The sequence below is a fragment of the Schistocerca americana genome, chromosome 1 (genome assembly GCF_021461395.2).
Source record: "Schistocerca americana isolate TAMUIC-IGC-003095 chromosome 1, iqSchAmer2.1, whole genome shotgun sequence".
Classification (NCBI taxonomy): Eukaryota; Metazoa; Arthropoda; class Insecta; order Orthoptera; family Acrididae; genus Schistocerca; species Schistocerca americana.
The window spans coordinates 517,419,188-517,987,465 of NC_060119.1; the positions used below are offsets into that span (position 1 = coordinate 517,419,188).

General features: G+C 40.5%; 3 protein-coding genes across 8 annotated transcripts; 2 read left to right on the forward strand and 1 right to left on the reverse strand.

Annotated features, from left to right (window-relative positions):
• The first annotated feature begins 108,543 nt into the window (after positions 1–108,543).
• LOC124605258 (peroxisomal membrane protein 2) lies at positions 108,544–166,626 on the forward strand. 3 transcript variants are annotated; one of them, XM_047136830.1, is made up of 6 exons: positions 108,544–108,693; positions 109,151–109,245; positions 121,800–121,895; positions 143,031–143,193; positions 158,046–158,165; positions 166,275–166,626. In XM_047136830.1, exons 2-6 carry the CDS (start codon positions 109,157–109,159, stop codon positions 166,368–166,370), a joined length of 564 nt encoding a protein of 187 aa, XP_046992786.1. In that variant the 5' UTR covers positions 108,544–108,693; positions 109,151–109,156; the 3' UTR covers positions 166,371–166,626. The 3 variants fall into 3 exon arrangements, with proteins under 3 accessions (XP_046992786.1, XP_046992794.1, XP_046992778.1); XM_047136838.1 differs by having other exon boundaries at positions 108,617–108,750; XM_047136822.1 differs by lacking the exon at positions 108,544–108,693 and adding an exon at positions 108,757–108,918.
• A 52,625-nt stretch (positions 166,627–219,251) lies between these two features.
• On the reverse strand, positions 219,252–487,347 carry LOC124605277 (serine/arginine repetitive matrix protein 2). Its single transcript, XM_047136851.1, has 11 exons — positions 487,122–487,347; positions 484,045–484,298; positions 436,437–436,544; positions 312,074–312,325; positions 311,362–311,424; positions 290,832–290,966; positions 290,054–290,183; positions 250,271–250,332; positions 247,910–250,141; positions 221,036–221,281; positions 219,252–219,545 (listed from the first exon to the last, which is right to left on the reverse strand). Exons 2-11 carry the CDS (start codon positions 484,281–484,283, stop codon positions 219,488–219,490), a joined length of 3,525 nt encoding a protein of 1,174 aa, XP_046992807.1. The 5' UTR covers positions 484,284–484,298; positions 487,122–487,347; the 3' UTR covers positions 219,252–219,487.
• Positions 487,348–508,593: 21,246 nt separating this feature from the next.
• Positions 508,594–563,409, forward strand: LOC124605282 (THO complex subunit 6). 4 transcript variants are annotated; one of them, XR_006978632.1, is made up of 7 exons: positions 508,594–508,770; positions 509,417–509,644; positions 534,258–534,428; positions 552,556–552,718; positions 560,118–560,354; positions 562,595–562,787; positions 562,933–563,409. XR_006978632.1 is itself a non-coding variant. In XM_047136863.1 (6 exons), exons 1-6 carry the CDS (start codon positions 508,667–508,669, stop codon positions 562,679–562,681), a joined length of 990 nt encoding a protein of 329 aa, XP_046992819.1. In that variant the 5' UTR covers positions 508,595–508,666; the 3' UTR covers positions 562,682–563,409. The 4 variants fall into 4 exon arrangements, 1 of the variants encoding a protein (XP_046992819.1); XR_006978631.1 differs by having other exon boundaries at positions 508,595–508,770; positions 562,927–563,409; XR_006978633.1 differs by having other exon boundaries at positions 508,595–508,770; positions 562,993–563,409.
• Positions 563,410–568,278: the final 4,869 nt, after the last annotated feature.

A 568,278-nucleotide genomic window follows, 5' to 3' on the forward strand; every position in this document is an offset into this window, starting at 1 on the left:
ATTCACGACTTCGTTCTCAATAATTAAAAGGGGTCACCTCACGATGCGCGTCTTCAGTCAACTGGGCGAAACAGCGACACGAGATACACACCACCAGGCGTAATCAGACGCCGCCACTCACGCAGCAGAAGGCTTCGCAAACGACACAGCTGCCACTCTTCCAGCCAGAATAATCCAGTGAGGAAACCATTGTACAAATCTTTCAATAAAAGTTATCGTATGTAAAAATGCTTTTTCATTCTACCTCATATCCGAGCCAAGGAAGAACCCACCCTGCCCACATGTTTTAAGAGAGAAAAAGTAATTTATTTAGTGTTTTTCACCCTGACATAATGCTTTAGAATCAAATGCCCTTTGCAGTAATGCTCATCCTGACAACTGACTAGCATCAAAAGAGGTCACCCAGTTACAGTACTCAAGAGTGGTTAGCCATCTCAACAGTTATGGGATACTTAGTAAATCACATTTCGGATATCAGAAATGGTGCTCCACTGAGACAGCAGTATACAATTTCACTGTCCACATAATAGAGTCTTAAAATAAAAAAATGTCACCAGTAGGAATATTCTGTGACTTAATCAAAGCATTTCATTCTGTGAACCATGACAGTATCTTAGAGAAATTACAATTCTATGGCATAAATGGAATAGCATATGAGTGGTTTAAGTCATATCTACAGAACAGGAAGCAAAAGGTCTCTTTATATGCTTCAAGTGATTCGAAGGAGGTTGCCACTTCATCTAACTGGGGTGAAATTACAATAGGTGTTCCACAAGGTTCGATCATGGGTCCCCTCCTGTTCTTGATATATGTGAATGACCTCCCTTCTTACGTGAAAAAAGATGCTGAACTGACACAGTTTGCTGATGATACAAGCATAATTATTAATCTAGTAATAGAAAGTCTGATAGAAAATGATACAAATAAGGTCTTTGGAAAAGCTATTAACTAGTTTTTTTTGCGAATGTGCTTCCTCTGAACTTTGAAAAAAACACAGTACATCCAATTTTCTGCTGCAAAAAGTATAATTCCTTCAATAAACATAACACATCAAAAGATGTGTAGGGGGAGTGTTCACGTCGGCCGCATCGACCGCACACATGTGCGGCCCTGCTTGGTGCGTCTGCACTCTGTAAATAAGTCTTCAGTCCGATCACGTCATCAATGGCGTCTAGGTGATCACGTACTTAGAGAGAAGTTTCTGGGGTACCAAGTATGAAAGGGATGTCGCTGCCTCATTCTTGAGGGCAGCTGCGCATGGTTTGACAGGTGACTGGGTGCATCACTTCGATGGGGGGACCAGGGATGGCGGAGGGTGCTTGCGTGTGTCGGTTGCATTATTTTGCGAGCAGGTCTGTAGGCTGTGCTATGCGTAATTTGGACAGTTTATGAATACTGAGCATGTCTACACATCACTGTGCTGCATTATTTAGGAGTAATCTGCAAGTGTGTAGTGAAATTATGTAGTTAATTTAGGAGTTCTTTGGGTGTCTGGAGAGCGTCATTTAGGAGCAGTTTACAGGTCTGTGGGCTGTGTGACATGTCCCCAAGTAGGTATTTTGTATGAGTGTGATAAATGTACTCTTTTCCTTAAAAATGCTCGAAAATAAGTAGAGTACACTCTATCCTTACTCTATCCACTAGCCCAGCGCAGTCTGAGTCATTTTCGCGCCATTTTCCCCCTACAGACCACCATCTTGGATTACGCCACAGGAGGGATGACAGTACCCTCTGGTGGTAGTAATATATACTAGGTCAGTTGGAGTCAATATCTCATGGCGGAGACACTGCTTATGCCCATAACAGACAGAGTCGTTTTCCCGCCATTTGCTTCCACCATCTTGGTTTACATCATGCACTATGCACGTTAGTACACATTAGTACACGTTAGTGCACGTTAGCCCAACAGCATGGGCTGGTAGGGCGATGTGGCGGTCGGTTGAGGATCGTTATGGAGACTTTAACTATTTCATTCCAATTCCAGGTGGGTGTGGCCATCGCGAAAATTGATTCCACGTCCACAGTAGCGGTTTCTGGTGGCGTCAATATGTACTAAGCCTTGTGGTGAACACATTGTATGGCGCCATCTTGGATAAGTGGACTTGCGTCATCATCTGACTTCACAACAGCAGCCTCAGGTGCCAGCACTGTGTACTAAGTCAGGTGGAGTCTGGAGCTCTTGGTGAACGCAATGTTTGCCGCCATCTAGGATTACTTCACAGATGAGAGCGCCCTCTGGTGGTGGCGATGTGTGCTAAGTCAGTTGGAGTCCGGAACTCATGGTGAACACCCCGGATGGCTGTACTGCTTGAAATTGTTTAAATAGAGAATATGTCCAAGTCCTTTTCCCAAGAATCCTTAGGAGGAGGTGGAGGTCGGGTGACTGAGATTAGTCCAAGTGTCGTTTCTTTCGCCCAATTTTCTTAGATTAGTAGAGAAACTCCTAGTGAGCTTTGTTTACTATCAAAATTCAAATCTGGCGCCAGTTCACAGGACGAAGTGACAGTTGGGTGACTTAGGTTAGTGGAGGTAGCCCAAGTGAGTTATCTTCCCGCCATTTTCTTTCCTTAGTAGAGATAACAGTGGTCTGATGCATTATCCTGTTGGAATTCAATCTTGGTGCCGGTTTGTAGGAGGAGGTGGCAGTCAGATGACTTAGGTTAGTGGAGGTAATCCAAGTGAGCTATTTTCCCACGATTTTCTTTGGTTACTTGAGATAACTGTGGCATGATGCATTATCCTGTTGGAATATGAACTTCCCATCATTTTCTGGTGGAGGGGCTTATGGCATTTTCCGATCAGAATTCAAACTTCCCGCCAAAATCCACCATCTGGAATGACGTCACAGCCGCCAGCTTGCATGATGTCATCGCCGACATCTTGGATACATCTGGCAACAATGCAGAGTGGCTCAAAATTGGCCTTGCCCGAATACTTGTGATATCTACAGTGATGAATAGGGATCCAGGAGGTAAAGGGAGGGGCATGGTGGACGGTTGATGAATGAACTGGTTGGTATCTTTGGTGTGGGAGGCTAGGTTTTGGGCAATTGGTTGGAGGTGATGGTCAACAATGGTGGTATCTACAGTGATGAATAGGGATCCAGGAGGTAAAGGGATGGGGATGGTGGACGGTTGATGAATGAACTGGTTGGTATTTTTGGTGTGGGAGGTTGGTTTTGGGCAATTGGTTGGAGGTGATGGTCAACAATGGTTGAAATTCTTTTAGTGGGGGTACAATAACCAGCTACAATAGAGCATCCAGGATTGTTGGGTTTGTGGGATGTTGGGTAGTGTGCAGAAGTTGGGTATGTGGGGTATCATGGGAGCAAGGAGAGAAATGGGTTCACTGGAAAGATTCTGGGAATGTCCATTGGCTTTAAGAAGGGATCTGAGGTTTCGTTGGACTTTTGTAATGGTATTGCTCTGGCAGAGTTTGTTGGTGGAGAAGACAGACAATTATCAGAGTCCTTCTGCCAGGTAGTCATTGAGATTCATAACGATTGTCGTAGAAACTTTGTCTGCTGGTAGGATAATTAGCACAGGATACGTTTTGAGGCTGTGCATGGCTGTCCTTACTTCTGCTGAAACGTTGGTCTTCTTCGGAAGGGACGTGGGGAAGGATGTTGAGGCCAAACTGAAGGTAAAGAATTGCTGGAATGTGACCTTGGGATGTTTATGATAACTTACAGAAAACATTTGTACAACATGGTACTGCATATAACATAATGGTAGATATCATGTACTCACATTGGTAGGGAGGATATGGAAAGGCCATAGAAAACACAGCACCTTTCTTTATTAAGTATGTTTCTATTTTAAAATAGGTGTACTGAAGACTATTTGTGTATTGAGTGCACATATGGGAAACAGTTAAAGTTCAGACCTGCTTTTATATGAATACACACAAAGCACATGTTGCGCCTATTAACAGCCAAATATCCTATACAATATAAATACATAACTATCAGATATGAGCATTGAGCTTCAGACTGAATACATAATACACTACTGGCCATTAAAATTGCTACACCAAGAAAAAATGGTAGTGGATCACGGTTGGATGGTGGTATGGACTGGGAGAGGTAGGTTCAATGTTGGGATTAGGTTGGTTTTGGTTGGAGAGACTGGCACAAAAGAAATGTTTCCACTGCAGGGATTGGGAGAAGGATAACAGGTCTTTAACAAGTTCAACCTTGTTAAATTCCTTCCCAGAACTTCTCCCCTGAATACATTTCTCTCCTCACATCTAAGACACCCCACATACACACTTTCTACAGGCTCCCCAAACTCTAGAACTGACATGTGATTAAATTTTCACGCAATTTGGGTGCATAGATCCTGAGAAATCAGTACCCAGAACAACCACCTCTGGCCGTAATAACGGCCTTGATACGCCTGGGCACTGAGTCAAACAGAACTTCGATAGAGTGTACAGGTACAGCTGCCCATGCAGCTTCAACACCATAGCACAGTTCATCAAGAGTAGTGACTGGTGTGTTGTGACGAGCCAGTTGCTCGGCCACCATTGACCAGACGTTTTCAATTGGTGAGAGATATGGAGAATGTGCTGGCCAGAGCAGCAGTCGAACATTTTCTGTATCCAGAAAGGCCCATTCAGGACCTGCAACATGCGGTCGTGCATTATCCTGCTGAAATGTAGGGTTTCGAAAGGGTAGAGCCGTGGGTCGTAAAACAGCTGAAATGTAACGTCTACTGTTCAAAGCGTCGTCAATGCGAACAAGAGGTGACCGAGACGTGTAACCAATGGCACCCCATACCATCACGCCAGGTGATACGCCAGTATGGCGATGATGAATACACGCTTCCAATGTGGTACAAAGGGGTACAATGGGGTACAAAGTAGACTAGCCTCCAAGTGGTGTTCCCCGGGCAACGTAACTAAGTTATGGCTAAATAGTCTACAGATATAGGCTGCTGGACCTCTGGTGGTTGCAAATTACCGTAGGATATCCCAGCTGTTAGAGGATACATAGTAATGAAGCAAAACAGTTTTGCCAAGAACTACCTGACAAACGACTGAGGGAATACCCTCCGGCTCTTACAGCTGAACATAGAGGGAACAAGCAGAGCAAAAAGTGAGTATCTCACTCAAACATTGATTGAAAACAAGGTGGACGTTGTTCTACTACAGGAAACCCACTGCTCAGACGAAACCCAACTTCATTCCAGGTGTAGGCTCCCTGGCTTCACGTTAGCTGCTGCGACATACCATGCAAGTTACGGATCTGCAACATATATCAAGAATGATGTTGAAAAGGTAACAGATGTCCAAACAAAAACGGAAAATAACATCCATACCATCAGGCTGAAAGTCGCCAACACAGAGATTGTGAACATCTATAAGCCCCCAGCACAACCATGGGTAAATGAAGCTGCTCAAAATATTCCACATCCAGGAATAGTAATAGGAGACTTCAACAGCCATAACACACAATGGGGCTACAGAACCACGAATGAAGATGGTGAGAAAGTATCAGAATGGGCTGAAATGGAACGCCTTTTCTTACTATTTGACGGGAAGGACAAAGGGACATTCCACTCAGCTAGATGGGCTCAGGACTACACTCCCGATCTCTGTTTCGTTACCACTAACAACAAAGGATTACCCTTGCAGAGCAGCAGGAAGGTGCTCAGTGATTTCCCTGGAAGCCAACACCGACCTGTACTGGTGAAAATTGGACTCGAATTCCCAGTTGTGAAGTCTATACCGAAGCCACGATGGAACTTCCAAAAAGCCAAATGGGAAAAATTCTCTGAAGAGGTTGATCATATTATTCAGTCTATTCCACCTAAAGTTAGGCACTACGACCGCTTTGTTAGGCTAATTCATTCCATTGCCAGAAAACATATTCCAAGAGGCTACAGAGAGAACTACATTCCTGGATGGAGCCCTAGATGTCAAGAATTGTATGACGAATTTAAAACGACTCGAGACACCGAGGTAGCAGATGAATTGATTTCGGCCCTAGATTCAGCTAGGTAAAAGAAATGGATGGAACCAACTGAAAACATATCTTTCCAACACACGAGTAAGAAAGCTTGGAATTTATTAAGAAAGCTTGGCAGTGCCACAAAAGTTAATATCTTATCAGACAAAATAAATCCTAACAAAATAGCAGCCAGGATTGTTAATATAACAAGAACACCAAGCAACAACCACAAACAGAAAGCCAAGGAAATAAAACATGAGCTAAAGTCTAAAATGTCTCAAGCACAGCCTTCCGAATTTGCACAGAAAATCTCTGCAGCCGAAGTTGTTTTAGCCCTAGATACTCTGAAATCTGGTAAAGCGGCTGGTTGTGATGGTATATACCTGGAGTTCCTTAACCGTGCTGGCGAAGGTGCAGTGCGGTGGCTAACTGCACTGTTTAATGAAATTCTCGCAACAGGAAGACTGCCAAATCTTGCACTCAATACACAAATAGTCTTCAGTACACCTATTTTAAAATAGAAACATACTTAATAAAAAAAGGTGATGTGTTTTCTATGGCCTTTCCATATCCTCCCTACCAATGTGAGTACATGATATTTTCCATTATGTTATATGCAGTACCATGTTGTACAAATGTTTTCTGTAAGTTGTCATACACACTGTACCTGAATCAAGGAAAATTAGTTTACTAAACGGTTTGTAATACGTAGTTTTGCCAATATTGTGCACTTTGTATGGGTTATAAAGTTTCACATAGGCCACTGTTAGAATTTATTGTTGACAGAAAGTATCCCAAACTTCTGAGCTACCAATAATATCTGTATTTTATCCCTCTACAAACTGTGTTGAGGCTAAATTCTGATTTGCTTTCTAGCACATATGCCATGAAGTGATAAGCAAAGGACAAGTGCATGATGTAATCAGCATTTAAATCTGCTATTAGTACTGTCATAATTGATTGTACTAGTGTCCAACCAAGGATACAGACGAGAATGTACACGAGAAACTCATTACGCTTAATCCATAACATTTCTGTGCAACACATGATTGCTACTAAGCTACAATAGCATTAAATTTATGTTTTATAATAATAACACAAAGGCGCTGATTAGTCCTATTGTTCTGGTAATGACTGGAATTCAGACTTGAGTTCTAAGACATATCAGTTACATTTATTGTCAGTCATGTAGGAGCTACTTATATCAGTAAAGACCCTAATGCAGCAACAAAGATACCTTGACTGGATTAACACTAGGTGCTTCAGTCCAGAACCGCGCTGCTGCTACGGTCGCAGATTCGAATCCTACCTCAGGCATGGATATGTGTGTGTTGTCCTTAGTTTAGCTAGTGTGCAAATATATATAAAAATATAATTAACCGAATTAATTTCATTATTGTCATGTTTGATGTTCATGAATTTTGCAACGAATGAATTGTCTTTCACTTTTAATTTACCGATCTTGTAAATTGTAAGTCAGTGGGGGCGTGAACTTACATCTATTTTGCTTGCTTTAGCTGTTGAGATTTACGGAATATGGTTATATGCTTCTTCTTCCGCCATAACTACTTCTCATTTTTGATTGTGAACACAATACTGACTTTTATCGGACTTCCTCTTCAGATGCAGGCAGCTACAGTGACATGACATTAGCATAATGCACGGAAGAAAAGAAAACTTTCGTGGTTTTGCACTACAAGAACTCACACACTTCATACTTTCATAAAAATTATTATTCAGGTAACACAATGTCTTCTACACACTTCTCACAAGAATACATCTTCTCCCCACGAGAACTAAAGACAGAGTCCATCTGAAAAAATTGAATGGAGTTTCCATCATCTGTCATTCATCCGTCATCTGTCATACGTCTTTGCCGACTCTTACAGTGGCCGCACTAATGTTTATTGTCATTGGTAATAACTTTTATCGTACTGTGTCGGAGCTTTTCCTTATGAATCTATACGTTAGGTTTAAGTAGTTCTAAGTCTAGGGGAGTGATGAGCTCAGATGTTAAGTCCCATAGTGCTCAGAGCCTTTCGAACCTTTGATTACCACTACTATTTTTCTAACAGAGCTGTATTGGCCCCAATGACAGCATTGCCTCCATGCCCCTGTCTTTTGTATGTTGCACTAACACAATCCTCCAGGTACTAAATACCAAACAAATGGGAAACTAACCATATAGTCAAGTAGTGGTAACCCTTTTGTCAACCTTTTGGCTAATTAGAATATTACAAAATCAGTAATCCTATGAATAAAATATGCTATGTGTATAAAACGTCCTACTGATATTACATTTCACATCATCTGAGATCTTTTGAGCCACCATCCTCCCTCACTTCCCCTCATACATCCTCGTTCTTACGAAATTAGACTTAACAACAAAATATTAATTCACAGTAGTCATTCCTATTACCCCACAAACCATGGACTGCAAGGTGGTCATGTCATTCTGATTCTTTTTATGTGATCGCTGTGCATGCCAGAGAGAGAAAGACACAGAGAGAGAGAGCAAGTTGCATTACTTTTAAACAATATTTGATCTTGTCGTGGCAAAGACTTTGCGTCTGCGGAGTCTGATACATTCTTAGCAGCGGTAGGTGAGGGCCGTATTTAGTAGTGCTGAGTGGATTTATTATTGTATCTGTTAGATGAAGAAACGACAACAAGGAATGGTGAACGGAATATAAATTTTGAGTAATGTTATTATCATTTTTGAAGAGAAGAAGTTTGAGGTAAAACTGCGGCATTCTGCGGCTAGGAATGATTACTGTCGGGTGGTTAACTTGGCAGAACTGAGAGAAAGACCATAGATTAGCTTATTAATTGATTAAGCTGTTGGATTTTTATAGAAATACTCTGTAAATTTTGTACCCTTTTTAAATCAATGTTCACTTTGTTAAGTTTCGCACTGTTCGGACCAATGTTATGTGTGAAGATCATGCTAAGTTTTACTCTGTCTTTTTGAATATATATTTCATTCTGCAATCGCTCCATAGGAATAGTCGCTCTCCCCACCCTACTGTTTGTTATTACGCATTGCCACATACGACAGTTGGAATACGTATTTGGAAATAGAAATCTAGCTTAGGCGCTGCTTGCTTGCTATTGTGTATTCTGGAAATCTGAATTAATATTGTAAATTCACGAGGTAAGTGGAAATTTTTACTAGGTCCAGATAATTGTTTTACTTAAGTTACGCATTTCAGACAGAAACAAGTATAGAGAGCTACTTACATATGTGGATCTTTCTGCCGGGATAGTTCGTTCATTCTTTTGGTATCATGCAGTCAGATAATGTTGGATTTCTCTAAAGCAAAAATACCGCTGCGCTAATCTTACTAATGTTGTACCTCTTGTTCAGCTAATACATTTAAAATTCTTCGCTCAGTCTGAAATTTTGTGTCGTATGACGATTGTCGATTACTTCGTAACTAAACAGTTGGCATAATAGTACAGGTTCCGTGTGGATTGCTTTCATTATTGAGTATTTGCGTGTAGGATAGTACAATTTTGTTTGTGTCGTCATTACAGCAATTTTGTTTTTCCAAGAAATAGTGTTTCATCATGTTTGGTTCAACAGAAAACAAGTTGAAAGTTTGTCGTAGCACAAGACAACAGAGGGTGTTGCAGAATAACAAGTCGGTACATCATCTGATAAACCACCTTGAGCAATTAGCAAATACCAATAGTTTACATGAGATTGCAGGAAATCGTGCAGATCCACACTTATTAGCTAATTTAGCGAACAATAATGAAACAGAACAAACGATGGGTAATGGGGACGTGAATTCTGAACTTGAGTCGGTCGACGATAAGTCGCCACAGTCTAGCGAAAGCTTACGAAAGTCTTCCTAAAGTTTACGACAACTGGTACCAGACACGTCACCTTCGATGAACAATTGTATAGAACTACACTGTGAGAATCCTGCAAGTTTTCTAGAATCAATTCGCCAGATGCTTAAAGAAATAAGAAAATCATAGGAAGAGGATCTATAGCTACATCTACATGAATATTCTGCGAATCACATTTAAGTGCTTGGCAGAGGGTTCATCGAACCACCTTCACAATTCTCTATTATTCCAATCTCGTATAGCGCGGGGAAAGAATGAACACCTATAACTTTCCGTACGAGCTCTGATTTCCCTTATTTTATCGTGGTTGTGTAGACTGGCAATGGCAAGGAAAGCGTTACTGAAGAAGAGAAATTTGTTAACATCAAGTATAGATTTAAGTGTCAGGAAGTCATTTCTGAAAGTATTTGTATGGAGTGTAGCCATCTATGGAAGTGAAACATGGACGATAAATAGTTTGGACGAGAAGAGAATAGAATCTTTCGAAATGTGGTGTGCTACAGAAGAATGCTGAAGATTAGATGGGTGGATCACAAAACTAATGAGGAAGTATTGAATAGGATTGGGGAGAAGAGAAGTTTGTGGCACAGCTTAACCAGAAGAAGGGATCGGTTGGTAGGACATGTTCTGAGGCATCAAGGGATCACCAATTTAGTATTGGAGGGCAGCGTGGAGGGTAAAAATCGTAGAGGGAGACCAAGAGATGAATACACTAAGCAGATTCAGAAGGATGTAGGTTGCAGTAGGTACTGGGAGATGAAGAAGCTTGCACAGGATAGAGTAGCATGGAGAGCTGCATCAAACCAGTCTCAGGACTGAAGACCACAACAACAACATCAATCGTGGTGATCGTTCCTCCCTATGTAGGTCGGTGTCAACAAAATATTTCCGCATTCGGAGGAGAAAGTTGGTTATTGGATTTTCGTGAGAAGATTCCGTCGCACCGAAAAACGCCTTTCTTCTAATGATTACCAGCCCAAATCCTGTATCATTTCTGTGACACTCTCTCCCATATTTCGCGATAATACAAAACGTGCTGCCTTTCTTTGAACTTTTTCAACGTACTCCGTTAGCCGTATCTGGTAAGGCTCCCACACCGCCCAGCAGTATTCTAAAAGAGGACAGACAAGCATAGTGTAGGCAGTCTCCTTAGTAGGTCTCTTAACATTTTCTAAGCGTCCTGCCAATAAAACGCAGTCTTTGATTAGTTTTCCCCACAAGATTTTCTATGTGTTCCTTCCAATTTAAGTTGTTCGCAATTGTAATACCTAGGTATTTAGTTGAATTTACGGCTTTTAGATTAGACTGATTTATCATGTAACCGAAGTTTAACAAGTTCCCTTTAGCACTTATGTGGATGACCTCATACTTTTCGTTATTTAGCGTCAACTGCAACTTTTGCCACCATTCAGATATCTTTTCTAAATCGTTTTGCAATTTGTTTTGATCTTCTGATGACAGCGTCATCTGCAAACAACCGAAGACGGCTGCTCAGATTGTCTCCCAAATCGTTTGTATAGATAAGGAACAGCAAAGAGCCTATAACACTACCTTGGGGAACGCCAGAAATCACTTCTGAAAGGAAGAAAACAGTAAACCACTGAGGGAAGAAATTAAAAAATGACCTTCAATCAATAATTAACAGTTTTGGAATTAGGATGCGTGACCTTGAAACATAACATCAAAACAAACAATACAAGGACGAATTGTTAATTAAAATCAACACTGTAGTTCCGATTGCGATATATATGCAGATAAAAGAACAGAATGAAGCTCTTATTACAACGGTAAAAGAAATCAGAGAACTAGTGGAACGCTTGACACTAAATTCTGAAGTACAAGAAGTACAGTTAAGCACAGTTAAAGAAAAAGGATGACCTGACAACACAAATGCAAAATTTGTCAACCAATGCAAACAGGGATTCAAATGACACATTGCCAGTACAATTTTCAGACACAGCAGAATATCAGTCATTAATAAATGTTAAAGAAAAAACCAAGAAAAAGTTAATTGGCAAATGAATGAATGAATGAAAAGGTTGAGTGGAAGAAAGAAAGCGTAATGGCGACAATGAAAAAGCCGAATTTGGCAGTGTACATTCATATTCAGAAAACTTTGGTGGCCATACAAATTTATGGCGTATAGGCGACTTCCCACGAGAACAGTGCCACACATCTAGATACGACGATGAATCGCCGTTGTGATGCAATGGAGAACAATCTGGTTCACACAGAAATGGTGACTTCGATTATAAACACTTTATGACAGTAAGCAAATTCAAAGTTTTCAGGAATTTCAGTAACGAAATTCACCCTCAAGTTAGGATTGATCAGTTCCTATATTCTTTACTACCAATTTGGACTCTTAAACATAAATTAGAATTTCTCTATGGTTATTTGGAAAATGAAGTTTAGAGACTGCCAAAGTTAAATGATTCTACCGAGCACTTTTGTCAGTCTACTGAAGATCACGTAAAACATAGCATTATAATGTTTTAGAATTTTGAACAGTCTGACTTCTCGATCCCAGCAAAATACCTTGAAAACATAGTATGCAGAAATCAGTAGTTATCAAACCGTCAGAGCGAATTCGCATTTGTTTAACAAACTTATCTACACATTTGAGACATGTAATTTTGGCCAGTAGACGTAAAGATGACTTAGAAGCTTTTGAAACATTACTTCAGGAATTGGAATTAGACAGTGGCAACGGTTTAATGAAAAGACACAATTACAGTAGGAAGTATGACACGCATGATGATGATGATGATGATGTTTGGTTTGTGGGGCGCTCAACTGCGCGGGTGCACATTCCCAATCTATACACAGTCCAATCTAGCCACATTCGTGAATGATGATGGAATGATGAGGACAACACAAATACCCAGTCCTCGGGCAGCGATAATCCCCAACCAGGTCGGGAATCGAACCCAGGAACCCATGATCAAGAGGTAGCAACGCTAGCCACTAGACCATGAGCTGCGAACTTATGACACGAATGACAGTTTAGTACCGCATGAAAACAAAAACTACCGGAACTCGCATGACAAACAGAAACACAGAAACAATTACAGACGGGATGACCGTCATCGTTCGTACGACGCACAGTTCTCGAAGTTGAATAATGATTGTTGTGATAAAAATAATTTCCGGAGCTCTATAATAACTCAGTAGTAGACATCACACTAAATTCGGTAACGAGCACAGGCGTAATCACAATTACAATAACAGTCAATATTATCAATGATGATAATCTTACTCAAATGGTAATCACACAAATTCTCATGGGTATACTTCAGGTAGATCGAGACCGTAAAATACACGGCGCAACAACAGTTAAGCAAATAGCAACCAACACAGTCAACGTAAACACAGTCACAGTAATCAACATCATAATTCACAGTTGCAAAATTCTGGAAGGGCAAGCCTAGCGCAACAGAAATAATTGGAATTAAATCACCGAATCCATTTGATCATCAACTATGAGGAAGCAGTACAAGACGTGACTGATGACTCCTGCAGCAGGCAGTTCTGTGGATAACACAGAACACGCCGCTGCAGAAACTTTGAACGTTGTACGTTTTGAAGACATTAGACATATTACTGGAAGAGAGTGATGACAAACAAAACTCTGTAGTACGTCCAAAAGTCCTTGACTCTGGTAGCCCTATTTCTGGTCAGTGACACCGCATTTCACAGAGTGTGATAACAACAGATTGTCCGACTTTGCCTTTATGTAAGATTAAAATAGAAAGAGCGATTTCTGGAAAAAATATTGATGTGAAGCTTTAAACCTGTTTAGATTTTTGTGTCTATGGTGCGCAAATTTTATCTTCTGTACATCTCCACGCAAGTTTTTGGCAAATAGTTGCACCCAGATTGTAGAAAATATACTGCTTTCTTATGTTTTGATGTACACTACTAGTTTCGTAAATTACCTTTTGGCCTCAACACCTCGTCAGTTGCCTTTATGTGGTTTGAAAATATTTTACCTGACTACTTGGAAAGATACATGCACTATGTGTCAAAAGTATCCAGACACTTGGCTGAAAATGACTTACAAGTTAATGGCGGTGGAAGTGACTTCACCCAATCCCAAGGTGGTTTCTGGCCCAAAGTACCGTTATCCAAGATGCCAAAAAAGTGCCACAACCCCTGCCATTCCTCTCTGCCACGCCCCTCTGCCACGCCCACCCAGGTGGGAACTTCAAATTCCATCATGACAATGTAACCTCTACTAACCTAAGAAAATGGTGGGAAAGAAAGGTCACTTGGATTACCTCCACTAACCTAAGTTATCAGACCGCCACCTCATCCTAGGAACTGGCGCCAAGTTTGCATTTTGGTGGGAAGATGGGTCAATTCTCGTATCTCTACAAAGCTAAGAAAATGGCGCAAAAGAAAGGACACTTGGGCTACCTCCACTAACCTAAGTCACCCAACCACCACCTCATCCTATGAACTGGTGCCAATTTTGAATTTTGGTGGTAAAGAGAGGTCACTTGGGCTATCTCTACCAACCTAAGAAAATTCCAGGAAACAAAGCTCACATCCACTAACCTCAGCACCCGACCGCCACCTCCTCCTAGAGATTCGTGGGAAAAGGACTCAGCATGCACTGGGCTGCTGGAGAGAGCAAGGAAGAAGTGTACTTTATTTATTTTGGAACAATTTATTTAGGGATGGTTTATATTTATCATAATGATACAGAACACACACTCTGACATGCTACACAGCATACAGACCTGCAAAATACTCCTAAATAACTCATGTATAATGCTCTACACATGCACTTGATAATTGTAAACTGTCAAAATAATGCATTGCACAGCCTACAGACATGCAAACCACTCGTAAATAATGCAGTACACAGACGTCCAGAGAGCCAAACAACTCGTAAATGGTCAAAATAATAATCCATCTAAAAGACTCTGTAAACATGCTTGCTAATCGTCAACTGTCGAAATCATGCACCAGTCTTTATTTAAACAATAAGAGACAGCACCAACATCCAGTGTGTTCGCCAGGAGGTCTGCACTCCAACTGACCTAGTATACAGTACCACCACCAGGGGGCACTGTCATCCATTCCGTGATGTAATCCAAGATGGCAGCCATGATATCAGCTGATGACGCATCTACCACTATCCTAGATGGCGTCAAGCAATGTGTTCACCACGAGGTCTGGACCTAGTACACAGTACCACCACAAGAGAGCACTGTCGCCTATTTCACGATGTAATCCAAGATGGTGGGGGGAAATGGCGAGAAAACGACTCTGCCTATGCTGGACATAAGTTTTTATTTTGCAGACAATGTCTCCACCATGAGCTCTTGACTCCAATTGACCTAGTACACAATACTGCTACCAGAGGGTGTGGTGATCCCTCCTGTGATGTAATCCAAGAAGGTGGTCTAGAGGGGGGAAATGGCGCGAAAATGACTCAGCCTACCCTGGGCTGCTGGAAAGGAGTGTACTTCATTTATTTTGGAACAATGTATTTAGGGATGGAGTATATTTATCTCAATGATACAAAACACATGCTTGGGGTCACACCACACAGCCAACAGACTTGTAAACTACTCCTAAACAACGCTCTGCACACACGCAAACAACTCCTAATTCACTGAAATAATTTCCTAATTTACTGAAATAATTTCAGCACAGACATGCAGACTCCTCCTAAATAATACAGTATAAAGTTGTCCAGACACGAAATCAACTCGTAAACTGCCCAAATCATGCATAGGGCAGCCTACAGAGTAGTTTGCAGATCTATATGCTGTGTACTACATTATTATAATGCAACAGACATGCAAGCAAAGTATGCAGACACCATCTGTCACCCACTGTAGACCACACAGGAGGCTACCTGCAGCCCTACGAAGTAACATGGCCGTCAGCTGTCAAACCACGCATAGATACCCACACGCATGAGATGGCAACATCTCTTTCATACTTGATATCTGAAAAATTCCTCTTGAAAGACGTGTTCATCTAGGCACCGTTGCTGACGCGACTGGGCGAGAGCGCAGGCGCTCAAGGGACGCGTGCTGTCACAGCCATGACCCGACGCCAGACACAGGTTAAAGTTGCCTCTATTTTCGGGTATACAGCGAGTGATATACTGACGTTACAGAACTCCAAGGCACGATCACGATGGTCTCATACGCGAGACGCTTTTGCACAGCACATGTCTTAACACTAATAACAGAGTAGCACAGAGCGCATTGTTACTAGCACGACATGAGAGTTGCGTCTAACCATGCTTAACTGCAAATAGCACAGAATAACATCGAATACACTCTTCCCAGTGGTCCTAACGTGATACCCCAGTCCATCATGTGTTACCCATCTCTCTTTCAACACACACAAACATTCTCACTGCCATTTAGAGGCCCCTATATCCCAGCGCAAAGGATGTGAATGAATCGAACATTATGATTGGCTCTTATCGAATTTACCTGCCGAATTACTGATACTGTCGGTATCGAAGCACCATTCACCTTTTCTTTCTTTCTGGAGACAGGACTTCCAGCGGTAAAATTATTTTGCACAAATCGCTAAATTGCATTGACAGTTAAATCCGCAAAGTTGTCTACAGATCATCAAATACATATGAGACTCACAAGAATATTGGAAGCCAGGAACATATTTACCAATGTAACTACAATTAAATATTACGATTGCTGCTACAGTCTGACACCAATCGATGTACAGGTAATGTCTCCTCTTGACGGCTGTGCTTCTGGAATGAATCTCAGTATCTATAGTGCCCATAATTTTCCACATAAAAATCTGTCTCATACCCTTGTGGTTATCAATGTGCTGAATCTATACATCCCTCACAATAGGACACACAGTAGTCCTCTCTAGTCATGCCACAACATAAACCATAGTAACTTTACAATAAAATATATACACATTTTACACAACATAAGCCACTGTAACTTTAAAATACAATATATACACATTTTATGTAAACAGTGCAGTTATCTTTTATATCTGTACAGCACCTGAAAAAATTATGGTATGCTTACGCTCACACTGGCTATATGTCACGATGCTCCTCAGTCCTAGGGAAGCACTGTCCACCTTTTCTTTCTTTCTACAGACATTCCATTCAGTGGCAATAATCTATTTTTCACTGATGGCAATATTGCACCAACACTAAACCTCACAAAGTGTCACTAATATCATAAAATATGAAAATACTCTTACACAATTACACTGCTCTTCCACTGAGGACAGGAGCTTGAATATTAGAGCGTGAAACTGATCTCCAACCCAACAATATATCACTGCATACTGTGTCGCTGTATTAAACATACAATTCATATCCTCCACCATACAAAATCATCTCTTTTACATGAGAGAGCCGTCAGTGGATGGAAGTCACTCTCAGAACTGTTGTGCAAAGACTGGCTCATTCCCCCCTTGGTACAAATGCGTTACTGCTTCTGGTCCAGACCTGCCTGCTTGCTCGCGTTTCTACACCCATCTCCAGACTCTGGAATTACAAGAACATATCTAATTTCACATTGTTTGCACGCAGCAGTATCATACCAATCACTCACGCACCATAATTACCAAGGTATAGACTGGGCATTATTTCTATACAAACCCGAAACTTTGGTCAGGTGGAGCGTACTCTAGACCACTGAGTAACTAGAAACATACAGATGAAAAGTGATATTTCCACTCACAAATACCAATCTCAGTGATGTAACAGATTCGAAAAAACATGTCTTCCACCTGCTAGATGCGCTCCCCACAATCGATCTTCTCTCAACTAAATAAAGGCGTGAAATGTGCAGAAGCAATCAACCATAAATTTACAAATCATTCATCCTAAGAAATCGGTCACACACATATTTTATCCCCATACTTACAACTAAATGCTACAATCGCAGTCTCAGTTGAACGACATTCAACAATGAGCGAAGTATCGGAAATAAACCCATTGGCGGCTATGGCTCTGGAAATATAAATATCAATACCATTCTTATGACTTGACATACTCTTCCCTTTACTATCACAGTACTAGATGTCAAATCCACAAAAATGGTTCAAATGGCTCTGAGCACTATGGGACTTAACATCTGTGGTCATCAGTCCCCTAGAACTTAGAACTACTTAAACCTAACTAACCTAAGGACATCACACACATCCATGCCCGAGGCAGGACTCGAACCTGCGACCGTAGCCGTCACGCAGTTCCAGACTGAAGTGCCTAGAACCGCATGGCCACACCGGCCGGTTTCAAATCCACACCTTCCTAATGAATGGACATAGTCATTTCCTTTGCATATGTCGGAAAACGAACACATACTTTATAAACCTGATGCTCAAGGTGAACCTATCACGCACCCCCTACTACTAAGTATAATACTTCATCAACAACTGATTACCTACGATACAAAATAATACTGAGAGAAAATCAGCCTTGGATGGACATAGCTCACAAGTTTTTCTTGTGAGTGATACCACTGTGTCTTAGAAAGAGAGCCAGAATCGTCTCATATGTGAAAAAATCTGATCACAACAACTACTGTATGCTACTGTCACAAGTGGTCTTGGTTCTCTAGATCCATACAAGTATCAACGTTAAAAGCTATACCCGCTTTACAAATAGAGGTATGACATTACCTCTGAATGAGGTGCTTTTTAGCCTGGACAAATACCGTGACGGCGATCGCAGGAGTATATAGTATCAGACCAACATGTGGCCGATGGTGCAACCTCGTAATAAAATTACTCAGTTTATAAAGTGATTCAGCTGAGGAGTGTGGTAAGAAACCGGTATTTGCAAATCCCTCACGCCACCGCAGCTAGATATTTCTACAGTATTTGTAGTGCGTTCTGTCTCGATCCCTTGCGTACAGTGGGTGGCGGACGGTGTCTGCGTACCTTGTTTACGTGTCTGTTGCATTATTTTGCAAGCAGGTGTGTAGGCTTCGCTATGCTTTATTTGGTCAGTTTATGAGTTGATTTCGTGTCTGCACATATGTGTACTGCATTATTTAGGAGGAGTCTGCATGTTTGTACTGAAATCATTTTGGTAAATTAGGAGTTGTTTGCGTGTCTGCAGAGCGTTATTTAGGAGAAGTTAACAGGTCTGTAGGCTGTGTGAGCGACCCCAAGCATGTGTTTGTATCAGTGAGATGAATATACTCCATCCCTAAATAAATTGTTCCAAAATAAATAAAGTACACTCCTTCCTTACTCTCTCCAGCAGCCCAGTGCAACCTGAGTCCTTTTCCCACAAATCCCTAGGAGGCGGTGGTGGTCGGGTGACTGATGTTAGTCGATGTGAGCTTTGTTTCCCGCTATTCTCTTAGGTTGGTAGAGATAGCCCAAATGACCTTTCTTTACCACCAAAATTCAAAATTGGCGCCAGTTCATAGGATGAGGTGGCGGTCGGGTGACTTAGGTTAGTGGAGGTACCCTAAGTGAACTTCCTTTCCCACCAGTTTCTTAGGTTAGTAGAGGTGCATTGTTCTGATGGAATTTGAGCATCCTGCCTGGGGGGGTGGCATTTTCCCGCCATCTTGGATAACAGTACTTTGGGCCAGAAACTGCCTTGGGGTTAGGTGACATCACGGACATCATCTTGGATGATGTCATCAACTGATGTCAGTTGATGACTTCATCGCCGCCATCTTGGATAATGGTACTTTGCGCCAGAATCCCCCTTATGGTTGGGTGCCGTCATTGCCTCCGTCTGGGATAACAGTACTTTGGCACAGAACCAACCTTGCCCCAATACTGATGACTTACAGGCATATGTTCAATCATGTGCTGGAAGGTTTCTTGGGGAATGGCAGCCCATTCTTCATGGAGTGCTGCACTGAGGAGAGGTATCAATGTCAATTGGTGAGGCCTTTCACGAAGTCGGTGTTGCAAAACATCCCAAAGGTTTTCTATATGATTCAGGTCAGAACTCTGTGCAGGCCAGTCCATTACAGGGATGTTATCTTCTTGTAACCATTCCGCCACACGCCGTGCATTATGAACAGGTGCTCGATCATGTTGGAAGATGCAATCGCCATCTCCAAATTGCTCTTCAACAGTGGGAAGCAAAAAGGTACTATGATAGTGCCACACAAAACAACAATGGGTGCAAGCTCCTCCATAAAAAACATGACCACGCCATAGCACCACCACTTCCGAATTTTACTGCTGGCACCAAACACGCTGGCAGATGATGTCCACCAGGCATTTGCCATACCTACACTCTGCCATCGGATCGTCACGTTGTGTACCGTGATTCGACACTCCACTGTTCAATCGTCCAATGTTTACGTTCCTTACACCAAGCAAGGCGTCGTTTGGCATTTGCCGGCATGATGTTTGGCTTATGAGCAACCACATGACCATGGAATCCAAGTTTTCTCACTTCCCACGTAACTACCATAGTACTTTCAGTGGATCCTGATGCAGTTTGGAATTCCTGTGTGATGGTCTGGGTAGATGTCTGTCTATTAAACATTATGACTCTCTTCAACTGACGGCAGTCTCTGCATGTCAACAGATGAGGTCGGCCTGTATGCTTTTGAGGTGTGTCTCTTCATGTTTCCACTTGACTATCACATCGGAAACAGTGGACCTAGGGATGCCTAGGAGTGTGGTAATCTCGCGAACAGACTATGACACAAGTGATACCCAATTGCCGCGTTAGGTAGCCGAGCGGTCTTGGGCGTCTTGTCACGGTCCGCGCAGAAGCCCCGCCCCCCCCCCCCCCCCCCCCCCAGTCGAAGGTTCGAGTTCTCCCTCGGGCATGGTTGTGTGTTTTGTCCTTAGCGTAAGTTACTTTAAGTTAGATTAAGTAGTGTGTAAGCTTCGGGACCAATGACATCCGCAGTTTGGTCCCATAAGACCTTACCACATGAACTAACACTGATACCCAATCACCTGACCAAGTTCGGAGTCTGTGAGTTCCACGGAGTGCCCCGTTCTGCTCTCTCACGATGTCTAATAACTACTGAGATCACTGTGATGGAGTACCTGGCAGTAGATGGCAGCACAATGCACCTAATATGCAAAACGTATGTTTTTGGGGGTGTCCGGATACTTTTGATCGCATAGTGTAAACCCTAAGTTGACGATATACTTAAGCAGAAAAATCTTGGTCACAACAGAACAGTGTTTTGAGAAGCTTATTACGCATTTTTAGAGATTCGAGAATCACTCTCAACGTAGAAAAATCAATGTTTGTAAAAACAAGAGTAAAATTTCTTGGTCACATAATTTCATGAGGTTGGGACCAGACCCAGAGAAACTTGAAGCAAATTCCTCCTCGTACCAAAAACCGTCAAATTCGAAATTTCCTTGCTTTAGCTAATTTTTATCGCCGTTTTTTACATATGAAAACTATTGCCACTCCTAAATTATCTTCACTTACTGGAAAAAACACCATGTGGCACTGAGATGAACAAGCACAGTTAGAGTTTCAGAGTTGGAAAGATGCACTTCTTACTGGTCCAGTTCTTGCTCATCCTGATTTATCACGAGACTTTTGCTTATCAAAGGACTCGTCAAAAATTGTGCTTGAAGGTCATCTATTCCGATAAGAGCATTTTCCAGTCATGTCTTGTCTAAATCTAAAATAAATTATTCTGTAACCGAGTTGGATGCAGTGGCTATTGTCTGGGCATTTTCTAAATTTCGGTTCTTATTTGGAAATACACTAAGATGTATACTCATTAGCAAGCACGCCAGTTTTTAATGTCATCTAAACTAAACCATGGTGGTTTAAACGATGGGCCTCGTATTTACCAGAGTTTAACTTCACTGTTGTTCACATTCCTGGTAATCAAAATGTTGTAGCGGATACTTTATCACGTGTTTCTGTTTGTTTTGCAAGAACACTTCTTAAAATGATTTGGAGAAAAATTTCAGTTTGTTGTATATACGAAAGGCAGCCTATGAAAACTTTATCTCCTCTTCTTTAAGAGAGACAGCACACGAACAATATAAGGATCCTATCTGGAAAGACGTAAAATGTAAATGGCAAGACAAATCTAACACTGCAATAAGACAATTTTATTTGATGTATAACAACATCCTTTCGAAAGCTGTAGAGTCAGTGGCTCTCTTTGGGTTGTGTGCATACCCGATGATTCTGTAAGTAGTTTATTTGGCATACACATCTCAGCTATGCTTGATACGAGAAACTGGTTTTGCAAACAGAAAGTTTTAGCAAAATGTAAATTGTGCTAGAAAGCCAAACCATCAACAATTACACATCGAGCACCATTATTTCCTATAATTCCTTCTAAACTAAAAGAGTTGGCTGCAGTGGACCTGTTAGGATCTCTTGTCAGATTTCTCAGTGGATTCTCATACATTCTTGTTGCTACTGAATTGACTTCAAAATTCGTTTCATTCACTCCCTTACGAAACGCTACTGCCAAAACAGTACCCAAAGCCTTAGTCAATAATTTTCTACCCAAAGTTGGTCACATTAATAAAGTCATTTCCGACAAAGTCATTTCCGCTCAAATATTTGGTTACGCACTTACGACGTCACAAAATTAGACCGTGTTTTATTTCACTCTATTGGCCCCAGTCCGGTCCTTCAGAATGCATTATGCGAGAAGTTAACAAGCTGTGCAGAATATATTGCCATCGCCAACGCCAGACTTGGGACAGACTTTCTCACATTCCAAGAGATTCTCAGTGAGTTACCCTTTGATTCTACATCATTGTGTCCGTTACTTGTACTGAAAAATCAATAACCACCAGATCGTAAGATCGTGTCAGGGAATTAATATCATTTCCATCTACAAAAAAATTACAACATAAAGAAGTAGTAGATATAGTGCTAAACGACGTCAAAAAGGCTGCAGGAAGAAGAAAGAAATCTCAGTAAGAACAAGTAAACACGAAAAAGTTACATACAGGTTGGACAGAAAATTCTTGATAAATCTCACCCTTTATTTTGTAAAAGTAAGCAATTTAGTCACAAATTCTTTCATGTTTATATGGGACCTTATAGGATTCGTGGAATTGTACACGACAATGTTGTGGAAATTGAAACGATTCGGACACACAAGAGCAAGGGACTTCATCATGTTTCACATATCAAACCATACATAGAATAACCTTGTATACTAAAGTTGTATGCAGATGAAAGAACTACATGTCACCTGTTTCGAAAATATTTGCTGCGTTACAGCGCACAGCAACAGCTAGCGATAAACAATGTCATTGCACCGCATGCCAGAGCGACTCCCGTCGCGCGGCAGGCAACTTTTGACAAAAATCGGGCGACTGACGTCGAGCAACAAACTTCGATTATCCCACAACAACTCGAGCTATTTGCTGCCACAATGCGTACACTAAACAAACTGGCGCGAGCTTCGAAATGTCATCTGGAAACCGAATAAGAAAAGTAATTTCTAATAAAATTAACAGTTGAGAATATTTTTTTAAACCAGTTCTGAGAGGAGACACAGGTTATCAGCAATATGTTGTTCACTTGAGACATATTGTTGGCTGTACACAGTGAAGATGAAACAGAGAGATATAACATTTTTTTACCACTTTTTATAAGACATACAGGCTGTTAAGATGGTAATTGTGTTGTCTGGAAAGAGGAGTGATATGTATTTCTACACACTGCAATAATTCGAGAAGTGTATATTTTTTGTCACTATTTGTGCATGAAGAATGTTTTGCAAAGATTTGGCTCAGCATTGATTCCTACTCTGTACTGTGATACACTCTTTAATATGTGGTACCTCACTGAACTTTTTGCGATTTGTCTTTGTGGCAGTGTCTATTTCATTGTTTATAATGATGAATGACATTGTTTTTTTTTCTGATTTGTATATAGCTACATGCTCTCAAAAATTTAACTTCTACTGAGTTCTGTAGAACTAATCTGTCTTTTCTTTGTCTTGTGGATCATTTTTCATACATATGAAATGTTGTCATAACAGTCTAGGTGTTTAGGAAATTTTAAATTCTGGGGAAGTGAAGATGCAACTCATCACTCATGAGGTGTGACATGGATAAACAATACACTTCATAAGAGAAAGGAGATACAGTAAGTATGTGGGACACTAATGATGAGGCTTTTCTTACTTTTCTGTTTTACATGGTAACTTTTTGTACTTTTCAGCTTTAATTTTTTTGCTGTGGCATACGTTTACATTTTTTTATATCTGTTTTTCTAGTAACATTTGTGATACTGCAGATTAACTGTCTTCTTGTACTTACATATGATGTAATACAATAACATGCATTGCTTTAACTTAAGGAATTTTCAGATTGTATTTGCCTTTTATACTTATTGAGTTCTTCATAATGCATATTTTCTGTGTAAGTTGTTACTATAGGATGCAGTGCCATTAGTATAATAATTGTGTTAAGTATAGTACTGTAAAGAGCTCTCATTAGTCATTTAAGATGAATAAGAAATTATGAAATATGTGTAAAGAGTAAACAAACAGAAAAAGGTAAGAAAGAGTAAAGAAATGTTTCCAGTGCTGAAATATGAGAAATAATTAGGTAGGCCAAAGATGAGAAATGGCTAAGCAGGGCATAGATGAGAAAAGGTTAGGCAGGGCAAAGATGAGAAAAGACTAGGTAGGGCAATGGAGCTAAATAATATGAACTCATGATAATGTATGAAACATATGACAGAAAGAAGCAAAGAGTACATTAAACAGTGGTATGTGTTGAGAGTTTGATGAAATTATAGGCAAAAGGATTAAAAGGTGCACAAACTAAAGTATAAAATATAACTAAATACCATGCTAATTACCGACCATATTAGATATAATCATAAACTGACATTTGAGTGATTGCATAAAGTATTCTTTGATGTGAACCTTGGTTACTCCCTAATCCATGTTCTTCCAAATTATATTTGTGTTCTCTTTATCTATGTGTGTGACCAATTCCCTTGTGTGTTTATTTCTTGTAAGTGATTACTAACTTTATGTGTCTCTTTCTACCTTACTCTTTACGTGTTTGTGTATTTCACTGATGTCCATGCAAACATATTAATTTGAATAGATATAGAATTTTCTGTAGGTCATTCTGTACTCGGATAATAATTATTTTTATCATGCCTATTACTGTACATTGTTTCACATGATTTGCTTGTCTGATTTTTCTGTAATTCATTACTGTAAAACCATGATGCTGTTTTGTTGGTTAGTGTTTTGTAGACATAGAAATCTGTTGTTACCATTACACTACATGTGCAATCCATGTATAGAACTATGTAACATCTTATTCCTCCTGTCTTAATATAGGTAACTGTGTATTGTAAATAAAGTAGATTGTAAATTCACCACAAATGACTGAGACTTGCCAGGGCAGAATAAATATGTCTATTGATTATATACTGAAATATTCTGTGTCACTTGTTTGCATGTTTCACTGATGCAAAGGTGACATAATGAAACAGACCTGTTTATCTCCTATAATGTGTGTGTGGAAACTGCATTTTCCGGAAGAATTACCATGTTATGGCTTGAATGCAAAGAATGCTTTATTACAGGGGTACAATAGACTTCTGTTTCCCTTTTCATCGCACCAGCTGTATGTAACTGAATAATCACTATGAATTCATTGTCATTCAGTTATTCAGTTTCAAGCATGTGCAGGATATCTGTGAATAAGGTAATGCCGTAATTCGGATAGTGAATTTGAGGAGTTGTGCTGAGTGTATTGTGCAAAGTATGGTCATGCTTTAATTATAACTATTAAATGGGTATAGTGACTGCACAACTCTGCTTATTGAAGAACAGAGCTGTAGCCATACATTAGAAAAAATATTTTAGAGCTGTTACTTCCTCAATATCATACAAGTAGCCAGAGGACTACAGATTCGCTGGGAAAAGAAAATGTTACTGCTTACTACGTGTTTGCGCAGGCGAATCAAGAAATGTGTGTAATGTGCTCTCAGGTATTTACATGCAACTGATTAACAGTCATCGCCACATGAACGCTTTTGATTCCCTACGCAACTTGTACCATTACTATGTGATATATTTTTATTTGCTAACTGCCGTATTTAAAATGGACGAACTCATCTCAAAGTACGAGCCCCACTTTGAGCACTGTGTCTCAAATGCGAGATGCCAGATTTTTGGACCATCATCAATTAAAATGTGTTGTATTGGGTGTTTAGCTGAAAAGATCAATAATAATAATGCCTTTTCCGTAACCAAGTAAGATGCTATTACTTTTCTAATGACTTTTTTCTTTACTTCGTGGTTTCTATGAAGATGAACTTAGATTATTCAACCTGCGGCCTTCCTCCTTCCCACTGCCAGCACAAGGATACCCTTTGCTGCTGAGCACGAGGTACTTCAGGAGTTACTAAATCCATTTGAATATGTCTCTGTTTGGTAGCGGATTCGGTCTCGTGCCTCCTGCTTCCATAAGCCAATTCGTGCAGCACGATAGGCGTAATTCCATGCAATCGTTCTATATATTTTGTTATTCTCTGTCTTAAACCTCACCTCCATAATAGCACTCTTCTTCAAAAAAACTAATATCATTTGCGACCTTATATATAATGCAATAGGGGACAGGATTTTTGTGAACAACAACAAAGACATGGCAACGAATTTTTCTTTTATTCATTTCACACTGCTACAGTTCGGTTCTCGAGGAACAATATAGTTCTTGCGGTACAGTATAATTCTTGAGGTACAATATAGTTCTTGAGGTACAATTTGACTGTGGTGTTCCAATGCAGAGATATTTTTAACTTACACACTACAGCAGTAACACTGGTTGAGAATACTTTTTACAATTTTTTCCAGTAGCACTGGATGAGAATGACACCAGATATTTGTGGGACTTAATCAAACCACTATTCATGTAAAAAAAGTTACGTATGTCTAATCATAAGGGAAGGATAGATTTGACGTGGTGAAATGTGATTTCAACACATTCAGGTCCACCCCCGGTAGCTGAGTGGTCAGCGCGACGGAATGTCAATCCTGAGGCCCGGGTTCGATTCCCGGCTGGGTCGGAGATTTTCTCCACACAGGGATTGGGTGTTGTGTTGTCCTAATCATCATCATTTCATCCACATCGACGCGCAAATCTCCAAAGTGGCGTCAAATCGAAAGACTTGAACCCGGCGAACTGTCTACCCGACAGGAGGCCCTAGTCACACGATATTTACATTTACATTTAACAAAGGGTTCAAATGGCTCTGAGCGCTATGGGACTTAACATCTGAGGTCATCAGTCCCCTAGAACTTAGAACTACTTAAACCTAACTAATCTAAGGATATCACACACATCCACGTCCGAGGCAGGATTCGAACCTGCGACCACAGCAGTCACGCGGTTATAGACTCAAGCACCTAGAACCGCTCGGCCACACCGGCTGGCTACATTTAACACGTTGAGGAGTATATCCGAATGTAAGAGATGTTTGATTCATTTCGTAAACAGCTGCACAATACAGCAATGCAAGGGTTCAGCTGGACCTGCTACAGTGTACAGACAGGATGGTAAATATGGCTGCAAAAATGGATACACGGAATGTCTCCTCATCAGCACTCCTAAGTGTATGTATCCTTGGGTTTTCCCTGTTGCAGTATCAACAGTGATGTTGATTACAGTACATCAACCCGTATTGGTGATGTCTTCCCAATCCTTTCTTCCGTGGGAGCATTGTTGATTATCACTTAGTGCCAGACGCCTGTGCTTTGTAACACTTGTTTGAGAGAGACCGGGCAGGACGCAAAACTTTCCAGAAGTGCTGACTTCTGGGACCTGTGCGTGGTTTGGCAGCTGACGGGCATGTGACTTCACGGAGTACAGGCTGTGGTGGAGGGTGCTTGCGCGCGTCTGTAGCATTAGTTTGCGAGCGATCCTGTAGGTTGTGCTGGCTCTTATTTTTTAAATAAAGAGTCATGTATCATTTAGAAAGTTGACGATTAGCAAGCATGTTTGCATGGTCTTTTACACGGATTATTATTTAGACAATTTACGAATTGTTTGGTTCTGTCGACGTAAATGTATTGTATTATTTAGGAGTGATTCGGGTGTCTGTAGGTTGTGCAATACGTTATTTTTGACGGTTTACAATTAGCAAACGTGTGTGTAGGAGTAGTTTGCAGGTCTGTATGCTGTGTGACATGTCAGAGCGTGTGTTCTATGATAAACATACTGCATGGCTAAATAAATTGCTCCAAAATAAATAAAGTACAATGCTTCCTCTCTCCATCAACCTAGTGCAAGCTGAGTCCTTTTACCACCCATTCTAGGAAGAGGTGGCGGCCTGGTGACTTAGGTTAGGGGTGGTGGTGAGCTTCATTTGGAAAAATTTTCTTACGTTGGTAGCGAAAGCACAAGTGACCTTCCTTTACTGCAAGAATTCAAACTTGGTGCTGGTTCCTAGGAGGAGGTGGTGGTCGGGTGGCTGAGGTTAGTAGAAGTGTCCTTTCTTTCCAACAATTTTCTTAAGTTGAGTCACGTGACTATTGGTGCAGCATCATAGGGGTGGGTTGAGGGGTGGGGGTGCTAGGTCATGATTGAACACCGCGGTGATAATGGGAAAATGTGGAACTTCTTATTTGATCACTGAATATTGGAATTGTAAATGGAATTATTTCATATGATTAAAATTGAAATGCAATTAAGTACTTAGGTAATTGATAGGTTAGATGCACGATGTGGGTGTTACTTTAGTTAGCATATTTAGAGAAGACTATGTCCGGCGCGTGTATGGAGGTGGCGGCCGAGGATGTGTGACGTAAGCGCCCAAGGGCCGGTTGTGCGGCGCTTCTTCGGTTATAATGCGTGCGCGTGAGAGAGAGAGCAGACAATCTTGTGTCATCACGCGATGTCATGGTAGCATCCTCTGGTGGCCACGATATGAACTACGCCACTTGAGCTCTGGAGCTCGTGGTGGATAATCGGGTGCAGCCATCTTGGATGACAGTACTTGCATCATCACCTGATGTCAGGAGAGCGCCCTCTGCTGGCACTGATATAAACTAAGCCAGTTGCAGTCCAGCTCCAGTGGAGAACACACCAGCCTGAAATTCGATAAATAATAAAGACAAGTCCATTTTTACCGCCATTTTCCTAGGTGTGACACATTATCATGCTGGAATTTGAAAGTGGCGCCATTTTTCGGGGGGGGGGGGGGGAAGGGGGCGTGGCACCATCCTGCCAAAATTCAAACTTCCCCCCAAATTCCGCCATCTTGGATGACGTCATCGCCGCCATATTGTATGACGTCATCGCCGCCATATTGGATGACGTCATCACCACCATATTGTTTAACGGTACTTTGGGGTTGTACGCAGGTTGTTCCAATACTAGCATGTTGAGTGTGGGTGTCCAGAGGTGGGTATGTGGAATCTGAGAGTGTTTTCAAAGATCTCAGTCATCTACCCATGAAGGGATCATGTTTCTCAATACATCGCAGCAACATTTGTTGTTGTTGTTCTTGTTGTGGTTGCTATCCTATCACACAGTGGACCATTTCCTCCCTCCTTCTTCGTCCTGGTGTAGTGGAGAGAACCAGCCAACTTAGGAATTCTATAGTACTTTTGAAAAAGAAAATACACTTAGCAGACCCATAGTGGTAGGTAATTCTATAACTGTGATGGTATAAATTCAAGTCGAAATTTGAAATTCCAACTATCATTTCATACATCACTGGTTCCAGTAGTGACTCAAATAAAATTAGGTTTGGATTATTTAATGAAGTTTTACATCAAAAACGTAACACTATTGTTTACGCATGCAAGCTACTGAGTCGGTCTTTTTTTTCTTTGTTTCAAGTAGTTTTCAACTGTGTTTAGCAAATTGTTTAAACACTATAAAAAACGACTTAATTAATATTTCTTGTGGCACATCTTCTGAAGCACCATTTCTGACATCTTCAAGATGTGATATTCCTCACCACATTTAATACCTCCTGAAGCAGTTCGTGAAGTGTACCTCAAGAAAAGTGCACAGGAAGGCTGGGGTAGTTTAGAGTCCAGGACAGAATGAATTATCTCATGACAGTTCCTACGTCATCTGCAAAACAAACTCGAGCTCTCTCTCTCCCTCTCTCTCTTATTCTCTCCCTCTCTGTATGTGTGTAAGGATATTTTTTTAAAAGTGTATTTCCTGTCAGCGAGCTATTAGTTTTGTGACATCGTCAATTTGTATGTTTAAGATACTACCATGTTGGCTTTATATCCCCTACAGCATGACCAAGTGACCGGCAATTAATTATTTACTAACTTCAGCAGTGTTTCTGGATCGATTCTTGGTCAGGCATTTGCCTTGGAAGTAGTTCTCGCGTGAATCGGTATTCTGCAGGGGTTTGCCGGGTAAATGCTGCTGCCGCGCGGGATTAGCCGAGCGGTCTCGGGCGCTGCAGTCATGGAGTGTGCGGCTGGTCCCGGCAGAGGTTCAAGTCCTCCCTTGGGCATGGGTGTACGTGTTTGTCCTTAGGATAATTTAGGTTAAGTAGTGTGTAAGCTTAGGGACTGATGACCTTAGAAGTTAAGTCCCATAAGATTTCACACACATTTGAACATTTTTTGGTAAATGCTGCTTTGCTTGCGGTTCGGTCCGACCTCTACCGACAGCGTGTGCATGGCTGGTAGTGGCACGTTACACGAGGAGAAATAGAGAGAGAGAGAGCACGTGTTTCGACAGGAATTTCTCGGGTGGTTTTGTTCGGGGATTAGCGTGACATCCGGTCTGTTAGTCGAGGGACACAAGTGCGCCACCGCTTCTCAGACTCCCGCCGGTGTGGCGTGGCCTGGCAGTCGACACGGCCCCAGGGGTGCACGGCTGGGACAGCTTGCATGGGTGGCGAGACGTGAGAATGTTTTCAGATATGTTTAAGCGATCTGTGACGGTGTAATTACGTGTGATAGGTGTTTCATGATGGAATTCCTTGTTCTATCGGGTTAAAATTAAAAGCGATCGATTTAATTACTTCTTTTCGATATGTTTTACAAAACCTGCATTTTACAAACAGCAGAGAATAATGAGCAAGAGAGATCGAACCCCTGAAAACTTAAATTTTTATAAATATACAACATACCCTCTGCTATGTAACTGGATTTCCTGTTGTAAGATCCTTCCTTTCTAGCACAGAGCCATCAACTTCCAAGTAGTGGAGGGTGCGGGGGAGATGGAAGGGTAGCGTTGGGGGCGTTACCAGAGGGGAGCATTTAATTAACTGATCAATTTAATTAAGTAGTCAATCAAATTAATAGAGAGAGAGAGAGGGGGGGCTATTCGAATAACTCATGCCTGAAAGTATACCTGTATCAGCGAGGGGGAGGGAGGAGGGTTGTAGGCTTCCTGAGGGGTTGGGGGAGGAGGAGGAAGGGTGGGGAAACAATAGGTTAAGAAACTGTCAATAGAGGGAAGGATTATCCCCAGGGGGTCATAACCCACTTAGCAGAACAACAGGTTAAGGAATTGTCAATCAAAAGAGAACAATAGGTTTACCCCTGAATGTATGCTTGTCCATGACGCAGGCAACCCACAATACAGGGCAGATTGTTCTTTATCCCTCTACTCTTCTTGTTTCAAAAGCCACCCCAAAAAATTCTGTTTCTTGTAGCCATTTGTCATTGAACTAACACCCACAGCACTGTTTTTTAGCCTGCTGCGTTTGAGAAGCTCACTATAATAGGATGTTATATGTACACGTATCACTCAGTCACTACAATGCTATTCTTAAATGTTCCCATTTTAAACTAAAGGCGTACCATATCCGGTTCACCTAATACAGCCACAACAAAATACTTCACAACATCAATCAGCCGCATGCAAAACTGCGTATTGTCGTGTTCATTCGTTCATCAGCGGTATTCCTTTTACAATTAGTAGGCCTTTATTGCAAGCACTGGTAATGAAATGAAAACGCGACATTGTCACGGCTTCTTTTTGTTTGTTTGTTTCTTCCGGTATTTAATATAACTGTGCAGAGGAACAGATGGACGTAAACTGATGTTGTAACTCTGGTTTATTGTCCACGTGGAAGTGACATGCAGTTGTTATATTAAAATACAAGCAATTATTGGCCTCTTTCCTAATTTCTCCCTATCTGAATGGTATTCAAATGGCTTGATAATAATGGACAACACAGTTTCATAGAAATTCAATGGCTCTTTAACCTGCTTGACATGACTTGTCGAACAAATGAATGCACCACCTTGTATTAAAATACATTGGAATACAATGGGACAAATCAGCAGTGCTCCCAACTTGTGACAAAATCTGATACAAAAATTGAACCCAAAGAATAACCAAATTGAAAAGTTTTAACTGACTCCATTTTCATTATTTGGCTTCTGTAAAAAAATTTTAAAAAATGAAATTAGCAAATATGAACTTTGCCTAATCTAATGTGGTCTGAAAAACGGGCTTTTGACGTCCAGTCAGAACGTTCCGTCAAACAACACAGTTTTTATTTAAAAACTGGACTGTCCGGTCTAAAACTGCACAGTTCACAATCCTAACATCATAGTTTCCAAAGAGACTAATACAAAAAAGAAAATGTTAACAGAAGAAAGTGTAATATGTAAGTAACCGCTATTCACCTACAGTGGTTCCTAATTTGTAAGGAATGAAACCGCTCTTAATAGCTTGTTGTATATCTGCTGAGTGTGTGCCTACCATGTAAATTTGAAATCTAAAAGTGTAATTAAACAATGGAAACTCTAGGTAGGAATATCAACAATGTAGAAAAAGACAGATTGCTACTTACCTTTGCCGGCCATTGTAGCCGAGCGGTTCTAGGCACTTCAGTCCGGAACCGCGCTGCTGCTACGATCGCAGGTTCGAATCCTACCTTGGGCATGGATATGTGTGATGTCCTTAGGTTAGTTAGGTTTAAGTAGTTTCTAAGTCCCATAGTGCTTAGAGCCATTTTTTTTAGCTACTTACTGTAAAGAAGACGTTTCAAGTTAAAGACAGGCACAGTTGAAAGACACTTACATAAAACTTTCAGCCACAGCCTTCATCAGCAAAAGAGGAGACACGCACCATTCATACACACAAGCAAGCACACCCCATCTGGGCCCAGATGCTGGAGTTGGCGGTCATGTGTGCTTGGGGCGTGCTTGCTTGTGTGTATGAATGGCCTGCCTGTCTGCAACTTATCGTGTCTTTTTTACGGTAACTAGCAATCTGTCTTTTCCTACATTGTTGAATTTATGATGGAAAATATAAATAGTATCAGCTTCAATGTTATTTAAAATATCGCTGTCATATGAAGAAATGATTGAGAGTATCTATTATGCCTACTTCTTTCCCACCTTAAATATGGGGGTCATTTGCTGAGGCAATTTCGAAGCAGCTGCCCCACTTTCCGGATACAAAAAAAGGCCCATAGAATCATAAAAGACGTAAACCTAGAATTTCCAGTAAGCCTCTGTCTACGATTTTAGGTATTCTATCTTTACCATGTATGTGCATTAAGATGACTATCGTTTTTTTTTTTAAACTAGCGTAATGGGCAAGGAATTGCAAACTAGTGACAGTCACCACCACAACAATGTTGTTGTTGTTGTTGCGATCTTCAATCCGAAAACTGGTTTGATGCAGTTCTCCAAGCCGCTTCATCTCCGAATAGTTACTAGAACCTACGTCATTTTGAACTTGTTTCCAATATTCATCTTTTTAATAGCATAAACTACATGAAAAATAGTTAAGTTCCACTAGCAAATATAAAACGACAAGACTTGCTTTCTAGCAAGTGAAATGAGAATAAGTAAGCGGTATGGGAGTAGGCAAACGCAGCACATGTCTTAGCAGCTACTTTCAGAATAGTAGAACATGCACAGCGAGATGCTGTCTCAAACTGTGAAGCCGGGTGGGCATGGTTATGTAGCATCAGTTTCTGGTCCGAAACATCAGATTTTTGCTGGCACGAGACACTCCCCACAAAGTGGCAGTTTGCATCGCTTGTACCTTAAACTGGCCCTGCCGGCGTCTCTTCATGCTTCATGTCTTCTCCGGTGATGATGGCAACTGCCATCAGGATAACTGTCTGTGTCACAATGCAATATTAGCTACAGCAGTTTGAGAGCACGATAGTGAACTCATGTTCATGTCTTGCCCACCAAATTGGCTTGATTTTTATCTGATCGAAAGCACCTCAGTCGCCACTTGTCGCCACCTCCTCGTCCTCAAATCACCAGCCTATAACTACGGAAGCTGCATGACCTGTACATAGACATCTTAGGCCACAGACCTCTGGAAACGTACTAACAACTTTTCGAATATGTAAACAGCAATATTACTTGTGTTTTGAAAATGAAAATATATTATGGTTCAAATGGCTCTGAGCACTATGGGACTTAAATTCTGCGGTCATCAGTTCCCTAGAACTTAGAACTACTTAAACCTAACTAACCTAAGGACATCACACACATCCATGCCTGAAGCAGTATTCGAACCTGCGACCGTAGCGGTCGCGCGGTTCCAGACTGTAGTGCCTAGAACTGCTCGGCCACTCCGGCCGGCAAAATATATATAGTGCACAAAACTTCCAATGTAAGCAGCAGCAGAGGGTCCTTCAGGTATCATTCAAATAATAAACTATAACCTCCTGTTCAGGCTGAACCACATGTACGAGGTGCTATCCAAAATTTTCGGGACTGGTGCTGCCATCTGTTGAAATCCTTACCTTTGAGCTAATAGTCACCATCACCCTCTAAGTAGTTCCCATCCGCACGTACACATCGGTCCCAGCTTCTGACACTGGTCAAACGTTTTCTGGCAGTCCTGTTCTATGAGGGTGTTTATCACCGCCAGCGATGCTTCTTGAATCCTCTCTAGAGTGTCGAACAGACGGCCTTTCAACTTGAGTTTCAGTTTTGGGAATATCGCGAAGTCGCAAGGTGCCAAATCTCTCGAGTACGGTGGGTGGGGTATAACAGCCATGTTGTTTTTTGCCAAAAAGGTCTTGTGAGCAAGGACGAGTGACACGGCGCGTTGTCGTGATGCAGCAGCCAGTTCCCTTGACGGCAATGTTCGGGCCGTCGTCGCCGCACGTTTTCACGAAGCCGTCGCAAAACGTCACAGTAGTGCGCGGAATTCAGTGTTTGGTTGGGTGGGATGAATTCTTTGTGCACAATTCTCTTGGTACCAAAGAAAACCATGATCATGCTCTTCACTTTGCTCTTCATCTGTCTCTCCTTTTTGGGTCTTGGGGCGCCCAGGCTCTTCCACTGGGCGATTGTTGCTTTGTCTCTGGGTCATAACCGTAAATCCAGCTCTCGTCGCCGGTGATAACACACGACAAGAAGGTTGGATCATCAGATGCGGTCTGGCAAAGGCCTGTGCACAATTCCACACGCACTGTTCGCGGATCCACTGTAAAATTGCCACACACCAAACACAGAGTATTACAGAAATCACTGTGGACACGCAACACGTCCTCCCAACTGAATACCACTCTGGAAACTGACTCATCAGATATGCAGCTCTCGCCACCAAGCGGTGCAAAGATCTAATACTCCTATTTTCCAGATAGCAGCACCAGTCCCTAAAATTTTGGATTCCACCTCGTATATGTGCATCAGTGTGTTGTTGTTAGATAAACTAGAGAACAGGGTTTCGAGACTGACTCATGATGCATAAGTAGAAGCAGCCTCATCTTCTTGCTGTTCCATTAAAAAATGGTTCAAATGGCTCTGAGCACTATAGTACTTAACATCTGTGGTCATCAGTCCCCTAGAACTTAGAACTACTTAAACCTAAGTAACCTAAGGACATCACACACATCCATGCCCGAGGCGGGATTCGAACCTGCGACTGTAGCGATCGCGCAGTTCCAGACCGAAGCGCCTAGAACCGCACGGCCACAACAGCCGGCGCTGTTCCATTAGATCACCCAGTAGTTTAGCACGCACTGCTAATGTCCTATATTTTTGTACTTTTCGTAGAAACCATATTAGGCTCGTCAGAAATTGCACTTCAGAAACTTTTAATGCTCTTCTATTTCAAGTAGCTGTTCATTCAGACTTTCGTCTTTTATTTTCTCACTTCTTCTTTTATGAGATTTGAATTTGTGTTTGATACCTGATGCCATTCTTGTGTAAGACGTCATGGTCTCCTGACCTTCATTGCTTACATATTCTGCCCTCACAATCATATTCCGCACATCAAGACGCTTCATTCAAACCCAAACTCGATAAGATAAAGTCAATGTTGTATGAATTCATGTAAACGATATGCAAATAACTAGCAAATCGCAAGTGCACACTGAGATTGAAATACTCGAGGTTGGGATACACACACACATTCAAGACACGACACTCACAGGGAGACAGCAAACGCCAAACGCCGTTGCAACCGCACGTGAGGAGGCCAGTCCCTTCAGAGGACCAGTCAACCTATCTACGTAGAGCAGACAGCGTTTGCCCGAGTGAAATGAAGAACGACCCTGTGTTCGGTTTAAAAGCAAATTCCGGTACATTGTGTGGGAGCGCCCAGTCTACGCATTCTTGACAAACATAGCATGCAGTTTCAGAGGTTTTCACAGGGAGACAGCAATCGCCAAACGGCGATGCTACAGATTTCCGGATTGGTTGCCTTAAACGAAACGCCATTCTCCCATTTTAGAAGAGCAATGCTGATTGGCTGACGATATTCCTGACGCCTTGAGCTGAAGGAGTAATGGAAGATACCGAAAGATATACCCCTTCACGTCTGGTGTAGAGAGGGGCCGTTCCATTGTCGCTCTTGGTGCGAGAACACGTAACGAGAGCGTGTGCGCTCGTACGTGTACTCAAAGAGCGAGGAACAAGTCACTCCTCAGTACTTCACTGGGAGAGCACCTGTGTCAAGAGCGAATCAGAGTGCGACTCTATATTGAGTCCTTGTGATTAAATGTTGTTCACTGTGTTGGCTGCCACACTTATTGTGCGGTGTGAATGGACAGAGTTATAGTTAGATGCCTGCGAGCGAAATTTTGAGTGGCATCGTGGTGGACTGGTTATCTGACTGGTGTACCACGCCAATAGTTAGACTAGGGGTGAATAGGAGTCCTTGACTTCATCAAGTCGTAGGGAGAGTTTGATTGGCGAAGGTCAGTCCAGATAGAACGAGAGTTATCTTATTTGTCAGCAGCGAGCGGCGCAGACAGCAGTCATCACAGCTTACGGTATTGTGCGCTACAGCTCTTGCGAGCCCCATATTTCCTCCACAACAGTACACTTCACTGCATTTCACATGCGACAGCCTCGACCGTACCTAGCAACATTCTAACAGAAAATTATTCAAGTTGAGTTGGTGCGGCTCTCAGCCATTCTGCCAAGTCAGTAACAATCTTAAACTTTGTACAGAAATTTCATTAGCGAATCCTATCCTTAAGAGGTAACTTCACATTCCGAGAAGAACCCGGAAATAGCTTGTTCAGTTCATAACTAAAAGTGCCATTGTGATATCTCAGAATTTTTGCAAAATAAATAAAAATTTCGTTAGTTTCATGTTTTTCTTACACTAACTAGCACTACTCCGGTACCCAAGTATCCCACTGGTTAGTAAGAAATTTTGTGAATTTTTGTGTCATTTCCTTACAGCAGACGACTCCAGAAGATATTTATTGCTGAAAGTTTTTCAGACATTTCTCTTTAGAACGTTGGGAGCGTCTGTCTGACTTCTGTAGTAGTGTGGGGGTGGAAATTGCATCTTGCAGGAGCCACAGGGTAAATGGTACGTCCCAGATTAATCCGTTGCGCAGAATGGCACCCACACGCTCACACTTGTAATTAAGAAGGTAGTAAGTTCGTATCATCACACTCCACAGATAGAGTGGGTGGTGAGACACAGTGGCTCTGCCACCATGGGGCCAGACGAGCCCTAAGACCTATCACGCCAGCCGCAGCGCTTCTGCACTGGGTCGCAGTCAATGCGTCAGCTGGCCGAAGCAGTGGCGTTGCCCTACCGCTTGGCCACTCTCCGCTCTGTCAGCATGCATACACGCACGTGGAAAGCAGATTTGTGCCTCAGTCAAACTGCTGCTGATTATAATGAATCACAGCAGAGAGCTGTAATAGAGGAATTCGAAAAGCACAAAACTCTCTGTCTCCGGACTCCTTCACTGATTTCAGAACACTGACATCGCCTTTTAGACCAACATCTGAACCTATAGTCTACAGTACGGTGACTCAAGAAAATTTAATTTTTGTTGAGTTTTTTAGCCATGGAAGAGAAGCTTGACTGCTGTGCTTTTTGTAAGATGAACTTTGTTACAAGTAAAGAATAAATAGATCTGTTGCACTTCAGAGGTAATGTGAGTCATGGTTAGCTAGTATCTGTTAAATGTATGCAGCGCAATTTAGAAAGTCATTCAGCACAGTGCACAGAATCAGTATCTGTGTTATGTTTCACATGTAAACACTATGGGCCATGGCTAGGCAGTCCCAAAAATAAAAATGGTTGATGATGAGACATAAGAACAAGGTGAAACTTCCTGGCAGATTAAAACTGTGTGCTGGACCGAGACTCGAACTCGAGACCTTTGCCTTTCGCGGGCAAGTGCTCTACCAACTGAGCTACCCAAGCACGACTCACGCCCCCTCCTCGTCTCCTACCTTCCAAACTTTACAGAAGCTCTCCTGCGAACCCTGCAGAACTAGCACTCCCGAGTTCGAGTCTCGGTCCGGCGCACAGTTTTAATCTGCCAGGAAGTTTCATATCAGCGCACACTCCGCTGCAGAGTGAAAATCTCATTCTATAAGAACTAGGTAATTATATTATATTTTGTGTGTCTTGTGATTATTGGTGTTTCAGTGTGAGTATTGGGAAGGACAAGGCTTCTGCAGAGTGAGAGTCACAAGATGTGTCAGAACCGGAGGCAGTTTGCAAATTTTGTGCAGGTTAGTGCTGATGGCAGCAGTTAACAAGGGATTACATGGTCTATTGGAGTTGCAAACACCACAGCGAGGTATAGATTTGTCAGCCACAAATTTAGTTGCTCCTCTGGTAAATCAATTGAGGACGTACAAGCATTTGTGGAAGATCTTAAGGATTTGGCAGGAATGGGAGGCAGATCTGACAAGGAACTTTGAAGCTTAGCAAAGCTGAGATTAACAGGAGAAGGAAAAACTTATGTCGGGTATGTGGAGGCTCCCAAGGGAACTAGAACGTTTGAGAAATTTAAGAAAGGGTTAGTCCAGAGATATACAAAGTAGAATATTGCCAGGAATTTTAAGGATCATTTGGGCATGGTAATAAGGATGTGGAGTCGGTGGAAGACTTAACAGATATAATAAGAAATATCGATAGATGTAATTATGAGCTGGGACAGAATGCTATGGTGAATGAGATGTTTTTATGAGAGGCTGAGCAGAAGGCTCTTCACACATTTTTTAGTGGATTACCTTCAAAGATGTCAAGAAGAGTATGGACAGGGGATCCAAATGATCTGTGCACTGCTATTATATTAGCAAAAGAATGTGACGAAATAGACGTGTCAGCTGGAGTGCAGGTTACGCAGATAGTGTTTTCAACCAATGTAAGGTGTTAGAGGGGTGGACAAAGGGAGCATGTGAGAAGGCAATGTCGCCAGCCTCGGGAAAATGGGTGTAGGGGCAGAGGTCACAGTAGTTTCGGAGGTAGAAGACCGCGAAAGAACAAGACTTGAAACGCCAAAGGTATTCTGAAGTCCCCCTATGGCGATTCCCAACAAACTACATTCTGCAAAGACTTATGAGGAGGTGGCTTGTGCTTTCAGGGGAATAGTAGGAAAGTTGAACTGAAGGATATATTTGGACACAGGGGCACATGTGTCGGTTGCCAGTGGGTATCTGGTGGAATATAAGCACTGGAACCCACCACAGTATAGATTACGTGGAGTGAGGGTTAAATATGTCATGCTGTTGGAATTGGTGGACATTGATTTTTGTCTGGGTACGGTTCAGTCCAAACAATATGTAGGGGAAGGTCGGCCACAGTGCAATGGAAAAGTTATATTTTTAATTTAAAAAAAAATTGTTCTCAAGACGCCGTTCATTTCATATATCTTTATTAAAGGATCATTTAATAATCATTTAAAGCTCACAGACTCAATGTAGCTTTGGAATTGGCGTATTTATGGAAATATTATATTTGAAAGTAAACTGTTACCATGTGCCCCAGTGCAGTGTGGGGCAGACACCTTCAGAATACAGGCTACATGTGAATGTCAGACAAAATTGATATTTAGCATGCTTGAAAATGGTTTCAACTTTTTACAGTAGTCATCAAAGATTATCTTTTTTCGATTGATATCAAATTTAAGGCATTTGTGCTGTCATTTGGTTTTTCCCAGTAAAATCGTTACTACACTTTTTTCTGGCGTATTTGATATATTAGCTATATGGGGACATACAAATTCGTTTGGAGTTTTGGCCCTTCTATGGACAAAAGTTACTTCAGAGTCATTATCAGCATAATCTTCATCATCCTTATTGTTACTCACTTTATCAATGAAGTGAACTGGGTTCTTGCCATGGAATTCTGCTAAAACATAATCACCTTGAACTGCTGGCCAGTTTTCTTATTCTTTGTCCTCAGTTTCACCTTTGGTATCTCCATTGTCACAGTAATCTAAAGGTTCTTCAGCTGCTCCAGGTAAGTCGAATTCTTTTAAAAACAGACTGCTCTTGTGTGATTTACATTTATTTTCCTGTTTTTTTTTCCCGCGGTCTTGAACTTTCTTCAGACATTCCTTTAGCTTGGGTATCTGTTCCAGTGCAACTCATTCCCCTTTTCCTAGTTTTTCTATTGGTCATTCTTTCATCAGCTTTATGGAAACCTCTGAAAATATCAGGAAGAAGTAAACTCTGACGTGATGGATCCTCCTTGGAAGGAACATTAGAAGAGTGTTTCTGTGACTCACATTGACCCCCAGTGGCTCCTACAGCACACAGTCTGTCACAGGAACAGCAACTAAAGTTCGATTTGAAGAGAATTCAGGAGCATTGTCATGTAGTGCATTATCTATTCCTTCAGCAGCAAATACTTTTCTTGGCATCTGTACTGCTTAGGTACCAGTCTCACCCAAATTGAAAATCCTTGTTCTGTCACCAAATCCTGAACTAAAATTAAAAATATTCTTAAGAATATTCTGAAGAATATTCCAACATTAGCTATGGCCCTCGATAAATTGCAAGCTTCCGGACATTGGTGGCTAAGCCTTGGATGACTTTCTCTACAAGTAAAGAGGCAATCTATTCCAGCTAGGTTCTTATTTTGCAAGTTTCTTGGGACTTCTTGCTTATTACCTTGAGAGATTGGAATGCCAAATGCCTTACTTCTACACTGTCAGGGGCATAGCACATTTGAGCACATTTCCCCAACTAGCGTACCAAAGAGCGTTATTGTGAATCAGAGAAAATTCGCCGGCCATCTTATCTCGGACACGTGTGAATATCTGGTTTTCCTATTTCTAACTCTTCTTAACACAACTGGTATCTAATTCAAAATTATTTGCTATTTTTCATAAGGTGCTCGTTTTGTTAAAGCAAATGCTGAAAGGAAGTTTCACCTGGAAAGCGTTACATAACTGACATTTTAACAGCAGCTGCCTTGTGATGTCTAGTTCCAGAAAGCACCAATTCAACAGAAACCTTCATGCCATTCTCAGTAAAGTGAGAATCATGGTTTCTCGTGTTCTTTTACGAACCAAGTTGACAATCTGTAACTGAATATCCACTTTATGATAGCTAGTTTATACTCTGTTCTCATTTGTTTTCATATAGATCATTTTAGAGGCAAATACCTTTTTTTATCAGCATACAACATAATGAGGCACACTGAAACGGTGTTACACTGTGCCCCACATTAGAGTCTTACTCTGTGCCACATAGGAAAACTTTATATTGTTATGTATGTTTTGGAAAAGGGCAAGACATTACGAATTTTTCGAAATGCAGTATGGTATACAGCTATATGACTATGTGAAACGTACTCAGAATTACAGCAATTCATTAACACCAAAGCTGGATTCTATCTGCTTCAAAAGTACCTCGGCAGAAGTGGTCACAGATGACGACTGTAAACAGGTAAAAACAGAAGTCTGCCAATATTAAATTCAACACAAATTCAAATGTTACACTGTCTCTTGTGTTACAATGCACCACACCTTCCCCTGTAGATTATGCCAGACGCGGCTGAGGGCTATTGCATGATTATGGAATTGGATTTCCTGCGCCAGCGTTGTGCCACAATCGAACTTCGGCAGCATATGGTGAAGCTTGTCGGGAAAACGTTTCAGGTGGGTGAAACCGCTGCCACTGTAGCGATGTCGCAAGGTGAGTCTACCGCGAATGACAAACCATTTAAACCGCGAAAATTCAAATTAAGTCTCGATACACACAACTGTTTACCTAAGGGCACCAGGATATGCTTTAGGTCAATGTTAAGTCTGGCTTACCGGCAGGAATTTTTTGTGTTTTGGAACCATTGGAAGTAAATGAAATATTGGATCTGGTAGGCAGCTTACTGAAGAGAGATAAAGGGTTAGGAAATTGTACCTGTATCTGTGGATAATTTCAGCGCCGAGGATTTACGGTTAACAAAGAGGTTATTGATCGCTAATATGGATATCCTGGAGGAGGAAGAGCGGGGCACGAGGGGTGTCAGCTATGGACAATCGCCAAACGCCACTGAAACTACGTTATGAGGGAAGGTAAAGCACCCAAAGGGAGCCGCGCGGAGTGACCGCGCGGTTAGAGGCGCCATGTCACGGACTGCTCAACCACTCACGCCGGAGGTTCGAGTCCTCCCTCGGGCATGGGTGTGTGTGTTGTTCTTCGAATAAGTTAGTTTAATTAGTGTGTAAGTGTAGGAACCAATGACTTCATCAGTTTGAGATTTCCTAGATTTTTTTCAGCCAATTCTGGAAGAGTTTATCGATCAACAGCCAAAGAATGGGGTTATTGAGAGTAATAATAGCCCACGGGGGGCATGAACTGTCGTCCAAAAGAAGTCAGCAGACGGATCACAGAAGTATAGGTTTTGTTGCGATTTTCGACATCTGAATGCTAAGACTTCAACGGATACCTACCCTTTGCCGAACATTACGGAAACCATACGAAGCGTGGCGCCTTATATCACTCCTGTCTAGAGCCTGTGTATCGGGAGAATGAGAATGACTCGTGCGAGTACAGTGACAGATGGTCTGAATCGGATTCAGTCGAGTACATATACCAGAGTCCAGTAGCGCAGAGAGACATTCGAGAAACAGGTCAAGAGAATGTTTTTCTGAATTGTTTTGTTTATTGCTTGAAGGCTTTTTTGTTTATTTATGTTTATGCAGTTTTGTATATCCTTTTGGTAGTGTGAATGATGTGCGAATGTGGTCTAAAGTAAATATGTAGATCATTGTTCCACCGAAAAACGCTGTAAGGACTAGCGTGAGAAATTTTTAAGACAGTGTAAATGCAGACGACGGGGAATTTTGTATCACAATACACTACTGGCCATTAAAATTGCTACACCAAGAAGAATTGCAGATGATAAACAGTATTCATCGGACAAATATATTATACTAGAACTGACATGTGATTACATTTTCACGCAATTTGGGTGCATAGATCCTGAGAAATCAGTACCCAGAACAACCACCTCTGGCCGTAATAACGGCCTTGATACGCCTGGGCATTGAGTCAGAGCTTGAATGGCGTGTACAGGTACAGCTGCCCATGCAGCTTCAACACGATACCACATTTCATCAAGAGCAGTGACTGGCGTATTGTGAGGAGCCAGTCGCTGGGCCTCCATTGACCAGATTTTTTTCAATTGGTAAAGGATCTGCAGAATGTGCTGGCTAGGGCAGCAGTCGAACATTTTCTGTATCCAGAAACGCCCGTACAGGACCTTGTAACCTCCCCACCGAAAATTATGTATGACAAAGTTAAATAATAATGGAGCCACGAAGCAATATCGTCCCCACAGAAATATTTAAATAAAAAAAATAATAAATGGGAGCCAAGTGTAACCTCCTGCAATGAAATCTACTGACAATGACAATTAAACAAAAATTAGCAATCTGACCCAAGTATAAGTTCCTCACAAAAAAAAATGAAAGTCAATTCAGTGATAATAAAATCTCAGTGACAATGAAAACACAAACAGATCGAAATGTCGATCTTAGGCCCTGTTCATTAATTAAACTCAAATTCTTACCTTAGTAAAGATGCATCTGTTCTTATTATTTTTGCCATAGCTTGGAGGAAATTGATTGCAAAAATTTTGAATTTAAGGGAAGCTTTTCTTTAAGGAATATCAAGAGAATATTTCTTTCATTAAAGAATTATTTGTTAAAAAAATTGCTTTTACATTATTAGCTGAGCGCATTTAAAAATAATATACCTCATCCTGAATCTTGACCAGAGTGCCATGTCGACGCCCGCCGACTCCTCACACACAACTGTACTGGGCTGCTACTACCGACATACTGCACTGGTCACAGACTGCCCACTGACTACTGCTCGCAACTGTACTGCACGACTACTACTGACAGACTACAGCTCGCAACTCTCGCGCGGTCAAGCGCAGACTAGCCACGATAAATGGCTCTCTGGTCAGAGACTCTGCAATGCCTCGCCATCGCCGCCACACAACATACGTTTTTCATAACCCTCCACTGGGGGGGGGGGGGGGGGGGCAAAAATTTGGCAGCGATGGTGAGTCATTTGGACTTGCCAAGCGCGGCAAAATTTTTCTTTAATTAATCAACTTCTAAAATTTACAGAATATTTAGATGTAGTACATGAATTAAATGTTGTGCACATGCACCGAGTACAAAACATTTCAAACAAAGACAAAATGTGAGTACAAAACGTAGTAGCAAATCAGAAAACTGTATATACAAATTATTTGACAGATAACAAAGTGCACACGCACTGTAAAAATTCTTTAGCATTTTCAGAACAAATAAACAGAATGGCAGAAAATCATGTTGACAAGTGACATGAGTGCACATGCACTGCAGTTCAGAACATATCAGCAAATGACGAAATGTATATACACTCCTGGAAATGGAAAAAAGAACACATTGACACCGGTGTGTCAGACCCACCATACTTGCTCCGGACACTGCGAGAGGGCTGTACAAGCAATGATCACACGCACGGCACAGCGGACACACCAGGAACCGCGGTGTTGGCCGTCGAATGGCGCTAGCTGCGCAGCATTTGTGCACCGCCGCCGTCAGTGTCAGCCAGTTTGCCGTGGCATACGGAGCTCCATCGCAGTCTTTAACACTGGTAGCATGCCGCGACAGCGTGGACGTGAACCGTATGTGCAGTTGACGGACTTTGAGCGAGGGCGTATAGTGGGCATGCGGGAGGCCGGGTGGACGTACCGCCGAATTGCTCAACACGTGGGGCGTGAGGTCTCCACAGTACTTCGATGTTGTCGCCAGTGGTCGGCGGAAGGTGCACGTGCCCGTCGACCTGGGACCGGACCGCAGCGACGCACGGATGCACGCCAAGACTGTAGGATCCTACGCAGTCCCGTAGGGGACCGCACCGCCACTTCCCAGCAAATTAGGGACACTGTTGCTCCTGGGGTATCGGCGAGGACCATTCGCAACCGTCTCCATGAAGCTGGGCTACGGTCCCACACACCGTTAGGCCGTCTTCCGCTCACGCCCCAACATCGTGCAGCCCGCCTCCAGTGGTGTCGCGACAGGCGTGAATGGAGGGACGAATGGAGACGTGTCGTCTTCAGCGATGAGAGTCGCTTCTGCCTTGGTGCCAATGATGATCGTATGCGTGTTTGGCGCCGTGCAGGTGAGCGCCACAATCAGGACTGCATACGACCGAGGCACACAGGGCCAACACCCGGCATCATGGTGTGGTGAGCGATCTCTTACACTGGCCGTACACCACTAGTGATCGTCGAGGGGACACTGAATAGTGCACGGTACATCCAAACCGTCATCGAACCCATCGTTCTACCATTCCTAGACCGGCAAGGGAACTTGCTGTTCCAACAGGACAATGCACGTCCGCATGTATCCCGTGCCACCCAACGTGCTCTAGAAGGTGTAAGTCAACTACCCTGGCCAGCAAGATCTCCGGATCTGTCCCCCATTGAGCATGTTTGGGACTGGATGAAGCGTCGTCTCACGCGGTCTGCTCGTCCAGCACGAACGATGGTCCAACTGAGGCGCCAGATGGAAATGGCATGGCAAGCCGTTCCACAGGACTACATCCAGCATCTCTACGATCGTCTCCATGGGAGAATAGCAGCCTGCATTGCTGCAAAAGGTGGATATACACTGTACTAGTGCCGACATTGTGCATGCTCTGTTGCCTGTGTCTATGTGCCTGTGGTTCTATCAGTGTGATCATGTGATGTATCTGACCCCAGGAATGTGTCAATAAAGTTTCCCCTTCGTGGGACAATGAATTCACGGTGTTCTTATTTCAATTTCCAGGAGTGTACAATGAGTAACAAATGACACAAGCGCAAACGCACTGAAGTATTGAACATACAGAATGAGTACAAATCATATTGAAAAATGAGAAAAGTGCACAGGCACTGAAGTTCAGTAGAAAACATATTAACACATAACATAAGTGCACATGCACTGTAGTTCAGAACATATCATCAAAATAAAAAATGTATATACAATATAAAAGACAAGAGTGCACATATACTGTACTACAGAACAAATCGAAAAAATGTCTTTAGCATTTTCACAACAAATAAACATAATGGCAAAAAAAAAATCATGTCGACAAGTGACATAAGTGTACTCGCACTGGAGTTCAGCAAATCGAAAAAAAATGTATAGCCCATGAACATAAATGATGTTAGCAAAAAATGATTTTCACTATTAGGATAGGAAAGGGAAGGATTGCATCATGGTTGTAGCACTTTAGATTGCACACAGCTGTTCTGAAAGTCCATATCTTTCCACAGAAGTACAACACCAAGTGAGACAATTTGAAGTTATTTTCCCATCAGAATTTATCAGCGTAGCCAAGATACTGAACTGTCGTAGTAATATTCCATGTTTTCATTTTGGCAGTACATAAGGTACACCAAACAGTGGGACCATAATAATGTCTTCATCGCTCACGGTGGTGGACAGCATGTCGTGTCAACACCACGCTCTTACAAGACACACCAACGTAGAATTAGTGCAAAAACCAAATATAGTGCTCCATGATCATGAGGATGGACAGGACAAATTGCAGTAATTCAGGGTAGTTAGCTCATAAGCTGAAGGACATTAAATCACATAATAGGCTTCATTGAGAATTACAGTAGTAGTTTGCGGCATTCATAGCCAAGTTATTGAACATTTCTGCACCAAATATGTAGTATTACAGAATAATGTTCATAAAATTAAATTATTGGCATCATGGGTAATCGTATTACAATAAACAGTGGCAGTCCTTGGCCAGTTACAAAGCATATTTAGTATGACAGAATAATGTTCATCAGAAGTCTTAATTGAAAAGGAGAGTCAATTATGGGCCTAGCATTAACATAATACATTGAGTGATACAAATTATTGGCACTCATTGGCCATTTACCAAAACATGAAAAGTCAACATTGAAAACAAGAGCTAATTAATAGCATAATTAATAACATAATTCATTTAGTGACATTAATTATTGGCACTCAGTGGCCAGTTATAGAACATGAAAAGTCATAATTGAAAACAGGAGCTAATTAATGGCATAATTAATAACATAATTCTTTTAGTGACATTAATTATTGGCACTCAGTGGCCAGTTATAGAACATGAAAAGTCATAATTGAAAACAGGAGCTAATTAATGGCATAATTATTAACGTAATTCATTTAGTGACATTAATTATTGGCACTCATTGGCCAGTTACCAAAACATGAAAGGTCATAATTCATTTAATTAGATTAATTATTGGCACTCAGTAGCCAGTAAGTATTGAATAATATAAAAAATTGTTCATCATTCAGTATTATTCAGGACTTTCTTAAATGAGTAGCGTTATTCGAAACTGGTGATACACACCATTAAGAAGTCATGATTAAAAATCAGTTAATTACAGTCATAGCATTAATAATCATGGGCATTATAAGTAGTCTCATTACAATAAACAGTGGCATTATTTGCCCGTTACAAAGCATTATTTTATATATATTTTTTTTGTATCATTAAGAAGTCATTACTGAAGTGACATACTATTCAGAGCTGATCAATATTATTCAGAATTCTCTTGAACTAGTAACATTATTTGGAACTGGTAATACATTTTGTTTTTGTGCTAGCAATGCATTGTGTCGGGTAATTATAAGGGAAAGCAAGAAGAAAAAAAAAATTGTTTTTGGTTTGTTGGTATAAATGAAAATGTGTAACGTCATCCGTCATAAGTCAGCTGTGGCAAGATTATGAAACAAGTAGAGTATATGTAACCACATTCATTGAGTTAATGAACAACTGCTTATAGCACATTAATCTCATAAATAATTTCTCCAGCAAAAAAAAAAATATAAAAATGGATTATTAAGCTGAAAAGAGAAATGCATTTTATGCTGAAAAGTAGTGAACTTCGAATTAACAGGTAGTGAAATGTGTATAAAAAATGTGTTCCATAGCTGTCCTTTCCAAAACCTTCAGTCATTATACTGTGCAATATAACACCTGCTGCCAAAACGAACTGCAACAAATACTTAAATAACTACATAGCCTAAATATAACTTCAACATTATCCTCATCTGCAAAGAAAACTTCATTATCCATATCATCAAAAACTCCATTATCATCATCACCTGTAAAGAAAAACTTCATTATTCATAGCAGCATATTCTTCATCATTATTCATCAGCATTCATTATCATCTGCAAAAAATCACTTCATTACTCATTACACAACTATTCCTTATCTCTAGCACATTTCATCACTAAAACTAAGATGTGTAGATCTGTCTGACAGCCTGCATCAATCACCTTGTATTCTGAAAGAAAAAATTAGTTAAGACTGCTATTCTACGATGAGTATAGTATATTCTTGTTAATGCTTGTTAATCCTGATCCATTTACTCTTCCTCATAAAGTTATTGCATCTTCTTTCGTTTATTCCGTAGGTGAAATTCCCATTTCTGTTGAATTTATTTCTTACACGCATCATTTCTTTCTGAAATTGATGAACAAAGATTAATGTCTTGCATTTAAATCATATACCCACTAAATAATGACTGGTTTATGGTGACATAATTAACCATACAGCATAACATGACAGAAAACGTAATATGTCAAAGACATTGACAGTGTTCAGATGCAAAAATGTACACAGAATAATACAATGCAGCAGCAAAAAACGTAAAACAGTCACGATCTTGAGATGTCATAGGGCAAAAAGAATGTCAAAATCAACTGGTGTGTTATACCTTAACTATTTCACAGTGCATACAAACAAAACTGGAATACAATCGTACATAAAAAGACAAAATGTGACGTTCGTTGTGTTCAGCTTGTATGTAGTGTAGTTAATAGAGGCGAGAATTAAAGACTTTAATGGAGAGAGAATTTGATAAAATTAATACGTCATTACATAGAATTGCATAATTATTCATAAAATACGTAAGTTCATCTGGAAAAATATGCGCGGTCTGATGTGTAACGACAAGAAAAGCGACCTGCTAACCTTACCTTGCCGGGCACTTGCCAAGAAAAATACGATAATCATCAATAATTAGTCATGTGAATATAATTGCATTAGTAAATGGCATCACAGTGTGTTGAATCATACAGTGTCTTCATTCAATAAAGGGTTTAATATTTAACCAATGGTGGTTGCCTTTCGATTTTCTGGTTCTGAAAGTTTCGACGTGTACCACATTGGGATGAGGAATGCTGCGAATCCGATATGGTCCTGCGTATAAAAGTTCAAATTTACTGCACTTACCTTTTATTCTGCTGGATAAATAGTGTGTACGCACTAATATCTTCTGTCCAACTTGAAAGTCGCGGCGTGTACAAACCTGTTTTTGCTGTCTTCTCCGGCGCTCTGCGGCACGTTTGATGTTGTTCAGCGCAATGTCAATTATTTCGTGGTGTCTTAGGCGACGACACTTAGGGAAGTTTACTAATTCTTTAATTTTGTTTGGTGGTTCAACGTTTTTCAGTATAACAGACGGAGATAGCATAGTGGATTCATTTGGAATGGAATTAATTACATCTTGGAATGAGAATATGTGTGTGTCCCAATCAATATGTCTTTTGTGGCAGTATATCCTACACAGTTTACCAATTTCTTTCATTAATCTTTCACAGGGGTTCGAAGAAGCATGGTACTTGGATATATAAATCGGAGAAATGTTTCTAGCTCGTAACATACGTGTCCATGTAGCAGAACGAAATTGTGATCCATTGTCAGAAATTACTTTCATCAAATGCCCTACATGAAACAGAAAATGTTTTACAAATGCTTTCGAAACAGTTTTAGCAGTAGCTTTGCGTAACGGAGTGAAAGTAACAAATTTTGAAGTGAGCTCAACAGCGACAAATATGTAGCAAAAACCTCTGTTAGTTCTCGGAATTGGACCAAAAATGTCTACAGCGGCCATGTGTCTTAATTTAACAGGTACAATGGGATATAAAGGAGGAATATGTGAAGTGGTGTCTGACTTAGTTTCCTGGCAAATTTTACAAGACGCTAAAACTCGTCGTATACGTTTCTCCATGTTGGTAAAATAACAGTTCTGTCTCAGTATAAGAAAACATTTTCGTGCTCCGTAATGTGCGTAACTTAAATGAGTGTACCAGATTAATTTGTTACCAGTTCGTCAGGAATGCATAACAACCAGTTGTTGCTGTCAGGATGAGAGCTGCGAAACAGAATGTCATTGCGTACAGTGTAATGGTTTCTAATCGTAACATTATTCCTATCTTGCCAAAGGTGTTTAATTTCTTTCCACACGTTGTCTTTATTTTGTTCTTGTGCTATGTCCTGTAATGACGACGAAATAAATTTTTCAAATGCAACTTGTTGAATGTACATGACACTGAAATTTGCTTTGCAGAAGTTGGTTGCTACGTCTTGCTGATTGTTGCCCAGAGAACGCGATAGTGCGTCTGCTATAACATTTTGTGTGCCGGGAATGTGAACTATTGTAAAATTAAATTCCTGTAAATAGAGTTTCCATCTGCTTAATCTGTCGTGAGTTAATTTAGCCGAAAGTAAAAATTGTATCGCTCTGTGGTCTGTGTAGACCGTGGTATGTCTGCCATAAAGAAAGTGCCGAAATCTCGTAAAAGCCCATACAACACATAATGTTTCCAGTTCTGTAACGGAATAGTTTCGTTCAGCAGGTGACAGAATGCGACTTGCAAATGCGATGTTTTTAATTACTGTAGAGCCATCTTCTTCTATTTCCTGGAAAATGTGTACGCCTAAAGCGGTATTGGAACTGTCGGTGGCAATGGAAAAATTTCTAGTAAGATCTGGGTGCGATAAAAGGGAGCATTCAACAAAGCATGTTTCAGGTTCACAAATTCAGAATGTGCTTGCTTATCCCAAGACCAAATACTGTTTTTACCTGTTAAATGGCATAATCTAGGTGTGTCTAAAGCAGAGTGATGAATAAATTTACGAAAAAAGTTAATTAAGCCCAAAAAACTGCGTAATTGCTTCTTCGTCGTAGGAACAGTAATGTCACGTAGAGCTTGAAGTTTTTCCGGATCTGGCGCAATGCCTTCTGCTGAAATTACGTGTCCAAGAAATTTTATAGAAGTTTTGCCAAAGTGCGATTTACTAAGATTAACTGTAAGTCCTTGTGCATGAAAAGTTTGCAACAGTTGTTCAAGAATCATATTGTGTTCAGACCAGTTAGTTTTTGCAATGAGAATGTCGTCTACGTACGTCGTGATTCTGTCTTTAATGCAAACGTGTGTCGGATGGCGTCAAAACTAATAACATTTTCGTGAACAAGATTCTGCGTGTCTAAATTATTGCTTACGTTACTGGAATATGCAATCTGTACTGTGTCTGGTCAAACTCTGTCGTACGTGCTATTATTTACGGGAGGATGCTGTGGCATTTCGACTATTTGAACTGCTCTGTTATTTCTTAGTGACGTGTTACGCTATAGATGACACCTATTGTCTGGATCATTCATGACAATGTGTTGTTGCTGATGTTCTTGCTGCTGAAAAGATCGACTGTTATTAAATGTACGCTGAAAATTGTGCTCATTATTTTTACGTTGGTCATGATAGTCACTTCTATACGGTGCATTGCGATAGGAATTGAAATACTGTGTTTTCTATACGTAGTTATTTCCTTGGTGCTGTGCGTTACTATTTGTTGTAGCCGAGACTATACGTGCACGCGGCGAAACATTAAAGCCTGGTTGACCTTGTAGACTGCATTGTTGGTTAGGTATGCTTAGCGGCTGACTTTCATGCTGTTGTAGTTAAAAACGTCTATTGTTACCAAAAAATGCGTTTGCTGTTAATTTTACACATACTGATGATTACGATTTTTACCTGTTATTAGTATTCTCGTGGTAGTTCTGGAGTGCCTAATGAAAATTGTCACTTTCGGTAAAAAATTTGTCATATCGGGTTTTCATTACATATTCTTAATCCTAGATAGAGCAATAGTTAAAGAGCTGTTTTGATAGATATAAAGGATAGTAGAAGAGAAGGCAGCAGTGCAGAAAACTAAAGATGAAACAGCACTACTACAGCTCGGGGCCCTATGCACGCTACGGCACATATTCATTAAAGCGTAATGAATCCCCTGAGGTCCATTACGTACTGCAAATAAATTTTAGCTTTTGCGTTACATGCAATAGCGGTAAAAATCCAAAGGCAAATTCTTGTATCCATGTTAATTCTACTTTCTGCATTATAGGCAATGCTGTTGAAAGTACAATACCAAATTGTCGTATCAGGTTTATAGCTAGTTTCTTCATTACAGGTAATAGTGGTGAAAGTACAAAAACAAATTGTCGTATACAGCTCAAAGCGTGTATCTGTGTCCTGTCATTATTAAATTCCTTAGATTTTCTTACAAATTCAAATTGCTTATAATCCACGTTCTCGTCACTGAATTTGACAACACGTTCGGGTTTGTGTGTGAATCTGTTTGTGTCATTTCGGATTTCAAGTTGCGTAGCTTTTCAGATTTTAAGTCGCGTAGTTTTTCGGATTTTAAGTCGCGTAGTCTTTGTGAATTGCTCAAATTATACGCGCTGCGTGACTCTGATAAATGCTCGCAACATGGCGGATTCTGTGACGTATTGGTGACTGAAATAGTTTTTAATTCTTTTACTTTAATACTTTCGACATTTTGGTTGTTCTGTCGTCCACTTTTATTATCTATTTCCGTATTCAGAGTGTGTGAAACTTCCAGTGACTCTAAATTAGACTCGTCGCGTATCTCTGTACTGCGTTTTTAGGGCATTGTTCAGTGACTGCATTGATTTTGTATATCTGTGTTGTGTTTGCTGAACATTGTTCAGTGACTGCATTAACTTCGTCTTTATGTGATTCTGTTGTGCCTACACGTGTGCTACTTAATTCTTGTGCAACAGTGCCAACTTCTTCATTACTGTTATTAGCACAAGTCTTAGTATCCACACGTAATTGTCCTCTATTATCATAATATTGCGCGGCAATGGCTTTAATCTGTTCATCAAGCTGTTCATTCCGTTCACTAAGTTGTTTGATTTTTTTATTAATGTTGTCTTGTTCTTCATTCGATTGTTTATACCTTTCATTAATTAGTTTACTTTGTTTGAGATCGTTTTCCAGTTTTTCATTCATTAGTCGTAAAAAAGCCATTACTTGATCCCAGCCATTATTACCTACTCTATTATCTGTGCTGTCTGATTGCGTACCTGCAACTGTCGCGCTTTCTGTAACCATTTGGTTATTCTGAGATTTACAAAAAGGTCTGCTTATCGAATGTGTACTGTGCGTCGCTATTTCGGAATTAAACGTATCCGTCGTACTTTCAGTACACTTTCCATTTTCATTAGACAAATTTGTGTGTTCGTCACGTGAATTTAGTAAACCGGTTGTGTTAGGCTGGGCAGCGCTCACTACAATAGAGCGTCCCGCGTCATCGATTGTCGTTAAATTAACAGAGGAGACAATTGAGTTCGTATGTTCATCATTAAGATAAATATCATCATTAGCGGTTGGAATGCACTGATTCTCAGTGAACGCAGGATTGTCATCATTACACTGCGTGTCACAAGTCCTATCGGTAAAGTTGTTTGAGTCGGTGATTTCATTCATAATACCTCGCGATACACTATTCACAGTCTTTCGCGGCATTTTTACAATAGTCACAAATATTCACAAAACAAATAAGCACAAATGCAAAAAGGCAACAAACAAATACAACAGAGCAACGAATTGCCGTTGACCTGTAGAAAGAAAGTCACAATATTAGTAAAAGCGTTGCGCCAAATCCTAATTATATCTAAGCAAATAAGAGCAGATATCCTGGACTGGGTGTCGCCAAGTGTAACCTCCCCACCGAAAATTATGTACGACGAAGTTAAATAATAATGGAGCCACGAAGCAATATCGTCCCCACAGAAATATTTAAATAAAAAAAAAATAATAAATGGGAGCCAAGTGTAACCTCCCGCAATGAAATCTACTGACAATGACAATTAAACAAAAATTAGCAATCTGACCCAAGTATAAGTTCCTCACAAAAAAAATGAAAGTCAATTCAGTGATAATAAAATCTCAGTGACAATGAAAACACAAACAGATCGAAATGTCGATCTTAGGCCCTGTTCATTAATTAAACTCAAATTCTTACCTTAGTAAAGCTGCATCTGCTCTTATTATTTTTGCCATAGCTTGGAGGAAATTGATTGCAAAAATTTTGAATTTAAGGGAAGCTTTTCTTTAAGGAACATCAAGGGAATATTTCTTTCATTAAAGAATTCTTTGTTAAAAAAAATTGCTTTTACATTATTAGCTGAGCGCATTTAAAAATAATATACCTCATCCTGAATCTTGACCAGAGTGCCATGTCGACGCCCGCCGACTCCTCACACACAACTGTACTGGGCTGCTACTACCGACATACTGCACTGGTCACAGACTGCCCACTGACTACTGCTCGCAACTGTACTGCACGACTACTACTGACAGACTACCGCTCGCAACTCTCGCGCGGTCAAGCGCAGACTAGCCACGATAAATGGCTCTCTGTTCAGAGACTCTGCAATGCCTCGCCATCGCCGCCACACAACATACGTGTTTCAACCTGCAACGTGCGGTCGTGCGTTATCCTGCCGAAATGTAGGGTTTCGCAGGGATCGAATGAGGGGTAGAGCCACGGGTCTTTTTTTTTGGTCATCAGTCTACTGACTGGTTTGATGCGGCCCGCCACGAATTCCTTTCCTGTGCTAACCTCTTCATCTCAGAGGAGCACTTGCAACCTACGTCCTCAATTATTTGCTTGACGTATTCCAATCTCTGTCTTCCTCTACAGTTTTTGCCCTCTACAGCTCCCTCTAGTATCATGGAAGTCATTCCCTCATGTCTTAGCAGATGTCCTATCATCCTGTCCCTTCTCCTTATCAGTGTTTTCCACATATTCCTTTCCTCTCCGATTCTGCGTAGAACCTCCTCATTCCTTACCTTATCAGTCCACCTAATTTTCAACATTCGTCTATAGCACCACATCTCGAATGCTTCGATTCTCTTCTGTTCCGGTTTTCCCACAGTCCATGTTTCACTACCATACATTGCTGTACTCCAGACGTACATCCTCAGAAATTTCTTCCCCAAATTAAGGCCAGTATTTGATATTAGTAGACTTCTCTTGGCCAGAAATGCCTTTTTTGCCATAGCGAGTCTGCTTTTGATGTCCTTCCTGCTCCGTCTGTCACTGGTTATTTTACTGCCTAGGTAGCAGAATTCCTTAACTTCATTGACTTCGTGACTATCAATCCTGATGTTAAGTTTCTCGCTGTTCTCATTTCTACTACTTCTCATTACCTTCGTCTTTCTCAGATTTACTCGCAAACCATACTCTGTACTCATTAGATTGTTCATTCCGTTCAGCAGATCATTTAATTCTTCTTCACTTTCACTCAGGATAGCAATGTCATCAGCGAATCGTATCATTGATATCCTTTCGCCTTGTATTTTAATTCCACTCCTGAATCTTTCTTTTATTTCCATCATTGCTTCCTAGATGTACAGATTGAAGAGTAGGGGCGAAAGGCTACAGCCTTGTCTTACACCCCTCTTAATACGAGCACTTCGTTCTTTATCGTCCACTCTTATTATTCCCTCTTGGTTGTTGTACATATTGTATATGACCCGTCTCTCCCTATAGCTTACCCCTACTTTTTTCAGAATCTCGAACAGCTTGCACCATTTTATATTGTCGAACGCTTTTTCCAGGTCGACAAATCCTATGAAAGTGTCTTGATTTTTCTTTAGCCTTTCTTCCATTATTAGCCGTAACGTCAGAATTGCCTCTCTCGTCCCTTTACTTTTCCTAAAGCCAAACTGATCGTCACTTAGCGCATTCTCAATTTCCTTTTCCATTCTTCTGTATATATTCTTGCAAGCAGCTTCGATACATGAGCTGTTAAGCTGATTGTGCGATAATTCTCGCACTTGTCAGCTCTTGCCGTCTTCGGAATTGTGTGGATGATGCTTTTCCGAAAGTCAGATGGTATATCGCCAGACTCATATATTCTACACACCAACGTGAATAGTCGTTTTGTTGCCACTTCCCCCAATGATTTTAGAAATTCTGATGGAATGTTATCTATCCCTTCTGCCTTATTTGACCGTAAGTCCTCCAAAGCTCTTTTAAATTCCGATTCTAATACTGGATCCCCTATCTCTTCTAAATCGACTCCTGTTTCTTCTTCTATCACATCAGACAAATCTTCACCCTCATAGAGGCTTTGAATGTATTCTTTCCGCCTATCTGCTCTCTCCTCTGTATTTAACAGTGGAATTTCCGTTGCACTCTTAATGTTACCACCGTTGCTTTTAATGTCACCAAAGGTTGTTTTGACTTTCCTGTATGCTGAGTCTGTCCTTCCGACAATCATATCTTTTTCGATGTCTTCACATTTTTCCTGCAGTCATTTCGTCTTAGCTTCCCTGCACTTCCTATTTATTTCATTCCTCAGCGACTTATATTTCTGTATTCCTGATTTTCCCTGAACATGTTTGTACTTCCTCCTTTCATCAATCAACTGAAGTATTTCTTCTGTTACCCATGGTTTCTTCGCAGCTACCTTCTTTGTACCTATGTTTTCCTTCCCAACTTCTGTGATGGCCCTTTTTAGAGATGTCCATTCCTCTTCAACTGTACTGCCTACTGCGCTATTCCTTATTGCTGTATCTATAGCGTTAGAGAACTTCAAACGTATCTCGTCATTCCTTAGTACTTCCATATCCCACTTCTTTGCGTATTGATTCTTCCTGACTAATGTCTTGAACTTCAGCCAACTCTTCATCACTACTACATTGTGATCTGAGTCTATATCTGCTCCTGGGTGCGCCTTACAATCCAGTATCTGATTTCGGAATCTCTGTCTGACCATGATGTAATCTAATTGAAATCTTCCCGTATCTCCCGGCCTTTTCCAAGTATACCTCCTCCTCTTGTGATTCTTGAACAGGCCGTAACACAGCTGAAATGTAACGTCCACTGTTCAAAGTGCCGTCAATGCGAAGGAGAGGTGACGGAAACGTGTAACCAGTGGCACCCCATACCATCACGCCGGGTGATACGTCAGTATGGCGATGACAAATACACGCTTCCAATGTGTGTTCACCGCGATGTCGCCAAACACGGACGCGACCATCATGATGCCGTAAACAGAACTTGGATTCATCCGAAAAAATGATTTTTTGCCATTCGTGCACCCGGGTTAGTCCTAGAGTACACCATCGCAGGCGCTCCTGTCTGTGATGCAGCGTCAAGGGTAACCGGAGCCATGGTCTCCGAGCTGATAGTCCATGCTGCTGCAAACGTCGTCCAACTGTTCGTGGAGATGGTTGTTGTCTTGCAAACGTCCCCATCTGTTGATTCAGGGATCGAGACGTGGCTGCACGATCCGTTACAGCCATGCGGATAAGATGCCTGTCATCTCGACTGCTAGTGATACGAGGCTGTTGGGATCCAGCACTGCGCTCCGTATTATCCTCCTGAACCCACCGATTCCATACTCTGCTAACAGTCATTGGATCTCGACCAACGCGAGCAGCAATGTCGCGATACAATAAACCGCTATCGCGATAGGCTACAATCCGACCTTTATCAAAGTCGGAAGCGTGATGGTACGCATTTCTCCTCCTTACACGAGGCATCACAACAATGTTTCACCAGGCAACGCCGGTCAACTGCTATTTGCGTATGAGAAATCGGTTGGAAACTTTCCTCATGTCAGCACGGTGTATGTGTCGCCACCGGCGCCAACCTTGTGTGAATGCTCTGAAAAGCTAATCATTTGCGTATCACAGCATCTTCTTCCTGTCGGTTAAATTTCACATCTGTAGCACGTCATCTTCGTGGTGTAGCAATTTTAATGGCCAGTAGTGTATGTTAAGTAAGTTTGCGGTAAAAGGAAAGCTAATTCGAGTGCAAATGAAAATAGTTAATAATGTAAAGTATAAACAAAAAATCAGAATGTTAAATATTTATTTCAGAAAAAAAGTACAGTTTGAGTGTGTGGTATGTGTTGATTGGTCAGTCACAAAAAGCGCGGACTAACACGGGAGGAAAATGTTTCTCTATTGGCCTTAAAGAAAACTGACCAATTAGAACGGAATATTCTTCGCGGGTCTTTTCTCTTGGAGACATAGAATGCTAACTGCAGTCTAGGTAGTCGGAGCCCAACCTTTCAATGGTACGGTCGTGTGTAGTATGAGCCCCGAAGGAAATTATAATTTGCCCGTTTTAGTTGTGCTACATGTTTCAAAAGTGTTTTATAAAGTGAAGGCATATTCATTCCTGTGTTTTTTTTTAGAAAGTAGGAGTTTTTTAAGTAATTTTGTGTATGACAAAAGGCAGTAATACCGCGTAGCGTATTGAGCTGTTCGGTAGCTAAAAACTTGAGTGCATTAGACACCGATAAACTGAATAGCATGTCAAGCATTTTCATTTAAGAACAGTCCGTGATTAGTAGCTGTTCAGATTTCGGGAAATACGTTACCCTAAAGTTGCTGTCGTGAACGAAAGGGTTTGTGCATGACTGCATTAAGATTAGCACGGGCTTGGCAGTTACCGTGTACTCCTCAAGGTTCAGAATATACCGAAGCTCTGCCAGTATTTCCACCTTTCATTAAAAATTAAGACCTTTTTCCGATTCTTGGAATAGTTACGTTGTATACAGCCTCGTGCGAATTGTAACACGGTAGGTTTCTGCTCGTCTTTCCTACCGGCGATCTGCTGCAACGTGCTCACAGTTACGTTCAGGTTAAGTACCGAAGGAAACGCGCCGCCGCAAATAGACTGTTTGGGCCAGTGGAACTAGTGTTCAACGATGGACTTAAGGAATGGTTACCATCAGCTAAAAGATCTACAAAAAACAGCATTTGCTTCACCGTGGGGTCATTATCATTTTATGAGCATACCTTTCGGGTTAAAGAATGCACTTGCGACGTTTTTTAGATGAAGTTCTCTAAGGACTGAAACCATGTCAATACTTTGTGTATTCTGATGATAAAATCTTCTATGCGAATGATACAGAACAACAAATACAGCACTTCATCGAAGTTGTTCTGAGATGAGAGTAGCGAATTTAACGTTGAGTACAAAAAAGTGTAATTTTTGTGTTGGGAAAGATGGCATACGTTGGTCACATAATTAGTAGGGATGGGGTTAAGACACATCAGAGATAGATTAAACCTACACGTGAATTTTCTGTGCCTGAGTCAGCGAAGGAACTACAATCATTTCTTGGAGTCACAAATTATCACCGACTATTCATAAAGGGATTTGCGGATGTTGCCAGACCATGACTCAGTTACTGAAGAAAGAGTCAAAATTTGTCTGGTCAGTGGACTGTCAATGTCTTTTTGAAAAACTGAAAGAAGCTTTCTATCTACATTGATACTCCGCAAGCCACCCAACGGTGTGTGGCGGAGGGCACTTTACGTGCCACTGTCATTACCTCCCTTTCCTGTTCCAGTCGCGTATGGTTCGCGGGAAGAACGACTGTCTGAAAGCCTCCGTGCGCGCTCTAATCTCTCTAATTTTACATTCGTGATCTCCTCGGGAAGTATAAGTAGGGGGAAGCAATATATTCGATACCTCATCCAGAAACGCACCCTCTCGAAACCTGGCGAGCAAGCTACACCGCGATGCAGAGCGCCTCTCTTGCAGAGTCTGCCACTTGAGTTTATTAAACATCTCCGTAACGCTATCACGGTTACCAAATAACCCAGTGACGAAACGCGCCGCTCTTCTTTGGATCTTCTCTATCTCCTCCGTCAACCCTACCTGGTACGGATCCCACACTGATGAGCAATACTCAAGTATAGGTCGAACGAGTGTTTTGTAAGCCACCTCCTTTGTTGATGGACTACATTTTCTAAGCACTCTCCCAATGAATCTCAACCTGGTACCCGCCTTACCAACAATTAAGGCGGGTACCAGGTTGAGATTCATTGGGAGAGTGCTTAGAAAATGTAGTCCATCAACAAAGGAGGTGGCTTACAAAACACTCGTTCGACCTATACTTGAGTATTGCTCATCAGTGTGGGATCCGTACCAGGTAGGGTTGACGGAGGAGATAGAGAAGCTTTGACGTCAAGTCCGATCTCATTGTTTCCAGATTTCAGTAAGGAATTCATTTTGTCATGTGATGCGTCCAGTCATGCACTTAGTTGTGTGTTGTCTCAAGAAATAGAGGGTGTAGAGCACCCAGTAGCCTATGCATCAAGGCAATTGAACTTGGCAACTCAGCAGAAAGCAATTACTTCACGACGGTAAAAGATATATTGAGCCTTATCAATGGAATCACCTACTTCAAGTATTATCTCTACACGAAGAAGTTTGGAGTGATAACGGATCATGCAGCGCTGAAATGGTTGCTGGGGTTGAAGGATCCGTCTAGTAGGTTGACATAATGGGCGACACATATGAGATATTTTTGGAAAATGATTGCCAACAGCCGTTAAGTAATGTATAAAATGTATATTTGAATCATCGGCTGTTTTTTTTATTTTGAACCCAAGTTCTACTGGTTTCGGTACTGGAACATCTTCACGGATGAAGGGTTAAAATGGTTTAAGCCGCCATATTGCCTTAAAATGTGTAGCGCGTTTCATGTAAATAAATATATGACACAGGACTATAAAAGCAAACATCCAAATACAAATTGTATACAGAGCAGTACAAAATTTGGGTGAATAATACTGGAAGTCATGATCTCATCTTCAGTTGTTCAAATGCGCATTTTATACAATTGAGAGAGTTTGATTTTAAGGTCAAGTATAAACATGGTAAGAGAAATGGGAACGAAGACTGCTTAAGCAGGAAAGTAGCAGTGTTGCAAATAGGTGGTAATGAGCTTATGGAGTGTCAGACAGCGCACAACCTAGATGACGAGTTTAAGCAGTGTAGTAAAAACCAAAGTTTTGTATGCAAGATGGTTAGCTGTGCAGAGAAACCAAGTTGGGACAGTCAATATTAGTGCCAGCGAAACTGAGGAATAGAAAGCTGCAGGAGACACAGGAATACGTTTTAGCAGATCATGAGAATGTAGAGCTACCAAGAGGAGAATAGCGGAGAAGTATTAGTGAGAGAATAGGGAGACAGACATGTACCAGTATGTGTGGAATTGCATATGGTGCCCACAGAGAGCGGATTTGTGTCAAACGAGAGTACAATTGCAGATATTACCTGAAGCAAGAGCACCGAGTGAATTTTTCAGGATCTGCAGGAAATAAATAGGTACTCACGATTGTAGACCATTTTTCGAGATATGTGCAAGTGGTCGCAATGCCAAACCAATAGACAGCAACAGTGGCGCGAACGCTAGTAAACAATTAGATACTGGATTTTGTGGTACCTGAAACGATAATAACGGATTAGGGAACCGGCTTTATGTCGGATTTGTTCAAGGAAAGGTGTAAGCTGCTGTGTGTGAAGAAACTGAGGACGAGTCCTCTGCATCCTCAAACTAATGGGAGAACCGAAAATGTGCATAGAACTACAGGATAGATGCTAGGACAACATGTGAACGCACACCATACCAGTTAGAATACCTGTTTAAGATATGTGGCCCCAGTGTACAACTCGAAGCAGCACAAGAGTACAGGATTGTCGCCATATGATACAGTGTTTGGTCGTCAATTGCTGTCGCTGTTCGACATGTTGGAATCCATGAAGGAAAAAACAAGACAATCGGTTAAGGATGGTTGGTTCAAATGGCTCTGAGCACTATGGGACTCAACTGCTGTGGTCATAAGTCCCCTAGAACTTAGAACTACTTAAACCTAACTAACCTAAGGACATCACACACATCCATGCCCGAGGCAGATTCGAACCTGCGACCGTAGCGGTCGTGCGGTTCCAGACTGTAGCGCCTTTAACCGCTCGGCCATCGGTTAAGGAGTTTGGAAATTTGTGATAAGTTCCTGTAGGTCCAAACTGCTAAGGTCATCGGTCCCTAGGCTTACACACTGCTTAATCTAACTTAAACTGTCTTAAGGACAACACATGCAACCATGCCCAAGGGAGGACTCGAACCTCCAACGGGGGGAGCCGCGTGAACCGTGGCAAGGCGCCTTAAACCGCGCGACTACCCCGCACGGCTAAGGAGTTTGCAAGGTTGATAAGAGAAATATGGAACAGTGTGCGAAAGCGAATACACGGACACTGGAAAAGCAAGAGGAAGCAGTGAGCGACCCACAAGAATACCATAATACATTATTGGCCAATGGGAAATGCTATCAACTTCTTACACTCCCAAGGGAGGACGAAGGTATCGGGGACCATATCGAATTGTGGAAGCTACATCACCTATGTATGTCGAAATCTAGTTGCCAACGAGAACGACAATTGTACACGTAGGACATACGACACCTATTCGGGAGTCCAGAGGTAATCCCAGAAACTGGAGGGCCAGACCGAAAAGGGAAACTGGAAAAGAAGGTGTGGAGGAGCAAGAGAGATGTGTGCAAAGCAGTTATTGGAAGGCCGTTTGGGTTAACACTTGGGAGCTAAGAATTGATTTTACGGTTTCTATATGTTAGATGTCTCTTTCGGAGCTGAATTTTTTTGGAGGAAGGAAAATTTTTCTTTATGCTTAACGCTCTTAGATTTTTTTTAATGACGTTATGTGCAAGATTTATACAAAAATATGTATCCGTTTTCAAAATATACATTGTACAAATGGCTTATTTCTATAGATTAAAACAAATATTCACTGTTGCAATAAACAAACTGATCATTCGATAATTACCATGCAAAATAACAATAATAATAGTATTCATTTATGCAGTGGAATATACACTACTGGCCATTAAAATTGCTACACCACGAAGATGACGTGCTACAGACGCGAAATTTAACCGCCAGGAAGAAGAAGCTGTGATATGCAAATGATTAGGTTTTCAGAGCATTCACACAAGGTTGACGTCGGTGGCGACACCCAGAACGTGCTGACATGAGGAACGATTCCAACCGATTTCTCATACACAAATAGCAGTTGACCGGCGTTGCCTGGCGAAAAGTTGTTGTGATGCCTCGTGTAAGGAGCAGAAATGCGTACCATCACGTTTCCGACTTTGATAAAGGTCGGATTGTAGAGTATCGCAATTACGGTTTATTGTATCGCGACATTGCTGCTCGCGTTGGTCGAAATCCAGTGACTGTTAGCAGGATATGGAATCGGTAGGTTCAGGAGGATAATACGGAACGCAGTGCTGGATCCCAACGGCCTCGTAACACTAGCAGTCGAGATGACAGGCATCTTATACGCATGGCTGTAACGGATCGTGGAGCCACGTCTCGATCCCTGAATCAACAGATGGGGACGTTTGCAAGACAACAACCATCTGCACGAACAGTTGGACGACGTTTGCAACAGCATGGACTATCAGCTCGGAGACCATGGCTCCGGTTAACCTTGACGCTGCATCACAGACAGGAGCGCCTGCAATGGTGTTCTCAAGAACAAACCTGGGTGCACGAATGGCAAAAAGTCATTTTTTCGGATGAATCCAAGTTCTGTTTACGGCATCATGATGGTCGCGTCCGTGTTTGGCGACATCGCGGTGAACACACATTGGAAGCGTGTATTCGTCATCGCCATACTGGCGTATCACCCGGCGTGATGGTATGGGGTGCCATTGGTTACACGTCTCGGTCACCTCTAGTTCACATTGACAGCACTTTCAACAGTGGACGTTACATTTCAGATGTATTACGACCCGTGGCGCTACCCTTCATTCGATCACTGCGAAACCCTACATTTCAGCAGGGTAATGCACGACCGCATATTGCAGGTCCTGGACGGGCGTTTCTGGATACAGAAAATGTTCGACTGCTGCCCTGGCCAGTACATTCTCCAGATCTCTCACCAATTGAAAACGTCTGGCAATGGTGGTCGAGCAACTGGCTCGTCACAATACGCCAGTCACTACTCTTGATGAACTGTGGTATCTTGTTGAAGCTGCATGGGCAGCTGTACTTGTACACTCCATCCAAGCTCTGTTTGACTCAATGCCCAGACGTATCAACGCCGTTATTACGGCCAGAGGTGGTTGTTCTGGTTACTGATTTCTCCGGATCTATGCACCCAAATTGGGTGAAAATATAATCACACGTCAGTTCTAGTATAATATATTTGTCCAATGAATACCTATTTATCATCTGCATTTCTTCTTGATGTAGCAATTTTAATGGCCGGTAGTGTAACTAACCAGCCATTTTCGTATAGCCTGGTGGTCACAGGCTGGGATAAACTGCTACATTGAGTCGTTGATATTTTATAGTGAAGCCCAAAAGCTGGCAGCACTTGTACACGATAAGTAAATTGAACATTCACAAATATGTACATGAGGTTTCCACTGGGGAAAAATATTTATGTTGCAACTAAGAGACAGTAAAATTTAATGTAGACAATTGTAGCCAGTGGTTCTGAAAGGATTAAAGGCGTACCATAATGTTTATAGCCCACGTCATATAGGATGGTGCTTCCACGCATATAAGTGGAGCGCTAGGGAAGCATGGAGAGGACGATGTCTGCGGATGTGTGGCAGCAGAAAGTGGGTAAACAAAGTCCACACCGCCGAATTGTGTTGTTGCGAACAACATTTAGTTTCATTCGGCTACGATACATCGTATTATATGTTCAAATCTATCGAGGAAATGCCGGCCGAAGTGGCCGTGCGGTTAAAGGCGCTGCAGTCTGGAACCGCAAGACCGCTACGGTCGCAGGTTCGAATCCTGCCTCGGGCTTGGATGTTTGTGATGTCCTTAGGTTAGTTAGGTTTAAGTAGTTCTAAGTTCTAGGGGACTAATGACCTCAGAAGTTAAGTCCCATAATGCTCAGAGCCATTTGAACCATTTCTATCGAGGAAATAATTATAAAACCGACTTTGATCAATTGTCATGAGAGGAATCTTACGTCACGTCTTGACGACTTGGGTCCGTTGCTCCACTGTTTCGGTCTGCGTAACGTCAGAAGACGAGAAAAGCTGATACAGCTTTGTGAGGACGTCAAGTAAATTTTTTCTCAAAATAACAACTGTCTTACAAAAAGGTCATTCAAACTGCTTGCAAGAATTGTCACTTACTGTAATTTGGAATGCATTATATATAAAAATGTAATACAAAACAGTATTAACTTCTAACACAAACCTTAATCATTATATTTGCTTGGGAACTGCTTCTGTTCAGTAGCATTTTTTAAAAATGTGTATAGCGCATGTATGTCAGTGGGTTTGACTGTAGTTAAACCCACGTAGTTAAGTGTCATCACTGCGCGTAAAAAAAATTCTGGTACCAAATAATGCAAAAGACTATCGTAAAAATGAGCTCCATGTTCTCATATTTTTCGCTGCAACGCGTATCATGAGTGTAAACTGACTCGTTCGTCATTACAGTGAGAGACCGCATTTATTATCCATTGAAAAAGCAAACAGTTAACCATCTTCTGCGAATAATGCGAAAGAATGCTCACTGATAACGTGGAAAACATGACCGATAACGTGGAAAATCACCGATATCTCGACAGGAAACCCTCCTTGTCGTTTTAAGGCATTTTCCAATTCGTGTCTTGAAAATTAGAGGCGTTTACCCGTGGAAATATCGGAGAATCTGACGAATTTATCCGGCAGCATCCTCGCGAGTTATTAGAGCATAGAAAATGCTGGGAAAAAGCTTCTAACCTCTCCTTGGGCAATACAGTAGATATTATAGTCTTCATACTTCATAGGATACAAATTCCTAATCAACGAAGGCTAAGAAGTTCTCTTACTATGTACGCAACAGATACGTTCAGAAACACATTTTTTAAACCATTAGTCTTTAAAACCAAGACATATTATTGCTTTACTTTGTTCCAAAGTCTGCATCATAATACCATCGTCACTACTGTCTGAGTCTGTGTCCGAACCATCTGACTGTAAATTTACGATGCTAGAGGTTCAAAGCTCATATCCATCTTCACCTCCCTATCAAAGTCTTCTTCCTGAAGCTTTTCAGCATACCGCACAGACTGTGCCCACGCTGAAGAGGGGGGGGGGGGGGAGACCTCAGAGACAGGCTGGACAGTGAAGGGGGAGGCGTGTTTATAGCGATAAAAAGTGCAATAGCATCGAAAGAAATTGACGGAGATCAGAAATGTGGAATAATTTGAGTGAAGGTCACGGTTAAAGCAGGATCAAACATGGTAATTGGATGTCTCTATAGGCCCTCTGGCTCAGCAGCTATTGTGGCAGAACACCTGAAGGAAAATTTGGAAAATATTTCGAGTAGATTTCCCGACCATGTTATAGTTTTGGGTGGAGATTTTAATTTACCAGATATAGACCAGGAGACGCAAACGTTTATAACGGGTGACAGGGACAAAGAATCCAGTTAAATTTTTTAAGTGCATTGCCTGAAAACTACCTTGAGCAGTTAAACAGATAACTGACTCGTGGCGTAACATATTAGACCTTCTGGTGACAAACATACCCGAACTATTTGAAACAGTTAACGCAGAACAGAGAATCAGCGATCATAAAGCGGTTACAGCATCGGTGATTTCAGCCGTAAATAGAAATATTAAAAAAGGTAGGAAGATTTTTCTGTTTAGAAAAGTGACAAAAAGCAGATTTCAGAGTACTTGACGGCTCAACACAAAAGTTTCATCTCAAGTACAGATAGTGTTGAGGATCAGTGGACAAAGTTCAAAACCATCGTACAGTATGCATTAGATGAGTATGTGCCAAGCAAGATCGTAAGAGATGGAAAACAGCCACCGTGGTACAACAACCGAGTTAGAAAACTGCTGCAGAAGCAAAGGGAACTTCACAGCAAACATAAACATAGCCAAAGCCTTGCAGACAAACAAAAATTACGCGAAGCGAAATGTAGTGTGATGAGGGCCATGCGAGAGGCGTTCAACGAATTCGAAAGTAAAGTTCTATGCACTGACATGGCAGAAAATCCTAACAAACTTTGGTCTTATGCCAAAGCGGTAGGTGGATCAAAACAAAATGTCCAGACACTCGGTGGCCAAAATGGTACTGAAACAGAGGATGACAGACTGAAGGCCGAAATACTAACTGTCTTTTACCAAAGCTGTTTCACAGAGGAAGACTGCACTGTAGTTCCTTCTCTAGATTATCGCACAGATGACTAAATGGTAGATATCGAAATGACAGAGGGATAGAAAAACAATTAAAATCGCTCAAAAGAGGAAAGGTCGCTGGACCTGATGGGATACCAGTTAGATTTTACACAGAGTACGTGAAGGAACTTGCCCCCCCCCCCCCCCCCCCCCCTGCAGCGGTGTACCGTAGGTCTCTAGAAGAGCGTAGCGTTCCAAAAGATTGAAAAAGGGCACGGGTCATCCCCGTTTTCAAGAAGGGACGTCGAAAAGATGTGCATAACTATAGACCTATATCTCTAAATTCGATCAGTTGTAGAATTTTGGAACACGTATTATGTTCGAGTATAATGACTTTTCTGGAGACTAGAATTCTACTCTGTAGGAATCAGCATGGGATTCGAAAAAGACGATCGAGTGAAACCCAGCTCGTGATATTCGTCCACGAGACTCAAGAGGGTCATAGACACGGGTTCCCAGGTAGATGCCGTGTTTCTTGACTTCCGCAAGGCGTTTGATACAGTTCCCCACAGTCGTTTAATGAACAAAGTAAGAGCATATAGACTATCAGACCAATTGTGTGACTGGATTGAAGAGTTCCTAGATAAAAGAACGCAGCATGTCATTCTCAAAGGAGAGAAGTCTTCCGAAGTAAGAGTGATTTCAGGTGTGCCGCAGGGGAGTGTCGTAGGACCGTTGCTATTGACAATATATATAAATGACCTTGTGGATAACATTGGAAGTTCACTGAGGCTTTTTGCAGATGATGCTGTAGTATATCGAGAGGTTCACAGCAAACATAAACATAGCCAAAGCCTTGCAGACAAAAAAAAAAAAAAAAAAAAAAAAATTACACGAAGCGAAATGTAGTATGAGGAGGGCTATGCGAGAGGCGTTCAAGGAATTCGAAAGTAAAGTTCTATGCACTGACCTGGCAGAAAATCCTAAGAAATTTGGAAAAGGAAAATTGTATTGAAATGCAGGAGGATCTGCAACGAATTGACGAATGGTGCAGGGAATGGCAATTGAATCTCAATGTAGACAAGTTTAATGTGCTGCGAATACATAGAAAGAAAGATCCTTTATCATTTAGCTACAATATATCAGGTCAGCAACTGGAAGCAGTTAATTCCATAAACTGTCTGTGAGTAGGCATTAGAAGTGATTCAAAATGGAATGACCATATAAAATTAATCGTCGGTAAAGCAGATGCCAGACTGAGATTCATTGGAAGAATCCTAAGGAAATGCACTCCGAAAACAAAGGAAGTAGGCTAAAGTACACTTGTTCGCCCACTGCTTGAATACTGCTCACCGGTGTGGGATCCGTACCAGATAGGGTTGATAGAAGAGATAGAGAAGATCCAACGGAGAGCAGCGCGCTTCGTTACAGGATCATTTAGTAATCGCGAAAGCGTTACGGAGATGATAGGTAAACTCCAGTGGAAGACTCTGCAAGAGAGACGCTCAGTAGCTCGGCACGGGCTTTTGTTGAAGTTTCGAGAACATACCTTCACTAGCCGGCCGGAGTGGCCGTGCGGTTCTAGGCGCTACAGTCTGGAGCCGAGCGACCGCTACGGTCGCAGGTTCGAATCCTGCCTCGGGCATGGATGTTTGTGATGTCCTTAGGTTAGTTAGGTTTAATTAGTTCTAAGTTCTAGGCGACTGATGACCTCAGAAGTTAAGTCGCATAGTGCTCAGAGTCATTTGAACCATACCTTCACTGAGGAGTCAAGCAGTATATTGCCCCCTCCTACGTATATCTCGCGAAGAGACCATAAGGATAAAATCAGAGAGATTAGAACCCACACAGAGGCATACCGATAATCTTTCTTTCCACGATCGATACGAGACTGGAATAGAAGGGAGAACCGATAGAGTTACTCAAGGTACCCTCCGCCACACACCGTCAGGTGGCTTGCGGAGTATGGATGTAGATGTAGATATTGCTTCATGTATGAGTGTTTCAATATCTGTTATCTTGAATTTTTTTCTCCCCCTTTGCCCAAATTAATTCTATGGGACTATACTGACAGTTTTATATGGGTAAACCCAAAACGGTGTGACCACATTCAAGTGCAAGAAAGTCAAGTTTTTGTACGTTCTGTCGCGTGACTTGTATAAATTTTAAGAAAATGGCAGAATATCCGCTTTTTTGGTGTTTGTACTTGGTTGTTTTCTCTGTAGCAGCTTAATGATATCTGGCATGGTACATCACAATAACCAACATCGAAGCATGTTATGGCAAGAATTGTTCAGTGAACTACTTCATGAAACTGGCAGCGTTCATTTCTGAATGGTAGTCACTGCAGTTTTCTTACATCTAAATACAAGTTTACTCTCAGGAACAAAACCGGAAGAAGAGCCAGCGTGCAGAATAATTATCCGAGAACCTATTCCTATGGGAAGTTTAAAACAGCCGGTACGCTGTCTTATTTTCCAGTAGGTATTCCTGACATGATCCTCATTCCCCCCAGTTCCACCAAGGTTTCTCAAGCATAAATGTGACAAGTTTTTCTGAAGTCGGGTATTCACCATTCACACGGAGCGCTTTAAAATGTCGTTGTCAAAAACATCGATTTGTGTTATAGTTTTCTTGCGATTTCGATGCTTTCCAGGCGACACAAAATCAACGTTTCCTAAGGTTTCTGCAGCTTTGACATTTTCGGTTACTATTTTGTCTATACTTTTCTTGCCGCCACCACATCCTTCTGCAGTCTGTTCTTGTGTCTTCAGATGCCAAAAGTAGGAGTTCTGCTTGAAATTCACGTTTGAAAAATGTATAAATGCGGCAATTAATCCTCCTAGCCTGCTTGTGAAGCACTTTACGTTTATTGCCGTTATCTGACATTTTTTCTCTAATCACGCCAAAACATTTACAGATATACGCTTACAGCTATATTGCTACAAGGAAATAAAAAAAAAAATTACCACCGACAGTTGAGGGAATAATTTGGTTGTCGCGAAATATGGCAACAGTACAGCGTGCAGGAAAGAGATTCTCGCCATCTAGCTGTAACTTGCGGCTAGCCGCTCGGAAAGAGAATAAATCTTCTAGTCTGCCACGAACGGCTCAAAACTGGGCCGCCTTCCTACACGATGCGGACTTCAGACGAAATGAACTGTTGCGGGGTAGCAGGGGACTTTAAGTGCAGGAAAAGATAAAAGGTATCCCTGTCCTCAGGTTAGACATGCCAGAGACGAGATGATAAGGGTCACAACACGGCTACTGGCCGTCATCGGACACGGTGGAAATGAGGAATTAGCTGAGACGGGGGTAGAGAATCAGGGAGTACTCAAAGGAGCTACTGAGTTATGTAGGAAATACATGGGACTGATGAGAAGATGAGGGATGAGATGACGCAGGTTCTGGGGATTATATCGTAAACAAACGAGAAGGAGGAGGGGTCGGATCGATGCCGGAGGCCGACATCTGGAAACTGTGTCGGGACAGCGGACAAGGAGGACATGAGAAGGGTGAATGACGCAGTGGAAGTAATGAAACAATGGATGAAAGAAGCAAGCGAGTGGCACACCACGCAAATCCTGACTTTGGATAAAGATGTGTTGAACAACACACGGTTACTACACCAGCTGACAGCGGAAGTGATGAGCTACGCAAAGACTGCATAAGAACCAGTGAACTGAAACATTAAGAGGTTGCAAACTGTAGTAGAAATATTGGACGAGGAACAGTGGTAACGAAGTGGTTACATTCCTTGGAGAACAGTGTTGGAAGCACGAAGAGAGGTAGAATAGTTATGGGAAGCTATGAAGCACGCTGTGCAAGGCCAGGTAGGAGTGAACCTGTTGATATCGAAATAATACCTGGAGTGCTATGGAAAGTGCAAAAAGGGCTACCACCAGGGTTAGCGTTGGTCATGGAACCTAATCATAAAAATTTACCATTTTATCTTAACCTAGCCACAGTAGAAGGAATGACCTGTAGAGCAAAAGAGTACATTTCAGTTTCCTTTCCAGTAGCAGGGAAGCAGACACGGTACCAATGTTATGTAGCCTACGCATGTGTTGTTAAGTGGGAGACGCTGAAGAAGTGTCTCAGAGGCAACGCTACAACAGCTGTTATTGGTGCGGAAGTAAAGGGCAGAAATGGAAGAAGCGGAGTTAAAGAAGTGTTGCAGGGATGAGATTACAGTTTGTACAAACAGGGTACTGAGAGAATTCCTCCACAGTGGAGTTACTACTGCGTCAGAAAACGAAGAAGGATTACAAGAAGGAGTTGATTAGGCCTGAGTTGTACTTCCAGTAAGTTGAGGCACGCTGGATGTATTCTACATTCGATAAAGTAATAGTAGTAGCCAGTTGTTCCGAGCAGGGGACAGCAGAATGTTTACAGTTAGATGGGAGTGGATTATTAATAAAGAGGACTTCATGTGAACTAATGGAAACTACCTTCCATCTGTCTGCCACAACTTCAGGAAAAACCCATCTAAGCACTTCGCAGTGTGGATTGTACTGGCCAGAGGAGCCCATGGAGTGTGATTATGTTAAAGTAAACTTTGGGGACCAAGTTAATACAGTTCATATGCAAACTCATCAGCAAGTAGAAGAATCGGATCGGTGGAGACACTGGTGTAGTTTGTAAGACAGTATAGGGAGAACCAGCACTGGAGGGAAACAACTTTGACCATTGTCATACCAACTACTTCAGTGATGCTTACTCTGTTGAGTGTAGTTCTTGTTTACACATACAAATAGTGGAATACAAAACAAAGTTCAGATCCAGTCATTGTTCAAATTCCGGTGGACTAGAGTCCCAGAGCGTAGGAGGCGGTAGTGGGGAGAAGTGTAACAACAAGTCAAGTTGAGCAAAAACATAAGGGATTTAGGAAGTGTTGTTTAAAGGAACTTTATGGCAAAAGTAATGTTGAAAGAGCGCAACAAAAACAGTTGGAACACCGCCAGTACCTGTAATTCTAGTACTTAAGGATAGACTAGTTAAGACGATCCAAGAGACTGGGACTTGTTTAGAGGGACAGCAGTGTAACACGCAGATTATACGAGGGCAATCCACAAAGTACATTACGTTTCCGTTTGTGTCCGTTAGGGGCGGGGCTAGCGCGGCCATCTTGGTGTCATGGCATTCCGCCGCTCAGTCGGCATCCTGCCGTGCTAATGAGAGGTTCGTGCTGTACTCCGTTGAGTTACTGTGACAGTTTGAAATGTCAGCGTTAATTGAAAATGCCGCGAAGTGTGAAGTGCGTGCTGTAATAAGGTTTCTGACTGCAAAAAACTGTACACCGATAGAAATCTATCGGCAGCTTTGTGAAGTGTATGGGGACAACATAGTCACTGAAGGTGGACTGCATCAATAGGTCACAAAATTTAAAAAGGGCCGAACTAACGTTCACGACGAAGAGCGAAGTGGAAGACCCAGCATAGTGACTGCCGAACTTGTCGAAAAAGTCGATGCCGCGGTCCGTGAAAACCGTAAATTCACAATAACGGAACTCTCTATGAGTTTTCCACAAATTTCACGAAGTTTGTTGCACGAAATCATTACCGAAAAGCTTGGTTACCACAAGTTTTGTGCAAGATGGATACCAAAAATCTTGACAGAGATTCACAAAAATCAGCGAATGGCTGCAGCGTTTTTTGGACGCCTACAAGAAAGATGGCGACTCATTACTCGATCGCATCGTTACTGGTGACGAAACATGGGTTAAGCATGTGAAATGCGAGACAAAATTGCAGTCAATGCAGTGAGGACACACAAATTCCCCCCAAAAACCCAAGAAATGCATGCAGACAATGTCGGCAAGGAAGGTGATGGCGACTGTCTTTTGGGACATAAAAGGTGTGATTTTTGTGGATTTCCTGGAAAGAGGCACTACAATAAACTCTCAAAGGTATTGCCAAACTCTGCACAACCTCAGAAGAGCAATACAAAAAAGCGCAGGGGAAAGTTGGGCTCAAAGATCTTGCTGATTCACGACAACACCCGGGCCCACAGGGCAAATGCCTCTCGTGAAGTTCTCGAATCTTTTAAGTGGGAGTTGTTTCCTCATTCACCGTACAGTCCCGACCTGGCACCAAGTGACTTCCACTTATTCCCAGCAATGAAGAAGTGGTTGGCTATGCAGTGTTTTGATGACGATGCACAGCTTCAAGAAGAGGTAACCATGTGGTTGAAGGCGCAGGCGGCCGAATTTTACGACGAAGGAATTTCCAAGCTCGTCCATCGCTACGATAAGTGCCTTAATTTAAATGGCAACTATGTAGAAAAGTAGTATTTAAGTGTGGCTTTCATCTGTATATAATAAAAACAATTCCAATACTTTATTTATTTTTAATTCCAAAACGTAATGTACTTTGTGGATAGCCCTCGTATTCAGTCAGCAACGCGCAGTTCAGGAAGTAGATTACAGCAGAGCTAGCCGCAGGTGAGCGCAGATGTTATGCATTACGAAACACAACACAGCCTTCACACTTTGTGAGGTGTGCTGGCCAGGTTAGGTTTGGAAATAGTCGATATGGCGACACTCAAGTGGAAGAAAGCAGAAGCACTTCCACACTAGCAACCATGGAAGTGTTTATTATACTTGCCAAAAGGCATAGCAAAGCCGAATCCCAAGCAAACACAGCCCATGAGCGGATAAATACATAGAAACTTTTTTACTGAAATCATCTTGTGTTAATATCACAGCCCTACAATCGTGGATCTGTGACCTATGGGACACCATATGGAATGCTGTATGGGGTCCGCAGTTCGACCCCCTGTCAGGGCACACTACCCTGAGACATGAGTTGCAGAGTCACTGCTGGTCCAGCTGAGTCCTGGGACAAAGCACGCCTAACAGCGCATCGGTTATAGGCCACAGTCTGCATCACCCGTCGGCCGCCGCCGCCGTAGTTGCTGAGTCTGGGGACGTCGCTGACACAAGCAGTGGCAATACGTCACCACTCACCATGCTGCGATCTGTCATCGTTGCTGGACGTTATGCACATGTGCAGGCTGCAACTGGATGCCTCAACCACACTGCCGCTGCTTGTAATGAACCATGGCGGAGAGCTGTAATAAAAGAATCTGAAAAGCACAAAACAATCTCTCTGACTCCGGTCTTCGTCACAATGATGGTTTACCTATAGTTGAAATGCTGCATAATTTAGGTGGAAACCGAAGAGATCAAAAGCCATCTTCAGAACAATTGATGCAAGTCTACAGTAGAGCTGGAAAGTGGGGAAATATCAACAATTCAGTATCTGTTGAAGACTACCAGTGGGGATGCATACTTAAAAACGATATTAGAGAAGTATTACGTAAGTGAGATGCTCTAAAATATGGATACAGTTTTCCTTTATTTTGGCATAAAACGCAGTCTTTGGTTAACCTTCACCACAACATTTTCTATGTGTTCCTTCCAATTTAAGTTGTTCGTAATTGTAATTCCTAGGTATTTAGTTGAATTTATGGCCTTTAGGTTTGACTGATTTACCGTGTAACCGAAGTTTAATGTATTCCTTTTAGCACTCATTTGGATGACCTCACACTTTTCGTTATTTAGGGTCAATTGCCAGTTTTTGCACCACACATATATCTTTTCTAAATCGTTCTGCAACTGGTTAAAAAAACTTGCTGGTTAGGTTAATTTCTGAGGGAATTTCCATTGATGCTTTTGTTTGACAGCCAAGACACTGCTAGTTTCCATCACTTTGCACCCACAATGATTTGTTTCCATAAAGTAAACTAATAAACCATTCAGTATCCATTGCACAGAACAGGCAGGTCGTACGACAGTAGGGCAGCAAGGAGAAAATGAGCAAGAATTTTGCTGAGATCAGCATCAGCATTCCCGGAATCGCTGACATCAGCATAAGCTTTTCCCAGAGTTGACAATGTCAGCATCCAGTACTGGGGCAATGACATTATTCCCAGGATTCTCACCGAGCGAGGTGGCGCAGTGGCTAGCACACTGGACTCGCATTCGGGAGGACGACAGCTCAATCCCACGTCCAGCCATCCTGATTTAGGTTTTCTGTGATTTCTCTAAATCACTGCGGGCAAAAACTGGGACGGTTCCTTTGAAAGGGCGCAGCCGACTTCCTTCCCCTTCCTTCCCCAATCTGATGAGACCAATGACCTCGCTGTCTGGTCTCCTCCCCCAAACAACCCAACCCAGGATTCTCCTCTCCCCTTGCCCTCTGTAGCCGATTGCTTAACATGTTTTCCAAATAAATGGAGTGGCCACTGGCATGCAAGCTCATATCCCCACCCTTCAATCAATTTTAATTTGTATAGTTAAACTGTGCAACTGCTGTCATTAACGTTTGTATGTCCATCTAACATGAAGTGCAGCCAACAATAGCAATCAGCTGGGAAGAAGAAGCCTATCACTAAGTATTTGTTAATTCTTTTTGCTATAACAATTTGGTTATTTTGTGTGCACGCATCACAGTGCTCCAGCGTTATACTGTTCCCTTGCATTTGTAGTTTGCAGACACTCCATTATAGATTAATAATGTTTATATTTAGGTTTTTTGTTGTTATTATTACACACAAGGGTACATGGAAGTTACTGCCTGACCCAGAAGTATTCACACGATCTGATGGCATTGGTGTTGTGTTGGTGTCACACTGGCCTCGTGGTGGTGTCGCATCACACTGGTGTCACACTGGCATTGCATCGGTGCTGGCATCATGCTGGCATCGTGACAATGTCATGATGGCATCACACTGGCGCTACATCAGCGTAACTCTGGCGTCGCGTTAGTATCTGGCATTACAGTGACGTTATCAGATGGAAAGACTCTAAATGGTAAAGGAAGACTTACAGACAAAAACATTGATGGACTCCAGCATTATTATGGAATGGCAATAAGAAACAATACAAATGACCTACAAGGGATGAAACGAGCAGTGTGGGCTACATTCTTCCACAAATCTTCCACTGATGATACACGTATACATGGTCTTTGTCCACCCGGTGCTGATTCATGGTACAAGTACCGCAAAGCTCAGGCCCAAAAATAGCATACCATCTGCAGTGATGGAAGCTATTAAACCAATATATAGAGAATTAGCTCATCCTGACCTTCTTTCCAAATGTCTCCATGGTCGAACACAAAACCTGAATGAGTCTTTCAATAATGTAATTTGGACCCGCATACAAAAAAAGTCTTTGTAGGAAGGAAAACTCTATGATTGGGTGTTTGTGATGCTGTGATAACGGTTAATGATGGCATAAAGGGAAGAATTTGGGTACTAGAGGAACTTGGTATCACTCCAGGAGCCAACACACTGCAAGCCTTTCAGCAAAGGGATCAACTTAGGATCATGAAAGCCCAGCATGCAGCAGAGGAAATGACTAAAGAAGCAAGAGGCAGGAAAAGATGGAAGCTTATAGGTTTGCGGGATAGTCAATCACAGGATCCAGATAATGCTGATTATGGGCCTGGCTGTTTCTAGAAGCTGGCATGCCTCCATGTGTAAGTTAATATCAAATAAAATGTTTGAACTTGATTTGCTGGAAATTACATTTTAAAAATTATTTGACCCATTACCTCAGGAGCTATTACAGAAACATATCTCTAATTGTACACTATGTTACACTTAGTATACTGCAGCTACTGAACCTCCCAAAGCCGACCGTTGTGGCCGAGCGGTTCTAGGCGCTTCAGTCTGGAACCGCGCGACAGCTATGGTCACAGGTTCGAATCCTGCCTTGGGCATGGATGTGTGTGATGCCCTTAGGTTACTTAGGTTTAGGTAATTCTATGTTCTAGGGGACTGATGACCTCAGATGTTAAGTCCCATAGTGCTCAGAGCCATTTGAGCCATTTGAACCTCCCAAAACATCTCTACCTCTAACGGTTTCTTACTTACAGAAGAAAAAGTGAACTTTTAAAAGAAAATATTGAACAACATTTTTAAAAAATCATAACTAGCTAATTATTTCTCTGTACATTTTGATCCTGGTTCAGTATTCAGAAAAGGAGTGACATTATACATCCGAAAAATTTCAGATCTCTATCTGTCACAGGTTCTGAGATAATGGGTCATCAATATTGCAAATTTAACACTGTGGGTATAGGACGTACGTACTCCCCTTCAATACATGCTCTAATTGTTGTGAGCATTAATTACCTTTGAGACTGGACATGGTGAGTTGATGTTAGTCTAGAATACCTCTAAGGCGGCAAAGACGCCATTGTCAACACTTCTCTGAGTTTGAACAAGGTCGTATGATAGGGTTATGAAAAGCTGGATGTTCCTTCTACGATACTGCAGAAAGACATGGCACGAATATAACCACTGTACATGAATGCTGGCAACGGTGGTCATAAGTATGTACAATCACAAGAAGACTGGGCTCCTATGGCCACACGGCACTACCCAGAGGGAAGACTGTTGTGTTCTGCTGCATTGTACTGCATCTGCACCAGCAATGTAAGCAGTAGCTGACACTACAGTGAAACAAGGAACTGTTACAAATCGGTTACTTCAAGGACAGCCCTGCAGCGTGTGTTCCACTGACCCCAGACAATCGCCATCTGGGGCTTCAGTGATGTCAAGCGAGAGTTCATTGGAGGGCAAGGTGGAGGTCTGTTCTGTTTTCTGATAAAAGCTGGTTCCACCTCGGTGTTGGTGACAGCTGTGTGTTGGTTAGAAGGAGGCCAGTTGAGGGCAAGCAACCAACCTGTCTGTGTCCTAGATACACTGGACGTACACCTGGAGGTATGGTCTGGGGTGTAATTTCGTAAGACAGAAGGAACACTCTCGTGGTTATACCACACACCCTGACTCACAAATTTGTATGTCAGTCTGGTTATCGACGTTTGTACTGCCATTCATGAACAGCATTCCAGGGGGTATTTTCCAACAGAATAACGTCCTTCCACATACCGCTGTTGTAACCCAACATTCTCTTGAGTGTCGACATGTTGCCTTAGCCTGTTCTATCGCCAGATCTGTCTCCAATCGAGTAGATATGAGACATCATCCACAAACAGTATTAACAATCCCAGTATAGACCGACTAAGTGCAACAGCCACAGAGCTCTGTCCCACAAACTAACATCCATCACCTGTCCAACACAATGCATGCATGTTAGCATAAATAATAATGCTGTTCAGTGAAGCCTACAGTTTAAACACGAGTGTCTGTAAGTGTATCAGTGTCAGTATTATATGAAGTCAGGAATTCTATCTCGGAGTGGTATTTGAAGCCCTCGATTTAGTGTCATCAGAGTTATATTATCCGTGGATGAATGGTGTCAACTATGTGATGTGTCAGTGCAGACTTCAGCCTTGTTCCGAGAGTGATTCTTGGTGATCATACAATCTTTGCAGGGGCTTCCTGCAAACAATTAAAATATTTAAAAACAGACATTGCATACATCTACAGGAGCAGACCACTAAGAATATAATCTATACCAGCTCCACAATACTGCATGAGCTAGAGTGTTGACTAAGGTGGCAGTCATACATCCACAGGTTCTATCAGACATTGCGCAGAAAATTGCTGCAGTTAGCTTGCCAAACTCCCCACTCATCGAAAGAAACCATAGATCAACTCTACGATTCAAGCTGAACGTCGAAGGAGGTGGAAATGCGTGAATCAATTTTTTCATGTATAAGCATAAAACTATGGACTTATTTATGTTTGTTTATATACCCATACATAAGTAAGTGTTTATAATTTAAAAAAAGTTAAGAGCTACGTGTGTGTTATTTAATTCTCTACTAAATCCTTATATACCAAAGTAAATGAACAAAAAAATGGTTCAAATGGCTCTGAGTACTATGGAACTTAACATCTGAGGTCATCAGTCCCCTAGAACGCAGAACTACTTAAACCTAACTAACCTAAGGACATCACACACATTCATGCCAGAGGTAGGATTCGAACCTGTGACTGTAGCGGTCGCGCGGTTCCAGACTGAAGCTCCTAAACCGCTCAGCCACACTGGCTGGCTGTAAATTAACAGTTGCCACCATAATGAAGTGGACGAAACAAACTCTTCAATAGGCTTTTCTGGTAAGCAATTGGTCCTGCCATGTTAAGGGAATCAGGAGGAGAAGAAGAAGAAGAAGAAGAAGAAGAGGAGGAGGAATGGTTCACTAGTGCACATCCTTCGAACCTGAGGCCATCTGATTGTGGAAAGACTAATCTTATTCTATCAATGTTAACACATCCTGGAGGGGTTCGCTTTGAGAATGTGTATATATTTTCAGACAGCCAATATCAACCTAAATTTCAACTATCAAAGGAAATGTTGTATGTCATTGATAGATTGGCTTACCAGACACTCAGTGAAATCAGTGACACTCCACGACCTGAGAAAGTAAAACCTAACAGTGTATTCATATTTGACGATGTCATAGTGGAAAACCAGGCCCTAATATGCAAATTTTTTGTTTGAGTCGTCATATGAAAGATGATGTATTTTATTTGACCCATACATATTCAAGGATACCAAAGCAGTTGGTGGGGCATAATGAAAACCTTATTATCACATTAAAACTGGACAATATAGATTTAAAACATACTTACCAAGCACATGCAGGAGTCGATACGGTATTCAAAGAATTTGTTAGCTGATGGCTGATGGCTGGAATCACATGCCATATGGTTTTCTGGTTATTGATAAAGCAAAGAAATTGAGCAGTAGTCGATATAAATCAAATTTCCAGGAGTTTCTGCATAAAAGGTAGTGCACCAATACGCAACTACATCATACAGTATACAATATGGAAATATCTCCAGGTGTGCCACACACGCCTTCTGGAGCATCTGTATCTACCCATTGACTGAAAAATGAGACAATTAGTGTAAAATTATCGTAAGTGGAAGGGCTTCTTGAGGCAGTAGCTATAAAAGGCAAGGCGATGGTGCAGTTGAATACTAGGAACAAAATTGTGAACTATATGTTAGTGAGAAGATTAAAGAGGTCAACACAACACAAACAGATATGCATATATATATCAAGGCAATAGCTAACACTCTCGACTCCCATCACCACCAGTAGTCTCAGGTTGTATATAAGTTGTATACCAGCACAAAAGTGACTTGTTTACAATAGCACGTTGGTGACGAAGAGTAAATTTATTGAAGAGTGGAATGTTGTTTGACAGAAATTACGGGTAATATAATTAGGATAGCTGCAGTAAGAGCAGTCTACCTCAGAAACGTTTAAACCACTAACAGAAAGTCTGGAAAGGCTCTCGAAAACTACGGTTGGAGATAGAAGAGTAGAAGAGGAAAAATAGGAAGAGGACGCAAACACTATTACTGATTACATTAATGAACACCATGACAGAAAGTTAGACAACATATTTGGGATTAGGATGAACCATTATTTCCTAGGTAGTCACCCTTTATATTTAACCGAGGATGCAGTACGGGCTAGAAACACAAAATTTCAGATAACACATGGTTTATTAGAGTTAAAATTGTTCAAAACTTCATGCCCTGGCAAATATCTATCGAAAGAGAAGCAAACATATGTCAAAATATTAAGTGTGGCTAATGCACATAGGCAAGGTAACAGCCCAAAAAGGCGAATAAAAGGCCAAAAATTAAGAAACACAGTATTTATTAAACACACTGTAAATGATATATATGGTACATTGCACTGAAAGCATTGACATTCAGCGTAAAAGACTGAACACTCTACCTCTGGAGTATATATACACTACTGGCCATTAAAATTGATACACCAAGAAGAAATGCAGATGAAAAACTGGTATTCATTGGACAAATATATTATACTAGAACTGACATGTGAATACATTTTCACGCAATTTGGGTGCATAGATCCTGAGAAATCAGTACCCAGAACAGCCACCTCTGGCCGTAATATCGGCCTTGATACGCCTGGGCATTGAGTCAAACAGAGCTTGGATGGCGTGTTCAGGTACAGCTGCCCATGCAGCTTCAACATGATGCCACAGTTCATCAAGTGTAGTGACTGGCGTATTGTGATGAGCCAGTTGCTCAGCCACCACTGACCAGACGTTTTCAATTGGTGAAGGATCTGCAGAATGTGCTGGCCAGGGCAGCAGTCGAACATTTTCTGTATCCAGAAACGCCCGTACAGGACCTGCAACATGCGTGTCGTGAATTATCCTGCTGAAATGTAGGGTTTCGAAGGGATCGAATGAAGGGTAGAGCCACGGGTCGTAACACAGCTGAAATGTAACGTCCACTGTTCAGAGTGCTGTGAATGCGAACTAGAGGTGACCGAGACGTGTAACCAATGGCACCCCATAACATCACGCTGGGTGACACGCCAGTATGGCGATGACGAATACACGCTTCCAATGTAAGTTTACCGCGATGTTGCCAAACACGGACACAACCATCATGATGCCGTAAACAGAACTTGGATTCATCCGAAAAAATGACAGTTTGCCATTCGTGTACCCAGGTTAGTCCTTGAGTACACCATCGCAGGCGCTCCTGTCTGTGATGCAGCGTCAAGGGTAACTGCAGCCATGGTCTTCGAGCTATAGTCCATGCTACTGCAAACGTCGTCCAACTGTTCGTGCAGATGGTTGTTGTCTTGCAAAAGTCCCCATCTTTTGACTCAGGGATCGAAACGTGGCTGTACGATCCGTTACAGCCATGCGGATAAGATGCCTGTCATCTCGACTGCTAGTGATACGAGGCCGTTGGGATCCAGCACGGCGTTCCGTATTACCCTCCTGAACCCACCGATTCCATACTCTGCTAACAGTCATTGGATCTCGACCAACGCGAGCAGCAATGTCGCGATACAATAAACCGCTATCGCGATAGGCTACAATCCGACCTTTATCAAAGTCGGAAACGTGATGGTACGCATTTCTGCTCCTTACACGAGGCATCACAACAACGTTTCGCCAGGCAACGCCGGTCAACTGCTGTTTGTGTATGAGAAATCGGTTACAAACTTTCCTCATGTCAGCACGTTGTAGGTGTCGCCACCGGCGCCAACCTTGTGTGAATGCTCTGAAAAGCTAATCGTTTGCATATCACAGCATTTTATTCCTGTCGGTTAACACGTCATCTTCGTGGTGTACCAATTTTAATGGCCAGTAGTGTACTACGATGATCTGAACAAGATCATAAAACAGCTATAACTACTCACAGCATCAGCCACATCAGGGAAAGAAGTTTATGTGAATGAAATCGTGTCGATCATTTCCAAGCTTCGAGAAAGACGTATCATCAAGTATGGAGGCAGTCATTTAGCTACTCACAGCATCAGCCGCAGCAGGGAATGCAGCTTACGTGAATGAAATCATATCAATCATTTCCAAGCTTCAGAAAAGACTTATTGTGAGTAATTATGGAGAAAATCATTCATGAGCTTGACAAACATGAATACAAAGTCACCAATGTAGGCATGTCATACGAGACTGATATGATTTGTAGCAGATCAGGATCATAGGTAGGTAAGTGTCAATAGTCGTGTTCAAATAAAGGCTTCAAATATGTTTTAATGGTCATAGATTCATTTATCTGCGCTATGTCAGTGCAGGCAAAGACAGCGAAGGAAGCAGCGATGGTGAATGCGCAATTGCTGCAGATGGGGGCAAATCGATGTGCAGACAATCGTCAAGTCGAGCATGGAGGTGAATTTGAAAACAGGCATTTCAAGTCAGTAATGGAACGACACAGAATAAACCACTACTCGACATCCCCTCACAAGAAGGCAAATGTTGTACAATATTTGAACAGTGACTAGAAATTCTCCCACAAGTAACTGAGCGTTATGATCTAACTAGGTATACTATGACCAAGGTGATGTACATGATAATGGATTTCTAAATACAGTATACAGTCGCATTAAGATGATAGATCAGCACAAACAGAAACAGGTGTGTGGTATGTATTTCGAAATACAAAACTGCATTTGTAAAGTCCTTTCTGCTGATCTGGTCAATGGAGATTGTAATACAACAATGCCACAGTAGAGTAATTGTCACAAGAAAGAGCCAGTAAAATTTTGTGTAGTGGCAACTCGTTCTGAACTGCAGACAAAAGGAGGGGAGAAGTGTATGCTTCTAACTTCCACCTGTGTGAAACGTAAGTCACACTAGAGTAAGCAACCACCATCTGGCGGCAGCTGGGTACACGAAACCATACAGTGGCAAAACGCCTGCTGAGTAATGCCAACTAGTGCCTAAATATTGAAACTAATAAATTATTTCATATGTCATTTGCGTATAAACAGATACTTGTAATAAGATTTTAAAATGTGGAAAAAGTATTAGTAATTATTATTAAACCAACTGTATCATTAAATGTATTCAGAGAACTTGATTTAAAGTAAAGCTAATGTATTATATGGGGAACTCCCATCAGTGAGAGAACTTGAGAGTTGTGACATTGGCGCGCAGTATTCTGGCGCGATGTATCAAATTATAATGTGAGTTTATCAGAGAAGGAGTAGGGAAAGGTGCTGCGTGTTTTTGTTGCTAACAAGTGAACTGTTGTGAGCTAAAACTCCGGCGTCTGTGGCAACGTGTTCATCATTACTACTGGTAATGGATTACAACTTAGGAAAGCTGTGCCTCAACAATAACTAATATTGGGTCAAATCCAACCAGTGGTGGGGTTTATGCACTTTTGCACGACTTGGAAGACTCATGGTTTCTTTGTAAGCATTGCTGGTGGGGCAGCTTCAACTGCTTGCTATTATAGCAGTTAATATATGTGGACTTAAACAGTATCACAGCTTGAGAAGAGTGTAGTAATCTTCAATGAAGTGCACAGCAAAGCTCACTATGACAGTAACAGACTAAAGTATTCTTTTCATTTGTGATTATTTCAGTAAAAGACCCTAGTAAGTCGTCATTACATGCAGTATTATTTGTGCTAGTATTTCTTAAAATTGAGCAGCCAAGTTTTCTTCAGTTTGCATGTTCTATATATTACTGAGTAATAATTTCGTTTTAAAAGTTGAATTAACGCCTTGTATTCTCATTCAGACGAAGTAATTCAATATAGTGTGCATGTTTTATGATGTGCTAAACCACACCCAATTTTCAGTGGTTCCTATGTCACTGGATGGTATAGCAAGTAGCAACATATGCCAAGTACGAAGTGCACACATATTCTGAGTTTTATATTTAGCTTTGTCCTCGAGACCGTCTATGAGTGAAGGTAATTGCAGTAGATTGAAGACACAACTTATACTATTTATAATTGGCACACTAGCTTTGTGGTTCATTTCAAAAGTAAAACAGTATGTGATAACAGTGCAACAAGTATTTAGTGATCGTAATTGCAACTGTTAAAACCAGTTGCACAAGTAAGCTAAATGTTGTTTGCTAATCAGATAGTTTGCAGCTACTACAGGGCGCATTGTATCTTGAACACAATGCAACCTAAGTAGTACATTCTTAATCAATTTTCATTGCATTAAAAGCCTTCATCTCTTGCAGAATCCCTTGTTATCTTTTGTTTTGAAAAGTGCATTAAACAGCAAGGAATTCGTTCCTTCAGCACATTCCTAAACAAAGGCCAATGTAATCTTATAAATCTTACTACATTTAATCGTACTTCATGCAGTATTGTTCTATGTATTATGAAATGTCATGTGTTGAGGTTTATCTTAAGAACTGAATTCCTGAATTTATTTTAATGTTAAAAATGATGAGGTTTCTCTCCTTGTACCTCAAATTATTAACTCTTTCCCAAATTTTCCCATGTTATAGCTGACCGAAAGTAATAAAACTATTCAGCTATTATACACATATGCAACTATCGTGAAGTCTGGTGTCACATGGTCAAGTTTAACTGCAGTTATTTCAGGGAGCGACATTGCAAGATATTGACAGTTTCCAAAGTAGAATCCATAAACCAAGAACTTACATCATAAAAGCAGTGGTGCAGAAATTGCTGGAAGCTTTTACACTGAGGAATTACAGAAAAGTTCTGAACCACATATGTTTCATGGAACACATTATAAGACATCAAGAAATAAGACTTAGTGGCGAGGCTTCCATCAAACAATTGCTGGTTGAATATTCATGATTTGGTATATAAACAGGACGCATAAACCTCAAACCACACAGTAGAGTCGCATGAGTGTTAGGAAGCACATCAGAGATGGTAGCGGTATTCTCCATGAATTACCATTTGACTTGCATTTACCAGGATACAACTACTGTCGACCTTGAACGAATATGAAAAAGCATCTAGCTCATGGTAATAGGAGAATTAATAACCAAACTTAAATCAGGTGCTAGAACAAATATCAAACAAACCATGAGTGCAGCTCATTACACACTAAAGAAGGAAAAACCTGTAGTGTGTTTAAAAAACTTTCATGCAGTCGGCTGTGGCAGCAGTTAAAGTGTTTCGAAGCAGAAAGAAGAGGGAAAAAGAAGTCTAGTTAAAACGCCTAGTGCTCCACTGATACCTAAAACATCTGTCAGAAAGATTCCATTTCTAACTGAAGGGCTCACAGGGCTATCAGCAGTTGGTTCTTTGGCTGCTGCTGACATAGCCTGAACAGTGAACAAAGCACAAAACGCAGAGGAGCAACTACAGGAAGCTGAAAGACATAATAGGGCAGTTCATTACTACTGGTAAAGGATTACATTTAAAAACATACAAGAAAGCATTTGAACTGTTTATTTAAAAAAAACCTTTAAAATACTATCTGACAGACTGCCTACCAACACATATTTACTTAAATTTGTCAAGAAGCTCAATATAACAAAATTTCATGGAGTGTTTATGCAGAATTTTTTACCACAGATGTTGCAGAATTACAAGAAATATGGGATTGTCACAATAGATACTGCAGGCTCATGTGGCACTCAGTGGGTTGCATATGTTAAGAAAAACCGAAATATCATCTACTACTTTGACTCACAGGGTGATTTGAGACCACCTGAAGAATTGTTTCGATACTTTACTGACAAGAAAAAGGTGTTCTACAATCTTAGACTCTACCAAGACTTCAGTCATTTCTGCTTAACGATTATCCTGATCAATGCATAAAAACAAGCAGTATTTACATCATTACATCAGTTGAGCTCTACATGTGATGTCATACACTCTTATTTTAAAGGATCACTCATCAGTATTAAGGTCAAACTACTTTCCCCCAATAGATCAAAGCAAGGGGGAGTAGAGCATTGCATTGATTGGTCTGGAACCATATAACAGCATAGCTAATATCACCGAGATGAATAACAAACTACATCTAGGAAGGGGTGATGTTATATAATACCTCCTGGCTCATGTGATTTTAACAGTTTGAATGCATGTATAAAGCTTATGGATGGTTGTAGAATCTTGCTATAAATCCAGGAATAGCTAACCGAGGAAGAGGCTAGGCTAACCATGGGTTAACTTGGATAGCGCGTTGTGTGTCGCCATTTTATTCCTCAGTTAGCTATTCCCTGAATAGCGAACATGTCCAGTTAAGTTGGCAACAGTTGAAAAGCAATCTGGGTATTTTTGTGTACGTCATTTCATGTTTACTTAGTCGTCATGTACACAAGTAGCGTGCCAAATATGCGTGATAAGCGTTCCGAATCGCAAAACAATTTGCTTGTTGATACTTTGAGGTAGGTGGATACTATAAATGAGTTCAAGAGTGTAGCAGAAAACACGAAAACTGCTACAGTCTCATTTAACGAAAATATTAGTGCAAAACATTTAACTAAATTTGTAGGGTATGTATTTGCATGACGATCTACCTTTAAGATAGTTACATGATCTGGTATTTGTTATTTTACTAGTAAGAGATTTTTCTAGATTATCGAATAAAGTACAGGAAAAAATATGCAACAGTTACCGTTCACAAACAACTTCACATACATCGACAGAACAGCTACAACAAACATACGATTATTATTCTTTTAAAGAAAGAAACACCTAAGTATTATGCACAGAAAAGGTAGTAGAGGTTACAGATTCGTGGCGCCCCACATGTGTAACATAATTGTGTACAATGAAATACATGATTTGATAAAGGAATCAACAGAAGCACGCCACAGTCAATTCGATTCAGATGCAACATTTCTACACGAAAGTATTCCATCAAATGTAACTCTATGGTAGATGGTGAATCGTAAGTAGGCACATAAATAGAAGCAACTGTGAAATGCGAGCTGATTTATGAAATACTTGGTCCTTTCAATCTTTCCAAAAACTGTAACAACATAGATATCATGGGGATTGATTTTACTGAAAATTCTGAGAGGCGTTACTGGCTAGCTTGCTATTGTATTTTCGTCTTAGAATGGTTAATTCATTACAGCAGCAATGAGTGTTATACAAAAAATACCCTTGCTGGGTTATTCTACTCTATTTGTGCATCCACTTTTGCAGTTCTTGGGCATGTATAAATTCTGTTTCATCATGTGGTGATTATTAATATTTTTGAGTCTATATGAAGAATAAGGCGCCAAAATTTACAATAAACAACCATTATTTTTTTATAATCCTGGGTCAGAAATTTATACCTATGGCACATATCATTCTGCAAGCTGTAGTATCTCACACTTAATATTTGAGGAACAGTAACTATTTCATACATAATTTTGGCTTTTGCAATCATCTCTAGCAGCTATATATAATCTGGGAGGGGAAGTAACTGGAAGTGTGACACCTTAACTGTGTTCAGCCTTCTTTTCTTGTCATCTCAGTTTAGAACTGTCAGTTTTCAAACGCAGAATTAGCAGAATTGCAGATGGAGTTGCTGCAAACCAGCTTGACAAGAACCAGAGAAGGGAGGAAAATTGTGAGAGGTTCCATGCCTTCTTTTGCATGTCGCCTCTCATTTTCATCAATTTTATTAATGTTTCATATCATTTCACGGTGGGAACGCGCCGAATAAGGTTATTCTGATGAGAGTATTTGTACTAACAGCTCAGATTACTTTTAACTTTATTGCTATGCATGTGGCCTTGCTTTTAGTCTGAGAGTCGCCACAGTTTATGTGTCTACCGTTCCAGTGCATCTGGAATGAACATTGCTGGCACCGCCTGACTGTATTGTCCTCATGATTCTGAGAGTACTTGTGGACCATGCTCTGCTGGGTGTGACTGTCTGGCGCTGGATGTCTGGTGGTCTTAGCATTCTGTTTTCATTGCCGGTCAAACTGCAAGTTCAGTGCCCCCCAGCTAAATAGCAGCGGCACGATTGGTCAACTTAAACTGAAGACAGTTGGCATCATAAAGTCCTGCACGAAATTGGAGGGAACAGTCGCTATTGGCGCAAATGATGTTCTGAGATAGTGTGGGAGAATTTTGGAAACAGAGTTGAAGGCTTTTCGAGGGTAGTTGGGAGCTAAATAACGTTGGCTGATCTTTTGTCGGAATCGGATGATCTTGTGACTTAGTCGCACTTTTTCAGAATCGTCGTGAACTGCAGTCATACTCCCGTTTCATTCTGCGACTTAAGACCTTGATTCTTACTCTGCGTTTACGCACCTTTACCGAGAGGGCGAGTAACAGTTGCAGCACAGCAGAAGTCGGCGCTTGCATCATCAGAATGCTGCCTACCGACAACGTGCTGCATTTTTCAGGACTGATGAAGTATTTTGCGGCGCCGGCATTGCAGAACCTATCATTTTTATACTGAAGTCCTTAGCAGCACTCGCGCTCGCTTTGCTACAAGTCCACCTTGTTTGTTTCTCCATGTGTTTCCATTTGAGCTCTCACTACTAATCGCGATACTGCATTATAATCGGGGGAGTAATATTTGATTCATTAGGACCTCCAGTCATTATCATCATTCTATTGCATCACAGAGAATAGGAGCACCTTGTTCTTGAGCCAACTCTTATTCTCATAATAGTTTAGTATACCCTATTCTTTAACCTACTGTTTGTATCAACAGTCAAGTACCTGTGTGTTCTGAAACAATAACTCTCAATTAATGTTTAATCCGCATATCATTTTGTAGATAGATGCAGAATCCCATTTCCTGTCGTTTATTATGATAAAATTTCCCTTTTTTACTGAGTAGATTACGATTTTTATGAAATTATTGTGAGTGTGCACTCCTTATTTTACCAACTTGTAGGGTTCACCATCAATTCCTTTCGTTACCGTTGTGCACATAATTAATTAGGTGGTAGGTAAGGAGGGAGTCGAGTGCATGTCTAGTTCTCATGCAAAATTGGCCAGAATTAAAAAGGTACAAACTCTTCTCCACCACGGCACCTTGCAAACTGTACTGGTTTCATAACGCTCAAAATTAGGAACAGAAAATAAAAATTTTTTTCGCGCAGCGTTCTTACATATAAAGCCACGGTGTGGACGGCTAAGGGAATGCTTGATCAAATCTGCTCTCCCGACTAGCCGCTGGGCTAGTAATGCACCACTGTAAGTTATCGAATAAATCATTGCTTCCTTTGCTGATGGCCAATGAAACTTTCAGTTTAATTGTGCAATCAGCACACAAGTAAGTAATCATAATAAAAGTCTGACGTGGCTAAGTCAAATATTTTGGGCCAGAGAATTAATTTAATTACACTACACGCAGTAGACGGGCTCTGAACTTGCTCTTTGGAGATACGCTATAGCTATAGTTTTATAGTTATTCTGTTGAAACTTCTCACATTTTTATTATTATAGCGGATCTCCCTTCTACTTAAATTTAAAGATCCTAGCTTTACTTATTCGCCTACTTTATCTATCTTGCTTCCTTAATTTCTAAGACAAAAACCAGAAAATCATGAATTTCAACTAAAATTTTAATTTGTGAGATCCAGAGTACTGTTTCTACTAAATTATTATGCAAAAGGAATCTAAATATAAATTTTTAAGTTTCTAGCTCTTTTCTGTAGCGCCAATGATTTTTACAGAAAAACATCCAAATTTCGAAAATGGTTAAAGTTATTGAACTGATATCCAACACATATTGATTTTGTATTACTCCTGACATGCTAGAAACGTTTCAGGTTATTTACTTCATTTTAAAGTATTGCGCAATATTTATAACGTCAGAGCTAGTTACAGCGGACTAGGCTGGCACACAATGGAAAGACTGATGTGAATTTTATAAGGTGTGAGTATGCTGCTTCCCTAAACTGTGATCTTGAAAAGATTTTCCCAGTTAAGCTCGCTAACCGGCCAGAAATCGCCGGTTAAGTTATCAATAGTTTATTCTCCGGTTAGGCGTTATTTCGTGTTCGTACAAGCTTGTCGCACTATTCCGAGAATAAAGCTTAACCTTCTGTTAACGGGAGATTGTACCAATGGCCCTAATTGTAGAAAGCATTAAATTACGTGCAAACGTTAATAAGCTTAAAACAGAGATAAAATAGCAGAACAGGCAGTAGCTTTCAGCCCCAAAGGATCAATAGGATCACTATTAGGTTTCTCCAGGAATGTTGATGGCGAGCAATGATGAGATTCATAAGTCCAAATCAAAAAGTCGATATTCTACCTGTTAGCACAATCTGTGTTGAGTGTTAACATGCTACAAATTGATACCTTAATGATAGATTAATTCACACAATCTACAGATTTTTTTCCCACAGTGGGTCCAGACTATAAAACTGTGGAGATTCCTGGCACTCCAATATACCTCCCTGTAACTGTTCAGACATTAGACCATCTTGAGTTGAATTATCATGGATCAGAAGAGGAATCACATAGATTTTCACAGTGAGGAAATTATAGTACGTCTTCATTTGAAGTAGTATCATGGGCTTAAAGTATAAATACAGCACACACAGCCATCAGAAGACCACTTTGCAGCGGAAACAGAATGCATAACACGTTGGAATTATGAATTACTTAAATCAATAAGGCTGAAGTCTCGCAATGACAGCATGCCATATAAGAACTCCCTTTCAGTATGACGATTGGATTATCTGTCATGAATATTCCTCCCACAAACCATTTCCATCAATAACCTTCAACAATAATGATATGATACGAATTCTTATTCAACATCAAGATGAGTTAACACTTCCAAGCAACAGCATCCTATTTTTGTACAGAAGATTTATGGCCATGAAGAGAGATAGAAGCACTCAGCTAACAGCAACATTACAACTTAAGCATAACGCATTTGCCTTTCTGTTTCAGAAAGTAAGATATGAACTCAATGGTTTGCACTTGACCGCACAAGAAATGTTGGAATCACATCAACTATCAAAACACATGCCCTGCATCAACTTCAGACATGAATGTATCAGAATATTCAGGATGGTTCATAGATGGATCGATAGATGCCTGCTCCAGTGCCTGTATCCCACTCAAATGTTAATGGTTTCCTTGAGGATAATAAATGAATCATAACACTAAACAGGAGCTGATTTTATTTCGAAGTGCAATGGATAACAGCTCATACATTCATGAAGCAATGGAAGAACTGTGATGGATAAATGGGTTTGCAGTGTACCCCCTTTATCAGTATCAGATGAAGAGCGTCTGAAACTTTTGCACGTTGCATGCAGATGTCCAGCTACTATTAAATTTCTTTCATGGGAACTTTATGAGTATCCATTCCTTCCAGCGGCTTCTAAACAATAATGGAAAATAAAGACGTATTTTCAATTAGAAACACCTCAATTTATTATTCTAGCACCGCAAACAGGCAAGACTGGGGATCAGAGAAAGGATTCAAACATATCTGACAACTGTAAAGTGTATTAAATTCAGAGTATTTTCCATATGATAATTTACAGGTTGGTGGAAAGAATAAAAAAGCTGGCCTACTGTATGATATGTATGCAAGACTTCAGTTTTCTTACTATTAAGGTGAAGAATTTGGATGCTTGCTCTGTCCTAAGAAACTTAAAGAATAAACACCTATAGTTATGATTGATGGGTCCAAGCAAAATGATGCCATTAAAAGTGGAGTTGTAAATGTCCATATTGAATCAACACAAAACTTCCTTAAATGTACTGCAGCATATCCCTTACTGCATCGCTGTATTGTTAATTACTCACCTCTTACAGGAATCACATATGTTGCACAAATGTTAAGGAATTCCACCACATCCATCATATCTCTCGATGATGTCTCAGAGCGCAAATATGGTTGTCAATGTAGAGGGTGGGCAATTTGTGTTTAAAGAGGTTGCATCTGCAGTGTACTCGAATGCTGGACAGGTATTCCACAATTGTTGACTCAACCAAACCCTTTAGTGCAGTGCAGTGTGCTAAGGCAATTTGAACAATTGTGTGGCTTACTCTCTACCACCACAGAAAATCGTGGGACGAGGAGGAAGCGCCATATAAAAATATGGTGACATGGCTTCAAACCAGCAACTATAGAGACAGCATAGTTTACATCAGAGGCCGTCAAAAAGTATTGTAGGTGCATGATATGTTCAAAAGTGCAGAGATATGTGATCTCAAGGAGTTGAGCAGTCCATTAGTTTGAAGAATCAGCAGTAATATGTGTGCTTCAGAAAATGTACAAATAGTTTTAAATTGCATTATCAATAAATAATTTGCATTTTCAAGAGTTTTGTATTTATGCATCCACTTCATATTTTTTCGTACTTCCTCACTTTCAGGCTTCAGGTACATATTTAACATTTGCTTCCCATGCTACTGTTGAAGAATTGGGAAAGTAAGCTTAGAGACTTTGTCTATATATGCTGAAATCTGAGATGGTTCATGGCAGCCTACTTTCATGTTCCAATGTGGGCCTTACTGCAGATGGTACAAAGCCAATCGTCCAATACATGAATCGATGTACACACTTCATGTCGAAAATGAACACTTTCCTCTGTGCTCTACACTGACTGGCTGGACTGCACGTATGAGCGTCATGTGTTTGGCATGACCATTGGTTGCTAACCCCAGTCACAGCTGCCTCGTTTCACTAAGTCGCTTGCGTGGGTGCATGCACAGTGTCTGCCCAGCGTGACTGCTGATGGATAACTGCAACGGTGGTTGCCTTGCCACGATAAATTTCATGTGTCCTGCAATCGCATTTTCAAGTCCAGGTGCGACGCTGCAGTTAACTTCCCACAACTACACGCAAGCACACAGCTAGCAATACAGCATGCAGTACCCAGAAGTCGACTGGCAAAGAACACTGGTGGTGTGATTTGAGTTCTTGAAATTGTGCGTTTGCTGGGTGACCATGAAAAAATCGTGCAGTCACGCAGTCGCATTTTTCCTCCTTTCTAGAATGCCTCAATATATTGAAATATCCAGTATGCTGCCCAGTTGTTCCTCAGGGTCTGTGGTGAACACATTATGCGGAGCATTTCCGCATAAGACCGCTGTTAAAAACACTCCACAACTATAGACAAGTAGGCGATAGTTTCCATTTGATATACTGGTTCCTTTTTTTCTGAAGACCTGTGAAATAACATTGCTTGACGGTGCTATGGCAAAAAATGATTCTCTTGCTACCTCGACACAATGCATGTCCCTTAATGCAATAAACGGCCTCAATTGCGACAGTTTTTGGTCAGGTCTCCAGCGTATGGTAATTTGTGGTTAATATGGCTCGCGAAGGCACTATCTTCCCTGTGGTTTTCTTTTCTAGTGATAAGAATAAGGGCAAAATCTAGAAAGAGCCACGATGGTACTTTGCTAAAAAATATGTTTCTCCTACTGCTTTAATATAAAATTTGAGTAGAGAAATAGGGTTGCCTTGTACACTCAACATCCGATTCGACCAGTAGATGGAACATTCGTTCTGACAAACTTGAGCTTGCAGATGTACCTAGCCAATACTTTTAGTTTTTTTCATATGCGTTACACAATAAATGCGTGTCAGGGACTTATTACTCGAGTAGTAAAACTGCAGAACGCCATGCACAGATTGTCATTTTACCGTATACAGAAAGGTTCTCCATTGGGACACGACAAAAGACTGCTGGGGACATTCTTGTTGCTTTAGAATATATTTACGAATCTTTGACATCTCCAGTTGAACTATATTCCATGTTATTAACATGTGCAAATGAATGACACTGTTGCCCAACTTACTGGGGTTAGATACTTATCACATTCACGATTTAACAAAGACTGTATAGCATGTTTTGTCTGAGGTGATACTCTAACTATATCTATATGTTGGAATAATTTTTACAATTATCTGCTTTAGAAAATGGTACTGCAGTTCTGTTCCACCATGAGATTGGTTCAAATGGGTCTGAGCACTATGGGACAGGTCATCAGTCCCCTAGAACTCAGAACTACTTAAACCTAACTAACCTAAGGACATCACACACATCCATGCCCGAGGCAGGATTCGAACCTGCGACTGTAGCGGTCGCGCGATTCCAGACTGTAGCGCCTAGAACCGCTCGGCCACCCCGACCGGCCCACCATGAGATTCATGGTGTTGTAGACAATGGCGCTCAGACTGATGCCATGTTTTTTGACTTCAGAAAGGCATTTGACACTGTCCCACACTGACACTCTCAGTGAAAAAATTACGAGCTTATTGAGTATTTGACTAGGTTTGCTAATGGATAGAAGATTTCCTTACCGATAGAACTCAACACACTGCTCTTAATGGAACAAAATCAACACATATAAATGTAATTTCCAGAGTATCTGAAGGTAGTCTTACAGGACTGTTTACAATGTATGTTTATGATCCACAGAGTGGTGCATGAAAAATCAGCCCTAGTACAGACTGCTCATCAACTACACACTAACTGTTTCCCACAATGAGCAGATACAGTAACAAATAGATAAACATGTAATAACTAGATAATAAAGAAATAGCTAATAAACTGATGCAAATGTCTATACCTACTTGATTGATACCGTACAAACTGTCGGGTGACAATGAGAAGTCTAGTACTGAGGGGTTCATTCTGTGTGCACCATCGTATAGCAGAAAGCATTGGAAGCTTTTTAAGACTGTTTGCAGATGATACAGTTGTCTGTGAGATGGTAGCAGCGCTGGAGGATGATATCGATTTGCAGAATGACGTGCAGGGGATTGACGAATTGTGCAGGCTCTGGCAGTTGACCTCAATATAAATAAATGTAACATGTTTGCACACATAAAAAGATCAACTGCTGTACTAATACACTATGGTACTGACAAATTGCTGGAAACAGTACCTGCTATAAAATATCTAGGAGTAACTGTCCAGAACGAACTTAGGTGGAATGACCACATAAAAGCAATAGCAGAAAAAGCAGGTGCCAGACTGAGATTCATAGGAAGAATGTCAATGAAATACAGAGTCAGTCAGAAAAATATATACACCCTTTGCCAGGCTCTATCGAGATATCGATATTACCGTTCGATTTGATTTACGAATGTGTTGTATTATGGTCTTTGGCTCAACAGATGTTAGTACTACCATCTCGGTATTGACTATTGAGAAAACAAGATGGCTGGAGCACGCTTGACATCTGAGCAACGAAAATGCATTGTAAAGTGGTTGTTCCAGTTTGATAATGACACCGAAGTGCAACGTCAGTAGAGGCGGGAGTTTGAAACAGAACCGCCAACCCGCTAACAATTAAACACACCGTTGAGAAGTTTGAATTGTATGGAACGATTTGACATATTCATAAAGGGAGATCAGGAAGACGGTGTACAGCTACAAGTCCTGCTTCGTCGGCTAGCATACTGGAAACGTTTGTTAATTCTCCACAGAAGTCTGCTACACAATGTGTACATAAAGTGGGGGTTAGCAGTAAAAGCGTACAAAGAATTCTGAAAGCTACAAAGTGGAAAGTTTACATTTCACGATTACTGCACACGGTTATTAATGACAATCCTGATCGCCAAATGCAATTTTGCGAATTGTATCAGCAAATGGTAACTGATGACATATAATTGGTGATGAAGGTAGTGTGGAGTGACAAGGCACAATTTAAACTTAATAGGACCATGAATTGGCATAACAGTGTGTACTGGGCACTGGAAAATCAGCACGTTTATGTGGATAAAGCAGTCAATCATCTAGGGACTAAGTAGGACCCTTCGTCTTTGATGCTACTGTCACTATAGAAGTGTACCTGGAAACGTTACACCCATCAATTTTGCCAGGTATAAGTGCGCTTTATGGAACTGATGAAGTCTTCTACCAACAGAACAGAGTGCCACCACACTACCACCTAGCCATATAAGCTTCTGGATGACAATTTTACAGGGTACTGGATTGGACGAAGAGGGCCCATTGAGTTCTCTCCGCCCCAGATCTGTAAGCTATGGACTTTTACTTGTGGGGAACTGTGAAAGATAACATCTATGGACGTTTGAATATATGTCGGGAGGCTCTCTTTGCTTTACTGTTCTTTACTGTCATGCAGGATTCATAGGGACACAACATACAATTTCCAGTCAGTCATCAGGATAGGGTGAAGAACAACAAAGATAACATTTGGAGGAAAACTCCATATCAGATTAAAAAATGCCTTAAGACTTACACTTATCACATACAGTTAGTCTAATTTGCTTATTCGCTGCTGTATCTGAGCTGTGTGGAGGATGCTCAAACGATTTTTTTTTTTTTTTGCAGCAATATGTGGACTCAAAATAACAAGTAGTTTGTATTTGATTTTGTAGCTCACCCAATAATTTGAATCAATACAGCACCCTTCCTCTTCCAGGAGGTAGTGAGCACATGCTTTTTCGAGGTAAATGTCTAGCGAAATTTCACACCAAAGACTGCTGATTTCTTCGTGAGATTCAAATATGGAATTCACATCTGCGACAATGCATGTGGTGTAGAGATTATCACAATGTACTCACAATTCAGAAGGATGATGCTTCAATAGTGTTCTTTAGAGAGGTGAATAAATTCCATATGTCTTAGAATCTATATTAAACAACAAATGGCTGTTGAATTGACATGTGAAGTTTTCAAAATAGGTCTGCGTCGTTAAAGAACAATTTAGTCACCAGGCAAAACTGCATGATGCAATTTGTTCTACTGCCTACCCCTTCATTCAATGTGTAATGTGAGTTTTTTGTCGTCAGAAAAAGAAAAGAAACACTACGTGCGGCAGCAGCTCTTCAAACCACATTCTGATTATGTGTTGTTTTCTTCAAGGTATTTTGTAATGTTCGAACATGGTATGTGTTTCCAATTCTTACCTCAAATTTGATTCAGTGATATTTTCATGTACACTCAACAACTACCCACTCTTTAGCTAGTGGGCAAATGACTGTAAATGATTATTAAATATGAATGTATTTCGCGTAACTTGAAAGAAACATTAGTAGTATGCGATCTGGACCACAAAACTTGTCACAACCACTGTCAGTGTATGGATATACGGTGAAAGACTGACTATTAACAGTGTATAGGGCACTACATGAAATTCATGCTAGCCGAGCTTGTGGGTTGCACTGTTGCAAATGGTAGCTGTTTAACATATTGCAAGAGTAGACATGTTTCAAGAGGCTGGTTCACACATCAGGAGATGTGTAGCAATATAGTTTATTGGCCCTCCAGTTTCGATATGTGCGATGCGCTTACAGAAAAATCCCGAATGCTCGTCTTTGTTGCTAGGTACGAAAGCAATTAATTCTAATAATATTACCAACCATTTTTCAACAGTCACACAAACTTTACCGAGAGCAGTGGGCAGACTAACATTGAAATTATATGTGCAGGGATCTGGACTCATTTAACTGAGGCTAGGAGCGCAATGGGTTGGTTCATATACACCATAGATGGAATGTTTGTCCTGACAAGCTGAGGCTTGAATAGAAATGCTTATCTACTGAGACAGCAAAAAATGCGACTACCTGATCAACATAAGTGTCGAACAAATATTCACAGCACCCAACTATTTAATCTAAATGCGTTATAGTGTATCATTTGTTAATTGCTAACAAAAATCTCCAATACTTTGCTGCTAGATACAAAAGGCGTTAATTATGCCAATATGGGATACCATTTTTTAGGTTTATCCAAACATACAATGCGCCTAGAGGACTAACATTCCTTGTAGAATTCACACACGCTGTAAGGTCAAATTATCTTACATTAATATTGCATGTTGCACCACCATACAGCGAGACCTTCAGAGGTGGTGGTCCAGATTGTTGTACACATCGATTCCTCTAACACCCAGTAGCATGTCCTCTCGCATCGACGCATGCCTGTATTCATCATGGCATATTATCCACAAGTTCATCAAGGCACTGTTGGTCCAGATTGTCCCACTCCGCAATGACGATTTGGTGTAGATCCCTCAGAGTGGTTGGTGGGTTACATATCCCATAAACACCCCTTTTCAATCTATCCCAGGGTTCATGTCTGGAGAATATGCCAGCCCAAAACATCAGGGAACCTCCTCCTTGCTGCACTCCCTGGACAGTGTGTCTAAGGCGTTCAGCCTGACCAGGTTGCCTCTAAACACGTCTCCAAGGATTGTCTGGTTGAAAGCATATGCAACACTCATCAACGAAGACAACATGATGCCAGTCCCCAGCGGTCCATTTGGAATGTTGTTGGGTCCATCTGTACCATGCAGCATTGTGTCGTGGTTGCAAAGATGGACCGCGCCATGGACGTCAGGAGTGAAGTTGCGCATCGTGCAGCCTATTGCCCACAGTTTGAGTCGTAACACGACGTCCTGTGGCTGTGCGAAAAGCATTATTCAACATGGTGGCGTTGCTGTCAAGGTTCCTCCGAACCATAATCTGTAGGTAGCGGTCATGCACTGCAGTACTAGCCCTTGGGCGGCTTGAGCGAGACATGTCATCGACAGTTCCCGTCTCTGTATATCTCCATGTCTCTGTATATCTCCATGTTCGAACAACATCGCTTTGGTGCACTCTGAGACACCTGGACACTTCCCTTGTTGAGAGCCCTTCCTGGCACAAAGTAACAATGTGGACGCAATTGAACTGTGGTATTGACTGTCTAGGCATGGTTGAACTACAACATGAGCCGTGTACGTCCTTCCTGATGGAATGACTGGAACTGATCGGCTGTTGGACCCTCTCCGTCTAATAGGCGCCGCTCATATGTGGTCAGGGGCACTGACTTAAAAAAAAAAAATTGGAGGAGCCCATACTGGAGGTCTTTCCCCAGGAAATTTTCTAAATTTTAGATGAAAAATAGAGAGTTCTAAAGTTTTTTGAGCATTTTAGGGTCATTTAATCAACATTAGAACCCCGAAAACTGGACTCTCGATAACTCGACACTCCGGGAAACTCGACCAGCCTGACAGTTTTTGGCTTTGAAAAAAGAAACAAAGCATAAGCACGTATGGTATTTTCTTAAAGAGCTTATTTAATTTACAGTAATAATCGTACTTATAGACTATTGCATAGCAGTGAATATATAACTAACTGCAAAAAGACTGAAATTATATTTAAATAAATCCTAAACTTTCATTAAATGAATAAAATATAAAATATTGCTGTCACACAGTAATAGCACTTTGATTAATTAGTCAAATAGCTCATTTAAGCTTACTTTGAGTAAGGCTCAGGGTTCATTAAATAAAAACAATATCTCAGTGTTAATGCTTTAATACAGTTAATAAAGTTAATACAGTATGCCTAATACTTTTGGTCAAAAAAGCTTTTAAATAGCGGGTTTTAATTGGGTCTTACACCCTAAAAATATTTAAGCATTTGAAGATAACTAATACAGTACCATAGTAATACACAGTACTAAATGGTACTAATATTTCGAAACTGAAAATTGAACATAGTGTATGTATTTAATTCTCTATTTTATATAGATTTTTAATATTGCTCTAAATGCCATTATTAGGGCTAGAGTGTCTTTAGAAAGGTGCAAATGTTGACTGTCTGACTGGATTACGGAATATGAAGTCGTTGATGACTGGTCAGATATTCAATTCATCCAAAACATCTTGGTGGGCATGAAGAACAGCCAAGTTGTTCAATCGCTTCTGTCCCATTATTGATCAGAGATTTGCCTTGAGGCATCTAAATGACCCTCATATATTTTTTCGAGACCAGCAATACTTAGATGAAGGCACTGAAATTTTTCTTTGACGTCCTCTACTGGGTTCATTGCATGGCAATAAAGACGTAAAAAGAAATATGTCTTGAACTGTAACATTGACTCAAGGTAGCCTGCACATTTGTAACCTGTCTCTGTTTCGTTCTCTGGAGAAAATGTTTCAAAAACTCTAGAAGTTCTTCAAAGTTTTTCAATATTCTCGTGTAGTCCATCAAGTCAGGCAAAGGGGTCACAGACCAGCTTGGTTGTCGGCACTCTCACAGTGTATGCTTCTAAAAAATCCCATCCTTTTGTTGGATACCCTTACAGTGTTTATTAAGTCCTTGGCTAAAACCACAGTATCCCTCATAGATGTACGATGGCAGAGACTGCCTACAATTGCCAAGTCTAAACTGTGAGCAGTGCAGTGCACGTAACATGCTTTTGGTTGTATATCCAAAACTAACTTTCTTAGTCCTTTAAACTTACCTCTCATATTCGAGGCACCATCATAGCACTGTCCTCTTAAGTTATCCATTGACATATCAAGTCGAGCAAAAACGTCTTTTAAAATACTAAAAAGAGTTTGTGATTCAGTTTTGGGGTCTTGTATAAGCCAATAAAGTCTTCGTTGATGATTGAGGAATCATCGACAGTATGAATACAAAATGACACTCGTTCGTGAATTGAAGAATCACTTGTTTCGTCAACCATAATAGAAAAATGTTCTTTCTTCTTGATTGAAGCCAATACCTTTCTCAACACAGACTTTCCTAGTAGATCAATGATCTCGTTTTGAATATCATGGGACGTCTACTTATATCCCAACGCACTAACGAATCTTTAAACTCAGGTATACCATTCTTTCGGAGTTCCAACAATTGAAAAAAATTTGAGTTTACATCTTCATACACTCCAATTGCTAGTCCTTGTCAGTATAGAAATTCTACAGTATTAAAAATTGTCTCAAGAGCTAAATGGCCTTTCTTGATATCACTATCTAACTGTTCATTCAGTTGGGAGGCCACGCTTTGGTTACTGATAGAATTTAAATTCAGAACACCTTCTTTATGAGTAAATGTATTTTCATAAAGACAGAATTTTTCCAAAGCCTTTTTCCAGTTAGAAAACTCTACAGAAGTAAATGCATCTTCTTTTTTTGAAGAAAATTATAATAGATTTTTAGCATCTGCCTCTTTGCAGGTTTTACAAAAAACTTTTTCGGTAGATGCATCATATTCTACCCATGTACATTTGATCAACCAAGACTTCTGAAATGATCTTCCTTTGCCAGATTGTCCAGGTTTTGGCTGTGAATGGTTCTCGCCTGAAGACGATGAAGCAATTGACGACACAATAATTGTTGGAGATTGACTTGCAATATCATCACCTTCCAAGCGCGCCTTTTTGGTAACAAATTTATCCATTGCAAGCTTAATTCACAATACACTAACAGACTAAGGTAAACAAATAAAATATAGTCACATAAAATAGTCCAATAGACACTAAAGTCGGAGCACTAAACACGTCTGCAGTATGCACTGAACGAAACTACCCCCACTGAATGACTGCGAGAGCAGGGTGGTCTTTATATAGTAGTGGCGTCGTGATATCTTGAAGCGTCAAGGCGACGTGAGGCAGAGGGTTCCAGGCGCTTCTGTTCCAGTCCTTTTGATGTCGCCACAGCTGCATCACTGGCCTGCCAGCGCCAGACTCTACCCGAAGGTTGGCGCATCAGGACAAATCCTAAGTATGCCAGCAGCAGCGTAACACTATCATGATTCACACCACTCGTTTTCAGTTAACCTGCTTACTACCATAATAATTATTTGTTTTAACTCATTACTGAATGTATTTTAAAAGGTAACTATCGTCAAACAAGCAAAATAAAAAATTCCAACATAATTTTGTGATTTTACAAACCATAATATAACTAAAAATTTTCTTAAAATATTGGGGGGGGGGGCCTCCGCTCCCCCAAACGACATTTTGAGGGGGCTCTGGCCCCCTCAGGCCCTATGGAGTCGGCGCCTGTGTGCATGATGGTTTATATCTTTGACTGGATTTAGTGACATCTCTGAACAATCAAAGGAACTATGTCTGTGATGCAACATCCACAGTCAACGTCTATCTTCAGGAGTTCTGGGAACCGGGCCGATGCAAAACTTTTTTTCATGTGTGTATATGCCTTGAATTCAGCCTCAATTGTATTCAGATCTCTATATGTAATTACATACATACACATTCCTTCAGTAAATTCAGTCGTCACAGATTTCCTGCTTATAGGGCCTCCAAATCTATATCTTGGTTTTGAATGCATATAGTCATTTATATAGCATTCTAACTGATTTACATTTACATTGTGTAGACATGAATAGTCAATAAAGTCGCAAAATGCAGCTCTAATATAGGGATGTCTATAACTCAGTCTGTCTTCCACAATCAGTAAAGTGTTGTACACGTTGTTTAAATTCACCACACTTGAATGTTTAATGTGTAGGACTGCACTTTCAGATTTCTATTCAAGCATTGTGTCTCCATACATGTCGGTAATTGATGCCTCACACTTCGCACGCTACTGTCAATAGGAGAACATGATGGGCTGTATTCCATCATGTTTCTCTCTATGAACTCAATCATACTATACAGATAGTCCTATCCACATCACAAATACTGAACTCTAGAACCAAGAAGTTGAATGTTCTCCATCTCAGTCACCACATCAAAGTGACTGTGAGGCACTAGCGCTAACTTTGCATCCTTAAGTCCACTTGCAGTCAAATTGTACGTATTAGTAAATAACAGTATTCCACTAGCATTTAGTTGTTGTGGCAACTGTTGTGGTTGCGTTGCTATATAACCAAACGAGACTGAGTTCCAAAGGTTGTGATGAAGACATCCTGTGGACAGTAACTGCTGCAGCAGCTGCTGCTGTGGCTTAGGCAGGAACCTCTGTGTCCCGTCATCTGCAACAATAACAACAAAAAACCTTAATTAAACGTTGTTACTATATCTCAGTGAGTCTGTAAAATACACATGCATGGAAGCAGTATAATGTTGGAATGCTGTAATGTGCATATGCAAAATAGCCAAATTGTTATAGCAAAAAGACATGACAAATACTTACTGATAGGTTTGTTCTTGCCAGTTGATTGCTATCTGCTGACAGCACTTTATGCTGTATAGATGTGCAAGTGGTAAATGATGATGCTTGTCCAATTGAACTACAAAAATTAAAATTGCTTGAAGTGTGGGGGGCTGAGGTTACACATTGTTGTCACTCCACCTATTCACAAAACAAGCGATGCCGTTGGCTACAATGGGTAGGGAAAGAGGCAGATTCTGGGAATAATATCACTGCCCCCGCAGAGGTTGCCAAAGTTAGCAATTCCGGGAAAAGTTGATGCTGATGTCAACAATTCCAGGAATGTGGACACTGATGTCAGCAAATCTACATCTAAATCTACATCTACATATATACTCTTCAAGCCACTGTGAGGTGCATGGCAGAGGGTACAACCTATTGTACCAGATATTAGAATTTCTTCCTATCCCATTCCATATGGAGTGCGGGAAGAATGAATGTTTGAATGCTTCTGTATGTGCAGTAATTATTCTTATCTTATCCTCACAGTCTCTATATGAGTAATACATAGGGGGCTGTAGTATGTTCCAAGAGCAAACATTAAAGCCAGTTCTTGAAACTTCCTGGGATAGTTTAGAATTATCGCCAAGAGTCTTCCTGTTCAGTTCATCCAGAATCTCTGTGACGCTCTCCCATGGATTAAACAAATGTGTGTCCATTCATGCTGCCCTTCTCTATATATGTTCAATAGTGATTTGTGATTTGTAAGCAGTCTCCTTTGTAGAATGATTGCACTTCCCCAGTATCGTATCAATAAACTAAAGACTACCACCTGCTTTATCTACGACTGAATCTATGTGATCATTTCATTTCATATCCCTATAAAGTATTTCATCCAGGGATCTGTATGAGTTGGCCGATTCCAGTAGTGACACATTGATATTATAATCATAGGATACTACGATTTTTAGTTTCGTGAAGGGCATAATTTTACATTTCTGAACATTTAGAGCAAGTTGTCAATCTCTGCATCACATCAAAATCTCACGAAGATCTGCCTGAATATTTATGCAGCTTCCTTCAAATAGTACTTCATTAAAGATAACTTCATCAACTGCCAAAATCCTGGTTTTATTATTAATATTGTCTGCAAGGTTATTAATATACAATATAAAAAGCAAGGGCAGTCTCATAAACTGACGTACAGCTGGGAGAGTGGCATGCTGACCAAATGCCACTCCACATCGGTATCCAATGACACTTGTGGGCTGAGGATGACACAATGGACATTTGGTATGGTTGGGCCTTCATGGTCTGTCCGGGTAGAGTTTAGTTTCAGTTTTATGAAAAGCAAGGGTCCAAACACATTTCCCTGGGGCACACCCAAAGTTACTTCTACATCTGATGATTACTCTCTATCCAAGATAACATGCTGTGTCCTCCATACCAAAAAGTTCTCAATTCAGTCACAAACTTCTCTTGATACCCCATGTGATCATAGTTCTGACAATAAGTGTAGGTGCAGTACTGAATCGAATGCTTTTCGGAAATCAAGAAACACTGCATCTACCTGGTTGTCTTGATCCAAAGCTTTCGGTAAAGCACACGAGAAAAGTGCGAGTTGGGTTTCACATGATCCGTGTTTTCGAAATCCATGCCGGCTGGCATTGAAGAGATCATTCTGTTCAAGATACCTCATTATCTTTGAGCTCAGAATATGTTCTAAGATTCTACATCAAATCGATTTCAAGGTTGTTGGACAGCAGTTTTGTCGATCACTTCTACTACTCTTCTTGTAGATAGATGTGACCTGTGCCTTTTTCCAAGAACTCTGTACAGACAATTTTGTGTTCAAGGGATCTGCAATAGATTATAGTCCGAACTTTGTTTCATTCTAACTACTTCAGCTGTTTCTCAACACCACTGACGTTAATAATTACTTCATTCATTGTTTCAGTGTTATGAAGATTAAATTGGGGTAGTTTACCTGGGTTTTCCTTTGTAAAGGAACATTGGAAAATGGAGTTAAGCATTTCTGGTTTCCCTTTGCTACTCTCTGTTTTAGTTCCTGCCTCATTTGCTAGGGCCTTGACTCTAACTTTGGTGCCACCTACAGCCTTTTCATAGGACCAGAATTTCTTTGGGTTCTGTGAAAGTTCACTTGACAATATTCTGTTACGATAGTCATTTAAGGCACCACACATTGCTCTCTTGACAGCCAAACGTGTTTCATTCAACATCTGTCAACCTATAGCCCTATGCTTTGTTGTACACGTATTGTGCAGTAAAATCTGTTTCTTTAGAAGTTTCTTTACAGTAACTATATATCACAGAGGTTCCCTTCATTATGAACTGTTTTACTAGGTACATATCTATCGAGTGCATAGTCACTATCTGAGCCATAGTTCCTCTACATACTCCTGCCCTGTGCCGAAAATTTCAAGCTCCTCGTCATGATATGACACTACTGATTTTTTATCTAGTTTACTGAACATATATATCTTTTTTCTTGTTTTAGTTGCCCTTTGTACTTTGGTAATCATTGTTGCAACAACCGCATCATGGTCACTGATACTACTTTCGATGTAGTCATCCTCAAAGAGGTCAGGTCTATTTCTTGCCATTAGATCCAATACATTCCCATCGTGAGTGAGTTCCTAACTATCATTTGTGGGTAGTTTTCACAGCAGGCATTTAGTAAAGTTTCACAAGATGTCTTATCATGCTCACCACTAACAATTAATTGTTTGGCGATTAAACTCTCCCCGATGGTTACGGTATGGTGGTGGTGGTGGTGGTTAGTGTTTAACGTCCCATCGACAACGAGGTCATTAGAGACGGAGAGCAAGCTCGGGTTATGGAAGGATTGGGAAGGAAATCGGCCGTGCCCTTTCAAAGGAACCATCCCGGCATTTGCCTGAAACGATTTAGGGAAATCACGGAAAACCTAAATCAGGATGGCCGGAGACGGGATTGAACCGTCGTCCTCCCGTGGAGAACTTACGTACAAGTGAACTGAGATTTTCTTTAAAGTTTCCTGTTACATCAGAAGATGAGTCTGGTGGGCAGTAGGAGGATCAATTATTATTTTATGCCTGTCTTTGATACAAAGTCTTGCCCGACATGCAGCTTCAGTTTCTGTCTCGGTGGACTTAAGTTGCTTGTCTACTGCGATAAATATGCACCTCCATTTCCCATTTGCCTATCCCATCAATATACACCTAAATTTTCCCGCAAAAGCTATCAGTTTCAGGATTCAACTATCTCTCTGTATCTATTATTATCTGAGCTTCACCTCTTTTCGTGAGCACTTCAAACTCTGGCACTTTGTTGCTAATCATTTGGCAGTTTACCATTAAGCCCGGACCACACGCAACGATCTGTCTGCCCAGACATCGGCGCAGATGTCTGTACATGCAAAAGATCGCTGCAAATGTGGTGTGTTCACACGACACAAACCCCAAACTACTACTCGCCCGCCATCTGTCGGTGTAGAAAAGAAATATCAGTGGCAAGCGACTACACTCCCCGTAAACTTCAAAAATTTAATTCAGTTATTTTGAAATATAGAAATGGAGGAAGTTCCGTTGTGGTCTGTGTTCCCAACTTGTGTTGCAAAAAACATTCAGATCAACCGCAGGAAACAGAGAAAGCAGTCAAAATGGTGTAGACAGTGGCTGCTAAAGCGAAAGCAGTTTTCCCACGTAAATTTACTGCGAGAGTTGCAGGGCGAACCTAACGACTGGCGAAATTATTTGCGGATGGATGTCGAAACTTATAATTATCTCTTAAAGCGTGTAACCCCTCATATTATGAGAAAAAATACTTGTATAGAGAAGGGCAATTTCTCCTCATGAACGGCTGGCGGTAACATTAAGATTCCTATCAACAGGAAGGAGCTACAGCGATTTGGAATTTTCAACTGCAATATCGAAACAAGATTTGAGTGAAATAATACCCGCAATTTTTCAATTAGAGCATTGTATGCTGCTGTCTTTTTGTCTCGGTCACCATATTCTTTACTTTCATCTTCCACAAACATGGGTGGTTTCTATATATTTCAATGAATTCACTTACAAACTCTCGAGAACACTGACGCGCATCGGCCATGTTAATGCCCTGTGCGCACAAATACAAACACTAGACTGAGCAAACAGCTGTTTCGCGCCAGATTTGCGGCGATCTCCTGTCCACACGCTCCAACTTGTCTGCGCAGATGTGGTTTGAACCCACAGATTTGAGAGGTTTCGCTTAAACCTCCAACTCCAACTTCCAGGTTTGCACACACCTCATGTTGGTGCAAATCTTCTGTCCACACGCAACGATCTGTCTGCGCAGATGTAATGTGCGCAGACATTTGCGCAGACAGATCGTTGCGTATGGACGGGCCTTTAGGGTTTTAATGCTCTCGCCCGTGGGAGGCATTTCTTTCTATCTTTCACTAATACTTCTTGGTTTCCTACAATCATCGTCATCTGGATTGGATGGAGAGTTACCTATTCTAAAAGACCCTTGTGTGCACTCTACACATAGTCAGCTACCTGAGTAGCAGCCTCTGATGTGTAGTGAACACCTGACCTAGTTGGGGGGATTCTACACTTCTCAACCTTGTGGCGCAAGTCGAGGAAGTTACAGCCTAGCTTGTCACAGAACCTACGAAGTCTCTGGTTAGTCCTTCCATTCAATTCAGAACTGAAGGGCCACGATCAGTTCTGGGGACAATGTTGCAAAATTGTGTGTTTCATTGAAACCCCACACACAATGCTGGTCTTCTCAACCAGACGACAGGCATCATTTATTCCGACGTATGTCACAATCTGCAGTTTGTTGCACCCTGTCCCCTCAATGGTTGTTGGAATAGCCTATTCACCATGTCGGATGAGGCCCCCATGCATACACACTGAGTGCATCTTGTGTCCTTTCCTGTACCTTGCGGCCATTTCCCTTTGTTGCATGCGGAAACAGGGGTTCGAAGGGAAATTGATTATTTAGGAAGCAAGTGTAGTTAAACCAACGAAGTACTTCTTTAGAAACTCCGTATTTCCGAGTTAAGTCTGTTAGGAAAGAGAAAGGGGTTGAATTCCTAAACAAGCTACGAAGACCCTTGGCGAGACAAGCGCTTTCGCATGAACTGCAAACACGTTGGTTTATTAACATTTACTGCACGTATAAGATGAGAGAAGCCCCTGCAAAGTAATGGTACGCGTAGTGTACGTGTAGCTTCTTCAAAAGTGACGAGCATAGCAGATATTCCTGCTGGAACGGGCATGTATCTTTCGGTTCTTGATTGCTTCCTTTCAAAGATTACATTGTTTTCAGGAGGTAAATAATGCTATCAAAACAGTGGCTGCGGGTGACGTTTGGGGTGAAAGGTTATAAGTGTTAATATCTTGAATCATTGCGCAGAAGTTACAGTTTTTGCAGCTTATAACACCGCTGTACAAATTTTAGCGTGGCGTTTTATGAGTTAAAGGGCTTGCATATTTCACGGTACAGAACACATATTCAGTAATTACTTTTTTATATCTGCTTAGTCATGTTTCTAGCGCAGACTGTGTTTTACGGTTAATATGCCAGTATTAAGACGATTGCAGAGATTACGAAATGCTAATACGTATTGTCGTCACTGTTAATGACAGTTACAACTGAGCTCTATATTCACAAGTTGATAGCATCCACAACCTGTGTTCATTGTTATTTATATTCATTTTTATCTTTGCAGGGGAAAATGGCTCTGTCGAAACCAATATATAGTCTGATGGAGAAATACTTTGAACAACTGTACACGCATCCCATAAGGACAAAATCTATCAACAGGTATTCAAAGGCCGTTACCAGTGGACGTTGATTGTAAGAGTATAATTCGGTTTTGTACAAAGTGAAGACAGTGAGAAGACTGTTCTTTTGTTATAAATCCTTTGTGTCATAGAAAAAGTTCCCATTTCTTAATGAGGTTTTAGTTTGACCAATTATTTCCTTTTGTTGTCCCATCAATATTAAGTGCATATATTCATGGTTAGGCAATGTACGAAATTACACCTAAAATTGTGTACGGTACAGTTCACCCAAAGACACTCAAAACTTACAGCTTCATAATTGTAAGGCCTATGGTGAATTAAAGAGCACTGGATAAATATGAAACTGTGTTAGATGATGCGCTCGGGTTGGTTGCTGTAACAGCCTCCCTGAAATCTTTGTCATAACTGAGGTGTAGCTGAACCTATGATGTAGCTTGTTTTGGAAGGTGCCTATTTTCTTTTTAATTAACGAAAATGAATTTTTGTTCCATAACATAGCCCAATGGCTGTTTTCGGTCCATATTTAATGCACTTTTTGTTACAACAACTAAACTGTGATATCAATTCCAAAGTGCTGTGTTACATAATATTATTTTGGTGCTTGCTGTTTTGTTGGAAACTGGCAAACCATGGCTCTGTACAAAATACAAGTTGATTCTTGCAAAGAAGAAAACAACAGTAATCAGCCACTGTTGATAATACTCACACAAATATCGCTGCTACTGGTTTTGAACTGACATTCATGTTCAGATTAAAAAAAAGAAATCACACTTTGAGAAGTGCCGGCAGAATGTAAATAATTTAGGAATGACTGAGACCACTCATTGAATAGTGGAAGGCTGGAGCCATTGACAGTCATAATGAAAACAATGAAAATCTGGAAGGTTTTGAAGTGCCTGGGTGTGTGCGCGCGCACACACACACACACACACACACACACACACACACACACACACACACACACACCAAGTAAAAAAACTTTGAGCTAGAACTGCGACACAGTGAAAATGTTTTTGTATTTCCAATAATTTCAAAAAGTTAAGAGTGTGCGCAAACTTGTGTGTGTGTGTGTGTGTGTGTGTGTGTGTGTGTGTGTGTGTGTGTGTGTGTGTGTCTCAGGTGGTCATGTTTCGAAATAATTGAAAATACAAATATTTTTCACCGTGTCAGTGTTCTTGCAGTTTTAGCTCATAGTGTTCTATCTCAGTAGGATCCAACTTTCAGAGCTGACAGTGCTCAAATTACTTTAGGTAAGTAACAAGAAAGTGTCCAAATAAGCTTTTGTGTGGCGATAAGTAAACTACCACATTCAGAACAAGTCACCATAACCACAACAGTGTTGTTTACATGTTGTGAGTGATATTCCATGCTGATTTGTGGTAATTAATGAAAGGCGTTCTGTTTGCTTCATATCAGTGATAAGATGAGTACTACACAAATTGATGTAGTATTTAACAGTATGATACCATGTCAGTAGACTGATGTCATTAACATATTGAAGATACGAACCTCAAGAAACTGCCAGGTGTTGATATACTAACAGCACAAAAACATTAGTGAAATAAAATTTGACAAGTCACATCTAAGAGGATAGGGTGTTTTGAGCCAGGATTGTTCCTGTTATCACCACCTTCAAACATGTTAAAAACTTCAAAATATCAGACCATAGTGGGAAGGTCGATGTTTTGATCATATAACTAGTATTCACAATGTGTGTAAAAAATGAGATTGTTGTGACACATTCATTGGCTTTGCCAGCTGTCAACCAAACTATCATCTTCAAAACTAACTAAGAGCTTGGGCTACCTTCGCAATTTCATAAATAAAAAACATTTTAGGCCTAGTATACAACACACTCCAAAACAACTTCCCTGTCACTATCTCCTCTAGATATATATATAGGTCCGATAAAAAACATGATCTAACCCACAGTCAACAAAAAACTAACAAGTTACTATTAGCAAAACATACGACAGACATCTACCACTGCAAGTTACAAACAAAAACATCCCAGGTGCTATTTGTGTAGGATATTACATCACTAAACCCAAGAATCATATCCTTTGAATAAATAACAGGACATTGTACTGTGTTTTATTAATAGTATCTAATTGTTAGTCTAAAATGTAACAAAATTTTGAATTGACTTAGACAGAAATAAAGTTACATATTAAACCAGCATATATACCAAACCCCAGTCCATATTCTCAGTTGTATCTGTCATATGTTAATCATCATCTTGTAGGATTTATTTGATTGCCAATATGATTCTTTGATTTGAGTTTAGTTTTCAGTATTCTGTACTTCAGTTGGTAAAAATGGACCATTATAGTATCATTTGGTTGTCCGTCCGTCTGTCCATCCAAATGATGATTAAGTTCCCTTTTTCTCAGGAATGGGATGAAATAACAAGTTGACATTTGTGTGAAACACTGAGTTCTATAGTCCCTTGGTGATGTAAAAAAATGTAAGGTTAAAAGTCAGTGCAGTCAAAAGATATGGCTATTTGTCTCACCTATTTTGATACACGCAAACTCACTCATCATACCCTAGAGGGTAATTCCCATTGAGCTAGAATCATGAAATTTGTCAATAATAAAGCTTTTACAGTGCAAAAATATGAAAATTATTATGTTGTAATTATATCACATAAAAAATATCTTTTTGCCATTAGAACACACATTGCATCCATCGTCCATCAGAGGCATAATAGATAAATATTAGTGCACGTAAACATAAGGTGTAAGTAATAGTCATGTGTTAGTAAGTAAATAAAAAAAAAAAGCGTGTTCTTGGAGTCTTTCACAGCGGCATGACGGAATAAAATCTTCTCGTTTTTCAAGCTGCGTCAATTCCAATAAAATTCCTGAGCTCTCGGCTGCTAGCTCTGCCATCATCAGCAGGAGAAGAACTACTGACTGCTGGGGCGGGCACTATTTCCCGCTTATACGCCTATGATTACACCTACTGTCACCCATCAAAGGGGGCCGAAACGACATGTGCACAGAAGATGAGTTGGACAACTTATAGCAGTTGGAATTGATGCAGCTTGAAAACCAAGAAGACTTTATTAAATCATCTCACTCTACATATACACACTGAAGTCCCCTGCTCTCTTATTTTCCTACGCCCGGTTTGGTTACAGGAGCTACAGTAAAGATTGTGATACATATATTTAAATAGTTTTATCTTGCCAATATCAATAATGGGCAAAACTCATTGCGATTTTCAATTCCCAGAAATATCTATATACATAATTAAGTGGGAGTCCTACTCGCACTTGGCCATTCGTCCCCCACCACCACCACCACCACCACCACGACTCCTGTCTTACAGGGTGATAAGTGAAAGTCGTAAAGAGATTGGACTTATGTTCAGGAGAAGTGGTGGTCAAATCTTGACCACTTAGATTTAGATTTGGTGGATTCCTTCAATTAAGAGGCGAATTTCAGGGTATTTTAGAAGAAAGACTGCACTTTTGCCTTTCCCATCGTCCCACAAATTGGAATTTGTGTTTCAATTATAATGACCACAAAAGTGCCAAAATACTATACCCTTAACTTTTATTTTTGTGTAACAACTGCTCAGACTCCGTTGCACATATTGGAAAATAAATTAGTGTAATGGTGTAGGGGGAACACAGCAGAGATTGGGCACGTGAGAGTAGTGATTGTTGTAGCTCATCTTCGAGCTTCTTTTCTGTGAGAGATCACAACACAAAAACACCCTCTTTGACAGAACCCTAGTTATGTTTGAAAGTACCTCTTAGCAGAAAGTTTACGCTATACAATATCATTAGAAAAGAGAGTTAATAATTGAAACACGTACAGGGTTGTGGAACATCAGGGCATATGAGTGAGTGCATAAATAACAAGTAAAGAAAGTTGGAATACAGTGGAGAGATGCGAGAAGTTCTGCAGAGTGGTAGAATATTTGAAGTAATACAGTGACCTAGAGACTGAATTGTATATGAAAGTTGCTGCAAGCAATAAAGACAGTGAGTGACTCTTTCTAAAATAGAAAAATGTGTGTTATGGCAAGCTTGCAACAGACTGAGACTGAATGATGGCACGGCTGTACAAGTAAGATGATGTAATTTATTAACAAATGAGAGCACCACAGAAATATTTCCATTAAACATAACAGAGACAGAATTTATAATGACACAGCCTACATAAAATGTTTCACAAGATTATTAACAGTTGGGTCTCAGTGCTTGGAGGTAGCCGATGGGGCTGAATGCCCCTATATGTGATGAGTAGCTGTCTGTCCTAATTCATATTGTTGTTGTTACTCCATCCCAGATTTTCAGTTATTAGATTGCTCAAAATTGGATAATAAGACCATAAATTATATAACTACAAAATATTGAGAGTCCAGTGACAAGATAAGATTATGGCAGCCATACGTGGTTGTTTCACAGACCTTTCAGAACTGCATGTCACGTGTGGAATCTCCTTACTGAGTAGCCATTCAACAATTTACATTTGCCCTGAAAGGAGATTATATCAGAAAAGAAGTACATTATTTTTTTTTTAAATGGTTTGCTGCCAGTATGAGTTCTCTCTTTGCTCTTGTATAAGCGCATGTTGTTGAAAAGGTAATTTACTCTCTGTCAGCAATGAGAATGGTGAAGAGTCCATATCTTGTTCAAATCTGGACCAGTGTGCTGCTAACAAATAAGCCTAATTTGTTTTTCTTCAGGAAGTTGTATACATTAGTAAAGTTTCTGTATCAAAATGTAGGTCTTTGGAGTACATTTTACTGTCTGTCTTTTGCAGTCCCCACATCATTTTATTTTTTCCATGAATTCAGAAAACTTTACTTTTCTTTCTTGTATTTTTTAATTCAAATATAATATTTTTGGTAATGACTATGATAAATGTTCCTCCTATTATGGGATTGAATCATTATTAGTTCTATATTGAAACATACATGAACCCACAGTATGATCATTGATATTGATAACACAAACAACAGGTGACACTCAACAGACTAGGAACAAATACTGCAAATAATGCAAACATACCATTCAGCGTCAGTCCTCTCTGAGCTTGATTGGACTGACAGTCTCTGTGAACAGAATGGGCATGATATTTGCAGGCAAGTTTGAGTCTTGAGCCCTTATCCTTTATTAATTTTTCAACCACTATGGAATTTAAAGTATTCCCCAACAGAATAACATACGAGAGTGGATGTAGCCTATGTATGCCCTGCTTCTGTGATAAGGAACTCACAAGTTTTGATCACCTCCAAGATCTCGTAATTGATGTCTGTCAATCTCTTAAATTGGAGGTGCTGCAACATTCCAGGCTTTCCAAACTGTATTTCACAGTTCTGTCCTGACCACAGAGATTATTTTGAGCAGGTGCATCAGTAGACATTGCAGCAAAGGAACTGTATTTCTTAAACTTGGATCATAGCATTGTCATCATAGCTCATTCCACCTCCATAGCCCTCTTCTGGATCACGTAAACAACACTTGTTAGAAATGAATATACAATTTTGCCTGTCTAAGGCAGCGAAACAGTACAAGGGCCTTAAACGACCTAAACCTCAAGCTCTGTCCACTACTGTATCTTCAACTATGCACCTGAAAATTTAGCTATTGTGAAGACTGACTTCCAAAGGTCAGCTCTGTTTAACACATTATCTCTGTCTAGTCTTTTTGAGTGCTTTCTATTGTAATGTACGTCTTCTTCATATTTATGATCCTTCTGTATGTTTTTCTTTCCATTTTCATGAATGAAAAGTAGTGCTGATAATTTTAGGTGTCTTCCGGCACATAAACCTAGTCAACTTGTTGTATTATTTTCATCTGTATGGAAGGGCTGATGTTTGTAGTACACTTATGAACATGAGTTGCCAATTAAACAGGAAGGCAGAGAGACAGGGGGGCTGCAGTACACTAAATAACAGCACCTGGAAGAAGGTGAATTTCTATGAATGCTATAAAATAGAAACACATTAAGGGCAGACAAAATTTCTGATGTTATATGCTACAAATCACCATGAAAGAATATAGAAAAGAACTTTTCTGACAGGAAATATTTATTAAAGGGAAGTAGCAAGGATTTTTCTCATATGTACACGCAGAAATTGAAGTGAAATAAGACATAAGAGCTGTTAGGTAATTTACTTATTTAGATGAAAAATTAAAGCCTAATTCCAAAAGGGGCGAGACTGTACAGAAAATTAATGGAAGTTACCAGTTGTCAGAAACAGTGTTTCCTTATTTACGACACCTGTGACAGGAATTTTCATGTTCTCTGTTATACTGTAGAAATATACTTCAGGTTGGAATATCGACAATATTAAGAAAAGGATATATTGCTGCTCACCATGAAGATGTTTTTTTCTTCAACTTAATAAAATTTAAATGTTCTGTTCCATCAATGTGATGTCTACACTACTTGCCCACTAGTAATGAAGTTACAAATTAATGCTTGGTGGTGGAGACAGTTTCTTACAAATAGTCAACACAACATTAAAACAAAACAAATACATCTTGTTCAAAAATTCAGTGTCCAACAAAAAGGGATGATAAAGGAGACAAAAATAAATATATTTGTGTCTAATGTTGTTACACCAAATATTCGTGTGAGATACATTCTATGTTGTGATGTCATGCTCTTGGACACTGAGTCAATAAACAGCGGGTGGCACTTGTGCGTGGATGACAGGTGCTGTGTCTATATGGAGTGATGTACATGGGGAGAACATTGGCCTGCAAGATCCCCAGACTTCAACCCATTAGACTTCTTTCTCTTGGGCCACATGAAAGCCTATGTGTATTCTACCCCTGTTTCTCGGAGGTGGAATTGATTGCAAGAATTCTTGCAGCGGTCACACAAATACAGAACACACAATCCATTTGCCAGTGAACACTGGATTGCCCCCTATGTTGATATTGGCTCTGTGCTAAAGTTAACTGTGCACATTTTTAATATTTATTGTAATGTAATAGTGATCAGAACAATAAAGCAATGGAAATCATTTAACACAATTTTTTTTCTCAGTCACACACAATAATCTCTTGCACCCTCAGTACTCTAACAATATGTGTTCCTGATATATGGTTGTTTTATGAAATATATTTGTTTTTATCTGCTGTATCATTCCTGTTACTTTGGACACTGAATTTTTGAACACCCCATAAAGCACATTGGGAAAAAAACAAGGTTCAAATGCTACGAATGGGATATAGATATAACATTATTACAAGTTTACAGTGTCTGATGTGATAATTCATTTATTTTCCACACATAGATTCAAGAATCAAGGTGAAGAAAACCCTGTAGTCCTTTCTGACTTCGATATCCTGATATTTGGAGGTGGTTCCTTTGGAAAATGTTACGGTTGGATGTCCTCGGGAAAGTTTGGAAGATCCTTTTCTGATTCCCTTTTTTCCTGCAAGAGATAAGTTTAAATCTATTCACAGACGCATTTATGTGTTTGAATTGCCTCTCAACGATGAAACATTATTTGTGCCTTGCTGTGACAGGGAAAGGAACATCATATGTAGGCTCTAGTGTTTTCTAACCCTATTGTACCTCAGGAAGACAGGGAACATGTCTGTATGTCTCTTGGTATAGATACTGATTTTTGATGTAATATGTAGGTTGACTAGTCTTATAGTCTTTCCATATAACATCTGGGCAATGGAATGGTTTGTTTCTCGTGTACTGCAGTTTGCAACCCCCAGTAGAACGGTACGTATACAGTTTCTTTACACGTAGAAGTGTTATGGGTGTTGATTCCAGACTTCAAGGTCCTATGTAGTCATTCAGCCTTGCCATTGCATTGAGGATGACACATTGTTGTGTGTTGAAGTTTCATTCCGCATGCTATTCCCAAATTATTAACAAATGTGATCGAAGCTGTGTTCCTTGGTCAGTGATAGCCTGTGATGGAATGCCGAATCTTACAATTTGTTGCTGGTAGAAGGCCTTTGCTACTTATTCAGCTGTGTTCAAATGGTATGACTTCCATATAGGATGTGAAATGATCAATACAAATCGAGCAGAAAGTAATGCCATTAGAAGGAGCCAAACATCCAGTCAGGTCAATGTGGTCAACACTGAAAAGTTCATCAGTTTCTACAAATTTTTTGAATTGCGATTTTATATTGTGAATTAACACAGGATTTCATCCATTGTTGCATATCACTTTTTATGTTTGGCTAAATAATTCTACTAGTTAGCAGTTTCACTGTAGTGTTTATGCCAGAATGAGCTAAACCATGAGTATGGAGAGGTACTTGATAAAAAAAGTCTGAGGAATGTAAGTTCTGCTATTTGTAGTTGACGTGGCACACCACAGTGTTTTTCTTGATGGAAGTAGATATGACTTGAAGTTTAAGGAGTTGTTCCCTATTCAAAGTTGCTGCATTTATTGACCTTGCATTTGGCTCTTGGTGATTTCATCACAGTTCATCATTTTTACTTCAACTATAGATAGGGCACTTGCAACAATATTGTCATCATTGTCATGATCTATATTAACGACATAGTAGACAATCTGAGTTGCCCTCTTAGACTGTTTGCTGATGATGCTGTCATTTATCATCTTGTAAAGTCATCAGATGACCAAAACGAATTGCAAAATGATTTAGATAAGATATCTGTAGGGGTGCAAAAAGTGGCAGTTGACCCTGAAAAAAGAAAAGTGTGAAGTTATTCACATGGATACTAAAAGAAATCCTCTAAATTTTGATTATTTGATAAGTCACACAAACCTGAAGGCTGTAAATTCAACTAAATACTCAGGGATTACAATTACAAAAAACCTAAATTGGAACAGTCGCATAGATAATGTTGTGAATAGAACAAACCAAAGACTGATTCTTTGGCAGAACACTTAAAAGGTGCAATAGGTCTACTAAAGGGACTGCTTACACCACACTTGTCCACACTATTCTGGAGTACTGCTGTGTTGTGTGGGGTCCACATCAGGTGAGACTGACGGATGACGTCGAAAAAGTTCAAATAAGGGCAGCTCGTTTTGTATTATCGTGACATAGGGAAGGTAGTGCCAAAGACATGATACATAAATGGGAGAGGCAATCATCAAAACAAAGGTGTTTTTCGTTGCGATGGGATCTTCTCATGAAATTTCTATCACCAGTTTTCTCCTCCGATTGCGAAAACCCTCTGTTGGCACCCACCTACATAGGTAGAAACGATCATCATGATAAAAAAAGAGAAATCAGAGCTCCCACAGAAAAATTTAAGTGCTCATTTTTCCCATGAGCCGCTCGAGAGTGGGATGGTAGAGAGACAGCTTGAAGGTGGCTTGTTGAACCCTCTGCCATGCACTTTATTGTGAATAGCAGAGTAATCATGTAGACATAGACGTCACTGACATGACAAATATCAGTCGAAAATTGTGAAGTATACTGCAGCTGTCTCATCTGTTGAGGAGATGCCGTATCATTGCTTGTTTAAAAACAAATGTGAGTGGTTTATGGTCAGTGAAGATTTACAGAAAGGTAAATTCCCAATAACTCTTGATCATAGACACTGTAAACCTTCCAGGATTGACTCAGATTCTGTGAAAAGAATACAACTGGTTTCCAGTTTCTGTTTTCCAGTTTTTGGTGTATGGAACCAACAGCAACATCTGATGTGTCTGTGGATAGAGCTAGGGGTAACTCTGAGTTAGGAAAAGCCAATAATGCAACATTTGCAGTATCATGTTTACATGTCTCAAACATTTTCTTCACTTTCTGTCTGTCATCATTCCTTTTTGCTCCCTTAAGATGGGCACGTAATACAGCATGAGTTTGTGCCATTTCTTCAAGATAGTGATGATAGTAGTTGACAGTGCCAAGAAATGTATGGGGCTCATGGAGTTTGTCAGGTAACTTGCACTCCAAAAATTACTTGCACTTTCTCAAGTAGCAGACAGGATCCCTCTGGTGCCACCCAGTACTCGAAGGATGTTGTTTCATTTACTCCCAAGATTGATTTTGAGATGTTGATTCGAAGTCTGTATTTAGAATATCACTCTAGGACTAGTTTGACATGTGCTTGGTGTTCTTCAGTACTGGATGAGGCCATTAAAATGTTGTTGAGACAAGGAAACAAAATCCAGTCCAAAAATAACTTCATTAATGAATTCCTATAATGTTGAAGTTGCATTTTGCAGACTGAAATTCATTGCATTAAATTCATACAACTCAGGCTGGCATGATTGTAGCTGTCTTGTGCTTATCTTCTTCAGAAATGGGTATTTGATAATAAGCCTTAAACAATTCAGTTTTAGAAAATATGTTTTTGGCTTGCAGAATACAAGGGGAATCCTCTATCGGAGGTGCAGGATAATGGTCGGGATCTGTTCTTTCATTTAATCATGTATAATCCCGACACAGATATATCGAGCCATCCTTCTTTGGCACCATGTGAAGATGATGATGACGTTTGGTTTGTGGGGCGCTCAATTGCTCGCTTATCAATACCCATACAAATTCCCAATCTTTGCTCAGTCCAAGCTCGCCACTATTAGGAATGATGATGAAATTATGAGGACAACACAAACACCCACTCATCTCAAGGCAGGTGAAAATCCCTGACCCCGCCGGGAATCGAACCCGGGTCCCCGTGCTCGGGAAGCGAGAACATGGCCGCGCAAACGCGGCCTCGAGACCGTGTGGAGAGGACTAGCCCATGTAGAGTTAGATGACCTAATGATCCCATTGTCCGACATGAATTTAAATTCTTGTTTTGCCACTCCCACGCATTCTGGATCTGACTGCTTTGCCCTAGGAAAAATAGGTGGTCCTTCAGTGGTAATGTTGTGTTTGACACCATGTTTAATTTCGGTGAGTACCAAGTCAGGTTTAGCTAAATCTGGATACTGCAACAATAGGCCTGTAAATTTTGTATTTTGACTCATGGTACTCGCAGCATTTTCCTCTGAGATAGACATTACTTTGTCCTCAGAAGAGAGCTTGCCTTCATCATCTATTAATCTCTTATCATGGATGTCTACTAATTATTGGAAGTTATTAAAAAAAATCAGCCCTCAATACAGTTTGATTGATTTTAACAATGATAAACAGTCGTTGAAATTGACTTCGCAGTCCCAAATCGATATTACGTAGTTCAATCCAGAATGTAGGAATTTTGGTACGATTATCAGCATACAATTTGTATGATGGTTCAAATTAACCTTTGATTTTGTTGGAATTATGGATATGTCAGCCCCACTTTCAAATAAAAGTTGCAGTTCCGTCCCCTTCCCCCCACCCCCCCACACACACACAATCCGCCCACCTTTTTTTTGGTTACAAATAGAGGGTTTCGTGGCAATAGCCTTGGGCAGCAGAACTTGTCACTAATTTGGCTGCTGGGCCACATTTCCCTCTTTGGGGAAGTTATGTGGAGGTGTGCATTTTCCAGGTTTGCAGTGCTGTCCAAAGCAAAAGTGGTAATAATGGTACTTGCCTGTGGGGTTGTCGAGATTTATTACAGTCAAAGTTTCTGTGACGATACCTGCCCTTATAACCAGTTGACAGTGCAGTTGTTTGTTGCTCTAGCCCTGAAACTCTTCTCATTATGTCACTTATCTTTACCAGGACATCCTGTTGATTACAAGCATCACTTTTCATGACAAACAATCCGGGATTCATTCCTATTATTCTGTCAGCCATCATAGCCACTTTTTTGGGTCCCTTTTCACTGACAATGAAAATATTCCTTATAGGAACCAGAAGTTTTACTAGCTATAGTGTGTTAAGCATCTTTTCCGGCATATCTACTCTTGCTGAGGCTTGCATCCTGTATAATAACTTTTCATCTCCCAGATCAACTCCACTGACTAGTTTCTTAATATGCTTATTTTTGCTTTCTTTGAATAGACTGTGTAGACGTTCCGTAGGCAACAAATACTGTCTCAAATATTCTCACAGTATTTTGGCTTTAATTTTGGCAGTAGATAGTTAAATTTAGTCTCTTCTATAACAGTTTTGTAAATGCTGAACTGTCTCTTCTTGATATTTTCTACTCGTCACTCCAGAAGGCAGAATTTTGATGCTAACCTTCTTTGCTTCCTGTTGATCCATGAGCATGCTTCTGCATGTCACCATGTCTTCTTATCATCATGTTGGGATCACGAGCTATAACTGCTGTAATGTGTTTCATTTACTGGAACTCAAACATGTTGCTTAGCACTACCTATTAACAGTTTCCAATCTACATCCCTAATCACATGATGCTACCTGCTCTCTCTCTCTCTCTCTCTCTCTCTCTCTCTCTCTCTCTATCTCTCATGTCTTTCTAAGTTCATGAAACATAAATGTTCTGTTCTGATTTCCAACACTGCGATCTCTACAGAGGCTTTGGCTAAAAGCTCAATGTCTTTTCATTGTGCCTGTTTGCAACTCAACATGTCATCTTTACAATGAGTAAGATCTATCCTTTTTGTACTATTGTTGAAATACACTTCAGATAGATTTCAATCATTCCGTAACTCAAAGAATAACATAATTTTTCATTTAGTATTATATGTATCATTTATATAATAAGAAAACTGTTTGCTTCACGTAAATAACAGACATCATTCTTTTTTCAGCTGTGTAATTGCAGTGCTAGGAAATCTGGCATTCCAGTACCTCTCCGGAAATAAAGTCGTAAACCAAGATAGTTTAATTGCATATGGATTATATGGGTAAGAATATTATTTTACTTGCTATGTAACTTATTGTGTTTGGAATAGCTGTGATATTCATAAACATTCTAGAATAAAAATGTGAATTCATAAAGAACGTTTTGTACAGTCTGTAGTTACTTAGCAGAGGATGCTCTAATAGAATCTACTGCTCTACGCACAGGATGGGTGTTGTTGTGGTACCTCATAATTTAATGTCAGTGTATTAGCCTTATTTAAAATGATTGGTATTTCATATTTTTATAGGGTTTGTATAACATTAAGCATGTAAGAGAAATTTGCCATCTTGTTACTGAGTAGATGTAGGTAAATAGTTCCTGTAAAATGAGTGTTAATGTTTTAGATGTACCTTGAAGAACCAGTTGACCCAATCCATCTCATACCAACACAGTTCAGCCTGCTTTTACCATGAAATATGGTACCCAACTGAAGTATATAATCAGTTCTTCTATAGACTGAATGATATTGTAGTGAAAGCTGATAAGAGTGTGTTTGTGAAAGACAGCTTCCTGTATCAGGAGAGAGTTACCTGCAGTACAGAAGCAGTAATCTACATCTTTGAGAATACTTCAATGAAGTAAAAGTTTTTTATCAAATCTACAAGTATGTAATCTGGCAGCTGTAATTATGTAAGGGCATCCTCTTTCGTGAAGTGTCCTCGAGATAAATCAGTCTTTAATCAACCTCACAGGGAGAGACTGTTAAACATAGAATGCAAAGAGCTAGTTACATGTGTGTGTGTGTGTGTGTGTGTGTGTGTGTGTGTGAAGCTTCTTCATTCTGATGTGCAGGGAAACTGATAAGTATTAAATCCTTAGCTTGACATTGAGCACAATGGCGTTAAAATGAATATCAGAAAATAGTAAATAGAGAGATCTACAGCTGTATCATTTGCTGACTGGATGTAAAAAATAAATAAAAGTGGCAGCGTTTGGAAATTCCGGAATGAGACAATAAATATAATTGAGGAAAAGTAATGACAGACTTATAAATTATTGAAATGTGGCACATAGACACATGTACCTATTCAGAAATTTAACTAACTTTTCAGCAAGCACTCTTTTTTTTTTTTTCTTGTGGAGGGCAGGAGGGAAGAAGGTTGTACTCCTTTCAACAACTGAGGAACTATTCATAAACAATCATTGTTGACATTGGGGGTTCATTTGGGTATTAGTGTGATTATGTGTGTTAGGCAGTATACTTGCTCTAGAAAATGAGCAATAGCTCAAAAATCAGTTAAATCGGTGCTATTAACACGCTATACATCTATCAACTAGAGGATGCATTTCCTTATTTTTATTTATTGAGTCTTAATGTCACATAACCCTGATATTGACATGGTTAAATCCTAATCTGTCATTCATTCATTCCTTCTATTGATTAACTGATGTATGTTCCCACAGAGTTGTTCAATTTCAAGAAAAGATGTTGTGTATGGCAAAATGTGTTTAAATTGTATAAGTAGTAAATGTAACAATGCACCAAATAGAAAAGGCATTGAATCATTGAAAAGCCCACCGACAAGATTGAAAATTTGGGTAGCTTTTGGACAAATCCTGTAAAGTAGGATGTGCCCATGTTCACACACACACACACACACACACACACATACACACACACACACACACAACCCCTCACTACGTTGCGGTTTTAGTAGTCAGCGGGCTACAGTGAAGCTGTATTGCTCAAAAATATTTGTCCAAAAGCTAGCAAAGTTTTCAGTCTTTTTTTCTGTTCCTTGGGACAGTTCAATGCCATTAATATTTGATAAGTTGTTACTTTTTAATCCTGGAACTATTTGCTTTCCACTAGGACTTTCCATTACAATACAGTATCTGTTTAAGAACTCTACGACAATTCGTTGTGAATTCTGTAGTTCAGTAGAGCTGAGTATCTGCCCTGTGACATCTCTTAGTCACCTGATCACTCTCATGCTCTTGCAACTGTCAATCAATAAATTAGAGAGAGAGCGCCCCAGAATAGTTTGCAGTGGTGCCAATGTTCTCTTTTTTTTCTCTGTTCCACTACGTGCTCCATCTATTTTCTTACCTAACATTTGGCAGTGGTGAAATATGTTCATCATGGGTAACAGTTTCTGCTTCTAATTCTCTCCTAAAAAAATATATCCAGAAAAAGATCACTGTTGCTTGTTAATGGAATATTTATCGTGTTGTCTTCGAGGCATCCACATTAAACACGTCATTAGCAAAGTAGGAGACATCATATGTACAACATGAAAGTCTACTCAAATTTTTCAATATGCAACCTGAGATATACACTATTGATAGTTCAGCAAATGATGCTATTTTTTGAAATGTCATGTAGTCCATTGACTTTTGCTACTGGGCGTTACCACATTACCAGCTTTATGTTCGTAACACTCTATAAGAGGGACTAGACCTGTTACATAGTGAAAGCAGAATGTAGTTGATAAACTATAAGCCTTAATGGCTCACTATTTTCAAATTACTTAAATTGAATGTGACTTTCACATTTTATATGCCACTTTTGCATCTGTGCATTATTAAAGTAGAGTGTCTGATCTGAGATCTCATCAGGTAAGCCATAGTGTGTGTGTGCCTTCCTGGTTTTTGCACCAGGACTGCAGGAAGTGTTGAGTGCTATTGAAAAGGGATTTCAGATCGATTCTGTCTTTCCCGGAAGGCTTTTGACACTGTACCACAGAAGTGGCTTGTAGTGAAATTGCGTGCTTATGGAATATCGTCTCAGATATGTGACTGGATTTTTGACTTCCTGTCAGAAAGGTCACAGTTCATAGTAATTGATCGAAAGTCTTCGAGTAAAACAGAATTGATTTCTGTCATTCCACAAGGTAGTGTTATAGGCCCTTTGCTGTTCCTTATCTATATAAATGATTTGGGAGACAATCTAAGGAGCCGTCTTAGGTTGTTTGCAGATGACGCTGTTGTTTATCAACTAACAGAGTCATCAGAAGATCAAAACAAATTGAAAAAGATTTAGAAAAGATATCTGAATGGTGCAAAAATTGGCAGTTGACCCTAAATAATGAAAATTGTGAGGTCATCCACATAAGTGCTAAAAGGAATTCGTTAAACTTCGGTTACACGATAAATCAGTCAAATCTAATGGGCTGTAAATTCAACTAAATACCTAGGAATTACAATTATGAACAACTTAAATTGGGAGGAACACACAGAAAATGTTGTGCGGAAGGCTAATCAAAGACTGCATTTTATTGGTAGGACACATAGAAAATGTAACTGATCCGCCTACACTATGCTTGTCCATCCACTTTTAGAATACTGCTGCACAGTGTGGGATCTTTACCAGATAGGATTGACAGAGAACATCGAAAAAGTTCAAACAAGGACAGCATGTTCTGTATTATTGCAAAAGATGGGAGAGAGTGTCACTGAAATGATACAGGATTTGGGCTGGTTATCATTACAAGAAAGGCATTTTTCGTTGCGACAGAATCTTCTCATGAAATTCCAATCACCAACTTGTTCCTCCTAATGCGAAAATATTTCGTTGACACTGACGTTCGTAGGGAGAAATGATCACCACGATAAAATAAGGGAAATCAGACCTCGTACGGAAAGATATAGGTGTTCGTTCTTTCCATGTGCTACACGAGATTGGAGTAATAGACAATTGGGAAGGTGGTTCGATGAACCCTCTGCCAGGCACTTAAATGTGATTTGCAGAGTATCCATGTAGATTTAGATGTAGAATATTCCCTGCAATATCTGGTTTGTACAAGAATGGATAGTGATATCTTATTAACAATTAAAACCAAATTCGTTATAGAACACATTGAGAACATGTTTGGAGAGGTGGCAGCACTGGAAAATATGTAGAGTGGCACTCTCTTGTGATTAAGGCAACAGGTGTTGCGAACCTTTCTTTCCAGTTCCTCTCTTGGTTTTATTCCAGTTATTCCTCCTCTCCTCCCACCTCCACGCATATACAAAAGGTTTAACATGACTTTGGGTATAATACTTACCATGACTTGATTCTACATTGAACAGGGAATTATGTACAGCCTATGACAGGAAATATAGCCGCCACAAAGAGTAATTCCAAATTGTTTACTTGAAGTGACAAGAAAACTTAGAATTGTTAGTATGGCCCATCTGCATGGTCTGGCAACATCATAGGGTGTGTAAGTATCTGGAAGAAGTATTGTTTTCCACTACAGTTGCAGTGCTATATCGTCTCATGGTCTAACAGTAAATGTTGCCCACAGTAGACACAAAGTGGAAAGTTCCAGACTTTATGGTTCTACTCCAACTACTGCATTTCCCTACAGTACTACTTGAGTATGACACAGGACAGTACGCAGGTATAGACTATTTCGAAGTCTGAATTGCATAACGTCACATCTTAAAAATTTCTGATGTTTAGACATGCTTGAAAACAGAATTTTGCTCTAAGGTTATCATGTCAAATTGTAATTCATTTGTATTATTGCAGAACTTGTTTTTATTGCAGTGTTCCATTAGTTGATTGAATGTTAATGGCAAGCAAAACAGAAAAATTAAATCATGCAAAATATATTATCTCAAATTATGTAAAACAGTTTGTCAGTGCTCAGGTAGTTTGGAGATTTGACGTTTTTGGAAATCTACTGGTTAAGAGTTAATAATGTTGTCAAGCCAGGTTCAAAGTGTATTTTCATCTGGAAAGGCATTTCCTTGATAGCTCTTTTGTTAAATCAGAAGAGTGCAAGGAGGTGTCATTGTACAGTAGCAACACTCGGTGCAGTTATCGTGACTGTTTTACTTACACTGTGGCTGAAAGGTGGTTCACTTATTGGCAACAAATGCCAGTTGCTATGGACATGCCATTCAGGAACAGTTTTTAGTACCCGACAAGCTTTTTGTGCCACCAGATTCAAAATATTATCTGTTGAAACTGCCATTTGCTCGATGAGATGTCTTCTGTTAGGCCTCAGCTGTTAATTTCTTCTTAAGAAGTTGAAGTACTGAGATTATAATGTGTCATTAGAAATAATATTGCATAGCAATCTCAGTGAGTGAAGTGAGGTAGTTACAGAAAAATGCAAATTTAGTCATCAATTTGATTTTTGTTGCTTTGAATTAGAGTGTACAGTACATCTGCACGTGTGCTTTGAATCTACCACATTGAATGAAAATGTCAAACGAAGGTTAAATGGTAGCTGCTCATCGCATTTACCAATTATTGGGGCTTCCTGAATGTGGAAAATTATCTATGCAGGCACGATTGTTGTTGAATCAAGGAAGACATTTTCTGATGTGATTTGTCTGATGGCATTTGTTCCACACACACCACAAATGTTTCTTTTATAAGATTCATGTGTGGCACATGTGTAATTGAAACAGTATTCACACTAACTTGTTAGCTCTTACTCTTTTTCTAGCAAAAGTACACTCATTCATACACATAACCACCCAAACACACTCTTCTGCAGTTGTGACAAGACTAATTATTGATTATCGAGTATTGATTGCATTTGCCTGGGCAGGAGGTGGATAGGGACACATGAAGCAAGAAGAGGTTAATGGGATAGTGAGTGGTAGGTCTTTCAGGAGAGGGAGAAGCGAGGGACACATGAGGCAAGGAGGACTGGAGCAACTGAAACACATTGTCTGCCAGGTTTGAACAACATCTCATCGTGCCCTGAAATGGGTATGTCCTACCCATTATCCATCGCATCCCTCCCACAATGGTATACTGCCACCCACGAAACCCACACAATATCCTTGTCTCTCCTTACTCAACTCTGTCCCTCATGGCTCATATCCCTGCAATAGGTATACATGCAAAACATATCCCCTACATCCTCTCACCACCATCTACACCATTCGGGTCACAGGCATCTCCTATCCCATCAAAGGCAGAATTACCTGTGGAAGCAGTCACATGATCTACAAACCAAGCTGCGACACTATGCTGCTTTCTATATGGGCATTGCAGCTAACAAGCTGTTTGTCACTGACAAAATGTGGCCAAGAGACAGCTGGACCACTCAGTTGCTGAACTTGGTACCTAACACAGTGTGACTTACTTCAGTGATTGGTTCACATGCTACACAATCTGATCCTACCGATACCAGCATATCTGAATTGCGCAGGTGGGAACTCGCCCTGTAAAACAAAATATCCTATGTTCCCATTCACCTCTCCCCCCTCCCCTGGCCTCAACCTTTGCTAGACCATGTCCTTCACTGTCCAGCTGCCACCCATTCCATACCAAAAAGTCCATTCCACACACCTAACCATCCTTGGTCACCATATCTGCAGTGAAGAGCATTCCCTCTCCAAATATACCAAGCATGTCACGGAGGTCTCTGAGGAGCCAAATTACCATCCTTGCCCCCATTCCAGCACTACGTAGCCATTTATTTCACCAGCAAACCCACAATTCTTTTTCCCCTTCTCTTCTTCTATCCTTTTCTGCTCCCCTTTCACCCTCCATTCCCCTCAAACTTCCCACGTGCACTTAGGAGCCCCATCCTGACCCACCATGACCTTGCACATACCAGAAGCAGCACTACACCTTTTACCACACCTACCCTGCTGTCCCTCCCCTGTCCGTCCCATGCCGCCTCCTTACCCCCACCATATGCCTCAACCTTACCTCCACCATTCACAACAGATTGCTTGTCTGTTACCTCCTGGAGTTCGCGTTCGGCTCTTGCTCTGGCAGCTTAACTTCACGCTACCTGTAACTTTCCCAGTGGGTGTGAACCCTTCACCATCTTGGCTTCGTCTCACTCTATCGCCTTCATTTTCACAACCTCCACGTGGTACTTCGCGATAGTACCTTTGTGTACACTGATGGCTCTAGGACTGACCGTGGCGTCGGGTGTGCCTTCGTCATTGGTGCCACCATTTTTTGGTATCGGCTTCTTTTTTGGTGTCGGCTTCCGGCACACTACTCGGTATTTACTGCATTGCGACCACCTGAGTGGATGCCAGCTGGTGTGAGGTGCCTTGTTGCCAGTGCCAAATGGCTACTGCAGGGCAAGAAAACTATCAAGGATAACTTGTTCTGGTCTTGACACAACCAAGGGCTCTTTTGTGGAAATGTTTCCGGAAGTTTTCACCATTACTGTTGGATTAGAAAGTGAAACAAATGATCTTTGAGTTTCTGTTGAATGTATACTTTTAACAGTTGCATACCAATTGGGGGGGGGGGGGGGGTGTCAGTAACTGACCCCCAACGAAGTTTTTAGGCTAAAATTCCTGTCCTGTTCAGTAGTTTATTTAATAAATACATGACATTTATAGTAATTATAATTGCTACAATCGACAATAAGAACAGCTTTTGGTTTACACTCATTGTTGAGTTACAGTGATTATTATAACTGAAGGTGTAGCAGGTCAACAATCACCACTCGCAGTCAACCGGTAAACAGTGTGGTGAGTGGAAGGTAATAGCTTTGTGGCATTTGACAGAATGTACAAGAAGATGAAATTGACAGGTGATGAAATTAGAAATTTGCTTGAGAGTTCTGACAATGAATTTAGTGGTGAACTATCCGAAAGCTCAAGCAGTGAAACTGAAGATGTAGTCATGGTAATTCCAGATCAAGTAGTTTCTGACAGCAGCAAGTTGGATGAAAGTGAACAGGGTAAGTATTGATTTTTATTACTTTTTGCAGATATTTTGGAGTATATTAGGAAGTGTGTCTTGGTAGAGTGCTTAGTTTGCTAGTGTTCGGTTCTGTTTTCATATTTTTATAGATATTCAACCAACAAGAAGATGACCCAGGCCGAAAGCACAAATTGATCAACTTGAAAAAGACATGGTGGCTCCATCAAGTATGATAGGGAAGAGAAGTCCTTACATAAATCAAAGGAGGAGGTCTGTTGCTGATGTAATGAGAACCCTGAAAGAAACTAAGCCAGGGCTAAAATCTGATACACCAGGTAAAGCTTTTATCAGGTACTTCGATGATAACATCCTGGATAACATTTTGATGTGTACCAATCAAAAGCTTGGAAATCTTAGGGAATCATCTGAAGATATTTTCATAAAAAATTCGAAAGCATTTCAAAGGGAAGAAATTGTGTCAGCAATTGGAATTCTATTGAACTGTGGAGTCCATAGACAGAACAAATACAGTTTACGTGATATATTTAGTAAAGGAAACTTTCCGATGTACTGAGCTTCATTTTCGGAGCATAGACTGAGGCTCTTACTGAAGTGCTTGTGTTTTGATGACGCTCTAACTCGAGCAGCTAGAAAACAGACCAACAAATTTGCTCCTATCAGGGATATATGGAACATGATAGGAAATTTCCTGAGTATTATAATCCTAGTGAGTCAGTCACAATGGATGAAGAACTTGTGACCTTCCATGGGCGATTCCTATTCAGGCTATATATTCCAACAAAACCAGGAAAATATGGAATAGAGGTGAACCTGTTACGTGATTCAGATACGAAATACTGCTTCGCTGCGGATCCTTACGATGGAAAGCACGCTAATGAGAAGAACCATAACAGTGGCCCTGAAATAGTTAGAAGATTGATTGAAATGTCTAACTTGAAACAATCTGGAAGAAATGTTACCGTGGACAGAAAGTTCACTACAGTTCCACTCGCATCTGATCTTTTGAAAGAGGAAATGACTACAGTTGGTACTATTCGAAGTGACAAACGCAATGTTCCTACAGAACTCCGTCCTGTTTGTCTAAAAAAAGCTACACCAGGAACAATCAGATTTGCCTTTAGTGATGATGCCACTTTAGTCAGTTACGTGCCTAAGAAAGGAAAGGTTGTTACAGTATTGTCAACCCAACATCATGATATGAATGTGACGGAAGAGAAGCCAGACATCATCCTATTCTACAATTGTACAAAGTCAGAAATGGATAGATACAATAAGTGTGTAAGAACGTACAGCTACCGTCGAGCAACACGTCGATGGCCAATGGTGTTGTTTTTCAACTTGATTGACATTGCAGCATACAATTCATATGTTGTATTTCAAGATACACACAAGGAATGGACAAAGAATTACCCGACAAAGAGTTCTGGAAGAAAGAAGTACCTGAAAGATCTTGCTCGTGAACTTTGTGACCTCAACATGAAAAGACGCACTCAAAATGCTGTAGGCCTACACTCAAAATACACTACAGTGTTATCAACTTTTGGGTATGACTGTAATCAGAATCAAGGTGCTGTGTGCAGAGGAAACAATGTTACGGAGCCGCGATGGAAAGTAACATGTGCAGCTGTGCATAATCTGCCAAAGAAAGTATGCTGTTACTTATGCGCCAGAAGCAAAGACCGTAAGTACATGAAGACTTGCACTTCTTGCAGGAAGTGTATCTACCCTGCACACACCAAGAAAGAAGAAGTAGTTCGTATTTTAAAGTGTTCTGAATGTGAATCTGAGTAATCCTTGTAATTGTGAAATTAATGCAAATAAATGTAAAAAAACTATTTATTTTTTACTAAAAATGTCCCAGAAACCCTTTCCCAGTAATAATAAACAACATTTTAATCTTCTAATCTTCTGCCAAAATTATGGAAATACATAAGTAATGTGATTTATCCTAGATAGAGAATGTGTGATGGTTGTGGGGTCAGTCGCTGACCCCTCCCATTGGCATTGGCCAGTGCAACATACAGCATTGGTATGCAACTGTTAAGAGACAAACTAAATGAGGTTTAAAAAAAATCAAAGGAAGGAGTGAACAGGAATTTATGACTTTGGTTTACAGTGTGCAACTTACTACATGAAAACGAGTAGATACATGTCTACAACATGTCTATCAGAGGACAATAACTTTCTTTCGAAACATTCACATCCTATAGTGTTGCCAGATTGTGCAGATGGCCAGACTTCGAATTCAGTTAGTTTTATTGGTATATTAAATGAATGACTCAGAATTAATCTCTGTAGTTGCCAGCTGGCAGCCAAGTTTTACGTCAAAAGCTGTACCAGTCTGGAACAATAGGAGGTACAGTTTGTCTACCAGGTCCAAAAGACAACCAAGTAGACACAGCAGCATACATCGTAGCATTTGAAGTGACTTCTCTTCTGGAAAAAAGTAATGACTATGGACTACCATTGTGATTTTGAACCTGTTGTGCCACCACCCATGCAGCATTTTAAGTGCCTTGATTTTGGCCAGACCACATCCCCATGTGCTTGCAGGCTCACATGTGGCAACTGTGCCACCCACAGCATGTTGGGACACTTCTAAACACCTTCCAAACTTTAACTGCCAGAATCAACACCCCAGATGCTCACCAATGTGCCCTGCTTACAAAAGGAAGTGGAATATATACTCTTGATTGATTATCACACTTCAGTGCTAGTAAGAAATATGAATGCCTTTGTCCTGTCAACATTTTGAGTAGTTTTGCAACAACTGTTGAATAATCTTTGCCTGCACAGATAATATCAACTGCTCCCCTCTTGGGAGCCGTCCTCCCAGAATCGTGCAGGTTCACAACTCGACACATGCCAGTGGCTGAAGGAGCCACAGGCTGCAGGTTGCATTGCTGTCAGTTCTTAATCTGTACATGATCTTGAAACAAATAAACACCCACAAAAGTTGAAACCTTCAAAAGACACGAAGGAAAAGAAGAAGCAATCTTGCCCCCTACCCTCCCCCCCCCCCCCCCCCCCCCCTACCCCAACCATTCTAAACTCCTCTTCATGGATATCATACCCTCCTAAATGGTGGTTAATCATGATTGTAGGCATGACTTTCTGCCACTGGTCCCTTCACATCCTCTCTGCTACAGTATAGTACAAAAGGTCAGTGAGTGAAAGAAATATGCAATGAGACGAACAGAAATTACACTTTTGTTCAGAGACAATAGTGATACTGAAGTGACCATGATTTATGAGGGTTTCCTGTATGGTACAGAAGGTGGGACATTGTCCTTAATAACATGTGTGATCACCATGGTTGGCAGTGTATGGTCTGCAGAGTGCTCCAATGATGGCCACAGTGTTAGTAAAGAGTTGTTGTGGTAGAGCAGTACATTCCTCCACCAGAATGGTTGACAACTGCTGGATAGTTGTTGGTGCATGTGGACATGCCGCATTCTCTCTCTTCAAAGCATCCCACACGTGCTCAATGGGATTTGAACCTAAGAACAGGCAGGCCAGCCCATTTGCGAAGTATTCTCTTGTTGCAAGAGCTGCTCCATCTACACTGTTTAATGCAGTCACATATTGTCATCCGTACAAATAAAGTCAGGGTTGAATGGACCCCTGAAAATAAGCACATGGGAATGGAGTATAATGTCACAATAATGTTGACTGGTGAATGTACCATGTTCAAGAATTTGGATTTTGGTACGCCCATGTAACTTAATGCTTCCCCACACCATAACATCTAGACCACCAAAATGATAGTGTTCAACAATGTTTCTGAGCGCATTATGTACTCCCATATGGTAAGATCTGGAAACATGTAGTGCACTCAAGAACACACGTGATTGTTTTAGTGTTACAGATGTTATGGTTTGTGGAAGCATAATGATATCTGATCCTTTTGCTTCTAGTTATGTACCGCACTGATAAATTTAATCATAAATTATGAGCACAGACCGGCAGTCTGTGCCATTGAAAAATTGATGGTTGGAGCAAGTGAGGAAATGTGTGTACTGACTTCCAAATCTGTGAATGCGGTATACTCACTGCTTGACATTATTATGGCTCTGTACTCTTTCTCCATATGTGTCTTTTTAGGCGCCCTTTTTGGTGAGACTTCACTTTTATGGGTGACACTTTGTGACCGCATTGAACTGCTCAGTTGGAGGAGCTCTTCAAATGTGGAGGATATTTGGCAAATGGACTGGCCAACCCATTCCCTCGATTTAAACCCATCGGGCAGGTGTGGAGTGCATTTGGAAACATTGCTGTACAACCATGCACCAATGACCATCAACCTACTGTCAACTGCTGGTGGAGAAATGGAACGCCGTACCACGAGAAATCATTACCAACAGTGTGGTCAGCATGGGAGCACTTTGCAGAGCATGCATTGCCGACAGTGGTGATCACACACCCTATTAAGGACAATGTCCCACCTTTTGTAATGCCTGGGCAACAATCATAAATTGTGGTGACTTTAGTCTAGTTATTGTCTTTGAATAAAATTGTCATTTCTGTTTATCTCATGGCCTGTTTCATTCAGTTGCCTTGTGTGCTTTACTGTTGCAATTCTTTCTATGTATGGTCCAAGTTTCATTGAGCTTTATTACTTAAGTTTTGCACACCAATGTATTACAGCATCTCTCTGAACTTTTAAAATGTGACAAGCATTTTGCATGCCAGTTTCATCAAAAATTAGAATATATTTATCCCTCTGAGTCTGACAGCAGGCAAAATCAATATGAAAATGTTATTGATATTAAAAGCGCGGTGACTGGCAGTAGGATACCCTGTGTATTTTGTATAACTCTATTAACTCAATGACAGTTTAAAGGATTATGAATGTTTCTGGAGCACGTGCAGATGTGCAGCTTGTTGAACTTGAGACAGAGTAACAAGAAATGCCTCAGGCATGCAGGTCAGTGACTGGTGGATGGGGTGGAGTTATGAGTGGCATAAGATTCCCGGAAGGTCGGCCCGGAACCCAGAGGAGGTGGCAGCCACAACACTACTGCTTGTGGCTTGCATCCAGCCAGAGGGCAGTACAGCACTTGTGCGGGATTTAGGGGTGCCTTTCCATGTTTTATGACTTCTTTTGAAGGTAGCATCTGCTACTTGTAGAAAGGACAGCCACAGGAAACACTGTCCAGCCTTCCAGTGGTCTTCTCTAAATTTTGTGAACCCCGTTGCAAGGCTGTGGACATTGGCGGGAGAATGTGTGGTTGGTGTAAAGATGTGTGATGTCAGATCAAAGTGCTAAAATCAATGCTTTTTGGTAGTTGAGAGAGTTTCATGTTGTCATCGGAAGCTGAAAAAGACACACTATTTTTGGCAGGGTTCTCCCTTGGAGGAAACCTTTGTGATTGGACTGCCGTGGTTCATAATTTTGTGATGGCAGCTTTTGGTGGCAAGGAATGGGCAGAGTGTGAGTGAGTGCCATGAGGGAGGCAAATCAGGATAGGTTGCGTGTATTCACATCAAATTCATGTTGGGATGTCTTGGTGTCCTGATTGACTTGGCATAGCAGCACAGTAGAGGCTGCTGCACCTTGGAGTACTGCTAAGATGCTGATGACTCCAACTTTGCGATGAGGCCAGCACGGCTGCAGCGCAAGCTCGGCACAGCACAGTCACACTTAACGGTAAGCATACATAAATCACTGCACGGCAGAGTAGTCAACACTTGAGGAATCCAACACGATTGCCTGTCTCATCTCCTTTTGCACTGCTTGTAAGTGTGTGGACTTCTGGGTTTCAGTTACTGTTCTGATCGAGAATTACAGGATTAAACAGTTATCGCTGAACTTTGGGAGAGAGTAAATTCTGAAGAGGCCAAGAAGTAACTTAACTGATATGGGAGAGACACTGCTTTTCATTTAATCTTCATGCAAATTTGAATATATATGATTGTCAAAGGTTTTTGAATATTCACGTTATATGTTGATTCCATAAATGTGTTTATGAATAAATGTGAGTACTGAATTTAATCATTGTTTCTGTTCGATCCCTTCAGTTACTTTTAAGTTGTAGCTTTTAATATATATCCAGGAAGATATTAGCATTCATTTGAAAACCATAACCAACTTACTTCTCCAGTCAGATAGCGTTAGTCAAAGTAAAATTTTGTGCAAATTCCCCAATTTAAGAACTATGTGTAGGGCCTTAATTTTCATGTTATTTATTTAACTTTGTGCATAAAAATTTAGAGATTAGTTCTTAAGGGGGTGGCCTACCCACAATTAGTTTTGGAAGATTAAGGGGAATTCTACACCATGGGATTTTGCATTTTGACAGTGTCATCCTACTTAGTAGTCTGTTCAGCCCTGCAAGCAACACAGTTCTCTGGCAGTTACTATCTTGTCCTCAGACATCCCTGCCAGGGGACTCACAACACTTTTGTAAGTATGTGCTAGGCCAACACAGGCCCTCAGCCCTTGCAGCACTACTTCCCTTTCTGTGCTGCAAGCCCATCCTTCTACTGTTCTTTTCTGCCTTTGCCTTTCCATTTGACGGTCTTCTTGATGCCAACCACACTTGGATTTGGTTTCTGATTTTGGACATTCATTTTTCGCTCCTCCCCGCACCACATTTATCTCTTCCAGCCCTGTATATACCTTTTCATCCTAAACTACATGGTCCCTACTGTTGGTTTTGACATATCACACCTCTTCCAAATTTTACAGAAGTGAGATCATGCAAGGAAGGTTGCCCAATGTGGTGTATATTTCACCTTTGTGCATTTCGGTCTTTGCATCCTTCATATCTGGCAGCGGTAGCATGCCCAAAACTGAACATGGGTAGGGCGAGGGGTCATCAAGTACCTGCATGCTGATAACCACATGACCATGCACAGTGTGTGCTATTGGTGTCTGAGCTGGAACCACTGCACAGAATCCAAAAAGGAGCATGTGCCCATTATGGCTGGGGTACATGGTCTCCAGGCAACGGATTACTGGCTAGGCAACCATTGCTGTGGAATGGGTAGAGGGCCTGTCAGAGTTGGTGGATGACTTGTGTATGAAGCAGATTAAGCGTTCTTCCACTGGTGGCCGCACAACTCCAGCAGTCTCTTCTGAAAGAAAAGATTCTTTCAATGCTGGGAGATAGGACCCCAAAATGCTACCTTCTTTGACTACCCCTTGGGAGGAATGCAAGTCTGAGAGATAAGGGGAGAAATACTTCCCCCAAATACTTAGTTTGCTCTAAGACTGATGGGGATACCGTTTTGACCATAAAAACATTATTCTTTGTTGAACACCTTAAAGAAAGGTTTGGGGAAGTAGCAGCGATAACAGAAATGAAGAGTGGCTCAGTCCTGATTAAAATGGCATCCCTTGCCCAGTCATGAGTGCTGCTTGTCTGTAACAAGCTGGGTGGCATTTCTGTAACTACCACCCCCTATAACTATCTTAATGTGGTACAGGGAGATCTTTCACTGAAACCTTCTTTTACAGACCGAGGGCAAGTTGCATGCCAGTTTGAAGTAATGGGGCACACATTATGTCTGTTGTGGCCAACGGGGACCAAAGGTCATTAGTGTTGCTAATGGGGCCTTCATCTTCACCTTTGAAGGCCCGAAAAGGTCAAGGTGATGGTTATCAATGTAATGTGAAACTGCAAGTACCCCAACCCACGTGGTGCTTCAAATGCATGAGAATGCATGAGATTCAGGCACATCTTTTCATTGTAATGCCTGTCCTTTCTGTAGGGATTGCAGATATCAGTTGCATACAAACATTTCATGTGCCCTCCCTCGTCTGTGTCAGTTCTGGAGAGCACATTCCCCCTGTTCAGTGGAAAGCAACATTCCCCCTGTTCACTGGACTGCACCATCGTCCAACAAGAAAAGAAAATACAAGACCCTTGACCAACTGACATATCAAGAGGCCAAGAAGAAATATGATCATTTGCATCTTACATCTTTGGAGATGAGGGTACCAGAACCAGACCTGTAGCCGCTGTCAATTGTTGGAAGCTTGAAACACAGAATAGTGTATCCTGGTTTCTCTGAACAAACTGTAGGCAGTAAAGTGAACCACAACCATATCACAATCTTCCCTTCGTGCTTCTCGCAGGGAATCCACCATTCTGTTAGCTTCGCATTGAACCACAATTGGCTGACAAATGGCCACATTCTGTAGTATGAAAATCCACACCATTGTCAGTAAGGTGTCTTCTGATGGTGGCCAACATTCTGCTGGACTGCTCCAACTTGGCCACATTATGGTGAAATCTTAAACTTACTGGCATGATGCCTCTGATGCTATCAGACAATGTCAAAGTGGCTGATCTGGTTTTATGTTTTACTTGTGAAGGTGGTTTCTACTCCTTTCTGTGAGGTAGGATATCTTGGCCTCACTGACAGCTTGAGGGACTGCTCTGACCCAGAGGACCCGCGGCTGCCCTTGCTCGAAGGTCCAACCTGTCTCATGCCTTTCCCACCTATTTGTTGTTCTTGCTCTTTTTACATTTGTCATTTTTAACATCTTGTTGTTGTTGTTCTTCCCTGTCCTGAATTTTATCAACTTGTCCATACTGCCGGTTTTCTTGTAGTAACAGAGGCTGAAGAAACACTTGTCAGATGCAAAGGGTGTTTCTCGCACAGCCTAACATGTTCCAGGTGTCTCCAGGTGCTTTGTGGGCTGAGTAACTCACTCCTCTCTCATTTCTACCTGCTTTTTTCTTGGTTGCAGTTGGGTAGTCTGCATTTGTCTTCTGTGTCCTTTCTCTCCGAGAACTATTCCCAGCGTGGTGCATATAGGACAGAGAGGCTGATGACCTTGTAGTTTGGTCCCTTTAACCCCATCAATTCAATTCAATACCTCAAGCATTATCTGCATATTGTAGAAACTGTGCTAGTCCTGAGATGGTAGCAGGAGGGGTCTTGTTTACTCAGGAGTTCATAGCTAATGGGTGCCCCATCATACGGAGTTAGAGGTGGTAGCTGTGCAGATTTTGATAGCTACTGATATCAGCTTCTGTAGTACTTACCTACCTCCAGACAGGGAAATAATGCATTCTGAGATGATCTAATTGATGCAGCAACTCACTCCTCCCCCCCCCCCCCCCTTCTTTCCTCCTGTGCATTATCCACTGTGAGGAAGTGTCGTATAGTCCAGAATGCGTCTCCTGATTTCTGGTTTGGAATAGTTATCTCACGGATGGATACTCTCATCTTTTAAGCATTCAGACATGCAAATGGTAGGTTGAAGAGTCACATAATCAACATTTTAATCAATGGAATTGCTGGTAACCCTAGACTCATCATACAACGTGACTCCAGTCTCAAATTCAATTGATAGTCATAAGATTCAACATGTGATTATGAACTGCAAATACTATATGTTCCTGGTTTTCATTCTTATCTGGCTTACTGGTGAATTAGCCTCACAGCAGTGACATAGTAGCATCAACCCAACTTCTAAACCAGCTAAAAAGCCAAATTTCAAAAAAACAACTTCCATTGACAGCTGCAGATCAGTCAGTCTAACTTACTATGGAGATTGGCCAAGAGCAACTATGCTGAATGCTTGAGACATGTGACATTTAATCAACCCATCAGTCTGGTTTCTGGGACCATTAGTCCACAACTTAGTCTGACTGGAAACATCAATGTGGCAGACTTTCACCAAGCACCAGTACCTGATCACCACCTTCCTAAACTCGCAGCATAAAGCATTCAGTACTGCTTGGCATCACAATATCTTGATCATGCTCCACGGTTGGATTTTTTTATGTGCTTTATCAATTTTTCCCAGGAACTTTTTGTCACCACAATTGTTCGAATTAGCGTCAGTATGTGTCTCGGCTCTCTGCAGGTCTAGGGTAACAGCATGTCTCATGTTTCAGTGTTGTTATCCTTTTCATTAAAGTCATTGATGGGCTCCATGGCTTGTGCTTATTTCCGCTCTTTATGTTGACAACTTTTGCATTTGGTACAGCTCTCAGCCTGTGGCCGTACCTGCACTTCAACTTCTGGCAGCCATGCCTGGGCCTATCGCCACGGCTTGCAGTTTTCATCTACGAAAACGTGGGTTGTGAATTTTGGTTGCTACACGATGGTCCATTGGAGATCACATGGGGAACCAATGCCTCAAAGTATCTGCAGTGTCCAATTTTTTGGTCTCCTGTTTGATAGCAAACTGGTGTTTACCTTACACTCTTCAGTTGCAAGACAAAGCTTAGTGCTCTTCTCTTCCTTAGCTATACCTCTTAGGGTACGGATTGCACCACTCCCCTGCACTTCAGCAGGGCACTGGTCTCGTCACAACTAGACTACAGATGCCAGATATGTGGTTGCCAGACATGTGGTTCAGCAGCACCATCAGCTTTGCAATTGTTAGCTTCAGTTCATCATTGTGGGATAAAGCTAGCCATCAGCACCTATCGTATGAGTCCTGTTGACAGTCTTCCGATGGAAGCCAGGACCGTACCTTTGCTCTACATCAAAAACTGCTAAACAGTTACAGAACTACCAGCCACCAAGTTCCTAGCCATCCAAACTATGTCTTTTTTGTAGTTCAGAGTGTCAACCCTGGCAGTCAACCCAGGCAGCTTTCAAATTTGAATGCATTTGCAAAGGGACATCCAGTCCCCGCCTTGTGTGGGTGACCCCATATGCTTCCCCCTTATCTGTATCCAGGCCACAGATCCAGATAGACCTGTTCCAAGAGCCTTAAATGTCTATTGCACTTGTTATTTTCCATGACTGCCAGCCCTCCAGGAATACCAAGATGCTGAAATAATTTTACTGATGGCTCCAAAAATGCACAAAAGACAGGATATACTTTCACACATGCTAAAGACCAGGAAAAATATTCTTTAACAGAATCCTGTAGTGTCTCGACCACAGAACTGGTGGCTGTGGCTAAACCGCTGTGTTTCATCAAGAAGAAAACTTGTAATTGATTTTTCGTGTGCAGTCATTATGAGCAGTCTGAAGGTTATTGATTGATGCTGGCCTCACAAACCAGCACTGTATGCCATCCATGATCTTTTTTATAATCTCAACCACTCTGCATGCCCAGTCATTTTCCTCTGGATCTTGAATTATATTTTAATATCAGGTAAAGAGCTAACTGATTAATTAAGCAGGGAAGTGATCTCACAGTCAACATTGGGTATGAGGATACCAGGCATTGGTTTGCAGGTGCTGATGGAACTTACAATCCGTGGCTGATGAAGGAAAATGGTAGGTTGCTGCTTCCTCCCAACAAACTGTGTGTCATGAAGGAGACCACTGCTATGTGGTGTTTCTTTTTCTATTTGTCTTTTGCTTGCTTCACACTGGCCTTACCCACCTGACTCCCCATTTTTATCCCATTCCAATATTCCCTCTCCAATGTAACTGTAGTGCTTCAGTCTCACTGCATGCCCTCCTCAAACCCCTTTGATCATCGCAGGGTCTTATGCACCCCTCATCCTCTTAGGCTGGCAATGAAAGGACAGATTTTATGTTTTTTTCCAAGAGAGTGGTTTTCTCCCCAGCTTTAATGTTTTAACCGTACTTGCACCCAGCTTATTAACCTGGTTGTTCACCTTTTCCTTACTGTTTGTTAGCTTTCACATCCTGTTCTGATATTTGCTATGTTCTTAACTCTTACCCACTTATACTCACTTTGACCTCCCCTTCATCTACTTAGAAGGTATTTTTTATTGCATCACTATTTTACACACATCAGCTAAGGCTCCGATGGAGAGGAGGCTCAACTTTTCGCGGCAGATTAGCCTGAGGGTCCTCCATCTGCCTCTGACATACACACTGGCACAATCTAGCAACCCTTTTTATATTTCCTGTAATTGCTTTTAACTATGAGTGCTGCTGTTAGTGTTCCAGCCTATCATCTTCCATATCCCATAGTAATTCACTTTGTCAGCTTTCATATATAGTTAGCAAAACTGTCCCCTGTGGTTTTGTTCTGCGATTGAGGCATTGTTGACATCATCGTTTTGTCCCTTAATTCTTCATACAACAACCAACCAACATTTGCACCTCTTTACCTGAATTTTTCCTGCTAGCTAGGCAAGTAATTAGCAGTACGTTTCTTTATACATTTGCTGAACAAAAATACTTTTTCCCTTTCATTATATTTAATTCAGCTTGTGTAATCATTGAAGCTATAATTGCCATGTGATTACTTATTTCTTCTTTTACACTACTTGTTTCAGAGTTTAAGTTCGTTTATTGTTAAAAATGTAGGGATATTACCATGTTAATTAATTTCTCTAACTGTTTGAAATAACTTTAGTGCATCATTTTTACTTCAAGGGTTATCCAGGGGGTAACTATATTCATATAGAATGGAAAGAGGGACAGCTGGGATAATGAGAAAGTGGCACTGCTTCTTTTTGACCTACAGAGCCCACAGAATGTTTAAAAAGTGAATTGACAGATATTCAGTATTATGACAGAAATGGCTCTTCAATGAACTAGTACAGATAATTAATGAAAAAATTGCAAAAAAATGCATTTCTTGTTATGGCAATTGTCAGATAACTTTCCACATATTTCTTGGAGTTTTGCGCACGAGGTTCTGTTAACAATTAGGGTACCACACATTTGGTGCTTGTTTGTCTCCAAAACTCCTTTCTGAGAACCACAAAACTCAGCTTTGGATTTGTTTTCATTATGTTATGGAAGGAGGGGGACTACTGAGCAGAATCGGACATGGTATTCCTGTCCAAATTTTCTTTGAGGAATTCTAATACTTTGATAGTTGGCATGTGTCGTCATTGAAAACAACAGTAACAATTTGTCCATTACCTTTCATAGTTGCACTCCCTGTTGTTAATGTACATTCTGAGTTGATCTGGCAGAGTTTCATGACAGGAGTACATACACACACTTTATCCATTGGCCCTAGTGTCTCTCTTTCAATGTGCGTTCTATTTAGAACTGAAGTTTTCACTAGTACTTGTTTTTTAAACAGCTTCCACTTCCAGGTCTGGAAAAATATATACAATTTTATGTGCAACATACAGTCTGTTATAGTATCTAGTTAATGATTCAAATGTGTAAATCAGAAATAAATAATTCTCAATAACCTGTTGCAAGGGTAGTACCACTGTTAATAAGTCTGAAATCTTATAACATCCATTCTGGTAGTTGAGTGATACTAGATTCCACTTTTCTCTCTCTGACCTATAACGGCATTTTTTATCTATTCCCCTTACTAAGCTATGCAAAATAAAAACAGTAACTCAGTGAATACACAGCAAACTTTGTTTAAAGACCTTTTGGTGAAATATTCGTTTTGATTTCCATGTAGCTGTACGTGTTGAACATTTATTTACTGTCTTTATTTATTTATTAATTTTAATGTCTTTTATTATTTTATATGCCTTAGTTACTTAATATTGTTGGATCATTGTAACGAAATACATTTTTATGTTATTTCAAGAAATAAATTTAATTTTTCTCAAGATTTGTAGCTTTTTAAATAATTTATTATAATTAAAAATGCGTATAAAAATATGCTATGTAAGTGCTGCTGAAATTTATTCAGTTTTCTAAATTAATAAAATACATAATTCTTTTTAGTTTGCTGTTTGGTGGAACAATACCCCATTTTTTCTATAAAGGACTGGATGGATTTATACCATATGGAACATCGCATCGTTCACTTAAGCAGCTTGCAGTGGAGCGTTTCATATTTATGCCTCTGTACCAAGCCTTTTCCTTGTACATGCTTGCAAGGCTAGAGGTATATCATTTCTCTCATTTTGTAAATTTAAATGGAAAGAATTTTATTTTTCAGTGCCATAACTTTTTTTATCTATTGTATAAGTGTTCGAGCAATAAACTGTCTGTAGTGACTTGCTCTAGGTTAGTATTGAAGGTAATTAATAAGTAAAAGCCATTAGCTGGGATGTCAAGGCAAAAGATTGAATATTTTGTCTTGTGGGGTTTACGAGCCAGTTCTTTCTGTAGGGATTAAAAAAAAACTGAGGACAGGACAATGAATGAGCAAAGAATCACTTTCAAGTTCTGTCCTAAGCTTGGCAAGATACCAAAAGAAATGCATGCAATGCTGGTACATGTTTATTGGGATCAAGTACTGTCCATGAAGGGTACAGTGGTTCATCGGTTTTCGAGGAGGCCGGGAAAGTGTTTCTTACAATCCCTGTAGCGGGCGACCGGTGAGAAAGTGAGGACGTTAATCTTGAATGACTGTCAATTAACTGTGCGCGTGATAGCAGATGAACCGTGAATCTGTGTGACAAATCCTTACCCCGGAGTTAGGGAAGAGGAAAATGTATTGTCATCTTGTGCCACCTCAGTTGACTGACGATCTGAAGCTGGCACGTTTAGAGGCTTCACAGTATTTTGACGAAACGGTGGCTGCAACACCCAGTTTCTTGAACCGTATTGTCACTGAGGATGAAACCTGGTGTCTCTGGTACGACCCTCAAATGAAATGGCAAAGCATGGAGCTTCTCCGACATCACCTCATCGGAAAAAGGTCAAAGCTAAAAAATCACACATCAAAACGATGCACGTCACCTTTTTTGATAGTCAAGGCATTATCCACGAGGAATTTCAACCTGAGGGAATGACGTTGAGGGTACGACCCCAATATGCACAACAAGGTTCCTGGTTTTTTGCTCACGACAACGCTCGCCCACGCACAGCCAGTGTCATCAAACAGTTCCTGGCAAAAAAAGGGGGTGGTGGAACTTAAACATCCATCATACTTGCTGCATCTCAATCCTCCAGTCTTCTTCCTATTCCCTCGACTCAAACTCGCTTTGAAAGGAAAGAGATTTGACGACATTCCTGACATAAAACAAAACATGTTGGAGCTTTTGAACACCATCCCAAAGGAAGACTTTGTGCAAAGTTTCCAGGACAGGTATCACAGAGCTCAGCGGCACGTAGTTATTGGAGGTGACTATCTCGAAGGATAGTAAGGTAACTGTAGTTCATAGTTCATCTACATAACTTTATTGTCAGAGGTTGTATTTAGTTATGGCATCCAGATACATGAGACACTGAAAATCGGTAACAAAGTAAAGTTCTTTTTGCTTCTGGTGGCAGTGCGTTGAACAGTTTTCCTCCGAGGTATGTATAGATATTGTGAGTCTTACTTAATCTTGCATATGCTTGGTCTAGCTTTTCTTTGAGTTGTGTATTGTGACAATGAAATGATTCCCTTAATTTGTAGCTCTTTTGATTTTCTTTCGTGTAGACTAGGCAGATGTCATGATGCCCAGTTTCTTGATAAACGGCCTGCAAAATATATTGCTTTTGAAAATACCTGCTACACATATGATAGCCTTTTTCTGCCATGTAAAAACTATTTTCACCCCAGTGGAGCTGCCACAAAGCAGTATGCAGTATGTTATGTGGCTATGAAAAAATTCATAACAGGGCTGAGCATAATTTTTTCACTTGCACAAGCTCTAAATTTATGTAACAGCTATACAACTCTAGATAATTTACTGCACATAGAATCTGTGAAGAGGTTCAAAGGTAATTTGGAATCCAAGTATCCCAAAGGTTATCATAGATACATTGTTGTTGGTGTTGCATAAACTAAAAATTATGTTTTCAGTTTTCTTCTGGTTTACAGTTAGTTCACTGTCTTTAAACCAGATACTAGGAATTCTTAGGTTGGCTAAAATTTTTTTCTTTAGGTCCTGTATGTCATTTCCAGTCGCGATGAAAGTGGTATCATTAGCGTATAGAACAGAATTTCATCACATGGGACTAGATAGGTCATTAAAATAGATTACAAACAATAAGGATCCCAGTATCCTGTATCTTGAATACCATAGCACCTTATTTATTAGAATCGGATGACTCACAGAGTCAGATGCCTTGCTAGGTCAATCAGTAAGGCATCAGCAGATGATTATGGTTCAAAGGCACTGCATATTATTGAAAAAACATTTTCAACAGCTTTCAGTATAAATAATTTTCCTTGAAGCCATACTGAGGGTTTGCAGCTGAAATGTTTGTAAATTTGTTGGTACATGCAATGTTCTACTATGTACATTTGAAAGTATTGGTACAAGAGAAATAGTATGATAGTTATCAACACATGACTTGGTCTCCTTTCTTATCCAGAGGGACAACTTATTTTACCTTTAAGAAAGATGCAGATCGTAACACGCTGCTGCAGCTCTACAAAGCCCTTGTGCTGTCCCGACTGGATTATGGGAGTGTGGCGTATGGCTCAGCGTCGCCCTCAGCGTTGCAACTGTTGGACCCCGTTCACCACTGTGGGGTTCGACAGGCGACAGGAGCATTCCGCACCAGTCCTGTTAATAGCCTTCTTGCTGAGGCTGGCGTTCCTCTGCTTCGCGTTCGGCATCAACAACTGTTAGCCCTCTATGCTGCTCACGTCCGTAGTTCGCCCCGTCACCCTAACTACCGTCTCCTTTTCGCTACTGCAGCAGTCCATATCCCACACCGGCGGCCGCGGTCAGGCCATACAATTGGGATCCGTGTTAGGTCACTCCTTAGTGAACTCGAGTCTTTGCCTCTTGCATCTGCTTTTCAGGTCCACCCACATACACCACCTTGGTGTATTCGTCGGCCGCAACTTCGGCTGGACCTCTCACGATGGCAAAAGGATTCAGTTCCTCCTGCAGTCTTGTGCCGCCAATTTCTTGCTCTCCTCGATGCATCCCGAGACTCGGAGGCTATCTATACAGATGGCTCAATGGTTGATGGCCGTGTGGGGTATGCTTATGCTCTTGCGGACTATGTAGACCAGCGCTCCTTGCCGGAAGGCTGCAGTGATTACACCGCAGAGCTAACAGCCATTTTTCGTGCCCTTGAGCATATTCGTACCAGCACTGGAGAGTCTTTTGTCATTTGCAGTGACTCTCTCAGTAGTCTACAGGCTCTTAACCAGTGCTACCCACGCCATCCCATTGTTGTTGCCATCCAGGAGTCCGTTCATGCTCTTGAACAGCGAGGACGTTCGGTGGTGTTCGTATGGACCCCGGGACACGTTGGGATAGCGGGAAACGAACTCGCTGACAAGTTAGCTAAAGACGCCACCCGCAAACTGCCGTTGAAGATCGGCCTCCCGGCAACTGATCTCCGATCGGTGTTACGCCGTCGGGTCTTTGCGATGTGGGCAGACGAATGGCGCACTCTGTCTGTCCCCAACAAGCTGGAGCGAGTCAAGGAGACCACGACCGTGTGGGGTTCCTCCATGCGGGCCTCTCGCAGGGATTCTGTTATTCTCTGTAGGCTCCGCATTGGTCACTCTTGGCTGACGCATGGTCATCTGCTGCGTCGAGAGGACCCCCCTCATTGTCGCTGTGGTGCAACCATGACGGTGGCCCATCTGTTGTTGGAATGTCCTCTTTTAACCGCTCTCAGGCGTGCTTTTAATCTCCAGGGTGATTTATCCTCTCTTTTAGGTGACACTGTCTCTATGGCAGATCGGGTTTTAAGTTTTATTCGCACAAGCGGCTTTTATAGGTCCATCTAATTTTATTACATCACCCTCTTTTGATATGTATCTTTTAATTAGTTGTGTGTTGTAATTCGACTCCATCCTAATCTTTTAGGCTGGAGGTTTTAATGTGTTGCAGAGTGGCTGGCTCATCCTATTATTTTCGTGATCAGCCAGCCACGATCCTCTGCTGTACAGTTTTAATTCTTTCTGCCTTTCTTCTCTTTGTTGTTTTTGTTGCTGTGCTCCATTTTCCATGTTGCTTTATTATTGACCTTGGGGATTTTCTTCCCCTGGAATTTTTATCTTGTGCTTCGAATGACTAATGGATGGTTTCACTGTGCTCTGTGTGTTTATGAAACAAGGGGCCGATGACCTATGCAGTTTGGTCCCTTTAATCCTCAAACCAACCAACCTTTAAGAAAGATGCAAAAGAACGACTCATGGAAATCCAGTTTATTAGCACACAATATGGCTGTAGTATAATGTCCACCATCCTTTTAATAACAAAATTTGGCATGCTATAAAAGTCTTCTAATTTTGAGTTGCTCAGTTTTGCTATAGCTACTGCAAGGTCAGTGACAGCAATTTGTGCCCATTTGAATGAAGGTGTGTTGTGTGATAGAAATAACTTTTTTTCCCCTAGATGTTTGTTAATACCTGATTTATAGTTGCCATTTGTTGAGCTGGGTGTCCTTTGTAACCAGATTTAATGAAGAAGTTACTCATTTCATTGGATGTGATATTGATATTATCAATATTAGTATTGTCGCAAGATACCTCTCCAAGCAACCTTGCATTTGTTTTGTGATTGCTGAATGTATTTATCATTTTTCTGTTTTATAATTTCTGATCTCAACCTCTTCTTGGATTCAAGATACTGAAGTCTATCTTCTTCTGTGTTCTTTGATCTGTTATTGAGATTGATGACCTGTGTTCTTAATGTTTTGATCTGAGGTGTGAACCATTGGTGTAAACTTCTATGATTACTTTTGCTTGGTTTCCCCTGATGTCTTTTTAATATTTTAGGACAGCATTGGTTAAACTATTACTCATGTATTATTCAGATACCATAAACATCATTCATATACAGTCATTTTTGCTACTATTTTTGTTTAAGTTCATCTCTCCTACTAATGTTTTTGTTGAAGAAACTCTTATTTCATCAATTTTTTTTATATATATGGGGCAGTCAAATGAAAACAAGACAATGGAAAAAATAAGTAAACTATTTATTATTTCAAAAGTAATCACCATAATTGGTAATAAATTAATCCCACTGTGTGGCAGGATAGTTAATGCCTTCATGGGAAAATGCTTGTGGTTACCTGTGGAACCATGATCATACCAAAGCATGTCCTCTTCATCCAGAGCAAATCAATGGCCGAGAGTGTCTTTCTTCAGGGCTCTAAAATATGGAAATCACATGGGGAGACATCAGAACTATATGGAGGGTATGTAAGGGCTTCCCAGTGAAACTTTTGCAGCATAGTCGAAATGTGAGCGAGCCCACATATTGCCAAGGGTGTTTTGACTACACTGCAGAAGTTTCACTGGAAAGCCCCTACACATCCTCCATATAGTTCTGATCTTTACCCAAGCAATTTCCATATTTTTGGAAACCTGAAGAAAGACATTTGTGGTTTACAGTTTGCTATGGATGAAGAGGTGCTTACCTGGGCAAAATTAGGGTTGTGACTCGTCCGATTTTCAGTGAGATTGTCCTGGAATTTAAAGTACTGTCCAGGATCCCAGTTAAGGGGACTTAGGACACACTTTTATCCCATCTTGTGCCAAATTGCAAAGGACGAGAGAGAATGGTGTGTCAGTTTTCTCCGCCAGTATCTGTATGTGATTCAGTACATACATTTGCCTTTTAAATGAGGGAGAATTGGGTAGTTAAGTTGTCAGTGCATTTCACATCCAATTTGAGTGTTTTAGAATCAGAAAGGTTTGGTGTTTGGAAAAGATGTTTTGTCCTTCCTGTAATAATGAACACAGTTCCAAGTTTGTCTGTTCCTAAGAAGGAAGTTATAAGGTATATGACTTTCAACAGAGACTGGTTAGGGGGAAAAAGCATTTTTCCACATGGTTGGCAAAAGAAAACGATGTCACAGCAAAGTGTGTGGTTTGCCCTGCCTTGTTTTCAATAAAATTTGAAGGAAGAAAAGCTGGAGTGGACCATCAGAAGACAAAATACACATTCCGGTGCAACAGCAGTGTTGTAAAAATAAAACAATTACAACATTCTTTGTGAAGAAACATATGTTTGAAGAAGACACCGTGTATATGCTGTAGTTGCATTTGTTCATCACAGTGTAAAACTTGGCCTAGATACAAGTCATTGGATTGCCAAAAGAAATTGTTTCATTCCTTATTTCCAGACACTAATATTGCATCTAAAATTTCATGTGGAAAAACCAAGGCAGTGACTATCTCAGTCAAGATGTTGCCACAAGAGATTTTCATAAAGTTTTTTGTTTTTCTGTCTCCTCAGATGCTTAACACTGAGGAAATATAAAAATTTTTCCTTGTGCAGTCCAGTACTTTGATGTTAATCATGGTATACATCAGAGACTGCTAGATTTTTATGAGTACTCCAAAGAAACCCACAAAGACATTCCCTATGCAGTAAAGAACTTTACAGACTCTAACAGCTTTAATCCGAATCAAGGAAGTACACACAGTGCTGACAATGCCCCAGTGAATTATTGCAAAAAAATATGGATTTTGTCTTGCTGAAAAACTAAACGCCATCCAGTTTGAGTGACAATTGCAACGACCATGTCATAAATAATACTGAAAAGCATGGTGTTAAAACATTTCATTATGATGTAGAGGCATTAGTTCTCAAAACCTACCATGAATTTATTTTCTTTCACTTACTGAGAGAATTTCCAGAGTTTGTGGAGAAAGTTTAAGGAAATATTGAGACACGTCCATACAAGGCGACTCTCAATACTTCCCACAATTGAGGAATTGTTTACTGCGGGCCTGCCATCAAGTCATATTTTATTTCAAAGGGTGAGAAAAATTGTTCGAGGTTGAATTGGCTGTTTAAGACATGATGCTGAAGAAACTGAACATTCACTTCATGAATGCTATCTACATTTTATGCAACATATTTTGCCAGTTTTAAACTGCTCTTAGAAAACTGGCAAACAGCTCAGTTACTTCTGTTGTGTTGGACAGAATACTAAGGGACCATAAAAGTAAGCTAAAATCAGGGGAAAAGATACATTCTTAGGAAAGAAAGTTTATGAAATCCTAGAGGAAATACCAGAATCACATCAGCTAAGTTTTGAAAATGATGCACAATCTTTATTGTCTCATTGCATTGATTATTTGTCCCAGAACTATGATTTTTCTGAGAACAGTGTGCTCTGTCTCACAAATTTTTCCCTTAAAAACAAGATTTTCATCTGCAGTGATAGTATATTTTGAAGACAACCAACAAACTGAATCTCAGACTGGGTGAAGATCAGTTATACAATGCTTTCTGCAATTTCTGCAATGCGTATGCTGGACGTGACAAATGTAAAGTAGAAGACCAGATTTTGGTAGATTTCTTTAAGCAGCAGACCACAGTTGACATTTCCTTTTAACAATTGCTTAGGCTTATATCATACATATTTTCAGTTCCTGCCAGTCACTCATTTGCTGAAAGAATCTTGAGTACGATGAAAAACCAGTGGTCAGATATCCATGGCCACAGTGGAAAGAGAACTTCAAATAAAAGTGAACTACTCTCAAATTTAAAAGTGACCTTCTCTGAAAGTTGTCATGAATTCTTGAACTTTCTGAAAGGGAGGGGGTTGGGGGATGGTGAAGAACTGCTGAAAGAAGTAAAGAACAATGAAAAATAAGCATTCAAAAGTAAAAAACAGTGATCGTGTTACTGCTGGTCATTTCTCAAGATTTTTTCCTGTCTTTTTTATCTGAAATTTGAATTGAATGTATTATATTGCATGTGAATGTTCTTTTGAAAATTCATTTCATGCTTAAATGGCAAATCTATATATTGCGAACAAGAATGAAAAGGAGGAATACTTGTTTTTTTTTTTAATTTTTGTGTTAACATAATTTTAAAAATAAATTTTCATATGTTTAAAAATTACAGGTACAACAAATTGGATATATTACTCATGATATTTGTTGTAAACTATTAGTATATGCTTCATTCTGTATGATTGAGATGTTGTCCAGCTCAGGGTTTCTTGAAAGGTGGCATCCCTAGGTACAGTCATGGTTCTGTAGGCAACCACAAACTTTTTCCATGAAGGCACTGACCATCTAATCTCATAGGTGACACATTTATTAAAAGTTATGGTAAACACTTAATTTTTTTCCAATCTGTCTCATTTTCATTTGATGTCCACTATGCTTCTTAATTCAGACTTCAAGAAAAATATTATGATTCCAATTCCAAAGAAAGCAAGTGCTGAAAGGTGTGAAAATTACTACACTATCAGTTTAATAAGTCATGGTTGCAAAATACTAACACACATTCTTTACAAACAAATGGAAAAACTGGTAGAAGCCATCCTCGGGGAAGACCAGTTTGGATTCCATAGAAATGTCGGAGCACGCGAGGCAATATTGGCCCTACAACTTATCTTAGAAGATAGGTTAAGAAAAGGCAAACCTACAATGTTGACTGGAATACTCTCTTTCAAATTCTGAAGGTGGCAGGTGTAAAATACAGGGAGCAAAAGGCTATTTACAACTTGTACAGAAACCAGATTGCAGTTACAAGAGTCGAGGGGCACAAAGGGGAAGCATTGTTTGAGAAGGGAGTGAGATACCATTGTAGCCTATCCCCAATGTTATTCAGTCTTTATATTGAGCAAGCAGTAAAGCAAACAAAAGAAAAATTTGGAGTAGGAACTAAAATTCATGGAGAAGAAATAAAAACTTTGAGGTTTGCCGATGACATTGTGATTCTATCAGAGACAGCAAAGGACCTGGGAGAGCAGCTGAATGGAGTGGACAGTGTCTTGGAAGGAGGATACAAGATAAACATCAACAAAAGCAAAATGATGATAATGGAATGTAGTCGAATTAAATCAGTTGGTGCTGTGGGAATTAGATTAGGAAATGAGACACTTAAAGTAGTAGATGAGCTCTGCTGTTTGGAGAGCAAAGTAAATGATGATAATGAAAGTAGAGAGGATATAAAATATAGACTGGCTACGGCAATGAAAGCGTTTCTGAGGAAGAGAAATTTGTTAACATCAGGTATAGATTTAAGTGACAAGAAGCCGTTTTTGAAAGTATCTGTATGGAAGTGAAACATGGACAATAAACAGTGACTAGAAGAGAATAGAAGCTTTTGAAATGTGGTGCTACAGAAGAATTCTGAAGATCTGATCGGTTGATCATGTAACTAGTAAGGAGGTACTGAATGAAATTGGGGAGAAGAGGAATTTGTGGCACAGCTTGATTAGAAGAAGGGATTGGTTGGTAGGACACATTCTGAGGCATGAAGGATCACCAATTTAGTATTGGAGGGAAGCGTGGAGGGTACAAATTGTAGAGGGGGACCAAGAGATGAATACACTAAGCAGATTCAGAAGGATGTAGGTTGCAGTCATTATTTGGAGATGATGCGGCTTGTACAGGAAAGAGTAGCATGGAGAGCTGCACCAAACCAGCCTCTGGACTGAAGACCACAACCACCAACAACATACTTCCTAATAATCTTGAATACTGATTGATTCTTCATTCCAATTATCCTTTAGTTTGGATCATTGTTGTCCTATGACTTACTTTGAGCAAAATAAAACAGCTGCAGAATGCTGAATTCATAGGCAGGATAACTGAACTCAGTTTGTGGCTTGCCATCTTGACTTCTGTTTCCTGTTTCCTGCAGGTAATTGTCTGGACATCCTATAGCACATTGCCACAGTACATTTAGGCCTGTGTAAATATGGTGTTCTATTATTATACCACCATTAATGTTTGTCTTTTGCAATGTATATTGTATTTAGTCATGTATTTGCTTATTCCATTTGTTACATTTTTAATTATTTATTCACTTCATTTTTGCTTTATCATAAAAGGTTGAAGTTTGTTTACGTGTATTTTTGTTTTCATTTTAATCAATTTTTATACCCATAATTTCTATGGTACAGTCTGTCTGCAGCCTTATCTGGTAGCTCTCAGTCTGTTGTATTTCTTTGGAAGTATTGAATAAAGTGATGCAGCGTATCAGCAGCTTTGACCCCCGATGCTGTCAACCAGTATGGGCATCCATAAGCCAACTGCCCTGTCCTTTTGCACCTGCCCCTCATCTGCCCTATAATGAGTGGTTAACCATCAATTCTCTGCAATGTAATAAGTTTTTTGTATCACCTATAAAATTATGACTTGACATGCCTCAAAACTGACCAACTCCTTCTATATTTAAATGGCAATTTTTAGAGTCTTTCTTCCTTCTGGAAAAATTTCCGCAGAATCCCCATGTGGGAACTGTATCATACTGTTGTTTATATTTTAGATTCTGAAGTACCTGAATGGCATGGGAAGACGGAGGCTTTCAGCATGAATGGTCTTTTTATTAACACCTTCAAAAACTTGAAAATATCAGACCACAGTGGGAAAATAAGGATTTTCAGTGAGAACATAAATATAGCTACAGAACCCACTTAACTCACAACCAGACTGGCACCTTTCAGACCCACTTAACTCACAACCAGACTGGCACGTTTCAGCCCAACCTAGATCTTGAGCTATGCTACTGATCAGTCTGTCAGCATAACCTTCATTTATATATATATAAACTCTTTGCCTTTACAAATGTCTGCTTGTGTCTGTGTATGTGCGGATAGATATGTGTGTGTGTGTGTGTGTGTGTGCGCGAATGTATACCTATCCTTTTTTCCCCCTAAGGTAAGCTAAGTCTTTCCGCTCCCGGGATTGGAATGACTCCTTACCCTCTCCCTTAAAACCCACATCCTTTCGTCTTTCCCTCTCCTTCCCTCTTTCCTGATGAAGCAACCATATATATATATATATGTGTGTATATTGAATATAATAGGGAAACATTCCACGCGGGAAAAATATATTTAAAAACAAAGATGATGTGACTTACCATACGAAAGCGCTGGCAGGTCGATAGAAACACAAACAGACACATACATACACACAAAATTCTAGCTTTCGCAACCAATGGTTGCTTCGTCAGGAAAGAGGGAAGGAGAGGGAAAGACGAAAGGATGTGGGTTTTAAGGGAGAGGGTAAGGAGTCATTCCAATCCCGGGAGCGGAAAGACTTACCTTAGGGGGAAAAAAGGACAGGTATACACTCGCGCGCACACACACACATATCCATCCACACATACACAGACACAAGCAGACATGTCTGCCAAGGTAATCCCATTCCTGATGTCCAGGCGGAGCATCAAGGAATCCTCAGAACCTTAGGCCCCCTATAAAACTTTTCACCTGACTCCATCAACCTCCTGACCCCACCGACACCCCGCACCCCTACCTTCTACCTTCTTCCTAAAATTCACAAACCCAATCATCCCGGCCACCCCATTGTAGCTGGTTACCAAGCCCCCACAGAACGTATCTCTGCCTACGTAGATCAACACCTTCAACCCATTACATGCAGTCTCCCATCCTTCATCAAAGACACCAACCACTTTCTCCAACGCCTGGAATCCTTACCCAATTTGTTACCCACGGAAACCATCCTTGTAACCATTGATGCCACTTCCTTATACACAAATATTCTGCACGTCCAGGGCCTCGCTGCGATGGAGCACTTCCTTTCACGCCGATCACCTGCCACCCTACCCTAAAACCTCTTTCCTCATTACCTTAGCCAGCTTCAGCCTGACCCACAACTTCTTCACTTTTGAAGGCCAGACATACCAACAATTAAAGGGAACAGCCATGGGTACCAGCATGGCCCCCTCGTACGCCAACCTATTCATGGGTCGCTTAGAGGAAGCCTTCTTGGTTACCCAGGCCTGCCAACCCAAAGTTGGGTACAGATTTATTGATGACATCTTCATGACCTGGACTCACAGTGAAGAAGAACTCCAGAATTTCCTCTCCAACCTCAACTCCTTTGGTTCCATCAGATTCACCTGGTCCTACTCCAAATCCCATGCCACTTTCCTTGATGTTGACCTCCATCTGTCCAATGGCCAGCTTCACACGTCCGTCCACATCAAACCCACCAAGAAACAACGGTACCTCCATTGTGACAGCTGCCACCCATTCCACATCAAACGGTCCCTTCCCTACAGCCTAGGTCTTCGTGGCAAACGAATCTGCTTCAGTCCGGAATCCCTGAACCATTACACCAACAACCTGAAAACAGCTTTCGAATCCCGCAACTACCTTCCCGACCCGGTACAGAAGCAAGTAACCAGAGCCACTTCCTCATTCCCTCAAACCCAGAACCTCCCACAGAAGAACCCCAAAAGTGCCCCACTTGTGACAGGATACTTTCCGGGACTGGATCAGACTCTGAATGTGGCTCTCCAGCAAGGATACGACTTCCTCAAATCCTCCCCTGAAATGAGATCCATTCTTCATGAAATCCTCCCCACTCCACCAAGAGTGTCTTTCCGCTGTCCACCTAACCTTCGAAACCTTTTAGTTCATCCCTATGAAATCCCCAAACCACCTTCCCTACCCTATGGCTCCTACCCTTGTAACCGCCGCCGGTGTAAAACCTGTCCCATGCACCCTCCCACCACCACCTACTCCAGTCCTGTAACTCGGAAGATGTACACAATCAAAGGCAGAGCCACATGTGAAAGCACCCATGTGATTTACCAACTGACCTGCCTACACTGTGAAGCTTTCTATGTGGGAATGACCAGCAACAAACTGTTCATTCACATGAATGGACACAGGCAGACAGTGTTTGTTGGTAATGAGGATCACCCTGTGGCTAAACATGCCTCGGTGCACGGCCAGCACATCTTGGCACAGTGTTACATCATCCGGGTTATCTGGATACTCCCCATTAACACCAACCTGTCAGAACTCCGGAGATGTGAACTTGCCTTTCAGTATATCCTCTCTTCTCGTTACCCGCCAGGCCTCAACCTCCGCTAATTTCAAGTTGCTGCCACTCATACCTCACCTGTCATTCAACATCTTTGCCTTTGTACTTCCGCCTCGACTGACATCTCTGCCCAAACTCTTTGCCTTTACAAATGTCTGCTTGTGTCTGTGTATGTGCGGATGGATATGTGTGTGTATGCGAGTGTATACCTGTCCTTTTTTCCCCCTAAGGTAAGTCTTTCCGCTCCCGGGATTGGAATGTCTCCTTACCCTTTCCCTTAAAACCCACATCCTTTCATCTTTCCCTCTCTTTCCCTCTTTTCTGATGAAGCAACCGTTGGTTGCGAAAGCTTGAATTTTGTGTGTATGTTTGTGTTTGTTTGTGTGTCTATCGACCTGCCAGCACTTTCGTTTGGTAAGTCACATCATCTTTGTATATATCTATAAACAAAATTCAAGCTTTCGCAACAAACGGTTGCTTCATCAGGAAAGAGGAAAGGAGAGGGAAAGACGAAAGGATGTGGGTTTTAAGGGAGAGGGTAAGGAGTCATTCCAATTCCGGGAGCGGAAAGACTTACCTTAGGGGGAAGAAAGAACAGGTATACACTCGCACACACCCATATGCTTTATGTAGAGTGGCAGGTGATCGGCGTGAAAGGAAGTGCTCCATCGCAGCGAGGCCCTGGACGTGCGGAATATTTGTGTATAAGGAAGTGGTGTCAATGGTTACAAGGATGGTTTTCTGGAGTAACAGACTGGGTAAGGATTCTAGGCGTTCGAGAAAGTGGTTGGTGTCTTTGATGAAGGATGGGAGACTGCATGTAATGGGTTGAAGGTGTTGATCTATGTAGGCAGAGATACGTTCTGTGGGGGCTTGGTAACCAGCTACAATGGGGCGGCCGGGATGATTGGGTTTGTGAATTTTAGGAAGAAGGTAGAAGGTAGGGGTGCGGGGTGTCGGTGGGGTCAGGAGGTTGATGGAGTCAGGTGAAAGGTTTTGTAGGGGGCCTAAGGTTCTGAGGATTCCTTGAAGCTCCGCCTGGACATCAGGAATGGGATTACCTTGGCAAACTTTGTATGTGATGTTGTCTGAAAGCTGACGCAGTCCCTCAGCCACATACTCCCGACGGTCAACTACCACTGTCGTGGAACCCTTGTCCGCCGGAAGAATGACGATGGAACGGTCAGCCTTCAGATCACGGCTAGCTTGGGCTTCAGCAGTGGTGATGTTGGGAGTAGGATTGAGTTTTTTTAAGAAGGATTGAGAGGCAAGGCTGGAAGTCAGAAATTCCTGGAAGGTTTGGAGGGGGTGATTTTGAGGAAGAGGAGGTGGGTCCCGCTGTGACGGAGGACAGAACTGTTCCATATCTAAAAACAAAGATGATGTGACTTACCAAACGAAAGTGCTGGCAGGTTGATAGACACACAAACACAAACATACACACAAAATTCAAGCTTTCGCAACCAACGGTTGCTTCATCAGGAAAGAGGGAAAGACCATAGGATGCCGGTTTTAGGGAGAGGGTAAGGAGTTATTCCATTCCCGGGAGTGGAAAGACTTACCTTTGCCTTTACAAGTGTCTGCTTGTGTCTGCTTGTGTCTGTGTATGTGCGGATGGATATGTGTGTGTATGCGAGTGTATACCTGTCCTTTTTTTCCCCCTAAGGTAAGTCTTTCCGCTCCCGGGATTGGAATGACTCCTTACCCTCTCCCTAAAACCCACATCCTTTCGTCTTTCCCTTTTTCCTGATGAAAGCAACTGTTGGTTGCGAAAGCTTGAATTTTGTATATATATCATATGAAGGAAGAAACATTCTATGTGATCTTAGTTTCCACCACTAACTGAACTAATTGATTCTTCTTCCATTTAATGTTGTTACTTCTTGATTTCAAATAGGATTTGGTTTAACATTGCAGGAGCTGCCATTCCACACCTCCTCCTCCTCCTCCTCCTCTTTTTTGCAACTTTCAGAGACTAAATTTTGAATTTTCAGAACTTAAGATTTAGCATGCAGCTTCCTATAGTTCTTTTCTCCCAAAGATAATACCTATTCTTCACTAGTAATGTATTATTATGTGTTTTTACTTTGTATTTCATTTCTATTTCCTAGGGAAAATCACACAATGAAGCCATGGGGCAGCTACTACGCATCTATGGACCCACCGTCAGAGCCAATTGGATTTGGTTAACAGTAGTGCAGTATCTGAATCTAAGATTAATACCACCAATGGTAATTCATCGAAACTTATCTCTTTATACAACTAAGTGACAAAATCAATTACAGGTAAATACAGTAATGTGATCACATGTTGGAATAATACTTCTCCCGAATAACTATAGTTCCCCGCAGATTGAAGCTCTTTCAAATGTTACAAATTCCCACATATCATTACCTGAAACTGAGCAACATTTCTACAGTTCGAATGAAGTAATTTTGTTATTGGTTAATGTTTGTGATGAGAGCGGTGTTGCCAGCTAGAACACAGCATGCAGCATGCTCATGCAGTCGATCTAAATCACTCTGTGTTTGGTTCTCCCATCCATCCTGTCTAACCAGGTCTGTACAGATCTCCACATGTACCTGTAAAACAGGCAACACCGTGAACACAAGGTTCCTCATAAGGAATTGTGGATGGCTGACATACAGCCTCTACCACTCTACACACTTCAAAATCAATCACAAAGTTTTTTATTTGAAGTATTGTGCTCCACAACATATGGAAATAAATATTTTTCGTATAAATGGCCTAAATTTTTCTGTTTTGAAATGATCTGTAATGGTTGATCAGCATTTGTAGGTCTATAAGTAGGTCATCTGCAGAGCTATTTGACTAAACAGGCAGCTACCTACATTGACATACAGGGTATCAAAGTGGCATAAAAATGAGACTTGCACTATGGTATGTGCCCTGAGATGTTTACAATGTTTTAAGTGCATGTGAATACTGAATATCATGTCTTAAAATTTATGCTACAGTGAAAGATTCATTGTGTTAAGATCATTTGTGGTCTGTTCTTGTTCCATGCCAGAGTACATGAAGAGGTGTATGGCATGAAAAAACTGTTATAAATGATCCTTATTAGTCTTTGGTGATGATTTAATGCTGTATTGGCCATTGTTGTGTGTCCCATATTCTTCACTCAGTGATGTTCAGACATTTTACCTATGCCAGTGGTCAGAATTTTCAGTGAATTGCCACTCTCCAAATCTGTGAAGGTGGAAGATCATTTAATTGCAAAATTGATGACCAGTCACAATGATCAAGTACCCTGAAATGTCCACCCAGTTTAAAATGAAATGGCCACATACATATAGCCATGTGAAAAAAGGATGCTAGTCGGAGACTTAATGGAAGAATTCTGAAGAAACTTAATTTACTCATAAACAAGGTCACTTAGAATACCTTGTTCAATGAATTCTTACGTATTACCAAGTTTCACTAATAGCAGTTGTAGATATGATTCAAAGAGTACCTGCCATTTCATCATAGGTTGTTTAGTCCACACATAGTATCACGGAAATCTCACAAACTACAATGAAAACAAATCAATTTTTGACATATAATGTAATTGGATAGATAAAAGAATCTACTCGCCAAGTGGTGGCAGAACACGCACATAAAAGGAGATTATAATTGTGCCTAATTATAATTTGCATAATTATAACCTTGTTTTATGTGCCTGTTTTGGCACCACTTGGTGAGTAGATTTTTATCGATCCAAGTTCACAAACTCCAGTGGAAGACTACATGGAAAATTCCCTGTGCATCATACAGACGTTAAAAATTCTGAAAGCCCACATTCCAACACAAATTAAGAAGTATTACTTTAGCTAACTTTTATTTTACTTAAGAATCATGACAGTAAAATGAAATCTTTTACTCCCATAAACCATCTGCAAATGGGATAGGAGTAGTGGATGTGGGGTGGGGTGGAGGAGGGGGGGGGGGGGGGGGAGGAGGAAATGATGATTTCAGTACATTATTACCCTTCACTTGCAGAGGAAATATTGGGAGAATGGAATAGACATTATAATCATATATGTACACACACAAAAAAAAGTTGTGCATCACCCCAGTTCCCACAACTCCTGAAGATAGATGTTGACTGTAGATATTGTATCACAGACACAGTCCCTTTGACTGTTCAGAGATGTCACTAAACCCACCCAGAGATATAAACAACCATACATGAGCAGCGCCTATTAGATGGAGGGGGTCCAACAGCCAATCAGTTCCAGTCATTTCACTAGGAATTAGGTACACGGCTCATGTTATCTGTAGTTCAACCATGCCTAGATGGTCAATACCACAGTTTGATTGTGACTGCATTGTTACTTTGTGCCAGGAAGGGCTCTCAACAAGCAAAGTGTCCAGGCGTCTCGGAGTGAACCAAAGTGATGTTCGGACATGGAGGAGATACAGAGAGACAGGAACCGTCAATGACATGCCTCACTCAGGCCATCCAAGGGCTGCTACTGTAGTGGATGACCGCTACCTAGGATTATGGTTCGGAGGAATCCTGGCAGCAACACCACCATCTTGAATAATGCTTTTTGTGCAGCCATAGGACGTCGTGTTATGACTCAAACTATGCGCAATAGGCTGCATGATGTGCAACTTCACTCCTGATGTCCATGATGAGATCCATCTTTGCAACCACGACACCATGCAGCGCAGTACAGATGGACCCAACAATATGCCGAATGGACCACTCAGGATTGGCATCACGTTCTCTTCACCAGTGAGTGTTGCATATGCCTTCAACCAGACAATCGTCAGAGACGTGTTTGGAGGCAACCTGGTCAGGCTGAACGCCTTAGACACACTGTCCAGTGAGTGCAACAAGGTGGAGGTTCGCTGCTGTTTGGGGGTGGCATTATGTTGGGCCAACCTACACTGCTGATGGTCATGGAAGGCGCTATAATGGCTGTACAATACACGACTCCCATCCTCCAACCGATAGTGCAACCATATCGGCAGCATATTGGCAAGGCATTTGTCTTTATGGATGACAATTCGCGCCCCCATTGCACGCATCTTGTGAATGACATCCTTCAGGGTAACGACATCACTCGACTAGAGTGGCCACCATGTTCCCCAGACATGAACCCTATTGAACATGCCTGGGGTAGATTGAAAAGGGCTGTTTATGGACGACGTGACCCACCAACCACTGAGGGATCTGCGCCAAATTGCCATTGAGGAGTGGGAGAATCTGGACCAACAGTGCCTTGATGAACTTGTGGATAGTATGCTAAGATGAATACAGGCATGCATCAGTGCAAGAGGATGTGCTACTGGGTATTAGAGGCACTGGTGTATATAGCAATCTGGACCACCACCTCTGAAGGTCTCACTGTATGGTGGTACAACATGCAATGTGTGGTTTTCATGAGCAATAAAAAGGGCAGAAATGAAGTTTATGTTGATTTTTATTCCAATTTTCTGTACAGGTTCCGGAACTGTCAGAACTGAGGTGATGCAAAACTTTTTTTGATTTGTGTATAATGGCTCAGGTGTCGAAAAATATATTCTGGCATTACTGATTTGAATGTCTGTGAATGTGTGATGGTTGGTTTATTTAAATGAGAGTTATGGTTTCCCTTGTTAGTAGTTGGTTACCCATGGAGATAATTAGTAATAGGTGATGATGTAACTGGATAGGTTAATACTGAATTACACTAACATTTGTAAGTTCAGTGTGATATAATTTATGAGTAGAGGTGATTGATGCGACAGCATGCATATGTTCCAAAACGTCGCAAATAAAAACTAGATTTTCCAGTGCTCATAGTTCAGGTGATAAAAAGGTAGGGTCAAATTTTTTGGATAGCCCTTGGGCTTGGGACTATTTATATACCCAACAGAAGGGTTGTTTTAATATCATTATCCTACAGTGCAGGGTCAAAATATGAATATTACACACTTTTCTTTTTATGTGGTCTGTAGTGGGCATGGTGGGACTTATGGAAGCACCATTAGTTCATGGGCAGTTCCTCAGAAAACCCACAAAAAGGGTCTTTTTTACTATGCTTTCACTGTCACCAAAACCCGGCTGAGGGTTCCAAGATGGCTATATACAGCAAATGGCTGAAATTTTCATGATATATTCCTAAGGTCCGATCCTGAATGACTTGAAAATTTTCTTGATATCTTTATCTGTTTCCAAGCTACAGGGGTTTAAAGTACTCTACTTCTACTCATAAAATCTGGTACAAGGCAAAATCTAGATAATAAACAACCAAAGCAAATTGCTCAAATTTTAACTCTATGTTCTCTAGGTATTTATCTGGAAGAGACATGTCACTGTTTTCAAAAATCTTTATTCATTAGTGAGAAATACCCCAAAAAACTTGTTTTTTGGGTAGCAAAACCAAGCCACATATTCCGAGACTGCTATGCACAGTAAATGGCTGTATTTTTACAATGTATTCCTAAGATCTTGATCTCAAACAACCGTTAAAATTTTCTTCATAGCTTTGTCTACTGTCGAGATATGGAGGCTGAAAGTTACCCTACTTGTATACGTAAAATCTGATGTGAGCTGAAAACATAGTTTATAAAGTGACATAGTACAGAGAAATATGCTGTAAAGTGTCTCCATTATCATATGGGAACCCCATTTTGTAATACAGAAGCACATGCAAATTTTTTTTTTTTTTGCACATAAAATGTGGTTTGAGGCACAAAATTAGTTTTGTGTTTTTTTCGTTTGCACATAAGTACACAATCTAAATTTTACTGGTGAATACATTTCTTTTCATAGGAGTTAAATGCTCTACTGCAGCAGGGAAAAGAAGAGAACCAGTGAAAAAATGTTCCTGTTGGAGCACAAAAATGTGAATATGTTCCTGTTTGTTTAAAAGATTCCGACTGAAAAGTGGGGTACCAGTTGCCTCATTCTGCCTTCCCAAAAATTGGTCATGTGAAGATATTCACCCTTTTTTTACACTGAGAGAGAAGAAGACAGTGGCTGTGGCAAAGAGATGGAAAAGTTATAAATACTGGAAGATAGTAGACAATGTAGAGCAAAGGAGACAAAGGCAGTGTGAGAGGAAGAGGAGACAGACTTAGTGACAGAGCTGTGTTAGGCAAAGAGTGAAGGAGACAGTGCCAAGGGAGAGGAATAAAGAGAAAGTGAATTCGGTGAGAGCCATTGATAATGAGAGACAGAGTATGTGACATCAACAATGAGGAAGAGAGAGACAGAGACAGTGGGAAGAGACAGCAAGGAGGGAAGGTGTGAGATATTAGCAGTAAGAGATAGCAAGATGGAGACAGTGACAGCAAGAAGAGACTGTAATAGTAGGTCAGGACCAAGGGGACTGTGGCTTTGGCACAGAAGACAATGACTGACAGACACAAAGAGGTAATGACAGTGAGTTAGGAATATAGAATAAGGCAGCTGTACACCACTTTTAAATCAGTCAAAAAGAAGAAGTTATTAATCTGTGGTGATTTCATTGTTAACTTTCTAAGCAATTCTGATAAGAAAAGTGAACTAGAAGTGTTGTTAACAACATATAACTTGGAATCAGTGATCAATTTCCCTACACGTATAGCTCAGGACAGTAGTACTCTAATAGATAATGTATTTGTACAGCAAGAGGATGTAGAACAAACACATGCTTTCCCTGTGGTAAATGTGTTACCTGACCATGATGCACAACTGCTTAGCTTACAAAACCTAACAGGGCATACTCTTCAGAAACCATTAAATAAAAGTGTGAAGGCACTCAACCTGGTATCTATAGATCACTTCAGGGAAAGTTTAGGAAATGTAAACTGGGAAGATGTGTATAATGAGCATCTTCAAAAAATTTTGAGAAAGTAATGTACTCAAGAGTGGTTAGCCATTTCAACAGTAATGGGATACTTAGTAAATCACAGTTCGGATTTCAGAAATGCTGTTCCACTGATACAGCAGTATACAATTTCACTGTCCACATAATAGAGTCTTTAAATAGTAAAGTGTCACCAGTAGGAATATTCTGTGACTTATCCAAAGCGTTTGATTGTGTGAACTATGACATTATGTTAGAGAAATTACAATTCTATGGTATAAATGGAACAGCATATGAGTGGTTTAAGTCATATCCACAGAACAGGAAGCAAAAAGTCTCTTTATATGCTTCAAGTGATTCAGAGAAGTTTCCCACTTCATCTTACTGGGGTGAAATTACATTATGTGTTCCACAAGGTTCGACCATGGGTCCCCTCCTGTTCTTGATATATGTGAATGACCTCCCTTCTTATGTGAAACAAGATGCTGAACTGACACTGTTTGCTGATGATACAAGCATAATTATTAATCCAGTAAAAGAAAGTCCGATAGAAAATGGTACAAATAAGGTCTTTGGAAAAGTCATTAATTGGTTTTCTGCAAATGGGCTTGCTCTGAACTTTGAGGGGGGGGGAGGGACAAAAAAAAAAAAAAAAACAGTACATTCAATTTTCTGCTGCAAAAAGTATAATTCCTTCAATAAACGTAACACATCAAAAGAAGTCAGTAGCCAGGGTAGAGCATACTAAGTTTTTGGGTGTACGTATAGATGAGAATCTTAATTGGAAAAGTCATATTTTGGATCTCCTAAAGCGACTAGGTTCAGCAACTTTTGGAATCAGAGTAATTGCCAATTTTGAGGATGTAGAAATTAGTAAGCTAACATACTTTGCATACTCCCACTCTCTGATGTCATATGGAATAATATTCTGGGGCAACTCAACACCTAGGCAAAAGGTATTCACTGCAAAAGTTAGGGTAATGTGTGGGGTCCATAGTCGCACATCTTGTAGGCATCTGTTTAAAAGGTTAGGAATTCTTACAACTGCTTCACAGTACATTTACTCAGTAATGAAATTTTTTCTCAACAACATGGACCAGTTTAAAATCAACAGTGACATTCATGATTACGATACCAGAAAAAAGAAAGACCTACACTATCCTTTACTTAACCTGGGGGTAAAATATGCTGCTATAAAACTTTTTGATAAATTGTCAGATGAAATAAAATGTCTGACAGACAGCAGTAATAGTTTCAAAAACAAATTGAAATCCTACCTCCTTGACAACTCCTATACCATAGATGAATTCTTGAATATGAGTAAATGAATCTGGAGATATAATATATGCATTTTGTGCCATTTAAGGGAATGGGATAGATAATAGAAATATTTAGGTATAAGGAGAAAAAAAAACTTGTTTCCTGTGTGCATTTCTTGTGAATTTGATACGTTCCACATCATAACGGTTTTTCCATGCTACTAATCAATGGAACACATAACTAACTAACTAAACAGAAGCATATTTGTCTTTTTTCTGCTCCAGTAGTAGCATTTTTGTGCTTGTTTACAACATGCCTATGAACTTATCATTTTTTATACAAGAATTCATATGAATAGCTGAGTAATTGGAATAACATGTTGCTGGACAATATTTTGCAGATATGGCAGTGGAAAGTATAAATGGTTTCTAGTGACACTGTGTGGATTCTTTAGATTGATAGTAGTACTTAGAGGTGGATGCAGAGGTAAATGACTTAAACATAATTTTTTCATTGTTGTTGCGACCATAGCACTTGCAATCTCGGCACCAGAGCACTGATACTCAAATTCAGGAACCATGGCTCAGCAACCATTTAAACAAGATTTGATTTTAGAATTGTAGCCATACATGATGATTTATGATAGTCTAAGGTTATTGTGTACAGTTATGCCCACTTTGAGCCTGTTGACATGCCAATTTTCTGTTACAATTTCATTGGCTTTGAGAGCAGATTATGTACCAAATTAATTTGCCTTAACATGACATATGTAACCTATTCATGAACCATTTATTGCGACAGTCACATTGTTTATGAGTGCCTTCATCTGCTTCCAAATGTGCTGGTGGCCAGTAGTTTCATTTATTTATATACTTATTCTTGTAAACAATATAAATGAATAAAAAAGTGGCAAAGCATTTTCACCCTCATGCAAAATCAGCATAGCTAACTTTATCTAGCAGTAGATAATAGCTTTACCCAATTTAAATACACCCATTTGGAACCATTAAAGGAAGGACTTGGTATCATAAAACATTTAACCTCCACAATTCTGTCATAAGTATGAATCCCCTGGCATTTCCACTTTTTTTCCAAATTACTTCTGTTAGGAAGTTGCATTTTTCCCTCAAAAATACACAGTTTTACAGTAACAACCACCCTTTATAAATAATTACTGTTTAAAAAGATGATAAACTAAACAGGCTGTATATATCTGGTATTTAATGTTGTGCTTAGTACCTTTCACTGATAGAAATTGTCAATTGAAGCTGATTGAGATTCTTTTCTTTGCAGTTGAGAGTGCTTTTCGCAAATTTGATAGGATTTTTCTGGATCATATACCTGGCAAAGAGGAGGCAAGCAAGAGAAAGGAAAGGAAATAAGCAATGAGAGGACCATCTTCAGTGCAGCAAACTATTGCACGGAGAAAGTGAAAGTAACGATAAAGAAGTACTGTTGTAACATTAAAACCTGTTACATTCGTGTTTAGTGAATTGTGAATTTCCTCACATTCCTTGTACAGGGAGTTCTGAAATTGTTATTTTGTTATGTTTTCACAGTATTTTTTAAGACAAATATGTTATATCTTATTTTTATAACTGCTTAACTTGGAGGGTAAAAATAAAATTTTGTTTGCTGTATCTAATTTTGTCAAATTATACAATTATTACTCTTTTTCTGTTGGGCATAATAGACCTGCAGTATTCAACAAATAATTATACACTGTAGAACTACCATTCTGGAACAAAAAATAAAGTAGGCATTAATAAGTTCACAGCAAAATCTTGTTGTGTTCAATGGGATTCACAGTAAGGAAGTATTCCAAGCACCTACTTCTACTGCAAACATACGATGAATTAGTATCCATTTATTTCTCATGAGTGTACATTACTTTCAACTTCAGTTGTAAGCGTAGCAAGTGATTTATTTATTTATTCACTGTACTATGGCAGGATGGTAAATACAACAGAATAAATGCACCGATGAAGAGGGCAAAAAGTTCATAAATTGCCTCAGCAGTCACTGGGTTTGTAACTCGAGAGGAACCATTTTTAGATCCAGTCCAGCTGTGCTGTTTGCCTGAATGAATTAGGACGAATGCCAAAATGGTGCTTTTAGTAAGATGCTACTGAAGTTATTCCCCCGACATATCTTAAAACTTAAGACAGTGATTTGTGGTGACTTGAATAGGTAATGTAAGTGAAATACTAGGGAAGAAAGATAAAGAAAAAACTTTTAAAAGCTTTTTTTAGCTCACACTGTGAGCTTATCAGCGATGCCAGTAATGAATTTTCATGCTCACACATGTACTCCAGCCAACAGTATGACAATGATACACACCACGTTCTTTCCACAAGTCATTAGCAAAGTAATTTTGTACTTGTGATATGTTGCATCATCATATGTTCGCTAGGCAGCATTGTATTGATTGAGAACTAGGGAGCAGAGGCACAAAGGAAAGATCACAGAGGAGTTTAATCTTATGTGTGCCAAGGGTGGCTCTCAATAGGGCTTTTACAGATCACACATCATTCTATGCTGCCAACCATAAGCTGAGTATTTTACTGTTAACAGTAAAGTAATATGACCAACTGATGTTCTAAGATGTTAGGGATGCAATCCACTGTTGCATTTTAACTGTTACCTTTGTAAGTCAGATGAATTCACAGTTGTGAATAATGACCACCATCAGCTGTAGAATGGAATGAAGACAGTGAAAATTTATGTCGGACCGGGACTCGAACATGGATTTCCTGCGTATCACGAGCGGTCACCTTACCATTTGGCTATCCCTATGCTCCTTCCGCACCTATCTACCTTCCCTATGGCTCCTACCCCTGTGACCATCCCCGCTGCAAGACTTGCTGTGTCCACCCTCCTACCACCACCTATACCAGTCGTCTACACTATCAAAGGGAGAACCACTTGTGAAATCACACACGTCATATACCAACTGCTATGTTAACACTGTTTGGCCTTTTACATTGGCATAACTACCACCAAATTATCAGTTAGGATGAATGGGCATAGGCAGAGGGTGTATACTGCCAACACGGAATATGCTGTTACATATGCTACGATATGACAATCATGACCTCAGTGCCTGTTTCACCACATGCGCCATCTGAATTTTTCCCACATACACCAGTTTCTCAGAACTCCGCAGGTGGGAACTAGTGTTACAACATGTCTTTGGTTCTCACTACCCACCTTGCCATAATTTATATGTAATTCTGCCTCAGCATTTCTTCACATAAACTACTGCTTCCTTCACTCTGTTCTAGTTTTCTACATCTTTCATTTTCTTACCTGTCTTATTTTTCACTGCCCCCCACCCTCCTCTGTTACATACAATGCACTTAGGTTTTCACTCTTATCAGTTTGTGCACAATGTTTAAACAGCAATCTCAGTCTTGCATATTACCCTGTCTTCCACCTTTAAGCTCTCTGGTTTTCAAATCTCTTTTGGTGCAGTCCCCAACAATCCGTCTTTCCTTCTCATCCCATCCACTAAGTCTCCCCCGAAGCGCGGTTCTGGCTGACTTTCCCAAAATCTCTTTTCCTAGACCTCTCCAGTCCTGTTCCTTCACCCATCTTCCTTCCCCTTCAACGCTTCTGACTGAAGAAGGAGCCACTGGCTCCTAAAGCTTGCCAAATTATAATCTTTTTGTGCATGTGTGTTTTGCCACCACTTGGTGAGTAGATTTTTTTATTTATCCAGTTACCTTATTTTGACATAATGTAATGTGTAATGCATAGTTGGTGAGAGCCGCTCCATACTCTGAAATAGTTGCAGTGATTCATATTTTCATTATTTGTAAATAACATCACAATAACAACGGGTTGATTCTTTTAACAAGGCCACAATCAATTTGTTTCTCATGTCTTTATTAAGCCCAAGATAGCAGAATATGTACAGTGAACTCCTCACTGGCAGGATGGGAAATTGTAACAAAAGAGCAAAAATACATGGTTAAGAGACAGGATTTGTGGTCTGCAGCAGTAGGACTCAAATCCTCATCTGCTCATTTTGAAACAGGAGTCCTCTGGCTTATCCAAATCAGAGTGGCCCCTCCAAGAGGGTCATGGTCAGTTTTCTTGTTTGGATAAGCTTAATGATAATTATATCCTAATCTCTAACATTGCTTTATAGTGTGTGTGTGTGTGTGTGTGTGTGTGTGTGTGTGTGTGTGTGTGTGTGTGAGAAAATATATATATATATATATATATATATACAAAGATGATGAGACTTACCAAACAAAAGCGCTGGCAGGTCGATAGACATGCGCTTTTGTTTGGTAAGTCTCATCATCATTGTTTTTAGATATATTTTTCCCACGTGGAATGTTTCCCTCTATTATAACCATATATATATGAAATTGTAACATTGTGTAGTAATTAAATTTTGCATGAGGGTCACTCCAAAAGAAATGCATACTATTTTTTTTTTTTTTTTTTAAATCCATCTTTTATTCTACATGTTTGAAAGTTTTACAGTGTGTAGATACATCCTTTAGGAACAATATTTTCATTTCTCCACATAATTTCCATCCCTCCAACTGCCTTACACCATCTTGGAACCAGCGCCTGTATACCCGCGCATGGTAAAATTCTGGACCAACCTGTTGGAGCCACTGTTTGGCAGCATGCACAAGGGAGTCATCATTTTCGTACCTTGTTCCACGAAGAGAGTCTTTCAGTTTCCCAAAGAGATGATAGTCAGTCACATGGAGCCAGGTCAGGACTGTAAGGCAGGTGTTTCAGTATTGTCCATCTGAGTTTTGTGATCGCTTCCATGGTTTTTTGACTGACATGTGGCTGTGCATTGTTGTGCAACAGCAAAACATTCTGCTTTTGCCGATGTGGTCGAACATGACTCAGTTGAGCTTGAAGTTTCTTCAGTGTCATCACATATGCATCAGAATTTATGGTGTTTCCACTTGGCATGATGTCCACAAGCAATAGTCCTTCAGAATCGAAAAACGCTGTGGCCATAACTTTTCCAACAGAAGGTGTGGTTTTGAATTTTTTTTTTTCTTGGGTGAATTTGCATGATGCCACTCCATTGATTGCCTCTTCGTCTCTGGTGAAAAATGATGGAGCCATGTTTCATGACCTGTCACAATTCTTCCAAGAAATTCATCTCCGGCATTCTCATACCGTTCCAAAAGTTTGCTGCATACCAATTTTCTTGTTTCTTTGTGAGCCACTGTCAACATCCTGGGAACCCACCTGGCACAAACCTTTTTTAACGTCAACACTTTCGGTATTCTGCAAACACTTCCTTCCCCTATCCCACCGTAGCGTGACAATTCGTTAACTGTGATGTGTCTGTCAGCAGTCACCAATTTGTTAACTCTCTGCACATTGTCTGGAGTGTGTGCAGTACGAGGTCTGCCGCTGCGAGGACAATCCTCAATATTGCCGTGCCCGCTTTCATCACATAACCTGCTTGCCCACCGACTAACTGTACTGCGATCGACAGCAACATCTCCGTACACCTTTTTCAACCTCTTGTGGATGTTTCCCACTGTCTCATTTTCACAGCACAGGAATTCTATGACAGCACGTTGCTTCTGATGAATGTCAAGTGTAGCAGCCATCTTGAAGACATGAGTGCCACTCATGGGAACAGGTTGAACTAAGTTTGAAAACAAGCAGGAAGGATGTATCTACACACTGTAAAACTTTCACACATGCAGAATGAAAACTGTATTTTTCCAAAAATAGTGTGCATTTCTTTTGGAGTGACCCTCGTACTATGATGACAGTGGACCATTGGGCACTGTTTCAAAAAGGATTGAACAGAGGTACAGAATTCTGGCAGTTTGTGTCTTTATCATCAATCATTTATTTAAAATGGGTCCTCAGAAGTGTCATATTTCCTTTAGTGGAAATTGCTTTTGACATGAAGTCTTATATTTTAATTTTGTTCAGCATATTTTTGCGTGAACAATTTATCTGAAACTGAAAGGACTGCACACTTGTGGATTGACTGCGGTTGTACATATGTGATCAGAAAAACATAAGCCAGTTTATTTTAATCATACTATTTTATTAACCAACATAACACATGAGTATTATTTCCAGCTAATAAATAGCACGCATAAAATTCTACATTGTGACAGTAATTTTTCACAAGTTCTCAAACAATAAACACAACAGAAAAGTCATTGTAGCTGATTAACAATTTCCTGAAAACAACACAAATACATACATCAACAAGAAAGATCCCTTTACCTAAATGCTACAGAAACACGCAAGTGATGTGAGGTTAAGAAAAGTTGACCGGTGTGCCTGTGGGCTAATCAAAATCCCTGTGCATTGACTAGCAACAGTGTGGTGGTTCCTTACAAATAATTCCAGCATAACACTAGAATGCCAATCTTTATATTATGTACTGAAACTATTAAAACAGCATTTCATCTTTCCATTGAAGAGCAGTGATAACAGTTACAAAGGACAGATTTAAATAATAAACAGCCAGAAAGCTCTGTCATAGTTGCAAAAAGTACTTTTCTGTCCAAGAACTCCAGGTATTTATAATGACTGGTAATAATGAAAGGCCTTGCTGTTAAAGTAATGACATATCCAAACCAGTCACATTATTTAATAAGGCAAGAAAATAAGTGTAGGACAGAGTAGAAAAAAAAGCATGAATAAATTATTCAGCTAAAATGCCAGGAGATTGCTTTGGATTATTCTGCCTTCATTTCAAGAGCAACAATGTGAATTGCAGAGTCTGAATACATTTGATTTATAATATTTTCTTTTAGTTTGCAGTTTTGCTGATTGCAGTTCATTAGCTATGAGATCATAAACTGGCAAAGGTAGCATATATTTGAAATTATTAGAGACTGCAAGTAAATGAAACCTACTACAGAATACTTGAAGTTAAGTGCAGATTGTTATATTTTTGCTTGCTCTGTTATTTACATTTAAAAGCATTTTGTTACATATAGGTCAAGATATTTTATTTACCAATGTTGAAAGTTTTAATTATGGTGCTGACAACTGGAAAATTTTACAGCCTAGACCCTCAGAATCAAATAATCATTCTTCAGTAACTATGAAACAATAGGAAATCATGGAAAGTAGGAAAATTTGCACTGTTACCCAAATGAAAATGCAATAAGCCGGAACTATGTTGTCAGTCAGCTTTAAAATACTTATTCCAAATTTTTAATCATCCTCTTATCACAATCTTAAAGAAAAGATCACTTAGTACAAACTTCAGAATGCACTTGTATCAATTAACTATCATACCCATAACATTTTACAGATGTGAAACATTAATTTTAGAAAGAAATTTGAAAAAAAACTAAATATTCAAAACAAAAATACTGTGGGGAAGTTTTTGGTCCTGTATATGATGAAAATGAGAAGGAATGGAGGACAAGAAAAATTGAAGAATTGAGAGAGCTGTACAAACATTGTAACATCATTGAACCGTGAACTGGAAGGCCATACAGCTAGAATAAGAGACTAGAATACCTAGAATAGAATTCTGCAGAACAATGGAGCGAACGAGAGGAAGCAGAAGACCCAGACTTTGGTGGCGAGGTAACACAATGGAGAACACATCTAGGATGAACATGAGCGCACTAGTGCACACAACAGAAAAAAATGGAAGAGGCTTGTGGAGCAGGTGTATGGTCAATAAGGATCCTGTCACATGTAAATTAAAGACCACCGGGTGACTCTAGATGTGTGATGATCCTTCAGTAAAGGCAGTGTGGTGAGGATTATTCAACAACAGGGATACCCAAAAGTTTGTGCAACATGGGTAACAAGAAGAACACTTACCTCCAAAGTCATGCAGTGCTTCCATTTGGAGGGAAAGGAGCTGCTGGAAAAAATTGTGACTGGATATAAAACACAGCTTCATTTTTTGCACCAGGATGGGAGAGGCAGTTAATGGAATAGCCTCTTGGAAACTCACCAAATAAGAAGTTCAAAACTGTGTGATTGGCAGGGAAAGTTATGATGCAGTACTCAGGGACACACAGTAAATTCTGTCCACTAAGTCACAACCCTCAAACAGCTTACAGCACATCTTCTGTGAGTTCACTCAACAAAAGCAATGGTGGATATTGTTCATTTATATGACAGTGCAAGACCAAACACTAGTTGTCACACCACGGAAGAGACTGTGAAAACTAGATGGGAAGTCGTGCCCCATACAGCCTTCACCTGGCACTGTCAGATTTTCATCTGTTCGGGCCACTAAAAGCAGCTCATTGTAGGATTCACTTAGAAGATTAGGCAGCCATGAAAACATCCGTGCATTAGTGGCCTGGGAAGCAGGACTGTGCTTTTACCTCACTGTAATACATGCCCTTGTTAAAAGATGAGCCAGAAACTGTGGAAATGGACAGAGATTATATTAAAAAAACATAAATTAATCATCAATGTTGGGGTTTTCAACGTAAGTAGTTACTCTTGAAATTCTTGAGAAAAAAAGGAAAAGATAGCTAGCTAGGTAGATAGATGAATGGAGAGAGAGAGAGAGAGAGAGAGAGGGAGGAGGAGGCATTACTTTTTGACTTACCCCTGACCCTCGTATGTTCTACAACTTCATGACATTAATCAACTTTAGGTACCTTGATCACTGTTTTATACTTAATTTGTGAGTGTCCTTTTAATGTTATAAACACTGAACATACTATTTTTAGTTATGACATTATATAACGTAAATGCTGCTGTTGACAAAGATAAATTTACATTAAATACTATTTGTGTAATCCAAGCTGACACTCAGCCCAGTGGCTGATGGTGACTGCAAAGGCATTTCTCATTTACAGTCGCTCTCATCGACCACCACTCCCAGTCTCAGTTTGGACTGCATGAATAATATATAACTAACTTCATGGTGACAGGATTCTTACAGCTTTTATCACAATTTAGTGCAAAAATAACAGTTTTCTGTTGTAACTGTGGGCAGCAGAACACTAAGCTATACTTTTTGTAAGTAATATACATCTATGGAACATTGAATCTCGAAAAATGTGTATATTGTTGCTATTGGTTGGAAGTGTAAAAAAATTTTAACAGGATTTATCACATTTTGAGGATTAGTTTTCCATGTATTCATTAAAAAAAAAGAGGATTCCTTGAAGATTATTTTGTTCCATTGCGACAGAAAAATACAATTTTTGAAGGACTGTCATCAATTGCATAAACATGGAGCTGCAAATTGTGAAAAATTCATAACTAGCAATTAGCTTAAGAAATAATAGAGGTTACTATTTCATCTTCTGATATGGAACTGTTCAGTTTAAAAGCTGCAGAAGGCCTTGGCCAAATACACTTTATTCAGAGGGTATCATAAATACGAATAAGTGAACAGAATGAATATTACAACCTTGATTTGCAGAGAGTTGTGGCTGTTACAAAACGTCCTAGCTCTTCAAATGAAATAAACAGAATGCTGTTCCATTTAATGGCATTCAAAGATTGTGGATAATGATAACCACACTGCTTATAGTTGGCATGAAGTTTCACACAAATATGTGTGTGTTAAGCAACTAGCATTATGACTGCGAGCATTACAAATTTTAGTGGAAAGAAAATAAAATTTTTTTTGGCTTCTGTCTATTATATTAACTGGCAACTTTGTTGCAGACATCTTTTTATCAAATAGGAAATTCACAGCACAATAATCTCTCATATTAATAATTATAGAGCAGGAAATGTTACAAAATACTTGGGCACAGTTATTGATTATTTTTATCACAAATGGTACTTTCAGTAGTTAAATAATACTATAGAGATCATCAGTGAATAGTTTTTTCACACTATAGAGCTACACACAATCGACTCTCCAAGGCTAGAATGTAACATCTATAGAAATTTTCAGTATTGAGGAACTACACCACTTATCGCCAAAATAATAAAAAGTATGCTGTATGAAAGAAACACATGCAAACAAACATTTAAATTGCTGATTTCCTGTGGAATTCATAGCATTTATTGACATTTTGAAATAAACATTCCTTTGCCATCATGTGAGGAATGATTAATCTTACATGAATATTACCAGTAATATTCATGCAGGATTAAGTCTGGTAATATATAAGCAATGGCAACAAAACACTTTTTATTCAGTTTAATCTGTACCTTTGATGATCACAGTGGAAAATAAAACTTCATATTTTTACTGATTATTTAACCCTTGGACCATTTAAGCTCAAATATTTCAAAGGTCAATAAAATTTTTGACTAGTTATCTATTGATGACTATCTACTCAATTAAAATAAATGACTAGAGTTTTTAACACACAATAATTACATAAAAATTACTTGAAGCGTATCTTTGGAATGGTGCATACGCAGGAAACTTTACAGCTATGAACACACATCAATTAAGACTTTACTTACAATTGCACAATCACAACACTTTACTCTGAAAATAAGGAAACAGGAAACAAAATATAAAAGGGTACAGTGTGAGCAATTTTAATGCACTTCTAATGCCTGTTTCAACATTTGGAATGTTTTTTCTTGACTAGAACCACACTTTCCATGTCATAGCAAGGAAGTTATGCCATCACTTAAGAACATGTTTCATAGAAAATGTCATTTTTAAATATTCTTCAATAACAATGTGTACTTCAACTCCAAAAGTGAAGTTATACATTCAAAGTGTTAGTAACTTTTACTCTACATCACATGTATCTTTGAAATTGGTTTAATACAATACTTGAAAGACCATGTACTGTGCACAGTTGCTGTCATTAAATTACCACTGTTGCCCAAATATTACAAATTATTTCAAAATACATTTTAACATAAACAGGAACTTTATTTTAAATGACATTGGTGTGATAAATATTTTACATTGCTGTTCTACTTCGTTTCTGAGGTTCATTTAAGTATGTTCAGTGTGATTTGAGTCATGCTGTGCTATAATGAGAGGAATGAATGAGTATTTTCTAATCTCCATGATATCCATCACTTTAGAGCAATGCAGAGCTTGTTTCTCTAAATCAATATCAGGATTACACTTATTATGAGAATTGTGGTTGCAGATAAGTGATTACAATGTATTTTAAATGCTAAAAAATAAATAAGTAAATAATTTAAATATTTACAGATTACATATGTAATATTTATATATTGCACAGTCTTGGTCTTACGTGTGTAAGATTAAAAAAAAAAAAAATCAATTTTACTATCAAATTCCTCAAATAATAAGAAAAAAAATCTAGATAAAAAATGAGAAAATGGCAAGTTAAAGGAAGATAAGTGCAATGATGTTAATGTGCACAGATGGCTCCACTCAGAATAGTAAGAGATTCCTTTTTGCTGAAGACAATCTGTATCAATAAAAATTCTTTTAGTAGCACATCATTAGGACATACAATAAAATGCAACTTATTCTCATTTGCTTTTATCAAGAATCATGCAGGAAAAATCAACAAAAAACATCAAAAATTTAGCGATGACTCTAAACAACTCGGAAAAAAGAAATGAGGAGGATGAATCTAATGCAAATAGAGCTACGTTATAATTCAGTCAATGCAAACATTCTACACAGTAATCTGCACTCATATGTAATCAGCCAGTACAATGAATATACAAAACGTCATTGGTGGCTTGGGAAGTACAAACATTAAAATGAGCTGTCCTTATAACACTGCAGCTCTGTTAATATTTGTTTATATCTGGTGGCTTGGTGACGTGTTTTGTTAATGTACAGCTAATGTCAGCTGAGCTAAAAGATTTTAGGACTTTTGGGGACAATAATTATAATTGCATTAATTAAAAAATGTTACTTAAAAGTTGACCACATTATGTGGTGGCAGAGTTATTTGCGGAGCTGTCTCAAACAATGTTTCCATATTTATTCCACATAGCAGGCATACCGTTAAGCTTAAATATGGAAATGAACATATAAATGTGAAGTAAAAAGCATGGCTTGCTGAAATGCACTTCAGTTTTCGACACAGTTGTACAAAAGAAAATGAACAAAGGAATGCAACTGGCAAATTACACATAATGAAACTGCTGTCTGAACATCATTTTGCATTTTAATTCCGTATCAGCTGCCGTGTACTGCACATTGTATTTAGTGCTGTCATACATGATAAAATATATATAAAAGCTAACACTATTCATTAAAGAAATGTTTAATATTTTTTATAATAATTCAGTATAGTTGTAAGCTCTGGCTGTAAATATGAGCAAACAAAGGGTTTCTCTTTTTTGTTTTTACAAAATGATTAGAGTGTTATAGCCATTGTTACAGTCGATACAGACCAGCTGAGAAGTAGAAAACACCAGACTACTGTGGTTCATAAGATGTGCAGCTTCTGTGATCCTAGGTAAACAAGAGTTATCGTCAGACAATTTCCTTGGCTCATTGTTTTCCATAATAATGCCATCACCTGTAAATGTGAAAGTCGTTTGAAGCAAAATTCTAATTACAACACTTTGTGTTTCCTATCTCGGAACTGAAGAGCCAAAGAGGCAAATTACCAATCTAATCTAGACAATTCTGCATCATGTAAGATGAAGCAACTTGTATCTTTCTACAAAACTTTAATAGTTATCATCTGAAATGTGCAATGAACAGCTTCAGAATTATTTACAATAGATGTCTTTTCATTATTATCGACATGGATCTCATAATAATCTGTGTCTTCAGTTAACTTCTTCTTTCATTTTGCTAATTTCAGTATTTACATACAAGGAAGTGTTTGGATCATTCAGTTAATAGAACATGTAACACAGCCCTTTTCCTACAAAGTGAATGACTAGGCACAGACAAGTAACTATGTATGTTTTATTGGTGGTTTTGTGAATGGTGTATACAAGAAAGGGATCACTGTGATCAAATTAAATAGGCAGAATTGGTCACAGAGTTGCTCACCATCCAGGTGTCATCAGCCTATCGACTATAGGGTGATGGGCTTCGACTGGGTGAGTTGGCAGGAGATCTGCTGCCTCTCGACCAGCTACTGCAAGGAGAGACACTGCAGCTGCTCCAGCTACGACGGCTGCTCACTGATGATGGGGTGGGAGGGGTGGGGCGGTGATAAGGTATTGGGCGCTTTCGAGCACTGAAACAAATACACCAGCATCTGTAAACGAGCACCGTACTAAAATGAGATGTATTTTGCATATGCTCTACAAAAATTATTGACACTGGACAGAAAAAAAAAGACAGTAACTTTGTTGAAATTGTAATAATTTCAAGGTATTCAGCTACCACCAAATGTAACTTTCCCATCATATCATCAGATTATGAATACTTTGAAAGATGATGACTTACTTCACATCCCATTGACAGCGAGATCATTACAGACTGATGTGTATGTTTCAACAGTTTCCCATTGTCAGTAGGATTAATAAGGTAGCCACATTGAATACAAGACTAAACAACTAACACCAACTGCTTCTGCTGCAGTCCTTGTAGAAGAAAGATGAATTTCATGAAACTAAACTTTGTCTATGAACCACGCTGCCTAATATCTACAAGTATTTTTATTGAATATAATAGAGGGAAACATTCCACGTGGGAAAAATATATCTAAAAACAAAGATCATCTTTGTTTTTAGAAGTATTTTTATTGAAATAGTTTTGATCGCAGAAATGAATAACCTTGTTATTAATTTTTGTGATCATGGCAATTTCAATAAAAACATTTGAGAAAGATGAATGTTCTGCAGTTATGTGGATTTTACAAAGAGAAAAAGGAAGAAAAGTAAATGAAGAAACAATGATGCTTAAAGGAAAGTAAGAAACAGTAGAACAAGGAATAGAAGACAAGCTTTTGGATGGTAGCAGATAACACAGTAAAAAGGAAGTATTCCTCATTTCCTATAAACCATTTAATTCCTTATTATGGGCCAGCTTAAACTGCTGCTTCACAAGTCATGTACCAATAAGATTACAGGAAATGTTGAGAGGAAACTATTAGCGAAATGGCAGTAATAAAACTCGTAAGAAAATCCTGAAATACTATTGGTTGTACTCATCTATTGTTTCTTATGTCAACATAACAAAAAAAGTTTATTCATATTCAAACAATGTAAAAGATTGATTGCTACTCAGATAGTGGAGGCATTGAGTAGCAGACAGGCACAATGGAAAGAATACTAAAAATATGTTGACGAGGAAAAAATTGCAACACCAAGGAGGAGTTGAGCGACACAAGCACAATGGAAAGAATACTAGAAATATGTTCACAGGAAAAAATTGCAACATCAAAAAGGAGTTGTGCGACATGAACAAAAGTTGGTAGGCATGTTTCTACATCTAAAAGATGATGTCTATTCCAATTTAGCCAGTAGCTTATGAGTGGTGCCTGTACTGCCACTATGACGATGCAAATCTGGTCTGCTTTAAATATATACTGTAATGGTAATGACCATTAGTTACCTTTGAGACTGGATGTGGTGAGTTGATGTTAGTCAAGAATGCCTTTAAGGTGACAAAGAAGCCATTATCAACACCTCACTGATTTTAAACAAGGTCGTGTAACAGGGCCAAGAGAAGCTGGGTGTTCTGCAATATTGTAGAAAGACTTGGCAGGAATGTGGCCACTGTACATGATTGCTGGCAGTGATGGTTACAAAAATGTATGGTTACAAGACAACTGGGCTTCAGATGGCCACATGGCACTACCAAGAGCGAAGTCCATTGTGTTCAGTGTATGGCTCTGGTGCACCGTACTGTATCTGCAGCGAGCAGCAGTAGGCACCACAGTGACACAATGAACTATTGCAAATCAGTTACCTCAAGGATAGCTTCGAGCCAGACGTCATGTAGCGTGCATTCCACTGCCCCCAGACCACTGCCATTTGCAACTTCAGTGGTGTCAAGTGAGACTCATTGGAGGGCAGTGTTTTCCGACGAAAGCTGGCTCTGCTTCTGTGCCAGTGATGACCATGTGTTTGGTTAGGAGGAGACCAGTTGATGGCATGCAACCAACCTGTCTGTATGCGATACACACTGGACCTACAGCTGGAGTTATGGCCTGGGGTGCAATTTCGTATGATAGCAGGGTCACTCTCTTGATCATCACCCTGACTGAAAATTTGATGTCAGTCTGGTGATTTGAACTGTTGTGCTGCCATTCATGAACAGGATTTCTTGGGGAGGGGGGTTCCAGGAAGATAATGCTCACCCGTATACTGCTGTTGTAACCCCACATGCTATGGGATGTCATCGGACAACAACTCCAGTGTCATCTAGAAACAGCATTAACCATCCCTGTATTGGCTGACTAAGTGCAACAGGCATGGAACTCCATTGCACAAACTGACATCCAGCACCTGTACAGCACAATGCATGCACATTTGCATGCTTGCATTCAGCATTCTGGCAGTTACACTATTTATTAATGTACCAGCATTTCACATTTGCAATGGATTACTTTGCACTTACATCAGCCTGTGATCTTAAAATGTTAATCACTTGAATATGTTACTTAGAACAATGTATTCCTGAAATTTCATTACTCTACATTAATTATTTTTTGGTGTTGCCCATCAGTGTATGAGAGGATACCCAAAAGAAACTGAATTAATTGTTTAGTGGGAAGAGCTTTTGAATTACCGAGCTTTGCCACTAGGAGCGCATAGAGCATATATTCCAGAGGCAGTAAACTGAGTGCTGTCACCGCAGGAGGTCAGCACTAGTTTCAGTAGGGATTATAGTGACAACTATTTTGTGTGATTGTCATATTTGCAATGGCTGCTTTCTGTGAACAGCATATAGGGTGAAATTCTGCTGTTTGATCAGGAAAAGTGGAGCACAAACTCTCGAAATGTTAAAAACAGTGTACACAGATGATATGGGGAAAACATGAGTGTTAGAGTGGTTTTCCCATTTCATGTGAAAATGTTGGAAACATTTGTGCAACCACTGACTGAGATTGACACTGGGTGACTGAAAAACTTGTGGAGCTGTCGGGAGTGACTCCAAATTCAGTGCAGAAAATTGTGATAGAAGATTTTGGAATGGAAATATTGGCTTTCCAGATTCGTGCCATGACTCCTGACTGCTGAACAAAAACAAGATTGTGTGGAAGCATGCTGTGCTTTGAAAGAAGGGTCCAAAAATCATCACAGGTTACAAAACTTGGTGCTACGCTTATCATCCTGAATCAAAGCAACAGTCAAACCAGTGGATGATTTCAAGTTCTTCTCACCCTTGTGAGAGGAGTTGTCCATTCATAGTTGTTTCACAGGGTCAGACAGCTAAACATGCTTTCTGCTTGGAAGTTTTGGAAAGATTACGCAACAGCATGTGGAGGAAGGGGACTGATTTGTGGCAGTTAGGTGACTCGTTTTTACATCATGACAATCCCCCTGCTTACACAGCCTTGTCTGTACAACAATTCTTGACCAAAAATGGTATGTCACCTGTTCTCCGACCCCCATACTCTAGTGACCTGGCCATGGGTGATTTATTTTTGTTGCCTAGAATTAAAAGAGACATGAAAGGAAGGTATTTTGTAAGTTGCGTGAATTGTGAATTTGTGAGAGTTCTGCTTCTGAGGAAGGACTTTGTCCAAAAGTTTATGTATTTTAGTATTCTTTTCATTCTGCCTGTCTGTGACTGAATGCCTCCTTTAATCATAATTCTTTATGAATAAACAAGGATACTGGTTCATTTTTACTCTGTGTTCGTACCTCAATCTCAATGTGCAACACTTTTTACATTGTTGTCCTTGTGAGCCAAAAACAAGTTAACAAGGTAAATTAATGCTGTAAACATACACAACAGTGTGCTTTTCATTCATAACCATTTATTTCCACTGCACCACTGGAGGTGAGCTGAACTGATATGAGGAGGATTTGTGAGTGGCACCCTCAATCATAGTCCAGATTCCAGTCAACAGTTCTCATTTGTCTTAGATTACCTTTGGATACAACACTGCTTGTGATCTATGCAAAGTTTGGCATGTGAACAGCAATGGCAGCTTGTCCATTGCAGTGGTCCATATGAGAATCTGTATTAAGCTCCTATCCAGAACCATGACAACTGTTGTTCAGAGGTCACAGGTCCAAATCATATTTATGTTAGGCACTTCACTTTTCATGAAATAAAAAAAGGAAGTTATGCAATCACTGATAAAGATTTGTTCAGGAAAATGAAGTGTGTAATGTAAATACGATTTGGCAAACCAGTCTGTGGCAACTGAAAGTGTCACGGTTGCCACGAAAACTGTGCACACAAAACATCAATGCTACATTAACTTCCAATAAATTAATGAAATGATTAAGGTGAAATCCTGGAAAAAGGTTAGCAGAGAGACAAATAAAAGTGACTATAGTTGAGTTGGCATAACAAAATTCCTGACATTTGCAGTGGACTCATGCCAAACACATAAAGAGACGGCTATTGTTTTCACCTACAGCCATCTGCATTTTGCAGTTGAAAGCTGGCAACAGCACTTCTAGCTGTGAGGGATATCCTTACACTGACTCTACTCTAGTTGCAGTTATTTATGTATTTCAATTGATTTTCTATGCTGATCCAGACATGACCAGTACCTGTATGCCCCTTTTTTTCTTGTGTCTATTAAACAATTTCCAATGATACCATTTTGGTTTTTGTATGCACAGCTTCGTGAGGCATTCTTTGTGCAATAGTAAATTTTCATTCTAACCCATGTGGATGATTAGAGTGTTTGGTGCATAATGCTATATCGCTGATGCATCTCAGAATAGTAGGTGTCACAGACTTTAAAATGTACATAAACCTGATATTTTGCATCAAAGATCTTTCAGTAGGAGATATGGAGAAAGAAAACAATAAAGAAACAAGAAGACCATTAAGAGAGAGTAACTTAATTGGAGCCCCTTTAAAATGAAATATAATGTATAAAAGACACAAATACGAAATTATTTAATCCCCTATATCTGTCTGTGGCTGAAGCTATGGTGCTTTGCCTTCATTTGTTAGAAACTTCCACAAAAGACATTTTGGTTCTTAAAACTCCATATATGTTTATACCCTCACCTACTAGAGTTATCCAGATAATTTTAACACACAGCGATATGACACATAATACTAAAAAAAAAACCAACAACAACAACAACAACAAATACTCCTTTGTTATTCACTGGAGTAAGTAGTTGTCTGTTAAAAATATGTCACATTTCAGTTAGATGATTAATAAGAAACCAAATGTTGATCATTATTAATACAACAAATTATTATCTATGTTAACTAAAATCTATACTACCTGACTAAGATAAGTATTTTACAGCCACACTATGTTCTACCCACACCAGCAAGTTAATCACCCTTGAAACATCATGTTTAACATATCAAACAATGGAAAATCCAGGATGGACTGTAACAATATTGTGAAAAGTAAAATTGCCATTCATCATATAGCGGAGATGCCGAGTCACAATAGGCACAACGAAAAGACTCATAAATGTAGCTTTTAGCCAGTAAGCCCTTTGTCAAAATTAGACTACACACACACACACAACTGCAGTCACGTGCGTGTGAGTTGCGTTTACACGAATGTGTATGTGTGTGTTTGTCGTCTAATTTTGACGAAGGTCTTACTGGCAGAGAGCTACATTTGTGGCAGTCTTTTTGTTGTGCCTATGTGCGACTCAGCTTCTCCACTATATGGTGAGTGGCAACTTTCCTTTCACAATATTGTCACATGTTTAATATATTATTTACCCATTTCTATTCTCTCTCTCTCTCTCCCCCTCATAATGCTTTGGCTTATCAGTGTATATAAAACACATGCGCGTATGCAACCCCCCCCCCCCCCCCCACACATACACACACACACACACACACACACACACACACACACACACACACACACACTGAAGAGCCAAAACATTATGACCACCTGCTTAATAGCAGTCCATCTTTGGAATGATAAAAGTCACTGATTCTGTGTATCAAGGATCCAACAGTTTGTTGGTAGATTTGTGGAAAATATGTGGCATTAGACGTCTATGCACAGGTCATTTAATCTGCGCAAATAATGGAGCGCTGATCTGCGTATGTGGTGATGACGCCCAATTGTGGCCCAGATAAGTTCCATACGATTTACATCAGGTGAATTTGGTGACTGAAGTGGCAATGTGAGTTCACTATAATGCTCCTCAAACCACTGTAGCACTGTTCTGGCTCCAAGATATTGACCATTATACTGCTGAAAGATGACATTGCTATTGGGGAAGACATCAAGCATGAAGGGATGCAGGTGGTTCACAGCTGTCAGCATGTCTTTAAATATTAACATAGGTCCCATCCAAGCACACGAAAATGTCTCCCATAGCAAATACTGCTCATACCAGCCTGCACCCATGGCATGCTGCATGTTTTGAGTTGCTGTTCGCCTTGGTGGTGGTGTTTGTGGAAATGACCATCAACCTTGTGTAGCAAAAATGTGATTCATCTGAAGAGTCGACACATTTCCATCGATCAACAGTCAAATCACGATGTTCTCCTGCCCACTGCAATTGTAACTGATGATGTCGTTGGGTCAAAATGTGAACAGGTAAGGAACTGCTGCAGAGCTCCATATTCAACAATGTACAATAAACGATGTGCTCCAAAACACTTGTGTGTGCACCAGCATTGTGCTCTTTTGGCAGGGATGCCACAGATCGCCATCTATCCTACTTTACGTAGCAGACAAGCCTCCGAACCCTGTGTTCTGTAAAGAGTCGTGGATGTCCATCTATTTAGCTGCTAGTGGTAGTTTCACTGTCCTCCTGTCTCTTTCCATAGATGCTCACGAGAGTAACATGTGAACACTTGACCAGCTTCACCATTTTGAAGGTACTCATTCACAGGCTCTCCGTAATATAATCTGCCACTTGCCAACGTCACTTATTTCAATGGATTTCTCCATTTGTAGCCCATGTCTTTCGTGGGGGTGATCCCCGTCTGTGTCTGCTCTGCTTGTATACTTTTGTTATCACATCAAGTGCTGCAACACCATCAGATGGCATCCAATGTCGCGGTGAGCAGTGGTTATGTTTCGGCTTATCAGTGCATATAAAACGCACGCGCACGACCACGCGCGCATGCACACACACACACACACACACACACACACACACACACACACACACACACTCTTCACTGATGACAATTTGGAGCATGCACAAAGACCTTCCAGAAAGAGAAGAGTATGATTCATAGTTATTAAGTGTGTTAGCATCACCAGATATTTCTCCAGGGCTGAAGTAAGCAGCAGTGAGCTTCAGTGAAAGTTGCATTCTAAGAAGCTGTTACAATGGATCAGTCACTGTGAGTTCTTTCTCTGTCACTACATTCCAAAAGATCAACAGAACAACAAACAGATTAACGTTGTGTTAAAAAAATAAAGTTATGCACACATTATAAAAAAGGAGACCAGTACATTATGACTCACTTAACTGGAATGTAGGCAATTCTTATCAAACCAGTTTCATGTAAGAAAATGGGGAATAGGATAAACTTTGTGAGAAAGAACAGAGCAAAGCTATCAGTGCACAGTACAGAATGTGATGACATGAGTCTCCCTGTCAGATCAAAACAGAGACACTTGTATATAACCCTTGGGCTGTTACACAGTATTAATCTATGACTCTTCAAGCTTCTCCAGGGGATACGTTGTAAATAGTCTTCACGGGTCTGTGGCTGGACAACATGCAAATTCCACAACATTTCCTCGGAGCAACTGTCTGTCATCTTCAGGTAGTTTAACCTTGCTAGTGGTCTAAAGGCGGGAGAAGGGACCAAACTATGAGGTCATCGGTCCCTTGTTCCTAATAAAACAATGTCACAATGGTGAGAATAAATGGACGAAACATATAACACAAAACGGAAAGAAAGAAAAAGCCACAAGAACGAAGGGAAGGCAACGAATACTAAAAGGAACAAAAGAGGACAAGAAAACAACAGAGAGACGCTAGAAACAGAAGGGAGTAAAACATGAAAGCAGATTACAGTGGCTGGCCAACCACAAGAATAAAAAGGGAAAGTCAGTCACTCTGCAGCACATTGAAACCCCCACCCTAAAAGCAATAGGATGGGGGACACAGAGGGGCAAAGGACATGTGCTAAAACCTACATAGAAGTATAAAACCCACTCTCACGGATAAAACATAAAACTAAAGCTACGGTGGAGGCATTGTCGCCCAACACCGAAGGCAGGGTGCTGGGAAAGTTAGAAGTCTGCTGCAGAGTGGCTAGAAATGGGCAGTCCAGCAAGAGGTGAACAACTGTCATTTGGGAGCCACAGCGACACTGAGGAGGGTCCTCGCAACGGAGTAGGTAACCATGCGTTAGCCACGTATAGCCAATGCGGGGCCGGCAGAGGACAACTGATTCACTGCGAGAGGTCTGCATGGAAGACTTCCACACATCTGTTTGGCCAGCCTGTCGGCAAGTTCATTGCCGGGGATTCCGACCTGTCCTGGGGCCCACACAAACACCACGAAACGGCGGGACTGTTCCAGAGCATAGATGGACTCCTGAATGGATGCTACCAGAGTGTGGTGAGGGTAGCACTGGTCAATAGCTTGTAGGCTGCTCAATGAGTCAGTACACAGGAGAAATGACTTGCCAGGGAATGAGCGGATGTACTCAAGACCACGAGATATGGTCACCAACTCTGCAGTGAAAACACTGCAGCCCACTGGCAAGCAGTGCTGCTCAATATGTCCTCCATGAACATATGCGAAGCCTACATGACCATCAGCCATTGAGCTTTCGGTGTAAACCGCTTCAGAGCCCTGGAACACGTCAAGAATTGAGAGGAAGTGACAGCAGAGAGCAGTGGGGTTAATGGAGTCCTTAGGGCCATGCAAAAGGTCCAGACAAAGCTGCGGCCAAGGTGTACACCATGGAGGCGTACCTGAAAGGACCACAAGTAGAGGCAGTAAAGGGAAGGGCTCCAGTTCGGAGAGAAGGGACTGCACACGAACTGCAATCATTAGCCCAGATCTGGGCTGCCAATGTGGGAGATGAACTGCCACGGGTGGGAAAAGAAGATGGTAATTCGGATGCTCAGGGGAACTATGAATGTGTGCTGTGTAACTGGCGAGCAGTTGCGCATGTCCGATCTGCAGTGGATGGACACCAGCCTGCACCTGTACGCTGGTCACCGGACTCATCCTAAAAGCTCCTGTCACTAATCGAACCCCAAAGTGGTGCACAGAGTCGAGTAAATGCAATGCTGAAGGCACTGCCGAACCATAAACCACACTCCCATAGCCAATTCGGGATTGGACAAGGGCTCTGTAGAGCTGCAGCAGCGAACAGCGATCTGCACCCCAATTGGTGTTGAACAAGCAACAGAGGGCATTGAGGTGCTGCCAGCACTTCTGCTTAAGCTGACGAAGATGAGGGAGCCAAGTCAAGCGAGCATCGAAAACCAGTCCTAGGAACTGATATGTCTCCACTAGAGTGAGTGGATCATCATTAAGATAAAGTGTGGGTTCCAGATGAACGGTCCGATGCCGACAGAAGCGCATTACACACAACTTTGCGGCTGAAAACTGGAAGCTGTGGGCTAGAGCTCATGACTGCACCTTGTGGATGGCTCCTTGGAGGTGCCGCTCAGCAATAACAGAACTGGAGCAGCAGTATGAAATGCAGAAGTCGTTTGCATACAGAGAAGGTGAGACGGAGGGCCTGACAGCTGCTGCTAGACCGTTAATGGCCATAAAAAACTGAGAGACTCTTAAAACAGAGCCCTGTGGGACTCCATTCTCCTGGATATAGATGGAACTATGGGAGTCACCAACTTGGACACGGGAAGTACGGAGCGACAGGAAGTTTTGGATAAAAATCGGGTAAGGATATGACATCGCCAAGTCATGTCGTACACTTTACATAAGTCAAAAAAGACAGCAATCACGTGTTGCTGTCTGGAAAAGGCTGTTCTGATGGCAGACTCGATGGACACAAGATTATCAGTGGTAGAGCGACCCTGGCGGAAGCTGCCCTGACATAGAGCCAGCAAGCCACGTGACTCCAGGACCCAACCCAACCGCCGACTTACCAGCAGCTTACAAAGAACGTTGGTGAGGCTGATGGGCTGATAGCTATCCACATCAAGCGGGTTTTTACTGGGTTTGAGCACTGGAATGATGGTGCTCTCCAGCCATTGTGATAGAAAGATGCCCTCACACCAGATCTGGTTGAAGATGATGAGAAGATGTCGTTTGTAGTCAGATGAGAGATGTTTATTCATCTGGCTGTGGATGCAACCAGGCCCAGGAGCAGTGTCGGGGCAATGTGCAAGGGAACTGAGGAGCTCCCACTCTGTAAATGGGGCGTTATAGGATTCACTGCAGCATGTAGTGAATGAGAGGACATTCCCTTCCAGCCGCCATTTGAGTGTGCGAACGGCTGGGGGGTAATTCTCTGACGCAGAGGCCTGAGCAAAGTTCTCGGCAATTGCGTTTGGGTCAGTACATAACTCGTCATTTATGGTAACACTGGGGACACCTGTCGAGGCCTGGTACCCGAAAAGACGTTTGATCTTTGCCCAGACTTGGGAAGATGATGTGTGGCACCCAATAGTGGAGACGTATCTCTCCCAACACTCCTCCTTCCGTTGTTTGATAAGGTAGCGAACACGGGCACAGTGCCGTTTAAAGGCTATGAGGAGCTCCAGGGAAGGGTTTATGCCAATGGAGAGTTCGCTGACGCTCCTTAATTGCTTCAGCGACTTCCGGCGACCACCAAGGGACTGCCTTAAGCCTCGGGCATGCTAAAGAGCTAGGGATCGCATTTTCTGCCACAGAAACAGTTGCGCTAGTCACCTGCTCAACCATCACATCGATGTTACTGTGTGGGGGAGATTCAGCGGTCACAGCAGAGGTGAAAGTTCCCCAGTCCGCCTTGTTCAAAGCCCATCTGGGGAGGCATCCGTGTGTCTGATGCTGGGGCAGTGATGGGAAGATGGGGAAGTGGTCACTAACACACAGGTCGTCATGTACTCTCCAGTGGATAAATGGACTGCAAATCTATAAATCAATGGCCGAGTAACTACCATGGGCCACTCTGAAATGTGTGGCGGCCCCAGTTTTTAAGAGGCAGAGGTCAAATTGTGACAGTAAAGTTTCAATATCTCTGCCTCGGCCAGTAAGCATGGTACCACCCCACAAGGGGTTATGGGAATTAAAATCTCCCAGAAGTAGGAAAGGTTTAGGGAGTTGACCAATCAGTGCAGCTAATACATTCAGGGGTACTGCACCATCTGGAGGAAGATATACATTGCAGACAGTTATTTCCTGCGTCACCATTATTCTGACAGCCACAGCTTCAAGAGGGGTTTGAAGGGGCACAGTTCACATCAGACTGAGTTTAGGACATAAACACAAACTCCACCTGAAACTCGGTTATAGTCACTATGGTTCCCGTAATATCCCTTATAGCTGCGAAGAGCAGGGGTCTGCAGATAGCAGGTGTAAAGCTTAACAGTTGCTGTAGCTCAGCCAGGTGGTGGAAAAAACCGCTGCAATTCCACTGGAGGATCACTAGCTTGTAGGCAGCGGTGGTTTGGGTGCCACCGCAATTTCCTTGGTCTTAGGGGTTTTCTTTTTGGATTTCTCTCGCTGCTCCTTGGGTTTTCCTGGCTGGGAGGACTTCACTGGCTCAGTCTATGGGACTGAGGATGAGCGTGAAGCCGTACGACCAGCTGCTTTTGGGCTTTTCAGGCATTGATGGGTGTCGTCTTTCCCACTAGAAGAAACCTGGGAAGGGAGTGACCCAAGGGACCCCTTCCTAGCGAGAGAAGCCGAAGAAGACTTTCGCTTCTCCAGCTTAGAAGTGGGGACGGATGTCCCCGATGGTTGGGGGCTGTTGCTCCAGAAGTAGGTGGTGCAGGAGCAACAGGGAGGGAAATGTCCCCCATCATCAAGGGGGTAGGTGGAGTCTTCCAGCTCTGAGAGGTGACCTGGGTTGCTGGAGCTGATGGTGCCAGAACTGTTGGAGTGGCGGCGTAAACAATGTCATACGCACAGGATGCAGGCGATCAAATTTTCTCTTAGCCTCAGTGTAGGTCAGTCTGTCCAGGGTCTTGTACTCCATGATTTTCCTTTCTTTCTGGAGAATCCTGCAGTCAGGCAAGCAAGGCGAATGGTGCTCTCCACAGTTGACACATATGGGAGGCAGGGCACATGGAGTATTGCGACGTGATGGGCGTCCGCAATCTAGGCATGTGACACTGGAAGTACAGCGGGAATACATATGGCCGAACTTCCAGCACTTAAAGCACCGCATCGGGGGAGGGATACAGGGCTTTACATCACACTGGTAGACCATTACCTTGATCTCCTCGGGCAATGTATCACTCTCAAAGGCCAAGATGAAGGCATTGGTGGCAACCTGATTATCCTTCGGACCCCAGTGGACACGCTGGACGAAATGTACGCCTCGCCGCTCTAAATTGGTGTGCAGCTCTTCGTCGGACTGCAAAAGAAGGTCTCTCTGAAATATGATACTCTGGACCATATTTAAGCTCTTATGGGGTGTGATGGTTACAGAAACATCCTCCAGCTTGTCACAAGCGAGTAACTCCTGTGACAGGACAGATGATGCTGTTTTGATCAAGACTGACCCAGATCTCATTTTAGACAAGCCCTCCACCTCCCCAAACTTGTCCTCTAAATTGTCACCAAAAAACTGAGGCTTCATTGTCATGAAAGATTCCCCATCAGCTCTCGAACATACAACGTACCAGATGAATAAGATATATTGCCATCCTCAGCCTGAAGTTCCTCCCATGGTGTGGCCAGGGAGGGGAACGATTTGGGGTAGTACTTCTGTGCGTTGAATTGAGCTCGGGATTGCTTAGAGACTACTGGTGTTTCACCACCAGCAAGAGATGATGGACTATGCTTCATCGCATGTCATCCGCCCTGATGCCACCCACTCCGACAAGAGGCCCTCCCCATGGGCGCCACCCAGCCACAGCAAAGGCCACCTGGCAGGATGGTCATTGCCAGGAATCCCGATGCCCCATGGGGATGGGCATCTATCCCATGGCATACGTGGGGAGTTAACAGAGCAGGCATCAGCAAAGTGATCCCTGTGTGGTCAGGGAGCTACAACCAACAGGGTACATGGCGGTCCCACCACGACGAACTGGCTACCATGCTGGATATCAAGGGCAAAGAACTCCATGGTTATCAGCGACGCAGAAATCAACACTACATAGTGCATGGTGGAAAACGCACCCAGGAAGGTGTCCTCACCCAAGAGATGGAGAATGGGCAGGACTGCAATACGACGACGAGAAAGTGGGCTAAAGATCTCAATGCATGATGGACACGATGCACCTTTACAAGGTGCGCCCTTCCCCAATTGGCTCGCTCTTCGGGAAAATTTTGAAGAATGGAGGTCAAATCCTACAGGGGACCATCACATAAAAGCCGAAACGTGTGAAACTCCTATTAGTCGCCTCTTACGACAGGCAGGAATACGCTGGGCCTATTCTAGGCCCCGGACCTGCAGGGGGCCATTAGGTATCTGTCTCTCAGAATAGCTGTTTTGTCACAACACTGTCTTCAAATGTTGTATCTCACTCGACAGGCTTTCGGGATAAGACACCACACATGCTCTGTGAACTAATGTACATAATGCATTAACGCATTGTGCAGTGCGATGGCAGCTTGTGGCCTGCAAATATAGATCTGTATGTGTCGACCTGCAGTAGACACTGTATCCCAAGGTTACATCTGCTTTCCTTCGTATCAAAACATCAGGAAATGGAAAAGTACTATCTTTTTCCACTTCCACTGTGTGGTTTATATTTGGATGGAGCAAATTTAAATGCTGAAGAAACGTAGGTAGAGTATCAAACCCGTGTGGCCACACCTCAGACTTATCATCCACATACCACAGTCAGTGTGGCTGACTGTAGTGCTTTTTCTTCAGAATTGGCCACTACAGGAGACAGATGGCTTCCCATGGCAACACCATCCACTTGTTTAAAATATTGGTCATGAAATAAGAAGTACGTTGAAGTGAGCTCATATGTTCACATAATGCCACCACATCCTCCTCAAACTTGTTGCTAATGACCTCTAAAGAGTCCTGCTAGGGCACCTTTGTACATAAAGACACAACACCAAAACTTACTAAGAGATCTGACAATTACAATCTAAAACTTTTCAGGTGGCCAATGAAATCCTCGGAATTTCAAATATGGTAGTCACACTTGCCTACAAGAGGTCCCAATAGTGATGTCAGATATTTAGCAACAAAATAAGTAGGTACTCCTATGTTACTTACAATAGCACAGAGAGGCACCCCATTCTTATGGATCTTGGGTAGGCCATAGAGTCTAGGAGGAATTGCAGACTGTTGACGCAAACTCTTAGTGACTTGTGCTGTAATCGAGTTCTTCCCAATGTGTGTGGTATCTTATCCTGAAAGTTTGTCAAGTGAGATACAACATTTGAAGACAATGTTCTGACAAAATGGTTATTCTAAGAGACAGGTACATCATGCATTCAGGCCCAAGTGAGTTTAATCCATGGAGCAGAATGAAGAAATGAAGACACCCACCACTTTGGCCTTCTTGCTATATTTTGGTGCCATTTCATCATGAATCAGAAGAGTCTTCAGAAGGTATTATATAAGCGTGTTTCTCGACCATCTGCAAAACTGAGGAAACTGTTGGGTTTGGTTAAGGACAATCTTGGTCTGACGTGTGTGTGCATAAGATTTCTTGTCAGTGTGGGGCGGCATACATAGGCCAGACTTGTTGCACAGTACAAGAATGTTGCGACAAATGTCAGAGTCATACACACCTCTGCCAACTGGAGAAGTCAGCAATTGCTGAACACTGTCTGAATACAGGACATCACATGATTTCTGAAAAGATAGAAGTTTTATCTCTGGCATCATCTATCTGGGATTGCATCATTAACAAAGCAATAAATACCATACAGCTGAAAATCTCATCAACAGCATTGCGGGATTTCAACGGAGCACAGACTGGAAACCTGCATTGGCTGCTATTACATCACAAAGAGAAAAATCAAGATTTTTTGATAACAGACCCATCGTAACATTGGTCTAGTATGGTTTTTTAGTGAGTAACGTCTGACCACATTGTTAGTAAATGCAGTGTACAGCGCATGTGCAGGAGGGCCGCTCAGCGATTTTCGGCAGAGAGTATTTGATTATAGCGCCATCTATCTGCAAATCATTGCACTTGGGTGATTTCCACACCCGCATTCTTTGCGTATGTTCTATATACAGGGGCATCGATGTGCAGATACTGTCACTTGACAGCCACGAGCAAGGTTCAACCACCTGAAGATCTCAGACAGTTGCTCCAAGGAAATATTGTGAAATTTTCACAATCTCATCCAGCAGCAAACTCACGAATACTATTTATTGCAGTGTTAATCTGTCCAGTAGGTTCAGAAGCAGAGCAGCTGTCATTATTAACCAAGAAAATCCATCTGAATAGCTGAACTGAATTCAGGAAAGAAAGTGGCAAAATAAAACGAAATCTCCACTATAATGGAACACTTATGACAACAAATAATTATCTACATGGGTACTCCCAGATCGACATTGTTCATTCCAGTGCAAATCATTAGTACCACTAAAAAGTGACATCTGCAAATGTAGTATCACAATCACGCATATGATGCCAATAGAATAGTGTGGAAAAGCATTTTCTTAAATGTGCATATGAGAGTATAGGTATTTGCTATCCATAAAATACATTCTAGCATTAAGAATAAAAAAAACTGTGGACCTGAAACGACACAGTGTAAACTGAATATATGACCTGTTTACATAGGTTCTACACATTTCGATGTTAATATCGCTCTAACCCACCTCCACAACTCAACAAACATTTTAATGTAAAAGCAAAACATTCTTAATTTGTTTACAAATTGACATCTAACACAATAAAAAAAGGAAGAGGAAGAAATGATGTACAACTGTTGAAATCAAAATGTACATGCTCAAAGCCACATACAAACCCATGCAGGCATACAAGACCAGCAGTGTATGAAAACATGCTTCTTTACTATATTATTCAGCAACATCAAAAGCATCCATTCACAACAAATTTATTTATTCAAGCAAACAACTCAAACTATCAGATGACTGAACTCACCTTTAGAGAGATGATAAAAATATTCTGCAGGAGAATCATGACTACTACAGCTTCTGTGGATGATTACTTCCTGTGAATCTTGATGTCATTTGAAACAATACAACAGTACAACCTCTTATCTGAGTGCAAACTACTGAAAAATTTTAATAATAACAATATCAAATAAAATTTTTAACAATTCTAAAACAATAAACATCATATGAAACGGCAAACTGATTTCTGTACAGCCTACATTTGTAAACCAACTATTAAAAATAAACCTACCTATCTGGCAGCTGAGGGCACAAGAGACTAACTAAATCTTCAACATGAATATATATTTAGATGTGCTGCTTAACTTAAGCTCATTGACATAACATACTAACACTGAAATACTTTTTATTACAGAAAAGCATGTTGAAATAAACACATGGAAATTAATAAAGAAAACAACGGTATTTTCAGATTCAAAAAAGCTTATAGCACTCTCAAAAATGCTCACAAGCAATACAAGAAGCACATGTTGCAACAACCCACAACTAAAAACAACTGCACAATCCAGAACATAACAAACAGAATTAACCAACAAGTGAGAATTTGAAAATGAGGGCACTTTTCATGTCAACATTAGATTATGAATGCTATCATAAGCTTAGTGAATGTAATATTATTGTATTAGTCCTTATTTATTCTTCTTTATCATATTAAGGGTATTTTCAAATGGGGAACAGCTCAAGTAATGAAATGAAGAAATTTGGTTCAGATAATGTAATTTGGTTCAGAGCTGTACTGATCACCAAAAATATGCATACATTTACATTTTAACTGAAAAGTAATGTTACATACACAGATAACTAAAATATAAAAATTAAGTTAATAAGTATACCTAAGCATTACATCAGATGTTGATTTCAACTGTTTGTGTACATTCATTACGTTTTTATTGATTCACATATAAGTTATTGCATGTGTGTGTTTCACTTCCATAGCCACAAGAAAACAAAGGCAGAGAATGAAAACACTGAAAACTGCAAACTATCAAAATCGAAAAAAAATTTCTAAATATGGGAAGTTTTGGCAGAATGTAAGTTATTTAGGAGGAAAGGAGACAACTTACCAAGTAGTATAAGCATTGAGTCATTGACAGGCACACAGGCAAGATTGAAAGCTTCACTAGCTTTCAGATGAGTCCTTTAATGAGCTCGAACACACACACACACACACACACACACACACACACACACACCTGTGTAGAAAAACTATGCCGACTGAACACATAACGCTGGGACTGTAGTTCGCCAGCTAGACTAGGGTGAGGGGCTGTGGTGTGTGGGACACGTAGAGGGATAAAACAGGGGGCAAGTAGCAGAAGGGAGGGTTGAAGAAGGGTACATAATGGCTCAGAGAGAGCCAGCAGGTGTGTGGGATAGGTAAGTAAGGTGCACGATTACTGCGATGTGGAGTAGTGGACTGGGAGGAGGTACAGGACAGACGAAAGACACACTGTTGGGCAGAAGTACAGATAATGGGTTAGCAGAGACTGAGGCTAGGAGGTTCACAAGAATGAAGGGCAAGCTGCAAGAATAACTCCCATCTACATAGTTCAGAGGAGCTGGTGTTGGGGCAAAAGGATCCAGATAGCATGTGCTGTGAAGCAGCCATTGAGCTCAAACTTGTGTTCAGCAGCAGGTTCTGTCACAGAGTGGTCAACTTTGGCCACTGTTTGGTGGTTGTTAGCTGGTTGGTGGTTATGTTCATATAAAATGCTGAGCAGAAATTACAGCGGAGCTGGTACATGACCTGACTGCTTTCATAGGTGGCCCTGCTTTTGATTGGATAGCATAAGCCTGTGACAGGACTAGGGTGGGATGTGCTGGGTAGGTGACTGTGCATGTCTTGCACTTGGGTGGGTCTTCGGCGAGGTTATGACCACCAGGAAGGGGCGAGGATTGGGAATGACACAGGGATGGACTAGCATATTGTATAATTTGGCTGGGGAGCAGAATATGATTTTAAGAGGGCTGGAAAGGACTGTGGGTAGCATGTGTCTCATTGCACTGTAAGATGATAGTCAACACCCTGGCAAAGGGCATGGTTGAACTCATGGTTGAACTGCCCTTCTGGCATGATATTGGATGTAATTGCGGGTGTTCTTTTGCAGTCTGTTCTTAGGAGGCAATGGGAGGATTAGGGGTGTGTGAGGATATGGCACAGGAAATCTGTTTGTGGATGAGGTTTGGGGGATATTGCCTTTCTGCGAGGTCCTTTGTAAAACATTCAGCATTCTGGGCATGGAAATTTTCATCATTACAGATATGCTAGCCATGGGTAGGCATGCTAAATGGGAGTGTTAGTTTGGTGTGGAAGAAATGGCAGTTGTCAAAATGCTGTTACTCTTGCTGGTTCATGGGCTTCATATGGGCAGAGGTATGGATGGAGTCATCGATGACGTGGAGGTCAACATTGAGGAAGGTGGCACGATGAGCTGAAGAGGAACATTTGAAGATCTTTTTATATATCTATATATAAATATATATATATAGATATATAAAAAGATCTGTGACATGGTCATGAGCACCCACATGATACCTCAAATGAGAAATTGTTATGTGAGAGGATTTAACTGGTTAGATGTATAAGTATTGAGGTAGTGGGTTTGGAGATGGATGAATGTTGGCAGAGGCAGTGTTCGAAAGCAGCAAGGCCATGGGAAATTAGTATATTGATGTACACGGGGGTGGTATCAACAGTGAGTAGTAGTTATCCATGCAGTAATAGGTTGGAGGTGGTTGACAGTCAGTGAAGGAAGTGGTTTGTACGTTTAATATGAGAGGCTACACTATGAACAATTGGTTGGAGGTGTTGGTCAATGAAGGTGGACATTCTCTCAGTGGGAGCACAGTAACCAGATAGAATGGAGCATCCAAGATGTTAGGTTCATGGATTTTGGGAAGCATGTAAAAGATGGGAGTGCAGGAGTCACTGGTATAAGGAGGTAAATGGATTCAGGGGAAAGATTTTGGGATGGGTTTAAGCATTTGAGTAGGGAAGTCTGGGATGGGATCACTACGGTAGAGTTTGTAGGTGGAAGATCACAACAGTTGAAGGATGTCATCTGTCAGGTATTCACTGCAATTCATCATGACAGTGGTGCAGTCTTTGCCAGCAAGGAAGATGATTGAGTCAGTGTCTGTCCCGAGGCTGCAGATGGCTGGTCTTTCTTCTGTTGAGAATTGTTCTTGGGAAGGGACCCGCAGAGAATATAAAGCTAAATTGGAGGTAAGGATTTCCTGGAAGGTAACCAAGGGGTGGTTGGGTGGGAGAGGGGTGTGTGTCACAGCTGGATGGTGGTATGAACTGGAAGAGGCAATGTTCAGTATTGGAAGTTCAGTTGGTTTTGATTGGAGGGATTGGTAGCAATGAAATATTTCCACTGTAGGGATCAGGAGAAGAACAGTAAGTCTTTAAAGAGTCCAGTATGGCTGAACTAAGGTGTAGGGTTGAAGGTGAAGCCTTTGGAAAGGACTGAAACTTCTGTAGTATTGAGATTCTTGGTGTACAGGTTGACAGTAGTGCTTTGGGATTGTTTAGGCTCTTGGTTTTCGTAAAATCTACATCTACATCTACATCCATACTCCGCAAGCCACCTGACGGTGTGTGGCGGAGGGTACCTTGAGTACCTCTATTGGTTCTCCCTTCTATTCCAGTCTCGTATTGATCGTGGAAAATGTTGGTAGGCATTTTGGAGAAAGTGGCAGGTTAGAAAGGTCAGCAAGGCAGGGCCTGGGTGCTATGAGGAGTTGGTGAGGGGTTCACTACGAGTAGGATAGATGTTGATGGTGGGTTGTGGTGCCCTGAAACTGGAGAAGAGGGTGAAGACATTGGATAATTTTTAGAGGTGGTGTCTGCAGTGCTCTTCCAGGTGTTTAGGCAAGGATTTCAATTTGGCAGATAAAGACGTAGGTAGTTGGAACTGCAATGTTGACAGTATATTTTAGAAGGGACAGAGTTGGTTCTGAAATGCCTGCAACATCGATATCTGTTTAGGTAGTATCATGTTTTTGAAGGGTAGGGACTGATGATATATGAAAATTTGAAGTTCATCATGAAAGGAAGGGTGGGATCCAGAGACAGCGATTTTTATGGTTGGCCATTGAGGGGTTGGTGGGGAGTTCATAGTTTAGGCAGAAAGTGAAGAACAGAATATGGGACTGGATTTTAGCTAAGGATAGAGATACTTTTCAGAACTGGTGCAGGTGAATAAAATAGTGGTCCTTTTGGGATGGGATGTTGGCAGTGGGAAAGAAAAGCCTAATGGAAATGTGTAACAGATGTGGCAAATGGACGAATGAATGTGTTAGATGGTTATAAAGGGAACTACAGATAACAAGGCACAGGTCTGAGAAATGAAAACCAGAAGAAATTGTGCTGGAGATGCAGAATAGTCCTGTCACCTGTGGATATTTCGTTCACACATTATTGTTGGACTGGGGAAAAAAGGGGACATATGTAAGACGATGACGGGATCAGTATGTGAGGAGGGGTGACTGATTTGGACATGAAATGTAGTAATTTGTTGCTTGGATAATATTTAACTGTGATTTGGCTGATGGGTGACTTGGAGGATAGCACAGCCTGCAGTCCAAGCAGCCATGAACGGTGCAATAGGATGCTGAAAAGTGTCATGCAACCATTCTGGTTGGGGCCAGTGACATACGTATACAAAGAAAGTGTGAAGGCAACATAGCGAAAGATATCATCTCTCTGATAGCTCCATCATTCCCTCCGTTCATATGAAGCTGACTATCAACAGTACCTGCATTTTAACAGCTGCCAACCCTTTCACACCAAAAAATTGTTCCCGTACAGCCTGGCTATCTATGGTTGGCATATCTGCAGTGACTAGAATTCCCCTCCTCAGTATGCTGAGTCTCACAAAAGCCTCCGCAGGTGTGTACTATCCCCAAAACTTTGTCTGCAAACAGATTTCCCATGTCATATCCCCACAACACACACACCCAATCCTCCAACTGCCACCAAGAATATACTGCAAAGGAGTGCCACCCATCATCACTCAGTGTCTTCCCAGACTGGAGCAACTGAATCATGTCCTTCACCAGGACTGTGACCATCTGTCATATTACCCTGACACGAAAAACATCCTACCCACGATGCTCTCCTTCCCTCCTACTCCGCCACCTGCTGAAACTACACAATATGCTCATCTATCCCTACTCCCAAACTCTTGCCACAGTGGTTGTATCGCTGTGGAAGACTCAGGTGCAAGACTTGCCTGATCACACACTCAGTTATCTCACTCTAGTCATGTCTCAGGCTTATTCTATTCCATCAATGGGAGGGCCAATGTGAAAACGGCCATGTCGTATACCAGCTCTGCTGAAATTTCTGCAAAACATCTTATATGCACGTAATCAACAACCAGCTGTCTACCACAACGAATGGCCATGCTGCTGAACACAACATGCTGTGCCATCTGGATCCTTCCCCCAGCACCAGCTTCTCTAAACTACATAGACGGGAGTTATCTTTACAACACATTCTTCATACCCATATTTCTCCTGGGCTCAGTCTATGCTAACCCATACCCATATCCTCTACCCAATAGCCTCTCCTCTCAGTTCACTACTTCACGTCATAATCATCCTCTGCTGTACAAACTCACTGACTCCAGTGCCCATGTGACATCCCTATCCCTTGCACTTGCTGCCTCTCCTTCCCACATTCATATCCTGCACATTTTCTGCCTCCTTCCTCACCATCAGCCACCTATCCTCAACCCTCCCTCCTGCTTCCCACCTATTTTATCCCTCTACCCACCCCACACCAAAGCCTACCTGTCCAACTGCCATCCCAACACTGTTCAGCCAACACCATGTAGTTGCACAGATTTGTGTGTGTGTGTACTTCTGTACGTGCACACACACACACACACACACACACACACACACACACACACACACACGTGTACTATAGGTGGTTAAACGATTCGTCTGAAAGCTCCCAAAGTTCATTCTTTTTTGTGTGCCTGTCAGTGACTCAATGCTTCTACTCTTCAGTGAGAAGATATTCTAAATTATATGGGGTAATCAAAAAGTTTCCATTTGAGGGCACTGCAGCAGCTTATATGCAATGTAGTACAGCTCCAAAGTGGGTATAGAAACACCAACATCTAAGCACAGGATTAGTGTGGCATTCATGTAATTCCGAGGTGCTTGTGGTAAATGTGGAAACCTGAACTACAGCAAAGTTGTTACTATATGCATCCAAACACGACTACTGTGGGGTTATTCTTTTCTTTGCTGCCAAAGGACAAATGCAGACAGACATCAATTGGAGAATGAAGAATGCATATGGGGCAGAATATCTGTCAAAAACCACTACTATGGAATGGTGTGTAAAGTTCCTTGCTGGTTGTGATGTGGCACAGGATGCCGGTCGATCTGGTGGTAGACATTTGAGCAGCTGCCCTTCTATAATTCTGATCTTTTTCAATGTGGTTATCATGCCTTTGGTCCCTTAAAAAGGCCTTAAAGAGTCAACAATTCCTGTCAGACAAAGATACGCAGCAGTCAGTTACGGGTTTCTTCATGCAGTAGGTCACTGTGTTTTACTAGACAGGTATCTTCAACCTGGTGCATCAGTGGTATGATTGTCTCAAAGCTCACACCAACTTTGTCTTATTGGGATACCAATTTTAGAGTGTATGGCTTTTGACTGGAAACTTTCTGATTGACCTTCCATATTTAAGATCCATGTGTAAAAATTATGACTGATTATTGTATTGTCATTCTTAGGGCATTGGTTTTTTTAGACCAATTATGTTATTTAATCAATTTCTTTTTAAAATAAGCAGTTTGAAAACTCACTGATAGCATTTAGAGGCAGTACTAGAACAGCCACGAAAATTTGAGACACTGACATTAATCAACAGTTTCAAAGAAAGAAGGGATAAAATCAAGGAACAAAAACAACAAAAAATGCCAAAATCAAGGCGAAGAAACAAAAATAGACAGAAAACACAAATATGAAATAATCATCGGACAATGCTCTGCACTTTTAATGCATGGATCCCTCACAATTTTAAATTATATTACCATAAGAACATAACAAATCCATGAATGTCAGATTCCAATTTGTTTGGTACTATATCTCAACATAATGACCCAGGCACTGTTGCCTAAAATTTGTTTGTGAGAAACAACACTAGATTCCATCAAAGTGAAGTATTATCTGGCTGGCAGTTTCTCCACTTGTTAGGCCTCGCAGGTCAACAACATAGGTAAACTGGATTTAAGTAAACAGAAAATACATCATCATTATGGATTATTTCCTTACTCTAAACAGTTATGTAAATTTAAAAATGACAATTCCTGCAGGTAACCTCTGTTACACATTTTACTTAATCTCATAAGCTGCTTTCAACTCGTTTACTCAGACAAATTGATAGGTCTGGACATTAACTATTTGAGAAAAGCGTCTGATATCGGTATCAACATAGATCAACAGCACACATTATAGAACATCACATGAAAAATTAAACTGAATTACAACTGGCTGTTACTAGAAATATACATAAGAAGCTTTGGCAGCATACAACGAAATACAGAAAATGCAAACAAAGACAGATTAAGGATGCCTTGACTATAACCAATCATAATATCAACAAAGCAAGGTGCGATAATGAATTTAATAACACACACACACACACACACACACACACACACACACACAGAGAGAGAGAGAGAGAGAGAGAGAGAGAGAGCACTAAATATAATCAACAAATATGAGATGGTGTCCAAAACACTTGAAGAAACAAAACAAGCAGAGGTACGATTTCGATACAGAGCACAAAAATAAATTATCAGCTACAGCAACCTCATGAAAGAATAATTACAAAAAATGTGAAGAGCAAGAAGAGAAAATCACTGCAATTCAATAATAGGCTCCTGATGATGAGAAACAACATTTAACAACAGTCTGCAACAAACTAGTAATTCTGTGAATATTCATTAGTTAGTGATTGTAATGTATTTCAATTAGACTTTGGAAAAAACGAGTTGAGAGCTGTACTGTTCATCAAGTTAAATAGTTGTCAATATAGATGGCAACAAACTTTGTAACACATAACTTATTTGAAAGATTCATAAAAACAAAGATTATTTATCTTCAGGGGAAGTTAAACAATAAAAACAAAATTCAGAGCACAAATATGCAACAAATTCTTTTGCTGAAAGATGAAGGAACAGGGTGTCTATATCAATAATGAGTAACAGTGCAAATTTCAGAAGACATCCCCACAGAAAACATAGACATCCCCACAGAAAACATAACTGAAGAACAGGAATGCATAAAAACTATACAGACATAGAATCAAAAACAGAGCAACTAGGAAATGCAAGTATTGCAGAACAAAGAAGGTGTAGAGCTACATCTACACTTAACACTCAATATCCTTATCTTTGTTATTGCCTGAGCCCTACTAACTTCCTTTGAATGTTGCATCCACATAAGCAACTTAATTATGAGAGCCATACTCAATACCTTGTTGTACCATCTAATGCCCTTAAGATGGTAGTGATGCATTTCGGCATGGACTCCATGAGATACCAAAAGCATTGGTAAGCCAGCCTGATACGTGAGGCTCAACATCTACCCACAACTCAGATTGATTGGAGCTGGATTTGAGGCATGCAAATTTCACTTGATAAGTGTCCCATGTGTATTCAACAGGATTGAATTCAAGTAACCTGTGGGGGACCGCAGAAGCGTGGAATGATGCACATATAATTGTGGCCTAAATAAAAACAGTAACAGATTGATGCATTTCTTGCTGTAGATACAGGTCACCTATAGGATGAACAAACATGCAATTATATGGCACTTTCCTGTATTATTTCCTGGTGAGAGATGATGGCAGATGTATCATGTGACACATTTCAGTCACATGTAAACATCTCTCACATACCTGTATGCCTATCAGCTGCTTCTACACTAACCTGTTGCAAGTGAGGTTTTTTTTTACATACTCATGCCCTTCCATTGGCATGAACCTATTGTGCCAATCTGTTGTCATATGATATGATAACTGAGGATCATTTCTGGGACCAATTCTTTGTTGGTCATGACTGTTGAATAAGATGCCAGCAGTCTCATTGAGATTAAAATATTCTCAGTGCATCCTTCACACGGGAGACATCACCTTGAAGATAGAATGTCAAATGCATTTGGCACCCACAATACTACAGTGAGCAAATGCACTGGCATTGCACGTTTCACCCATCATACACTCAAGTCAACATAAGATCTCATAACATCCCAGTCATTCTTCCAATGCAGTAACTATCTCATATTCAAATCATGAGTGTATAAGGTGCTGTTGACCTATTCATTAACTCATTTAGAGCTACAATTATGAAACAATCAAAATGTTAGGTGTTCTCTGGAAAAGTTGAAAGCTATGAGTGTGCTGCAGAACAAATAACAATTTTTTATTACCTGTGATATGATGTATTTACCACAAGGAACAATTGACAACAAATAGGTAACTTTTGGGGAATGTGCTGATCATGTTATATGACAACACAATAGGAAAAATGCTGAGCCACATGGAATTGTTGTTATTATTATAATAATAATAATAATTATTATTATTAATCTGTGTAAAGGTATGGGGCTACCCAAACTTTTTTACTGTGGTAGAGAAACACTGATGAGAGACAATAAAAAACAAAAGCAAACATTCAGATAATTGAAATGAAAATTAGAGTTAAGGAATTCATGAAATTATTCAGCACAAGAAATGGTAAGAAGAGAAAATTTGAAGATCTTTGCAGAGGATGATAAAAAAGAAGACTATAGATCACAATGGATCATAATAGAAGGCCACTGTTTACCAAAGTGGCAAGGCAAGAATTGTATTGTGATATGGGAAGGGTGACATGACTGACCAGAAGAAACAAGAGTGCCCAATCAATGGGTGTGGTGATGAAATTAAACACAACAACAACAACCCAAATAAAGAATAAACCAAGTAATGGATGTACAGCTCCAAAGCTCTCTAGATTAGACCTTCATTCCTATGCAAATGGAAATATTTTCGAATTTGAACCAAATATCACACAGAAGCAAATATAACGTGGGTTCATTTTTTCTTGCTTCATTTCTTCAATGTAGACTTCATGAAAGATATCTACATTACTCAAACATGCATTTTAATTAAGTATAGTCATTTCATCTGTCTGTGTCATATGGTGTTTAAGTTCAAATGAACAAATGTGTTAGCCAATGATACTCTCTTTCCATCTAATGAAGTGCCATTCAAAATGTTGAGGACTTACTGCAAACTGATATGGCAAGAAACCTAGAAAATTTTATTGCATTGACACACCACAAAAAACATACAGAATATAGAATTCATTTTAATGAAAGTTACCTGCATGATTTTATATAACATTGTCGGAGAACAGCGATCTTACTGTAGTATAATTATTTTTAAAGCAGCTTTGATTGCAGCCGATGTTAACTTCTGATTGGTTTCAGCCTATTAGTTGCGGGCCATCACCAGAGTTTGCACCATCTGGATGTCATCCAGATAGTGCAAACGCACATCCAGATGGTGCAAACGCTGATGGTGGCCTGTAATGAAAAGGCTGAAACCAGTCAGAAGTTAACATCGGCTGCGATCAAGACTGCTTTTAAATAAATTTCAAGTTACCTGCTCATATAAATGATCTAATGATTTAAAGACTTTTCAAAAACTACAGTATTTGTTGATAACCCAACCATACTAACCTGGGGTGCAAACTCAGCTGTGCGGGGGTATAACCTAGATTGTCCAGAATAGGCCTATAACTTGTTTAGGGCAAACTGTTTCTCTGTGAAAGCAATTTGAATGTCTACGAGGATGGTACCCACTCAATTAAAAAATATGCAATTAGTGCAAGGTGGTGTTAGTTGATATTGATGGCAAAATTTTTAACTTACTCCCACATAATGTAAATGCTTAAGAAACAGGGAATTTCAAAACAAAATTACGGTTATTTCTGTTCAAATGCTATTTCTGTTTTGTTGATGAGCTTGCAAATGGAAGCTTACAAAATGAGTGATTGTCATACAGTTCTGCCTTTCTGTTTCAAGTGCATGCACAGCAGATCATTATAATGTAGTCATTGCGTATCTTGTATATGCATTACTGAATTGATAGAGGATTTTTTTGACTGGAAGTGTACCAACATTATGTTTGTAATATTGTCCAGACAAGGGTTGGTTTGTATGTGGAGATTGGAGGCTTGCCTGCTCCGTCAAGCAATATATCGATGCATATATAACAACAGAGTACATGCTGTTACAGACATAAGTGTTTTGGAGTATACTGTTCAGACACATTGGTGAACATACACATCTGCAGCAGACAGCACACATTGTTGAATATGTGGCTCCACAATAGACAACCCGTATGTGTTCTTAATGGTGAACAAACAATATTGTCCTTAACGTATGCAGTGGGCATGGGATCATAGAAATTGGCTTGTGGACTATTTTGTACCACCTGCAGCCTTTCATGCTTGATACGTAGATTGGAACTTAAACAGTGGCAACACTGCTGTCGAGACACTATGCAATGGGATCTACAATTGTCGCTGGTAGCACACATTGTTGACATACCTACCTTACCTCCGAACAAATTAACTCGGCCGTCCCATGTCACCAGCGTGCGCACAATCGAAGGAAACGCAGTCACTTGTGAGCGAGCGGTCTAACGTAACTGTGTCACTATGTTTTCGAAACAGGAACAATGGAGATGGATCAAGATTGAATGTGCTAGAGGTCCTACAGCATGACAGTGTCATTAAGGTCTTCAAGAGGCATGCGGGGAATCGACATTGCCTTACAGAACAGTGGCACGTTGGGTGAAAGCCTTCAGCAAAGTTGGCAAACAGTGGCAGACATGCATCGGGCAGGTCATCCTAGCATCTCTAAAGAAGAAGTGCATGCTGTTGCCACATTAGTGGACAGCGATTGATGTCATATGATTTGTGAGCTCGCTCATGAAGACTGTGCTTTGCATCCTGAAGGAATGCCTGGGCATGCGAAAAATTGGATCATGATGGGTTCCACATGAATTGACGGAAATGCAGAAATGGATGTGTTACGACACTGCTCAGATGCACTTGGAGTGCTACAAGTGCAAAGGAGAGGCTTTCTTAGGCCGTATTGTAACACTGAATGAGACATGGGCCACACCATACGAGCCAAAATTGAAATGCCAATTCAGCGAATGGCGTCATTATGGGTCGCCGTGAAAGTCGAAAGAGTGCCAGAGCTCCAGTATGCTGAAAGTTATGGTGATTCTCGTGTATGACTGTGATGGTGTTATCCTAACGCATTATGTTCCTCCACGGCAAACCCTCAATGCACAGTATTACTGTTCGTTTTTGGAGCATCACCTGCAACCAGCTTTGTGAAAGAAGCAGCGACAATGCGCGGGTGCATACAGTGCAAGATGTGGCTGCTCTGTTCGGTTGATGGGTCTGGGAAGTACTGTACCATCCACCATACTCCCCGGACTTAAGTCCTTGTGACTTTGATTTGATTCCGAAGATGAAGGAACCACCTCATGGCCTTCGCTTCAGAACTGTTCCAGAGATTCGACAGGCCGTAGACCGCTCCATTCGCACCCTCAACAGACCAGGCTCTGCTGACAGTACACTACGTCTTCCACATTGCTGGAAACGAGTCCTACACAACGATGGTGATTACTTTGAAGGACAGTAACAGGTGCAAACATGTAACTCTTTTGTATCGGTTGTGAATAAATAGTTGGCACTATTTAAGTTCCAACCGTCGTATCTTCCCCTATGGTGAAGGAATCTTCCAGCGTGGTAACTGCCCTTGTGACAATCCAGAATTGTGCTACAGTTGTTTTTGGATCATTATAGTGAACTCATGTTGATGTCTGGGCCCAAATTCACCTCATCTGAACGTAATGGAACAATTGTGTGACACCATAGGGTGCCAGCTCCATGCACACAAACCACTGGCCTGCAATTTCCGGGAACTACGCAACCTGTGCGTAGACTTCTGGTGCCGTGTACCACCGGAAACCCACAAAAGACTTTCTGTATCCATGCTACACAGAATTGCTGCTATATTGTTTTACGAAAGTGAACCAACACACTATTAAGCAAGTGGTCACAGCGTTTCAGCTCATCAGTGAGTCAACATCTGTACTCCCCAAGCCACTGTCTGATGTGTGATGGAGGCTGCACATAATTCTTTATTCATTTCTCCCCTCATAACTCCATGGTTTGTAGCTGAAGAAAGAGTGTTGGTACCCCTCTGTATAAACATGAATTACTATAATTTTTTTGTTGTAGTAATTATGTGAGATTTATGTTGGAGGAAATAATTTTATTGGTTTTGGGATGCTGACTCTGATTTTGCGAATAAGGTTCTTCACAATGACCTAGATCTTCTTCTACCATCTTCCACTCCAATTTATTGAACATTGCTGTGGAACTCTTATCACCCTCACCTCCTCCTCCCTCCCCCCCTCCCCTCTCTCTCTCTCTCTCTCTCTCTCTCTCTCTCTCTCTCTCTCTCTGCACGTGTGTGCGTGCTTTCCTTTTTCCATTAATTCAGCTTCATAAGGGTCACAGACTATTGACCACTACTCAAGATTTATATGCAAATAAAGATTTTTGTGGTGTGTCAATGCAATAAAATCTTCTAGGTTTCTTGCCATATCAGTTTGCAGTAAGTCCTCAACATTTTGAGTGGCACTTCATTAGAAGATGGAAAGAGACTATATGTCTTCTGAAATGTTGTGAACTTGCTTCAAATAGACACAGCAAGAAACTTGACAAAATTTTGCTGAACAAGGATTTTGTAAGTTGCATCTTCCATTAGTGAATTACACTTCCTTAGGTGTCTTCCAACGAATCTCAATTTGGTGTCTTCCTTCCCCACAGCTAGATTTATGTGCTGCAACAATAATGGTAGTGCTACTACCAGTGTTACTTCCTTATAATAAGCTTTTTCTGTGGTAACATTATTTTTAACTTTTTTGATATTGTAGTCTCAGTAGTTTCCAGTCCCAAAACACTTTATTTCCATTCTGTCAGGATGTACAATTGCACTTACTTCATGAAATGTTCTGGAAGCTTGATGTTTCTGACTATTACTTCTATTTATCTTATATTTCTTCTATATTCCCAAGGAAAAAGTTTTCATTACAAACCTACTAATTTGATCATTTCGTTCTGAGAAATCATATTTGTATCATTGGCTAACACATTTGTTCATTTGAACTTAAACACCATATGACACAGACAGATGAAACGACTATACTTAATTAAAATGCATGTTTGAGTAATGTAGATATCTTTCATGAAGTCTACATTGAAGAAATGAAGCAAGAAAAAATGAACCCACGTTATATTTGCTTCTGTGTGATATTTGGTTCAAATTCGAAAATATTTCCATTTGCATAGGAATGAAGGTCTAATCTAGAGAGCTTTGGAGCTGTACATCCATTACTTGGTTTATTCTTTATTTGGGTTGTTGTTGTTGATTGTGTTTAATTTCATCACCACACCCATTGATTGGGCACTCTTGTTTCTTCTGGTCAGTCATGTCACCCTTCCCATATCACAATACAATTCTTGCCTTGCCACTTTGGTAAACAGTGGCCTTCTATTATGATCCATTGTGATCTATAGTCTTCTTTTTTATCATCCTCTGCAAAGATCTTCAAATTTTCTCTTCTTACCATTTCTTGTGCTGAATAATTTCATGAATTCCTTAACTCTAATTTTCATTTCAATTATCTGAATGTTTGCTTTTGTTTTTTATTGTCTCTCATCAGTGTTTCTCTACCACAGTAAAAAAGTTTGGGTAGCCCCATACCTTTACACAGATTAATAATAATAATTATTATTATTATTATAATAATAATAACAATTCCATGTGGCTCAGCATTTTTCCTATTGTGTTGTCATATAACATGATCAGCACATTCCCCAAAAGTTACCTATTTGTTGTCAATTGTTCCTTGTGGTAAATACATCATATCACAGGTAATAAAAAATTGTTATTTGTTCTGCAGCACACTCATAGCTTTCAACTTTTCCAGAGAACACCTAACATTTTCATTGTTTCATAATTGTAGCTCTAAATGAGTTAATGAATAGGTCAACAGCACCTTATACACTCATGATTTGAATATGAGATAGTTACTGCATTGGAAGAATGACTGGGATGTTATGAGATCTTATGTTGACTTGAGTGTATGATGGGTGAAACGTGCAATGCCAGTGCATTTGCTCACTGTAGTATTGTGGGTGCCAAATGGATTTGACATTCTATCTTCAAGGTGATGTCTCCCATGTGAAGGATGTACTGAGAATATTTTAATCTCAATGAAACTGCTGGCATCTTATTCAACAGTCATGACCAACAAAGAATTGGTCCCAGAAATGATCCTCAGTTATCATATCATATGACAACAGATTTGCACAATAGGTTCATGCCAGTGGAAGGGCATGAGTATGTAAAAAAAACCTCACTTGCAACAGGTTAGTGTAGAAGCAGCTGATAGGCATACAGGTATGTGAGGGATGTTTACATGTGACTGAAATGTGTCACATGATACATCTGCCATCATCTCTCACCAGGAAATAATACAGGAAAGTGCCATATAATTGCATGTTTGTTCATCCTATAGGTGACCTGTATCTACAGCAAGAAATGCATCAATCTGTTACTGTTTTTATTTAGGCCACAATTATATGTGCATCATTCCACGCTCCTGCGGTCCCCCACAGGTTACTTGAATTCAATCCTGTTGAATACACATGGGACACTTATCAAGTGAAATTTGCATGCCTCAAATCCAGCTCCAATCAATCTGAGTTGTGGGTAGATGTTGAGCCTCACGTATCAGGCTGGCTTACCAATGCTTTTGGTATCTCATGGAGTCCATGCCAAAATGCATCACTACCATCTTAAGGGCATTAGATGGTACAACAAGGTATTGAGTATGGCTCTCATAATTAAGTTGCTTATGTGGATGCAACATTCAAAGGAAGTTAGTAGGGCGCAGGCAATAACAAAGATAAGGATATTGAGTGTTAAGTGTAGATGTAGCTCTACACCTTCTTTGTTCTGCAATACTTGCATTTCCTAGTTGCTCTGTTTTTGATTCTATGTCTGTATAGTTTTTATGCATTCCTGTTCTTCAGTTATGTTTTCTGTGGGGATGTCTATGTTTTCTGTGGGGATGTCTTCTGAAATTTGCACTGTTACTCATTATTGATATAGACACCCTGTTCCTTCATCTTTCAGCAAAAGAATTTGTTGCATATTTGTGCTCTGAATTTTGTTTTTATTGTTTAATTTCCCCTGAAGATAAATAATCTTTGTTTTTATGAATCTTTCAAATAAGTTATGTGTTACAAAGTTTGTTGCCATCTATATTGACAACTATTTAACTTGATGAACAGTACAGCTCTCAACTCGTTTTTTCCAAAGTTTAATTGAAATACATTACAATCACTAACTAATGAATATTCACAGAATTACTAGTTTGTAGCAGACTGTTGTTAAATGTTGTTTTTCATCATAAGGAGCCTATTATTGAATTGCAGTGATTTTCTCCTCTTGCTCTTCATATTTTTTTGTAATTATTCTTTCATGAGGATGCTGTAGCTGATAATTAATTTTTGTGCTCTGTATCAAAATCGTACCTCTGCTTGTTTTGTTTCTTCATGTGTTTTGGACACCATCTCATATTTGTTGATTATATTTAGTGCTCTCTCTCTCTCTCTGTGTATGTTCTTCTTAAAGAGGATAAGTACAACAATCTTCAAGCAGTAACTAATCCACAAGAGCACGCACTGAGTAAAAAGTTATCTGATGCATGTCAACATCACCTGTATTTTAAGAAAAGATGAGTACAAAAGTTCTAAATGGGCCATAAATAAAGATAACAGTATCTTTATTACTGTGAACTTTAGTGGGAAACACATCACTGATACATGTATGCTGTTTTTCTCTTTTTTGGATGTGTTAAAACTACATTTCACTTGAAGTATAGATACTTGGCAACCATTTTTATTTCGGCACTAACTGATATTTTATTTCTAAAGTAATACATAAAGTGAGTGGAAAAGTAATGATAGAAACTTCAGATAAACCCAGAAAATGTAGCTGTCTTTAGGTGATGCTGTTACCCATAACGTACGTAAAAAATATACAAAGTAACACTCAGAGAATATTACAGGCTTGGAACCACATGTACTTTCTTTATGGTAAAAGCAGAACAAGATGTGGGGACTGGTTGTAATGGAGATAAAATAATGTGGAAGTAGTACAACAGTCAAAACCGAAGATGAAAGGTACCCACAAGGTACGTGAAGGAAGGTGGGTGAGTACGAACATAATAGTATCTCCGTATTGTGGGTCACGGATTACAGGTTAGCAAACACTTAACGTGCAGCAGATAAAAAATTACATAGAGGAGAATAAAAAATGCAAAATACAATAATGAAAATGCAAAGCAATTTCATGAGGTTGGTATTGGTTAGGTATGGTCAAAAAGTGGAAGATATTGCCAGACATTTTTATTTTTAGATTAAGTTGATACTTAATGTCAAACAGTGGAAATATGGGATGGAACAATGACAATATTATGAAAATGATAAGACTGCTACTCACCATAAAGAGGAGATGCTGAGAGGCACAACAGTAAGACTGCTCTAAATTTGAACTTTCAGCCATAAAGCCTTCTTCTAAAGTAGAAAACACATACATATTCACACAAGCACAAGCCACTGACACATGACCACCACATCTGACTGTAGGCTGGATTTTGTGGCCAGAGATGTGGTCACGTATGTTTGTTTTCTACTTAAAAAAAAAACGCCTTTTGGCTGAAAACCCAAATCTATAGCAGTCTTTTTGTTGTGTCTGTCTGTGAATCACATGGAACCCCTTGAGTGCAAGGTCATAAGTTCAATCTTTAGTAAGACTCATTTGAAAGTGTTGTGTTAACAGTAATGATTGGAAAAAACATAAGCTGCTAATGAATTACCATGTGCATCAGGAGGGCAGCAGAAAATGAGTATCTGGGAGGTGCACAGATCAGCCTTCTATGAAATTTATATATTACACTTCACGAAATGAACAATGTTAAGATTCAAGAAATGTTCAAAAGAAACCATTAACTTGCACCATGAACACCAAATGAAAAATGGTGCGCCATAGTGATCACAATGGTTTGCACTACCAAGATTGAAGGCGAACATTTGCGAGTTACAAACTATGCAGGACATGTAGCTAGGTACCCACACTTAAAGAATGCATAAAGAATAATATTGGTGTAACAAGGTGATGAGAACTGATGGAATGCGATGATATGCAACAGAGCGGCGGCAACTTGAAATTAGCGGAGGTCGAGGCCTGGTGGGTAACGGGAAGAGGCCTCAACCTCCGCTAATTTCAAGTTGCCGCTGCTCATACCTCACCTGTCATTCAACAACATCTTTGCCTCTGTACTTCCATCTCGACTGACATCTCTGCCCAAACTCTTTGCCTTTACATATGTCTGCTTGTGTCTGTATAGGTGCGAAAGGGTGTGTGTGTGTGTGTGTGTGTGTGTGTGTGTGTGTGTGTGTGTGTGTGTGTGCGTGCGTGCGTGCGCGCGCGCGCGAGTGTATACCTGTCCCTTTTTCCCCCTAAGGTAAGTCTTTCTGCTCCCGGGATTGGAATGACTCCTTACCCTCTCCCTTAAAACCCACATCCTTCCGTCTTTCCCTCTCCTTCCCTCTTTTCTGATGAAGCAACCGTGGGTTGCGAAAGCTTGAATTTTGTGTGCGTGTTTGTGTTTGTTAGTGTCTCTATCAACATACCAATGCTTTCGTTTGGTAAGTTACATCATCTTTGTTTTTAGATATGTTTTTCCCACATGGAATGTTTCCCCCTATTATATTTTTAATAGTAAGGATTACACAGGTCTGCTTTCCCAAAAACATAGAAAGTGGGTAGGCTACTATTTGTAATATGTTGGTTTAATGTGATGCTTTCAGTGTAATGACACAGTCAAGGTTTTGGAACAACTGCATATTCAGATTAACTGGTTACAAAGTAATAATATTTTCTTAGCTTTTTTGTGGTGTAGATTGTACCTTTCTGGCAGAGTCAACTATTTCCACATTGTATGTGAAAAGCATAATCTTCCAGTGTTTTTCCATACAATATATGTTACAATTTGAAACTTTGTGTTTACAAGTATTGTAATTTATACAATCTCTTCTTTTAACTTGCCATGCTTCAAGTGAACTCTTATTATTGGTCTTCCCATACACCTTCTTCTTGGATGATTCTGATGTGGCATTCAATCCTCCAGAATTCAAGGAACTTGTTTTTTTTTTTCATTTTTATTTTAATCTTTATTTTTTCCTAATATTACTGGTTCTCTCCTTAAATAAAGATTTTCTGATTTCCCAAGCTTAGGAACTTCATTTCATAATAACTGTATTCACTTTAGGATTTCTTTGAGAAGCAGCATACCAATGCTCACAGTATTGTAGTAAGTGACATAACATTAGAAAACTTCATAACTGCAGTGCACATCAACTGGTAACTTCAATCTATTTAACAACATTTTTGCCTCAAGTTACTAAAAATGTGGCAGTGGTATATCTGAAATGACAGCAATTATCACATCCCACTGAAGATGACCTTCAATTGAAATTATTTGTTTCTAAGAATATTAATGCTTAAGTTTTAGTAGATGTTTTTAAATTATAGTCTAAAGCAGATACTAACATATCATTACCAGTTTATCATAACTTTCTTGAATTATATCATCTCTTCAACGTAGTGCAAAATATGCAAGTTTATCTTATTTTCAATTATTATAACCATGCAACTTTCAATGAGCAAAATCTTGAAACAAACTTTCGGTTGAATGCAAAAGTTTATTCAGCGACATACATAGGTAAAAAACTTCATGTAGACTAAAGAACACCTCTGCAGTCGTACTGTTACTTTATTTAAAAAGCACTACTGGTTTTGTAACATTAGTCACATCATTAGGTGAAGTCAGTTACAACATGATACCGAAGAACAATTGATACCAAACTTTTCTGCAATACCTGGAATTTCAGTCCATTCACCAGATGAGTGGAGTACTGGGCAGTGCAGGTGGCTGACCACTGCCCTGTACTTTACTTGTCTGATCCACTAGTATATGATTCAGGCTACCGGGCTCCCTTCCATATTAGTCTACCATGGGCTGCGACAAGAGGTTTAGAATGGAGTGCAATCCAGGAAATGGGGAAAAGCTTAATATTAATTGTACTCCAGTATCGTGTTGTAACTGACTTCACCTGAGGTAAATAACGTTGATAAATCTGTCATGCTTCTTAAATAAAGCAACCATACAGCTGCAGTGGTAGTTTCACTCAACATGAAACTCACACTCGTTCTAACTGAAAGAGAACATACCAGGAATATCACTTACATGAGTGGCATTATCAACCATGGATCAAACACATATGATTAATGACCAGATATGTTACTTTTTAATTTTATCCATCTCATTTTACTATGAAACTACTAGCTGGCATTTCTCTGTCCTGCCCCATCACACTATCGCTCATTCATCATACTACTTCTTCTTCTGCAATGTCTCCAATCACAATCGCTTATTGTCACACACATTGATTTCTAGTACAATAACCTTGTCAACTGTTACTTTCCCTTACAAAGATAAAAAATATGCTTTGACAAAGTGTATGTTAACATTAGTTATATGTGAAAGATTAACACACATACTGTGTCTATACTGATATCGTGAAACGTCCATGAAACTACCAAAGATTCCATTCTGGCTATCTCTCATTTGACACCAAGCAAATTATTAAATATGTCTTGGTGGCTTGCTGTTTCAAGTTTCTTTCCCTTCGCCTGAAAGTAAAATGCCTGTAAAGCCTCTTCAGTTTCTTTTAGTGGGTAGCCTGTCTGATACACATGCTTAACCACTACTGGTTTTCTGTAACACCTAGTCTAAAGTTATTTCCGTGTTGTTTACATCTCATCAAGAAGGTTCTCCCTGTATATTTGTAGTACTTCTCATTACAAGATGAACATTGTATTTTATAAACTCCTGCTTCCTGTTCTCAATGTCATGTTTTATGTTTTTCCCTTGTAATACTGATCACTGTAATACACAAAATGACGAGAGCAACATTCAGGATGGTCAATACAATACGCACCTTGGAATTTGCCAGTGATGTTAAGATTATGATTACCACACGATAATATAAAGAAGTCTTTGAGATAACTATAATAAACAAAAAAGACTGGGAAGATGATATTGCAGTGTACGGGAGAAAAAAATATCAATGTCATTGCAAACAGATCCACCAATGTGAATAATGTCATGAATTAAGGACCCAGGATGATCAGGAAAAATTAGAAAACACTCTTCTGTTAACACATTTAGCTTCCCGGAACAAGAAATCAAGAATAATGATGATGATGTAAAGGGGATGATTCAACTGCCAACAAGGAACAAAACATATAGTTATTTGTAATGAGACAATGGAAAGTCCAGGTTGGGATATCAGCAATTCTAAAAATGATAGAGAGCTTCTCATCTTAAGAATGACACATTGAGTTGCAGACAGGCACAGCAAAAAGATTATCTGTCATCATGCCCTGAAATGTGTGACACCGTACCCAAGATTATTCCAGTCTCTCCCTAAAGTGCTGTTTCGTCATCTGCCCAACCTCCACAACATCTTAGTCCTCCTCTGTGCCACTACTAATCCCAACCACTTGCCACAGGGATAGCATCCCTGTGGAAAACCCATGTGCACGACCTGCTCAATCCACCTGCCCAGCACTTCATGTTCAAGTCCAGTCACATGCTTATCCTACCCCATCAGAGTCCAGGCCACTTGTTTGATGATGTTTGCTTTATGAGGTGCTCAGCTGTGTGGTTATCAGTACCTGTACAAAAATCCCAATCTTTACTCAGTCCAATCTCACCACTTTAATGAATGATGATGAAATGATGAGGGCAACACAAACACCCAGCCCCCAGGTGGAAAAAACACCCAACCCAACTGGGAATTGAACCCAGGACCTCCTGCTCAGCACCTGTGAAAGCAGCCATGTCATATAACAGCTCTGCTGCAATCATGGCACAGCTTTTTATATTGGTATGAATAACAACCACCTGTCCACCAAGATGAACAACCACAGTCAAACTGTGTCCAAGAGCAAAGCAGACCACCCTGTGGCACAACATGCAGTTGAACATAACATGTTTGACTTCAGTGACTGCTTCACAACCTGTGCCACCTGGATCCACCCCTTTACCACCAGCTTTTCTGAACTGTGCAATTCGGAGTTATCCTTACAACACATTCTCTGCCCTATCATCTCCTTTCAATTCGCATCCCCTCACCCTCATTGTGGGCTGCTCTCTATCAACGAATCCACCAGTCTTCGCCCCTCTCTGCTCCTCTCTATTTCTGCTAATTGACACCCCCCCCCCCCCCCCCCCCCGCCGCCAAGTATCCTGACACTGTGCCTGACAGTTTTATCCTGCTGTCTTCTAGTCCCTGCAAGCTCTGTCAGACAGCACTCTTCTCTTGACCTATCCGGACCCTGCCCCACTCCAGACTGCTGCTTTTGTTCAACACAGAATGCTGCGTATAGTGGTCATGTGTACATGAGGTGTGCTTGCTTGTGTGAATGTGTGTGTGTTTTCCTCTCTTTTCTGAAGAAGGCTTTGGCCGAAAGCTCTATGTGCAACAGTCTTTCTGTTATGCCTGTCTGCAACTCAAAGCATCAATTCTTATGGTAAGTAGCAATCTATTCTTTATGCACTGGCAGTTATTTGGAATGTGGTAACATGCTGTGTCTGTCCACCATTGTGTTAAAGAAATACAAAGCAGCAGATTTTGAAAATGCATACAAAAATAGGAAATGGGTTACTAAGAATAAACATTATGGAAGTTAACATGATGAAAAGGAACCCATGAGAGATTCTCCAAGAGCAAAAATGAAAACTACATTTCAAACTAATTCATACAATTTATGACGATCTCACAACATTCCAATTCAGTTATTACCAAAGTTTTGTTCAGTTGTTGCAGCAGGTAGCATATTGACAAAATGAGAAATAACTTCGCTATACATTTTAAGAACTTATGGCACAGCTTAAGTGCAGTAAGTTGTACATTGATTAATGTATATGCAAACATTTCAAAAGAAATATAACAAATGCATTACATTCAAATCTAAGCTGGCTGTGCCCTTCTCTTGCACCTTTCTCACCCGTGCCTACGCCCTGCGTAACTAAAGTTTTTACGCAGTCTCTTGGACTTCAACAACTGGTGTCCTCTGGTAGAGAGAAGTAGTGTAAGATAGCTTACTGCTGGAGGCTGATGACACGCTATGCCTGTAGTGGTTAACAGCAAGTCATGCTGTCTGTGCACAAATGAAAACAGACAACAGCACCAAAGATATGTTTTAAAGTTTATATCATGTCAGCAGAGAAAGTCCATCTGTAGTAACACAACAAGTTTGGTCCACTGCTGCTCTAGTATTTCAGTTTTGTTAAGACAGAAATGCATTATGCTAAATACAGATGTGTGCCTTTTTAATTAAAACTGTTTAATTTTGACTATTATTACAATTCACGCAACATTTACCCCAAAGAAAATGCCTAAAAGTGCCATCTATAAGAGCCATACCTAAAGAAGCAAGTACTTGGCTGTTTCTGTGGCTTTCAACCAAATTAAACCTAGCATTACATGACTGCCTGTTGGGCATATGAGAACTAGTCACTACAACATCCATCAACAACCCATTTGGTATATCCAAGGCAAGTGTTATTGATATGATTTGTGTTACTGTTATATAATGATGCATAGCTGCCACATTATGGCTTGCGTTTTCTGGAAAAGATATACTGCCTTTTCACAATAGTAATTTTTCATATATTAGGTAATTTTAATAATTCAATACTTTTAATATCTGAGATAGGTTAAGACTGGCAAAACAGGGAAATATCAAATTTTAACTGTAAGCTGAATTTGATAATAAATATTGCTGTAATAAGTGCACACACTAGCTTAAAATATAATTTTTTGAATGCAGGCTATAAAGTGAATTCACTAAATACAGGAAAGTGATCAGCAATAAGAACACGAATTTTGCTGAAAATCTGGTTATGCACTGCAGTGATAGTAAGCAATTCTTTAGCATGCACAACAGCACTCACTCTGAAGACCAAGTCATGAATAATGCTGGACTGTAGGTGGTTTGAAGTTTGTTACCCAAGTTTCTTCTAATACTATCAATTGTATAAAGTTTATTTTTTTGCCTGTCATTCCTGTATCACTGCTGCATTTAGAAATTAATGTGATATTTCAGAAGTATAGATTCTTCTTGGTGATCTTTTCAACATCATTCTTTTGCCAGAACAGATGACAGCAATAGAGCTTGCAAAATACACAAATTAATTATGCATAAATAATATAAAACCTGAAAGGCACCACTTACTCTGCAGGATTATTACATTACGGTTGATACTCCTCACTGTTGTGCTCATGGAATAGAGAACAAATTTGTAGAGGAAGTACTACTAAATAAAAGAAAAATATTACAAAAAGCTGCAAATATGTATACTTACCTGGTACAAGTGAGTGTTGTATACAATACAAAAGTATATCCTTTCTACTGTTTTTTGCACATGCAGGAGGAAGAAGATTCTGTTGGCTTGAAGATAAAAGAAACAAAGTCTCCAACTCTGTCTTTTCTCTTTACTACACAAACTATGTTCACAGTATACAATTTCAAAAGCTGTCTAATTTCATACAGAAATTATATAAAATGTACGTCTGCTGAGTGCTTATTAACTAACAAGCTGAGGTACTCTGCAGCTACTAGGTGTAATGTAAATTCTATTCCATAACAAGAATATCATACCATCCCATTCAGGTTTTGTGTGTGTGTGTGTGTATGTGTGTGTGTGTGTGTGTGTGTGTCATGTACCTAGTATCTTCCTGGTGGACAGATACATGGAAAGGATAGAAAATAAAGTTAATGTGATCTTCACTGTGAAAATAAAAGAAAAAGGGATAAAATAAAATAAAACAACACAAAAATAAAAGAAATTTTAATAATTTACACATAAATTGTGTACATGGGTACATATGTACATATACACTCTGAATGACTGTGCTGACAAGTTAGTAACACACTCGCGGTCTCTATTTGACAATGAGATTGTAGTCCTTGTGTTTACAAGCTGTGAATGAAAAGTAATGTACACTAGCAGCAATAGATCATGTCACTATGTGTTCATGTCACAAGCATCCTATACTGCCATGATGCAGGCTAATCAAGGCTTAGAGATGATCTGGAACTCGACCTTGATTTGGATTTTCCAGCATCCCTGTCACAAAATGCAAACTACACATTACAAATGTAATAAGTCATAAACATGTGTAAATATTATGCTGCAGAAGGTTTCAACAACTACTGTATAGCTAAAGTCATTGGTGCCTTAAATAACTTAAAACATTTTAGACAGAATCTACTGACAAACAATGCCTACTGAAAAACAGTTGTGTCCATGCATAGCAATGTATTCCCAAACAGCATAAATGAACTTTATAGATCAAATGTTGTCAGAATGTATCATGTTATTACTTCAGTTGTTAAAATAAAAGACTATGTGCGGTGACAGGACTGAGGTCAAGATTCAACTGGAGATGGTGCAGAACCACAGTAAATGCTGTCTTTTATTATTATTATTATTTTTTATTTATTTAAAGAAAATGATGAGGAAGTAACTAGTGGATGGAGCCGCATAAAATAAGATTTCAAAGAGGTACATCAAATGATTCTAAGATAACGCACTCTCTCAGTCAAAAATCCCCTTTAAGAAAACACTACATCAACAGAAGGGATAATGCTTAACATTAAAATAATGCTGATGACTCTTTGTTTAATAAATAACAGCTCAAAATGTTGAATAGGTTGCACAGCTGGATTCATAAAAGACAACTGAAGAAAAATCTCAAGTTTCAAATGAAGGAATTATATTTTTAAAAGCCTAGCATGCACTATATAACTATTTTTCTTCTTTCTTTTTTCACAAAATAGATTGTAGCTACAAGCATGCACTATATAACAATTTTTCTTCTTTCTTTTTTCACAAAAAAGATTGCAGCTACAATCAGAAACATATGCAGTGCAAGAAGCTTTTAAGTGCAATACACACATACAGCATAATGAAACCTAATCTCCCACTGCTCATCACTAATTATGAATAACAGGAACTCTGCCAAAAGTGCAACAGAGCCCCGAATAAGTCTTATTAACACACTTAGTTCTTTTGAAGACATGATGTCTTCACTCTGCTCTGCAAGAAATGTGTTATTAAGTACAAAATGTATTTGCATGGATACTATATTTCAAATGGGGGCTCTCTGGAGATGCTTCTGAAGAAACTAACTATATGGTTTGGCTACAGTGGTTGATGAAGGTAAGATTACTATGTCATACTTTAATTACTTAGGAGGCAGCAGTGAACCTATGTGAAGTATCAAACAGTTTCATATTTATAGTGCAGATGATAAAAGAATAAAAAGAAATGCTCAAAATGAACTTTTAAAACCCCAAAACATTTTTCTTCTGTTTTTACTCGCACAATTTACAGATTCCTTTAATTTTACTGTAGTACAACATTTTGTGTTAAGTTGTAATGTGAACGGTATCTACTGATAAATAGTGTCATACTTCTTAAAACATATTTACATTCAGACAAAGAACTACTTCCACATACCTGGACAACTGAATTCTCACTAGATAAATAAACATGAAACCATCATTCAAGATGGCCACTAATGTAACTAAAAATCCCATATTTAATTTACTAACCTGGTGATACGACGACGATCAAGGAAACTTGGCGAGCCACGGCGGCGTGGAATAGAAGGTGATCGAGAGCGGGTAGTAGAACTGCTAGTGAATGAGGAGCTGCTGGAGCAACTCCGAGATCTAGACCCCGAACGACTTGAATCCGAGTGGCTAGATCGTGACCTGCTGCGAGAGGCACTGCGTGAGATGCTACTGCGGGAGTCACTGCTGCTGTACACGTAACCTTTAACACTCCGCTGGGATGATCTGTGCAAAATAAATACATACATCTGTGACGGCATTTCATTTTACAGTACTTTACTGTAATATACAACCACTGAGAAAGACACAAGCACCAATGAGAAGTAATGGCAATGAATGTGTTAAAAAGACATGTGAATGTATACTGTAATAGAAAATCAGGAAAAAATCAATGGATGGCAGCAAAGGTACACTGCTAGTCGCTGACAGAATCATGCCTCTCATTTAGGCATACACATATACTTGTATTTTATCATGAGGCATCTAGTCTTAAGTTATCCTGGACACCTACAAAGAATTAGGCTTAACATCTAATCTGAAACAAAGGTCATTCAGTAATTAAACACACACACATATATTCAGTGAAGGCAAATTCTTATGCAGGGAACTGAAACTTTAGTAAGTACGGCTGGTAACCTTGTGAAGAGTGAGTAATTTGTTTCATTAATATTTACGTAAACACAACAACTAAGGTCTTCATTAGGATGGTGTGTCCACTCGAAGAAAAACTTTTGAAAAACAGTTCTGTGATATGAGTTTTACTTTCAGAAAGTGTACAACTGTCAGAAATATTCTTTTGGATGAACAAACAATATGTTGGTAGTTGCAAGAACTGTACAAGTTTTAATGTGCGGGTGGAAAAGTTTAAATGTGGCTGCAAAAGTGTAGCAGAGGAGCACTGCTCCAGGTGTCCAGTAGCACTATCGACCTCAACATTGCAAGCTTGTAGAGATTTACTTATCCAAGAGGATTGGTGACTTACAGCTCAACAAATGCTGAAACTTATCAAGTAAATGGGCAAATCCATTCCATCGTTCAAAACTACGAGAACTGTACCAAAAGTAAAATTCCCAATGAGCTACAGCCTCGAGGGAAGGTGCTAGGCTAAATAACAACAGTGCTGTGCGCAGTGGTTCCCTCACTCTCGAGCCCGCCTGTCCACGATTCACTACGTTGCTCAGTGTTGGCTTGGCAGCTGTCACAGATGGAAGTGTTGATCGCCGCCCCTGCCAAGTGCGAGGCTCGAGCAGTAATCCGGTTTCTCTACGGAAGGAAGTTACCACCCGTGGAGACTCATCTGCAACTGAGTTTTATGTTCAGGAGTGCATGTCCATTCAGCATGTCCGCAAATGGTGCAGGGCTTCTGCTGAGGGTCGCATGGAAGTTCATGATGAACAATGGAGTGGAAGACTGCCAGTTTCGGACGCGATTGTCCAGAAGATCAACAGCGAGCTGCTCAAAGATCGGAGGGTCACTGTCCATGAACTTGTTGAACGCATTTCTGAAGCTTCTCACAGCACAACTGAAGAATTTTAACAGAAACGTTGGGTTATCACGAGGTGTGTGCTCGCTGGGTTCCCTGGATGCTGATTGATGGACACATGGAGCATCGCCTTGACTGTGCTCGCAAGTTTCTTCAACAATGTGAGAGGGGAGGCAACAAGGAGAAGTTGCTGGACTCTATCATCATGGGAGATGTTTCATTACACCCCCGAAACAAAACGACAATCTTGTCAGTGGCATCACACCGACTCCGTCACCAAAGAAATTCAAACAAATGCAGTCGGCAGAAAAGGTTGTGGCCTCTGTGTTTTGGGATCAGAAGAGGGCACTCCTCATCAGTTTCATGGAACCTGGAATGACAATAAACTCAGACAGATATTGTGAAACATTGACCAAACTCCGACGAGCAATCCAGAATCGCCAGAGACGACAGCTGAAGGAAGGACTATTGCTTCTTCATGACAATGCTCGACCCCACGTCACTCGTCAAACACAGGAGCTTTTGAAGAAATTTGGGTGGACTGTTATGCCCCATCCTCCGTATAGCCCGTACTTAGCCCCCAGCGATTATCACCTCTTCCTCAACCTAAAGGAACACTTAGGTGGCAAACGCTTCAAGAGCGGTGATTAAGTCTGAGCAGAGGTCATACACTTCCTCAACAGGTTTGTGGGAGACTTCTTTGACTTAGGAATACAAAAGCTGGAGCACCGTCTTCAAAAGTTTGTCGAAAAAATGGAAAATACATGAAAAAATAGACAAAGATGTTAGCTTTTCAATGACGTATAAATTAATAACAATAAACAATGTCTTCTGTTTGTAAAAAATACAATAACCTTACTTTTGGTACAGCTCTCTGAACTGAACTGCTTACTGTAAGACTTGTGCAAGTTGAGCTGCCAGATGTTTTACTGTTGATCACAAGGAACATATATTTCACATCTGCACCATTCTCAAAAATTCTTTCGATAGCAAAAGAGATGCATTTTGGACAAGATTTCTGCCTGTGATGAAACACAAATATGTAATTTTGAACCATGGTACAAGAGTCAAAGCTTGTAGCAGAAGCACCCTGAACTGCCTATTTGTAACAAATTTAAAATGCAACTGTTGGCTGTTAAGATTATGTAATCGTCTTTCTGGACTACCCATGGTCCAACTTCCTGTAATTTTTCGGAGAAGCAATTGCAGTATCAGGCACGACTGAGAACAAAGTCAAGTTTGCACTGAAATGGAAATGTCTGGGATGACAGAGGAATGGTGCGTTAGTTTTGGAAGACAATGCTCGATCTCATGCATCCCGACTGTTGCTGGAAACTATTGGTAAAGTGGGTTGAGAGTTCCTATCTCATCCTCCTCATGGCCCTGACCTTGCCCCCTTCAGATTTTTATCTTTTTGGTGAAGCTTCGTGTAATATTGAGATAAATAAAGGAAGGAAGATTAATTTTTAACTTCCTGTTGACAACAAGGTCATTAGAGATGGATCACAAGCTCAGATTAGGGAGGGATATGGAAAGAAATCAATGATAACTCTTTTGAAAGACACCACTGTGGCATTTGCCTTAACCCATCATCCACTCTATTTCTAAATGACAAATGATAATTAAACAATGGAAACTCCAAGTCGGAATATCAACAATATAAGCAAGAAGATGGATTGCTATTCGCCGAAGAGATGACATGCTGAGATGCAGACAAGCACAATGAAAAGACTGTCACACAGTTACCTTTCTTAAGAAAAGGAAGAGCACATACACACATTCATTCACACATGCCAAGCACACCTCACACACGACTGCCATTTTCGGCAGCTTCGACCAGAATGCAACTGTCACGTTGAACAGAAGCAACTATGTGGAAGGGGCTGAGAAGAGGAAAGGATAACAGGATATGGATGGCAGGAGAAAGGAGTGTTCGCTGGCAGAGCTATAGACTAGAAGAAGGCATGGCAAGACAGCCACCAGGTGCAGTATCACAAGGCTGGGGGGGGGGGGGGGGGGCGATGAGGAGCAAAACAGCCCTCCATACGCACCTTTCAAATGCTACCCCAAAACACACAAATCCTGGATTCCCTATCGTAGCTGGTTATTGTGCCTCCACTGAAAGAATTTTCGCTGTCATTGACTGACATCTCCAACCAACCAACCGTAATCTAGTCTCCCACGTCAAAGATACCAACCATTCCTTCACAGACTCTCCACCATCCATACTCCTTCACCACCTGGACCCCTACTTCTCACTGCTGACACCAATTCCCAATACACCAACATCCTTCATGCCCATGGTCATGCCACCATTGAACACTACCTTTCCCAATGTCCTTCATACTCCAAATCCACTACCTCATTCCTCATACACTCTACTAACTTTATCCTAACTCACAACTACTTCTCCTCTGAAGGGGAAGTATACGAACAATTCGGTGGTACAGCCAATAGCACCTAGAGGAGATCTTCCTAGCCTCTCAAAAGTCAAACCTCTTGTCTTGTCTTATGACCCCATCCACATTTCTGTCCACATTAAACCCACCAACCACCAACAGTGCCTTCATTTCAACAGCTGTCATCCCTTCCAAACAAAAAAAATCCCTCCCATACAGACTGTTCACCAAGGGAAGGTGTATCTGCAGTGACAAGAACTCCTTTGCCCAGAATGCTGAGGGTCTCACCTGCACCTTCAGAGAAAGGCACTATCCCACAGACCTAGTCTGCAAACAGATCTCCCATGCCATTTTCGACACACACCCGGAATCCTCCCACCACCACCACCAAGAACAAGTTACAAAGGAGTAAGCTCTTCATCACCCAATACCACCCCAGACTGGAACACTGAACCAAATACTTTATTGTGGCTTTGATTACCTATCAGCATGCCTCAAAATGATGGACATTTTAACCAAGATCCTTCCCATTCCTGCTAAAGTGGTGTTCTGTCGCCCACCCAACCTCCACAACATCCTAGTCCATCTCTAATCCACTCCCAATTCCAACCCCTTGCCACAGGAAAGATATCCATGCCCAGTCCATTCACCCAGCATTTTCTATTCCAGGCCTGTCACAGGCTTATCCTACCCCATCAGAGGCCAGGCCAGGTGTGAAAGCACCCATATCATATACCTGCTCTGCTGCAATCAACGCACAGCTTCTTATATTGGTGTGACTACCAACCAGCTGTCCACCATGCTGAATGGCAACTGCCAAACTTTGACCAAGAGCAAAGTAGGCCATGCTGTGGCACAACATGCAGCTGAACATAACATGCTTGATTTCAATGGCTCCTTCACAACTTGAGCCACAATCTGGATCCTCGCATCCATCGCCAGTTTTTCTGAACTGTGCAGATGGGAGTTATCCTTACAACACATTCTCTGCTCCCAAAATTATCCCGGCCTCAACCTCAGGTAGCCTGCGCACCCCCCACCCAACAGTTTCCGTTCCCTCCGTTCTATGACATCCTCCCTGTTCACATCCCCTCACCCTCTTTCTGTGTCATCCTCTGCCAATGCACACACCTGTCTTTCCCTTTCCCTGCTCCTCTCCTTTCCCGCTCACTATTCCCTCCACTCTCCTTGCCCCACAGCTTCCCGAGTCCACGCCTGGGGGTAGTCTTGTCATGCCTCCAACTAGTCCCTCTGTGGTCCACCAGACAGCCCTCTTCTCAGTTGTAAACTGCTTCTCACTCTGTCTGTCAGGTCATCTACGTACATAGAGAATAAAAATAGTCCTCTCACACTTCCCTAGGGCACTCCTGACAAAACCCCTGCCTCTGATGAGCACTCACCATTGAGGGCAATGCACTGGATTTTATTACTTAAAAAGCCTTCAAGCAACTCACATATCTGGGAACGTAAACTGCATGTTCGGGCCTTCGTCAGTAGTCTCCGATGGGGCACTGTGTCAAATGAATTCTGGAAATATAGGAATATGGAATACGTTTGTTTCCCTACATCTACATCTACATCCATATTCCACAAGCCACCTGAGGGTGTGTGGCGGAGCGTACCTTGAGTACCTCTATCGGTTCTCCCTTCTATTCCAGTCTCGTATTGTTCATGGAAAGAAAGATTCTCGGTATGCCTCTGAGTGGGCTCTAATCTCTCTGATTTTATCCTCATGGTGTCTTTGCGAGATATACGTAGGAGGGAGCAATACACTGCTTGACTCCTCGGTGAAGGTATGTTCTCGAAACTTCAACAAAAGCCCGTACAAAGCCACTGAGCGTCTCTCTTGCAGAGTTTTCCACTGGAGTTTATCTATCATCTCCGTAACGCAATTGCGATTACTAAATGCTCCAGTAACGAAGCGCGCTGCTCTCCATTGGATCTTCTCTATCTCTTCTATCAACCTTATCTGATACGGATCCCACACCGGTGTGCAGTATTCAAGCAGTGGGCGAACAAGTGTACTGTAGCCTACTTCCTTTGTTTTCGGACTGCATTTCCTTAGGATTCTTCCAATGAATCTCAGTCTGGCATCTGCTTTACCGACGATTAATTTTATATGGTCATACCATTTTCAATCACGCCTAATGCCTACTCCCAGATAATTTATGGAATTAACTGCTTCCAGTTGCTGATCTGCTATATTGTAGCTAAATGATTTGGGATCTTTCTTTCTATGTATTCGCAGCACATTAAACTTGTCTATATTGAGATTCAATTGCCATTCCCTGCACCATGCGTCAATTCGTTGCAGATCCTCCTGCATTTCAGTACAATTTTCCATTGTTACAACCTCTTGATATACTACAGCATCATCCGCAAAAAAGCCTCAGTGAGCTTCCGATGTTATCCACAAGGTCATTTATATATATTGTGAATAGCAATGGTCCTACGACACTCCCCTGCGGCACACCTGAACTCACTCTTACTTAGGAAGACCTCTCTCCATTGAGAATGACATGCTGCAGTCTGTTATCTAGGAACTCTTCAATACAATCACACAATTGGTCTAATAGTCCATGTGCTCTTACTTTGTTCATTAAACAACTGTGCTGTAGGGAACTGTATCAAATGCCTTGCGGAAGTCAAGAAACACGGCATCTACCTGGGAATCCATGTCTATGGCCCTCCGAGTCTCGTGGACGAACAGCACGAGCTGGGTTTCACATGATTGTCTTTTTCGAAACCCATGCTGATTACTACAGAGTAGATTTCTAGTCTCCAGAAAAGTCATTATCTCGAACATAATATGTGTTCCAAAATTCTACAACTGATCAATGTTAGAGATATAGGTCTATAGTTATGCACATCTGTTCGACGTCCCTTCTTGAAAACGGGGATGACCTGTGCCCTTTATCAATCTTTTGGAACGCTACACTCTTCTAGATACCTACGGTACACCGCTGCAATAAGGGGGGCAAGTTCCTTCACGTACTCTACGTAAAATGGTTCCAAGATTTGTAACATATCGTGCGAGAAAAGGGCAAGCTGAGTTTTGTACGAGTGATGCTTTCTACATTTGTGCTGATTTGTGGACAGAAGCTTTTCTGTCTCAAAGAAATTTAAAGGGTGACAATTATCGGAACTAAATAAAATAAAATTGTCACAACTTCTGAATGGTTTGCTTTAGGACATTCAAACTGACCAGTTGGCTGCGGGGCATTATGGGAATTAGTGTGCGCTGTTTGGTTTGGTTTACAAATTAAGCCCATTTTCATTTGGATGTGTTCTCAGTAAGCAAAACTGGTGTATTTGGGGGCCTGAGAATTCCATTTTGCAATTGAAAAGTCTTTTCACCCTCAATGGATGACCATGTGGTGTGCAATGTCCAGTAATGGAATAATCGGTGCAATATTCCTTGATGGCACAGTGACTACCGAGCAGTATGTGAAGGTTTTGTAAGATGATTTCATCCCCATTATCCAAAGTGACCCTGATTTCAACAATATGTGCTTCATGCATGACAGAGCTCGACCCCATTGAAGCAATAGAGTTTTTGATGTCCTGGAGGAGCACTTTGCGGACCGCATTCTGACTCTGGGGTACCCAGAGGCCACTGACATAGACCTCGTTTGGCCGCCATATTCTCCAGGTCTGAACATATGCAACTCCTTTTTGTGGGGTCATATTAAAGACAAGGTGTACAGAAAAACCCCAAAACCATTGCTGAGCTGAAAACAGCCATTCACGAGGTCATCGACAGCGTCAATGCTCCGACACTTCAGCAGGTCATGCAGAATTTTGCTATTTGTCTGTGCCACATCGAACACGGAATGTGTTCCAGAATTCTGCAGCAATCTGGATATCGGTCTGTAACTATGCGAGTCACTTGTTTTACCTTTCTTATATACAGTAGTCACCTGAACTTTTTTCCACCTGCCTGGGACTTTTCACTGGGTGAGACACTCGCAATAAATGCAGGGCAATGAAGATACTAATGCCGCAGAGTACTCTCTACACAACCTAATTGGGATTCCATCTGGACTGGCAACTTACTGGTTTTCAATTCTTTCAATTGCTTCTCTGTGCCAAAGATACCAGTGTCTATGTCCTCCATGCGTGAGTCTGTACAAAAGCCAAACAAAGTTATGTTTGTAGAATCCTCGCGCGTGAATAACTTCTTTGATGTGAAATTTAGAAATTCAGTTTTCCTTTAGATATCTTCTCCTGCCCCAGACTGGTTGGTGAGTGACTGGACAGAAGCCTACACCTCGCTTAGTGATTTCATGTACAACCACAATTTTCTTAAGTTCTTAAGTTCCGTCTTACAGACGGAGCATGGATTTCTTACTAACTTTTTTCTGTCAGCTTTTTTGCGCTCTTTTTTTGAATTGAGAATACAAAAATGTCTGTTTCTTCAGCATTTTCCAAATTTGATTACTAAACCATAGAGTGTCTTTTCCACCCTTTATCCACTTACTTCCGACATACACCTCCAGAGCGAAACTTGCAATCAATTTAAACTCTGAAATAAGTGGTTGGAGTTCCGTCATAAGTTGCATTGAGAAGTATCTTTTTTTATTTCTTGATGGAGACTAGTTTTGGACACGTGTGTCCATTTCCAAACCATCCTTACCGTAAGTGTGGCAGACACAGGCGATAAGCCTAAGTACAAAAATTGCCCCCTGCTGTAATATTGAAGCGACACTATGGCCGACTCAATGATAAATACACCATACATAATGGACAGTTTAAACATTGGCCATAATTCCTGTATATCGCCCATAATGAAGCTAAATGATGGCCATTCGTTGTCTAAGTTACATGCTAACAACTGCTTATCTGCTCTTTCTAGCATAAACACTCTCCTGGCCTTCTTGAGGGATTTATTAACTTTAGTAACCGTCATCACTATAATGACATCATGACCAAAATCCCCATATCTTTACTGACACTCATGAAAGGTCGGCTACAGGGTCTAAAATATACGCATTGCTTGTGGTTCTCTAGCTAGTTGTTCAAGGCTGTTTTTGGAAAATGTGTTCAGAAGTACTTCATAAAACTGACTGTACCACACTCACTGAATACATAGATGTACCATTCTATACTCAGTAGGTTAAAGTCACACCCCACTAATATTGTATTATCTGGGTATTTCTTCTCCACTCCCACAGACTTTTCTTGGATGACTCTAAAACTGCCGCAGCAGAATTGAATGGCCGGAAACACATCCAACAATTAGCTTGATTTCATCTAGACCAGTTACAAGTGTCGCTATAACTTCACTGTCACACTCAAATTTGACCTCAACAGACACAATAAGTTTATCAACTGCAATGATCTCTCCCACTCCTATGGCACTAATCTATCTTTTCAGTGAAAGTTCCTAGACTTGATAAGTATTTCGAAGCTTCCTACATCGGGCGTCAGCCAACTGTCGACCCTGAGAATAATTAAAGCACAAGAAATTTCCTGGAGGGCAACAATTTGGGAACTTTGTTAGAAATAATTTTCTGTTAAATACTTATACTTCACTGTTAAAATATTGACAGTCTAAATGTGTCTACTTTGTAGGCGATCAGATTTTACTCTCTGTATTGAGTGGTGAGCATTCATTAGAAGACCTCAAACTACCTCCTAGCCTAGAAACCCTCATGTGCTCTCCTCCAGTACTTGCTATCCGTGCAGCTGCTTCTTTTGTGTAGTGCACCCCTGACCTATCAAGCAGAGTCCTACAACTCAGCACCATATAACACAGGCCCAGAAATCAGCAGATATGACCATCACAGAATCAATGGAGCCTGCACCCAGTTCCAAACCAAATGATCCGATCGAGCCTGTTACCCCCGCCCCCCTCTCTTTCTTTTTTTGAGTCATCAGTCTTCTGACTGGTTTAATGTGGCCCGCCACAAATTCCTCTCCTGTGCCAACCTCTTCATCTCAGAGTAGCACTTGCAACCTATGTCCTCAATTATTTGCTGGATGTATTCCAATCTGTGTCTTCCTCTACAGTTTTTACCCTCTACAGCTCCCTCTAGTATCATGGAAGTCATACCATTATGTCTTAGCAGATGCCCTATCATCCTGTCCCTTCTCCTTGTCAGTATTTTCTGCACATTTCTTTCCTCTGTGATTCTGTGGGGAACCTCCACATTTCTAACCTTACCAGTCCACCTAATTTTTAACATTTATCTGTAGGACATCTCAAAAGCATTGGTTCTCTTCTGTTCTGGTTTTCCCATAGTCCATGTTTCATTACCATACAATGCCTGGCACCAAGCGTACATTCTCAGAAATTTCTTCCTCAAAGTAAGGTCAATGTTACTAGCAGACTTCTCTTGGTCAAGAATGCCCTTTTCTCCAGCACTAGTCTGGTTTCGATGTCCTCCTTGCTCCATCTGCCATTGATTATTTTGCTGCCTGGGTTAGATAGAAGAATACCCTAACTTCATCTGCTTCATTACCATCAATCCTAATGCAAAGTTTCTCAATGTTCTCATTTCTGTTACTTCTTGTTAATTTCGCCTTTCTTTGAACTACCCTAAATCCATATTCTGTACTCATTAGACAGTACACTCCATTCAGCACATTCAGTATAATTCTTCTTCACTTTCACTTAGGATAGGAATGTCACCAGTGAATCATACAATAACATCCTTTCACCTCGAATTTTAATTCCACTCTTGAACCTTTCTTTTATTTCCATCACATTGGTTATTAGATGTACAGAATGAACAGTAGGGATGAAAGACTACATCCTTGTCTTACACCATTTTTAATCTGAGAACTTCCATTCTTCACCATCCACTCTTATTATTCCCTCTTAAGTCTTGTACATGTTGTATATTAGCCGTCTTTCCCTATAGCTTAGCCCTATTTTTCCCAGAATTTCGAACATCTTGCACCATTTTCAAGGTCGACAAATCCTACGAACGTGTCTTGATTTTTCTTTAGTCCTATTACTATTATCAACCTCAAAGTCAGAATTGCCTCTATGGTGCCTTTACCTTTCCTAAAGTCAAATTGACTGTCATCTAACACATTCTCAATTTTCTTTTCCATTCTTCTGTATATGTATATTCACCTTGTCAGCAACTTAAATGAATAAGCTGTTATGCTGATTGTGCATTAATTCTTGCACTTGTCAGTTCTTGCAGTCTTCAGAATTGTGTGGATGATATTTTACCAAAAGTCAGATGGTATTTCGCCAGACCCGTACATTCTAGACACCAACATGGATAGTTGTTTTGTTGCCAATTCCCCCAATGATTTTAGAGAAGCTGACAGAATATTATCTATCCCTTCTGCTTTATTTGATGTTAAGTCCTTGAAAGCTCTCTTAAATTCTGATTCTAGTAACAGACCCCCCCAAATCTCTTCTAAATTGACTCCTGTTGCTTCTTCTCTCACGTGGGACAAATCTTCCCCCTCATAGAGGCCTTCAATGCACTCTTTCCACCTATCCATTTTCTCTCCTGCTTTTAACAGTGGAATTCCTGTTGCACTTTTAATGTTACTACCCTTGCTTTTAAATTCACTGAAGGCTATTTTGACTTTCCCATATGCTGAGTCAGTCCTCCTGACAATCATTTCTTTTTTGACTTCTTCACATTTTTCATGCAGCCATTTCGTCTTAACTTCCTTGCACTTCCTATTTATCTTATTCCTCAACAACTTCAACTTATGCATTCCTGAATTTCCCCAAACAGTTTTGTACTTCCTTCTTTCATCAATCAACTGAAGCATTTCTTCTATTACCCATGGTTTCATTGCAGTTACCTTCTTTGTACCTACGTTTTTCTTTCCAACTTCTGTGATTGCAATTTTTAGAGATGACCATTCCTCTTCAACTGTACTGTCTACTGAGTTATTCCATATTGCTGTATCTACAGCCTTAGAGAACTTCAAGCATATCTCATCATTCCTTAGTACTTCTGTATCCCACTCCTTTACATACTTTACATTCTTCCTGACTAATCTCTTAAACTTCAGCCTATTCTTCATCACTACGACATTGTGATCTGAGTTTATATCTGCTCCTGGGTATGCCTTACAGTCCAGTATCTGATTTCAGAATCTCTGTCTGACCATTATGTAATCTAATCGAAATCTTCCCATATCACCTGGCCTTTTCCATGGGTACAATTCTGCAAACTATGAGCTGTGTTTGCACCCCATGAGCAAGTCTGGCAGTCTTAACCACTTCTGCCAACTTACCATAAGAACTGAGGATGATGCCCTCAGAACCCAAGCGACAGATGTCATTGGTGCCACCATGAGCAATAACTTCCAGACTTCCGCACCCTCGATAAGGGGGGTGCATCTTGATATACTGTTAGCCTGCATGCGAGTTACTTGCATTTGATTTCGTTTTATTGGGACTACTTCTGTTTGTCTTGGTAGCAGGTGTGGGGTCCTGGGTTAGGTCCTGCTTGTGCGGTTGTGTATTTTCCGTCCCTTTTGCCTGTGCATGCCGGCTGGCCGTGTATCTAGTTAGCTTGCAGCTTAATGTATAATTGGTCTTATGCACATAAGATAATAGATTTATACTGCTTATCTAATGTTCATTAACAGGTTGATTAATTCTACAGATGATGTGCTGTAATGAATTATTGTGTTTCTACTTACTTAAGGTAGGTGTCAGTCTGATGTAGATACCCTCAAGTTCTGGGATTTTTCGTGCCTATTCGTGACCATAGCTACTCCCATTTGGGGGTCCATGCCGAGCCTGTACTGGAAGCAGCTGAGTGGGCGGGCGTCCACTTCTGGACGAAGTTTGTTGAATCCCACGAGGTTGCTTGGTCACATGAAATTTTATATTTTATATCCTACATTTTAGGGTGCCTGCCATTTAAGTAACATGGTTGTGTACCATGGTATGTGATTTGTTGTTGCCTGTACTCTGAATTACTTTGGTACTACCAATCACTGCAGTAAGGAAAGAATACATTTTCTCATTAAATTTTAGTAAATTGTTCTTCAGGTTGATCGTAGTTCTTGAGTAAATAATTTTTAACTCATTTCACTAAATGTGTAATAGGCCATAAGTGCCTTGGTTTATGAATGTTTAAATTTTGAAGTAACTTGCTCTCACATAAATGGTAATTTTAAAAATGTGTTGATGGTTTTATTTGTTATTTGTCTTGTTTAAATGTGACAAATAAATGTTCAGTGCAACTGTCAATGGTGATTGCCTGATGTGTCACTTGGTCCAGTCCTACCTCCCCACAGCCTATTGTGCTGAGCTCTTGTCATTGTGTAAAAGTTGAATTTCATGCTGTGCTGACACATCATTGGTAGCAGAGAGTGGTTGTGTTTCGGGGTCCCTGGGTAAGGCTTCACCATCCATTGTTGTATCTGGTGATAAATTAGGTTATTTATCTTAACTTGTATTTTTTGTGTGAGCAATCTCTGTTGGCTGTATTATGTTACAGGACATCGAAGCGAGTCACCCGCAGCCCCGGGGGTGTCCGGGACTGAGCCAGTTTGAGCCAGTTGAGGAGAGAGCAGCTAGTTTATGAGCTTAAGGTACGTGGGGTGCCAACTTATGGGGCGGTGACAGATTTGAGCGCGTGTTTGTGGGGAGTTTTGGACTGTCTGGTATGCCTCGCCTGGGGAAGGCATTAGTGAGGTAGGTTCGGTGTTGCCCATGTGTGCTGCGTCACTTTCCGGTGTGTGAGACAATCTCGAGTTTATGAGAGATAGTAACCCTTCCATTACGCAGATTAGCTGGGTTCAATCTCAGCTCATTCATTGGGTTAATAGATTGGGAGATTTAGAACAGTTGAAGGTTACTCCTAAACAGAAGGCCAATATTGGCGAGTTGCGTCAGAGGGCTATGGCATTGCAGTTTGATCTTAATGCAGTAGGGTTGCAGGGGGAAGCGAGTGTAAGAGGAGGTACACTGGTACAAGAACCGGTGAATGAATCAGTGCTGACAGGGAAATTAACGAACATTGGGCAGCCATTGTTCAAGCCATTTGTTAAGTTACCCAATCCTATACTTTTTTTAATTCAGGGATTGAGAGTTCAGGTGTTGGACGAGTTGCCGTGTGCCGTCAAGGTTCTGTGCTTATTGGTGAGTTTGGAAATGCATGTGGATGCACTAGGTTTTGACCACCGAGTTATTCTTCAACTGATTTATCCTTTGGTGAAGGGGTTATTGAGTATTATTATTAGTGAAGTATTGTTGAGAGTTAAGGGTAGCCTTTCCAATTTGTGGTGGAAGATCACTGAACGTAAATTCACTCCACGTATTAAGCTTGATTTGGCAGGCCAATATTTTTATCATGCCTAGCGTCAAACTGAGACCCTTGAACAGTATATTGATGAAATTCGTGTCACCATTACTGTGGTGGAGTTAAATATAAGTGAAAGGGATGCTGTAGAGAGTTTATTGCAGTGCATCGGACCAGACGGCATGTCATGGGTTATGTTTGCCCCTAAGCCAACTATCTTCAGTGAATTTGAGACTTTGGTTTATCAGATTGAGGGGCTCCGTTTTGCTGATAGTAAGAGAGCCAGTGTGTGAGAGGCAGATCCTTTAGCTACCTGGGTGCAACCTGATCGTATTGAAGGAAAGATAAATGACGTTGGGAATAGGAGCTGTTTTCGTTGTGGGAGTTTTGAGCATTTGGTGCGTTTGTCCGAAGAGACGGAAACCGCACCTGAGTAGCTGACAGTTAAGGAACAGGGACACCTTTAGTCAGAATCATCCAATGAAGCAATGTAATCGCATAAGATCAGTTGGTAGCCAGTTGCTACCGTTCGTGTGTGGCACCTTGAACCATGAACCAGTCTGGGTGTTAGTAGATTCTGGCAGTAGTGCATCCTTGTTAGACCATCAACGGTATCAGAAGTATGAAGCAGTATGTAAGCTACCTCCCTAGCAACCGACCTCAGAGGGGTGTCGTGCGGTTAATGGGCAAAGGTTACCCCCTCACGGGCTGTTGCCGGGGAAGGGTATCGATAAAGGGGTTTTTGTGGTCGATTCATTTGTTAGTGGTGGAAAACCTGTCCGTTAATTTGCTATTGGGCTGTGATTCGATACAACAGATGGGTTTGGTGTTAGATTACGCCAGTAGGATGTTTCATATTCAGATCGCACCTCCGAAGAAGTTTAGTTTGTGTTCATACCAGGGTCAGACCGAGGTAAACAATATATCTGTTCAGGATTCTGAATTTGGGCTCAGTCATTTGCCAGGTAGTCAGGCAGAGGAACTCTTGGTGCTTCTGAGTCGTTTTCCTGATGTGCTGGCTAATAACCTCGGGTGTGATGGATAAAATTTGTTACCATATCTGCTTGATTGATGATGTGCTAGTTCGACAATCACCGAACAGATAGTCACTGCCAAAGATAGAGGCATTGCGCCAGTAGTTGATAAGATGTTGGAGGAAGGAGTGATCAGGAAGTCGACCTCTCCGTATGCTTCTCCAATGTTTTTGGTGCCTAAGGCAGAGGCTGGGTATCACCCGGTAGTGGACTATAGACGATTAAACCAGAAGGTTGTTTTGGAGTTGGTGCCGTTGCCTGACTTGCGCCATTGTTTTACCTGGTTTGCGGGAGCAAAGGTCTTTACCATCCTGGACCTCAACCAGGCTTACTACCACATTCCGTTATCTGAAGAGTCTAAACCAGTCACTGCATTTAGCACGGACTGGAACCTTTATGAGTTTAATCGTGTCCCATTCGGGTTGTCCACGGGCACAGCAGTCCTGTATCGGCTGCTAGATAACATCTTGGGGGATTTCAAGTACAAGTTTGTTTATAATTACCTTGACAATGTGGTAGTATATAGTCCTACGTTTGAGGAGCACCTTCAGCAATCTTACTCTGCTTGCGGGAAGCTGGGCTCATGGTCAAGCCTTCTAAGATAAGTTTGGCACGCAAGGAGATTTCGTTTTTGTGTCATTTGGTCTCGGCAGGGGGAGTGAGGATTGACCAGGGGAGAATGAGGGATCTACATAAGTTTACGCCTCCTAAGACTACCAATAAGAAGAGAGTTGCCCAATTTATAGGGATGGCTGATTTCTTCCATAAATTTGTGGCCCATTTTGCACAAGTAGCGCCTCCACTAAACCAACTTCGGAAGAAGAACGTGGATTTTCAGTGGGGCAGATCCCAGCTATCTGCTATTAAGGAGACCTTGGCCAATCCACCTGTGTTGGCTGTACCAGATTTTGGTAAGCGTTTTATTGTTCAGATGGATGCATCTAATTCTGGGATGGCAGCTGTGCTGCTCCAGGACGATGAAGGTGAATTTCATCTGATAGCATACGCATCCAGGACACTCTTGCCTGCCAAGTTAAAATATTCTGTGTATGAATGGGAAGCATTGGCAGTATTCTTCACTTTAGAAAGGTTTCGTTTCTACCCAGAACATAGACATTTCAAATTAGAGACTGACAACCAGGCATTAAGCTGGGTACTGGCCCGCCCCAGGAGAACTGGATGTATCACCCGGTGGGCAGTCCACATATCAGCCTTCAGATTCAGCATTAAGCATACAAGGGGAACGGTAAATGCTATAGCAGACCGCTGAGTAGGATGTTAGAGGAGGGACAGGAAGGAGACCAGGATACTACTGGCATAGGGAATGTAAGTTTGGTTATGGGTGTTCTAACTGAAGTTCCGGAGTTGTTTGGCAGCTACCCTGAGTCCCATAAAACAGCGATTTTTTCCATTATTTCCATAATTCTGTGGTGGGAGGTCACTTGGGAGTAGCCAAGACTATTGCTAAGTTTCGGGAGCATCTAACCTGGGCGACATTGTATAAGGACATCCGTAGATTAGTAGAGCAATGCCACGTTTGTAAGGAGTCCAAGCCCAACTCTAATGCGCGGAGAGGGTTGCTGCAATCTACCAGGAAGAATGCACCAATGGACAAGGTATTCATTGATTATATCGGACCATTACCCAGAATTCAGAATGCCAATAGATAGATATTGGTACTGGTGGATGCGATCACACACTTTTTATGGCTCATCCCTGGTAGTGGAATAACAGAGGGTGTAACCATTCGCCATATGACTAACATTTTTTTGATCTTTGGTCCACCAAGGTCACTTGTTAGTGATAACGCCTCAGCTTTTGTGTCGCGGCAGTTTAAGAGATTTTGCTTCAGAAGTGCTATACATCATGTCACTGCTATTCCCTACTACCTGCAACCTTCACTTGCAGAGAGAGTGAATCGCAATCTTAAGGCTGCTGTCATAGCCTTCCACCAGAAGTCGCAGTGAAGGTGGGATGAGATGATCCCTCGGTTGAACTTGGCCTTCAACTCCGCCTGCCACGAATAGAGTAAGGCTACCCCTCTCTCTCTGATGCTCAGTTATCCTGTGAATTCTCCAATCGCCAATTTGTGGCCCATCAATGATTTACTGCCAGAGGAGGTAACCAGCAAGCTCATTCAGCAGAATTGGAAATGTGCCAGGGAAAATATTGAGCTCACACACCGGAAACTAGCGCAGCACTACAATGACGGATGTCGTCCATTTAAGGTCCAGCCAGGGGGCGACAGTTTTCATTCGTAATTTTGTGGCAGGTGGGCAAGGGAAAGACAAAATATCGTCCAAGTTATCACCACATTTCGTGGGACCCTGCCAGGAGTTACGGGTCTTGAGCCCAGTGAGTTTGCTGGTTTCGAATAGTCGGACTGGGAAAACCTCACAGGTCCACATATCTCAGGTCAAGGGAGGGCGCTAGCTCTCGTCTCTTGTCTTGGACAAATGGGGGATGGTTTCTGGTTTTCTGAGGGAGAGGATGAGCCACGTGTCTTGATCAACAATATTCCCGCTGCCGGTATGGGTCACGTTTCTGGTAGTGTGTGCAGAGTGCGCAGTGGCACCACCTACCGGGCCGATCAGGGAGTGAAGGGTAAGCTCTAGCACAGGGGCGGGCAAACGTTGCACGCGGCTCATGGGCACACGACGCTGCACGTGTGCTGCTCGCGTGCAATTGTCAAACGGGACAGTGACAACAGCCGGCAGGTTGCGGCAGTGTAGTACCAGGCTAAGCTGCGGACGTTGAAGCGAAGCGACCACTACGTAGTGAACGTTGTATTTCAAGAACCGGAAAATGCAGAATGACTCAAGGAAACGGAGAAGTGGAGATTTGCTATCTTTTAAAAAGGAATGGGAGAATCATTTTTCTTTGTGCAAAAATGTGAAAATTCGAAATGTATAATATGTGACAGTATTCTCGCTGGTCAGCGGAAGTTTAATATTGAACGCCATTATAATAAATCTCAATATGATCCCGTACTTAGTGCAATATAAGAGGAATTTCTCAAGCGATTTGGGGATATATCATACTTATCCCAAGGTTTTGAATAGTCTCGAGACAATTTGCTGTTTCTGTAGATGATATTCATCCCAGTTTGCAAATGGAATTAATAGATCTGCACTGTAGATTCCACAGCATAATTCTCGTCTGAGAGAAAAGTTCCTTTTGGCAAGACGTTTAATAGATATTTATCACGACTTTCCACAGCAAGAGTTTCCTCGTCTCCATCGTGAAGCCGCGAAGATAATGTCAATGTTTGGGTCGATATACGTTTGTGAGAGATTTTTTCTGTTATGAAAATTAATAAGACTCGGTTAAGAGCAAACATCAGTAATGAAAATTTACGTAACTGTTTGCGTTTGTCTTATGTAGAAATTTTGTTCCAGACATTAAACGTATTGTAAACTCCACCTGTGATGATAAAACGTATCGTAGGTAATAGGTACTCTTTCAAACCACGATTTCTTTCAAGCAGCCGGCCGCGATGGCCGTGCGGTTCTAGGCACTGCAGTCCGGAACCGCGTGACTGCTGCGGTCGCAGGTTCGAATCCTGCCTCGGGCATGTATGTGTGTGATGTCCTTCGGTTAGTTAGGTTTAAGTAGTTCTAAGTTCTAGGGGACTGATGACGTCAGATGTTAAGTCCCATAGTGCTCAGAGCCATTTGAACCATTTCTTTCAAGCACTCCTACTAACCTTACTCCTTCATTCAATAAAGCAGGCCAGGAAACAAAACGCATTACAGAGGAAGAAGCGGAGAGACGGTATGGTGGGGAGTGGAGAGAAGCGGGTGGCCAGCTTGCCCCTGTGTGCACGCAGAACACCTGTTAACTGTACACGTGCAAGTGCATCGCACACGTGCAGGATTCCTGCCTGCCCCTGCTCTAGCAAGTAGTGAGGATTATTTTTTTTATTTTTTTTGAGGGGATGGGGGGGGGGGGGCGCCTAGCAGTAACATCATTTGCCAAGTCTGTCAGACAGTATACAGGAGCCGTGCGAGGCAGCAGGAAGAGCACATCTAAAAGGGGCTGTTTACCTGGATGATGGTGCCATAGGAAATATCACTGACATGGAAGCAGTCACATAACTGGGAAGCTGTTCATGTATTTTGCTTGCTACATGTCTCCTGGCACCGGGATCTGCAGCGGCTGGCTTCATCAAACAAGCAACAGGGTAGGGCCTTGCTTGTGCTGTAAATTGTGGCCGGAATCGACTACTGGCTGGCTGTTGCTACTCCTACTGTGTCTATCCTCGAATGTTTTTAATTTCAACTTGCTTAGTACTCAATGTTCTAGTGCGAGCTGTATGAGGTGCAACAATAAAGTAATGAGACTGATTTTCTTTGCAATATGTGGCAACCCTTAGGGACAATATCTTTGACCTTGGTCTATAAGCTGCTTCTAGTCCAAGCAGCATATTGATGCAACTGCTCAGTCGTGAGTTATGCTTTAATAAGTTAACACGTGTTTGTGTCTCTCGTCACGGTAATGCAACTGCATAATATTGCGCAATGGCTAGCTATTTTTTTTTGTGTTAAATTGGCTGAAAATTCGATGACAACTTATGGTAAACTTCAGAAGGCTTTTGGAGAGGAGGTTATGTCAAGAGCTCAAGTTTTTCATTAGCACAAAATGTTTAGTGAAGGCAGAATGAATGTTGAAGATGAAGATCGCAATGGACGACCATCAAGCTCACGGACGGATGCCAGCTTGTCCAGGGTGCGTGAACTCTTATGATCTGATCGAAGATTATCCATGAAAATGATTGCAGAAGAACTGAATATCAATGGAGAAATGGTTCGTCTAATAATAACTGAAGATCTTGGTATGAGAAAGATTTGTGCAAAAATGGTCCCCAAAAATCTCACACCACAACAGCGAGAAACACGGGAAAATGTGGCAGCTCATCTGTTAGAGCAACCGGAAATCAATCCAGAATTGTTAAGCCATGTTATCACTGGTGATGAAAGTTGGTTTTTTCAGTACGATCCAGAGACTAAACGCCAAAGTTCGCAATGGTGCTCAAAGGGATCACCCAGACTAAAAAAAGCTCACATGTCAAAGTCAAAAGTGAACTGCATGCTTGTGTGTTTCTTTGATTCCAAGGGAATTGTTCATAAAGAGTGGGTGCCTTCTGGACAAACAGTTCACCAATATTACAACAAAGAAATTTTAGAAAGACTTCGTAAAAGAGTTCTTCGTGTCCGTGCCAACATTGCTGATAATTGGATTCTGCATCACGAAAATGCGCCATCCCATACTGCTCTGTCAGTACAGCAATTTTTAACCTCAAAACAAATTTCAGTAGTACCACAGCCACCTTATTCACCAGATATCGCTCTGTGCAACTTTTTTCTATTTCCAAGAGTCAAAACAGCCATCAAAGGACACCATTTTCAAACAACACAAGATGTCCAAAAAGCTGTGACGAGGGTCTTGGAGGATATTACAGAAGATGAGTTCCAGAAATGTTACCATCAATGGCAGAAGCGCTGGAAAAAGTGTGTGCAACCAGAAGGGAACTACAGTACTTTGAAGGAGACAACATTAAACTTGACTAAAACGGTAAGCAACATTTTTTTAAGTCGGTCTCATTACTTTATTGTCGCACCTCATATGTGATGTGATGATTAACATTTATTAGGTCCTGGAGTGCTGATACATTCTGTTTGTAAATTGTTACTGCCAGTGTTTAACTGTCATTGAAAACAGTTTGGCTGGTCCTTGTCTAAGTGCCGTCTGGTTGTTGTATTTGTATCACACGACGGAGTTAAGCTGGCCAATTACTACAGATATACATGGATAAAATTTTCACTGGATATATTTTGACATGAATTGCAATAACATTACTGTTGCATTTCTATCTCAAGTAACAGCGTGTCTGAGAGACACGTGTCTAATTCTAAATGAGTAGTTTCATAAATTCTTATGAGTTACTGAGAGGCCAGTTGTTATTGTGTGTTTAAATTGTTTGAAACTGATTCTATTAATGAAAGTACAAGAATTCCTTCAATGACAATATGTGGATGTTGTAATTAATTTTTGTTTAATCACAAATTTAAGTGTGACTATTTGTTGTAAGTCACTTTGTATTTTGTGTGTGTGTGTGTGTGTGGGGGGGGGGGGGGGGGGCCTCAATCTTGATATATCATTAGCCTGCACACTAGTTACTTGCAATTGATTTCGTTTTATCGGGACTTCTTCTGTTTGTCTTGGTAGCGGGTGTGGGGTCCTGGGTTAGATCCTACTTGTGCGGTTGTGAATTTCCTGCCCTTTAGCCCGTGCGTGCCAGCTGGCCGTGTATCTAGTTCGTTTGCGTCTTAATGTATAATTGGCGTTACACACATAAGATAATAAATTTGTACTGCTTATCTGATGTTCATTAATAGGTTGATGAATTCTACAGATGACGTCCTGTAATGAATTATTGTGTTTCTAGTTACTTAAGGCAGGTGTCAGTCTGTTGTAGATACCCTCTAGTTCTGGGATTTTTCGTGCTTATTCGTGACCGTTGCTGCTCCATTTTGGTGGTCCATGCCGGGCTTGTATTGGAAACAGCTGAGTGGGCGGGCGTCCGCTTCTGGACGAAGTTTGTTGAATCCCACGAGGTTGCTTGGTCACATGAAATTTTATATTTTATATCCTACATTGTAGGGTGCCTGCCATTTAAGTAACATGGTTGTGTGTCTTGGTATCTGATTTGTTGTTGCCTGTACTCTGAATTACTTTGGTAATACCAATCACTGCAGTAATAAAAGAATACATTTCCTCGTTAAATTTTAGTAAATTGTTTTCAGGTTGATCATAGTTTATTTATTTATTTATTTATTGTTCCGTGGGACCACATTTAGGAGAAGTCTCCATGGTCATGGAACGAGTCAATACATGAAATTATAACACGATTGTAGAAACAGATAAAATGAAACAAGTCGTTAGTTTAAATAAAGAAAATCAAGAATGTAACACTGGAATTTGCTTAATTTTTTATCTCTTCCAGGAGCTCCTCGACAGAATAGAAGGAGTGAGCCATGAGGAAACTCTTCAGTTTAGACTTAAAAGTGTTTGGGCTACTGCTAAGATTTTTGAGTTCTTGTGGTAGCTTATTGAAAATGGATGCAGCAGAATACTGCACTCCTTTCTGCACAAGAGTCAAGGAAGTGCATTCCACATGCAGATTTGATTTCTGCCTAGTATTAACTGAGTGAAAGCTGCTAACTCTTGGGAATAAGCTAATATTGCTAACAACAAACGACATTAAAGAAAATACATACTGTGAGGGCAATGTCAAAATTCCCAGACTATTGAATAGGGGTCGACAAGAGGTTTTCGAACTTACACCATACATAGCTCGAACAGCCCGTTTTTGAGCCAAAAATACCCTTTTTGAATCAGAAGAATTACCCCAAAAAATAATACCATATGACATAAGCATATGAAAATATGCGAAGTATACTACTTTTCGTGTTGAAATGTCACTTATTTCAGATACTGTTCTAATGGTAAATAAAGCGGCATTTAGTTTCTGAACAAGATCCTGAACATGGGCTTTCCACAACAGCTTACTATCTATCCGTACGCCTAGGAACTTGAACTGTTCCGTGTCGCTTATAACATGCCCATTCTGTCTGATTAAAATGTCAGTTCTTGTTGAATTGTGGGTTAGAAACTGTAAAAACTGAGTCTTACTGTGATTTAGCATCAAATTATTTTCCACAAGCCACGAACTTACTTCATGAACTACATTATTTGATAATGTTTCAATATTACACACAAGATCCTTCACTACCAAGGTGGTGTCATCAGCAAACAGAAATATTTTTGAATCACCTGTAATACTAGAAGGCATATCATTTACATAAATAAGGAACAGCAGTGGCCCCAGCACAGACCCTTGGGGAACGCCCCATTTAACAGTGCCCCATTGGGACTGAACATCATTACCACTCTCAATATTGCGGAGGATTACCTTCTGCTTTCTGTTCTTAAAGTAGGAGGCGAACCAATTGTAAGCTACTCCCCTTACTCCATAATGTTCCAACTTCTGCAGTAATATTTTGTGGTCAACACAGTCAAAAGCCTTCGTTAAATCAAAGAAAACACCTAACGTTCTCAACCTTTTATTTAATCCGTCCAAAACCTCACAGAGAAAAGAGAATATAGCATTTTCAGTTGTTAAGCCATTTCTAAAACCAAACTGTACATTTGACAGCAAATTATGTGAATTTAAATGCTGCAGTAACCTTGTATATACAAGCCTCTCGATAACTTTAGCAAACACCGATGGCATAGAAATAGGTCTATAATTGTCAACATTATCCCTGTCTCCCTTTTTATAAAGTGGCTTCACTACCGAGTACTTTAATCGGTCAGGAAACCGACCACTGCTAAAGGAAAAGTTACAGATATGGCTAAGTACTGAGCTAATATACGTGGAACAATACTTCAGTATTCTGCTAGATACCCCGTCATATCCATGAGAGTTCTTGGTCTTTAGTGATTTAATTATTAACTCAATCTCCCTCTTGTCAGTATCATGGAGGAGCATTTCAGGTAACAGTCTCGGAACACTTTTTTCTAAGAGCGCTATATGATTCCCTGTTGGGACTAGGTTTCTATTTAGTTCACCTGCTATATTCAGAAAGTGATTATTAAGTACTGTACATATATGCGACTTATCAGCAACACGGACATCCCCACTACGCACTGATTCTATATCCTCGACCTGTCTCTGCAGACCAGCCACTTCCTTTACGACTGACCATATGGTTTTAATTTTATCCTGAGACTTAGCTATTCTATCTGCATACCACATACTTTTTGCCTTCCTAATAACTTTTTTAAGCACCTTACAATACTGTTTGTAATGGGCTGCTGCAGTTCTTGAGTAAATAATTTTAACTCATTTCACTAAATATGTAATAGGCCATAAGTGCCTTGGTTTATGAATGTTTAAATTTTGAAGTAACTTGCTCCTACCTAAATGGTAATTTTAAAAATGTGTTGATGGTTTTATTTGTTATATGTCTTGTTTAAATGTCCCAAATAAATGTTCAGTGCAACTGTCGATGGTGATTGCCTGATGTGTCACTTGGTCCAGTCCTACCACCCCACAGTCTATTGTACTGAGCTTGTGTCGTCGTGGAAAAATTGAATCCAAGCTGTGCTGACACATCACTTACAGTACATGGTGACGGAGCATGTTACCCCCTCCTCAACCACCACCACCACCACCACCACCACCACCACCACCTCTTCCCACAGTAAGCCCTAACCACTGTCTCCCAATTCCCTAATAGCAAGATGCCCACTTATAGTTCACGAATAATACTAGGAAGCGAGGTTTATGTCACAAATTTTTTGGTCATTAATATGAATAATGATGCAGAACACTGATAAACACTTTCAGTTTCAGCAAAAGAGGATTTACAACCTTTATTTAATTTATTTAATGAATATTTTTCTAAACAACCAATGTTGTAATGTTAATAAATTCAAATTGCACAACTTCCAAAGTAGTTTAGAATAGTGGCAACAGAAATCATGCTTCAGGTTCACAAGTGACTTGGTCACATTTACTACAAGTTGCTTGGACCTTGTTTGGGGGTTGGGTATTTAGTTTCGGCCAAAGGAAATAAGTGTTAGTGTGTTCTAGCAACACTTGTGAATTGAAAGTAAGTATAAAAGCAGCTGTTTTCAATTTCAATGGTTTTTGAATGTCAATCTTTTCAAGGAAAAACTGTCGTTACTGAACTGTGTCCACTGTGAAACTCCATCACAATGGGTAGGCATCGAGCATTTTGAATCTGTTTAGTTTTAGGAAAGTACCTTTCATAAGCTGTTTCATGGGTTTTTTAAGTGTTCCAGTGACACACTACAAAGTTTTATGTATCCATAACTATGACACCTTTTTTCATATAAAGGGGGGGGGGGGGGCGGGGGGAGGGGGGAATCCTGTGAAGTAGTTGATTCTCTGTTAATATTAATGTTTTGTAAGACTTTTTTTTTCTTGGAGGTCTATCTTCCAAATCATTTAGTTGGGAAGGCATGAACACTAACCAACAGATGACCCTGCCTGATGAGAATGATTTTGTTAGGATTAGAGCACTCCACAGATGTCATATGAGTAGTTATGGAAACAAAGGTTCATCCCCACTTTATCTGTATAAGCCTAAAACAAATGAGGTATGGCAGTTATCCCAAAAGCTGCTTGCTAACAGCTATTTAGCTTCACCAGTCATCTATCTCATCACATAGCAACCTTAGGGATTACATTTTTTTATTTACCTACTTTTTCGTTTTTAATAGAGATTTATAGCACCCTCATGATCTGGACAGTTAAACCTGTGAGATACAATTTTTCATCATCACATGGCAAGATGGTGACAAGCATATGCAAAGCTTACAATTATAGAGGACTATTGGTGCTTACCACTCACTAACCCGGAATCCTGGGTCTAAGAAACATGATTCTTGAGCTGCTCTTTTTGGTGTGGTCCAGAGAGACATGTCACTTATTAGAATGGCATGATGTGGCAAATATTTACTGTCACTTCTACTGAGAAGGGATGTTGAATGTAAAAGTGGATTTGATATATATGGAAGAACAGAGATTGCAGAAATTAAATGGATGTCAATACTGAGAAAACTATCGTCAGTGGCAGAATAGAACTGGTAAATCTTGACTGGGAAAATAATTAAACAGTTTAGTTCCTGCGAGTCATGAAAGTGGATATACCATTATGTATCAGAAGCAGACATGATGCTGATAGTAACTCATATATGCATATCGCAACCACTACCTACTCCAGCTCCAACTCTGGTGAGACCTACATCATCAATGGCAGAACTACCTTTGAGATGACTTACGTCATACAACAGCTGGTCCGAACCAATAGTTCAGCTTAGCTACTACTAATCTCTGGGCGAAATGTGAAGGTTGCAAAGAGTATGTCTCCATAATATGGTGATACAGAGCACCCACTGAGGCACAATTTCTGCTTCACCATCTTGGTAATCGTTTTTGAACATGTGCTTCTTGGTTCGTGGGATCAGGTCAAAACTCTTGCTGCCATAGTTACATAATTTACACAAACAAGGATCTGCCAACCTTCTCCCCCCCCCCCCTCCCCCCCACATACACAAATGCAACTATTTACAAAATTTCTCTAACATTTTGTGACTCTTTTGTCTTTCTTTTCTCAGTTGCATCTTCTCTAACAATTGTTTCTTCTTTACTGTTAATTTCTGTCTCTCTCTGGGCCTCTGAATCTCTCAGTTGTCAAATTTGCATTTTCGGTTTTCCACTTATGTTCCACTGTGTCATCCTCGATCCAATGTAACTTCTTATACGACTATATTTTTACAGTGTTTTTCTGATAACCTATGGACAGTTTATTAACTTTTTCAAATGTAAGATACACGCAAAAGACTTAAATGCAAGCAGTTTTCTTCATTCTCAGAAATTACTATGTAGCTGATGTTTTACACAGTAATGTTTAAACGTTACTCTCTCTATTAGTTGCATTAAAAAATCTTATTCATTAACAAAAAAGATAGTATACAATTAGCAAATTCAGTTATTTCTGGAATCACACTGTTATGCCTATGTTACGAGAGAGACTTTTACAGTACATCCTAAACATGGAGCAATCACAATGTGTGCATTAAACACAAATCACAACTGTGCCTACCTGTGACTTGATGATGAACGTGATGAACTCCTGGATTTATGAGAGGTCTTCACACTACGCTCTGCTGACTCTGACCCAGAACGTGATCTGCTGCTGGAATTTGCATTTCGGTTGAGCCTCCGTGGGGGGGAGACAGAGTCCCTAAGTTGAGACTTCAAAGTTTCCAGGAAAACTTCAATATTAGAAGCAGTAGTCGATTCATCAATAGGTTCTGATTTGACAACAGTTTCAGAAGGTTTTTTTGCTGGAGGTGAACCTGGTGGTTTTGGAATTGAATCTGGCATGACAGCAATGTCAGGTTCCTCAGAAGGACAAGGAACATCTACAGGGGACTTCTGACTTACATCGGGTTTTTCGTTATCCGATGCAGTGTCATTATCATCGGAAGTCTGACTTTTCTGAGGTAGAGCAATGTCACAAATGGAGTCTTCCACACTCGAAACTGGAATAATATCCTTATCATCTATTTTTTCTTCACTTTCAGTTTCAGTATCTTTGTTAACTGATTCTTCAGGTTTCTGATGTTCAGGTGATGATTTTGTTAGTTTTTTTTCTAATGATTCCTTTGCTTTCTCAGCAAGACCAGATTTCAAAAGTTTCAGTGTTTCCATTTCCTGACTATCCTCTTCCTTCTCTTTGTTATCTTTCTCTTCATCGTCATCATCTTCTTCTCCACTAGAAGATCGAAGTCGAACCCTAGGTATAATTGCTGCTGCAACCCTTCGATTTCGAGATGGAGAGCGAGATTTAGACTTCGACTTGTGCCTTGAATTCTTCCTTTTTGACAGTTTGTTCAGAGATTTGGAAGCAATGTTGTTCTTTTTACTTGCTGCCTTTGAATCCAATACATCTTGGTAACGTTCTGGGTACTTCTCTATAGGTGAATAGCTGAGGCTTGTCTGAGCGGAACTGCTATCACTGCTCATACTGTTAGTTCTTTTTGATTTCAAAGTATCTGTTTGCTTCTTACTCTGAACAGGTGGTGAATTTTTTTTCAATTTGCTGACATCAGGCTTTTCAGGAGACAATGTCTTCTTTAATTTAGTTCTGCTGGGAGATCTGTTGCTGTGGTGATTCTTTATTGGTGATTTACTCCTACTTCGATGTCTTCGTTCTTTACTCTTTGTGTTAAAAGGTGATCTTGACCCCTTTTGTTTTATTAAATTATCTGGTGACTTCCTGTTTCGATTATGGGATCTACTGCTGCTCCTTGACCTCAAGGGTGCTGAAGACTTAGGTGACAAAGATGACTTGGATACCTTTGCAGCCAGCTGGCTCCGTTCGAGGGATTTTGATTTACTCCTCAAATGTATAGACTTTTTGAGTGTGGGAGACGTAGAATACTTAGTACGTTTATGTTTGGGTGAAACTGACGACATTTTTGGAGAACTTCTTCGGTCTCGGCGAGTTCGCGATCTGCTAGTTCTGAGGGATGGTGACCGTGTGTCACTGTTACATCGATGCCTTGAGGAATGTCTACGTTTTGGAGAAACAGGTGAATCAGAGGAGCTCTTCCTTGATCGTTTGTGGTTTCTACTGTAGCTTCTTGGTACTGAATGTGATCTGCTCCTGCTTCTTGATCTGGGTCCATCTCTCCGCTTGTGTCTCGGAGAAGGAGACTTACGTGATGATCTCTTAATGTCAGATATAGTGCGTCGAGGTGAGATTGATTTTGAATGACTTCTTGACTTTTGATGCCTGGCCTTTGGTGATACAATTTTTTGTGAAGATTTTATTTCTTTAGATCGCACACTTTTTGTTACTGGTGATCTTGATTTGCTTCTTCTAATGGAAGCAGATTTATGCTGCTTTGTGGATGGAGATTTAGATTTCTGCTGGGCATGCTTTGACTTTGGTGATGGTGGTGCTTGGAATTTTTTGCTGCTCGAACTTTTCTTTGGAAAAGGAGATAATGATTGTCGTGATTGAGCATCAGGTGAAACTTCTATACTATTTCTCCTCTTCTTATTTTCTCTTTCTTTCTGTTTCTTCTCCTGTCCTGTGTCAATTGTTTTCTTGTTTTTGGGATCTGTTCTGTCCTTTTTACTATCAGACTTGCTAGTGATATCATGAGAATTACTTTTTGATGAAGATTTATCCACTGAACGTGAAGTTGATTCACCAGGATTTCTGTGATTACTATATGGAGATAGCCCATGGTTTCTGCTACGATGGCGTTCCCCTTTTTCAGATGTATTCTTCTTTGTCAACTTTTCTTCAATTTCAGAAGCACTAAAAATTGAAAAAACAAAACATTACATGTAATTAATCATAATTTTTTTCTAAGTGTATATCACAGAGAAAATCCAAGCACAAATGTAGTAGATTGATCCATAAATCACAGAAAATATAAATTGATACCTTTCAGATGAACTGTCATGTATTGACCCTTTCTTCTTTGAGAAGGTCATCGTTCGTCGTTTCTGCATAAACAGGAGGAAGAAGAGAATGAAAAAATACATAGTTAAATTTGCTTAAAGTAATGTTTCCAATAAGAAGGCAATGGAAGAAAGATCTTAACATGCACACTTATGTACAAGGATGAGGCACAGGTAAATAAAAATTAATGAAATGGGCCATAAATCTTTTAAGTGGCCAACACTATGCATGAGTATAATGCTGGAAAAAGAATGGGATGTAATAATTGTTTCATTGCTGGAGATTTGTGGACCAACACAAGTTAACAGTGTATTAACATCATATTACAAAAGGGCATTAATATCACAATATGAAATGAGTACAGACAGGCTGCTAACATGTGCCAGTTGCCACACAACAAATGGCGAGATTAATACAAGAAAATTTGAAACCTAAACAGGCAAGTGGTGAATTACTAACAAATACACAAACAGATGTTTAACTTGGCAGGAAAAAATTGAGTGTTGTTATAGGACGTACACAGCTTTCAGGAACAAGGTCACTTCCACAGGGAAGTTCAATCACGACCTCTCTCAAACCTTAAGACAATAAGCTGTGTGAGAGCCAACTACTTCAAAACATAAATTCCACACTTTCTGATGATGTTCTTGTTAAACTGAGTGAAACGGGTCAATAAAAAATACTGATTGCCTCTGCAGGCAATGCCTGCTCTTGGTTTGGCAGTAACTTAGTAGGTATGAAGAAGAATTTAAGTTTTCTTAGTTCTGTTATCAACTCATTTACTTGGCCACTTTTCTGTCTTCTTCTCTGTGGCCTGTTGAGAAGCAGGTACTTAGTTCTAGAACTCTACTGCATCGGTAAATATTGGCACATTCATTTGATAAAAGGATATTCCTACACTACTACTTTCATGTTCGCCTTAAAAAGCTAGAGATTTTCATTATATGCAACTGATGTATTTAAGTATTTGTTCAAAACTGAAAAATAAATAATTATTTAGCAGCTACATTAGACTGATATATAAAATAAATAGCTGTATAATCCAATGTGTAAATTAAACAGTTCAGCAACATGGCAAATTAGTTTCATATGTGCATCTTCTCATACAAACCAGCATGCTATATATATTTATGCTGTTTTGTATTTGTCTTGTCTATGTATGAACATAATCAATGTTTTGGCAGAAATAATCGATACTACAAGGTTGTATGACTAATAACCAATTGTTTGTGTTCAAATTTAGTCACAATTAGCTTTCTTAACAAACTACCTCTGACGTTACAGTTATAGTGAGTGACCAAGCTAATGACGCCAAAATGTTACATTTGAAACTAGGTTGATTCTCCATTTTTTCTAGAAAGCAACAAATTCAAACAGGCAAGCCAAATTTGAGGAAATATTAATTTTTCTGTCATGTTTATGATGTAAGTGTCTGATTTTGTACAAAAATACATTTCTTCATTAAGACATTGTCCTGAAAACAAACCAAACCAGCCAAATGAAGATTTCTAAGAAAAAGCTATCAGCAAGATAATACTAGGAGACTTTGATATTCATATAGTCATATATTTTTATCAAGTGATTTCAGATTTAGAAGCATACCTATTTAATGAAGTGGACAAATAAAGAATAGAGATAATTAATGTTTATGTTCTACAGACAGGAAACAGCTGAGGGAACCGGTGGTACAGTCACAGATTTGAAAGGGAATCTGAGTATGTGTGGAACAAAGGCGAAATTGTTGTCGACATTTTTCATGCAAGAAATTCACTTCAGCGTAACCTAGGACATAACGAAAAATTACAGCACGTTCTTGCTTGTTGTTAAATCTAGATGATTATAGGAACACGAAATGAATGTTACGGCACACCTGACAAATATAACACCATCAAAACATGGAAATGTAATTTATCAATCCACCCAAAAATAAAAAATGGAAACACCGAATCAGAATGATATTGACCTTTGAGTGGGTGTGGATTAGTGTGACAAGCATTACAATGCAAGTCATGAATAGGCACCAGAAAAAAAGGTTAGTAACAACACTTCTATTAAGATTTCCATAATCCACCCAAGTCTTGTTGAGAAAACCAAATTTGCATAGATTTCTTTATGATTCAAAGAATCATATTAAAACACCCTACTGTTAAACTGGCCAGATTTGGTAGATGTATCCAACACTAAAAAACTGGTAAACACAAGAATACAATTGTTATTATAGATTAACACTGAATATTATTTTGCATCTAGATGCCCTATACAGACCAATAAATGCAATGACGAGACAAATGCACATTTGTCGGTGCAGAATAGTGAATGTGGTTCGATTAATTTCAAGACTGTGGTAAACAAGCACAGATGGTGTCTTGTATTTATAAAGAGAGCATCATTAATTCAAAGAAAAAGTTTTGGTCATTTTTCAAATGAGAAACATTTTCAGAAATTGTTGCTGTGAAAGCAAGTGGCTATGCCGAACTTAGAAGGTAACTTTACAGAGTTTAGTAATGTAAACTTTCTTGGATTGTGTAATTTTGACACCTATTGTATGCCACTTCTTTATTAAATGTGAAAGGCAATCCAAAGCTAGTACAAAGTAATAGTTGTGTCATGACTGAGTGATGAACTAAAAATAATAGCAATGAATCCATTCATTTCAAAATGAAACAATTGTTACATTAGAAACAGGGTTGGAAACTTTTGCAGTGATGAAACTGTTTTTCAGTAATAGTCAAAATTACCAAGCACTCACCCTTAAAAAGGGTGTGGCAATTTCCCATTATGAAAATAAACCTGCAACCAATATACTTAGTTTTTCTTAACTCTGTAAGTAACAACCGCTGTATCATTAAATTCTCAACAGACTTGAGTGAAAAATTTGTTGGCTGTTCTAAGATCCAGTTAGTGTACCACAGAATACTGCAGAGACAACTGTAAATCACTAACACTACATGCATCTTTTTATAAGGCAGCTATATAGGAGACAAAAAGGATATCAATAGCAGCATCTCTCACCACTTACTTTCAGTATCTGGCACAAGGCAGTTCACTCTCTACCTAAATTTCTATGACTATGTACATCATTTAATAAATCATTGTTTCAGGCTTGTTTCCTTATCCACTGTTTCTGATGTTATCACCAAACATGACATATATGAAGGAAAGCTAACAAAAATGTTCTTTTTAAACATATGAAATTACAATATAAATGCAATTATTTCATCTGAAGTAATAATATAAGATATGTAAGCCAATCAGCAGTCATCTCAGCTGAAAATTATGTGGACTGAAGTACTGTTTACTGCATCTGTCCAGAAAGCATAATACATCATGGTAACTATATATTCAGTACATTTTACTTCAACTGTATCTCTTAAATAAGTGTTTAAAATTTTCCATTATTACAGCTGCTTCTAATAATTGCATCTGAAATAATAAAATCAACAGAAAGAACAAGGTCACACACACACACACATATATACGAGGCATAAAACATAAAAGGCATTACAAAGGAAGAAACAATAAAAAAGGGCACACACAACTAAAAAGCTGTTCTAAGATCTTTCAAGGATACTAAGTCTGTAAGTCTATGAGTGAATGAAATACATGCAATGATTGATGCATGAAAAATGCTGATTTGAGATTTATTTCCAACCCATTAAACACAAGAGTGTCTATTATCATGTAAAGGTTGTTACTATTTTTTTTGTCACTAGTAACTTCCAAAAATGCTATCATAAGAGTTTATTATCCCCCCCCCCCCCAAAAAAAAAAATTATCCAAATTAATATTTTTCTTCACATGTATTTGTTTCAGAGTGATTGCAACCATTATTTTGGTAAAAAATTATAGTGTGCTGAAATTTGTATTTTACTACAAGAACCTGTACAAAAATGAAACTGCAAAGTAAGAAAATAAAAATAATAAATTACTGACCTAAACCTCTTTAAGTTATATTATGCTGAATTAAATGTTAATCCAGTTAACATGTGCTAAACGTGTGATTAAATACTGAACATAGGGTACACATATATCAGCATTTTTCATATGAAAAAATGGAAAAAGTGAGGTGCAGTCTCAGTGACGTGAATGATATACATTATTTTAATTAAGAAACCACCACCATCACAACTGCAATAAATTCTTTTATTTGATCATACTTACTCAATGACACAGAATCCTAAGCAATGGTGCATGTTGTTATAAACAAGAAAACTTTTATTTCTCTAATTGCAGCTCGATTTACAGCAAACTATAATTTCATTCTCAGGTACCCATCTTGTACAAATTGAATTTCACATCTTGACACATAAAAGTAATGAAGGAGACAAGACAGTTATTTCTCATTACACAGGCTTTGTGTATTTAATATTTATATATTACAGCGACAAATGTAACATATGAACTCTTCAGACACCATGGTATAATTTGTGGTGAAATTTTTCACCAACTATTACAGTTTTTGTTACATTTGTTGAACAGTACCATTTCCTTGAACTATGTAAATTAAAGCAGATAACAAATTAAAAGTAATTTGTTAATCTCAGGGCTTTACTGGAATAGCACTATTACAGATTTTATGTTGTTTTCTTCCTCCAACAAGTGAAAATGTCATACACACAGTCCAAACCATATGCAATCATTTATAAAGCATTGACAAAGGTAAAACACCAATGAAGCACCATAAAAAATCCTAGACCTAGTTGTGCATTGAGTTCCAGACCTCTGAGCCACCATCCCAAACTTTCCTTGCTGTTTGAAGGAAATGCAGCTTCATTCATACATGATATTCAAAGCCAGATTCCTTTTCTTCCCACATTATCAGCAGTCACTACTTTAGAAACACACGGAGAATGACATTGAACAATAATTCCTTTATTGTTACTGTAAAGATAACCACTGACATATAGCTGAGGCACTGTGCAATACAAATAAAACTTGCAGTTAGTTTGTGGATAGTGTCCTACAATTTTGGGAAACTGTGGTACGCCTAAACTTATATGGCTGCATGGGAATTTGAATCACTGTTCTGCGGAATGTGATTCCAGTGCTAGAACCACTGCCCTCATCTTGCTCAGTTATCCTAAAAATGGACTTGTCTAAAACTAAGCTACAAGATCCAGCTCTTGTCTAAGAGCCTGTCTGCCACTTGAAAAAGGAATATCAGGATTTAATGTTTGTCTACATCACACTCATTAGAGGAAGAGCACATGCCTATGCTCAGATTAGGAAGGGACAAGAAAGGAAATTGGCCTCATCTTTCTTGAAGGATCCATCCGAGCGTAAAGTGATTTACGGAAATCACAAAAACCTAAATTGAATGGCTGGAGGGAGCACATGTTGCTTGTTAAACAACAGCACCAGTAAGGTCCAACAGCTATACTACCCAGTTTATCAAAACATACACATTACTGCAGACTGCAACTAGCAGCATAATGTGTACAGGAACTAGATGATCACACACTGTGTAATTTGACAGAATCTTCAAGTACACTGTTGCCTGAGTGATGTAAGGGTATTTATTTCTCTGAAAATGTTGTTAAACAAGTTTTTCAGTGACTATGAGAAAAATAGTACTCTTTTATTCTCTGCACCAATTATTATTTTAGTTTGGGGGGTGGGGGACAGAATGACTACATTTGCCTATAAATGTATGAGTTTTAAGTTACTTTGTAGAGAAAACTGTATAAGTATGCTGAGGTAATGACACTGGCACGAAAAGGGCCCTCCGCCACACACCGTTGGGTGGCTTGCGGAGTATAAATGTAGGTGTAGATTTTATTCTGTGATGATATGAACTAGCAAGCTGTTACTATGTGATGAAAAGTATTTACAGTGTTTGAATTTTCTGAAAATAAATAGCATTCTGAACCTTTTATTTCAAGTTATACTATCATTAATATTTGAATCCAAAACTGTATATTTGGGGAATAGAGGCCATTGAAGTATTAACTACTATGAGGAAGAAAAAGATGATAATACCTCTGATCTTTCTATGCTTCTACAAGGTTATGGCAGAATTTATTAATATTTATCAACAGAGAGACGTTACTCGTGATCTGATCTAGAAAGTATGTAGTACCTATTAATTGTGAAATTGCTCAGTGTGAAAACAGTTTCTATTGCAACAACTTGATGTACTTCAGAATTATCAGTCTGAACACAGAAAGTAATCCTAGAGGCAGAGTAACTGTGTTGATTATCTCTAGTTGATATTAAAGCAACAGAAATAAATAATATTCTGAGACTCTTATCTTACATCATCCAAATGCAAAAACTATTTAGTTACTATCTATACTTGCAAACAAAGTGAAATCATATTGATAACTATCATCTAATTGAACATATATACAGAAGAATTATAACTTCCATCATGCAACAGTCCATGGTCACATAAAAAAAGCACATCATAGCAGTTAGCAACCAATAGTTCCCATGTATATAACATGGTGATAGTTACGATCTGTGCTACTGCTTGTGTAATGTTTGGACAAATGTAAACAAGTGATCATTGCTTTAATGGCTTAAAAGTTTCACTGTTCAATAAGCATTTCATCTCAGAAACAATGGCCGGTATGCCTAGTGCTAATTATGAAAGATGGAGCCATGACATGATGTGCATCTGCTTGATGCTGCTACCTACTGGATCCCAAGCACTCTATTTAAAATAAGCTGCTGGTACTACATTTGCCCTCATTGCTACATATTTATGGTTTTCCACAAATTCCTCATGGTTACATAAAAGGTGGAAAATATCACCAAATACTTGGAAACACTGTCAGAACAACACAGAGGTTTTAAGTTGGTACATCTAAAAAAATGTCATAATCAAATGTCAATACAGGAACAATGCAGAAATTTCTGTAATGGTTGGGGTAAAGTAATGAATGTCCAGAACTTAGAAAAATAAAATGAAAGGGCTCAGATGTTAGTAGATGCAAGTCAATGTTGGCATTGCTACATATTTTGGAGTGAATGTGGCAAACTGTGCAATCATCATTACCTCCTAATAACTACACCTCGAACAAAATAGCAAAGTGACTGATATTCAAGCATGGAAGGTGGCAAAGTTGTCTGTTTGACTTGGCCAGCATGCATAATATGGCTGCAGGACCAACAGGTGTGCTTTCCTTTCTGGATATATTCACACACTTGCCATCAATGTTCAATATTTGCATTTCTTAGCAGGATAATGATAGCCTTATCACTTTTTTTGTACACTTTTGCAACTACTTTCAGATACGGTGTCAAGTAAACTAACAAAATGTACATAGAAACTGTGCTTGTTTGCTACATGAATACAGTAAACAAGATGCTTTAACTTAACTCACTAACAAATTGTAGTAATTTGATATTATTCTTCAATCTGAACATATTAATTTTCAGTCACGTTTCATCAAGAGAACCATAAACAGACCTGAATTTATTGCACATCTGTATAACTTCGACACCAGGCTAAAAGGGTGAATGACAAATCAAAAGTTTTAAAGCCATTATCAATGGCTTCAGATATTAAACTGCGACTTATATATTTAAGAACACATAAACACATCAGGAATGAATACAAGCATATTACACATACGAGGGTGGAGGGACAGGGGGAGAGAGAGAAGAGATACTGATAAATCAAAATGTAAGTGAAAAAGTCAAAAATTAATGTCGTGGAAGAGAATGAGAAAAACCTGAATGATCAGTAGTCTTTAAAGACTAGATGAAACATGAGAGCCAACTTCATGTTGGAGAGCAGGTTTCAATCTCTAGTGTTTGGGAGGCTACAGAGCAGGATCACAACAACGGATCCCTGATGTCATATTACACCATATTCTCCAACAGATGGAAAATTACGTACAGTTTAAGTTCAGCTACTCCTTGAGACTGGACAGTTAGTAAGTGATCATGAATGTGATATACCCCATGATGTTTAACATGTAGCCAATGAGCTGAAGTCTGTGCATGGAACTGGTAGGCAACAAGGGAAGATTTTCAAAAGGCATATCCCACATTAACTACAGAGATATGGCTAAGAGTAGAGTAAGTCTGGGTGCAATAAATATATCATCACTGAAGAAACAATACTGCATAACCGACTTTGTCATTTTGCTGCATATATGAAAAAGTGTGCACAGCCACAGCACATTGTTACTATTGCTACCTAGAGCCAAGGTTTCTGTTAATGGAAATGGGAAGTATTTCATAAGACAATCTTTTCACAAAAAAAAGCACTCAATCATTGCTCACTAGAAAGAAGTTTATGAAAGTGGAGATTTGTTTTTTGGAATGACTGAAAGCTGCCAGTAATTTCACAAATTGTCAATCCTCTGTGAACAGCGTCAAGAAATCCTGACACTCCAGTTTCACAATATTTCATTTTTTTACAGTTATGTGAACTTTACAACTTTTTGTTTACCCTGTATGGCTTACTTGACATTCTTTCAGCTTCAGTTTCATTGTAAACAACTGACAATTTATTATTCAGGAGCTAGTATCAGGAGTGCCTAGTGAAGTATGCTAATTAATCGAAATCCAGAAAAATGGAAAAATCAGTTATGCTGTTTCTCCAATGACGATGTGGATATTGTGTAAAAGATGAGAGGTTATTCTAGAGGAAGGGGAAAGGATCATTTAGTAATTCCAATCTCACATTTATTTATGACAAGCATGCCATTGGTATAAGATACGTTAATGTATCAGAAACGAGGAGTGTGAGAAACCTGCAGGGGAGAAGGGTTGATTACAGCAGACCTTTTCTCCATTTTAATGAAGAAACTATAAAACTTATAATAATGGTATAGTTTCACAAACAAAAGAGACAATCTAAATCAAAACAAAGCTTTTGAGTGGAAAAGTCTTCTGCAGACTGTATTTTATGTGTGGTGATGTTTTCGATGTGATCTTCTGCCTGAAGACTTGTCTGTTGTAACCCTCCATGCTAGTTTATCATTTGCAAGCCTCTCTTCTTCTCTGCTTAACTACTGCAACCTACATTCACTTGAACGTATTCACTAGAGTCAAGTTCCACCCAGTCCTCCTCCGATACCAAACTGACTATTTCTCTAGACCTCCCAGGCCAAGTCCTCCCACATGATCCCTTCCTTAAGTCAAGTTGAATGACACAAGAAACTCACAACAATTAACAATATTAATCGGTTAATGGTGGATGTGTAAGAATTGATCAGAGAACAACAATCAGCGAAATGACAAAGGATAATTACTTACATTTTAGTTCAGCAGAAAAAACCTGAACAGTTAACTATTATTTATTCAATAGCTTGAAGGGTATACTGTGAGCAATCCATTTATCTTTGAATGTAATTTTACACGTTTAGTATTGTTCTTAGTATGTATTCACAGTTTTGAAAGATTAAGAAAAACATATTTTTGTTTTTCTTAACTTTCTACTCCCTTATAAACCTGAAATACAACAAAACACTCAACAACACAGGGCGTGTATGGTTCACAAAATGCTCAACAAAGTCACAAACATTACTCATGTGTCAAGATGCGAAAGTTTTATAGAACCAACAAAATATATTTTCGTTTGTACAAAACCAATGAAAAGTCTTTTAAGGACAAACAAAAGTTATGATTTGCACAAAACTTTCCTAACATTAGCAGAGAACATATGGTGTAAAAGCACAATCCTGTGGCATTTAAAAATACAATTCTGAGCAACTATGCTCATGCAGAATGACATCTGATGTTGTAAATATCTATAAACCTTTTCTTAATTGACAAACTTATGGAATCAGTGTTACCACACCCATTACTCATATAACACATATTTCTCAAAGTTTTACACAAGCACTGAACTTTATAGAGTTATGATGATGAGCAAGTGGTAAGTTCTTACATCATCAACACCTACACACAAATGAGTAAACTTGAGTCCTCCAACTGAAATCCGTATTAAGTTTTGTCTCTCACGGTTAAAACTGTAAGAGTTTCTTTATTTTGTTTTGTTTTCTGAAGGTGCAATAACTTACAGTCTTGATGCTGTTTGTACTTAGCTAAGTGGTGTGAGAAATTTTGTCACATGAATAAATTAAAATCTGTTTTACTTACACTATACAGATGTAAGTATGTGGCAATTAGATCTGTACTTACTATTCAGTTATCCTTGGAAACGTCCTTTAATAGGTTTGCAAAATTCCATGAAACATAATTAAGGGTGAAAAATTAACAGGAAAAGAAAGAGGATGCAAAGGAAAACACAAACAGGATTAAAGTTTCAATAGAAATATAACGGAACCTAATGACTTTAATGTTTCAGTGGCAGATTTTGAGTGAGGATCGTAACAGGTGACAGAATACTATAAGATAATGGAAATCAAAAAACAGCAAACTTCTCTACTTTCTTTCCTTTATCTGTCATCAGCAAAATTCTTTTGTTCAATTTAGTGATAAATTGAAAAATATAAGCAAAAATAATAATAATAATAATAATAATGAGACTTTGTAGAACTCTTCTGATACCTGCTATGCACTTACCATGCCAACTGAAAACCACACAGATAAAAATGTATTAAAACCTCATTACCCTGTCATATTCATCAACATAATATCCAGTACCATACCTAATAATATGTGATAGCATAAACACGTCTAACTCAAAATCATGTAGAAATTAAGATGCACCATATATATGGAGGGAAGATATGGAACAATTACAAAGTCTTTTTTTGAACACTGCTTGATTATCATAACGTAAATCGTATAAAAACCAACTCTGGAAAATAGCTGTCATTCTGCACACTTCGAGTTGGGATTAATACAACTGATCATTGTGGGAATGATATAATTCATTGCTAAATGGAAAGTGCAAAATTAATTTATACATGCAATGCTAGAATGAATAAGCTCTAGTTCTGTTCATGCAAAGACAAGATATTGAAACAATGATATATGTATTTTCACTAACTGTCACTTGTGAAGAAGTTAAATGATAATTTCTATGTGAATTCTTTATTGTATTGATTACTAGTTACAACTGCAAGTAGAAAAAAGCAGTACTCAAATGATGTAGCCCTCATATTGATTTTGTAACTGTATATATTAGTATTGTAACTCTTGACTTGTTCCACACCATAATGTATTATCATGAATTTCATGTGTGAAAAACTGGAAAACTAAACTAAGAGACAAATACAAAAATTAATCACAATCTCCTTAACCGCAGTTCTCTTAACATATATTCACAGGTTTCAAATATAGCTTCAGAACATATTGGGAAATAGATAGTTCTCTGTACATATTTTAAACACTTTTGTTTAGGTTACTGTAAATCTTTACTACAAAAACAGGAAACATGCCATAGATCCATAATTGTAAAAGCAAAGTTTGTGTCACTCATATAGGAACACTAAATAGAAGAAATTTATGATAGCTGATTTGCCCTATTGATCTTTGGTTGTCCCACATCCCTGACAGTTTTCATTCATGCTGAGACATATAGAATGCAAAGTTCATGAGTAAGTGAATGTAAACAGCCAATAAACATAAACATTTCTACTCCACCAAACTGATTGCAGAAGAAGGCATCAGTTTTGTGACAGGGCACCTGCATACAAAAGAAAAAGAATATGTTCAGTTTTCTGAACACACAGAGATATTTTATCAAAACTCCTAGAAACAAAGCAGTGCCATGTGAAACACCTGGTAGAAAATTCTGAAGCGTCTTCAAATAATGGGATCGAAGACCTCACTGTTTGGTCCCCACCACCAAACCAACCATCTTCAAATAACTCCTTTGTTGAACGTCAAATCTTAATGCCTAATCTGCACTCTCTTCCTACAGAGCAACTGCCAGCTCTTGTCAGATGCAGAGAAATACATCCCGCTGATTTCCAGCCTCCTACTATTCATCTCCAACATCTGCTATAGCTTCTGCACAGTGTTTCATGTCAGCCTATCACCAACCAGCTGTTCACCTCCATAAAGCATCATGTTACTGAGCACAACACACTTCAATGGCAGCTTTCCAACCTGTAGTAGCTGGATAATAGCCCAGATATTCTGCATTATGCAAAACCCCTGTTACGTGCTCACCCCCCATCCCTACCCTACCCCCTCTTCACTCGTTCTATCCTTTTACTCTCCTTTTATTGTCTGCTGCATTCCCCCTCCTAATCCACTCCTCCCTTTGATATACCACATGCCACTGTCTGTCTCAATGTGTGTGTGTGTGTGTGTGTGTGTGTGTGTGTGTGTGTGCGCGCATGTGTGTGTGTGATTTTTCTGTATCAATTTGCTCTGCTGAAACCCATTGTACAGAAACAATGAGTTTACTCCTTTCAATATTTACATTCCAGCCAGAATTTTCCACGAACATATTCAGAAATAGTCTGTCATGGCCATGCAGGACCATGATGAACCTCTTACTCTCAAGATGATAATGAGGCAAATGTGTCAACTTCCTTCCCTTGCTGAAGGTAAAAGCTAATATTACCTGCCTTGCACTGTACAATTTTTCTCACCATTTATGGTAGCCTGGTAAGGGTAACAAATATATCCACAATCTCCTCAAACTAACCTCATTACTAACCGAGACAAGGAAGTTCATAATGATGATAAGACGCCTGGTCATTAGAAACATAGCCTGTTACTTCACTAATATTCACCTTTCAATCAGGGAATCATTTACATCATGCCACAGAGTGGCAGTAGTAAAAATGACTAAAAAATACAAATTTATACAAGACGGTCAGTGAATACCTGGTTTCTTAAATGTCAGGAAGGTAAAAATTTGAACCGTATGTGATGCTGAAGTGTTTATTATATACTCGAATGAAGTAAAGAGAGAAAAGAGAAGAATGGAAGGAAGGAAGGAAGATTAGTATTTAACATCCTGATAATCAAAATATCTTACGACTGATGATGACTGACATTAATATAATTCAGGAAAGAAAAAAATAATATTGTAGGAAGAGAGGTTGACAAGATAAAAAAGGACATAAAGGGATGAATGAAGGAGAAAGAAAAAAATGGGAAAAGTATGAAATGAATAAGAGGATAGAAGAGGAGTGAATAGATATAGTCAAATTAGGGGGTACCAAGAGCAGTACAGGAGACTCGAAAATAGTGAGGAGGCCAAAATGGAAAAACGGAGAGCATAAGGGCTGGGTGAGGTGAGAGCTTTATTTCAATTACACTTTAAGAGGAGAGCTCACCAAGTTTTTTCATGGCTACAACCATGTAGATTTTCCATGTAATGCTGACAGGAAATGCTGCATGTTGATGCCGATTCAGTTTTTTTCCCTCTCGACAATCAATGCAGATAAAAACAATGGAGAAGCTGCATGCTGTGATCAGTCAATGTATCAGTAATTATATTTCATACTTAGGTCTTAAAAAGGAAAGTCTGCAAAATTAACCAACCTAGGCATAATGTTAAATCAATATTTCATCCATTTAAGTTGGCCAGGTTCCTCTTTTGCCTTTAATTTCCAGTGTAATACAATACAAGGAGAAGTTTTTGGGCTGGGTTACACTGTTCAGATTCTTGTTATGATAATAACTGTATGTGTAATGTGAATAATCGAAGTTCTTTCCAACGGTTCCACCTACTCTTTATTCTTATTAAGGAAATGATACTAATAAACATTTCCTTCTGATTTTCTTAAATTATATTAACAAAATATGAATACATAACTAAGTAAAGCTTAAAAGGTTGTTTCTGTATTTGTGTAAATTTTCTAAAGAAAAAAGGTAATTTGGAACAATTTGTTTATGTCTCCTAAGACTCTCAAAAGATTTAAAACTAAGATGTACACTGAGGTGACAAGAGTTATAGGATAGTGATATGCACGTATACAGATGGTAGTAGTAACATGCACACGAGATATAAAAGGGCAGTGCATTGGTGGAGCTGTCATCTGGACTCGAGTGATGCATGTGAAAAGATAACCGATGTGATTATAGCCACACATTGAGGATTAACAGAATTTGAACGTGGAATGCTAGTTGGAGCTAAATGCACGACACATTCCGTATTGAAAATCGTTACAGAATTCAATATTCTGAGATCCATAGTGTCAAGAGTTTGCTGCGAATACCATATTTCAGGCATTACCTTTCTCCATGGACAACACAATGGCCGATGGCCTTCACTTAATGACTGAGAGCAATGGCATTTGTGTAGAGTTGTCAGTGTTAACAGACAAACAGCACTGCATGAAATAACTGTGCAAATCAACATGGGATGTATGACAAATATATTTGTTTGGACAGTGCGGGTAAAATATGACATTAAAGGGCTATGGCAAGAGATGACCAATGCAGTGTCTTTGCTAACAGCAGGACATTGCATGCAGCGCATCTCCTGGACTCATGACCATAGTGGTTGGACCCACGATGACTGAAAAACTGTGGCCTAGTGATATGAGTCCTGATTTCAGTTGGTAAGAGCTGATGGAAGAGTTTGAGTGTAGAGTAGACTAAAAGAAGACTAAAAGAAGCCATGGACCCATGTTGCCAGCAAGGCACTGAGCAAGCTGGTGTGGCTCCGTAATGATATGGGCTATGTTTACATGGAATGAACTGGTGAACTGATCACTGACTGGAAATGGTTATATTCAGTTACTTGGAGACCATTTCTGGACTTCATGTTCCCAAAACAACGGTGGAATTTTTACGGGTGACACTGCACCATGTCACTGGACCACAATTGTTCGCGAGTGGTTTGAAAAATATTCTGGAAAATTCGAGCGAATGAGTTGGCCACCGAGCTTGTTCGACATGAATTCCATAAAGTATTTATGGGACGTAATCAAGATGTCAGTTCGTGCACAAAATCCTGCACTGGCAACACTTTCGCAATTGTGGATGGCTATAGTGTTTCTTATATCTCATAATGTGACTTTACTACACACTAGCTAAACCATTTTTACTCAGAAATGTCATGACGATATTTCAAAATTAGACATGCAAAGGTATTTAACAAATTTTGTAATAATGTATAAAATGTGTCATGAAATTTAAGATGTTGGATCTTTTCTGCCCCCCCCCCCCCCCCCCCCCTCTACCGCCCACAGGGATGCATTAAAATTTTGTTTTTTTGTATCTGCAAAACTATCAGAATAGTCATGAGGAATGACATGTGAGTTTTTTGGTTTTGTTTTATGCTTTCATTTTCACAATTGGAGCCTTTAAAAGTGCTGTTTGCAATAATTTACTATCTCATTTGTTTCAATCAAAAGTCAGGTTGAAAGAGACAGTACTGCAGCTATATTGATATAGCATTTCATTCAGAAGCACTAAAAGAACACTTTCACCTACAGTTTGAGCATGATTAGCTAAAAAAATTGCTATAGTTTGCGAATTATAAATACAACACATATGAAAGTAATTCCTTCAACACGAATAAACATGTACATATGTTACCAAAGTGTGTGTGACCCTTTTTTGCAAATTGACACACTAAAAAAAAAAAAAAGTTTACAATGTGTTAGTTTGAGTAGTTATACATGTTTTCTCCTTAACCAGGATGTATACGTGGACAAGGAAAAAAATTCCTGGATTTCTCAGTAAAAAATAAACTTTCTTCTCCTGGGTGAAAATACGCTTTTTCCGTGTTAAGTGACAGTATACTATTATTCGAAACTGTAAAACTTATCAATCCTTTGAATGGTTACAGTTTTATACACCGGTGCAGAATTTCCCAGGACTTTAGGAAACAAAATTCAAGGAAAAAAAAACACGTTTCGGAAATATATCTGATGTGCAACTACACATACATTGTATATTTTCGTGTTACGAAAGTATAAATTCGAATTCCACCAAACACTGCATGTTACTTTCCGAAGCATTGAAATTTTGATTGTGATGTGCTTTTGTCAGCTGGTCATAGCTCATGTCACATGACCTCGCCAGCTGATGACAGCGGGTATTCAGAGCACAGGACACGTCACGTAGTCTGCCAATAGGAAAATCGCTGTTAAGTATCGCGAACACACAAATAGGAAATGTTAATGGTTTAAATTAATATACATAGTGTTGATACAAGAAAAGAAAAGCCTTCACATACTAGTCTCTAAGATTAATAAGCTGCAAGAGAAGCTAAGCTTTCATAAATAATGTTGATCTTTTTTGTGCGTGTTACACTTTAAGATACATTACACAAAGGTGCCGGTAAAATTTTTAACAATGACATGAATGTCTGATCTTCTGGGCTCGAAATTATTCTAAGTGGTCATCCTCAAAGAGTTGGTTTTTAAATGAGAGTCAAATGCTCTGTGATTTAAGAAATTCATCGTACATTCTTGCACACAGATCATCTTGCGTAAAAGGAATTTTATTTTGGAAGTAACGCTTTTCAAACAATCATTTACAATATTTTCCCGCGACTTGTTAGAAATAGGTTCGTTTTAGCAGTTGCCAGAGAGCGACAGATAACAGGCATCACCGTGCTTGCGCAGCTATGATGACACAGGAAGCCCAAATGTTTGTATGTGTAAAACATTTAAAGATCTTTTATTATGTCATAAAAAAAACAAGACATTAGAGGATACTCCAAGAGCATCGGAATTTCGTGAACCAAACTAAAATTCATAATTCGGCTTAAAGTGCACATTTGCATGTCCAGATTCAGATGTAAATTCTCTTGGAATACCAGTACCGTATTATCTCAAGTTTGGTTCTTTATTATTGTGTAATGCTAAACATGCTAGAAGATGAAAATGTGCCCTTGAATTTCAGCGAACAGTTAAAACTAGCCAATAAGGTGGAATTAAACACTTTGTTTCAAATAAATTGACTACCTAAGTGGAAAAGATTAATAAAAGCCAATTTTCTTTAGCAAACCGACAGAAATAGCTTCATTGTTTTGCAATGCAATTATTGCTCGACAGTCAGAAAGGTGGAAATAAAGTAGTCTGAAACTAATAACAAATTTTAGCCTTCCATAATTATGTGAATTTATTTTACTTCACTCAATAGCTCCTGGTCACAGAAATCCATTTTGTTTTCATTTGACCGGATATCCGGACCAGGGCAATACAAGATAGTGGCCCCGCCGCCCTCGAGCGAGCTAGGACGCCAACAATTAAAAAAAAAAAAACACTTCGCCTTTTCAAAAAATATATTCATTTTGTAGTGCACATCTTTCTGAAGAGTCTGAGACATAAAATATACGTGTTCGAGGAAATGTGAGACATTTTATTTGGTCGTAAGTGTGCCAAAATGCAGTGCAACTCCTCTTCACACAGCATTTTTCTTTTGCACGTCACTGTATTTCGCTCTGTAGAATTCAAACGCGTAATATTTTGTAATGGATGTCATCAAACTAAATTCAAGACAGTGGAAATTGAAAATGTCCAGTGGTGCCTTCTCCTACTTCCAGTCGGCTGGTTTGGCATCCTGCCCCCTCTTTTTAAAAAAATCTCGCAATTAATATTGGATGGGGTTATTTGTAACAGGAAGAACAAGAACTCTTCAGAATATTTCCACTCTTTATTGCTTATTAGCTAATAACTTGTGGTTTTGTGACACAAAATTAAATATAGGATACATAAAACCAGTAAAGACAAGAGAAAAGCAAGACAGTACACATTTCTTCAATCCTTAAGTCCTAGCATTTTTTTCTCTCTACTCTTGCTACAGCTTTACATGGTGTGCTTTCAATTCTGGGAAAGAATCTATTACCTCATCAGAGTTCATCAAACATTTTGCTACATGAAAAAACGAAATGTCACTGTCTAATACTGAAAAAGCTGTAAATACAAATAGTAACCAAGACTGATGTGGTGTCTCGATCTGATTATGTCTACTTTGTCACTGTCTGCTGCTCGATAAAGCGAAATAGGCCTGCCTAATATTGCAGCAATTGTAATAGATGCCAAATAATTTTTATGGTAGGAAATAGTTTCACTTTTCATTCACACGCTCCAGCTTCTCAAGCTTGAGATCAAAAAGTAGTAATACGAAATTTTTATATAAATTTGGAATTGTTATATTTTTCCATAATTTGTGTGATGTCCCTGGCTCTTCTCCTTCCTCCTTCTAACAAACAACCTTGTCATCACTAATTCTGTAACTATTCCTGCCAGTGTCAAAACTTATTCTCCGGTTAACTTTACTAACCCTGGCATAATCACCAGTTTAGTTATTTCATGTTTATTCTCCGGTTAGGTGTTATTAAGTGTACATGCAACGCGTTTTCTGCACTATTCACAGAATACAACTTTAGTGGCTGTTACCCGGGGACTGTAGAACTGGCCCTTACTAGTGTAATGGTCTGGCCAAAACTTTTCTCTCAGAATTTCATTTTCTTGGATACACCGAGACAATAATAGGTAATCTCTCTTACCTCTTATTCTCATTACTTGTTTATTTCGACTCTGGTAGTGTCAATCTATGGATTTCGCTAGTAATTATAACAACGTTGATCATTCGCAAACCCAGTCAACCACATAAACAGCAACTGGCATTCACTCGTTCAGCTTTATTCTGCTCAGCTCGTATAGCCCTGTCTCCTTCTGTCTGCAGGAAAGTTTATGCAACAGGGATTCCCCTGGCAGAGACATCATGTACACCATGCACGCATTCAAAAATCAACTTGTGATTCATTCAGAAATCAACTTAGAATTTGTTCAAAAATGTTAAAAATCCTACAGGGACGCGTTTCAAAATCATATGAACAATCGATAGACCTACGTGCGCTGGATACTATGCGCTTTTGAAACAAGGTCTTTTACCTTAAGAATTCCCTCCCCCTCCCCCAATTGCCGCCTGTGATAAATACCCCAGTTTGCTACCCGCCCCCTACATCTAGCCCTGTTACACATGCATGAAGCTGCCAGCTTAGGCGTGTCAGTAAAATTTTTCTGGATAGAATACAGCCAACTGTCACACTTCTGTAGCCAGAAGCGTGAGAAAGTACTACTGGTACACGACTCGACTGCGCATGCGCATGAGCTCTCTCGCAACTGCTCCAATAAATCTAATGTAAACAGTTGTGATGTCATGCTCATTGGAGGCAATTTGCTGTCATGAGGCACTGCACAGTCTTCCTAAAACCTTTGACACAATTTGCTGATGGCAGATGCTTGTACGAGCGCTGTGTTTTGATGATGTACATGGCGCATTTCCTTTGCAACTTAAGTCTCATTTTCGTTTTCTTTCTCTTGTTCATGTTTTATTGCTGCAGTATTATTCTGCAGAAGTGAGATACAGTAATATCCCCTGTTAAGAGTACTGGTGTTCTTACCAATAAAAGTTACAAAAATTTAACTGAAAACTAAAACAATGAATAATTCCTGGAATTCTAAAATACTCCCAGGTTTTTTCTGGTTTTCTCCTGGATGAAAAAATTCTCAGGTTTTTCCCGGATCTCCCGGTTGCCCCGGGTCGTGTACACTCTGTTAATGTAATTATGACTCTACATAATATATAACGTTATTTGTAATACAAGAAAAAAAATTCCTAATGTTTCTGAGCTTTTAAGTAAGTGTTCATTCATGTCCTCCTAAATGGTACTTATCTTTGATTTTTGTTCTCCCAAGTTGCATGTATGTTTTAAATATGTATAATGTATGATTATAAAGTGGCTTGTAACTCTTGTGTTTCCATTCAAACATGAGTAATTTTTAGACTTCTGTTATTACTTCTATGACTGAAAAGCAAAACAGCCAGAGGAAACAAGAAACTATGGGGAAGAAATATTATATTAATAGCTTATGAAATGATGAACATATTGATGTGTATTCTAAACTACACAATCCCATTCCATGTCCTACTAATATACGAGGGTAAGTCAATTATTATTTGTGATTTAGTTATATTTTTGTTTATTTTGGTAGTACTGTCGTTTTATGTTGATGACACATGTTTTGTTATTTGTTGTTATATCTTTGCAATTTTCAAGTTGCTAGGCTAGTTTCATTATCGCTGCCGTGCTGTTAATCATGGCTGCTCCGCTGTCTAATTGTACCAAAGAAGAGCAACATTCAGTGATCCGTTTTTTGTGGTCAGAAGGCGCCATCAGGGGCCGAAATTCATCAAAGACTTTCGGTACAGTACAGGAACAGTGTTTTTCCACAACAGAGTGTCTACGAATGGATTGAAAAATTCTAAAATGGTCACACAAATGTTACGCACGATGAAGGAGCTGGACAACCGTTTACCACCACAAATGAAGAAACCATTGAGCAATCACGTGAAATGATTCTCTTGGACAGATGATTAACTATTGACAAAGTTGCACGTCGTCTGCAAATTAGTCACGGTTCTCCCTACAAGATCATCCACAACACAGACTTGGCTTTCCTAAAGTTTGTGCAAGATGTGTCCCAAAACAACTCACAAACATGCTTGGACATATGCAAAAAACATTTGGATCGCTATGGTAACGAAGGGGACAACTTCTTAGACAAGATCATTACTGGTGACAAAACATGGATCCATCATTATGAACTGGAGAGTAAATGGCAGAGTATGGAATGGAAACATCCAAATTCACCGTGCAAGAAAAAGTTCAAGACCCAACAGTCCGCAGGAAAACTGATGCTTACGGTTTTTTGGGATTTACTACGTCCAGTACTGGAACATTATGGGGAAAGGGGCACAACAATAAACAATGTATGATAACGTGAGATTCTTACTGCCAGGCTAAAGCCTGCAATTTGAAGCAAACGCCAAGGATTGCTGTAAAAAGGTGTTGTGTTGTTGAATGACAATGCCTGTCTGCATACTGCTCCCCACACTGCTAGAACGCTCCAGAAACTCAAATTTGAAGTACTAGGTCATCCAATATATAGTCTTGATATTGCCCCTTCTGACTATCACTTGTTTGGCCCACTCAGACAGGCATTAAGGGACCATCGATTTGCCTCGGACGAAGCAGTGAAAGAAGCGCTGTATTCCTGGCTTGCAGCTCAACCAAGAACCTTCTTTTATGAGGGCATCAGGAAGCTTGTACAATGATGGACCAAGTGTGTTGAAATGCAAGGAGACTATGTCACAAAATGATGTTCTTGTAAGTTTCTTATTTGATTACAACAAAATTTTATTACTACTCTGCAGATAATAGTTGACTTACCCTTGTACATTCTCTATCACAATTTTATTCTGTTCTTTTAACCCTATTTTCTGTACAATTCCATAACCATTCTGACAATGGCTGCACAGTTAAGAACACTGAAGTTAATCACCAAAGGCATTAATGTTTTATAAAAGTAATTAGTTCAATTAAATAAAGAAAATGAGATATTTTGGCACTTAATAATGTTATAAGTAATAGTTTTTACTGTTCAAATAACTTACAAGTTTGCTGCCGGGTGACATCGTCGACCACCACCGATATTACGACAGGAGGACACAATGCCATTCTCAAGGCACAACTGCAAGGAGGAAGCAATGTGCAGAGGGAATTTAATGCCTCGGTTCACAGAGGAGAAACAAGGAAGATACCACACACAGAAGAAATAACCGCAGAGTCAATACACAACCAAAGATAACCAACATCAGAAATATCGATAGAGACTATTAATCAACAGGTGAGGTAGCACTACTTGTGTCCCTCTGTTTTTTTATGAGAGACAGAGCCGGATCCCAAGCAGCATTTAAACAAAATCCACCATCTCTGTTTATAAGGATGCTTAATAGTTTGATTTCAACCGCCTCAATAACAGTATCCCAATAGCTGGACGTGCAAGCCAGAATCTCCGTGTTGTTGTATTCCACAGGATGACCGGTGTCAATGCAGTGCTCCGCAATAGAGGACTTGCTCAGTTGTTGTAAGCGTGTGTGACACTTATGTTCAATACACAGGTGTTTCACAGTCCTGATTGTCTGACCAATATATGACATGCCACAACTGCAAGGAATACGATAGACACCAGCCTTACGCAAACCAAGATCATCTTTTATGGATGCCAACAGAGCCTTAATCTTAGAAGGTGGTCGAAAAACACATTTCACATCATATTTCCGCAAAATACGGCCAATCCTGTTGGGAATGCTTCCTGCGTAAGGCAAAAAGGCCATATACTTAGGTGCCACTTCGTTGCTATCGTCACTCACCTGTTGCAAGATGTTTAGTTACATGATATGTCGGAGAACCAACATTAGATACAATAGGCCTCAATGGGACAGCCTCTTTATGGACCTTAGGGAGGCCATATAATCTAGGTGGTACAGCTCAGTAAAAACAAAAACTCTTGATAGTATCCTGTGACAAAGAACTTTTCTTCAGGAAGGTATTAGTCTTTCTCTCAACACTCTTAGCAGGGTCAGCACCGATTTTGCGATTCGCCGAATCAGAAAGTAGACACTGTGTCTTTTGAATGTAATCGTGCTTGTCAACAAAACTGTGGCATTTCCCTTGTTCGCAGGTAAAATAACAATATCAGGATCCATTCTGAGTGAATGTAAAGCAGCTGCCTCAGCTGCTGTAATGTTACACTTGGGTGGACGGACCCCAGTCAACACATGACAAGCTTCCCTCCTAACCTCTTCCGCAGCCTCGGAAGGTAATTTATAAACAGCCTGGTCAATAGAACTAATAAAATCAATGACTGGCAAAATCTTAGGCGTCAGTGTGAAATTCCAACCTTTCCCCAGCACAGACAAAGATGCATTGTCAAACATTTTCTACGTGAGATTGATCACAGAAAGTCGAGAATTAAAATTAGAATTAGACACTGAGTGAAGGAAATGTTCAAACTTCGCCAAATGACAAGCAGTTACAGACTGAAATTCCCAGTCAGACTGCAATCAAATCGGTGCTGACCCTACTAAGACTGCTGAGAGAAAGACTAATACCCTCCTGAAGAAAAGTTCTTTGTCACAGGAGATTATCAAGAGTCTTAATTCTTACTGAGCTGTACCACCTAGATTATATGGCCTCCTAAGGTCCATAAAGAGGCTGTCCCGTTGAGGCCTATTGTTTCTAATATTCGTGCTCCGACATATCGTGTAGCTAAACATCTTGCTAGTTTGTTGAACCCACTAGTAGGTAGGTGTGAACACCACATTAAGAACTCTGCAGATTTCTTACACTGACTGCAGGGATTGTGTTTGAATGACTCTGATATTTTATTCAGTCTTGATGTGGTTTCTCTTTTTACCCGTGTTCCTCTCTCTGATTCGTTACAGCTAATTGAGGTTAAGTTTGGTGTTGAGTTAACAAATTTGTTTTGACATGTGCCGACTTCCACTTACTTATTATTCAATGGTCAGTACCACGAACAGACTGATGGAGTTACAATGGGAAGCCCGTTGTCACCTATTGTGGCCAATTTGTTTATGGAGGACTTTGAGGAACGTGCATTGGAGTCAGCGACCTTGAAACCCGCGTGTTTTTTTCAGATATGTAGATGATACTTCCGTTGTTTGGCCTAATGGCAGTGAGAATTTAAACCAGTTTTTGGAACACCTGAATTCAATCCACCCAAATATTTAGTTCACTATGGAGGTGGAAAAGAATGGATGCCTTCCGTTCCTTGATGTGTTGGTCAGAAGGAAGACTGATGGTATGTTGGGACATTCTGTTCATAGGAAGCCTACTCACACTGACTTGTATCTGTGAGCTGATAGTTGTCACCATCCAGCTGAGCATGAAGGAGTACTTCGTACCTTGGTTCACAGGGCCCACATTATCTCAGACCCTGAAAGTTTGGCAGCTGAGCTATCACATCTTGAAGTCACCTTTCGTCAGAACGGTTATAGTGAGAGGCAGATCAAATGTGTGTTGCGCTATCAGTCTTCTGTGCAACAGGTGAGTGACGATAGCAACAAAGTGGCACCTAAGTCTATGGCCTTTTTGCCTTACGCAGGAAGCATTTACAACAGGATTGGTCATATTTTGCGGAAATATGACGTGAAATGTGTTTTTCAACCACCTTCTAAGATTAAGGTTCTGTTGGTGTCCGTAACAGATGATCTTGGTTTGCATAAGGCTGGTGTCTATCGTATTCCTTGCAGTTGTGGCATATCATATATTGGTCAGACAATCAGGACTGTGGAAGACCGGTGTATAGTAAATAAGCGTCACACAAGCTTACAACAGCAGAGTAAGTCCACTATTGCGGAGCATTGCGTTGACACCGGTCATCCTGTGGAATACAACAACATGGAGATTCTGGCTTGCACGTCCAGCTATTGGGATACTGTTATTGAGGCGGTTGAAATCAAATTATTAAGCATCCTTATAAACAGAGATGGTGGATTTTGTTTAAATGCTGCTTGGAATCCGGCTCTGTCTCTCATCAAAAAACAGGGGGACACAATTAGTGCAACCTCACCTGTTGATTAATAGTCTCTATCGATATTTCTGATGTTGGTTATCTTTGGTTGTGTGTTGACTCTGCAGTTACTTGTTCTGTGTGTGGTATCTTCCTTGTTTCTCCTCTGTGAACCAAGGTATTAAATTCCCTTGCACACTGCTCCCTCCTTGCCGTTGTCCGTTGAGAATGGCAGGGTGTGCTCCTGTCAAAATATCGGCAGTGGTCGACGATGTCACCTGGCAGCAAACCCTTAAGTTATTTGAACGTTCAATTCACAGGGAAAAGTTAAGGTCTCACAATAGTTTTTACTGTTTGTAAGGAAATCTGGGGAACTGAGCCATGATGAAACAGCATGTAATGAAACTACAGCCAACTTCAATTGTGTGTGTGTGTGTGTGTGTGTGCGTGTGTGTGTGCGTGCGTGTGTGTGTGCGTGTGCGTGTGCATGTGCATGGATTTGCTCTCAACATTAACACTGGAAATACAAAGCCTCAATCATCAATATGAAATAACCCTCACGTTCAATTAAGATCTTAAATTATGTATTCAACTCCTGTATCAGACATTGTCAGCATATTATTAGGAAGCAGCTGAAGCTGCAATAAGTTTTTTGTGAGTAACAAAACTTGATTGGAAACAATCCGTTCCTGGCCTGAATGAATTTGTTGGGTGAGTGAAAAATCACAAATTAAGCTGCATGTTAATGATAAAAAATAAATAGGATAACAAAATTGGAAACAAAGCAATACAAGAGGCAATTACAGAGAGCATGTGGAGAAAGGATGGAAGTACTGAGTAACTGTAACAAGTTAAACATGCAGATTTCTTGGAATCCACACACATAAATTTAACACTTTCTACATGTCTCAAAATGCACACTAAATAATACAGTCATGAATAATTTATCAACAAAAATGATCAATTTTTGAAAACACAATGTAAGTTGATTGATTAAAAAATCTAGTCAGCCAAGCAGAGGCAGGAGAACAAACACATACAGGTAATTAAAATTTGTAAGCTTTCAGAGGCAGTGGCTAATTCTTCTGGAAGAAAGGTTGAAGGAAGCGAGTTTTAGGAAATGGAAGGAGCTTGTAAAAGTCACCAAGGACCGTTGGTCAGGGGTGACTTACCAGATGGGGTAAGAAGGCAAGACATTGTTGGGGACTGTACTGGACGACATTTGAAAACCTGAGAGCTTAAAAGTGGAAAGTAGAGTAATACGCAAGACAGAGATTATTGCCAAAACATTGTGCGCCAGTTAATAAAAGTGAAAAGCCAAATGCACTGCATGTGACAGAGGTGAGAGGGGGCATAGCAAAAAATGAGGATAGGTCAGAAAATGAAAGATGTAGGAATCTAAGAAGGAATGAAAAAAGGAATAGTTATTGAAAAGAAGTGCTGAGATCAGAGAAATTAATGTAAATGAAGGGCAGGTGGATGGTGAGAACCAAGGGCATGCTGTAAAGCCAGTTTCCATCTGTGGAATTGTGAGAATACTGGTATCTGCAGAAAGAATTCAGATGACACATGTGGTGAAGCAGGCACTGAGGTCATGATTGTCACATCACAGAGCATGCTCTACAACAGGATATTGTCTGTTGCCATTATACATCCTCCGCCTAAGCCCATTCACCCTAAGTGGATGGTAGTCATCCTGATGTAAAAGGCTGAACAGTGTTTACATACCATTGGGTATATGACATGTCATTTTACAGGTGGCTCTCCCTTTGATAAGCGTATGTTTTGCCAGGTACAGGGTTGGTACAGATGATGGTAAGAGGGAGCACAGGGCAAGTATTACCACAGGCAAGATAGGAGCCTTAGGGTAGGGAGATGGATTCAGAAGGAGCATATAATCTGACAAGGATATTGCAGAGATTGGGAGGGCAATGAAAAACTATTTGGGTGTGATGGGCAAAATGTCAAGACAGAATGGATCTCTTTTCAGGGCATGATTTTGGGAAGTCATGGCCTTGTCAAAGTAGCTTATTAATGCGTTCCAGACCAGGATAATACTGAGTGACCAGTGGCATGCTCCAAAGTTGTTTTTTGGAGGGATCTGCAGTACCAGGATTGGATGTAATGGCCTGGGAAATTAGCTTTTGAACTAAGCTAGTAGGGTAATTATACCCAGTGAAGGCTGAGGTGAGAATGCAGGTGTATTGCCATATAGAGTATGCATCCGAACAAATACGTTTGCCTCCGATGCCAAGGCTGTATTGGAGGGAATGTTTGATATGGAAAGGATGGCACTGTCAAAATATAAGTAGTGTTGTTTGTTAGTAGGTTTAATTTGTTCAGAAGTGTGTTGCTGACCTTCTGTGAGGATGAAGAATATAACAAAGTGGCAAGGGGTTCAGTAGAGGACCATGAAAAATTCAATTGGGAGAATGTATTTAGAGATTCCAAGAATTTTAACAGGTCAGCCTCACCCTGAGTCCATAAGGCAAAGATGTCATTAATATACCTAAACCAAACCACGGGCTGAAGACTCATGGATCCCAGGAAAGTCCCCTCCAAGCAACCAATGAAAAGGTTGGTTGTTTTGGGGGAACAGACCAAACAGCGAGGTCATCGGTCTCACCGGATTAGGAAAGGATGGGGAAGGAAGTCAGCCATGTCCTTTCAAAGGAACCATCCCAGCATTTGCCTGGAGCGATTTAGGGAAATCATGGAAAACCTGAATCAGCGTGGCCAGGCAAGGAATTGAACTGTCGTCCTCCTGAATGCAAGTCCAGTGTTCTAACCACTGCGCCACCTCACTCGGTTTGGTATAAGAAGGAGCCATTCTAGGTACTATAACTGTGTCCCTGATCTGTTTGTATGTCTGCCCCTCGAAAGTAAAATAACTGCTGGTAAGTATAAAGTTAATTAAGGCTCACTTAACAAACAACTCCCATAACAAGCAATTTGTATAACAAGCAAAACAAAATGTAAAAATGATGCGCTTAACAACGATGTTTCACAAAATGAGTGGTGATGTAGTGTGCCGTCGCCAGCCGTTCACGTGCAGAAGGGGAATACGAACACCTTTCATTGACGGCAGTGCCATATGAGCAATGTGTTTAGTACGCAATGCAGTCTCGGTTCAGCGTTCTTTCTGCTACCATGTTAGTGCAGCTGTTGATCACACATTTTTCTAAACTTGTGTCCACACAGTGTTTTTTTTGTGTGCAAATATGAATAACCTTCGTAGAAATGTCCCCAACAATAAAGCCACAAGAAGACAACCATAACAGAAAGAAAATGACCTTAGAAATGAAATGTAAAATCACTGAAAAACACGAATGTGGTGTGAGCATGCTGATTTAGCAAGCACATACACTCTGTCTACATCACTATCCTCATGAACAAGGACAAGACTAAGGAGATAGCACTTCAAAGGGAGTGAAAAGCATACCTAAACAATGGTTTCATATTCTGGATAATATCAAAAGGTTGCTCCTCATATGGATAAATGAAAAGCAATTGCAAGACGACACTATTAATGAGATCATCATTTGTGAGAAGGCAAGAATTATTTTCGCCAACCTAGTTAAGAAGACGCCATGATCAGCAGCAGCCCAAGAAGTGTTTAAAGGAAGCTGTGGGTGGTTCGAGAAGTTTAAGAGAAGAACTGGCATTCACAATATTGTGAGGCATAGTGAAGGCAGCCAGCTCCAACACAAAGGCAGCAGAGAACTTCATCTGCAACTTCCCCTGCCACCCACGAACGGCTGGTGATGTCACACTACATCACCACTCATTTTGTGAAACATCAGTCATTAAGGGCATCATTTTTAAAGTTTGTTTTGCAACTTCATTAGCTCATAGATTCTCAGGGTTATCTGCCACAAAAGATTTTTAATTGTGATGAGAAAGGTCTTTTCTGGAAAAACATGCTGAAGCATACCTTTACAACAGCAGAGGAGAAGGTATTGCCATGTCAGGAGCCAATGAAAGCCATCTCAGACTGCCATTCTGTGTCAATGCAAGTGGCAATTAGGAAATTGAACTGCTGCTTGTTTAACATTCAAAAATTCCACAAGCCTTCAAGAAGTGTTAAGTCCAGAAGAGCAAGTTAAATGTGATGTGGAGGTCCAACAATGTGGCTTGGATGACACATGGTCTTTTTTTGTCGTTGGATCAATGAAGCGTTTGGTCTTTTGGTGAAAAAATATTTGCTTGTGATGAATCTGTCACTCCACTTCTTGCTTGTTATGGACAATGCTCCTGCCCATTCTCCAGGCCTACAAGACCATCTCCTGAAGAATTTCAATTCATCAAGATCTAATTTCTGTCTCCCAATGCCACTCCATTATTCCAGCCTACAGAACAGCAAATTATTTCTAACAGTAAGAAGCTCTACACTAAAGCATTCTTTGAGAATTGCTTTCGAGTTGATTGACGCTACCAATAAACTCTCAGAAAGTTTTGGAAATATTCCTTCAACATTGCTCCCCGCGTCAAGATGTTCAAAACGGTATGGGAAGCAGTTCCCAAGAAAACACTTACTTCTGCTTGGAAAAAGCTTTGGCCAGAGTGCGTTGCTGAATGTGACTTTATGGCATCTGAGTCAGTGCCTGTGGAGTCTGTTGCCAGATTGTGTCTTTGGCGAAGAGCATTTGACACGAAGTGATAACAATGATATTGATGAGCTTGTGGGAAATCACAGTCAAGGAATGACCACCGAAGAGCTTATGGAGCTGCAGTGTGTTTCACAAAAGGAAATTGTGAGGAGGAAGAGGAGGACGAGGAGCCAGTAACAGCAAAGCAGCAGTCTTCTGGCGCAATAAGAGAACTGCTGAAAACATGGGAACTGGTTGCTTGTATATTGAAAATAATTACCCCAATAAAGCAGTGGCTACAGTCACTACAAATTTATTTTATGATAATGGTTTGTTGCATTTTTAACAAGTGCTGAAGCATCAGCAGAAACAAATGACTATAGATAGCTTCCTAGCAAAAAAGAATTACTTATGCATTGTGAGTAATAAACTACATAATACTATAGGTATAATTTTCTTTGTATCGAGTGCACGAATAAGATAAAACCTTCAGTACTTTTTCTGCATGGAATGCATTATCGTATTTTACATTAATTTATATGGGATAAATTGTTTTGGTTAACGAGTGTTTTGCACTACAAGTAAGATTCTGGAATGAACAATGCTCAGTATGCAAGGTTCCACTGTATGTGATGTGAGAGAGGAGGGTTAGGAGTGTTTGAAGTGGTGGGAGTGACAAAAGAGAAGAAGAAGAAGTGGAAAAAAATAAAAAGAAAAGAAAAAAAGATAGAAAAGATATGAAAAATTTGTATGAAAATCATGAGAACAGACAAGGATTAACAAGAGAATGAGGGTTGAGAGTTTCTCATCAGAAAAGAGGCCTTATGTGATACAAAAAGATTATGATTGGGAGATTAAAAAAAGAAGAAATTTTTATAGAAAAGATGTGAAAACAGATAAATTTTTAAAACAGGGCAAACAGTAGTAAGAGGAAGTCATTGAAGGAAATGTAACCTACTCTGTCAGACAAATAAAGTAATGCAGGACATGGCAGTAAAAGTCGATCAGAGTGGTTTGCCAAAAAAACTAACAAACAAAATCACGCAAGAATTGCTATAAGCAAGATAAGTGGAGGGTGGGAAAGAATATTGCTTCCACAAATTCCTCACATCCAGCATTGCTTCACAGCCCTTCCTTAGCACCCTGCATGAGCCTAACCTGTTCCCAAAAGAACACCAGGCCTTCGTTCTCTAAAAACTGATGACTCCATTATTATCCTCCCAGAGGGCAAAGGATCTACCAATGGCATACTTGACCGATGGGAGTATGTAAACAAAGGACTATGCCAACTGTCTGAGCACTCTGCCATCAAGATCCCATCCCTGTGAGTCAAACTGATCTGCACTCCCTCCTTAAAACCACAGGCACCTCACAAGGGCTAACACCTCAATCCACAGAACTTCTTTAGCCCCACTCCCGGCAACATTTCATCTCCTTTCTACGATCCGCACACCTAATCAACTTGCCAACCCATAATTTTTGGCCTCAAAACCCACCAAACATATATCTACCTTAGTTGATCAACACCTGTAACATACAGTACAAAGACTTCCCATCCTATGTTAAACACACCAACCAGTTCTTAGATCATCGGAAATATGTGCCAATCGCACTTTCACCATGCACCTTGCTTCTCACCATTGATGCCACCACCCTCTATACCAACAGCCCCCATGTAGATGGACTGTCTGCTGCTGAAAATTTCCTCAGTCAGTGCCCCTGTGATTCCAAACCTATGACATCCTTCCTGCTCACCTTAATCACCTTTATACTTGCCAATAACTATTTTACCTTTGACGGACAGACATACAAGCAGATCAGGGGGTTGGCTATTGGAAACAGAATGGCTCCTTCTTATATCATTATTTTTATGGGTCGCTTGTAGGGGGCCTTCCTCAGGTCTATAAGCATTCAGCCCATAGTTTGGTTTAGATATACTGATGACATCTTTGCCTTATGGACTCATAGTGAGGCTGACCTGCTGAAATTCTTGGACTTTCTAAACACATTCTCCCAAATGAATTTGTCATGGTCCTATACTGAATCTCATGCCACTTTCCTTGACGTTGACCTCATCCTCACAGAAGGTCAGCTACACACTTCTGTTCTCATAAAACCTATAAACAAGAATCAGTACCTACATTTTGTCAGTTGTCATCCTTTCTGTGTCAAGTGTTTCATCCCACACAGCCTTGGCATCCAAGACAAACGTATTTGTTCAGATGCAGACACTTTACAACAATATAGCAGCAGTCTCGCCTCAGCCTTCACTGGATGTAATTAACCCACCAGCTCTAGTTCAAAAGTAGATTTTCAGGCCATTACATCCAGTCCTGGTACTTCTGACCCCTTCAAAAAACAACTTAGAAGTACATCTCTCATCACATGGTATCATCTTAGTCTTGAATATACTAATCAGCTGTTTCGACAAGGCTATGACTTCCTTTATATCAGTTCTGAAATGAGATCCATTCTGTCCGACATTTTGCCCACCACACCCAGAATAGTTTTTCTTTGCCCTCCAAAGCTCCACAATATCCTTGTCAGATCCTAAGCTCCTTCTGCATCCGTTTCCTTACCCTATGGCTCCTATCCTTGTGTAAGACTTGGCCTATGCACTCTCCTACCACCACCTACACCAGCCCTGTAACTGCAAAACATATAGTATCAAAGAAAGAGACACCTGTAAACAACACATGTTGTATGTAAGTGCTGTCTGGCCTTTCACAGCAGCATAATTACCACCAAGTTATCTATTAGGATGAACAGGTATAGGAACAGGTTTTATACTGGCAGTATGCAATATCCTGTTGCTGAGTATGCTCTACATGACAGCCATGACTACGGTGCCTGTTTCACCTCCGTGCTATCTTGATTCCTCCCCCAGAAACCAGTTTCTCAGAACATCACAAGTGGGAACTGTCATTACAAAATGTGCTTGGTTATCACCACTCAGCTGACCTTAACCGCTTCACGGCTACAGACAAGCTCTTTGCATTTTGTGCCGAGGTGTCTTCTGTTATGACAGTACTGCCTGCCAAATGCTGGTGCCTGTGCCGAGAGGTGGCGTTCTGACCGATATGAAATACTTATCTTCTGTTTTTTCAAAAACTATTAGTTGAATTAGATTTTTGCACATCTTACAGTCTGATATCTTCACTCAATAAAGAACTGAATGTCTTTTCATTGTTCATCATACTTATTGCGTTGCAACATATTTAAGTAAAACATCGCAAAAAATTATTAACAGTTCGCGGAGGTAAAAACACACTGCAAAAACGTCCATGTATGGTAGATTTTAGCCCATACATTGCAGTGAGTGAAATTTAGATACAATAATGAAATTTTATTTAAATTTGAAAGCAGAAGGGTATCTCATTTAGTTCTTGAGAAGTTTATCCAAAGGACGGTCATGCATGACATGCCCACTTGTATCCTTGTGCATCAAAAATCATGTGGACATAACAATTGTCACATCACATAAATGATTCAAGATATCGAAATGGGGGATATCACACAATGAGACACACATTATAGGATAAATACTCTAAAATGTTTTTTATTCACCGAGAAATGGTAGTAAATCGTCTGCAGCAGTGAGAGGTCAGCAGCTCAGTATGCATTCAGATGTCCGTAGAAGTGTAGGAAAACCCATCTGTGCATGCACACATGTCCACAATACCTGGGGAACAGTTAGCAGGACTTGTGTACTTACTCACAGCAGCAAAAGGTTTAATTTATATTAATTTCTTTGGTCTCAGCATCTCTTCACAGTTACTGTTCCTATCCTCACTCTGTGTTAGTTCTCTAAACATTTTATTTTCTGATCTGTCTATTTACCCCCCTCCACCTCTATCATATACAATTCACTTAACTTTTTGCTCTTATTATGCCTTGTATGATCATTTGGCAGCAATGTATTACCCTACCTTACCACCTTTAAGGTCTCAGGTTTTCAAATCTTGTCCGGTGCAATTCCCAACAATCATCCCATCCAATAAGTTTCCCTCTGATCCAGGGTTCTGGGCAACTGTTCCAACTCTTCTTCATTTCCTAAACCTCACTAGCCCTTTTCCTTCACCCCTCTTCTTTCCCCTTTAACCCTTCTGCTAGAAGAAGGAGCCACTTGCTTCAAAATCTTGCAAATTTTAATACCATTATATGTGTTTTCTTCTACAGCCAATTAATGAGTACATTTTTTATCTATCCAATTAAATCATGAATAATTGTACACAGTATGGTATTATTCCAAGCGACACAGGGGACTATATTCTAAAGGCAAGCATGGAATTTTTTTGATAATATCTGACAGAAAAACGTGTGTATTTAAAAAAAAAATTTTTTTGCTAGATTCTTCTGACACTTTTAAGGACTTTTAGTTGTGTAATTTTGTTTCTGACTTTGCCAAACAGAAAATAATTCTTGCTGTCACTTTACCCTGAGAAGAGGATGTCTCAAACTTCACGTGAAAGAAAAATCCATAAAAGGATTGAGTGTTAAAAGTTTGATCACAAATTTCTGTTTATTTTCAGTCAAACTACAGGATAATTGTGAAGTCCATGAAACATTTTTAAAAAATCAGTATGGGTAAACAGCTGCACACAACATAAAAATTGATACAGTACATAAAAGATAAATTCTCAAAGGTTTTTGGATTTTGTTGGCTTGGAAAACTGCCGAGACGGGTGACAGCAACCATAGTGGTTGAAAATGGCAGCAAACCGAGCTGAGGCAACACAAGCATATGGGGGACAGATAATCCACATGCAACAGTCACTCACATCTACACTCCTGGAAATGGAAAAAAGAACACATTGACACCGGTGTGTCAGACCCACCATACTTGCTCCGGACACTGCGAGAGGGCTGTACAAGCAATGATCACACGCACGGCACAGCGGACACACCAGGAACCGCGGTGTTGGCCGTCGAATGGCGCTAGCTGCGCAGCATTTGTGCACCGCCGCCGTCAGTGTCAGCCAGTTTGCCGTGGCACACGGAGCTCCATCGCAGTCTTTAACACTGGTAACATGCCGCGACAGCGTGGACGTGAACCGTATGTGCAGTTGACGGACTTTGAGCGAGGGCGTATAGTGGGCATGCTGGAGGCCGGGTGGACGTACCGCCGAATTGCTCAACACGTGGGGCGTGAGGTCTCCACAGTACATCGATGTTGTCGCCAGTGGTCGGCGGAAGGTGCACGTGCTCGTCGACCTGGGACCGGACCGCAGCGACGCACGGATGCACGCCAAGACCGTAGGATCCTACGCAGTGCCGTAGGGGACCGCACCGCCACTTCCCAGCAAATTAGGGACACTGTTGCTCCTGGGGTATCGGCGAGGACCATTCGCAACCGTCTCCATGAAGCTGGGCTACGGTCCCGCACACCGTTAGGCCGTCTTCCGCTCACGCCCCAACATCGTGCAGCCCGCCTCCAGTGGTGTCGCGACAGGCGTGAATGGAGGGACGAATGGAGACGTGTCGTCTTCAGCGATGAGAGTCGCTTCTGCCTTGGTGCCAATGATGGTCGTGTGCGTGTTTGGCGCCGTGCAGGTGAGCGCCACAATCAGGACTGCATACGACCGAGGCACACAGGGCCAACACCCGGCATCATGGTGTGGGGAGCGATCTCCTACACTGGCCGTACACCACTGGTGATCGTCGAGGGGACACTGAATAGTGCACGGTACATCCAAACCGTCATCGAACCCATCGTTCTACCATTCCTAGACCGGCAAGGGAACTTGCTGTTCCAACAGGACAATGCACGTCCGCATGTATCCCGTGCCACCCAACGTGCTCTGCAAGGTGTAAGTCAACTACCCTGGCCAGCAAGATCTCCGGATCTGTCCCCCATTGAGCATGTTTGCGACTGGATGAAGCGTCGTCTCACGCGGTCTGCACGTCCAGCACGAACGCTGGTCCAACTGAGGCGCCAGGTGGAAATGGCATGGCAAGCCGTTCCACAGGACTACATCCAGCATCTCTACGATCGTCTCCATGGGAGAATAGCAGCCTGCATTGCTGCGAAAGGTGGATATACACTGTACTAGTGCCGCCATTGTGCATGCTCTGTTGCCTGTGTCTATGTGCCTGTGGTTCTGTCAGTGTGATCATGTGATGTATCTGACCCCAGGAATGTGTCAATAAAGTTTCCCCTTCCTGGGACAATGAATTCACGGTGTTCTTATTTCAATTTCCAGGAGTGTAGTATTCCAAGAAAGTTAACGTGTTCTGTACCATGTCCAACAACACAGTCTATGGCTTCTTCATTGAGAGAACTGTGAATGGTATCAGCTACCTCGATATGCTGCAGTTATGGCTAAAGCCACAACGTGAAACTCACAGCAGAGGCCTCATCTTTCAACAACATGGCACACCTCCACATTTCCACAATTGTGTACAAGATTACCTGAATGATGCTTTGCCACATTGCTGGATAGGCCATCCTGTGGCTGCTGACCTGCTGCTACACCAGTAGACATCATGTTGTTGTTGTCTTCAGTCCTCAGACTGGTTTGATGCAGCTATCCATGCTACTCTATCCTGTGCAAGTTTCTTCATCTCCCAGTACTTACTGCAACCTACATCCTTCTGAATCTGCTTAGTGTATTCATCTCTTGGTCTCCCTCTACGATTTTTACCCTCCACGTTACCCTCCAATGCTAAACTTGTGATCCCTTGATGCCTCAGAACATGTCCTACCAACTGGTCCCTTCTTCTCGTCAAGTTGTGCCACAAACTTCTCTTCTCCCCAACCCTATTCAATACCTCCTCATTAGTTACATGATCTACCCACCTAATCTTCAACACTCTTCTGTAGCACCACATTGCGAAAGCTTCTATTGTGTTCTTGTCCAAACTATTTATTGTCCATGTTTCACTACCATACATGGCTACACTCCATACAAATACTTTCAGAAATGACTTCCTGACACTTAAATCTATACTCGATGTTAACAAATTTCTCTTCTTCTGAAACGCTATCCTTGCCACTGCCAGTCTACATTTTATATCCTCTCTACTTCGACTATCATCAGTTATTTTGCTCCCCAAATAGCAAAACTACTTTACTATTTTAAGTGTCTCATTTCCTAATCTAATTCCCTCAGCTTCACCCGACTTAATTCGACTACATTCTACTATCCTCGTTTTGCTTTTGTTGATGTTCATCTTATATCCTCCTTTCAAGACACTGTCGATTCCGTTCAACTGCTCTTCCAAGTCCTTTGCTGTCTCTGACAGAATTACAATGTCGTCGGCGAACCTCAAAGTTTTTATTTCTTCTCCATGGATTTTAATACCCACTCCGAATTTTTCTTTTGTTTCCTTTACTGCTTGCTCAATATACAGATTGAATAGCATCGGGGACAGGCTACAACCCTGTCTCACTCCCTTCCCAACCGCTGCTTCCCTTTCATGCCCCTCGACTCTTATAACTGCTGTCTGGTATCTGTACAAATTGTAAATATCCTTTCACTCCCTGTATTTTACCCCTGCCACCTTTAGAATTTGAAAGAGAGTATTCCAGTCAACATTGTCAAAAGCTTTATCTAAGTCTACAAATGCTAGAAATGTAGGTTTGCCTTTCCTTAATCTATTTTCTAAGATAAATCGTAGGGTCAGTATTACCTCACGTGTTCCAACATTTCTGTGGAATCCAAACTGATCTTCGCCGAGGTCGGCTTCTACCAGTTTTTCCATTCGTCTGTAAAGAATTCACGTTAGTATTTTGCAGCTGTGACTTATTAAACTGATAGTTCGGTAATTTTCACATCTGTCAACACCTGCTTTCTTTGGGATTGGAATTATTATATTCTTCTTGAAGTCTGAGGGTATTTTGCCTGTCTCATACATCTTGCTCACCAGATGGTAGAGTTTTGTCAGGACTGGCTCTCCCAAGGCTGTCAGTAGTTCCAATGGAATGTTGTCTACTCCCAGGGCCTTGTTTCAACTCAGGTCTTTCAGAGTTCTGTCAAACTCTTCACGCAGTATCTTGTCTCCCATTTCATCTTCATCTACATTCTCTTCAATTTCCATAATATTGTCCTCAAGTACATCGCGCTTGTATAGACCCTCTAGGTCTTACAATTTAAAACCTGGTTCCTAAATCTCTGTCTTGCCATTATATAATCTATCTGATACCTTCTAGTATCTCCAGGATTCTTCCATGTATACAACCTTCTTTCATGATTCTTGAACCAAGTGTTAGCTATGATTAAGTTATGCTCTGTGCAAAATTCTACCAGACGGCTTCCTCTTTCATTTTTCTCCCCCAATTCATATTCACCTACTACGTTTCCTTCTCTCCCTTTTCCTACTCTCGAATTCCAGTCACCCATGACTATTAAATTTTCGTCTCCCTTCACTACCTGAATAATTTCTTTTATCTCATCATACATTTCATCAATTTCTTCATCATCTGCAGAGCTAGTTGGCATATAAACTTGTACTACTGTAGTAGGCATGGGCTTCGTGTCTATCTTGGCCACAATAATGCGTCACTATGCTGTTTGTAGTAGCTTACCCACATTCCTATTTTCCTATTCATTATTAAACCTACTCCTGCATTACCCCTATTTGATTTTGTATTTATAACCCTGTATTCACCTGACCAGAAGTCTTGTTCCTCCTGCCACCGAACTTCACTAATTCCCAATATATCTAACTTCAACCTATCCATTTCCCTTTTTAAATTTTCTAACCTACCTGCCCGATTAAGGGATCTGACATTCCACGCTCCGATCCGTAGAACCCCAGTTTTCTTTCTCCTGATAACGACATCCTCCTGAGTAGTCCCCGCCCGGAGATCCGAATGGGGGACTATTTTACCTCCGGAATATTTTACCCAAGAGGACGCCATCATCATTTAACCATACAGTAAAGCTGCATGCCCTCGGGAAAAATTACGGCTGTAGTTTCCCCTTCCTTTCAGCCGTTCACAGTACCAGCACAGCAAGGCCGTTTTGGTTAGTGTTGCAAGGCCAGATCAGTCAATCATCCAGACTGTTGCCCCTGCAACTACTGAAAAGGCTGCTGCCCCTCTTCAGGAACCACACGTTTGTCTGGCCTCTCAACAGATACCCCTCCGTTGTGGTTGCACCTATGGTATGGCCATCTGTATCGCTGAGGCACGTAAGCCTCCCCACCAATGGCAAAGTCCATGGTTCATGGGGAAGTTTACATCAACGATTGCTTTTATCTTCTACTTCTACCACAGAATCTCAAAGACTTGCAACCCCATATCACAGCAGCTATTCTTACCATCACTCCTGATATGCTGAGTCAGGATTAAGCAGAAGTGGATTGCCTATTAGAGTGTGCCATGTGATAAGAAGTGGACATTATACTTGAGAGTGTGTCTTCCACATACTGTATCAACTGTTAGCAGCAATCCATCGAACTGGATTATGAACTTGGCTCGAATGGATCCATTGCAACATTAAAAGGAAGGTAATGTTGCAAAATTTAAGCTATCATAACAACTGTTAGTGTATCCAATTCCTTATTGGCCAACATATACTGTGTAATAATGAGATTCGATCCCAAGCAACATATATGAGGGTTGGAACTTAAATAGTGGCAACTATTTATTCACGACCAATACAAAAGAGTTACATGTTTGCACATGTTACTGTCCTTCAAAGTAGTCACCAGCATTGTGTAGAACCTGTTGCCAGTGATGTGGAAGACACAGTATACCGTTGGCAGACCCTGTTCTGCTGATGGTGCTTATGGAGCGGTCTACTGCCTGTCGAATCTCTGGAACAATTCTGAAGCAAATGCCACAAAGTGGTTCCTTTATCGTCGGAATCAAATCAAAGTCACAAGGTCTTAAGTCCAGAGAGTATGGTGGATGGTACAGTAGTTCCCAGTCCCATCAACTGAACAACGTAGCCACAGCTTGCGCTGTATGCGGCCACGCATGGTCATGGAAAATGATGGGCGGGTTACGCAGAAAGTGTCGCTGCTTCTTTCGCAAAGCTAGTCACAAGTGACGCTTCAAAAATGAACAGTAATACTTTGCACTGATGGTCTGCCGTGGAAGAACTTAATGCATTAGGATAACACCATTACAGTCACACAATATAGTGACACTATCACATTAGACCACTCGCTCACAAGTGACTGCGTTTCCCTCGATTGTGCGCACACCGGTGACGTGGGACGGACAAGTCCATTTGTTCGGAGGTAAGGTACGTATGTCAACAACATGTGCTATTAGCGACAATAGTAGATTCCATTGCATAGTGTCTCCACAGCAGTGTTGCCACTATTTAAGTTCCAACTTACATATTTATATGATCACTTTAATGAATTATCTTTCAGTTATTTTTCATTTTCATTCAATTAAACTGAAGATGACATGAGCTACAGAAACTTATTCAGGACCAAATTTCTATGTTTCTATCACCTGAATTGTCATTTTAGCGCACGCAAAAAAGGCTGCTGTCTTACTTCTCCTTCAAATTCTTGAACCTGCAAGGCATCCTCCAGTATAAAAAGCCTTGCGCTTTAAACTATAAATGAGCTGCAGTTTAAAAAAAAGCGCTTTTAAGCAAATAAATATTCCAACTTTGTTTAAATTGTGTGATTAAATTAAGATAACAAGAAGGATATTGAACATGAAAGTGTAAAAGTAGTTAGACATTAGATTTATCATAAGATTAGTTCATGTATAAAGATAAACACTTCCCAAACAAGAGTTGGCACTGTGCCCCAAAATAATCTCCGACAAGATAATGAGGTCTTAATTCTTTGGAATTAGGTGGAAGGAAGTTCTGCTGGAATAAAACTACATATGAAACATCAAAATGTCAAATAGAGGGGAACATACTACCAAAAGTTAGTAACCTCAAATATGGTAGACCATTTTCTGAACTGGGTAAGTTTTACACGTGGTCTCCAAATTGTGTGCCTGTGAGGTGCAACCACATCACATACATACATATATATTTATATATAAAACGTACATTCAATCATACAAACAAAAGTTTTATTACCTCTAATGCAAGATGTTTCTCTTTGACTTGAATTTCAGATTTATCAGTGGGTTTAGATTGCTGTTCACGTGCCTTATCTTTCTTCTTCTGTTGTTGCTGCTGCTGCTTTTTATCGCTCAAAGCTGAACCACTGAAAAAAAAAAAAAAGTGATAAATTCTAAGTATATTACCACAAAGGATTTTGGGTTACAACAGCAAAAACAAGCATACTGATAAAAGTGAACAACAGCAAAAACTAGCATATTATGTCTCAGACCCTCAGGTGCAATGAGGAAACACGTACTACTATAGCATGTTAGTAGTCTTTTCAGTGGCAGTAATACACAGAATTTCCACTGTAACTGCAACTCTGAAGAAGTCCTGAAGACCATCTACAATATTTTAAATTATATGCACACACTAATTTATAACAGAAGGCTGATTAAACTGTTCATAAACCTTAATACTTGATTTTTGTGTGTGTGTGTGTGTGTGTGTGTGTGTGTGCGCGCGCGCGTGCCTGCATGCATGGGCTCTCTTGCACATGCCTTATAAAATCTAATCTAGGCATATAGCAGATAGGCAAACAATTAACTATACACTTTTAGTATGCACCTCGTCAGATCAGTTTTTTAAACTGAAGGCAAATGTCAACCAGCCGTTGCTGCTCCTGAAGTGCTGCAATGTTGACACACAACCAGCTTAAGATACAAAATGTCAGTAAGACAAGAGATTTAATGATGACACTGATCTTCAGATATGCAAATGGCATGGCTGATTATAAAAATCACCTCCTTACCTGCTGGAGTCTTCTTCACTTGATGACGATGAATCTGATGAGGATGACGATGATCTTCGTTTCTTGTGGCGATTTTTCTCCTTCTTTTTGTCCTTCCCAGTTTGCTTCTTCTTTGAATGCTTCGGTGATTCTGATCTATTCAACACACAAATTACAAACAAAGTAAATATCACGACTACATGGGTCCATCAAAAATACAACGCAGTGCAAGCTTGGTTTCTTATGAATGATGCAATGAATGGTTTGATCCGTAATCTTGAAGAAGAAGAAGAAGAAGAAGAAGAAGAAGAAGCTATTTGTCAATGTTTAACAGGAAGTAATGTTTTAAGTTATATTCTGTTTCAGTCTCCATAATGTAAAGTACATATTTGAAAAACTGCAGACACTACAGAAAAATTAAGATTTCAGTTGTCTTTCTATAGACAAAACAATACACTAATATATACGATTAAAAGTACTTCACTCATAAGTTTTAAGTGTACAGAAGCTGCTGATTTCATCTTAAGAATACATTTGTATACCAAGATGAATACTCGATGTATTCTCTTTCCCAGTAACATAAAAAAGAGTATCAATAACAAACTGTCCTCCATGTAGATCACACTGCAACTACTGAATAGTCAACATTGTTTTCTTTAATGAAAATAAGAGAAAGATATCTTTCACCTATAGATGATTGATGGTTGATGCGCAGATCCATATATGAGATCAAGAAAATTTCTCGTGTGTTAAATGTATCGATGCCCTGCCCATAAATAAGATTCTTATTTCTGTTTGTTGTTTACATCTTGGAATTCCCATTACTGTAATGTTCTAAGTCGAAAAGTATTGCCATTGAGCTGCACTAAATATTCACAAAATCGTCTTACTAAAGTCCAAATTACACAAATAATTAGGTGTTAACTATAGATCTGGTCACCATTGGGCCTACTAATAACCATACCTCAATGAAAAACATGCCACTTTGCCTGCCACTGAAGACTAAATACATTAAATATATCGCACTGTTGAATGACGGTTCCAATACTGTATCAAAAAGGATTTCGCTTGAGAAAACTATACAACTGTTAGAAAGAATTGCTGACCATTACTTACACTCAAGAGGTGAAATAGTTTGCACTGCTGATATAAAAGTGCTTTTATATGTATTATCAGCAATACTAAATATTTTAACTCATGAAATTAGACTTCTATATTTTGCTCATTGTAAGTGCTGGTGAAACTGATTCATATGCCCTATTTAAAGAATGTTAAAGAAGTTTATGTGTGAGAAAGCTCTATTGCCTATTAACAGACTAATTTAACCATTATGAAATGGCGAGTAAAAACTCTTCTATGAATAGATGAGATGACGACAAATAATTGTGAAGACATTAATCAAACAGATCTACACAACCTTAGAAGATGCAATTCAGTATCTAAATTTCCAGATTGCTGGAAATTATACTTGAAAATTCAATGTTGATTCTCGTCTGACACACTCAAACTTCAAGCAAATTGCGAATTTTTACAGATCTCCATTACAGGACCAAATTTATTTAATTATTTTTATTAATTAAGCATATTACAAAGACCTGAGCTGAATGGTACACATACACTATGCTTGCAGTACTTATGACAGCAGTTGCACATTATCTTACAGTATCCACTATGACTAGAATATATATGAGGCACTTAACTGAACTTGGTAAGTAGAGCTGCAATGAAATAATTATGACCTAAAATTGCAAACAAACAGCATAGTGTAGACAGTATAGCATAGGACATTTACGCAATATTAAACTGTTTTATATTTGCCACGAAGGTACATTAAACATTTAAAAGTTTCTGTTTATCACAATTGTGACAGCATAACAAAAGGCATGCTGAGTGACTGTAATGTCCAAAATTAAAAATTCAACCAACACTAGCACAAATACTTAACACAATGTGCACAAAGATACTATAACATTGTGATAGTATTAATAATTGAAAATATTATTAATTATTTTAAACCCAGTTTGCTGAACTATCCCTCATGGCTGCAATAGTTAAGAAAACATCCTACAATACAAATAATTTAGGGCAATGGTCTTTAGATCTAACAGTTCAAATAGCAATTGGGCCCCACATCCATCTTGGAGGGTATACATACTCCCATTTAGGTAAGCACTAGAAAAGGATATTGATATAACAAATCCAAAGAAACTGTTCTAAAATACATCATATATCTTTACCCATAATTCACCTGAATGGAGCACATGAGGCAGTATCTTCTAAAAATAAATTTAAAAACTAGGTACAAATACACCTGCACAAATTCAACTGAAAATACATATATGATTTCTCAACAAATGATCAAAGTCGTTTAATATCAAAAAGTTAATCTCTTGGCCACGATATTCACATTTTTCAACTTTCAGACAATACGAGCCAGTTATGAGGCAAAGCCTTCAACTGAACCCAAAGGATTTCATCTTCCAGATTTTTCATTAAGAGAGAAATAATAATGATTTTGTGACCAATTAATGGTTTTAAAAACTGAAATCATAAATGGGCTGGCAAAATCAAATTGTGCAAGACACTAAGCACCACCCACCTAGGAAATAAAGGGATAACAAAAACCATCACACCTTTTTTATGACATGAGGAAGCTTTAAAAGATAAAAGAAGTCTGAATTATATTTACAAGAATTAACAAGAGCTAGTTAAGTGTACTGCACAATGCAAATCACAAAGCAGCCACAAATAATAAATACAATTTTAAGTAAATCACCTCAAGCTTCAATATATCATTCATGTTAACACATTAAATGAAAGAATGAACAAAAAGTAATTACAATTACAGATGACAGTTCTAGGGGTATTACACTAGTTAACTAAATGTGACAATGTGAGAACAAACATGTACAATGCTGTAACTTATGCTGCACTTTGCTGCTCCTGCTTTAGTCCTGCTAGTCCTTTATATTCCAATGTGACATTGGCGGGGGAAAAAAAAAGCTTTGTAATGCAAAGAAAATAGTATTCTGTGGTTATTCAAGCATAGCTTGAAACCTTTCTTCTACATTTGGAATTTGATCCCTTTCCTTTGCCTCAGTCCATAGTCCCATCCAACTATTAGCCAAAATTTACAAACACACGATTCGCACTGCTTTCTTTCCTACTTTCAGTGGAAGGGGGATCAGAATTGTTGCAGAGTGTGAGAAAAAAACTCTAGAAAGTACTAGAATTGCCCAGAGTGATGTAATACAAAGGGGTTAAGCTCTGTTTTGTTTCTGCAGTGATACCAATGGGAAGGAGATTCTGAGCATTGTTTGAATTTGAATAGACATTCTAGAATGACAGAATTGTTGTTACTGAGCTAAAATATTGTCTGTCAAACACTGATAACTGCTTATGCAGATACAGCACTCCGTTAGAATTTTAAAACCTCTGGCAACTGAGAACTAGACAGTTCACAAAGACAAACTAGCCATTTAACAAAGTTGATGCAAACATTTCAAAATTGGATTTATGAAAACACACATTTTGAGTTTTGTTGAAATTCTTCTTTTTGCTGTGAATATACTCAAGCCCCAGTAACTGGTTATTTCCTTAAGTTATAGTCACTCCAACTAGAGAACCAGAAGTTTTTCTATTACCAATTTGGGCTTCCGACATCACAGAACCTCTCTACAACAAGCCAGTTTTTTTATTTCCTCCTTTAACTCTCACAAACTCTGTCTACATAATTTGCAGTTGTGCCACATATAAAATCTCTAACTTAATATAAACAACAGGGTGTTTATAAATGAATATCGGGGTTTTAATGCTTTATAATATTTATCTTATTAAACTTACAGGTATAAATGATATGTCAAATGAAAGAGCAACTCAAACAGTTTTACCAAGAACCTTATAAGTGTTCAATGTGAGCACCATTTGTCACATGGCACACATCAAGTCTATAGCAAGGGGGACCAATGACAGGGCTTGCTTTGCATGGCCTCCACGTTCACACGACTTAACGCCATGCGACTTTTTCCTTTGGGGCTTCATCAAGGATCATGTGTAGGTGCCTCTACTACCAGGAGACCTCCCTGAATTAAGAAACCAGATTGAAACAGCTGTTGCTACAATCACTGAAGAAACACTTATCAACGTTTGGGAAGAACTCGGCTATAGACTTGATGTGCGCCAAGTGACAAATGGTGCTCACACTGAACATTTATAAGGTTCATGGTAAAAGTGTTTGAGTTGCTCTTTCATTTGACGTATCATTTTAACTGCAAGTTTAATGTAATAAATATTATAAAGCGTTAAACCCCAATATTCATTTATAAACACCCTGTATTTCATTGGTTTCCCTACAGAGCAGGCACAGGGTACCAAAAGTTAACAATAAAAAAGCTGACAGACCAAGATTATTCAAACGGTCACAGGTTACCAGGCCAATAGCTGTCTTTTTTCTGTGAGCTTATTGCTGTACAAAATGTGATGGCAAACATATCCATGAATGCCCTTGCATGCAGAAACTGAAAGACAGATAAAGCCAACAAAGTCAGCTTTATAATGCATTTACCTTTCCACAATACACAAAAGAGTAAGTGAACTAAAACTATAAGGGAAGTTTTCAATGAGAGGCTCCAGATAGATATGTTATAACTTGTTTCTGAATATTCTTTGACCTGTCCACTAACAGCGTGTAGTCAAGAGCTAGTTTCTTCTATCAAGATTGTTGTCAAGCAGTTACCATCAACCTCTCTCAAAGTAGGACTAAGTTGTAAAAGATATAGTTGATGCTTAAGCATGAAAGCATGCCAGCTACAGCCTCAAATCTTGATATGTCTGAAGGATATGATTTCTGTTGTATTCATTACAATGGGAATGTTGAAACATATTGCATAAACATTTTACTAAAATGCACTGGGAAGTCATACAAGAAAAAATAATTCTCTCTAATCAAACAGGTCATAAGAATTAGCAGTTCGTGACGGACATCTAGCATTGGCCCTTTGAATGAGACAACGGGTACTATTTATACTAATACCAGTACTATTTAAGAATACAGCTCTACTGTGGATGTGGGCAATAAATTTAACTAGCTGTCGGAAGAGAATGGAACACTCATTTGATAAATCATTTACAAGAACGAAGAGAGGCACTTATTACAATGCAAATTATTTTGTGAATTAAATTTGTCTGCTATTATAAAACATTCCTAACAGACTATGTAATGTTCCTTACAAAACAAATTAATCATATATAGATCACAATGAAGCCAATGGATTTAATGTTTGAAAAATATACTCTTGCCTACAAACATTCATCTTCGCACACAGAGACAAGAATATACATGAAGGAGTACAGCACACATTTGAGAACTTCAGTTATTCTTTTCCTCAAAGGCATCATCCATATAATCAACCAACATGATTTTGTTAGATACAATTAAGTGCAAGTGAGAATATAGATAAGATATTACTACTGCTAACTGACAAGATGTTTGCAGCAAACTCTCAAAATCCATAAACCTCATAAAGAGAGATCTGAGTGTAACTTATGTCAAATATGCACGTAACTTGTGTAAAATATTTCTTTATATGTAGAGCATATAGTGGAAGGGTAAATTAGGGTCTGCTGGAAGTGTAATTTTTACCACAACAAGCAAATAAATTCAGGGGAAGGGAGAGGTGAAAGACTAGGTCATCCTTACACCACACCATTTTCTCTCTATCACTAGTAAGAACAAACAGTCTTGTAAAACGTTACCAGATGTAATGTCTGAAATGAGTCCAAAAGAACACAACTGGCAACTTACAAAAATACGTTATGTATTATGGCAAGAAGTAGACCTAATGTGCTTGCCATAGCAAAGTGACCCACATTTGTGATCATTATATATTAACAATGGATGTCAAAAACTTAAACAAATAATCGTTATTTTAATATAGGGAAAGCAAGGAATTGGGGGTCCACATCAAATTCTAGTCAAATACATACCAAGTAAGATGATAAAGGATAGCAAAATCTTCTGCTGATTTAATAGCAACCTCCAGGGACAGTGAAATACTGAACATTCAGTTCAAAAGAGGACTGAGAGATTAACAGCAAATACAAATGCATTTCATCCATCTGCATGAAAAACTGTGTCAAACTTATCTCTGCAGCCAAACTTTCATAAAAGACCTCAGAAATACAGAAAATTCCAGGTCAGTCAAATATCACCCAATTGGCCAAAAACTTCTCAACAATGACTGACTGATCAAACTATAGCAAAAAACAAAAGTATGTATGTCAAGTTAAATAAGAATATTATGCTTACAATTCACAAAAATAAGTTGACACTCTGTGTGTTGAATGACAGGAGCAACTGTAAATGGGAAATGGCTTTATGGATACTCCCGTCAGACACCTCACCTCACCTAGTGTCAATTTAGTTTGCTCAAATAGTAGTGACCATTGTATGTTGTTTGACTGCCGTGCAACAAGAGATAAAAAATAGCAACCCTGATCTGAAAAGCAGTAATAACTGTAGGCATGAAATAAGATAGAAAGCTCTAATATTGCTTTAAATGTGAGTATACCACAGAAATGGTTCCTTCAATTGTAAACAGTTATCCTCATTCTCTTGCAGAGTGAACAGATCCAAGTACAAAGCGAAGACTACAGGAAGTCACACCTGTAAGAATTTGGCATGCATTTCCACACTCGTGTGGACGCATGGGCTCAGAAAACATTGATGTACTAAGTGGCAGAATATTGCACTCTCAGGCTAGTGATGGTCGATCCTGCTTAACAGTAATAGTCACAAACATAGACCACATTACTGTGACAGCCACTGCCTTGCAACCAGTGCTGCTGGATGGCACAGTGGACAAATGTTAAATGGGGCATTTTAGAGCACTACCGAACAGCATGCAGCATGAAGTCTACATATTAAGGGCAGTTATATGTATCCTAGTTCAATTTGGAATATTCACATATGTTAATGTTTATATAAACTAATTCTCTGTTCATACTTAGGTCGTGTGCACCACTCAGAAAGAAAACAAGGTTTAGCATGCAACTCCAATAATGGTTAAAGGCAACAAAAAGCCGCCTAAGTGATGGATTGTTATTTGTTTAACATATCACACTTTTTTAGAGTAATTATGGGTTAACAAAGACAAATCCTATAATAAAGTAGTTTTTTGCAGAAATATTCTCTCCCCGATGTTATTCAATCTTTATATTGAGCAAGCAGTAAAGGAAACAAAAGAAAAATTTGGAGTGGGTATTAGAATCCATGGAGAAGAAATAAAAACTTTGAGTTTCGCCAATGACATTGTAATTCTGTCAGAGACAGCAAAGGACTTGGAAGAGTAGTTGAACGGAATGGACAGTGTCTTGAAAGGAGGATATAAGATGAACATCAACAAAAGCAAAACGAGGATCATGGAATGTAGTCAAATTAAGTCGGGTGATGCTGAGGGAATTAGTTTAGGAAATGAGACACTTAAAGTAGTAAAGGAGTTTTGCTATTTGGGGAGAAAAATAACTGATGATGGTCAAAGTAGAGAGGATATAAAATGTAGACTGGCAATGGCAAGGAAAGTGTTTCTAAAGAAGAGAAATTTGTTAACACTGAGTATAGATTTAAGTGTCAGGAAGTCGTGTCTGAAAGTATTTGTATGGAGTGTAGCCATGTATGGAAGTGAAACATGGACAATAAATAGTTTGGACAAGAACACAATAGAAGCTTTCGCAATGTGGTGCTACAGAAGAGTGTTGAAGATTAGGTGGGTAGATCATGTAACTAATGAGGAGGTATTGAATAGGATTGGGGAGAAGGGAAGTTTGTGGCACAACTTGACAAGAAGAAGGGACCGGTTGGTAGGACATGATCTGAGGCATCAAGGGATCACCAATTTAGTATTGGAGGGCAGCGTGGAGGGTAAAAATCGTAGAAGGAGACTAAGAGATGAATACACTAAGCAGATTCAGAAGGATGTAGGTTGCAGTAAGTACTGGGAGATGAAGAAACTTGCACAGGATAGGGTAGTGTGGAGAGCTGCATCAAACCAGTCTCAGGTCTGAAGACCACAACAACAACAATTATTGAATAAATGCTTCATGGAGTTCTTGCCATGCCAAATTTGTCAGTTTTTAACAATTTCCTCCATTCTCATGGTCAGGAGATATTTTCGTGGGCCTTAAATTACTTTATTTGGCTGAATTACGTCACACAGTCATGGAATATGCATACAATAGCAAATACTATGTTGATGTCAGTGACTGAAGACCACTGGTAGCGGTGCTGATTTCATTAGATGGTGGATGACTCAGCTCATGTTGCCTTTCAGCATCAAGCGTCCATTTCCATGCACCGCTCCAGATGCAGCCACTGCCTTGGTTTGATGAAACAGAAATAATATCCTATGCCTCTACCTACGGGGAGTCTGAGATCAAAGAAGCCATGGAAATCAGAACGTATAACAACTTTAACCAAGACAGTGGCTACACCACGAGTACTTCAGGGGACTGGGCACCTGATGCTGAAAGGCATCAGAGGAATCAACTGAATCATCTAACAAAATCAGCACAGCTACCAACATTCTTGATTCATAGATGTCCACATAATCTCTGATGACAAACGGAAGTTCTATAACTCTTTGATGTCTCCACGACATAATTAAGCCAACTACAGTACCTAACGTATTGCCTGATGACTGCCAACTGAGGAAGTCATCGAAAGCTTGAGATTGGCATATCTGACACAGCAAGAACTCTATGAAGCATTTATTGAAGTGAATCCTTTTTGAGATTTCAGGGATGTGGTATTGACAGCTACGATGCCACGGCGTAGGTTGGCACTACGACTGACACCGATGACAGTGCCCTCTAGCAGGTGCTGTCCAGATCTATGAGCTCCACTCCAGATTTTCCACATTTCATCAAGAGCAGACGGCCGGGACACTTCGCTTCAGCTTCACACCTACGTACTAAGTTATGTATGCCTCTGTAAATATTCATGCACCAGTAAACCACTTTTACTCACTCGCAATACCGACGTTTTTTACCTGACCTGCTCCTACTCTCTTCCTTCATTCGGCCAACCTTTCAGTTTTCAGGAGCAGACCCATGTGCCGCCTTCCAGGCGGGATACAAAAGTTGGCGACGATCAGGAGTTAACATTTCTTTTTCCTTTCCTATCATTTCCTTTTTTGCTAGGTACTGCTTTCTTTTCGTGCTAGCCTCAGTATAAGACTTTCAATTGTGTAAACCATGGTTTCGCCACAGGAACAAGTTTCACTGTCCGATCTATGTTTTCAGGCTCAGCAAATGACGCAGCTGCTTGCTGCCATAAATGGACTGGTAACACTACAAACTGTGGTTACTTCGGCGCCTCCGACGCCACTGCCTGTACCGACGCCGTCACCGACGGCGCCGCCATTTCGTGCCTCCAATCCTGATGATAAGCGCTGGCCAGAATACATCGCCCAGCTCGAGGCACACTTCACAGCATACAAGGTACAGAGCGGCTTGCCTTTTTCATTGCCAACGCGTGTGTTGAGTTATACCCTGTGCTTGTCAAGTTATTTCCCTCCACCCACCCAGAAACTAAAACTTATGACGAAGTGATTGATGCTTTGAACGCCCACTTCCGTGATAGTGTAAATGTGGTAGCTGCACACTAAGCAAATTCTTTCATCTCCGGCATGGCCCTGCTCAGTCCAATAAATCTTGGTTAGCGGACCTTCAGGGACTAACATCTGATTGTGACTTTAAATGCTCATGTGGACGCTCATATATGGATATAATGATTAAGAGACGCTATTGTGCAGAATGTGGCGGATCACCATATCTGCGAACAAATCCTCAGATATAATAACCCGTCTTTGCAGGAAGTAGTGGACTTGCTAGACAGACAAGATACATTAGACATGGCTGCTTCCGCGTTTGACATGACCCTGGGTGTGTGTAATGTTAGCACGCCACAACACATGCCCTTCCACCCGGTCCCCGCACGGCCAGCCACAGCGCGCCGCTTGCGTGCAAGTAAACACATTTCAAACCAAGCTCTGACTAAGAAACTAAAATCATGTCCAAATTGCTTTCGTGCCCACCCACGTGACAGTTGCCCCTCCCATCAAGCACAGTGTTATTTTTGTAATATGAAACGACACGTGCAAGCTGTGTGTAGTAAGAGCAAGTCTAATTCACAACTTGTCTCCTGTTCGTGTGACTCGCGCGGGCGTCATTGCAACAGCAACCGCCCTGGTCATGATTCACATCAGCCTATGGACTTTAATGCCATTTATTCAAAGCCTTCTGCTTGATGTGCTTCGACAGCTCGTCATGTGAATCAAGTTTTGCCAGACACTTTCTCTCGCATTCAGTGCGATGCGTGGACACTTTTTGTTACTTTGAACATTTGTGGACACGGGTGCGTCTGTTTCTTTACTCAACAGATCGATGTATGACTTGCTTGGTTCATCCCCGCTTCGTCATTCACATTCCACACTGACTGCTTTTACTGGACAATGCTCGGCGTGTGTAGTTTGCAAGCCACGTATGGTGCGATGACCCGTACAGTTTCTTTCCATGTGCCCCGCTCTAGTGATGCTACGAACATTTTTGGCATAGACGCATTTAAACTTTTTGGCCTCACAATTCAGGACAATGTACTTTGCATCAATGCTAGTGACCATGCAGACAGTGTTGCCGCACTATGCAATGATTTTGCTGAACTCTTTTCTGATGACTTTGGTTGCGCTACAGACTTTGCAGCGCATGTTCTAGTTAAAGACAATGCCATGCCTGTTTTACGGCGCGCATGCCCAGCACCACACGCACTGTGCGACGCCGTAGCTTCTGAACTTAAGCATTTGCAAGGCATTGGTGTCATTGAACCTGTTTCTGCTTCACCTACAGTGTGTGAAAAAACCAAATGTTCGTCTATGTATTTGTGCTGACTTTAAGTATACTGTCAATCCCCAGACAGTGGTAGCTATGTTTCCCTTGCCGTGTCCTGAAGACATTTTTGATAAGCTTGGTGCGGGAAAATTCTTTTCCACGACTGACTTGCGGGACAGATACTTTCAGACTCTGCTCGACGAACAGTCGCAGCGCTATTTTGTGATCAACACCCACCTTGGGTTGTTCAAGTTTCGCCGCCTTCCATTCAGTTGTGCTTCGGCTCCTGCTATTTTTCAGTCTTACTTGCAGCAGTTGTGTGCCACTGTCCCTGGTTGCTCAAATTATCTTGCGATATTTTCGTATCCGGTCGCACCCCTGACGAACATTTGCAGAATGTGTGTGCCTTATTTACTGTCCTTTTGCAGGCAGAACTAAAGTGTAACAGGGACAAGTGCAAATTTTTTCAAACTAAGATTCAGTATTTAGGACATATGATTAACGGACAGGGCATCCACCCCTCGCCGTCGCATCGCAGTGCGATTAGAGACTTGCCAGCACCCAGGAACTTGAAAGAACTTCAGTCTGTGTTGGGCAAAATTACATATTATATTCAGTTTATACCAAATGCAGCACAGATTGGAGTGTCTTTGCATCACCTTCTGCGTAAGAACGTTCCTTTTGTTTGGTCTTCATAATGTGACGCTGCTTTCCACAAACTCTAATCTGCTTTGTTGAGTGACTGCTGCTTGATTCCTTTCAATCACTCCAAACCTGTTGTTTTGGCTGTCGATGCATCTTCTCATGGCATCAGAGCGGTTCTCTCAAACCGCATTAGTTCTGTTCATCGCCCGATCACTTTTGCGTCGTTGCTCAACTATGCCCAGCAAAACTATTCTCAAATCAAGAAAGAAGCTTTAGCTATTGTATATGGAGTAACAAAGTTTCATGATTTTTTGTACGGTCACAAGTTCTATTTGGTCACCGACCATAAGCATTTGACTTCGTTGTTTCACCCGTCAAAGTCAGTTCCGGACCATACGGCACAAAAGTTGCAACATCAGTCTTTGTTTTTGTCTAACTACATTAAAAAATCTTGTTTTCAGCCTACGGCCCAGCATGGCAATGCTGATGCTTTGTCTTGTCTACCTATCGGTCCTGACAAAGTGTTTGATTCTTCCGAACTGTCCTGCATGTTTATTGACTTGCAAGATAAGGACTTAGCTGATGGTTTTCTGGTAAATTTCGTCGCATTGCTTCCGCAACAGCTGCCGGTGCTTCTTTGCAGATTCTTTTGCAGTATATTCGTACTCAATGGCCTCCATCTACTAAGCAGATTCGTGATCCACTTGTTCGACATTACTTTCCACAACATCACAACTTGTCTGTACACCACGGTGTTATCTTGTTACGATCTGACAATGATCACTCTCATGTGGTTGTACCTCGTTCGATGCAATCGGAAATCCTTTGTTTACTGAACGCTGGTCATTGGGGTATAGTGCGGAAGAAGCAATTAGCGCGTCGTCACTGCACTTGGGTCGGCATTGATCAACAAATTGAGAATTTGCTTGCTAACTGTTGCTCTTGTGCGGAGCATCAATCTGCTCCGCGCCAACGCTTCTTTGCATGGCTGACTCCTACTGCGGCTTGGCAGCGCGTTCATATTGATTTTGCAGGTCCATTCTGGGACACCTGCTGGTTGATAGTTATTGATGCGTACAACAACTTCCCTTTTGTTGTACCTATGTCTTCCACTACATCTGCCAGTACTATTCGGGCTTTGACGTCTATTTTTTGCGTTGAGGGCCTTCCTGAAGTTATTGTCTCTGACAATGGCCCCCAATTCGTGTCCCCACAGTTTGCAGCATTCTGTGCTGCTAATGGCATTCACCATCTGACTTCAGCCCCATTCCACCTCCAGTCGAACGGCGAGGCTGAACGCTTTGTGCGTACATTTAAGTCGCAGATGAGCAAGTTGCACGCCACGCACTCTCGCAAGCACGCATTCTGGACTTTCCTTGCTTCCTATCACTCTCAGCCGCACGGCCTCCGTTCCCCAGGAGAATTGCTACATGGCCGCGCCCATCGATCGCTCCTGCAGCTATTGCACCCACTGCCACGTGCTCCCGCTGCTTCGCATCATTCTGGCTTGCGCCGCATGATTTTGTGTTCTATCATGTTTTCTCTGGGAGGCAGCGCTGGTACCAGGGGCACATTCTTCGCCAACTTGGCCGTGTCTTATTTGCCATTTCTGGTCCCTCCAGCACTGTCAAGTGACACCGGAACCAGATCCGTTTGTGCCGTCATCGGTTTTCTTCCGCAGGTTCTTTGCCGGCAGAATTGGAGGCTATGCCGGCTTCCGCCACCTCAGCCCACGACAACACCGACGGCGCCTCCTCCGCTTGCGCTTCCGCTGCGGGCGCGCCTACCTGACGGTCCGGTCACCTGCATTGGAAGGGCGCCTCTCGCCGCCGCCGCGGCCGTACTTCTGGTCGCCTCCACCACCGCTGAGTTCCTCTGCGGTGCCAGAACCGATGGACGCTGAGGCTGCCGTCACGCTGCCGCCGCCATCACTCATGGAGGTCGTTGCTCCGCTTCCTCATCCGAGCATACCCAGTAGCGGTGCTCGGCCCGGGCAGGTTTTCCACAGGGAGTTTTCCTCACTTCCTTGCGAGCAATTCGGGGTCGCGGGTGGACAGCCTGCCCTGGCATTTCCACTGTCCACCCCGTCAGCTGCGCCACCCCTGGGTCCCTCCACCCACCGTTGGAAGCCATACTCAATGACAGTGCATCGTTTCAGGGGGGAGGGATGTGGTATTGATAGCTACGATGCCACGGTGTAGGTTGGCACTACGACCGACACCAACGACAGCGCCCTCTAGCAGGTGCTGTCCAGATCTACAAGCTCCACTGCAGATTTTCCCCATTTCATCAAGAGCAGACGGCCGGGAAACTTTGCTTCAGCTTCGCACCTACGTACTAAGTTTTGTATGCCTCTGTAAATATTCATGCATCAGTAAACCACTTTTACTCACTCGCAGTACCGAGGTGCTTTACCTCACTTGCTCCTACTTGCTTCCTTCATTCGGCCAACCTTTCAGTTTTCAGGAGTAGACCCACATGCCGCCTTCCAGGTAGGGTACTAAAAAGGACAGGAGATGATGCCAGTTCAAGGAGGGAACAAGTCATTTTCCATGTCCTGTCGCAAAGGGCAGATGTAATAAATCTGCTGTCAGTGTTTTTAACACTAGAATGGTGGAGTTCCTGACAGTTCTAAAATGGTGAAAAGGACTTCTTGTGAACTCACTTAAAATATTTTAGCATTTGACGTAAAACAATTACTTTATTTTAGTATATGTTAATTTCCACCTTTTTGGGAATCAATAATAATGATTTCTTAGTGTGATAAGTAATGTTATTTAATTATTTCTACAAACAAATCTCTTATTGATTTTCTGTTGCTCATGCTAATAAGTTTTATAAACTGTAGACTTATATATATTAACTATTTTTAGAATCTTATAACCACATTTGGTATATATGGTTTATACCACACTCACTTGTGTCCCACATGGGCTTTGTTGTACTTTTTATTTGTGTGACTGGAATCTGCTAGATGCACTTAGCACAAGTGATTTCAGTTTTATGCACACATTTTCCAAACGTGGCTTTATGGCACTTTACACAGTTGTGGCTGGTCTTATTACCTTTGCAGAGACTGATTTGGCACTTGTTCCACTTTCTAAATGATTTTGGTCCCATACGAACTTCTTTTATCTGATCTTCTTCCTGCTCCTTTGTTTCCTTAAGTTCATTCACCAACTGAAGTACAAACCACTGCTTTTCCATGTTCCTGTTCTTTAATACATTTATTACTGCCATGTCCAAGGTGTTGTGGAAGACATACATCGGCCATCTCCTATATGCAACTTTTGTAATATATTTACAGTCATTTGATCTACTACATCCACCTCACACTTTGTAGCATTGTAGAATGTCAGGGTTTCACCTTTCTGCTTGCCTTCCTTGCTTATTGCTACTTCAGCATGCAATGTACTCAGAATAATGATATTTCTATTTTTCTTTCTTTGGCATACAGTCTGTGTTACCATCCTGGTCCAGGATGGTGATGGACACCTTTCAGCATTTGGCTTCTTTACCTTGTCAGTGATTCCATAATTGGTCTTATTCACTGTAGAAACTAGTGAAGTTTTTTTGTCTTTGAGATTCTTAGTTGACGAGATGTGAAGAAGTTGTGCGTCATCATGTTACTTCCTTGATTTAGAAATGACTCCATGAAATGCAGAATGGCCCACTCTCCAAATGGTTGCTCATCTCTATGCATGCCCTGTTGTGTGTGTGTGTGTGTTTTTTTTTAAAAAAGGTATGGGAATGAATTACACTGGCAGCAACCCAGATCATGTTTGTCTGGTTTGTGGACCATGAACTGGGTGAATCTGAATCTTGTTTTGTTTGGTAATGGTTGCTCGCCTATGGTTATATTTTCTCCAGAGTATTAAAATCAAATATGGTTTTTCTTGAACTTTCCCTCAATTTCAGATACAAAAGCCGATCTGTTCGCTGGTAGGTGCTCAGGTTGGATTGATTTTTCATTGAAATGGAGAAATCTGAGAATCAAATCTGTCCCTTGTCATAATGTGCTTGATGAAAGTAGGCCCCAAGAATGTTACCAAAGATTATTAACAGACTTACCCTTTGTCAAATGATATCCCAAGCATATATGACAGTTATTTTTCCAGTTCCTAAAGTGACACAATCCAATTGTTGTTTTTTAATGCCATGTGAGCATCTGATTCTTTGTATTTCTTCACAAGGGGCAGTACTGCTTTCTCAAAAATAAGCCTGAAAACTTTTGATCAATGTGTTGTGTACTTGACAAGTGTAAGTAGTGGGACCTCTTCCCTCCCTTAGGTAACAACATTCTTTCAGAAGATGAAGAACTGTAATCAGGGATGAACTTAGCAATCAGTCACACAAATATCTATATTTTACTTTAGATTTAGCTAGATTTCAGCTCCACTATAACCATCATTAGAGTGTGTAGCAGCAAATCATACAGACTCAGAAAGCTTTAATGCGCAAATGTTGTTAAAACAACTTTAACCTGTCTGCATATGAGTGTGAATTGAGTTATGGGCAAGCTAAAGTCATTTTAACATCATGTACATATTCAAGCTTTCTGAGTCTACATGAATCGCTACTAAGTGCACTGATGATGGCTATACTGTAAATGAAATCTAGCTAAAATATAGATTTATATGAGACTGATTACAGTGTTCATCCCTGATTACAACATTTTCACACTCACTGAGCAGAACAGTTCCTAATGGAATCCAACCAGATGAAGAATTGGCAACCTCTCACACATTTCTTAGCGACCACCTTTGTGGAGGCATTCAACTGTATCGACACAAACTAGCATATGAATGCTCCTCCGCTAGTACCTCCCCATTCACAATGTCTTCCTCTTCATCTAAATTTAAAATTTTTTTTTCATGGGCAAAGAATATTATCTTAATGAAACAATATAAACTGTGACATATTGGCATGTGCACATGCCAAGACAAAACAACATGCAGCAAAAACTCTGCTTGGCTGTTGATTGTTGCCATTTCACTGTTGGATTATTTACATACATTCAGAAGAGAAACTAACGCAGTGTCAAATGACACCTTCTGTCATTTTAGGTAAACTGAATAAAATATCCAAGAAAATATAAATACTTCGTAAATCCTATAATCATCATAAAGAGGAGAATAATGATGAAAAGTCTTATTATTTCATGAACAAAGTAAAAGAATTGGATATGACATTGAAGAGAAAAGTATTTTGACCCCATTCTGCCAATCTGGTGTTAAAGCCTATTTGCAGTTAACGGGAAATGTCACAATTTTATAAGATTGTTTATTAATTGTGAGCTAGTGTTCAGACAGTGAAATGTTAAATCCTGCAGAAATTCAACCTACCGTTCGTTCTCTCTTTTAAATAAAGTTATCAAGAGGGCCATTTTTACTTTTAAGATACAGTCTGTTAAAAATGAAGCCGCGATGAAAGTAGTGGGGTGAGGTTCATGAGATAGGTACAGCATGCATTCAACCAAAACCATGAGACCTGCAGCTGCAGTGAACACCTGAGGATATACACTTCCCCCTTGCACTCCACTGCAGTTTCAGGTGGCCAGCTGTCCTGTGGGGCTATCTGTTGCATGCTGATATTTTGTTTGTTTTCATTTCTTACAGTGCAGGGTTAATATTTTATTTGTTATTACAATTGCTTATTGTGTGTTGTGTGATACTAAACAAGACCAGACAGAAGCAAGTTCATCAAACATTATATAACAAAAAAGTTCGATGACCCTTGGCCAATTTATTAGAATCTCTTTGCGATCCTTCATTTGTCAAAATTTCGAGTTTCCCTGGTTGTATGATGGAATATGTGTTGTGTGTTGCTACAAAATTTATCTGTCCTTTCTTGAGTTTTACCTTGTCTTGGGTCAGGTGCTCTGACTCAAGTTATCTTCCAAGTCATATCCAAGTGCACTCTTCCTTTGACAATTGCCAAGAGGTGGTTGTTGTTGCTGCTGTTATTGTTGTTGCTGCTGTTGTTTTTGTATGTCTATATTTTTTATGTAGATCAGTTACCTGTTGAGAGTTGCTTCAACATTATTTATGAAGGAGTTGGGGGCCATGTCTACTAAAGTGGAATCAACGACCAGACCATCAATTTATCTCTTACATTTGTTGTTGAAAGAGAAGTAATTGTGGGAAAACAGAAGCATCAAAAGGTTTGCAGACTAAAAATTAAATATTTATGAAGCTAAAAATCATTTTTAGGTAACTGTAGCTGATAACAAGCAATTGCCTCCAAAAGCTTTAACAATAATAGGGACTACGGTAGAATTTTCTACAATTTAATGTAACAATGAAATGTTCATTTCACATTATCCACACAGGAAATAAACAAATGCATCACTGTACATAATTATGGGCAACCTCTTCCAGTACTATCCATCTACAGGAATCACATTCTTCACGTCATTATGCTCCCTTTCGTATATACACACTGCCTGTCTTTAATACTATCACATAGAGTGGTAAAACGGTGCCACTGCTGAATAACATAATATAAGTTCATCTAACACTCACAGGAATTACCTTAAGGTCTACACAGCTAAGAAAATCAGCTGGGAAGCAATCTAAGATATCATCTCAATTTTCACACAGCCATTTTACATTTAGGGTGAGTATGCTTCAGGAAATTTTGAAAATGACAGTTATATACTCACAAAATACATTGAATTTTGGAGAATGCAACCCATCAGAAACACTTTGTTCCGAAAATGCATGGTACATACATGACAGAACACAATTTTATTGAAGTGTGACCCACACAGAGGCAGTAAACTAAATAAAAAAAGAATAACAACAAAAATAATAATGTATATCCACAAAATTTATCAAAATTGTGTATTTCTGTGGCTCATGATTAGTAAACCTCAAATTTTACACAATAATTAAGTATCTTACATTGCAACTGACCGGGAAAGAGAATAGATTTTACAATAAAAATAAAAGGAAAAGCTTTCTACAACTCAAAACACTTCAAATGTGCGCTACATAGCTCATTCTTGCTTAAAACAGATTTCTTCTTATGATGGTGTGAAAAGAGATGTGCCTCTCAAGATTTTGAATTTTTTGAAATTTACTCAAACGAAATATTATGGGCAAACTATTTACCTTATCAACCCATCAACAAGGACTGACTTGTCAGAAAAATAGAGAGATGGTATTAACAATATTTTCTTTTATACGTTTAGAAATTATGCAGATAATTATGAAAATCAACTTTAAGGACAAAACATGTAGGAAACAGAAGAGTGAAAAAATAAACACAGCTCACATTTTTTGAAATTATATATAATAGTTCATATAAATATATATAATGACTAAAGAAATACTTGACAAAAGATTGAAATATAGCAAAGCAGTGTAGCATGCTAGATCAATAAACACTCCACACCTGCTATTGCAATAATGTGTCACAATACTGAATCAATATAACTAAAACAAGTTAATACAGATGAAATCATTGTGGAGATGGAGTCATTAGCTTGAGTATAGCAATGCTCTGAAAAACATGTATAGTGCAGAAACTACTCACGCTGCCAGTGTGACTGCTGCAGAAACCCTTTTTTTCTTTTTCCCCCTTTACCAACAGCTTTTCTACTGCAGAATATGCACAATTATTATTCCTTCTAAATCGATAACAAAAACTGAAAATATAGACTCTCCAAGAAACCTGTAACCTCAATCAATAGTAATTATTCTTAAAAAGGAACTAAGTGATGTTAACTCCAAGAATGATAAAAGGCACAATCCAATCATATGTAAATTATTTCGCAAATTTAAAAATGGACCTTGTGAATGATGGAATAAGCAGCCTTAAACTATTGCAGAACTCAACCCATACACAATCAACAGCTCTTATTGCAAGCTATTAAATGTTCCTGTCATTCACTGAAACTTCCAGTAGTTTCACATTTTAATCTCACGTTAAAACTGAAGATTGAATTTATACACTGAGTAGATGGCTTAAACCAATCTCTCTTCAGAATCAGCAGTGTTATATTTCACGGGAGGCTGTACTCAACAAATCAAACAACTCTTCTTTTTCCACAATACTTCAAGAGCAGAAAAAATCTACACTGAAGTAAAACAAATGTCACTGCTGCCACAATGCTACATAAATGGGTAATATCATAATTAGCTAAATCCCCCTTTCCCCAAATTACATGCATGCTGTCAGCAAAAACAGCATTTTCATACTGACAAATCAAAAAAATTACAAAAAGCAGTTACACTGGCACTCTCCAAACAGGTTAGCTTTCAGGTGAGGTGTATATTGATCATGGAGCATGGGCTTTACTGTTTTGTCTTACACAGTCCTTGCATCAAGACCATTAATTATTTGTCACTACTTAATAGGTGTCACTTCATGAGGAAAAATGCAGTTTCATGAACAGAGAATTAACAATACGCTAAGTGCTGAAAACTTTAATATTACTTTAGAAGTAATGGAAAATGATTTGGTTGGAAAAAAGTGAATATCTGTACTCATTCCAAAACAATTTTAGTTACAAAATGAACTGTAATTATGGAACAATGTTAAGCTTAGCTTTCTGTATTAAAGCACTATGTGGAAACACTTAAAACAGCTCATGTAATTAAGAAGCTACATTTCTGAGAGGTATTTTCTAATGACAGTTAAAAATGCATAGTCTCATTAAATTTTTCTGTGTGAACAGAATTCTGGAATAAGGATACATTATATATTTCCTTTTACATAGGTAATTATTTTGTCTCATACTATGTCAATAATTCTATGCCACTAAGTGACAAAACCCAAATATTAACCTTTTCCTGACACATGAATATCTTTTTAATTCAATTTAGTTTGTAACTTACCTACTTGGGCACTCATAATTCCTTCCAACTGTTCTTTTTAATAGAGAATGTATGTGGGAGTAGAATAAAAATAATAATTAATAAACAATTTACTACAATCTAATTAAATAGAATTTTTTTTATAGTTAATTTACTTTCCACATCTCCCTACTGTGAGGTTTAACTTCAATACTGATATATACCTTTCTTTCTTGTGTTTCTTGGCTTTCTTCTTTTTTTCTTTTTTCGTCTCAGGACTGGTGGAACTAAAACACAAAGAAACAAGTCTATATTACATGGCAAAAATGGTATTTCCACTGAAAATCTTGCAAGATAACACAATTTCTGAAAGAAGGAAGGAAAACATAAAAATGGAAATAATCAGGTGACAGTAAAAATGAAAAAGGGTGTGATTAAGAAATCCAGAGCACTTCATACAGCTCTATTACACAGTTACAGAAAAAGTAAAGCTGTCAGCAGCCTGAAGGTTGCACAAAATAAAAAAAAATTACACCTTTACTAAACCACTGACTGGTAGTGCTGCTTTATGAGTCAACATGAAAAGTAGACTGCTGTTTCATTCAAAAAATGTCCCAGTATGATTGCAACAAGTATGGGCTTCTGGCGAACTATTCTTGCAGAAAAGCAAAACTGATGGAAAAACTTAAGCCAAGAACACAAAATGCAATTGCAGGTAAAGCTACTTGGACAGGACGGTATGCAGGCACTTTGACTAATACAGGCAACTTTAAGAAATGTCTGGATGCTGGTAATGGTTATTTTGAATAACCAAGTGACTATAACAGCCAGATAAGACTAGCATTCAACTTACTGTGTTTTGTATCAATTTAGTATTATTTTTTCCTATTTATTAAATTAAGTGGATAAAGATATGGTACCCTCAGGTAACTGTACCTGTCTCTGGATTTTCTCTTTCTTTTCTTGGCCTTCTCTCCAGTATGTGACGGTAACTGCTCTGGACTGGGAGTACGGACCAAAGTATATTTCTTGTTCTGTTCTGCAGCTGCTTTAGCTTGTGCCTCTTTCACATGACGCTGTGGATCCAGACTACTGCCTTCGACAAAGTATTCAGAGATACCAAAAGCTTCACGTAACTTGGCATTTTTCTCTTGTTGAGCTTCGGCAATCTGATGAGTTTCTCGAACACTGAAACAAATACTTCCTGCCTAAATAATCTATTTTTTTAAATATATATTTCTTTTAAAAATATTAGTGACAAATTATCACTTCAAATAAGCTAATATTGAGACTAGACTGTGGTGTGAGCATTATCACATTGCAAAAGATACTAACTAGTGCAGGTAAAAGCAAAAGTTACTAATTTTTAAAAGTCGTACTCACATATTTGAAAATCACAAAAAAATTGTTATACTATTTTAAACATAATGAAAATGAAATTTGCATTACACAGTAACACCAAAAAACAAGATTAGTTTACTCTTAAAATGTAGGAATTGCCCAAGAGACTATCAGTTATTATGAAAACAGCTAGATCTTATTTAGTGATAAGTTGTATGTCAGAAATCTATATTCTTTAATTGTTTTGAAGACTTGATCAGTGAAATCATTAAAAACAAAAGGTGAGTAAAGAGTTCGACAGTATTTCACAAAAGTCACATAACATTCACAGTATGCCAGTGAAAAGGAATCGGCTTAAATCAGTACATAATATGCTACCATTTGATAGGAGCACATGAGAGCCTTCCTAGGCACTTACAAATTCTGAAAAATGAAAGTGTGTGAACAGTGTAAGACTGGAAAGGTCAGTCTTTTCACAATATTTTCTACATGGGAGAAGTCATTCCCTAAGAGTGAGGAGAGGAGAGCCTCTGTTGAGTCTGGAATGTAAGGAATGATGTTGTGGGATGTTAAAGAAGTTTGGCAATCCATGAATCCGCAAAAAAAGGGAGGGGGGTTGTTACAAGAAATAATAAATTTTCAATGTGGTAGACAGGTCATCATTCAATTACAAATAGAGCTGGTAGTCCAGTCCACTAACTTAAGTCTGTACATACGATGCATACCACACTTTGCAAAAATTATTGTTATATATTTCTTTCATACTTTTAAATTCAATGTGCTGTTCCTCAGGAAAGAGAAGGATACACTACACAAAATGCAATTATCATATGAAACTACACTTCTTACCTACACAAAGTGGATATTACATTACACAAACCTTCAACAACTACAATACATACATTACAAGAGACTTCAGCAGAAGATGCCATAGCAAAACCACCCTTGTCGCACCATCATCTTCTTTTGAAGAATATAGCAGACAGCAAACTCCACTAGCTTAGCCTAAATTAATTCTTTGTCGTCCCCATACTGTGTTGCTACTTTTTTAAATGATGTTACGCTCTTTCTTACAGTTCTTGCTACACATTTATCCCAGCTAACACCGAGTGTCTCGTCATTGCATACAATAAACAACTGGTATAATATGGGACTAAAAAAATTTATATTATTACTTTCTGCCCCTGTCAGGTAGAACATCCACCATTTGACTGAATATTTTAATATTAATTTATTGCACACTATTGGACATGCCTGAATGACATGTCTTTGTCAAACTGTTAAAATGTATATTTGGTCTTAGAAACCAGTCGTCACATTACAGGAGATGAGTATAGATGAAAAATACAGTGACCAGCAAAAATAGTTTTAACACACTGTTTTGCATATATGAAGATCAATACAATACCGTGACATGCACGCATGACGTCCATATATCAAATTACGTGCACAATGGCAGCTGTATTATGTATTTCTGTTCTCAACTCATATCCCGAAATGCGGCAAATGGTTTATACAAGCGGATAATTTAATGATACCACAAAATGTGTGACATGTCAGAATGATGTGTTATTTCATCTTTGCGCCTGATACCTGACTTTGAAGCTGAAATTGCATTAGTGTGAAACAGATATAAAAAGAAATGGCGAAAATTTTGTTAAGAAAAATATTCTCATCCAGTTCTTTATTTCAAAAAACTTCTTAAACTGACAAGTTGTAATAATAATTTCATTGATTGTGACTGCGTGTTCCTGAAATTTTTTATAGAATTCATGACCCTTACACTCTACCTTCTTTGAGAGTATATGCTGTTTACTTTTATTAAATACTATATTAAAATTGCCAAGTATATGTTATAAATTTGGTGAGGGACCAAGTTGTAACTGGGCATTCTACTCCAAATGTTACTGGTGGGCCAAAAGCAGCTGTAATTTTTTATAGTACTTTGCTATGAAATGCTGTATCATGATCTGTGATGAACACCAGTATCATCACGTACCTACTTATCTCACCAGAAAAAAAAGTACATCTATGTTTTGAAGGGCCTTGGTCATCACTTAAGTTTTATGGTAAAATAATAAGCTAGAAATCATCAGTCAACTACTTGAATTCTGCACCTTTACACTTGGTGTATAAAATAGGCTCCACACCGATTGAAGTTTCTTCCTTCTTACTTCAGAAATGGCTCACATCTAACATTGACATACCTTCTGTATAGCTATGCCTTCCAACTTATAACAATCAACACTATGCTTTTGCTATCTTTTAGAAGTGCATATGACGAAGAATAAGTTTTGATTGCACAATTAGTTTAACAGGGTATAGAAAATAATTTTCAAAAATGAGCCGCAGGTTGCTGACATCCCAGACAGTAAGGCATACAATAACACACAATTTTAATGTGTGCTGTACCTCATATCAGATGCAGATCCCCATGTGTATAAGTTCACAGGCATCCATGGCCGGTGTCATTTTGGATAAAATAAGTTTGGACATTGGGCCAAGTAACTGCAACTATTAAAACAGCCAAATTTCCAATGTTTTGACTGACTTGCTGTGGTCCTCTCCAGGGTGGTTCACTGCTTTATGAACTGTCATTTTGGGATCTGGTGGCTACCGACACCACGTATCAGAGACGTCACAGGACAATTTGAAGAGGCGTTGTGGAAGGGTGGCTGTATGGTGCACTATTGCCTGTGCTACCCTGGTGGCTGATCTAAAGGCAACTCTAGTAGGTGGCTAGTGCATTGGGTTTCTTTTGCCTGTGCTACTGTGGTAAGTGATTGGTAGGTAAACTCTCATTGGTGATTGGAAAGCAGCAGCAAATTGGCAGCTTGTATCCAGGGTAGGGTGTTTTTCTGCAATTTCCTTAACAAGGATCACATAACAACTTCAACTCCTAGTCTTTCCTTATTGTTTTCTATTTTTGCAGTACTCCATCTTCTCTTCATGTTGTCTATTCTTATCTTTTGTCCATCTTGTTTTCGATTTCTTTTTCCTCTACATTGAAAGCTTTCTAAATTTAATATTTTATTCTTGTCAAGATTTTTGTCTGTTATTTCCAATTCTTTAATGTTGTTTCTTTCTAGATCTTTCCTTATTTCTGTAATCCGCATTATCACTGATTTCTTCTTCCAGAAATATAGGAATTTTTTTTCCTTGAGCCTGTTCTCAGCCATTCAGTAGAGAAGTCCAAAAAAGATTAATCTTCTTGTAGCCATTACTTATGATATTTTATCTATATTTTTGTAGATCTCCTCAGTACTTCTAATTTTAGAGCCTCTTGTAATTTGTGTTGCATTCATTATTTTTCTAACTATACATCTTTCAAGTTCCCCTATTCTGACCAGCTCATACATCATTCTTACACATTATTCACATGTGTATAAATATTCTGGTCATACCACTGTGGTATATTGTTTTAGTTTGATTTTTGTAGATATACATTTCTTGTTGTAAACATTTTTGGTCAAAACAAATGCCCTCGCTCTATTTTTAACTCTTATATCTACTGCAGATTTCTCTAGTCCATTCTGCTGTATCACTTCTCCAAGATATTTGAATTAACTTACTCACTCACTCTATTTTACCAATTTGTTCTATTTTACCAATTTGTGTTTTATGAATTTTGGTGTATTTTTTATGTTTGTCATGAATTTTGCTTTTTTCAGTTGAAACTTTTGAGACCAGTTCTATTTGCTATTTATTCCAGAAGATTTATTTGAATAATTGTGTCTGTCAGAATTTCTGAAAGTACTGCAGAACCCAGGCAGTTTACCTTAATTTTATTTTTCTTCTACCTAGAATTACTGGTTCAATTTTGTGATTCTTTAGCTCAAAATTTCAGATCCTAATTTTTCTTTTCAGAATGCAGTTAAACAGTAAAGGTTATAAACTGCCTCTCGTCTAACACTTGTTCTTAATTCAAATGGCAGAGATAGTTGTTTCGTACATTTAACTTTAGATATAGTCTTTGTTAAGAGTTTCATGAATATGTTTGCTAGTTTTGCTTTCACACCAAATACTCTAACGATTTTATCTATTGTCTCTCTGTCCACCAAACCAAATGCTTTTCTTGAAATCAATAAATCATACCATTATAGGTTTGCTGATTTACATAAAGCAGCTGAAGATCATTGATAATCTTTGGTTCAGACCATTCCAATAATTCTGCTGTAATGTAGTCTTCACCACTTGCATTGTTGTTTTTGAGTGATTCAATGGCTTCATAAATTTCTTGCTTTGTTTGGGGGGGGGGGAACTTCCTGCAGATTTGTCGTATTGCTGGAAATTCCAAGTTAACTGTTGGAACTGGAGATTTTAAGAGCATGTCAAAAAATTTGGCTACTATTTGGTGTTTTCTTTGTTATTTAATCCTATTTTGCCATTTTCGTCTTTGAAACAGGTACTTGATACCTTTTAAGTACATGTTTAAAAGTCTGGTAAAAAAGTTATAGTACTCTTTTTGGTAAAATTTTCTTCTATTTCCACAAGCAGAGTCTCTTTTGATTTTTTGTATTAGTTTTGAGGTTTCTGTTTTTTTCTGAATTCTTCTAAATGTTGTTTTCTTTAACATATCTATTTTGTCCACTTTGAGCTCTTTGTTCTAGTGCTTCTTCACACTCTCCACTCCACCATGTCTCCTTTTTAATCTCGGCCAGTCCTAAAGTTTTCTCTGCTGATTTAGTAATTTGTACCAGGAGTTCATGCCAATCATCTTGTTTTGTTCTGCTCTAAATTTTTTTTATATTTCCTACTGTAATATTACCTGTAGTGGAATTGTATCCAATTACTTTCTTGGTTGCATTTTTTGTTTTAGATGGGAGAAATCATACTTTAATTTTAGAGATATAATGATCTGAATCAAAATCCCCATTTCTGATTACTTTAACATTGATAATTTCCACGAGATACCTTTTAGATATGGCTGTGAGATCCAGTTGAAATTATCCTAGTTTTGGATTTGGTAATATCCAAGTTTTGGCTATTCCTAGCAGTTTGCGAAAATGTGTGGCCATCAGTTTCAACTGCTTATGACAGGCATCCTCGGAACTTTTAAGACCCAGGTTGGTGGAGTTTATTATTATTATTATCTTTCCTTTCTCAGACCTTAGGTCTGGTTCGGAATGAAAGTGACGCGGACCTTGATCAAGCATCACTTCCTTTTAACTGTACGGTATATGTTACATTGCGTTTAGGAACTTTCGGGTAATTGAACATGTATCAATAAGTACGGATTTCTGAAGTTGTGTATATAAGTTTGGATGTAGCTGTATTGCATTGATGTACTGGTGGATATTGCGTGGTATGACTCCTGTAGTTGAAAGTATAATTGGTATAATGTCAACTTTATCCTGATGCCACATGTCCTTGACTTCCTCAGCCAGTTGGATGTATTTTTCAATTTTTTCTCCTGTTTTCTTCTGTATATTTGCTGTATTGGGTATGGATATTTCAATTAGTTGTGTTAATTTCTTCTTTTTATTGGTGAGTATGATGTCAGGTTTGTTATGTGGCGTTGTTTTATCTGTTATAATGGTTCTGTTCCAGTATAATTTGTATTCATCATTCTCCAGTACATTTTGTGGTGTATACTTGTATGTAGGAACGTGTTGTTTTAAAAGTTTATGTTGTAAGGCAAGCTGTTGATGTATTATTTTTGCGACGTTGTCATGTCTTCTGGGGTATTCTGTATTTGCTAGTATTGTACATCCGCTTGTGATGTGATCTACTGTTTCTATTTGTTGTTTGCAAAGTCTGCATTTATCTGTTGTGGTATTGGGATCTTTAATAATATGCTTGCTGTAATATCTGGTGTTTATTGTTTGATCCTGTATTGCAATCATGAATCCTTCTGTCTCACTGTATATATTGCCTCTTCTTAGCCATGTGTTGGATGCGTCTTGATCGATGTGTGGCTGTGTTAGATGATACGGGTGCTTGCCATGTAGTGTTTTCTTTTTCCAATTTACTTTCTTTGTATCTGTTGATGTTATGTGATCTAAAGGGTTGTAGAGGTGGTTATGAAATTGTAGTGGTGTAGCCGATGTATTTATGTGGGTGATTGCTTTGTGTATTTTGCTAGTTTCTGCTCGTTCTAGAAAGAATTTTCTTAAATTGTCTACCTGTCCATAATGTAGGTTTTTTATGTCGATAAATCCCCTTCCTCCTTCCTTTCTGCTTAATGTGAATCTTTCTGTTGCTGAATGTATGTGATGTATTCTATATTTGTGGCATTGTGATCGTGTAAGTGTATTGAGTGTTTCTAGGTCTGTGTTACTCCATTTCACTACTCCAAATGAGTAGGTCAATATTGGTATAGCATAGGTATTTATAGCTTTTGTCTTGTTTCTTGCTATCAATTCTGTTTTCAGTATTTTTGTTAGTCTTTGTCTATATTTTTCTTTTAGCTCTTCCTTAATATTTCTATCATCTATTCCTATTTTTTGTCTGTATCCTAGATATTTATAGGCATCTGTTTTTTCCATCGCTTCTATGCAGTCGCTGTGGTTATCCAATATGTAATCTTCTTGTTTAGTGTGTTTTCCCTTGACTATGCTATTTTTCTTACATTTGTCTGTTCCAAAAGCCATTTTTATATCATTGCTAAATACTTCTGTTATCTTTAGTAATTGGTTGAGTTGTTGATTTGTTGCTGCCAGTAGTTTTAGATCATCCATGTATAGCAAATGTGTGATTTTGTGTGGGTATGTTCCAGTAATATTGTAACCATAATTTGTATTATTTAGCATGTTGGATAGTGGGTTCAGAGCAAGGCAGAACCAGAAAGGACTTAATGAATCTCCTTGGTATATTCCACGCTTAATCTGTATTGGCTGTGATGTGATATTATTTGAATTTGTTTGGATATTAAGTGTGGTTTTCCAGTTTTTCATTACTATGTTTAGGAACTGTATCAATTTAGGATCTACTTTATATATTTCCAATATTTGTAGTAACCATGAGTGGGGTACACTATCAAAAGCTTTTTGGTAATCGATGTATGCGTAGTGTAGGGACCTTTGTTTAGTTTTAGCTTGATATGTCACCTCTGCATCTATTATCAGTTGCTCTTTACATCCTCGTGCTCCTTTGCAACAGCCTTTTTGTTCTTCATTTATAATTTTGTTCTGTGTTGTATGTGTCACTAGTTTCTGTTTAATGACTGAAGTTAATATTTTGTATATTGTTGGTAGGCATGTTATGGGGCGATATTTAGCTGGGTTCGCTGTGTCTGCTTGATCTTTAGGTTTCAGATAAGTTATTCCATGTGTAAGTGTATCAGGGAATGTGTATGGGTCTGCAATGTAACTGTTAAATAATTTAGTTAGATGTGAATGTGTTGAGGTGAACTTCTTTAACCAGAAATTTGCTATTTTATCATTTCCAGGGGCTTTCCAATTGTGAGTAGAATTAATTGCTTGGGTGACTTCATGTTGCAAAATTGTCACTTCAGGCATTTGTGGTATCATCTTGTATGTGTCTGTTTCTGCTTGTATCCACCGTGCATGCCTGTTATGTTGTACCGGGTTTGACCATATGTTGCTCCAGAAGTGTTCCATGTCTGTTATGTTTGGTGGATTGTTTATTTCAATGTGTGTGTTATCTATTGTCTGGTAAAATTTATTTTGGTTTGTGTTGAATGTTTGGTTTTGTTTCCTTCTATTTTCACTTTTTTTGTATCTTCTGAGTCGTTTGGCGAATGCTTGTAATTTCTGCTTCTTTTCGTCTAATTGCTCTGTCGCTTCTTGTTGTGAGATTTTACCTAACCTTTTTCGTTTTTTTTCCGAGATTTCATTTCTTATAAATTGTGTTAGCTGTCCGATGTCTTTTCTCAGTTTTTCTATTTTGATCTGTAGCCTGTGTTGCCATGCTGGTTTTGTGGGTTTCTTGTGTGTGTTGGTTGGTTCTGATCCCTGCCTAGTGTGTATATTTAGTGTAGTGAGTGCTCCTATATATACCAGTAGTTGTAACTCTTCCATAGTTGTGTTTTCATTTATTTTGTTGTGTATGATTGTGTTGATAGTTTTTATTGTTGTTTCGACTTGTGGGTTATTTGGTGGTCTATGCAAGAATGGTCTAATGTCTGTATTTGTGTCTTTGTATTCTATATATGTTAGCTGAAATTTTTCTTCTATATCTAATATCTGTGTCACTTTGTGTTCTATTTGTGCTTGTTCTGGTGGCTGCCTTAAGATTTCGTTTTCCTCTGATTGTTTAATTGATGCGTGTTGGTCTTTGTTTGTTTGCTCTGGGATGTTTGAGTCCATTACTGTATTTTCTTCTTCTTCTGATTGCACATTATTTTGTTCCAGTATTTGTTGTACTTGTTGTTTGATGTTATTTAATTCTGACTGGGGTATCCTGTTATTTTTTATTATTACACGGATCTGATCAGCTAGTCGTTGTTCTGTTAAAAATTTTAATTCTGGGTATCTGGTAATAAATGTTGTGTATACTTGTGATCTGTATCCAGTTGTGTTGGTTCCTAGGTTTGTTGCTTGGTAATAACAGAACATGAGGTGTCGATTAACTTCATCTGACCATCTCATCCTCTGTCTTTGTTTTCCTTCTAGGGTGGTTGCAGGAAGCATATCTTGCAAAACACCTCTATTTAAATTTAAATCATTTTCCAGTTGGCTAGCAGTGTCGTTACCATTGTGGGCGGGCATAGGGTTCAAGCGTCGTCCCCGACCATGACGGCGCTTGTCCGAGGCTTCATTAGTTCTGTCCTGAACCAACTAATCACACTAAAAGGGGGGTTAGCCCTATTAGTGGTTTGTTCTTTTCGTCGCCTTTTACGACTGGCAGAACATACCGGAGGCCTATTCTTTTCCCGGGCCTCCACGGGATTTATTATTATTATTATTATTATTATTATTATTATTATTATTATTATTATTATTAATCATCATCATTAACATTGCCATCATTTTTGTTGTAGATGTTCTTCTTCTTCTTAGTATTATTATGACCATTCATCGCATTTAGTTAGTATTCCCTTAAAATAATAACACGTTCGTTGACTGTATGGCGCTATTACGGAGGTCCTATGGTTTTCGAAAACCAGTAAAGTTCAGAAATTTAAATGCCATAGGGCCATAATTCAAACAAATGGCTTAATTAACAATGTAAATGATACCAAAACTAGAAATGTATCTTTGCAAAAGATGCCAGAGCTACAAAATTTGAGATGGCATACCAGCTCTACAATGGCACCTGCAATGAAAAAATGAGAAAAGTAGCTGCTATAGTGTGGTCATAAAACCTCAAGGGTTCAGTCAGTTGAGTGTACTGCTACATTCCAAATAATGCATATTCTACAAACAGAGAAAGAGGATATAAAAAAATCTTTAAAAATTATAGTGACCAAAACTGACTAAAATGGCAGTTACACATTAAGAAGCAATCAAGACCTCTATAAAAACATCCCAGAACTCTCAGACTCAATCATAGAAGAAATGTGTTATATTTTTGCAGAAGTGGAAAGAATAAGAGAACAATGTTTCCAGTATTCCAATACCAAAAATAATATTCCAATTAAACACTCTTAGAAGAGTTTACATTATTTAGTTAATATGTTCAAACAAGAAATGTTTGAAATAATAGTTACACACTGCCATGATGTTCAAGAAAAAGAATAAAGTAAAAACACAAAAATCCGCATTGAAGAATGAAGCACACAAAAGGGAGAAGCAGTTAAAAAATCTGGAAAGAAAGAATAGAAGAAGAGATAATGTATAAATCTTTATGATTTTAGGCTCCTGAGTTGACCACATTCCAAACAAGGACAAGAAAGCAAAATGCCATCTTCAAGCAAGATGGTAATCATGTTAACACTTTCTGTCCCTGATAGGTACAAAAAGACTAGTAGAGGTGCTGAACATAGTAAGTAACACTGTAGACGAGAACACTGGACCACAGACAATATAAATCACATTTGAAAATCACACTGAAACCAATATCACAGTGACCAATATCTCTATCAGCCAACTGGTGGGTTCCTCTGCTAATGTTTCGGAATAAACATTAATTTTTATTTACTGTAGTGTTTTCGATAAAGAATTTCTTATTACGGTAGTTAAGCCTTGTGCAGCATTTTATAGTCTGCAAAAATATATGACAGGAAGAAATATTGTGTTCTATAGGTAAAATTATTTTAAAAACACAAATGGTTTTTCTGCCCCTGATAGGTACAAAAAGACTAGTAGAGGTGCTGAACATAGTAAGTGACACTGTAGACGAGAACACTGGACCACAGACAATATAAATCACATTTGAAAATCACACTGAAACCAATATCACAGTGACCAATACAATAAATTATAAGTTGAAACTAAGGACTGACATTATAAATGAGCAGATGTGAAAGGTCTTCTATTTGAGAGCATTCATTTACGTACAAACATTGCAAATTCAATAATAACACTTATTATGTGTATGTTTCGTAAAATCTTTTTATGTCACATCAATATTTCCCAGTGATGACGCATCAAAGAATATTTGGACACTTGTCTCATACAGGATGAACAATCACACAAAAATAGGCAGCAAAAATTTGTTACATGAATGTTTTAACACTGAGGACTTGAGTATCAGAAGAAACCTCAAGCCAGATGCCATGCCATTAATGTTTCATTTTTCTTAGCATTTGCCACCAAAAGCAAAAAAAAGAGGAAACGACAAATTCAGAGAAAAATGCAAGAAGTGTCCTCTTTGTCATTATAATGTGAAAGATACAGTTTATTTGTTCTTTTACAGTTAGGCTGTAAAGAAAATATGTTATGCAGTAGTTTCAATCGCTTAAGGAATTGTGAATAAATGTTACAATTTATTTCGTTTTTGTATGCCTTTGCCAGCTGAACGCTAAAATGATACCATCATGTTAATATTGGTAATTTTTCGGAAATTACATTTGCTGTAGTGTTATGTACTAATACAAGTAGCCCATGTTGGCACCGTGTTCACAATTCAATACAGTTCTTAGTGTCAGTGTATGAACAAAATGCAAGCTTATGAAGTACTGGACCAAATTTGTGACTGGAATCAGAACTTTCTTAGAGGTAGGACTCGATGTGTTTTTTTTATAGAGGTAAAATCGACAGACAGAGGTGATTTCTGTAGTTGCCCAATGGACCGATATCGGACCATTACATCTGCATCTTTACTCTGCACAGCATGTGGCAGAGGTTACCCTGTATACCATTGTCACTTCCATTTTCCTGCTGTAGTTGTGAATGGACTGCAAGAAGAACAATTGCTGGTTACGACTCCACCTGAGCTCGGATCTCTCTGATTTCACCTTCAAGGTCTTTCTCGAGATATACATTAGAGGAAGCACACAGGTATATGCAGAACACCTCTCTCGCAGTGTGTACCACTGGAATTGGCCGAGCACATCTGCAGTGCTTTTGTGCTTACTAAATGAACCTGTAATGAAACACACTGCTCTTCTTTGGATCTCCTCTATTTCCTCTACCAATGCTATCTAATACACACCCTACAATGCAACCATAGTGATGGGGTAGCATCATTGATTACCAATCAAAATGTCCTCGGTTCCAGGTTTGGAACTCACCACCACTTAAATTTTGATTAATAATTAGCACTGACAGCTAAAGACTTCCAGCATAATAAGTCACCCTCATTTTACCAACAGCCTTATCAAATAAGGTGGACAAGCGGACGGAGGTTCAAGGAAATCCTTTGTCCTTGAGGTACGAAACTGCCCCTATAGGCGGAATGAACAACGGCACGAGGATGCAGAAGGCAATGAAAACCACTGCATTAAAACTGCGTAATGTGTATTCGCAGGACATGTGGCCTGTAACTGACGAAGTAACTACCACAAAATACCAAGGAGTAACCATTCGGAAAGAATTAATGTGATAGGACCACATTAAACAAATAGTACGAAAAGACTGAGATTCAGCAGAAGAGTCTGAAGATACTGTATTGCACCCACAAAAAAAGCTAGCTTATAAAACACTCGTTCGACCGACTCTTTAGTATTGTTAACCACTCTAAGATCCTTACCAGTTTGATTAACAGGAGAGACAGTGAAGATCCAACGAAGAATGGCACCTTTCCTCACGGAGTCGCTTAGAAAGTGTAGAAGTGTTGGGCAAAAGCTCAATAAACTCAAGCGACAGTCGCTACAAGAGAGGCTTTGTGTATCACGGAGAAGATTACTGCTGAAATTCCAAGAGCGTGAGTTACGACCACAAGAGTTGGGCAAAACACTACTTCTTCCCACATATGTCTTTGCAAAATAACCACGACGAAAAAATGAGCGAAATTAGAGCTAATGCGGAAGTTAATTGACAGGCGTCCTTCTCTAGCACCACTTGCAAATGGGACAGGGAAAGAGGAAAACGACAGTACCAGAGGAATACTCCACCACTCGCCGTAAGTTAGCCTGCAGAGTACAGATGTGTATCATTTAGGGCTTAAGCTTTGCTTCTGCATTTGTCAGACGGGCGATCGGAATTCTGATGTCAGTGCTTTGCCAAACTGTGATATGACTACATCTTTTGTCATCTCGGCTACAAAGTTTACACACTTGTACTGGTTTGTTAAAACCCAAGGAAGATATTAGTTAAGTGTTAACAAAAAATACTTCAACATTAGGTTGTCAGCAGCTTAGAGGACTGTTGAGTGCGAATTTGGAACATTGTATTCTAAATGGAGAATATTATCCAGAAAAATGCAGACGTCTGTAGAAATGGCCGACAATACTGTTAAATATGAGTACCTTCTGCTTAATCTATTAACTCGCATGTAAGTTATTGAATATTATTAAACAGTGAAAAAAATTCACGGCCTTTAATTGTGTCAGGTAATTTTCCGACAGAAGACCGAATCAAACGGCCACAAACATTTGCTCTTTCCAAAATTTATTTTTGTCGAGATCCACTATTACTTATTGTGGCGAAGATAAACTGTTTCACATATGTGTGGGTCTTGAAGTATAACTGGCACTTCATTTCATAATTTGCCCAAAACGAACTTAATTATTATGGTGAAACTCTGTGGTGGGTCTCTATCTTCTGGCAACAACAGGCTGTGTTTGGCCATAGTACACAAAGAGAACACTGCTATAGTGAGAACAACTACTTTGGTATACAACAGGTTATTTTCCTTATTTGTGAGTCGCCTAACCGAAGAAAAGTTGCTGGACAATTAAAGGATCTTAAATCTAAGGCAAGTCTTAACAGATTTTTATTTCTTCTTAACAATGCACAAAAAAATTTCCTATAGTACCAACAGAAATGACACAGAAAAGGGCTAACAGTGTGTGTGTGTGTGTGTGTGTGTGTGTGTGTGTGTGTGCGCGCGCGCGCGCGCGTGTTTGTGGAGGGGGTAAGAAATTAGAAGACTATACAGAGAATACCCAATACTATGTCGCCACCTGGGCAGCTCTTAAATTCACAGTTAATGACACAAAACGAGACTAAAAATTATAATCAAATAGGCAACACAAATTACTTGGCAGATCAAACAAGTTGTAAGCTGCTCAGAATGTGGTTCGCGCTACACAATCGCGAAACTTACATTTTCAGAACAGCTATGGTGTGCCAACCACCACAAGACAGCAGCCGGTAGACGAATACCCAGAAACTTTCTGCTTCACCACAATTTCCAACTTTCGAAAAGACACAGAATTCGCTGCCCTCTGGGAGGGCAGGCGCGGGCACTGGTGGCCGGCACGAAAGTAGATTCCTCAAGGTCACGGCCGCTACCTGCCTCCAGCAGGGGCCGCGGGATGTGATTCGCCCGCCTTGTATTTAGAAAGGTGCTTTGACGCGTATTCGGTGGTGAGCAACAATGCATGAACAAGGCCTACTTATAGTACTACTCCGGTTCGTGTGCGTAAAGGGCGGAACGACATTCATCAGCAATCGAAAGTTATCATATCGAATGTACAAGTTTTTTACTGATCTGGCCGACAATGAAAAAGCGAGGAATAACTTAAATTTTGCGCAAATTCATAAACATACTGCTAAAGCGTGTGGTGTCACCTAGTCAACTGTAGGCCATCTCCAGACATGAATGAGCGTTTCGATTCTCCAAGCAAGGGATATGAACGTGAACGAAAATCAATCGCCTTTGACGATTTTAACCAAGAGCTCATGCGTAGAACTGTACTTGGATATTATGACACAAAAGAGTACCCAATGGTCAAAAAAATACAGGCTGATCTCTGTAATGACAGACGGAAATTCTTAAAGGAACGCAAAGACATTGCAGCAGCAAGAACAAAGTTTTTGCGTACAATGCACTTCTTGTGTGCTGAAGACATCAGGCCTGTAGTGTACTTGGATGAAACTTGGGTTTCACAGAACCACACCAGTAAGTATATATGACACGACTCCAAAGGAAACGGCGGTTTGAAAGTGCCTACTGGTAAACGTGGCCGATTAATCATCGCCCACGCTGGTTCATTAACCACAGGCTTCATGCCAGAGACCAAACTCATTTTTCGTGGTGGGAAAAGTTCTTGTCAATCCGATTACCATTCAGAAATGAATGGAGAAGTTTTTAAAAATTAGTTTATTCGACTGTTGTTTGTGCTGGAAGAAGGGTCAATTATCGTGGTGCGTAACGCCAGCTACCACTCCATTCAGTTAGAAAAGCTGCATCGTTCAAATTGGCGCAAGGCAGATATTATGGAATGGTTAAAGAGAAAGAATGTTTCATTTTCAATCGATCAAACTAAGGCTACTGTCTAAGGAAGAAATCGTAGGTGCCAAAAAGACTTAAGAATTAGATCAACTGGCAAACAAAACGGGACTCCGAGTGGTACGTCTACCACCGTATCACTGCCAGAATAATCACATTGAATTGATATGGGCCCAAATAAAGCGAGAAACAGCGAAAAGAAATACTACTTTCAAACTTGCTGAAGTCGAGAAGCTAACACACGAAGCTCTTGATAATGTTACTCACCAGCACTGGGAGAGGTGCATAAAACCTGCAGAATCATTGCAAGAAACTGATTTCTTCAACCAGGGTTTAGGAGACACCGTAGTGGAATCTGAAGACTCGGAGCCAGAAGATCCTTCAGTTTACGTAAGTGCCATCTATGTAAAAAGCTGACTTGATTTAAATGTTTTTCTATTCATTTCAGTTATAGACGACAAACTGCGAATGTTTTTCCCTTGCAGTAGACGTCTGATAAATTTATCCCAACTGGTGGCGATTAACTCACTTGACAGTAACTGTCAATTAAAATAAGATTGTCAATTCTGCATTAATTGACAACAGTTTCTCCTAAAACGGTCTATCGAATGTCTTTACATTCGGATATAATCTTACTGCATTCGGTTTATTTGTACATTCGAAATTTAACTCCTTTTTTTTCATAGAAGGATTTACTGGCTATTGCGTAGTAAGGGTAATGCAGTTCATAAAATGACAAAACGTTGAGGTGCTTCTGTATCGACTGTATATATAAACAGTACAGTAACATCGGAACAGTCCCAGCACTTGAGAAGAGCATAGAAATCTATAATATTTGACGACTTTTACAAAAAGCTAGAACATAGAATTGTATTACTTTAGTATGACAGAAGATAGTATCCGATGGCTAGAGAAATTTAGCGTAATGTCCGTGATAAAATTGATTATTCTGGCCAGTCTCTTCAATGCACTGTCTTATCCGCCCATTTGGTTTTTAATTGAGAAACTGTAATGATGGACTAATTTGTAACACTAGGCAGGGACACTGCAGTAGTAAGAACAAGGTTTTTGTGTACCAAGCATGTATTGCGTGCTGAGAATAATAGGCTTACAGCAAATTTAGATAAAACATGGGTTTCACAAAACCTTTCGAACAAATATTTTGCTCGACTTCAGTGAAAATATTGGCTTCAAAATAACTACAATTACGTTTGTGTAGCGGATATTGGTGTTTTGAGTGACGGATGCATTGACGAAGGATATGTATTAGCAGCCAGTAAAATATTTTCGGAAAGTAGGGAATATTCTCGGTCATATTAAAGCAAGCCGTCCGAACAAAACTCTTGGCGACGAACAAAACTCTTGGCGACAACCTACAACGACTTGGGCGCTGCTGCGCACGGAATATCGCGTAAGTAATTTACCTCTGTGCGTGATATGATAGAATACTGAAAACTGAAATGTTATCAAAAAAAAATTTGTAGTTTTCTTAACAACTTTCTCGCAGGAAGTTTCTTCGCAGCTCTACAGAACGAAAATTTATCAGCGAATACATTTTTCGCTATGCAGTCGGCACAGTTTCACACCTCTTATAATATTTTACTTTTTATCTCAGAATACTTTTGTATTTCCGAAATAACCAATTATATTAGTGATTCTGTTACTACCACTGGCTGAAGTAAAATATTATTTTCCTCCAAAATTTCTTGTAACGTTGGTTTTTTTTTCCTAGTAGATAGTGAGAATTTTGTTTTGCAATGTCCTCTATCATATTCTAGGCTAAAAATAGAGTTGCCCAATATTCTTTTTTAAACTTTTACGAATATTTGAAATTATCACTATAAAAAAACTGGCAATGTTGTAAGACGGCGAGATGATCTTGAAGCCCAATTTTCGTGTGGCCACTATAGCCAACCAAACCTTGTAGCGGACCGCTGTACTGTTCAGCTCCTCAGGGATACTCGAACCTCGTGAAAAGACTCACTGATCGCTTGCAGCCGACGAACAGGAACTAGAGAACACCTTCCCAACGAGAAACACTCAAATCTCTCCTCCTTGTAAATAAAAATAATCGCGGAATAGTGGCAGAAAAATTAAACAATGTCGCTTAGTAATATGTGACAGTCGTGTCTTTCTGATCTGGCAATGCAGGCCCGGAAGGTATTTCATCAATAAAAATGCCTACACACATACAAGCGAAGAAAAACAAAGCAGATATTATCTACGGGCTTATCGCCTTTTCATTGCTCATTTATTAAGCATGGCTCACAGCGATGTTCCAATATGAACACCGCTATTTATCCAAGCTCTAACATAAAGCTACCTTTTACGTGAGGGATTTTCTTATCTCAATCAACTATTTGAGACAAATGCCCCCTGGTGTTTTATTACAGCGCTGAGTCTTGCTTGTCATGAGTGGCCTTTCTTTTTACACACACACACACACACACACACACACACACACTGAAGCCGAAAAAGCACGTCAATGAGGGTTGTATGCTGTGCAGTTTAGAATCCGAACGTCGAAAAGAATGATAAGGGACCACCTTTATTATAAAAAATCCTTTATGCAACAAACATTAAGGAACTACCAATGATAATTGAGCTTGTTAATAACCAAATCGAAGTTCATTGTGGATGTGATCCACAAAGGCCAATGGTAAAGTATCCCCACTGCCGAGAACTGGAGGAATAGCAAAAGTGCCGTTCTGTCATGTACGTCGTATAGCTTAAGGCTAATGGAAAGGGGGAGGGCATTCCAGGATAGGTAATCAGAGATACAATCGAGAGAGTGTTAGCCTCCAGCTTTCCAGCGATAAAAAGTAACAGTAGGGCCTGCGAACTCGTAGACGCACTGGCCAGCTCTCCCAGGGTAGAAGTTTCACTTCGGAGATTTAACTAGTAACTTCGTGCACCATCTAGACACTGATGCAATATGTCACACTAAACAATGGTCGCAAACAGGGACGTTTTACCACAAGAAGCAAGCTTGATACTTGCTCCTGAGAATAGCCATGGCAGTGGATTCAAACGTGTTAGAGTGTGATGGGAAATGAGTAAAACTGTTGGAACAGCGGTCCCCATCACGAGAGGTCCCAGGGCGGGACCAATTGACTTTAAACACTGTTGTTGCTAGCCGTAACACGACGGGCAGTGAAATTTAGCTTTCAGTTGAATGCTGTTGCTGCCAAACTTGATATATGTTAGCGGAAAGGCCAGGGACACCTCTACTTACAGAGGAGGAGGAGGATCTGAATGTGGTTGGTCAGAGGCACCAGGGAGATGCAGAGCCCCATGTCAGATGGGCCGATGTTTGTGAAGTGTCGGCGGATTGTTGGGCCGACTATAGATAGGGACAAATAGTGCACCGCCACAATCCTTTAAAAACCTAGGTTGTTTGTATTCAGAGCTCTCAGATAGATAGTTGGGACTGCCACTCTGTGTCGCTCGTCGCCAGGCTCGAGTGAACGGCGACTAGTCTGTTTTCTCACTTGGCTTGTGCTGTCAATGTCTGTACTTTACGATGCTGCTGGGGATTGCCACTTGTGTTAGCTATCACCCCAGGGACTGAAGACACTGACTTCTGCTGTGCAACCAGTCGCATCCTTTGCTTTTCTTGTGCTCCGAATTAGACTGCAGTGCAGTAGTTAGTCTGAAGAGAATAAATAAGTTTATTAACATCTTTCACTCACCTAAGCCTCTTGCGAGTACCCTACAAGAATCCCAAAATCCACGCCTCTCGTCGGTGCCCCGTGACTGTGTTCGGTACTGATCCTAGTAATCAATCTGTCATCACTGGAACCTTGTCTTTGCATTCGCTCCTAGCCGTTCGGGAATCAGACTGTGACCTGTAACCCACTTTTTCCCTATACCCTATGCTAGGACACGGCAGCCAAACGTTTCAAAATATCAACAATTATTTTCTCTTTTGAGAAAATATATATAAACAGACAACATTCAGAGGGTAGTAAAAACTTCTTTATCCTTTGTACCTAGTTTTGTTTCTACGCGCCACGTAACATCATAACATCATAACAACAAAATAAATGTTAAGAAGATACAAAAGCACGAAAACCATTATGTTCATAGGATTCAGCACTGGGTGAAAAGGTTAACTTCCGATGTTAGCAGACGACGCCATACTACCGTTTCTGCACGTGCGCAGTCTGCAGCATACTCACTTTTCAGGATTTTAGAACTCCGCACTTGATATACCTGCTTGACCACTGACGTCACTGGGCCACTAGTGAAGTAGTTGGCAGCTGATTTACATGCAGGCATGTGACACGAATTCATTACGAGTAGTCAATTTTGGCCAAATTTCCACATTCAGCTTAAGTGGTGCCGCTCGGTCGCCCCTCGAGTGGAATCACCGAAGTTGCAGGTGTAAACATGGGATGGGAAAAAATCTATCGGTTAAAACCGATACCGATATTTTAGTCCTGAATAACCGGTATTTTTCGGCATTTATTTGCTCTTTTTTTATAACAGGTGTTTCTTAATTTTTTGCTAATAACCGGCTAAAGAAACCGAAAGAGCAATTATCCATAGCAGTAGGGCTAAAATTTTTGGTTTTTAAACAAACCTCTTTTTTATTAAAAAGCAAGTAATTTTTTGCAAATAGTCTTCACGGGTTTGCCACCGGATCACGTTGTGCAAATTCCCTGCACAACGTGATCCGGCGGCAAACCTGTGAAGACTATTTACAACATACGTGCCGGGAAAGCTTGAAGAGTCACAAGTAATTTTTCATGCATTAACCTTCCGTTGCTTTGAAATACTGCGTTGTAACAGAAAATTGGAAAAGCGATTAGTGCTATTTTACCAACAATAACGACAGTAACGAGCACCGAACACAAAGCATAAGAGTTGATACGGCGTTGCTGTGACAATAATGTACCTATTATCGTGTGGTGTCGCCTATTGGGTGGTACACGGGGTACATGCAGTGTGCAAGACTTGCCCCACTGGTCTATACGGTAGTTTCCCACTGTCGCCGCCGGACCCGAGCTTTATTGCAGAATGGCACCACCCCTACTACGCACGTACTTTGCAACGTCAGGTAAGCAGAGAGCGCTAATGCGCTGCTTCCTGGACGGGTAGGCGCGCCGGCCCCGGTTCGAATCCACCCGGCGGAGTGCTAGCCAGCCTAGATGTGGTTTTTAAGCGGTTTTCCACATCCCGCTAGGTGAATACCGTGATGGTCCCCACGTTCCACCTCAGTTACACGACTCGCAGACATATGAACAGGTTCACGCTATTCCATCGATTACACTAGACGCAGACAGCTGGGGTACACTAATTCCATCCCGGGGGGTACGGGGTGGCAGCAAGAAGGGCATCCAGCCACCCCTTAACATTAACCTTCCCAAATCTGATCCTAACAATGCCGACCTTGCGAAACCGCGGGATAAAGGCACAAGCAAAAGAAAACAGGTATCAGTGAAGTACAATGCTCCATTTGCTTGAAGAGATTAAAAAACGGAGGAGCCACAACAAAATTGCGGCATCATAGTAGGGGAAAACTTGAGCACTTCATTCACAGTTTACAATAAAAATAGAAAGTAACTGATTGCTGCCTGTCTCTACATAATATCTGCTTGTACACTTTGGAAATGGACTAATTAACACTAAAAATAAGAGTTCTTCAACCCCAGTTTTCGTCCTTTAGCACTTACTGTTCGTAATGCACAAATAGTGGTATGATCCTCGATTACAACATGGTTTTTGACCAGAGTTTCAAAACATTAGGATCAATAGCAGAATTCGCAATAATTTTTTTTAGTATTCATCATATACCACTTTTCGAGAAAAGCAGCAACAGAGTGCGGACTTTCTTTTATTTGTATATTTAATTTAATATTTTGACTCTATGTATTTTAAATGTGAGGGAGTCCAAATTTTTCATTCTTTGTTAAATTTGTGCATTTATTACAGGAAATAAAAGGAATAAAAAATCAAAAATCCGTTACTTCAGAAAACAGTTATTTTGACCGGTTTTATCAGCCAGGTTAAAATTGGCGTTGAAAAACAATATAACCGAAAACCGGTTATTTCCGCGGTAATCGCCATCCCTAGGCGTCACTGACGCCACTTTTGGCAATGCCACTCTTAGATGAAGTCGCTTTAACTTCGTACATCGATTTCCTTACTCCGCCACTTTCATCATTCATAGCGACTGCCTCCCCTTCGCTGAATTTCGAAGCCGCATCGCTGTGTTCTGGTTTTCGTGTTAAACGCCTGTCCAGTGAATCTGACAATGGAATAACAAAGTTTTTAGTGGCAGCATAATTTCAGCATAATAGAGGAAAATGAATATTCAGTCGTCAGCTCTATTACAGTATCTTATACGAGGTACATTCAAGTTCTAAGGCCTCTGATTTTTTTTCTCCGGCTGGAAAGAGAGAGAAACATGCGCATTGTTTTAAAATGAGGCCGCGTTCATTGCCAATACGTCCCACAGATGGCAGCACCGTACGGCAGACGGAATTTTACCGCCAGTGGCGAGCATGAGAACTGTTTTAAATACTTAAAATGGCGACGTTTTCCTTACTTGAACAGCGTGCAATCATTCGTTTTCTGAATTTGTGTGGTGTGAAACCAATTGAAATTCATCGACAGTTGAAGGAGACATGTGGTGATGGAGTTATGGATGTGTCGAAAGTGTGTTCGTGGGTGCGACAGTTTAATGACGGCAGAACATCGTGTGACAACAAACCGAAACAACCTCGGGCTCGCACAACCGGTCTGACGACATGATCGAGAAAGTGGAGACAATTGTTTTGGGGGATCACTGAATGACTGTTGAACAGATCGCCTCCAGAGTTGGCATTTCTGTGGGTTCTGTGCACACAATCCTGCATGACGACCTGAAAATGCGAAAAGTGTCATCCAGGTTGGTGCCACGAATGCTGACGGACGACCACATGGCTGCCCGTGTGGCATGTTGCCAAGCAATGTTGACGCGCAACGACAGCATGAATGGGACTTTCTTTTTGTCGGTTGTTACAATGGATGAGACGTGGATGCCATTTTTCAATCCAGAAACAAAGCGCCAGTCAGCTCAATGGAAGCACACAGATTCACCGCCACCAAAAAAATTTCGGGTAACCGCCAGTGCTGAAAAAAAGATGGTGTCCATGTTCTGGGACAGCGAGGGCGTAATCCTTACGCATTGCGTTCCAAAGGGCACTACGGTAACAGGTGCATCCTACGAAAATGTTTTGAAGAACAAATTCCTTCCTGCACTGCAACAAAAACGTCCGGGAAGGGCTGCACGTGTGCTGTTTCACCAAGACAACGCACCCGAACATCGAGCTAACGTTACGCAACAGTTTCTTCGTGATAACAACTTTTAAGTGATTCCTCATGCTCCCTACTCACCTGACCTGGCTCCTAGGGACTTTTGGCTTTTTCCAACAATGAAAGACATTCTCCGTGGCCGCACATTCACCAGCCGTGCTGCTATTGCCTCAGCGATTTTCCAGTGGTCAAAACAGACTCCTAAAGAAGCCTTTGCCGCTGCCATGGAACCATGGCGTCAGCGTTGTGAAAAATGTGTACGTCTGCAGGGCGATTACGTCGAGAAGTAAAGCCAGTTTCATCGATTTCGGGTGAGTAGTTAATTAGAAAAAAAATCGGAGGCCTTAGAACTTGAATGCACCTCGTAGTGCACTTACTCATAGCATAACCATAAAATTCGGCATAGAATAACTTTAATATTTACAATATCTATGATATGTCCTTTAACTAATTATTGGGGGAGAGGGCAAGAGTGAAAAACTTAAGCTTTCAACAGAGTCTTGAAGTCATCTTAAATCGAATGCAATGCATCACACAGCTATTCTGAAACTGAACACACTTCATATACCGCTATCACAGTGTAAACACTTCTATTGCTACAAGATGACCTTTTTCAACAGTCTTATGCTACTATCATCGGATCTAAGGGGAAAGCAAAAATAATAAGGGGGTGGGAAAAACTACAATTCGTATGATGGATATATAAAATGTACAATATTCTACATACCTTCTGAAACTTGCTATAAAACTGCCATGTTACATTACAATAAGTCAAAGCATAAAAGGCACTCTCCAGGTATACACGAAGAAAATGGAGATACTTCGGGGGACTCCTCCAGATCTGTACGGTTTAGGATGCGCGCTTGCACAGTGCGGTCTTCTTCATTTTACGTCATATTGCTTTGTAAATCAAAAACACTGATTTTTTTAAAGTTTTTGATTATTACTGTTGTTTTCGCACCGTCATTAAGCACACAGTATGTAATTAGTACAATTTTATACAGGCATAGGCCCATTGTAATTTTATACACACATCAGAAAAAGTTTTACATAACCCCGATTCCCAGTACTCCTGAAGATAGACGTTGACTGTGGATATTGTATCACGGACACAGTCACTTTGACTCTTCACAGATGTCACTGAACTTGCCCAAAGATGTAAACAACCATGCATGAACAGAGCCTATTAGACGGAGGGGGTCCGACCACCGATCAGTTCCAGTCACTCCACAAGGAAGGTGGTGAACGGCTCGTGTTGTCTGTAGTTCCACCATGCCTAGATGGTCAATATCGCGGTTCGATCGCACCAGGAAGGGCTCTCACCAAGGGAAGTGTCCAGGTGTCTCGGAGTGTAAAAAATCTACACTCCTGGAAATGGAAAAAAGAACACATTGACACCGGTGTGTCAGACCCACCATACTTGCTCCGGACACTGCGAGAGGGCTGTACAAGCAATGATCACACGCACGGCACAGCGGACACACCAGGAACCGCGGTGTTGGCCGTCGAATGGCGCTAGCTGCGCAGCATTTGTGCACCGCCGCCGTCAGTGTCAGCCAGTTTGCCGTGGCATACGGAGCTCCATCGCAGTCTTTAACACTGGTAGCATGCCGCGACAGCGTGGACGTGAACCGTATGTGCAGTTGACGGACTTTGAGCGAGGGCGTATAGTGGGCATGCGGGAGGCCGGGTGGACGTACCGCCGAATTGCTCAACACGTGGGGCGTGAGGTCTCCACAGTACATCGATGTTGTCGCCAGTGGTCGGCGGAAGGTGCACGTGCCCGTCGACCTGGCACCGGACCGCAGCGACGCACGGATGCACGCCAAGACCGTAGGATCCTACGCAGTGCCGTAGGGGACCGCACCGCCACTTCCCAGCAAATTAGGGACACTGTTGCTCCTGGGGTATCGGCGAGGACCATTCGCAACCGTCTCGATGAAGCTGGGCTACGGTCCCGCACACCGTTAGGCCGTCTTCCGCTCACGCCCCAACATCGTGCAGCCCGCCTCCAGTGGTGTCGCGACAGGCGTGAATGGAGGGACGAATGGAGACGTGTCGTCTTCAGCAATGAGAGTCGCTTCTGCCTTGGTGCCAATGATGGTCGTATGCGTGTTTGGCGCCGTGCAGGTGAGCGCCACAATCAGGACTGCATACGACCGAGGCACACAGGGCCAACACCCGGCATCATGGTGTGGGGAGCGATCTCCTACACTGGCCGTACACCACTGGTGATCGTCGAGGGGACACTGAATAGTGCACGGTACACCCAAACCATCATCGAACCCATCGTTCTACCATTCCTAGACCGGCAAGGGAACTTGCTGTTCCAACAGGACAATGCACGTCCGCATGTATCCCGTGCCACCCAACGTGCTCTAGAAGGTGTAAGTCAACTACCCTGGCCAGCAAGATCTCCGGATCTGTCCCCCATTGAGCATGTTTGGGACTGGATGAAGCGTCGTCCCACGCGGTCTGCATGTCCAGCACGAACGCTGGTCCAACTGAGGCGCCAGGTGGAAATGGCATGGCAAGCCGTTCCACAGGACTACATCCAGCATCTCTACCATCGTCTCCATGGGAGAATGGCAGCCTGCATTGCTGCGAAAGGTGGATATACACTGTACTAGTGCTGACATTGTGCATGCTCTGTTGCCTGTGTCTATGTGCCTGTGGTTCTGTCGGTGTGATCATGTGATGTATCTGACCCCAGGAATGTGTCAATAAAGTTTCCCCTTCCTGGGACAATGAATTCACGGTGTTCTTATTTCAATTTCCAGGAGTGTATGTTGTTCGGACATGGAGGAGATACACAGAGACAGGAACTGTCGGTGACATGCCTCGCTCCGGCCGCCCAAGCGCTACTGCTGGAGTGGATGACCGCTACCTATGGATTATGGCTCGGAGGAACCCTGAAAGCAACGCCACCATGTTGATTAATGGTTTTCGCGCAGTCACAGGACGTCGTGTTACGACTCAAACTGTGCGCAATAGGCTACATGATGGGCAACTTTACTCCCAAGGTCTACGGCGAGGTCTATCTTTGCAACCACGACACCATGTAGCGCGATACAGATGGGCCCAACAACATGCCGACTGGACCGCTCAGGATTGGCATCACGTTCAATCCTCGGAGACGTGTTTGGAGGCGACCCGGTCAGGCTGAACGCCTTAGACAGTCCAGCGAGTGCAGCAAGGTGTAGGTTCCCTGATGTTTTGGGGTGGCATTATGTCGGGCAGACGTACGCCGCTGGTGGTCATGGAAGGCGCTGTAACGGCTGTACGATACGTGAAGGCCATCCTCCGACCGATAGTGCAACCATATCGGCGAGGCAATCGTCTTCATGGACGACAATTCGCGCCCCCATCGTGCACATCTTGTGAATGACTTCCTTCAGGAGAACGACATCGCTCGACTAGAGTGGCTAGCATGTTCTCCAGACATGAACCCCATCGAACATACCTGGGATAGATTGATAAGGGCTGTTTATGGACGACGAGATTCACCAACCACTCTGAGGTATCTATGCCGAATCGCCGTTGAGGAGTGGGACAATCTGGACCAACAGTGCCTTGATGAACTTGTGGATAGTATGCCAGGACGAATACAGGCATGTATCAATGCAAGAGGACGTAGTACTGGGTATTAGAGGTACTGGTGTGTACAGCAATCTGGACCACCACCTCTAAATGCCTCGCTGTATGGTTGTACAACATGCAGTATGTGGTTTTCATGAGCAATAAAAAGGGCAGAAACGATGTTTATGTTGATCTCTATTCCAATTTTCTGTACAGGTTACGGAACCATCGGAAACGTGGTGACGCAAATTTTTTTTTGATGTGTGTATGTATGCCCAGGTGGCATTCCTAATTGTTATATCGGCCACTTTGAAAAATCCAGCTTTGTTTCTGGTGCACCGCTATTCATTGCTTGTAACCACCGTATGTGATCATTTAGTATGTACAATGCACGCCATGCAGTGGATGTGCCACCTCTATGTCAACACTCCGGCGGTAGCGTGGTGCTGAGCAGTAAGCACGTGAGAATCTTGTTCGCCACCAGCCCGCATGAGCTATACAAGGATTTTAAATGTGTGCTTTTTATCACTTCTGTGCATTTTACCAACTGTGTGCTTTTTATCGACTGGATTTATGTCAAAACATGTATGCGTGGGGAGGGCCAGTTATACTTTTGACTTTATGTAATGTAACATGTCAATTTTATAGCAAGTTCCAGAAGGTACATGGAATATTGTATATTTTACTTATCCAACATATGATCTGTAGTCTCCCTTCACCCCTCCCCCTATTTGTTTCCCCATTGCTGTGCGGCTGGTCCCGGTGAAGGTTCGAGTCCTCCCTCGGGCATGGGTGTGTGTGTGTTTGTCGTTAGGATAATTTAGGTTAAATAGTGTGTAAGCTTAGGGACTGATGACCTTAGCAGTTAAGTCCCATAAGATTTCACACACATTTGAACTTTTTTTGTTTCCCCATTAGATCATATAATGGCAACATAAAACTTTATAAACTGGTCATCTTGGAGCAATAAGAGTGTCTACAGTGAGATCACGATGTATGAAGCGTGACCATTTTCAACCATACCGATCGCCCCGCAGCACAGTATTTGTACCTTAGTCTGAAACTGTATGTTTTGGGGACGTTGTTTACGTACTGGAGGTGACAGGTACTCTCCAGATGTGAGATATCAAAGTGTTACTTGTAGTTTCCATCGAGCTAGCACTGCATTTGTAGTAACAGTATCAAGTTTTTTAATAGTGCTCGGCACGCAGCGGAACAAGTATTCAAAATTTGCTTTTGTTTTTCGAAAGTGGTTCGCAAATGGCTCTTCGTGTACGAGTTCTACATCCTTTGTAAATGTGTTTGATTTTCCGTGCTATTTCTGCGCAAAATCTATCTCCATATCCAACATATATGCATTCTTTTCTTCTTATTACATTCTTGGTTCTATTTAATGCCTTAACCTGAATGGAAACGCCAATATCCGTCCGAAAAAATATCATTTTACGCCATACAGAGAATGGTGCGACTAGAAGTTAGGCAGGGGCATGTGGAAACTTTAGCAGGCGATGTCAATGGGGTATCAGCCGTAATGCCACTTGCTATGGCCTCACTTTAGTTGCATATGGAAAAAGGATTTAGACCTTGGTTTCTACGCTCATCAGAGCAGATGTAGGGGCCACGACCGTCTTTACACTATATGATGGAAAGTATGCGGAACTGACCAAAAGATGACACGCGAGATGACGCGCCAGTACGAAAGTAGCGGGGAGTACTGTGTTGACAGTAGAAACGCACTAGCAGGAGAATAGGTTGGTACGGACTGCTCAGCAACTTCGAACGAGAACTAGTCACTGGATGTCACGGGATAAATAAATCCATCAGGGACCCTTCTAAGGCTGTCGGCGATGTGATTGTGAAATGGAAACGCGAAGAAAAAACCGCAGCTAAACCAAGGCCAAGGAGATCTCATTAACTGACGGACAAGAATCGTCGGGCACTGCGGACGGTGGTTGTAAAAAGATGGTATGAAATTTGCGGAAGGAATCACTCGTTAGTTCGAAAATGGTACCAGCAATTCAACCAACACAATAACTGTGGATATGAGGTTAAAAAGAATAGGGTAGAGTGGTTGAGCACACATTACTGTAGGCGACGCTTGAGGTGATGTAAAGCGCGACGTCACTGGACAATGGATGACCCGAGCTATACCCTGTGGCATTCCCATGGAAGGGTTTGGATTTGGCGAATGCCTGCGGCACGTCACCTGCCTCCTCCCATTGTGACAACAGTGAAGGAGAAGGTGGTGTTACGGTATGGGTTTTCTTTCGTGGTTTGGGTGTGGTGCCCTTATCGCGCCTGAAAAAACGCTAAGTACGGAAGGATATGAACACATTTTACACATTGCGTACTGCCCACAGTAAGACGAACAATGATTGATTGTATCAGTATGACAGTGGTCTGCGGATACTAACATTTCTGAAAAGGACTACCTATCGAGTGCTCCGACCTGAACACAATGCAACACCTTTGGGAAGGGTTACAACGTCGTCTTCGCTCCAGACGTCAGTGCCCAACATCACTACCTTCTCTGTTTTCGGCTCTTGAGGAAGACTGCCGCTCCTCCAGATACTCAGACACTTCACTGAAAATATCTTGTTGGCCGAGCGGTTCTAGGCGCTACAGTCTGGAACCGCGCGACCGCTACGGTCGCAGGTTCGAATCCTGAATCGGGCATAGCTGTGTGTGATGTCCTTAGGTTAGTTAGGTTTAAGTAGTTCTTAGTTCTAGGGGACTGATGACCTCAGAAGTTAAGTCCCATAGTGCTCAGAGTCATTTTTTTTCAAGTGTCCCCAGCAGAGTTCAAGCCGCCATGAAGGCGGATGGAGCACACATCTCATATTAATAACCTCCAGCGAAACACAAGTATCTCTGTAGCGAGCATTGCGTACTGCGCGTGCTGTTAACATTAAGCTAGAATTGTCACGTGGTCTCTGGACGACGCTGTTTGTTCAAGGCAAATTCACAGTGGTCGTCACGTCACGTCAAAACACTCCACAATGCATTTCAAATGGCGGCACTCAAAAAACACATCGTGAACGTACGTCACGTCAAGTTTTCTCGTTAAGAAAGTTTTGACCGTATAGTCGTCTGCTAACATCGTAAGTTCATGTATGTGTACCTTTGAACTCAGTTTTCTTATGCTTTATTTTATGGCAAATCGCAAATGTTCCATGAAGACCTGGAAAATTTTTCCATTGAGTGTTTTTACACAAGCAAGTTCAGACATCGGAAAGCCAAAAAATACCGTTGACGAAGCAATATCCATTAGATAACGTTTAAAGTGAAAAGGTCAGCTTTAAGGAAGGAGCAAAATACAGTTGTCTATGACAGTTAGGTAAGGCAAGAGAATAGATAAGGTAAATACGCGCCATTTATTTCTTTATTGTTTTCATGTGTTTGTATGTATATATTTCCACTAGTAAATAAATATACATGTTTTAAAATGATGTTTCACTTTCCAGCACTCCACCAAACAAAACTGGTAGGAGCATACGCTATGAAGTTTGCTTTCACTATTAATACACTTTGTCGTTATTTAGATTCTCAGTTCATATAACATACCGCGACTTTTTGTAACACGGACGGTGAGTCATAACCTCACTTTCGCCGTTTTGTACTGGGCTAAAAGAATTGACGTGACTTGACGGACAGTGCAAACAGACGCTGACATGACAGTGCCGGGACGTATCCACAGACCCTACGAAGGGGTTCTGTCCGTACTAGCGATATAATGACATTCATAATTTATAGGATGCATTACGAACAAACCGACGGCGTCCCGAAATCACGTGACCACAGTGAAAATATCTGTGGCTTGGCTCTAAAAGCGCCAATGTCAAGAATTTTAGTTTAAAGTTATAAGCTTCTGAATATTTTTTGTCATTTTCTGACAACTATTAACAATATATTTGGGGCTATTTGTTACTATCATTATAGCAAATCAACTTAACTAAAGTTTATTTTAAATAATAAATTTCTAGAATTTTCAACTTCAAAATTAAAGGATTTAAGAGGACGTTGGCACTTTTTAACATCTTAAATTATTTAACATTGGCCCTTTGGACATCAGGGTCAGGTACACTGAATAACCAGAAACAGGTAATCTTAAGATAAATATTTCCTTGTACTCATTAATTAAATCACTTTATTCATTCCTCAAGAATTTAATAACTGATAGCAACTATTACATGTTACAAAAATCACATTTTACCAACGTAAATAATGAAAACACAGTTTGGTCACGTGATCAGGGGCGGGAACCGTTTACTCACATTTCTTAACATCAGACAAATAGTTGGCATACATTATGGTTGATATTGTAAACGGGGAGAGAAAAAATATATCACTCTTTTCCTTCATCACCACCATCCTCATCCTCCGCTTCGTAAGATATCTGTTTCTCTCTTTCATCTGTTTATTGGCTCTCAGGTGACTGATGAAACGCATGTAGAATGGACGACTGCTTACACTGATGTATGGAAAGAGATCCATTAATTTCTTTCCTGAAATGGGTATGATGGCATCAGACAAGCGTAGAGTTTTCTTTCTGTTCAGATCTATCATCTTGAGGAGTAACTGTGTTTGTAGGAGACAATTACTGGCTTACCTGAGCGATACTTCATCCATTTTATCTTGTTCCAAACAATAGGATTCCCTTCTGTGTTAATTTTCTTGTGCAGATAATAACTTCTCATCAAGTCTTCAAAGTTGTATAAGTCCTTTTCTTCCAGCTCTATTGCTGTTGTAGGTGGCTTTTGGGGAACCATGCGTATTAATTTGGCCCAGTCTCTTGGCAGTTCTACTCCAACAGTTGGCTGCGTGAGCTGAGTCAGCTTCCAAGTGAGTATGTACAACTTCAAGAAACTTGTGGCTGATTTCCAAAAGTCTTTCCCGAATCATGAATTCTTCTACTACTCGAAGAAACATGATGGCAATAAAAATATTTCTGTTTTTCCGGTACACGAATCACTGTATAGGTGTACCTCAACAATTTCGTCGGCCAGTTTCATCAAATAATAATATAGACAAGAAGCTATTTCTTGGCCCCCTATTCCTGCCACTGTTTCATTACAAATGTAACATACTGGGGAACATTATTTACGTCTCTTTACATAGATGGTCAAGTTGAAGGTCCAAAGTTTTTTTTTTTTTTTTAATGCAACACAACAGCATAGAAAAGGAGTGGGTAGACCTTACAACGCTCAGCATCATGAGTACAATTCATGGGTAACATGACGTATTTGTCCCATTTTGCACAAGTGTCAGTCTTCTTGGCTACATACCTTTGGTTTGGCAAAATTCATGATAGAGCCGGTACATTGCTGAAAAACTCAAGTCAGGAGATTAATATTTTTTAGAAGAATGAGATCGAGAATAATTGCTTTGTAGGAAGGAAACATGTTAATGTGTTCCCTTATTAAATCAATGTCGTAAGATGAAACTATCGGATGATTACAATGTTTACCACTTCCATCACACTCCTTCTTCAGAGCCTCGTCTTTTCTTCGCAATTATTCTTACCTTCTTTTGTGTTAAAGGAAATGTTCTAAGGAACATATATCTGACGTACTTCTATCTTACTCTGCAAAGAAGGACGGAAAAAAAGTACTTCCTGGAAATAATTTCGTCTGCTTGCAGTTCCTTCAGGCTTGTTCCTTAAACGCTCCACATGTTTCTTTTCCTCACACATGATTAGCTATGAACTGTTGTTTAGCTTCTGGGTACAATTTGTAATATTCTATGAACATTTTCTCTCTCTCATCGTCATTTAATTTTCCTCCGCAATTTTTCCTGAACTTGCACGATGATTTCACAACTTTAGCAGGTATAACTTTTCCTTTCGGCGTCACATATTCCTTTCCTGCAGTTTTCAATTCTTTCCTCCGATTTTTCTCCCATAACTTTTCGTTAGCTTTCTTTTTCTGGATGAATGCTGTGGATCACATTTCTTCCTCCCCCTTCCACTGAACTTTGTTGTTTCACTGCCAGGCTGCTGTTGAATTAGATCAATTTCATCAACCCTTGAAGATCTTTTAACTGTCTTTCATAAAGCTATATTCCCTCCATCATTGCTTTCATCACTGCTTTCGCCACAACTTGGAACACATTCATCAGAATCTTCAAACACATCTTCATCAGAACTTGAAATCACATCTGCCAATAACGACGAACATGCATTTCCTTTTATACTGGTACTGGTATGACCTTACAGAAAATAAAAATGTCATCAATTTAATAGGCGGTTGATAACATTTTAGATTGGCGTTAAGCAGAGATACCAGTCAATTTATGGTCTTGTCTTGGAAAAATTAGGGATAAATGCTCCTGATACCAGTTTATTTTAGTAAACTTACCTTTGTAATGTTCCCCAAGTGTAAACGAATTTCGTGACTGTGTTTTCGCGCAGTAGCTCTGAGACGATTTTACCGCTGCTTAATAGTGTGATTACAATAAAACCTCTCTGTAATTATACTATCTATGTAATTTTAAATGAACCGGACCGGCAATCTTTTGTTCTCTCTCTTTTTGTTCGGCCATTGTCCGGTATGGTCGCAATAATCTGTGTTACGTAGATATTCTGTTTTTTTGTGCTCATTTTGCGTAATAATAACTATTTAATTTCATTGTGTTTACCATTACGACTAATCATACATTTTTTCCTGAGCTTTTTTCGTGAATTTGATACGTAAATGTGGCTTAATTTGTGTATGGATGTCTGTTGGTGAATGACCGCATATTAACCGCACCAATCAGTGTAATACTTTGGTTTGCTTTCAAAATAGAACCTGCATCTAAAATTTCACTTTTTGCAAAACGAAGTCCGATAATAATAATAAAACCCCTACCATAAATGGCTGCCGGCCGAAGTGACCGTGCGGTTAAAGGCGCTGCAGTCTGGAACCGCAAGACCGCTACGGTCGCAGGTTCGAATCCTGCCTCGGGCATGGATGTTTGTGATGTCCTTAGGTTAGTTAGGTTTAACTAGTTCTAAGTTCTAGGGGACTAATGACCTCAGCAGTTGAGTCCCATAGTGCTCAGAGCCATTTGAACCATAAATGGCTCTCTTATTACAGGACTTATTTATGTACGTATATATGGCTCTGAGCACTATGGGACTTAACATCTGTGGTCATCAGTCACTTAGAGCTACTTAAACCTAACTAACCTAAGGACATCACACACATCCATGCCCGAGGCAGGATTCGAACCTGCGACTGTAGCTGTACGTATATATGTATGTATGTATATGTATTATCGTAAATCTGGTATCTACAAAAAAAATTTATATTTCTGTCACATGAAAAACCACTGTATCGAGATACGAGACAATTTCAACAAGCTGGGTAATACGAGACGTGGAGCACGATCCTTAAAAGAAAAAAACACGACTCGAGACGTTGTTGAAGCGCAGTAAGAAAGGAGGTAAGGTCATTACTGTTTTCCTTTGCCCTGATGTGCTAAAGTCAGTTAGGGAGTGTTAAATTCTAAAAAACGTTGCTCACAATAGCTTGCAAATTTTTGGTGAATTTTGCAAAACGTAATGCTGGCAAGATGGACACTTTCTACGACGACTGAGAATCGTCGCTAGATGATTCTAAAACGCTGTACCTTAACAGAAATTCTTACTAAATAACATACGCCGTGTGTAACTTGAGGAGAATTAACGGTCAATTTTATTAAATTCAGTGAGGTGTATTTTTTTTTAATTCATGGGCAAATTCGGTAGAAACATTAAAATGACTACACCGCCAGAGTAGAATCAGAAGTAGGCAGTGACGAGCAAAATATGGCGAGTCACGAAACTCAAAATAATGAATTACCGTGGGTGAAAATGCACCTACGGCTGAACATACTGAAGAACTCACCCAGAGTGAATCGGTACCTACTAATTTCGTGGAACTGGTCACATTTTTCAGAGAACAGATGCAAAGCTTACATCGTGCTGTTCATGGACAAAATGCATACTTTATAGAAGTTCAGAAAAAAATGTAACAGACAGGTTAGATGCAAAATTACAAAATGTGACTGACAATTTAGATGCAAAACTGCAAACTGCAGCCACTGAAATCAAAACTAGTATGAGTGGTAGTTTAGACGCAAAACTGCAAAATGTGACTGACAATTTAGATACAAAACTGCAAAACATAACTGACCGATTAGACGCAAAACTTCAAAATGTGACCGACAGTTTAAATAGAAAACTTCAAACTGCGGCCACTGAAATTCAAAATAATATAACAACATTAGTAAACGGAAATTTGAACGCCACAGCACATCACATACAAGAAAATGTCGCCACACAAATTCGTGACGACCTTGATAGAAAATTTAGTAAAATTGAAACGAACTTCAAAAATATTAGTGATGAATTGACGAAATGAGAAAAACATACAAGCACTTGGCCGAAGCTGTCAATGATGTAACCAAGCAGGTCGCTCAAGTTAATGCAGCACAAAGTACATTGGAAAATTCTGTGCAGCAAATAGCTACACGGTACAGGCACTCGCTACCTAACAGGAGAAATCTGTAGAAGCGAAGTTTGTAGAGAAAGGCAATCAGTTCACTCCTGACTTTGTTAACTGTTTGAACATAAAAGACGACCAATTTCAAGAATGTTTACGGAATGAACAGCCGGTAACCGTAAAGAAAGCGACAAACGAATCTTTGTGTGCAGAAAACATGTTAGGTGAAAGCAGGTTTCTGAATGGAAACAGACACTTACACAAGAAGTAGACACGTTAAAAAGGGAGCTGGCTGCGATAATAAACGCAGTAGGCGAGGCTGATTTACGTGTCAATAAGTTGCCAGAGGCGCAGTCTGTGGCATCTCGAGCAGCAACACCCATCAGCTGTTCGGCAACAGTGCCCAGCCCGCAGCCCGTTCACTTAGCTTGTGAACAGGGGGGTGGCCAGTTCTCTTTCTAACATACTTGTGGAAGAGAGTTTACTAAAATACAGCCAATTCCAAAGTTTTACACTGGATCGCAAAATACCACACCCTGTCTTTTTTTATCAAAAGCTTCCTTGGTGTACTACCAAAGTCATGGAACGATAAACAGAAAATACAGTTTGTCACTACCCATATTCAAGGTGATGGAGCTTATGGGCGAGTGAAGTAATAGAATACTGTCATACTTAGAGGAATTCGGGAAAGCTTTTCTTAATTAGTATTGGTCAGCAAAAACACAAGAACGTTTAAGGCGTGAGGTATATAACCCCGGTAGAGAAGCCTAGCCAAAAAAATATGAATCATGATGGTGGTAATTAAATTCCAAAAATAAAATATAAAATAAAAAATAATAATAATAATTATTATTATTATTATTATTATACCACCACCATACCTTCAAGGCAAAGTGACGACTTCAGTATTGATATTTCAGGTGCAGTTTGCTCCTCAAGCTCTTCCTATCGCCTCTATGAAACATGATGTTTGTGCCCACCAAACTGTATAGACTTCACACTAACAATGTGCCGAATGGTTAGGAGAATTGTTAAAGGAACGACTCTTATTATTGTGTATTCCGCCAGATTTAAGTCCAATGTCACAGCACTGTTTCAATTGTTGAAACCAGCAAAAAAAGCCAATGTCGACATTGGCCCTTCTTACAACAAATGTAAAATAAGAGGGTGGGTCAATGTCAAGACTGGCCCTTTTATCCTGATTGGAAACTTGATAAAACACTTTGGGGCTTACGTCTTAGAATCCCAGTACCTCTCATCCTTAGGCATTGGCCGTTTTAACATTATGAAGAGCTTGCGGAACTATATGGCATACACCAATAAAACCAGTTTTGACAAATACTGACAATGGACCTTTTAGAACCAAGCCACAGATATATGAATCGGTCTTTCAAATGACGTAAGTCAATAAAACCAATTTAACGCGAAATTAAGAAAAAACTGTTTTAGAAGAAAAATACCAGGAAATAAAGTCTACTCAATCAGCCGTGCCCTTTCAATGGAACCATCCCGGCATTTGCCTAGAGCGAGTCAGAGAAATCACGGAAATCCTAACTCTTAAATCTGGTAGGCGGGGTTTGTTGATAGAAGGACAGGTTGACGCTGATGTGCTATGAAGAATGTGTGACCCAACCTTTGATGAATCCAACTCTGTCGCTCAAATACACAAAGTGAAAGAAACTGCTGATTGCAAAGTTACATCTGTCACATCTTGGTTTGTTCCTTGTTTCTTCAGATAGCGTCGTCTTCTAATAATATCAGCCTTTAAAGTCCAGAATGTCAGAGGTGTCAACTTGTGTAACTATACTTTTACAGGTTTTGTACTACTTTGTAGAAGGTGTTGTGTTATTTGATGAAGGGCAAATATTCTGTAATTCGATCGAAGCCTCTTTGAAATGATACCGTAGTCTCGATCGCATGTATGTACCACTATAAAACGCGACGTAGCCCAAAGTAGTGACTTATGCTGTTATCAAAAGACCGATTCATATGATGATAACACAAAATCAATTCTGCGCATTTGAGTGCTTACTCCAGAGATAATACACTCTCTGGTCTACGACGGAAACTTTAAAGCAAAAGATATGAAACGATAAATAAGACAGTTCTGCAGTGTTGCAAAATGTCGTCTCTGACGTTGTTACTCCTGCTTCCGCGGCACTAGCGAAGCGCTGTCGGCGCCCCGCGCCGCGCCCCTCGGCCCAGCCGGGCTGCAAATGGCCGGCGCAGCTGTCGAGTCGCACGCCAAAGCCGCCTCCGGGCGCCCCACGCCGCGGCTCGCAACCGTAAGCCGCTGATCGCATTCCCCGGGCCACAAGCCGCCCGATCCTTTCGCAGCGGCACGCTTCTCTGCCCGAGAGGCACCTGTGACCAGGTCCCTGGAGAGCTGTGTCCAGCTGCGACATTTAAAAATAGAAAACGCTCCGAATTTAGCGGAGAAGATCACATCCTCTACTAACACGCACGCTCAAAGTGGACGCACATTAGCAGACGCTTCTGCAGACATTGAGTAGGGTTCAGTCAATACATCCTCATACATCCCGGACAGTACAGAGAAAACAAGAACAATACGAACAGGGAAAAATGCCGTTTTGATCAACTATACTGCGTCCATCATAAAAATGTAAACATTGCACTAGCAGCAGGTAATCTCTAAACTCCTTCCGTATCCAAATGCGAGGAATACATTTCAGCATTGGAACTGTATGTTGCGACGTTGATAACATGGCGAGATTCCATGAAGCCATTGAAGTGCCCTCGTCTTTTACGGCGCGCCCTTCTGCATTTCGCCAGTGTTACGTGCCAGGTTGAATGTCTTGTCATTTCTCGCGATAAATCCTTTAACTTGGCACCACATCAGTTCTCCTGCAGTGGCATAGCGAAGTACGCGATTGGTTGAACTTCACTGTACCCAATAGCTGGATAGGCCGCAAGGGGCCCAATGACAGGGCTTGCTTCACCCGACCTAACGCCACGCGATTTTTTCCATCGGGGCTTCATCAAGTATAGTGTGTACGTGTCTCCGCTAGCAGCAGTCCTCCAAGAATTAAGAAACCAGATTGAAACAGCTGTTGCTACAATCACTGAAAAAACACTTATCAACATTTGGGAAGAGCTCGGCTATAGACTTGATGTGCGCCATGTGACAAATGGTGCTCACGCTGAACATTTATAAGGTTCTTGGTAAAACTGTTTGAGTTGCTCTTTAATTTGACATATCATTTGTAACTGTACGTTTAATATAATAAATATTATAAAACGTTAAAACCCCGATATTCATTTATAAACACCCTGTATAAGATGAACATGAACAAAAATAAAACTAGGATAATGGTATGGCTCTGAGCACTAAGGGACTTAACATCTGAGGTCATCACACCCCTAGAACTTAGAACTACTTAAACCTAACTAACCTAAGGACATCACACACATCCATGCCCGAGGCAGGATTCAAACCTGCAACCGTAGCGGTCGCGCGGTTCCGGACTGAAGCGCCTAGAACCGCTCGGCCACAACGGCTGGCGGATAATGGTATGTAGCCGAATTAAATGAGGTGTCGTTGAGAAAATTATAAAAGAAAATGAGACACTTCAGAGCGGCAGACGAGTTTTTCTATTTGGATACTAAAATTAATATTAAAAAAATTAATATATTATTAATATCTGATACAAAACTGTGAGGAAATTCTGAGTTATTTATGAATAATAGCCAGCTACACTGCAATGTAAGTTGTTTATTTTTTACCTCATTCACAATGAGCCCATTTCTGCAAATTGCCGTAGCCAGATGCTCTGCAAATATATAGATAAGCGATGGTCTTAATATAATAGTTTTGTAACTATGATCTTAAAATTTATAATATATCATTACGTGTTTTACCTTACACGTAACATCGTTGCTGTCATGTCTAGTCTGTTTTGGAATTATTACTTTCTCCCAGGTGTAGAGTGGAGATGTATATCGGATGTTACTTGTTTTTCATATATGCTACTTTTCTGACAGTCGCATGACTGTGGGACCGCGATGTTACATGTTTACATAGTTACAATTATAAATAAGTGATGTGTGAAATTCAGTTGTTTATCATCATTTTTCATATAGGTTTGTCTCTTTGTTTTTGCCTTAAGTTAGTTTTCGTTTTATTATACCTTTTTAATTTTTCGAAATTATTGTTGTTGTCTATGATTTATGTTGGTGTTCTGTCTCTGTTTTACATTACTCGTGTTATCGCTCCTACTATGGATATGCGTTGCTTAGAGTCACTGATATTATTATTTTACCCGTTTTCACGATTTATAATGTGAATAAAGTTTTCTATATAATTTTTGTGCTTTAGGTCGGTTTGTTCGTTCAGTAAATTTGTTGGGTTGCTGTGTGCATGTGAATATATCTCTATTTCCTCAAGGATGTTCAACAATGTTTCCTCTTGCGTAGTATGGAGGATTTCTAGTGCTTCGTTTATGGGTTTTACATAGTTTTTCTCTGCTTGTAAATGTTGAAAAAATGTAGATGGGTTGTTTTCACTTTTTTGCTGTGCTCTTTAAATCTAATTTTGAAGTTTCTACCATTTTGCCCTATGCAGAATTTTTGACATGTGTTACACGAAATTTTGTAATCGCCGGGATTGTTGTGTATGGGAATTTTCGAGCTACTTTTGTGAGTTTTGTGTTTGTGGCTGTGTGTGTTTTGAAATGCAAATGCGATGTCGGTTTTGTTGAATAACTTGTCAAATTTGTTCGAGATGCTTCCTAGATACTTCGTGGTTACGTATTTTGTTTTCTTCTTTTTCGTTGTGTTTATGCTTAGTGTTATTTCATTATGTATATTGTGCCTTTCAGGTTGTGTTTTGTCGTGGTATAATTGTGTTACAATTTTGGGGTCATAATCGTTTTGCTGAGCTATGTATTTTAAGATTTTTATTTCCCTCTGGATTGCTTTGTCTTCGAGCGCTGAGTTTATTAATCTGTTCAGCATTGCGTGGAAGAATGGGAGTGTGTGGGCTTTTGGATGACATTAGTGTGCACTGATAATACAGTCTGTTGTGGTAGGCTTTCTCTAAATTTGGAAGCAATGTTTGTTGTTAGTGTTCTTATCAGTTAGGTCGAGGAAGTTAATTGTTTTGTTAGTTTCGTGTTCTACGGTGAATTTCATTTTGCGGTGTAATTGATTCAGTGCTTTATGTATTTCGTCTATGTCATTTAAATTACCTTCTATAAACAAAGTGTCGTCTACATATATGCAACAGTATATGATTTTTTGATTAGCTGTGTTTATATATATATTATCAAACTCAAAGTAATTTTGGTGTAAGACAAGTTTTGTTAGTTGCAAAATTTCTGTAGTGTCTTGTATTGATATTTTTCTGTACTTGAGTAGCTTTTGTTCTATGATATCCATAGTAATAGCGACAACATGAGTAGTTAAAACAGAGACAGAATACCAACATAAATCATAGACAACGACAATTATTACGAAAAATTAAAAACGTAAAATAAAACGAAAACTAACTTTAGGCACAAACATAATTAGAAACAAACCTATATGAAAAAATAATAATAAACAACTGTATGCCACACATCGCTTCTTTATAATTGTAACTATGCAAACATGTAACATCGCTGACCCACAGTCATCCATCTGTCAGAAAAGTAGCATATATGGAAAACAAGTAACATCCGATATACATCTCCGCTCTACACCTGGGAGAAAGTAATAATTCCAAAACAGACAGGGTATGACAGCAACGATGTTACATGTAAGGTAAAACACGTAATGATATATTACAAATTTTTAGAGCATAGTTACAAAACCATTACATTAAGACCATCGCTTACCTATGTTTTTACAGAGCACCTGACGATGGCAATTTGCCGAAGTGGGCTCATTGTGAATGAGAAAAAAATAAACAACTTACATAGCAATGTAACTGGCTATTATTCATAAATAATCATGTCATGAAAAGACATATTTTGCACTGCGGGCTCCAAAGAACAAAAGTTAAGAACAGAAGTTCTGGGTGTTCAGCCGAGGTCTTGCTTCCGTTTTATTCATAAAGTATCGCCAACATCCCAGAACTCGCAGCAACTGAAAAGACAACTGGGTCGGTCGTCGAAATATCGTACGTAAAATGGAAACAACTACTCGGCTGAATACCCGCAAGTTCACCATTACTGAGTTGCGCCGGAAAAACCTCAAAGATCACAAGTTCTGGCGTGTAGCCTTGTATGGAAGTGAAACGTGAATAATAAATAGTCCAAAGTAGAGAACAGACGATTTCTAAATGTGATGCTACAGAAAAATGCTAAAGATTAGGTGGATAGATCGGGTAACTAATTGATGAGGTACAGAATCGAACTGAAGAAACAACGAATTCATGAGACAACTTGACTTAAAGGGGAAGGGGGGGGGGGGATTATAGCACATATCCGATGGCATCGAGGAATCGTCGCTCTGGTAATGGATGTATATGTGGGAGGAGGGGAAGGGGTAAAATTGTAGGGGGAAACCAAAGCCTGACTAAAGTAAAGAGGTTCTAATGGATTCAGGTTACAGTGATTATGAAGAGTAAAGAGCCTTGCACAGGATAGCCTAGCGTGGATAACTGCACAAAACCAGTCTTCTGACTGAAGACCACTACAAATAATGAGCCTACGGGTTGTATCAATGGTTTTTACAGATGGAGTTTGAAATTCCTTGACAGAATGGGCGATTAAAAAAACTAAAAGAGTGAGATACGATCGGTTTGGTGGTAGGATCCTCGCTTTGATCTCTGCCTCACACGATGCGTCATCTGTAAATATCAGACCAAGATATTTAAAATTATGAACTATTTTGTAGGATCGGCTTCCGACTATCAATGGTGGAGCGGGTCTCTTGAATAGGCACGAGTCCTGCTCCTTATAAGATATTCGGTCTTCGATTAATTCATCAGGAGACCTTGCTCGATGCCGCCTTCAGGCTGTCGATCATCCGCATTAGATCTTTAGATCTGGACAACAGGGCCACATCGTCGGCAAATGCGAGATATGTAATTTTCTCAGTTTCGACCGCGAAATTTCTTTTACAGGTTGAACAGTTCACCTTCTTGTCTCAGTCCTGTGACTATATTGAAGCTCTCAGTGACTTGGCTCGCGAGTTTCACTTTGGAACAAACTAAATAGATTGGCGAGTTTCTTCGGTGTTCCAAACTCGGTTAGGCAAATCATCAGACTCTCCGCGTGAACACATTCTTAAGATCTATGAAGAGTACACGAATGTCTTCGCCCTATTCGCACATCTTCTTGGTGAGCTGTGGGAGCGATGGCTGTGGCACCTCTCACGCCATTGGCGTCGCGTGGGAACACTGACGCCACTGCACCATCCGATACATTTGACCAGTTAGTTTGTCCTCACTCGAGGATTAATGGCCGACGGGAGAAACATGGATAACGTCTATATGTGAAACAAAGCTGTCAGTCCAGATCTCGTTGTCTATGATCGCACTAGAACGAAATATGAGAAAGCTGAGACTGAACGAATAAATTCTGTCTTCCGAAACTCCTTCACAAAACAAGATAGCAAGGTAGTTCCTGATCCCGATCAACGAACGGAAGCGAAAATAACATACAGAATTAAGTGACTGCTGAATTAAAAATCACCTCAAGTCGCTCCTCAGAGGAAATCCAATGGACCAGTAGGGTACCCGTTGGATTATATAGGGTTTATCAAAATAGCAAAAAGAGACACGGATGAACGTATACGATAATAGAAGCAGAAAAGTTGCAGTAATCATGGGTCCGCAGGCGAGCAGTTTGCCGTGTTTTCCTAGTTGATATAAAAGTACACTGTCGTGTAAAACTTAAGGAGGATAATAACTTTCGCATGATGCGTCACTGCCAAGTAACATAGCACGATGAAACTTGAACCATACAAAGAAACAACTGCCACAATGTAATACAGAAGGTAACTGAAAGAGGTAAGGCATGAAACGAATAGAACTGACATATTTACTCAAAGTCAGTAGTTTCACTGAAGCCACGATTTATGTGCCCCCCCCCCCCCCCTCCCAGGGACGTTACAAAAGGCGGGACATGGTACTTCATAGGGGGTGTGATCACCACGGACGGCAACGCACGCTACGCAACGTGCCATGCTTGCCACAAGACTGGTAAGGAATTCTTGTGGCAGGGCATTCCATTCTTCCATCAACGTGATTGGCAACATCTGAATGGACGTTGGTGCACGTGGACGTGCCGCAATACGTCTCTCCAACTCGTCCCACATGTGCTTGGTAGGATTTAAGTTGGGGATAATGGGCAAGCGAATCCATTCGCCGAATATCATCTCGTTCCAAGAGCTTCTCCACCTGCGCAGTTCGATGTGGTCGCGCACTGTCATCCATAAAAATGAAGGCAGGGGCGGACGCGCCACTGAGCGACACAAATAGGGAAGACGTACAGCGACACAATAACGTTGACTGGTGAGGGTACCGTATTCAAAGATTTGGAGGTCTGTACTTCCTTGCAATAACAAGCCTCCTCACACCAAACACATGGACCACTAAAACGATCATGTTCGACAATGTTCCCGCGTGCATTAGCTACTCTCTTGCGGCAAGGTGGGAACACGTACGTTACAAGTGTTATGGAGTTTCGCAGGGAATGTTCGGCGTGGCGGGAATGATGATATTCAGTGAAATTACAAAACCGTCAAAATTGCGCACAAGTTTGTTCTTATTTAAACGGCGACTAGTGGACTTTAGACGATGTTTTTGCTGGGTGCAGCACTGGACTGCCGTACGCAAATAGTATTTTGCGCTTAGCCACACATATATGTGGCCAGCGTACACAAGTTATAGTGTTAATAGTAGGACTTATTTGGATGGCTTGATAATGGACGCAAGTCCCAAACTGGCCGCCATTTAAATAAAAACAAACTTCTGTGCAGCCTTGACGGTTTTATAATTTCACTGAATCGTAGAACTTGCTGCCTACTGCCATCCTGCATGCTGGAAGTGAGTAAATGAGACGCTAGAAGTTTCTACCTGTTGGACAGCCACATTAATTCACGATTAGTATAAACACGCTCGTGATAACAGTACGAAAATCACACACATGTTATCTCCAACAGGCACCAATGCTATCTCCTTCTGTAACAGGCCGCTTGTAAGTACTTTCGCTTTTCGTCAGTTACTAAAAGGTAATTTTTCACTAAGCTATTTTTCGCGCCTCTGAACTGCGCACTCCTTCATTCTTCCTTTTGTTTGTTCAAATCTATAAACGTCTTGTTTTTTGTTTTTTTTTTTGCTAATCTTTGCTGATCCATTATTTCTCTTGATACAATAATTTACCAACAGGCTTATGTTTCGTCAACTCTACGACCGGGGTCAGGATAAATTCCGATTAACATGCAGAAACAGAAAGCTGGACAATGCGGCAGTCAGTATTTCTTTTATATGCAAGCGCACAAACGACATTTCTTGACAGAGCTGCGGGCTATCACTGTCTAACAGGCAGCATCAGTTCTGCATCCAGTATAACAGATTTTCACTTAGTGTCTCTTAATACTTATACTTTCCTCTGACTAACCACTAGCATTAAATCAAGTTCCTAATGACATTTAACTGGAGCTTCAATATTTGTTTGCTCAGACTGCAATGTACTTTTCAGAATATCGCTAATCCAGTAGACTTTTTAGAATACCGCGACACTCAAGATGTAATGTTTAGGAATTAGAATTTCCACCTAAATTCTTTAAAGAGACCTCTTAGTATCAACTGGATGGGGTATGGCACCTGAGCCTTGATGGTGTTTACAAAAATCTTGTTGTATGCCCGTAATGATTTATGGTACCAATGAAAAAGGTCGCCTGTCTTCCCATAACCTACGGGCACCGTCTCTGCTGCCGCATTCCTAAATTCTAAAACGACTATGTCATCTGATTATCCGAAGTAGCTTCGGTAACTGCTGCATACGAATATATCTTCTGTAGCTGACGCAGGATAATGGTAAGATGAAGAGTTAGTTCACTGTTCATTGTTGGAGCTAGTTCTAAAAATGCTCTGTTTTAAATGACTAACAGAACAAGGGAGAGCATAACTCCGTATTTCAGGATTATTTATTCAGTTCATATTTATTCACCTAATTCTGTATTTATTAAACCCGTGATCTTGTTGTCTAAGACTATGACACTTTGTTCTACACAGGATTACGCCAACAAAATTTGTCTTTCGCGCGCAATTCTCTTATCGGCTGAGCTATCCAGGCACTTAACAATTTATAACTGTGTCAGGCAAGTGCGTAGTACATCGGATATGAATGCCGCCTCATATGACAATGCAATGACCTCCGCTGCAGGACTACTCAGTCCGCTACTGACCGTCAGTTTGAATTCAGAGTTACTGAAATCATGCTTGTTACCAGCCTAACTGTTCTCATTTTCTTTTGACGACCTTCTGTTAACTTAAAACAACGTGACCTTTCACTGCCCACTAGACTAGCCTTCCAACAAACCAGCGCTGCATTTTTACCTTATTATTTCTGACATGTCTCATCGACACTGCGGGTGCACATTAAACTTCCGTGCCGAAAATATACGGCTTATACCCAGTACTGTAATGGCGGACTACTAACAACAGTTTCACGCCCGCAATCGCAGCCCGCAGCATAAGAACTCATTTCTTGTAGCCTGTTCATTCCGGCAGCGGCACGTCACAGGTGAGTTAAACCCGTATTAGGTAAGGAACGAACAAGTGTGATTGGCTAGGCAGAATGTGGATTGTAAACTGGCCAAGAGATACCCAATGTCTTAGGAAAGTCTGCTGTTTACAGACCAGTTTGCAAGCCATGAATCATATCTGCCTGTCGTCTACAGAATCGTTCACTCAGTATTCCTTTGTATACACAAGTTTTAAGCTAACAAAGTTCGTGGCCTGTCCTCACCCGATTAACAGATAAACCGCACTCTAAATATAATCAGTCAGAAGCAATGATACTGAACGAAACGATGTAGTCGTACAACAATGGCTTCGTGTTCTAGAGACAAACGTCCGAATTCCAATTCGGATCTACATTTACTTTGACTGGCTTACTGAAATCGGGCAAACAACGGAATACAATAAAACAACAATATGGCTTATGCTATATTTTTTGCGATTCCGTTATTAAAGAGGCCTGGACAGCGGACGTCAGTTTGGTAACGCTTGGAATGTCATATTTCTACGATTTTCTCTCAGCGAAGACGACCGAGTTAACCGAGAGCCAAGGAAGGCGGCAACCCGGGCAGCAGCGTCCCGCATTTCCGCCTTCCAGGGGACCGCATGATGGCGGTGTGGCCGGTCTAGCACTAACGATCAGGATGCATGCGCGGAACATGCACTGTACGCCAATAAACTGTGCGATGTGGGTGGCCGATGCCAGTCTTAGAACCTCTGGCCTAAAGATGGACAGGTGTCCTGACGAAATATCCTGAGTAACAGTAAACTACAACCAACTGCACTCCCAAAATATCGAGTTTTCTGAGACTCCATCGATGAAAAGCGAGGATTCTTTCCGCAACAATACAACGAGTGATAACATCGGAGTACAGAGAATTAGTCACTCCAGAAAAATCATTATAGTCATCATTTAATACCGTGTAATCCCCTCCCTCTTCCCCCGCAGCCCCGGAGCTGATGTCCGACTGGGTTCGATTAGGAAGTAAGTTCACAAGGTTGTGCAGTTACGTCGCATCCCAGTTAAGCCACTCGGTGATGACTTGATAGCGCAATTCTAGTGAACTGCGGGGTGCTAATCTCTGCTGTCTCAACATGTGCCATAGATTTTCTATGGGATTCAAATCAGGTGAATTTGTAGGCCAGACGAGATGCGATAGGGTGAAGAAGTGTTCAGAAAACCAGTCACTATTCTTCCAAACTTTGCTGCTGTCGTATCTATGTGCCTGTGTGAGTAATGGCCTCTTGCGGAGTGACTGACTCGAAATGTTCACTGTATACAGTTACCGTCGCAATATTTTCTCGTTAACAGGTGGGGATGGACCTTTAGCCAACGCCTGCAGAATTCCTGTCGGGTTTGTAAGCGATTTTGATTCACGAGCCTTGAAATGTGTCTCTGGTCCACCTCAGTCATGATATTTTCCCGACCACAATCCTGACGTCGTGTTTCGTGGTCACGTGTGTTACACTACTGCTTACAGACGCGCTGAACAGTGCGCCACAAAAACCAACAAATCCAGCAACTTCACACACCCTATGGGCATTGGCACGACCACACACGGCTGCCCCTTTCTGCCATTCTGTCACGTCCTCTCAAGGAAAGGACAGGTACTTTATTTCGGTTTATATAGTAATGTGTCACATCACCAACAGCTTTGGTGGTTCATCTCACTATATGTCTACACTGCCATTGGTTCTTAGGGCAAGGAATCGTCGTAAAGTAAATGAATCAGAGACTGTGTCCGTATGGGGTAAAGGTGCACTGAAATGTGCTAAGATTAAAGTTGTTGGTGATGTGACACATTACTATAGAAACTGAAATAAAGTATCAGTCCTTTCCTTGAGAAAATAAAAAAAAAAAATAAATATTACGCGACAGCAAAAAAGAAACCTATTGAGTCACGGTAAATGACCCATCCTAAGTCATCCACAGACTGATTCACCAACAGAAACTGACATCTCAGAGGGGGGAACTATGGCAATGGGGAGAGCTGTGCTCCCATCTTTCATATATGCTGCCAGTTGCTACGATATACAGGGTGGTCCATTGATAGTGACCGGGCCAAATATCTCACAAAATAAGCGTCAAACGAAAAAACTACAAAGAACGAAACTCGGTTAGCTTGAAGGGGGAAACCAGATGGCGCTTATTTCGTGAGATATTTGGCCTGGTCACGATCAATGGACCACCCTGTGTAACTTTGATATGCTAGTGTACTATATGCGGCGTTCTAGGTACTTTGCGTTGCCCACTGGGCGTTCTAGCGCGACGCTACTAAATAGTTTTACATAGCGTCGAGCGCGCTATTGCTCCCCGACCGGAAGCTGATAAGGACGGCGTTGCGGTCTGATACCTGGCAGCTATATAGGTGACGTTTCTGGTACGACGGCGTCAGTCGTCGAGCAGCCGCACGTGCAGCGGCATAGACACAGGCTAGTTATGCCGCGTATTTCAGGAGGACAAGGCGTTCGCGCCTTACAGTGTACTAATGCCAGACTGGTCGATACTGCCTTGTACTCATGCATAGGCAGCGCGCGCGATAAGTACGTGATTCGATCGCTGCGCCATCTGTAGAGGCTTATTTGACTCATCTGTGCGTGTGCGCTGGGGTGACTAATTTTTTTTTATTTTTTTTTGTCCGGTGAGTTTATTCTTACTTCACCTTCTACCGGATGAGTTCACACTTCGCATTCAATAATGTCGCTGTCACCGATACGACAAATTTAAAGTGTTAATGGAAGACCTATTCATTTACACACGGTGATCCGAGGGAACAATTTGTTAACAAGGTCAAAACAACTATTTCTATCGTTGATTATTTGCCATTACTTGTCTGGATTCTATGCCAGTTCAGTCTGGAACGCCGCAGTATGAAAACACGACGCGTGCGCTCTTTAATAAATGCGAAGGGGACGCAATATAGCCGCAATGGCCAACATCCGCCGCAGTCTGCGAGGAATTTGAGAACGGATCGATGACTCTCTCTCGTGGCCTCGAGCAGTTCGCTGAACGACGGGAATTGTGAAATGTGGATTAAAACCAGTACAGCAGGGAAGTTTAATCTCGTTCGGAGGCTGAAAATATCACTACGTTACACCGCAGGAGAAAAATGGAGGACAAAAAAACCGGAAGCAGAAGGAAGTTGCGTCAATGTTGATGTAGACACGCAAGTTCGATGATTTGACGATAGGGAAGGAAATCTGCTGTGCCCTTTATAAAGGAACCATCCCGGCATTCGCCTTAATGGGTGTAGGGAATCGTCGGTAAGTGTAAACCTGGAGAGTGGGAACGGCCCGCTCCTTCCGAATGCGAGTGTACAGCGCCTTAACCAATGCGCCATCTCATTCAACAGAAATGTAGAAAAGCAGGTGGTGGAGAATACACAGACGTACGACGAAACTTGGCAAATTTCAGTGGGTAAATCCTTATATACTGCGTTGGAAATGCTACTAAAATACCATTACGGACTTCTTGTAAATGTTACGTAGAAAATCAATCTTCGAAAAATACGTGTTTCGACAGCTACCTTTTGCTATCCGCAACCAGACAGGCGCTTTTCGTCTGATACGGGACATCGTTATTAATCCCATTCTGTTCGAAAATGCAATGTCATGATGGACATGCCACAATGAAAAAATAAAAAATGAGACTACGCGAGTTTTGCGCCACCTAGTTGCAGACAAATCTTTCGCTGTAGGGGATATTTCAGTAAATTTCGGTAACATACCACATCGAAAACTCTTATACCGCTGGAGCTATATACCGTGTTTCAGCTAAGCTGATCATCTCAGATATTACCTGAACTCTTTAAGACTCGTAATTCTGTTTTCACCCAAATGAATTGTGTGAAAGTCCTCACTGAATGACGTTTAGGCTTTTCTCAATACTATATTGATTACACACATATCAGTATAAACATCACTTTTTCAAATGGAACTACAGTAATTTTTGCTGCTGCTGTCGTACTTCAAAACGAGACATACGGCGTTTTACACTCAAAAATCCGATTAGTAGTTCGGAGAAATTACAATATTAATAACTTAGTATTTGTCAGATTTGAACATTACCGATTGCTTATGCTAGTTCGTGTTGTTAGATGGAAGTGTTGCGCCAGGATGATGGAGCGCTACAGCTTGACGCAGCTGAGACAATCTACTTACAAAAGTGAAATAGTGAAGAGAGGTATAATTTAAAACTGATACTACTCACGCATGACTCATGTGGTCGGACACACACACACACACACACACACACACACACACACACACACACACACACACACACAAACCGGAAGACAAGGGACGCGGCATCTAAGGATGATTCATCAGTTAATAGATCCGTAAAACGGAGAATTGCAATATAAAAATTGTTAAATATTAACTTCGCGCCACGAGTTTAAGGTCAAGATACAAAATTTTATTGCAAAATTACATCAGCTACACCCAACACAAAGGAAAACAAAAAGAAAATGTGTATTTATGCAGACTGAGGCGAGGACCGAAAATTTGAGACGAGGCCGGGATTCGAACGTGGGTCTCCTGCTCACCAGGCAAATGCGCTAGCCACCAAGCTACCATGGAAAACTGCACACACTACCCTAGCACGTCCCCTTCCTCTATCGAAATTCCCACTCACTCACGCCTCAGCCCACTTGGTGTCATCAGCATTGACTGAAATGGGGGATCCTGTCTCAAATCAAGGTGTAGGCGCTTTAATCAAATAAAACTGCTGCTCGAGTTTAGAGGAATACCAAGTTGGCTGAGACGGGAATGGGAATTTGAACTGCGAAGGGAGACATGTTAAGATAGTCCGTGCAGTTGTACAAAGCCACTGTGCCAGGGTGGCGCAATGGTAAGCACATCTGCCTGGTGAGGAGACCCGGGTTCGAATCCTGGCCTTCGTACAAATTTTCATTCGTCTCTTCAGTCTGGATAAATACACCATTGATGTCTGAGACTTGAAATGGTCTCTGGAACCATATAGTTTCATTCGACAAAAGAATGTGCACATAAACACTTTCTTAAAATTCCATTTATGTCATCAAGTGTTCGAATTGCCTACCGTCTACTGTAACACACGGTTGCAGCCGATGGTGCAAGGATTTCTTGACAGATATCATTGCATATGTTGCAACAATACGTTTTAAACGTCTTGTACATAGACTTCGTCTTAACCCAGAGAAAAAAAGTACAGCAGTGTCAAATCAGGCGAACGTGTAGGTTAACTGATAATGTCTTCACGTCAACTTCGAGTAAACCATTATGGCTGTCCGTTGTCGTTGATTGCAACATTCTTTTCATCAAAGTTTTAAAGTTTTTCGATAATTTGCTGCAAGTCTGACAGCTAGTTGTGTGCTCAAAGATATTCGTGTTGTTGTGGGTCGTGTATCTAAGGAACTGTTTCTGATGTGTTTGTAATCTCTGGTGTTTTGCATATCCGTTATCCCTATACAAAATAAAATAAAAAATTGTGTGTGCCTGAAATTGGTTTGTTCATTTAGTATAACGTAGGGATAATCCTTGGCGTGTCTGTGTATCTCAAATTCCTCAAAAATACTTATTACTTGACTTTCTGCGATTCTGTGTAGGGTTTGGAGTGCGTCTTCAATGTGGTCATCTCCGTGTTTTCCATTTTTGAGGCGTGTAAAGTTAAAAAAAAAATATTATTCGAATTTTGTATAGGGATAATGGATGGCCAAAACACCAGAAATGATAAACAAATAAACAACAGTTCCATTGACACACTACCTACAACAACACATATCTTTCAGTAAATAACTACTTGTCAAACTTGAAATTCTACAACTGCCAAATAGTTAAAAAAAACGTATTATAATATACGTGCAACAGTAAATTATCGAACAACTTTAAAACATTGCTGAAAACAATATAACAATCAACAACAAACTCAAAGCTGACATACGTCCATCTACATCATCAGGACGCGAGCACAACTTCAAATGTAAAAAAATCTTTATAAATTATACATAATGCAAATTATAAATAAATGCGATCGTTGGCAGATGTACTGATTCAGGCAATAAAGGCGAAACAAGCTTATGTACTAAAATAAAATATCAACCAGCATACTGTTTTCCAATTATCTGCATAATGTCCTACTGTTATGAGCAAAGTAATGAGAAAAACGCAAAGCAAATGATTGTATGTTACCTTATATTACGCCGTTATTTGTTGTTCATATATGTCAAAGTATATACATGTGTCGAAATATATAAATAAACCATCAAAAGTGTACTTATCTATAGATTCCGTTTCGTATAAACTGCATACGTTGCTGTAGCAGGGAAATGAGGGCAACCAACGGAAAAATGCTCCTGCTAGAGCACAGAAGAGTGAATAAGCTCCTCTTCAAAAGACTCTGACAGAAAAGTGGGACCAGTTCCCTGAATCCTCATTCTGCCTTCCTCACCGAAAATTTTGGCATGCGAACATATTCGCGCTTTTTGTGCTGAAAGACAGTAGCAGAGACACAGTGGGGGTGTGTGTGTGTGTGAGAGAGAGAGAGAGAGAGAGAGAGAGAGAGAGAGATAGTGTCAATGAGAGAGAAAGAGAGCGGAGACAGTGACGGTGGGAGACAGTGGCGGTGAAAGAGAAGAGAGATGAATAAAGATAGCAACTGCAGGCCAAAGAGCGAGGAGACATTGATGATCAGTGACAGTGGCAGTAGTAAGAGCAGTGAGAAGTAAAGAGAGAGGAGACAGAGGAAGTGAAAAAGAAAGTTCAGTGGATACTATACATAGGCTCGGGAGGAAGAACTTTTAACACTTAGATGTAGGAGAGTGAGCATTTTGGACCGAAATTTTAAGCACATGATTATAGGGGAAAATGTAGGTTGGATCACCCAGTCTGAAGGCTTCACTACAAAGAGAGATTGGATAAAAGGATTTAAAACGTTCCGTATTAAAAGAGAGCAAACTCATTCGCATGCCGAAATTGTTGGTGAAGGGAATGAGGACTGAGGCATCTGGTTCCCCACTTTACTGTCAGAACCTTTTCAAGAGGAACATATTCGCCTTTTAGTAATCCGACAGGAATATTTTTCTACTGGCTTATACTACGATCTATACGTTGCACGAGATATTGCCTGGGGAATTTGAGCGAATGAACAATCGTTCATGGAGCGATAGGTTGAATCAGAGCAGCACGCGGTAGTATACATACGCGTATCATGGAGCCAATACTAACGGTATTAACTTCGGTTGTATGTTGGCTGCAATGTTATCCTGTAATACAGAATATGTGAACATTCGAGGAATTTATAAAGACTGTGAGATGTCATTAGGCTGAATTTAGAAAGCGGATGCCCCCGAAGAATTAAGAGTGGATTGAGGTAGCTACAAATTTAACTAATATATATTTCCATTGTATTTAATTTTAATAATTTCGTAGAAAAAAACCAGTATCACACCTGCGTGATGTGCCCTTGCTAATATCATGCTCTACCTTTCACACTCATTTTGCAGTTAAGTCCTTCCAGCACTTATTACAATAAACAAAGTCCTTCATCCGACTGCAAGTTCAAAACGGCGCATTACTCTACATTTCTTTATCAAGAAAAATGTTTAATTTCATGCTCTCTATTATTTCAGAAAACCAGTAATATAATCTGTTACACCATCCCGACAATCGTTACCATCTCTTTGGGATCTGGTGTCCTGCCGCTGGTTCATGTCTTCTCAACAGGATATTTCGAATGTCGTAACTCACAGTTCTTTTTCCTTTCTCTTACAACCTTCAGCAGACATCTTCTCTCAGCAACCCTTTCCATCCAGTTTATTCTCTCCATTCTCCTCCACATCCACATCTGAAATGCTCATAACCTTTTTTCATCCTCTCGTCTCAGCGTCCATGTTTCTGCCCCATATAGTGCAAACTCCAGATAAAACATTTGCCAAGCCTTTTCCTTAGACCTTTATGTAGCTTGCCACACAATAGTCTCCTCTTACTGTTGAATGCCTCCTTCGCTATGGCAATTCGAGTTTTCATCTTCTGGTGACATCTCAAGTCTTCAGTTATCGTGCTTCCAGGATATTTAAATGCACTTACTTGGCTAATGGTAGACTGTCCTACTTTAATACTGGACAGTCTGCGTCTTGTACTGATGACCATACTCTGTTTTTGCTGTGTTTATTTGCATCCAATATTCCACACAAGCTTCATTCAGATCTTACAGAATGTTATTGATTGTCCGCTCACCTTCTGCCACTAATACGTTGTCATCAGCAAATCTTATACATTCTATTCTCTATCCACCAATACATATTCCCCTTTTCCCAAGTAAGCCTTTCGCAATAATCTCTTCAAGGTATGCGTTAAACAACAGTGGGGAAAGGAAACAAACTTGTCTAACACCTCGTCCAATGCTGCTTCCTTCTGACATTTCATTTCCAATCCCTTATACTTACTTCCTTGTGTAAACATAGATTCTGTATCAGTCGTCTCTCTTTCCAATCTGCTCCTTTCCTCTTCAAATTATCCATCATCTTATTCCACTGAACTCTGTCAAAAGCCTTTTCTAAATCTATAAAAACAGCAAAGATTTCTCTACCTTTTTCCATGTATCTTTCCCCTATAGTTCTTAACAGGCCAATAGCATCTCTTGTTCCTTTTCCTCTTCTAAATCCGAACTGCTCCTCCGCAATCCCTCTATCCAGCTTTCCCTAAATCGCAGGGAACACCTAATGAAGACGTTACTATAAACTTGTCCTCGGCGTTCAATGATACAAAGTGAGTGTTTCACAAGTGTTGATCGAATTAAATGTGCAGTAGCAACTCTCGTTTTCTGATTACAATCTACGAATTCCGAAACCTTTTCATTTACTTCATATTTATGAATTTCTTTCTTGAAGTAAATATAGTACTGGATGAATGTTGTTCGTTCAACATGGTTTGAATCTTGAAACAGGAGATGCATAAACAATAACTGAATAATACTTCTCATTTTCTCTCGGATCCACGATAGCACCCCTGACATCATAGGCACAAAAATAAATTTATTCTGAGTATCACTTGACAGATAACGCACTTGTAAACACTTTTCGGATTATTTTCGGTCTCTGAACTTGCTAATGCATGTGGCAAGATCTGGATCTTAGTGACGAAAGAGCTCTGGTATCCAGAGAAATTTTAATTATTTGGATACATAATTTTCTGAGCTGAACCACTAAAAGAGCAAGCCTCTTTGACCAAGGTAAAATCTCACATCAAATATAGGGATAGAGTCTTTATAAGAAATCAGAAAGGCCACCGTCCCGACTTCGAATCTCACCACTGCTTGAATTTTTAATAAAAATCATCAGCAATGGCGGCTGAAGACGTCCGGCCTAAGAAGTCACCCTCATTCTGCCAACGGCGTTGTCAAAGAGGGTGGACGAGCGGACTGAGGTTCAGAGCACTCTTCTGTCACTGGGGTAGGAAACTGCCCCCAAAAGGCGGCAAAATCAGAAATGATCAACGGATGACGATGCAGAATCCTATGGAAACCGCTACATTAAAGACACATAATGGGATATCCGCACTACATGTGGCCCGTATTTGAAAAAAGTGTCATGATGATCTCTCCATTGACAAAAGATTCCAGACTAGTCCCCGATTCGGATCTCCGGGAGAGGACTGCCAATGGGCAGGTGACCATGAGAAAAAGATTGAATAACGAACGAAAGGATAACGTTCTACGAGTAGCGTGGAATGTCGGAAATTTGAGCGTGTTAGAAAGCTAGAAAATCTGAAAAGGGAAATATTAAGGCTCAATCTAGATATAGTGGAGGCAAGTGAAATGAAATGGAAAACAGACAAGGATTTCTGATCAGGTGAGTTCTCTCTTATCCTTTTCTTCTATTCCCTCCCGTACAACCGCCTTCCAGTCCTCCATGACTACTAGATTTTCCTGTCCGTTTACTTACTGTATTACCCGTTCAATATTCTCATATACGTCCTCTGTCTCTTCATCTTCTGCTTGCGACGTCGGCATGTATACCTGAACTATTGCTTTCAGTATTGGTTTTATGTCGTTCTGATAAGAACAACCCTATCACTGAACCGTTCACCGTAACTCAATCTCTGCCCCACCTTCTTATTCATAACGAATCCTACTCCCGGTATACTACTTTCTCCTGCTGTTGATATTAATCCTGTACTCGCATTAGGGAGGACGACGGTTCAATCCCGCGTCCGGCCATCCTGATTTAGGTTTTCCGTGATTTCCCTAAATCGCTCCAGACAAATGCCGGGATGGTTCCTTTGAAAGGGCACGGCCGACTTCCTTCCCTAATCCGATGAGACCGATGACCTCGCTGTCTGGTCTCCTTCCCTAAACAACCCAACCCAACTATTGATGTTGGTTCAAAAATGGCTCTGAGCACTAAGGGACTTAACTTCTGAGGTCATCAGTCCCCTAAAACTTAGAACTACTTAAATCTAACTAACCTAAGGACATCACACACATCCATGCCCGAGGCAGGATTCGAACCAGCGACTGTAGAGGTCGCGCGGTTCCAAACTGTAGCGCCTAGAACCGCTCGTCCACTCCGACCGACTTATTGACGTTGGTGTTTAGAATGTATGACACAGGCGATATACCATCAGACTTTCGGGAAAAACAACATCCACATAATTCCGAAGGCTTCAAGAGCCGAAAAGTGCGAGGATTATCGCACAATCAGCTTAACAACTCATGCATCCAAGTTGCTAACAAGAATAATATTCAGAAGCATGGAAAGAAAATTCAGGATCTGTTAGATGACGATCAATTTGGCTTTCGGAAAGATAAAGGCACAAGAGAAGCAGTTCTGACGTTGCAGTTGATAATGGAAGCAGAAGTGAAGGAAAATCCAGACACTTTCATGGTACTTGTCGACCTGTGGAAAGCGTTCGACAGCGTCAAACGGTGCAAGGTGTTGCAAATTCTGAGAAAAATAGGGGTAAACTGTAGGGAAAGACAGGTGATATACAATATGTACAGGAACCAAGAAGGAATAACAAGACTGGGAGACCAAGAACGAAATGTTCGGATTAAAAGTGTTGTAAGACAGCGATGTCATCTTTCGCCACAACTGTTCAGTCTATACATCGAAGAAAAAAATAACGGAAATAAAATAAAGGTTAAACAGTGGCATTAAAATTCAGGGTGTAAGGATATCAATGATAAGATTCGCTGATGACATTGGTATCCCCAGTGAAAATGTAGAGGAATTAAAGGAGCTGTTGAATGGAATGAGCACCCTAATGAGTGCAGAATATGGATTGAGAATAAATCGAAGAAAGATGAAAGTGATGACAAATAGAAGAAACAAGAACAGCGAGAAACTCAACATGAGAATTGGGAATCACGCATACAATGAAGTTAAAGGAATTCTGCTAAGTAAGCAGCAAAATAACCCACGATGGACGGGGCGAGGCGGATATAAAAAAGCAGACTAGCACTGGCAAAAGGGACACTCCTCACCGAGAGACGTCTACTAGTATCAAACATAGATCTCCATTTGAGGAAGAAACTTCTTAGAGTGTGAGTTTGGAGAACAGCATCGTACGGCAGTGAAACATGAACCGTGGAGAAACTGGAACAGAAGAGAGTCGAAGCATTCGAGATGTGGTGCTACAGTAGAATGTTGAAAAGTAGGTGGACTGGTAAGGTAAGGACTGAAGAAATTCTCTGCAGAATTGTCGAGGAAAGGAATATATGGAAAATATAGACAAGAGGGCTATGGAAAAAATAAGAAGAAAGAAGATCATTCACTTATTCTTTCTTAGCATTGTTAAGAGGTTCATAATGTTGTGCCTTCAAGATTTTACACTAGCTTTATATATAAAGTATATTTAAGTTATCCAAAGGCTAGATATATCTTAATGGACATACCGTCATAGCTTGGATTCTTGATTATGACAGAAATGGATGAAGAGTTTGCTACAAAAAATAAAGTCTACTTTCAATTCTCTACTTCACATATTATCCAGTGTCTGTAATGGTTCAAATGGCTCTGAGCACTATGGGACTCAACTTCTGAGATCATCAGTCCCCTAGAACTTAGAATTACTTAAACCTAACTAACCTAAGGACATCACACACATCCATGCCCGAGGCAGGATCCGAACCTGCGACCGTAGCGGTCGCGCGGTTCCAGACTGTAGCGCCTAAAACCGCTCGGCCATTTCGGCCGGCCCAGTGTCCGTAATCACACGAAATTAATTACCCTCCGTCTGTCTCACTCTCTCGAACTACCCGCCCCACCGCTTCTCTCAGCTCGCGAAGAAGTTAGAAGTTTCGCATTTCCTGGTAAAGCCTGCATCAATAGTAAAATAAAAACCTTTAATATAATGAACAAAGATATCTGACATGCGACACGCCTGGAAAGAAGTGCACAACTATCAGGATTCAAATTCGTGATGCACACGCACAATATTAAAAACTCTTGCATACTAAGAAGTGAATAATCAAGTAACAAAAATGCCACAGAAACAGAATTATTTAGACATCGTCTGACCTCACAACCAATAGGAGAATGTTATAAACTTCCCCACGCACACTCATTACGACGGACAAAATTAAAAGCTCATTAGTTTTCGTATCGAAAGTAACAGAATTGACCAACGATTTTTTTTATCTATTTTGTTTGTAAATGTTGCGCTATTATGTCATTCACGTGTCAGATTTACCTGTGGAATAGTTTCGTTTTACTGGAATACAGGTCTGCAGTGAAATTATTAGGTTTGGTTGGTTTATCGGTAATGGAAATTCGTTAAAAGTTAATGAAGGTTTAGGAAGAGCCAGCTCCGTTATTTACAACAGTTGCGGAACGGCGTCTGCAATCAAACGACATCGTATATATATCGTAAATGATTCATGTGAAGGCCTCCCAAAACGGTAACAACACATTAACACGTCAAAAGTGCACAATTAGAATTAGATGATCTACGACTATAGAAGAAAGGGTACCGTATATTTTACGTCTGCATATATTCTCTGCAAGCCATTGTACAGTGCATGGCGGAGAGTACTTCATATCAATATTATCGATTTCCTGTAATATTTCCACTCATGCATTGAGGCAAGGAAAAATGAATGCCTATACCGGTATGTCTCTGTATGCGGCCAATTTCTCTCTTATTTCATTCTTGTTACCTCTACGCCACGCATACCATGGTGGCAGAATACTAGTTGCACAGTCTTCTTCGAATACAGGCTACGCGCTTACAGTAGTGTCTATATGCCTCCGTTCTCTTATCTTCGTAGTCTTCACGCGAAATCAACGATAGCAACAACAGAATCGCTCAGAGTCAGATTACCGGTTCTCAAAATTGTCTCAATGGTGTTCTGCGAAAAGAACGTCGTCTTCCCCCTCCTCTCCCCCATCCCCTGCCCGATTCCCATTTTAATACACGAAGTATCTCCGTAATAGTTGCGGGCTAATCGTACTAAATGGTAACAAATCTAGCAACCCGCCTCTGAATTGCTTCGATACCTTCCTGCTGAGGATCCCAAACACTCATGCAGTACTCAAGATCGGGTCGCACTAGTCTTCTATATGCGGTCTCCTTTACAGATTAATCACACTTTCCTAACTTTCTTCAAATGAACCGACGTCGACGATTCGTCTTCCCTACTACCGTGGTCGTTACGTTTCATATCGCTATGCAGTTACGCCTAGATATTTAATCGACGCGACTGTGTCAAACAGTACAGTATTAAGGCTGTATTCGAATATTACACTATTGTTTTCCCTGCTCATCTGCACTGACCTACATTTTTATACGTTTAGAGTTAGCTGCTATTCATCACGCCAACTAGAAATTTTGTTCAAGTCATCTTGTATCCCCCTAATAATTCACAACGACGCCTTCTCGTACACCACAGCATCATCAGCAAACTGCTGCAGACTGTTGCTCAGCCCGTCCGTCAAATGATTTCTGTATAGAGACAATAAAAGCTCTCCCATCACACTTCACTGGGGCACAAATGGCGACTCCTTTGTCTCCGATGAACACTTGCCGTCGAGGACAACGTACTGGATTGCATTATTTAAGAAGTCTTTGACTCACTCACATAACTGGGAACCTATTCCGTAGGGCCGTACCTTCATTAACGATCTGCAATGGGCACCATGTCAAACGCTTTCCGGTAATCTCGGAATATGGAATTGCTTGTTGCCCTTCAGCCATGGTTCACAGGATATCACGTGAGAAAGGGGAAAGCTGATGTTCGCACAAGCAAGGTTTAATAAATCTTTGCTGGTTTGTGGACAGAAGATCTTCCATCTCAAGGAAATTTATCACATCCGAACTGAATGTTCAAGAATTCCGCAGCAAACGGACGTTAATGTTACTGGCCTGTAATTTTGCGGATCCGTTCTTTTACATTTCTTATATACTGGAGTCACCTGTCTACATCTACGTGTTTACTCTGCTATTCACAATAAAGTGCCTGGCAGAGGGTTCAATGAACCACCTACAAGCTGTCTCTCTACCGTTCCACTCTCGAGCGGCGCGCGGGAAAAACGAGCACTTAAATTTTTCTGTGCGAGCCCTGATTTCTCTTATTTTATCGTGATGATCATTTCTCCCTATGTAGGTGGGTACAACAATGTTTTTGCAGTCGGAGGAGAAAACTGGTGATTGAAATTTCATGAGAAGATCCCGTCCCAACGAAAAACGCCTTTGTTTTAATTATTGTCACTCCACGTATCATGTCCGTAGCACTATCTCCCCTATTTCGCGATATTACAAAACGAGCCGCCCTTCTTTGTAATTTTCCGATGTCGTCCGTCACTCCCACCTGATGCGGATCCCATCCCGCACAGCATTACTCCAAAACAGGGCGGACAAACGTGGTGTAAGCAGTCTCTTTGGCAGACCTGTTGCACTTTCAAAGTGTTCTGCCAATGAATCGCAGTCTTTGGTTTGCTCTACCCACAACATTATCTATGTGATCGTTCCAATTAGGTTATGTGTAATTGTAATTCCTAAGGATTTACTTGAATTTACAGCCTTCAGACTTGGGTAACTTATCGCGTAATCGAAATTTAATGGATTTCTTTTAGTACTCATATGAACAACTTCACACTTTTCTTTATTCAAGGTCAATTGGCACTTTCCGCACCATACAGATATCTAAATCATTTTGCAATTCGTTCTGGTCATCTGACGACTTTACAAGACGGTAAATGACAGCAACATCTGCAAACAATCTAAGACGGCTGCTCAGATTGTCTCCAAAATCGTTTATATAGATAAGGAACAGCAATGGGCCCATAACACTACCTTGGGGAAATGCCAGAAATCACTTCTGTTTTACTCGATGACTTTCCGTCTGTTACTACGAACTATTAACTTTCTGACAGGAAATCACGAATCCAGTCGCACAACTGAGGCGATATTCCACAGGCACGTAGTTTGGTTAGGAGCCGCTTGTCAGGAACGGTGTCGAAAGCCTCCTGGAAACCTAGAAATATAGAATCAATTTGACATCCCCTGTCAACAGCACTTATTACTTCAAGAGTATAAAGAGCTAGTTGTGTTTCGCAAGAACGATATTTTCTGAATCAGTGCTGACAATGTGTCAGTAAATCGTTTTCTTTGCGGTACTTCGTAATGTTCTAATACAGTACATGTTCCAAAACTCTACTGCAAATCGACGGTAGAGATATGGGCCTGTAATTCAACGGATTACTCCTACTTCCCATTTTGGGTGTTGGTGTGACTTGAGCAATTTTCCAGTCTTTAGGTACGGATCTTTCTGTGAGCGAGCGGTTGTGTATAATAGCTAACTATGGAGCTATTGTACCAGTATACGCTGAGAGAAACCTGACTGATATACAATCTGGACCGGAAGCCTTGCCTTAATTAAGTGATTTAAGCTGCTTTACACCGAGGATATCTACTTCTATATTTCTCATCTTGGCTGTTTTTCTTGATTGGAATTCAGGAATATTTACTTCGTCTTCTTCGGTGTAAGAGTATCGGAAACCGTGTTTAATAAATCTGCTTTAGTGTCACTGTCATCAGTGACTTCACCGTTGTTATCGTGCAGTGAAGGTATTGACTGCGTCTTGCCACTGGTGTGCTTTATGTATGACCTGAATCTCTTTGGGTTTTTCCTTCCAGATTTCGAGACAGCCACTGGTGTGCTTTATGTATGACCTGAATCTCTTTGGGTTTTTTCTTCCAGATTTCGAGACAGAGTTTCATTACGGAAATTATGAAAAGCATCTCGCATTGTATGAAAAGCATCTCGCATTGAAGTACGCGATATATTTCGAACTTCTATAAAATTTTGGCAGTCTTGGGGATTTTGCGTTCTTTTAAATTTGGCATGCTTTTTTCGCTACTTCTGCAACAGCGATTTTACCCGTTTTGTGTACCATGGGGGATCAGTACTATCACTTATTAATTTATGTGGTGTATTATCTCTCAATTGCTGTCAACACTATTTCTTTGACATCATTCCACAACTTTTCTACGCTTACGTGATCAGATCGGAAGGAGTGAAGACTGTCTCTTAAAACGGCATTAAGAGCATTTTTATCAGCTTTTTTTAAATAAGTATACTTTGCGTTTCTTCTTATGGTTGTAGGTTTTACGGCATTTAGCCTAGCAGCAACTCCCTTGTGGTCTCTAATCCCTGTATACGTCACGATACTCACTATTTGTCCAGGATTATTTGTTGGTAAGAGGTCAAGTATGCTTTCGCAACCATTTACGCTTCGAGTGGCCTCATGAATTAATTATTCAAAACAATTTTCTGAGAAAGCATTCAGTACAATTGCGGATGACGTTTAATGCCTGCCGCCGGCTTTACACGTATAATTTTTCCAGCATATCGAGGGTAGATTGAAGTCGCCACCGACTATAATTGTATGAGTGGTGTACGTATTTGTAATCAAACTCAAGTTTTCTTTGAACTGTTCAGCAACTATATCTTCTGAGTCGGGGGTCGGTAAAACGATCCAATTCATAGTTTAGTCCGATTGTCAAGTATACCCTCTATCCATACTATATCGCAGGAACTATCTCCTTAAATTTCACTACAAGGCAAACTACTTTTGACAGCAATAAATACGCCACCACCAACTGTATTTAATCTATCCTTTCTGAACACTGTTAGATCGTTTAAAAAAGTTCGACTGAACTTATTTCTGGCTTTAGCCAGCTTTCTGTACCTATAACTATTAGAGCTTCAGTGCTTTCTGTTAGAGCTTGTAGCTCTGGTTCTTTCCCAACATAGATACGGCAATTTACAACTACAATACTGATAGTTTCTACACCTAACTTACTTTGTTTTACCTGTCCCCTTTTAGACGGGCGCCCTTTCTGTGGTGCCTTGAGACCTTCTAACCTAAAAAAACCGCCCAGTCCCTTCCACACAGCCCCCGCTACCCGTGTAGCCGCTTACTGTGTGTAGTGGACTCCTGATCTATTAAGCGGAACCCGGAAACCCACCACCCGATGGCGCAAGTCAAGGAATCTGCAGCCTACATGGTCACAGAACCGCCTGAGGCTCTGATTCAGTCCCTCCACTCGGCTCTGCACCAAAGGACCACAGTCGGTTCTATCGACGATACCGCAGATGGTGAGCTCCGCCTTAATCTCGGAAGCAAGACTGGCAGTCTTTACCATTTGCGCTAGCTGCCCGATCCAGAGAGAATCTCCTCCGATCCAAAGCGACACACGTCTTTGTTACCGACAAAGGCCACCATCAACAGTTGGCTGCACCCTGTACGCTTCATGGCATCCGGAAGCACCCTTTCCACATCCGGAATGACTCCCCCCCCCCCCCCCCCCGGTATGCACACGGAGTGCACACTGGCTACCTTCCACTCCCTGTCAGCCATGTTCCTAAGGGACTCCATTACGCGCCCAACGTTGGATCTCCCAATTACCAGCAACCCACCTGTACTTTTTCCAGTCGCTTGAGACTTTGCACTGGGTGAGAGGATGACAATTACTGAACTGAGCAAAATGTGGGTTCTCAGTCCCCCAAATGTGTCAATTTTGCTTGTTGACGAACCCATCCAAATAAAAGTGGGCTTCGTCGCTAAACCAAACCAAGCTGTGCATAGTAATTCCCTTCGTGTCTCGCGGCCAACCGTGCAGTTTGAACGCCGTAACGCAAACCGTTCACAAGTTATGACGATTTTATTTCATACACACTCATGCTCATAAATTAAGGATAATGCTGATACATTGTGAAACAATACTCTGGTGGGTGGTTTGCGGTTTTAAATCACCTCGGGGTATGACAATGCGGTGCATTTGACCTACGGTCGTCGCTCGGTGGCGCTGGCAGCAGTCCACATACGCAGAGGTGTGTTGGTGCATATCAGAATACGGTACAGCGTGTAAGTGCCAGACGTGATGATGGTGGCTGTGTGTTGAAAATGGCTCAAAGAACACATATTAATGACGTTATGAGGGCGACTGGAGGCTGGTCAAACACAGCAGGTCGTAGCACGAGCCCTCCGTGTGCCACAAAGTGTGATCTCAAGATTATGGAAACGAATCCAGCAGGCAGGAAACGTGTCCAGGCGCTACAGTACGGGTCTTCCACAGTGTACAACACCACAAGAAGATCGATATCTCACCATCCGTGCCCGCAGACGGCCATGGAGAACTGCAGGTAGCCTTACTCGGGACCTTACCGCAGCTACTGTGGAACAGTTAGTCTCCGGACACACAGTCTACAGACGACTGAACAGACATGGTTTATTCGCCCGGAGACCGGCAAGTTGCATTCCACTGACCCCTGGTCACAGGAGAGCCCGTAAAACCTGGTGTCAAGAACACAGTACATGGTCATTGGAACAGTGGTCCCAGGTTATGTTCACGGACGAGTCCAGGTACAGTCTGAACAGTGATTCTCGTCGGGTTTTCATCTGGCATGAACCAGGAACCAGATACCAACCCCTTAATGTCCTTGAAAGGGACCTGTATGGAGGTCGTGTTTGATGCTGTGGGGTAGGATTATGATTGGTACACGTACACCCCTACATGTCTTTGACAGAGGAACTGTAACAGGTCAGGTGTATCGGGACGCCATTTTGCACTATTATGTCCGTCTTTTCAGGGGCGCAGTGGGTCCAACCTTCCTCCTGATGGATAACGCACGGCCACACCGAGCTGCCATCGTGAAGGAGTAACTTGAACAGATTTCAGGCGAATGGGGTGGCCTGCCTGTTCTCCAGACCTAAACCCCATCGAGCACGTCTGGGACGCTCTCGGTCGACGTATCACTGCACGTCTTCAAACCTCTAGGCCACTTCAGGGGCTCCGACAGGCACTGGTGCAAGAATGAGAGGCTATACCCCAGCAGCTGCTCGACCACCTGATCCAGAGTATGCCAACCCGTTGTGCGGCCTGTGAACGTGTGCATGGTGATCATATCCCATATTCATATCGGGGTACATGCGCAGGAAACAGTGGCGTTATGTAGCCCATGTGCTTCGGGACGGTTTTCTCAACTTCCACCAATACCGTGGACTTACAGATCTGTGTCTTGTGTGTTCCCTATGTGCCTATGCTATTAGCGCCAGTTTTGTGTAGAGCCACGTTGTGTGGCACCACATTCTGCAATTATCCTTGATTTATGAGCATGAGTGTAGTTCAATAATTGCAGCCCGAGAAATAAGGGGCCAAAACAGTATGACACTCTTTGCAAAACCGAATTGTAATTTCATGCGGATCTGGCGATTTATTTATTTTCAACATTTTCATTTGTTTCTCTACACCACGGATTTATATTTCCACATCCTCCACGGGGCGGAAGTCCGTACGACGGTCAAAGGACGGTATGTTTGTACGACCTTCCTGCGTGAATCGTTTCTTAAACGTGAGACTTAAAACTTCGACTTGCCTTTGCTGTCTTCTACTACCACTACAGGCAGGCCAACGAATGAATGAATAGCTGTTATCGGTGCCTTCAGCGATTTTAGGTAGGACCAGAATCTGCTCGAGTTCTTGCCAAGATCTTTTGATCAGCTACGACGGTGGTAGCTCTATGTTTCGCGCATCTATCTTTTTGTAGACGCAAGAATTTCTACTAACTTTTGCTTGACGTTATTTGCGTGTTCTTTTTTTTTTTTTTTTTTTTTTTTTTTTTTTTTTTTTTTTTTTTTTTTTTTTTTTTTAACAGAGAGCGCAACAGCCTCTGCTTCCTCAGGATTTTCCGAATTTTGTTATTAAACCATGGTAGGTCTTTTCCATCCTTAAACCACTTACTTGTCACATATATCTGCAGAGAGCTATTTACAGTCCGTTTAAACTTTGCCCATAATTCCTCTACGTCCTTCATATCGTAACTAAATGATGTCCCCGCGCGACTGCTACGGTCGCAGGTTCGAATCCTGCCTCGGTCATGGATGTGTGTGATGTCCCTAGGTTAGTTAGGTTTCAGTAGTTCTAAGTTCTAGGGGACTGATGACCACAGATGTTAAGTCCCATAGTGATCAGAGCCATTTGAACCATTTTGATGTCCATTCACGGTCTCAGTAGGATGCTAACAACTGCTTATCTGTTCTTTCTAGCGGAAATACTCTACTAGCCTTCTTGATGGATTTGTTAATTTTTGTAACTACCGTCGCTTTGCTATGGTGACATCATGACCAGTAGTCCCTATCTCAATATTGATAATGTTGATAAGGTCAGGCCTATCTGTAGCTACAAGTTCTAAAATATTCCCATTGCGTGTGGGTTGTCTAATTATCAGTTAAAGAAAGTTTTCGGGAAAGTGCTCAGAACTACTTTACAGGATTGCCTACTACTCACGCCACACTTCCAATGAATCCAGATACGTCCCATTCTATTCGGTAAGTTACAAGTTGCCTCCAACTAATATTGCATGATCTGGGTATTTCCGAGCTTCTGACCGGTGAAGACTGAGTTCACCTACACCTGTTATACGCGTCTACACGGCTTCACAGTTACACTCAAATTTGACCTCAACAGACACAATATTTTTGTCAACTGCAATAAACACTCCGCCTCGTATGGCATCTAACCTGTCTTTCCGATATACCTTTCATTACTGGCTAAATACTGTACGGTTTCAGCCGAATCTCAGCCTAAGAATAATTTGAGCGCGCCAATTTTCCTGGAGCGCAGTAAATTCGGGGTAACTGTTACGAATACTTTGACAACTTATTGTCCAAATTTTGACAGTCGACTTTCTTCAAAGGATTCCCATTTGCATTCCGCGAACATATTTATTAGACTTACGTAGGGACTAAACCGACATTTTACGAACCTAGTTTGTTGGAAGTCTGTTGTCACACCTACCTCATGTGACTCCAAACAATGGATCAATACTCTAGCCTAGAGATCGCTCTAGCTTCCTGCATGTGATTTCGTTTTCAGATGTACTGCGCTTTCCCATAATCAAGTGTGCCGTTAGTCTTGCCTAATGCCGACTTTACGTAATCGTTCCATTTCATACTGCTTTTTTATACGACTCGATTTGCTCAAGATGTTCGCCACTAATCAGATGATATCGGATTTTCCCTCTTTGTTACAACCATTATCTTACATTTTGCGAAAGCTGTCATTCATTACACCGACTGGAAATATTATCCAAATCTTTCTCCATATCGACGTTGAATGTTGGACGCGTATCTTTCATGTAGATAATAGCATCATCAGCGAACACACATATAGTACTGCTCATCCTATCTGACAAATATCATGAACATTAGGGATTCTTTTATGCTCCCCTGGGGACGAGCTATTATTTCGTTTCTGTGGAATGTTCGCCGTCCAGTATACCGTACTGGATTCTGTTAGTCAAATATCCATTGAGAGAATAATATTTGCGAAGACACGAAACATGATCGTATATCGACCAGTAATCATCGACGTGTCAAACTGTAGAAGTCATACGCCAGAAACGAAACAAGAATCAGAGCAGTGCAACCAAGCCAGTGACCCTGCATCTGAAACTACGAAGCAGATATAATCTGCCGGAAAGGTAATGAGCTGTGTTTTCCCAAAAGCAAGAAAGGAAACGGTAAAACTGATAGCGAACGTTACGCAAGTCTTGTGAGTCAAATGTACGAAAAACAATAAAAAGACCCGTACAACAGAACCAAACAGTATCGTCTTTCTGCAGCACTATGAACCTTGTCACAAAGATGCTTTGGTAACACGAAAATCCTACTTTAGTAAGTGGAAAATCGGTAGCTTGAGAGTACGAATTGCTGGAATATTCGCACCAAATTTTAAAATAAATCTGCAGGTTGCAGTAGCTGCGCATGGATAATTTGCGGGTCAGAATGGAATCAACTAACACTGGACAAAGTTCTATGGCCGCAAAAATGGATGTCGACAAAGGAGTGCATTTTTACCAAAAGAAACACAATGTTATACTCCCAGAGCTAGAAATTTTCAAGCTTTCCGCTTATGACCTTTGGATTCAGCAACAGACGTCGAAATGAATGGTTCTACTTTAGTTCCTTAACAACACAAAAATATGGGCTGATGCCAAGAACTTGAGGTCTACTCGCCATAAATGCTAACAAATTGGAAAACAGTCTCTCTCTAAAACACACACACACACACACACACACACAGGCCAGCGGGTGCTGCAGGTAACACGCCCTGGACTACCGTATGCGGCCGACAGATGCGTCGCCCACGACGATGCAGCCTCCCACGCAGTCGCAGCCAGCCATGCTGCCGGGCTAATTCTCCGCTGGCTTCAACCACGCACGCCGAGTTGCCGATAGGACTGCGGCCGTACACGCAACGCTCACGAACGGCTAGCGACCTGACCTGCGCACTTGTTTACCAGCTTCACAGACCGGGACGCCCGGGTCGTCCAGCTGCCGGCTGCTGACTGGAAAGCTTGGCGCGACTTCCCGTGGCGAATACCGAGCTCAGCTGCCATAAATAGCTCTCGGTCCATGTGAGAGGTGAATCAATAATGCGGAAACACTTAAATGCTGCCGGTAGCGTAGATCGAAACACACAGCAGCACGATAGAAGTTAATCAATTACTCTCTCTCTCTCTCTCTCTCTCTCTCTCTCTCTCTCTCTCTCTCTCTATGTGTGTGTGTGGGGGGAGGGGGGGGGAGGGGGGGGGGGGAGTGTGTGTTACGAGAAGGTAACTACTGCATTGCTTTTAACAACTTTAAGTTTTGCGCCAAAAGAGTTACCAGAAACCTGAAATCTTAACCAAAGACTTACGGAAAGGATTAACACGCCACCTGTAAACAAGAAAATAAGAACAATTCGAGCAAGGTACTGTCTTTTATTCGGACCGTAAAACTCGCAAAATATACTGGTCAACACAACATTCTGCCGTTGGTCTTAAGGCACGCAACTCCTGAAGACAGAGGCTCGTTGCAAAAAGTCAAACGAGACAGAGTGGTTTACGAAGAAATGTCACTACGGCTTAATTAAGCCTTACGTGCAGTTTCTGAACATGGAAGATTACAAGAGAAATGAAGAAAATAAGTGAGGCCTCTGACGTGTGTACTAATGTCGGCTGTTCTAGTTCTTGCGATATGAGTGTATATCCCAAAGTCGACGTACTACGGCGGGTAAACGAACTGTCTCGTTGACGGAATACCATGACGCACGACATGATTCCACAGTGGGTCACCTATTTAAGGATTACTAACTATTTAACAATTGAATGTAAGGCTCTTTAAATGATAACGCCGAAAGTATATCAGGTACATCGACCCGGTCAGTATTCAGGGATACGACAGGAACGATAATTCGAAGCAAAAAAAGTCTTGTAAACAGGGGCTATGAAATGCATACCTTAAGAGCTACGAGCACATGTTCATCTTCGCTACTGTGGAACACATCTCTTTTACTGATTAAGTGCTCATGGCACTTAAGGTGTGCATTTTATGGCTCATGTTTACTGGATAATTTTTTCTTGCTTTGGTCCACACTGCTCCTCCCAAAATATGACAAACAAAGAGCTTGCAGTAGGAGAGATGTGTTTCACAGTATCGAAGAGACGACGAGATCTCATAGTTTTTAGGTATGCATTTTAAGGTCCATGTTTACTAAACCTTTTTACTTCGAATGTTCGTTCCTGTCATTTCTCTGAATATTCAACATCCTTCCTGGAACACCATGTGGAATTTGAAGGTCAGTGTCCGGATATGAATTTCCCAAAGCACGAATGCAGTACTATGCACCATTCACAAACACTCGAAGACATCGACTTTAAGAGTTTCGAGGCCGGTCAAGTATAAAAAATCTCAAATGTTTTAATAAATCCGTTCGTAGTTGAGTATGTGCCATTTCAACCTTATAACTGCTAGAATGGTCGTTCGATTTTTGCAAAATGCGATGTTTCTTTTTACTTTTATTTGAATTCCACGTGTGTTAACCAACATACACTGAATAATAATTTCTAACAAAAATATAACATCTGAACTGCTAATCACATGTAAATGCGAGTATTCATAAAAAATAAAACTTAATTCAGCGCAAAATGTTTTATTGTTAAATAAAAAGTTATGTATATCAACAGCACTATTTTTAATATTACGTTTGTATGTTCTCCTGATCTCTAGAAATAATGCTTTACTTTCTGTGTATACTTCACGTTTCTGTACCAAATTTAAATTTAGTACGAATACGTGCATTTAAATGGGATTACTAATTAAAAACAAAATATTATTTTCGTTAAAAAGTATGATTCAAAATGTGGTGATTAAAATTCCAAATTGATACGCAAGTAGAATTCAACAAAAAGTTTTAAAAAATCTGGCAAGAAACGAAGCAACGCCTTCGCAATTACAGGGCCGATAATACTACGTACGCAGATACGGCCGTGTCTGCTATAAAGTTCGATACCATTTACGTGTAAGAGCGCTCGGAAATCTTCAGAGTACATTTTTTTCGAATGTTTTTGAGGAATGCATCGTAATGCTTCCAAAAATTGACCTTCGGCGCTGAATATTAAATATGAAGAAAACCAAAGAGCGCAGGTTAAATGTGATCTCCTCGTTAGTAAACTCTCCTGTCCAATGACATCGTGGCCATCCGACATCGTTAGACGGATGAATCAGCGACTAATAGTGTCCTTCAATGATAGGGACGTACAATCTTGGGAGACACGCTACGAAAGGGCAGGTGGAGTGGAGAACAAAATTCTTGGAGGTAGTTTCATGACGACTATAAATGCGAATATCAACGACCTTGCTCCAATATTGTGCATTCTTTAACCTACTCAGCGTCTTGCCCTCAATCAATATAACTTTTCGTCTATCAGGTTTTCTGTTCGTGATTCCAGCCGACTATCGGGTGTTCAGCCTAGTTACTTCACGACAGAAATAAAAAGTAGCCGTTGGGATCGTATATTTAATGGCGGAAATAGGTTTCGGTCATTACAGACATCTTCAGACTACTGCTCAACCAGAACAAGTTACTAAAGTTAAATATGAATTTCCAATCTCTACTGCTGCATTTTATTTCCAGGTAAGTACAATCGGTGAGTTCCTTCACGCTATCAAAAATTCTTTCTGCACAATGTTGCGATTTTGTGTGGTTCAGTGACCTGGTGCAACTCTTTCAACTGGAAGCCACTTCCGCGACTTGCGTGTCCCTCACACACCCCAGATATCCAGCCGGGGAAAGGCGACACGCGTCTTTTCTGGCGACTCCTCACATCGCTGACAGGTGAAGCTAGGTTAGACCGACCCAATCGTCGTCTATCGGTCATGCAAGCTGTTGCTAAGCGTACTTGTTGCCTGGACTCGGAACTCCAGTCAGCCAATGCGTTTGACAGCAGAAAAGGCAGACAGCTCAACCGTGGCCACATGGTTCAAATGGCTCTGAGCACTATGGGACTTAACATCTGTGGTCATCAGTCCCCTAGAACTTAGAACTACTTAAACCTAACTAACCTAAGGACATCACACACATCCATGCCCGAGGCAGGATTCGAACCTGCGACCGTAGCAGTCGCGCGGTTCCGGACTGAGCGCCTAGAACCGCTAGACTACCGCGGCCCGTGGCCACATGAACGCACAGGGTGGAGATGGAGTGTATTCGTGAGGAAACAGACGAATCATACGAGAGGCGGTATCAAGTAGGGTGTTCCGCTTTTCCTGAAGTACACAGCTCTCCCCTTCCTCCTATTTGAAGACAGTAGAGCGCAGAGCGGGAGGAGTGGGTCGCTCACCTGACGACAGACCTAAGCGTGCGCCGCGAGTGTGGCGGCGCGAGCACGCAGATCTGCAGGTTGGAAAGCGCCGTGTGCGTCGGCGGGGGCGGCGGGGGTGGCGGCAGCGGCGGCGGCGGGGGGTGCCTGGCGACGCAGTGGCAGCAACAGCGCGCCACGAAGCCGGCACGCCGCCCGCTGCGGAGCTGGTGCTGTTGCTGCTGCGTCCACGCACCGCGCCACAGGCGCTCGAAGACTCCGCGGTCGTCGGCCGCCTGCCGCCGCCTCGTCTGCTGCTGTTGTCGCCTGGAGCTGGCACCGCGCGAGAAGAGCATTCTGCGCCTGGGGAGACGCCGGGCTAGCCCATGCTCACGGTGCTCGCACTATCCGAACGACAACAACGTCCATCATCGCACCACCTTCATCAGTCGCACATATAGGCGAAACAGTACGAATGTTGCGAGGCAACGTCTTCAGCATCGTCTGCCTCCTCAGCAGACTCGAACAGGGCGCACATTCTCGGCTTCTAGTGTCCCAAAGGCACATCGTCGCACGTGGAAGTAGTCAGAAACCACTCTGTTAACGACCGATGTGCAGGCATTAGTGAGGCAATAGGAGTTACTTTGATCCATTCTTGTTTGTGCTCCAGTTCCTTCGAGAATGGAATTAAACCGGTGACGATTGTCACTGAACACCAACCACGAGGTGCGTTACTCGTTAGCTCATCAACGCTCTGTAAACAAAGAGAAGCTTCTTCGATGATACAGCAGAGGTTTCATCACATTCTGTTGCTCGTACACTTCACTTCACAATTATCCAATAGTGTCGTGCGCCCCTTCGGACAGAGGAAACACTGCAGTTTATTACATAAATCGCAAGCGCTGGAGTAACCGAGCAGCGAATGTCACTTGTGGCGCAGACGTCCTTTTCCGACCGTCACTACTGTGCTAGATCAAGTGCGAGGAACTGGGAAGTAAAACGTTATCAAAAAAATATCTGGCTGTGTTTCATATAATATATGAGGAGTTGGAAGACCGAGTGCGTGGCCGCGTGGAAGACAAATGGATGTGGAGGCACGGCGGTGTGGAAGCCCGGCGAGCTACATGGCAGCCGTCGGCGGCGCCATGCCACTGGCCGGCGGCGAAGCCCGCGGCGGCGGCCGGCACGGCGGCTGCGCGCGTCGGCGTAGAGCGCGCGCGCGCCGCGGGTAGGGGGCCTTCCTGCCTTCACACCACAGCATCCGACCGGCGCCGTGCCATCGATCCAGCTACGCAGATCCCCACCACCGGACTCGCTCCCTCGTGCTTTTCTCACGGCATCAACTCAGGTGAAATGTCACCCACTCGTTCGCAATACACTGAAATTTCAAATAAGTGCCTTATTCGACTGTTTTAACGTTCACATAGTCACTAGCGCAAAGGAGAAACTCGACATCTATTTACACAACGCGTGTTTCGTGTGGTTTTGCAGAAAAAGCATCGTCTACATTTACGTCCATTCTTGCATATCACTGTCACGTAGGGATGGTAGTTACTGCCGAAGCAACCGGTTTTCGGTTATATCACTTATTTTCCACGCCAGTTTTCCCATCACTACGTTAAAACCGACAGGTTAAAACAGATACTGGCATTTTGGTTAAGAATAACCGGTATTTTTCGGTCTTTGTTTCGTCTCGGTTATAACAGGCATTTTTTTTTTACTAATAACCGGGTAAAGAACCGAAATATCAATTTGCGATAGCAGCAGTGTTAAACTATTTGGATAAACCTTTTTCAAAAAACGAATAATTTTTATTCGTAAAATTTCCACTGCTTTGAAATATTGAGTCATTACAGCAAAATGGGAAAAGCGATCGGTGCTGTTTTGACGACAGCGCCGATAGGCATAAGCAACAAACACATGACATTAGAATTGGTACAGCAATGCTTAATGAATAATGTACTTGCTACCATGTGGCGTGGCCTACTGGATGGTACACGTGTACATGTAGTGTGCGAGACTTGCCCCGTTTGGTCTATATGTTTGTTTCTTCCTACCGTCGTCGGGCATTAGTTGTATTATAGAATGGAACAGTCCCTAGCTTGCATGTATTTTACGAAGTGCGGTATCAATGAAGTATAATGCTCCATTAGCTTTAAAAGATTAAGAACAGGAGGAGTCACGACAAACTTGTGACATCATATATGGAGAAAACTTTTCATTCGGGCTTTATAATAAAAATAGAAGGTAGCTGATCTGTTATCTGTGTCTACATAGTATGTCTTTATCTGCTTGAGGGCTTTCAAAACGGACAATTTAACACGAAAAAAAAGAGTTCTCCAAACTCAATTTTCACCCTCTAGTACTCACTATTCGTAACAGTGGTACGATCCTGGATTAAAACATGATTTTTGAGCAGCGTTTCAAAACATTACAATGAAAGAATATTGGCGATTTTTTGTAGTACTCAACCACTTAAAATTTTTCCAGAAAAGCAGCGAATGCTGATCGGACTAAGTTTTCTTATGTGTGCCTGTTTAATTTAATATCTTGAACAGATGGAGTCAAAGTTTTTCGATCTGTATTCGATTTCTAAATTTATCACAGGAAATCACAGAAACAAAAAACCGAAAATAGATTGCTTCGGAAACCGGTTATTTTTGAACGCCGATAACACTCAGGTTAAGCTGGCGCTGGAAAAAAAAAAAAAAACGATATAACCCGAAAACCGTTAGTTGAGCGTTTAACCGACGTCCCTAAATTAACCCGTTAGCTAAAACCGCTCAAAATAACCGTTTTCGGCTTTAATTCCTGTTAACTGCTGTAATAAACGTAGGAATCGAACAAAGATCGAAAAATTCAACTCTTCCATTTTCCAAGATACAAAGAATCAAGATATTGAATAGGAAAATAAAGGAACTCTTAGTCCATCCACCGTTTGCTGCTTTTTTGAAAAGTGATGAATGGTTTAATCCTGCAAAAAAAATTACTAGTACTCTCCTGCTGATTTTGACTTTTTGAAATCTGCTCAGAACTCATGTAGTGATTGGGAATCACACCACTATTTGGGTACTGCGAATAGTCAATGCTTTGTTTTCACAAAGGTTGAATATTCTACTTTTCGTGTTAATTTTTCCGTTTTCATGAGATACAAGCACATAAACACATATTATGTAGGCACAGGCAGAAAATACGCTATTTTCTATTTTTATTCTACACTATGAGAGAGTTATTGTTACGTTATTAACTTGTTACTGTAACCATAATTTCCTGACTCTTATTACTTCATAGAAATGGCACACACATCTTTAATATTTTAAAGCAAATTAAGCGTTGTACTTCATTGTTACATCACTTCGCAAAAAAATATTTCCCGACTAGGGTTGCTGTCGTCGTCGACTAAAACGTACGTCAGGGGACGACAGCGAGAAACTACCGCACAACAGGATGCGTTCAATAATGCCAATATTTAGGTAGCACACCTGTCATGTTTACAAACTGGAAATCATTGTATCTTTGTGCTGCTTCACGAAGACACGTTTTTTAGACTCCTGATCTTATAACATTCTCTATCCGTGTTTTCTTTGGCTCAATTAACGGTTTAACCATTTTACTTCTCACCGCATTTTCACTCAGCCACATCAAAACATTCCAACATAAATCAGACAACTCATGAATAATAGAAGGAAGGCGTACCAAAACTGTCAGAAAGTGTAAAACATCTGAGTATTTGTGGCCAACTTAAAGCCATGTGCGATAACCCAAAAAATGGGGTAAAACAAATTTTCCGATTTTTTCAACGCAGAGCAGTAAACATCTAACAGTCCTATATTTTTGTACAATCGCAACTCTATGATGAACCACTTTTTGAGCTAGACAATTTTCCCCTTAAAAATTATGTGAATAATCGTCATTTACGAAAGCCCAAAAAAAAGCTTCTACGCCATCTGAGTTACAAAATAGGTTCTTTTTGCAAAATCTTTCACAAACAAGGCAGGAGACAACATATTGGATGCGAAAGTACATTACACGTAAGTTTAAGAACACCGCTGACGCGTGTAACAATTTTTTTTCAAGCACCGTACTATATAAGATTTTCGCTAGATAGTTGCTCTCCACCATCAACCGTTGACACCTCAGTTCTTTCATCATTTCCGTTGCGCCCACCCAAGTGTCACGAATTTGTGAAAACTAGTGCCGCCCATCTTTGAACTCTTTCAATATTCCCTCTTAATCCTATCTATGCGTATTTCATCGCCTGTCACGGTGCACGACAAAATATTGTCACGATCAGCCTCGCAACGCCAAGCAATTCTGCACAAATAATACTTCGTTTCTCTTTATGGTCTTCTGTTAGGTGGCGAGGAACCCGGCGGGCACACACTTTACGAGGACACCAACTGGTGGAAGAGTGTGTGAGCAGAACCAACAGAGACGTCCAGTCGACGACCGAGGTGTTTGTTTGTGATCCGTCGATGATCTTGAACGAGAGTGTCCGCACGTTCCAACATTGCAGGAGTCAAGGCGTCATAGCTGCGTGCGTATGGCAGGAGATCGGAAAGGTTTACGCGACGTTGTTGCGATGATGACAACGTCTCGCCCAAACTTACCGTGCTTTTGTTCACAGCCATGTCTCCGTAGACCTTTTGCAAGGTACTACGAATATCTGCGATACTGTGATTTTCCGCCAAAAGAAACTCGGTGACAGTTCTCTGCTTGAAACGTACCTCCGTTACAGACACCATTTTGAAGGCTACGTACAGCGCTGTTATCTATCGGAACTTCATGAAACTATGTGGACTAAAGCGCTAATATTCCAGGATGTCCCACTACAAATCGTACATTTTTTTTTCAACCGAAACTGGCCAAGAAAAAGTGGTGTGGCATTACTTATTGAAGGACCCTCGTACTTTACCGCGTTTTGTGAAGTGCACGAGTTCATATTCTGAACATTTAAGACAAACTGTCAGTTTTGACACCACTTTGAAATCTTATCAAGATCTGACTGGATATTCCTGCAGCTTTTTCCGACAGTACTTCATCGAAGGTAACTGTATCATCTGCAAAAAATCTGAGGTTACTATTGACATTCTCTACCAAGTAATTACTATACAAATGAACAGCAAGGGCTCCCACATACTTTCCCTGGGGACACGTGAAGTTACGTCTACTTTGTCGATCGTTCTCCATCCATATTGCGCCCTCCCTGCCATGATATACTCTTGAGTCACAAATCTCGTTTGGTACCGCAAACAATCTTTCTTTTGTTAATAAACGTTGGCATGGTGCCGAATAAAATGCTTTTCAAAAGCCAAGAATTACTGTATCCTTCTGACTGTCTAGATCCAGGACCTTCAGGATGGTAGACGGGTGTGACTTGCGCTTTCTTCCAATAAAAAAAATGGTTCTGAGCACTATGCGACTTAACTTCTGAGGTCATTAGTCGCCTAGAACTTAGAACTAATTAAACCTAACTAACCTAAGGACATCACACACATCCATGCCCGAGGCAAGATTCGAACCTGCGACCGTAGCGGTCGCTCGGTTCCGGACTGCAGCGCCTAGAACCGCACGGCCACTTCGGCCGGCCTCCAATCACAGGGTACAATATTTTGTTCAATGAATCTAAGTTATATTAAGGTTAATATAGGAGCTAACTCAGCCGCAAATTCTGTATAGAATCTGTCAGAGATTGGTTGGTTGGTTTGTTGGGGGAAGGAGACCAGACAGCGAGGTCATCGGTCTCATCAGATTAGGGAAGGATGGGGAAGGAAGTCGGCCGTGCCCTTTGAAAGGAACCATCCCGGCATTTGCCTGGAGCGAGGTAGGGAAATCACGGAAAACCTAAATCAGGATGGCCGTACGCGGGATTGAACCGTCGTCCTCCCGAATGCGAGTCCAGCGTCTAACCACTGCGCCACCTCGCTCGGTGTCAGAGATTCCTTCGGGCCCTAGTGCCTTGTTTAATTTTAGCTTCATCAATTGTTTCTCAACGCTACTAATGGTGCAGACATTTAGAATTTCCTACAGTTGAATTGTTAGTTTCCTTATACTTGATGACGATGTGTTCTGCCCATCTGGCAGATCCGGCACCGAAGTTCAGAGTTCTCCGTCATCTTTTGCGAAGCTGCGTGTGTTGCTTTCATCTTAATGTCGTCATTAAACTTGTCATTAATTGTAGGTTATATATAACGGACCAATAGAATTACTCTTAATCCTGTAAAACTTTTTTTTTTCAATAACTATCCTTGTTTTTATAGGTATCATAAGAGCTGGTCTCTGTCTGGACAATGTATTGAATCAATGATTATAGTCAGTTGCGTTTAATTTTTTATACTGTAATACGTAAATGCCACAGCATAAAAAAGCACCTGAGTGTAAATCCTGTTACGCAAGAACTAGGAAACTGCCAATGAAAATATGGAATTAGCCTCTAACTGCGGTAACAAAAATGATCCTGGATCGTCTTACACCCATAGTTTCGAGTCTTCTCTGTCATATCCAAACGTTTAAAAATATGTTTGAGTATTAGCAATAGTAATGTCACCTGTAAAAGTAAACTTACACTTTTGCTATCAGCTTGTTTATCTTAATAAACATTTTATTGTGTTGTAGAACATTTCCCCGTAGTAATTGGGAACCCTATTATCTGCAAACATTGTCAACTGATTACGAAGGGAGATGAAAATTAATAAAACTGGATCATTTACATGAAGAGAGCGACATCGACTTTCACACAGTACGCAACGTTTCTCACGATCTTCATTTTTTTTCTTTTTTTCTCCCTTTTTGCTTTCAGATGTGAAGTAAAGAAGGGATTTGGCGATGTGTGTAAACATATTTCCATCAAATAATCATGAATTTGTGTTATTTCCTTCAAAAAAAAACGCCATCCCGTTGCAGTCACGTTTTTGCTGCAAACACTGTCATTATATGGTGATTACTGGTGGGACGAACACTACATAATGCTGTACAACGATCTGAGATACACACTAGTAGAAGTTATTCGTCAACTCGATTGAATTTTCATCTCATTTTCGGTTTCAAATTGAATATAGTTAGGGCATATATATATATATATATATATATTGTATTGCGTGTACGTTCACGTTGTGCACATCAGTTTTGCAGAATTAAAGTTCCTTTCAATACCCATACCTCCCTAACGAAGCATTTGCAGACGTATGTTCATTTAACACTTTTCGTTCAGAATTATTTATACTATCACTGTGTAAAATATTGACCTCCTCCACCCCCCGCCCCCCCCCCCCCCCGAACTCTCTCTCTCTCTCTCTCTCTCTCTCTCACACACACACACACACACACACACACACACACACACACACACATATATATATATATATATATCAATATTTTACACAGTGATAGTATAAATAATTCTGAACAAAAAGTGTTAAATGAACATACGTCTGCAAATGCTTCGTTAAGGAGGTATGGGTATTGAAAGGAACTTTAATTCTGCAAAACTGATGTGCACAACGTGAACGTACACGCAATACAACTGGACCCTAACGTGATTTTCTTGAAAATAATGTTACAGAGAAGTACATTTATGTTACCCATTTTTACATAATGTTTATTTACTTTGCATGTAGTACATCATACATTACAAAATGCATGTTGTTTTATATTCAGTTTAAAAAGACGTACCACGTCTTTTATAAACGGCTGTAACACTTGTCGTACAGATGTTGTAAAGTTCACAGAACAGGTTCGAATATCCCACCACGAACGTCCATGCACTTTTGCGCTCTAGCGATAACATGTGTTGCTTGTTCAGTTGCCTGTGGTTGGTTCCTAATCAATTCAGCAACGTCCATGATGCGACGAAACAGTTTATCTCGTGTATTTACCTTCACTTTGTGCACCTCTGATTTCATTCAATCCCATAAACAGAAATCTAAAGGTGTAAGGCAGGTGATCTTGGAGGCCAGTGGTCCCTCACAAGTGAGGTAACATGTAGAGGGGCACCGTCATGTTGAAAGTACATTCCAGTTCGCTTGGCTAAAGGAACCTCTTCCAATAATTCCACAAATGAATTTTCCAAAAAATGCAGGTACGAACCTCTCTTCCGCCAATCGCTGATTAGACCCATCAAAAGGTTACCGATCATGCCGCACCAAACATTTATGACAAAACGAACTTGGAAATTGCTATCCACTGACGTGTGTGTATTTTCCCGTGACCATTGATGATTATTGCGTATGTTGTTTATTCCACGGCGTGAAAACTGGGCGTCGTCAGTGAATAGTAGGTATGTAAGCAAATGACTGCTCTCAATTACCCTGTGACAGAATTAAAGCCGTTGGGCATTGTCACCAACGTGAAGATTTTGGACACACGCTGTATTTGAAATGGATACTGGTTTTCCACATGTAATGTTTCCCATAGACGTACCTGTGGGACATTCATACGCAGGGACATTCTTCGTAAGCTCATACTAGGACTTCGTTGAACACTTGTGATTATTTCTTCCTGTTCTTGCAAAGTTTGTTGATGTGCACGCTACGACGAAAAATGTCTGCTTACATGAAAAGTGATAAACACTTTGGTAAACAGCCTGCGATCAGATAATCTACTTGGAAAGCGCCTTTGGTATTCTTCTCTTGCTGCGGTAGCACTACCGTCCCAGAAGCCATAAACATACACAATATCTGCGTATTTCTCATTACTGTAGACGTGTGGCATTGTTAGCAGCGCTTGTACGAACACAGTTAACACCATACACTACACACCTAACAGATTCGGCGCCGGTACACTACACAATGCGGCATACACTGCACAACAGCGCAAACAATGGGTGACTGAACAACGGATGTCACATGACCATAATACGTGGTAGGTTGCATAGCGTAAACATGGCAAGTACCCATGCATTGTTTGCAAGAAAATCATGTTACGGTCCAGTTGTATTGCGTATACATTCACGTTATGCACATCAATTTTGCAGAATTAAAGTTCCTTTCAATACCCATACCTCACTAACGAAGCATTTGTGGACCTATGTTCATATAACATTTTTTGTTTAGAATTACTTATACTATCATTGTGTAAAATACTGACCTTTCCTCCCCAAACACACTGTATATATCTCCACATTCTCGACATTTCACTGATTACCAACACACTGAAGAAACGTACTACTTCATCACACAGATTTCAAGATCGCGATTATTTTCGAAATTTCGTTCGAATGGAAGAGTAGATTTTTTCAAAGCTGCTCACCGTTATTGAAAAATATATTTACCCGCAAGACACAAAGAAATGCCGGTTCATAAACCCAGAGACAGGTATATATACTTTACAAAAAGCTTCATAATAATAAACATTTTCAGTGTGTAACTTGTATTTACTTTCAGACAGACTGACAGCCACAATAACATTTCTGGGCACTGGGGAAACATTCTAGTCGTTGGCATTTGCAACATGAATGGCAGCTAATACATTATTTAAAAGACACAACATCGACTTTTGGGATAATACTTCTATTAAATGATTAAGAAAGACACTGAATCTCTTAGAAAATGAAAGACTGAAAATATATTGGAAGAGTGAAGACGCGAACCTGCACCCTTCCTCTCCGTAACTCAGAGCCTACGAAGCTATCAACTGAGCTACCACTTCGACAAACAAATCGCGGCTCCAAATTTGGCATACAGTGTCTAAAGACTGTATCTACAAAGGCCATGACTGATATTTAATATGCAGAATGTATCGAAAAGAGGCGCTTCTGGAAGTTATAACACTAAAAACGTCAACTACAGGAAGTCTTTACCTACCGTTATGTACTTTCCTGACATTTTATTATAACAAATCGTAGATAAGACGACGCGTTTTCGAGAGATCTTTAACTTGTTGATGCTTAAAAACCGCTTACATACATATCACACGCTTTACAAGAAAGAAAGTCCAGTAAAAACGATGTTTACCGTCATACAAAACGGCGGCTCTTATATTCTGCTTGTAACGTCGCATGTCACTGGCCAGGTTGTTCATGAGACAAAAATCTGACTTGCCAGATTCTTTATTTCACGCTACGCAGTGTTGCGGAAAGTGGAGTTGCACGCCATGATTGTCACTGGTTCCTCGACCACTTGCGTGTTCACCTCCCGTGAGACGACGACTTAGGGGAGTAAGGATCTCTCATTGCACCAGTGGCCTCCGAGGTCGCCCGATCTCACGGAATCTATTTTTTTTTTGGGGGGGGGGGGGGGGGGGCAGTGAAAGGCTCCGTGTAGGTTACTCACCTTCCAAAACCCTCGGATTGACTGCGACGCCGCACAGCAACAGCAGTGAATGCAAGAACTCAAGACACGCTCGCAAAATTATGGGACGAATCTGAATGCATGTTTGCCGTGCGTGTGGTGTAAGATGCATAGAACATTTGCGAAAGATAAATGAAAACTTTGATCCTAAACATAATTGTAAAAAGCCCAACAAACGGTATATGTGCATTCCTGTAAAAGATATAAAATCGGTTAGTTCTTTTGAAAATAGAACGCTTTAGTTCTATGCTTAAGTTACGCCAAGTTTCAGTCTTCATTCATCCACTAGTTATGGGCTTCTGATACCGGATAGACCCTTCACCAAATTAAAGAAGAGTGTAAAAAATTCGAAGTACCTTGAAGTAAACATAAGCTTAGGATCGTTTTCTATCTTTGGCCTATGACACTTAAAGAAAAGTATCATCAGGCACGGGAACCTGTGGTAATGAAACCCACGATATTATGCTTCAAATCTGCCGAAAACTCAGAGGTGCACTGTTGATAGCTGCGCTATGGGGTCAAACAAATGGCTATATCTCCAGATGTACTGAACTGGTGTTCGAAAAACTGTACCAATGTTCATTGGGAACATGTCCGAAGCTTCACACAAAATTTTATCAAACTGCATTATGGTCATGCGCGAACTCTTAGTCCATTTGGCATCGAACGAATCAATAAGCAAACAGTTAAAACCAGACAGCTCACTATAGGAAATTTACGTGATTCGTACTTCATAGTGCATGCAACAGCTTAAACATACGGCAAAACTAGTTTGATGAAAACATTGTTTTTAATAACAGACACATACTTAAAATCCATTCGTCATTAATGCCAGTTTTTGTTGTGTATCGTCTTCTGACACTACAGAAAAAATTCAGTTTGGCTATTTTCGGTCTACGATAAACGCAAAACTCTTTTTATAGTTATCAAAATTCTATGATAAACGCAATGACGGTTAGTTTTTACTTGGGTAAGTCCTTAGTAAACGTATCCTTGTTTTAAAGTCTACAACGGGTCCATTGTCTTCTTTCTACTTATCGTAACATTGTTTTTAAGGACTGCTATATTTTGCTCGAGGATGTTAACAAAGTTATGACCGGTTTCGTCCTATTTGCCGAGTTATATCCAGACCAACCAAATCGAAGATAATTTTTCTTAATTTATTCAAAATTCTTTCTTACACGGCAAGGTAGACTAAATGTGCCCAGTCTACGATTTATAACAAACACGCTCCCTGCGATTTAAGCTTAAATACTCTTTACTGTCACGTTGGAATATTCAAAGCCAACAATCACTGGGCCGTGTTCATAACTAAATCGTGTTGTAGAATGGAATAACCAGTTCTTCTTTTGGCACAAAATTTATGCCGGTTATCTCTCAAAAGGTAATACAGATTCTTGGCAAGCAACTAGATTACCTCTATTTAACTGCTCATAAAATTTCTAAATTTTGGTAACAAGCCGTTATTGGGATGGGCCGTAAGCGTTCCACACTACATTTGATTAATCCTAGCAATACGAACGAATTTTTGATAACGCGCATTACCAGGGGGTGAAAGGGGTACTTTACGCCCATCCAAAAAGTTTTTTTAAGGTAAATTCGTTTAATTGTTGTTGGCTTGTAATAAGAACATACTTTTTAAAGAGGTACTGATGTATCTGTAGGGCCCAGAACATGAAAATACCTTGTAGCACACTCTTAGCAACATCACCACTTTTCAATAACGTATACCACTAAAAGGGGGATACTTCATGCCAAACCAAATATAAAATTGGAAACATGCAAATTTCGTTAACTATTGTTGACTTTTATCTATATCATAATTGTCAAAGACATAACTGACGTGTCAGTAAAGTACTGAACCTGAAAATATTGAATATGACGTTCATTGTGGAAAGTAAGGTCTACTAATGAGACAAACTTTTAAGTTTGACTGAAAATTTTAACACATTTATGGAATTTGGTGGAATAAATCACTAGAAAAATTTTAAAGTGTAAGGTAATTGACAAAATTACAACATTTTCAAAAGGTGGGCACGAAGTGGGATCCCCTCGCCGCCCCCCCTTTTGGTATTGCGAGCGTTAATGTAGGGCAAACCCTAGTTTAGCATCCCGTATATTCGGCGAAAGGAGTGGCTCTGATGCTATGTTTATTAGTTAATTTTTATTCTGTTACACACCTAATTCACAGATACGTTGCTCGAAGTAATACAAAACATGAACCTTTTCAGTAATTGTCTCCTTGAGGCAACTCTCCGTTAACTAGTAAGTGCGTAAGACTAACCGCGAACTATTATACGAATACGGTAATATCACGGGTGACTATGGTCGTTAAGTGTGCTAATGTTGTCTTCAGTCAGAACGCTGGTTTGATGCTGGTCTCCAGTCTATAATGTACAGGGCTCTTGGTTTCTACGTGACTACCTCAGCCTGCATCAAACTGAAACTCTTACTGTCGTCAAACCTTTACGTCCCTCTACAGTCTTTTGCCTCCCCCTCCCCCCCCCCCTCCTTTCTCCTGAACGCTTTCCTTCATTCGCAAATTGACGATTCCTTTACGCCTTTTCAACAGCCCCTTGTCAATAACCCGATGATCCACCCACATATCGTCAGCATTATTATGTAGCACCCATTTCAAAAGTAAATATTCTCCTCTTGTCAAAACTTGATCGTTCACGTTACACTTCCGGACAACGCTAAACTCCTGACAAATACTTTGGAAAAGACTTCCTAGCATTTACATTTATATTTGACGTTAACATAGTTCTCTTTTTCTGAAACGCTTTTCTTGCCATTGCTAATCGGCCTTTTATCGGTACGTAAGCGACAGCGTACGCTGCCAATACGTTCCAAAATGCCACACATAAAAACGAAATTTTCTCGGTGCTCATAACCCGGGTTCTATTGGTGATACAAAGGTAGGGTCAAGTATTTTGGATAGCCATTGGGCTACAGACCATTTGTTTACCCAACAGGATTGTTTTACTGTAACTAACCTACACTACAGGGTCAAAATTTGAACATTGCACACTTACTCCAGCTTACGCAAATGGAGCAAATCGGTTGGTTGGTTGGTTGGTTTCTTTTTCATTAGATGTGGTCTACGGTATGCTTTACGGGGCTTATGGATGCACCATTTAGTTCATGGCCGATTCCTGAGGAAACAAGAAAAAACTTTTTTCATTCACCATTTTTTTCCGTCAGCAGCGGATATCTAAATAACTAACTGCAGCGAACTGCTCAATTTTAACGTTATAGGCATTTCTCTAGAAGTGCCATCTATCCGTTAAAAATTCATTAGCCGTTATCGAGAAACAGTCGAAAAACGGTTTTGCGGTACCGAGCAGCAGATTCCAAGAATGCTGTGCAGAGGTGCACAGCAAATCTAGGATCCCTATCTCGAACAACCTCGAAAATTTTCTTGATATCTCTACTCGTTTCTACATATAGAGGTTCATAGCTATCCTATTTGCACACGCGCGCAAAATCCGGTGTGAGGCACAAACGTAGTTTATACAGTGACATAACACGGACAAATATGCAATCAGTGTCATCGTTATCATCAGAAACTACTGATCTATGAATTCTTTTCACATCTGTTAACATGCCCTGCTGTAGCAGCGAAAAGAAGGGGACCAAATGAAAAAATGCTCTAATTGGGGCACAGAAAATGAGAATACGTTCTTGTTTATTTAGAAAAACTCCGTGCGGTGCCCGTTGCTTCATTCTCCCTTCCTCAGCACCTTTAAAATTTTTCTCAAAGATTCTGGCATCCAAACATGTTCGCTGAGAGAAAAGGAGACAGTGGCAGTGGGAGACAGACAGAAAAGTATTAAAGACTGGAAGGCAGTAGAAGGTTATTGTGGTGTAGAAAGAGCGAATGAAACAATGGCAGTTTAACAGAAAGATGGGGGGGGGGGGGGGGGCAGTGGCAGTGGAACGTAGTTGACAGTGATAAAACAGGGATACGAAAAGAGTTTTGGAGACTGTGCCAGCGGGAGAGGAATAGACAGAAGGAGAAAGTGGAATTGGGTGCGAGCCAGTGATAGAGAGAGAGAGAACTTATGACAATAACAACGAGGAAGAGACAGTGACAGTGAAAAGGCACAGCAGCAGTATTGGAAGGAAAGAATGAATGAGACAAGTGGAGTAGAAAAAAGCCAAGAGGGAGACAGTGACAATCAGAGGAGAAAGTAGTGATAGGACAGAACGAAGGAGACAGTGGCTGTGAGACAGGAGACAGTGAAAGAAAGACATAAAGAGATTATGACAATGAGTTGAACTAGATGAGTGAGTGAGAATGGGCAAGTGGGAGTGGACGGATATGGGCGACCTACAGCAATGGACTAGTGTGAGCGAGTTAACAACGATTGGAGCTTGTGGGAGTGAGAGGTGAGTTGCGTGTTAAAAAGAGTGCAAAATGCTCACATGCCAAAATTGTTGGGAAAATTTTTAAACGTGCTGAGGAAGGTAGAATGAGGCAGCTGGAAGGCCCAGTTTTCAGTCAGAGCTTTTACGTTAAACAGGAGCACATTCGCCTTTTCTGTGATCCGATAAGAGCATTTTTCCGTAGGTAACCGCTCTACTTCAGCCATCTTCTATTATTTTGTGGCCAAAATAGCAAAATTCATCAACTACTACTGGTGTCTCAATTTCTTATCTAATCCCTCACTATCGATTACATTCCATTACTCATGTTTTACTTTGGTTGAAATTTCACAATCTCTTTTCAAGATACTATCCATTTCGTTCTATTGATCTTATTACTCCTTTGAAACCTGTGCCAGAATTATAATCTCATCACCAAACCCCGATGTTTTTATTCCGTCTATCCGAACTTTAATACGCTTTCCAAATTTCTCCTCGTTTTCTTTCACAACCTGGTCGATGTACAGACTGAATAACATAGAGGAATAGGCTACAACCCTGCCTCACTCCTTTCTCAACCACTGCTTCCCTTTCTTTTTCCACGCCCTTCGACTGTCGCAACTGTAACCCGATTTCTGTACAAGTTGCAGATAACCTGTCGCTTCTTGTATATTATTTCAAAGCATATATTCCAGTCACCATGGCCAAAAATGTTCTCTAAATCCAGACATACTATAAACGTATGTTTGACTTCTTTGTCTGTCTTATAAGACGAATCGTTGAGTCAGTACTGCGGTGGTTAAGTTCCTATGGGACCAAAATGTTGAGGTCATCGGTCCCTAGGCTTACACACTATTTAGTCTAACTTAAACTAACGTACGCTAAGGATAAAACACACACACACACACACACACACACACACACACATGCCCGAGAGAGGACTCGAACCTCCGACGGCGGCGGGGGGGGGGGGGGGGTGGGGGTGGAGCATGGGGGGGGGGTGCGGACCGTGTCAATGCGCCCAAGACCGCGCGGCTACCCCTAACTTCTGTCAATGGGGAAAGCTGTATGAAGATTCTTAAGTGGTTGAGACCTGGGTCCACCATTCGACCCTGAGATATGATGTGGAAGAAACCTGGCGAAAGTGTCCCAAAAAAGGCACAGGGCATACATTCGGTAGGGAAAGTTATGGCAACTATCTTTCGGGACTGCCAGGGGATGTTACTCGTTCACTACCTGCCTCGCAACACCATTATGAATGCAGATAGGTACCTTAATGTCTTGAGGAATCTGCGAGCTGCCCTCACAAAAAAGCGTCCTGGACTTTTGTCTCGCGAAATTATCTTTGTTCACGACAATGCTCAGCCTCACGAAGCTCGAATGACCCAGGCGGAGCTCGGAAGATGCAATTGGGAAGTGTTCCCGCATCCTCCATATTGACCAGATCTTGCCCCACGTGAGATTCATCTGTTACCTCAACATAAAGGTCATCTTGGAGGTAAGCTCTTGATCACCGATAATCAACAGTGAACAGTTGGTTACGAGCACAGAATCCGCCCTGGTAAGACACTGGTTTGGAAAAACTTGCATCACATTACCACAAAAGCGATTATGTAGAAAAGACGCTTTGTACACTGTCAATGAAACTATTTCAACACGATAAACTGTGTGTATTCCCTTTTTATAAAATATGGAAACTTACTTTTTTGGACAACCCTCGCATAATGTTACACGAATCACAATTTTACCACTGAAAACATTTGGTTTAAGAATCGTGACAGAAGGTTTTATAAGTAGAAGAAACCTGGAAACACCGAAAGGTTTCAAATAGAATATATAGTAGCACGACAGAGATTAAAGAACTAGGTTTTAAACTGCAAAACATTTCCGGCAACGACTATAGACTCTGGCCATAATTTATAAGTTATGTATTGCACACTAAAGCTGAGTAAGAGGCAGAAATGTGGAAGACGACTACGACGACGAGACCTTCACAATATAGTAACAGACGAATGGCTAGCTTACAGTGTGACATAATTAGGATTTAAAAAAAGCAAGTAGGATATACACGAATAATACTACATTATTAAATATTACTGACGAAAGAAGAAAACATAATAATGCTACAAATAACGTAGGCAAAAGCCAATATAAATGACTAAATAATAAAACACGCGAAGTTGAAAGTGTCAAGATAGGAATGGCTAGAGGAGAAACGTAAAGCACTAGAAGCATGCCTAGTCAGATGCCGCGTGTATGAATATTAGAGAAAGGAAAGCTTTGGATTAAAGAGAACCAGCTATATGGACCTCAAGAGCTCTGGTCCCAAGCCAATATTAATGAAAGAGAAGAGTGACAGGAATAAATAGAAATGCTACACAAAGAAAAACAATTATTTAAGACAATATTATGGAAATGGAAGAAGTAGTAGATGATAGTGGGATTAATGATGCAATATTGCGATAATAATGACAGAACACAAAGGCTAAGTCGAAACACGATACGTGGAATTGATGATATTTCTGCAAAATGATTACGATACATTGATGCAAAACTGTTACATCTGTTATTACAGGCTATATGAGACAAGCAAAATACGTCAAGGGAAATGTAATATTACTGTGCTGACACTTGCACTATCGAGCCATTAGTTTAGTAAGTCATGGCTGAAAATAATAACGAATTATTTACAGAAAAATAGAAAGATTGCTATAAGCCGACGTGCAGAAAGGTAAGTTTGGCTTAGGAATAACTACAGGTACACGCTAGAGTCAAAGGGCATGAAGGGGAAGCAGTTGCTGACAAGGAGTAAGACAGTCTTGCAGTCTGTCGCCTATGCCAATCAATCTGTACATTGTGCAAGGAGTAAATCACAGACATACATTACTAGACGGGCAATACAGTACCTCTGGTGTCACCGAAGCCAGAACTTTGCGTCCGCCGCCATATTACTATACTGAAGGACTTGTAAACACCTACTTGCGCGCAGATAAAACAGTCGTTTAATATACGAATTAACTCATAACTAAGGTTTGTTAGGACGTAATGGTAAAAACATGCGTCGTGTTTGGATATAATTTTTCGTACACCACACGGAATGTAAAAGGAAAGGGACATGTCTCAATACATGCGCACGTAGAAACACCTTATGTTCACTATGTGACCAAAAGTATCCAGACACCTGGCTGAAAATGACTTACAAGTTCGTGGCGCTCTACATCGGTAATGCTGGAATTCAATATGGTTTTGGCCCACACTTAGCCTTGCTGACAGCTTCCATTCTCGCATGCAAACGATGAATCAAGTGCTGGGAAGTTTCTTGGGCAATGGCAATCCATTCTTCACGGAATGCTGCACCGAGGACAGGTGTCGATGTCGATCGGTGAGGCCTGGCACGAAGTCTGCGTTCCAAAACATCCCAAAGATGTTCTACAGGATTCAGGTCAGGACTCTGTGCAGGCCAGTCCATTACAGGGATGTTATTGTCGTGTAACGACTCCGCCACAGGCGGTGCATTATGAACAGGTGCTCGATTGTGTTGAAAGATGCAGTCACCATCCCCGAATTGCTCTTCAGCAACGGGAATCAAGATGGTTCAAAAAATGGTTCAAATGGCTCTGAGCACTATGGGACTTAACTTCTCAGGTCATCAGTGCCCTAGAACTTAGAACTACTTAAACCTAACTAACCTAAGGACATCACACACATCCATGCCCGAGGCAGGATTCGAACCTGCGACCGTAGCAGTCACGCGGTTCCAAACTGAAGCGCTTAGAACCGCACGGCCACACCGGCCGGCCTAGCAAGATGGTGCTTAAAAGATCAATGTAGACCTGTGCTGTGACAGTGCCACGAAAAACAACAAGGGGTGCAAGCCCCCTCCACGAAAAACACGACCACACCGCAACACCAACGCCTCCTCATTTTACTGTTGGCACTAAACACGCTGACAGATGACGTTCACCGGGCATTCGCCATACCCACACCCTGCCATCGGGTCGCCATATTGTGTACCGTTATTCGTCACTCCACACAACGTTTTTCTATTGTTCAATCGACCACTGTTTACGCTCCTACACCAAGCGAGTCGTCGATTGGTATTTACCGGCGTGATGTGTTGCTTATGAGCAGCCGCCCGACCATGAAATCCAAGTTTTCTCACCTCCCGCCTGAGTGTCTGACATAGTACTTGCAGTGGATTCTGATGCAGTTTGGAATTTGTGTGTGATGGTCTGGATAGATATCTGCCTATTACATATTATGATCCTCTTCAACTGTCAGCGGTCTGTCAGTCAACAGACGAGGTCGGCCTGTACGCTGTCCCTTCACGTTTCCACTTCACTATCATATCGGAAGCAATGGACCTAGGGATGTTTAGGAGTGTGAAATCTCGCGTACAAACGTATGACACAACTGACACCCAGTCACCTGACCACGTTCGAAGTTCGTGAGTTCCACGGAGCGCCCCATTCTGCTCTCTCACGATGTCTAATGAGTACTGAGGTCACTGACATGGAAAAGCTGGCAGTAGGTGGCAGCAAAATGCACCTAATATGAAAAACGTATGTTGGGGTGTCCGGATACTTTTGGTCACATAGCGTGTATTTGCTTTTGTGCCATATGTAAGCTTAAATAATTGCATTACAGTTTGTCTTGTCTGAAGAACCACCAACGTTTAAACAGTTTACGTATGTCTTAAAGGTTTTAACAAATCTGCTACCAACACACACCGCTTAATGCGTTTTTAACCAATGGCACAGTCACATTGCTGTTAGTTACCTTATTATTGTTTCTTATCTAGTGTATGTTACTATTTTTAAGATCTCCGAAAAGGTACGATGTAAGGGGTCCCTGGATAAAAGCAATTCCCAGGGAGAACTGGGCGCCTCCAAGTACTTCAGCTGCCTGTTCCCAGCACTTTCGTGAAGAAGACGTGGGCCTAACTGGTCAGACAAGAAGACTTCGGGAAGAAGCTGTTTCATCTGTAATCCCTTCATATCCATCACTAACTCACTCACTCACTCACTCACACACACACACACACACACACACACACACACACACACACACACACACACACACACCTAATGGAAGAGTTGAGGGAAAAAAACATATAATTAATGAATGCAACGAAAAAAGTGTCACAGCACTTTAGGAGAAATGAGAAGAGAGTACAGACGGACAGGGAAATTAGTGAAGTTCTTCTCAAAGATAAGATCATTAATGAAAATGGTGCTGAAAGTAAAAAATTCGTTACCTTCAGATGTTTGTTGTTTGTTCGAAAAAGCAGCACAGAATGCTGGTACACATGTATGCAAACCTGATGTAAAGTATGATGCTGGTCTGGGATCATTTGCTTTAACTTTACATTACCTGTCTCCCAAAGCAAACGGCTGTTAGGCTGAAATTTAATAATGCTTTACCATGTCCCAGAACAATCAGATCTTGATACATGAAAGTACATTGTGAACCACATTTTTGTGAGAACGTTTTAAATCTCATTTCAATATTCTACAAAGTATTTGTTAAATTCAAATAGTATGCATATATTAGCTCATCAAAATTCTACAAAGCATTTGTTAAATTCAAATAGTATGCATATATTAGCTCAACTGCACACCTTGTTTAAAGCAACACGTAAAGCTTAAAATTTCATTCCGCTTTAAAAAATCGTTGCTTTTTTAGATTTGGTGAGGTAACATTGCTGCCTCAGGCTTCAGTAACAGCTGCCCATTGCCAGTCTAGTAATGTATGTTTGTGGAGTAGATGAATTAAAGAAGTTCTTTGGAAAGCGAATTCCAATTCAGTAACAATGAATAAAAACGCAGAGGTATGCCAATGATAATGTAATTCTGTCAGAGATAACAAACGACTTCGAAGAGAAGTCGAAAGAGATGACAAGGTCTTGAAGAGAGTTACTAGATGAATAACAAAAATAAAGTACGTATAATGGAATCCAGTCAAACTAAAACTGGTTACACTGTAGAGATTAAACTAGGAAATGAAACACTAAAACTAGCAGATGAGTTTAGCTATTCGGGAAGCAACATAACTGACGATGGGCAAAGAATAAAGGATATAAATTGCCGACTGCCAGTAGCAATAAAAATGTATTAATACTGGCCACAAACTCAAGGGGTCAGCGGAAGAAAGTGGTCACCCTCACTTTAATAAGGAATAGTCTTCTCACATTGCTTTACGTCTTTTCGAACGAACCACATTCTGGTAAGACGTTTCTCCACATGTACCGCTGAAAGAGCATTCTCCTATATATTTTCTTTCGTCTTATTATATTTGTGTTCTTGTGTCTGAATTTAATCAACATGCAAATTACAGCAACTCAAAGTACACTCTTGTGGGTCAGCACTATCTTCCATCGAACCCTCTAATTTAAATGTTTGGAAGTCTTTTCTCAAGTGTAGCCTTGTATGAAACTCTGTAATAATGCACTGACCGTTAAATCTATATTTACGCCAGTTTTATTGTCATCACTCTATATGTAGTTGTCAATCATAATTATAAATTTCAAACACTGTCCTAAAATATAGTTTCGAAACTGAAACAAGCAGAGCTTTTGTCACGCAATTAAAAATGCAGTGATGTTAAGATGCATTTTATTGAACATGGGTGGCTCATGACACAGTTATTGCCGTAAAAAAGAAATACAGATTTAATGGTCAGTACATTATTACAGACAAATCTCATTCGGTAGTCTTTAGACTACAAGGAGTGACTAAATCACTTAAACAGACATGAAATGTGAGGGACCTCCTAGGAGCCACATACCTGATTCTTCGCAATAAGAAGAAAAATCTCTAAATTGATATGGTGACAACACTGTACTCTCATCAACTACAGCTTAAAATTCAGTGAAATGAGGAAGATAAAAAATTCAAAGAGGAGGACAGAATGTAGTGCTACAGAAGAATGAGAAGGGACCGATTTTAACTGGAAAGACACGAAATCTATTACAACTTAACTAAAAGAAACAATCGGTCGGTAGAACCAATCTCGAGACATTATGTCATCGTCAAATTTGCAAATGGAGGGAAGTTGAGCAGTTTAAATATTTTAGACACATAGCGAGCCTTGACTATGGTAGGCAACCTGGTGTGGATGTAAGCTGCAGTGATCCACAGAGATGATGAGCCTTGCACAGGAAAGGGTAGAGTGGAAAGCTGCAGCAAAACCATATCCGGGCTGATGACGAAACCCTGAAAATTCGAGTCTACATGGTCGTTGGGACTATGAATAAGGGATGCTAATAGCAAAAGTGAATTTTCCGTGTATCTTATGTTAGTTACATTATATGTCATTGTCCCACTGACGGCGCGAAAAAGTTATTCCTATTTTCGTTTGAATGCTCATTCACTGATTACAATGCTTACGTTTTTGATAGTTAAATAACAGCTGCTCAGGCAAAATTGAGTATTTCCGGCAGTAATCACCACGATCAGAGCACACCGAAGAGTTTGTGCAACAGTGTTGCGTATCTTTATGCAAAGACGGTTTGTCATGAATCAATTTGCAAATCAGTCAGCCCATACAATAAGCTACTGATTCTGTACTACCGGCTGTACATACTGTGTATATGCAGCTGCGTACGCTAAATCGTAAAACGAAGAATTAAGGAGAAAAACACTTCGCTGATTGTTATGTCGACTAAACTGCTCACTGAAAGAGCAGTGTCACTTAATTATCATCAGTTTAGTTACGTGCGACCGTCTGTTTCTTTCGGTGAAGTCATTAGTATGATTTCTGTCTTCAATATGCAAGTATAATATAAACAACGCTCGTACCAATATTCTAGAAAAACTGCAAACGTTAATTTTGTGCCGTTAAACATGAATTAAGTCAACAGTCTTTCACAGCGGTTACAGTGTGTTAAAGTTAACAGGTTGTAGCCCATTTCAAGTATTATGACTGCCTAACCAACTGACTGAGCTTCTTTCTTTCGTTCTTCGTAATGCTATAGACATGCTACCTCACAGACCCAACAGGTCCTAGTAAAGTCTATCATATGAAAGTATACGCTGTCCTTCCTCTGTTTTGGAGTGAATTGGAATAGCTGCAGAAAGCTCAGTCGATAATGAATGCAGTAATTCTGACCTCCGAAGTCAGCCTATGGAGCTTTCCATCACCGTACCAAAGTACTCTAAGCTAGTTGCAAGCTAGCTCCTGAAACTACGCTTCGTCCCATTCCTTATATGACTGTTTACTGGCGCCTAACCGAAGACAGGATGTTGAACGCTAACAAATGTGACAATTTTTGAATCCGACGCTATGGTGTCTTCATGACCTCTTAATTTGTGTGTCTGAATGAGATTTATACACATTTTCTTAACGGTGACAGGTTGGTTGTTTTGGGAGGAGGGGACCAATCAGTAAGGTCATGAGTCCCATCGGAATAGGCAAGGATGGGGAAGGAAGTCGGTCGTGCCCTTTCAAAGGAAACACCCCGGAATTTTCCTGAAACGATTTAGGAAAATCATGGAAACCAAAATCAGGATGGCCGGACGCAGGGCGGGTTTGAACCGTCGTCCTCCCGAATGCGAGTCCATGGTGCTAACCACTGCGCTACCTCGCTCGGTTTACTTCACGTAAACAGAAGATATTGAAAGACGTTTCGTACTTAAGACAAATAATAATTAATTTATAATATTTGTAAATCTACCAGGAACATGTATAACTTTCTCTTGTAATCGTTTAGACACAAATTAATTGGTTCTGTCTCCTAGTGCGGTGCTTACTGTGCCTAAGATCCCATTCAATTCGTGTGTAGTTAGTAAATTGTCTGTATTTCAGCCCATCATTCAACTGGCCCTAAAAATACTTTTTCTTTTAACTCTCGGATACAAAATCCTGATTAAATTATTCGATAGATTTTTAGGCTGTTTTTGAATTTACGTTCATATTGTTCAAGTCTTGTTTTTTTTGTTTACTTGGCTATCGTCCCACTTTCGCTTAGTTCAGTAGAGCATTACGTCGTACCTAAAATTTGACCACGACCTACTATGAGGCGCAGCTCATGACGTATGCTACACGACGTACACTGGCGAAGTAAGGAGACTTGAGATGTTGCCTGTACACATTTAACTGTGTTGCCAGCAAAGTGCAGCGATGCGATTTGTATTAGATTTTTTAACGGGATTTTCCACTGGCTGGTGGGGCAATGCGAAAGTATTTATCAAACCTCCAACTGTCAACGATTCGAGTGCCTCTGTAATGAAAGTACATCATGAATAATGACACTGTGTTGAGCAACGATTCTAGCATTCGACTAACATTATTTGGTGCAACCATGAGGAAATTAAACAATGATGGCGAGAGAAGATGTCCATCATCACACATTCCGAATACCAGATCTGTGTTAATTACTGTGCAGTCTCACTCGATGGCAATACGTCGGCTACATCGGTCAAACCTTCTGCAACTATATACAGGGTGGTTCTAAAATGTTCAAATGTGGGAATTCCTAAGGGACCAAAATGCTGAGGTCATAGGTCGAACAACACACACATACACATACACATACACACACACACACACACACACACACACACACACACACACACGTCCGAGGGAGGACTCGAACCTCCGGCGTGAAGGGCCGCAGGGTGGTTTTACTTAAACTTTCGCTACTCGGGAGGCCCTCCATAATAAACGAGTGGCTGTAGAGAGACGAAACTTTGTGAAACTTTAGTACGGACATGCGGAAGGGACATAACGAATTAACCATTGAAACAAACACATTTTAATTTCCCCCTGAGAAGGTTCAAATCCGGTGGTTACGCAGTTTGGAGCGATCGGTCTATGATTCGGTTTACTCCAGATGTGTTACATAGTAACTGAGTGACCTCACAAGCAATGTGAGGTGGAGCTCCAAGGTGCATCAAAACAGACGAGGGCAAAGCACCTCTCTCCCCCTGAGACGGAGTCGCATGTCGGCGAAGCAGACCACAGTAACGTGTGCGGTTCACGCTGCATGTCCTTGCTCCTTAAGCTCCGATTTTCTCCAAGAAAAACAGACCAATCGTGAACTGTCCGTGAAGCCACACCACACAGTGACGGGTTCACTTTGCAGAGGAATGTCGTGAACGTTCGCTGTCGGTGACGATCCCCAAATGTAACAATTGTGAGTGCTCACTGTCCAGTGAGCGTAAAGTGTGCTTCACAACACCGCAAAATGTTGCACGGCAACATGTCGTCAACTTCAACCCCTGCAAGAAACATAAGAACAAAGTCTACTCGAATGTCTGCGTCATGTGGCAAAAGTTGGTGAGTAATGGTAATTTTGTACGGTTACGGTTAGATTAGATTAGTGTTGTTTAACGTCCCGTCGACAACGAGGTCATTAGAGACGGAGCGCTAGCTAGGGTTAGGGAAGGATGGGGAAGGATATCGGCCGTGCCCTTTGAAAGGAACCATCCCGGCATTTGCCTGAAACGATTTAGGGAAATCACGGAAAACCGAAATCAGGATGGCTGGAGACGGGATTGAATCGTCGTCCTCCCGAATGCGAGTCCAGTGTGCTAACCACTGCGCCACCTCGCTCGGTGTGTACGGTTACCATTTCACAACTATTCACAGCATTTTTCGAACAGTGGACAATGGAATATTCTGCTGTCGTGAAACAGCTCGTGCACTTCTTGAAGATCGCACATTCTCAGCCAAGGCAACTTCAACAATTTGTGGCGCAACTGGCCGTCGGTCTCTCCCAGGAGCAAATTGAATCACTGGCTGACTATTACAAAAACTTAACCACAAACAGCACCAGATTTGAATCCTCCCAGGTGGACATTAAAATGTTTTTTTTTCAATGGTTTATTCCTTATTTCTCTTCCGCATCTCCTTACAAATCTTTCCACAAAGTTTCATTGTCTTGAAAGGAGGATATAAGATGAACATCAACAAAAGCAAAACGAGGATAATGGAATGTAGTCAAATTAAATCGGGTGATGCTGAGGGGATTAGATTAGGAAATGAGACATTTAAAGTAGTAAAGGAGTTTTGCTATTTAGGGAGCAAAATAACTGATGATGGTCGAAGTAGAGGGGATATAAAATGTAGACTGGCAATGGCAAAGAAATCGTTTCTGAAGAAGAGAAATTTGTTAACATCGAGTATAGATTTAAGTGTGAGGAAGTCATTTCTGAAAGTATTTGTATGGAGTGTAGCCATGTATGGAAGTGAAACATGGACGATAACCAGTTTGGACAAGAAGAGAATAGAAGCTTTCGAAATGTGGTGCTACAGAAGAATGCTGAAGATAAGGTGGGTAGATCACGTAACTAATGAAGAGGTATTGAATAGGATTGGGGAGAAGAGAAGTTTGTGGCACAACTTGACTAGAAGAATGGATCGGTTGGTAGGACATGTTTTGAGGCATCAAGGGATCACAAATTTAGCATTGGAGGGCAGCGTAGAGGGTAAAAATCGTAGAGGGAGACCAAGAGATCAATGCACTAAGCAGATTCAGAAGGATGTAGGTTGCAGTGGGTACTGGGAGATGAAGAAGCTTGCACAGGATAGAGTAGCATGGAGAGCTGCATCAAACCAGTCTCAGGACTGAAGACCACAACAACAACCCTATACCTGAGAGGTAATTGTAAAGTTCTAACTACCGCCACGAGGAGAAAAAGGGATTTATGAAATAAAATGGTGTTTGTTTGCAGATTCCTGTATGCAGTCTTGGCACACGTCACAGTGCCGCAGCACAGCGCTGGAGGAGCCAAAAAATGCGCCGCCAACCGCCACTTTGTCAGTGGGCTACGCCGTTTTGTTTTGGATCCTCTAGCGGTGTGCTGCGGTAAACTGGCACGGATATTTAGATTTGTATCAGAATTACATGCATGTACCTACAAACCAACAAAAAAATACCGGGCGAGTCAAAATCGACTTTACAACTTTGCAATAATATAGAAATTTGACGTAACTTACAGAATCCATAAGTGTGACATTTTGTAGCGAACAGCCTCAAATTTGATTCATGTAGTGCCACCAGGAGTGCAAGCGTAGGTCACAGTTAAAACGGCTTCTTTCACTGGAGCGCAGAATGCTCACTGTGCGTTTTGGTTTCAGGAAACGAACTCTGCAACAAATGTTCGGCGTACATTTCGCACCGGATACGATAATGACGTCCAAGCACGCCTGCAATTTACCCTTGGCACAAGAACTTTGTTGAGACGACTTAATCACTGTGACATAATAAACCACCAGGTCGCCCACATGTTGATGGTTCTGTCGAACAGGTTGTACGAGGGTCCACGAAATTCAACCGACGTGCGTTCGCGAGACTGGCATTCCATAATAGAGTGTTTGGCGAGTACTGCGTTGATGTTTACACTTGAAACCATACAGATTCGCAATGGCACAACACACTGGGGATGCAGATAAAGCTGCTCGTGGTGATTCCTGTGCGGAAATGTTGCATCGATAGAGGACATACCTGAAAACAATAATTTTCAGCGAAGAGTCAACATTTCATATCAGTGGCATGATGAACACCTACAACTGAAGAATAAGGAGGAAAGAAAATCCACATGCAACCCTACAACACGATCGTGACAGCCCGAAAGTTAATGTGTTTTGTTCCCTTAACAAATTGAAATTGTACGGCCATTTCTTCTTCATCAAGAAAACTGTCACTGGTACCATTTATCTGGATATGCTTGAAAACTTTTTAATTCCACAGATCGATGAACACGAGCGAGATGGAATGGTTTACCGCCAGGAGGGGGGTCGCGGAAGTTCGAAATCGCTTCCCAGGTCGGTGGAATCTCATGGCTACCTCGCTCCCCAAACTTGACACCACTGGATTTCTTTCTCTCGGGTTTCATTAAAGACCGCGTGTATGTTCCTCCCCTACCATACAACTTAGCCGACCTGGAAAATCGACTCTACGCTGTCGTTGCATAAGTTACGCCCGATTTGCCGCAAAGAGTGTGGGAAGAAATTGATTACCGGTGGGATGTTTGCCGCATCGCAAATGGTAGTCACATCGAACCAAAATCAATCTTGACACTTTTATAATGACACATCTACCTATTCTGTACATAATCTCAATCTTGGCACTTTTATAATGACACATCTACCTATTCTGTACATAATCTCAATAAATTTCTACCTCATCCCACAGCCGTAAAATCATTGTCGACCCAATATTTATTTACGCAATTTTACTTTTTTCATGTGAAAGCTAGAGCTTCATGACAACAGCTCATATAACCCGCAAGCCACAACACACTGCATTACGGAGGATATATTGTACCACCAAGGCTACCGCACTACTTTCGTGTACTGAGCGGGGGAAAATTGACTGTCTATACGCCTCTGTACGTGCCCTAATCTCTCTTGCGCCGTTCTCTCGATCCCTACGCGGGATACACGATGGTGGCAGCACAGTCTTCTTGCGAAAGTAGCTACTTCAAAATCTCATGGACGCTCAGCGCAATAAAGCACTGGTGGGGACCACATCGATCGTCGTGTTTGCCGCGTGACTTTTGCGGCACGCACAGACGCTGTGGGAAGTACTGTGGATTGAACAGCTCGAGATAGCCAGGGATACCTGACAACACCAGCTCGCCTCCAGCTAGCACGTGCCCGTAACGATGTGAGAGGTCCGTGCATGGTGGTTGCCAATATATGTGCGCCGTTATGTCGATCAATAACGCGAGGGCACCGGCAGCAGACTGCGGCAGTGCACAGCAGGCAGGCAGCCAGAGGCACAGCTGGCCCGGCCAAAGGCCGCCGATATTGTCCTCGGCCGCACTACGCGTGGCGCGCGGAAAATCAATGACGGGCCGCGTCCTACTGTTAAGCCGGCACCGCCGGCCTGGCGAAGCAGTACGCGCCACGAGAGAACGCCGCGCCCGTGCCGCCTGGCCTTCGCTCAAAATAAAGCGAGCGAATCGGGCTTCACCACCAACTGCTCAATGGATTAGAGGCCGCTTCCCGATGGTCCGGCGTCAATACGAAACAGGGAACACGAACAAGTGATAGACGGCGATTTTAATATCACCTCGAAAAACGAAAGGAAGATTAGGGTTTAACTTCCCGTTGACATCGGGGTTATAAGAGGCGCAACTCAAGCTCGGAACGCTTCAAAGATGGTGAGGGAAATAAATCGTGCCTTTTCGAAACAACCATCCAGCCATTCGCCTGCAGCGATTTAGGATAATGAAGGAAAACCTACGAGGGGCGTTCAGTAAGTAATGCAATTTTTTTTTTCTCCGCCAGTTTGGGTTGAAAAAATGTGGAATCTGTTGTAAGTCATCCGTTTGAGGTCCTTTACTTTGATGAAGTTCCAATATGTGACGGCGTTGTACGTAGTCTTCAAAATTGAGTCTGTAACGGAGATGCGTTCCAAGCAAAGAGCTGCACTAAGTTGTTCTGGCGGAAAAACCAGAGCTTAGCGGATAATTATAAGCGCTTCCGGAATGTCTACTAAAAATAATGTCGTGTGACGAAGGTCTCCCGTCGGGTAGACCGTTCGCCTGGTTCAAGTCTTCCGATTTGACGCCACTTCGGCGACTTGCGCGTCGATGGGGATGAAATTATTACGATTAGGACAACACAACACCCAGCCGGGAATCGAACCCGAGCCATTAGGATGGACATTCTGTCGCGCTGATCACTCAGCTACCGGGGCGGACCGGAATGTCTACTGAGACCTGGCTTTGAGCAAAAGCACGCCGAGTCGTTGGGCGATACGTCTGTCATCATCGCAACAAGGTCGCGCAAACCTGTCCGATCTCCGACGTGCCGGCCGGAACGTGCGGACACACTCATTCGAGGTGATCGGCGGATCACATTGAAACATCTCGCAGCTCTACTGGACGTCTCTGTTTGTAGTGCTGATATCCTCGTCCTCCATGACAACGCAAGACCTGACACAAGTCTGCGCACCTGGCAGGAACTCATAAAGCTTCACTGGACTGTTCTTCCTTATGCACCCTACTGCCCGAATGTCGCACCTTCCGACTTCCATCTGTTTGGCCAAATGAAGGAAACTTGATGCAGCAATATGTTGGCTCCGACGTCGACTGGTAGAGTGGTACCATGCGGGCATATAGGCCCTCCCAATAAGGTGGCTTAAGGCCGTCACATTAACGGAGATTATGTTGAAAAATGGAATTTTGTAACAAAATTAATGGGGAATAATAGGGTTTGTTGAAGTCCTGAATAAAATCAACCTTTTACAAAAAAAAATATGTTGCATTCCTTATTTAACGCCCCTCGTAAATTGGGAATCCTTCCAAATACGAGTCCAATTTGCTAACCAGTGGCCTCCTCGCTCGGTGAAAAAAATCTTATTGACACCCCATGCATCTACCTCTTCATGACTAAACATTATTTACAATCATCGTATTTTTGGAACTATTTCCAACGTCTACACGTAACATTGTAAACAAAAATCTGTGTTGGGTAACGGTCTCTCCTCGAAACCAACCGCACAATAAAGAATACATTAAATAGCAGCTTACGGAGTTACATGATGTCATTTATACAATGTATCAAATCAACAAAACACATGTATTGCTTACGCATGAGGTGCTCAGTGTCATTACCACTATTTTTATACATCCTTCAGCCCTCCACAAAGAATTATAAGCTCGTGCGGATACACCTATTTGCTGTTGGACACTTGCAAGGGGTATAACGTCCTCTAACGTGTGCCAGTTACCCACTGATCTGGAATACACCAATGTCTTTAAACGAAGCTATAGGCAGAAACCAAGGGATAAAGGTCACCTCCTCGACCAATCCATCGCTCAGTGAACATCTGTGTTAGATAGGTATTGTCGTACAAGAAGCAGCAAATGATGTAGTGCCCCGTCGTGCATAAAATCGTATCCACTGTCTTTCTGAAACGGTAACGTTCGCCAATAGCATGGGTTATTTTACGCACAGAAACCTGTCGATTTGTCCAGTAATGTTACGGCCAATGAGTATGTTACCATAATTAATTGTTCACACTGTTGCTACACCTAACCTTATGCTTTGCTTCCATGGTCGCTCAATTATTTGCATTTGCCCTAACCTTATCATTGCGGTAACTTATTATCGCACCCTTTGTGAATCCCTCTTCATACGTAACTGTAATGTAAGCTGTGAACTGTGGATCATCAGCGCTCCGTCTTAGTAGCCGCAGGCAGAAGTCTAATCTGACATGGCGTTCTTGGGACCTGAGAGCTTGCACACGTTGTATGTGATATGAATACACTAACTGGCCGCGCGAGAGCTTGTTTTATATTTTCAGCAGCTCCAATTATACACGCATTTGTTTCAAGATCGCCTATGCGTTACAACACTCGCTCCTCCATATCCGACGTGCGAGCTATGCAAGGGCTACCGCAATCCCGTGTCGGCGAGTCGTTACGTTTCTTTTCATATAGAATGCAGCTCTGAGGATGCCGTTCGGAGTACATGACTCGTGGCTGTCGATTATTACTGTCAGCTAAACGACAGCAGAATACTACGTCTGCCATTTCCCGTTTCCAATAATCGACTACAGTTATACTATTTCGGTTGTCCACATTTCACCGAATCATTAACCTCGTTCTGATGTCAGCGCAATCATAAAACTATACGTCCAGAGCGGCCGATGTGAAAGGCAGTTGTGCTTGTCTAACAACAGCACCACAGTCGGAGGTCTAACACGGAGACTACCAGGCAATTGGTTTTTTGTATTTTTTTTTTATGTTTATGCTTCGTGCGGTTAAGAACTTCCGCAGTTTTCGAAAGCAGTTCAATGCAACGCCCAATAATTCTAAAGAAAATCGACTTAGAAATTTTCAAGGAACTATTACTCACTAAAGTTTAGGCGATTTTCACGACGGGGTTGTGTGGCTAACACGATAGTGTTGGAGGATGCTAATCAATGGATCGATGGTTTGAATCTCGCCATAGTTTCTTTTTTGTTTCATTATTTTTTCGTTCAGATCGAATACCTGCATCATTTAAACGCGCAGTTCATCTAATGTATGCTAATTAAAATATATCTCATCATCATTTTTTATGAATAACAGACATCTTCCTGTTTTTAATTACATATTAGACTCGAAATTCCAGTTTTCTTTGCAAATATAAATTCTTAATTATCAAACAAATTCTTAACTATCAACATTTTATAAAACATCATTAACAAATCTTGTTTAAATTAAAAATTACATTAAAATTTGTTAATCTTTTATAAATATCGATAGTTAGGAATTTATAATCGCAATGAATACTGAAATATTGTGTGTAATACGTAATTGGAAACGAGATGACGTGTATTTTTCACAAAAATTTTGATTAGATGTGTTATCTTTTATAGGTATGGATAATTTTCCTCAGAAATCTTCGAAGTCTATTTTGTCGAGCATTTTTGAGAGTATTGTCGAACTGCTTTGAGAAACTGATATTTGAGTTCTGAACATCATACACCACAAATATAAAAAATTACACAAATCCAAGTGCCGTTTAAGTGCTTGTAAGTACAGATACATAAACAATCACCTGCAGGCAGCCTATGCCGCTGAGTTCCGATTATCCTTGACCCAAGTAAAATGGCCCATACACAAACATTTGGTTTCAGACACATCTTTAAAGGCTTTTTTTGCACTTTTAACGAGCATTACTTTCTCAGAAAATATAGCACACACTTTTTTAATCCCCACGTATTCTCCGTATCGGGAGAACGGGGGAGACTACGGGTTGAAATTTTTCACTAACAAGGCGATCACTCAGCTCATACTTGTCATCACCGATTTCGTCCAAATTTATGACATATGCAGGGCTTGGCCAAAATGAAAGTGACACAAGCGGCAGCCCCAGATGGTCAAGAATGTGTCAAAAGTATGTCTGACGCGGTAGGGCGAGACATGAGCCATCCATTTTAGCGTTGTTATCATGCAGCGGCTGGCGCAGCAGAAAGAGTACAGAATGGCAATCCGAGGGTCGTGGGGTCATCCCAACGCAGCAACCTTTCTTTCTTTCTTTCTTTTTTTTTTTTTTTTTTTTTTACAATATTTTCAGTTTGTACGTCACTTACACTGCGAATAAATCGTAATAATGTTCCATACATTATACTCGCTAATAATTTCATAATTAGCATGAAAAGGAAAGGCAAAGAACATTCTAAAATGGCTCTGAGCACTATGGAACTTAACATCTATGGTCATCAGTCCCCTAGAACTTAGAACTACTTAAACTTAACTAACCTAAGGACATCACACAACACCCAGTCATCAAAATTCTAAAATGCAAATAAATTTCCAGGAAGGGATTGTAATCCGTACACGAGAGTTTCGTATAAAAGTTAAATACTTTCATTATCCTACAGTTGATGACTCATACGTGCTAGGGTGACATTCGTGGTAAAAACAGGGGGAGCAGTAAATGCCTCTGCATCTTGCACACTTCATAAACGCAGTATTATTATAATTACACAGTTCTCTAAAAGGTGCTGTTGGAAGGCTCTCGCTCATTGCACATTTTGGCAGCAAACAACGCATAACGCATCACTTCGCCAAATACTAGCAAGCATAGTTGGCGATGCACAATGCTATGTATTACGGTGCAGTTATCTCGGGGTGTGACTTCTTTTTCTCTCTCGATGGGCCTACATGCACCCGAAATCAGTTGTTCTTTTGCAGCTGCCGAGGGCTGCTCGAAAGCCAAAATGAAGCTAAGAGTACTTCTGTACGCTTTAATTACAATCTCTTCGCGGAAATCTATTTACGGAGTCCGTGTGGATGCTGAAAGCATAATCCTTCCTTGGAAATATATTTGCGATCTAAACTTGTCCTTTGCCTTTCATTTCCACGTATTTTATGAAACTATTAATACGATATACCGAGCATTACCTCGTTTTATTTGCGATGTACGTAACGCAAAAATTGAAAATAAAAAAATTCCGAATAAGGACTCGACCTTATGACACTTGATTACTGTTCTATTCCTCTCGCGACACCATCCACTGCCTTGCAACTACCTAACATGAATTACCTAACCCTCGCCCGACCCCTGCCAAAATTGCTATTGTTTCTAAAAGGTTGGCCATCTGAACTCCCACGTCTGTCTCCATTTCTGGCCAAGCCCTGCACATACCATAAATTTGGATGAGTAGGTGCGGTCTCCTTGTAAGAGCAGGACTGTGAAGGTCTTCATCTGAGAGAGTATTATGGCAACACTCGGGATAGTACTACTCCAACACTTTTTTATTGTCAATTAGCGTTATAGTTTTCATCGACAAAAGCGATTAAAATATCGGGCAACACTTGACATCAAATTTTAGCGGCGTAATAGGGACACAGAAGGGGATCTAAACCTAATTTTGCGTTAAAAGAAATTTATTCTGCAGCACTGTATATCATACGGCACGCGTTAACTTTGTAACGCAAGTACGAGAATGTTACCATTACAATCGCATTTGTGTTATGATGCGTCGACTGCGCCCATGCACAGCGCGTGCATTACGAAGTTTAGGATTTATCAGTTGAAGATATGCGATCACATGCGCCACACGACTCCCCAGTACATGGTGCAGAGACCGTGAAGTTTGAGATGCACCAAGCATGTCGCAATATACGGGGTGTTTCACAATGAACATACCGGTTTTAAGGCATTGTAGCACTTATTACGTTCAACTTACAATTGTAAATAATACACCAAATGAAAGAGCAACTCAAACAGTTTTGTTTGTATACCTGTGTGCAGTGGGAAGAGTATGGAATGACAAAGACTGACTGAAAAACGTGTTGAACGAGTGCGAGTCTTTCACGCTTAGCCCCAAAAATACCCCCGCGGAATGTTTTTGGGCCTTTCTTTTTCGATGAATCAACTGTAACTGATGTTTCTTATCTTGATGTGCTACAGCTATGGCCCGTGCCTCAATGGGAAGAAGCTGAACAACACATCTTCATTTGGGAGCAAGATGGTGCGCCGCCTCACTGGCATAACTCAGCACGCGACTGGTTAAACGACGTTGTATCCCACCTATGGATTGGGCGTAAGGAGCCGGTTGACAAGGCATTTAATGCATGACCTCCACGTTCACACATGAACTGACGCGGTCATGTGTATGTGTCTCCGATATCAGCTGATCTATCCCACTTTAGAAAAAGTGTTATTGCAACAGTTACTCCTGACACATTGATCAAGGGTTTCGGAACAACTCGCCTATCGAATCAATGTGTGATCGGTGTACACTGAATAATTGTAAGGTGAACGTAATATGTGCCACAAAGCCTTAAAACCCGTATATTCATTTTGAAACACCCTGTACTATGACCGGTGTCATCAGGTTCCGTAAGGTTCGGCGTGAAGTTCTCTATCGTACACACACCACACGATACAAAGTTGACTGGCTGGGGGATTTTCCTGTATTACGATGATAGGGACAACAGTACCTCTGTTGTTACGTACATGAACAACTACACACTATCAGAAGTTGCTGCAAAGTTCAAGGAATCAAAATTAACTCCGATGAGTGTTGCATGTTCATTTCCAAATGGTGACTCGCTGAATGTCAAATCTCGTATGAAACTCAGTTCTTGGCAGGCAGTGACTGCCATTTCTGTAACTATTATGCTAGATAGATGATTGTTTACTTTTAGCCTTTCTTTTCCAATTACTATTAACAACTGAAGTGTCGCTGCTTGGTGTGTGATTTATCCGTTCATGACAGATGGAGGGTCATAAGCAGATGCTAAATTACTTATATACAGACAGCCCATTCAGGCTGTAGCGCTGCGCGGATGCAAGGTGTCGGAAAAAAACCTCAAAAATTGCAGTCACATTAAAACAGGATTTGCCGCAACACACTCGAAGTTGACAGCATTATTTGCAGCCTTTCAGGTCAACCATCAATCAATGAAATTATTACAAAGGTAATAAAATCTCTATAAGAAGACTTCCACTTCACTCTGCGATTAACTGAAACGTCAGGATCCCAATATATTGACACTCAAATGAAATACCTATTTCCACTCTTACCAAAGCTGTAGTCAACGAAATGAAAAGAACATCTCAAACACTTGCAGTCACATTAAAACAGGATTTGACGCACCACACTGGACGTTGACAGGCGTTACCAAAATTATTTACGGACTTTCAGGTCAAGCATCAATCAAAGAAATTATTATAAAAATAATAAAATCTCTATAAGAAGCCTTCCACTTCACTTTGCGATTAATTGGAACGTTAGGATCCCAATACATTGACGCTAAAATGAAACACCAATTTTCACCCTCACCAAGGCCTTAAACATCATACGTACAAACAACAAGTATGTAACTGCATTAATGTACAGATTATTATGGAGCCACAATCTTAAGTTCCAGTATGTTAACCCATACATGCGACGATTAATAACTCGTTGCTGTCGTTACTGTGTTCCCAGGGAATTATTCATGCGATAATTATTTACAGTTTATAATTAAAGTTTAAACAAATACATTTGGCATTGATTCAGTGTATCCTTGGCATTGGATTGAAAGCCGCTTTCAAAATCTTACACTATACTACTACAGTCTCCACGTCAACCAGGTCACCACGCCATAAAATCCATTAACGCAAGAGTTGGGGCTAAAAATTCCGACAATAGTTGCCTGACAGTTTACTGAACAGTGACAGTGGGCGCTAATGTTGCAGTTCATGTGAGCTTGTTTTCCTGTGGCACGCCTGTTATTGTTGTTGTTCCGCTTAGAGCACCATAACCTGTCACCACAGCAGTTACCTGTGAAGTGAACTAACTGCCGCAACTCGTGGGAACATTTAATGCTTGTTGGATAGTCTCTTAGAGTTATTTTCTGCTGCAATAGACCACATTCACGGCTCGCCTGGAAGTAGTACTTGCCTGTATAGCACAAAGTCCGCATGTATAACTGGTGCGAAATGGAATTCCCGTTGGTTCCATGTCTTATTGGAATATGTGAATCGTGAGAAACGCATTTTTGAAGAGGGCAGCTTGAACTTTAATTCAGTGCAGCATTTTGCGATGATTAAAAAGAATTGTCTGTTGGATTTCAGACGTAATCAAAGTAATTTTTAGAGAATGGAGAGCTTACTCATCTAGCAACACTGTATGACATTCTTAAAAAAAAGTAAAATAAAAAAGATATTCCGATATCCAGAAAGTCACCACACTGCGGAGCTGCAGATGGAAAAAGTTTGCAAGCAGATGGGGCGGGTAACCCACTGCAGGGAACGCAGTTGAGGTATTCATAACGACCGCTTCACTGCTCCGCTTTATTTGCTCAGAGTGCTCACAGCCGTCGTAATCCGCGATATTACGGCCCGACACCTGTAATATATTAGACTCAACCAGCTGAACGCTGCTGCTTTCAAGTCTGCAGTACTGTGATGAAAGGGCACGGATAAATCTATACTAAGACGTGTATATTACTTTCGTGGCAGACAGCCAAAGTAAATGTCCGTATGAGCATCAACAGTAAATGAAAAATCTCATCGGGTTGACGTCAAGGCAACCGGGAAAGTTTCACGACGATAGAGGCATGGGCCGATCACGCGAACGATCATGGAGACGCACGGCCATTTACTAGCTATTACACACTATGAGACTGAAAGTATCCGGATAACCCTAAGTAAGCGGAATTGGCCACCACGTGTCACGAGAGGTGGACCCGCCAGCACAACAGGAGGTGAAGAGTGCTGTGTTGCCAGTAGAGAAGCAGTAATAGCAGAATGGGCCAGTCACGGGAGCTCCGTCACTTGGAACGTGAAAAATGGCTCTGAGCACTATGGTACTTAACTTCTGAGGTCATCAGTCCCCTAGAACTTAGAACTACTTAAACCTAACTAACCTAAGGACATCACACACACCCATGCCCGAGGCAGGATTCGAACCTGCGACCGTAGCGGTCGCGCGGTTCCAGACTGTACCGCCTAGAACCGCTCGGCCACGCCGGCCGGCTTTGGAACGTGAACTAGTCGTTGGGTGTAACCTGAGTAACAAATCCTTCCGGGATATTTCAGCACTCTTGGTAACCTGAGTAACAAATCCTTCCGGGATATTTCAGCACTCTTGAAGCTGCCCAAAGTCGACTTTTGGTGATGTGACTGACGTGGAAACGCGATAGAGCAACCACAACTAAACCAAGACCGAGCAGACTTCATGTACTGACTGAGGAGGAGGATGGTTCTAAAAATTCGAGTGAAATCAGCAGAAGTAATCACTCGTGAGTTCCAAAGTGATACCAGCAGTTCAGCCAGTGCAATGACTGTGCGTAGGAGGTTAAAAAACAATAGGATACAATGGCTGAGCGGCTCCTCGGACGATTAGCCAATGCTAAGCAACACTTGAGGTAAAGAGCGACGCCACTGGACAGTGGATGACCAGGAAAAAATTATTTCGAATTACGAATGGCATTATACCCCGTAGCAATCCGCTGGAAGTGTTCGCGCTGGACGAATGCTTGGAGGACGTCACCTGCCTTCATGTACTGCGCCAACGGTGAAGCACGGAGAAGGTTGTGTCACGGTATGGGGTTCTTTAGTGATTAGGACGGAGTACTCTTACTGCGCCTAAGAAAAAGCTAAATGCGGAAGGACACGAATACATTTTACAGCATTGCGTACTGGATACAGTATGAGGAACAGTTCGGAGACGACGGTTGTTTGTATCACCACGAAAATGCACTCTATCATATATCAGCATCCGTGAGGCAATGTTTTATGGACGATAACATTTATGAGATGGACTGGCCTGCCCAGAGTCCCGACCTGAGCATTAGTATACCTCTGGGATTAGTCTACTTCGTTCCAGAACCCGGTGTCTTAACTTCACTATCTTCTCTGGTTTCGGCTCTTCCGAGGGAGAATGGGCTACTATTCCTCCACAGACATCAGATACCTCACTGAAAGTGTCCCCAGCAGAGTACAAACCGATGGCGTAGGGTGGACAGATCTCATATTAATGTCCACTAATAGGTGTGCGGATACTTTTGATCAGAAGTGTATCAGGAGCTGCATATCAGAAGGGCCTGTCTTAAGTGAATGCTGTTGACATTTGTAAGGATTCATCAACTGCTTCGAGTTCCTTGCTTTGTGAATTTCTCATTAAATACTGTACGATTCGTGTCCACCCATGCAAGAGTTTGTTTTAAAGATAAGGACACTACAGCAAAAACCGTTAACCTCAGTATTTGATAGCGCCGTTTACTCCAGACACAAACGAATATTAAGTTTAAACAAATCTTAAGACAGTGCTTGCACAGAAAGGCCAACAACACACCATTTCTCTCTAGAGGATCGTCGCAGGGAAGATACTGGTTTGCCGAATTCAGCAACAGATAAGATTGCAACAAAGTCCGTGCAACGACTGGACTGTTTAGTTGTGAGCACAGAAAGCATGTCGTTGAACCGTATCTTCAGAAACATCTTGATGATTCCACACCCCTTATTCAGCTCCCACTGACGACAGAAGACACACAGAATTCTACCTGGAAGAGAGATGAACCAAATATGTCGTGCATAAGCTTCCCTCTTGTTGGAAAGATGAGATTATACATGCAAAACTTTAGTTTCTGATCATGAAGAGTTGTAGCGCATTTTCATTTACTACGGCGAGTAAAGGATACTATGAGCAGAAGGTACATAAACGTGGCGTGCTAAACACGCTGTTTCCGCACACCATTTTCACTGCACACGTTTTTTTTTCGGGAAAACACTGTGCAGCTTGAAATCCGCCACTAAGCTCGAATCACCTGGTTCCGTAAATAGTACATTTTATAAAACGAGAAACAACTTTAAAGAAAGTAGGATTACAGACGACCCAGGAAATCAAGAATTGCAGGCGGTACGCAGTAAACTCGTTGAACAGAAGCAGTTCACGCTCACTCACGGAAATTGAGGATACTGCAAATTTAATGGACATGAATGATGCTCATTCATACTCATAGCCTTCACAGACACTATTTTCAAGTTTTTAGGCTGCGTTTCCGAAATAGTTTAAATAATGCTCGAAAATAACGTTGTTCTCGTGGTCTGGCATGCTTGCGGGTGTTCTGCCTAGTGGTTGTTTCCATTTTGCGCACAATATTTCGACGACCGAACAAGCCGTCTTCTTCAAGCGCAGCGAGTTTTTCTTTTGAAGCCATTTGGACTATTTTTCGACCGTGACTGTCTCAAGTAATATGTAAAGGTTTTTTTTTAAAATTATAGCTACCAGTCACAAACTTTAGTCAACTATTTATTGTATTACTTATTTATTTTTTCGAGGGAATACCTCATCTTCAGGCTAAATGGCATTACAAAAACAACTTTAGAATAAGGTTATACTGATGTTACATAGTCTTGCTGTGGTTATCCTGTGGAAGAAGAGAAAACTTAGTAAGAGGCGATGTCACTTTGGAAGCTGGACTGATGTTTGCACGAAAATGTTTTGTAACGGTCACTCACTTTGTTCTTTTGCCGCGGTAACTAAAAAAAAAATAGTTTTGCTTTTATGTGTACTCACGGGCTGGACTCCAGCCGCTCTGGATACACACATCTGTAACACTAAATCTAGCACCACTTGACGACGGCCTGCTATTCTTCATTGCGCAATTCGAGTTACACTTGCCCGAAACGAGCAATTAGCAGGAGGAAGCCAGTAGTCAGTAATGAAGGGTGAGAGGCAGGGGTGGGAGGGAGGGAGGGGGGGAGGCCTTTGGAAATAACATAATTAACGTTTAAGCCGTTGATCAGGAAATACTTCAGCGCTCGAGGTACGAACGAACTGCCCTCGAATACATTTCTCCCCTTCCCTTTACCTATCTAGAGCTTGAATTACATTACTACTGTGATTTTCGAGTGACCCTATTATGACCTCCAAGTGCTCAGTTCGTCTATCGTAGTTTAGAGTTTAACCTGTTACTTGACTTCCCGACGGATAAAATGACGATTCCGGTGCTCTTTCAAAGCCTAATACATGCAATTGCACTTCTCTAACAGAATGGCGCAATGACGCAATAACATACTGTTATGTGTAATGGTCAGATCCCACGTCAGGTAATCGTGCCTTTTGCATCGTGTTTTGTAACTGTCCTGTAAGGGCTTAAATTTTTAAAAAAAATCAGGTTTGATGCTGCATCCATTTGAATAAATCCAATCTAACGTTCTCTGTACGACGATATCTAAAGCAGCACCATACGCTTGACCAAGCTATAGTAGTTACATAGCCGCTTAAGGCGAACGAGAATATACGTAATGGCCGTCACTATGAATCAACTGGAAGTTTAATCGAACGTATGATATGCGGATCGTTGAACTTGGTGATGTGTCACCGCCGAAACACTTTCGCGAAGAATTCTTACGTACGTAGTTCTGCTTTAGGACGTGTTGGTCACAAGGCGCAACAGAAATGTGCATTTGAATTACGACAGCCGGTTTCGCAATATTCTAACACAATTCCTTTTCTAAAATGTCGCTATGTATTAGCCCTGTGCAAAATCGGATCCATGTGCTCACTAGCAAGAGTACGCGAGCAAGACGGTGGGGGGGGGGGGGGGGGGGGGGGGGGGAGAGAGAGAGAGAGAGAGAGAGAGAGAGAGAGAGAGAAGACATTTACCAAACCTACAATGGTAAAGAGCAGGGGGGTGTCCAACCTTTTAGCTTATCTGGGCCAGACTAGAAAAAAGTCGAGTATTTCTGGGCTGTACACAGAAAATATTCAATTTCTCATAACTTGACACAAACGGAATCTTATGGATTTTTTCCGATCGTGTGATAGATGCTCACTTCTTGGGCCGCACTAGGACACATGCGGCTCGCGGACGTGTTGGGCACCCCTGGTGTGGAGGCTGTCTGACAATAACAAAGTCCAAATTGTAGCGCTGTGCAAGTATCGGTGTTCCGCTAATTTACGTGTTGGATACAGAAATGGTACCTGGCATTACTGCTCAGTCCTTATTCGCATACGGTTTCAAAAAACTAAATAAAGTTATTACTACAAAAGTACCAGTTTTCCAATATAATTCAATTACAGACACAACTAGATTTGCTGCCTTAATGGTACCTTTCTTTCAATGATGGCTGTCATGAAAATATCCCTTCGCAAGTGGTCACACACACGAGGAAAACGTGGAGGACAGTTGGATAAGAAAATGGCGTATCAACAGAGCAGGTGGGAAGGAAGAAGACAAAGTAAACAAGGAGTCCAAGAAGGCAATACCAGCAGTCCAATGACTGTGACACTTTAAACGAGAAGTACCCTACCACTATAAAAAAAATCGTGTAATAGCCACGACGTACGACTTCAAGGTATACTTGTTATAAAACTGATTGCCGTTTCTTGCCCTACCACCAAAATGGTATAGATCAGAGGACAAAAAAATCAGTTTTCGATGCGTCAACTGAATGTTTAACATGTCCGTCCACCGTGTCCATGGACACGTCTACAACGCTTCGGTGAACTTGCTAACTTCTCTCACTGTTGTTGCTGACTTCCATATACGCAACATTTACAGTTGCTAGTAATCGAATGGACTGTATTGCAAACCCATCGGGTTGCTAAAACGACAATGATCTGCTTCGAGTGCGTACAAGTAAAAGACATCTTGGTTGTATCTCCTCTCAGTCACAACAGGAACGCTGAAATGGTAGATACTGAGACAAACGATAGTCGGATAATTGATCAAGTATAATTGCAGAAGAATGGTAAAGCACCTAAAAAAGATGACACTTCTGTGGTTTTTAAGAGATTATGCAAAAGAGCTTGCTCCCCTTCTAGCAGCACTTAATTCTAATCGCTGGAACAATGAAGGGTACCGACTGGGAAAAAAAAGAAAGCAGGTCGTTCCGTTTTCAAACACAGGTTGTCGGACAGATGCATATTATCATAGGCGTAAAGCTATTGGAAAATTCGTTAACAGGTTTTAGGTTCACGTATTACATAGGTTTTGGAGAACTAAAATATCCTCTGTAAAAAGCAACATGGATTTCGAAAACAGACATTTGCGAAACTCAGCTCGCTCTGTTCGTCAATAAGATCAAGAGTGACGCAGACAAAGGCACTGAGTTCCTTGATTTACGGAAGATATTCAGTACAATTCCTCACTGTCTTTTACTAACCAAAATACGAGCTTACCGAATTTCAGCCCATATATGTAACTGGATTCAGAAATTCCTCTCTGACAGAACTCAATGCGCCGTACTTAACAGAACAAAACCGACACACGCAAAAGTAATTTCGAGAGTATCCCAAGGTGGTGTTACTGGACTGTTACTGTTTACAATGTGTATTAATGATCTCGTGTTGGAATATCCGTGAGATTGTTCGGAATCGACGCATTTGTCTTTGAGAAGGTAGCAATTATCAGAAACCGTAGCTAATTGCTGGAATACTTGCGGAGGATCGATGATCGGTGTGGCGACTGGCAGTTGACCCTCAACGTAAATCAATGTAGGCTAAAGCACTGCGTATAAACAGAGATATCCACCACTGTTCGATTCCACTACTGGCAACAGTAACGAGTGGAAAATACCTACGAGGAATCATCCAGAGCGGTCTAACGTGAAATCCCCACATAAAACATATAGCAGTAAAAGCAGATACCACGTGGAGATTCACTGGGAAAAGCTTCCGAACTGTAACTCATCCACGAAAGAAGTGGCTAAAAAACACTAGCCCGGCTGATTCGTGAAGATTGTTCAGCAGTCTAGGACCCTCACCAATTTGGTTTAGCAGGAGAGAGAGAGAGAGAGAGAGAGAGAGAGAGAGAGAGAGAGAAGAGCCAATGAAGAGCGACTTGTTTCCTCACAGGATCCTTTAATTGGCGCGACAGTCTCGGAGAGGTTTACCGTGAAGGCAGCCAGACACGTAACTGCATACTTGACAAGCACGCATGAGCAAGCGTGTTTGCCTAAGTCTAAACAAATTCATTGTGCCTCCAGTGCCTCCACACGGTTCAAGCGTGCCTGAACATTCATCAATCTGTTTACCAGAAATTTTCGATCTCACACGACGATGTGCAAGCTTCGGCAGCCATCGTCCTTATGTTACGAAAAAAACAACAGAAGGAAAATGATCTGTGGAGTGAAGAGTGGTTAAAGAAACAAAAATGTTCCCTTATTAACTATTCGCAGCAGAGACACTACGAAATCTGTCTCACAGCATTGCTGTTTTTTTTCTCTTTCTCCAGATAACGTATTATTCTTTGACTTGTTCTACAGTACGATACAACCTTTGAACAAATTATCAGATCACTGACGAATGCTTGCGCAAGCCTTCCTATTCTTGGTACACACACTGAATCGTGCACACGCTTGAACATTTGCACGAACAAGCACAATCAAAATTGGATCCAGCGACAAGCGGTCTCTACAATTCTGATGCCTGCGCAAATTTATCAAATATCTCTCATGCAAGCTGGGACGAGCACGCTTGCGCATGCGTGCTCGTCAAGCACGCAGTTACATGTGTGTCCGTCTTTCCATTCCGAAAGCGTAAGTTCCAAGAAGACTCAGTGAATACTTTACCGCCTCCCACCAACATTCGCCAAATGATCACGACAAGGAAATTAGATCTCATACGGATGTATATCGACAGTCGTTAGTTCTTGCCACGTATCCTTCGTGAATGGAAGAGAAAAAAAAAACGGGTGATAGGGGGTAGCAGAATACAGCGGTATTACCGAAAGTACCATCCGCCACACAAGTAAGGTGACTTGTAGAAGATAGATGTAGATGACTATTCCTGATTGTCATATTGTAGGTGAACCATAAATTTAAGCTTAAAAAATACAAGGTAACATGTTGTTCTTCCAATTTTGATTTAAACATCACGAGTCGCCTAAGATGCATTTAACTGTATCACGAGATTCATCGAAGTACGAACTAGATTATTATTTGATTTCTTTGATTCACTGAAAGAATTCTCTGAATAAATTCACGAAGATTCTGAAATGTAACTATACTGTATCAGAAATGCAAGTAACATCACTGTTCCACAAATCTGTTATAGTCGACAACATTTAACGACGATTTCTTCTAAAGATTCACGTCATCATAATTTCTCAAAGTCTCGCAAAATAACCAAGCATATATCTTAAATTTCACTCGGTGCTAAATCTGAGTGCGCATTCATCCCTCTAATGCGAGAAACGCCACAAATTATCTCAGATGCATCTAACTAAGATGGAAGCGACCCAAAGGAGACGGATTCATCATATGTCATGACACCCTCACGGGAGCTATAAAATGCCAGTCCCCTATGATCGGCAGTATGTTATACATAATTAGATCCAGCGGGCCCTCTTAAACTTCAAACAGCTGTAAGCAGAATCGCCTCGTTACAATATGAGAGACTACGTTAAGCGCTTTCGAGCCTGTCACTTCCATCCCGTACAGATGTCCTGTGTAACACGCGTGCTCTAACCTTATTCTTGTAATGGACGGTGTTAGGACGATTAGTACGGCTGTAGCATTGGTTTATTAGTGTGGCGCGCGTTTCCATCAGAGGTCCGCATATTTTCTTTAAACGTGAAGGAAGTCGGAATACTGAGTTTGTACATTCAAAAGACAACTATACTGGGATGCACGCACCAAAAGATAAACAGTCGAAAAACCTAGCGAAATGCAGTTTCTGTGAGCAACAAATATAAAAATCGTAATGAATCGCAACAATATCATTTATCGTTTAATCATGAAATAGCAAATTTTCCTTAATAAACCGACGCAAATCTTTGACGGATCAAATATTGTAGTTTGTATCAGGGGCAGTCAAATGAAAACGGGACAGATGGATCTTACGGTGAGACACGACCGTCAGTATCTTCACGCAAAAGTGTTTGCGGCTGCCAACAGAACCTAATTGCATCCCCTTCGTCCGAAGCAAATCAATGGCCACGAACGTCTTTCTGTAAATGTATGAAAATCGCATAGGGAGAGATTCTGGACTGTATGGAGGACGTGTAAGGGCTTCTCGCGAAACCTCTCCAGCGTAGTGGAAACAACCTTGTCAACATGTGGAAGAATAACTGTTATACTATTCGAGGACGTTCTCAGTTTTACGGTATACCACACCGTGGTTAACACCGTCTCTCTTGCAGCGTCTGACCTGTGAAGAAACGCGCTGTTCACTATCTCTTCTATCAATTATTTTTGGCAACGGGCCCAGATTTACGACAAATAGTCAAATATCCGTCGAACAAGGGTTTTTTAAAGTACCTCTTTCGTGAAGGACTGCACTTCCTGAGGATTCTTCCAATGAATCTCGTTCTGGCATCTGCCTTTCCTGCGATCAGTTTTACATCGTGATTCCACTTTAAAGGTTGTGACTGCATCTAGTGACTATTCGACAATTGTGTACTCTTACAATAATGGATTTTCCGTCTATTAACGCGCAATCCATTAATCTGTTGGTAGGAAATGTATCACCTTCGGCCGTATACTTGAATTACGACAGTGAAAATGCGTGCCGAATCGGGAGTCGAAACCTGATTTCCTGCTTCACTCGAGTCGTCTTAAGCGATTCTGCAATCCGAGCACAAATCACGGCCAGACCAAAACTTTCATATGTCGTCGTCCACGTATCACAACCTGCGCTCGTGCACTGCATATATTCCCGTCCACGAAGGACATATACTGACGGGACAAAAATCACAACACCAAAAAGTAATTAATGTAGAGTAATGAAACTTTGGGAATGCACTTGTCTAGATAACATATTTAAGTGATTAACGATGCAAGATAACAGGTTAATGTACGCGCGATATAAGACACTGCAAATGTGAAATGCCCGTACTTTAATAACTGGTGTAACCGCTGGAATGTTGCAGGCAAGCATGCAAACGTGCATGCATTGTGTTGTACGGGTGCCGGATGTCAGTTTGTGTGATGGAGTTCCATGCCTTTTGCACTTGGTCAATCACTACAGGTTCGTTTAATGCTGTTTGTGAATAACGCTGGAGTTGTCGTCCAGTGATGTCCCATATGTGCTCGACTGGAGACAGATCTGGGGATCGAGCACGCCAGGGCAACATGCTGACACTCTGTAGAGTGTGGTGGGTTACAACAGCGGTATACGGACAAGCATTATCCTGTTGGAAAACACTCCGTGGAATGCTGTCCAATGGCAACACAACAGGTCGAATCACCATACTGACGTACAAATTCGCAGACAGAGTTCGTGGGATAACCGCGAGAGTACTCCTGCTAACATACAAATCGCACTCCCGACCATAACCCGAGTGAAGGTCTAATGTGTCTAGCACGCAACTGGTTGGTTGCAGACCCTCAACTTGCCTCCTCCGAACCAACACATGGAAATTACTGGCACCGAAGCAAAAGCAGCTTTCATCAGAAAACACGACAGACCTCCACCTTGCTCTCCAATGAGCTCTCGCTTGACACTACTGAAGTCGCAAATGGTTGTGGTTTGCGGTCGGAGGTGTTATTAAGAAGTACGATACAATGTTTCGGTCGGAGGAGTTGTCTTTGAAGTAAACGATTTGTAATAGTTCGTTGTGTCACTCTGGTGCCAATTGCTGCTCAAACTGCTGCTGCAGATGCAGTACGATGCGTCACAACCATATGCCGAATAAGACGGTCTTCGTTACCGGTAGTGCCACGTGGCCATCCGATGACAGGGCTTCTTGCGCCTGTAAATTCACGTGACCCCTAATGTTAGTAATCAATTACAGTGGCTACATTCCCTCCAAGTCTTCCTGCAACATCGTAGAAGGAACATCCAGCTTCTCGCAGCCCCTTTACACGACCTCATTTGAACTCAGTGAGGTGTTGATAATGTCGTCTTCGTCACCTTACAGGAATTCTTGACTTGCATCAACTCGCCATGTCCAATCTCAAAGGTAACTAATGCTCACATCAGTGCCCCTCTTACGAGACTGGCGCGAAATTGAAATAGACCTCTTTCAGATATAGAAAAAAGGCTACCAACTATCGTTTATGTCGCACAACTCCTCCTTAGTGTTGCGGCTTTTTTTCCATCAGTGTGTTTATTGGGAGTCCAGGACATGGTACTGCCGGTGTTATTAAGAAGTACGATACAATGTTTCTTCGGACACGCAGGCAATTGTCTATTTCTCATATCCTGTCATAGGAATAACCGTTACTAGTTGATGCATCAATTTGTTCTCGGGGCAATCTTTATAGTCACCGTAACTGTAAAAATAAAGGCATATGATGATGATGATTGGACGGTTTTATAGTACTGAATGTGGTTGCGGGTCTTGCCAAATTAACAGTCATTAATATGTGGCTGATGACAGCATCATCCTCAAACAGCCTCATGGAAGTTCGACGTTATCTACCAGGTCACTTATTATTATTTTCGAATATTCTCTTTTAAGAGATCTTTTGAATTTGAGTAGTAGTGATTTTTTTCTTGTTTCTTCGCTGTTCCCAAATTCTCTTCACGAGTTCAATGTGTTCTATGTCCCGTTGTTCCGGACATTTATCTTTTCCGTGCGTTTTTGTTTACGTGTATGTTTCTGAACGGATGTCAATCAGTTATGTTATTTTACGCGAGTCCCTCTTCTTTAATATCTTCCTCTATTTCAGTGATCTTTTTCTCTTTTTTGCTGCTGTCTGCTATCTCGAAGGTTTGTCTTGTGAGTCCATTCTTGTTTTTCCTCTGGATATGTCCATAAAATTTCATTCTTCTGCTTCTAAAGATTTCGTTATTGTTTGTATATGTTTTTAGATGTCTCGGCGGCCCCTTTATCCAAATTCCTTCACGAAAAACTGGACCGAATAATTTCCTAAGGATTTTCCTTTCCTGCTTTTCCATCTTATTTTTGTTTGGCCATGATCACTGCAGTTTATACAGCGCAGAGTGCTTCCGGTGGAACTATTGTGATGTAATGCTTCAGCTTTGCAACTGAGAGAAATATTTCTCTAAAGTCAGTACCGCCATTAGACTTGTTTATTTACAGTGTTACAGTTACACTTACACAATCATGATTTCGGCTTCAGAGTGTCATTATCAAATGTTTTAAGTGTTATAAATTGCCTAAGATGGCATACTGTCGTATTAAAATACACTATTAGACACACTGACAGAGTCGACATTTCTGGCAGGGCCTACTGCTTTGCTTCATTACTGAGTAAACAATCTTGACTCAAGACGGTAAATGTAAAAAAAAAAAAAGAAAAAAAGAAAAAAAGTCTAACGGCGGTACTGACTTTAAAGAAATATATTATGACTGTGGCCCTGCATTATGAAAACATTATGACAGAAATATGTTTTTCACTGTAGTGGCCGCACAGGAGGTTTTTTTTCAGTTTTGAAATTCTTTCTTGACTGACTTTGTATTTAATCCTGGTGGTTGGATGACCTCTCCTACATACTTAAAGTACTTAACTTTTAACTTGGGGAGATTAATCACAGGCTTCCTTTTCATGTATATTTTTCTCTCAGGAGATTTGCAGGCCAGTTTTCTGTGAGACTTCGTGAGTCTATTGTTTCTTAGAATAGCGAGGTAGTCTGTGAAAGCTACACCTTCACGTTCATTCTCAGCTCTTTTTCAATGCCAAGTTGAATTACCTGTTCCTATGTCTTGGAGAACTGTGTTAAATAGTAGTGGTAAAGTTCATCTCCTTCGCGAACACCGCTGTGGATTTGAATTGCTTCTGAAGTTTCTGCTATGAGTTTAACTTTCGAGATTGTAGTGGTTAATGTCTGTTGGATAATTTCCCTCGTTTTCCTGTAGATTTTTAATTCCTCTGAAGTATACAGCAATGTTTGCCTATCCATCGATTCGAAAGCCTCTTTGAAGCCAACAAAAGTCACCGCGGTATTCCTACACTTCATTATTTTTTAGGTTTCATATCCGTTCTATGCAGGATCGCCCTTTACGAAATCCTGGCAGAAGAGACAGTTCGAGTTTCAGGAATAAAATTAAAGTCATTTATATATACTGTGAAAGTAATGATTACAGTAACTGATTTAAATATCCTGTGAACAGTGTCAGCACTGTAACAATCACTTGTGGTGTGTAAGAATTTACTTTTATTTGTGAAGATTTATACCCATTAAGAATAAAATGCTGGCTTCTAGTTGCTTGGAACTCTTCAATCCACCCATAAGGCTGGTCTTCTACTCCGTATTGATTAGGCGACAGTGCGTAACTCTATCGAAAGTCTTGAGTCTTCAGATTCCATGTACGAGTGACAAGTCAAATGAAAATCGAACATCCACCACAACGGGGCCGTGGAATGGTTTCTCTGAAAAATGATCACCACACGCATTAAGGCATTTATCCCACTGGGAGATGAAATGATCAATTCCTGTTTTGTAGAATGTAGTCAGCAGCTGACTGATGCATAACCGCAACCACTCTTACACTTCCTGGTACGACTGAAACCGACATCTATGCATGTCACCACATCTATGAAAGTCACACGGTGAAACTTGTACAGATGTTTCAGTATTTCCCAACAAAATCGCCTAAGTGTAGCCTTCGTCCGATTAGCAGTGTGGCCGTGGGTTATCGTGCAACAGGATGCTGACGGCCGACAGCTCAGGAGAAAAAGGCAAAGCCAATAACGGCAACATCACGCGTCTCCGCCGCCCAAGAAATCGACAGCTGCTCACGCAAGTTTCGCTAAGGTCATGATCACCTCCTCCTTCGCAGGGTCCCGCTACTCGTCCAGTTCCTCGAGTGTGGAACCACAATCAATGTCGACCGCTATGAAGACACTTTACAGAAACTGCGATGCGCCATAAAATCAAAACGCCCAGGAATGCTGTCAGATGGAAACATTCTGTTGCACGATAGTGCCCCTCCTCCCCACACTGTTAATGGGACGAGGCTGCGCTTCAGCATTTGGTTGGGGAGCACTTCAACATCCTCCGTACACCCCGGAGCTTTCACCGCGTGATTTTCATATCTCTGGCGATCTGAAGAAAGACACGCGTGGACGTCGGTTTCAGTCGGATGAGGAAGTGCAAGAGTAGGTGCAATTGTGCATCCACCAGCGGCCGACCGCATTCTACGAAACAGGAATTGCCTCGTCTCCCAATGGGATAAATGTCAATGCTTGTAGTGATTATTCCATTTAAAGTAACCATCCCATGGTCCCGTTGTGGCGGGTGTTTGGTTTTCAATTGATTACCACGTATATATCCGATGTACATTACGCCATTGTCTGTATTTGACAGAATATGTAAGGCTCGATGCAATGTTCCTCTGACAAATAATAGCTAAACTGAGAGGAGTGTCTTGAAAGGAGGATATAAGATGAACATCAACAAAAGCAAAACGAGGATAATGGAATGTAGTCGAATTAAGTTGGGTGATGCTCAGGGAATTAGATTAGGAAATGAGACACTTAAAGTAGTAAAGGAGTTTTGCTATTTGGGGAGCAAAATAACTGATGATGGTCGAAGTAGAGAGGATATAAAATGTAGACCGGCAATGGCAAGGAAAGCGTTTCTGAAGAAGAGAAATTTGTTAACATCGAGTATAGATTTAAGTGTCAGGAAGTCGTTTCTGAAAGTATTTGTATGGAGTGTAGCCATGTATGGAAGTGAAACATGGACGATAAATAGCTTGGACAAGAAGAAAATAGAAGTGCTCGAAATGTGGTGCTACAGAAGAATGCTGAAGATTAGATGGGTAGATCACATAACTAATGAGGAAGTATTGAATAGGATTGGGGAGAAGAGGAGTTTGTGGCACAATTTGACAAGAAAAAGGGACCGGATGGTAGGACATGTTCTGAGGCATCAAGGGATCACAAATTTTGCATTGGAGGGCAGTGTGGAGGGTAAAAATCGTAGAGGGAGACCAAGAGATGAATACACTAAGCAGATTCAGAAGGATGTAGGTTGCAGTAAGTACTGGGATGAAGAAGATTGCACAGGATAGAGTAGCATGGAGAGCTGCATCAAACCAGTCTCAGGACTGAAGACAACAACAACAACAACAACAACAACAAGGGGAGTTGAAACGCACTATCCCGACAATGTTAAATTTAGTGATTTGGCTTCCCTGCATTTCAGGAACCACTGTAGCCATTGGATTGAAACTTTTACAGGATATTAAACTGTATGTTCTGAGTCTACTGAATTACAGTAATTGCATTTGAGTCACTGATTTCTGAAATACAATTTTTTAATTACACAGTTAAAATTTTGTGTACTTTTTAGTATGTTATCCTAAATAATTTTAATGATGCATAACATTATGTTCTTCTTTTAGTTCAGTAGACTCAGGATATACTCCCTGAAAATTTGAATACTCTACTCGACATGGTTTCTGAGATTTAGGCAAAAATGCAACAGAATATGTAAATTTTCAGGAACGGCTCCTAAAGTTGCAAAAGAATGTAACTCACTCAATAAATGCTTAATTTTTTTATTTTTAGTCACTCAGAAGCACCCTGCACCACCCTGTATCTTATCCTCTTGATCTTTTTCGAAGTTCTTTTCTTCTTTTTGGAGTTCTCTGATGCAGTTTGCTCCAAGATTAATTCCCGTATGCTGTAGCAATTTCATCCTACCAATGCTGCCATCATTAAAAGCAATAACAGCATCACTGACCCCCCCCCCCCACTTTAGCGTCTTCATTCCAACAAAAACATTTTTTGGTGAGTCCATATAAGATTATTGAACGACTCATTGGAATTTTGAGTCTGACTGTGCAGACACTACTTCAGTAATTCGCGATTTGCCAGGTCTCTGTAAATAGGTTTTATGATATCCATGACTGCTGCTGGGATGGAATGTTTATGGCTGTATGAACTGTTTGAGTACTGGTCATTGAGGTAATTGTACCATGAATCAGGTCCAGGAGGGCACAGGTGGTGTACTGGTTTTTCATCAGTTGACAGCCTGTGGAAGAGGGTAGCCCATACTGCCTGCTTCATTTTCAACAAATCCTCAGTATTATTTCCAATGGCCATCCCATAATACTGCTGTAGTTCATCAATCACTTCCTCTGTCAGCCTGCCTCTTATGGTTTTACGATCAGAAAGTTTCTTGTCTCTCAAACTTTGTTTCAACTTCCTAAACCTAGTTCCCATCCTCTTCTGGACATGAGCTTTATAACACAGCAATCCACAGCCAGCTGTATAAAAAACTACCGATTTTATTAGATCTTGAAGCAATGCATGTAAAAATTTTAACGTTTTCAACTGGTGTATATTATATTTAAAAAAAGTAAAAATACTTCCCATGTGAGTCTATAAGTGATGATATATATAATTTTATTCGGAAAATTGCAAATTTTATAATGAGATAAAAATCCGAAAAATGTGAAAAAAAATCCGTTCTACAGGTGGATCCTTTCATTTATCTATCTATTGTCGCGTGGGTAATGAAATCCGAAAACAGAGCAGTATAATGCCGCTGGAAATTTCTGTAACAATTTCAGGAAGCTGCAAAGAGGAAAATTACCAGTCTAGTGCAGGTGTTATTCAGTGAGGCATCAAAGTACTAAGACCAGCTCAGGTGTGGGCTGTAGAAAGTACTTTGACGCTTCCGTGCTGCCGAGGAAGAAATGATAGCTATGTGAAGAGTACTTACGCGAAGCGTCCGAATTCGTCCCTGGGTATGGCCGTTGCCTTGCCGCCACTGTCGACCAACATGGTGCGATATTCTGCTACCCTCAGTTCTATCTCCTCCGCTGTGTACCTGCAAGAAAAACGAATATCTTTTTAAGCACGTTATTGAGTTTATTACAAATTATAAACAAATGAACTAGGAGCCTCCCTATGAATTCTCAGCACGAGGATTGCCTTCTCTACCTCTTAACACTTTTAAATTACTTGCAAGCATTATGTTGGCCTCTTTTTTCCGCAGTCGCAGATTTGCAAGTTGCATAGGTTAAATACCGTTTTTGCGATTGTAATCGAAGTCTTACTAATACCAAACGCATTTCGCTTTAAATTAAAGCACCTTCAGTTGTCACTGAAACAATATGGCTTTTTCTTACAATTTTGTTTGCTAGGATGCTTCAGCTTACTATTATAAACAGTAATAGTTATTACTGTTACACAGGCTCCTGGTTATAACCAGTTTTTTAAACCTTTAATTTCATGTGCAGCGTACAGGTACATACTAACAGCAAAAATCCTTACCAGGACTAGCAGTATCAGTTCAACTTCTTTTAACATTTTAGGATTTCAACATGATGCCTTATCTTTCACTCAGTGACAAAAAGTGAGTGTCGAAAGCTGCGTAACTACTGTAGTCGCAGAGAGATTTACTATAAAAATGTATAATATCAGAGAGACGAAAATTTAATCGAGAAACCCACCTGCCATTTGTGGATTCTGAAAAAGAATTTGGTAGAATTCACAGAGATACGCTATGGGCAATAATGAAAAAAAGAGGAATCCCTAAACAACCAATCCAAGTCACAGAAAGGCTACATATGTTTACCTGAATTTGAACTGACATGATGAAATGATAAAGCCTGAAGTACAAACAAATCAAGGTAAAATAAGGGTGTAGCTCGTCACCAACATTATCCAGTATCTATATAGATGACATTATCAGCGAGTGGAAGAAGGTGGAACACCAACAGGCACAAATATTGGGAGGAATAAACCTATTAACACGATGTTATTCATAGGTGGTCAGGTTGTGTTCCAAGATAGCGAAGATAAACTACAAGTGGTATTATATAAATTAAATGAGATATGGTCCAGGCGATTGGCCTGATAAATCAGCCACAGTGACATCAGAGAATCTTGGTCCTCGCAGATCAGAGATAGAAAAGATTAATATGATTTTAGTAAACTGCAGGAGCATCCAAGTAAACGTCCCAGATTTAGTATCGCTTACTGAAGGTTATAATGCACAGATAGTATTGCGAACAGAAAGCTGATTGAAACCAGAAGTCAATGACAACGAAATCCTAAATTCAGATTGGAATATTGACCGTAAGGTTAGGTTAATCGCCAATGATGGTGGCGTGTTTACTGCAGTAAGAAAATCGACAAAAGGTTATCACGGATTCCGCATGTGAATTTATTTATTTATCTATTTATTTTTCGAGTCCAGGACATAAAATAATTACAAAAACTAATAAGTATTGATTCACATAACAAATTTGCAAAATTAAATATGTACAGTAGTATTTATGACACAGATTCAATAATATATACAAACAAGCAGCAAGATGATTATATTTTTTGACGGGCCCAGTATTCGGCGGTTATCACAGTAGTTTCGCTGGCTGCAGCAGGATCACAGATAGTGCATGCAGCCGGTAGGTTCCTGCAGACTAGCAGATGTTGTTCGTCCTGTGCGTCACCACACTGACAAGTTTCCTCCTCATTACTGAAGCCCCACTTCCTGAGGTTGGCTTTGCACCTTGACACCCCAACTCGCAGCTTGTTCAAAGTCTTTCAGGTCACGTATGACAGGTGCGAACCTTCGGCTATTTCCTCCTTGACCGTTATGTAATTGTCTTCAGCTAGGGAGTCTCGCCAAAGCTCCTCTCTGCGAGATGAACGAATTGCCATAGTTTTCTGTAGGAAGCTTTTTCTTGGCATCAGTCTTGGTTGTTAGAGTCATGTCCGAACAGAGGATGTCTAGGGTCGATTTCTTGTTTTTTCTTCTCCACTTCTGTTGCAGCTTGCCTTCGAATGCGTAGCGGTGCTATACCCATAATGTGGTACAGCTTATTGACAGGAATAGGCCGTAAGCAACCTGTAGCAATGCGTCCTGTCTCGATCAGTGAATTAATCTGGGTGAAACTGAACGGTCAAAAATGGTGATCGGATGCTTTCATAGACCACCTGGGTCAGGATCTGTAGTTGAAGAGCGCTTCAGAGAGAACTTGCAGAATATCATTAGTAAGACATTTTTAACAAAGTTAGGGAACTAGTGCGTCGACGTGGTGAGATTCTGCCGGTACAGTGAAACAGCTTTTTACGCAACTTCTCATTCTTCGGAACACTCAAAAACAATTTTCCGAGTTTTTATGGATGTATTGGTACAGTGTGGTACTACTTACTGCAAGCCATTTGTAATCCGTATTCCGAAAGGTAAAGTCCAAAACAAGACATCACAGTGAACTACCTTCATGACAGTAGGAGCAGCGAGCTAGCCAGTGACATCACAGGCATCACATGGCTCGAATGGAGCTTTTAGCGGGCTTTCAAATTATTTGAATTTAATTTCCGTTTTTATAAAAATTGAAGAGGAGAAAAACCTGTTCTGATCATAAAATGATGTAATGAACCATTTCAGACGATTTCCACAAAACTGTCAAATATCCCATTATAAAGTTTTCGCTGCTGACTAGAGTGTAATGAAAATCACTACGATTTATCGAGTGCACCAAAACACACACGGTCTCTTCGATTTATCGACTTTTTTCGAAAGACAGGGCAATTACTTTGATTTATTGAGAAACTAGATTTATTAAGCTCCGAATTAGGAAGAGTCGAGTGTGTGCGTTGTTACGCTTCACCAGAAAAAGCATGCACGAGGTCTCGCTCAAACGAAACTAAACGGATACTGCAAGTGTCTGTACTGTAGTTACGAAACATGTTCGAACAGTAGTTGTGGCCTTCAAAGAAGAGCCCATTTGGGCCAGCATCCGTTCCTTTCACTGTTCCGAGACATTTCTCCAAGTCGTTTAACGCGAGGCCCCACAGAAGTTTCGCCGTTTTTGTCTTCTGCGGACAGCAAGAAGCCGTCTAAAGTACGCTGTGTACGGCAACCGAGTCGATCGATTAGGGTGAAACTTGAAGACATACAATAGGAATATCTATAAAATGAGTTTTCAAATGGGCACAACAGAATTTTTGTCGCCAAATTATATTCCCTCCAAAAGTCACGTGACATATAAGGCGTAAGGTTTGTCCGTAAACAGCAGTATGCATATTTTATAGTCATTAGATCGCTAATGCAGTCAGGAATCGTTCGCAATTACTGTGGATTTTGTAAACATGTTTCATATAGGTATCTTAACAATTTGTATTCGGTATCTGGAATGAACTTGCTTTAAAGCGAAAGCTTTGCAGAAATAAATGTAAGGCATTTCGCTTGTTGGGGACAAGTATCACAGCTCACACGTCGGTATTAGTTATAGGAGAAGATGGGATTGCCCCAGCTTTTCTTGTGTTTTCTATTATACTTCATCGTGCTGCCAAATCTGTTTTAATAACAGTCACCGAGAAATGGCTTCCAAGTATGCCTAAAAGGACGTGTCTCGGAAAAAATTCGAATATAAAGCTACGACGTTCATCAGCTTGGCAGTTTACCACATACAATTAGTTTTAAGTACGAAATCCTTCGGATTTTACTTTCTGGTGCCATACATTTCTTTCTGGTTCATTTATCGGGAACTAAATTATTAATCGTACATAGTTCCAACACACAGCCACTAGTGCAAGAGTTTCCTATTGTGACATTTTAAATAACCATAATTGTTTCGAGATCGGTACAACCTGAAGGTAACTACTCACACTGTCATAATTACACACATTTTACCTGTAGGAGTAAAACTGCTTCTAATGTGCATACTTTGAACGGATTTACTGGAACACACTGCCACACTTCCGAATTTATTTAGCACTTGTCTCATAAACACGCTGCCTGAGGAAGAAGCCGCCGCTGTGGTCGGGCGGTTCTAGGCGCTACAGTCCGGAACCGCGCTGCTGCTCCGGTCGCAGGTTCGGATCCTGCCTCGGTCATGGATGTATGTAATGTCCTTACGCTAGTTAGGTTTAAGTAGTTCTATGTCTAGGGGGCTGATGACCTCAGATGTTAAGTCCATAGTGCTTATAGGCATTTGTACCATTTGAGGAAGAAAGTGAAGTAATAAATGAAAAGCGCTAGTCTGCTTTTATTCTACAGTAATACAGTTGAGATACTGTACAATTAAAGCAAACCGGCATTTTTCATTTATTATAATGTTGTTCTACAGAGAACCGACGGAAGATTCAGTTAACATGAAAAGTGAAGTACTTTGAAGGGGAGGAGGAAACTAAATTAAACTTCTCTGGTTGAAAGAGTACGTGATGTTATTTCGATAATTACAAAATCCAATCAACTTTACAAAGAAATTGGCAGGATACGCCCATTTATCAATACCGGGTGATCAAAAAGTCAGTATAAATTTAAAAACTTAATAAACTATGGAATAATGTAGATAGAGAGGTAAAAATTGACACATATGCTTGGAATGACATGGGGTTTTATTAGTACCAAAATAAAACAAAGTTCACAAAATGTCCGACAGATGCGGGTCGTTTGGTGATGATAGTATGCTCAGCCGCCGTTTTCGTCAAGCTTGGCCTCCCAAGTCCCCAGACCTCAGTCCGTGCGATTATTGGCTTTGGGGTTACCTGAAGTCGCAAGTGTATCGTGATCGACCGACATCTCTAGGGATGCTGAAAGACAACATCCGACGCCAATGCCTCACCATAACTCCGGACATGCTTTACAGCATTGTTCACAACATTATTCCTCGACTACAGGTATTGTTGAGGAATGATGGTGGACATATTGAGCATTTCCTGTAAAGATAATCATCTTTGCTTTGTCTTACTTTGTTATGCTAATTATTGCTATTCTGATCAGATGAAGCGCCATCTGTCGGACATTTTTTGAACGTTTGTATTGTTTTGGTTCTAATAAAACCCCATGTCATTCCAAGCATGTGTGTCAATTGAAAATGTCCATGGGTCAAGATCGGAAGAGGCAAACTGCGAAACTGTATGCTCGACAGTGTGTGCTGAAAGGTGTGCTGCAAAAAACTTGTGCCTGAACCAACACTCTCGTCAGATCTGCCATAGACCACAGCGTTTCCTGCTTTACAGAGTGGGCATGCCTCCGAGATGGATGTTCTGTGATGAGGCGTGGAGGTCCTACATCTTGCCACGTACTCGTGGTTTCACGTCCTTCAATCACTTTCCATGGATGATGATGATGACGATGATGACAGTGGCGTGCGAACCGTCGCCCAGCTTCATCGTTTCCGAAATGCTCGCTCCCACGAGGGGGGCCCTAACAATGGGTTGTGGTCATAGTGTCTGGGCTCAATGGTGCATTTCTATTTGCATATACCGCAGCAGCAACAATTATTCACCGTTGTTGTTCATAATAAATAAATGAGTCCAAATAGGAAGACTAAGTACAAATTTAAAGCTTCACTCTTAGCTCAAAATGTAAAGAAACTGGTATATCCGTAAGTCACATGATAATAGTGGGTAGATGTTGGCGACAGGCGGAGCAGGTTGGTCTCACGCCTCCTGCTCTGTGGTCATACTGTCAGGACACAGTTAAAAGTAGAAAAACCGCCGTGCACTTTGCAGCTTCAACAGTTCCTTAGTAATGTCTGCCCTCTCGGACGTCGGAACAGAAAATAAGTAATCACATAATAAACTAGTCCTCTAAACAACAATGTAGTCTACTGTCTAGTTCTGGAATATTGTCACAAAAGTATTGAACAGTTTTTGGAAATCCGCCTTTCAGACATCTGCCATGTTCACAGGCGATCTAACCTGGGGAATATCTTCTATCGGGATACATGCATTCTGATTCTAGTAGCTGATGTCAGTCAAAAGAAGTACAAACTTATTGCAAGCACGATAATGCGGATATATGGGCGTCTCACGACTCACGATCGTGGTATGTGATACCTATTGCCTGTCCCTAGCATCATCACTCTCCTTTAAAGTGAAACAATTTAGATAATAAGTGTCGTATGATAGTCTTTAACGATAGCTCAGTTCTTCTTCTATGTTGTATGCTCTACAGTCACTGAAGAAAATAGGGAACAGGACTCATCTAATCATCTTTGGATAAATTTTCGTTGACGTTACTTGCTCTCATATGTTTCAGATGCCACAGAACTTGAGCTTAACACACAAAGTTTGCCATTACTTTGTGGTTAAATATCTCAATTATTGATTGGCAAACGATTGCAGGATAGCAAAGGCACATTTCTATCGTTTCAGGTATTTAAGTGATGTACAATTATTACATTTCAGCAAAGTAAGCAACGGTACTAAACTATCTCTGACAAGAGACTCCTCTTACTGGACAAAGCCGTTCCATTCATTCGATGCAGTATACTGTAAGACAAAAGAAAGTTCTGTCTAGAGCTTTGCTTGTGGATCATTTCTGCTAGCCTTCTGGCAGATGGGTATGACATGTGTTTTCTTCCAACAACTTGAAATGGTTTTCTATTCGATGGACCTACGGTAAATTGTGGTTCATATAGCTCAGCCGCAAATTCAATATAGAATCTGAATGGTGTCCCATAGAGCACTCGAGTTTTCTTCGATTTTACACATTTCAGCTGTTTGACAACACCACTAACACCAATATCTACATTACTCATCTTTGTAGTAATAGTTTAGAATTAAATTGGGGCAATACTCCTGATTTTTCCTTTTTAAAAGGAACATTTGAAAAACGGAGTTTAGAATTTCTGTTTTTGCTTTGTTTACTCAATATGAAGGTCAGCCCTGTATAACATCCGTATCCTTTCCTGAAATCGCTGACGCCAAATTGAAAAATCACTGGCTGGCACCGCGTAGAGTTTCAAACGAGATATAGTGCAAGAACAAAGCAGCAACATGGGAAGAATGATAAAAAGACTACAACGTCCTGTCGACAATGGAGTCGTCAGAGACGGGACACAAGACTGGAGCAGGAAATCAGCCATGAAGTTTTCAAAAGAAATAATCTCGGCATCTAATTTAGAAGCAACTAATCAACAACATCACGAGAAAACCTTAAACTGGATTGTTAAAAAACGGATTAGGTCCGCCCCACTTCTTAACCATTGCGTCACACTGTGAATGGTCTCCATCAAAATACTCTCCTCCACAACTGACATACCGCTTCCATCACCGTTTCCACTTGCAGAAGCCTCTTGCTGGATCGCGTGAATGCCGTCTGCAAGTTTTCATGTCGTCTATCGTTGCAAATCTTCGTCCTTTCAACGGGGTTTTTCAACTTTGGAAATAAAAGAAAAATACGTCTACAGGGGCCTGATCTGGAGAGTACGGAGGATGAGGCAGAACAGTGAGCTCTTTTTTTTCTTTTGTTTTTTCTTCCAATAGTTACGCACCAACAGGAATTAATGTGAGGGTGCGTTATCGTGACGCAAGAGCCACATTTCAGGTCAAAGAAAACTATCAGCATGGCTCTGACCTTTGACCTGACCTGACGAGCTTTTTCGTCTTGGAGAACCTGTCCCGAGCCATTGAGAAGATTGAACCTTGGTCTCAACATCATAACCGTAGACCCACGTCTACTAGTTATGATTCTCTTAAGGAACATCTCGTTCTCATTTGCGCATTCAAAAGCTCTCCACAGATTGCGAGGCGAACGTCTTTCTGAGCTTCACTCAAGAGCTGTGGGACGAACTTGGTGGCAATACGATGCGTTCCAAGATGCTGTGCGAGGATTTCATGACATGATTCAACTGAAATGTTACATTTTTCTGTAATATCTCTGACAGCCAGTCTTCGTAGTCGTTCTTGACATGAGCGTCGTCGGTAGACATCGAAGGGCCATCTTTAAACTTCCTTCAGGCCATTTTTAAACCGTGTGAACCATTCGTAACACCGAGTACGGTTCAAGCAGTCATCACCGCAGGTTTCTTGCATAATTTAGTGTATCTGTAAAGGTTCTGTTGAGTTCCATGCGAAATTTAATGCAGGCGCGTTGCTCCTCTAACTCTGCCATCTCGAGATTCGTAAACTGTGCAACACGACGTTCTACTCAATACAGCACTGAACAATATCTAAAAGACGTACAACAACGAAACTACCGGCATTTACACATTAAACACAGGCGGGCGCAGGGATGCCAACCGCATTTCGCTCGAACGCACCATTGGCGCGAAATTACGAATGTTCCGGAATTTGTTGAACAGATCTCGCGTGTATCGGAAATGGATATACGAGGGGTGTTCAATAAGTAATTCAACACATTTTCTTATGAAAGCTAGTTAGTTGTATTCAGGATTCCAATACACCATATTAATCCCCACTCTTTTGGCTACGAAACCCTATTTTTCAATACGACGGCCTTATGAAACCTTACGAGAGGGGCTCTGTATGTCCGCACGGTACCCATGGAGCACAAAACGTTGAGTATCCCAACAGCTGGACGAGCGTGTCAGATCTACCAACACAGGCGTCTAGATGTATAGCGGCGTGTTTGTTTGTGTTCTGTCGATCACCTCGAATGAGAGTGTCCGCACGTTCTAACGTTGCACGAGTCAATACTGCGTGTAGCCGGCCAACACGTGGAAGATCGGACAGGTTTTTGCGACTTTGTTGCTATCATGACAGACGCCTAGCCCGACGCCTCACCGTGTTTTCGTTCAATGCCAGCACTCCGTAGACATTCTGCAAGCGTCTGTGAATATCTGCGACGCTCTCTTTTTTCGTCAAATAAAACTCAGTGACAACTATCTCATTGGAACGCAGCTCCATTACAGACGGCATTTTGAAAACGCCGCAACCTATCGGAACTTCGTAAAACTATGGGGGCTGAAGCGGAAATATTCCACGATGTCCCACAACAAATTCCGCAGTTTTTCAACCGGAATTGGCCGAGAAAAAAAATGTTGCATTACTTCTTGAATGCTCCTCAAACGTCCTAATTTGTGTTACTCCTGGGAATTGTGCCAGAAAGCAAATTTCGGCTCCTCGTTGCGACTTCGCCCAGTTTGAAGGTAAATAAACATTATAATAAATCATGCAGACTACGAATAAAAAAAGGATCTTGTTTTCGTTTTCAGTTTTACTGTTTTTAAATTTTTTGTACACAATGTTGTTGTTGTGGTCTTCAGTCCTGAGACTGGTTTGATGCAGCTCTCCATGCTATTCTATCCAGTACAAGCCTCTTCATCTCCCAGTACCTAATGGAACCTACATCCTTCTGAATCTGCTTAGTGTATTCATCTCTTGGTCTCCCTCTACGATTTTTACCCGCCACGCTGCCCTCCAATACTAAATTGGTGATCCCTTGATGCCTCAGAACATGTCCTACCAACCGATCCCTTCTTCTAGTCAAGTTGTGCCACAAACTTCTCTTCTCCCTAATCCTATTCAATAGTTCCTCATTAGTTATGTGATCTACCCATCTAATCTTCAGCATTCTTCTGTAGCACCACATTTCAAAAGCTTCTATTCTTTTCTTGTCCAAACTATTTATCGTCCATGTTTCACTTCCATACATGGCTACACTCCATACAAATACTTTCAGAAATGACTTCCTCACACTTAAATCTATACTCGATGTTAACAAATTTCTCTTCTTCTGAAACGCTTTCCTTGCCATTGTCAGTCTACATTTTATATTCTCTCTACTTCGACCATCATCAGTTATTTTGCTCCCTAAATAGCAAAACTCCTTTACTACTTTAAGTGTCTCATTTCCTAATCTAATTCCCTCATTCCTTTATCCTCGTTTTGCTTTTGTTGATGTTCATCTTATATCCTCCTTTCAAGACACTGTCCATTCCGTTCAACTTCTCTTCCAAGTCCTTTGCTGTCTCTGACAGAATTACAATGTCATCGGCGAACCTCAAAGTTTTTATTTCTTCTCCATGGATTTTAATACCTACTCTGAATTTTTCTTTTGTTTACTTCACTGCTTGCTCAATATACAGATTGAATAACATCGGGGATAGGCTACAGCCGTGTCTCACTCCCTTCCCAACCACTGCTTCCCTTTCATGCCCCTCGACTCTTATAACTGCCATCTGGTTTCTGTACAAATTGTAAATAGCCTTTCGCTCCCTGTATTTTACACCTGCCACCTTCAGAATTTGAAAGAGAGTACTCCAGTCAACATTGTCAAAAGCTTTCTCTAAGTCTACAAATGCTAGAAACGTAGGTTTGCCCTTCCTTAATCTATTTTCTAAGATACGTCGTAGGTTTAGTATTGCCTCACGTGTTCCAACATTTCTGCGGAATCCAAACTGATCTTCCCCGAGGTCGGCTTCTACCAGTTTTTCAATTCGTCTGTAAAGAATTCGCGTTAGTATTTGGCAGCTATGACTTATTAAACTGATGGTTCGGTAATTTTCACATCTGTCAACACCAGCTTTCTTTGGGATTGGAATTATTATATTCTTCTTGAAGTCTGAGGGTACTTCGCCTGTCTCATACATCTTGCTCACCAGATGGTAGAGTTTTGTCAGGACTGGCTCTCCCAAGGCCGTCAGTAGTTCTAATGGAATGTTGTCTACTCCCGGGGCCTTGTTTCGACTCAGGTCTTTTGTGCTCTGTCAAACTCTTCACGCAGTATCGTGTCTCCCATTTCATCTTCATCTACATCCTCTTCAACTTCCATAATATTGTCCTCAAGTACATAGCCCTTGTATAGACCCTCTATATACTCCTTCCACCTTTCTGCTTTCCCTTCTTTGCTTAGAACTGGGTTTCCATCTGCGCTCTTGATATTCATAAAGTGGCTCTCTTTTCTCCAAAGGTCTCTTTTAATTTTCCTTACCCCTAGTGAGATAAGCCTCTACATCCTTACATTTGTCCTCTAACCATCCGTGCTTAGCCATTTTGCAGTTCCTGTCAATCTCATTTTTGAGACGTTTGTATTCCTTTTTGCCTGCTTCATTTACTGCGTTTTTATATTTTCTCCTTTCATCAATTAAATTCAATATTTCTTCTGTTACCCAAGGATTTCTACTAGCCCTTGTCTTTTTACCTACTTGATCCTCTGCCGCCTTCACTACTTCATCCCTCAGAGCTACCCATTCTTCTTCTACTGTATTTCTTTCCCCCATTCTTGTCAATTGTTCCCTTATGCTCTCCCTGAAACTCTGTACAACCTCTGGTTTAGTCAGTTTATCCAGGTCCCATCTCCTTAAATTCCCACCTTTTTGCAGTTTCTTCAGTTTTAATCTACTTGTACACAACACGGTTACAAAACTTCAGAATATACAACATTTTTCGTTTTTTAGTCCTGTGTGGTACGGCTATGAACTGGTTTTCTGAACTACCATTTCGCGAAAAGGCAACACACGACTGGCCGTGAAGAAAACACACTGATCGTAAATCAGTTCCGAAGTATGTGAATGACTGGCCTTGAGTTTTGTTTATTGTTATTGCAAACAGAACCTTGACTCGGAACATAAGTCGCTTAAATAAATGGGTAAATCGGCTGAGATCACTGGTATAAGGGACACGGGAGCGACCTCTCCAGCTACTAAACCTGTGAGGATATAGCTTCAATACATTAGTTCTCATAGTTTTAATCTGTAAACGGGTACCATTATAAAGTTTCGGAAGATTGAGATTGCGTAGTAGTATTTAGGAACGGCCACTGTAAGTTTCAAACTGTCTGGCGGAAACCCATTTGGATTCAGTGACCTTAGAAATTCTTTTGGATACTGATTAAACTGCACCTTCAGTGGGAACAATCGTATCGACTGACTGGTACTCTGTGTTCTACAATTACTTTTTCCAAAATAATATCCTTTCTTTTAGACGCATTACGAAGTTTTGAACGATTCATGTCACGTAGCAATATTCAAATCATAAGCCAATAAGCCAGCACACTGTTTAGGTGAGAAAGGAAACGAAACCGCGCGTTGTAGTTGAATAAAACATAAAGCCTTTGTCCGAATTTTTTTCACAGTTTCATATGAATATTTAAAGTAAATCGGCCAAGAACTTTTCGAGATTTACATTAGTTTTGAATGTAAGTATAGACCAGAAAACCCGCGATTCTTTAAACAATCGAATACCCATGTATGAAGCAGCTTCAAGTGTCTATTTGCTTTACAAATGACTTAATGCGTTAAATATTCGACGTTAAGCATGCAAGCGAGGAAATGTGTTTGAAATTATGTTTAAAGTTTGTTGGAATTCGCTACGTACTCTCATTATGAAACACTTGATGACTCTGGTCTCGATAATTCGCGCTTCGTTTTAAGCAAAAACTAGTTTTACAAGAACTACATGTCTCCTCAACATGTGTGTGGTACAATAACATTATTTCGCAGGAACATTCAGTGATATATGTAGATACTGCCTGCAAAATTTGTTGCTAATAGATGACGCAGTAATGAATTAAAACGTCATGTCTTGACACTGTTTTACTGCATTAAAAGCGAAAGTGTAGTAGGCCTAAGGATAAGCTTTTTTCCCTTTTTTTTGGGGGGGGGGGGGGGGAGGGATGTCAACGACAAAAACTTTCACAAGATTTGAAATTAGATGTAAAGTTTGTTGGAAGTGCTAAATGCTCTCTCTCTCTCTCCCTCAAACACTGGTTAATAAAGTATGTGTAATTTGCTCGCTGTGAATTACACTGTTTCACATCATATATCCAGTTTCTAACCGTAATACTTGCCTTACTATGTTACAGGTTTAACATAAGACTATGCCTCTTAATGCGTGGATTATGGCAGCGTTTTAAATTTTGAAGTTCGGTCCATAATTATATAAAATACTGTAGATCAAATTTTTGGTTATTTCTGGAAGCCGATATGTACGCAACCTTCAACTGAACCATGAAGGGGATTAGCAGTTATAGTAACATACACTGAAGCGCATAACACATATAAATATACTCAGCTCACATCGTCACATAGATCTATAATAAGGTGTAGAACAGGCCACATAGTCCACGCAGCAACTGGCTACTCAAAAAGCCAGCTGCAAAAATGACTATGTGGACGATGTGGCCTATTCTACACCTTATTTTAGATGTATGTGACGGTGCTGTGCTAAGTACATTTATAGGTTTTGACGATGCCATTACGGCCTTATCACTTTAGGACATGGTGTACAAAAGATCTGAGGATGGTCATTACTGGCTGAAACTGGCCATCCTCAAAAGATTGATATTGTGAGCAAAGACTGGAATAAAAAACAGAAGTGAGCATATCTGGGCTGCCTTGAATGTGCTGTTCAAAAGAGATCTCCACCCCCTGGTACTCTTATGGATTTATGGACAGCCGGCCGCGGTGGTCTAGCGGTTCTAGGCGCTCAGTCCGGAACCGCGCGACTGCTACGGACGCAGGTTCGAATCCTGCCTCGGGCATGGATGTGTGTGATGTCCTTAGGTTAGTTAGGTTTAAGTAGTTCTAAGTTCTAAGGGACTGATGACCACAGATGTTAAGTCCCATAGTGATCAGAGCCATTTATGGACAGCCCTGCAGGATTCATGGTGCCAAATCCCTCCAGAACTATTTAAGACATTAGTCGAGTTCATGCTACGTCGTGTTGAGGCTCGCGGGGGCCCTACACGTTATTACGCAGGTGTACCAGTTTCTTTGGCTCTTCAGTGTAGATAGCTGTCGCTATAGGTACACGGGAAGAAAGAGGACGGTATATTTTGTACGAGGAAATAAATATGAAACAGCTTTGCGCAATTATGTATAAAATAGCTGTCGCTATAGGCACACCGGAAGAAAATAAAAGTGAAGTCGTAGGGTATGAATTATTGGCTGGGAGATCCCGAAGGGCAGGTTCAGCAGCCTAATTGGGAAGGTTTCCCCTATCCTTCGCGTCCGCAAAGTACATGTCCTTTGCAAAGCACCAGGTGGTTATAATTAAACTGACTATGTTCCGAGTGCTGCAGTGCGCTCTGTATACAGACCAGGACGCTGAAACGCCCTAGGTACGTTCATTACATTGAGCGCCCACGGGGTATACTGAAAAGAATAATTATTCCAGGTTCTGCCAGCGGGTGAAAATATAGCGGTATAACCGGTCAGAATGTGACGTGGTAGCAGAAAAGGGGGGACGATCGAACATATGATAACAATGGTCTAGGAAGCTTATCACCGTATGGTCACAAATTAAACATGTGTCCAATGTGATCTGCCGACTCGGCAAGTGCTGCATCCGTAGCAGGGCATGATCGACAGTTGTTTCCAGCGTATCCTGTGTAATGACAGCGATATGTCGTTGTAAGCTACGCTTCAGACCAGGAAGGGTTTGAATACATCCCTGATGGACACGATCTTACAGATCACCCGCAATTAGTAGTCACATGGATTTAGGAAGCGCACCGATTAATTAACACATGTACGAGGTTTCAGCGTCCTGCACTGTATACAGCCCGCACTGCAGGAGGTGGAGATTTAGTATTTAATGTCCCGTCGACAACGAGCTCATTAAGGACGGAGCACAAGCTCGGATTGGGGTAGTACGGAGAAGGAAATCGACCGTGCCCTTTCAAAAGAACCATTCCGGCATTTGCCTTAAGGGGCTCCGGAACGCCCTATACTTGCAATGTTAAAATAACGCTTATAAATTACATCTTTCCTCACAAAGTATTTGAGGTAGGAAGTTGAACTTTTTACAGATTATTTATTGGAATATGGGCTACAACTTAACACAGGGATTTTACAAAATTTTAGTTCAGTTATTAAAGATGATTTTTTTTTCAATTGTAATGAAAATTCACAACATTGTTTTGCAATTTTTTATTTATATATCCCAAAATATACAGTTTTTTGGAAAAAGGCTGTGTTAAATTATGCAGAAGGTACTGTGTAACATTTACTGAAAGTCTGAAACAAATATGTTTGGAAGATCCTTAGAAAACATGTAATTAGTATGAGAAAATAAAAGTTTTGGGAATCGAGCGACAAAGATTGGACGAGCGACAAAGATTGGATTAACTTTTTAGTGCATTCCAGGTCCATAGGATGGATTATCTTCATCCTCTGCAAACTCCTCCTCCAGCTTCCTCTTGTTCCTCCTCCTGTTTACTCTTGCTTGTATTTCTAGACTCTTTACAGCCCTGTCTGCAGCCCGAAGGCGTTCCTTGTCTAAAGCAAGCATCGCTCGTTGTTGTGTTCGTAGATTTTGCTACCATTTTCTTCAGTTGCAGTTACTGCAACATTGTTCCAAAAGGTGGTCATGTATGAACACTTATCACATTTCAGTTGTATTTCACTAGCAAGTCCTACGTGCTTTATTATGGAGAGTTCCAGACCAACTTCACTACAATGAATACATCTTACACAGTTTGAAAAAATTCTTTTGAGAACCGACATATCAAATATTTCATTCACATCCGATTCGCCCATAAAACATTCATAGTTTTCACTCATTGAACCAAGCTTCTTCTGTGAAGTATTTTCTTTCCCACTTTGACTGCTATGGGCAGGTGTACTTGAGAGGTTAGGTTCACTCACTTGGTTATCGTCTTTACAGTAATAACACATACCTTTGGCTTTCCAACATTTCTCCTTTTCTTAAAAGCCTTCAGAGGATTTCTAATAACTTTACTTTTACTCATTATTATACTTCCAACAAAACAGAGACTCAAGAAACAGAATTAATTACGAATATTTTCGAGATAACGACAGAGTAAATAAACATGAAACAATCGACAATCACACCAGCGATATATATTGAACCATCACAGGTTAGCCACAACACATACTTTATCTCACATCACTAAAATGTACCTGATGAACACGGACGTTAATAATAACACCATTTGACAGCAGTTTAACAGCGCCACAGTGGGTCACGCCCATGTAGAACACATTTCAAAAAAAATTTAAAAATAGTTGTAGTCTTCGGAATTGAATAAATTATATATCTATTAAAAGGTAATAGTCTGCAGATTCAGAAAACGCAAAAAAGTAAAAATTGAACTTTTCATGATTTTAAGCGATTTAGCGAAATCGCGGAAAACCTAAATCTGTACGGCTGACGCGGATTTGATCCGTCGTCCTCCCTATTGCGAGTCCAGTGTGCTAACCACTGCGCTACCTCTTTCGGTGCAGCATTCGGATCACCTTCAGTTTAGTTACAACCACCCCGTATGAGAACTATGTATGTAAACGCATGTTTTAAAGGTAGGTATCTGTAGCGTGTGTGTGTGTGTGTGTGTGTTCTTTCGAAGAACACCAAGGAAGCCCCCAAGCTTAGCGTATCCATCTGACGAATGGATCACCAACAACAATGTCGAATAGCCTCACTTCATGAGACACTATGGCGAAGTTTGGAGTTTAATCCAGCGCATCGGCGCATGGACTGGTAATCAGGAATTTCACGAAGCCATTCCTCCTGTCCCTTCTGCCGTAAAGGCAAAATTGTCAACAACGTGTGGTGCACCTAGGCGGCCAATCATACAAATATTCCAGTCAACAAAGACCAAAAAATATTGCCTGGGGGAAAAAAATTCGTGAGCTCGCAAATTTTGTGCCTCGATAGGGGGAGTGTCAGGAGCAACATACTAAAAATCCTGGCCAGTGCGGTGCGAGAGTCAAGGTGGTGGTGGTGGTGGTGGTGGTGTGTGTGTGTGTGTGTGTGTGTGTGTGTGTGTGTGTGTGTGTGTGTGTGTGTGCGTCGGGGGGGGGGGGGGGGGGGGTGTTATATTTTTTTTATATTTTTCTTGAGTATCTGTAAAACCGAGGCTTCTAGCGAAAATGTTTCGTAGTATAACATCAAACTGCATTACATTTCCCACAAAAAAAGTTCCCATTCATTTTTTTTCTGTAGGTCTAACAGTTTCTGCACTGCAGAGGATGGAACAATCGCAGATTATTAAAAATGGCGTTTTATTGTTAAATGAAGTGAGTTATTAACAAATATTAAATGTGTGTACCACATCTAAGTGCAGTAGAGTCATATTAAGAGATGAATTATGTTCTGGGCGTGTAGCAGGGTGGAAAGATGGGTGTGGAGGTTAGGACCGTTGAGGGAAGGAAGGTCGGTGGATTATGGTCATGCACTTCCCTCCTTTACAGTCCTGCAAAATGAAGAGTGAGCAGGCAATTTCCCCATTACATCTAACGCACTACGCCACAAAAAGTAACTACAGGGTAGCTCACAACGTTATGCCGATCTTTCGGAAGCAGCCTGTGCGCAGACACATCCGCAGTGGAGGGGATTTTATTTTTCACAAAATATGTAACCAACATTGAACATAGATCTGGGTTACTAATACAGATTCTACTACGGAAGAAAATGGTTCTTAAACATCTTGTAAGGCAGTTGTCGCGTTCTTCTGGGAAAGGTGGCTTCCTCCATCACGACTGCTACTTTCATTTCAGTTTACAGACAGACTATACCTCCGAACATTTCCTGTCCAGTTATCTTGCATAAGATAAGAAGGTAAAATAACTTCACTGAGCTCGTGTTTATATAGTGGCGTTATTTTCAGTTTGTTAAGTGAGCTTTTATGTAAAATACGTTCCTATAAACACTGACTGATCAACTGCTTAATTCTTAAGTGTGATGTTATCAGTGAGCTATGAGATGTTGGTGGGAAAGGGATTGGATTGGCAAATGTGGCATATTGTAATGCAGTGTAACAATGTTGTATTCACTTAACGGTGAATTATTGAATTGCCAGAAAGTCGCTGCATTTCTCTCACCATTGTGTTACAGCTAGATTGCATAAATGTCTTCCATTCAGGAAGTTTTGGCTCTTCTAGAGTGGGCTGCACTGAGTGGGGCAACCTATCACATCTCCACAGTATACTTGCAAGATGGGTGTCAAACATGTCTGATGGATTAGAGCTAATAATGTGTATACCTAGAACAATAATCTGCTGTAACGCATTGCTTGGATTGTGTAGAAATATCTGTAACACCCAGGTGATCTACTTCTGTTGCAGAGGGAGTTAACTAAAGCCTCTGGACCTCTTCACATGAAGTGAGAGCAGTCAGGGAGGATGCATTTGATAACATTGAAGAGCCTTCAATGTGGTAGACAGTTGACAGTTCCATCTGTTGATTTTTTTTTACTAAATATCTCATTTAACAATTGAAAATAAATTAATTGAAAATTACTCCACTACACAAACACAAGCACAGTGGAGTTATTTTGTCAAATCACACGGGAGAATTGCTCAGGAAGTGCTGAGGCGGTATAGCCTTTCTAAACTCTAAAACGTTAGCAACATGATGGGGGGAAGTAGTCTTTTCCAGAAATAACATTGCAACTGCTATACAGGAAGACTAACAATGCATTTCCCTTTCAGTAACACAGAACAGTGTGCAGAGATTTACGTACATTCAGTCCAAATGCGCTTCTTGCATTAGTATTATTAGCAATTCATAGCTGTATTCCACATAATGTTACTGCATTTTGTGGAAAATAAACATTCCTGGGGCATATCTGCACATTACGTCGACAGTGGTTCATAAGACAAGCTGCAGAATGGTAAATTTGTAAAACAGCCTGTAGTTGCTTTTTGTGACTTACTAAGATAGACAATTGGGAATTGTTTGCTCACTCTTCATTTTGCAGAACCAAAATCCGGTGACTACCCTAAATCACGGTCCTCAGGTCCACCCGTCCCCAGATTTCAACACTGTTACACGCCAAAACACGATTAATCCTTTACCACTGGACTTAGATGTGGTGCATACATTTAATATTTGTTAATAATCCGCTTCATTTGACAATGAAACACTACTTTTACTACACTGCGACCCCCCCCCTCTCCCCCCCCCCCCAACTTCACGCTCACGCACCACGGGTCAGGATAATTAATATGTTATCATTACACTACCCCTGACCACTGTACAAACATTTTGCGACTGCACGATTTATTCCCCCTAATTTTTCTTCGCTGACTGGACTAAAGTAATGGTCACTCGACGATACTTAACTACGGTGATCTACGGCACAACGTAGGGTCGCGATAGTTGCCTCCTTCGACTGCATGGACACACTGCTCGTCGAATTTCTCGAGCATGGAACCACAATCAATGTCCAGGGCTATTAAGACACTTTGCAGAAACTGCGACGTGCCATAAAATCAAAACGCCTAGGAAAGCTGTCAGATGGAATCATCCTCTTACACGATAGTGTCGTCCCCCCACTGTTAATGAGACGAAGGTTGCGCTTCAGCATTTGGTTGGGACACACAGAAAGCCCGGGGCTTTCACCGTATGATTTTCACATCTTTGGCGACCTGAAGAAAAACATGCGTGGACGTCGGTTTCGGTTGTACGAGGCAGTGCAAGAGTCGGGTGCGGGTGTGGATCCGTCAGCGGTCGACCGAGTTCTATGAAACTGGAATTAGTCGCCTCGTTTCCCTTTGGGATAAATGTCTTCACACGTATGATTACTTTTGAATGGAACTATGCCATGGTCCCGTTGTGGCGGGTGTTCGGTTTTCATTTTAGCTGCCCCTCATAACGCTGTGCAGGATGGCCACCAAACGCAAAAGCGAATACGAATGTCTTAGCCATGTTTTGGCCATTTTAAAAGCAAATCAGTCGAATCTTGATCACACCACGTATGTTACAAGAACATAGGTGACCGGTTTCGGTCATATCACATGACCATCTACAGACCCATGGCATCCTTCGAAGATGGTAGGTGGAGCACTCTTCTTAGCTGCTGTGATGTTCTTGTAACATACGTGGTGTGATCAAGACTAAATTTTTAAAAGGAAAATTTAAAAAAATTTTGATCACTATTCCAAAAATGTTTATTAAAATTGTTCAAATCAATTGATTTTGTGTGTCGATTTCTTGATGTGAATGTTGCCAGAGTCCACCAGTCTTCGCCAGGAACGAAACGCCAATTGAAACAGTGGACAGACTCGAATTTCCCTTCATTAATAGATTTCATTTGCAGGAGTGTCATTGTGGCTCTTCCTGTTGATTAACTTGCAAACGATAAAACGAAAACCTGTGAACATTCCCTACTACACAAGTCATGATGAGAAACTGAATTACAAAATGCATATAACCACATTAAATGCGGAGACAATGGAAAAAGCCAGAAGTTGAAATACATATAGACAAACATTTATTCGAGTCGTCAAATGTGTAATTCTCTGGCTTCCACCTGATCTCATAGTTACATGAATTCCTGGGTTGTAGATTTTGCAGATCTTCCAGAATCGCACTTCAGGTGTGAAATCAAGCCACTGGCAGTGTGTTTGTCTTATGGGGAATAATGTTGAAAATAAGTTTTTTACTTAAAAACATTATTTCACTGCCTTGCCCATAAATTTTAGCTGTGTTCTCGTACATAGAATGCTGTATTCTTCACTATATTACAATTTTAAAATAATTAATTTCATTCTTGTTTTCAGATTCGGAACTTTAATGTTATACTGATCTGCACCAAATAAAGGTAAATGGCTGAACCGTTAATGAATGAATGAAAACGAACCTAACAGCGTTGTTGTTAACAATTAAGCACGCCTGAAGGTATGATATGTCCACGCTATTCCTCTTTCGTCGTACACAATCGCAGATGCACGGATACAAAAGCGCATGCACAAAAATTAGTTGAAAGAACGCACATATGCATGCATGTTATCATGTCCACACGTTGACCCATTTTGAAGCAGTCCGCTGTGCATTCATTTCTTTCCTTGGCAATTTTTGTTGCGTTTATTATGATCAAAGATTACAAAAAATACCACTAAGGCGACTAATGCTGTAACACTATCTAACTAACGGAGAAATATAAAGTGGACGGCTACTTTTTGTTTGCAAATTTCAGAAGAATGTTGACAACGAGATTTTACATTTTCTGCTGCGTTAAGGCTGGCAACCGACGACATATACCAGTTTGAGCTATTTATTTCGCATTTCCAAACGAGGCATTTCAGTGATTGTTCCAAAAACGCTGAAATACTTCAGACAAGTTCTTTCTCATTATCTAAAGGTGAACTGACTTTCAATACGTCATTCCTATTTTTTGTAAATAAAATGTCGTTTACACAACTTCAATTATAATTAATAGATTACGAGGGTATGCGGCAGGTACTGGCTTGTTCCGTAGCCTCTTCTCTACAACTCCAGTAAAGTATGGAACCCTGCGAAGACGGTCGGTCAATGCGATTTAAGCAGCGTGCAGTCAGTGAATACTTGACAGCAGAAGGTGTCACCCCAAAGGAGATTCATCGGAGAATGAAAGCAGTTTATGGCGATTGTGTTGATGTGAGTGCCGTGCGTCGTTGGGCGAGTAAGTTTAAAGATGTTCAGGCGGGAACATCTGACCTGCGTGACAAACAAAGAACTGGACGTCCTGTGACACCAACCATCGAGTTTCACAAGCAAAATGTTGACAGACTGATTCAGGACGATTGTCATATCACTCAGAGAGAAATTGCAAGCACAATTGGCATTTCACAAGAACGTAGGGGTCACATTATTGCTTTACTTGGGCACACACTTCACGTGCCACCACAACAGAACTTCAGAGACTGAATCTCACCACTGTACAGCATCCTCCATATAGTTCAGATTTAGCACCATCTAACTTCCACCTTTCCCCGACAATGAAAGACGATATGCGGGGACATGATTATGCTTCTGATGAAGATGTTGAGAGAACTGTGAATTGTGGTTGCAGTGTAGACTTCTTCCGTGACGCCTTCAGAAAACATCTTCATCCTTGGCAGAAATGTATCCAATTGGCTGGTCATTATGTGCAAAAGTGAATATTGGTAATTAAAGATCACATTCTAAGGATTATTTCTGCGTTTAATTTATTAAAATATTCCCACCCAAATCGAATTAACGAAGGTGGAGACATTACTTTTCATTCAACCCTCGTTTATGTAAACATCCTTGAATCCGCAAATATCGGAATCCAACACACGCCAGAGACCACTAGAACGGAGATTGTATTTCCCATTTTTTAATTTTTATTTAATTTTTTTCATCATCAATATCCTTCATTTCAGTTTCTAGTAGTTTATTGAGGAACTCCACCTATCCCATAATTTCTTTTGTGCCGGCCGCAGTGGACGAGCGGTTCTAGGCGCTACAGTCTGGAATCGCGCGACCCCTAGGGTCGCAGGTTCGAATCCTGCCTCGGGCATGGATGTGTGTGATGTCCTTAGGTTAGTTCGGTTTAACTAGTTCTAAGTTCTAGGGGACTGATGACCTCAGAAGTTAAGTCCCATAGTGCTCAGGGCCATTTGAACCATTTAGCCATTTCTTTTGTTGAGGTGTTAGGATTATCAATTGTACTATTAAGTTGCCGTAACACGAATATTTGTCCACAGTTTCCATATGCACTTACCATAAACATGTAAGTTTCTTTTCTGTTTAGCTACGTCGAGACTTATCTTCAATATTTATTGTTTACTGTAAAATGATCGGAGACTTTTTAACTAATACTTAACGCCCAGGACATCAAATATATGTCTTACCTAACTGGTATGGAGAGGCAAAGCAAACTCCTGAAACTTTTTATCGTTGAGTTAGAATGCTTGTAACACTGTAGCGCTGCAGGTTTCAGCACTTTCGTGACCTACAGCAGTTTCTCTTTCAGTTGGCGTCAAGCTGAATCCTCAATTCCGAGTATGAGATTTATAAAACGGAATATTTTCTACTACCCTAAACTTAATGCGGTTACCCTCTTGTAATGAAATGAAAGAAGTCACTCTGAACTCGATGAATGGGTACCTCCAATCCTTGACTAAGTAGAGTGTGAGTTCAGCTGCATCAATAATACAGATGGTGGTGGTGGTGGTGGTGGTGGTTAGTGTTTAACGTCCCGTCGACAACGAGGTCATTAGAGACGGAGCGCAAGCTCGGGTTAGGGAAGGATTCGGAAGGAAATCGGCCGTGCCCTTTCAAAGGAACCATCCCGGCATTTGCCTGAAACGATTTAGGGAAATCACGGAAAACCTAAATCAGGATGGCCGGAGACGGGATTGAACCGTCGTCCTCCCGAATGCGAGTCCAGTGTGCTAACCACTGCGCCACCTCGCTCGGTCAATAATACAGATATTAATAAATACACTCCTGGAAATTGAAATAAGAACACCGTGAATTCATTGTCCCAGGAAGGGGAAACTTTATTGACACATTCCTGGGGTCAGATACATCACATGATCACACTGACAGAACCACAGGCACATAGACACAGGCAACAGAGCATGCACAATGTCGGCACTAGTACAGTGTATATCCACCTTTCGCAGCAATGCAGGCTGCTATTCTCCCATGGAGACGATCGTAGAGATGCTGGATGTAGTCCTGCGGAACGGCTTGCCATGCCATTTCCACCTGGCGCCTCAGTTGGACCAGCGTTCGTGCTGGACGTGCAGACCGCGTGAGACGACGCTTCATCCAGTCCCAAACATGCTCAATGGGGGACAGATCCGGAGATCTTGCTGGCCAGGGTAGTTGACTTACACCTTCTAGAGCACGTTGGGTGGCACGGGATACATGCGGACGTGCATTGTCCTGTTGGAACAGCAAGTTCCCTTGCCGGTCTAGGAATGGTAGAACGATGGGTTCGATGACGGTTTGGATGTACCGTGCACTATTCAGTGTCCCCTCGACGATCACCAGTGGTGTACGGCCAGTGTAGGAGATCGCTCCCCACTCCATGATGCCGGGTGTTGGCCCTGTGTGCCTCGGTCGTATGCAGTCCTGATTGTGGCGCTCACCTGCACGGCGCCAAACACGCATACGACCATCATTGGCACCAAGGCAGAAGCGACTCTCATCGCTGAAGACGACACGTCTCCATTCGTCCCTCCATTCACGCCTGTCGCGACACCACTGGAGGCGGGCTGCACGATGTTGGGGCGTGAGCGGAAGACGGCCTAACGGTGTGCGGGACCGTAGCCCAGCTTCATGGAGACGGTTGCGAATGGTCCTCGCCGATACCCCAGGAGCAACAGTGTCCCTAATTTGCTGGGAAGTGGCGGTGCGGTCCCCTACGGCACTGCGTAGGATCCTACGGTCTTGGCGTGCATCCGTGCGTCGCTGCGGTCCGGTCCCAGGTCGACGGGCATGTGCACCTTCCGCCGACCACTGGCGACAACATCGATGTACTGTCGAGACCTCACGCCCCACGTGTTGAGCAATTCGGCGGTACGTCGACCCGGCCTCCCGCATGCCCACTATACGCCCTCGCTCAAAGTCCGTCAACTGCACATACGGTTCACGTGCACGCTGTCGCGGCATGCTACCAGTGTCAAAGACTGCGATGGAGCTCCGTATGCCACGGCAAACTGGCTGACAGTGACGGCGGCGGTGCACAAATGCTGCGCAGCTAGCGCCATTCGACGGCCAACACCGCGGTTCCTGGTGTGGCCGCTGTGCCGTGCGTGTGATCATTGCTTGTACAGCCCTCTCGCAGTGTCCGGAGCAAGTATGGTGGGTCTGACACACCGGTGTCAATGTGTTCTTTTTTCCATTTCCAGGAGTGTATTATAGACGCAAACAAGTGTTTCAGAGTTAGGCGAGGAAGAGGACAATGAGGTGGAAAACGAAGACGTATCAGAAGCAGCTAGATCAAAAGACAGGAAATGAAAGTTTCCTCTGTTAGTTGTAACAAAACGAGTTCAAAATGGTTCAAATGGCCCTGAGCACTATGGGACTTAAAACATCTGTGGTCATCAGTCCTCTAGAACTTAGAACTACTTAAACCTAACTAACCTAAGGACATCACACACATCCATGCCCGAGGCAGGATTAGACTGAAGCGCCTAGAACCGCACGGCCAAACCGGCCGGCGCAAAACGAGTATGCAGTGACTGTGCTAAAGTGTCTGTAATGGCTGTGTATAATACTGTACCTGATATTGTCCACTTCCTGGTTAAGTAGTTTACTGTTTACATTATTTCACTGCTAAATTTCCTATGGATATAATCCGTTAATTATTTCTGAAAGTCAACACTTTTGTGATTTTTTACCTTCCATTGGGCCCCGCAGCATTGAATGCTTTAGTAAAAGACATAATGAAAATGAATGCTAAAAAACCAGCTGCAATAAGGTAATATATATAAGTATTTTACACAACGGAATTTTTTTAGGCTACTGCTATTATCACGTGACCTGCGAAAACAACATGGGTTAGATTATCTATACGCAAATCGTGGCTGTTTTATGTTTACAATTGTACTGCTACTTACGTTTAGTTGGAACTGATGGCCACATTGCATCGACAGTAAAGTTTTTGCTACGAGACGTAAAAATACGTTTTTGTCAGATAGTCTGCCAGTTCAGTTGTGGCAGTTCTTTTCTACGACGCTATATGTTTACTATGTATATGCGGCTTACGAGAGTTGACACTACATTTCGTCGTCTTTATTTTTCTTTAAATTTTATTTAGGGCCTGTTTAAGTTTTGTTTATCATATGACTATTTCTTTTCGTGTTCTGTTACGTCAGTAAAGTTTTCGAGATATTATTTATATTTTAAATCTGTGTGTTCATTTAGAAATCCGTGTAGATGATGTATGAATATAGAGTTCTTCGAGAACGTTCATAGCAAGTCCCTTCGGTATTTTTTGTAACATTTCTAACGCAGTTTCAATTTTTTCGGCTTTGTGGTTGATTTTTCAGACTTAAATGAAAGTTTGACGGATTACTATCACTGATTAAAGTGTAGTCTTTAAATCTGTTGTTAAAAATTTCGTCCGCTTTGGCCAATATAGAAATTGTTACAATCTTCACAGGTGATTTTGTAAATTCCAGAAGTGGTGTATTCTGAGATTTTGGTTGTGCTTGGACGTAACTTCTTTAGAAGATCGTTATTCGTATGGAAAGCCAGCAGTATATGTGTTTGTAATCATAAAACAGCCACTATTTACGTATAGGTAATCTTACCAATGTTATTTTCGCAGGTCACTCGATAATTGCAATAAGCCAAAACAAGACTGTCGTGTAAAATACTTAATAATATGTTACCTTTTTTCAGATAGTTTTGGAGCTACCATTTTTCAATTATGTGATGGTAAAACACACCAATATTTTCACACGGAATTTTTGTTACATTAAACTATTTATTTAACAAGAAATTTTTTCAAAATAATTGGAATTCACATTATTCAGTACGTTCACGTTAAAATATTAATAACTATAAAAATAAAACCGATTATAAGAGTTCGTTTTATTTTCATTCCCCTAATTTTGAAATGAAAAACTGGGGTCCTGATGGACCTTCTCATACAAGAAATGCAACGAAAACTTCACCATACTAGTTATGGGTTTAGAAAAAAAAGCATACCTCATTTGCTGTTAGTCTGGCCATCGAAGCGCTTGTCGCAATCGAGGAGTACCTCACTGACTTAAAAAAAAAGACTAACATCGTTTTTAAGAAAATTCGTTGTGTAAATATGAAAAATAGCGTGTGTTTCCTGGTTGTTACATATTGCTTCCCTTTGTAAGGAAATATGTATGTTACTGGAACAACAGCACAATTTTCTAACTTTTCTGTTATTTAGATTTTTTCGTATTTCCATCTGTATCAGCAAACTCGACTACATATGACGTGGCGATAAACTTCGTAGCACCCACCTCCTCCATAAGTAGCAAAATTTCAACACAGCATGCGTAAAAGTTCTGTTACTGTGCTGAGCCAAATTATATACTCTTTTCCTCGACAATCTACTTGCGAACTGAAATGCGGTAAAGTCTTTATAAATGGGGGTGCTGTATCCACTCCACATGTGTGTCTCGAGAACGATCAGCGGTAAAGTAGGTTAGGTCACAGCAGGACATATCTTCTGCACCCCCCCCCCCCCCCCGTCCACCCCAGCCCCCGCGACATAGCCACGCACGACATAATTAACGTGGCTCGCTGCAGGAGTTCCCCAGAGCGTCCACGAAATGAGCTCCTCATTAGCGCTGGCTGATCCTTCACATATATCCAGAGGGCGGTCCTGCTAATAGGCTGCAGGCTCAGCCAGAAATAAACCCTGTACCGAGGCGGCGGTCAGCCACGACGCGTTGCCGCACGCTCACCGAGCTGTTTGATGACCAAGGAGTTTGCATTCAGAGACATTTATCGAACGTATGATCTGCGAACATTAATACCGCAGTATTTTCTTTATGGACAATTTTGACTCTACTCTCCCAACTTCCTACGAATTCAGAATGCTGTTCTCTAAGGGGAACAGTACGAAAATTCTTTGAACAAATTACAGAAACTTATCCTTACATCTCCTAAATAGGTCTCTTCCCGATGAAACCACAAACAAATTAAAAAGTTCTGCTGTTACGTAATTTCTGTCAACAGATCAAAGTCATCTACCATCTCGAACTTTGCTCATACAGACAGCGAAAGCAATAACAGAGGAGCACGAAGTATTGACTCGTCTTCCAACATTGTTCCATATTTTCTTTTTTTTTCTTTTTTGAAAATTTCGTATTACCGCCTTGAGCTGCTGGTAAAATAATTTATTTGTTGTTGTTGTGGTCTTCAGTCCAAAGACTGGTTTGATGCAGCTCTCCATGTTACTCTCTCCTTTGCAAGCCTCTTCATCTCCGAGTAACTACTGCAACTGACATCCTTCTGACCTCTTTGTCTCCCTCTACAATTGTTACCCTCCACGCTTCCCTCCAGTACTAAATTGGCGATCCCTCCATGCCTCTGAACCTGCCCTACCAACTGATCCCTTCTTCTAGTCAACTTGTGCCACAAATTCCCCTTCTCCCCAATTTTTTTCAATACCTCCTCATTTGTTACGTGATCTACCCATCTAATCTTCAGTATTCTTCTGTAGCACCACATTTCAAAAGCTTCTATTCTCTTCTTGTCTTAATTGTTTATCGTCCATGTTTCACATTCATACATGGCTACAAGCCATAATACAAATACTTTCAGAAATGACTTCCTGACACATAAATCTATACTCAATGTTAACGAAACACTCTTCTTCAGAAACGCTTTCCTTGCCATTGCCAGTCTACTTCGACCATCCTCAATTATTTTGCTGCCAAACAGCAAAACTTGTCTACTACTTTGTTAAGTGTCTCATTTCCCCATCTAATTCGGTCAGCATCACCTGATTTAATTCGACAACATTCCATTATCATCACATTGCTCTTGCTGATGTTCATCTTATACTCTCCTTTCAATACAATGTCCATTCTTCCAAATCCTTTGCTGTCTCTGACAGAATTACAATGTCACTGGCAAATCAAGTTTTACTTCTTCTCCCTGGATTTTAATTCCTACTCCATTTTTTTCCTTTCGTTTCCTTTACTGCTTGTTCACTGTTTCAGTCCCTTCTCAACCACACCTTCCCTTCCATGCCCCTTGGCTCTTATAACTGCCATCTGGTTTTTGTAGAAATTGTAAATAGCCTTTTGCTCCATGTATTTTACCCCTGACACCTTTAGAATTTGAAAGAGAGTACTCCAATCAACACTGTCAAAAGCTTTCTCTCTAAGTCTGCAAATGCTATTAACGTAGGTTTGTCTTCCCTTCACCAAGTTTCTAAGATAAGTCGTAAGGTCAGTACTGCCTCGTGTGTTCCAACATTACTACGGAATCCAAACTGATCTGCCCCGAGGTCAGCTTCTACCAGTTTTTCTATCCTTTTGTAAAGGATTCGTGTTAATTTTTTGCAGCCATGACTTATTAAACTGATAGTTTGATAATTTTCACACCTGTCAGCACTTGCTTTCTTTGGAATTGGAATTATTTTATTCTTCTTGAAGTGTGAGGGTATTTCACCTGTCTCACACGTCTTGCTCACCAAATGGAAGTTTTGTCAGGCCTGGCTCTCCCAAGGCTATCAGTAGTTCTAACAGAATGTTGTTTACTCCCGTGGCCTTGTTTCTACTTATGTCTTTAACTGCTCTGTTAAATTCTTCACGCAGTACCATATCTCTCAACTCATCTTCATCTATATCCTCTTCCATTTGCATATATTGCCCCAATATACAATGCCCTTGAACAGACCCTCTATATACTCCTTCCACATTTCAGTTTTCACTTCTCTGCTTAAGACTGATCTGCAATCTGAGCTCTTGATAGTCATACAGGTGGGTCTCTTTTCTCCAAAGGTCTCTTTAATTTTTCTGTAGGCGGCATCTATCTTACTGCTAGTGATGCTTCTACATCCTTACATTTGTCCTCTAGCCATTCCCACTTAGCCATTTTGCACTTCCCGTTGTCTCATTTTTGAAACGTTTGTGTTCCTTTTCGCATGCTTCATCTACTGCATTTTTATACTTTCCCCTTTCATCAATTAAATTCAATATCTGTTGTGTTGCCCAAGGATTTTTACTAGCCCTCGTCTTTTTACCTACTTGATCCTTGCTGCCTTCACTACTTCATTTCTCAAAGTTACCCATTCTTCTTCTACTGTATTCCTTTCCCCCGTTCTTGTCAATCGTTCCCTAATGCTCCCTCTGAAACTCTCTAGAACATCTAGTTCTTTCTCCATCTCCTTAAATCCTACTTCTCTGCAGTTTCTTCACTTTTAATCTACAGTTCACAACCAATAAATTGTGGTTGGAATCTATACAAGCAGTTTCAGTCATCTGACAATTATCAGGTTCATAAAAGTATTCACAGCACTATGTTAGGCAGACTGTAATGTAAAATCATTATCGTCAGGTAATAAAACCATGAACAATACACTTTCATTATATCATAAACATACAACATGAATTACATTATAAGTCTATAAAAACTACGTTATGGAGTGTAAGCATTCATGTTAAAACCATAATTGGCATTAACGCTGTGTAGACATTCATACCACAAAAAGGCGGCTCAACAGCTGAGCACTGCTTAGATTGACGACGTAATTTACATCACAATATGATAACAGTGCATTGTTCACAGTTGTATCATCAGACAATAACGGTTTTATATTTATCCTAAGATGATGCTGTGAATATTTTTATGAACCTCATGATGGTCAGATGACTGAAACTGGTTGTATAAATAAAGTATTTTATCAGCAGCTCAAAGAAACAAAATGACATTTTCCAAATTCTAAAATGGATCTATAGAGATAAAGAAGCGAGAACAGGTATGGCTTCATAATTAGTGCCGTTCCTTCTTTTGGGTAACTGAATATCGATTTCACATTCTATGTAGATTATGCGAAAGAACTAATTCCACTTCTAGCAGCAATACATGGTAGTTTGGTTAAACATTCCAGGCAATAAGAAAATGTGTATGTCATTTCAGTTCTCAAATATAGTTGTCGGTCAGATACATATAACGCCTGAATCACAAAGGCTGTTGTCGAATAAAGGAAACGTCTACAGTCTTAATCTTACAAAGAAGTAAAAGCAGCAATCAGCCAATATTAATAAAGCTGCTAATTAAGTTTAAGTAGCGTAGTTTGTATTTCAGACCAACAATTACACTGCCAGATGGCTTTTCATCACTTAATTGCCCTGTTGACTGCTTTTGAAGAAGTTCGTATTTTGTTGAATAATAAGCAAGAAGCATTGAGTGTTGCTTACAATTGGGTGAAATACAAACAACTTCAAAAGCAGTCAACAGAGCAAGACAGAGGATGCGCATCTTTCCTACCCGCCCGAACAGCCGAGCAAGTTAAAGTGCCGCTTCTGGGAGGGGAAGTATGCCCGATCCCGGATTCCAATCCGCCAGGCATATTAATGACAAGGGTTGGTGCGCTGACCAGCTTGGATGCAGTTTTTGGGCAGCTTTTTACACTCAGGGAAGTCCTCAGTTACTCATCCGATAGCAGCTCCGTGGACCTGACGCTGTCCAGGAAAGATTGGAACGACGAAAAATCCCCATCGCTGCCTGGGATTGAATCTGGGACCTCCAGGGCCAAAGTGTAGTGCCTTGTAGCCTCTTCAGTCTCTATGGACATCACTATGCACAAATTTTCAAGTCAACTGTTCTCTGCTTTTCTTAATAGTTCAAGTGTGGTAGTTCTGTGTTATTCTCTGTGCAGTGAGTTGCGAATAAATCTGTAATTATGTGTCAGGCCTGTATTGTAAACCACATCCAAACTGGTTATGGGTTCAGGTTGCACTATAGGAAACTTAAATTCATAAGTAGAAAAGTGCATAAATAAACAAATTTGTCAACACAACGGATATGGTGCATATGATTGCTGGATGCAGAGTTCCACTAGAAACACTGTTTTGCAATAATTATAACACATGGAGAATACAAGTCAACATACTATTCGTCACAAACAACACATGGGTATATGTATCTGGAGACATACTACAACCTGCTGTGCCTGGTGGAGGTGAAATGCTCGCCACTGGCAGCAGACAGAAAAGCAAAAGCAGGCTTGATTTTATCCACCAATCCCAATAACCCAAAGCAAGTAAAGAACTGCACTATAGCACATCAGATATGGCTCCAACTCTGATCAATTTACACATCCAACAAATCAGCTTGCAAAGTGACGCTGCTCAAATGATTTGCACTTCGGAAAATGCCACGAGGTGATCATGTGAAACATCACTTGACTAAATTCTTTGATACTACATACAAGAATTGGATGTCAACATAAACGGTGGTTTATTGTCAATAATGTTGCTCTATAGTCTTCCAAAAAATTAGAGCAATTGTAGATGAACTATCGAATCCCATGAGAATCTACCAAATGTTGAGACTTTAAAAGTAAAATCTTTGAAGAACACAACACATAGATTCAGAAAGACAGTAAAAATGTGAGTACCATGATGATTGTTAAATCAGGCAAATGTTTCGTGAACAAGTCAAAAAGTGTTGAGAGTTGGAACAAAATTCAAAACAAAAGCAAAAAAGGGATAGAACAGCATACAAGTCAGCTTTTGTAACAAGAAAGGGCACAATGAAGTTGTAGAGGTTGTCATCCTCGATAATGACATTTTTAAGCCCAAACAAATTTATCTGGGCTTATATAGAGATGAACCATCATCAACGTGAATAATGTGGCAGGAGATTTTAATGGTGATACAACCACTGAACCAAAGGCATTGTCAGACAATGAACCATTATATGGCTTTGAAGAAGATGGGCTTCCAATCACTAAAGGCAAAGAATTCAAGCCCAATGATGAATTATCACATGACGAAGACAATAATTCTCGATGAGCTCAACAGTCTGCACCAGGTGTAGATTCATCAGATGTTTCAGTTCATGATATTAACTTATTGAAAATGCAACAGAGGTCAACATCAAAGATGCATTGCATGGTCGAGATCATTGAGAATGGTTTGAGGCTATGTATGATGAAATGAGGTCACCGGTGAAAAATGATAGCTGGGCCAACAAATAAAAGGGAAATTGACCATATGACTGGCGGGAGGAATAAATACAGAAGTGATGGATCTATGCTGAGGTGAATAGCATGAATAGTTGCAGGAGGACTCAACCAATGGCCTGGAATTGACTTTGCGCAAAACTTCTATCCTTGCAAGAATCGAATTGTTTAGGCTACTTACAGCTCTGTCAGTCAAATTTGACTTGCATGTCACACAACTAGATATCACCACTGCTTTATTTAATGGTGAAACTGATACAGAAATATTCATGGAACAGCTGGACTTGCTGGTCAAATTCTTACAAAACTTGAAAGATGTTGAGAAACAGCTGGACTCATTGGTCAAGTTCTTACAAAAGGTGAAGGATGATGAGAAAACAAATCATATATTCAAGAAGGCAAATACTGAAATTCAGTGATAACGGTTGTAAACTTAGAAAAGCCGTTTATGGGCATCACCACACTGGTTGATGGTGGTATGCCAAGTTGATGCAACCCCATGGCCTGGATTACATTATAAAAGATTTTTGAAAAAGATATCTGTCAAACATTTTATCAAACTGCTTCACTGGAATTATTACACTACTGTAAAAATTTTTGTCATAGTTACTTGGGAATGGATGCAGAACAGTTACTTATCTATACAACTGCATTTAATGTAATGTTGGTAGTGAGTGCACTGCTTAAAAGAAAGAGAAATAGAAACAACTGTGGGTGAAACCCTGGGTATCAAGAAGAGAAGCTCAAAGTGTTCACCAGAATTTGTTTCCTGAGCTACAGTGTGAGGGCAAAAAGAACTGTGAGAATTATTTGAGAATGCGCAACATAAATTTCAATTTGTCCTTTTGAAGGTAGCCCCCATATCTGCAACCAACATACTCGTTTAAGAAGTGGCATTCCTTAATTTTATTCATCATAATCAGTGTTTTCGGAAGATCTGTAAATGTGTCACACAATTTAAGTAATGAAACGTGCTGCACTATTTACAAAGCTTTTCATGCTTAATGTGACATTTTTTGAGAATTTATTCTCATTACCAAAAGCAAACATTTGCATATACATAGGTTGGAACTTAAGAAGTGGCAACACCGCTGTGGAGCATTATGAGTGCGAAGGAGAGGCTTTCTTACGCTGTTTCGTATCACTAGATGAGACATGGGCCACATTGTACGAGCCAAAACTGAAATGGCAATCCAACAAATGGCATCATTATGGGTCGCCGCGAAAGTCGAAAGTGCGTCAGAGCCCCAATATGGTGAAAGTTACGGTGATTCTCGTGTACGACTGTGATGGTGTTATCCTAAAGCATTACATTCCTCCACGGCAGACAGTCAATGCACAGTATTACTGTTTGTTTTTGGAGCATCACCTGCGAGCAGCTTTGCGAAAGAAGCAGTAACACTTACTGTGCAGCCCACTCATCATTTTGCACAACAATGCATGGACGCATACAGCACAAGCTGTGGCTGCTCTTTTCGGTTCATGGGACTGGGAAGTACTGTACCATCCACCATACTCCCCGGACTTAACTCCTTGTGACTTTGATTTGATTCTGAAGATGAAGGAACTACTTCGTGGCATTCGCTTCAGAACTGTTCCACAGATTCGAAAGGCAGTAGACCACTCCATTCGCACCATCAACAAAACAGATTCTGCTAATGGGATACTACGCCTTCCACATCGCTGGCAACGAGTTCTACACAAAGCTGGTGACTACTTTGGAGGACAGTAACAGGTGCAAACATGTAACTCTTTTTTATCGGTTGTGAATAAATAGTTGCCACTATTTAAGTTCCAACCCTCGTAGATTTTATGTGATGTTTTTACATGTGTTGCTTTGCCTCTCATGGCCTGCAGTTGTCTACGGTTTACTACAATCAGAAAATTGGATAGATTTTTTTTGCCCAACTTTCCAAAGCACCAGTTACAATACATAAGTAAATATTTGCAGTTGATAATATTGAGAATAAATCCATGAAAGGCATTGTGCTAAAAATGAAAAAAATAACTGTTGCTGTGATTGTTATTTAAATCATGAATGCCATTTCTGCTAAAGACCACCTCATGGTCAGGTTAAGATTTTTAGCAAGAGATGAAAGCGATTCCAGCTTGGAAAATAGTACTTGAATCCCACAGTGAACCAGTCCACGTATTATTCCAAAAACATGTGAACCAAGGCATAAATCATTTAGTGAGGAATTTATGAAGATTAGGTTAGGTTATTTAGAGTACAAATAAATACATTTATTTCATTTATGTGAACTTTATTGGCAACACTTAGCATTCCACAACTCCATAAACTCTTTCATTAAATTAAATTCTTCCTTACATTATCTACAGTGCAATCACTTTGAATACAGCTGACTGCTGCAACTATTCCCTTATCTGATTCCAATGCTTACTGAGTTTTTTGTTGTCAGCATTCTTTTTTATATGAAGAATTTTGTATTTTCACACTTTGCAATAACTGTGGTGGTAGCCATGCACCAAATTTAGATTCATGTCATTGTATACATTTAAGTGCCGAAGAAACTGGTACAGGCATGTGTATTCAAATACAAGCTATGTAAACAGGCAGAAGACAGCACTGCGGTCGGCAACATCTATATAAGACAACAAGTGTCTGGTGCAATCATTAGATCAGTTACTGCAGCTACAACGGCCAATTATCAAGATTTAATCAAGTTTCAACATGTTATAGTCGGCACACGAGCGATGGGACACAGCATCTCCGAGGTAGCGATGAAGTGGGGATCTTCCTGTACGACCAATTCACAAGTGTACTGTGAATGTCAGGAATCTGGTAAAACATCAAATCACAGCAGGAAAAAGATCCTGCAAGAATGGGACCAACCAAGACTTAAGAGAATCATTCAATGTGACAGCAGTGGAACCCTTCTGCAAATTGCTACAGACTTCAATGCTGAGCCATCAACAAGTGGCAGCATGTGAACCATTCAGTGAGACATCATCAATATGGGTTTTCAGAGCCGAAGGCCCCCTCGTGTACCCTTGATGACTGGACAACACAAAGCTTTACACCTCGACTGGGGCCGTTAACACCAACATTAGACTGTTGATAACTGGAAACATGCTGCCTGGTTGGACGAGTCTCATTTCAAATTGTAGCGATCGGAACAATGTGTACAGGTATGGAGACAACCTCATGAATCCATGGATCCTGGATGTCAGCAGGGGGCTGTTCAAGCTGGTGGAGGCTCTGTAATGGTGAGGGGCATGTGCAGTTGTAGTGATATGGGCCCCTGATACATCTAGGTACAACTCTGACAGGTTCACGTACAGAAGCACCCTCTGATCACTTGCATCCATTCATGTCCATTGTGCATTCTGACGGATGTGGACTATTCCAGCAGGACAATGCTGCTCCCCCCATGTCCAGAATTGCTACAGAGTGGCTTCAGGAACACTCTTCTGAGTTTAAACACTTCTGCTGGCCACCAAACTCCCCAGACATTAACATTATTGAGCATATCTGGGCTGCCTTCAATGTGCTGTTCAGAGGAGATCTCCATCCCCTCGTATGTTTATGGATTTAGGGACACCCCTTCAGGTTTCATGGTGTCAATAACGTTTATGAATTCTACCAAGAAGCTGAGCAGTGTTTATGTTCACAGATTCAAGTGACAAATCTGTCATGGATTTTGTCTTTTTTGGAAACATTTCACCACCGCATACTGATCAACAGACAAAAGAATGCAGCTCGATTGGTGGTATGTGGGCTACCTACGGACGTAACACCAACCTGATAGCAAGGTCTGGTGAAACAGACCATCTTCCACGAGATTAACTTTCGAAGGTTCTTTTACTGTTTCTGGTACTGATCTAATGAACTCTATGATAGCAGGGCAAAATACATACGCTATGGTCTCATCAGTATCTAATTGTTTCCTCCCCTCCTTGAAATGGGTAGTTTCCTTAGACTGTCCTACACATTATGTGTTATGTGGCGAACAGATAAAACAATGAACTCTTAGCTGTATGAATAGAATAAATCTGGAATGACACCACATGAGATAAAGACCTGAAAGCATACTGAAACAAAAGCTATAATGGAACCCATTACAGTGCTACAGTACAAATCAGATTTAATAAGATACAGTGCAATTGCCAGCATTATAACACAATGGCTGTGTAATAATTTAATGAGGTTTTCTCAATGTACAATATACAGGTATATTACAAACAAAGTTCAGTTTAATTGACATGCAGTTAATTTGTTTATAGGATTGGTGCTTTTGTCCTGTACAATGTTCCATGTGGGTCCTCCGACAGTATGCATTAAATGGTGGAGTAACAAATTCACTGTCAACTACCTAGTCCATTGTTGATCTAGGCTGCCGAGGACCTACGTTAAGAAAAACAATAGTAACCACCAATGACAAAACAGGAAGGGAAGGATGTGTTATTCATTGTCAATTCTTATAATCAAATATTCTATTTTTCTGCTGTTAGCACTCCAATTCACATTTGGTTAGCACTGATGTATACAGACAATGAATAAATGAAAACCCTTATCCAGATTGATGAAGGCATTATGCGAAGAAGAATGACTTCTGGTGCACAAATAATGTGTCTTCTTTATGGTGAGTAGCAATCCATCCCTTTCATAATGTTGTCGATATTCCAATACAGACTTTTCATTGTTTGTACGTATGAATATATTTCACCCAGCCTAGTGAAAGGAATATGTCTTGGGAAAATTACACATTAATTTTGGGTGAAATATCTCTTCCTAAATATAATCAAAAAAGGTATCTTCATTAAACTGAAAGTGTCCCCCTATAATTGTTCCAAATTACAAACATATATGTGTGGTTTACACTACAGTGAGCATAAGGCATTCGCCTTTTGGATACACAATAAAAAAAACTGGAAACTGACAGTCTGTGCAACACACACAAAGAAAAGGGGGACCCTGCTACTACAGTTAACTTACTGCTTTGAAATCTAGAGTAGCATACACATTTTCCAGGGGCATAACTGACTATTCATTGCACTATTCACTTACATATCCAGTATGAAGTTTATATTTATTGGTACAGGTTGGTAAAACAGGTGTAAAGACTGTTTCTTTATTCACCACAAGAACAAAGTTTGACATAATAATATTACTACATGAACAGCAAATGGAAATAGTGCAATAAAACCTTTCCTTTGCTGCTTTCATCACCACTTCAAATTCTCTCTCACCTCTCAAAAACCACTGTCAGTAATCCACTTACTGGATAAAGAAATTAAACTTAATGGCCCATGAGTAAATCAGAAGCCGAGTATGTTTCATGTAGAGGAATTACTAGAATAAGAATAGCAGGATAATGTGGTGCAGAACAGAAAAATACTAAACTCATGACATGACAAAGAGCTCTCTACTCCTCACAGTACTCATCATGAAGCCATCTAGTTACATGCATGCGACTGTCATTGCAAGCCTAAAACTGGGTTAATGTGGACCCTGAGACTGCATAGCTAAATCAAAATACAAATGTCTTTACCAGAAATTGCTATCTACTATATTTACAAAAAATTCTACATGTCACATTCGAGAGCACAATACATTACTTGCTGGAAATTGGCAGCTTATTTACAAAATTACACTTAGAACACTGCTGCCTGTTCACTTTCAAGAAATTATCACCCACTTTTTTGTGTTTTTGTTTTTCATTCACTTTTTTCCTGATTATGGTTCTCATTTTCCAGAAAATCATACTATCAGTACAGGTAAACAAATTCTGCACAGTGTACTCTAATAACAGATCAATGGATTTCAGTGCCTCAATGTCAGTGGTAATAGCTCAATTGCCTTGTATTCACTCTCTTCATCTACAAGTCTTTGTTCACTATACCTGCACCACTTAGTTGTTCAGACCCCAATTTGCAGGGACTGATTTTTAACCAGGTATGGAGGTTTTAATCATCCACTTCTTCACAATAAGACTTTTTTCCCTACAGTACTGGTCAGACAATTAGCAGTATCATATTCCTCACTACTACAGTCTCCAAAACCTCATTCAGTCAAGGGTGTTGCAATTTTCCTCCACGAGCGAGCTATTATTTTTAACTTCATGTTATCCTAGGCCTTCTGCTGGAACCACAAGCGCACTCCTGCATGTAGTTTCATGTAAGTTGAAGTTTTCAGGCACTTGTATTATGATGGCCGGGCATAAGTGTCAGCTTTGGTTGTAAAAGCTAACAGTTGTTTTTTTTTTTTTTTTTTTATTTTATTTTTCTTTAAGTGTCTCGTAGTTTATATGCCGATCCCAGAATCCTAAAAAAGTTTTATTGCAGTTTTGCCTTTTTCCAACTTATCTATAACCTTTAATTTCTCTTTCAACCGTTAGAATATGTCTGTGTGTACTTGTTATGTTCCTAACACAAGTAAATTGCCTATAACTTCGACAACAGCAGCAGCAATATAGGTTAACAATCAAATCCATGGTGGTATTGAGATCTGAGAGCATGCTTTCATTTTATATCAACACCAAGCACGAGTTGTGGAGGGAACTGTTCCAGAAGAAAACCTAAATCATTTTCCTTTACCATTAGCTTTATGGGAGTACAAAATTATTGATATTTAGCTCCCAGACAAATATATGGGCAGGAAATTGGCTACAGATGTACTACAAGGGTAGAATCCCAACATTTACTTGTTATCTAACAATACAACATTACATTGCCTGACAAAATTATTTTACAATTATCACTTCACACTTTACACGAAACAACAATGTACTCATCACCATTAATCTTCTTTTCCCCCTTGAATTTACAGTTAGTGGTTTATCTGCCAATACTGTTCTATATGGATCCTTCTGACAACAGCCTGTTGTCTCAATTACCCCAAATGTCTTCCAAGCTATAATCTCTGTCTGAAAATGCTTAAAACCTCCCAAATGTGCATAACTGCTTTCGCTCTAGCTACAGTCACCAAGGTACTAGCTCCAAAAACAACAGAAAAATCAAAATGATATCCTCTGAATACATTCAGAGCTCCAACAATCTGTTGTTCATTTCCTGCACTAGCAACTTCAAGTGTAATTGCCTTCAACCTCCTGTACACAGAAAAATAAGATCAATGACGTCAATAAAATCACCTCGGCATAGCAGGAGATGCTAAGAATGCATTTGCAAACAGAGATATTACAGCATGGAAAGCATTTGGGATTCTGAGACACCTCCGAACAGACTGGAGTTAGTGGGAGCAGCATAGTAGCAAGCTCATTGCTCAGGAGTCACCACTGGGCGTCCTTAGTGCATACAGAAATGAAGTGCAAAACTTTGTTTTGTAATATAAAAATCTACATAAATCAAAGCACATTGTCCAAATTTGAGAGGATGGAATTTGCTCTGTCTGGCCATACTGTTTTAGGTTTTCCCTGGTTTTCCTAACTCATTTCGGTCAAAAGCCAGGAATATTTCTTTACCAAAACCACAGCCAACCATCTTTCCTATCCTCGTGAGAATACACTCATACATTCCATGTGTTTGCATATGTGAGCTACTTATTTTCATTCTATTGTGATGACAAATCCGGTATCATTGTAAGATGATCCTCAGATGAATGAATAATAAATAAATAAAATAAGTACAGATAAATGGGAAAAGTAGAAAAAAATATTTCAAGGATGTCCCACAGTAGTATTTGGGCCCCTATCGTCTTCAGCCCTTCTGGGAAGATGCGACAGAGGTAGAGGTGCAGCATGTCTCCAACAACAAAGACCACTCTGATGAAGCCTTCTGCACACCGTTTGCCTCGATACAACATGTTCAGTGGGTGCTGTGAGCTCACATGCCAGTTGCAGTGAGTACTAGGGCGGTAATGTCATGCCAGTCAGTTTTGGTCTCTATAAACTGTATCCAAAAACAACAGAACAATTCACATCAACCCAAGTCAGTTTGTGATTGTCCTGCTTCCTTTCTTTCTACGGTGCTCCAAAGCAGAGTGTCTGGTAGGCGTATTCTCTGTGCTATCCTGCACTGTCTGTGACTGTGTACACAGTGATTGTGGATGTGTGGCAATCCGGCAAACACTATCTAGTTTCATAGATGCCCTCACGTCATTGTTGGCATGTTTATCTGTTGACAGGAATGCTATCTTCCACGCAAACCACAATCGTATGGACATCTGGTTGACAGTCAGTATGACTACATCATAGATCACACACAGGACGAGGAAATAGTGGTTTGTTGCTTTAATTTTAGACACCAGTATATTTTCAAAGCCTAGTGAGTCAAAAGTAACTGCAACATGGTCCAATATAGCAACCACTATGAACTACCAAATATAAATTTCAACTACCAACATAAGCCACAAGATCATAAAAAACAACTCCCAGATTAATTTCGATATCCAAATTTCTAAGAAAATTATATGCAAGGAAACACACTACACTTCTCACAATAAATAAATGAGCATAAGGAGAGCAATGTGAGAAGTGTTCAATGACTTTGAAAGTAAAGTACTGTCAACTGATCCGACTACAAAACCCTAAGAGATTTTGGTTTTATATAAAATCAGGAAGCAGTTCAAAATCCTCTATGTAGTTACTCCGTTACCATACTGACATCAAAATCGAAGATTACTGAGAGACAGTTGAAATGCTGAATTTAGTCTTTCAAAATTGTTTCACTGCAGAAGATTGTGACACGCTCCCTCCTTTCAATCAGCATATGAATATTGCAATGGCATATAGTGTGATAACCAATCAGGGAATAGAAAAGCACCTACAATCACTTATTAGTGGAAAGGTATCCTGGCCCGATTAGATATCTCTAAGACTATACAAAGATTATGCAAAAGAACTTGCTCCCCTTCTAGCAGCACTTTATCGTACATCACTGGAGCAATGAATGGCACCTAGCAACTGTAAAAAAGCACAGGTCATTCCTGTTTTCAAAAAGGAAGGAAGGAAATGGGGGTTAGCGTCCTGTCATCATCGGGGTCATTGGCTTAGAGCACAAGTTCGGACTGCGTCAAGGATGGGGAAGGAAATTGACCAAGCCCTTCAAACGAACCAGCCCGGCATTTGCCTGGTGCGATTTGGGAGAAGTCACAGAAAACATAATCTGGATGGCTGGACGTAGGTTTGAACTGTCGTCCTCCTGAATGTGAGTCCAGCGTATCTTCAAGAAGCGTCGTAGGACAGATGCACATAATTATAGTCCTATACTGTTCACATCAGTCTGTTGTAGAATTGTGGAACATATTTTATGCTTAAGAATTACAATATTTTTAGAGAGTGAAAAAATCTCCTCTATAAAAATCAACACAGATTCCGCAAAGAGAGATCATGCAAAACTCAGTTTGCTCTGTTCCTCCATGAGATTCATGGCACAGTAGAAAATGGCACTCAGGCTGATTACACATTTCTTGACTCCAGGAAAGCATTTGACACTGGCCTGCACTGTTACTTGGCGAAAAAAATATGAGCTTACTGAGTATCGGGCCAGATTTGTCACTGGATTCAAGACTTGCTTGCAGATAGAACTCAATGAGTCACTCCTAAAGAAGGTAATTTCAGCAGCATCCCCAAGGAAGTACGATAGACTGTTACTGTTTACAATGTACATAAATAAACTAGCAGAAAGCATCAGAAACACTTTAACATGGTTTGCAGATGATGCAGTTGACTAGAGTTGGGTTGGGTTGTTTGAGGGAAGAGACCAAACAACAAGGTCATCGGTCTCATCAGATTAGGGAAGGACGAGGAAGGGATGGCAGGACACAGGATTGAACTGTTGTCATCCCGAATGCGAGTCCAGTGTGCTAACCACCGCGCCACCTCACTCGTTAGTTGTCTAGAAGAAATTGCAATGACAGAAGACAGTACCGATTAGCAGCATGACCTACAGAGGATTGATGAACAATGCAGGCTGAATGTAAATGAATGTAACATATTCTGCATACATGGAAAAAACGAAATCCACAACAGTGCAACTACACTAATGATGAAAGATTGCTGAAAACAGTATCTACCATATAACATCTATGAGTAAATATCCAATGTGACCTTAAGTGGCATGACCACATAAAACTAATATTAGGAAAAGCATATGCCAGACTGAGATTCACAGGAAGAAACTAAAGGGACTGTAGGTCTCCAACTAAAGAAGTGGCTTAGAAGGTGCTTGCTCAATCCTTTACTGATTACTGTTAATCAATTTAAGATCCTTGCCAGGTACGACTGATACGAGAGAGAGAGAGAGAGAGAGAGAGAGAGAGAGAGAGAGAAGGGTTTCTACAAACAGCAATATGTTTTGTCACAGGATTACTTAGCCAGTGCAAGAGCATACATTGGTGTTCAAAAAACTCCAGTGGCAGACATTATAAGACAGGCACTGTGCATCAGGGATAGGTTAGGTTTGCTCCTGAAGCTTCAAAAGAGCATTTGCAAAATGACCATGATAATAAAATTCGAGTTAATACAGACATTTACTGACAATCATTCTTTCCATGAGCCATTAGCGAGCGGAACAGGGAAGGGGGATCAGTTCGTGGTACCAGAAGTACCTTCCGCCACACATCGTGCTTGCTGAGTATGATGTAGATGTAATAATCAAGATAATATATAAAAATGTATTTACCGCAAAAGTTAGCTGACAAATCTACCTCCCCCCCCCCCGGACCAAAAAGCTAAATCAACCATTACTGAAAACCACTGGAAACACTCCCACATACTCTCATCCTTCGCTTGAGAAGCAAGGTCTTTGCTGAATTTCATAAATTCCATGCACTGCTGACACTTCAAATATTCTGCCAAGAGGTCATATAACTGTAGAAATGTAACTGCAGTCGCCATATCGTTGCCCATAGCAGCAATCAATAAATGGGTAGGAAATTTAATTGCAAGATCCATACACAGTACCAAATGAAATACACAAAAAAACTTTCAAACCATTAACAACATAATGAAATAACAATTTCAAAATCAAAACAAACACAAGAGAAAAAAAGCTAATGACATTAAAACAACTCACTGCTAAAGCAACAAAAACAAACTCCTAAAACATTGACTAATGTACAACACTAAGTCCAATGCCACACTACCATCACTCACAAACAATTTAGAAACATAAACATCATACACTAGAGTGTGACACCACTTACTCCAACACACCTCCTACAAAAACAATTAATCTCAAACATGTTTCACCTCAATGACATCACACAACACTTCACAGTTATGTCACAAGGTAAAGCACACAGGTGGAATTGGACCCTTCAGTTGATATGTTATCTTGTAAAAACTTCTGCACTTGCTTACATGATAAAATGAGCTACAAATATGAATCCTTAACATGTGGATCACACTACTACTCATCTTAATTTCCTCATTCAAAATGAGAAACAAACAAAGTGGCATACCCTCAACTGCCAAGTACCACACAAGAAGTGTGATTTATGGTTTTAAAACTATCTCACAAAACGGTGCACTCATTTCCACATATATTCTCTGTTTTCCATCAACTGAACTGAACCTACATATTAGGTGTGTTATGAATACATTACATATCTAATTTATCACACAGGCATACAACTGTTTGTGAATACACTTTCTGCTGCATATTGCTCTTCTCCAGCTACCATTTTTCCTCAGACTACAACTTTTCCTGTTGTCTTCTGATAACTACATTTCATTCTGTGCTGATAAAGACATGTTTCTCTCTTTGTCATTCTCCCTTTTTTTATCGTATGCCTTCTTCTTCTCTTCAGTTTTAATTAATCTACAGATGTTGTCCTTTCCCAATCTAACAAGCTGCTTACTACACATTATATAAATCTTTCCTGCCATTACTCCATATTACTCTCCATCTATAAATAAGCTCCATAAAGCACCAAACATTAGGTATTTTATACCAATATCAGCCATATTCTGCCCTGTTCAACTAACACGAGGGAGCAAGAAAAAAGGACTGGCTATATTCAACCATAATATCTATTATCCTATTTTCTTGGCCTCCATGTCAGATATGCAATTGGAGGCAGCAGCCTTCCTCACATACCTGTTCAGTAACTGACCCAACGGGGTTTGTCACTCTCATCTGGGCTATACCAATCTATTATTAATTTTTTTTTATGTCTGTTCTGACTGCTATGTGACAAACCTTGCAACTACTGCTGCAGTACATAGTTTGCACTATGGCATTGTGGTGTACTGGACTTTCCCAGAAATCTCAATCAAATGTCTATTGTTTATCCTTCCACGGAACACTATTACATATTGACAAAACTACAGAAAAACAGCAGATAAGAAAACCACTGCCAATCTCTACTTTATTATTGTTGTGAGTTAATTGTCTTACCACAACACATAAGGCTTCACCTTCAAGGTTGTTGTTGGTTGTTTTTGGGGAAGGAGACCAGACATCGAGGTCATCGGTCTCATCGGATTAGGGAAGGACAGAGAAGGAAGTCGGCCGTGCCCTTTGAAAGGAACCATCCCGGCATTTGCCTGGAGCGATTTAGGGAAATCACGGAAAACCTAAATCGGGACGGCCGGACGCGGGATTGAACCGTCGTCCTCCCGAATGCGAGTCCAGTGTGCTAACCACTGCACCATCTCGCTCGGTTCCACCTTCAAGGTTTCATTGACGGCATTCAGAGAGAAGAAGAAAAATATAACAACATTTGACAGGGAATAAAATGAAACTGGTGTAAGTGTACGTCACAATTCTTCTTTATGGTTCAAAGCCAATAACATGTGGCATAGCAAACGCAATGGATTTACTGCAAATACACTGCCTGCCAAAAAAAAAAAAATAAAGCACCCACAAAGGGAGGAGGAAATGAGATGAAACTTCCTCAGGCAAAGAGGATACATGATGTTATTTTGGTGATTACAAAATAGAGTCAAATTTAAAAAGAATTTGGCAATATTTTGCTACATCCCCTCTGACCTGGAAGCATACACTGATTCAGTTGGCAAGAGTGTCATAAGGCTGTAGTATCTTCCCCTGAGACAAACTGGCCCACAATTGTTGTAAGTGGTCCTTCGTATCCTGGATATTAGCACTGAGACCGAGTTGAAATCTAAGTTGGTCCCACACATTCTATTGGAGACAGATCTATGGGTCTTCCAGACCAAGCATTGTTGTGCTGGAAAATGGCACCACGGTACTGTTGCACGAGAAGTGACACATGAGAAAGCAAGGTGCCCATGATGTACCACTGTCCCATTAGAGTTGCCTCAATCACTACCAGCCATGACCTGAAGCCATAACCAGTGGCTCCCCACACTGTGACACCAAAAGCAACACTATTGTGCCCCGCCAAAAGATTTGAAGAATGGGGCCTCACCCCAGTTCACCATCAACTTGGCCGTGATACTCATCAAGGATAGTGTCGAACCATAGTTCATCACTAAAATGTGTCACCATTCATCAGCAGTTCATGCGTCACAGTCAAATTACCACTCCACATGTAGCTACTTGTGTTGTGGTGTTAATAGAAGCTTGAGCGTGGTACAGTAATTCCCTGGTTCAGTTCCTGTTAATCTCCAACCAATGATGTGGAATGACATAGAATGTTTCAGAGAGCCCATTACTTGTTCACAGAGGGCAGGCATAGAAATGAGGGGTTTATGATGTGCTTGGTGCACAATGAGGTGATCCTCCCCCCTTGCTGTGGTCGGACGTGGTCAACAGCAACCTTGATGAGGAGTACGCCCGCCCTCATATTCCCATACAGTCCAACAATGGGCCACAGTCACATCTGAATCCCCCACAAATCTAGAGACAGCACATTTGACCGGCCGGCCAAATGGAAACCCATAATGAGCCACCTTCCGAAGTCTTTCAAGTCCTTATAATGCTGTCTCAGATGAGTATGTGACACCTCTGTGCTCTTCCCAGTGATCACTCAATATCTGACCCTGTTCACATCCCCTTATATACCCCACCACACCTAGCAACAACAACAACAAACAGAAACATCACTAATGCACTCTTATAGTCATTCTACCTGTCACATATAATTGCAACTCTTTAATCATTTACATACACTGTATGGACATTTGCAAAGATACACTGGAATTCGACCATGTCTTCTAAGTGATCACTCTTCTGTCAGGCCGTGTAAATCTAATATTTACACCTACATTTTTTTGAGATTAAAAGACATTCAGAAAAAACAGTAATTAGCTGTGGTTACTTAAAAGGATGATGCATTATCTGTGATGGTTTGGTTACTACTGTCTATCCTACTGATCTTGGTGGCTTGGCAGCTTAAGTGTCATAACAGTAACGAAAAACTATAGGATTTAAATTTCAGCTGTTTATTCTCTTCTGATATACATGTAACTGTTACCAAGATGTTCTGTCACTCATTTAACTTAAACCACTATAATTCATAGCACGAAAGCAAGAGAATTAGGCCTATATACTTGTGACAGCCACTGTCTGCAAAATTTATATCTATATTACTGTCTCTCCTAATCTGCAGTTCAACTGCTAAAAATATACTGATACACTAAATAATGATAATAATAATAATAAACAGCTTTCTGGTCAAGTCTGTTAGAAATAGGGCCAAATTTTTGTTTAAGTTCATTCCCTGAATAGTTCTCACAAAATAAAGAGCTGTTCCAGCACTTGCAGCAGCCATAACTATTAAGACAGGAGTAAGGAAAATAAAAAAAAAAAGAATATGAATTACGACAAAAATTTACGTACTTCATCAGTTTTGCAATCAGTTAGGTTTTTTCCACACCTACATGAATTGAAATCGAAAGCATTATATAAAAGGTTGCATCTTGAACCTTGGCAGTGTTGGTCTTCTGAGCACTCATTTCAAAGTATACAAACATTATTATGAATTAACTGGATTTCACTCCATGTATTAGGGGAAATGTGCTGTCACATATCTGTATATTTTTAGTTTTCATTTGAATATCTGCAAAAACCTATGTATTGTTATATCACATTATGATTATGAATGTGTGATGGAATGACAATGGTGTCCATGATATGACTGAAAACAACAACATGATACACAGAATGAACTGTCTACATCTACACGGTTACTCTGCAATTCACACTTAAGTGCCTGGCACTTATATATGCTATATTTCAGTCAACTGGTTTGTACACTGATAGGGACTGGATGCAAACTCACATGCAGTGGGTAATGGTAACTGTTAGTTATGAATTAGTTAAGCAACTACATTTGTTATCCATTGATTTTACTTGTTATTACAAACTACACATGAAAAACAATTTATTATAAAAGTATACTGCTGTAATTCAAAAAGAAAAAAATTATTTTTAACCATACCCTTGATCTTCAAGAATTTCTTCCAGTTCCATGCATTTGATCTCGACTTTCCTCTTCCTTTCATGATCCAATATTTCTCTGTTTGGTTGCCTGTTACTTGTCGATTCTAATTTCTCCAGTTCTTCTTCAGTCTTGTACGTCACTTTATCCTTCGTTTTACGTACAAATGCCCAGTTTCTCTGAACATAGCCATTAGTTCCCGAGCCTCTGGCAGTCGGTAAACCAATTCCATTATACATGGTGTATTAGAGTATCTGCCAACAAAGAAACTTATTTATTGACCACCAAGAAAAAAAATACAGAATGTACTAAATGAAATTTTGTGGATTATAGATATGAGGATGGGGACATGCAATCATGCATGGCCCCTGAAAATGCAGCTATTCTGGTTATGTAGACTGAAAAGGGACATGATTAGCCAGTCACTGGAAAGAGAGAGAGAGAATACTGGAGGTGATAAATAATTCTCTTTGGCATTAGGTAACAGTGACATTTATTACAAAACATCAAAGAAGTTTTTGCAAGAGAGTTTACTGGAAAAAGCAGCTCTGATTGTGACCCCCCCATCAAACACGTTACCAATTATATTTGCCCATATGAAGTTCTATAAAAGGTCAACCGAATCAACTACAGAAAGGCTGAATTTCTGTATTACTCCCCTTAATTTTCCAGAGTTCAAATGGCCAAAAATTTGTAATTTGTTAAATTACTTCCTCACCTAAATTTCAGATTCGCATATGTGGGTTTCACTTAAATCATCCAGCTGAAACATTGAGATTGATCTTTTGCAGTACCAAAGACAAAATGTTTTCACAAAGCTTACCAAAACTAATAAAGGCTTCCATCTTCCATTAACTAAGCTCTAAGCGTACCCAACTGGACAGCAGCACAAATTAGCACTAGGTTTAGTGTTCCATCCTGCCTGGATGTGGCTTTTAGGTGGCTTCCTATATCCACCTAGGTCAGTGGTTCCCTAATTTTCTTAGACCATTACCCCTGAGTGCTATCAGACCTTAGCTAGTAGCTAAGGTATCCCTCAAGGATCGATTCTATGACCTATTTTGTTTTTGTTCTATGTTAATGATTTACCGAACAATATAAATGATCCATCGATTTTATTTGCAGATGACACATCTGTATTAATTGAAAACCAGGAGCCAGAAAACATCCCTCTCTACATAATAAACACAATGAACAAACTAGAAACATGGTTCCAACTGAATGGATTAAGATTGAACATCCCCAAAACTCACATGGTTCAATTCAGAACAAAACAGTCAAAGCCCCAAGAAATTAAAATAACTCATAAAAATCAGGATATAGAAGAAGAGGATTCTGTGAAGTTTTTAGGGTTAAACCTAGATAAAAATTTAAATTGGAATAAACATGTTGACTACCTGTTAAACAAATTAGTAGTTTTGCATTTGCTATGCAAATATTAGCTGATGCCATAGACATGAATACAAGGAAAACTGCATACCACAGCTACTTTCAATCAGTTGTAAGGTATGGTATTATTTTTTGGGGGAAATTCAAGCAATATATTGCGCATACTAAAGTTACAGAAAAGAATAATAAGGAACATGTGTACTGCCCATCCAAGGACATCATGTCGCCCACTATTTGAAAAACAACAGTTATTAACAGTTCCCTCCTTATACATCTATGATATTATCATCTTTCTACACAGCACTTTAGAGTTATCCGAGAAAAACTGTTTCAATCACACATATAACACAAGAAACAAAGACAATTTTATGCTTCCCGCTCATTGCTTAAACCTATATGTGCAGTCTCCTCAGAATATGGCAATGAAAATTCATAACAAGCTAAAAGGAAAGAATGTTCTGAGTATGAACCTAGAGACACTGAAAACAAAGCCATATAATATACTTGTCAAACACTGCTACTATACTGTTGAGGAGTTCATGAAGGATGAACTGAACAATTGAGCAGGATATATTTACATATAGTCTTGTGTGTAAATATAGCTGTCCTTCAGAAAAGGGAGGAAAGAAAAATAAAAGTTTATATTAATGTTAAAATTCTTTGTACACATTAGGCCCAAGTTGTGTTATCCATTTTTTGACGTGTCTCCTGTACACTAATCATATGATTAGAAACTGTATGTTACGAGACAAATAAAACACTATTCACAAACAAACCTAATAATAGCAGACAATGCGAAATAGCTTTTCAGAGACAGTAACATACACACTATTACGTGGGTAAGTTCACCAGTCTTGTTTCTTATATGCGGGCCTAAACTGAAGTATGTACAAATGTTGTATTATGCTATTATATTCATGATCTTTCTGCCTGTAGCAGGCAATCTCAATAAAAGATCCACTCAAAGCTGTTGTTTTTTCATATGTAGATGTGCATCAGGATCCTTTATGTGGTACAGAACGTTATTAGTCCACAATTCTATCATACAAACACAATGATTAGTGTTTTCATATTCCGGTGAATACAGAGCAACGCATTCTCGTCACAGAAAAGTGGGAGCTAGTAGCTAAAAAGTATTATTTAATTTAAAAATTTGGTGTAATTCTGCAGGGACGGCAGATATATAACACTGGACTTTTCTTCTGCACTCAGTTTTCATAGTAATCGACACACAACGAAGGTCTGTTAAAGGCGTCACAAACACGGTTGGTGTGGTAAGGTATCATTAATAGCTAGTACATTATTGAGTATTAATGGATATCTCGAAAAAATCGAAACATTTGTCTCGGAATCCAGCGTAAAAATGCTCTCAATGTAGATGAAATTACGCTTTCTTTAAATACTCCGTGAGTTTTGACGTACGTCACCCAGTGTAGCCGAAGCCGTTGTAACTACACATATAAAGACTGGAAGTACGTTATTTACCAGTCTTCAGTTCATATTTTCCTTCAGTTGTTTCCTCATTCTGCTTTGGCACGGTAATACACAATCACAGTACCTAACATCTGTAGAGATACATCCGTAGTACAATGCAGCTGACTTCTCAAACACACACATACACAGTTACTTATACCTAATATTTAAATTTGGAGTGCATTTCTGGAAGAAACAACATAGTAAGCCCTCACCTGTGTTTTTAGCAAGTTCGGATCTTTCAAAAATATTACGATTCCAAACATACACAACTTCTCACACACGGCGTAAACAACAACTACACCTTCCCACAACAACACAGAGCCATCTTAATACGTAAAACCAATATGTAGTTTACAACACTCTCGGTAACAGCGTTGCAATCGCAGTCACGGAAACACAGAGATACATGATTAAAACACGAACATACTAAATCAACTATTTCCGCGTGATCTACAGTAATGTCTACTGTTTCTCAAATATAATGCACATCGATCCGTCTGTAACTTATGGCTAGAAAATCTGAACCACTGTAAAGAATGAATGCAAAACAGTTACTCAGATAGTATTTTGAGGGTGGTATGAAATTTCTACACGTCTGTCTTCTGGTTATAACATTTATAATTACTGAAAATAGGTAAAAGTGACAAATTTAGATAATTTTAACGTAGTTTAAGCCCGACTAGTATATGTTATAGCTTCATACAATGTAACTTGTGGATGTTCACATAGACGGGTGATAAGCTTAATTTGATCTAGCCTTCAGAAAACGAAACGGATGTCATAATTACAGAGGATACCCGCAAATTATTATTGATAGCATATATTTCGTCATGTTAAACGTGGTTTTAATAAGTCAACCTGTGAAGTGTATCTCAGTTTGCAAAGTGCAGCCAAGTGATGTGGCTACAATATTTCAGTGATTACTGTGTTTCTCTAGTGTCAAGCACACTGGATACTATTGTGAAGCTGGTATCTGTACAGATATCATTGGTGATCTTACAAATCTCGAAGAATCAAGTTATACTGAAATCTAGACCATTCGCTGCTTCAGGCGTGCCAGAGACAGTCATTATCTGTGCCCTTGGTGGCTCAGGCGCCGGCAAGGTAGCTCAGCGTGTTCGGTCAGAGGGTCAGCTGCCCTCTGTAATAAAATAACTGAGTGAATGGTTCAAATAAAGAACTTCAGCGGGCGTGCGCCATGAACAATTGCAACGATCTATAACGAACAAAATCAGATACAAAAAAAAGAAGAGAAAAGAGAAAGAAAAAATACAGTCGGACAGAGCATCTCCCATGTAAGCAGGAGGTCCCGGGTGCGAGTCCTGATCGGGGCACACATTTTTCAACTGTCCCTTTGATATTTATCAACACCTGTAAGCAGCGAAATGTCTAGATTTCATTACAACGGGATACTACTGAAATTCGCTGTAACACTGACCCAGACATATTCATAAATTCAGCTGTTTATGAAAGCTGAAAGGCCACTTCACACTAACCACCATGTGAAATCCTTCCACAATGCTTTTCAGGTGACGTCATTTACACCGATTGTCAATGGTCCATCATGTCACTTCACATCAAGGTATCTGGCGAAAAAAGTATAGACAGCATAATCGTCTGTTAACATCGGAAATTAATCAATTTTCAAGTCTGCATTGACAGTAGTCGATTTTATGCTTTTTTGTCTCCTTAATTTTAATTTTATTATAACGCTTTGTTTTCGTGGTAAACTGCAAATTTTCCAGGAACACTTGGTCTTCAATACATCAGCACAAATATATGTTAGCCATCCAAATAACTATAGCTGCGCATTTGAGATACTGAGGCCAATTGCACGAAAAATGAAAGCCCGTGTATAGGAACAAATTACATATATTAACTAATAGAAGCAGAAAAGATACTCGATAATATTTGAGACTAGTTAGTGATAGACAAAATATTGGCAAGGCTATCTATAACTGCCAATAAATCACTATCCTAAAATAACATTCATGGAATGTCACTCTGCACACAGAGAACAAACCAAAATGCGCTAGACAAGACTTTGACAATACTACAGGTATCTATAATTGTCAATCAACCGCGTTACTAAAATAGCATTCAAGAAACGTGGCTCTGCACAAGAGAACAAACCAAAACGCAGTGCCTCTGGCGTGACAGTTCATGTAATCACAGCAGCCGACAATAATTGACGATCTTTGTCACCACATCAGCCTTTTCGGGGAAAGTGGAGCATCGTCCAAAAATTTTGCATGGAAGTGCACTCGACGCCCGGAGCGTGTTCCACATTCAGGTACCGCGTCTGATTTGGGAAGATACGATTATGCTTCAAGATGAGGTTCAAACTTGTTCTGCATTACATATATTGGCGGTACTTTTGTGAACACATAAGCTGGTTTGACCCTGTCATTCAAGACTGTGATAGTTTTTCCGTTCACTAGAATGTCCAGATTTCATGCTCCTCTTTCAATGACACCATGCAAGCCTGTATAAGGCAGTTGTAGCACTGGTTTGATACCACCTGTGCATAGAATGTCTTGTGTGCATGTTTGTAAATCACACTGCTCATAGATTGGTCTCTTTCAAGTGACAAACGAAGTCTGTTCGGTCGTGATCAGGAAGCTACACAGAACTTGGGACGAGGAATCGCCAGGGATTCACAGTACTGCACTGTACGTGAGCCCTGCTAATGAAGAATCCAAGTTCAGCTTATATCCGTTGTGAAGACCAGTCAAGACGACGTAAAAGACTATTGTCCCACAAGTGTCATGACACATGAGGGCAGCTTTCAACGAGGAGTGCCAACATTCAAACATACTGTTGACCACTGGGTGGTAGCTTATTGTCCTACAATGAATAGTGCCACAGAATTTCGTAAATCAAGTAAATAGCTCTGGTTCAAATTGTCAGCTGCAGTCTGTTGTGGTAGACAGCAGACAATCGAAGTGCAAAATCGAAACATAAAACTGAAGTCTAGGGTTTCTGCCAAACTGGTATTCCTTCTGGCCACTATAGATTGCACTTAACAAATAGCACTGACTATTTGATGGAGATAGCGAACTACAGTATCCATGTGTACAAACACAAATAGTGTTATCGTATCTGAAATAGTTACTAGTGTATATGAAAGGATATCTAGCCATGCTGACACTAAACGTGTACACAAGCGACAATCCTTTAGCATCCACGACCATACGAAACGTTTTGAAACCAGCCGAGTTGATTATCTAACACCAGGGTGACAAAGGTTGTGCAGTCAGTCAAATGCACATATGCCGAATGGGGCTGGCAGAAAAGAATGAGGACTTCCACTAAAAATATCACAGTGTAGCTTCACGTTTGTGCCAGGTACGTCGATCACTTTTATCTGTAGACTGAACAACACATCTTTCAGTACCTTCTGGAATTCCTAGTTGTAGCCCTGTGCCTTTGTAAGTTGTGCAAAATCAATAGCATTTACTGAACTACTAACCTGAGACAGACTGTCAGCTATGACATTGTCAGTAACTGGATTCTGACAGATGTCAGTTCTAAATTGTGCAATGAACTCTAATTGACTATGCTGACATGGTGAGCGTTTCAAACTGGGAGTGTGGGAGTAAGTGCATAATTAATTCACAAATGGCAAGAAGACCATGACAGTATGTACTCTATTTATGCTGTGAATGAGAGTGCTTGTATGAAAAAAAGGCGAAGATACGATAAATTAGCTGTGACTAGCATCTACCACCCAAGCTAGAGGTGTGAGCAATGCCCTTAGTTTTAGGTCGGGAGAGTGCTGTTGTCAATCATCCTTGCAACTCGGCCAACAAGGACAGATGACAATGGTAAAAATTTGGCTTCATAGGAAATGATATAGTTCCTTGCTGTATATGGCTATGAAATCTTCGTTATGGGAAATAGTTTCTCAGAAGCGGTATGACCCTGCTGACGAAATCAAATGGCCCAAAAAGATAATCTGTGGTTCGTCGAATACACACCTGCTGCTATTCAATATCACACAATCTTGCTCTGACGTTGAAAGATTGCCACCAAATGTTGCTGGGGTACTGTTCTTCAGTATCTGAAAAGACAAGGATGCCATCTAGGTTGGCAAAACAAAAACGACAGTCTTTGCAGCAGAGGCTCAACAAACCTTTGCTAAGTCTGTGCAGCATTGTTTGGAACAAATGTCTTGAAGATACACTCAAATAAGTCCAGATGGCGTAATTAGTGCTGTTTTCGGAACATTCTCCTCTGCCACGGGAATTTGCGTAAAGGCCTTTGTGAAGTCTAGCACACTAAACATGGTCGCACCATGCAGAGCACGTTTGTAATCTCTTAACAGGTGTACTGGATGACTATCTGGCTTGTTCTTGCATTGCAAGTGCACCATAATCACCACACATATGAGAAGCACCACACTTCTTGGATACTAGGTGGAGAGGCGATGACCATAGGCAGCTAGAAGAGCAAATAATACCTGCATTGAGCATAGAGTCGCATTTTGCTTTGCGATAGCCAAATGGTCAGGTGTTAATCGCCTGTGCTTGCATGAAACTGGTGAGCCGTCGGCCGTTTTTAAGTAATAGAAGGTATTGTGACATACCTATCTTGGAGTGCCTGGGATTTGTGTTGTAGCTGGAAACAGTTCAAGTATCTAACCACATTTACAATCTGCCTTTGGAAGAGGTTGGTATTGTGCACCACTGCACTACGCCAGAATCCTGCATTTGTAAGGCTTGTAATGCTGCTGATGAGTCTTGCATCCACCACATCTGGTAGCAGGTGATAATCCACCAGGAAGTCTGCTCTGACTATGGGTTCCGTGACAATGACGTTCAAATTCCAGTGGAAGCCAAGTCCAACCCAAGTCCAACTCAATACGATGATTGTCATAAGTCACTATAAATGAATTGTTTGCCTCAGAGAGGCAGAACAACGTTGGTGGATGTCAGTTGTGCAGTAAGGTAAGTGGGTAAATACATAAGTCTGAACCAGTGTCCAAAAGAAATTTTTATACTATTTTCGGTTCACTGATAAATAGATGCTGAGACTGTGATTAGCAATCAGATGTCCCTACATGCAGGTGCCACTGGCATTTGGGTAAGCACGAGGTAATGTGCACTTGTGTGTCTTCTCTCAGAACTTCCTGTGATACCAGCAAACAGAAGATGGCTGCTTTCCGCCACTTTGGGCCAAGGATTTCATGCAGGAATGGCTATGTTGTCTCTTGCATTAGCATCCCCCATCATTGTTGCAGTTGTGATGGGACAACAGGTCACTGAGATCTTTAGTCAGACCTTATGTGCGAGGCAATCATAATCTGTCCAAGTCACCTTTAATGACAAAGCATTGTTGCATGGCACTGCCACTTCATTGTTTGAAGTTGACATTAATGCATCTTGTATCCTATTGACCAGATCCAAGACATCGTCTAATGGCATTTCCGTCTGAGGTGCAACTATAGCTTTCCCCTGGGCTACTTCACAATGTACATAGTAAGGTATCAGGTACAGAGCCCACGTCGACTTTACTGTGTTAATGCCTGAAAATTGTGACGCTTCCTGTCACTGAAATTTTTTCCACTAGGACTCATCACAAGCGCTCGTCTTGCTAGGCAGAAAACCTGTTAATTAATTTGGACTTGTATTTGTCATAGGAACAACGCTCAGGAGTGTAGTTACTATATCTTTGACTTCTGCTGTTTAATGATGATCAAGCTAGCTGACCATTAAGGTAAATTTGGTCAAATACTTAATTATTCTCGGGTAATGTAACTGAGTGGACTATAACATAGAATTACGAGGTAATATCACAGTGTGTTGTGAAATTGAGGTACTTCAGCGTCCAATGTGTCTTGCATTTCATGAAAATTTTTCATTCACTTTTAGAAGTTAGTCTTGCTTCTTCTGGTGACACAGACTGAATATAAAGGTTGAGATCATGTCGGGGTCATCAAAGTGGTGCAACTAGGTGTCAGACATCCAAACATTTATAGTTGTACATTATAGGTACTTAGCCAATATGACAAAATATGAACTCCAGTGTACCAAGAATTGATAACATTTACTAACTAATAAACACAATAAGATACTTGTTAATACATGGGACTTTTTAGTGCTAGAAAGGAATTTGACAAGACTATATATAATTGCCAAGAAATCATCATCCTAAAATAACGTTCATGGAACATTGCACTGCACGCGTAAAACAAATCCAAACCCAGCGCCTCAGGTGGCTGGAGTGTGAAACACGGCAGCCAATGGTAACTGACCATCTTGGACACTACAGACATTTTTTTCCATTGAGTGTTCTTCCACAAGTGAGGTGTGAAAGCCAAAAATCATTTAGTTTTTGCAATAACAGAACAAAGGTGCCCCCTACACCATATATAAATTTTAACATAAGTTAATAAAGCAACTTTCATTCTATAACGTTTTAAGTGAAAAAGTCAGCTATACTTAAATAAGAAGAAATATAAATTGTATAAGGTAAACAAGCTCTTTTTATACCATTATAAATATTGTTTGATGTGTTCAAATGTATATATTTTCGCTAGCAAATAAATGTCGGTGTTCTGAAATGTTTTTTCGCTTCTCAGAATTTTACCACACAGGACAGATCGAGAACATACATTATTAATTTGTCTTTGGTCACTAATAAACTTTATTGTTGTTAGTTCCTCGGTTCCAATTGTATACTGTTTGTATCAGAAATGGTAACTCATAATATCACTTTCACCATTTGATATAGGGCTACTTGTTATCATACTGATGTGGCGTCGCCTAAGGGATAATTTGAATATGCCCTATATCGTGATGAGTGACATGATGGCTTATGTGAATTGCCCTGAAGGATATTATGTTCTGAATGATAAGGCTCTGTAGGATTACTTATAGTTGACTGGATTAAAATATCCCATTATTTTGATTGATCGACATTCTGTGATTTAGTGTATGCAAAGTCATTTTCATACACTTATGTCGCCCATGTTTGACTGCAGTTAGGAAACTGCATCTATTTTTGACATAAAAGATAAATTAAAACAGTTTCTATTTCAGTCACTTTTATTTATTCCATAACCCATTTTGAGGCCTACGCTCTCATCTTGAGATGGATCAGTAGATTTTACAGCTTGGTTTTCTGGCTGTGGCCAATTGTCTATTTTGAACTTCCTTTCAAAGATGGTCCTCTAGGAAGAACGACGAGGTTTGTTATAAATATATATTTTCTTCATTAGATGGCACAAAACACAAAACATCAACAAAAACAATCTAGATATTGCACAGATTTAGAAGGGTAGAGATGTATGTAGTACATTTTTAGGAGAAATCCAGATTTCAGGCTATCAGTATTATAAGAACTTACATAATTGAAACTAGATCAAGTTAAAAACAAATCAAAGAACATGTACTGAATCAAAAATTAGAGAGTTAAGACATACAGTAAACTTACTTCTAATATGCTTAAACGAACTGGAACCTCCAAATAATGTTGACATAATACATGTTTCTGAATATTATTAGGCTACTGATACAGGAATGCTAAATATGAATGGGCACAACTTAGCAACCAGGTCAAGACATTACTGTTAAGTCAAACAGGAGACAGATTCATGAGTATACATGTATTTGACAACCACATTAAATGTTATCTAGATAATATGATCAAGTTTAAGCCTGAAATAAAGAAATTTCTGTTGGGCAACTCCTTCAATACCATAGGAAAATATCTTTACAAACACTCTTACATTTAATGCTTTAGGGTATTTCATAATTAGAGGTAGTGCTCTAATAAAACAACATATTGGTGTTAACTATTGACGAGTAATATGAAATAGACAGAGAGCTGTGTGAGAAAAAATTACATTCCACGTAAGGAAAGACCCAGAATATGAGCTAGCACCATAACCCCCAAGGAGGCATTTGGCTATGAGATAACTATTAGTAATCAAATAAGTGATTGCCTGGGCTCTGATGCAGCTGCACTGTTGAATACATTGAGTAAGTCATTACCGCGGGGTAACAGCCATCCCTGGCAACTGAATGATACAATGAAAGTTTATTTTATTATTGATTAATTAAATAGCCACCAACCTTTGTAGCTCATATTATGAAACTTCAGTTTATCGTTGTTTCATTATACTGAGATTAAACTGTAGTTTTGCTCATACACTTTTATCTTGTTAGTATGAAGACAGCTATTGTTTACATGTGTACGAAGTATGCCACATCCCTGCTCACGTTATAAAAACCCCGCTCGAGGGTTTAAAAAATAAAATGGACATCTTTGACTTCATTCAACAGCCTAGAGACCTGTCACTATGGGTCTAACATAATAAAACTAATGTAATGTAATATAAAAGAAGGTTTTGCCACTTACATTAATATAAGACACAAGAATAAAAACATTGATATTGATAGATTTTGCAATAATAACCATTTTGAAGCTTGTGCTGCACAGTTAGCCTTTCTTGGAAATTTAACAAAAACAGTCACAATTTATAGGGATCCATCTAGTAATTTTTTATTTTATGAAATAACTTGGTTCATCAACAAAAAGTTAAGTGGACATTTTAATTTAAATTTTTTAGAATGTACCTATGCTGGAGCTACTCTAAAAGTTCCTTTCGTTTCATATAACATCGTTCCCTTGTACAGTTTGCAAAAATAATGTTGGAACCAGCAACATTGTTATCGTTAATATTTTCAGAGGTTCATTGAGTCTGCACAGTCATATTGTAATTCTGGTATAATTAATGGTGTCTCAGAGCACAATGGTCATTTGCTGACATTGAATATCCAAGTGCATGATGCAACTAAAAATAATTTCAAAACTACTAGTTCAACAAATGATAAAGGAATTGAAGAATGCAAAGATAATTTGTTAAATACAAATTGGAGAGACATACTCACCACACTTAATATTAAAGAAAACTGTAGCCAATTCTGGAACAGATGCATAATTAAAGAAAAGTGTAGCCAATTCTGGAACAGATTCATAGGTTACTTTGAATACTGTTTACAAAGAAACTAATTCATGGAAAAATGTTAAATACACCTAAACCTTGTATTACAAATGATATCATAATATAATCCAAAATGAAACCTCTACACATTAAGGTGAATGAATGATGGCAAGATTACATCACTTTACGAAATGTACTATACAATTTATAATGTCATTATAGCATCAAAATGTTATGTATGTTGTTCTACATCCGACCTCTACATCTATGTCACAGAGATGGCCCAGTTTGCTGCCTTTTTTCAGAACTCAGATGAAAGTAAATTTTGTCAACAAGATAGAAATTCTAACAAACTTTGTTCTACTCTTTTCAAAACTTCATTTTTGTTGTTGATGTTAGACAAGAAACGCTTCTTTCAGCAATGTTCACGAGATGGGACTGGACAAACATTATTCGTTTATGAAAAATCTATGGATTCTGTACATAAACTGAGAGACGCTTCAAGTTGTTTCCTATAGTTTGCCACAGATTTTTTAAAATAGCTTTTAAGCTTGAATCAACACATCCAATACAATTAGTTGTTTCTATATGACTGTGCGATTAAATTTGTTTCTTGGCGGTCTCTGATTATTTGAGATTTGCTGTTATTTCAGACTCCTTGAAGGCATTCAATATCTCTTTCCGTAATTTTAGTGTCAATTACTTCAGAATATGGAGAAAATTGTGGCAGTTGGTGCATTTAAAGAGCATTTCACACAAAGGCAACTGAACAGTAAAGGGCTTACATAGATACCTAATTGGCCAAAGAATACAACAGAAGATTATCACTTTAAGTTTTTACATTTCTTTTCAACAGTCGATATTTAACCTCAGTTTCTTTCTACTTAAAGTCGATTTATTTTGCGTAGAACTGAGTTACACTGCTTACAACCGCTATCTACACCATACATTATTAGAGTTAAGAATGATAGAGGTGACATTTAATGTGATAAATATTCTACATGTCTTGTAACATCATACAACACGGCCTTGCTGTGCTTGCACTGCGAATGGCTGAAAGCAAGGCGAAACTACAGCCGTAATTTTTCCTGAGAGCATCTAGATCTACTCTATAGTTAAATGATGATAGCATCATCTTGAGTAACATATTCTGGAGCTGAAATAGTCCCCCGTTCAGATCTCCGGGCAAGGACTACTCAGGAGGACATCATCAACACGAAAAAAAAACTGGTGTTCTATGGATCAGAGCATGCAATGTCAAATCATTTAATTCGGCAGTAGATCAGGAAATTTAAAAAGGGAAATGGATAGATTAAAGGTATATGTGGTTATAAATACAAAATCAAGTAGGGGAAATGCAGGAATAGGTTTAGTAATGCGTAAAAAATAGGAACATGGATAGGCTACTGGAATTCGATATAAGGAAAAGGAAGAGAAGGAAAAGTAGTACGTGAATATGGACTGTGGGAAAGGAATGAAAGAGGAAGCTGCTTGGCAGAATTTTGCAGAGAGTATAATTTAATCATGGCTAACACTTGGTTTAAGAATCATGAGAAAACGTTGTATATGTGGAAGAGACTTGGAGACACCTGAAGGTTCCAAATTGATTATGTAATGGTTGGGAAGCAGATTTTAAATTTTAAAATATTTCCGGCAGCTGATGTGGACTCTGACCACAATTTACTGGTAATGAAGTGCAATTAAAACTGAAGAAACTGCAAAAATACAGGAATTTAAGGAGCTGGGACTTGGATAAACTGAAAGAACCAGAGGTTGTAGACGGTTTCAGAGGGAGCTTTAGGGAATGATTGACTAGAACAGGAGAAAGGAATATGGTAGAAGAGGAATGGGTAGCTTTGAGAGATGAAATAGTGAAGGCAGCAGAGGATCAAGTAGGTAAAAAGACGAGGGCTAGTAGAAATCCTTGGGCAACACAACAGATATTGAATGTAATCGATGAAAGGAGAAAGTATAAAAATGCAGTAGATGGAGCAAGCGTAAAGGCACAATAACATTTCAAAAATGAGACAACAGGAGGTGCAAAATGGCTAAGTGGGAATGGCCAGAAGACAAATGTAAGGATGTAGAAGCATCACTAGCGGTAAGGTAGATGGCGCCTACAGAAAAATTAGAGACCTTTAGAAAAAAGAGAACCACCTGTATGCTGTATGACTACCAAGAGCTCAGATTGCAGACTAGCCTTAAGCAGAGAAGTGAAAACTGAAATGTGGAATATAGAGGGTCTGTTCAAGGACGTTGTCTATTAGTGCACTATATGCAAATGGAAGAGGGCATAGATGAAGATGAGTTGAGAGATATGATACTGCATGAAGAATTTAACAGAGCAGTTAAAGACATAAGTAGAAACGAGGCCCTTGGAGTAAACAACATTCTATTAGAACTACTTAGAGCCTTGGGAGAGCCAGCTGTGACAAAACTCTTCTATCTGGGAATCAAGATGTATGAGACAGGTGAAATACTCTCACACTTCAAGAAGAATATAATAATTCCACTTCTAAAGAAAGCAAGTGCTGACAGTTGTGAAAATTACCGAACTATCAGTTTAATAAGTCATGGCTGCAAAATACTTACACGAATCCTTTACAGAGGAATGGAAAAAACTCGTAGAAAGTGACCTCAGTGAAGATCAGTTTGTATTCCATAGGAATGTAGAAACACGTGAGGCAATAATGAACACACGGATGATCTTAGAACCTATGTTAAAGAAAGACAAAGCTACATATATAGCATTTGTAGACTTAGAGAAAGCTTTTGACAGTTTTGACTGGAATACTCTCTTTCAAATTCTAAAGGAGTCAGGAGTAAAATACAGGAAGCAAAAGGCTGTATAAAATTTCTACAAAAACCAGATGGTAGTTACAAAAGCCAAGGGGCACAAAAGGGAAGCAATGGTTGAGAATGGAGTGAAACAGGGTTTTGACCTATCCCCAAGGTTATTGAGTCTATACATTGAACAAGCAGTAAAGGAAACAAAAGAAAAATTTAGAGGAGGAATTAAAGTCCAGGGAGAAGAAATAAAAACTTTGAGGTTTGCTGACAGCAAAGTATTTGGAAGAACAGTTGAACAGAATGGACAGTGTCTTGAAAGGAGAATATAAGATGAACATCAGCAAAAGCAAAACGATGATAATGGAATGTTGTCGTATTAAATCAGGTGATGCTGAGGGAATTAGATTAGGAAATGAGACACTTAAAGTAGTAGATGAGTTTTGCTACTTGGGAAACAAAAAACTGAGGATGGCCGATGTAGACAGGGTATTAAATGTTGACTGTTAATGGCAAGGAAAGCGTTTCTGAAGAAGAGAAATTTATTAACATCGAGTAAAGATTTAAGTGTGAGGAGGTCCTTTCTGAAAGTATTTGTCTGAAGTGTTGCCACATATGGATATGAAACATGGACGATAAACAGTTTAGACAAGAAGAGAAAAGAAGCTTTTGAAATGTGATGCTACAGGAGGATGCTGAAGATTAGATGGATAGATCACGTGACAAATGAGGATGTACTGAATAGTATTGGGGAAAAGGGAATGTTATGGAACAGCCTGACTAAAATAACGGATCAGTTGGTAGGACATATTCTGAAACATCAACGTATCATCAGTTTAGTACTGGAGGGAAGTATGCAGGGTAAAAATTGTAGAGAGAGACCAGGAGATGAATACAGTTAGCAGATTCAGAGGGATGTAGGTTGCAGTAATTACTTGAGAATGGAGAGGCTTGCAAAGGATAGAGTAGCAAGGAGAGCAGTCTTTGGACTGAAGACCACAACAAGAACCACATGTTTTCTGGCCACCATGAAGGTTTCAGAGTCTTATACACTAAATAAATAAATACTGCTTATCTACCAAGCAATACTGTTACACTAAATTATCATTTGCTTCTATAGTTTTCAGGTTTTGTTTGTTGTAAAACTGCTTTGCCATCTACTAATTTTATCTGTAAAAGACAAAACTCAACTTACTGTTGATGTAGTAAAATAAATGTAGACTCTAATCTGGACACTAATTTGGAGAAAATTTAGCTCTTACATGCCTGAATACTTTTATTCTGAAAACAGTATAAAACAGGATCGGCGTCATGTGTGTGTGTGTGTGTGTGTGTGTGTGTGTGTGTGTTCAAAACATGTTTCAAAATTAAAGGTATAGGGTGATAATTCAGATGAGATTGCTTGTAAACCGTCAGTGCATTACTTTGTTCCTGGAAATTCAGGTGCTGGAATGATATTTCCTAAATTACATTAGATACCTCTGTCAAATAGCTAAGTACAAAAGCCTTAAAATTGTATCCCTCTCATCGTGTCACACCACAATTACAGCGGACCTTACAGAAGATGTAGTTATGAGAACTGGCAATGTCGTGAAGACAGCCTACTACTGATGCAATTCTCAGTGCAGAGAAATACAGATTGCGAATATTTTCACTTAAATCGTTGTGAGGTATGCAACATATGGAAAACTGTTTCTGTAGTCTTTCAAAGACTACTTGTTTAGTCTTTAAAGGTGAGTTTTCTTGGGTTAGATTAGATTTACTTTCATTACAACTGATCTGTAGTGAGGAGGTCCTCCAGGATGTAGAACATTGTTGTAATTGTAGAAATGATGTTTAAAGATGAGGTGGTGGCCTAATCTACATGGTAAATTGCATGTTAGTAAAGAGTGCTACGTTAAGCATAATAAATGTGTATCACTATTAATAAAATAACATTTTTCGGATGCTAGATGTGTTTGGTGACCCAGAATGGGCTAGCAATTATTGTTATAGTGCCGATGAGAGGTATACCTTAGGTCTCCTACCCAACAGAGGCTGATATATAGGAACAATTCCGAAAAATTCTGCATACGTAACAACAGATCTACGGTCACTTGCCAAGCAGAGGACATTATACCATTTGATATATCGAAAGACGTGAAAGGAAATCAACAGACATACCCACATGTTCGATCACAGTTACTGTGAAGATACGATTCCAAAGAATTTTCCCCAATCTGCCTCATTGTTTCGATACACTAACTAAAGCTGAAATTAAAAATGTTCAAACTTAAAGTAGACTGATGCGAAATGCCGATCTTTGTAAGATAAATGAAGAGTCGCTTGCATATATAAAGTTTTACAGACTTTTTGCGTATGTGGAGATATTGTAGGAAGTGACAAGTAGTGGCTTACTATAAGAAACGATTTAATGTATTTCTGTACCTTATCAGTAGAAGATTTTCCAAAAACTGTAACCATGCAAACATTGATGATTATAATATGATTGCTTCCTTAAACCCTTTAGCTGAAAATAAGTTGAATAAATACTGTACAAGTAATCTCTTGCTTTGTTCTCTTATATCTGGTTTTAGTTTTTAACCAGTGGTTTTTCTGGTTAAGAAATGGCATAATGAAAATCTATGCATGTATTTCAAACAACACCATGCATATCCTTATCCAGTCATAAAGCTTAGAAAAAAGTTACTGAAAGTGATGTTGTGGTCACATGGCAAAATTTTCCTATATTCTGTCGTTTATGACATTCACGCTTGACTAATTATATCTGGATATTTAGACACCAAGAATGAATTCATCAAAACAGGTCAGCTGAAAGTGCATTGTTTGTCAAAGCAGACATGTCATTGTATCGTACATCTGTATGGAGGAAACTGCAATGAAATTTCTTTGAATTAAACGATTGTGTAATAACATTAAGAAGCATTTGATGAATATTCAAGTATTACTTAATAGCAATTTATCATCATCTTTTAGGTTTGGTAGCATGGAAAATGTTTTTGATGCTTTAAGCATGTGTGTATATTAGCCCTACCATATGCTTGACAGTAGCACAATTTTCGTGTACCGTAATTTTCATTTGTCGAAATTCCATTCTTGGATATGTAACTGTAAATACTATTTCTTATTTGTTCCTATCGACATGTGTTAATAGAATTATTGTGCTTATGTATCTGCATGCGACGTATCCTGCCATAAGCTTGACTTCTGCTCAATATTCAGTCTTCATGTTTTGTTATTTTCGTTAGTTGTTAAAATTTAATTTGTAGCTATTTAAATGGGAAGAATTCATTCTTTGGTGCATGTGTTGATGTCCAATTGCGTATATAGATATTAGGGAGTGAAACATCTTTGTTCTTAAGGTGATCGTTATGGAAAAGCGCCCATCTACTGCACGATATTATATTGAAAGCTCTGTTTTGTGTAGAGTTAACTATTCTGTATCCGCTTATATGTCGGGTTCGCTAGTTCCACTGTCTAACATAACAGTCGCGGCACTTCGCATCGGTTTTGTTGCCTAGTGCGCCACCAACTCGCCAAGCAGCCAGTAAGTTAAACTGTTGTGTTCGGAGCGATCGTGAAAGCGAGAGCGAATAGTAGTTGTTTATTTTGGCATGTACAATGGTTTTTACAAATGGGAACATAGCGTAGGGCAATAAATTGCAGCGACAACAAGAAGAAGATAACATCTGTCTTTTTTTTAGGTTTCCTAAAGACCCTGAGAGGCATATACCATCATGTTACTAAACTGTATCGTCAGGATTCGCTTGCAAACTACATGTATATTGATGATTAATGTTTCGTTTTAGAAGTAGAAAATGGATAATGAATAGCAGAGTAGAACATCTTTTGAAAAATGACCCTGTTTACCTTTATAATAATGTTAAGTCTTGTCCGCTACATGTCGAACAAAACCAGTTCATTAATGCAGACAATGTAGAATGCAGTTAACCAAATTGTTTGGCATTCCAAATAGGGCACCTCAACAGATGATAAAGAAGAAACTGTTAAAAGGTACGACAATCCGCCTAAAGCTTTAAAACGCTCCTATGGCACAGAAGAAGCCAGTTCAACTCTCCATATATCAGTGCCAGATTGTCTGCCTCCAGTAGCTGAATGGTCAGCATGACGGATTGTCAATCCTCTGGGCCCGGGTTCAACTGATGGCTGGGTGAGGGAATTTTTTCACCCAGGGACTGGGTGTAGTGCTGTCCTCATAATCATCTATCATCCTCATCGACTGCAGGTCGCCGAAATGGAGTCAAATTGAAAGACCGGCACCCGGCGAACAGTCTGGCTGACAGGGGGCCCTGGCCATACGATTAAATTAAATAAATAGTGCCAGATTCATCTGAATCGTCAACACAGCCCTGCTTTGACGATGAAGTGGTAAAATTAAGACTAGTTATTTGTGTCTAGAAAATGCGTGTGGAGTATCAGAATCTGAAGATCGCTAGACTCCGTGCAAATGTATTACAGGACAAGGAAAGTGCCTCTCATTTTGAGTACAGACACCAACAGAAACTGTATCATAAGAATCAACTGAAGAAGGACAAACAAATTTTAAAGACTATAGGGCCCGATATTTAAAAAAAAGATGCCCTTGACTTGTTGTTAAGTCAAATTAGCATACCATCTGTACGATGGAAAGACAAAAATAAGCTGTTTGCTGATTTATGTTTCGATCAGTGCGTACATTACAGAGGTATGTGGAAGGGATACAAATTAAATGTAAGATGAGTGACAATATGTTCTACCTCTTTATGCAGAAGGTACAGCATTTCTCTGATACTGATAAACTAGCGCATATGCCATTGGATGAAAAGTCTCTAATGGTAAATTTAACATATGACAGCACTTCTGATGGTATTATTGGCTTTGAGGACTTGAGGTTTACACTAACAGCATATTTCTCCCACTGCTTGGCAGTTGTTAGCCCCACTTAGAAAATATAAAGATGAAGGTTGTACTTGTGGAAACAGGCGACAATGACTGAAACACTGTGGTCTATGGAACCACAAATGGGATGTCGATCCCTTTTGCTTGTAGAGGTACAGGTCTGTGCTTCTTACGTATTTTTTTTCATTTATTGTATTTCGATTCCCCTCCCCCCCCCCTCTCCCCCTCTGGGGGGCTGGCAGCAGCATAATAGGCCGCTCTACAGCCTACAGAAAAGTTTGAAAAACATAATGAGAATGTAAACAAACAATAAAAAAGGCGTTAAACGGTTACTTAAAAAACTGTAAAATGGTGGAAGTCGTGGAAGTTGAAATATAAAAACATGATATTAACGATGTGGATGAAGACACACAGTAAGTAGACAGGAACAGTTAAAAAACATGGCGACAGTCTGGTTTCTGACCCCACAAGATAAAAAAAACACAACTCGAGACAGTATGGTGGCTGTTCGCAACACTGACAGGAGATGCACAACACTGAACATTCACTTAAAACAGCACTACAGAGGCGACACGACGGAAGATGGGGGTGGGCGGAGGAACCGGCCTGATGAGGGGGAAAAAGGTGGGAGGAGAGGAAAAGAAAAAACGGGGTGAGTCGATGTAGGGAGAGGACATAGAAAAAAGAGGGGGCAAGGTGGACGTGAGACGGAGTGGGAAAGCTAGTGGAAGGGAAAGCAAAAGGACTTGGGGGACAGAAAGGAGTTAGAGAGAGGGTAGGCAGGAAGAAAACAGGATAGAAAGGGGGAAGAGGGAGCCCAGGAAAAGGACAGAGGGAAGGAGGGGGAGGTGAGGATCAGAGTTGATAGGAACAATAAATGGAGGGAGAGAGGGCATCATCCAGGAGGGGGAGTTGATGGAAGTCACCTTGGGAAAGGGGATGAAGGGTGTAGAGGTGGAGGGTAGGGGGCACACAATGGTGAAGGCACGGCAGCTGACAGGGATGGAGAGGAGAGAAGCAATCAGGGGATGAGGAGGATCAAGTCAGTGGGAGGTGTAGAGGGTGCAGACACATTTGAGGAAAAGGAGCAGGTTGGGAGGGCGGGAGGAATCAGGTCACAGAGGATCCGCATGGGGGACAGGAGGCATATACGCAAGGTGAGGCAGAGTGCATGGCGCTTGAGAATCTGGAGGGCTTATAGAATTTAGGGGGTGGCGGATATCCAGGTGCCACTGGCATAACAGAGGATGGGATGGGTTAAGAATTTGTAGGTATGGAGGATGGTAGAGGGGTTCAACCCCTACATCTGGCCAGAGAGGAGTTTAAGGAGTTGGAGGTGCTTGTGGTCTGTGGATTGGATAGAGCAGATATGAGGGATCCAGGTGAGGTGACGTTCAATGGTGTGTCCAAGGTAGGTGAGGGTTGTGGAGACACAGACAGGACAGATGCAGATGGTAAGGGAAAAATCAAGGAGCCAGAAGGAGTGAGTGGTACAACCTATGATGATTGCCTGGGTCTTGGAAGGATTGATTTTAAGGAGCCACTGCTTACACCATGTGGCGAAAAGGTCAAGGTGATTCTGGATGAGGCATTGGGACCATTGAAGGGTAGGAGCGAAGGCAAGGATGGTGAAGTCATACTGCAGGAGGTGGACTGGAGGGGGGGGGGGTTGGGGTATATCTGCCATGTACAGAAGGTAGAGCAGAGAGAGAAGATAGAACCCTGGGGCACATCTGTGGAGGGGTAGAAGATGTGGGAATTGGCGCTATGGATGGTCATGTAGGAGAGGCGGTGGGAGAGGAAGGAGGCAATCTGACAGACATAGTTGATAGTAAGGGTGTAGGTCTGGAGTTTAAACAGGAGACCAGGATGCCATACACGGTCATAGGTCTTTTCGAGGTCGAGGGAGACAAAAATGGTAGAGCAACAGGAGTTAAGCTGGAGGGAGAGGAGATGAGCAAGGCATAGGAGTTGGTCATTGGCAGAGAAGGAAGATCGAAAGCAACATTGGGTGTTGGGGAGGAGGTGGTGTTAGTGGAGGTGGTGATGGATGCACCGGGTAAAGTTGGATTCCAAGAGCTTGCTGAACACTGAGGTGAGATGTATAGGGTGACAGGAAGAGGCATCAGAAGGAGGCTTATTGGGTTTGGAGAACATCAAGATATGGGAGGTTTTCCACTGTCGGGGTAGAAGCCAGTGGCAAGGATTACATTGTAGAGGGCGGCAAGGACTGCAAGGAAGGAGGGAGTGCAGTGTTTGAGATGGTGGTAAGTAATGCGGTCGTGGCTGGGAGCAGTTTCTTATGTGTGAATCTATGTGTTTATATTACATTGATATCCACGCAGTAAGCTGCAATTCTGTCCAACGTCACAAGTGTTTCTTCATGAATGTATTGTAACTTGCCACTGGATTTGTTATTTTTATCCCTACTTGCGCTTATTTTAGAATTATTTTAGAAACATCTATGTCTTACAACATTTACACAAACTGTCGGAGCCAAGAAAATAATTCAAATATTTCCCAAATCTCGTAGGAAAGGGAAACAAAACAAACATTATGTTTAGACGCGTCTGAAGTTCTCCTCTCTCACTGCTTGGAACGCTAGTGTCGCTCCAGCTGTCAAATGGTAACAACTTTAACAGCAGTGAGTATCGCGACTGTTATGTTAGATTGTGGTAGTTCTCCGAATTTGGAAGTCGACAGTTATAAAAAAACACACACACACTTTGTTCTATGTACACTTACAATTATTTATTAATTCTAGTGCTTTATATTTCATTATTTTGTGTAATAATTTAAATTAAAGAATGTTCTTTCACAGTTTAATATAACAGTCGCAACAATCACTGCTGTAAAAGTAGATACCGTTTGACAAAGGGAGCGACAGTAGCGCTCCAAGCGGCGAGTAAGATGAAATTCAGACGCGTCGTAAGCATAATGTTTGTTTTGCATCCATTTCCTACGTAATTTACGAAATATTTGAATGATTTTCTTGCCGCCAATGGTTTGTATAGTATCAGAAGGCGTATATGTTTCTAAGAATGATTCTAAACTAAGCGCAAGTATGGACAAAAACCACGAATCGAGTGGCAAGCTACAACACATTCGTGAAGAAGCACTTGTGACGTTGGATAGAATTGCAGCTTACCACGTTGATATCAAAAGAATATAAATACACGGATTCGCATGTAACAAGCACAGACATGTACCTCTTCAAGGAAAAGCGATTGACAGCTCATTTATCGTTCTGTAGGCCTACTGTGTTTGTCATTGCCGCCTGTTGCCAGAAGTACGACCTTCATCTTTATATTATTCTAAGTGGGACAAGCAACTGCCAAATAGTGGGAGAAATATGTTGAAACATTATAATGAGCTCCATAATGAGATTTTCACTCCGCAGAGTGTGCACTGATATGAAACATCCTGGCAGATTAAAACTGTGTGCCAGACCGAGACTCGAACTCGGGACCTTTGCCTTTCGTGGGCAAGTGCTCTACCAACTGAGCTACCCAAGCACGTCTCACGCCCCGTCCTCACAGCTTTGATGATGGCTAAGCCATGTCTTCGCAATATCCTTTCTTTCAGCAGTGCTAGTTCTGCAAGTTTCGCAGGAGAGCTTCTGTAAAATTTGGAAGTTAGGAGACGAGATACTGGCAGAAGTAAAGCTGTGAGGACGGGGCGTGAGTCGTGCTTGGGTAGCTCAGTTGGTAGAGCACTTGCCCGCGAACGGCAAAGGTCCCGAGTTCGAGTTTCAGTCCGGCACACAGTTTTAATCTGCCAGGAAGTTTCATTATAATGAGCTGATTACATTTCACGCAAAACCAAATATTTAAATAATTTTCAAACAATCTGTCAATGAACAAGGTGCTAACAAAATAATGTCATCACACGAAGGAAGCAAGAAAAATTAAGTGAATAATAACAGAAATGAATGAAATACATACCAAACATTACGCTTTTGTAAGACACGAATAACTGTACTTAATCTAATCACTTCATCGTCAAAGCAGGTATGTGTTGACGATTCACACGAATCTGGCACTGATACATGGAGAGTTGAACTGGCTGCTTCTGTGTCATAGGACTGTTTTACAGCTTTAGATGGATTGTCGAATCTTTGTGGCAGTTTCTTCTTCATCGTCAGTTGAGGTGGCTTATTTGGGATGTCAAACATTGTGGGTACTGCATTCCACACGAGTTTATTATTGTCTGCGTTCTTGAAATGGTTTTGTTCGAAATGTAGCGAACAAAACCTAATATTATTATACAGGTAAAGTGGGTCTTTTTTCATAAGGTCTTCTCGTCTGCTATTAACTAGCCATTTTCTGCTCTCAAAATGAAACATTGATGATTAATACACATGTAGTTTGCAAGTAAATCCTGACGATACAGTTTAGTAACATGATGGTATATACCTTTCAGGATCCTTAGGAAACCTAAAAATAGACACACCTAGCGAGGTGGCGCAGTGGTTAGACACTGGACTCGCATTCGGGAGGACGACGGTTCAATCCCACGTCCTGTCATCCTGATTTAGGTTTTCCGTGATTTCACTAAATCGCTCCAGGCAAATGCCGGGATGGTTCCTACCAAAGGGCACGGCCGACTTCCTTCCCCGTCCTTCCCTAATCCGATGACCTCGCTGTCTGGTCTGCTTCCCCAAAACAACCAACCAACCTAAAAATAGACAGCTGTGGTGTCTTCTTCCTGTTGTTGTACAATTTATTCCGCTACAAACGCTTCCGCTTGTAAAAACCATTGTAGAAATCAAAATAGACAACCACTATTCGCTTTCACGATCGCGCCGAACTCACAGTTTAAGTTACTGGCCGCTTTGGGCTCTGCTGGCGCGGTATCAACAAAATCAAGGCATATTGTCGCGACTATTATATTAGACTGTGGTTCTTTCCTAAAGGACAATAAAAATCTTTTTATGGTATAATCGAGTAGTCGTTGTCGTTCCGATCAGTACTACAATTGGCAAATCGATCGAGCGTGTGTGGTACAGCAAGTCACAGCCGCCTGATAGAGACGGCTGTGAGTAAGTAGTGTGTTATATCTGTGATTAGCTTCTGTTACCCGCGTGCTGTGTGATTATGTTTATTGTTTACATCTACAATCATGGTAGATAAGTGGGTGTACAACACGGTGCTGTGTCAGACATTCTCGCCATGCGGTAATTACATGTGTGCTGGCAATACATATGGTGATGTAGCCGTTTACGAGTAAGTTGTCCTTTGTTTCTGTTTAGAAGTTGATTTCTTTCTTACACGAATTTATTTATTTGGATTTAAATTCTGTGAAACATTTAGTCTTAAGAATTGCCAGACACATTTTTCCTGCGATACAGAGAAATGACTAAGCAACATCTTACAGTTTTCTAAAATTTATTTTGCATTTGCTCTCGTGAGACGGAAGTTCTGTATGGGTGTGTTCAACAATGTGTAACTTGTAAAGTGTTAAATATAGTATTACAAGAATTTTGGAAGGGTGTGTAGCTACCAAAGAACGTTTGCCTTTTGGCGGTGACATTCCTGTTGAGTCTGTGTTAAATACGGTATCATCATAGACAATATGGGATTCACAGCAACTTCGTGAATCCATCAGGCCACCTGTACATATTTCCCGTAGTTTCAGCCTCCTTGGCGGACTTGAAATGAATGAAATAGTTTCTTGTAAAAGGATATACAGTATATTATTGAAATATTTCAGATCATGATATATTGAGATGCAGGGACACTACTTAGTGTCTGGAACACGGATCTGCACACAAGTAGTTCTAGTTAATTATTTATTGTAGATGGGTAATTGTTTGAATTTTCTGATAGGTCTATTTGTTATGTAAATGGACTGACATTATTTCTTCTTCAGTTTACAGAAAATACTAAGTCCTTCAGAGGATGTTTCTCCTCCATTTAGAAAACCAGAATATCACTTTCTGGTCAACAAGGATGTACAAATATGTAGCATGGCCACAACAAGCAAATTTCTCCTGACTGGTACTGTGGGTGAAATAAATGGCTGGGATTGGAAGTCTGTTACTTCGACATCAGGGAAAGCTCCCAAGCCATTATGGTCTCTTCAGCTTCCTTCATGCAAGTAAGTATCCAGCATATTTTGTCAATACTAATATGTCTTGCGTACCAATTAGAGTGTGGTAGTCAACTAGAGTGTGGTAGTGGACTCCTGTAAAATCTTGGCTACAGTGACAGATTGATCAGTAGCGTAGTTCAAATTCTGGATTAAGTTGATAGGCAATATGGTGAGTTGGCAAAGACAATGAAAGTGAATGTAAAATAAAGGTTGTGGTAACTTATTGATCTGAAACACAGCCTGAATATAAAAGTTTAAGCCATATTTTGTGCACGGTGCCATATTTAACACACCTGTTGCTATGGGAATGAAAACTGCTTGGTAAATCGGATCCCATATTAGATAATGGGCAAACATCAGATGAGTATTTTGATATGAATGTCGTACATGTACAGTGAAAGTTGCAATTGGGGATGAGGGTACACTACACAACTTGTACCTCACACATCTGTGCTTGATTGAAGTTGTTGTTTGTTAACAAATTGTGTTTCCACAAGAAATTTGTACGTATTCAGAGACATGTATGGTGAAGTGACCTAAATACGAGACAAGTTCACAAAATTTGATTGTATTGTTTGAAGAAATAAGAGGAAGGTCTCTGTTTGTATGGTTTTAAGAAATAAAAAGAGGGAGGTACCTGCCCACCAGGACAGCTGTGCATTTTACAGTGCCATGTCCAGGGTGGAGAGGTGTTCATGCCCCAGATTGAATCCATCTGACAGGTTAAAAACGATTGTCGGTGTGCCTGGTTGTGGTTTTCATGCAGTATCCCACATTCCTCACACTTTTGCATGAGTAACTCAGGACGCAGACAGTTGGGCTGCACATATACTGTCACCTGGGGAAACAGGGTGGCAACAGAAATGACCCAAAGTGCACGTGGAAAATTTCTTTCTTTCTGAAACACATTCTTACAGCACTTTAAATCCTGTTTCATCCTAAAACAGATAAGGGCAAAATTGAGCTAAAGCAAGGCTACTGGGTTAATAACTCCTGGGATTAAACTATCTTGTACTGGGAATATAGAGCTCCAGTAATTCAAAGAACACCTATAACATCGCCATTAAAAAAGCAAATCTTGTGTACTATGCTTAAGAAATAAAACACTCCAAAAATAAAGCAAAAATGATTTGGAACATTAGTAGACAAGAAATAAACACAACTAGTGATCCAAATGAAACTGAATCTCCAGAAAATTGCTCTGGCAGAATGGAAACACTTAAAATTTACCCACCAAATTCAATAATAGTTTTGGGATTGACAATAGTCTGGCTAGTACTTTTGCGGTTATATTTGTGAATGATTTAGAATGTAATTTTTTTGCCAAATTTCTGCAACTAAGAGAAAAAAGAAACTGTTTACCTTGAACATAATGTCAGCAATATTTTATTACTGATTGAATGTGGCACTTATGAGATTAACCCTTTTGCCCAAGTAACAGGCAAGACACACCCAAAAATAACTTTTACTCTGGAAGTAGAAGAAAGGAACTAACTATCAAGAAAGTTTACAACAACCGTAAAGTTTTGATTTTCAGAAAATCTACATGTACCGATCGCATATCAGAGTAAAAACTACAACGATCTCGACGAAACACTGAATGCAGACCTTGAAGTCCTGAACACCTATTACTCCAAGTGGCACCTACTTCCCAACCCCAACAAAACAACCAGCACTATAATGCACCTCAACAACAGAGAGACACACAGAAAATTACAGATCTTTTCGAATGGCCAAAGCGTAAGACATGAGGATAAGCCTAAATATTTGGGAGTGAAACTAGACCGGACCCTAACGTACAGCTCACACCTCGAAGACACAAAGCAAAAACTAAAATCGCGCAATGCTATCCTTTCGAAACTGGCTGGAACAACATGGGGATGTAGAGCGAGCACTTTGAGAACTTCAGCACTAGCCCTTGTCTACAGTGTAGCTGAATAATGTTCACCAGTCTGGAGGAGAAGTGCAAACGTATCTAAAGTGGATGTCCAGCTGAGGGAGACAATGCGAATAATCTCGGGAACACTCAGGGCCACCCCCTGTGCATGGCTTCCTGTACTGGCGAACATAGAGCCTCCAGAAATCAGGCGATCACAGCTAGCCCTAAAAACCTACAGGAAAATTATAGACAACCCGGACCTCCCTATCCACCAAGATCTGACACCGACAAACAGGCCTAAATCCAGATCACCTTTTTGGAAAATCGGTGAAGAACTACTAGCCTTTGAGCCGAGAAGGGCCTGGAACGAAGTATGGTCGGCAAGTGAATTTAAGAACAAGAACTTAGTACACGATCCGAACAAGAAGATTGATGGCTTCAACCTACCAAGATGAGTGTGGACAGCTCTAAACCGGGTCAGAACGAGTGCTGGGAGATGTAAACACCTGATGAACAAGTGGGGCCTGGCAGACAGCGCTGTATGTGAGTGCGATGAAATACAGACAATGGACCATCTACTCGTGTGCAAAGTGTATGGCTATGGTGGTGAACTCATGGACATACATAGACTCAGTGACTCAGCCATAGAGTGGCTCAAAAACATATCTAATATAGTGTAGAATTATATTGTTTTCTTTTTAGTATATAGTGATAAGAATATTGTAAATTATGCCTCTGTGATGCCGAACGAGTAAATAAATACATGTACCGATATTATGATCAATGCCAGTTCATGCCAATCACTGTGATATAGAAAAGCATTTCTTGTCCCATTGATTCACCAGCTCTTTTGTTTGTCTTTGGTTAACTGTGAAGAACATAAAGAACTTAGTATTTTCAAGCAAATTGCAACAGCCAGTGGTTTTTCAGCAAATGACATTTTGTTCATTATGTGCTCTTGCAATAGGCTGTAGCGATCAACAATGCCGTTTGCTGTAGTTGTGTTTAGTGTCATTTTTATCATGGCTGTTAAGGTGTTTATGTGCTAGCATTAGAAGTGCTGCATTTCAGCACTGACAGAGTCTGTTTAGTCTTTGACTTTTGAGTGCAACTTTCTTTTATTTCAGTAGAGTATGTACCTACACATTATTGTTCTAAAGAGATGGTTTTGCTCACATGATAAGCTTCTCTTAAGCTGCTTTTCCTAATAAGAATTTTGCTTCGTTGTTGTGTTAAATAAAGATATTATTCTACAGTGCGCAGAGTTACAATTTGTGTACCAGCCTGGCTGAATAGTGTGACACACAAAATTAAATTGTTCGGACAGTCCATACTTAGCCTTTCTGAAAATGCTAAAGAAAAAAAAAAAGATAAAAACTATGCAAATACACACTTATATGGAAAACAGAAGTAGTGAGGAAAGAAAGGGTCATTCCAACAGAATTTAATGGCAATATGTTCCAGCAAATGGAGAAATGTTTTAGAAAATTTAATGTTAGATGTGGTTTCCAATTTAACAACAATCTAAAACATCGTGCAAAGTATAAGCTGGGAAGCGCATGTGATAAATTTGATGGCTCTGGGGTATACTGGATTGAGTGTAACAATGTGTTTAGTTTCATAATGACCAAACTGATTGCTGTTTCCGTAAGGTTTAAGCAGCATTTACAGCCATGTACTACTGCTTTTCAGAAAACCTATATTTATAGATATTATCAGTGCTCTATACTATAGGGAGCGTTGCGAATAGTATACTTATTCTCCATAGGTGCATAAAGGCCAGCTCACGATATTGCTGAAAGAGCTTGAAATTTATAAAGGCAAAAGACAGGAGTCAGCTAGAACAATCAGTGGGCAAAGTGATTTTGTGCATAATATCTATGTTACTTTGTTTGAAACGTTTTACATTGATCATTGAATACTGGATCTTACTATTAAGAAAGTTAACAATAAACATAAATTTTTGATTTACATTGCTTTGGGGTTGCACTTACAAGGGGATAGCACCTACTAATCATAGTCAATTTCAACCAGATTTATGGTGTATGGAAGGATTGACCAGAAATGAAAGTGAGAGGAGTGCGAGGTCCAGATGGTCAAGTATTTGGAGAGTCAGGGTGAGGCATGAACCAGTGGTTGGCACAGCAGGTAGAGCACAGAATGGTAATCCAGGGTTCATGGGTTGATTCCCTATGTGGAAACATCATTTATTTTCAGTTTTTATGTTACTTACACTGCAAATAAACTAAAGTATGAACAAAGTAACACACTCGTAACATAGTATGCTTTAACCCTTTCTGGAAAATTATTTCCAACAGTCTGTATGGCCTCTTTTGGGCCTTGGATTCAAAAAATAGGGGGTGAATATGTGGCAGAATATAGGAATACCACCAACGCCTTGTCAAAAAGTGGGAAACTTAAAGTAGCCTCACACAAAAGCTGGTGTGATGAAGCTGCATGTCCAGTGAACAAATTTTTTTCTGTTAATTGACTCGTGGGGATGACAAATCTGTTCATGAAGTGCTTTGAGGACAGAGCACTGGGCACTGATGAACTGAAACCTGTTTTTTTGCTGTCAATATCTTGTCAACACTTTTGTCATTTGAGCACATGGGCCCAAAAAGCTACAGGATTTCATAGAACATCTGAATTCCATCCTTGAAAGCATCCATTTTACCATGAAAATATAAAAAAAGATAGCAAACTTCCTTTTATGTCTCCAAGTACCTAGCTGCTAGCATTCCTTGCAGAAGAAGAGCATGCTAAACACACTAATACACAGCGCATACTTCATCTCAGATGAACAAAGTCTGACAGCAGAGCTGTGGCACTTGCAATCCATCTTCCATGAGAATTGATACAGCAGCCAGCAGCTTTAGATGGCACTGCGACACAAGAGCCCCAAAAGCGATGTGGAAGAGGAACAAAGGAAGACCACTTTCATGCCATTTGCTGACTGTGTATCATCAAAACTTGGCATACTACTGCAAAAACACCACATAAGACAGATTTTCCACTCACCACTCAAAACAATGAAAGATGCCCTGTATCTCAACAAAGATAGTGGTGTTCCAAATTCTGTGTGAATGGACAAATCATTCGCACTATTAAAGACTGATGAATAGAATGTGAGCACAACACCCGCTTACTGCAGCCTAACAAATCTTAGCGAAACTCTGCGTTGAAAATGGACATAAAATTAATTACCAATAGACCAAAGTGCCGGCTACAATGATAAATTTTGGGACTGCATTTTCAAAGAAGCAACTGACAATTGAAATTCATAGGACTGATATTTAATCAGCTGGGACACTGGGTTCCAACTGAGCAAGACATAGGAACCAATATTAAGGTCCACCAAAGCACAGTGTTGAGGACTTTCGATGATCAGATCTGGCAGTAGATCTGAGAAACATGGAAGCAAAAGCAAAACCAAGATTCTAAGGCAGTTTTCCTCCTCCTGGGATTATGCAGATACAGAGTCAATTGAAATTAGGTTCTGAGATGGTCTATTGAAAAAATATAGTTCCCTACAACTGAGTCAGGCGTGGAACCCTGCAGTGAACCAAAAAGAAGCAAAACCTTCCAGTATATTGCGTCCACAGCTTCCGAAAATAGTGCAGACACTGTAGACCACAGTACGCAGCCGGTCACTGTTGCTGTTGCTGCCGCTGCCGCCGCCACCACCACCACCAGCGCTGCCAGCACCACCACTTACTGTGGTGGCTTCACAGACAGCGATGGAAGCCGTGAGATGGTGGGGGTAACAGCCCATGTATATAGGATGCTGACACGAGCAGAGCAGCGGCCATCAGAAACCACTTGAAGATGACAAGAAGCCTGTTTGCTGAAATATCATGGAGAACTTAGGATGTGACACATGCAGATACATGAAAATTCTATTAATGTAATGTGTGCCACAACAGAAGCAAAAGATGCAAGACTCAACCTTAGCTGTCACAGCTCAGATGATAGCCGAAGAAGCCAGGTGGTTCAGAACCAACAGTTTAAGTCTTACTCCCACAAAGAGTTATGTTACATAATTCCAGATAAGCGGTAATGACCTTTCAGCCTCAACGTAATGGTCATACACTGATTAAAGCAAAGTGTTTAATATTCATTGGGATCCAGCTGGAAAAATAAGTTAAGATGGAGTCAACACACAGGTGAAATAATCTAGAATCTCAGTTCTGCATGTTTTGCCCTTAGAAGTCTCTCTCACTGTGTTCTCCTAAAAACAAGAGAGTTGTCTCATTTGCTTATTTTTGCTCCCAGTTGTCTTATAGATTATCTTCTGGGGCAGTGCACCTAATGTAAACAAAGTTCTTGTTCAACAGAGTTGAGTAGCAAGAATATTTTAAGGTAGATAAATGTATGTCATGCAAAAGCCCATTAATGGATTTTTGAATTTTTACACTGACTTACCAAAACATTCACTCATCAATAGTTTTTGTTGCTTATGATATAAACTGGTTTTTACTGAACTGTGATGTACATAATCACAATACACACCACAAAGATAATTTTCATTAGAGTTTGCCTCTTTGTTCAGGGTTCAGAATGGAGTTATGTACTCTGGTGGGAAGCTAAACAGCAAACTCTTGTTCGGCGTAAAAGCAAGAAGCTGAGAATCCTCATCAGTTCAAAAGAAAATAAAAAACCTGCATCATGGGCCATTGTTTCTGCAAATTATCTGAGTACCTAGATCCAGACTGAAAATGTATGTTAGCTGGATGGCATGTAAAAACATTTATTATAAAGGTGTACAAATGTAATAATATAAATATGACTTGGTATTGATGATGTAAAAATTTTTGCTCTGAAATATACCATTGCAATCAAGTAAATATTAAGCTACTAATAGCAGATAAACAGTAGCTATTCAGGGTGATTCAGCTGCCCCTACTGACGTCATTTTATGCAGCCCGCAATGTTAAATCTGGCCTTCAAAAACTATGCAAAAGATTTTTTTATTCTGTCATTCGCTCCACGCAGTATGTATGTGTGTGTGTGTTTAGCCGTTGGGGGCAAACCTTCTTCTGTCGCTCCCCCCACGCTTACTTTGGGAGTGACATCTGCTCAAAAACCGGGGGGCTCGATCCCTCCCCCTCCTTCTCCACCGGCGTTGCCTCTGCCGGTTCCTCTCTCGCGGAAGGGGTCCCTCGGGGCTCTCCTTTCCTCCGTTTCTTCTCCTACCCAGCCGGATGTCAGCCAGTGGCTGAAGGTTCCGCCACCTGCTGGTCATAGGGCTTCTGCGTCGTCGTCAGCCTCCGACGCTCCTTCAGAGAGGCTCTCCCAGCCCTCTCACCCTAAGGGCAGATGTGAGAAGAAGGAACTGAATGTGTCCAAGAAGAAGGATGTTCCGGCGGTTTCAGTGCCGCCTGCTGTACATAGTCCTGGCTCCGGGGATGAGGTGGAGATCCTCGCCTCTGCCGCAGATCTCGCCCTCACGGAACCCTCGGGGGCCTTTCCTATGGCCTCAGCTGACTCTCCCCCGGTGGCAGCAGTTGGCTCTGAGGCGCCGTCTGCCTCTTAGTCGCCTTCACGCCCTCCCAGTCCCTTACTGCTTCCATTCTCCAGTGGAATTGCGGTGGTTATTTCCGCCACCTGCCTGAGCTCCGGATGCTTCTGAGTGCTTCCCCTGTTCTCTGCATTCCTCTGCAGGAAACTTGGTTTCCAGCAATGCAGACCCCCGCCCTTCGTGGTTATCAGGGATACTATAAGAACCGTGCTGCCTGTCAATGAGCATCAGGTGGAGTTTGCCTCTTTGTTCACCACTCTGTCTGTAGCTCGCCAGTATACCTTCTGTCGCCTTTAGAGGCAGTCGCTGTCAGGGTTGAGCTCTCACCAGCTATTGCTGTTTGCTCTGTTTACATTCCTCCGGATGGGGAGCTCCCCTGACATGTCTTGGCTGCGCTGCTGGCTCAGCTCCTGCCACCATTGCTGCTTCTGGGCGATTTCAATGCCCACAACCCTCTATGGGGTGGGACTGTCTCCGATGACCGTGGTCGTGCCGTGGAGCATGTGTTGGCTCAGCTCGACCTTAGCCTCTTGAACACCGGTGCTCCCACGCATTTCAGTGTGGCCCATGGCTCGTTCTCGGCCATCGATCTCTCTCTTTGCAGCCCCGGACTTGTCCCATCCCTCCGCTGGAGGGTGCATCCTGACCTGTGTGGTAGTGACCATTTTCCCATCTATTTGTCACTGCCCCAGTGTCATTCTTCTGGGCGCCTGCCCCGCTGGGCTCTCCACAGGGCTGACTGGCCGGCTTTTACTTCCGCTGCAACCATTGAGTCTCCCCCACAGGGTGACATTGACGAGGTGGTCCGTGTCTTAACCACGTCAATCATTTCAGCGGCCGAGGCTGCCATCCCCCGCTCTTCTGGACTCCCTCGGAGGAAGGCTGTCCCCTGGTGGTCGCCGGAGATTGCTGAGGCTATTCGCGACCGTAGGCAGGCCCTCCAGCGTCATAGGCGGCACCCGTCTCTGGAGACCCTCATCGCCTTTAAGAGGCTCCGTGCCTTGGCCCGTCGTCTTATTGCACGGCGTAAGCAAGAGTGCTGGGAGAGGTATGTCTCCTCCTTGGGCTCCCGTGTCTCCCCCTCGCTTGTGTGGTCCCGGATCCGGCGGATTTACGGATACCATACCCCTATGGGTGTCCCTGGGATCTCCTTGGACGGCGCTGTCTGCACAGACGCTGCCGCCATTGCTGAACACCTTGCTGCGCACTTTGCTAAGAGCTCTGCGACTGCAACTTATCCCCCCGCCTTTCGCTCTTTCAAGGAGCGAGCCGAGCAGACGCCGTTATCTTTCCACATGCGTCGTTCTGCAAAAAACAATGCTCCTTTCAGCGAGAGGGAATTCCTCGCTGCCCTCGCCGATTGCCCTGATTCAGCACCAGCACCAGGACCAGACTGCATCCACGTGCAGATGCTGAAGCATCTCTCCAGGGACTGCCAGAGACACATCCTCACCATCTTTAACCGCATTTGGAGCGAGGGCGTGTTCCCGTCGCAATGGTGAAAGGGTGTTATTGTTCCCATCTTGAAGCCCGGTGCGGACCCACTGGCAGTGGACAGCTATCGTCCCATTACCCTCACCAACGTTTTGTGCAAATTGCTTGAACGTATGGTGGGGCGGCGTTTGTGTTGGGTCCTTGAGTCGTGTGGTGTCCTCGCTCCATCCCAGGGTGGCTTCCGTCGGGGCCGGTCTGCAGCGGACAATTTGGTGCGGCTGGAATCTGCTATCCGTATGGCCTTTGCCCGACGTAAGCATCTCGTTGCTGTCTTTTTTGATCTGCGGAAGGCGTATGACACCACATGGAGGCATCACGTCCTTGCTACGTTGCATGAGTGGGGTCTTCGTGGTCAGCTCCCGGCTTTTCTTCAAACCTTTTTATTGCGCCGCTCTTTCCGGGTGCAAGTGGGTGCCGCCTCTAGTTCATCTTATATACAGGAAAATGGGGTCCCGCAGGGCTCGGTGTTGAGCGTCTCCTTATTTCTAGTGGCCATTAGTGGTCTGGCAGCAGCCGTGGGGTCGTCGGTGTCTCCTTCCTTGTATGCCGACGACTTCTGCATCTTCTTTAGCTCCACGACTACGGGAGTCGCCGAATGCAGGCTGCAAGTCGCCGTTCGCAAGGCAGCATCATGGGCTCTGACTCATGGTTTTCAGTTCTCTGCAGCCAAGACTCGAGTTATGCACTTCTGCAGGCGTCGGACGGTCCACCCTCATCCTGAACTTTCCCTCGACGGCCACCTGCTTGAAGTGGTGGACACTTGCCGCTTCTTAGGGCTCAGCTTTGATGCCCGGCTCACATGGGTTCCTCATATTACTCAGTTGAAGCAAAAGTGCTGGCGGCACCTCAACGCCCTCCGCTGCCTGAGCCACACATCTTGGGGTGCGGATCGCTGCACGCTGTTGCGATTATACAGAGCCCTTGTGCAGTCCAGGCTTGATTATGGGAGCCTGGCCTATGGGTCTGCATCACCCTCAGTGTTGAAGTTGTTAGACCTCATACACCACTGTGGGGTTCGGCTTGCAACTGGCGCTTTTCGTACGAGCCCCGTGGATAGTCTACTGGTGGAGGCCGGGGTTCCCCCACTGCGGATTCGCCGCCATCGACTGCTCACCGACTATGCTGTCCACGTGCATTGCTCGCCGGGCCATCCCAATCGTCGCCTGCTATTCCCTGCCATGGTCCTCCATCTGCCCGAACGGCGACCTAGGTCTGGGCTTTCCATAGCTGTCCGCGTCCAGTCCCTGCTGTTGGAACTGGGGTCATTCCCTCTTCTGCCTCCCTTCCGGGTCCATGCACCTACGCCTCCCTGGTGTTTGCCCCGGCCATCCGTCCATCTGGACTTGGCACAGGGACCCAAGGACTCGGTTCCGCCTGTGGCCCTCCGTCGCCGTTTTCTTGCACTCCTCGCCTCCTTTCCGGTATGTGAGACTGTCTACACTGATGGTTCCCTGGTTGATGGTCGCACTGCCTACGCTTTTGCTCACGCTGCCCATGTTGAACAACGCTCCTTGCCGGCTGGCTGCAGTATTTTTACTGCAGAGCTGGTGGCCATATTGTGCACTCTTGAGCATATGCGTTCCCGCTCAGGTATGTCCATCGTCATCTGCAGTGACTCCCTGAGCAGCCTCCAGGCCATTGACTGCTGCTATACCTCTTCTCTGGTGTCCTCTATTCAGGAGTCTGTTTTCGCCATTACCCGCTCTGGTCGTTCGGTGGTCTTTATTTGGACGCCAGGTCACATTGGCATCCCGGGGAACGAATGTGTTGACAGGCTGGCCAAAGGGGCGATCGACGCCCCAGCTTTGGAAATCAGCCTCCCGGCTCGCGATCAGCAGCTGGTGTTGCGCCGTAAGGTGCTTGGGATGTGGACTGCTGAGTGGCGTGACATGACATCCCTGAATAAACTGCGGGCTGTCAAGGAGACGACCGATGTGTGGCGCTCCTCCCTGCAGGCTTCTCGCAGGGACTCTGTCATCCTGTGTCGGCTGCGCATCGGCCATACCTTCGTGACGCACGGTCATCTTTTGCGTCAGGAGGATCCCCCCCTTTGTCGGTGTGGGTTCCGGCTGACGGTCGCCCACGTTTTGCTGGAGTGTCCCCGACTGCGCACCCTCCGGCAGTCTTTTAATCTCCCGGGCACTTTGCCTCTGGTTTTATGTGACGATGCCTCCATGGCTGACAACGTTTTAAATTTTATCCATGGCAGTCCTTTTTATGGTTCTATTTAGGGAGGTCCTGCACCTTTCCCTTTCTGTGTCTTTTGTCCTCGCGTCTCTCAATCTTTGTTGCTGTTTTGGTGTGTCGTCGGATGGTTGACTCTTTCCCTTTGTTTTGTTCTTGTGGTCAGTCACCCAGTCTCCGGCCATCTTATTTTCTTCTGTTCCTTTCTGTCTGGTGTTCATCTGTACTCTTCTTGTCTGTAGTGTTTGTTGCCTAATTTGTGTTCTTTTAGTGCCTTGGGGGGGGGGAGTCTCCTTCCCCTTGGGGTTTTACCTGTTCCGTGAATTCATGTCTCGCCTGTTTGTGGAATGGGGGACTGGTGACCTTAGCTGTTTAGTCCCCCTTAAACATCCCAACAACCACCACCATCCATCAACAGTCAGGATTTCTAGTGTGTTGTTCTTTGCAACGCCTCCCACCACTAAAAAAAAAAAATTGTGATTGCACGAACTATTCACGATACCTGACCTTTTTTGGACACTATTGCTCTATTGATTAGGCTATTACACCATCAGCATTGTCAGATATTTCATTAACATTATTAACTTAAACATGTTCTAAGGGTAATGAAAGAAAAATGACTCTTTTTTTTAACATTATGCAAAAACTAATTATCATGACAATCTGATGCAAACTGAGCCCTTACTAGCACAGTAGTTTTGTAGTTGGAAGGCTTGATGAATACATTGCTGTAATAGCTTATTTTATGACGTTAAAATTAAAAAATTATTGTGTAGAATTTACACAAGTATAAATTTTACAATTGTTAACTACTTAACTAAGCCAGTGGTATAGAGGTCAGTCACTGAACACCAAAAATGGTCATATGTGGGAAATGTGCCATGAACAATTTAGTAGAAATCCTGACCGGTGGGGGCTGGCATGAGAGTGTGGATGAGTTTGAAGGTAACTTTTCTGTTTTCTTGAATAAGTCAAAAACTGTGACCTCTAGGGAAAACATATCTCAGTACAAAATCTAACTACATTAAATTTCCTACAATAAGATCCTGTTCATTTTTTTCTATAGGACTAATAGTTTGCGTGTAGTGAGCGAGAGAATATCAAAATCTTGCATGTGCTTTTTGAAGACCAGATATAACATTGGGGGTTGCATAAAATGATGTTGGTTTGGGTAGCTGAATTAAACTGTATAGCAAAACAGAGGAGGCAGCAGTTTATTTTTTTTTATTTTTTTCAGAGTTACTCAATTAATTTTAAATGGTGTAAGTGTGAATCACTAATTAGTATAGTGATAGTTTTTTTGTTAATATAATATACAGATTGACTTTCAGCGCTGTCCTGAAGCCCTACCAAGTCAGAAATGTATGCAGAAATCTAAAATCTGGGACAAAATTAAAACTTATAAAGTTTTCCAACACATGGGCTTTTACAGTTGTGGAGGTGAAGGTAGAGTAAAAATAGAAATTCGTATTCAGAAGCCTGAACAGAATTTTTGTGACATGTGCTTTAGATGAACTTTGTTAGACAGGTACAGGTACATTTGTATCAGAAAAGGACTTCGTAGTAAAATTACTACAACCAATAGAAGACGGTGTTAACAACAATAAAGACTGCCTAGAAATGTATTATCTACTTTAGCCCTAAAGTGTGCCCAAAAGGAAGGGATGCAGGAATCCAAAAGAAGAAATGGGCATCAGATCAGGGTATATCATAGAGTAATCTTTGAAGAGAAGAGAAAAATAAAAGAAAGACTCTGAAAAGAAAAAAGATGCATATGTTTGAGTGGTTGAGGATAATAACCTTGAGAAATGATTTCAGAGCCAGTAGAACAGGTGAAGAGAGACTGTGGAATGAAGCCTATGGAAGATGAAACTTGAATAAAACTGGTTTAAGTTAAAGGGTGAGCCTGTGTTGTGGAACCATTTTAACAAGTAATATGTGGGAAATTCCATATTTTGCAACTGCAATCAGGTGTTATGTAGACCAGATACTTTTTACTTTATTTATTATTAGCTTGGTTGATCAAAACAAAGCACACAAAATGAAAGTGGCTGTATAAAAATGTGCAAATGATAAAATATTGTGTATCAGTACAGTGCAATGTGCTAAAAAAAAAGAATTCTTATTTGTAGAAGAATGCATGAAAATAATGTAGGAACCAAAAGACTGACCACTGAAGATACTTTAAGACTTTGGAGATGAGTGATGTAGCTCCTATGTCACAAGGATTATGCTGTAGAAAGGCGAGTGATGTAGGACTGGCATCGACAGTTCTCAGCCTTGTAAATGTATTCCAACATTTCTCTTGTGCCTATCATTGGTATAAAGTTACTCTGTGATGCTTGTACTACCATGATAAAACACAGATGGCAACAGCAGTATTGGCAGAAATGGAATACCAATGATATTGTGTGTTACTTGCTTTGCAGTGTTCACGTTTCCCTTGCTGCCACATGCTGTGCTTCACAAGGTCACATGCAATGCAGAGGGCATCAATCGTTATTGGCTATTTCTTTCTTATTTATTTTGAAGATGGTTTTATAGTACAGTACTCAAAAGTAGAAAAGGCTAGCTAAAGATGTAATTGTGCACAAACTGAAAAAAATGTACTTTCATTTTGCAGACAAAATCATTGCAGTTTGTGAAATTGGAAGACATTAGGAATGTATTTCTTCTGACAACAAAACACAAGTTGGCTGCATCCTATGTTTATGTCAAAACAAAATTAGGAATGACAGAGAAGGTGAAACATGGCTGCATTTTGGATTATAATAAAAGTATGGTTGGTATGGACCACTTTATCTGATACTACCCTTTTGTGAGGCAGCAAATGAAGTGGCAGAAGAAAGCTCATATTCATGTTTTTACAATGATGATTGTTAAATTGATGAGTTTATTTAAAAGTTGAGGCTTATTAGCAGACATCTTGTTGAATTCGCTACTGAATTGGCAGTGCCTCTAATAATCCAAGAAGGATGGCTTGGTTGAATCAACTTCCTCTCAAAATAATTCACTTGCAAGCAGACTTGGTGGAAGACTTTTCCTAAATTGACTCCAGCTACAGAAATGTCAAAGCGGCCTCAAAGGAGATGGGAAGTTTGTGCAGAATGAAGCAAGGGAAGATCTGGAAAAGTGACAAGGAAAGATACCAGGTACTACTACGAAGAATGTGATGTAGGACTTTGTTTTCTAAAATCCTTTGAAATTTTTAATTCTAATGCGGAATGGAGCTAAATAACTACATTTTCAACCAGTTTTAATTTTAGTGCCAACAGGTTTCTAATTCTGTCTGCATTTAGGAAACAAAGGACAATGTTGTTTTCCTTCTTGCAAAAACTACATAGTTTAATTTCAATGTAAAAGGGATGTTCACTGATGTAAGTCTATGTCTCTTTGCATGGTTTCATTGAAAATAGACCCTTGTTCCAAATGCAATAAACTGACATAATTTCTGTGCTGTAGAAACTGCTCCATAACATTTAGAAAACTATGAGAAGGCACTGTCTCAGGTAGTTGAAATAAACCCTGGCAGCCTAGTCCTTGAGGTATTAAATAAAGCAAAATAAGTCTGATTCAAGTAAGTCTTTATTGGTCATGAAAGACAGACTAACTCCCATATCTCTTGTAAAGTTGCAGTTGTGGAAGAGAGGCCTCAAAACAAAAAGAAACTATTTAAGTCTATTTATGTGAAATACAGACATTATTCACATTATATGATTTGATTTTTATACAAAATAAGAACCAAGTTATGTGGTACTTTGGCTTCAGATTCAGGAGGTGTGTTATTCGTATCTTCTTCAAAGTTGACATCATTGTTATACCTCTAGTCCACAAAGAATTAATATGTTTTTGGAAATGTTTAATGCAGTTTTAAAACTGGCATTATGGCTGTGATTTACGTTACAGAGTTCAAAAGAATTGTTGTACGGTGATCAACAATTTCCTTTGAAGATGCTCTTAGCCTTCATTAGCTTGTTGAATTTGCGACATTGCAAAAATACATATGAAAGCTACAAATGTACATCAAAATATCACTATGGCAAACACTGCGTCTTCCGTTCCTGTTGTCTGAATCTTCCTCAACTAGCATGAGAACTTTTTCAACCAGAGAAAATGATGATAAAAGTTAGGTTTTCCCATTGTGAGATGGACCAACAGAAAGCTGTTGGAATATCGTAAAGTAGTACACAGTTCCACTTGTACTGTGAAATTCATCTGACAACCAGTTTTGGATGTTAAATAGCCATTTTCAAGTTGCATGTAATTGTGAAGCCACCCATTTGCGGCTGTTTTGGGAGTGTTACAAACACTTATGGTCTCAAGTGAGACTGTGGCCGTTCTTTACCGAGTTGTCCTACATTACTGAGCAAACTATAAATCTGCAGATGACATTTTCTTCGTTTTACTACTGGACACAGAAATATGTTGAGGCATTTTAGTATTACAGCAGCCACAGATGCTTGTAGTAGACATGATGCCATCCCACAAGACACTTTTACTTTCTGTAAATAGGAAAATGAACAATTGCAGTTATGGAAAAATAAGCCTCAGTGGTTGCAGTTAGTGAACTTACTGTTGATGACCAGCTTTCCATTTATTTGTATGGAAACCGCACACCAAGATTGGTTTAGTATGAAACGTTGACAGTAGTTATACCATAATTTCTTATGGTGAAACGAAGACCATTGGTTTGATGTTTTCAGATTTAAACCAAGACATTACCATTGCCAATAATTGCTTCTTCGACGTCAGATAATGAGTAGGTTCAACCTGCGACACTCTTGTCACAGATTAAATATTGCAGCGTGATGAAGCCCAAGGTTTTTCAGTGAGTGAATTTGTCATTTCGGCTTTGGTGCACACTGCTGTACTAGTTAGTGTTGTATATCCAGCTTGCAGGATAACTTTTAATTTTTCTGACAACTGACATTGGTTTAAAGTGACAGGCAGATGTATTGAAAGTTTCAGGTTGCAAGTACTCAGTGCATCAATGACTGTGTTCCAGTCCATTCCATTAATTTCGGAGAAAAGTAATCCTTTCATTTGTAATATGTTGCGGTGACTTACTATTGAGTGACAGAACATTTAATGTCTTCTCTCATTTAAAGAGAATTTGACTTCGTGCATGCACACAGTTTTCCACTTACTGTAATGTTTAAGGTGCCATTTACTTTCTCCGCCACCTTAATTAAGTTTTTTTCTTCAGGTATTTCTGATCTCACGATAAGGAAAGTTTATTTTCAGATGAACACAAGTTATCCTGATTGTATATGTTCCTATTATCTGGATACCAGGTCCAGATGTTTGTAGTCAGAGTCTTTTGGTGTTCCAGAATTAGTGGGTTGAGGTATTTCTAGTAAGTGCAAAATATGCACAAGAAAAGAAGCCACAAATTCAAAGATGTGTAATAGCATAGTCAGGAAATTAGATTTATCTTTTTTTAAAAAAAATTATTTTGTTCAATGGAAGAAAAACTTCTTTACATACTTAGCAAGCCACTGTACGGTGTGTGGCGGGTGGTACCCTGTAGCACGACAAGTCATTTCCTTTCCTGTTCCACTCACAATTGGAGTGAGGGGGGAAAAAACAACTGTCGATATGCCTCCTTGCGAGCTGTAATTCCTCTTAACTTACTCTTGTGGTCCTTAACACAAAATGTACATTGTGGCAATACAATCATACTGCAGCCAGCTCCAAATGCCTGTTCTCTGAATTTCCCCAGTTGTGTTCCTCGAAGAGAACGCTGCTCCCTCCCACCTCCTGAATTCCCATTTGAGTTCCCAAAGCACCTTCGTAATCCTTCCATATTTTTCAAACCTCCTGGCAACAAATCTAGCAGTCCACCTCTGAATTGCTTCGATGTCTTCCTTTAATCTGACCTGGTGCGGATGCCAAACGTACGAGCAGTACTCAGGAATGGTTCGCACTAGTGTTCTACGTGCAGTCTCCTTTACAGATGAACCACACTTCCCTAATATTCTCCCAGTAAACTTAAGTCGACCATTCACCTGCCCTGCTACAGTCCTTACATGCGCATTCCATTTCATATCATTTTGCAATATTATGCCTTGATATGAGTATTTAACTGTGTCAAGAAGCACACTATTAATGCTGTATTTGAACATTACAGGTTTGTTTTTCCTACTCATCTGCATTAACTTACATTTTTCTACATTTACAGCTAGGTACCATTCATCACACCAAGTAGCAATTTTGTATAAGTCATCTTGTATTATCCTGCATTCACTCAATGATGACACCTTCCTGTACACTACAGCATCATCAGTAAGGAGCTACAAGTTTCTGCTCATCCTGTCCATCAGATCATTTATGTAACTAGAAAATAATGGTGATTCTATCACCCTTCCCTGGGGCACTTCTGACAATACCCTTGTCTCTGATGAACTCTCACCATTGAGGACTACATACTGGGTTCTTGTACTTAAAGTCTGCAAGCCACTCGCATATCTGAAAACCTACTCCGTATGCTTTTACCTTCATTAACAGTCTGCAGTGGGACACCATTTTCAAGGAATCAAGGAATATGGAATCTGCCTGTTGCCCAACATGCACACATTAAAAAAAGTTTTGCATCACCCCTGTTCCTAGAAATCCTGAAGATAGACGTTGACTGTGGATATTGTATCACAGACACAGTCTCTTTGACTGTTCAGAGATGTCACTAAACCCGCCCAAAGATGGAAACAACCATGAATGAGCAGCGCCTATTAGACAGAGGGGGTCCGACAGCCGATCAGTTCCAGTCATTCCACCAGGAAGTAGGTACACGGCTCGTGTTGTCTGTAGTTCAACCATGCCCAGACAGTCAATACCACAGTTCGACCACATCCGCATTATGTCTAGATGTCTCAGAGTGAACCAAAGTGATGTTGTTCGGACATTGAGGAGATACAGAGACACAGGAACTGTTGATAACATGTCTTGCTCAGGCCGCCCGAGCGCTACTACTGCAGTGGATGCCCACTACCTGTGGATTATGGCTCGGAGGAACCCTGGCAGCAACATCACCATGTTGAATAATGCTTTTTGTACAGCTACAGGACGCCATGTTATGACTCAAACTGTGCGCAATAGGCTGCATGATGCGCAGCTTCACGCCCGACGTTCATGGGGAGGTCCAACTTTGCAACCACGACACCATGCAGTGCGGTACAGATGGGCCCAACAACATGCCGGATGGACTGTTGAGGATTGGTGTCATGTTCTCTTCACCGATGAGTGTCACATATGCCTTCAACCAGACAAACATTGGAGATGTGTTTGGAGGCAACCCGTTCAGGCTGAATGCCTTAGACATACTGTCCAGCGAGTGCAGCAAGGTTGAGGTTCCCTGATGTTTTGGGGTGGCATTATGTGGGGGTCAATGTACACTACTGGTGGTCATGGAAGGCAACGTAACGTCTGTACGATACATGAATGCCATCCTCCAACTGATAGTGCAACCATATTGGCAGCCCTCATCGTGCACATCTTGTGAATGATTTCCTTCAGGATAATGACATCACTCAATTAGAGTGGCCAGCATGTTCTCCAGACATGAACCGTATCAAACATGCCTGGGATAGATTGAAAAGGGCCGTTTATGGACGACATGGCCCACCAACCTCTCTGAAGGCTTCTACGCCGAATCACCGTTGAGGAGTGGGACAATCTGGACCAACAGTGCCTTGATGAACTTGTGGATGGTATGCCATGACGAATAGAGGCATGCATCAATGCAAGAGGACACGCTACAAGGTATTAGAGGTACTGGTGTGTACAGCAATTTGGACCACCACCTCTAAAGGTCTCGCTGTATGGTGGTACAACATGCAATGTGTGGTTTTCATGAGCAGTAAAAAGGGCATTGCCTTAATGTAATATAGTCTGGCTGACTAGGAGTTATTTTCTTGCTTGTTGATGCCGGTGAAATGCGCTTTTCCTATCTTGTTGGGATCTACATATTGTGATGTTTGTTAATTATGAATTTCAATGTGTATGTGTGGTTAAATGACTATTATATTTTATTCATACAGACAGATGGTTTGTTTTATTATAACATTTTGGTTGTTTCGCTAGTATGTATTTCACTGCCTACTTTACGCGAGACTCTCGCGCATTACAGTAGTGCCCTCTCTCGTTAGATGTTCCAAGCGCAAGCTTTATCCGTTTGACACTAGGACACAAGTAAATTTGGTTCTATATTTCTAGTTACATATATGTCTTTAATTGGCGTGATACGCTTTATTTATTAAGACAAAGTTTGAATTAACACAACCTTTAATAATTTTGATGCGCTATGTATGTATTTATGGATTGTAATATGCGCGAGTCTGGCACATGCAAGTGCCCTCTCTCGGCGAAACAATCTACCTTAGTGCCTTCACACTCGTGTCTCAACAGTTCATAGGCGAAGTAACATTGTTAAACTGTTCGTTTTGATCCTGTACCCATTACACATGTTGTACAAATGGAGATGATATTTTAATCACTGACGACGCCTTTTGGCATAATTGTTTCATTATTCTCCAGTGCATGATGTAAATTTAGTAAGTACTAAAGATTGTGTGCCTGTATTACTTTAGCAATTTCACCGTTATTTAAGCTTCTGTTTCTCACTTTCGTTGATATGGCTTTTCTAATGAATGTGTCTTTCTATTCAGGAAATGTACTTCTGATGAAGGTATATTTATATGTACCGAAACCTTGGTCAAGAATTTTAATAAAAAAAAATTCTATCCTGCAACTGTTTTTGGCTGCCATCCTTTATTGTGAAGAATTTTAACAGTTGCTGCTGCAGCCATGTTTAAAATCAGAATGATAATGTTGATCTTTATTCCAATTTTCTGTACAGGTTCCGGAACTCTCGGAACTGAGGTGATGCAAAATTTTTTGATGTGTGTACATAGTTCACACGATATGTGAGACAGGGCAAGCTGAGTTTTGCGTGGGTGACGCTTTTTAAAACTTTGCACATTTGTGGACAGAAGCTTTTCCGTCTCCAGGAAATTTATCTCATTCGAACTGAGAATATGTTCAAGAATTCTGCAGTAAACCGATGTTAAGGAATTGGTCCGTAATTTTGAGGTCCGTTTTTTTCACTGATTATGCACTGAAGAGCCTACGATTTATCGTAGAAGATAATTAAGGAAAGGCAAACCTACATTTCCAGTCCTTGTAGACTTAGAGAAAGCTTTTGACACTGTTGACTGGAATACTCTCTTTCAAATTCTGAAGGTGGCAGGGGTAAAATACAGGGGGCGAAAGGCTATTTACAATTTGTACAGAAACCAGATGGCAGTTATAAGAGTAAAGGGGCATGAAAGGGAAGCAGTGGTTTGGAAGGGAGTGAGACAGGGCTGTAGCCTCTCCCCGATGTTATTCAATCTGTATATTGAGCAAGCAGTAAAGGAAACAAAAGAAAAATTCGGAGTAGGTATTAAAATTGATGGAGAAGAAATAAAAACTTTGAGGTTCACCGATGACATTGTTATTCTGTCAGAGACAGCAAAGGACTTAGAAGAGCAGTTGAACAGAATGGACAGTGTCTTGAAAGGAGAATATAAGATGAACATCAACAAAAGCAAAATGAGGGTAATGGAATGTAGTCGAATTAATTCGGGTGATGCTTAGGGAACTACGGGGGCGGTTCAGAAAGTAACCTCCGATTGGTCACAGTGCGGGTTGTGGGGGGAGTAGCGACGCCATCTGTGCGTTCACGCACTCAACAGGTCAGTCGGCATCAAGCCGTGGTCGAGTGAACGTCGTACCTGCTCTAGTTTGAAATGTGTGCTGCAATAGAAAACCCCGCCAAATGTGAAGTGCGTGCTGTCATAAGGTTTTTTACAGCCAAAGGATATTCTGCAGCAGCTATTCATCGTGAGCTTTGTGCCGTGTATGGACCAAGAGTTATGAGTGAAGGAGTTGTCCGTGAATGGGTACGTTTATTTAAAAGTGGACGAGAAAACGTTCATGATGAAGAGAGGAGTGGTAGACCATCATTGGTGACTGACGAACTCGTTCAGACAGTTGATGCAAAAGTTCGTGAAAATCGACGTTTCTCAATGTCGGAGTTGTCTACTGGTTTTCCACAGATTTCTAAGACTCTCTTGTACGAGGTAGTGACAGCAAGATTGGGTTACCGTAAGTTCTGTGCACGATGGGTGCCCAAAATTCTTACCGACCACCACAAAACTCAAAGAATGGCCTCTGCATTAGACTTTCTGTCACGTTATGAGGACGAAGAAGAACCATTGTTAAACAGAATCGTGACCGGTGACGAAACCTGGATTAAGTACGTGAACCCTGAGACAAAAGAACAATCAAAGATGTGGGCACATTCAAATTCGCCTACCAAACCAAGAAAAGCCTCGCAAGATTTTTCTGCCAGAAAACTGATGGCAACGGTGTTTTGGGATGCCAAAGGGGTGTTGTTGGTTGAATTCATGGAACGTGGTACGACCATTAATCAAGACGTGTACTGTGAAACAATAAAAAAGTTACGACGGGCTATACAGAACAAACGCTGTGGTATGCTGACTTCCGGTGTCGTTTTTTTGCACGATAACGCCCGTCCTCACTCTGCTCGCAGAACAACGGCCCTTCTTGAGTCCTTCAAGTGGGACGTTATCAACCATCCACCTTACAGCCCAGACCTGGTGCAAGTGATTATCACCTCTTCATGCATTTGAAGAAATGGCTCGGGTCACAGCGGTTTGATGACGACGAAGAGCTCAAAGATGCGGTCACAGGCTGGCTCCAGGCACAAGCGGGTGATTTTTATGCAGAAGGAATTTCAAAGCTTGTGAAGAGATACGATAAGTGCCTCAATCGCTATGGAGACTATGTAGAAAAATAGTGCAAAGATGTAGTTGTAAGATGTATATATTAAAATATTTTTATTTAACTTGGTGTATTTTTTTAAATCAACCGGAGGTTACTTTCTGGACGGCCCTCGTAGATTAGGAAATGAGCACTTAAATTAGGAAATGAGCACTTAAAGTAGTAAAGGAGTTTTGCTATTTGGGGAGCAAAATAACTGATGATGGTCAAAGTAGAGAGGATATAAAATGTAGACTGGCAATGGCAAGGAAAGTGTTTCCGAAGAAGAGAAATTTGTTAACATCGAGTATAGATTTAAGTGTCAGGAAGTTGTTTCTGAAAGTATTTGTATGGAGTGTAGCCATGTATGGAAGTGAAACATGGACGATAAATAGTTTGGACAAGAAGAGAATAGAAGCTTTCAAAATGTGGTGCTAAAGAAGAATGCTGAAGATTTGATGGGTAGATCACATAACCAATGAGGAGGTATTGAATAGAATTGTGGAGAAGTAGAGTTTGTTGCACAACTTGACTAGAAGAAGGGATCGGTTGGTAGGACATGTTCTGAGGCATCAAGGGATCACCAGTTTAGTATTGGAGGACAGTGTGGAGGGTAAAAATTGTAGAGGGAGACAAAGAGATGAATACACTAAGCAGATTCAGAAGGATGTAGGTTGTAGTAAGTACTGGGAGATGAAGAAGCTTGCACAGGATGGAGTAGCATGGAGAGTTGCATCAAACCAGTCTCAGGACTGAAGACCACAACAACAACATACACTGAAGAGGCAAAGAAGCCTAATATCGTGTAGGGCCCCTGCAAGCATGCAGAAGTGTCACAATACGAGGCATGGACTCGACTGATGTCTGAAGTAGTGCTGGAGAAACTTGACACAATGAATCCTGCAGGGCTGTCCATACAAGGGGCTGGAAATCTCTTCTGAACAGCACATTGCAAGGCATCCCAGATATGCTCAAAAATGTTCATGTCTGGGGAGTTTGGTGGCCAGCGGAAGTGTTCCTGTAGCCACTTTGTAGCAATTCTGGACGTGTGGGGTGTCACATTGTCCTGCTGGAATTGCCCAAGTCTGCCGGAATACACAATGGACATGAATGGGTGCATGTTTATGTATGTGTCACCTGTCAAGAGTCATTCTAGACATCAAGGGTTCCCATATCACTCCAACTGCACATGCCCAACACCATTACAAAGCCTCTACAGCTTGAACAGTCCCCTGCTGACATGCAGAGTCCATGGATTCATGAGGTTGTCTCCATACCTGTACACATCCATCCACTCCATACAAATTGAAACGAGACTCATCTGATCAAGCAACATGTTTCCAGTGGCGGTGTTGAGGCATAAAGCTGTGTGTTGTGCAGTCATCAAGGGTACACAAGTGGCCCTTTAGCTTTGAAAGCCCGTATAGGTGATGTTTCGTTGAATGGTTTGCATGCTGACACCTGTTGATGGCCCAGCATTGAAATCTGCAGCAGTTGTGGGTGGGTTGCACTTCTGTCACATTGAATGATTCTCTTGAAGTCGTTGTTGGTCCTGTTCTTGCAGGATCTTTTTCCATCTGTAGTGATGTCGGGAATTTGATGTTTTATCGGATTCCTGGTATTCATTGTACGCTTGTGGAATGGTCGTTCAGGAAAATCCCCACTTCATCGCTACCTCAGAGATGCTGTGTCCCATCGCTCGTGTGCTGACAATAACACCACATTCAAACTCACTTAAATCTTGATAACCTGCCATTGTAGCAACAGCAACTAATTTAAGAACTGCTCCAGACACTTGTTGTCTTATATAGGTGTTGCCGACTGCAGTGCCATCTGCTGCCTGTTTACATATCTGTGTATTTGAGTACGCATGCCTATACCAGTTTCCTTGGCGCTTCATTGTATATACAGGAGTCAACTGTGCATTTTCCAGTCACTTAGGAGTTTGCACTGGACAATATACTCAAGATAAATGCAAGTTAAATAAGGGGCCAAAGCCGCAGAGTACTCTTTATAAAACTGAAATTGGTTTCCTTCCAGACCTGGGATGTTACTTGTTTTCAACATTTTAAGTTGTTTCTCTATGCTGGGGATGCCTGTTACTATGTCCCCTGTATAGGAGTCTGTGCGATGGTCAGACGATGGTATGTTTGTACGATTCTTCTGCGTGAACGGTTTCTTAAAAGTGAAATTTAAAACTGTGGCTTTCTTTTGCAAATTTCTGCTGTCATGCTGTGAGTGAATAGGAGCCTTAGAGCCACATAGTGAATTTATGTAGGTCCAAAATTTTCTAAAAGTTTTTTGGCAAGAGTTTTTGCTGAGGTGTGACAGTGGTAATAGTCTTGTGCTTCACATGTCGATCTTTTTACATACGCATGAATCTCTGCTGACATTAGCCTTTGCTTCCTCAGCATTTTCTGAATTTCATCCTTAATCCACGTAGTTGGCACATATTTGTCCAGAGCTTCATTTACAGTCTGTTTAAATTTTATGCATAATCCTTCTGTCTCCATAATACTGGAACTAAATGATGTCAATTTATTGTCTTAATTGGGATACTAACAATTGCTTATCTGCTTATACTAGCAGAGATACTCTGATAGCCATCTTCATTGGACCTGCCAATGGTCTTGTGCTTTATGTGAAGTGTCAATGTTTAAACTGATACATTTTTTTTTTTTTCGTATGATTTTAACTTAGTGCTATAACTTCTGTTTTAGGGACATTCTGGAGAAAGCAGATGTAAATTCTTTAGATTTTAAAGAGGAGCCTGGATATATATATGCTGGTTGTGGTGACAACAAAGTTCATATTTTCGCTATAGAAGATGGGAGGCTTGTTAGAACACTGGAAGGACATGAAGATTATATTCATTCAGTACAAAGCTGCTCGTAAGTTCTGTTTGAAAATTTTGATGTACGAAAAAATGTTGGATTGTTTTAGTTGTGCTTCTTTTAAAATTTTCTGAGAAGTGTAATTTGTTGTTATGTCTTGAGGTTTCAGGAAAGGCTAATTAAAGAGGGAGAGCAGTACCAAGACTATGGCTTTCTTTTTAGTACATCTAATATAAATGAATTTACTGATGTTATTTTTCATTCTCTTGTTGTACACAGTGTTTTTGCAATGTCTCCTTATGGATAAACTGAAAACTGAGGTTACAGCAGAAATGGAAATTACAGATAAGTTAGATGCTTTGAAACATTAAATTTCTATGACTGTCAGTGATGATTCTAATGCTTGTAATATTTATTGGGAGAAACCTACCAGTTAAAACTGATACTGTTATTTTATTTCTGAATAACTGATATTTTCCGGTATTTGTTTGGCCTCGGTTGTACAGGTGTTTTTTATTTTTTACTAGTAATGAAGCAAAAAACTGAAATATCAGTTAGCCATAGCAGCAGCACTAAATTTTTTTATTCTTAAGTAAACCTTTTTTGAAAAAAGGGAAATTTTTATCCACAAATTTTACATTGCTTTGAAATATTGCATTATTATAGAAAATGGAAAAAGTGATCAGTGCCACAATAAAAATGGCAACAGGAATGAGCCACAAGAATGGTACATAAGAATTGGTACAGCATTGCTAAGACGATAATGTCCCTATTGCATTGAGTCATGGCTTAAGGTACGTGTGTACGTCGAGAGTGCAAGACTTGCTCCCACCTGATCTGTATGGTAGTTTCTCACTGTTGCTGCTGTATATCCATTCAGAATGGCACCAACCTTAGTCTGAAAATATTTTTAAAATATAACATGACAATGAAGTACAATGTTTCATTTGCTTTAAGAGATTAAAGATTTGTCTGCCACTTCTATGAAACAATAAAATAGGAAAGATATTATGGTAACAGTAATAAATTAAAAACTTAGCAACAATTAATTCATAGTGTACAATAAAAATAGAAAGTAGCTGATCAGCTGCCTGTGCCTACATAATTGCCATTATGTGCTTGTAGCCCTTGCAAAAGGCCAAATTAAGACAAAAAACAGATGACATAAAAGTCATTGTACCGCATCATAACGTAAAAAAACTACTGGAGAAACCAATGTTTCGGCCACAGTTACAGTGGTCTTCTTGTGGGTCTACTGGGTCTGGATTCTCAGCAGGCCCAGAAGAAGACTACTGTAACCTTCGCCGAAACATTGGTTTCTCCAGAATACTTTTTTGAATTATAAGATGATGTGATATACTCAGTAAACTTTTATACCAGTCAACTGGCATATGCAATAATATTACAAAAAAACCAAGGTTTTCAACCTCTGTTTTCACTGATTAAAACATGATTTTTGAGCAGAGTTTCAAAAAATTAGAATCAATAGGAGAATACTTGTGATTTTTTGTAATATTCAGCCACATATCACTTTTCAAGAAAAGCAGCAAACAGTGTATATTGTTTTATTTTATATTTAATATTTCGATTCTAGGTGTCTTGAAACTGAGAGAGCTACAATTTTTAAATCTCTTTTTGATTTGTGTTTTTGTTACAGAAAATAAAAGGGATAAAAAACTGAAAATTGGTTATTTCAGGAACCATTTATTTTGAGTGGTTTCATCAGTCAGGTTAAACTGGCGTGGGAAAAAACCGATATAACTGAAAATTGGTTGTTTCATCAGTAACTGCCATCCCTAGGAGGCATACTGGTTGAAGAAAGTGAAGCGGCTGAATGTTGTTGTTAGTATTTTTATTGAGCCAATTATAGCCGTAGAAGGAACTTGAGGTGTCTGGAAAGCAAGCAAGAAATATTATTGATACAGTTCCTAAGATAGTGAAGAGCCATCAAAGGCAACAAACAATATTTAGGATGTAAAAGAAATAATTCTTCATTGACGGATTATGTTTGTCACTGTTCCTGTGGTTCTGTTTTTTGTAAAAAGGAGAAATCCATCCATAATATAAATTGTAAATGCAACAACTCATTGAATAGTTTAGATGCTGAGTTGTCGATATGTGCATAAATGTGGCTGAGAACATCATTAGCTTTTGGATGAATCCACCTTCAGATCTATAGCACACACATGCACGTGCACAGCTAAATTGTCCAGGCTGACTGCATTATGTGGGTTATGTTGGATTTAGTGGGTGAGGACAGAGAGGAGGCAGTGAGTGGGTGGGAAGCGTGGCTGATGGCTGGGAGGGAGAAACAGCAAGTGCATGGAATAGGAGTGTGTCACTGGTGAGCTCATTCTGGCTGCAGGTGGCGGAGTTGTGTGCAGCTCACTGACTTGGAGGAGCTTAGGACATCTGTAATTCAGGTTATGGAGTAGAAATTAATTGAGATCGAGGCTGTGAGGATTATGGGATTGAAGGATGCATTGCAAGAAAAATTTCTGTCTTCTTAATGAAGAGAAGTTGGTGTTGGGATACAGACAGCACAGGTTTCTTAAGTAGGCATTGAAGTGGAAAATCATGTGCTCTGTAGTGTATTCCACCTCTGGGTACTCAGTTTTCGTCGTGGCCACAGTTTGGTGGCTTCCAGGCATTTGAGTGGACAGTTTGTTGTGCCTACATAAAATTTTCTGTAGATATTGCGACAGAGCTGGTATGTGACACATCTATTTGCGAGGTGATCATGCATCTTGTTGAATAAGATAAACCTGTGATGGAACTGGAGTAGGTTGTGCTGTTTGGATATATCAGGCAGGTCTTGCACCTTGCCATTACACAGGATTATGATTCATGTGACAGTGATTTGGCAGTATGTATGTGTGTGTGTGTGTGTGTGTGTGTGTGTGTGTGTGTGTGTGTGTGTGGTTACTCTGAGTATGTGCTGATTTGAAATTTCCTGGCAGATTAAAACATTATATCATTGCAAGATTCAAATCTGGAAACTCTGACTTTTAACATAGCATTCACCTCTCAGTGATGTGGAGATATGCATTTCGAAATATGACGACAATTTCAGGCTGCCATTTTGTCTTCCCTCATCTTAGCAGTCATAACTTGTACTCTTAATTCACTACAAATTCTTCAAAAAAACAGGCAGTGAGCTACTTAACTTTGAAGTATCATAATAAATATGACCAGTAATGAAAACCAATAACCTCATCATCAGGTGATGATTAGAGATTTACTATTAGAAATAATAAAATAGTTTTAACCCAGAGTTTCCCTACAATCATTTGAGAACAATTATACAGTGAAAAAATGTGAATCCAAACTATGTGGTGTTTTAATTTTAATGCTTTAAGTAATTTTGTTTCATTTTCATAGAGTATGTTCTTTCAGCTTTCTGCCTTCCTCAAATTAAACCTAGATGTCAACTCGATTCTTTTCATGGTGTGGCAAGGAAGTCTGCCATAAAGAGTCCACGACAAAGAATTGCGGCAATGAGTCTCTATAGTGTATCACAGTGCGTACTAATCAAGCTAAGCATGTACATCATTTGTGTTACTTATTAAATTTGTTCCACCCCAGCCAGCATCCTATACATATTGCATCAATCACAAGCACGTACACCCATGATTCGCATACAGTATTTACATTGTTTATAAACATATTACTGACATTGTGATGTGCTTTGATTGCTGTTATGAGATGTCACTCCTAATGCCAATTCAGTATGTAACACACAACATTCATGCCTCCAGACAACTTATCTGCTGTGCGCTGCTTAGATCATGTAAATTATATGAAAGTGATGGTAGTTAGTTACTTAATGTTGTTCTCCGAAGTTTTTTAATAACTCTGTGCCTTGTCCCACAGTCACCTGACTGTAGATACTTAATGACACCGATTTGAGGCTGGTCTGGTTGCTAGTTTCATATAATTAGGACTGATTTTAAAAATTTTAATGTGCCATTATAAACTATTCCTTAAGTAGTTAAAGGTTTGACACAGTAGTACAAATATTAGAGTTAGAAACTGTGTATATGTTTTGAGGCAGTGTACCTCACACTGTGTAAATACTCAAACTATATTCATCAAGTATTTGATAATGAGAGCACTTAGTGATCCAACAAACTTTGCACATAAAAACCCAGAGGTTGGGGGGGGGGGGGGGGGGGGGAATTGTCATAACATCTTTATTTCTCAATATTTTTACCCCAGATTTTAATCACCTTCAAAGTACTTTCCATTGACCACAACATACTTCTTCGAACAATCCTTCTGTTGTTGAAAACAGTTTTTAAATTCACATATTCGATGTTCTTTTGCCTTCCAGTGGTTTTTGTTTTACCTCCTCCACAGTAGCAAAACGCTTTCCTTTCATGTCCATTTGAGTTTGGGGAACAAAAAGAAATCACAGGGTGCTAGATCCATGAGGTGGGGGGATGGGGGCAGGGGTGGTGGACAATTGGTGTCATGCCGTTTTTGGTCAAAAACTGCTTTATGGAGAGGGCGGTGTGGGCCGGCGCATTGTCACGATGGAAGAACCAGTTGCCTATGTGCCAGAGATCAGCCCTTTTCTTTCGAATACTCTCCCTCAGTCTTTTCAAAGCCTCCAATTAGAACTCTTGGCTGATGAACTCCACGTGCACAACACCTCTGAAATCAAAAAAACAAATGAGCATTGTCTTGATGTTTGACTTCACTCGGCGAGCTTTTTTGGGACGAGGAGAGCCACTTGTCACCCACTGGCATGATTGCTGCTTTGTTTTGGTGTCGTATCCATAGCACTACGATTCATCACCAGTAATTACCTTGGAAAAAAATTCAGGGTCGTCTTTGAGCTGATTTTGAAACTCCAAACATGTTGACACTCCCTTTCCTCATCCCTGAGAAGGCAAGGGACAAATTTGGCTGCAACTCTTCTCATTTGCAACTCTTAAGATAAAATCCTCTGAATTGAACTCCGTGATATTCCAGACATCTCACAGAGTTGATCAACAGTTTGGCGACAGTCTTCATGACCGAGAGCATTGATTTTGTTGACATTTTTGTCACTTCTTGACATTGAGGGGTGTCCTGAACAAGGTTGTCTTCAGCTGACTTTTCTCCATTTTTAAAATGTGGAAACCACTCGTAGACCCGGCGTGATTTTACTTAGGGCAGCATCCCCAGAAGCAGTTTTAAACATTGCAATAATTTCTGTGGCTGATTTCCCCAACAGGAAACAAAATTTCGTAGCTGCGCATTGCTCTCAACGATCTGCCATCACATTTTTACCAAAATGGAAAAAGTTATTTTACTAAAAAAACTCTCACGGGTGAACCGGCACCCACTGCGACACAGCTTCACACACCGACTGTAGTGGCATGACGGTAGTGGGAATCTGGTTGAACAATGGGTTCCCCCACTCTTCTTCCCCACCGCAGCCCGTTACTTGTGGGTCTTCCCTCGTAGGTTCAAATCTTTTCTAAACTTTTTCTCGCTTGTATGCTTAACATTGAATGGTTAACACATTAACTCATGTTAAAGTGTAATCAGAAGTTTTAAGCTTTTATACATGGAATTCGATTTTTTAGAGAATTGAGGGCTTACTCATTTACTCTATTGCCTTGGAACCGTTCGAGGTTGCTTTAATAATGAGTTCTTCATACTGGTCTGGTAAGCCCAGTCACCAATGTTATTTAATATTATTCCCATTTAATATTACTAAAGGCTTGTCTGAAATTGCATGTAGATATTGTAGAGGTCAATATTGCATTGATATGCTTGTTTGTATATGTCTCAGTCTGAACATCTGACCTGTTTTAGATCTGTGAGCCCTAAACCATGCTGGTACTCTCCCAATATCTCATTTGCATAGGATACTTAACCTATTATTTAAAGATCCAACTGGGATGTTGTATTTTAAATATCTTAATATTCAAAGCTCCAAATGGAATTTTGTATTTTGCCTGCAGAAAGTAATCTCTCTGTAATTGGAACAGCAGATCTTATCAGCTTCTTAAATATTGGCTAGATAACTGCAAGTTTCATATTTCTGGGAGTTTTTACTTTATGAAATGAAATGCACTACTTCCTCCTCTCTTCGTGAGCTCTGCTTTAGTCTTATCACTTTCAGATACCTTACAGTTTTTCAAACTTTAGAGGATTCTTTGTACTTCTGTAGCCTCAATAGCCTGCAGTTCTTCTGTTTAATGTGACAGTATTTCGTCCCGCCTCATGTCACCACCAAGAATCTCTTTGGAGTGTTCTCCCTTCTGCCTATTATCTTGTACTCGTCAGACAACTGATTTCCATGCTATTCCATTCATGCTGTAAGTTTTGGTCTTTATTCTTGGATTCCAACAAAATGTCGTGTATAATTTCCTACTTATAACATATGTTAATGAAATCTGGATTATACATGTTCTTGACAGTGTGTCTTCAACTAATTGTACCAGCACATACTACAGAATGTAGTGAGAAATGTAAGCTGGATCATAAAATACTTTTAAGAAGTGAAGCAATGTCGCTGTTTTGGATACAAGGTCCATTGAATGCTGAATTGTTCCTGTGGTGTTATTTGCACTGGATTGCTCAATGGTCTGACTGAGGCAGAAATCCAAATGTACCTCTCTGATCAGGGTGTCATTGCCATCCATCAGGTTATGAAACAAGTAGGTAGCTCCTTAGTACTCACACTCTATTTCTCAATTTTGATAGAGTGGTTCTTCCATCAAAGATCAAAGCAGGTTATGAAGTTATCACAGTCAGACTGTATATTCTGAACCCGATGTGCTGCTACCAGTCCTCATTACAACCACACTTGAGAGTCCTGTCAACACCCAGCCAAATGTGTGACATGTGGAGGGATGCTCACGAGAGCGATTGTCTGCCTCCTTATCCCCACTGCATCAACTGCTATGGCGACCATGCTGCCTCATCCCATTATTGTCCCATGTATCTCGATGAGAGGGCTGCCCACTGGATCTGGGTGAAAGAAAAAGTGCTTTACCTGGTTGCTCACAAGTTGTTCGCTGTCAGAAACCCTCCATTCTACCTTCTGTCACCTACAGTATTGTTCTTGCTACATCTCGCTCCATGGACTGTTCTTGCTACATCTCGCTCCATGGAGGACTTGACCATGCAGACATGGAACCTCAAATGGAGCACCGCAGTTGTGTTGTGAAATTGCATGGCGACGTGGTAGTGTCCCCGTCTCCTTCTCCAGCTGTGCAAGACGTCACCAAACTTTCGCCTCGTGGGGTGAAGTCACCAGCTACACAACTGGCAGACCGGTAAGGACAGAAGAAGTACTTCCGTGAAGACTTCTATGTCCCTCGAGCCAACCAATATCTGAATCTTCCTCTGCCAAGTGGAAAGGCTCAAAGAAGTCAAAGGCAAACGGTCTTCTCCTTCATTGACTCGAAGATTCTCTTCGTCAGTGTCACCACATGATAACCTCGCCTGGCCAACCGCCATGTCACCAGTGCGCACCACCAACAATTTTTCTGCCCTGGACTCCGCAGGTGGACAGAAGGAGAGTGCCGACACCCTTAGACCTCATGGAGCAGTATCCTCTTGCCTCTGTGCCCTGTACCAGCGAATCTTTAGAAGGCTGGCACTTGGCAGCTGCCGAGGTGACAACCCTTCATTTTATCCTCATCATGACTCTCCTTCAATGGAACATTTGCAGCCTTCGATGCAACAAAGAGGATTTACAGCTGCTCTTAGAATTGCAGTGTCCACTTGTTTTCTGCCTTCAGAAAACAAAATTGCGTCATCACGGCTGCTTTGAGCTCTCGCATTTTTCCCGGTTCGTTTTGACCTTGACCTTTTCTCTTTGAGCTGTTTACATCCCTCCGTCACTCAGTGCCACCAAGGAAGACTTCCTTCAGCTTATTGTGCAGCTGCCTCACCCCTTTTGCTACTTTAAAGTGCACCATCCCAGAACCTGTCTGAGAGGTGCCCTTTTATCCGAGCTTTCTAATCAAAATGACCTCTTCTTCTGTAACACAGGAGCACTCATGTTCCTTTCAGACTCCATGCACACCTATTCTCATTTGGATTTATCCTTCTGCACTGCCCAGCTTGCTCATCGTCTCGAGTCGTCTGTTCTCTCTGCCAACTGGCCGCTGTGGCCGAGCAGTTCTAGGCGTTTCAGTCCGGAACCGTGCTGCTACTACGATTGCGAGCTCAAATCCCGCATTGGACATGGAAGTGTGTGATGTCCTTAGGTTAGTTAGGTGTAAGTAGTTCTAAGTTTTAGGGGACTGATGACCTCAGAAGTTAAGTCCCATAGTGCTCAGAGCCATTTGAACCAGATACTGGCATGAAGCCACTGTCATACCCAGGACAAACATCTTCCTTCTAGCTACTGCCCCATTTCTCTCATCAGCTGCGTTTGCAAGGTGCTGGAACGTATGATTCATGCCCAGCTGGTATGGTGGCTTGAGTCTCACAATTTACTAACCTTTGCATGGTGTGGATTTCGAGCATGCCATTCTGCAATTGTCCATCTTGTTACTTTGTCCGCCCACGTTATGAGTAGTTTTCTGCAGAAATCCCAGACTGTGACCATGTTTTTTGATTTGGGAAAGGCCTACGACACCTGCTTGAGTGATGATATCCTCCATACTCTCTACATGTGGGGCATCTGTGGTTGCCTACCCAGTTTCCTTGAGGAATTTTTAAAAGACTGGGCTTTCAAGTTACGTTTGGGTTGTGCTTTGTCAAACACCTTTATCCAGGAAAACGGTGTGCCTCAGGGTTCCATCCTGAGCATTGTCCTCTTTGTTATGGCCATTAATCCTATAGCGGCTAAAGACATCAGTGGCCTAGCAGCATATGACACTGTGTGGCTAAATGGACTGACTCCTGCTGAAGTTAAAAATGCATGTCCCAAGTAAGAAACTGACGACACTTGTGGGAAATATGTTAACCAACCTCTACTTCAAGGTCAGCATTGGACAAAAACAGAGCAAGTCATTTACTTAGAAAAATGGGCTCTCTCAAGGGTCTGTCCTAGCACCCCTACTTTTCAATCTGTACACCAGTGACATGCCAGACATTGTTAGCACAAAGTTTTGCTATGCCGGCAACCTTGCCATAACGGTACAAACCAGCACACTTGAGGAAGGAGAAGCTATATTATCTAGAGACTTAGAAACTCTCAACACATACTACAAAGCATGGAGACTCCATCCAAATACAGAAGACAGAAGTTTGCGCATTCCATCTGAACAACAGAATTGCAAACCAGCAGTTGAGTATCAGCTTCTGCCAACAAAATGTTAGACATAATTTCCAGCCTAAATACCTTGGTGTCACACTAAATAATTTCATCTGCCGAGAAGGGAGTGGACAAGGCTGAACAGAATAAGAAATGGCCACGCCAGGTGCAACACTATGATGCACAAGTGGCGACTTCGAGATTCTCCAGCCTGTGATTGTGGGGCCCAAGAATAAACTGTTCAACATATTGTTAGAGACTTTCCTCAGAGGAAGTATCCTGGACCATATAGTGACTTTATTAATGCTACTCCTTCTGCTGTTAGTTGGCTTCAATCATTACATATTGAACTATGATTAAATGTATCTGCCTTTTTTAACTTGCTATTATATCAGTCAAAGAAGTCAGTAATATTAAGTAAGTAATTTTCACAATTTAAAAATGTGTATACAGTTTGTACCAAAAAGTAAAACTAAAGTATATGTAAATACTTACCTAGATATACGTGTAAAATTAACCTTTATGTACTTGTCAATGTTAGTTGTTGTTGCCATACGATAAATAAATAAAATCCTATAGTGGCCTGTCTCCTGCGGGGTATCTCCAGCTCCCTTTTCATTGATGAATTTACCATCTATTGCAGTTCTGCACGGACCTGTTCATTGAGCAGCATCTTCAGTGATGTCTCAATCGCCTTTACCCATGGAGCATCAGAATGGATTATGTTTTTCCATTGACAAAACCGTTTGTATGAATTTCTGGTGGCACAATTGGTTTCTTCCTCCATCTTTACATCTTGGGGCTTTTGCTCTTCCGTTCATTGAAAGTACAAAATTCCTGCCCCTCATTCTCAATAGGGAACTTTCTTGATCCTTCCAAGTGTCTTACCTGGCAGCTCGCTGTACGTGGTCCCTCAGTGTCCTATGTGTCCTCAGTGGTACTTCCTGGGGAGCAGATTGAACCACCCTCTACCATTTGTACTAGTCCCTAGTCCGTTTGAAAACAGACTATGGGTGTTTCGTGTATGCAGCTGCATGTCCATCCCTCTTACACCGTCTCAATACTATCCACCATCATGGCATCTGTTTGGATACTGCCATGTTTTACGCTAGCCCAGATGAGAGTCTGTATGCAGAAGCTGCTGAACTATCGCTGTGCTACAGCTGTGACTTTCTCCTCAGCAGATACGTATGCCCTTTGTGTGCCGTGTGTGGCCACCCATCCTATGCCTCCTTCTTCAATGACTCCTTTGATTGCCAGTATGGGGCATGTCCTCCTTCTCTGTTACCTCATGGAGTTTGCTTTTGGCTCATGTGTTGTGGCAGCTTTGCTTCACGCTACCTACAACTTTTCTAGTGGGTGTGAACCCTTCACCACCTTGGCTTCATGTGGTGGCCCGTATGCACCTTGACCTTCATTCACTTCCCAACAACACTACTCCAGCCTTGCTCTATCACAGTTTCACAACCTTCACATGGAACTTTGTGATAGTACTTTTGTGTACGCTGATGGTTCTCGGACTGACCTTGGTGTTGAGTGTGCCTTTGCCGTTGTCATTGATGCCAACGTTTTCTGTATTGGCTTCTGGAAAACTGCTCAGAATTTACAGCAGAGCTCTTCCTGCTGTATCAGGCCACACAGTACATCCAGCGACACAGACTTTTCAATTGAATCGTCTGCTCAGATTCTCTCAGTGCCCTTTAAAGCCTCTGTGTGCTGTACACTGTCCATCCCTTAGTGCAACGAGTTCAGGAAAGCTGTCACTTGCTCAGTCTTGATGGAGCCCCTGTGATGTTTATGTAGGTTCCTGGTCACATCGGTCCGACAGCAAATGAGGCCACTGACGCTGCTGTCACTGCTCCAGTCCTCATACCTCAGCCTGTTAGTTATTATATTCCCTCCAATGATCTATGTGTTGCTGTCTGTCAGCTGGTGGTGTCACTTTGGCATCGCCACTGCTCCTCCTTTCATGGGAACAAGCTTTGGGTTATTAAGCCTCTCCCAGAGGCTTGGATGACCTCCTCTTGGCTCTCTCTCCACGAGGAGATAATTTTAACTAGGTTGTGTGTTGGACACTATCTTTTTAGCCAACACCATTTGTTAAGTGGTGCTCCACCATCACTTTGTGCACATTACGCTCAACTTTTGATTTTCCACCATTTCCTGACGGAATGCCCTTTTTTAATCACTTATGTCCTCGTTTGAGTTTGCCGTCTGAGTTATCGGCTGTTTTAGCGAACGACGTTTGGGCTTACTTTTTGTCTGTCATAGCAATATGTTGGAGGCTATTTAATTTTTAGTTCTGGCCCTCTGTTTCTCTGTGGTGTATTTTATAGACTTTTCTTCATGTCCCGGTTTTTATCTGTCTTCTTTGACGCTGATTGGGATTGACATGTAGTTGTTTTTAACTCCTTTCTGTGTCTTCATGTTCTACAGTTTGTTTTTACACAGGTGCATATGATCCTAGTTGTTTTTGTGCCCTAAAACAAAAACAAAACAGAAAAAAATACTGTGATTTTGTTTGAACTGGATTATAATTGCGTCTTTAAATGAAATATCCAGTAGAAATCTCAGTTTTAGGTTAATCAAGAATTGCTAGTGTTCCTTCTAAATAAATTAGAAAAAAAAAATTTGTTTCATTACTGAAAGTGTTTACTCATTAATGTTTACATCAACATGCACTGAGTTGACAAGAGTCATTGGATAGTGACGTGCACATATACAGATGGTTGTAGTATCGCATGCGCAACTATAAAAGTGCAGCACATTGGCGGAGCTGTTATTTGTACTTAGATAATACAAGTAAAAAGGTTTCCGACATGATTGTGATCAGTTTTTAGTTTTGGTTATGTCATGTTCTGTAGATCATTTTCCCGATTATTTTTATCGATATGATGTGGAACAAGTCAGATTACAAGATATATATATATATACATGCATGAATAGTGTTAATATTAATATTACTGAAATTTTTAGTTCTACACATGCAACTACAGTCAGAGGAACAATTTTTTTTTTTTAATTTTTATTTTTTAATTTTTTATTACCATTTCTGAAACAGAAACTCGTCCATGGAGTAGAAGGAGTTGTCCAAAAGAAATGATTTAAAGCTAGATTTAAAACTTGATCTGCTACCTGCCAGACACTTGACGTTGTTGGGCAAATGATCAAAGATTTTTGTTGCTGAATAATGTACTCCTTTTTGAGCAAGTGACAGCTTCAATAATGGATAGGAAAGGTCATTTTTCCCTCTAGTGTTGTACGTATGAACATCACTGTTCTTTGTGAATTGAGATGGATTATTTGTAATGAATTTCATTAATGAATATATGTACTCTGATGGTGCAGTTAAAATACTAACTCCTTGAAAAGGTGAACACCACTAATTATTCCCACTGCTTTCTTTTGTGCAATCAATACTTTATGTCGAAGTGGTGAATTACCCCAGAAAACTATTCCATAAGACATAATTGACTGGAAATATGCAAAGTACATTAGGAGGCGGATCTGTTTATTACCACGACTAGCGATTATACGAAGAGCAAAAGAAGGTGAACCTAGTTGTTTGAGAAGCTCAGTAATATGCTTCTTCCAGTTCAAGTTGTCATCAATGTGAACACCCAAAAATTTGGAGAAATCTACCCTCTTAACTGAGCCCTGTTCATGTGCTACATCAATTGTTGGTATGACTCTATTCGGTGTACAGAACTGGATATAGTGAGTTTTTTCAAAATTAAGGGAGAGTCCATTTTCTGAGAATCACTTAATTCTTTGAAAGACATCCTTAAAAGTACCTTCAGCTGCTTTTTCTGGAATGGGATTTATTATAGCACTCGTGTCATCTGCAAAAAGTGTTACTTCCACTTGCTGTACGTTAAGTGGGACAGCAGAGGACCTAAAATTGAACCCTGTGGGACTCACTTTGTGATACCTCCCCATTCACTAGAATTTACCACCCTCCCAACATTATTTGTGCTATTCAGCACAACTTTTTGCTTTCTGTTCATTAAGTATGATTCAAACCGGCTATGTATATAGCCTTCAATTCCATAAAACCTCCACACAGACTTTGAACACGAAGTGGTAATTGGAGGTAGATGCATGGGTCATTCTGTTTCAGAAATTGTTAGGGAACTCAGTTTTCCAAGATCCACAATATGAAGAGAGTGCCAAGAGTACCAAATTTCAGGCACTACTTCTCATCATGGACAACACAGTGGCCGATGGCCTTCACCTAATGAGTGAGGGCAGTGGTGTTTGTGTAGAGTGTCAGTGCCAACAGACAAGCAGCACTGCACGAAACAACCACATGAACCAGTGTGGGGCCTATGGTAAACATATCCATTAGGATAGTGTGGATAGGATTGTTTGGTTACAGCAGCAGACGGCAGACGTGAGTGTATTTGCTAACAGTATGACATTGTATGCAGTGGCTCTCATGAGCTCGTGACCATGTCAGTTACACCGCAGGCGACTGGACCTGATGAGTCCCAATTTCAGCTGATAAGAGCTGATGGTGGGCTTCAAGTGTGGCACAGTCTCTGCCAAGCCATGGACCCATGTTGTCAACAAGGCACTATGCAAGCTGGTGGTGGCTCCATAATGGTGTGGGATGTGTTTACATGGAATGGACTAGGTCCTGGATGACAATGCACCATGTGATCAGACCACAATCGTTGGCGACTGGTTTGAATAACATTCTAGACAATTCAAGCGAGTGACTTGGCCATCCACATTGACTAACATGAAACCCATCAAACATTTACAGGACATAATCAAGACATCGGTTCATGCACAAAATCATGCACTGGCAACACTTTCGTAATCGTTGACGTCTATAAAGGCAGCTGGCCAAAAGGAGGTCCGGCATGCTATTAGGCAGTGTCCCATGACTTTTGTTACCCAATATAATTGATTTATGTATGTGGAAAAATTAATACTTCAAATGAATTGTCAATTTAGCTTTTGCATTACTTTTTTAATGGTGTGGTAGTGGACACCATACTTTCAGAACTTCTAGGGAGTGAACAGATCTTTGATATTGCAGTATCTATGACTGACCACGTACTTGGTGTTATATATCGTTGTCTTGTAAACTTATGTTGTTTTACTCTATGGACTGACGTGACAGTTTGTCTGTCACTGAAATGCTACCATTGAGAAAGATTTAGGAAGCATAACTAACCGATGAAAGGAGTGGCTTGCAAAAAAAATTTGTTTGACTGGTCCTTGAGTATTGTTCATCAGTCTTGGATCTTTGGATTAATAGAAGATCCAGGTTGGAATAATGATGATATTATGAAAAGAATACGTTGCTACTCACCATATAGAGGAGTATTGAGAAGTCTGTTATACATTTGAACTTTTGGCCAAAAGGCTTTCTTCTAAAGTAGAAAAAACACACACATTCTATGCCCGCACACCCACCGTCGTCGCGACTGCACAGATATCGCTTTGACGCCCTCCCCCCTCGGCAGTGGAGCTGATCTCAAAAGTTTGTGTATATATTGTCCCGGCTAGTTAAGAACCATTCCCTGCCGTATGGGTCGGGCATAAAACATCTCTGAATCATGTCGTGAGCCTAGTCATGTGAACTAGCAGTTGAAAATTGATCGCATCTTTCCAGAGATAATTCATACACTTTCAACCACGATGGACCCAAATACAGTTTTGCTTTTTGTTACTTTGGAGTAAGATATCAGTTGAGTTCCAGTCTATTTTTACTAATTTGTTTCCCTGAGTAATTTGATTTAGTTACTTTAGCAGTCTGTATGCATTCGTTGAATCCTATTAAATATGCCTGTAGAAAGTTTATCAGCTTCCTCCAATAACCCTTGAATGTTAACAGATAATATTGTCTATGTACTAGCTGATTAAGGAATTTAGTAAACACTGGGAATGTCTCGTATATTTCTGTTTTATTGACACAATTAAGTTCTTAAATTAATGAGAGATAGCACTGGGGGATCAATGAAAGGCGAGTTGATCGTAGTGTGTATTGTTTCGGTCTGATAACAGTCAGTCAATACCACATTCCTTCATGTACCTATCACCAAAGATATGATTTCCCATGAAACTGTCCTTTGCCATTAATGTCCGATAAATTATAAATATGCCGCTGGGCCTTACAATGTCTAAGCTTCTCAATTCTCAAGACACAATATTAATTATGGGTTTGAATCCTTACAATGTCTGTTCAGCACAAGTTTAGTCATTTAATTGGCACTATTTTACACTTCTCGTTTATTATCGGAATCATCTTGACAACGAGCAGCGAAAATACTAGTTTGATAAGGTCCAAACTGTTTTCGTTCCCAATAGTGAATAAAATCTCAATTCGACATAAAAGTTTCCGTATTGTCAATAAATCTCTTTACAGTTGTAAGTGTACGCTCGTAGCAGTTCGTTTGACATGTACAATCACCATTCACTTGAACATCAATGTTTGTACACCCAATCACCTCTAATTGACTCTGTCTCTGAATTTATCCAAAAATAATGTATTCTCCACCATTCCAATGTCTAATCCAGTTCTAAGAGTGCAATTAAATTAGGCTTCTAATCCCAAAATTCTGACTTCTCCGGATGAACTGCGAACACACTCGCCACCGCTGAAAACAAAAACTCAAGAGACCTAACAATGCTGCGCATTGCTTTATATATTATATTCAAAACAAAAGGCAGCTCTGTTATGTTTTATTTGGGTTCCCTTTGTACTACTTTGCATTACTCTATTTCGAATATCTACTCTTTGTAAAATTTCAACTAACTATTACTTCGAAATACTACTACCGTTTTTTGGCTCTTAGGTCATTTCGTATTACAGAATTTAATTTAATACTTGTTTCTGTATAACCATTCTCTAAAGAGCAGTTACAATTTGCACAAGCATAACTCACAACACACGATCACTGTCTCGGGCCACTGAGGCCAAACTGAATGCGGCAACTGTGCCTGATGGTGAAGCAATCTGTGGAGTGTGGGTTTAAGGAGGAGGCTGGGACGGGGTGGGTTGGGGAGGGTTAGGGAGAGAAAGGTACAGTGCTGCTTGTGGGAGCGTGCAGGTATGTGGCGGGGAGAGGCAAGGTTTACTTCTCTCCTTTTCCACTCCACTGCCCCTTCCCCTCTCAAATCCCCTGACTGCTACCCGTCTCCACCATGTCCTTTCATGCTCCCACAAGCCGCACTACACTTTCCCCCAACCCTTTCCCTGTCATTCCTGACTACCCGCCTCAGCTGCCTCCTTACCCCCACCCACCCACATACTGCTTCTCCCTTCAGGTGCAGTTGCTGTACACAGTCCAGTTCCAGCAGCCAGAGACAGGTGTCATATGTGTGTCTGCAACTCAACATCTCCTTTATATGGTTAGTAGCGTTATATCTTTTTCATAATACTGGATTAATAGAAGAGAGAGAGAAGATCCAATGAAAAGCGGTGTGCTGTGTAGTGTGGTAGACTACAAGAAGGGCATTGTGCATCATGTAGAAGTTTACCGTTGAAATTTTGAGACTGTATATTCCATGAATATTTAGGAAAAATATTGCTTCTTTTCACAAACCTCTTATGAAATGACCAAAATGAGAAAATCAGAGAAATTAGAGCTCATACAGAGATTTATTGAAATTTGTCGCCCCCAGTCACTATTCATGAAATGAACTGGGAAGGAGGGGAAAGGGTAACAGTACTAGAAGTACCCTCTATCACACACCCCCAAAAGTGGTTTGTAGATCACAGAGAGTAGATATAGAATAATAAATAACAAATAATGTACAGTGAGTTCCTATGTTTTGCAGAAGTACTGTGTTTAAAGATCGTATAGACTCAAAGTGCATTTTGACAGATTAATTTATTTTAAAAAAATTATTTATCATACTGTTCACTTACAACTACAGATGTTGTGTGAGGAAGGATAAGGAAAACTCCAAGAGTTATTTTTTTCCTAAACTGCACCAAATTTGGAGGCTGTGTTTGCTCTCCATACTCATAGTAGATGATGCTCTATGCCTAGGTAGTTAAGAATAACTGGTTCCAAGAAATATGACAGATGTGAAGGTAGAATGGTGTGTAAAATGTCCTTTATCGACCATACTACCAGCTGGAACTCATATTTTATCTCATAGCTGCAGAATACAGACTATGACTTTAGTAGATCATCTAACTGGATGAGGTGGTGGAAATTGAGCTTAGAGTTAGATTTTCTGTGCTTTCTTTAAGTCACTTCAAGCAGATGTTGAGTAAGTTGCTTTGAATGGATCACAGCTGAGCCACTTAATCTGTTCCTTGCTACAGTTCTTACAACCTTAGTCTTGACATCCCCTTTTCAAGTAATTTAGCATACATTTAATGTGGGTGAACAAACTACAGCATGACAGTAAAAGTCGTAATTGTCTTCCATTTTAATACTCTTCCTTTTTTATCTACCCATGCCCCCCCCCCCCCAACTCTCTCTCTCTCTCTCTCTCTCTCTCTCTCTCTCTCTCTCTCTCTCTCTCCTCCCCCTCTCCCTCTCCCCCTCTCCCCCTCCCCCTCTCTCTCGGTTGGCACCAGAGGAGTGCAACAAATCAAGAATGCAAAACAGGTTTATAGTGCACACAGTTTATTCTATTCACATTCCTGCTCTTTCATATCTGTTTGTTTATAGGATGCCATGCTGAGAATGCTGAGTTGGTGAAAAACCATAATGTCACTCATTTCAATAATGTTTTGGATCTTATATATGACAAGATATCAGTATAGAATGGGAACAATAATTTAATGAATTGGATTTAATGTTCAGACCAGTGATTAAATTGTTTCAGGGATTAAGCTCATTTATCAACTATTTTATGACTTCATCACAGAGTTTTATTTACTAAGAATTAAGGTACAAGCTTAATGTACGTGTTTCTTGCAATGTTTGGTGTAATGCATCTAGTTACTTACCCGTTTATGAGTGCTATTATGTGTCACTTATGCATACATGTGATTTTCAGGGATAATCAGATAGTATCTGCAAGTGAGGATGGAACTGTACGTATTTGGGATTTAAGACAGACGAGAGCAATAGCTGTTATTCAGCCACATCTGAGTAACAAGGTAGCTCGGCCAGACCTGGGGAAATGGATTGGAGCAGCTGCTGTTTGTGATGACTGGCTTGTATGTTTATCCCCTTTGCTGTCTTATTAGTCAATAATTTCCTTTTCTTAATAGTTTTAGTGAATTTTCCCCTCTCCCTCTTATTTTCTGACTCTGTAGAAATGTAGCTTATATTTAGCTTTGGTTATGTTGTAGAACTCGCAACAGCAGGTCCTTTGAACAACAGAAATGGGAAATGCTTATTGAGCACTTCCTCCATTCTTGCAGTCCCCTCTCCCCAACCTCCAATAGTTCCCATCTTCAGCCACCTCAGTGCAACTTCCTTACTCCCAATCCATTGCTCTCTCACCAAGCCTCAGTCATCTTGAAACTGTACTCATTTCTCTGCCATGTACACTACACCACATCAATATCTTATTATGTTACGATGATTAATCCTCGTTTGGTCACTGCTGCTAAGACTTCTCTGTTTACCTTCCCCATGCTCCATGCATCTCCCTTCTCTGTGTTGCCATAGAGTGTTTCTCTCATCTACAGCTGTCTACCCAAGCAACCACTCAAAACTCGCAAGCTATGTACTTTTTTCCAGAATATTTTTTAACATTGGTGAAGTAGCTGACCCTTCCCATTTAGGAAAAAAAGTCTAGTAAACATGGGCCCTATAATTTGTATCTGGAGAGCCACGAGCACGTGTTCGTCTTCAATACTATGAAATACATTCCTTCTACTTCAAACTCTTCACTTTCCATATTTCGGAAGGAGGTGGTATGGACCAAAACAAGGAAAAAAGTCTAGTAAACATGGGTCCTAAAATGTGTACCTTAAGAGCTATGATCACTTGTTCAGTAGAAGAAATGTGTTTCACACGACTGAAGATAGACACATGTTCGTAGCTCTTAAAGTATGCATTTTGAACCCCAAGTGTAGTGGATCTTTTTTTTCTGGGTTTGATCCCTACTGCCTGACGCCAAAATATAGAAAACAAAGTCCTTTTGTAGAAGTGATCTGTTTCGTAGTATCGAAGGTGAACGAGTGCTCATAGCTTTTAAGGTATGCATTTTAGAGCCCATGTTTACTAGACTTTTTTTCTTGTTTGGTGTAAGGAACCTGTTGCTAAAACTTCTAGGTATTTTTTGGGGGACATCCTTTATGAAGGTGCATAACGTCCTTGCATGTTATATCTTTGTTGCAATTCAGCCTGTTTTGAAGCTTCAGCACAATCGGAATACTTTAAGGTACTAGCTTTTAAAAGCGTTATGGTCTGAGAGTAGGTTGTGGGTTCCATAAAAGGTGTTCCAATTCTAAAACTTTTCACAGATTATAGTGTTACACAGTATTTTCTGTACACATATCTCTTTTTCATGTGATGCATAATATTCCATCAGCATAGTTGCTGTAGCGTGCCTGGTAAAGGGCCTATCGTCACTGACCACCTCTACTCGAGGATCCGAAGTTCATTAAACCCATTGCTGGCCCAAACTGGCCAAGCCATCTTCTACAAATTCATCAAGTGTACAATCACTGTTTTCATGATACTGTAAAGTATTAAAATTACAGCGTATTGAGATCTTTTAATGCTACTGAATACACACACACACACACACACACACACACACACACACACACATACACACACACCAAAAATATTGGATCAGAAAAACTCTCAGCATTAAAGGAAAGGGCTGCTGAACAAGTAATGAATACTTCTTTTTTTCTTTTCTTTTGTTCACTGGCCAATTTCAATTTAAAAAATGTCAAATTTCTTTGTGGGACATTGTGAAATATTCTGGCTTCAGGCCCTATATTTTCATGAAGTTCGATAGGTGGCGGTGCTATACATAGCCTAATAGAGGTGTGTTCCAAGCAGAGAGCTGCCATTTAGTTTCTTTTGGCAGAAAACCAGAGCATCAAAGATATTCATAGGTGCTTGCAGAATGTCTGCAGAGATCTGGCAGTGAACAGAGCACGATGAGTTGTTGGGTGAGGTGTCTGTTATCGCACAAGTCGCGCATATCTGTCCACTCTCCCACAGGCTGGCTTGCCATACACGGCAATGACTCCTCCGTTGTTGGAATGTATGGACACTCTCATTCAAGGTGATTGGTAGGTCACAATCAAACACCTTGCTGCTCAGCTGGACATCTCTGCTGGTAGTGCTGACACATTCATCTACCAGTTGGAGTTGCATGTCCACTGGGTTCCTCACTGCCTAGCAAAGCACCATAAAGAGCAATGTAGGACCATCTGTCCATCTGTGCTGAATTGCTTGTGTGTTATGAGACTGATAATGAAACATGGATTCATCATTTCGAACTGGAAACAAAACAGCAATGCATGGAGTGACGCCACACCACGTCTCCTCTGAAGAAAAGATTCGAAACTGCTCCCTTAGCTGGTAAAGTCATAGTGACAGTCTTCTGGAACTCTGAAGGGGCTATTGTGTTTGATATCCTCCCTCATGGTGCAACAATCAACTCTGAAGTGTATTGTGCTACCCTCAGGGAACTGAAGAAATTGCTTCAGCGTGTTCATCACCACAAAAATTCAAACAAACTTCTCCTTCTCTATGACAGTGCAAGGCCTCATACAAGTCTGCGCATCTGAGAAGAGCTCACAAAACTTTGTTGGACTGTTCTTCCTTATCCACCCTACAGTCGAGACCTTGAACCTTTCGACTTACATCCGTGGGGCCCAATGAAGGATGCACTCTGCAACAAACAGTATGGATGATGGGGAGTTTATTGATGCAGCAAGATGTTGACACTGATGATGTCAACCAATAGAGCGGTACCATGTGAATGTACAGCCCCCCCCCCCCCCCCCCCACCAAGTTGGGTGGCATAAGGCCTTTGCATTGAATGGAGATTATGTTGAAAAACTAGGATTTTGTAGCCTAAAGAGTGGGGAATGATATGGTGTCTTTGTATCTCGAATAAAACCAACCTGCTTTGGAAAAAAAAGTGTTGCATTACATCATGTGCGTGTCATTTGCGTTTGTGCGTGCGTGCGTGCGCGCGCGCGCACGTGTGTGTGTGTGTGTGTGTGTGTGTGTGTGTGTGTGTGTGTGTGTGTGTGTTTTTGTTTTCCGATGAAGGCCTTGTTGGCCAAAAGCTTACTTTCCGACAGTCTTTTTGTTGTGCCTATCTGCGATTGAGCAACTATTCTTTTCATAATATTGTCATATTCCATACTGGGTTTTACATAGTTTGAAGTGGTTAAACTCTATGAAATACTGCAAGCTGTACATACAGCAATTCATTGTAATAGTGTATTTTATTGGGAGAGAGTCCTGATTGTCTTTTTTTTAATACCACAAATAGGTGTTGGCTTACTCAAGCCATAATCAGACAAGATTTGCTTGGTAAAAAAGTATTTGTGTATCTTAAAGCTTAAAAGAGTAAAAGTAACATATTTTATAAAACTAAATCTAACATTAATTAGCCTCATACATACAGCCATTCTGGCTAATCTCAACTTCTTCCATGTGCCTTCTTATTTCCTCAGCCCATTTCGTGGTCACATATAGTTTGGTTATGTAGTTTATACAGATCTTCAATTTTCCTCATCTTGCATGTACCATCGTTTCTTTATTGCAGTCTGAGGATCTTTGTTAAATTTTCTCTTTTTATTCTTCTCTAGTTCTACCATTTCTCCTTTTTTATTCAGCTTAGGCATTGTGAACTATAAAATACTGCTGGCTTGACAACCATGGGGCATGTATTATTGATAATGTTTTATACTATATTCACAATGTTCTGTACGTATATAACTATTGTTTGTACATCATGGTGAAACTATTTGTGGGTTGATTATCACATCTGTTGGTGGAATAACATACTTAAATTGGTAATGTGAATATTTGTAGTCAATAGATGACGTCGACATAATAAATTATTATTATTATTATTATTATTATTAAATGAATAGTTATGAGGTCACATACTTCTGTTCACAATATGTCCATTATTAAGAAGAGGGACTGGAAGTCACGCAGGACTAACAGGAAGGGGCCACTGCAGCAGAGGGCATGTAGTTGGATCTTTTAGAGCAGTAGTGAAGCTATTCTGCTGTCCACTACAACAGTGATGGAGACTTTGTCTGGAGGGAGGATTGTTTGGTCAGGATCAGTTAAATACTCGTGGTCTATGACTCCAAATTCTTGTTTCCTGTCTTGTAGACTGAAATAAATGCTTTCCAACGACCTGATCTACATTCAAGATGCTCCCTTAAAAAGTTATCCAACCTATTGATTTTCTGTTTTGAATTGCTCTCATGTGAACTCTCCACAACACACATTCTTTGTTCCTATAAGACAAGTGATTTGAGACTCCGCTATAGCTGTCATTCATCTACCTTCTCTATGATTAGAGCAAAGAGCTGTTACAAAAAGCTTGAAAAGCTACTGACTCTTGTAAGATTTGCTAAATATGTAGGATATAAGCATTATTATTTTCATTTTTCTCTTCATTCAGAAACAACAGTAGCAACAACATATGGTTACTGAAGGGCAATTTGAAAACAGGAAAAAGGTTAAAAGTAAGTTCATCATAATATTTTTATTACATTATCAGATTGGTTTATTTATTCTTATTCTAGCGCACTGCTGTGGCTGTGACATGTTCTCATGAAACATATCCGTACCTGTTTTAAGAAAAATATCTGTAGCTACAGCAGCAGGTATTTCCAATTGCATTATTCAAATAACAAAAAACTTTTCACATCTGAGTTTCTTTTGTAGGAAGAGGCAAAGTAACAATGAGCTATCAGAATTTCTCATTTTCCAAATTGCCCTTTCCTGTAGTATTTGGGAAAAAAGATACTTAGAGTTTATCTTAATATTATTCCATATTTGTAGATTTTTGTAAGAAAATGACTTTTAAAGGTTGAAATATGTTTGTTAGATGAAGGCTCTTATGTGTTGTACACAAACATTTAAAAAAATTTTAAATGCAATTTGAAATGGTTGGACATTTTACTCATAAGCCCTCAAAAATGGCAAGATTTTACAATTAATAATTCATAAAAGTGGTTGACAGTTGGATTTTTTTTGTGTATGCCTGTTTTGTTATTTAATAAGCTTGCACTATATTTATTGGATAGAGGGACTTTCCAGTTGTTGCCTTCATTATTTGAAGATGAGATTTGTTGTTATAAAGTAAAGATGAGCATCTAGTAAGCAATGTTTTCTTTTTGGAAATAATTAAATGAATAGAGAGTTAAAAAAGGTTTGCTTCTTTTATTTTAAGTACAAAATCCACCATCCCATATTATCTGACTGACTGTTGAGTCTTCAAGGTGTGGAGGAGATGTGGAAACTAGAAATATGCTGAAAGTTCTTAACACAACTCTTTCTTGACACAACTCTCAGTTTCGAATCATCAGTAGCACTGTGCATGATTTCCAGTGACAAGATTTAATGACTTGTTTTTATGCAGGTTTGCTGTAGTGGAAACCAGCTACATGAACATGGTAGTGCTCAGTAACCACATAAACTGATAAATTGTTGTTTCTGACCTCATCTGTGGCAGACTTGAGTGGATTCTTGATTCTGGCCTTAAAAATATCTAGGTCTTAGTCCTTAGTAGTTATTTTAGATATTCTGATATTTGTGCCAACTATGATGACCTCTTTGAAGTTTCTTTTGATAACTTCTTATCCACATTTTTGCATTTGTCTCTGTGATGCCATTTGCCTGGTTTATGAGCTATCAGACAACCATGACCCTCATACAGACTATGTGGTACGTAGATAAGTTAGGCATGGCATGAAAAGAACTCTTTATCATTATTAATTTCCTAGTCTTTACATAACTGTTTACACATTCACATGAGGAAATCTCTCTGTGTATTTTCAGGATTAATAAAAGACAGAATTAATAAGTGCTTAGAAGTTGAATTTATTGGCAAATCGGAGTAGGATGGAGGAGTGTCCACGGTTGTGATTCCACTCAGGTGTTGCTGAAAGATACATTTGATTGTGACTGTAATGTTGCAATCAAATTCCAGAAATTTGTTATGAATGATTTCCATTTCCTTGCTACTGCTGTAACATGAATCATAGTTGCTCCTTTTGCAGTTTGCCTCTGAGGACAAATAAGGGCAGAACTGTACAAAGTTACATAATTATCAACCAACACTTTCATGCAAATAATTGAAAAAATAGCAATAGATAATTTAATGACAATATTATGGAAAGGATTTTTGCTACTCACTATATAGTGGAGACGCTGAGTTGCAGAAAGGCACAACAAAAAGTCTGTTAAACAAAGCATTCAGCCAAACAAGCCTTTGTCAGAATAGACAACATATATACACATACTCATGCAAATGCAATGCCAGAAACTGTGGTCATGTGTGCATGTGTGTGAGTTGCATTTGCTTGAGAGTGTGTGTATGTGTCATCTATTATTGGTGAGTAGCAACTATAGTATTGTCATTATTTCAGTGTGGATTTTCCAGTAGATAATTAGTTGATTGCATTAATTTTACAACTTGATGTCTGCTGCAGATCTATTGCACGTAGTGTTCAGAACACATGCCTTTCATCAAAATAGGGGAAGTAGTTGCTTTCCTTCATGATATGCAAGTAATTAAATCAAGAGATACAAGTAAACTATTATTGTAACTTAGAGTCTTGCCAAAAGTAGGCTATACTGTGGTGTGTTGTTTGATGTTCCACTATATGATATCATCTTGATCAAAGTTGTATGTTCGTAACTATTCTGAAACTTGTAAAATGTTCATAGCTCTTTATGACCTGCAGCCAAATCTTATTTGAGCTTCTTCCAGCACATGTACTTATAGTGAACTATTAAATAATACAGGATGTCCCAAAAAGAATGACCCAATTTTAATAGAATTATTTATTCGGAAGAAGGGCTTAACACCTACAAATTGCATACTAAATTACTCAGAAAAGACAGAAGTTTATAAAAATACATCATAAATGTTCAGTATGTCAACCATTGGCTTCACGGACAACATATAGCCGATAGCCGAATTCATCCCAAACTGAGCGTAAGGTGTCTTCTGTCACTGAAGCTGTAGCAGCTGATATTCTGGTTTTTACTTCATCAATGTCACAATGTAAGGGAGGAACATCGAATATGAAACGCCGCTGAAATGCGATAATTGATTGAGTAAGACTAAATTCAATAACACAATGCGCCTTCTGTTGCGCGGACACCATATTGAGCGAGATTGGATACAGTCAGTGCTCGTAGCAACATCTAGCGGATTTTTCCTGAAACTCTAGATCATGCTGATTACATCTAGTGCTGTTTCAGTTACCTAGCGACATTTGTCTCAATATAATAACTTAAAATCGGGTCATTCTTTTTGGGACACCCTGTATTGTGTGTATCTTGGTTTGAGTGTTTCTTCATATTTAAAAAAAAAAAAAAAAAACTGGAATCAGATTACATAAATTTTGTTTAGTATTGTCCAAACTATTTTTCTAGTTGTGTGGAGGTGGCCCACGCTTAGGAGTTTGGCATTTGAGATCTATGGAAGTAACGACGACATTCAAATTAGAAGATTATGGGATCCATGTGGCAATGTTTTATGACGATGGAGTGATGGCAGGTGGTGCAAGTCCTTATTTTTACCAGATGAATTTAAGTGGTGATATCTTGGCACAGATACCTTCATCTTCAACAACTGTATATTCAGCTGTGTATCAAGAAGAACCATTGAAGGTAAGGATTAAAATGAAATGTCCACATTCTTCCATGTTTTTCAATATTTTCTGAGCAAGACTATGCCTTATGATGACTGTGACTGTAAGTAACAAGAGTCATTGGCTGTATGTGACTCTTAGATTAGCAATTATTTTAAACAAGGACTTATACACTGACAGAAAAAAATCGCAACACCAAAAAATAATTAATGTAGAGTAATGAAATTTCGGGAATACATTTGTCTAGGTGACATACTTAAACGATTAACATTGCAAAATCGCATAGTATCGTAAGCACGAGATAAGCCTTTGCAAATGCTGGTGTATTAATAACCAGTTTAACTACCAGAATGGTGAAGGCAAATATGCAAACATGTATGCATTGTGATGTGCAAATGCTGGACGCCAGTTTGTGGGCTGGAGTTCCATGCCTGTTGCACTTGATTGGTCAATTAAGGGACCGTTAATGCAGGTTGTGGATGACACTGGAGTTATCATCCAGTGATGTCCCATATGTGCTTGATTGGAGACAGATCTGGTGATCAAGCAGGTCAAGGCAACATGTTGACACTCTGTAGAGCATGTTGGATTACAACAGTGGTATGTGGGTGAGCGTTATCCAGTTGTAAAAACATCTCCTGGAATGCTGTTCATGAATGACAGCACAACAGATTGAATCACTAGATTGACTTATAGATTTGCAGTCAGGGTGTGTGGGATGACCATAGGAGTGCTGCTGCTGTCATACAAAATTGTACCCTAGACCATAACTCTAAGTGGAGGTCTAGTGTGTCTAGCACACAGACAGGTTGGTTGCAGGCACCAAGTCAGAAAAAACTGTCATCAGAAAATGCAACAAACGTCCACCCTGTCCTTTAATTAGCTCTCGCTTGACACAACTGAAATCGCAAATAGTGGTCGTTTGGGATCAGTGGAATGCGCCCTAAAGGGCATCTAGCTCAAAGTTGTCCTTGAAGTAACCTGTTTGTAATAGTTCGTTGTGTCATTATGATGGCAACTGCTGGCCAAATTGCTGCTGCAGTTGCACTACGATGCACTAGAGCCCCATGCCAAACACTTGGTGATCCTCTCGGTAGTGCCAAGTGTCCGTCAGGAGCTGGTTTTCTTGTGGGGATGTACATTCTCGTGGTCACCGCTGCCAGCAATCATGTACAGAGGCTATGTTTCTGCCAGATCTTTCTGCAGAATCACAGAAGGAATGTCCAGCTTCTCGTAACCCTGTTACACGTTGTCTCATGTCGTCTTCATTGCCTTAAAGGCATTCTTGACTAACATCAACTCATCACATCCAATCCCATAGGAAACTAACACTCACGACAATTACAGCATGTATTAAAAGCAAATCTGATTTGCAGCTTCATTGTAGCACTACTAGTGCCATTCTTATGTGACTGGCTCAAATCTGAATAGATGTCATCTTCCAGATGTGGAAACATGCCTACCAACTTCCATTTATGTTGTACAACTCCTTCTTGGTGTTGTGATTTTTTTTCTGTCGGTGTATTTTCAGTTGTTATTGGTGAAATCGTCAGCATTGTAGCTGTATAATGAGAAAAAAATAATAGGAATCACTTATTCTACCACTTTGCAAATATTTACTATATGCACCAATCATGCTCTTTACTTTTTGTAATTGGCTTCCAGTAGCGAGATTAACTGAGAATTTATTTTATCTTATTTTCGCAAACATTATAGGAGGAACTAGCCAGATGTTTTTAAACATGGGTATCTTCCTCAAGAAACATAAAGCTGTGTTTTGAATCTATTGTGAAGAATACAGTTATGTGATTATTGAACAAGAAGTAATATGCCACAGCACAGTAGCTGTATTTTCCTATTTGCTTTACATAAAAATTTCTCATCCTTGTTTTTTATAAATCCTCAAATTTATTTGTTAGATACATGAATTCAGGAGATAGCTACAATACTCCCAAAGGACCAAAAAAATCTGCAAGATATGGTGATAGCATTCATCATTCTCTGTTGATAATTTGGAACTAACACCTTATACAGACATATGAATATACATATAGTATGTGCAATTATTCATTTTTTCAAGATAATTTGGCTGTTACAGTGATTCTGTGCAATTAATAAAAAAACTAAAATGGCAGATGATGTACTGTATGATCTTTTTTTAGCATAACACTTGAGTTCCTTATTTGAATCATATTTAAGTAATCTATTAATAAATAAAAAATACTTAGGTAAATGTTTGACCTTTTCTCTTGTCTTCAGGTCATGTGCATTGCGGGCTCCAGTTCCAAAATTGATTTGTGCACAAATTTCAGCTACAGAGACCAGATACTCAGTTTCGCTCCGTGAATACAGAATCTAATTTTTTGGTGTAAACGGAGAGGGACTGAGATTGCGTCTCTGCTTTTGATACGTATTACTGTGTGCTGAGAAAACTTTGCAACTTCATTTAGTGGTAAGAACCCGAATTTTTTACTAAATGATGAAGAACTTAGAAATTCTTTCTAGATATTGAATATATCAGTGTGCCTGGGTCAAAGTAAGATTGATGTGAGATGAATTTCATATATTTGTAATGAGAAAATCTTGACAAGTTGCAGATATATACCGAATTTTGAAAAGAAGAGGGAGATGATATGTGTTGCAAACTTTACTTGTAGATTTGTTTGGAGTTCCCTGCAGACACAACATACTTGAAAAAGTTGGTGACTACTAGTGCAGATTCGTGTTAAAGAAGGAAATGGTGCTGTATTTCTTGTCAGGAAAATTAAAAAGACTCATCCCTGTGTGTAATATATGATCTTTGGTAAATGTGTTATTTGGATAATATCAGTTAGTAAGAGACATATACCTGTATTGTAGCAAACAGATGTATGGAAACTGGAAGTAGATACTATAACTTTTTCTATGAAGTCATGAAATGTGCAAATGATACATGCGTTTTTATGAATAAGTGTGCAGTGTACAAAAGTATTGTGTGGAGAAGAAAATTATTTTCTGTGTATTTTGATTTTTAATTGTTGTCACTGGAATGTGTTGTGTCTGATTTCTAACAGAGATAAACCAATATCTTTTAACTAATGTTAACAGTTCATTGCAAATAAGTAGCATACAGAGAAGGTGATTACACTGGGCAACAAAAAAAGATTTTTTTAAAAAAGTCTAGGGTTTTCCCGCTGAATTAGACTAATTTTGATGCCCTGAGTCCGAAAAAGACCTTGGTTTTGTTCTATCAGGTCAGGATTTTTTGCTACAGAAATTTTTAAAAATCGATTTTTCGTAAAAAAACAAATTTCTTTGTATCATCTGCTGAGAAACCCCGGAAGATTTTTTCCGTTTTCCTCAAGAAATAAAAGTCAACGTATGCAAATTCATTAAGTTTTTATTTACTCCATCAAATTAAATAAGCATATTTATCATAATATTAGTATAACAATGAGCGTTACGTGACACAAAAGTTCAGAGTTCACAGCATGAATCGGCGTTTCTTCGATTCCCGTTTGTGAGCAGCTGCTGGGTTGCCTCTCTTCAGCATCCAGCAGTAGTCCGCCATCATGACTGCGTCCCACCTCCCCTGGTACCTATCCTCCATTTGGCGCATGTCCTGATGGAACCTTTCTCCCTGCTCGTCGCTCATCGCCCCAAGGTTTTCAGGAAACTTCTCCATGTGTGAGTACAGGAAGTGCATCTTTATACTCATCAAACACCCGAGCTTTTGAAAGGCCTCTATCATGCTGCTGATGAGTCTGGCGTGGTTTACTGCCTTCGTGTTCCCCAGGAAGTTGTTCACCACCTGCACAAACGATTTCCACGCGGCGCACTCTAACGTGTTCATGGAGTTTTCGAACTCTGTGTCCTTTATGAGCTGCCGTATCTGTGGCCCATCGAAAATGCCGGCCTTCAGCTTCTCAATGGTCAGTCGCGGAAAGGCTCGGCACAGGTAGTGGAAGCACCTCCCATCCTTGTCCAGAGCACGCGTGAACTGTTTCATTAACCCAAGCTTCATGTGTAGCGGTGGGATCAATATCTTCTCCCGGTCAACAAGAGGTTCGTTTATGATGTTTCTCGCACCAGGTACTAACTGCTCTCGTGGCGGCCACACTTTCTTTACATAGTGCTGGGCTCTGTCTCGACTGTCCCACATACATATAAAGCATGGGTATTTCGTGAACCCGGACTGCTGACCAAGTAGAAAGTTCACCATCTTGAAGTCGACGCAGATGATCCATTGGTGCTGCTCATATTGGATTTTGTCGAGCACGTACTTCACTGCTTCATATTTCTCTACGAGAGTTGTGGAGTGAGCAAGAGGGATTGAGACGAACTCGTTCCTGTTGTGGAGGAGCACACACTTCAAAGAGCGCTTGCTGCTGTCAATAAAGAGTCGCCAATCTCTCGGATCGTATGTAGGAGCCCCGAGTTTAACAAGAAGACTGCGACATCTCGGCAGTACACTAGGTCTTCCTCCTGGCAGAAGTAGCCCATGTAGTCCTCATGCCTTCTACGAAAGAAAGTGATACGCGCGTCCTCGCCAAGTAGATTTTTCTCTTTGAGTCTGGAGGCCATCAGCTCGGATGAAGTCTTCGACAAGCTGAGATCCCGAACAAGATCATTAAGCTCACATTGTGAAAAGAGCTGCCGACCATCTTGTGCTTCATACTCCTCGTCTGCTATATATCCTCCCTCATCTGCAGTGGTGGCCTCGTCGTCGATGTTAGGAAGCTCTGTGAACGCTGGTACAGGAATTTCTTCGCAGTGAGCAACTGGACGGCGGGCAGATGGAAGGTCGGAGTACTGGAGGCTGTGCCGATTCTTCCGGTTGATGCCAGTAGTATTGATGGCGCAGAAGTAACAATCCGATGCATGGTCCAAGGGCTGCCTCCAAATCATCGGAATCCCAAACTTCAGTGAAGTTTTCGTGCCATTCGTCCACCGCCGGAGGTATTGCACGCACTTCTTGCAGACCGTGTGCGGTGCCCAGGGCTTATCTTGGTCACCCAGCTTGACTTGAAAGTAAGCCTGGTGGCCGTTCTTCACAAATCCCGTGATGTTCTTCCTGTCCACTGAAAGCGTGTATTCTCCGCAGATGTAGCAGAAAACGTCTGGATTATTCATGCATGAACGTCGCGCAGAAGCCATATCAATCTGAAATAGTAATAGAAATATGCAGTTGACTGTCAGACAATAAAAATTAGAATAAATTTTATACTATAGTAAGAAAAAAAGGCATCTATTGGAATGATTAACTGTTACAATCTTAAAGGCTTCTTTTGTTTTCATATGTCCTGAATAATCCCCTTAAAACCCCTAATATTAGCATATTGAAGCCTATAAAAAGGCTTACATTTCAGGGAAAAATGGTCATGTAGGCCTATGGCTGTATCTCAAAAAGTTGACCTGATAGAGCAAAATCAATGTGATATTCGGACTCAGAACACCAAAATTAGTCTAAATCAGCTGAGAAACCCATGACGTTTTTTTGGTTGTTGCCCAGTGTTATTTTTCTATTTTATACCTCTTTATATTCTGAAAGCATCTTCATTTGACAATCAACAAAATAAAAGAAATCCTGTGATTAATTATTGGGATCTTTGAATTCAGCTGTTGAAAAGCTTGTGGCTATTCAACAAAACTCTTGTTCAATTGTACACATTGTGCTTTTTAAATGTCACATTTGGGTATTGTAAAAAATGTTATGGAGAATGAAGAGTTATACCTCACCCACCATTGTTGTCTGCATAATGTTTTACCAGAAAGCCGCATAATCATTTAAAGTAATTAAGAGAATATGTAGCAGTAAGATGAAGTGGAAGTCTATAAAATAGCATTCACCAGGTATCAGGACAGTTTAGCATCTGTGATGTACTGTGCTCTTTAGCAGTGAGCAGAAGTTGCTGTGCAGATACTGACATTAATGTTTCTTTTTTCTGTTGTACATTTATTAGTACTTGTTTGCGGATTTTAATAGTGAGTTTCATGACAGATATTGCTAGTGCAAAAGAGTGTAGTTAGTTTTAGCCATAGTTATTGTGTGTCCACTCCTTAGACTACCATCAGACAAGTTTCAGTCCATTTAATCCATTCACATGCTAAATTAGTGCCTTCTCTTCTTGCAATGCGTGGTCTTACATAGGTGGAAGAATTGCTAATTATTGTGACTTCTAATGTTAAGACAGGTAGTGGGGTCCTGTGGTGAAATAGCAATTTGGTTGGGGAGGATGTATAGTGCGTGCCAGAGTGTCTTGTCCAAGATATGGAGCCAGCAAATGGCTGCAAGTTGTGGGCAAATAGCAGCCAGATCATGAAAACTGCAGCTGGCTGAAATGGTGCAGACACTTTGCATCCTCACAGTATAAAAGCACAATTCACAATCACCAGCATCATTTATAGACCTCTGACTTAGAGCTAAGTGGGGGACTAAAACAAAAGGCTCAGTTATTTTTGTGATGATCACACTTGCAGATTTCTTGAAATGAGCTGTTTGATGGGGAATTTTAGGATTCTCCTAAACAGTAGGCGAGCACTCACATGCAGTTAACAATGAAGGGTAAGCTCAGATTAGTTATTTTAAGACTCTTGCTATCCTCTGTGATGTGGAAAAAAGTCAGTTTTACAATTACTGTGCACTTTCAGTGAAAATGTGGCAATATCATGTGATGCATCAAGATGGTATTTGTGTCCTGTAACTCTCATATGTAGATAACTATATGCCACTTCAGCGCCTGTCCAAACAGCAAACACTAGTCTTTATCGTACTCAGATAGGTAACTTGAAAATAGTCATAAAGATTTACCTGTAGTCTTCACTCCACTTGCTGAGATCTCAGCTCTGACCAGCTGAAAAACTTTTATCTAATGACATGTGACAATAATGTAATTTTTTAGTGAAAGCCATTTAACCAGTTCCATGAAGAAGCCTTCGTATTTGATGAACGTACAGTAACAGTAAAACTTCACACAACTGTTAATCTTTCCTCAGCACCTGGAAAGGTTCATATTAAAAATTCTACTTTAGGTCCTTTAATAATAATTGCATATTGGCTGATTTAGTGAGTGGTAGCTTTGCTCGCCTGTAAAATGGAAAGTCTAATGCTACGTTTGCCACTGGGATTTTGAATGCAGATGGTACACAAAAACTTGCGAATACCTGAAAGAATGAGTGAGTAACAACATTTAACCTCTTCAGAGTTTCGTAAAACTTACACAAAAGTTCAAATATGTGAAATGAAAATGGAATACTAACATAGTCTTATGAATGCGTAAATTGTCCCTGTGTAGAGCCATCCAAGGCTTGTGCTCACTGGCTGTAACAAAAAATATGGTTATGTACCTGCAGCATTATAAAGTGATCACACCAAGCAACTCCAGTAGTTTGATCCCACCCGTAACTGTGCTGTTTTTGTCAGTCAGTGTGGATGACGATAGGAAAATTTGATTCCTTACTGCTGGAACACCTAAATGTGTGCCCAGAAAGCACCTGTGTGCAACACCAAATCTTGGATATCTTTTCCAGTTGGAATTCTGTTTGATTACAATTTTTTCTGTATTAGATAACTTTTTATAGATCATATTTTCAAAATGTTGATTCCCTATGTAAATAACGATCTCTACAAATTTTTTAATGGAGCTATTCATTGACCTTATCCTCCGAACTTGAGTTCCTCACGTCTGTCCCAAACTGTATTACAGAAATAATAGTAAATAATTTCATGTGGCTGAGTATCCTGAAAACTGGTACAACTTTATTAATTCATAATAAGACTACAGTGCTTGGATATCTACTTCCTATCTTCTTTCTTAGGTGCAGGTAATGTATAATACTTCTGGTTTTTTTTGGACCAAAATTTACACTTCCATGAAAAACTCAAAAAATAATAGAAGTAGTGCACTAAGAACTCCAGTGTGCTGATTTTATGATATGATATAATTGCTATCAGAAGTTTAAAT

Bases quoted from the DNA above. Each gene is read 5' to 3' on its own strand.
- LOC124605258 (XM_047136830.1), top strand. From the start codon at position 109,157: ATGGCTCTGTCGAAACCAATATATAGTCTGATGGAGAAATACTTTGAA. The intron at 109,246-121,799 runs GTATTCAAAGGC...TTCTTTTTTCAG, and splicing joins AGGACAAAATCTATCAACAG to CTGTGTAATTGCAGTGCTAG. The intron at 158,166-166,274 runs GTAATTCATCGA...TTTTCTTTGCAG, and splicing joins TAAGATTAATACCACCAATG to TTGAGAGTGCTTTTCGCAAA.
- LOC124605277 (XM_047136851.1), bottom strand. From the start codon at position 484,283: ATGTATAATGGAATTGGTTTACCGACTGCCAGAGGCTCGGGAACTAAT. The intron at 311,425-312,073 runs GTACAGTTACCT...TTTGTGTTTTAG, and splicing joins AAGAGAAAATCCAGAGACAG to TTCCACCAGTCCTGAGACGA. The intron at 250,333-290,053 runs GTAATAAAACTT...CTGTTTATGCAG, and splicing joins AGAAACATCTTGCATTAGAG to AAACGACGAACGATGACCTT.
- LOC124605282 (XM_047136863.1), top strand. From the start codon at position 508,667: ATGGTAGATAAGTGGGTGTACAACACGGTGCTGTGTCAGACATTCTCG. The intron at 534,429-552,555 runs GTAAGTTCTGTT...TGTGATTTTCAG, and splicing joins CATTCAGTACAAAGCTGCTC to GGATAATCAGATAGTATCTG. The intron at 560,355-562,594 runs GTAAGGATTAAA...TCTTGTCTTCAG, and splicing joins ATCAAGAAGAACCATTGAAG to GTCATGTGCATTGCGGGCTC.